The sequence below is a fragment of the Cnephaeus nilssonii genome (genome assembly GCF_951640355.1).
Source record: "Cnephaeus nilssonii genome assembly, chromosome: 2".
NCBI lineage: Eukaryota > Metazoa > Chordata > Mammalia > Chiroptera > Vespertilionidae > Cnephaeus > Cnephaeus nilssonii.
The window spans coordinates 37,423,050-37,950,987 of record NC_137073.1 but is presented as its reverse complement, the minus strand read 5'-3'; the positions used below and the strand labels follow the sequence as shown (position 1 = coordinate 37,950,987).

At 39.1% G+C, this 527,938-nt stretch overlaps 1 protein-coding gene across 1 annotated transcript; it reads right to left on the bottom strand.

Annotated features, from left to right (window-relative positions):
- Positions 1–73,486: 73,486 nt before the first annotated feature.
- Positions 73,487–334,926, bottom strand: FBN2 (fibrillin 2). Its single transcript, XM_079793608.1, has 65 exons — positions 334,045–334,926; positions 333,189–333,271; positions 328,646–328,744; positions 326,125–326,220; positions 318,229–318,324; positions 258,492–258,689; positions 243,738–243,863; positions 208,437–208,562; positions 195,190–195,342; positions 193,415–193,648; positions 192,301–192,438; positions 185,532–185,651; positions 184,526–184,651; positions 183,542–183,664; positions 181,732–181,854; positions 171,134–171,286; positions 169,588–169,641; positions 167,871–167,996; positions 164,926–165,051; positions 160,007–160,126; positions 152,599–152,736; positions 151,696–151,746; positions 151,097–151,222; positions 147,342–147,569; positions 146,709–146,834; positions 144,491–144,619; positions 143,583–143,708; positions 141,293–141,418; positions 140,769–140,891; positions 140,487–140,612; positions 140,032–140,157; positions 139,199–139,321; positions 136,594–136,716; positions 134,853–134,978; positions 126,959–127,081; positions 126,289–126,411; positions 123,072–123,233; positions 122,322–122,390; positions 121,782–121,907; positions 120,535–120,660; positions 119,527–119,679; positions 117,182–117,250; positions 116,155–116,280; positions 115,850–115,975; positions 115,262–115,387; positions 112,177–112,293; positions 110,470–110,598; positions 109,927–110,046; positions 107,075–107,200; positions 106,266–106,418; positions 105,409–105,474; positions 104,980–105,105; positions 104,280–104,399; positions 103,123–103,245; positions 102,389–102,520; positions 93,381–93,506; positions 91,834–92,040; positions 90,600–90,725; positions 88,926–89,048; positions 87,462–87,578; positions 86,488–86,616; positions 84,278–84,397; positions 79,204–79,435; positions 77,262–77,433; positions 73,487–75,402 (listed from the first exon to the last, which is right to left on the bottom strand). Exons 1-65 carry the CDS (start codon positions 334,293–334,295, stop codon positions 75,028–75,030), a joined length of 8,736 nt encoding a protein of 2,911 aa, XP_079649734.1. The 5' UTR covers positions 334,296–334,926; the 3' UTR covers positions 73,487–75,027.
- Between the last annotated feature and the right edge of the window lie 193,012 nt (positions 334,927–527,938).

Sequence of the window (527,938 nt, the reverse complement as noted above, 5' to 3'; positions counted from 1 at the left end):
GAGAACGGGGGGCAGTAAAGAATGGGGGGAGAGGAAAGAATGTGGAGCATCCGCAATGAAGAGGTGCTTGAGAAAGAGGCTCGGAAGCCTGACTGGACGGTTTGTTCTGTTTGCTGGGCCGCTGCCCCTTAGGAAGCGCAAAGAGCATGGCTCTGAGGGCTTCCTGTGTGCTCAGTCAAGTTCCACAGCCAACTGGAATTGGCCTCAGTTTCCTGGTCTGTAAAATGGATTAAGCGTGTCCCAGTGCCTTCACTGAGCTTTGATGGCCAATAGAGATACTATATAAAGAAAATGAGGGAAGAAGTGAGAAAGAAAAGGAAGGACGAGCAACACAAAAGAAAGACTGAAAGGAACCTATAAACCCATTGTCACTTAAATAGGGAATATAGTCAATAGTGTTGTAATGATGGTATGATGCCAGGTGGGTACTAGAAATATCGGGGAACACTTTGTAAAGTATATGATTGTCTAACCACTATTCTGTAACTAATATAAAACCTGAAACCAATACAAAATAATGTTGAATGTAAAGAAATGAAAATTGGAGTGAAATTTTTATAAATTTCAAAGTAAATAAAAGCTGTAAAGGAAGGAAGGGGAGAATAAAAAGTGTTTTTCATTTTGCCACTTCATTAAAAAGACAGTTGTCTTTATATGGTGCTTTTATACTTTTCTAAGTCATTATCTCATTTTAATTTCCGGGCAACTTAAAGACAAGATAAGTATTCCCTCCACTATTCAAAGAAAGGAAATCTTGGTGTCTGGTACTAATGATTCAATCGTCAAGCCCTTATTGTAAAGCAGGGTTAGTAAAATTTTCTGTGCAGGGTCATATCTATACTAATAAAAGCCTTGGGGGTGATCAGGCCAGCAGGGGAGGGTATTTGGGGGCAATCAGGCCAGCAAGGGAGCAGTTAGGGGGCAATCAGGCAGGTAGGTGAGCGGTTAGGAGCCAGCGGTCCCGGATTGTGAGAGGGATGTCCAAATGCAGGTTTAGGCCCGATTCCACAGGGATCGGGACTAAACCTGCAGTTGGACATCCCCCGAGGGGTCCCATATTAGAGAGGGTGCAAGCTGGGCTGAGGGACACCCTCCCCAGTGCACGAATTTCGTGCACCGGGCCTCTAGTTTCCTAATAATCAGGAATGTAATTCTTAAAACAGGAATGTAATTCATCCTTGATCTAGCAGGTTTTTTTGTTCGTTCACTAGGAAGAAAGATAAATGCATTTGATATGCTTCTGTCTATGTAGCAACAAGATATTTGTAGGATTTGAGCAAATAGTTGGTAGTTTAACGTTTAACTATTTGATTGAATATGGCTCAAGTCCTAGGATATACTCATCAGAAAGTACTATTTAGTTTAGCTAGTTCACATACATAAAATGTTTTAGCTTAATCAATTTGATATGTATGACTACTAAAATACCTAAAGATCTAAGTCTCAATGCTCCTAATATAATTCGAAGGCAATGGTCATAGCTCTGTTTTACATGTGTGATAGGCATTTCAGGTAGGCTATTAAATGCAAGCATTAAGAACTTCAGTCCATTTTTCCCCCTCAAATCTACCATTGAATTTTGTTTTAGACAAGAGTTAGAACTATTGTTTTAGGGAAAATGTCACCTGCTATTGTGACACTCTGAATTTGTCACCTGCTATTGTGCAACCTTATTTGTGGCTGCTGTCCTCACAGATCAGGAATTCATTCTCAAAAATGAAAGTGTTTGCTTAACACATCCTTTGTTCCACTATTCTAGAATATGAATGCAAATTATCAAGATATTCTGCCCATGGCTACAAATGAAAATAAACTTACTTTTTTGATCTATGGATATGCAAAGACAGAGGACCAGACTCTGAACTTGTCAAATTTCATTAGAATATTGCTGAAGTCTTTGAGGTGGAGAAATGTGCATATTTGTCATGGAAGTGTTAACTTATCCTATAGAGGAATATGCAAATTATCCAGGACACCCTCACAGGTAATGACTGGCAGGAGCGTGTGGGTGTGGCTGTGTGCTCTATGAGGCCAGCGGACGTGAGGCTGTGTCAAATAAAAAAAAATGCATCCACGTGCCCTAAAGCACAAACATCCCAGCAGATAACTCATTGCAGGTTATTGTGTAATCCCAGTGATTACACAATAAATTACAATGATTACACAATAAACTTATTTTCACCGAAAAAACTAACATCTCATTTAAAAATGCCCCAGTAAGGCTGCTGAGGCTTTCATTTGTCCCTTTCTACACCAAAGACAACAGGGTTCAAGGAGGAAGGGTTCCAGTTTCATTTTCTCAGCACCCAGCTAGGAGGCCTTCCTGGGGCAGCTCTCCCCTCCGAGCCTGCGCTCCTCTCTGGCCCGGGAGCCCCGAAGGGAGGCGGAGCGAAGTGCTTACCCGCCGGGACCCCACTCTACCTGGGAGTCTGGTGCGGAGGGCGCTTTCCCTAGGAACCTGGAAATCTGCCTCCCAGAGCGACTGCGCAGAGCAGCTAGGCCTGGCTAGCCTACCCATGCAGATGTGTATGCTGGTGGAGGCCACGCAGCTGCCAGAGTTGAAGTCGTCCTCGATGGAGGACCGGGGGTAGTGGGGATCGGTGTTGGCCATGTCAGCAATGGAACCCCAGCTCCCCGCCAAATGACTAGAGCACACAGACCTCAACAGTCCTCAGTCACTTCCTGAGCAGCAGTCAGCCCCGACCAGAGATCAAACCCAAAACCTAAGTAGGTGCCCTGACAGAATGAACCCAAACCTTTGCTGTGGCAGAGGAGTTCCGGCCCACAGCAGGGGCCAGGGCGCGCCAGAGAGGTTTTGTTGAGGGGCCCAGGCAACGCGCAGCGCAGTGGGTTAGGACCTCCTCTTGCGGGTTGGAACCCTGGTCAGGGCACAGACAAGAAACAACCAAAGAGTGCATAATAAGTGGAATAACACACTGGTGTTTCTCTCGCTCCCTTCCTCTCTCTAAAATAATCAATAAAAATTAAAATAAAAAATAAGCCCTCTGGCTTTCAGGGTTGCTAAAACACTTAGAAAGCGCAGACCCATCCCTTCCCATTCATTCAACAAATACTTCATATGCTCCTTCAATAATCACACAGGGGATGGGTGTTTGTTTTGGTTAATCCTCACCTGAGGACATTTTTGCATTGATTTTTTTTTTTTTTTTTACAGAGAAAGACAGAAACTAATGTGAGAGACATCAATTGGTTGCCTCTTGCTGAATCCCTGACCAGGGCCCCGGATTGAGCCTGCAACCCAGGTACGTGCCCTTGATCGGAATCCAACCCAGTACCCTTCAGTCCGCCTGAAGAAGCACTATCCACTGAACCAAACCAGAATTTTTTTCTTTTTAAGTCCTCTAAGGATATGTTTTTTTCACTGATTCTAGAGAGGAAGGGAGAGGGAAAGAGAAAGAAACATCGATGAGTTGCCCAAGCAATCCGACAGGGATGGAACCCACAACCTGTGTATGTGCCCTCACCTGGAATCGAATCCATGACCTTTGGTGCATGGGAGGACACTCTTAACTACTGGTCCACACCGACCAGGGCCTGGAGGTACATTTAAAAATCTTTTTCAGATCTGCCCTGGCCAGGTGCCTCAATTGGTTGGAGTCTCAACCTGTACACCAAAGGATTTCCTGCTGGATTCTAGGTTAGGGCACATACTTAGGTTTAGGTTAGATCCTGGTGGGTCAGCTGGTGCAGAGGCAGCCTACTGGTATTTCTCTGTCACATGGATGTTTCTCTAAAAATAAATTTTAAAAACATCCTCAGGTGAGAATTAAAAAATATATATATATTAAAAATTTTTCAGATTTAAAATTTTATTTGGTTCTTTTTAAAATTTTATTTTCCATTTACAGTTCACATTCAATATCCTATCCTATATAATAAAACCCTAATATGCAAATTGACCGAATGGTGGAATGACTGGTCACTATGAATGGACCACCAGGGGGCAGACGCTCAACATAGGAGCTGCCCCCTGGTGGTTAGTGCGCTCACTCAGCCAGAAGCCGGGCTCACGGCTGGCAAGTGCAGCAGCAGTGACAGGAGCTTCCGCGGCAGTACTAAGGAGCAGGGAGCCGAGCAGTAGGGAGCAGCAAGCAGGCGGGCAGTAAGGACCGAGGGGTCCTGGACTGCGAGAGGGCACAGGCCAGGCTGAGGGACCCCCACCCCATCCCCAGTGTATGAATTTGGTGCACCAGGCCTCTAGTCCAGTATAAAAAGGAAAGTAGGTTGCTGAGCAATTTTATATCCAGCTTTTATATCTCTAATGATAGATATACCAAAGAAAAGTTTTTAAATTAAGATGGCAGTGTCTTTTATCTGCATATGATACACATAATGGCATAGAATTACTACAAGACACATAATTACACTTGCTCTTTTACATTCTAAATAAAATTAAGCCCCAACTTAAGTCATTTTTAAAGGAGATAGTCAAAATTTGAAAAGCAATGTGTTTTAGGAATTTGTCTAAATAACCTATAATCCACAAGTTATTTTTATTTTAAGCCCACAATTTTGCTTAAGCCATGAAAAACTCTCCTTTGAGTTTCTAAGAAATGTTACTAGTTAAGAAACTTAAAAGATGACAAAAACAATTTGGGATTGGGGGTTTGACAATAGGATGGAAAGGTATGCTCTAAGAAAAGAGGTTCATAGATTATGGAATATTTGCCTCTTCCTGGCTAAAAGTCTTGCTGTCATATTTCCTTTTGGGGAATCATAAATTTTGAAGAACAAAGGTGAGGTGTTGTAGTTTTTGTTTTTTTCTGAAATTTTACATATGTTAATCAGCATCTCCTATTAGCTACATGGTACCAATCTCAGAGGTATAACCTACAGGTTTCAGGTAATCTATTTATGGCTTTTCCATCAGTAAAGATAATCTTTTGTTTACTGTCTGTGCACCTGTGAGTTTAGCATTGTTGATATAAAATTCACACTTGAGTTTGTGTTTTTAAATTGATGGTAAGGAAGCACAGGTGTATTATGTATTGAAACACTAGAACAGTGGTTTCCAAACTTTAGTGTGGTCAAAATCGCCTGGAGGATTTATTAAAATGTACTTTATTCCTGCCAAACAAACTTCTGAGTGAAATTCCTCCCTGTCACAAGTACTGCTTCTCAGTATAACCCTCCCTTATGTTTGCCTTTGTCCTTTACCCATGCTTCATCTACTGCATTTCTCCCACAGTTATATGTTTGTTCATCTCCTCACCAGCTTTGAATTCAAATAATGACCTCCCAAATCCAGTGTTTTCCTTTTATAACAGTTAGATATTGGTCAGTGGCAGGAATAGAACCCAAAGTAGCCCAACAGAAAAAGGAAGTCCAGGGAGACAACTGAGCTCAGGAACTCAGTTTAGTGTAAGCAGGGAGACAAGACCATGTCATGAGGGCTCTGTCCCTACCTTTCCTTCTCCTGTTCTTCAGGTAAGCTGTCACCATTCAGTGTCCTTGATGGCTTCTGGAAATACCATACTCAATCCCATCATTCAGCAACAACTGTAGTTAAAAGGAAAAAAGTGGGTGTTGGCAGCAGAATAACCTCATTATCTGTCAAGACCCATACCCTCTCCCTGGGGTTTGCGTTGGAGTCTGGGTATTATATAGCCCAGGAAATTAGGGAAAGGCCTCAGATTTCCAGCTCATCATGGCTGGCTGCTCCAGGTGCTAGGTTGCCCACGTTCCAGCTATTGATTTAAAGGTGAATAGCTTTGTAGGCCAAACCTGGGCTACTGACACCATTACTAGGTTCCCAAATCTGCAGCTAAATACTCACCAATAGACACTCCCAGCTTCCATTCCAGCCCAGTAGCCACACAGCATCCCCAACTCAAAAGTGTGTTCAGAAGGCATTAGGCAGAGGTTTCCTGCTTCCTTGTCTGCAGCAGCTGGATCTGCAGCACCTCTCTTTTATCTATCTATCTATCTATCTATCTATCTATCTATCTATCTATCTTGTCTAAAGTTTTACATATGTGCAGCACCTCTCTTGTCCTTTCACCTCTGCCCACACCAGGGGACAGCTTCTCCTTTATTTTCCTTCCCCTTTGCATGTCTTCATGACCCATGGGAAAATGCAGAAAAGCTCAGCTAGTAGGCTCTAAATCACAGAAATGTCTGCTTTTCCTGCAGAAACCTAGAAATGCAATAACCACTTAGCAATCCCTTTAGAAATGCAATAGCAGAGTCCTCCCTCAGCAAAACAGGCAGAGTGTATTTTTTTAAAGCAACTAAAAACAATCTGGTTGATTTTTCCTATTATGTTGCATTAAATTGTTAAAACAGCCCACCTTGTTTCCCTTGAGTGTCATACCCAAGCAATTGTAACCCAGCAAAAGCTTTAAAAAACATAGGTTGGGGGAAGACATTCATTAGTACCCAGACTAAAGTAGAAGTAGGAGGGAGCCAAATGACACTGGTGGCATCAGTACCAGATAGGAGGTCCTTACAACAGCTCAAGTGAGAGATGATGGGAGGGAGGGAATGAACCAAGTGAGTAACAGAAAGAACAGAAGGAGAGTATAGATTCAGAAAACAGTGAGGAAGAATTAAAAAAGCAATAACTTATAACACTCATAAAAGTTAAAATACTTAAATGTAAGACCTAAGACCATGAAACTAGAAGAAAACATAGGAATAAAGCTCCTTGACATTGGTCTTGGAAATGATTTTTTGGATATGACACCTAAAGCACAAGCAAGAAAATTAAACAAGTGGACCATTTCAAACTAAAAAGCTTCTGCACATCAAAAGAAACCATCTACAAAGTGAAAAGACAACCTTTAGAATGAGAAAAATATATTTGCAAACCATATATGTTAATAAGGAGTTAATATCTAACATATATAAAAAAACTCATGCAATTCAACAGCAAAAAAACCCAACCCCATTAAAAGATGGGCAAAGGCCCAGCTGGTGTGGCTCAGTGGTGGAGCATCAACACATGAACCAGGAGGTTACAGTTTGATTCCTGATCAGGGCACATGCCCATTTGTGGGCTTGATTCTCAGTAGGGGCATGCAGGAGGCAGCCGATCAATGATTCTCATCATTGATGTTTCTATCCCTCTCTCCCTCTCCCTTCCTCTCTGAAATCAATTAAGAAAAAAACATTAAAAGAAAAAATTGGCAAAGGACATGTATAGACATTTCTTCAAAGAAGATACACAAATAGCCAAAAGTACATGAAAAGATGTTTGACATCACTATCATTAGGGAAATGCAAATTAAAACCACAACTGAGATATTATCACACCTGTTAGAGTGGCAATTATTAAAAAAAAGGCAAGACATAATAAACACTGGCATGGATGTGGGAAAACAACATAATAAACACTGGCATGGATGTGGGAAAACAACAACATTGTGTATTGTTGCTGGGATTGAAAATTAGTACAACTACTCTGGAAAACAGTATGGAGAGCCTAAAAACAAAAGAACAAAAATAAAACGACCATATGATCAAACAATTCTATTTCTGGGACTATATCCAAAGGAAATGAAAACACTAACTTGAAAAGCTATATGCACCCTCATATTCATAGCAGCATTATTCACAATGGCCAAGACGTGGATACAATCTAAGTGTCCACTGATGGGTAAATGTATAAAGAAGTTGTGGTATGTTGTGTGTGTGTATATATATACACACACATACATAATACATATACACAATGGAATGTTAGTCACCCATAAAAAAAATCCTATCATTTTGACAATATGGATGGATCTGGAAGGCATTATGCTAAGTAAAATAGAGAAAGACAAATCCTATATAATAAAAGCCTAATACGCTAGGTGTCCAACCATTCTTTCTACCAACCAGTTGCAATGACATGCACTGACCACCAGGGAGCAGATGCTCCAACCAGTAGGTTAGCTTGCTGCAGAGGTCTGGCCCATTGGGACTGGGTGAGATGGGCCAGACACATCCTGGAGCCTTCCTGCGGTCCTTCCCCAGCCTCTAAAATATATCTTGTAATTAATTTCCTTTCAATGTGCACGAATCCATGCACCAGGCCTCTAGTACTGTATAATCTCACTTATATGTGGGATCTTGCAAAAAAAATCATAAAAATATATCAGACTTCTGGTTCCCAGAGGCAGAAGCTGGGGGAGGTAGAATTGAAGGAAAATGGTCAAAAGGTACAAACTTCCAGTTGTAAGATAAATATTAGGGATGTAATGTATGACATGATGATTATAGCTAACACTGATGTATGATATAGAGAAAAATTATTAAGAAAGTAAATCCCAAGAGTTCTCATCACAAAGAGAAAATTCTTTTACCTTTTTCTTTTATTGTATCTACACAAGAAGATGGATATTAGCTGAACCTACTGTGGTATTTCCCAATAAAAATCAAACCATCACGCTATATGCCTTAAACATATACAGTGATGTATGTCAGTTATTTCTCAATTAAACTAAGGGCAGGGCAATAGTGTAATAGGAGGAAAGACTGGGTCATGAGATGAGGATGACATTCTGGCTTGGGCCAAGAGTGGATGCTGAGATTGATAAAACAGGAAGTTGAGTAGGTTTGGGGAAAGGTGTGCATGTGGGAGGAGAAAAGGACTGTTTAGTGTGGAGACAAGTCAGAATGATGTAATATGGGAGACAAAGAGACAGTCATTTTGTAGTTACTATTAGGTTTTCTATTTCTTGCTGTGTCAATTTTAATAATCTTATTATATGTTAATTCCTATGCATTGATTTTTTTTTCTTTTTACCAATTAGGTAGAGCATGCTTTTATAGTTTCAAATTTTATACACTTAATATATTTCTTTCTTATTTTACTTTTCCCCCTTCATTTCTTGATTGGATTTCTTTCTGTCCCCTAGAAGAGACATACTTTTAGATTTATCTATCACTTTCATTAATGTTCTCTGGTGTCATGGCTGAAGAAACAAATGCAGAGAAGTAATGCTCTATGTTTTAATTCTCGCCCTCATTAGAAATGACCTAACTTCAATAGAACATGTTTTTTTTTCTCATAATCCTTAAAAAATACACTATAAGATATCAATCTATGAAAATCTATTACTGTGTTTTTAAAAGATACCAGTATCTTGCAAATCTGTTAGCTATAATCATCTGTTAGCTATAATGATCAGATAAATCTGTAGATAAAGGAAAACTCATGCTCTTATCTCCAACAGGCTTAACTGTTTCAAAACATCAAAGTAACTCTTCTATTTCTAAAACTGTGGCACAAAATTAGCTCCTTGGCAGGAAGCTGCACATTGAGCTCAGGTTGCACAGAGAGCTGACATGTTCTGTTGGATGAACTTCTTGTACTGGGATAGCTGATAAACAAGAGTTAGCTCTTGAACTTTACCAGTATGGTTCAGTGAAAGAAATATTGTCTGCTTATTATAGGAGACCATGTTTGTTCTGAGACATTAACAAGTTGAGTGTAAAAATACTGCAAGGCCCTTGTAAGAGTGGAAATAGAAATGTAGACATGGCTTTCCGGAGCCGGGTTTCAGTCCTGCCTGCCCTGCTTACTGTGATCACAGCTCCTCTAAGCCTTGCTTATCAACTCAACAATAAGGATAATTCTATCCACTTCAGAGGGGTCGTGTGAGATCTAAATAAGTTAAAATATGTAAACTTCATGTGAACACTCTCTTCTCTTCCATCTCTCCTGAATTAGGAGTAAGAAGACAATACACCACCAATCAGAGCACTGATATGACTCCATCTTCTTGCTCACCACCCAGGACAATTCATCATCCAGTCCTATTGATGGTTCTTCTAAACATCTCAAATCTTTATCTCTCACCAACCAATAAATTAGCTACAACATCAGTTCCGGTTTTCAGCATGGTGAGATTGGCCATGTTAGGACAGTTCTAAGCCTAATGTTATGAGAAGGCAAAGTTGGGGATTATAAAAGCCAGGGCAGAGGAAGAACTCCCCAAATCTGGGGGAGGTGGACCCTTGGGTGTTGTTGCAGACCACACTTGCCAGCTCCTCCCTCCTGAAGGCTCTCTCCCTCCACAGGCCCTGAATGGGGTGGGTGCAGACCTGAGGAATCAGGGACCACCTCAGAGCTACCCCCACCAACTTGTACCTTTATACTGTCCCTCCTTTGCACTGTTTCTCTACTAGTTCTTCAGCAAACCCACACAAAGGCCACTTAAGATGATTCCAAATCTTTATTCTCAGACTCAGACTTTGTGGATTGGCCAAGATCAACACTATTTTTCTCTCATTATTACTGCAAAATATGTTTCTCATATGACCCTTCACCTCCCATAATTACATCATTCTAACCCATATCCACCCTAATGCCAGGGTGAAGTTTTTAAAACAAAGATTTGATTATATCACTCTTCTGCTTACAACCTCTTCTGGACTCCCCATTTCACCCATTTCCAAGTGCTTCAGCACCGTCTAAGTCCTTCATGCCTCTTTAGGTTAATTTTGAGCCACAGCTGCCCCTTGCCTTCAGCTCTCTACTCCAGCCAGAATAACCAGCTGCAGGGGACTCCCTTTGGCTTCTAGGCAATTGCATGTTCCATTTTCTCTGGCTGGTCTGTCCCTGACCTCCCTCTGCAAGAGGAAGCTCAAAATCACCTGCTCTGGGAAGTTTTCTCTGATGCCACCAGACTGCATTAGGGGCCCCTCTTCTCTGCTGTGCTCACTCATTTTCCCCTCTCACAGCCTCACTACCTGCAGTCTAATAACCTTGCTTCGTTTTGTTTTACACCAGTCTGGGAGCTCCCAGCTGGCAGCGACCTTACACATGGTTTACATCTTAATATCGTGGAATATGTCAGTAAATGAATAAAGTGAATGAATAAACAAAATAACGCATTTTTTTTTTTTAGTCTTATGAACCCTTTGGACCAAGTAATTAATTTTGCTTCCCACTTAACCTTGACTAATAGGTAATGGACTACCAGGAGTTTATGGTGGGTAGTCAAGGTATTAGGTCTAACCTGTCTTTTCACATCATTTTTCTTTCTTACTCTGCTCCTACTCCTTCTTCAATGATACTATAATATCAGTACATTTCTATAACTAAGTGGAAGTGTTAAAATCTGTAAAAACTAAACAAATTTGTTTTATCATTGTGAAAAAGCCAATTAAGCATCTACCATCAATGCCTTATCTTGTCAAGTGTCTGAGGACTAAATGCCTCTCAAACCCATGCTCTTTTTAAAAAATTATTTTTATTGATTCCAGAGAGAGGAAGGGAGAGGGAGAGAGAGATAGAAACATCAATGATGAGAGAGAATCACCAACCAGCTGCCTCCTGCACGCCCCCTACTGCAGACTGACCCCGCAACCTGGGCATGTGCCCTAGACAGGAATTGAACCATAACCTCCTAGTTCATGGGTCCACGTTCAACCATTTAGCCACACCAGCCAGGCAAACCCATGCTCTTTATACATACTTTATGAATGAGGAAATGCTATGTAAACATTATTTATGACTTTTCCTAATTGACAAAATCCTGCTCTTTCTATATGACACAGCTCAAAGTCACCTTCTCTGACATCCTGTAGCCATACTCCTGAAGCCCTCTCACCTGTTCTCCTGAGCCATTTCATTGTTACTTACTTGATTTCCCAATTAGATTGAGCAACTGAATCATTTCATATCTCCAACAGCTTATCTTAGTTGTGAACAGCTAGGAAATTTCAACATAGGATTTAATTAATATTACAAATATCTATTGAACTACCATGGGTGGTAAGTACTATGAGAAGGGCTGGGGGCATAAAAAGGAATAAGACACAGTTCCTGTCCTCAAGGAAATCACAGATTCCTGTTGTAAATAAGTAATTGCAAAGCAATGCCAAAGTCCAAGAACAGTGAAGCAGGTTTTTTAAAATGCTCCAGCAAAAACACTTGCTGAGGGAATAGGTCAGAACAATTGGCTATTATGGGACTTGAGAGTTACACATGGATACCTTTTTCATCTACATAGTTCATGAGCTGGGATGCAAAGAAATGCAGGGATTTGGGTGCCTGACATGAAGGAACAGCTAGCAACTATTCCCATGTGTTATCTTATTTATTCCCCAAGTCTCCAGTAAGGCAGTTTCTATTATTATCCCCATTTTACATAAAAGAAAAGAGGGCTTCCAGAGTTTAAATGATGTCCTTGCCATCATTTAAACTCTGGACCCTTACTTTGACCTTAGAGAAAAATGAGGTGTGGTGTGCTGCCAGGTGACATAAAACTAGGAAGCCCTGACACTGGGAAGACGTCAACCGGAGAAGCATAAACATGCCCTGGAGCCCTAACTTCAAGAGGGACCTTCACTATCCCAACATTGAAGCCCACCTGAACCAGACCTAGTATGTAGAAGGCTGAGCCTCATGGGAGTTGAATGTGGCCTTGTGTTCCCTTTCTGTGCTAAGCAACTGAGGAGTGGGAGAGGGGAGAACAGGAGGAGAAGAACTGGGGATGGGACCTGGGACTGGAGAACTGGACATCCTTAAGAAGCCACTCACAGGTGACATGAGCCACCAAACCAGACCAGAGAAGGCAGTTGGGTGGGCAGTGTGATGAGGCAGCCCTGGGACTCCTGCCCACCTGGCAGGGAGACAGTGGGGCTGGGAGTAAAACGCTGAAGTGCAGAAAGGGAGCCAGTATTTAGCTAAGCATCTAAGTATTTGCTTAAGAATTAAACACCTGCTCAGCCAAGTTCAGTCACCAGTTTATATTTTAACTGCCCTTTAAATACTTCTTGATGGATTTGTTCTTTGAGGATTATTGAACATTTCAGTCCCACAGGTGTCTGCTGTTTTGAGAAAACTTTGTGCTGCAAAGTACACAAAGGAAGTAAATCCTTATTTATTATTAAACCTCCAGTCTTTTGAGAGGTTCTTTCCTGAGACAGGTGACTCTGAAGGTTGACCTAAATGGAGCAGGGAATTCCTGCTTAACCAGGCTGCTCTCAACTCAGGTGCAGACCCACAGCCTTGGTGGTGTCATTCTTCCCTCCCTCCCTTCCCCTCTCTTTTCTTCTTTTTTCTCTTTTCTTTCTTGTTCCCTCTCTTCCAATTACTATACCTGCAGTTCTGACTTAGTTCATTCTTTTCTGTCTTCTTTGTGACATTTCTCAAGTTTCACCATTCATTCATTCATTCATTCATTTATTTTGGAGTGGAGTGTTTTGAAGGGGGGAAAAGTGACTTGAAAGTATTTTCTTTTAAAAACAGACCTTTTTTCTTATTTTGACTTCAGATTTATTAAACGCCAGCCGGCAAAGTGAAGACTGGATGGGGGCCCTTGCTTGCTCTCTGGGGTGCAAGGTGGGGAGGAGGGGGTGGAGTCAGGGCAAGTCCCTATTATACATTAACCTACTGCAACTCAGCAGGGACCTCCACTGGAACTCGGGCGGCAGAATCTGAGTTTATGCTGACAAGGGCTCCCCCATGTGGCTTCAGGGTTAGTAAGGTCTGTGACAAGAATACTACTTAACTTCCGTTCTCTTTTTAGCAGAGAAGACACTCTTATTTTCTTTGGAGCACATTTTGTCTCCCATAGAGCAGAAAAAAAACTCATCTTTTCTCAGGATAACATGGACTCTGACAAAGGAATTTAGCTATGTCCAGTTTTAAGAATCAAATCCTGCCTGGGAAACAAGTTGAGGTAGAATTATTGCAGGATGCATAAGGCTACGCTTGCCAAGCCAGTGAGGCAAAGGGGAAAAGACCTAGATGAGCTGAATATTCACCAAGGGCCCAGCACTTTATATCATTATTTAATCTTAGAATATCCTGATTTAAGTAGGAATTATCCCCATTTTACAGGAGAAGAAACTAAGGCTCTCAGAGGCCCAAGGTCTCAAAATGATATAGGCAGGTGTCAAACTTAGACCTTACTAAATCCAAAGCTTTGCACTAGTGAGACCTGATACAAGAGGAGATAATTTCCTCTCTCTAGAGTCATCACACTCAGAAACAGTTCCTTGTGTTTTAAGTCTAATAGCCTCACATCTTTATGACATCTATATGAATTTTTTATTTTAATGGAGCCAAATTTAACAATTTTTTATTTTGTTGCCATGCTTTTGATGTCAAATCTAAGAATCCATTTCTAAATTCAAAGTCATGAAGATTTACCCTTATGATTTCTTATAATAGTTTTATAGTTTTAGCTTGCAATGCCCCAAATAATGACATAGAAGCAAGGTCTCAGAGAATGAGTCTTAACTGAGTTGTAACTCAAGAAACTAAATTCTAGTGACCATCCCAAGGAAAAATTATTACTTATCAACTGCAGAACCTTTTTTTAAAAAAAGCCTTAAGAGTATGGAAAATGAAACCGCAACGCCCCTTCCCCCCAAATGGTTTGGAATATTTGTGGTAGATAATTTACACTATCTTAGGAACTATACAAACTCTTTAAACTTTAAGACCAATAGCTGAGAAGGCCAAGTTGGCATTGCATTTTTAAAATAAGCATAATTATAATGAAAATTGAGAGTTTCTCTTCAGAGGACTTCAGTCGGCCCTGCCCTCCCTCCACTGCAGCCCCAGCTGACAGACAGGGGAGAAGTAAGGAAACCTTTCCAGCGGTGGTCGCCAACCGGCGGGCAGTCCGTGGACCACTGGTGGTCTGTGAGGTCCGAAAGGTTGGTGACTGCTGGTCTAGAGGACTGCCTGGATATTGAATTGGAGTATTCAAGAACTGGTTTCAGGACTGAAGAGCTCAACACTCAGGCAGAGCAGAAGTGGACCCCTGAATACCTTGGCAGAAGGCCTTCATGTTAAGCCTCACCTATCACTTCGGTTTGACAAAGCAACTTGTTGACTCTTCTCAGCAGCTCTCATCACTCTCTTCCCTTTTACTTTCTCCACAGCACACAATCATTTTTAGCAGCAAGAGCTGCTTTTCCATCCTCCCCTTTTCTTATTGTTTGGTCTTTTTCTAGGGACTGATTGGACCAATCACTGTGTCCAGGACACACTGGCTGTGCAGTGAGGAAATTAATCTTACAGTTTTTAAAATTTTTGAATCACTTTTCTAAAAGACTGACTTTAGGAGGTCTCTAACCTACTCACAGTTCTCTTTGACACCCAGAGGGAAAAAATAAAAAATGCCTACACACAACTAGCACATCAGCACAGGAGCACTGACTTTGCAACTCTACCCATACAATGGTGCTACAAGGGCCTACAAGTTGTCAATGTGAAGACAGGGATAGGAACAATTCTGCAGCCTTCCCACACTGGGATATTATGCAGAAACTAGAGGCCCGGTGCATGAAATTCATGCACGAGGGTCCCTCAGCCCGACCTGTACCCTCTCCAATCCAAAAGCCCTCAGGCATGTCCTGCTGACGGCTTAGGCCCACTCCCTGTGGTTCTCTGCTCTCTGCGGGGCTTGCCTGCTCCACACCATAGCGATGGGCAAGCAAGCCCTGCTGGGTGCTGCCTGCAGCTGCGCTTGTCTGCTCCCGGGTCACCGCGGCAACAGCCAAGCAGGCCCTGCTGGGTGCTGCCTGCAGGCCCACTTGCCTGTTGTGGGTCGCCAGCAGCTACGGCCAAGCAGGCCCTGCTGTCTGCTGTCAAGCTGCGCCGCTGGACCCACCCCCAGGCCCATCCTGAGGTTGCCTGTCCAGCCCTGCCTGGCTCCCCGGGCCCCACAGCAGCTGCGGCCGCTGGGGTCTGGCCCTGCCTCCCTCTTTGGCTCTTGAAGCAGCCTCGGCAGCTGCTGACCAGGCCCTCCCCCAGTGCAGGTGCATGGAGGTGGGTCCAGGTGGATGCGGTGCTGCCGGTGCCGCCGCCGCCCACCCCGGAGACCCCTCAGCGTTCGCGGGTCGGAGCGGTGGGGGCGGTGGTGGCGCCCCTAGACCCGCGAAAGCTGATGGGGGCGGGTCCCCCTGCACCTCTCAATGGCTGGATAGGCCACCCCGAGTCCCGCCCCCCAGCCTCCCGCTGCCCAATCGTCGGAGTAGCGGAGTGATGGTTATTTGCATATTACTCTATTATTAGATAGGATTATTAGATAGGATTGGGAGACTCATAGAATATCCTCTCAACCCCCTTGCTACAGGACCAGGCACAGCATTTCTAAATGGGGAACCTTAGGAAGATGAGCCTCCAGGACTACGAGAAACACCCATCAGTGAGGCTCTACTGGACAAGCTGTAAAGATGTCAGGATCTGAGCTTTAGGAGGAGAGCGGCACCATTCTTTCCATCCCAACACAGGCCTTTCTGCTTGGCATGCAGATCCATAGTAACAAGAAAGATCCTGGAATAGTCATCAGGTGTTGGAGCAAGGCCGAAGCAGAAAGACGTAGCTATCACATGGAACCTCCCAAAAGTTTTTTTATCCCTGTTCTGTGTGCGGCACTTTATTAACTCAATGACTGTTGCCAAGCCCAAAGGGCCTCTTGAAGCACTATAAGCACTGTACTATAGATGCCCTCCCCAAAGTCTGAATGACAACAATAATAAATATTGTCATGACAAACGATTTCTTCACTGCTATTATCACCAACTGTGTGATCTGGGCAACCCTAGAACTGTAACCAAAACAAGGCAAGGAGAATGGCTTAGGAACTCTTCCACATGTTTCTTTGGTTGTTGTTCTGGAGTTCAGGAGAGAAATCTGAGGTTAGGTAAGTGTGCATAACAGGAGCAGATGCTATCGGTCTGGAACATGTGAGTCCAGAACCATGAGTTGTTATTCTAGCTCTAAGTGCAGGAACAGACAATCAAATATAACTTTAAACTCTGCCTGTGAAACTGACAGTCAACATTATACTAAATGGGCAAAAACTATAAGCATTTCTCTTAAGATCGGGAACAAGACAGGGATGTCCACTTCCACCACTCTTATTCAACATAGTACTGGAAGTCCTAGCCACAGAAATCAGACAAGAAGAAGAAATAAAAAGCACCCAAATTGGAAAGGAGGAAGTAAAACTGCCATTATTTGAAGATGACATGATACTGTATGTAGAGAACCTAAAGATTCCACCAAAAACTACTAGAACTGACAAATGAATTCAGTAAAATAGCAGGATACAAAATAAATATCCAGAAATCAGTTGCATTTTTATCCACCAATAATGAACTATCAGAAAAGGAAACTAAGAAAATAATCCCATTCACAATTGCTTCAAAAATAATAAAATACCTAGGAATAAATTTAACCAAGGATGTAAAAGACCTGTACACAGAAAATTATAAGACACTGAAGAAAGAAACTGAAAAAGATACAAATAAGTGCAAGTATATTAACATCGTTAACATGCCCATGCTATTCAAAGCAATCTATAGATCCAATGCAATTCCTATCAAGATACCAATTGTGTACTTCACAGAACTAGAGCAAATATTCCAAAAATTTATATGGGACCACAAAAGATCCTGAATAGCAACAGTGATCTTGAGAAAGAACAAAGTTGGAAGAATCATGCTACCTGATATCACACTATACTACAAAGGTTATAGTAATCAAAACAGCATGGTACTGACATAAAAGCAGACATATCAATCAATGGAACAGAGAGCCCAGAAATAAACCCACACCTTTATAGTCAATTAATATTTGACAAAGGAGGCAAATACATACAATGGGGTAAAAATAGTCTATTCAATAAATTGTGTTGGGAAAATTGTACAGATACATGCAAAAAAATGAAACTAGACCACCTTCTTACACCATACACAAGCATAAAAAATGGATTAAGAACTTAAATGTTAGACTTAAAACCTTAAAAATCCTAGAAGAAAACATAGTAGTAAATCTCAGATGTTTCTCATAACAATATTTTTTTCTGATATATCACCTTGGGCAAGGAAAACAAAAGAAAAAATGAACAAATGGGACTACATCAAACTGGAAAATTTTGCACAGCAAAGGAAACCATCAATAAATTTTAAAGACAACCCATTGAATGAGAGAACATATTTGCCAATGATACATCTCATAAGAGGTTAATATTCAACATTTACAAAAATCTTACAAAAGTCAACACCAAAAAAACAAACAAAACACACACACCAAACAATCCAATTAAAAAATGGGCAAAGGACCTGAATAGACACTTCTCCAAAGAGGACATACAGATGGCCAATAGACATATGAAAATATGTTCAATGTCATTAGAAAAATGCATATTAAAACAATGAGATATTACCTCACACCTGTCAGAATGGCTATCATCAATAAATCAACAAATAACAAATGTTGATGAGGATGTGGAGAAAAGGGAACCCTTGTGCACTGTTGGCAGTAATGCAGATTTTTGCAGGCACTGTAGAAAGCAGTATTGAGTTTCCTTAAACAATTCAAAAATAGAACTGCATTATTACCCAGTGATTCCATTTCTGGGAATTTATCCAAAGAAACCCAAAACACTAATTTGAAAGAATATATGCACACTTCTGTTCACTGCAGCATTATTTACAACTAGAAGCTCGGTGCACAAATTCATGCATGGGTGGGGTCCCTCAGCCTGGCCAGCCATTGGACCTGATCGGGACCATCTCGCCCAGTTTGGTGGGAGCGACTGTGGGAGGTTGGTCAGCTGGAGGGAGGGACCGCGGGAGGTTGGACGGCTGTGGAAGGTTGGCTGTGGGAGCGCACTGACCACCAGAGGGCAGCTCCAGCATTGAGTGTCTGCCCCCTGCTGGTCAGTGCGCATCATGGCGACCAGTTGACCAGTCATAACGGTCACTTAGGCTTTCATATATATATAGATAGCCAGGATTTGCAAGCAGCTCAAGTGCCCATCAGTAGATGAATGGATAACAAAAATTGTAGTACATTTACACAATGGAATACTACTCAGCAGAAAAAGGAAGGAAATCTTACCCTTTGTGACAGCATGGATGGACCTGGAGAGCACAATGCTAAAGTGAAATAAGCCAGTTAGAAAAGTACCATATGATTTCACTCACATGTGGAATCTAATGAACAAAATGAACCTATAAACAGAATAGAGACAGACTCATAGACAGAGAGCAGACTGACACCTGTGGTAGGGTGGGGGCTGGCTGAGGGAGTGGAGGGATAGAACAAAGAAGAAGAAAAAGAAAAAAAATTATACTCTGCCTGTAAATAATCGACTTAAAGGTGAAGTCTATAATATCTTGAAATTTTTGCATTAGATTTTTCTTGGAATATTTAAAGCAAAGAATATGGAAGGTAAAGATACAATAGAAACTCTAAGCAAGCAGGCAGAAAATCGTCTGAATTTTACTGGTATTCCTTCCATTATTCTAGGATTTTGTAGGTATGGACATGCATATTGCCCATATTAATAGTGTTTTAAGAAGAAATTATAAGTTAACTCTGAGCCTCCTGGTGGCATTCCTTTATTGTGTCTTTTTACTTCCTTTTGTTTATATCTTGGAAAAATGCCTCTTGGGTTTTAAAGAAGAATGTAACTCTTCATTTGTAAAATAAAAATGTAAATTTTAAACTAAAAAAACAACAACGTTGAAGCAAAGGAAATTTGGTAGAGTGTGTGTTTTATTTGGCATATATCTAAACTGGAGTTAAGGCCAATGAGGGAGGTTCATTATTTGGCCTGAGTGTTGAAAAGTTTCTTTGTAATTGTTCTCCACTGTGGGTCTTTTTTTTTTTTTTAATTTAAAAACTGTTTCAGCCATATTCTCATACTTCTGTAGGGCTATGCCATATATAATTGTATGCATTAATAGTGTCTGTTAACGTAAAAAGAAAAATAGTTACAAAATTCTCCATCTTACTCTTAATTGAGTCAAATTCAAATAGTCCATTCCACTTAAAAGATAATGTATTTTCTTTGACTTCTTATTCATCTGTCATGGTGGATAGTGACTGAGAGCAAGTAGGTGGTGCCAATAGTACCTCTGCTTGGTTCAGTTCACAACTGAAATGCCAGTGGTTCACCCAAAGGAGAAGTGGTAGTGATGGAGGAGGAGGGCTGTAGGCTATTTCTTAATTTATAGTAGGGAGGGGTTAGGAAATTCCTTATTCATTAGAATCCCCCCCCTACTACAACTAGCCACATTTCTAATGACTCTGTATCTATTTGAGAACTAGAAATCCTGTTTATGATGATAGATTATTGCATATGAAGAATATAGATAAGAAAGCTTTTAGTATTATCCTATCTAGTCAAAGGGCAATATGCAAATTAACCATCACTCCATCACAACTATGTCAGCTCCCATAGCCACAAGATGGCGGCGCCCATTCCTCTCAGCCCCGCTGGAGTCCCCCAGTCCCAGGGGGTGGTCACTGAGAGCAGGCAGCGTGAGTGGCCTGGTAGAATACTTGCTTCATCGCCGTGGCCATGAGGCAAGCGTTCTGCACCCGGCCACAGATGGGCCTCTGGGCCGCGGGCACGGAGCAGCCAGGCTCTGCAGAGAGCTACTGGCGCACGGATTCGTGCGCAGGGCTACTAGTTTAGAAATATGTGCACACATATTCATCTTTATACACGGTATGACGGCAGAGAAGTCACAGATAAAATGTTAGACTCAATTTGATAACCAAGTGGATATTCAGAGGGACCATTTACTAAGTGAGAAGGACTAGTTTTCAGAGCAGAGAGTGAGGTAGAATGGATATCCATACTCAGTCCACAAGCTGGAAAATATAGTACGTGCACCTTATCTTCACTGTCCCCTCTCAATGACCCAGTTTAGTGGGTAAAGCTTCCAGGAAGGCCCTCAAGCTGCAGAGCTTTCATAGCCTGCTCCCATCTGAGAGTTCTGTGGAGGACAGCCTTGCTGCTGAGTGTGGGTCCAAAGGTCCAGAGCAACTTGGACTCTGGTTGCCACCAATGGGGGGCTCCCTCCTTCTCTAGGGGAAGCAGCCAGCCACCTGCACCCTTCTCCTTTTTTCTTTCTGTCTTCCTTCTCTCATATGGAAAAAGAACCAGAAAGAATTTTATCTTTGTTTTATTTAGGAAAACTTCCCATTTCTCCTGACATATACCAAAGAGTGTAAGATCCTTATATCCTCATTGTTCTAAGAGAGTTCCTGGCATATAATTGATTCTCAATGAATTTTATTAAAATGAATTGAATATGTAATCACTTTTATTGCACTTGTGATTCTGTTTACTTTACCTCAACAATGCTGGGTGGTTTTGTGGGGCTTTCCACTTAAATGTTCACCTCTCTGTTTTTGCTTTTGAAGATCAGGAAGAAGTTACTACTTGCCTGTTCTAGCTGAAGTCCTGAGTCCCGATTATGTGTTTATTTGGCAATAGAGAAATGTTCATCTCAAGTAGAAGTGACCATTTTCTTGAGAGATCACAAAAGGCTGAGCCAATATAAAGATCCCTCAAAAAAATTTAAATGCCAGTTTATACAAAAAAAGCAAATGCAAATATTTATCCAGGAAAAATGTTCTATCCAGTACAAATTCAAACAAATGCAAGTTAAAGCAAATTTGAGGTGTCATTTGCCACTATTAAATCAGGAAACATCTTAACTCGGTAATCAGATATGCTAATATGTTTGTAGTGAATCTGATTTATTTTTACAGCATATTGGGAAGCAATCTGACAATATTCATATCTACCAATAGGATCTTAGTGAGTACAACTTCACAATGTAAATGGTGGCCCTCCACATAATGTGTATATCTTATAATCTTTGCTCCCAATTTTTTTATAGGACATAATATAAAAGAATTTAAAAGCTGTATGTGAAGGTATTGAGGACTTCTACTATTATTAATATTACAGACTCGGTTACCTGAGAAGCTTCCCACTACAAACATCTTGAAACCACAGGTAAAATATAATATATAATAAATATCAGTTAAAATAACTAAATCAGAGTTACATGTATCAACATTACTACACTTCAAAAATGTTAGCCAAAAAAAGTTGTTCATACAGTATGATGACATTTAGGAAAAAATGTTAAGTGTTAAATAATACAGCCTATTGTTTTTGATACATACATCTATAGAAAAATGCAGAGCCAGCCAGTAATAATACCCAATTCACATTACTAGTTACCTCTTCTGAAACAGTTGGGAGTGTTTTATCAAGAATGGGCTTCCTACAATATCTTTAAATTTTATTCATTTAAAAACAAAATATCTGAAGCAATATGGCAAATACTTGGTGAGTATTAACATTTGACAAAAGTAGTTGCATGCTAAAAATATTTTACAATAAAAAATATATTCACTCTAGTATTTTAACAACAGAGACAACAGAAATGTTCAATAATTTTTGGAATGATTAGATAAATCATGCCATTTAAATTTTATACATTATGCAGTTGTTAAAAATGAGCATTTATAAGGCATATGGTGTAATCAGAATAAAAGGAGGCAGTTTTATAAATTCCATAGAGAAACTCATTCAAAGATATATCACTCTGAAATCTAACAAATTATTAGAAATCCAATCTTCCAATCTAAATCTCTCAAACCGATATTAAAAGCTCCTCCATTCTTAAAGCACAATCGGCTCTGTTGAAAATGGTGTCATAGATAAAGGTGGCACTGGCATCCTACCACCACATCAAAATTACAAGTAGTAAACTTGAGAAAATTATCACTAAGAATATTATATTTCTGTATCTCTTATTACTATCTCACAGGCAAGATTAGCTACCTAGAAAGCCTCTATCCCTCTTTCCTCCACATTTTTAACATGACTCCAAAAACATTTCATTACTTTCTTGGGTTCTGGATTTATTTAATTTTTCTATTGCCAATAACTCTGAGCCTGTTCCAATATAAACCACTCAAGCACATTTCAAAGCCTTTTATTCTTTCTCCTGATCCATTGTCTCAATTCTGCAAAGTCAAGGCCCTGGAACTGAACTGACAAAGAAGGAATTCTTAACTGGTAAAGGAGGGGGAGTGGCCATGAACAAACTTCATTAATAACTTATTTTTCCTGCTAGTAAAAACAAGTAAAATGTTTAGGATCTATTGTTAAGCAAAGAAAGTTACACTAGGAAATTCATGTTTGCTATGACTTAACTATAGATTTAAACTGAAGTAAGTTCCCACTTCTAGTAATAAGGTGAGCTAGATATTTGAATCAGCCTTCCCAGTGGAGGGAAAAAAAGTAAAAATGGAAAATATAAAAAATTTTTTAAAAAGTATCAAGTGATAAATAATATGAAATTATTGGGCCAATATCTAAGTGAAGGTGGGCACTAAAAAAGCTAAGTAGACCCCTCAAGCCACAGTGCCCAGAAAGCATTTTCCGTATCTTCCCAACATGAGCTTCAGATTTTAGGACATTAAAGCGCACATGAGACCAGCGGAAAAACTTCCTGGGACACTCAAAGTAGATGTCTAGCAGAAGATCCTCTCAGAAATGCTGAGATCTCAGAGGTTCACACCCTCAAGTAAGGATGCTCCAGAAGTAAATCAGTCTAAACTCCTGACTCTAGAAGAATACATTGACAATTGCTCAAGTAAAAGAAAACAAAAAATAATCAATCTCCACTCATCTCTACAAGGATTTGTAACATAAATTTAATTATCTTTGTGGTCCAAAAAACTCTATGAGCTTAACTGATAATTATCCCAGAATAGTAAAGCCCTCATGTACCAGGAAAAAAACAACACTGATCTTCTTCAAACAACACTGACCTTCTTTGGAGGTATGTACTTCATCCTATGCCTCATTGAACTCACGTAAATGATTTCCCCAAGAAATTAAAAGTTAACTGGACTCACTGTGATGCTTACTTTCACATGTCAACTTGACTAAACTAAGGGATGCCCAGATAGCTGAAAAAACATTATATCTGTGTGTGTCTGTGACAGTGTTATTAGAAGAGATTAGCATGTGAACCAGTAGACCAAGTAAAGAAGGTCCACACTCACCACTGTGGGCAAGCATCATCCAATTCCTTGAGGGCCCAAATAGAACCAAAAAGGTGAAAGAAAGGCACATTTTTGCTCTCTCTTCTTGGGCAGGGAATTCCATCTTCTCCTTGCCAGGGTTCTTGTCCCAGCCTTACAAAGGGTTCAGCAATCTGGAGAAAGGGGCTGATGCGTAGATTAAGAAGGAGTCCAAAGATGAAAGATAATTTTGAAAGGCATTGGGGGTCAGAGGATGTTCAGCTAAAGGAGCTAGAAGAATCCCCTTTTCTAAGGACCCCGTGCTACTTATTAACACAATTTGTCCTAAGGCAAGGTGGAGATATACACTTCAAAGGGTAGGGTTTCTCTACAGAGTCCACTGTCAGATTGGGGAATAGCCTACGGCTGTATAGGTGTTTGGCCAACAGGAGACAATAACATGCAGATTTAAAATGCTCTGGGCTGTCTGGCAGCAGAAAATAATATATACAAATTTTTAGGTTTGGGGAAATGTCCTGAAACCATTTTCCAACAGGTAATTACATTTGTGGCTCAGCCCTTGTTGAGCCCCCCAAGCTTCACCAACCTTTTGGTGAAACTCTTGTAATTATGACATGCTGGAATTGGTTCCCGGCACTCCTGATCTTGTATGTTGAAGCTCCTGGTTCTTGGCCTTTGGACTGGACTGAATTCTACAAATGGCTTTCTTGGTTCTCCAGCTCACACACAGAAAATTGTGGGATTTTGTGGCCTCCATAATTGCATGAGCCAATTACTACAATAAATCTTTCTGTTTCTCTGGAGAACTCTGACTAGTGCACTCACCATAAGCAAGCACTTGTCAAAACAAAAGAGGAACAGAACCACAAGCCTCATACTGGAATTTTCACAGACAGGCTATGCAAATTTTGTTTACTTTATTAAACAAAAGAAAAGACAGTCTAGAAAATATCTATGGGAACGGAGAGCTATAAGCTTTTAAGAACAGAGTTATTTAAAAACAAAGCAATTAAACAGAATGTCTAGACTTAAAAAAATACTTAACATTTTAAAATTATTTATTGAAAGTATTACATATGTCTTTTTCCCCCATTGACCTCTCTCACCCACTCCCACCCCCCCAGCACATGCCCTCATCCCCCTACTGTCCATTGATTATGCTTATATGCATGCATACAAGTCCTTTAGTTGATTTATACCCTCCCCTGCCTTCCCTCTGAGGTTTGTCCATCTGTTTGATGCTTCTATGTCTCTGTATCTATTTTTGTTCCTCAGTTCATGTTGTTCATTATATTCCACAAATGAATGAGATCATGTGATATTTATCTTTCTCTGACTGGCTTATATCGCTTAGCCTAATGCTCTCCAGGTCCATCCATGCTTTTGCAACTGGTAAGAGTTCTTTTTTTTTTTTTTTTTACAGCAGCATAGTATTCCATTGTGTAGATGTACCACAGGTTTTTAATCCACTCATCTGCTGATGGGCACTTAGGCTGTTTCCAATTCTTAGATATTGTAAATTGTGTTGCTATGAACAAAGGGGTGCATATATTCTTTCTGATTGGTGTTTCTAGTTTCTTGGGATATATTCCTAGAAGTGGGATTACTGGGTCAAATAGGAGTTCCATTTTTAATTTTTTGAGGAAACTCCATACTGTTTTCCACAGTGGCTGCACCAGTCTGCATTCCCACAAGCAGTGCACGAGAGTTCCTTTTTCTCCACATCCTCGCCAGCACTTGTCGTTGGTTGATTTGTTGATGATAGCCATTCTGACAGGTATGAGATGCTACCTCATTGTTGTTGTTTTGATGTGCATCTCTCAGATGATTAGTGACTTTGAGCATTTTTTCATATGTCTCTTGGCCTTCTGTCTGTCCACTTTCAAGAAGCATTTAGGTTTCTTTACCCATTTTGATTGGATTGTCTTCCTTTTGTTAAATTGTATGAGTTCCCTATAAATTTGAGAGATTAAACCTTTATTGGATGTAACATTGGCAAATATGTTCTCCCATGCAGTGGGCTCTCTTGTTTTGTTGGTTTCTTTTGCAGTGTAGAAGCTTTTTATTTTGATGTAGTCCCATTTGTTTATTTTCTCTTTAGTTTACCTTGTCCTAGGAAATGTGTTGGTAAATATGTTGTTATGAGATATGTCTGATATTTTACTGCCTATAGATTCTTCTAAGATTTTTATGGTTTTCTTGTCTTACATTTAAGTCCTTTAATCATTTTGAGTTTATTTTTGTGTATGGTGTAAGTTGGTGATTTAGTTTCATTTTTTTGCATGTATCTGACCAATTTTCCCAGCACCATTTATTGAAGAGACTGTCTTGACTCCATTGTATGCTCTTGTCTCCTTTGTCAAATATTAATTTAGTGTAATGGCTTGGGTCAAATTCTGGGTTCTCTGTTCTGTTCCATTGTTCTATATGTCTGTTCTTGTGCCAGTACCAAGCAGTTTTGAGGACAATGGCTTTGTAATATAGCTTGCTATCTGGTATTATGATCCCTCCAACTTTGTTCTTCTTTCTCAGGATTGCTGGGGCTATCTGGGGTCTTTTTTATTCCAAATAAATTTTTGGAGAGTTTGTTCTAGGTCTGTGAAATATGCCAATGGTATTTTAATGGAGATTGCAATGAACCTATAGATTGCTTTGAGTAGTATGGACATTTTAATGACATTGATTCTACCAATCCATGAACACAGTATATTCTTCCACTTGTTTATATCTTCCTTTATCTCTTTTTTCAGTGTCCTGTAGTTTTCCAAGTATAGGTCTTTTACCTCCTTAGTTAAGTTTTTTCCTAGGTATCTTAATTTTTTTGTTGCAATGATAAATGGGATTTTTTTTTAAGTTTCTCTCCGTGAGCTCATTAATGGTGTATAAAAATGCCATAGATTTCTGGTTGTTCATTTTGTATCCTACATTGCCTAATTCACTTATTAAATCTAGTAGTTTTTTGATGGAGTCTTTAGGGTTTTCTATGTATAATATCATATCATCTGCAAATAATGACAGTTTTACTTCTTCTTTTCCAATTTGGATATCTTTTATTCCTTCTTCTTGTCTGACCGTTATGGCTAGCACTTTCAATACTATGTCAAACAGGAGTGATAAAATTGGGCATCCCTGTCTTGTTCCTCTTCTTAGGGGAAATGATTTTAGTATTTTCCCATTGAGTATGATGTTGGTTATAGGTTTGTCATATAAAGCTTTTATTATGTTGAGGTATGATCCCTTTATTCAACTTTGCTGAGAGTTTTTATCAAAAAAGGGTGTTGGATTTTGTCAAATGCTTTTTCTGCATCAATTGATATGATCACATGGTTTTTGTCTTTCAATTTGTTTATGTGATGTATCACATTTATTGACTTGCGGATATTGTACCAGCCTTGCCTCCCTGAAATAAATCCCACTTGGTCATGGTGTCTGATCTTTTTTATATATTGCTGGATGTGATTTGATAATATTTTGTTGAGAATTTTAGCATCTATGTTCATCAGGGATATTGGCCTGTAATTCTCTTTCTTTGTAGTGCCTTTATCTGGTTTGGGGATTAGGGTAATGTTGGCTTCATAGAAAGAGCTTGGAAGTGTTCCTTCCTCTTGAATTTTTTTTGGCATAGTCTGATGAGGATCAGTGTTAGTTCTTCCTTGAATGTTTGGTAAAACTCCCCTGTGAAGCCGTCCAGACCAGGGCTTTTGTTTGCTGGAATTTTTTTGATTACTGCTTCAATTTCATCAGTAGATATTGGTCTATTCAGGTTTTTTGATTATTCCTGATTGAATTTTGGAAGACTGTATTTTTCTAGGAATATGTCCCTTTCATCTAGGTTGACTAATTTTGTTGGAATAGAGTTGTTTGTATTTTTTTTACAATCCTTTGCATTTCTGTGGGGTTGGTTACTTCACCTCTTTCATTTCTGATTTTATTTGGGTCATCTCCCTTTGTTTCTTGGTGAGCCTGGCTAGAGGTTCATCAATCTTGTTTATCCTTTCAAAGAACCAACTCTTGGTTCTGTTGATGCTTGGTATTTTTTTTTTGTCTCTATGTCATTTATTTTTGCTCTGATCTTTATTATTTCCTTCCTTCTATTTACTCTGGGCTTTTCTTGTTGCTCTTTCTAGTTCTGTAAGTTGTAGGGTTAGATAACTTATTATCAGTTTTTGTTGTTTTGTGAGGTAGGCCTGTAGTGCTGTAAACTTACCTCTCAAGACTACTTTCATTGTGTCCCATTGGATTGTTGTGTTTTCATTTTCGTTTGTTTCCAGAATGTTTTTTTATTTCTTCTTTGATCTCTTTGGTAACCCATTCCTTGTTTAACAGCATACTATTTAGCCTCCATGTCAGGGGTCCTCAAACTTTTTAAACAGGGGGCCAGTTCACTGTTCCTCAGGCAGTTGGAGGGCTGGACTATAGTTTAAAAAAAACTATGAACAAATTCCTATGCACACTGCACATATCTTATTTTGAAGTAAAAAAACAAAACGGCAAAAACACCCACATGTGGCCCGTGGGCCATAGTTTGAGGACGCCTGCTCCATGTGTTTGATTGTTTTGATTGCTTTTATAGTTGATTTCTAATTTTATGCCATTGTGTTCTGAGAAGATGCTTGTTATGATTTCAATCTTCTTGAATTTGTAGAGACTTAACCTATGTCCTAATATGTGGTCTATCTTTGAAAATCTCCCATGTGCACTTGAGAAGAATGTATATTCCATAGCTTTGGGGTGGAATGTTCTGAAGATGTCTATTAATTACATCTGATCCAGTGAGTTGTTTAGGATTGCTGTTTCTTTACTGATTTTTTGTCTAGATGATTTATCCAGTGGTGTCAATGGGGTGTGATTGTATTGCTGTCGATCTCTCCTTTGATATCTTCCAGAAGTTGTTTTTAAGTAATTGGGTGCTCCTGTGTTGGGTGCATATCTGTTTACCAGAGTTACATCCTCTTGTTGAATCGCTCCCTTTAGTATTATAAAGTAGCCTTCCTTATCTTTTGTTATGGCCCTCAATTTGAGGTCCATTTTGTCAGATATAAGTATTGGTACTCCAGCTTTTTCTTTTTCATTTCCATTTGCCCATAAAGTTTTTTTCCATCCCTTCACTTTCAGTCTGTGTGAGTCCTTTGTTCTGAGGTGGGTCTCTTGTAGACAGCATATATATGGGTCATGTTTTCTTAACCATTCAGCTACCTTGTCTTTTAATTGGAGCATTTAATCCATTTATGTTTAAGGTTATTATTAATAGATACTTGATTGTTTCTATTTTTATTCTTTATGCCTGTATTCCTTCTTCTTTTTACAGCAGTCCCTTTAGCATTTCTTGCATTGCTGGTTTGGTGGTAATAAAATCCCTTACCCTTTTTTTTTTTTTTTTCTCTGCGAAGCTCCTGATTTCCCTTCAATTTTGAATAATTGCCTTGCCGGATAAAGTATTCTTGGATTCAGTCCCTTGCTTTGCACCACTTTGTATACTTTATTCCAATCCCTTGTGGCCTGATATTTCTGTTGAGAAATCAGCTGATAGTCTAATGGGAGATCTCTTGTAGGTAACTTTCAATCTCTCTCTCTAGAAGCCTTTAAGATTCTTACTTTGTCAATGATGTTTGCTAATTTTATTATGATATGTTTTGGTGTCAGTTTTTTGGGGTTCATCTTGTTTGAAACTTGTGTGCCTCTTGGACTTCTGTGACTTTTTCTTCCCAAAGTCAGGGAAGTTTTCTGTCATTATTTCTTAAAACAGGTTTTCTATTCCTTGCTCAGCTTCCTCTCCTTCTGGCACCCCTATTATGCAGGTGTTGTTTCATTTCATGTTGTCCCAAAGCTCCCTTAGGCTCTCCTCCTGCTTTTTAAGTTTTTTTTTTTTCTTCCAGTTGCTTTCTTGGGTGTTTTTTACTACCTTTTATTCTAACTCGCTGATTCAGTCCTCAGCTTCTTCTAGTCTGCTGTTGAAACCTTCCATTGTGTTCTTTATTGCATCTATGTCATTCTTCATTTTCTCTTGATTCTTACATGTTGGTGAATTTCTCATCCAGCCTTTTGAGCATCAGTATTACCATTAGTCTGAATTCTTTCTCTGACAGATTGCTTGCCTCCATTTCACTTATTTCCTTTTCTGGTGAGTTCTCCTTTTCTTTCATATGGGGATTGTTTCTTTACCTCCCATTTTTTGCTGTTCCTTTGTGATTGTTTCTATGTATTAGATCAAACTGCTATGCCACCCAGACTTTTTGGATTTGTCTTATGTAGTAAATGTTTTGTTAGACCCAGTGGTGCAGCCTCTCAGGTCTTCTGGGCTGGATATTCTAGAGATGCGCCCCCCCCCCCCCCACTTGAGATGTTTGGGTTCTCTTGATGTAATTGGGTCTTGAATGTTATTATCCTGTTCATGGATAGAGTCTCCTCTCAGGGTGTCTAGTTATGTGGCTCGCTCTCTACCACATCATGCTAACCATTGTGGAGGTGCTGACGGAATAGCACAAAATACAACACAACACAACACAAAAGGAACAGAACACAAATGTACACAAAACACCTATAACCCCAATAAATGTGACCACCAGAGAAAAGAGGACTAGGAAATAGAAAAGAGAGCAAAAATGATAGCGAGAAAAGATAGTAAGAAAAGAAAAGAAAAGAAAAGAATATGGGAAAAAACACAACAAAACAAACCAAAAAATGTTAACAAAAAATACCCAGAAAAAGTGGGGGCAGAATCTGTAGAGGCAAAGCTTAAGTACAGAAAATAAGGTTAAGAAATTGGATGAATAGGGGAAATACCATGGTTTAGTATAGAGGAAAGAAAAAAAGAAATGAGTGGATAAGAAGAAAAAATAAAAAATAAAAAAATATATATAAATAAAAAATAAAAACATAATAAATTAATCAAAAATTATTTATTTATTTTGAAAAGGAGAGAGCACAGGCCTGAATTTAGGAAGTCACACTAATTAAAACATTAAAAAAAAGAGCAAGAGAGGAGAGGGGGAAAAATTGAGTAGCGAAGAAAGAGAAAAGAGAAAGGGAAACTGAGTAGGAGCTGGGAAGAGGAAATTTTAAATATAAATAAGCCAACAGAGACTACAATAATAACATATCAATAAAGCAAATAAAGAAGATCAATTTTTCAAATACTGATTTCAGAGAGGAAGAGGGAGGGAGAGAAACATCAATGATGAACAAGAATAATTGATTGGCTGCCTCCTGCACAGCCCCCTCTGGGGATCAAACACACAACCCTGGCATGTGTCCTTGACCAGGATCGAACCAGGAATCCTTCAGTCTGCAGGCCGACACTCTATCCCAGTGATGGGCAACCTTTTGAGCTTGGTGTGTCAAACTTCGCCAAAAAACTGAGCATAACTCGGGTAGTGTGTCACTTTGAGGAAAAAAACATTATTTCACGATATTTATAGTTTAAATAACATAAATGTATAATTGTTATATATCATTGTATTTAATAAACCAAAAACTAAATATTTAGTGCTGACACGCGTGTCAGAGGTTCGCCATCACTGCTATCCACTGAGCCAAATTGGCTAGGGCAAGAAGATCAATTTTTAACAAGGGGCAAAAAGAAAGGAAAGAGAAGAGCTTAAGCAGGGAAAGTAGAAAACAGGATGAAAAAGTGAGAAGCAAGGAAGAAAAAGGTGATTAAAAAAACACACAGAAAAATAACAATAAAAAAGTAAAAAAAAAAATTAAAAACTTTTTTTAATTAAAAAAAAACACACACAACAAAGTGAAGTGTTGTTTCCTTTAGCCGCCCCATAGGGGCTGGTTTAGGACCCCACTCTTCTGTTCTGCCTGCCAATTCTGGGATTCCTGTTAGGTAGTTAGGTGCTCACCACTATCAGGCACTGTACTGTCTGTGGCGTTTAGCACCCTGTTGAAGCTCCAAGCGATCCACTGCTCCTCTGCATGTGTCTGTCTCCACAGGCCTTGGCTGCAAGCAGACGGGACCAATCTGCCTGCTTTGCCTGTCTGCCAGCTGTCTATCTCACTCACTCAAGCATCTGTTTCTGACAGGGCTTTAGGTGGGGGTGGTGTTTTGCTTTCCAGAAATCGGATGTTTTTCCCCTGACCAAGAGCTACTCCTCCGAGAGTGGTCTAAGCTATTACTCTGGCATTGGTTTGTCAGAAATCCTTGTATGGAGACCAGTGGGGTGGCTGGCAGTCTGGTTCCAAGAATAGTGGGGCGGACCAGCTCCTCTTCCAACCCAGTCACCGAAGGCTCTTGAGGGCTATTTGGAGCCTTTGTTTCCTTTGTACAGCTCAAAATGCAGGCAGGGGGTGGCAGGCTGTATTTCCTGCCTTGAGGCTACAGGCAGGGGCTGGCTGGCTCTTCAGGAGAGAAATGGTCGCTTAGGTTTGGAAGGTTACAAATGTCCCAATGCTGGAATCCTAGGGATGTCTCCCTGCCCTGCTTCCCTCCACAGCTTCTCCTCAGGCACCTCAAGTCTGTGCCTTTCTCCCTGCTCCACAGCCTCAGGTGAGCTCTTGCAACTGAAAAGTCCTACTAGTATGTTCTCGGTTTAGCGAATAAAGACAAAACAAAAGCAAAACAACCATGAAACTGTGGGTTTCTCTCCCGCCTGCACTGTGCTGCTTTTCAGGGTGCCTGTTGGGGCACAGCCTTTTGCAGTTGTGGTCTTACGTCTAGATTCCCCAGGTGCTAGCAGCCCTGTGGGTTTTCTTTTTCTCAGTTGGGTATTATACCTGTCGCCAAGGGATGAGGCTTTGGTGCAATGCAGCTTCCACCTCATCCTCTTGGCCTGGTGGCCCTCTCCCGCCCATATCCCTGTTCCTACTGTCCTCCAGGTGTCCTCTGCCCTTCCTTGTTGATAACTGTCTCCTCATCTGTGTCTCATTTGTAATTCCGGGAGGATGATCTCTGAATTAGTTCTTTTTCCAGTATGGCCTGGGACAAGGTGCATGACACATCTTCCTATTTGGCTGTCATTTTTTTCTCCAATACTTAACATTTTAAAAATTGAGTGGATAGATTTAATAACAGATTCAACATGGCTGAAGAGAGGATTAGTAGACTAGCAGGTAGGTCAGAAAAAGTTATTCAGAATGGAGAAATGAAGAGATGGAAAATATGAGAGAGAGACTATGAGATAGAATGAGAAGGTCAAAATACATTTATTAGGAATTCTCAAATAAGAGAAAGAATGACATGAGACAAAGGCAATGTTTGAGATTAGAACACAGATTTTAATGGGGATTGCATTAAATAAGTATATTGCTTTGGATAATATGGCCATTTTAAATATGTTGATTCTTCCAATCCATGAACATGGAATATCTTCCCATTTCATTGTGTGTTTTTCCATCTCTTTTAATAAGGCTTTGTAGTTTTCAGTATATAGGTTCTTTGTTATCCTTTATTAAGTTTGTGCCTAGTATTTTATTCTTTTTTTTAAATTTTCCTTTTAGAGCACGTTTATTAAAGGTGGGGACAGTGAAACAAGGAAGGGCCTAGGTTAGAAGCAGCAGCAGGAGAGGGACTAGGTGGGGAAATGAGTCTAGGCTTGGCTGCTTTGGTTCACTCCAATGTCAAAGAAAGGGGGCCTTGGGGACAGGGTCAGGAGGTTAGCTGGGGATGAACTGCCACTGTCCATTGCTACCCTGGTTGCAAGCCTCATGGGGTCCCTTAGATTTTAGTAGAGGTAAGAAGAGAAAGAAGGGAAAGGCATTGCATTTTATTCTTTTGGTTGCAGTTGCAAAAGGAATTGTTTTTTCATTTATATTTTTTAAATTTCATTGTTAGAAATGCAGAAGATTTTTGTACATTGATTTTGTATCCTGTAATTTTATTCTATTTATTATTTCTAATAGTTTTTTGGTGAATTTCTTAGCACTTTCTATATAAAGAATCATACCATCTGCAAAAAAGTGACACTTTTACTTCTTCCTTCCCAATTTGGATACTTTTTATTTCTTTCTCTTGCCTGATTGCTCTGGCTAGGACTTCCAGTACTACATTAAATAAGAGTGGTGAGAGTAGACATCCTTGTCTTATTTCTGATCTAGGAGGAAAAACGTTCAGTTTTTCACTATTGAGTATGATATTAGCTGAGGGTTTGTCATATATGACCTTTATTATGTTGAGGCACATTCCTTCTATACCCATTTTATTTATTTTAATGATAAATTGCATATGGATCTTATAAATATGTTTTCTGCATCTATTGCTTATACTCCAGAACAACAATAATCAAAACAGCATGGTACTGGCATAAAAACAGACACACAGACCAATGGAACAAAATTAAGAGCCCAGAAATAAAACCACATGTATATGGGCAAATAATTTTTGACAAAGAGCCAAAAATATACAATGGAGAAAATGGTGCTAAGAAAATTGGAAAGCTACATGCAAAATAATGAAACTAGACTACAGTTTATCCCTATGTACAAGAATTAATTCAAAATGGATCAAAGACCTAAATATAAGACCTGAAAGCATAAATTTCATAGAAGAAAAGATAGGTACTGAACTTATGAACCTTGGTCTTAGAGAAGATTTTATGAATTTGACCTCAAAGCCAGGAGAAATAAGGGGAAAAATAAACAAATAGGACTATATCAAATTAAAAAGCATCTGCACAGCAAAAGAAACTGTCAATAAAACAAAAAGGCAACCAACAAAATGGGAGAAAATATTTGCAAACAACAGCTCTGACAAGGGGTTAATATCCAAAATATAGAAAGAACTCATACAGCTCAACATCAAACAAATAAACAATCCAATTAATACATGGGCAGATGACCTGAATAGACACTTCCCAAGAAGACATCCAAATGGCTAACAGATAAGAAAAGATGCTCAACTTCACTAGCTATTAGAGAAATACAAATAAAAACTACAATGATAGATTTTGGTATTGGTATTGCTCAGTGGTTAAGCATTGACCTATGTCCTGGTTCAATTCCCAGTCAGGGCACATGCCCGGGTTGCACATGCCCCAGTGGGCAGCCAATCAATGATTCTCTCTCATCATTGATATTTCTATCTCTTTCTCCCTCTCCCTTATCTGAAATAAATAAAACTATATTTTAAAAAACTACAATGAGATATCACCTCACACCTGTTAGAATGGCTATTATCAACAAGACAGGTAATAACAAGTGTTGGAGAGGCTGTGGAGAAAAGGAATGCTCATTAACTGCTGGTGGGAATGTAAACTGGTACAGCACTATGGAAACAGTATGGAAGTTCCTAAAAAAAATTAATAACAGAGTTACCATATGATCCATCAATCCTCTTTTGGGTATCTACCCCAAAAAGTTGCAAACATTTATTTACAAAAATATATGCACTTCTATATTCATTACAGCATTATTCACAGTGGCCAAGAGATGGAAACAACCAGTGTCCTTTGATAGATGAGTGGATAAAGAAGATGTGGTACACATATATTATGGAATACCATTCAGCCATAAAAAAAGATGAAATACTGCCATTTGGGACAACATGAATGGACCTTGAGAATATTGTGCTAAGTGAAATAAGTCAGTCAGAAAAAGCTAAGAACCATATGATTTCACTCATATGTGGGATATAAAACTGAAACTCATAGACATAGACAATAGTATGGTGGTTACCAGTGGGAAGGAGGGTGGGAGAATAGTAAAGGGTAAAGGGGGCCAAATATATGGTGAAAAAATGATTTTTCTTTTGGTGGTAGGCACACAATGCAATATACAGATCATGGATCATAGAACTGTACACTTGAAACCTATATAATCTTATTAACCAATGTCACACCAATAAATATAATAATTACAAAAGCACACAAATATGTAATTACACTAAACCCAAATGAATTGCATCCTCTACTTAAGAGAAAAAATGCCTGCTTGGATATACAAAATCCCAGCCATATGTTGTTTAACAAGAGACATTATCTAAAAGGCTGAAAGTAAAAAGATGGAAGAGAGTACACCTGGTAAAGTCTAAAAAGATGACTGGTGCATTTATATTAATATTCAACCTAAGAAACTTTCAGGCATAAAGCATTTTTAGAAAATAAAGCAGGTTGCTCTTAAAAGATAAAATGTTCAATTTACAAGGGAGGTATAATAATTTAAAATGTACATGTATTTAATATATCCTCATCGTATATAATAAAAGCCTAATATGCTAAGTGTCCGGTCATCCGGCTGTTCAACCAATCAAAGCATAATATGCTAATGATATGCTAAGGCCACTCAACTGCTCACTATGACGTGCACTGACCACCAGGGGGGAGACAGTCAACAGGTCGACCAGTCGCTATGACGTACACTAACCACCAGGGGGAAGATGCTCTGGTGGGTGAGCTTGCTGCTGGGGTTTGGCCAATCGGGACTTAGTGAGATGGGCCAGACACACCCTGGAACCCTCCCACGGTCCCTCCCAGGCTGGCCAACCTCCTGTGTCTTTCCCCAGGCCTGATCATGCACCAGTGGGGTCACTCGGCCTGGCCTGTGACCTCTCACAAATCAGGGACCTCTTAGGGGATGTCGGAGAGCTGGTTTCGGCCCAATTCTGCAGGCCAGGCCGAGGGACCCCACTGGTGCATGAATTCATGCACTGGGCCTCTAGTAATATATAAAGAAAAAATTGACATAGGGCCCAAGACAAAGAGACAAATCTAAAATCACAGATTTTCTCACACCTCTCTATAGTTGGTAGAAAGAGCAGAAAACTGCAAGGAAACATGCAAATAAGAAAATACTGGTGGGGTAATGCTTGATTTTTTTCCTTTTTAAAAATTTTCCTCACCTCATACTTGTTAGAATGGCTAAAATAAGACAGACAAGAAACAACATGTGCTGGTGAGGATGTGGAGAAAAGGGAACCCTGGTGCACTATTGGTGGAAATGTAAAATGGTATAGCCACTATGAAAAACAGTATCTAGTTTCCTGAAAAAATTGAAAACAGTAATATCATATTACAGCAATTCCACTTCTGGGTATTTATCTGAAGAAAATAAAAACATTAAATTAAAAAGATACAGGCACCCTTTTGTTAGCTGTAGCATTATATTAATAACCAATATATGGAAATGATCTAAATGCCCATCAATGGATGAGTGGATACAGAAGATGTGATATATTTTATGCATATTATAATGCACACACAATGGAATACTAACCAACCATAAAAAGAATGCAATCTTGCCATTAGTGACCACATGGATGGATCTTGAGGGTATTATGCTAAGTGAAATAAGTCTGATAGAGAAAGGTAAATACTGCATAAGCTCTCTTATATGTAGATCTTAAAAAACAAACCAAAAAAACCAAGCTTCTAGATACAGAGAACAGACTGATGGTTGCCAGAGGAAGGTGGTGGGAGATGGGAGACATGGGTGAAGGGGATCCAAGGGTAAAAAACAACCAAGTCCCCTAATTTAAATTTATAATTTCAGTTGAATAAGAAAAAGAGGAGCTGAAGTGAGGCTCCCCATGGCTTTGTGTCTTGAGGGAGAATAGAAGCTGAGCTTGCCTATCTGTTCCTGAACATTCAGTGGCCATCCTATCTAATAAAGAGGGAATATGTAAATTGACCGTCACACCGTAACAAGATGGCTGCACCCACAGAGGAGGCAAGGATCCTGTAACACAAGATGGCTGCACCCACAGCGGAGGCTGAGTTCCTGTAACGAGCCTTAACGAGCAATCAGCAGGGACCTGAGGCTACGTGGCGCTGGGCCGGGGAAGGGGACCTGTGGCTGCACCCCCTGCCTGGTTGGGCTTGACAGGGAACCTCAGGCCGCCCCGGTGCCAGGCCGGGGGACCTCAGGCCATGGACACGGCCCCCGCCCTGGCAGAGCTTGACGGGGGACCTCAGGCCATGCCCCCCGCCCGGTGGAGCTTGATGGGGGAACTCAGGCCACGCCACCCACCCCGGCGCCAGGCTGGGGACCTCAAGGCGCGTCCCCTGCCCCGGCCCGGGCTGGGGGACCTTACGCTGCGCCCCCACCCCGACACCGGGACAGGGGACCTGAGGCCACGCCCCCCGCCATGCGGGGCTTGACGGGGGACCTCAAGCTGTGCCCCCCGCCCCGGCGCCAGGCCTGAGACCTGAGGCCATGTACCCTGCCCGGTGGGGCTTGACAGGGACCTCAAGGCATGCCCCCTGCCCTGACCCGGGTTGGGGGACCTCAGGCTGCACACCCTGCCCTGGCACTGGGCCAGGGGACCTGAAGCTGTGCCCCCCGCCTGGCGGGGCTTGAGAGGGGACCTCAGGCCATGCCCCCTGGCCCAGGCTGGGGGACCTCAGGCTGCGCCCCCGCCCCGACACCGGGCCAGGGGACCTGAGGTTGTGCCGCCCACCCCGGCGCCAGGCCGGAGGACCTGAGGCCATGGCCCCTGCCATGTGGGGCTTGACGGGGGACCTCAAGGCATGTCCCCCACACTGACTTGGGCCGGGGGACCTCAGGCTGAGCCCCCCGCCCCAGCACTGGGCCGGGTACCTGAGGCCATGGCCCCCGCCCGGTGGGGCTTGACAGGGACCTCAGGGTATGCCCCCTGCCCTGACCCGGGTCAGGGGACCTCAGGCTGCACACCCCACCCCAGCGCCGGGCCAGGCGACCTGAGTCCGCGCCCCTCACCTGGCGGGGCTTGACGGGGGGGGGGGGTGGGGGGTGGAGCTGGCCGGGTCTGGGTCTCGCACAATTTCGAGGCACATGTGGGTGGGCGGGGACTTGACTCTGGTTCCCATGGCGCGCCCCACACTCTGACAGGTGAAAGATTTTCATATACATTGTACTAATTTTCTTTCATCTCTGACACTTCTGTTATAGAGAAAGGGCAAATAGCAATATTAAAATATTTCTTCTAATTAATTCCCTTTTAATGTGCACGAATTTTGTGCACCAAGTCACTAGTTAGTGATTATAAGCAGCAGAGAGGAAGGAAAGAACGTGTGGGTCAGGTATTCACAGCATTTTTTCCTAACGTTCTTCATCCTGCTTTTACCAATAACTTTGGTTTTGTAAAGTCCTTTGTGCTGCTCTAAAGTAAACTACGCTGCCTCCCCTGGGATGTGCCGTGGCCTGGCTCTGGGCTCTGTCCACTTTGATCCTGATTCCAGGAGGGAAATGACCTGGAAAGGAGCTGGCATCCAGTCCTGCGGTGGAGACAGACTCACTTCCAAAGATGTGAAAAATACCACTCATTCTAAGTCATTTTGCTTCCTGCCTCGAACGTGAAAAGGGGCCCTTGTTCTCAGTGAGGGGGTGTGCAGCCTGGTATGAGGTAAAGGCACTTTATATTATTTTATTGTCTGTGCAGAATGAACTGTCACCTCCCAGATTATTACACAGGAGTCTTACAGTCTTACTTGGAATCAGAGGAACACACCCAGGGGCCAGAACAGTTCACCAGAGACTGAGCTAACAGCGGAGTGTGGAAGAGAGCCATTCTAAGATGAAAGATGTTTCCTGGTGCCGAGTGAGGTGATGGAAAAATAAAAAGCCAGACAAGTATGTACACAAATGTAGAAAGGGTACCTCTTCTCCAACTCCACGCAGTACTTAGGGCTTGCTTTTGCAAAGTGCCTTTCATACAAACTCTTTCCAAAACCACTTTACAGTTAATAAAAAGCTCTGCATTAGCCATTTGTTGGTGTGTGGTAATAAATCATAGTAGAGGCAGAGGAAAAATTACATTCAGGAGATGACACTGCTTCAACTGTCTGTGGTGGGAACACTTGAAGACCTGGTGCTGGGGCACAGTAGGACAAACTCCACTCTTGCAGGGTCTTATGTGGCTCTGTCAAGTGAGGGTAAACACCTTGAACAGTAGCCATAAAGACTGACTTCTTGATATTTCTCAGGCTTCCCCCATCCTCCTTGTGCTCCCTGCCTGTCCAATTTGTAAGGTGGAGATACAAACTGCCATTCTTTAGGTCAGTCTTAAGTATGACGATTGAGGGTGAAAGGTTGAATAAAGACAGATATACAAGATACAAAATTTAGAAGAAATTTGATTAAATTTAGCCAAGACTCATTCTCAATCTCGAGCCACTTTTGGACCTCAAAAAGAGATTTTCCAACAGTGAGTCTCTATAAATCAGTTTATCCCGGAAGTTGAAATATAAACTGAAGTATTCGTTTTATAAAGTAGAAAAAGTTTTGCAGCTTTACTTTGTTCAGAGCAAGCAGTTTATCTTCTGTGATTGTGAAGTGGGAACAGTAGATGGCGATGTTGCCATTATTTTTGGGGGTGGAAATAGCTGTTTGAAGCTGATGAACTAAGTAATGAACATTTAAAATCTGGGATTAAAATGATTCAGTTGTGTTAAAAAAAAACATTGTATGTACTATATCCCACTAGAAGATAAAAAGTTTCCCTAAACTTTTCTTGAGTTTTTTTTTTATACCTTTCTGCAATGTTAAGGTTATACTTTTATATTGTAAGGTGTGACCAGAGGTAGGTAGGTATAGATAAGGTAAGAACTGATGCTAAACCAAGGCCATTTGCTCTGACCTCCTAATATACGCATCAAAGGAAGCAATCAGGAGCTGACAAAAATCTACTGAATTACTATTTTTGGAAAAAGTGCCATGTGTTATTTGGACAAAATGATAGACTAATTGCAGAATTGATATACTGTCACAACAGCACATTTTAGGAAATGATAATAAAAAATGACAATAATATTACAAATATATCCACTATTTATTGAGTGTTTTCTATGAGCCAGGCATTGTGCCAAGTATTTTACATGTTTACTATTATGTAATTCTCAGAAAAACCTAAAAGGCATGACTCCCATTTTACAGATGAGGTCACTGATTCTCAGAAAGGTTAAGGACTATTCCTGAGGTTTTAGTTAGTCACTAGATTGGCCAAATTCAATGTGAAGCCTGTCTGACTTTTTACTGGCCACTCTGAGCCATAAAAAGAATTTCTCTTACTTGTCTATAGCCAGTCAAGATAAAGGCAAGTTTATTGTTTTCAGATGAACTTTCAAAATTTAGATATGAGATATATAAATTTCAGAAATGGGGAATAAAGAAGCCTGTGGGTGTAGAGGAAATACTTTTAAAAAATTTTAGAACCTCCTATATCCTACCCAAAACAATCAGATCGAGTGTGTCTGTGTGTGTGTAATATATACATAGAATCTTGAAAATAACTAATATGCCAATGGCATTATGTACTGAGAAGCCTGCCCACTTCTCTTTTAGTGATATTATTGCCAATTCAAAAGAGCTATGTGGTGCAAAGATAAGTTTCACAAACTGCTATCTCATAAATCAATAAAAATCTTTCTTAATGATTATATCCTTAAGTATAAATTTTTTAAAAATATATTAATTTTTTTACAGAGACGAAGGGACCTCTAGTCCGCAGCCGATGCTCCATCAACTGAGCCAAACCGGTTAGGGCCTTAAGTATACATTTATTTCAAGGAAACACTTCTCCCATAGTGAACCAGGCAATAAATTTTCCTATTGGCAAACTGCTATTGACTCTGAGTCCATAATGATGCCTGGCATCACAACCTTGCATGCTTCCCTTCTATTGGGAGGTTCAGGCAACGATGGATAAGCCCAGTCAGTACAGGTCACCCAGAATCCCTGCAGCACAGAGTACATGTGCCTCCCTTGTGAAGTCAAGGGAACTCCTTAGAGCCAAATTCTTCTGAAATGTCAACATGATAGGAAAGAATTCCCCGAGTGTGTGCTTGTGAAGGTAGTTACACTTCAGATAAGCACAATGAGCAAATGTATAAAAACCCTTTAAAGGTTGCCTTTGAAATACCTGGACTTTGAGAACTTAGGTTGAAGAATAGGAGAGGCAGAAAAAAAATCTGCCAATCTAGTTGCCACTTGGGGTTTGCTCATTCCTTTGAATGTAAAGTCAAGGCCAAGCAAGTCACACCACATCTCCTTTAATTTATTTCAGAACAGTCTGTGAGTATTTATGGAAAGTGGACAGATCCGGGTGAATATGAACTCCAAATCCATACAAGTGTCCCTCATGTTTACAAGGTTGGGGCAAGAGTACAAATAAAAGCCCTGGATCCTATTTTCTCATTTTAATGTTATAAAAAACTGTTGAATAAAATATGTTCTATTATCCTAAGTTGACAAAGATACCTTTCTAAGGTATACGTCCTGAAAAAAGTCTGGATTCTCAGACCCCTCAAGGTTCTGCCCGGGAACATGGACATGCAGGGGAAGCTGACTCCTGGCTGCTCAAGAGACGTGTGTGGATACCCCTCTCTACATGTCCATTCTCCAGGTCTGTCCATTCTCCTCACAAAGAGCTGTGCCTTGCACTTCACCCCTTCCCCACCCACCCCAGGCCTTTGGAGGAAGGACTCAAAGAAGAAATTGGCACCTCTTCTAGAAACTAGGGCCACTGGAGTGAGAAATTCTGGGAATCATGTTTGAGTTGGGGGGGGAGGGAGGGCTCTGGGTCATCATGCTCCCTTGACCCTCCATTCCATGGAGAAGGGCACAGCAGAGGACGGGCAGGGCACACAAAACATGGGTTCTGGCTGAGGCCCTCTTGAATGAATCTAAATGCACCAAGTGTACGATGCTCTATAACTGGTCAAAAGTATCTTTAAAGCTCGGCTCTTTCTGCAGAAGAGAGGCCATCAGAAGAGATAGAAGATCAAGAGCAGGTAAGGAATAAAAGAAGATGAGTCAACAGAAAATTTCTCAAAAAAAGCAGGAGGGGTATAAGATGATAACATTGCATGGCTCAGGCAGATGACCCAAGTAGCAGGAGGAAAGACATCCATTCCTGAACTGTGAGACCAGCATTTTAGAAATTAGAGAAGTGTGTGCATCTTTCAGAAGCACTGTCATTAAAATAAAAGAAAACCCCAGTGTCATAGGAGTTAACATTTTGGTCATTGAAAACATAAATTACAATCATGCTACTACTATTTCAAGTTGGGAGGGACAGAGACGTGCAGGGGCCCTCAGTTACAAATGGAGGGAATGGCCCAGCGCCCACAGTGAGATATCCTGGGAGCTGCCCTGCTGTCCTTCACCTCGGCTTTTGCTCTCATTTCTTCAGATGGCCATTGCTCATACATCCCTGCTCTTAAGACTCAGCCTTTCCCCTACACCACTTGCTATTTCTACTCCTTATGCTCTATCAACTGAGCCAAACCGGTTAGGGCCTTAAGTGTGGCCCACAGGCAAACCTTTCCAAGAGACACTCAAATTAGATTGTCCTTACCCACTATGAAACATAAAATCTTCTCAGGCCCCTCCCAGCATCCTGCTTCAGGTGGTGACTATTAGCTGAGCTACTGAGCACTTCGAATCCACCCTGGCCAAGGGGACTGGTCACTTGAGCTGTGGCCAGCTTCTTTTCCAAGGTTGGCTGCAGAAGGTAACCTAGGCTAGTCCAGACCTGAGGCCATGTAAGTTAATTTTGTAAAATAAGGCAAACCTTACTCATGACGTCTTTTAATGCTCAGCGAAAGGAAAACACACAAAGGAAATGATTGAACAGAAGGGGAGGCATCACAGTGGCCAAATTTTACCACTATTTTGCTTTGGCTTGCTGCTCTGTGAAATGAAATGTTTGGATTCAGTGGTCTCCAGGTCCTTTCAGGGAGTACATTTCTTCAGTTTGACTTCATGTCCTGGGCTGCACTGAGGCCTCATGGAGGTGAACGCAGTGTTCGCTGACGCTGTGTAGCTCCATTCCCATGCAGTAACTGCCTGCTCTGCTTTCATTACCCCCTTGGAGAGCGGCGTCACCTCCCTGTCCTCTTTCCTCTAAGAACTAGTTGTGTGCCAGACCTCAGGAGGTCATTTTCAAAATCCACATCTCAGAAAAAACACAGACCTTTGGTGACCACAGTGTTGAGGGGGCCTGGCAGAAGTTTTGCCAGGAGCCACACTGTTGATCCTGGCAGGGTTTCTGCCCTGATGTGGACAGGGCACGGGAGACTAGCCTCGCCTCGCTCTCACTCCCTGTTCCCGCTCCCCTGCTGTGCAGTAAGGCCTGGGTTTCGAAGACTCTCAGTGGGAGCCAAGCAGCTTGCCTCAGGCCAGGGGTTTGTGGCCTGTGCCCGTGGTCTCCCGAGCCAGCCTTAATGTGCTCAGATGAGCTTATGCCCAGAGACCCACGGCTGGAAAATGACTCAGGGCCAGATGCAATCAAACCCTGGACCAGTCAGGTCTTAATGAAAGCTGGAATACTGCAGATCACACCTAAAATATACATCATATAAAACAAATGTAGTGGGAGGATGTGAATTATTAACTGGAGTTCCCCACCTCTTTCCACCACTATGTCCTTGCCAGTTGGGCTGAGACCAGAGCCCAGGCATTGTCCCTCAGGTTGGGGAGGAGTACCAGGAAGAGCTGGAGAACAAAGACAGCAGTCCTAGCTCTTAATTTCAAAATACCTTGGATTTGGGTATTTTAGGACCTTGAGACAATCAGCTACACCTAGTGCTCACCCCCACTCGATAAAGGTGCTTTCTAGGCTGGGGGAAGGGGATATTGAAAAGAGAAAGAAAAAAACATTTTTAGTTGACTTTGCCTAGTGATGCTTGAAGGGGAGGGAGGACTCAACCTGCGTCCTTATACTTCCTGGGCCAGATCTGGGGAGGAAATAATATCCCCAATGGGTCTGGTGACTCTATGACTTGATTCCCAGAGTGCAGCCTTGGGAAGCAATTCCACGTCCAGTGTGTGCTCTGTGAGGCCAGCAGACGTAGGGGAAGCTCATGGAGGCTCCAGCAAGCCCAGCCTCATTCTTCAAAGTGCTGGGAGAGACCACCCAAAGTGTCCAAGGCCCTTTGGTTAGGGCATAGACGAGAACAGAAAGAGAGAGCCTGCAACTCTGGGGGCCATGGCTGTCAGGTAAGGTGGGCACAGAGTAACCTGCACGGACCTGACAGAATGAGGCCAGGAATCCCTGGATACAAGAAGAGATGCCCATGAGGCCAGGTTGAGGGCTGGTAGAGGGCGATGATAAGAGGACTATGATAAGAGGACTACAGATGTCACTGGGAATCCGGTGAACTGCTCTCTGCTTGGCACAGCCTTAGGTACACTCCTCAGCTCTTCTCTCTCTCTCCCAGGGTTTTGGTGGCAAGTTTCTGTGGATAATCTTATATTTGTATATGTGTAATCTTATATATTTTTATTTTATAACTTTTTGAAAATTATACTTTAGCATCTGCATAGTCCCTCTCTCTGATTTAATAACTTGGCATAAACAAATGAGTCTGGATCTACCTACCTTAGAACGTATGTATGGGTACTGGTTGCCCTTTGTCCTTGGTTGCAATTCCAAGAGAGAAAACATCCCACTTAATATCCTGTTTCAAGTAGATATTATTATCACCATTTTACACATGAAAAAGAGAGGCCAAAGGTCACACAGATAATGGCAGCAGAGGTGAGATTCATACTCCAAGCCTGCATGTTTCCCAACTCTTTGCTTTTCCATCACACCACACAGACTTTTCTTCTACTAGCCTGAGTTAAACATCAAGTTGTATATGGAGAAATAATACAACATGGAGTAACCATTCACACACACACACACACACACACACACACCACAGAGCATAGATGTCAATAGGAATCCAGTGGACTAACCTGTGCTTGAGGAGAGACACAGAGAGATGGAGGGGAAGAAGGAGGAGGAGGAGGAGTAGAAGGGGGTGAGGGAGGGTTAGGAAAATGAAAGAAGAAAGGGGGGGGAGGGAAGAAGAGAAGGAGGGGGAGGGGGGAAGGAGGATAAAGAGAAGAGGAAGAGAAAGAGAGAAGGAAAATATCCAACCAATTCAGAACAAAACAATACAAACTTAAACCTCATAAAATAACTACTTTTTACTTTATCCACAGGCACCCCAAATAAAACATGTCTCACACTGAGTTCATGTCCTGTCTTCCACTCCAGTCTGCTCTTCCTCAGATATTTCTGAACTTGACTGGTACCAATAACACCTAAACAATGTCCCCTTAAATTAGAAACTAGGTTGTCATTTTTTATTTTTTTCTTCCCAACCTTCCTCTCTGCTGGTGCCAAACTATTAGCCTTCAGGGTTGGAACACTCCTCAGTAAATCCTTTTCTTCCTGTTTATTTCTTCTGCTGATATTTAAGAGTGGTCTTGACATTTTCCCCCTCAAGTCTCTCCTAAAATAAATTTTTAAAACTATATAACACCTACATACTATCAATGTTCCATCATAATTTCAAGTGTCTGCAAAGGATCTAATGCAGCATATTATGAATACTCGTTATTGTAAAGGAAAGATTTTATTACTTATTGTTACTCTTTAAAATCTATTCAATAAAATCTAAATACTAGTGATTGAGACTCAGTTTCATTTAAAAATATGTATCAACAAATGGCATTGGTACAAATGGATGTCAAAAAAGTTTGAAACTCACTCCATACATCAAATTTTACAAAGGAATTAACTCAAAATTATCATGGACCTGCCCTAGCCAGGTAGCTCAGTTGGTTAAAGCATCATCCTGATACGCCAAGGTAGTGGATTTGATATGTGGTCACAGCACATACAAGAAGCAACCAATGAATATGTAAGTAAGTGAAACAATAAATCTCTTTCTCACTCTTTCTCTTCCCCTCTCTCTCTCAAATCAATAAATAAAATTTAAAAAATTATCGACCTAAATTTAAAACCTAAAACTATAAAATTTCTAGGAGAAAATTTTTGTAATCTTGGGCTAGTAAAGTGATTTTAGATGTGACACCAAAAGCACATTCCATAAAAGAAAAACACTGATAAATTAGACCTCATAAGAATTTTGTTATGTGAAAGATACTGTAATGAGGTTAAAAAGAAAAGCCATTGACTGGGAGAAAGTATTTGTAAATCATATATCTGGCAAAAGACTTGTATCTCTCAAAACCCTATATTAATAACAAAAACCCCCAATATAATTTTGATAAAATATTTGGACACCAAAAAAAGGTATATGGATAGCAAATAAGTACATGAAAAGATGCTCAATGTCATCAAAGACATGCTAATTAAAACTATACTGTAATACCATTAAACACCCATTTGAATGGCTAAAATTAAAAAACCTAAAATAAAAATCTGACATGATCAAGTACTGGTGAAGATGTGAAGCAACTGGAACTCTCATGCATTGCTGATGGGAATATAAAATGATACAACAAAAAGTCTGTCAGTTTCTTTTAAAGTTAAACTCATAGTTGCTACATGATTCAGCAATCCCACTTCTATTTACCCAAGTGAGATGAAAACCTATGCTCACACAAAGGCCTGTATGCATATGTTTAAGAAGTTTATTCATAATGGCCAGAAAACTGGAAATATGCCCTTCAACTGGTGAATGGAAAAACACACTGTGATCTGTCCACACAAGGGAATATTACTGAACAATAAAGAGGATGAACTATCTGATGAGCAAAATATAATGGTTACAGTCAGACCCTGAAGGTTGTATGATTCCATTATATGACATTTTGGAGAATTTATCATGATAACACTATCAATCATTGCTACAGTGGGTACCAATGGTTGGGATTGGAGGAAAGATAGACTACAAAGAAGTATATGAGGATTTGGGGGTGATGTAGCTGTTCTACATCTTGATTGTGGGGATGAAATCATTTGCCAAAGTCCATAGAATGGTAAACTATAAGAGGAAATTTTACTATACGTAAACTAAAAAATATACATATATATGAACTACATCTTCTTAATTGAAGATTTTACATCATTCCATTTTCCCTTTAAATATGTATTTCCATTTTACCGCTTCCAAGAATTTTATCCTAATGTAATGTATGTTTATATTTGAAAGTCTGTTATTGAAATCATTATGCTTTTCACAGTTTATATAAATTGAAAATTAAAATTTTCAAAATTGTGTATATGTGATTTTAAAATGCTGGTTAGAATTATTTCTGCCATTCATAATAGTTCATAAAGGACCAAATTAGCAGAAATATACTATAAATGTTGGTAATAAATATAAATTTACATAAAAAGGCATTTACATAAAGAGTAACGATTTTTTGGAAATGTTATCTCCCAATGAGATGGATGTTTATGGTTTCAGTTGTCCCTTTGTTTGCGTCCAGGATATGACACTGTGGTAAAACTCTGCCTTACTTGCTTTCATGAGGTGGGAGCGGGTGGCTGTGGAAACAGAACCAGTCCACCACTGCAGGCATGTTCCTAGGCTGGACATGCCGGCAGTCTGAGGAAAAGGACATGGATATTGAAGAACTGCCTGGGTAGCACTGGGAACGACTTGGATACCTGCTGCATTCGAGTTCCTCCTTCCCCATCTCTACCTTGGCTGTATCAGCAGCTTCAACCCCCATCTCCCTTCTAATCTGTTCCCTACCCAGCCATCAGGATTCTCTCTCTGAATGACAAACTTGACCATTTTCCTCCTTGGCCTTTAAAATTCACTGTCTCCCACCTTCCATATACAACACCCTCTTTATCTACTATATCCAAACTCCTGAGCGGCTCTTTTATGACCTGGGGCATGAACACCCTCATTACATCCTTATCTGCCTTCAACCTCTGCCCTTATTGTTTTGTCTCCCCTCTAGTCTGAGCATTTTTTAAAAAATATATTTTATTGATTTTTTACAGAGAGGAAGAGAGAGGAATAGAAAGCTAGAAACATCGATGATAGAGAAACATCGATCAGCTGCCTCCTGCACAACCCCCACCGGGGATGTGCCCGCAACCAAGGCACACGCCCTTGACCGGAATCGAACCCGGGACCCCTCAGTCCGCAGGCCGCCGCTCTATCCACTGAGCCAAACCGGTTTCAGCTAGTCTGAGCATTTTGAGAGCACATCCCATACATTTCTCAGCTCTATTCTTAGCAGAATGAAAAGTTTTGTGTGGTTTTTTTTTTTTTTTTTTTGGGGGGGGGGCGGTTTAGCCGAAAATTGAATGTCAGAGAAAGGGAAAGAAGAATACTGTTATTTTCTTGCAATAGCCATAAAGTGTTTCATTGTGGAATAGAAAGGGACAGAGAGAAGTTACACCTATCAAACATAAGGTTTATAGGACCCTAAAATGATTGGTCCATGCCTGTGTGGCATTTTAATATTTTTATGGAAAGGATATGCCAGATGTGGGCCTTGCCTCTTTGGGCTGTAAAGTCTGATTGGGAAGGGGCCACGTGTGTGTTCTCTCCATTGCTTCACACAGGGTGGGCTCTAAATATATATTAAATGACAATGAATTGCCAGAGGGTTAGGCTGGTTTGTTAATCTTGGCACTCAGGTTAACCATGGTGATGTTAATAACGAAATTCCCTTTCTGAACACAGCCCCTTTTCATCCACAACATGACATACTGTGGCTTTGAAGTCTCATTTTATGAAGGGAAGAACAAAAAGAATGTTAGTGTTATAAAGTCCCAGTACTGTTTCCCATAAATGCATCTTTTAATTGTACTTCCATAAAAAATATGCTCGATTGCAACAGATAGGGACCTTTCTTGTTCTGTCCAAAAAGGAAACTGAATGAACAGAACACTTGCCAAGTCACTTGGAGTGTATGGATTTGTACAGTGGCATCAGCCCATGGGGGAAGGCTGCGTGCTGTACCCTGGACTCTGAATCAAATCTGTGCCACCAGAAGGGACCAGATAAGTCTCAGAGGGAAAGGAATGCCATGTAGTCCAGTGACAATACCAATCAGCAACCTTCACGTTGGATCAATGTCCAACCACAGAATACCTTTGGGTTCTGGCTCCCTTTTCCCACCAGAAACTTGACTGGCAACCTTACAGTATTTCAGTTTTACTTATTTTAAAAATTCACCAGTCTTTATTCAATTTGGCATCTCCATGGCCTCTCCAGATAATGTGCCACAGATACACATGGGCCTTTTGGAAACCCTGGGGCTTCCTAGCAAGGTGAGTGAAGGAAGCATTAGCAGAGGCAGCTGCAGGCAGAGGATTTAGCTCCATCCATTGTCAGCCTGACCTTCCCTCTGGTCCCAGGCCAACAGTTGCTCTATGGACACACAGCTTTGACAGATCTCCCAACTTACTGAGATTACCAAAAGCTTTAACAGGCTTCAGTGCTGAGTGTAAAACCTGTAGGTGGAATGAGTCCAGAAATTCAAGTAGAGAAACTTGCTGGCTTTTTAACTTCAAAAAGACAGTGTTATATACAGGTGGGGGACTCAGGAGAGGTGGTAGGAAGGTAGAAATTGCTGAATCTTCAACAATAAGAAAAAAAGACTGCCTCCTCTCTCCTGTAGCCAACGGTATGTGCAACTTCCCACTATTAAATGCCCTTAGAAAAAAGCTAAGAGGACAGAGAAACTTTTTAGTGTCCTACTTTGGCCTGGTGGCAGTGGCAACTCTGAAGAAAGAGGTAGATTTGGAGAATGGGGATGGGCTGAGGAAGAGGGCAGGTTTCAGGAGGGTGGAAGGTTTCAGGAGGGTGGAGGTAGCAATGCTGTAGCCTTTCAGGGCCCCGGTTCCTGGAAGTGGGAAAGAGACTACTTTTCTGGGAGAGGGAATTAAGCTAAAAGAGGTGGGAAGGCCTCAAGTGTAGACCCAGTGGCCTAGGGTCCACTGCTATGGACAGGAGAAAGTCAAGTGTTTATTCTAGGGAGCTGTGACAGGAAAAGAACCCAGGCCTGGATCAAACCTGTGCGTCCTCTAAGATTTTCACCTCAGACCACAGTTACTTGAGAAAGAATTGTAAGAGTTGTAGCCTCTTGAGAGATTGTAGCACTGTATATATTTCTTAAAACTTTCTCCCACGTTCACTCTGATGGATAGTACCATATCCACCCTAGTGAAGGAAGCTCCGAGAAGTTGTAAGCCTTTGAGTTAACTAGTGTATTTATGGTAAAAAAAAGTCAGGACAAGAAATAGACTTATAAAATCAGGTCAAGGTGGGAGGGACCACAGGAAGGATCTTGATACAACACTTTTATTCTACAAATGAAGTGAAACAACAAAACTTTTCTTCCCTGGGTCACACAGCCATAGTAGGAAAATCAGAACAAAAATGCTTAGTGATTGCTAATTCAGTACAATTTAGCACCAGGTCCATACTACCGTGTGTGTGTGTGTGTGTGTGTGTGTGTGTGTGTGTGTGTGTGTAAAAGGAACAAAGAGGTGAGGATGGGTACCCATGGGCCCACAGCACACCCACATACATACTTTTAGGCTGATTTATACTAATCCTTAGCAATGACACACTTACATACCCCCAGCCTGGCTGTGGTGATGGACAAACACAGTTAAACCCGCCAAAAGAGGCGCAGATCTCCTTCGATGGGGCTGATTCACTGTCTTCACAAGCTGCTGGCTAGTTTAGGGAATGGTTCACTTCCCCTGGAAAAAGTCACTGACTCTTAATGGCATTTTGGGCCCTTGGTTGTAGGACCCAGGTTTGCAGCTTTGCGATATATGATCTTGAGGGTAGGCAGCAATGCAAATTTCTGCTGAGTAGGATCATATCCTTCTGAAACCCTGATGTCCATCTGACCTGCTCTGCCCCTACCTAATTCATTGCAGCAAAGTTAAAATTTAAAAAGTATAGGTAATTAATTTTTAAAAATTAATATATATAATTTTTAAAATCTCCTGTGAACATTTATTAGAGACATCAATGCCAACCCAGGGACGATGAACATATGCAGGACCTCTGTTTCATCTTAATTATGCTTCATTTGCAGCAAGGAATTGAGATTTGATTCTTTCTAAACTGTGCTATTGGCTGACCTTGCTGTGATTAGGTCATTAAACACCAGTAATTCTAACTCAGATTCTCTGCAGACACTACACATTTGAGCAACCATTTGTTTTACTGTCCCTCTTTGCTAAAGCATCTGTTGTAGTTGGCCTTGTTCCAATCCCACTTAATCAACAAATTAAACTTTCCCAGGAACAAAGAATAGTCCCTAAAACTTCTTCAACCAGCCCTGGCTTAAACACAGCCTGGTAAAAGCTGAAGGGTGACTAATGCTACCAAAAATGGCTGTTCCGACTCTTGCATGGTGGTCTCCTTGGCTTGCACTGGGGCAGCATCCCACATCCCACAATGAATGTGATATACAGATGGGGATGCAAGCATCTCACAGGCAGGGCCAGCTTGTGGGCACTATTAAATAATGCAAGAAAACCTCGGATATGTTAACTATTTAAAACCTCACATTGTCCCACAGTTGTTGTTTTTTTAATTTAAATTCTTTATTGTTGAAAGTATTACATATGTCTCCCTTCTTCTCTCCCCGTCCCCACCCCCCGCCGCCATTGACCTCTCTGTCCCACAGTTTATTGCTGGAGCCACATGGTAAATACTTTCTCCACTCCCCCAAAAACACATTAGCATGGTTCTCAATATTGATGAGTTAGTCACAAATATTATATAAGACATGCTTTTAAAAGTTAACCTCAACTTAGGCAAGCTCTCCCCCGCCTCTCTCTCTCACCTCTCCCTGCCCCCCCCCCCCCCCCCCCCCCCCCGCTCTCTTTTTCTCTCTCTTTAACCAAAAGGATTTTCTGGCTCCAGCTCATATGTAAATTCCAATGCTCTTTTCTGGCTGTGTTCATTCAGATACCTCACTTTCCAAGCCAATTATGGTGCTTTAGCTTCCTATTGCATGTGCCCCCTCCCCCCTTTTTTATTTCTGTACCAACAATGACAAGAGGAAAAGTAATCCATAAACCTGAAAAGTTACCCAAAATGAGCTTTTGGAGAAGGAAGCTCAAACCCACCCTGGATCAGAGTAAAATCCACAGGCTCCCAAGACTCATACGTTGCTTTCCTTTGATCAAAGTATAATTTGGGCATGTCCTAAAGAATTTTACATTTTCTAGAAGGTTTAGGGAGGGAGAGGCTGGTGTGACTAGAAAAGGGAGCTGAAATTTCTGGGTTGGCAGGGATTACATGCTGTTTGGCAGCTATCTGATGACTGACGTGTTGAAAAAAAAAATCAGCCAAATTATGGCAAAAATTTATTTTGACATTCAATACTAAAGATAGTTGGAGGTCACACCAAAAGAATTTGTTCCACCTCTTCTAGACTTTATCCATATGGAGAGAAGAGGGGGAGGCAATCAGTCATTTGAGTCTTGATCTGAACACAGGAAAGCGTTAACTGCAGGAAAGTTTGTATTGATTATGGAATGGAGGTGGGAATGAGCACCTCACTCTGTGCTTAGAGTTCTAAATGCCTTACTCCCTTTAACCCCACCAGAAGTTTTGGGTAGGTAAATAGTAACCCCTACTTTCACTGAAGTGAAGTGATTTGCTGAGTTCTGGGTCATGGAGCTAGCACATGCCCGAGCTGGGCCTGGAACCCTTGTCTAATTCTGAAGCCCATTGTCCTTGCACTGTGTTACCCTGCCTAGGGTTAGTCTAGATGTGGAACAAGAATGCTCTCTTCATGTCCAGTTGCTAGGAACTTCTTTACTCAGCGATGAAGTCCATTTAGAACTCATTTTTTTTCTAGAATGCCCAGAATTTACCTACATGAAACCCACAAATTCAAATCAATTTCTCCCCTAAATTTAAGTAAACCATTTCAAAAGCAGTTTTCATATTTAGAAATGATGATGAGACACCCTTCTTCCTAGGCACATACAGACTGAATATTTGTGTCCACCTAAAATTCATATGCTGAAACATAATCCCTAATGTGATGGTATTTGGAGGCGGGCCTATGAGAGGTGACTAGGTCATAAGCATAGAGCCCCCATGAATGGGGTTACTGCCCTTATAAAAGGCCTCACCATGTGAGAACACAGTGACAAGACATCTATGACTCAGGAAGTGGGCTCTTTGCTGGTGCCTTGATATTGAACGTCCCAGCCTCCAGATCTATGAGAAATGGCTTTCTGTTGTTTATAAGTCTATGGTATTTTTTTATAGCAACCCTAATGGACTAAGATAGGTACTTAAAATTCACCTTACTTTAAGAGAAAATTCTTTTAGACCTTGTAATGGGCTAAAAAAGAGGATCTATATTTTATTTTAGTCATACAGTGACTTCTCCCCTGGAGCTAAGGAGTTAATATCATTGTACACCAGTCTTTTAATGGTTAATTGGGGGGGGGGGGGGAGGGAGGAAGAAAACCATAAAACCACTCAAGAGTTCTGTGGCAGGTGTTCCACTCGTTATTTAAGGGCCATACTTTCCAAATCGGATCTCTAACCAGACCTTTGTAGAAGGGCCTCCCTTTGGCCATCCCCCAAAGTGCCTTCCCACACATTTGGGGGAATCCTTCCTCTGTGTGCTCAGAATGTAGTCAGATTGCCTGAGTCTTCTACAACACATAAGGCAAGGGTTTCTCTCAGAGTTTGACAAATGATTTCTACTTCCTTTTGCACAGGTAGAATACAGAGAGAAGTGTTTAGAGCCTGCTGTAAAAATCTTTTCAGAACACTTTAAAAAAAGGCACCACCACAATGGAAAATAACTTTGTCATCTGTTTCTTGTTATTTTCTTATCTGTGTCTCATCCTTCATTTTGATAGGTGAGGTTTTATTTTTAGACTCTTGTCTTTCAGGCTAGAGGGCTCTTGCTGTGGTTTTCCATACATTTTCACCTCTATTCCCGTCAGTACCCTTTTAATGGGGGATTTTTTGGGTTAACTTAACTGCTCAAGTGTAAGTGCTGCTGGCATACAAAGTGCTGGGTCTGTGCTTAAAGCATGTGTGTGGGGAGTGTTACATCTGCAAGCCGAGTTCTGGGGTTGTGGTTATTCTACTCAGCATTTCCATTTTTAAATATCTTTGTTTTTTGAACCATTCTTGTGGCAGATCTGATCATGATTATTAGAGCTGGGCTGACTTTCTCACCACCACTTTTGGAAGAAATGCCTCTTTATTTAGGAGCAGGTGGGAGGAAGGATCCATTTTGCTGCTGCTTTAAGAACCAGGATTAGAGAAGAGACAAAAAAGGCTATCCAGATATTTACTAATTGCTAACAGGATATTTATTAATCACTGAATATTTAAGTTGCTTTCAGATGCATGTTCTTTCTTTCTGAAGTGACCAGTACTATTTTCTATTCCTTATTTTACATGCTGCCAGATCTTCCTATTTGCCTTTTTCTTTTATGAGAGGATAACCACATGGTGGTGATGTTTTACTAATCCAAATTTCTCAAATGTCCTTTTTTTTTCTTGGACATATTCATAGGGTATGAGAAATTGGGATGAGTTGTGGCACTTTGTTTCCAAGAGCTCCGTTCTGTTTCTGAAATGGATGTGTAGGGCTGGGGAGGATTGTGAAAGCAAAGTGGTCCTTTGGGAAATCTTGGTTTTGGATGACATCTTTTTTTGAAAATTGAGTTTTAGAGAGGGAAGGAGGAAGGGAGGAAGGGCAGGAAACATCGACCAGTTGCCTCCCATATGTGCCTTGACCGAGAATTGAACCTGAAACCTTTTGGTGTACAGGACGACACTCCAACCAACTGAGCCACCTGGCCAGAGCTGGATTACATTTTCTCTGCTCAATAAAGCCCATGTGGCTTCCACATATCAGGAATCATTGGATATGGCAGTTAGGAGAAAATACTTTTTCTGTCTATTTACTGGATACTTTTGATACTAAACCAGGCTGTACTTTAGGGCAACAGCTTCCTGGTGGGGAAACATATTTTAATGGGACTCATATCAATCTGGTGGAAGGGACAATTCAAATCTCTAGCTTGGAAGAAATGTATGGTGGTTTTAAAAAGTTCATTGCAAAGACCCTTTACCCTTTGTGGAGCTCCTACCAGAGCAACTAAAAAGGGACACAATGAAATTACCTAGTATTTTCAGAATACCATTGGTTAAATGATAATGAAGAAATATTCTCACAGGAAAAGTGTGTCCTGGTCCCAGCAGAGGACAACAGAGGCAGTTTTTGGCAGGCTCAGTCACCATTCAGGGAAGCTCCTTAACCAACGTCATCTTTTACTCCTTTATTTTCCCTTTAATATTCCATACCTATCTCATCAACAAATCCAGATATATCCAGAAGCAACTCCTTTCCACCACCTCCATCGCACCTCCCTGGATTACTACAGTGACCTCCTCTCTGGTTCAACTTTTGCCCTTGGCTCTCCATGGAAAGTTCACAGAGAAGCTAGCTAGAGAGGAGATCAGATCATTTCATTTCCTGCTAAAAGCGTGGTAATGGTTTCCTATTTCATTAAAGATAAGATTAATTTATAAAGTTCAGTGTCTTTGTATAGGCCTCAACTTCCTTCACATTCCCCATCTCTCTAGTACCCCCTCTCTTCTTCTCTTTTCTCTGAATTCCACTGTATTAACCTCTTGTTCCAATGAACATTACAAATTCAATCCTTCTTGAGTCCTTAGCACTCACCATTCTATCTACCTGGAATTTCTTTCACCAGATGTTTGCATGGCTGACTTGTCATTCAGGTCTCAACTCCTTAGCCCTGCCCAGACATTCTCCACCAGGGTCATTACTTAGTTTACTGCCTTCATAGTCCTTGTCACTAGCTCACGTTTTCATCTTCATTTTTTTGTCTCCTCTCTAGCATATATGTTACACAACATTGGAACCGTGGACATTTTTTCCTTGCTGAAAGCACAGGACTTAAATAATGTCTGCATAGTGTAGGTTTTTAATACAGTAAATATTTTTCAGTGAATGAAGAAAGCAAGAAAGAGTACATACCCAATAGTATATACAGAGAAGATGGTAAGGTAAACTGGATACAAAAGGTCTTAGTACCTATTTATGCTGCATTTTATCTTCAATCTTCTTTTATTCATTCATTTAAGAAATCTTTAATTGCCTACTATGTGCAAGGCACTGTTCTAGGTCATGTCGATGGAGCATAAACCAGACAAGATCTGTGCCCTCATGGACATACATTTTAGAGTGAGGACACAGATAACAAATATACAGGGTATCAAATGGTTATAGGTGCAGAGAAGAACTCTAAACCAGATTAAGAACACAGGTTATGTTTGGGCAGGTATGGATATTTGCAATGTTAAAGTCAAGGGTCATCAGGAAAGGTTTCTCACAAGGTAACATTTGAACAGAACAAGACACGTGGGTATCTGATGGAAGAGTGTTCCAGTAGGGCGTATGCACTGACCTTAAGCACAGGTCAGCCTGGTATCTTCAAAGAGCAGCAACATGGTCAGCAATAGCAGGAGTGGAGTGAGCGAGGGGAAGAGTAATAGAAGTTAAAGAGTTGGAGATGGGGGCAGATCACCAAGGGCCTTGTGGGCCCTTGTGGGCCCTTGTGAGAGACACGGGAAGCTGCAAGGTTTTGAACAAAGTAGAGAAGTAATAAGACTTACATTTTTAATGGATCTCTTTGGCTACTCTGAGGTCAGAAGACTTCAGTGGGGGAAAAGGGTGAAAGCAGGGAAGACAGTTGGGATGCTATTGCAATAATTAGAGCAAGAGGAGACAGTGGGTTTAGCCCAATCAGTGGAAGGGGTGAGAAGTGGTAACATGTTTATATACAATGAAGGTGGTGCCTAGAGGATTTTATGTAGAGTGTGAGAGGAGAGGAGTCAGGATGACTCCTTGAATTAGACTGGATGGTCTCAGAGGCCCCATCCAGTTCTACCTGCTCCATTTTCACCTGATATGCAATAGAAATATGCTGTTCCATATTTGAGACATAGACATTTCAAAGACACATGAGAAACAGAATAAGCACCAGGATTTATAAATAAGTTTACTCATCCGGACTGCCAGGTTTATCCTGAGGAGCACAAGAAATCATACCTAGCTGGGTTCTCTTCAACAATGACTTTGCTAATCATCTGGACGCTGGGTTGTGTAAATGACTAGATTTTGCTATTTGTGTTGGCTAGTAAAAGCTTAGTGCTACTTCCTTTTGCATAGGTAGAATGTTCAGAGAAATCTTTGCTATATAACAAATCCTCGCAAAGTTAATGTTTTAAACAACAAACATTGTATATACTATTAGTTTAGTGCAGTGGTCGGCAAACTGCGGCTCTGTTGACTAATGAGTTTGCTGACCACTGCTAGACTAAATGTTACCATGTATTTGGAAGCTGTGAGGATTACGCAATTGTGGCATATTGTGTGCAAAGAGGTAAAGGGTAGTATATGACAGTGGTCGGCAAACTCATTAGTCAACAGAGCTGCAGTCTGCCGACCACTGGCTTAGTGGGTCAGCAATTTGGGCTGGACTCAGCTGGGTGATTTCTCTTACCTGCAGTCGTCTACTGGCTCAATGGGCACTGGCTGTTGGCTGAGCCAAGTGTCTCCAGCAGCCTAGCCCGTGGCTCCTCACATGGAGGCTGGGTTCTAAGAGGGAGCAAGCAGAAGCTGTAAGATATTTTGAGGAGTAGCTTCAGAAGTTGCACAATGTCATATCCACTGCATTCTATTGATCAAAGCAAGTCACAAGGCAGCCCATTAAGCTTCTCTTGATGGGACGAGCAACAAAGAATTTACGGCCATTAAAAATATACCACATGCCAAATCTGTGGTTCAGACAAAGGATAAAAAATTGAATGTACAAATTTTTTATTAGCTTCAATTCACTCCTGGCTTTTTTATATGACCTATGCTTATCTGCACTTCACCTTACTTCCTATTTATGTTATCTTGCTATATTTTATATATATCGCAAAACTATCTTTAATACTGTTATTAAACCTTAATATAATTTACAATATACTTTTTACCTCAATATCTGGGATGCTTTGTTGTAAAGAACTTTGCCCTTAGCTTTCTGTGAATTTCTATAGTACTTCACAGCTTCAAATGAACTCAAAGTTAGTTATCAGATATTTGAGGGAGTTAATCTCTTCCCATCTGGGTCTGGCTACCACTCTCTCCAAAGAATTATTCCATCTTCCTTCAATGAAAAGAGGAAGTTCCAGCATGTAAGAGTGACAAACCACAAAAATTGCTTCAATGTACATCATGGGAACATTCTATTTTAGTTTCATCTGTGATTTGATGGACTTTGAAACTCATCCACTAGAAAGAAAGAAAAACTCTAGAGCTGGTGGATTTAGGAAGAAACATGATCTTTTTGTGTGGTTTCCTTCTTTCCCCAAGCAGCTGGAAAATGAAACAGATCCAATAGTAAAGTGAACACTGATGTCCTTCGCAACTGGAAAGTGATCTATCATGATCAGATTTCTTTGAGGGTTTCTTTGCTATCTCTCCTTATGTCCAACCACCAAACCAAATTCCAGGAGAGCTACTGTGTTGTTGAGACCAGCTGTCCAGTTACTCAGTTGGCTTCTCTGGTCATGGGGGCTGCTGAAAAGACCTCTTTTTCTAAATAACTAGAAGAAATGTATTTTTTTTAAGTCACCTTATTAAAAAATGGCAGGGTTTGAATCAGAGCAACCCTTCTATTGCTAATGACATGGCTAAAACCACTGTCACTTCTCACTGATATTATTGCAATAGCCTCCCACTTCCTTCCCAACTTCTACCCTTGTCCCCACTACTGTCTGCTCACTTCACAGGAGCCAAAGTGATGCATTAATGGATCCCAGATAACCAGTATTCTGATTCTTTCCCCAGTATAGATGAGTTTTGCTTATTCTGGAATTTTTACAAATGGGATCATTCTGTTAATACTCTTATGGAAGGCCCTTTCATTCAGTATATTTTTGAGACTCATCCATATTCTTGTGTTTATTAGTTTGTTCATTTTTACTGCTGAATAACATTCCATTGTTAATCCATTCTCTTTTTGTTGGACACTTGGCATTTTTCTAGTTTGGGGCTGTTACAAATATAGCTGCAATGAAAATTCTTGTATATCTTTTTATAGATATACGTTTGCATTTGTCTTAGGTAAACAGTGGAATTGCTGGATCATAGGATAGACATCCTATATAATAAGAGAGGAATATGCTAATTATCCATTACAACCGACCACATAATGACCAGATCAAGCAGGAGGGTGGGGCAGAGAACTACAAGCAGGTGGCAGAGAGCTACGGGAGGGGGCAGGGCAGCAAGCTATGGTGGAGGAGAGGGGGGCAGGGGGAGCTACAGGAGGGGGCAGGGCAGCAAGCAAGCAGGAGGTAGAGAGCTACAGGAGGGGGCAGGGCAGCAAGCTATGAGGAGGGTGCGGGGGGGGGGAGCTACAGGAGGGCGGCAGAGAGCTATTGGTGCAAGGATTCGTGCACAGGGCTACTAGTATATATGTAGTTTTATAAGAGTGTTAGGCATTTTCCAGAGTGACTGTAACATTTTACATTCCATCTAGTAAAATATGAGTCTCCTTGTTCTATATCCTTGCTAACATTTAGTGTTGTCTGTAGTTTAAATTTTAGCCATTAAGGTGGGTGTATAATTACATTATATTATGGTTTTAATTTTCTTTTAAAATTTTTTATTTTTCAACTACAGTTTACATTCAATATTATTTTGTATTAGTTTCAGGTGTACTATATAGTGATTAGACAATCATATACTTTACAAAGTGGTCCCCCTCATATTTCAAGTACTCACCTGGCATCATACATAGTTACTACCATATTACTGACTATATTCCCTAGGCCAGTGATGGCGAACCTCTGACACGCATGTCAGTGCCATTTCTGATGACACGCGGCCGCTGAGGCGGCCGCATGCCGAGGATGAAACATTTATGTTATTTAAACTATAAACTTCGCGAAATAATGTTTTTTCCTCAAAGGGACACACTACCTGAGTTATGCTCAGTTTTTTGGCGAAGTTTGAAACACCAAGCTCAAAAGGTTGCCCATCACTGCCCTAGGCTGTATTTTACATCCCCAGGAATATTTTGTTACTACCAATTTGGATTTCTTAATCCCTCTACCTTTTTCACCCCCCAAAACCCCCTCCCCATTGGCACATAGTTTTAATTTTTTTTTAATGTATTTTATTATTGGTGTTTTACAGAGAGGAATTGAGAGGGATAGAGAGTTAGAAACATTGATGAGAGAGAAACATCGATCAGCTGCCTCCTGCACACCCCTTACTGGGGATGTGCCCGCAACCAAGGTACATGCCCTTGACCGGAATCGAACCTGGGACCTTTCAGTCTGCAGGCCGACGCTCTATCCACTGAGCCAAACCGGTTTCGGCGACATAGTTTTAATTTTTATTTCAACTATGACTAATTACGTCGAATACTCTTTCATGTGCTTAATTTTCATTTGCAGTTTTCATTTGTGAAGTATCTGTTCAAATATTTTGATTACTTTACAATACTGGGTTATCTTATTATTGAGATATAGCAGTTCTTTTTTTTTTTTTTAAATATATTTTATTGATTTTTCACAGAGAGGAAAGGAGAGGGATAGAGAGCTAGAAACATCGATGAGAGAGAGACATCGAACAGCTGCCTCCTGCACACCCCCCACCGGGGGACGTGCCCGCAACCAATGTACATGCCCTTGACCGGAATCGAACCTGGGACCCTCCAGTCCGCAGACCGACGCTCTATCCACTGAGCCAAACCGGTTTCGGCAATATAGCAGTTCTTTATATATCTTGAGCACAAGTTCCTCTGAGCTATATGTTTTGTAAATATTTTCTCCCAGGTTGTGCTATGTCTATTCATTTTCCTAATGCTGTCTTTTGCTGAGCAGAGATTATACATTTCAGCCAAGTCTAATTTATTATTTTTTTCTTTTATGATTTTGCTTTATCATTTTAGCTTTTACATTTAGATCTATGATTCTTTTTTTTTAAATCTCACCTGAGGATATTTTTCCACTGATTTTCAGGGAAAATGGAAGGGAAGGAGGAAGAGAAAAGGGGAGGGAGGGAAGGAGGGGGAGGGGGGAGGGAGGGAGAGAGGGAGGGAGGGAGGGAGAGAGAGAGAGAGAGAGAGAGAGAGAGAGAGAGAGATATCAATGAGAGAGAATCGTTGATTGGCTGCCTCCTGCTGATCCCCTACTGGGGACTGAGCCTGCAAACCTGGGCATGTGCCCTGACCTGGAATCAAGGCCTGACCTACTGGTTCATAGGCTGATGCTCAACCACTGAGCCATGCAGGCTGGGCTCGCACCTTATTTTAGATATTACAATAAAAAGAGAAGTTGTGAGTAGGTTACATGAAATTCACTGGTGAGAGATTAGGAAGGTGGGAGAAAGCAAAACTGGGAAATCTCTGGGATTGGATAAAACTAATACTTCTTTTACATTTATGGGGATCTCATAATTAACAGTCAACAATTAGCACGATAACAATAACAATGAGGGGATTTGTGGTCTCTGCTCTGGTGCTCACGGTTGTGCCCAGAGGGATCTGGAAAAACAGGGGAAATTACCCTGACATTCCAAAAGTATGTTATCTTAGATGCAAAAAGACAATAGCCAGGCTCCGTGAAGGTCAAGATTGACTTTTGTCGAAGAAGATACCAGCCTTAGGACATGACTGCCTGCCCTGGCCTGCTTTTAGTCAGAAAGTTTTAATTTCAGACCATCTGGTGTGGTTACTGTGGGTCTCTGAGTTTATAAGGCCGCCATACAGGCCTCGCTTGAGCTTGTTAGGTTTCGTATGTGGCCCCTTTCTTTGTCCACAAGTTATTCCGGCGCTATTTGCTGAAAATACTCTATTTTCCTAATCAAGATAATTTATAAAATTCTGAGTACTTACCTCCTGCTGTGCTAATGCTGCTGTAACTACTACAAACGTGGTGGCTTAAACAACAGAGTTACCATTCCGTAGCTCAGAGGGGTCAGAGGTCTGACACAGGGGCCCTGGGCTAGATGAAGGTGTGGGCGGGGCTGTGGTCTCTTCTGGAAGGGGCAGGGGAGAACCGTTCCCTTACCTCCTCCAGCTTCTAGGAGGCACCCACACTTCTGGCTCACGGTCCTGTGTGGGTTGAATTGCATCCTCCGGAAAGATTCGGTGAAGTCCGGCTTCCTGGTACCCGTGAAGGTAAACGTACTTGGAAGCACAGCCATGCGCCACGGAACAACACTCTGGCGGAACTGCATTTCTGACGACAGGCGCGTCAGGTGAAAACTGAGCTAGAAAGGCCCCATCCGCTGGGGACTAGCGACTCCGTGGCTGCGGTGACATCGCAGCCACCTTGCCTTCGTAGCGTGCAAACGTCATAGCGTAAAACGTAGTCGCATCGTGGGCACGTGGTGACGTCACAGACGTCCGAACCACGCCGGGGAAGGCGCTCCTGGGGGCGCCCGCTCCGCCTCTGGGTGGTAATGGCATCGGCTCCGCTTGGCTGGCAGCGCGCACGCGGCCCCGTGAGCTCCCCACAGCTGTCTCCGCTTTGGAACCAGTTAGAATTGGACCCACCCTTGCAGTTTCTGTTCCGATTGCAAGATGCCCTCCCAGCGATAACCATTAGGAAACTTTGAAGGAAAAGGGTTTATTACTTACCGGCCCTGGGTGTACAAAGGATGTCGTGGGGCAGACCGCGAGGTCAAGCTGGGAACGGGGTGGAGAGGGAGAGAGAAAGGGAAAGATTCCGCTCTGGGAAGCAGGGGTTTAGGGTCCTGCTTTTATTGGGGTCCAGGGTAGGGGTCTAGGGTTTTGTGGGACCACTCTTGAATGATGAATTTGAAACATAAGAGCGGGAATTTGAAGAATGGGAAGAGATAAAAGCAAATAGACCAAAGGATCAAACTCAACCAAGATCTCTAAAGCAAAGGGGCCTGGGTGGAGAGGGGCCCCGCTCTTTACCTAGCCCTGCGCCTGGCTCTGTGCTTGTTCCAGATTGCAGGCTTTGGCGTGGATGCCTCCGCAGTCAAAACATTCAAAGCTCAATCGGGCACCACCGTCACAAAAGGAAAAGCCAGCTGTCGGGGCGTACACGTGTTTGTGGCGGTGCTGGTGCCAACAGACCTACTGCACTGCCGGCCTTAGGAGAGTGCAGCCCATGCGGTTACCGTACGGGGCTTGCTGTATAGGTTCGTGTAAGCGCATAATGATGTTTGCATAATGATGAAATCGCCTGGGGACACATTTCTCAGAACGTGTTTGCATCATTAAGACACACAGGACTGTAGGTGTAATTTAGAATGAGGTCATACTGGAGGAGAGTGGTCCTTTAATCCAATACTATTGATGCCTTTATAAGAAGAGGAGAAGGAACGCAGAGATAACACAGGTGCGGGGAGAGCCCGGTGATGAAGGAGGCAGAGATTGAGTGCTGCAGCTGCAAACTAAGGAATGTCCCGGATTTCTGGTAAACCACCGGATGCCAGGAAGAAGCAAGGAAGGACCCTTCCCTACAGATTTCAAAGGGAGCATGGCCCCACTGACACCTTGATGTCAGACTTCTAGGCCCCAGAACTGTGAAGCAATACATTTTTGTTATTTTAAGCCACACAGCTTGCAGTATTTTGTACAGCAGCTCTCGGAAACTAATAATGCCTCTGTTACCTATCTTCAAAGCAAACAGTGATGGGTTGAATCCTTTTCAAGTGCTTTTCTCTGATCCTTCTGTCTTCACATCTCCCTCTGATCACAACCAGAAAGGTACTATTTTAGTCGGTTCCGGCTGCTATAACAAAATACCATAGGCTGTGTGGCTTATAAAAAACTGTCTCTCACCGTTCTGGAGGCTGGCAAGTCCAAGATCAAGGTGTCAGGGAGGCCCTGCTTCCTGGTTCAGAGACAGCTGTCTTTTTGCTATGTCCTCATGTGGAGGTGGGGAATGAGGAAGCTCTTTGGGGCCTGGTTTGTAAGGGCACTAATCCCATACATGAGGGCTCCACTCTCATGACCTGTCATCTCTTAAAGACCCTGTGTCCTAACACCACCACGTTGAGAATTAGAACATATGAATTTGGGGGGGGGGGGGGGATACACATTCAGTTTATAGGATAATCTCTGCTCTCAGGACTCTTGTGTTTACATTGGGCCCACCTGGATAGTTGTTCAGGATAATTTCCCCATCTTAAGGTCCTTAGCCTTAATCACATCAGCAAAGCCTTTTGGGCCAGGTAAAGTAACATATTCACAGGTTCTGGGAATTAGGATGTGGACATTTTATGGGTGCTATTAGCTTGCCTGTCATAACTCATACTTTGCAAATCTTCTGTAGTGAATTTTAGAAAGCATTTCTATGTCCAGAAATTAAAAAATAAATGTTATTTTAACCTTTTGCACTCGGATGTCGAGTGTGACTCGACACGGTTAGCATTAGAATAAAGGAATCGAGAAAAAAGCAAGCGAGTGCAAAGGGTTAAAAAGTCAAAGATTCTAAGATTGGGTAATAAAACAATTTAGCCAAAAAACCTCTTTCCATTAAACATATAATATTAATAAGCTCCAATTATGAAATTACTGTTTCATTGTTAACTCGTTAATGCATATGAACATTACATTAATTACTGTTTTGGCTTATTAATGTATGTAAATGCTAAGCTTATGATATTGTATTTGGCCAAATATATATTGCACAGTGTTGCTTATGAGTTAATTTTACAAAATATTCACATTTTATGGAGTATTTACCCAATAACTGTATTATGAATAAAGTACAGGTTTGGAGAATTTGTCTTATCTATATATAAAAGGCTAATATGCAAAGTGTCCCCTTAGGAGTTTGACCGGGAAACTGGGAGTTCAATCACTTGCTATGATGTGTGCTGACCACCAGGGGGCAGCATGGAATGAAGGAATGCCTTCCCTGGCAGCCAGCAGCTGGGGAAGAGAGGCCCTGGCCGGCAGCTGGAAGGCTCTGATCGGCCTTGATCACCAGCCAGGCCTAGGGACCCTACCTGTGCACAAATTTCATGCACCAGGCCTCTAGTCCTGAAATAACTTCAATCAATGTTAACTTTGGTTATTATAAAGGTCAAGTGATAGATGTATGTGTGTGTGTGTGTGTGTGTGTGTGTGTGTTAAGCAGATAAATTTAACACAGAAGTAATTATTCCTGCAGTATGATATCATAATTGCAAGTTTCAGATCATCTTTTGAAGAAGCTTTTTAATGATAATTTTAAAAAGCATTATAGTGAGTGATTTCTTTGTAAAGATCTTTAATATACATCGATAGGATGAATGAAAGTAATAAACTGTCATAACACCATGCAAATGAGCACTTGTAGCTTGGGAAAGATTGTAGTACAGCCTCATGAAAAGTGTTGTGTCTCAAAACTATTTAGGTGACACTGGAGAGAGCATGCTTGGGAAATCTGTGTTAAATTATTTAAAATAATTTGAAAAGTTCAGAACATACCTACATCAAAGATGCATGCAAGAAATTGAAATAAAATTGGTTTGTAAAATGTGAGTGTAGAAAAAAACATATTAAGTAAATATATTATCTTAGATGTGATACAGTTTTTAAGTAGGTATGTAACTAAATTGATAAATAGAAAGTAAAAAACCTATTTTATGCAATTCCTAAAATTTTAGATTCAATTGGGAAAATAGGAGCTTATGTTACACTTGGAGTTGCCTCACATTCAGGCAAATAAGTTATTTTAGGAAGCATGATTTGTCAGGTGGCAGCTGATGAAGTCAGGACCAGGGTCTCAGAAACACAACTGCTCATCCTGGCTTTCCGATCCCAGGGTGATTCCAGTTTCCTCCTTTGAAGAGTGATCAGGCAGTCAGAGTCCTTGCCATAGAAATGGCTGCTATTAGGAGGACCCTGGAGGGACACTCACAGTCACTGACTGTCCCTTCATCAGCCCTCGAAAAAGACCTGAAGGAAGTGAGGGAAGTGGATGTTTGTAGTTTATGGACAAGATCTATGCTATAAAACATATCTCTTTTTTTTCTTTATTATCAACAGCAAAAGGCAACTTACAGATATATAAACTCTCAGGGACATGGTTGATATCTTTCCTCTATTTTGTTTTTGCTATAAAATAAATACAAGGACAAAGTTAGACACATAAAGTAGATAAAAACAAATTTAAAACAGACACCGGAAAGCATTTTTCTTTCTATTCTGAAAACCATTTGTGTGTAGTGTAGCCAAGGAGACAAGGGTGAAGAATTAAACTGCCACGTTGCTGGAGAAATAGTTTGCTGACATCACTGGCATTGGAGAAGCTGACTCCTTGAGATGTGAATTGGTTTTGTTAGGCCAAATGCATTTATTCTTTCAAAAATGTCTTGTGTAATTATTTATTCTACACAGAGCCTCACATGCATGTACTCAATCAGCCCATGGGAACAGTTTAGCAGAATATTGCAGGAAAAGCAAAGGATGACAGCATGGAAAGAAACTTAATTAATTAAAGTGGTTGACATAAAATGACAGCATTTGATTTATTTCTCTTCTGCTTAGCTGTGCTATTTCCACCCTTCTTTTGGGCATAATCCTCGGAGATCATGAATGGTTCTTATTGCAGGTTTCCTTGGTCCTTCGTGCAATGTAGAAAACTTGCTCCTGGGAGAGCAGACCCCGCTTTTCTCCAGCATGTGCTTCAGAAACAAAGAAGCCTGGCTGTGGTCTACCTTCCTGGGACTGAGCCCAGCGCAGCCTTGCCCAACTCCATCTTTCCGAAACTAGAGAGATGGGCGGATGCAAACAATAATGAATTCAAGAGGCAAAGATCTTGGGAACAGTGAGCCCATCCTGAGTAACTTCATTCTGGCTTAGTTATTCGTGGTAAGGGATGGCACAGGAGGTGGGATTGAGGAGAAACAGGGTCCTTCTTGGCATCATTAAAGCAGATGCTGGTCTATGGCATGCCCTGTATTCTATAGACCCTATGCTTGGAATTTGCAATACTTCTCATCCTCATAACAGTCTTAGGAGTAGGGTAGACATTAGACTTAAGATGCAAGCAACAGCTTATTCTGACAATAAAAATAACTGATTGCATGGATAGCTCGGAGACTTTTGAAAAATTGAAGAACCAGGCTTAGAAAGAACGCAGAATGGATCAGCCCCTGGGATCGAGGTTGCAGGAACAGACTGACGGTTCCATTGGGGTGCTACTCGGATGAATGCAAGAGCTGGTATCTGCTCTTGTATTATTCTGTTCAAAACTCAAATTCCAGGGAGAGAATGGAGGCAGGAAGGGATCCTTGAAGCCCTAATATGACTGTGTGCCAGGGTGACTGGGTCATTACCTAAAGCAAAATTGGTATGTTATCACAGAAAGAACTGGGAAAGGATGCTGGAAATGCAAAAAAGCAGATGTGCCACAAACCGAGAACATGACTACTATCACCCAGAAAACCAGTGCAGCCAGAATATAAATCCAATTCTTTTTGCCACAAAGGCAACTCCTCCCACTCTGCCATTCGGCCTCTCAGGTCTACATGTGGACAAGGATCATGAACATGGTTTGTTTTGTCACTTATTGCAACAAAGTGACTAAAGGGAAAGAGGCAATGAAGATTGGAGGGTGTGGTGAGTACATATGGGTAGAAAAGATTTGATTTTGGTAGCAAAAAATTCTCATGATACTTTTCTCAAATCCTTCCTAGCTGGGCATCCTGACACTCCTCTCTTCTGGTTTTACTACTACATCTCCACTTGCTCTTTTTTTCAGAGGCGCTGACAGCTCTTCCTATTCTATTTCTAGATATGAGTCTCCCAGGGCTTGGTTCTAGGTCTTCTTTTCTTCTTCAACTCTTATACATACACCAATCACCCCTCATTAGCTATTGACAACAGGATAAAGTCAGTTCAAATTGCTCAGCTTGAATTTTAGGATCCTCACACCTGAGCTCCACTCTACCTAATAATCTTTTGGTCTTTTTTGTTTGTTTGTTTTGTTAATCCTCACCTGAGGATATTTTCCCTATTGCTTTTTAGAGAGAGTGAAAGAGAGGGAAGGGGGAGAGAGAGAAACATCGACGCGAGAGAGACACATCGATTGGTTGCCTCCTGCAAGCGCCCTGACTGGGGGCAGGGAGTAAACCTGAAACCCAGGTATGTGTCCTTGACTAAGAATCAAACCAAAGATCCTTCAGTGCACAGTCCGATGCTCTAATCACTGAGCAACACTGACTTGGGCTTTTGTACTTCATGGTACCATCATTCAAGTCCCAACATTTTTTCACGCGATTCTATCTTCCAGGAAGTCCTTCCTACTCTCTACCTTGTTTCCCAATCTACCTCATTGTACAAGATCCAGCTCATCTCCCACCATCTCCAAGAGACTGTATCCAGTATCTCTACATTTCAATGGCCTCTCCCTTTTCCAAGGCAAAGTCTGGGCCATTTGTCTGAGATATTCCCTGTGGTCCTTAACCATATACCATTTTATCATTTGATGTGGTTATCCTGTTTCTTTGAGTTGACTGTAAGTTTTTGCAGGGAAAATCTTTTTAGGATTGGGTAATAGATAGCCAACAAATATTCATGTAGTCAGTTTGTTTCAAAAACGAGAACTGTGTAATCTTCTAAGAAGAGAAGTTATTGGGCCTCTTCTCTCATCCACCACACTATAGAAGAAACAGCGTCTTCAGCCCAGCTTTGGATTGGGGTCTTCTCATGTCACAAACCCAAGTTATAGTCGGCTTCGGCATGAACAGGCTTCCTCAGACCAAGGGTGCTGAGGTCAGACAGAGCAGGAGGCAGGAGGTAGACCAGGAGTGGAAACGCAGGCAGATTATGCAGGCCAAGGGCTGCTTTTCGGACACATTTTCAGGAATTGGCCATTCACAGCCTCTCCTGCTATTTCATTAGTGGAACTCATACATGTAGTAGTAGTTGTCTGGGGAAGGCTATTAATATTAACTTTCCCTATGGTTTGCTCTAAAAATCATGTAAAGCATTTTCCTGTTTTCCTTTGGAAAATGTCTACACTACATCCTGACATTTCATCTGCAGCTCTAACAGAGTGACTAATGTGAGCGCTTGGTTCGTGGCTATTTCAAAAGTAAGCCAATGTAATCTAGTAGTAATATCTTTTTTAGGCTCACAGGAAAAGGGGGGAAAAAAGACAATTAAGCAACACAAGCAACCAGTGTGCTTTCCTTAAGCATTCTTGGTAAAACAAATGTGTATGTGTTTTTAAAGTTTTGAAGGTCTGGTTTAAATAAAATGTTTAACCCTTTGAGAACCAAATCTCTAATGTGCTTTTAGAGAGCTATAGGATTTAGGTGGGGTCTTCTCTGCGGCAGCCAGTGTCTTGGCATTCTCCTGTGTACACAAATCTCTGGTCTATAGGCGGTTGGGAGCAGTTACACAGAGGGTGGGGTAGACAAAACCAAAAGCAGAGCTTGAAGCCTGCTTGGAAAACATTTTTGGATTCAATGTGAGCCAAAACCATGGGAACTGGCCCATATCCTCAGAGTTTAAAAGAGATCCAAATAGGCTTACCATGTAGTGGAAATATGACTAGCACCAGACTACAACCAGGCCACCAGGGCTTTGGTCTCACCTCGGTGGAAACCAGCAGTGTAGTTAGCCGGGTTATAGCTCTGGGACTCAGTTTCCTCACTGGTCAATATATGTTGGTTTCTAAAGGCTTCTCTGGCTCTGACATTCAATGACACTAAATCAGATGTCTGTGTTCTCCTTCAGGTTTGGTTTCCTGGGGGCGGGGAGGTGTCTGTGGATGTGAGGGCTCTGGCTGGGTTTGTGGCATGGGCTTCCAGGATGGCAGCCCACGCCTGTAGTCAGTGACGAGCAGGGTGGAGATTGTAAAGGCTCAAGACCATACCAGGACTTCCAGAGTCCCTGGAGGTGCTGACCACGCAGGAGAAATGGCCTGGATGCTATTTATCTGAATGCGGTCCTGCAATTCAGAGAGAAGGTCAGTTTCAGGGCCAAGCATAGGAAAGAGCTTTGTGTGAGGATGAGGGCTTACTCTCCTACTGGTGGTTATAGTGATAGAGGGGGAGAAGGAAGAGTGCTTTGTGGGCTGGGCTGGCCCTATGCTGACAGCATGGCCTGTGCTAACTCACTTAATCCTCTCAAACACACTGTAGGGGAACATAAGCCTGGAGGAGAAACCAAGGCTCAGGGAGGTCATGGAGCTTGACCGCGGGGGCAGATTCAAACACAGGTCTGCCCAGTGACATCAGCATCATGGCAGCCTGAATTGTTCCCTTTTTTTCTCCTCTTTTATTTACAACTAATTGGATATTCATAACTGAAAAACCATGCGCATTCCACCAGGACACCTGGAAAACGGCTACCCACTGTGCATCCGAAAGTGGGTGGTGATGCCCAGCCCGCGTGGTAGATGTCTACCTATGAACCAGGAGGTCACAGTGCAATTGCCGGTCAGGGCACATGCCTGGGTTGCAGGTTTGATCCCTAGTTGGGGGTGTGCAGGAGGCAGCCGATCAATGATTGTCATCATTTCTGCTTCAATCTCTCCCTCTCCCTTCCTTTCTCTAAAATAAAAACAAAACAAAACACATATTAAAAGGAAAAAGTGAAGAGGCTCTCAGGCTGCAGATCCAAGGGAATCAGTAAGCCTGTCCCACCCCCCACAGACATTTTCTTTCTTTTACTTGCCCCAGAAGTTAAAATGCTGAAGTTTTAATGAGCTGTACATTGTATTTCAGGATACCCACTGCTCTGTACATGTAATGGATTTTCAACAAAAACTAGGCTTAGAAACACATATTCCTTATTAAGGAAGGTAACTGTGACTTTGTATTTATTTGAGAAAGCAATCATGCTGAAAAAGAAAAGAAAAGAAACCAGAGACTTCAGGCTGGCTGAGTTGCAAATACGCTGTCCCCCTTATGTTCTCTGGGGTGTTCATGAATCACCATCTTTCCAGTCTCCAGAAGTAAAGATTCCTAAAGTCCCTCCCCTCTTTTTTCTAAACATTGTGCTGTATTTTCACCATTCTCAATGGATTTGCCTTTATCTTTAAACAGATTCCAATAATCCCCTCAAGGTCCCAAATATGTGTGTTAGACTCTTTCCAAAGTTTTTGGAGCGTGAAAGAAAGTAGCTGTTTGAATAAATTATGTATATTCTCCTGTGGACTACTGTAAATTAGGAGTAGAATGGGCCACAAGCAGCATGGAAAGACATGAATGAAATTGGTTCTTTCAAAGAGAAGGGAAATTTTCACTCTATTCTTGAGAAATGTGAATATTTCTAAACTATTCAATTGAACCAAATGAAATTGCCATTTTGTATGTCAAACGTGGCCAAATATTGGCAGTTCCTCAGGGTTCAATTTAACAAATGAATTGACCTGTTTCCCTTGAAGCATTAACAATATGAACCTAAAGAATTGTAGACTCAAGTAGACTGATGCTTTGTAAATTTTAGTTGTTTTTCCCACTCCCCACCCCAAGCATTTATTCTGTGAACCAAGAAGGCAATGAATGCAGAACAAAACAAACCCCTGAGAATATTGAGAAAGGGGCAGATTATATGAATGATCCTGTTTGATATTCCTAGATAATGAAAAAGGGCACATGTTTGAATTGAGTAAAATTCTTATATATTACCCTGAATTATTTTCAATGCTCATGTGAAAACATGACCAAGTTTCATCTACCACAAATAAGCAGCAAAATCAAATTTAAAAAAGCTCCAAACCTAAATATTAGTGGAAAGCTAATTCATGTCAGCTGAAGAAGAAATTATTGCTTATCATTAAGCAATAATCCAAAATCTATCGGATTTGGTTTATATGTCAGGGCTTACATCATACTTTACTCTTGTGCAGTTTTTTGTAACCTAGCCGAGGTAATTTCTGAGGAGACAATGAATGAGAATGACAAAATGGTACATACGATATCATTAGCAGTTAATTACCAGAGACACAAATTAATCATGGCTGCGTCAGTGCTCACACTATAATTGCAATCACGCTACCAGAGGTGCCTGAGAAGGTTCTTCCGTGAAGGAGCATCTTGGACTAGTCATTTCCTAGTACATTCTTCTGTGTAAATCCTCTAACGGTCTTTCATGTTTTCTGTGTAAAGCACCTAATAGTGTGGATTCTTAAGTGGCCTCAAAAGCAAGTTAAAGCTAAACCGGGACTGTTGCCTCTCAACATTCAGCGTTAGAGAAGTTTGGTTCCAGGTAATTTCATATTACAGCGCTCATGCTGTACCAATAATAGATGCCAGATGAAACAGAATATGCATGTTAAGTTTTAAAGGATGCCCCGAGGCAAATACATATTTTCCTTGCTCCATGCAGCTAATTTCTGATTGGCAAAGAACAGCATTAAGATCAGTTATAATCTTTGTTTTCTTATTCCTTAGATGAAATATTTAACCACACAAATTCTCAAACCTGATATCGAATTAACTTCCAAGACGTCTCTGTACTCATTTCAACAGTGAATCAGAAGAGAGTTTGTGTTAAATAACGTGTCATCTCTAGCCACTTCTCCGCTGAGGAAAAGTGGGTGACACTGCAAGAGATAGGACACTTTGGATGATTCAGGGTGAAGATACCTTTGGGCCTGCTGTACGCCTACGTACTTTTGCTTAACAACTCCAGCTCAGGAAAAGCCAGAAAAGAAAGGCTCTCTGAGAGAATGTTTGACTTCCCCACAGGTGGTTTAGGGTGCTTTAACACAATGGCACTCAAAGCGCATGTGAGGATGAAGTGGAGAAATTCTGAGGTCTTAGAAGGTAAGTCCTAGGAGGCTTCGACTCTGTTTGGAAGTGAACAGCTAACTGCCCCGATCGTGTCCTTCTATTTGAATGCGACTTTAAGTGGTACTGGTCGGTTGAACACTGCTGCTAACTTGTGTCCCAGATTTGACAACCTTCCCTTGTCTTCCTATAAATGGGCCTCTCTTGCCTTCTGGTACTTTCTTTCATACAGGTCCCCATAAAGCCAAGCCCCTGGCCACTCCCACAAAAACAGCAGGGGTCATACTCCCATAAAACTCTCAATCAGAAAACTACCCCAAAATAAGCTTTATTGCAAGAAAAGTGTCATATCTGATACATAGACCTACAAAAACAAACAAGACCCAAAACCATAAGTTTTTCCTCACAAACACTTGATTACAAATTTACACTGTTTCTTTTTTTTTTTTTTTTTTTTAGTTATTAAAACAAAACAAAAGAACCCCAAACTGGATATAACTGGTGACTAATCTTTGGTCAGCACAGGTGTGAGAGGAACAACCCAGAGCCTGCATGAGCTTTGGCCATTTCACATATGAGGTTTGGTCACTGGTCCAGGGACAGGTTCTTGGGTTGAGAAGAACATGGGAGACGTACTCTTATTATAGCACATTCTGGTACAATATCTTTTTAAATGACTAAAGCAAACTAAAAATCAATTCATTGTACAAACATCTTTCATACACAATAGGCTATGATAAAACGAGGCATATGGTGTATAACTACAGTATTAATGAAAATTCTAAAAAAATGGATTTAAAAAAAACAACATATATTCCTTGGCTGTACTGCATGATTTGTTTGCACATATGGCAATCCTGGAATAGCTTGAACATAATAAATGCACCATTAATCTAAGACAGCACCAAACACTACGGAATGCCAGGTGTTCCTTTTCAAAGGAACGGCAGTTCTTCAGCTGCCTAAGTACCACAAGTACGCAGCACACCCTGGGTACGAATGAGGTGTTGTGGGGAGCACATGTGCTTCCTTGAGGTTATGAGAAGGAAATACAGTACGGTTTGGCCTGCAACGCTACTGGTCTCACAAGCAGTCAAGGTATTTTGCTACAGTGTTGTGCTTCATCTTCATTGCCTGGTGTGTCTGGTGATGTGAAATATCGTCACAATGAGCTGCTCTGGCTTTGATCTCCTTCGTAAAGGAGCTAATGACACTTCCGTCTTCTAAATTATTGATTACACCGCCCATTCAGCTCTGCGAGGCTTTCTTTAAGATAATCAGATGTGTACCAGTTGGACGACTGGCAGAAAACCAAAGGAAACATCTCTTGAATCTACTGAATTTTTAAAAAGCACCTCTAAAAGAAATAGCTCAAATTTATAAATCTAAAGAAAAACAAGTGAGTTTCCCTTTTTGTTTACATAGTTTGTTCATTTCTCCATATATTACTGCATTAAAAATAAATAAACATCTATATTTTTTTTTAATTAGCAACTATAGCAAAATACCCAAAGTGTTACAGACTGCTAACAGGAAAAAAAAGCTCACATTATTTTTGTGCATTTAGTGCCATATGCTGATCTCTTGAACATTTAGTTTTTTTTTTTTTTAATATATTTTAAAGTGAAGTTATATAAAAAATACAGTAACCACGGTTGCCTTTGTACTCAAATCTTTGGCCACACCAGAGTCTAAATTATCCCACCCTGTGAGGGTCAACATTCTGAAGCTGAGACAGGGAGGAAAGAAACAAAAGTTGTCTTTTTTTCCTCCTTAAAATTAGTCATTGATTCTCAAAAGCTTCTGAAGGCTGGCTGTGCAGGGATTTGAGCCTGGAACCAAGTCTGCAAGTGTTAATAGAGTTGAATCTGCAGCCTCATTCTGAGAGCCTCCCCGAGTTCCCCTAGGAGGTAGTCATCCTCATTGCTGTCTTCCAGTTTCTTAAGCTCCTTCTTCTTGTAGAGAGGGATGCTCGTGATTTCCAGTGTGTACGTGCCAGGCACCGGCTTCCTCTTGGCCGTGTGCAAGTAGCTGAGCCCGTTCCTTTGGTGGATGCGGAAGATGCCATCGTCGTTCCCTTGGGAGATGACATAGCGGATGTGGTTGTTGAGGGGCTCGATGGCGGGCGTGAGTTCCAGGATGTGCTCCTTAGAGCCAAGGCCGGAGAGGTTGAACTTCATTCTCATGGGGCTGTCCATGTCCACACTCTCCAGGCTGATCTGTTCACCCTGAAGAAAAAGCAGGAAACGATGTGGGAGGAGCATCCGTAGCACAGGAGAGGACCCAGAGGGGGACTGGCTGCTGGGGCTGCAGCCACAGCGACAACCTATTGCTCCCCCTTTCTGCACTTTCCTTAGGAGAAGTGCTTGGGAAGGAGGTGACTGTAGCTTCACGTGGGCTGGACGCGAAGGTCCATTCCATAGTGTGTGTCATGTAAAGCTCTGGGCCTCAATCAGGTGAAGTTACAGGGCTGAGCTTACAGACAGCATTCACATTTCAAGTTTTTCTGATGAGTTTATGGAATATCATGCTTCTTAATAATAAAAATAATTTAGAAAATAATTGCTTTTTTTTTCTTTTCTTGCTGGGGTCAAAAGAAGTGCAGCTGTTATCCACCAGCAGGGACTGTCCCCAGAGGAATCTGCACTCGGAAGGCTTGGCTTGGTTTGTAAGGCCCACAAGGCACAAGCAGAGTGCGGGAGCGTGTTTGCTAAGAGCCCCTGGTGCATAGGGAGGGAACTGCAGTCCGCAGGGCTCAGATTTGAATCAGCTCTGGTAAAAGCCAGTGGGGCAGGGACCAGATAAACCAACTCCCACTTGATCAGAGGGATGGGAGGTTTAAGAATGTTATCTTATTAAAATAAATAATGAAACAAAAACAAACAAACAAAAAAACAACCACCAATGCTTTGATTGGGCACCTGTTGGCTATAATGGCCCCGAGTGCCCATCAGTGTTCAGACAGACTCGCATCCCAAGTCCCACATTGGGAAGGTTTCACAGAGAGAATTTCTGGATTTGATGACAATCTCAATCATCATATTTAATCAGTGAGGTACCTTAGTCTATTTAAGGTAGATGTAACAATGGCCTACTTATTATTATAAAGTAGAATCATAGACCTTTTGGCTAGAAAAATCTCGTTTTATAGATAAAGAAAGTTTCTGAGGCCCAGAAAACGGAAGCAAGTTGCCCAGTTCACACAGCCAGTTAGCTGTTTTTGGTGGAGGAATTTCTCAGTAACATTCACTGAAGCGGGTGGTGCTATCCCTGATCTTAGGGAAAATCATCAACATTTCTAGATATTATGAGTGAGATTCACTGAACAAGTGTAATATACATGCCAGGTACCATTCTAAGCACTTCACAGTATCAACTCAATTAATCCTCCCATCACCCTTCAGCAGTATTTTTATTCCCATTTTATAGGTTAAAAAGTTGAGACAGAGAGAGGTTAGGTAAACATGCCCCATGTAACATCGGTAACAAGTGGGAGGGCCAGGGGACATAGTCAAAATCAGGCAGCCTGAGGCCCACCCCTCAAACGTCTCTGCTAAAGGCCATTTATGACCAACAAACACCAGCAGCGGGCAATTTAGATCTTCAGTTCTTTACAAACTACGAGTTATTTGGAGATATCATTTCATGGGAGGAACATCTAACTTACAAATGCCACAAAATTATGAGATCTACTTGGCTTAACTACTGAAAATGAAAATCAGCCTACTTTACTACAAAAGCATAAAACAGAACTGGGCACATTTAAAGTAATTTTTTGAATCATTTCAAATAGGTATTTCTAGGTGGGCATCTTATTCCCTTTGGCATAAATAAAAAAGAAAAACATAGGACTGAAACGGTGAATATTAAAGTCTTTCCCCACCTCCCCGTCCTTGTGTTTTGAGCTAAAAATCAACTTATTTTATTGTCTCTGCTTATGTTGAGTCCATTAATTTAGCCATTAAATTTCAAGCTAGTTCTAGCTTCACTGAGCCTGAAACCTACATAAAGGTTTACTGCATAATATACATAAAGGTGACTCCATATGGATAAAATCTGATACAAAACAAAAGTGAGGTTTACTCACAGCAGAGGGTTCGGGCTCATGAACACTTCTCTTCTGTCTGCCATCTTTCTTAGAGTAGCCGTTGATTTTGCACTCATAACAGGCTTCCGGGGACAGAGCGTTTTCCTCATCCACCTCTGCGTCCATTGGCAGGTACTGTCCTTTGTTAAATCCCATTCCTGAGACACAGTGGCTATTTGCAACAAGAAGCAAGGAATTGTTAGATTTTATCCTTAACTTTGACTATAGCTTTCCAGTGGTAGAGCAAAGACTTTTCAGAAAAAACACCAACAAAGCAAAATCTAAGCTCATACAAATAAAAACCTAATAGTCTCTGTAGCTCTTTTCTTTAACACTTCATACACAAGCTTTTCCCTTATTTTGAACAGCAAAATTCTGAGAGTGAGTTCTAAGCTTCCCCCAATGTTTTTTTTTTTAATACACCTTTTAAACTTAAGCATAGTTGGTATAAAAAATTATACTAGTTATATTAGTCTCAGGTGTACAATATAGTGATTCAGCATTTGTATACCTTACAATTTGACCACCCCATTAATTCTAGTAGTAATCAGTCATCATACAAACTTACCACAATATTATTGACTGTATTCCCATTCACCCTTTTCAGCAATCCCCTCATCTCCCTCCCCTCTGGCAACCATCCTTTGGTCTCTATTTCTGAGTCTGTGTGTGTTGTTGTTTAGATTTCACATATAAATGAAAACACATATTATTTTTCTTTCTCTGTCTGACTTATCTTACTTAACATAATACCCTCTAGGTCCATTCATGTAGTCACAAATGACAACATTTTGTTCTGCATAATGTTCCATTGTGTATGTGTACCACATCTTTTTTATCCATTCACCTATCAATGACCATCTAGGTTGTCTCCGTATCTTGGCTATTGTGAATAGTGATGCAATGAGCACAGAGGTACCTATATCTTTTCAGATTAATGTTTTCATTTCCTTTAGCGGCATCGCCAATTTTTAATCCCAATTGGATGAAGCACTTGAGTGCAGTTAACTGGGGAAAGCAAAAGCAGAGTATGAAGTTCCAAGAGAGTCCTAAGAGAAGTCCTGCTCACAACAAAGCTCTCTGCTGTAATGACTGAGATTTCTCAAGTCCTATTTGAGTTAGTGAGAGTCAATGTCTAGACCACGCCTTCTGTCTGAAGCATTATGATGTAACCATGGTGGACAGATGAGTCACCCCCCTCGGTGCCTGTCTCATACTCTGCTCTTTCTGAGGAAGAGGACCCTGAGCGACTCCTCAGTTCCCACCTTCTGTGCTGTTGAGCACAGGCTGCCTTGATGGAAGGAGGCAGGTGGCCAGCACCTCAGCCCCAGCCCACAGGGCTTGAGAGGTTGCACTTGGGAACGTGTGATTGGCTGGAGGAAACGCAGCCCTGTGGAGCCAGCCTGGCGCTGAGCAGTGCCACACCAATGAGGCAGGTCTTCCATGGGCAAGAATAGAAAGCCTGATGAACAAAGAGAGGGACACACTCCTTCCTCAGGAGCCACTAGACTGGCACCTGTCAAAATTCATAGAAAAATCTAAGAGAAGCCATTTCCACTTGTGCCTCACAACCCAGGTGTCTGCAGCAACATGGAAGCTGCATTTTAAAATATCTGCTAGTCTCTGGCCTTGAGGGACCCGACTGAATCAATTCAGGCCTTTATGCGGGGCAAGAAAGTGCTATTTGTTTACAAATTCAAGTCTTATGCACATCACACAGGAGGGAATCCTGCAACATGGATATAATCCATATGCCTTCTTAGTGCTTCTCCCTCCTATATCCTAAGTGACCAATGCTTTTGTCTCTTGAGCTGCTAATCACCATTCACTTCCTTGCAGTGCCAGGCAGCTTGAATGCCTGAACTCAGGGAGGAAACCTGAGTTGGACCCACCCTGTTGGACCACCCTTGCTTTCCTGTGTGCGGAAGGATGATGGCCTTACCCCTGTCCCACTCGGTAGTACCCAGGCGGGCAGCCACAGAGGTAACCCCCCTCCGTGTTGGAGCAGCCATAATTGCATGGGTTCTTGGAGGATGAGCACTCATTCACGTCGTGGCAGGCACTGGAGAACTGGTCAAAGGAGAACCCGGAGGGGCAGGCACACTTGTAACTCCCCAGGGTGTTGTAGCAGGAAGCAGAGCCACAGGCATTCGGATTGGAGCATTCATTCTCGTCTATGAACACAAAGTAAGAAAATGTGACCTGGGGAAGGTGGCGGTGACACAGAGGAGGGCCCGAGTCTCAAAGAACCTGTGATTTCACAGTAGAAAGAACTCTACAACAGCGTTTAAAAAACATTCAGTCCGATGGCTGACTTGCAAAGTATGTGAAAATAAAATAATAAAATGCCAAAATCCAACAAATTCTCCTAAATTATAGCTGTAAAAAACCTTGCTCAACACTTTTTTGTTATTGTTAATCCTTACCCGAGGATATTTTTCCACTGATTTTGAGAGAGAGAGGGAAGAGAAGGGAAGAGACTGAGAGAAACATCGATGTGAGAGAGACACATCAATTGGTTGCCTCCTGCACTGGATCAAGCCTGCAACCAAGGTATGTGCCCTTGACTGGAACTGAACACGGGACTCTTCTGTCCGTGGGCGGATGCTCTATCCACTGAGCTAAACTAGCTAGGAAATTACCCAACACTTTTATATACTGCTTGTGCTGTTTATGAATCTGCTGGCAACGCTTTGGGACAGGTATTTGCAGTTTGCCTACAGCATCACTCTTCTATTCTCTTAACAGCAGGATAGTTCACCAGTCCACACCTCAGATGGACGGATTCACAGGGACAGCAGATTACTCATGGTGAGGCCTGTGGGAGCCTGAAATGAAGAACCATACTAATGGGGATGAACTCTTCAAGGTGCTGAAAATGCTGTGGTGGTGCTGGTGGCATCCTCTTGTGAGGACATACTAAAAACCATGAACTGTACACTTCAAAAAGATGAATCTTATGGTTATGTGAATTACATCTCCATGTTAAAAAGCCTACATCTGTATCTGTATTTGTGTCCATTCTCCCAGCAATTCCCAAAGCCTTCATTATACTGTAGATGGAGAAAACATATAAAAATCTAAATACCCTAAGTGAAAATACTTGAAATACACATTATTTAATTGGGTCTATTGAACCAACAATCAACGTTTACCTGCGTGAGAACCCCTTAGGTGCAGACTGTGCCTTCTGAGGCTGTCTGCATCCAGCATCAGCTGACACCGACTTTCCTGGCTTAATGACTAACATTAATACTTTAAATGCCTGACAGCGGGATAATTCTGTTATACCTTCAGTTGCATTTATCATTTTTACAAATCCAAAGAGTGCGCTTTTAAATTTGGAGACTACAACTTAACTTAGCTCTCAGCTGTCTGGTTGGTATACAGCACGTGGCTGGACTCCTTCGGAGTTTATTATAATTCAGATTTCACCCTGGGCACAAGTCACATCTGTCCTGTGGGAGGTGTGACTCCAGTGGAGCGCAGTGTGTCTGTTTACCTAATATGTGGTAAGTCCATGTTTCAGGCCACGTGGGGAAATGAGCCCATTTGCAAGAGCGTGTGCGCCTGGAACACAACAGGCAGAGGGAAGGGAGAGCGGCGTGGCCCAGGGAGGTTATGGAAGACGCAGATGGCGTCTCAGCGAAGAGGCCTCTCAGACAGGAAATTAAACTCCATTAAGTACGGCACAGAGGTTACTGAGAGGGTAGATGTTATTAGGTACATTTTTGTATCATGATTATAGTTTCAGAATTAAATCAGACCGCCAAATGTATAATTCTTAATCACTGGATATAAAATCTGCTATGATTACCTAATATGTACCAATTCTTAGCCTTCATTTCATGGGGAGGAGATATAGAAATAAATTCATAATAATGAAGCTACCTGTGACATAAATATAACTGCCATTTTATTTCTGCCACAAAGGCTCCTCTGATTTTATAATTAAATCGGACATTTATATGCACCATTTCTCTCCTAATGGAGAATGTAAATTAGGTTACAATTTAACAAAATGATCTTTGCATGAATATAGTATTAGACATTGTGTTAAGTAGAAAATGTACCAGGAAAAACTGAATAATTTAATAAATTTCATTTTAACATACCAATGACAAGAAAAAATTTAAATATATAATATTTTTGGAAGCACCATTATATATTTCATGTTTATATGCTATAAATGTACATCATAGTATAATTTTATAGACTTACGTAATCTGACTTTTAAAATGTGTTCCTGTGTGAGAAATATTTTGAGTTGACTCAAGCCTCATCAAGCTATGTTCAAATTATTTTGAAAGGGCACAGAAGCAACTGGAAGTTACTAATACTAAATAACTAAAAGCTTCATATATTAAGACATAATTTTTCTTCATATGCAAATGTTAATAATATTCACTTATTTTCAATTCTGAATAATTGTAATGCTTGCAAATATTTGAGAATGTTACCTACATCTGTATAATCTATGCACCACAATGGGATAAATGTCCTGAGGTAACTGGCTGGAAACCTCTCAAAATATTCCTTTGAATTAAAAGCTGTTGTCAGTATTAACACTTACAGAGAACTGTCATCTTTCTCTTTCTTTCTTTTATAAAGATTTTTAGAGAGAAAGGAAGGGAGAGGGGTAGAGAGAGAGAAATATTGATGTGAGAGCAAAACATCTATCAGCTGCCTCCTGCACACCCCCTACTGGGAGTCAAGCCTGCAACTCCAGCAAGTGCCCTGATCTGAATCGACCAGTAACCTCTGGGTGCACAAAACAATGTCCAACCAACTAAGCTACACCGGCGAGGGCAAGAACTGCCATTTTTCTCAAATTGAAAGTAGTATTAACAATACTGTAGGTTTTCAATTTAACAGTATTTACATAATCTGAGGCATTAACTAGCAGTTTTGTTCCTTTACCGGGAGATCTCAGATAAATCTATCTGAAAGACTTCATTCTCTATCTCCTCAGTCATATTAATGAAGATATTCACACACATAGTGACAAATAAAAATGATTTGTGCCTTTTAATTTGCATTTTGTCATAATTCTTGTTGCTTTTATTAGTTCCTGATGGGCTGTATAATTCTATTCTTGTTATGTATTTCAGTTAAAATTCCAACTGTGTTATGCGGATTCAAGGCAAGAAAGTCTGCAATTTTATTAGAGACCAGCTGGGTTCCTCAACCCTGCACAGAAAAATCTAGAACCTTTCAAATAAATGTCTGTTGCCTCTTGCTCACTCAGGCACCTGCTGCTTACAGGTGCCCATTTTAGCAGAGCAAGCTCACAAAAGAATACTTAGAGTTGGGGATATCTGCTTATGTGTCTTTAGTTTTGGACTCATCTTTGAAAACATTTATCCTTCTGTCCAGAGGGTCCCTCCCGATTAGAAGGCACACGGGCTGGCTGGACTCCATTGTGAGATGTTCTGGGGTGACTGACTGCCTTGCTGAGGTGCTCACTCCAGGAGACCCCACAAAAGGGACCTGGGATATACCACACAGTCTTGATTTTAAGTCAGACCAGATTTAGTAAAAGCCTCTGTAGCTATATTTGCACTAGATGTTTACAGACAGAAACTTCAGGAAACTTAAAAACTTGGAAATTGAATTCATATTCACACATAATCCTATTTCTATTTATGACTGCCGTAAAAAGAATTCTATATAAGCTGACACGTGAAATATCAGAGGATCATTCTTTTGCATTTAGTTTCATGGAATTAACCAAGAAGTCCATTTTATTTACTAAATAAAGTATTGGACATCATATGTTGTGAACAACACAATATAATAAAATTGTTTTACACTGTTTTAATAGTTATGTAAAAAAGTACCGTTCTCTATATTCTGAACAGTGAGCCTACACTTTGCCTCTGTTTATGAATCAAGATATCAGGGCATAAGGACTTTTTCAACATATTTTGTTTTCTTTTTTCTGTAAAGAGAAAAAATAAATTACACTTATGAGATTATTTTGGTTGACAGCCTAACTCATCATTTTGATATCCTTTAAAACTTTGTCCTTAACCTCTTGATCATTCCTAGTGTTTGCATTTCTTGCCATGAGGATGTATTCGTGATGTGACCTGACACATGGCCATGGAATAGTTGTGACTTTCAGAGTTGGTTCTTCTCCTTTGAAATTGATCTTGGTTTTTTTCTTAATTCACTAAACTGTCATTTGAAATTTCTTGTGAGAAGACCATAAAGGATAAAATCAGATTAACTGAACGGGTAGCTCGAGCACAGTTAACTATCTGAAGTACATGTGGGGTAATTGAAATCACTACAGAGAAACAGGAAGCACCCTGCCATTTCCCTGCAGGACCACTGTCCTCCTTTCTGCTCCGTTATGTCTATGAAGTGCATTCAAATGGAACCAAGAAGTTAGGCGGGGTAAGTTAGGTGGTTACTCAGAGAACGGTATTCTCTTTGATCAAACTCCTCTCCTTAAAAGGAGAGTTTCCACAACTATTATCAATGCAAGAAAAGGAGCAGAGTGCCTACTAATTTGATTTTACAAACACTTCTGTCAGGAGTGTTTTAATGGAATTTGCTGTAACTAGGTACTATTTCTACCTTAAAACAATTCAGCTCCTTCATTACATCTATGTAACTGGACAGCTCAGATGGACGATCCTCATTAAGTTGATCTGAATTCCTTTAGATTTGTCTGAGGGGGATAAAAAGACCCCGACCTTGGCAAATGAAAATGATGATTCTTGACACCATCTTCAGAAACTTAAACTTGTATCTAGCAGAACATTAAAATTTTTATAAAAGCTCCAGTTGCATTACTGTTCAGGTGCTTAAAACCATACTCTCATTGTGGGTATTTTCAAATATACACAAGTATAAAGACTAGAATAATGGATCAGTCCTAAGCACTGTTTTTTAAGTTCTAGGATTCAAAGGCTTCATAAAAACAGCAACCTTTATTATTTGATCATTTTACTTAAAGATACATTAAGGCCAGAAAAGCAGGTACTATGTAAGGAGTGAGTGCTCACCAACACACTGATTCCACTGGTAATGCTGAATGTATCCCTGAGGACAGCCACACCGGTAGCCTCCCAGGATGTTCTGGCAGCCATGCTGGCACCTATGGTTCCCATCACATTCATCAACATCTGCAAAAACAAGCCCAGAAATATCTTCATGTAACTTTTTTCTACTTTCCTTAAATACACTCCAAACACAGCCTGGGATAGCTATTATCAGGGGAACAAACAAGACACAAAGAAAGGCTGTGATTTTTCCAAGTCACATGGTTACTAGGCAGTGGGGGCACAAAGAATGTTTCTGAGATAAGACTTCATTCTTATACTATCCACCAGACCACACCACATCAATGCTCTAAATAACATTTAATTTCATCAACTCAACCACAGCAACCACAAACGCTGTGCATTTTGGATGGGTTAACTGCAGATGGTATGATTTATTTGGTAAATGATATAAATATATTTGCATTATATATCTAGTAGATTCAAAAGGGATTGACTGTAATCTTCATTTTCAGGAAGATACAAGCACTAAAGAGATACCTAAAATGTATAATTGTTTTGCCCGCTGGTGTGGCTCAGTGGTTGAGCATAGATCTATGAACTAGGAGGTCACAGTTCAATTCCCGGTCAGGGCACATGCCTGGGTTGCAGGCTCAATCCCCAGGAGGGGCCATGCACGAAGCAGCCAATCATGATTCTCTCTCATCATTGATGTTTCTATCTTTCTCTTCCTCTCCCTTCCTCTTTGAAATCAATAATAATTTTTTAAAAAAGTATAATTGTTTTGCACGCAGAAATTCTTTATTACCATTCAAGATTAATTAGAGGCAAATTTGAAGTATTTAAGAATGTTATATTTAGACATGATGTGGTATTATTACACATATGGAATAATTTCTTTGTTCATACGTGCATACTCTTTTGGAATGACAATGAGGCTTTGAAATCTACCCATAAAGAGTGAAATAAAATTGGCATGTTTGATGTGTATGTAACAAATTTATATGGATAATTAATAAATGGTATCTTATGTGGATAGTCACAAGCTGAACTCACACGTGGCAAGCAGCTGTATGTTCAGAATACTTTCAAAGTCTCAATGACTTCAAATGTAAAATATTAAAATAGAAAAATTTCAAACTAAAATTTTCTTGGTGGCAAATTAGATACATATATAAAAGCCCTATAATACTTATAAAAAGTATCTTAAACACTTTGAATATATTTCTAGAATTCATAATAATTTATTTCTTTTCTTTTAAAATTTATCATTATTGTTGAAAATATTACAGATGGCCCTCCTTTTATTTTCCCCACTGACCCCCTCCATTCCAACACCCACCCCTCCCAGGCCTTCACCACACTATTTTTCGTACCCATGTGCTATACATATATGCATATAAGTTCCCCAGTTAATCTCTCCATAATCTTATATTTCTAAGACTAAGTAGAGGGCGACTAAAATAAATAAAATACAAATTGCAATATTATATATGAAATATAAAGGTGTTGTATATAGTCTCGTAATCTCTGGTATGGGTATTTTTTAAAGATATCAATCCTAATACATTTGTCTTACAATGGAAATACTGAAGAACTATAGGCAGATTTTTATTTTATTCCCTCTGGAAACATTCCCTGGGACTTCATCATAGGAAATACCTACTGCAGGGAAGCTTTAGAGGAATGCCCATTGTAGAAAAGAGAGTGAATCAGGGGTCTCAGACCAAATAACATGAAAACAGCCATCTGCTAAAATCTATATAATTAGCAGCATGCGTTCGATACATATTTTCCAATTCTCTATGACAATTGGTTCTTTTTCTTACACTTAATTTTACACATTTAGGTATCATAGAACAAAAGTCCTCCCCCCTTTTTGTCCTGGTATACTCATTCACTACTGTAAACCATATTAGGTATAGAATTCTTTTTCAGTTCAATTCTTTTTTAGATCAATAATGAAGTAAACGGTTCAGTTACTTTAGAAGCCAATCTGTGCTCACCAAATTTTTGTTTCAGCGCATTAAAGTTTTCCTCTGCTCTCAGAATAATTATGGAAACTTATGAACAAAAACAAATTGCTGGGTCCTAAATTTTTAAATATATTTTTCTTCTTTTGAGATGATCAACATTTCTTATTCAGTGGCTCAGAAGGAAAAAGAAAACAGCATGCTGTATGTGACTAAGGGTTTTTGAGCAAATAAACTCACCTTCACAGTTGAGTCCAGTGGCATCAAGGGAGAACCCTCGTTGGCATTCGCAGCTGAAGCTCCCAGGGGTGTTCTGACAGATCCCCTTTGCTCCACAAAGGGAGGGCTGAGACCCACACTCATTGTTGTCTAGCAAAGATAAAGGAGAAGATCAAGCCTCCCAATTATTATATGATTCAAACTTCACCACATAAAGTAAAAAGTGAACTAAGAAAGGCGAAGTTTCCCAATGTGAAAAGAGCACTTTAGGGAGATGGATGCCAGTATTCACTGTCATATTAAAGGCAAAAGTAGGAAGAAAGAGTATATTTCAAGAGATGTGAAAGTGGAACATATTTTGAGTTGACTGAGGACAAGGTTTTCAATAATATGACAGAAAGAGCCTTAACATATGTGTCTTCTAACATTAAAACCCCAAATGTTCATTAGCATGGTCCAAATTACAGTGAGCCTTTAATCAGATTTTATCTGAACACATATTTAAAATGCAATATAAAGGCACTGCTTGCAAGATGCCTACTGTGTGTGTGCTCAGACTACACAGTATAGGCCTTTTTTCCCTTTGAATATTATCCCTGAGGGAGAAAAAAATCTATATTATTAGCAACATTTTTATTTATTTTATTTTTTAAATATATTTTTATTGATTTCAGAGAGGAAGGGAGAGGGATAGAGAAATAGAAACATCAATGATGAGGATCATTGATTGGCTGCCTCCTGCACGCCCCCTACTGAGGAGGATAGAACCCGCAACCCAGGCATGTGCCCTTATCTGTAATTGAACCTGGGACCCTTTAGTCCGCAGGCCGAAACTCTATCCACTGAGCCAAACCGGCTAGGGAAAGCAACATTTTTAGACCACTAATTATGAGGGATTGGTTCTAACTATAAGTATTGAGACATTACCACTTTAAGTACAAGTTTTATGCATCTATCAAAGTTTGTAAGATTTCCCATTTGTAGTTTTGTCTTACCAATACATGCAGTGTGGTGCTGGGTGAAACCAGGTGGACATTTACAGGTAAAACCTCCCAAAGTGTTGACACAGAGAAACTGGCAATTGTGCTGTTTGGTTTGACATTCATCAAGGTCTGAAATGAGAGAGAAGCCCATGCAAATCATAGCAGTGTTGTCTGGCTATGCAAAATCGTGAAGCCACATGAGATGTGTTTGATCTACTGGGAATATTCTGCCGAAGTTTTTGCTGGAATTTTTATAGGCTTCAATATGCATATGACAAGCAGTTTCTTTTCACGTACTTAAGCAGCATAAATATTATGGGCTACTGTGATAGGATGATGAAGGTGATACATCACACAAAGTTTTCTTAAAATAAGAAATTGAATGAAGGAATCACTGTGGTTTCCATGAATTGTTCTCAAAGTTATTATCCAAAGATTATAATTCTTGCATTGAATGGACAGTTTAGTACATAGCTGGTCACTTATTCCTATTAAAGGAGAGGGTTAAATAAAAATAAAACAGAATTTGGAAACGGATGTAGGTCTTAACGCAAACAATGAGTCAGGGTCTCAGGTTCCAAATGAAGTCACCATCATAAACACCAGAGGAAGCAAAAACACAGCATCTGTGACTCTAATCATACCCGGAAGTAATAGCTGGACTGGACTGACAGAAAACTCAAAATGTGATTTTGGGTAGATTGGAACTTAAGATAGAGAAATATATTTAAGTACATTTACAAAGCAATATAAGATATAAACAAGATTAATTCATTATCTTAAAGTTTAAAAACACACACCCTTTAGTTGTACTCATTTATAAATGTGCAAAATTAAACTGACTCATAATGGTTCACTAAATAGGTACAAGATAACAGTACTGCTTGCTATTTTTTTATTTATTGGAAATAAAACCTCATTTTCTTGAGCATAATCTGTATTTCAAAAATTTAATTAGACAGGAATTTCCTCAGTCTAATAATTTCATACTGATGAGATGTAATATAAAATTCAATATATGAGTATAGTATTGGAGCCATTTTAATTATCTAATTTAGTTTGATAATTATTTTTAATACTAACAAAGCAAAAAAATTTAAATTTAACAATTCATTTTTAGACTCTGGCAGTAATAAAGATAGTTTGCAGAAATGAAATATTAGATAAAAGACAATAAAAATCTTATTTTAGTTATCTGTCTCAATCTCTTCCCTCAACAAAATTAATTTGTTTTAATTTTATTTGTTTTTTAATCTGTGTGGGTTGCTCTAGGAAGCAAACCACTGCAACTTGGGTTTTAATTTTGCCTGCCTCCTACCATGTGTCCTTTATTAGAATTTTCTATGAGTAATAAAATGGTCACTAAGAAAATGAGATTGCAGGAGGTGCACGAGGCATAATCCCTAGTTAGCTAAATTTGAATCTGAAAGAAGAGACATAGACAAGGGTCACAAATGCCAGAAGCTCTTCCCCCACCTTTGCACGTTTTCCCATCCTCCTGCAGGACATATCCCCTCGGACACGAGCACTGGTAGCTCCCCTCACTGTTCTTGCAGATGAAATTGCATGGTTTCGGGGACTGGGAACATTCGTCAAGATCTAAATCAAGGTGACATGAAGATTAAATTCTTGGTAAAAGAAACAACTAGCTTCTTTCTACTTCATTCATTTAGCTTTTCCTCTTCAACTTAAAATGGAAAACAGCCAGAGAGAAATGATGCACAGAACAATTTTCACTCAAGTAATGCACTGGTTTACTTTGTAGATCAATTTGTGGATCTTGGACAAATATAATATCTTGACAGTTGACCAGGTTTAAAACACCCACTCAGTTCTTTAGATTAATGTACTTTGGTTTACAATTTGAGAGCATAAACTTAAAAGCAAGCGTTTAAAAACATTTCTTGACATGTAGATGTAGCAGAACTTCTCCAGGCTGACACTCACTGAAGTATCTTGTGGGGTCATGGACTGTGCGGAAATCTTCCACTTGCCTGCCAGGTCCAGTCCTCTCCCTAGTCCACGCTGCTCATGGGCCCAGGAGCCTGCTCTCTTGCCCTCTGTCTTCTGGCTGGTCCTTGTCTCAACTCTCTCCCTGCAAGGTGGGCTCAGGCTGACTGAGTCATGGGATCAGAGGTCATAGCTCCTCTCAAGGCAGCCTTCTGTGCATAACTTTCTCCTTCCAGGTCCCAGCAACCTCTCCCTCCCTCCTTTTGGCCCAGGAGTAGTATGGCCCTGGTACACAGCACTCTTCCTGTGGTTTCTGCACACACTGTCCACACTTTTATAGACAGTTCCCTTGTTAAACCCTCCTTAAACTGTCCTCATTTGACTATGCCACCTTTTTTTCTGCTAGGACTCTGATCGATAGCAAACTATTTACATTTCCTTCATAAAACGTATTGATGATACCCACAGAATGCTGAAAGACATGGTTAAGAGCCTATTCTCCATTACTTTCATGCCCAACCAAGTGAGACAAATGCTTACTATGAGTCAGTTTGTTTTTTCTTAACTTTTCCATGCCAGGTGTGCTTTATTAATGAAATAGGCAATTTAGAGAATATCATGTTAAGTTGATGAACCATAAAGGAGAAAATATTTTTTTCTTCAATGCAAACAAAGTTAAATATTTTGGGAAGATTCAATAAAGGCAAATCACCCTTGTCCCCAATCTGTGATAGAATCAGCTGGATGAGACAATAAAAAATTAAATTAGAAAAAGATTGTAAAAATGTAGGTTTCTGTACTGAAACTGCTTTGCTACTGGACATTTATATTATGCAAAAACCAGCAATGAGAAACAAGCACAAAGCATTCCCTCTTTATATATAAACACACACATCCACAACCAAAATCCCTTTTCTCTCATAAAAAAAAAGACAAATAAATGTCACTTATACATCTTAAATTAAAATATAAAACGTTGAAAGTTCATTTTTTATAATTGAACAGTTCTGTGTCCCACATGATTGGACAAGGCCTTAGACAACTACGATGATACCAAGAGCCACATTACTGAAAGGAATGGCATCGTTTTCCTAACATGTACATTCCAGAGCTCCCTCACAAAGATACTCTACTGACAGTAAGTGACTTGTAGGAAACAGTAGTTGACAAGGTCCCAGGCGCAGAGATGTCTTGCCTTACCTACACACGAAGTTCCACTGATGTCTGTGGTATAGCCCACCTTGCAGAAGCACCGGAACGAGCCCATGGTGTTGATGCACTGCCCATTGGTGCACAGGTTTGGCATCACCTTACATTCATCGATATCTGTGGGCCAAAACAAAAAATGAAACAAAAACCAAGTAGAAGTCAATATATATTTGAGGATAAAACTGGTCAGAAACCAAGAAAATTAAGGAATTGATATGAGATAACTAACAACCAGCATTCATGGTAGTGCTGAGTGCCTTTTCATCATTCAGACGAATGGCAACATGGAAGGAACATAAATATAATCTGCAGTGATGGGAAGCGATAAACAAACGAAGACTGTTTTAAAAGCCCTGTTTAAGTTTACTCGTTTTGCAACCTAAGTATGAATTATTTTGGGGGGAATCTAGAAAACTTTCTTTGTGAAGTTCCACTAATTTGGAATTTGTGATAATTTCCGATGGATTGGCCTCAAATCTGCACTAGCATTAGACTCGAAAGAAAGGGATTATTTATTAGCAAATAATCAGATATAGGTTTGGGAATCTGTATAGGGATAGAGGAAAATGGTATTTTTCAGGAAATTAGTTGGTTGTACAAAAAAGATAGAAACCACTAATCAATTATGAGAGTTGCTGTTTTGCAAATATGTTACAAACAGACTAAGTCTTGGTGCACACTCAAATAAATAACTAGCATTTCTTTAAGTAAGTATAGTTTGTGGGTTACAAGCATGGCCTTTGGGGGTCAGACAGACATGTTCCATTCCTGGGTCCATCCCTTAAAAAGGGTGTGATCTTAGGAAAATTACACTTTATCTTAGCTTGTGCTTTAGTTTCCTCATCTGTTAAAATGGGAATAATAAATTCTACCTCTTAGATTTGATACAAAGTCTCAAAAGTATTAGCAAAAAGCATATACAAACATAATCATACATACAAATATTTTAGCGATTATTATTGTACTAGAGGCCCAATGCACAAAATTCGTGCAAGAGTAGGCCTTCCTTCCCCCGGCTACCAGCACCGGCTTCCCTCTGGCACCCGGGACCCGGGCTTCTCTCGCAGCCCTGGCTTCATCCGGAAGGTTGTCCAGTCTAATTAGCATATTTTGCTTTTATTATTATAGATTATTTTTATTATTTGTTCCCACTTTTCCTTCAAACTAATCCTAATGAATGAAGTTCACTGTTTGATAATATGCACGAATTTCCTCAACTCCTTACCTCTTCCATCAGTGGTGTATCCCGGGCCATGAGGACATATCTTCTTGTACTGGGCAGTTCCAGGAAGTGGGCAAAGCTCACACTGGTGACCCCAGCCTCGTCCCCCATCGCAGCAGCATTCTGACTTGGTGACGAGGTTGCGGCTGCTGGATGCCATCTGACACATCGTTTGCAATACCTCTGCAAAGCAGAGTCCCTGTCGGTTGTCTGAAATGACAGCGTAGTCAATAGGAATCAATGTCATGGAATTGACACTTCATTATCTTGAACTTAAAATTAAACAGGACAATCAATACTTTCATTCTTAGTTATAACTTAACAAGGTAAATATTCTTGATATGAATAGTCACACTGTTTAAGATGGTTTTACAATTATAACATTTTGTTGGAGGTTAAGTTCATAAAGTGTTCTATCACTATAGACAGTTTGTTAAATGTGGACAAAAAGTGACACCATATTTTATAAATAGATTACTTTTCTTTAATCCATCAGCAACTAAGTGATAGTAAACTAGCATTCCTGTAGAATCCAAATAAAAGAAAAATCAAATTTAATTATTTCCCTTTAAACAAGCAAACAACTATCAGAAGTTGTTTTTGAAAAGAAAATTCTAGACTATGTTATAAATTTGGTACATATTCAATTTAATCTCTCATATTTTCTACATCTAAAAGACGGTTCAAACATTTAGACTAAGTAGATGTTTTTAGAACAAGGATAGGGATCTCTCTGATGTAGAGAGGCAAGAAATCATTAATATGGTTTTTATGAACCATCCTAGTGAAACTGTTAATAATATAAAAAGAAAAGACCACTTTTTATATCTGAAAAGGCTGATGGTTAGTAAAGGTCTAGACTGAATAAACTATATATTTTCTTGACTAATAATTTCCTAGGATTTAAAACAGATGACATCATTTTGAGAAAAATCTGATGTAGTTGAAACATGCTGTTTTTACACCAAATCAAATGATGAGTAATCTTATTTCTCTTGGTTTGCCTTAAGTTTTACTATTCCATACTTTTATACCTGCTCATAATGTACTAAAATGGCTTATAATATATGCATTATAATACAACACAATGTTTGAGATTTATATTTTCCATAAGAAAATATTTTCTAAAACACTTTTCTGTACCATAAAATAAAATTTAATCTTTATTACATTTTTAAAATATGGCCTTTACTTTAATATCATTAATTCAGCAGAGCTTACCGCACATTAAAAATATTTTCTTTTGGAATTAAATCATCATCCCTGATGTAAGTTTTACTAAAGTCACATTTTCCATAGACTTTAATTAATATTAATCTTGGGAAGACTATTTAAAATGTTATTTATATGACACATAGATGTGCAAGTAACGCACATACAGACAAATACGTCATTTTAATAGGTGTGTATCTTCAGGAAGAGATATGTGGATTACTCAGATTGAGAGATTTGTTTAGTAGACAAGGATATATATGTAGAGCTCTTCTGTGATGACATCATAAAACAGATGTTTTATTTACCAAGCAAAATACACTCATATATCAGCTTACCAAGGCATTCAGTGCCTGAGGAACTTGACTGAAATCCTTCATTACACTCGCACCTGTAGCTCCCAATAGTGTTAACGCAACGCCCATTTTCACAGATTCCTGGCTTGGTCCTGCATTCATTTTCATCTTTAGAAAAACAAATAATGTGAATAATGAATAGATTATAAAATTATAATTTAAAATGACCTTCTAATGGATTATATCTTGTTTATAAATGTCACCAAAATACTAATATGATGAGATAAAAACCAGTCATGTGTGAATACTGACTTATTTTCAACTTTAACTCATCTTCCAGGTGGGTTCTTTTTAACAAAGTGTGCTCTTCCTCTTTGTCCCCCCTTGCAGGGAAGGGGTGGTGTTTGATTAAGAACTGGAAAATTGACGTCCAAAAGGGATAGACACCAGACAAGGAGGAGAAGAATCTTGGGGAAGAGGATGCCAGTTTTGTGATATCAGAGAAAAACTGGGGCATAGGGGTGGTAGGTGCTAGGGAAGGCTGGTGAGTAGAGTAAAAGAGAAAATTGTTTTATTAAAATTCTCTATACCCCTACTTATTGTGATTATTTAATATTTTGTAAATTTTGTTTGCGGTTTTTTCCCCCCAAAGCTATGTTGTTAGGAGTGTAAAAAAGTGTAAGACAATGAAATCTTTTTGATAAATTGTTCTTTTCATCTATATATTTTTAAATTTTTACCAATTTATTGGTTTTTATTTTGCATGTGCTTTCTTTTTTAAGCAATTGCCTTGAATATCTTGTTCCAAATCCTTTATTTTCAACCTCTCTCACATTTTGATTTGGTACATTTCTTGTAAAAAGCACCAACCTGGATTAAAAAAATTTTTTTAGAAGTACATTTATTGTTAACCAGCCATTTCAACTACTTATATCTATTATGATTACTGATATAACTGGATTCTTACCTGCCATTTTATATTGTTTTATATCTACCACTAGAGGCCCGGTGCACGAAATTCGTGCACGGGGGGTTGTGTACCTCAGCCCAGCCTGCCCTCTCCAATCTGGGAACCCTCAAGGGATGTCCGACTGCCCTACCAGGATCGGGCCTAAACGGGCAGTCGGACATCCCTCTCACAATCCAGGACTGCTGGCTCCCAACTGCTTGCCTGCCTGCCTTCCTGATTGCCCCTAACTGCTTCTGCCTGCCAGCCTGATCACCCCCTAACCACTTCCCTGCTGGCCTGATTGATGCCTAACTGCTCCCCTGCCAGCCTGTTTGGCCCTAACTGCCCTCCCCTGCAGGCCTGGTCACCCCTAACTGCCCTCCCCTGCAGACCTGGTCTTTTCCAACTGCTCTCCCCTGCAGGCCTGGGTTCCCCCCAACTGCCCTTCCCTGCAGGCCCAGTCGCCCCCAACTTCCCTCCTCTGCTGGCCTGGTCACCCCTAACTGCCCTCCCCTGCAGGCTTGATCGCCCCCAACTGGCCTCCCTTTCAGGCCTAGTTTCTCCCAACTGCCCTCCCCTGATGGCCATCTTGTGGTGGCCATCTTGTGTCCACATGGGGACAGCCATCTTTGACCACATGGGGCAGCCATCTTGTGTGTTGGAGTGATGGTCACTTTGCACATTACTCTTTTTTAGATAGGATGCTATTGCCCCCTTCTCTCAATATTTCTTAAATTAGTCTAGTTTTCTATGCCAACCTCTCTCATCCCAAACTCATATTTGGAAGTTATAATCTTCTTTCTATTCTTCTAGTGGTAACCATGGGACAACTTCAATACACACTCTTAATAAATACTTTGCTAATAAGTATCTGTTTAAAAAGCTTCTGGCAATAACAAGTACCTTGCCATGAGTTTACTTCTTTCTGTTCTCTCCCTGTGGTACTTGCCAGGTCTTCGTGATCTAGAAATTTTTTGTGTTTTTTTTTTATATATTTTTTTTATCCACCATGAGCATCTATTTTAACCAAATTATGAGGTTTACTGGTTTCTTGGCTCACCATTGTTTCATATGTACTACTACTTCCTCCTGAATTAATTAAGAAAATATATTAGAGTATATACTTTGGTTATCATTTTAGAGAAGGTACATGTGTGGTAAATATTCTAAAACACACTTCGACAATTTTGCTTGTTTTCTCACTTGGATTGAGTATAGAATTTCAGTTCCAAAGTATTTTTCCTTGGAATGTTTTAAAGTATTGTTCCATTGTTTCCTTTTACCCAATTTTCCTGTTCATGTGTAGGAAATCTGGTTTTTCTCTCCTTCTAAAGAAAAAAGGATTTATACAGTAAGGGTTTACATTCTGCTCTTAAGTGTTCTGAAATTCATCATGATGTATGTTGGTGTAGATATTGTTCCCCTTTTAGCAAAAATAACTTATTGCGGAAAATTTAAAATATATGCAAAAGGATTGAGCTAAGGTATGGATTTAAGTAATTGCATAGTGTCTGTTATTTCTAGAACTTGAGAGTTCAAGGTCTGTCTTTTTTATTTAACCCTATCCCTCATTCACCTTTATCTTTATTTTACTTGTTTGAATTGAGCTATTTTTTTAAAAGAAGGGCTCTTGTTGGATATACTTCTTGAGTGCCTCAACATTTGATAATGTATAATACAGTTTTTATATTTGAAAGATACCAGATATGCCTCAAAATCCTAGCTTACTTTTTATTAAAACATATTTTTATTGATTTCAGAGAGGAAGGAAGAGGGAGACAGAGAGAGAAACATCCAGGATGAGAGAGAATCATGGATCAGCTGCCTCCTGCATGCCCCCTACTGGGGATCGAGCCCGCAACCGGGCATATGCCCTGACTGGGAATCGAACCCATGACTTCCTGGTTCATAGGTACATGCTCAACCGCTGAGCCATGTTGGCTGGGCCTAGCTTACTTTTGTTATGCTACCATTGGCATTAAGAATTACCGAGCGAACTTGGAAAGAGTACACTGATTTTTTTTTCCTACCTTGCAGGTAATTTCTTTTTCTGCCTGGTTGCCTACAGCCAACAAAATTCATTCCCCATCTTTACTTTCTTTCTTTTTTCTTTTTTTTGCTGTTGAAATTTGTAAATCTACTAGGGTGTATGTTGGTGTGATATTGTGCCACCTATGAAATTTTGATTTCCAGCATTCCACTTTCTATACTTTGGCAATTTCAGGATTGCCAATGACTGATCACTTCACTGTCCATTACGCCTATGCCTACTTGTGCCTGATGCAGTGCAGCAAACAGACTAGGTCTTGCTTTAGTGCAAGACTGACATCTCAGATGGGTAGTGATACTCCCTTGACAATCCTACTATCCTTCCTAGTATGCCCACACTCCTGCTTTCTAAAATGACTATCGCATATTAAGAACTCATTCATCTCCCTACAATGAACCACCTGTCTGCGCCCTCATTTTCAATCTCCTGTTCTTTTTCAACAGCTGAAGTATCTCTGGTTTTTCTCAAAGGTCAAGTGTTTGAACTTGTACTTTGGATTACCTTCCAGACTTCACAATTCTCCTTTTTTCAATGAATCATTCCCTCAGTATGATTAAAAAAATAACCTCTCTCAACATATTATCCCTCCAGCTACTACCATATTTTTATTCCCTTAGGGCAAAAAAAATATTTTTTTTCTGCTCAGTTCTCTGACTCCCATTTTATTTTACTCCAGCTTTATTGAGGTATAATTGACAAATGAAATTGTGAGATAAAATGCACATCATGATGCACATACTTTCTGAAAGGATTCCTTCCATCGAGTTCATTGACACATCCATCAATCACAGATTTACTTTTTTGTGTGTGAGAATATTTAAGTTCTACTCTCTTAGCAAATTTCAATTATATAATACAGTGTTACCAACTATAATCACCATGTTATACATTAGATCCTCAGACCTTATTCATCTTATAACTGCAAATTTGTACCCTTTTGCTAACCTGTTGTGATTTCCCCAACCACTTTTACATTCTGTTTCTGTGAGTTCAACTTAAAAAAAAATTCTACATAATAAGTGATAGCCTATTTGTACATATTATTTTTTTTTTAGTCCGCTCACCCACATTCACTTAGGATGTTTCCATACCTTGACTATTATAAATAATTATACAATGAACATGAAAGTACAGACATCTGTTTGAGAGAATGGTTTTGTTCCAGTGGATATATACCAAGAAGTGGCACTGCTGGATCATATGCTAGTTCTATTTTCAATTTCTTGAGGAACACACATAGTGGTTGTACCAATTTACATTTCCACCAACAGTGCCCAAGGGTTCCCTTTTCTCCTCATCCTTGACAACACTAATCTTTTTTCATAACAACCGTCCTAATAGGTGTGAGGTAATATCTCATTATGGGGTGTTTTTTCCCCATTTACCTCATGATTAGCGATGTTGAGCACCTTTTCATATACCTGTTCACCATTGCATGTTTTCTTTGGAAAAATGTCTATTAAGGTTCTTGGCCCATTTAAGAAATCCAATTATTATTATTATCAATTATTATTATTATTATTATTACTTGCTATTGAGTTGTATGAGTTCCTTGTATATTTTGGATATTAACCCCTTACCAGTTCCATGGTTTGCAAATATTCTCTTCCATTTCATAGGTGGCCTTTTCATTTTGTTGATGGTTTCCTTTTCTGAGCAGAAGTTTTTAGTTTGATACAGTCCCACTTGTTTATTTTTGCTTTTGGTGTTGAAAGAAAATCATTGCCAAGACCAATGCCAAGGTGCTTACCCCTATGCTTTATTCTAGGAGTTTTATGGTTGTAGGCCTTACCTTCTAGTATATAATTCATTTTGAGTTGATTTTTGTGTATGGTGTAAGAGAGGGCCCAGTTTCATTCTTTTGCATGTGGCTGTCCAGTTTTCCCAGCACTACTTATTGAAGAGACTATGTTTGCTTATAGTATATTCTTGGCTCCTTTGTCAACAATTAATTGGCCATATGTATGAGTTTATTTCTCGGTTTGCTATTCTCTCCAAAACTGATCCGTGTGTCTGTTTTTATGCCAATACCATAATATTTTGATTACTATATTATAATATAGTTTGAAATAAGGAAGTATCATGCCTCCAGCTTTGTTCTTCTTTCTCAAGATTGTGTTGGCTATTAGGGGTCTTTTGTGGTTCCATACAAATTTCTTGAAAGAATGACCTATGGTTGCTGTTTCCACGTCCTAATCTTGGGTCCTTTTTGTAACCTTGTGGTCTACCCTGACATGGAAACTACTCCTGAAGAGGTCACCAAGTCTAATTATTGCTTCTCTGTCTGTGTCTTATTCTATATCTTAGCAGCATCAGACACAAGTGACTACTCCCTATGTGTTGGAATAATCCATTCTTGTAACTCTCATAGTTTCACACTGACCTGGAGAACTTTCTATCTTGTGGGCAACTTATTTTTTGTTTTCTTAATATTTTTTAACATATATTTTTATTGATTTCAGAGAGGAAGGGAGAAGGAGAGATAGATAGAAACATCAATGATGAGAGAGAATCATTGATTGGCTGCCTCCTGTACTCCCCCTACTGGAGATTGAGCCTGCACCCTGGGCAGGTGCCCTTGACTGGAATCAAACCCCAGATCCTTCAGTCCGCAGGTTGATGCTCTATCCACTGAGCAAAACTGGCCAGGGTGTCTTCTAACCATTTTTAATCACTCTAAATATTGTGGTGCCCAGAGGTCAGTCACTACTTCTTCCACTCTCTATATTTTCTCTCGGTGTTCGCATCCAATCTTATGATTTTTAAACACTACCTATTTGCCAGCAATCTCTAGCTATGGCCTACTTGGTGTTATCACTGGAAAGCTAAACCACATCTTACACTTAACATAGTCAAAACAAAACTTTATACTTGTAATCACCCTGTTTCTTCCAGTCTTTCCCTTGTCAGTTAATAGTAGCTTCATCCAACCAATTATTCCAGTAAATGCCCTAGAACTCATCTTTTATACCTCTTCCTTCATCCACCATATCCAATCCATCCATCAGCTAGTTCTGTTGATTATCTCCAAAGTATATTCCGAATCTGCCAATTTCACCACATTTCTATACGTCTATGCTTTTATCTGAGCCTCCTTCACCTCTCATCTGGATGATTAAAATAGCCACCTAAATGAATCCTGCTTCTGCTCTCACACCCTTACAATGCATCATCTACAAAGCAATAAGAGGTCTTTTAAAATGTAAATTAGAGAATAATAACAACTAGCCCTTAATCAAAATGTAACTATATGTCAAGCACTGTTCTAAGGATTTTTACATGAATTCCCTAATTTAACACTCCCAATAATCTTTGGAGGTAAGTGACCTCATCATTCCTATTTGTTTTTAGATGGGAAATTTGAGGCACGCGGGAAGGCCAACTTGCCCTAGGTCATAGAGCTAGTAGGTATGAAACTAGAGTTCTCACACTCACCATCCATCTTTAGGGCACAAACCCTGAGTCACTCTGCCACATGCCCTTAGCATAAAACCAACTCTTCACCATGTTCTGCAATGCCCGTGCCTACCTTTGGACTTCAGCTACACTGGCTTTCATTCCTGCCTTAGGGGTCTTTGCTCTTGCTATTTCCTTATTTTTCTAGTTCCCAGTTCAAATGTCAATCATCAGAGAAGGCTTCTTTAGAAGTGTATTCTAAAGTAGTTCCCACTCAGTCACTAAATCTTATTTTCTTGAAAAGATTTACCACTCTATGAAATTATCATGTTACTTCTTTATTTGTTTGATGAATGCTCTTCCTGACTAAAACATAAACCACTTGAGAGTGGGGTTGGGGTAGAGAAGGGAAAACTTGTCCTTCCAGTTTATTATGATATCCCAAGAATCACAAACATAACAGATGTTTGGTAGATAATTGAATAAATGAGTGACTGTTCCAAACAGTGTTCCATGGAGCAGTGGGCTCTTCTGATATGCTGATTTAAATATTTTCTACAAGAATTTCTTCTACAAATACTCAAATATATTTAAACATTTTTCCTGTTTTATTGTTCAGTTTTCTTTTTCCCCCAGGGACTTAATTTATACTTATATTGACTTTGTTTTCTACCCTTGTCATCTTCTTATTACCTCCATATTCACATTACTGGCTGTGTTGTTATCCCTTTCTATTTTTTATTACTTCTAATGTGATGTTAATTTCTGTGGTAGCTTTATTTTTTTCCTAAGCTCTGATAGACCATTATCTCTTGATATTGCTTTGTCTTTTTTCAATCTCTTCTATTTGAATTTTATTGATATCTATTAGAGTTACTAAAACATTTTTTAAAATCTTCTTTTGTTTTCTGAGGCATCTTAGTCTAATTTATTTTGTCTACCCACCTCCCACCCCAGTGTGTGTATACACACACACACACACACACACACACACACACACACACACACATTAGTTGTAGTTTTGTGTAATTTGTCTTTGAACAATTTTCTCCAGTTCAGCTATTTTCTGAAAAATGGTGTAGAAGATCACCAGTACTGAACTGGGCACAACCACAGTTTCAATTCAAGGCTGTTGTATAAATACACTCTCACCAAATCTGAGATGCTCTCTGTCCTTGGGATATGTACACGCAAGCTTTCATGTAACTTAGGAGGTCAGTGTGGCTCCGAGTAAAGTCTTAGAATGTCACCACGATTTCTCTTTCACTTCTGCGTCTTTTGACATTGCAGTACGGAACTGGGCTGCTACAGAAATATCCCATACCTCTCTCATTCGCCTATGTCTTTACCTTCTAATTGAAGATTGTTGGATGAACACTTTAAATCGGGGCAGTTACTTTTAGAGATATATGTATTCTGCCAAAGCCTAAGGAAAAATATGCTGCTGAACATCTGTGTTTTTGTTTGAATTTTTCTATTATTTCAAAGATATTTTTCAGTTGTGACCACTTCTTCACTTAATCTAAAACAGTTCTCTCCCTCCCTTGTCACAGTTCTAAAATCTTCACAGGATGGGAGTGAAGTAACACATTTTTATTCCATCATCTTTAAAATGAAGCCTGCTCCCCAATTACATTTATATAATGTTAATGAATTCCCCATTTATTGAGGTATAATTCAGGTGCTATATAATTTGTGTGTTTTAAGTGTGCAATTCAATGATTTTTAATAAGTTAAGTTTGCAGTCATTGCAAACTAGTGTTAGGACATTTCCATCTTCCAAAGGGACCCCTAGTGTCTAGCTGCATCCACTCTCTATTCCAGTGCTAGCACCAGGCAACCAGGCTAACAGAGTCATTTGAAAGAAATCTCATTTTGTTTTTCACCAAAATAAAAATTTATTAGTAATCTTCAAATGTTCCTCCAAAACACCCACATTTCTCTAAGTACTGGAGGTTAGGAGGGAGCAGTAGGTTCTCAATTAAAGGCGGGGAGCCACCCATTCTCAAGGAGAAGGAAGACTGTGCAGTAATTAGGCTTCAGTGCCCCGGGGGACAGCATCTTTGGGAAGAAGTGCTGAGATAACATGCAGGGGCCACGGCCAGCTTGCATGGCATGAGACTTTGGCTTGCATTGTAAAATCATAGCATTTTAAACCCTTGAGGTCATCTTAGAGAAACAGCCCTACCTCCTTGCTTTATAGATACATTAATTGAAGTTCAAATATGTTGAAAATATGGCCAAGGTCAGAGATATCCGGCCTGCAATAGGGTTCTGGAGATTATCTGCTTCTACTCTCCTTATTCATGGAATGATTAGAAAAAAGATAGAGAGACCATTCACTCATACTTTTATTTTGCTATCTGAGCATAATTACTGCAAGGAGTTTTTTACACTTCTAAATTTAGTGTTTTAGATTTACAGGACACAGAATTATGAAAAACAAGAGGGCATATATTCTAGGATGGACATAATTGCCACTGCATTATCCAGAACTTATTGCATTGGCTGGACCCTGAGATGGAGGAAGTCTAGCACAGCTTGAAACAGCTGGGAAAATAATTGCCTTGCAGTTAGGATGATTTGGTAATAGTGCTATAAATCTATCTTGGAGTAGAAATATTAAATAAGCAACATCATCCCTTATAGCCTTACCTATGCAGCCTTCTCCGTCAGGCCTCCGGGTCATCCCAGGCGGGCAGATGCACATGAAAGTGCCGATCAGATTCTTACACATCATGCCTCTGGATTCACAGTCATGTAGCCCTTCGGCACATTCGTCCAGGTCTATAAAATAATTTTAATAAAAAAATATAAAAATAGGAAGTTATCAAAACAGACCATTGTTTAGTACTTTTAAAAAATATTATTTTATTTATTTCAGAGCAAGGGAGAGTTAGAAACATCAATGATGAGAGAGAATTACTGATTGGCTGCCTCCTTCATGCTCCCCAATGGGGATCAAGCCTACAAACCAGGCATGTGCCCTGACCAGGAATCAAACCATGAGCCATGCCACTCAGGTTGTTTAGTACTTTTAAGTCATACATTTGGTTTTTGGAGTCTGAGAATGTAATCATGTAGGAGCTCCATCTTTTTAAACTGTTGGCTATATTTTAGATTTATAAGTTTCAACATTGGTCCTACTGATAAGAAGTCCCAGAAAGGACAATCTTTGCTTTATGAAGAGCCCAAGAGTGTGACAATTTGTGAGCTCCTCAACCCATCTTATTTTTGATTTGATTGAACATATCATCAAGGGTCTTGTTTCTAGGTATGAAAACCTACCAGTAAAATGCTATCATAAACATTTCTGTAAAGCTCTGAAAGAAGATATATTCCCAGCATGGTAAATAAAGTTCTAACCACTTCCTCGCCTGTGGCCTTACCTTTGCACATCTTCTGGTCTTCCCTAAGGGCGTAGCCAATCGGACATGTGCATTCATAGGACCCGAAGGTGTTCATGCAGCGGAAAGCACACAGCAGAGGGTTCTGGGCACACTCATTGATATCTGATCAAAGAAATAGGAAGCCAGGGGCTCAGGCTAGGGTTCTAATTATTTGTTTAAATAAACACTGATGAATTTACTTGGCAGTTATACAGAAAGCAATAGGATAATCTAACTTCCACTTCTGGTATGGAGAAAGTATCACTTGCCTAACAAGCTCATCCTCCCAGAAATAGCAATTTACAAGCTCTAAATGCACATGCACGCCGGCGCACGTGTGTGTGTGCACACACACACACACACCAACACACACAAAAACTATCTAAAGTAGTTTTTGGTGGTAGTTGAAACTCAGCAAACAACCAGCAAGGAATAACTTCCCAATTTATTGTTTTAAAAATTACAGCACCTGGCAGCTAAATCTTCAGTAGAAACTTTCTTGGCTTCTGTAGGAGTCTTGGGGCAACCAAGACAGCTGAAGAGTGAGGGGTAACTCCAAAAAGGAGAGGGCCAGTGACAGAAAAACACTATATATATATATATATATATATATATATATATATATATATATATATATATGGTATAAAGCCAGACCAAGCAGCTGACTTAACCAGGCGTGTGTGTGTGTGTGTGTGTGTGTGTCGGCGGGGGGGGGGGGGGGGTGTGGAATCAAAGAGGCTAGCCACTAAGGTTTAAAGAGCAGAACTGAAATCTGAACCACTGTCTTCCACAGGCCTGTCAGTCTGCTTTCATTTTCATCCAAGTTAACTGCCTGCTAAGATAAAAGCATCCACATTTGTAGAAGCAATATAACTGATCCCAGAAGATATCATTCACAATACCCAGGGTATAATCCAAAATTAACCAACACAAGGAAGAGCCAGGCAAATGGCTCAAGGGAAAAGACAATCAATGGATGCCAACTCTGAGATGACCCAGATGCTGGAATTACCAGACAAGGGCATTAAAGCAGCTATTGTAACTATGCTTATTGAAGTAAAGTAAATACATTTGTGATGGAATGATCATCACTTGAATATGAGAATATTATAAATGAAAACGGAGACATTAAAGAAATGATAAGAAGTATCACTTGCCTTCACAATTCATCATGGGTCCTGGCTCAAAGCCTTCATTGCAATTGCATTCAAAACTTCCAATAACATTGGTACATGTACCATTTCCACAAGGATTACCGATTGAACATTCGTCAGTATCTGAAAAAGAATAAGAAAACGCCATAAAATTTGGTGGAGTTTTAGTAATCAAAGCACACCCATGAATATCTACCTGACCCTCACACATTTCCAAGTTCTGTGGAGGGCATACTTGACTCTTGTCTCCCACCCCAAACTCCTCCCTTGGCCTTGGCTGACCAGCCTTTGTGAAGTGCAGAGGCCCGAGGACCCTGAAGGATCAAGTGTGCTCTGACCCCCCAGACAGCCATGCCTGCCCTGAAGCTCAAACTCAGGGAGGGATGTGGTCTTCTGCTGCAAGAGCAGGCGTGGAAAGTCATAAAGTAAAATGGATCTCTTTCCCAGTTAGTGGTTTTGGCAACTATAAATCTCTAGACACATCAGATTTTGTATATTTTGGTTGAAGGCAGAGTTTGGGCAACTCTCTCCACTTTCACATAAACCAGGCCTACTGGAAAATGTAGGACGGGAATAGAAAGAGCAGTTACTAGCCATTTATCCTGGCTTTGCAAATCCCACCACCATCCAGGGTACCAGAGAGACCTTTTGCTGAATATGAGACATAAAGTAGAACTTTAAGTAATGTGGATTCAACACTCACCCACACAGCGTACTCCAGTGTAATCCAGGTTGTAACCCATTGGGCATTCACAGCGAAAAGACCCATCTGTGTTGATGCACTGACCATTTGAACAAATGCCTGGGCTCTCAAGACATTCATTGACATCTAAAATACAGAATTGCCCATGAACTTCCTCATATGAAAAGATATGCTGAAACTGTGTATACCTATTCAAAAGACTTAAAATTTCTAAAACATATAAATACTTATATCAGAGAAATATACATTTCATATACCACACATAGTCTTATAAGTGTAATGCATGTGATATACAATAAATATTGTGTATGTATACTAAATACAATATACTAGGTATTACACAGGAAAATCAGCAGGATTTATAAAATAAAGAATAATAATATATTCGTATAAAAGAAGACTATAGGAGTGAAATATATCCAACCACACCTTCTCGAGTATCATGAAGACTAGGAACAGTTCCATGGCCATAAGGACACAAATCCTGGAATGCAACTACAGAGAAAAAAATACAAATTCTCCATCATTGAAGAGTCTCAACCATCAGAGAAGTTAAAAGCTGATAAACAATCTACGTGCAATTAGACGTCTTTTTTTTATTTATAAAACTTTTTATCAGGAGCCTCTTATTTTATTTTTATTATTTATTTCAAAAGCAGCACTGAACTTATTTAGAGAAGATCCCCTGAGCTTTCCCAGCTCCTTCTGGGGGGCCACCTACTGAGGGCTTCTGGTTCTCTCTGCTCTCTGTTCACTGAGCAGCTGAAGAGCCCTCTTTGCCCATTACACATAGACACCACTTCTGACCTGGAGGCCAAGCCAGTCCTGAGCTTGCTGGGAACTAGCCTACAATTCAGTTGTGCCTACAAGACCTGGAGGCTCTTGGTCTCTTCCAGCAAATGGCCATTGTGTTGACTCAGCTTCCTTTTAAGATCCTGAGAGCCCTAGCCTGTGATACAATGGGACTCCCGCAGCAATTTGGAATTTTCATTTTCTTCTCGCACCTTTCTAATTTCCTTGAAAGCATTTAATACTAATCTTGGGGCGGGGGGGGGGGGGGGGGGGATCGAGGGAATGAAATAACAGGGTAATTTCCTGTGCTTACACATGTTGAATACAGATGTTGAAAGAAGTCCCTCAGATTAAGGTTGCTCACTGAACCATTCAAGTTTATGTGTGAGGGGGTAATTTCACCTTAAAAATATTCATAAATTATGTAGTCAAACCTACTCCTAACAAAAATTCCCAAACCAGTGCAAAGGGGTGTTTTAGGTTGTTGATCTCACCTTCATCATCTTTGGGACACAGCTCACAGGGGTCCCCCCAGCCCTCTCCTGGCATCTTACTACAGCAGCATTTTGCCTTTGTGGTGTTGAAAGCTTTGGGTACAGAACACTTTCCATTTTCAAAGTTTGTGAAGCAGAAGCTCTGGCGAGTATCTATTCAAGAAAGCAAAATCACAGACCTCCTTATAGGTCACTAAAGAAGATGGAATAATTTGTACAGAACTCTATTTCTGACAGAACATTTATTATGAGTTGAACATATGCAGATCAGGTTAGCAACTAAAAGACAGGTCTGGAAATCCTCAGTGGCTGATTTCATTTGCCAATTTCAGTTGACTTGTTTATAACATGTTATTTAATTATTTAATGTGATTAAAATATTTTTATAATGTGCCTTGAAAATTTGAGAAATTATGCTCAATATTAAAATGATTTCCAGATCTCTTTTCCACCATCACACTGTTGCCTAAAAAAAATGTAGGTAACTTTCATTTAGTTAAATCACATAAAAGACAAGTCATATATGAATGTACATACAAATCCATGTCAACAACATAACAGAAGAGTAAAACAAGAATTTTTCTCTTAGCCTGAAAACTTTAAAATATGAAGAAAACGGAGCCAATAAATCAAAGTACCTTAAAATTTGTCCAGTGTAAATTCTTTTGAGACCTACATTTTTAACTCACAGATGATATATTTGCCATAGACATGTACTTTATAGTGACAGAGATCAGTGTGATGGGTTACTGTCTAACTTTGACTTTTCTAAGAGCGAATTATAACAGAGAAGTGATTTCAAACCTTACCGAAGCATCTCCGTCCATTATCAGATAGCACAAAGCCAGGGGGACAGATACACTGGAAGCCCCCAGGAGTATTGGTGCAGGAACCAAAAAGACAGATGTTGGGATCTTCGTCACATTCGTTTATATCTATAGAAGAGCAGAATTTATTAATTTAATCAAATCAGCACACGGCTCAATATTTCAAAATAAATAATTTGTTCATACTACAATAGTCCACTAGCCACGGGATATTTAATATAAAACAAGATATATTATATGAATTTTATACTTATTATTTAAAAGTAAACTATTATTTCTTAGAAGTCAAAGATTATATCTAACTTCAATCAACCATATGCCCTGATCTCTCAAGTTATCTCTGGCTCCTTGCCCTTGGTCCCTAGGGGTGTATGTACATCCACCTGTCTACCTGACATGACCAGTTCAATCAATGTCTTACGAGCAGTGCCAGCTCAACTGGTCCCCTTCTCTGATGTTCCTCTGAGCAACCTAAGTTGGGATCCTGTAGTCACCTTTATTCTTCACTCTGACCTTTTAACTTCCATAAACAAACAGCATGTGGCCTATCAATTCTACCTCCTTTGTACATTCAAACTCAATATCATTTGCCACTGGGATTATAGTAAACCTCCTGACTGCAGTATCTCCCTCTTTTACTCTTTTCTCTTCACATTTCCATCAGGGCTGTCTTTCTATTTGAAAACCTGTGCCTATGAAACTAGGACTCAGACTTGTTTTGAGAATTTTATTGTTCCCACCTCACTCCAAAATGATTCCTTAAAATAAATAAGGATTCCTTACCAGTGATGTTTAGCTTTTTTTCAATTGGAGGTGCTTATATAATGGGCTATTTTAACTGAATGAGGAAACACTACACCATTCCAGGCACATGAGAGAATGCAAGTTCCACGAGGACCTGACATGTCTGTCTGTCTGAAATACTAACGCCCCCTCAGCTCAGTCTAGCATACTGTCTGGCACATGCTATGTTCTTAATTTATATTGGAAGAATGTTCACAGGTGAGTTATATTCCATTATTTCTAAAATCAACAACAACAACAAAACCACAAAAACCCTGTAATGCTCCACACTGCCTGTAGGACTAAGTTCCCTCTCCTGAGCCAGCTGTTGATACCCTTTACCACACTTGTGTTACCTGTGTCTTCAAATGACCTCCTCTGTGCTGCTCCTTTCCTTGATTATAAATTCCTATCAATATTTAAGAGCCACCTCGAATGCCCACCAATCTTTTGTGGTGAGCTTCCTCGAGATGCCACCTGTCACCACTACCATCATTATTCCCAGCCTCCTCCTCAGCTTCCACATCCTGGACATGCCTCCAGTATAGTGTCTCCCACACTGGATTATAACAATATCTTCATAAAACAGGTTTACTAACACAATATGAATTTCCTGTTAGGCAGTAAGTTACCTGAGGCAAGGCCTGTATTCCAGCACCTAAAAGGTGCCGTGATCACTATAATATCCATTGTACGTATACATGTGTAAACATATGTGTTTGTGTGTGAGTGTGTGTATATATAGTCATGTTAGAAAGCATTTCATCTGGGAAAAGTTGATAGAGATTCTAGTCTGAAGAAGAAAATCTTACAGTGAAGTAAGTTAACTAAAAAACAAATTTTCAGAGATGCAAAATGGTGGCATTGCCAACAATGGATAAAGGAAATAAAATATTTCTGAAGTGTAATGAAATGTAACTGAATCAGAGATGTTTTTCACCAGGAGAAAGGTAGCTGAATCTTTCTGACACAAAGCAGCACATGTATATCTACTCCCTCTTCACGGGTGGCACACTGCTACTGGCACTGTTCCATAAAGGGGTGGGGCACAGGCACAATGAAGACTGAGGTTAAATATGGATAAAGAAAAGGAAAGGATCTTAAATATTTCAATCAATTTTGCATCAAGGTGCTTCTATTATTATTTTTTAAGTATTAAAACATTAGACAATCTTACAGTGAACTATACAAATCAGATAGAAAAGGGAAAAGACCAAATTGGAGTGACTACGGATACCCATTATATGTAATCATATGGGCTGAAAACTAATTAAGCTTGATGAAGTAAACTGTTTCCTTCAGTTCTGTTTGTGTAAGTCACTTGAATGTGAAAAGTAGAGCTACATGGAATATTTTTAAAAAGTAGATAACTCAAAGGCCAAAAACCACCTTATCAATCACACTAAGATCTGGTGCTTCTGAATTTCAACAAGACTGTAAAAAATAATTTGTATAAAAGTGAAATCAAGTAACTGTAAAAAGGTCGGCCTGCATCACATCCACCAGGAAATTCTGGGACCCACTTCTGATGTGGTTACAATGTTCTTGTAAGCTGGAAGAGTTTCAACAGAAAAACATCTGTTATGACAAATGGATTAACGTTTTTCTGTTCTGACATGAGGCCTTCCCAAGGAGAAAAATGTCTCAAAAGCAATGTCAAGGTTTTCTGCTTCACATTTCTAGGACTCTGGACACCTTTAATAGATGTTTTAAAATTGGTTGCCAAAGATTACATTGTTTTGTAGACTCTTTAAATTCAATAGGAAGTCTCTGTTGGCATTTGGAAAAAAGATTAGAGTACACTGAAAATTCTTTTACTAGTGTAAGACTTATGTTAATGAAAAAGCCCACATCCCTAAACCCTGTATTCCCACCAATACACCTTCAAATCATTTCTGATGATTCAATAAGACCTGTGTAGGCAGCTGTATGTTTAACTCTTTGGGTCAGCATGCTTGCCGTGGCTTGGATTGAGTAGACTTCCACAGAGTCTGTAGCAGGTCCTATTACACTGACCAGCTCGGGGACCTCAGAATAAATGTTAGACTTACCGATGCAGTTCTCGCTCTTTACTTCATACCCTGGAGGACAGATGCATCTGAAGGATCCCTCCAAATTCTGACAGGTACCGGGAGAACAAGAACCGGGAAGGGCTACACACTCATTAGTATCTTGAAAGAGAAACAAGAGAAAAATTATTCAAATACGAGGTCACTGTTGCCAAGTGACATAAACATTCATGCAGCTTGGGCTCTCTGTTCCTCCAAGTCACTATGGACAAACACGCCCGAGATTCTCTTTTGACATCTTGGGCATTGCTCATTTGACAAGAGGCTAATTTCCTTGTTTTGTTTCCTTTGTCTACTTTTACTGAGACACGAATAGTTTCAAGCTCTATTTCAATAAAATTTGTGCATATGAGTCATTTCCAATTGTTGGCTTATTCCTTATAAGAAGTATTTCCCATGATATCTTCATTTGGTCATGTGATCAGATGATCAAATGAAATGTGAGTGAGTCCTTAAGTGGAGCTTGGGGGAGTCACATCATTATTTTACAAAACAACATAAAGACTTTATTATTTAGATACTTACCTATACAGTTCTTTCCATCTGGAGTGAGTTCATAACCTTCATTACATAAACACTTGAAGGAGCCAATTTCATTAAAACACCGCCCATTTCTGCACACCTGACCAAAAAAGGAACTGCACTCATCTATGTCTGTAAGCAAACAGGAATTGGATTTTAGGAGAGGGCTCTCACACGTATACTGTGTCACAAGTTGAAACTTAAAAACATATTTCTTGGAACACATTCACAAAAACCCTCCACTACAATTCCCCATCAACACAGAGAGAAATGGCTCATATTGTAAGCATCACCTGCCTTATAAGGTCACATAGAGTCCTACTGTATTTCAACCACCAGGGCATATTTTTTATATTAATATAACTCAGGAATTTATAAGCAAATTTATAAGTTGAAGGTTTCAGGTGAAATGTTCCCTTCTCTCCAGTTGAAAAAATATTTCTTTTCCCAGAGGCAGAAGGATATATAAGTTTAACTTGACTGCATAGCTTGCAAGTGACCTCACCTGGAGATAAGCTGACTATATTCAAATGACAAGTAATGGAGCATATTAAGTACAGAAAAATCAATTATATTAAAAAGAGTAGAATTACTGACAGAATATAGAATCTGGAGGTGGGGGCAATTGGTGTTAGGTTTCCAGTTAAGTTTAGGTTTGATTGCATTTGAGTAATTCTCTGGTTGCTCGAACATTGTACTTTGATCAGAGCCATATCTGTGTCTTTAGTTCTCCATGGCTGTACAAAGGGTCTGAGAAATGATAGACAAGATGATGATAGTTGAATAAAATGTCCAATTAGCTCAAAAATTTTTCCAGTGCAGAATTTTGAGAAAAAAAAGAAAGAAAATAAAAAGAGGAACATATGTTGGGTTAAATTGGGAATTAGGTTTGAGCAGGGATAGTCCCATAATGGTAGAAAGCCTGAGTTACTTTCAGATACCTTATAGGATCATGTGAATTAAGAGATGTTATGTTTAAAGTACCAGTATAGTGCCTGTCTCATGATAAACAAGAAATACTGTCAACGCTGGTTGTCATTTCTCTTACTATCTCCTCCGTCACATATAGGCACCTCCCCTACTCACTAGCAATTATTATTTTCATCAATATCTGTTAGGGGCAAAGGCTAAAATCCTGTACCAGTAGACAGTTTTATTTTCCACTGAGAATCTAAAGTTGGTCCCTAAATGACATCACCACATGCTGTTTTTGTGGGAAAAGGCATCATCCCTGGCTTCAAAGCTGCCGGAAAATAGAGTTTCAATACACAGCCTGTTGTTAAGTTGGAGACTGTTAGTATTTGAGTATAAATCAAGAATGGAATATATTAAATGCTAGTAATGGAATATATTAAATACTAGTAGTAATGCTGAAACAGTGACAGGTCTATCTTCAATGCCATTTAACAGGTAAAAAATAACCCCAAACCACAGCACAGCCTCAATACATCTACTATCACCTGCATGGCCCTTTGCCCTGAATCGACTGGTTGATGAAGTACTCAGCACAGCAGATTGTTTTGTGATTATTTACACCAATACTAAGGCTTGAGTTAACTAGAAATTAGTCAGCGGTATCACATAGCTTTTGGCACACATTTGCAATTTTAATGATAAAAATATTTATTCTCTGGTTTTATTTTTCATTTCAGTATATAGTGTGGAAACAAAGCAGAAGCAATAAAACACCAAGATGGACTGAATACTTACCCAGGCAATCATTATTATGAGTGAGTTCAAACCCTGGATAGCAGAGGCAGTTATAGGATCCAACAGTGTTTTTACAGGTTCCATTTCCACACGGGTGCCGCTCACACTCATCCACATCTACAAAGAAACATTGGCTCAAAGGAATTCGGTGTTTAATTAGAAAAACATAGCCTATTAAACATTCACATTATCTTAAACTACTGATTTACTTATATTGTTCTCATTCAGCACAAGGAACTCCTATTTATTTAAGGAAAATGAGTATGAGATAGAGAAAACTCTGAATTACAAAGTTACTAGAGGCCCGGTGCATCAAATTTGTGCACGGGGGGTGTGTCCCTCAGCCCAGCCTGCATCCTCTCACAATCTGGGACCCCTCGGGGGATGTTGGGCCTAAACCGGCAGTAGGACATCCCTCTCGCAATCCAGATGCTGCATGCACCAGTGACCACACTTTTCATACAGGTGAAAGGCATCTTGCTGTTGTATGGGTAGCTACTTTTTTTTTTTTGGCCCAGATTATAAAAAGTAGTAGATAACATGATCCTTCTGAGGAAGTAGTACCATTTTCCCCATCTTATGGGTGGAAAAACTGAAGCAGAGAGAAGTTACATAATTGACTTTGTCACAGTTATAAGTGTCAGAATCAGGACTGACCACAAAATGTGCAAGCCAGCATCCATGCATATCATCACTGCATCATCCTATTTTTTCAGTGATAGAGTAGCCTTGACAGGTTTTAATTTTTAAATCTAAGAGACTGTTCCCAATATATAGGGTAAGGTCCCTAGGTCTGGCCGGCGATCAGGGCCATCTGTGGGGCGACCAGCGGGCAGGGCAACTGGGGGGCCCCTGTTGGTACCCGCCTTGGCTGGTGGCCTGGCGCCACCTGCTGGCCGGCCCCACCCCCTGCTGCCACAACTAGTGCGTGTCATAGCGACTGGTCATTTCGCCGTTCAGTTGACTTGCATATTAGGGTTTTATTATATAAGACTAGAGGCCCGGTGCACGAAATTCGTGCATGGGGTGGTGGTGGTGGTGTCCCTCAGCCCAGCCTGCACCCTCTCCAATCCGGGATCCCTCTCACAATCTAGAACCACTGACTCCTAACTGCTCACCTGCCTGCCTGCCTGATGCCCCTAACTGCTCTCCCCTGCTGGCCTGATCTCCCTAACAGCTCTCCCCTCCTGGCCTGATCCCCCTAACTGCCTATCTGCTCTCCCCTCCTGGCCTGATCCCCCTAACTGCCTATCTGCGCTCCCCTCCTGGCCTGATCCCCCTAACTGCCTATCTGTGCTCCCCTCCTGTCTGACCCCCCTGTCTATCTGCTCTCCCCTCCTGGCCTGATTGCCCTAACTGCCTGTCTGCTATCCCCTCATGGCCTGAACCCCCTAACTGCCTATCTGCTCTCCCTTCCTCTCTGTGCCCTTCGGACCCCCGGTGCAGGTGTGCTGAGAGCTCTCTGCCACAGCCCTGCCCCCATCCTGATTGGTCGTTACATGACGGCATCCCAGACAATTTGCATATTCCTCTATTATTAGTATAGATAAGAAACAGTGTCGTTTAATGACTGACAGGCACATGTAACACTCAGAATGAGGCTAAGCAAGCATCTGCTTGTCAATTATAGAGAAACTAATCTTTTGAAACACTAAAATAATTGTGTTCTATTAAGCATTATTAAACACTCCTCCAGACATTTCTAAACCTTAATTTGATCAGCACAACAAAATACACTTTAGGTCCTAGCATTTATGAATTAGTGAAACCCAAATTGAAGAAGTCGATTAAAACTAAGTATCATTAGCCTTCAAAACAATGAAATTAAGAAAATATTTAAAAGGTCCTTCTCATATAAGAGACCTGATTTTCTGGACTATGAATTTCAGGCTGCTGAGACTCCTCTACCATGCAAAAAAAGAAACTGGTCCTTAGGAAGGAAGCATTGTTTAAGAGAGGTATTACCAAGGAGTATCTGATTTTTATCCTGGGTGAATTGTTAGGATTGAGGGCAGATTTCTCCATATGAATTTCTGAATCATAAATCTCATTTTTTTTTTTTTTTAGCAATTCATATTCTCTAAGAGTACAGCCAGGAGAAGCATGTATAAGCAAGCATTCTCAGAATGTTCCTACAAATAGGACCAGATTCTGTTTGTCCTTTGTATAAGCATCTAGAGAACTTTTCCTGGGGACAAGTCCATAGGGGGGTCTTTAGGAGGCAATGAATGAAGGAAGGTTTTCCTGGTGGTCCTCACTGTGTGGCAGCTATACCATACACTAGTTTTGCAGTAATGAAATCTGACTTCCCTCTTCATATAGATAGTATCTTGAATACCAAAAGAGTAGATGCACAACTTTAGCTTTCCTAAACTGGGAACATGCTAATTATAAATAGTCAAGTTATAATTTGATTTTCCTCCTTCAAGCTCAAAGCATGGAGAACTCTTTCTGCAGAGCCAGCGCCAGTGGCTGACATCAGATTTAAAGAGTTACTCTGAGTTCCAAGGCGTCCAGCCATCTGTTTTTGAAATCTTATTAGCCAATAGCTCAGCAATTACTTACTGAACACTATTATTGCTTAACTAATCATTACATTGGCTTCTGTTGCTTCTAAAAATGTCTTTAAGAGTTTAAACACAAACGAAGCAGATAAATCCCATGTGTTCAGTGATTTGGGGGGGGGAAGTGTATGCATATATGCATGTATGTATGTGCATGCATATATATTCATTTCAATACTGTCACTCTTACTACTCCTTTTTCTTGAGTGGTACCAGAGAGGGTGAAGGGCAGCTGGTACTGCACTGACTTCCACATGACCCCGAGTGTCCCAGAGCCCAGGTTAAACATGTGAAAGTCATCTGGGGAAAAAGGCTGGAACACTGAACCGAGGAACATTTGTAAGCAGTGTGTCCCTGGCTTGAAAATTTTATATTGAATGAAACCATAAACAGTTTAGCATAGTTAACTTTTTGCAAGATTGTTTCTTATAAAGACATGTTAATTTGGCAAGTGACCAAACTGTAATCTCTTCTGGACGCTCAGCTCCATTTCACCCCTGGAATGAATGTTCTCTTCTTACCCATGCACATGGTCTGGTCCTGAGAAGCCTTAAAGCCGTTGTGGCAGATGCACTGGTAACTTCCTTGCAAATCAACACACAGGCCATGACTGCAAACATTAGGAATTTCTAAACATTCGTTGCGATCTGAAACAAAAATAAGACACGTTACACATATCTGATTTTTATTAAGATTCCTTCATCTCTTTCACAGGCATGTTTCTATAACCTGTTATTAATTATTACAGATAGTCTGAAAATGAACCATGACAACAGCTGAATCAAAACAAAGCAAGGCTTTCAAGCATCTAAGTCTCTCTCTTTTAAAATCATGCAATTTTTATACGTTGATTGCTATCTCAAAGATACTATTTTACTTTTGGGTCCAATCTTAGGAAAATCCACTGAAGGGAACTCTTTTCTGAACAAAATCATCTAATGTGTATGGTGAAATAGGTTCAATATCAATGAATTAATTTACTAGGAAAAATCTTTCCAAATTACTTTTGGAAATAATTTTTGATAGAAAAGCACACACGACTTTTCATTGTAGGAAATCTAAAGAACGTGGTGCTCAGCGCTAAAGAATGAAATTAGTCTCCTTCTTACCCACACAGGCTCCGTTGGGTGAGAGCTTGAAACCCGCAGCACATTCGCAGCGGTAACTGCCAGGACTATTGATGCAGTCCGCGTTTCGCTGGCAGAGATTATCGCCATTGCTGCACTCATCAATATCTGGAAGAGCAACAATTTCATTATCGCATTAGTATCACATTCACCATTTGGTGATCAACTCCTACACACTGAGAAAGGAGATATAAAAAAGTCACAAAGCTGTCTAAATCACAAAGCTGTCTAAACCATTTATGTCTGCCAAACTTATGTGGATAAAGGTCATACATCATTGAGATTACCTTCACAGACCAGGAGTAGATCATTGTAACTGAATCCTGTAGGGCATTCACAGCGGAAACTGCCAATCTGGTTGATGCACACACCATTTGCACAAATGCCTGGAATCTCTTTACATTCATCAATGTCTGAAATTGAACAGATTTGATCAAATATATGTGGTTCTGCTTAATGTACTTACCATAGAACCTTGTATAATGCTATGTGTACACTGGAATGCAAACACACAGGAAATCAATTCTATACTGGTATGAATGACTTTGTGCTTTATAAAAGCATATAGACCATAAAATACCGTATTTTCCGGCGTATAAGACGACTGGGCGTATATAAGATTTTCCTGGGTTAAAAAGTCGTCTTATATGCCGGAAAATACGGTACAGTATTTCCTTTAAACAGTGATGGAAAAATTTAAGTAAGCTGATCTAATATACTAAGTGCTTTTACTGTCAATGTAGCAAATGAACTTCTTAGAGAATCACACCTCCTCTTCAGGTTACATGATAAAGAAAGCTCTGCTTTCTTAATTTCATGTACTTTTGTATATGTGCATTGCTAATAGAGACTTAAAATTACATTATTTTTATAATCTTTGAGGAAAAGTAGAATGAGAAATAGAAAGTACATTTAAAAGGAAGGAAGGGATACAGCAAAAATACACCAAAAACTTAAACATATATGTATGAAAATAACAACTGAAAGTTAAAATAGGAAGGGTTATTTGGAATCATGCAATGTAATGTTCATGAATAGGAAAACTACAGTTTTAGCTTGACATGTACTAGTATGAAATCTTGAGATACTCACATAGCTGTCATAATTTAATCAACAGCCTATGTCAATACAATAATACCATTATTAGCACTTGATTAGAGTCTGTAAACATGTTATCTCTTTCTTATCTACCTATATTAGATCAGAATTCAGATTATTACATTTTATGGTATTTCAAACTTTAAAGACATTCAATAGATTTTTACAAAATGCTACATAGATGTACTAAAATAAGCATAATATGTAAAAACTCACCAACAGCTTTTCCTGTGTGAATGTCAAAGGTGAATCCAGGAATATTTCCACATATGGTTTTAAAGTCAGCTTTAAAATACAAACAAACCAAATTCACTCTTAAAATTCTCAAACTCCTTCAAAACAACATTTTACAAAGCAACACTTTCACTGCCAAATATATCTTACATTATTCACAACTAGACATTTTAATTATATTTATATGAAAACAATACCTGCACCTAGATCCAAAGAGTAGGTCTAAGCATTCTTTACCATTATTATTGTTAATTGTTATTGCCATCATTAACTTTTTAATGCTCTGATATTAGAAGATAAATCATTATAAGATAAAGTATATACTTTAGGCACATAAATTATTTTTTCTTTTGATATGCAGGGCTTTAAAAATGATCCAATTTATGTAGATTGAAAAACCAGATTAGAGTACAAATTTTTAAAAAGGATTACTCATTGCACAAAGGCATAGGCATAAAAATAATTCTGTAGTGGTCAAGTGGGTTAATAATGAATAATAAATGAGACATAAATATTGTCTTTTTTAAAACATAAATGTCTATTTGTTAAAATGTGAAACTTGAGGCATCAAAAACAATGCATCTTGGAATAGAATAGAGAATATAAGAATTATCCCTACACATAATTCACCAAACTAATAGAAATTAAAACAAATTCCAATTTTTAATAAGCAGGTTGCTACCGATGCCCACTGCTACACACATGAGCAAATCTCTTGAAAAGAGTATCAGGTAAAATATATACAGCATACTATATACTCCAAGTGCTATCAGGGTAGGCTTTTTGTCTATTTCACCCACCATGCATCCAGAAGATATAGAGAGGAACATAACAGATGGTTTCTAATTGCCTGGAATCTTGTGAACTGTAATTTATATATATCACCTCGTTTAATCATCATTATAACCACATGAATTAGTTACTGTCATTGTGGATTTATTGGTTCTATTTTATATGTGAGGAATCAGTTTCAGAAAGGATAAATAATCTATATAAGATCAGACAATAAGTGGCAGAACTTCAATTTAAACATAGACCTTCTCCCAAACCTATGCTCTTTACTTCCTCTTATAAAAAAAAGTGGTATTTCATTCCCCAAACCAATTTTCAATTTCTAACTGATGGAATTTTTAAATTAGAGACTTGTAAAAATGTTTCTATTTGATTTTTCAAAACAAAACTATGGCAAGATAGGGTTAAGAAAATCCATTTGCCCACTGAATTTTAGCCACCAAGAAAGATCCCATGTGTCACTTTTTATCAAATTTCTCATTAATTTTTCATCATCACATTCAAGAAAACATTTCAATACATACATCCTAAGTAATATCTGGTAGCAAATGCATAATCATTGTTTCTCATTTGTCCTATTGGATAAACTAACTCTTAGTATCTCAAATTATTAAAAATGAACACTTTCCAGGTCATAAACAAACCGAACTAGGCAACAGTTTTAAGATAATTTTTTTGCTTGTCTCTATTTTCTATCAAAAGAATCTGTGCTTGTAAAACACATTTTACCATGTAACATCAGTTCTATTTTCTGCCTAAAAATTTCAGAAAGTTTGAGGGGGGAAAATGCTAAAGACTATTTTGACAAAAAGTTGCTTTTCTATAAAGTTTGCTCAAATCCATTTTTTGCATATACACTGAGTGGCCATATTATTATGGTCTCTGAACGCATCATAATAATCTGGCCACTCAGTATATATACTGAATGCATGAATTCGTGCATGGGTGGGGTCCAGCCAGCCTGGCCAGGGGGAGGGAACATGGGCAGTTGGCCGGCCTACCTGCTGGTCTAACTCCTGGTCGAGGGGACAATTTGCATATTAGCCTTTTATTATATAGGATATACACTGAGTGGCCAGATTATTATGCATTCAGAGATCATAATAATCTGGCCAGTCAGTGTATTTCAAAATTGAACTAAAAAAACACACCTTACTGAACTTGGTAGAGTTTAAATTACCAAAAGTTTTTCATCAAAATATTACATCTTCCAGGTCTATCCCAATGACACAAAGTAGGCATTCAAGAAATATTTGTTCAGTGAATAAAGGAAGAGTTAACCAGCCTGGTATAAGATAATGAATTTAAATGGACCAGTGCTATAAATATTAACCCTTCAGCACTGGGGCTCGTTTTCAGGATCCAAACTCCTATTCAACAGATAGATCAGAAATTGTGTTTCAATCCCAAAGAGGGCCACTTGGGCTTCAGAACTGAGCATGTCTGGTTTTAGTATGTTTGCTTTTACTATACTGCCACCTATATTTGTGTGCCGCTGATTTGGCCTTCAGCAGAAGCATGAGCTATGTGCTTACCTGTTCCTGGTGTTGGGCAAGGTTCACAAGGTTTGTTCCAGGCTTTCCCCACATTGTATGTACAGCAGCACATCCTCTTTGTCACATTAAAAGGCAACTCATTCTCACAGGTGGTTCCATTATAGCTTCGGTAGCAAAAGCTTTTTCTCATGTCTACATATAGAAAAACAAATAAGCCAACCAATCGTATCAGCAAGCAGCTGATAATGAAGCCTATGCACCTGGATATGCCAAACTGTCTCCATGAACACAACTCTAAAAAGTTTCTCAGTCGTTTAGGGGTATCTTAAAAAAATTCTTTAAGTTGAACATAAATTATCTTTAGGTTAACATCTCTCCTGTTTTTAAATAAGGGATTTCATTTCTAATTTTCTTGGGAAACAAAGTTAATATATATATATATATATATATATATATATATATATATATATATATATATATGTTTCTATATTTAAAGGCATTTATTTATTTTAAAAAGTATTACATATTAAATTTTAAATGTTCTCATTTGTAAATTAATGTTCACTTTATAGAAATGAAAAATTAAAATTATTTAAAGACATGTAATTGTAACATTTGATGAAATTTTCTACTTCAGACTCATTAAAAAAATGAAACAATTTCTTTTTTTTAACACTAAAGTATAGCTGATATACAATGTTATATTAGTTTCAGGTGTTCAACATAGTGATTCTATATTGATATACCTTAGGATGTGATCATCACATGTTTAGTAACCATCGGTCACCATACAAAGTTATTACAATGCTATTGACTATATTCCCTGTGCTGTACATTGCAGCCCCATGACCTATTTATTAAGGGGTAACAAAAAAATGTAAATACGCAGCCAAAGTTCAAAAACATGATACTGAGCCAGAAGTTTATAAGACTTAATCATTCATAAAGATTTAATTTGCATATTTTATGCAATAATTCTGAGATATAAGCACCTTACATGGGGAGTCAACAACTGTGACCTAATTAATCTTAGAGACCTTTACGTACCCATGCAGTTGTGGCCTCCGTTGACCTGCATGTATTCAGGTGGGCAAATGCAGGTGTAATTTCCCAGAGTGTTGTAGCAGGTCCCAGGCCCACACACACCAGGATGTGCAAAACACTCATCAATATCTAGAGTAGGCAAGAATATCCATTAATTAAGATATTTCCCCCACGAGTCTATATTATTTAAACTACTGAACAAAAGCATAAGGTGATTCCCCAAAGTCATATTTTCATAAAATTCAGGATTTAAAGCAATTACATTGAAAATACTTCAAAATATGATGGATGTATCTTTCTTTAAAAGAAACAATCCAATAATAAAAAATATAAACGATCAAAAGAAATTATTTCAAAGTGGCAGAAAATAATTTAAATGGCACCTGCATTTTTTGATTGAAATTTCATATTCTTCAAATGAAATTGCTTTAAAGTGTACTTTCCTCTTATGTTATTTAAACTAAATTTTAGTGTCAACTTTAAACTGAATCCAGTTAGGAGAGCCTTTTTGTTCACAGTAACTTTCAAATTAGTACTCATTAAGAGAAGCCATGCAATTGCTGATGGTTCTCCTTACTAAATCATATTTCTTCCAGATGTATTTAACTAACATGTTCCAAAAAGAAAGGTTATAATGGAGATGTTTACATGTTTAATGTTCATCTTTAGAAGCCTTTATTCGTACCATCAATAAACATTGAGACTGACCTGTAAGCCAGGACTCATAGCTACAAAGATGAGTAAGCTACAGACCTTGCCTCAAGAAGCTCCCAGTCCTGTGGGGAGATGGTCCCCTAAAAGGATGTCTATGGTGCCAAGTGATAAGTGGGGGAAGGAAGCAAGAAAGGTATCTGCATCACCTTTGAATTTCTTCATAGTGGTCCAACATGTAGTCCAACATTTTAAAATTACTGAAAAATATTAACTTAATAGTCTCATTCAAGCTTACCTATAATCCTAGTCAATATTTGCATCAATAACTTATTTGATATTGAATGTTTTCCCCCTACTCTGGTTTTCCCCATTTACATTTAATTAATCCATTTACTCAGATAAAACCAATAGTAAATTATAGCAAATGAGCTGGGAATTTATTTATCTAGCAGCACTGACATGAAAAGAAAAAAAGCTATGAACCCATCTCAACAGATACTTGGATAGAATGTGAGGATGGAACCTTTTCCCCAGGCCTGATCAGGAATTTTGTTTTAAACGGCATTGATTGCTTTTTAGGTGCAGAGTCACCTCACCTTCACAGATGCGGGTTTCCTCACTGAGGTAGTAGCCCTGTGGGCACTCGCACTGGAAGCTCCCGAAAGTGTTGATGCAGTTTCCTCCCTGGCAGAGACCTGGTAACTCCTGGCATTCATCAATGTCTGCACAAGGGGAGATAGCTCACTTACAACAAAGACCATCCCAAAAGACAAGAGTTTCTGTTAACGCTTCCAAACGCTCCATGCGGCTGCATGAATGCACACTTAGTCAGCAGGTTTATTCTGTTCATGAAGATTCTTGGCTTTGTTGTGGAATTTTGCTATAATCTGAGAAGTTTTAAAGTAAATTGGGGATTATTAAAGTTGGGGATATCAGTAAAGACATCTTCTCTGTGGAACAGACATCAGATCTGCAATGGGTCATTAGTTAGCATCCTGGTAATTGACTGTCCATCTGTAATTTTGCAAAATAATCTTGTTGGGATTGCTCCACAACTTTTTTTTTTTAACCAGCTTTTCTCTAAAGTAAATGCTTGACCTTGATTACATCTGGGTGCATACTGGAGCTGTACTCACCTTCTAAAATGATTGTGATGGGGTTAGGTCTGAAGCCCTCACCTCCAGGACACAAGGTGTAATATTCAGCTACAAAACAATGAAAAAGAAGAGATTTGACACCTGTGTCCGAGTGGCTGAGACAATGAACAGAGGAGGTATCTACAGTTTCCTTAGTACCTTTTCAAATACATTTCGAAGTATATTACATTTTACACAAAATAAGATAATTACTTCATAAATTATATAGACAGAAAAACAAAAACCATTTGTTTTTAATTGAAGAAAAAACTCCTTTGCAGACAATTGATATCACCACTTTTTTGGCCAGTAAATAAAAACTCAGACTTGACAATTGACAAGTTTCATCTATGTCCCTATCAGAACACATGTTTCAACTTAAGGCATAATATGATTGACTTCAGGAATACAACACAGCTCTGAACCTGAACTAGAAGAACCTCTGAGAAGAACCAGAAATGATCTAATTTATGTAATACCATGGAGAATTGATATTATCACCATTCATATTGGATTGTGGTTAATTTTTTTTCTTTTTATCATATCATGAAAAACAATAAGAAGAGGAGAATTCAAATTAGCTTTATATAAAACACTCTTGGCTGGTTTCAGCATAATCACTGAAAGTAATCCAAAGGTAAAATTTTGGCCCTCACACTATTTCTCCCATCCCTGGCACAAGAATAAAATTGCAACTAGTCTTCAGCTACCAGAGTTTGTTCCCTTCCTCTTCTTCAGCTCCATACTCACTGCTATTGACAGGGGGGCATGTCTCGCAGGGGTTCCCCCAGGCCTTCCCTAGGGAGCAGCAGCAGGAGGAGCGACTGACGCCCACCCCAATTTCGGTGTTGCAGGACAGGCTTCCGTCTCCTCGAGGACCGAACTTCAGGTAGCAGTTGCCCACGCGGTTGTCTGCAGAGCAACATAGGAGCTTAAAATTGCCCTTCATTTAGTAAGAATTCCTTTTAAGAGAAAGATCACTCAACCGATGAAATTCAAGCTCTTGTACATTAGTATAAAAGGTTCATTTTCATCCTCAGTACAAAACTATCTTTTGCATAGTGAAACAACCTCACTAGAAATTTTAATAATAATTGAATCCTAAATAATTCAATTTTTTATTTTATATTTTGTTTTGGTTTTGAGGATACAGTGTATATACCTGAATGGTCCTATGAATGCAATGAACTGTCAGCTGTCATGCATGAACCCAAAACATATCCATTTTGTAAAAACTGATTCCACATTTCAAACACATCTCTAGTAGGTTCTTGCTTATCATAACTGCTCGTTCTTGCATCATTAAAACACATATCTGAAGACATTTCTGAAAACTTTGACAGCTCATAATTTTGTTGATGAGAGGGCAGCTATTTTCTTTGCTCCACAAATGGACCTATTTTCACTTTCAGAGAATCAACATCAATTAGATTCATCAATGACTTCCTTTATTTCTACATCACATATTTCCTTCCAATAACACTTGTCTAAACACTTGGCTTCACCATTGTCTATCTAAGAATCTATCAATTAAATTTTGGATATGAGATAAATAAGAACCTGGGATGATTCCGGTTCTTGTCAGATACTACATGTTGAATTTCTTACTGACTAACAGACAAGAATACCACATTTCTTTTGTTTATAGAAATATATAGTTCACACATTCTTTGATTCTTGAATGTGAAAAATTCCATGTAGGGTATCAGCCTCTGAAGACTCATAGCCTGGCATTTTGCTTATATGATCCATTTAACCTTTTCAGAATCCAGACTAGAGTGCTGGTCTCTGTTGCATTCATCTTCTGATACATCTAACAACTGCAAAATGTTTTCCACTGTCTATTTTCTTCTTGCCATTATGGCCAGAAAGTGAAAACTTCTAATTTTTCAACTGTGTTCAATAAATGCTCAAAGAAGGTTCAAAATATAGTGTCTCTAGTCTTCTTTTACACCTTCTTGAAAGGTGATGTAATAATCCCTTGGGCAACACAACAAGAAAATTGAAAAATGATGCAACAGTGACATTTTATTTCACCATTGTATCATCCTTCTAGGTGACACCATCATTTTCCACTTATAATGATATTCTTTGTTTTTAGCGTCATTGGGCATAACTAATGAGTAATGATGGATAAAATGGTTCAAAATAAAAGAAAAATAATATCACTAACATCTTATATCATGCAATTTCACACTTATAAAAGGGTCCAGTGAACCCTTATAGTATTTGTGAAACAGAATGAGTCTTTATTCTTTGGAAAACCTCTAAGGAAGAATAAAGCCATGAAGTATCAACCCATATAAGCAGAATTGCTCTAAAAAGAAACTAAAAAAAAAAAAAAAAAAAGAAACTGACTATATGCTAACAGTTAATCTGAGTCCCGCAGTCCAGTCTCTGCAGGGCTGTCCTGATCTATACTTCTACCAGCAGAACAGAGGGACCTTTGAGGTACCTGGGACCAACACCTCACATTACCCAGTCTAATTGTTGCCTGTCTATTAGATGTAAAGTAATATTTATATAATTGTTTCAATTTGATTTTTCTTACTCCTAATAGTTTTGGGTATTTTTTTTATGTTTGTTACCTTTTGGAGTACTTCCTTTTATTAGTTGCCTTTTCATAGCTTTTGTTTGCTCCAAGAAAGCTTTTAAGAAATGCTGAGGCTCCAGGGACTCCATTTCTGGGAGCAAAGCAGGCATCGTAATAACATTAAAGTTCCAAATGGGATTTTACTATACAGCTAGGGTTGAGAACCACTTTGTGACCTGGGTTGTTGCTTCTTCTCTGACTCCTTTCCTCATGCTCCTGCCACTCACTCCACGCCTGCTCCTCGGCCTCATTGCCGTGTCTCCAGCACCAGCATTCTCCTGCTACAGGCCCTTTGCCCTGGTTGCTCCTTTTCCTTGAAGGCATCTCCTCTCAGAGGTCCAGTCAGCTTGCTCCCTCCTTTAAGACTTTGACTCTCCCACGCTCCAAATAACAGCACTTATCCTACAACTACCTCCAGTGTGAGAATTTCTCGCTACGTCTTTCTCCCTGCCACCAGAATGGAAACACAAAAGCAGAGAATTTGGTTACTCTGTTCCCTCCGCAGCCCCTAGGACAGGAAGCACTCAATATTTACTGAACAAATAATTCTGAAGGCAAAAGTCAGAACTTGGAGGAACCATATACCATAACTCAATATATTCTCTAAAACTTGTAAACAATATAAAACTGCATATAAAACACAGCAGCAAACATTCCCTCCACATACTGCAAGGTCTGTAAAACTGACGCTGAAGACAGCGGGCAGATTCATACTGAAGCAATAATTTTCTTTTTATATTTTTGTCTTCTGTCAAGAAATCCTCCAGACCACTTACTTCTCTAGTGAAACACTCACTAAGGCAGATGGCAAAAGCTGGACAATTATTTTATAAAGATCAGAGACGTCAGGAACATTGAAGACAGATTCTGAACCATAGTTACTGCCTTCTTTGCTTCTCCCCAATCTCGCAACTTGCTTCACTCCAATGGTTTGGCTCAAGAAATACAGTTCTCCCCTTCCTCTCCTCTCCTCATTCACTTATTACACCCTTACGTGAGCCTCTTTGTAGGAGAGATAAATGTAGTAACCCATTAGTTCTACCACTTTGAGCTGTTCTGGCCAATGCACTGGACGAGGGCGCCCAGCAGTTTAGGACTGGGCCTCAGCTCTGCCATTTGCAAGCCCTGGTTCCCAAGCCTGTGAGAGGAGGAAGTTGGAGCAGATGTCTTGAAAATTTGTTTCTAAATATGACTTGGCAGATAAATACGATAACAATGGCCATATAATTTGATAATCTAGACTCTCTTAAGGAAAAGGACTGTTTTGTTTGCAAATTAATTGTAGCAAATACTTACCACAGTTCATTGCCAAGAGAGTGTGAATATTCAGCTCTAAATAATTCTATTTGTTTGTTTCAGATAGCTTTTACTTACCAACACAACCCACACCGGTAGGGTTCAGCTGGAAATCAGGTGGGCAGTTACACTCATAACGACCAGGTGTGTTGACACACAGGCCATTTACACAGTTTATGGGATCTGCACATTCATCAATATCTAGGAAAAACATTTAAAATGCCCATGTTAAGATCTTTACCCTCTCTATGCATACTGCTGTTCCAAAAAAAATTTGATGGATTTTTTGTGTAGATCATTATGAAGGCCGCAGCATAATGAAATAAAGATTAAATCTTTATATATATATAGTACACTTAAGATGGTTTCCATAAATCAATCACATGGTATTTATGATAATGTCATTTAATGTCCTTAATAGGTAAATAATAATTACATGTTAGAATTTTGATGAAGAAAAAAATTGTCACTATTAGCTTAACTAAAATTATACACACACACATGTACGAAGAAAATATACAAAGACATTATTTCTTAGTTCCATGTTAGAGATTTAATATTAGGTTGTTTATATAAAAATGGATGAATTCCATTTAAAAATAAAGTATCACAATATAATTTTCTGTTTCAAAAAAAGTATAACTCAAGGCGTAGTTTAGCTAAGTAGAAATCTGAGGAATTTTTAAAACCAGCACAAAATATTCATTTCATCTAATAAGAACACAATCAAGCCCTTTGCGATCCATACCTGTACAGTTTCCGCCTGTTCTGTCCAATTCATACCCATCATCGCAGATACAATGAAACATTCCAGGCAAATTATTACATGTTCCAAAGACACAAATATTTTGGAAGGAGCATTCATCAATATCTGAAAATTTTAAAAAAAAGTCATTTCTTGTTTACAAGGACATTTTAAATATTTTAATGTAAAAAATTAATGAATTTTTCTGTGTCCTCAGGTATTCTTATGCAGTAAAAATTTTTCTTTTTTTTTTAACAAGGTAAATAAATGGCAAGCAATTAATACTTATCTAGGAACAAATACAAAAGAAGCATTATTTTATTTTATTGACAGTATTTTAACTGTCTTGGGTTATAATATACTTAAAAAAAAGAATTCTCCCAAGGCATAAAAAATACAAAAATTAAATATGAACATGTGAAAGGAATAAGGCTGTAAAAATTAAGGATAAAGACCAATAAAATTATAAAAGACGAAAAAAAATAAAATTAAGGATTAAAACAAATCAAATATTCTTATAATTTAGTGCAAAAAGATGTTTATTAAATATCTACAACATACAAAATATATAACATATTTTAAATATTAAAGATCTCATTAACATTACTTAAGTTTAATTTTTAAAAAATTTTATTCTGTAATCTGATTATAAAGTCAGTTTAAAAAGGGAAATAATTTTTTTCCCTAAGAGCATGAAATAAGATCATCCCTTGCCCCACATTCCTAAAAATTTCATTAAAATAACTCTATTGAAGCCAGAAATTCAGTTTATGAAACTCTTCCATGAGGCTTTAACTCAGAGTCAATAAATAAAAAATCACTCCTCATTCATATTAAAATGAAGGCGTGTGTGTGTGTGTGTGTGTGTGTGTGTGTGTGTGTATACAGCTGCAAAAATAATCTATACTTCTTCACATAGGAAGAGGGTGAACATTTCATACACAAATTACCTCATATTCTGAGAATGCAGACTAGGCATGTAATTTTAGGCTGGACCATACAAATTGTCCTAAAGTGCTGTGTTTCATCTAAAAAGGACTCTGGTCAATTAAAATATGATAATTAAGATTAAAATGATGAGTTTCAACTAACTTAGATTTAAGTTCAAGTTGTTTTTAAAACTTCAGCTGATATTTAAAGGTGACTTTTTGTGTTGCTGCAATACACAAAATTATTCTCTTTATATAAGTGAATAAAGACTCATTAAGCTAGTTTATCACTGTATTGTGTTGAAAATGGAACTGTGTTATCAGCCCTCTGAGTATGCATTTCACTTTTAAAAAGTTCTTTCTATTAGAAAAAGAACTTAAATGAACTTCCAATTAAATAATGTAATAGTGGTGTAAAATAAGGTTTTAAAGAGATTACTGTCTTGTTTTTATAAAATTGCTCAGAAATTCAAACAATACAGAAAAGTATTGATATCAAACAGAAGACAGGAAACAATACAGAAAAATAGCAAGACCAAAAATCACTCCAAAATGCTTCCACCCAGAAGAAACTACCATTGATAAATAATAAAAGCCTAGGTGGCGTCACACCCTCGAGTGATGTTGCCACAAGATGGCTGGCAGGAGAGGACAGTTGGGGGCCTAAACCGGCAGTTGGACATCCCTGAGGGGTACCAGATTAGAGAGGGTGCAGGCCGGGCAAAGGGGTAACCCCCTGCCCCTTGCACGAATTTCGTGCACTGGGCCTCTAGTCTGATAAATTTCATTCCAAATATTTCTCTATGCATATTCAGAGAATGAAGCTGAAACCATTTGTATGCATCAGATCAATTTTTCTTTACTTCAACAGTTTCTAAAATACTTTCTAATGTTAAGAATTGATGCAAAACATGAAAAAATTATCTTTTGGCTTTATGTTAAAATTCAAACATAATTTTTAGAAAGTATTAAGGAATACTATACAAGAAATGATAAAAAATTAGCATTCATATATGCTTCCATCTTATTTTTGTTATTTATATTATTCTAACTTTTAAAAAATTTTTTATATTGATTTTTTTAGAGAAGAAAAGAGGGAGAGAGAGAAACATCAATCGGCCATGCCCCCTACTGGTGACTGAGCCTGCAACCTGGGCATGTGCGCAGGCCAGGAATCTAACAGGCAACCTGTTAGTGCACTGTAGAGCATCCAACCAATGAGCCACACTGACCAGGACTATCTTCACCTTTTAAATGTTTATGGCATTTACCACTATCTCTACAGTACATTCACACTAATTCTCCACTTAAAATAATAAATATTTTAACTGCATCTTCTCCATTTATTCTTGATTGGTTGTGTTTCATTGCTAAGTTTTTGCTCTTTTTATCCTCAAGAAGGGAAAGCCCACACGTGTTTTCTTCCTCAATTATTTCATATGTAAAAATATACCTATTGTCTTTATAATTAACTAATTATGAAGTTAATTGCTGAAGTATATTATTTTTTTAATGTTTTATTGATTTTTTTTTTTTTTTTTTTTTTAGAGAGTGTGGGAGGGAGGGGGATAGATAAATATAAACATTGACGAGGGAGAATAATCTATTGACTGTCTCCTGCACATCCCTTACTGGGGATTGAGCCCACAACCTGGGCATGTGCCCTGACCTGGAATCAAACCAGCAACCTATTGGTTCATGGGTCAACACTCAACCACTGAGCCACCCCTGCTGTGAGGTAAAATATTCTTGAGTCACATGTACCCCCAGAACTTTGTGGGCACAGTGTTCTAGTGTCTTTTGATACTGTATGTTTCTGTTTTGTTCATGACTTGCCTTTTTTATCAGTGTCTGAACAATTCTTCACTATGACATAAGTCAACAAAAATAATAAGGCTAAATCTTTGTCTAATGGTTTACCTTTTCCTGTACAATCAGTTCTTTCTTCTATTTCAGGAAACTGTTTGTTTAGTACTTTTTTCTATTCAATTTTTTTGGGTGTTTGACTTCTGAACATCAATTATACTTCTGTTAATGGTCTTTGTCTTTTTTCTAATTGTGTTAATTTCTTTCTTTCCTATTCATTGCTATTATCTCAAGTCCATTCCCTATGTTAGTAGTTACATTTTCATCTCTCTCTACTGTTCTTTGCTGTTTCTATTAGTTCTATAAATTTGCTATATTGGTCCCCATACTTTATTTCCCTTGACATTGCAATCTCCCTCTTTGTCTTTTGTTTTTACAATCTCTTTGAACTTGTTCAATTTTATCTTATTAAGGTCATCTATCATAGCACAAAGTACCTATGGGAAATTTGTTTTTGTCCCTTGAACAGTTTTTTTCCTGCTCTGGGTTGATTCTTTATCTGCTTTTTGAATGTTCTTTTTGTTGTTGTTGTTGATTCCATAGGATGCCTGCACAGGTACCACTGTTTTCTTTCAGTCTGTGTACACATTGTTTGGTCAGCTCTTTCAAGAGTTTTTGGAGAAACCAAGATGGCGGCATAGGTAAACACCTGAAATTGCTGCCTCGCACAACCACTTCAAAACTACAACTAAAAGACAAAACGGCCATCATCCGGAACCACAGGAAGGCTGGCTGAGTGGAAATTCTACAACTAGAAGGAAAGAGAAAAGCACACTGAGACTAAGAGGAGGTGTGGAAGTAAAGTGCAGAGGTACGGAGGCGCGTGCGTGGAGAGGGCTGGCAACTGAGTACGTGGTTGTCTTTTCAATTGGGAGGGAGACACAAGCTCCCGACTGCTCTGAACTCCAGTTCCAGGTGAGACTCTGGGGACCCAGACTCATACGGGGAGAAACTGGACTGTCTGGCATCGGGCGGAACTCGAGGGTGGCTTTCTCTCAGAGGTGCTTGCAGCAATTACCAAGGGACACTGAGACCCCGGGGGGCCTCTTAGAGCAGGGCTGAGGATCAGCCATAACTGTTTGCTCCGCCCTGTTGATTCCCTGAGACCCCGCCCCACCCAAGCTGTGCACAGAGGCTTTTGCATATGAATGGCCTGGCCCTTTGCAATCTAAATTACCTAACAAACTGCAGCTGGGTCAGAGAGCCTCAGAACTTCCAAAAGAAGGCCCAAAGCCCCACAGCAGCTTGCATTGCTTCACAGCTGGGTCTCATATGGGCATCTCCAAACCCCAAACAAAGAAGAGGAATCTGCAGATCTCTCCGTAGTTCCTGCTGGGTGGCCTCAGGCAGAGGCTAAATTAGCACCTCCTTGGAAATCCAAGAGCCAGTATACCCAGTAATCAGAGTGGGACCATCCAGATTACAACTCCTCAGATCCATAAGGGACACACTCAGATCCATAAGGGGCAGACTCAGTGAGCACCAAAGCCCCACTGAAGCAAGTCTTGCCCTATAAGGGTGTCTCCAGCATAGAAGTTCTCCCATCATAGACACAGCTGGTCCTCACAGCCAATTGGCCTGGAGGTCAATTCCTCCCAGGGATACCAACAACAATCAAGACTTAACTACAACAAGACTGCACACACAGCCCACAAAGGGGTGCACCAAGAGTGTCCACCTCAGGTAATTGGGTAGGCTGAACTACTGGGCCCTATAGGACACCTAGCACACAAAGCCACTCTATCAACACAGGGAAGCAGCCAAAATGCGGAGACAAAGAAACAGGTGACAAATGACAGAAATGGAGGAAAGCAAACTACTGGATATAGAGTTCAAAACAATGGTTATAAGGTTTTTCAAGACTTTTCTAGAAAAGGCCGATAAATTTAGTGAGACCCTCGAGGATATGAAAAAGGACCAACTAGAAATTAAGCTTACACTGACTTAAATAAAGAATAATATACAGAGATCCAACAGCAGACTAGAGGAATGCAAGAATCAAGTCAAAGTTTTGAAATACGAAGAAGCAAAAAACACCCAATCAGAAAAGCAAAAAGAAAAAAGAATCCAAAAATATGAAGATAGTGTAAGGAGCCTCTGGGACAACTTCAAGCGTACCAACATCCAAATTATGGGGGTGCCAGAAGAAGAGAGAGAGGAAGATACTGAAAACCTACTTAAAGAAATAATGACAGAAAACTTCCCCTACCTGGTGAAAGAAATAGACTTACAAGTCCAGGAAGCACACAGAACGCCAAACAAAAGGAATCCAAAGAGGACCACACCAAGACACATCATAATTAAAATGCCAAGAGCAAAAGACAAAGAGAGAATATTAAAAGCAGCAAGAGAAAAACAGTTAGTTACCTACAAGGGAGTACCCATACAATTATCAGCTGATTTCTCAACAGAAACTATGCAGGCCAGACGGGAGTGGCAAGAAATATTCAAAGTGATGAATAGCAAGAACCTACAACCAAGATTACTCTACCCAGCAAAGCTATCATTCAGAATTGAAGGTCAGATAAAGAGCTTCACAGATAAGAAAAAGCTAAAGGAGTTCATCACCACCAAACCAGTATTATATGAAATGCTGAAAGGTATTCTTTAAGAAGAGGAAGAAGAAGAAAAAGGTAAAGATAAAAATTATGAACAACAAATACATATCTATCAACAAGTGAATCTAAAAATCAAGTGAATAAAAAATCTGATGAACAGAATAAACTGGTGAATGTAATAGAATCAGGGGCATATAAAGGGAGTGGACTGACAATTCTCGGGGGGAAAGGGGTGTGGGAGGTGCGGGAAGAGACTGGACAAAAATCGTACACCTATGGATGAGGACAGTGGCGGGGGGAGTAAGGGCAGAGGGTGGGGTGGGAACCAGGTGGAGGGGAGCTATGGGGGGAAAAAGAGGAACAACTGTAATAATCTGAACAATAAAGATTTATTTAAAAAAAAAAAGAAAAAAAAGAGTTTTTATATACCCTGATACAGTTCAGATAGATCTTCTTGACATTCTCCTTTCTTTACCTGGAAGACATCTTCGGGTATGGGTTTCATTAAAGCTTCTCTTCTATAGCCTCACTTTTCATAACAGTTTCATAAAATGGGGATCAGGGAAATGGGGATGAGAAGAGCTACACTGTGCACTCTCTTTAGATATTATATTAAATAGCTTGTGTCTAGGTTTAGTCTATCTGAAGTTATCCTAACCTGTCCCTTAGAAGGTTCCTCCAGGTTTTGTACCCTCTCATTTTGTTAAGAAATACTTGAAAATGCTCAACCCAGCAATTTTTTAGACTCTAGAAATGCTGAGAATTTGTGGTGAAAAAAATATATGCTGAGTGGATCATGTTGATCAGAGGGTCAATTCAGAGGGGCATTTATTTGTAAGATGGAAAGACATCAAGGAATTAAATTAGTACATTCAGTAGAAACTATCTGGATGAGCCAGATCTTATAGGAAGAGAGAAGATAAATACAAGGAGAAACAGGCACAATCTTGAAAGTACATTTTTAGGATCTCAAAAATTGGCATTTAGTTAAATGGAGCAGTGTTTAACTGAGGGTGAACTACAGGTGTGCCACTCTCAGTTACCCTGGCAACTGGGATTTCTCTTGGTGGTAATGACATATTGTGAGAAAATCAACATGTGAAAGACATACAGTAAATAGAAACTACTTAGCATCAATTTGGGAGAGGTCTGGGAGAAGTTCTGGAAAGTCCTATGCCATAGATAAAGGAACAGAATTACGAAGGGGAAATTCCGTGTTACATATAAAGAATTAATTTTGAAATTTTATGCTGGCAGAAGTTCTGGCTACTGCTTACTTGTTCCTTTTCCCACTAACTCTTGTCAAACTGACATGGGTAATAAATCATGTAATTCCATAACCATACTGACTCACATTTTCTACTGACTAGCTTCAGTGCTTAGAAGAAACCAGGACTGGGGGGGGGCGGGAACAAAACTCACTGTACAGTTGCCTTGTGTAAAGTGGATTAGACGCTGCCCAATCTAGGAGCTCAGTGCAGAGAATGGACGCTTTCAATTTCTAATATCACCTTTCCCAAGGCCCACTATTCATCCTCTTATCGAATTCTCTCAAAATTGGTGGAAATTTATGAAAAGTTCCATGATCTTTTAGGCACATTTTCTTCAGTGCCAATTCTGTAAGTGGGTCAGTCAGGCCCAACTTCAAGCCAACCTGGACTGTATAATTTGGTCTTGTTGGATTGCTGCTGGTGAAGTGTGTGTGAGTGCTGCTATTTACTATTTCTGTTCATTTGATTAGACACTAGTGTAGGAAGAAGAGCCTGGAATCTGGTTTCATTTTATAATCTTTCCTTAGCAGCAGTCAGCCTGAGTTATTTTTTAAGGTTTTCTATGATTCACTAATTTTGTTCAAGCCTTATTGTTTATGTGAATTGTTTTCAATCTTTTTCCTTTATTTACATTTCAATGAACTCTTTATAAACACAATGATGGTCCAAAAGATATGTAATGTGAACTGAGTCTCCAATTTAAAAGGAAATCCAAATTCTTTTTCTTGGAAAGATATGATACTAGTCACAAAGTCCCATTTCTAGGAAAGGACGATGATGTCATCACTGAGAGGAAGGAGACATTGCTATTAGGCAAAGTGCAGTCCTCAATGAGTCCCTGAGGAGGACTTCCAGTCCCAGACACGCAGACAGCAGACTAAAACACGAAGGCAAATGCCCAAAATGGGCTACTTAGATTTTGATAAACACATTAAGTAGCAGTGATTGGGGTAGATAGTATATCCTATTTTAAAAATGGAATAGTTTTTCCACATGTCATTTATTTAGTGATAAAAAAAGAAATGGTTAAAAAAAAAAGAATGAGCCAAACTTCCAAATATTGGCTCGTGGCCAGGAAAACTTCATAAGAGATGAAAGCTGCCTTCCTCATTATTCATTCGGCAAAATAATCCATGCTTAAACGAATGACTTTTTTATGTGTAGCATGTGCTGTGTATTCTGTTTCCAGGTGGAGCCTGTTCCAGCCCTTTTTGTGGTTTCATTTGGGGTAGTTTATCCAACTTGGAAATGAGTTGGAATCCTGGTGACCCACCTTGGCAAGATCTGCTGTCTGAGGCTGGAGTGAAGCCCATCTCACACTCGCAGCGATATGCACCCGGGACGTTGAGGCATTGTCCATTCTCACAGAGATTTATGTTTTCTGCACACTCGTCAACATCTGGGGGGTAAGCAAATTACATCTCCATTAAGTTTCAAACTTCAGGATACATTTCCCCCTTGTTCTATAACTAAATCAATTTCACTGGCTTGAGTGAGTGCTCATTAACATGAAGCAACAATTAATCATATTCACCTAAATTAGGGGACACACTTGATAGTGGAGCTATTTAACCTACACCTGAACATTAAATTCTAACATGACTAACAGGAGGAATGCAGGTGTCTCTCACATTTGTCTTAGTTCTATTTAATGCCAATTTCTTGCACCAGTATTATACCAACATCATTTAGATAGGACAAAGAACATTGGTGTTAAATCACTTGAAAACATTATAGTGTTAGAAGAAATAACCAATTCTTTCACTAGTTTAAGCATTTTTAAGCAAATTAGAGACACTATAAGAATTAGGAAAGTTTTTTTTTCCTGTCATTACAATCGTATCAAAATATTTCTATGTTAATTATGTAAATGGACATTATTCATAGACCTTAAGGATAACTTATTAATTCCATCGAATGGAAAAAAGGGAGGAGAACAGAAACCAATATTTATTAAGGGGCAATATTTGCCAGGTAGTGTGCTAGTTGCCTGACATGCACTTTTTTATTTATTTCACCAATCATGCGAGGTTTAGAAGAACCAAAGCCAAGAGCAGCCACCTGAGCTGTGGGAGCCCAAAGAGCTAATCTGTGGCTGAGCCAGGATCTAAGTACAGTTGTATCTGACACCAAAGCGATGCCCCTTCCTTCACAACACGGTGCAGAGAAATTCTAAGAGAGATGAAATATCCAAGGTTTAAAAAATAATAATGCTTTAAAATTAAATAGACATGTTTTCTTAAAAAGGCATTTGAAAATGATGAGTACATAGTTATGGGTTTAAAGTGTGTACTGAAATTCAACTGAGAAAGACTGATCTTAAAGACAAAAGCATAGTACTTCATGTCCAGAAAAATGATATAGCTTTAAAAATGAATATAATGAGTAGATGTTTTATCCTCAAGGAATGTGGAATGAATAGCAGCTAAGTAGCAGCTAACATTTATTGAACTCATATGATGTGTTTTTCTAAGTCCTTTATGTGTTTTATTTCATTAAGTTCTTTCAAAACCATAAGATAAGCTGAGATTTTGATAAGCACATTAAATAGTGTTTGGGTAGGTCATATATAACATCTGAAGATGCCGAATAGTTTTCCCGCATGTCATTCATTTAGTGATAAAAAAAATAACAAAATAAATGGTTTTATTATTATTATGATGTCCATTTTAAAGGCTATACAGCCAGTAAGCAGCACAGGCAAAATCTGAATTCAGATGGTCTGATTCAGACACAGCTTGCATTTTGGCCAAGGTGTTAATAAATAAACAAGAGAAAATGATAGTCATTAGCAGTAAAGAAGAGTACTGTCACTATTTTAAATCTTCCACCAATGTTTTAGAAAAATTTTTTCAGGTTTGTGTTTAATGTAAGAGAAAGATACCTAGTCACCTGTAAGTTTTTAAACAGAGGTAGGGATTTCAGCCTCCTTTAACTAGTTTTCTTCAAATAAAGAAAGCATGTAGAATGTTCCAGAAAGTCATGCCAGAACACACGGGAGGACCCTCACCTACCTGAGCAGGTAAAGCCATCGCCAGTGAACCCTTCAGAGCAGGCACATCGGTAGGAGCCTGGGGTGTTCACACACTGAGCATTGATGCTGCACTGGTGGGTTCCATTAGAACATTCGTCCAGATCTTCATGCCAAGAAAACATAGCAAAAAAGTTCAGAAACAAAAATAGAACATTAAAACATTCAGAAAGGTTTTAATTTGTCTCAATTTAAATGTAAACTGGCCAAATGGAATGTGTTTTAGTTTATCTCTAAAGTCACACACAGTTCTAATTCTCTAAGATATCAGACTCACAATCCAAAATGCTCATGCCACGAACAGGGGCCAAAAGTACAAATTAAAGCATTTTGTAAGGTATCCTATCAACTAGCTCTTTAATGACAAAACAACAAACAAACAAACAAACAAACAAAAAACCCCAAAACCACACATACACACACACAAAAAACCCAGGGCCATATTCCATTCTGGCTTCTACTCAGCGTGGATTTTGTCATTGGTTTCGTTATCAAGAAAAAAAAGGGTCAATTTCTAAGATATTACCAAATTTCAGGGCAGGAAAATTAGCACAGATTTTAAAAGTTCATTTTATAGATGAAACTGGTGATTCTTGACCACATGAAGCCCATTGTCTTGTGGAAAAGAAGATGTTAAACACAGAAAACTAAGTTAAATATTGTTATATGTACCAGGAAGAAATGTTACAAAGTGCTATGAAAGAATAAAAAGGGCATCTAATTTGGAGTACAGGAACAAGGAAAGCTCTAATAAGGAAGTAATTTTTAATTAACTTCATTCCTAAATGATGAATAAAATCATGCTGAACAGAAGTAGGGAAGGGTGTTGCTTGCAGAGGGAACAGCACATATAAAGACACTGAGTAGGAAAGGAGCTTGGTGTGACAAACTAAAGGAGGTGAGATGACAAAGCACAATGCAGGGGAAGAGGGTGATGGAAGAGGAAATTGGAGAGATAGTGGAAAGATGCTGTAGGGTCTTATAAACCATGGAAGGAAGCTAGATTTTATCCTAAATTCAATGGATTAAAATGACAATTGTGAAGACATCAGATTATGGTTTAAAAGATTCGTCTGGTGTCCTGACTGGTGTTTCTCAGTGGTTAGAGTGTTGGCCCAGGCATGGAAGGGTTTCAGGTTTAATGCCTGGTCAGGGCCTGTTTAGGGGCAACCAATCGATGTCTCTCTCTCTCCCATTCTTTCTTTCTCTCCCCATCTCTCCTTCCCTCTCCCCACCTCTTTCTCCCTTCCTTCCTTCCACTCAATGTAAAATATCCTTGGGTGAGGATTAATGAAAAAATAAAAATAAATAAAACATTTGTCTGGCTGCTATATGAAGAGTGGATTAGTAGGAGGAACAGAGAGGAGGCTGAGAATGGTTGAGACCAGGGCAGGGGAATGGAGGTGGAAAGGAGTGATGAATCTGGAGGATATTTTGGATTAGAGAAGCCGAGGCACAGCTGAATCTTTGGTAGTGGGGGAAGGCTATTTTGAAATAGTTTGCCAGAGTGATAGGGGATAAGAAGCATACAAAAGGGAGGCTAAAAGAGAGAAAAAGAGGAGTGAAATGGGACTAGACAAATGGGAAGTGGGATATGGCTGAAAAGTTGTGAGATTAATGATAGAGATGGCTGGACTAGAAGAGGGCAGCTAGTGGACTGGACTTGAAGCCATCATAGAACATTCCTTAGCAAAGTTATTTGGAAACTATGATAATTTAAATTCTATAGTCAGCTCATAAAGATTTGACAAGTATAAAACAATTAAATGGATGAAAACGCATATTTAAATTAATATAATATTGGTAAGAGATTTTAAGGCTATTCTTTAATGCTTACTGCAGGCTTATAAGATTTTAATGGGCAATCATGGGGAGGTCAGTTTAGCTTGCTCAATTTTCCACTTTAAATAGACTTGCCTAAGTCTTACCGTTTGGAAAATGTTTTATTGTTAAGGCATGTAAAACACTGAGCACAATAAGCAGCACTGGACATGACACCAAGGGTAAAATCCGGTCTTCTGCCTCACAGTTACAAACACTTATTAATCTTTGGCTAAAGACCTATAAAACTTGGAATATGTCAACTGTTTTCCCATTCTCCTTTCTTTAAATCAGATCTCTTGCAATCCAACAAAATATTAATATTTCTCTAGAAGAAGAGTTCTATTTTTTATTAAGAAGCTGGTATGGACTACTTACTCCAGACTTAGGTTATCTGAAAACACCTTTTCATCCCCTTCATTTATTTCAACAAGTTTTAAATCTCACTGATTATGAAAAGATTGGGGAAATATATTAGTCATTTCATCATACAGCTGTTTGAATTTTTGGCTACACATCAAATAATTTTTACTGAACAACACACTGAAAAACAGATGCCAAGGCATACTGTTGTAATATGATCATTTATACTATTGTTAAAGGAAACTCTTAGACAAGAACTATCTTGCAACTAAAGATGGCCTTTGGTTTTCAAGAGAATAAATAAAAGAGCATGCTGCTCTTCAAGAATGCGGGTTCACAACTATGTAAAGGAGAGCCTCTAAGAATTTTGTCTTAGCCAAGGTTAGTTGCATTTGCAAACTCACCAATACATTTGATGCCATTTCCGATCCAGCCTTCTCTGCAGCTACATTTGAAGCTTCCTGGGACGTTGAGACATGAGGCATGCATGTCACAGTTGTGGGCACCAATTTCACACTCATCCACATCTGAGAAACACAGTTAATACGAAGAAGATAAAATACAAGCTAATTAGTTCTACTTCCCACTATATTTCTGTGCAGATAAAGTCTTAAAATGTGGAAATATCTAAAACTGTACAAAGAAAACATTAACATTTTTATTTTTCAGAGTCCAACAAGATTTGAAACATCATGATCCAAATCAAGCAAGCCCTTCCCTAGAAGAAATTGCCAGCCCTTTTCCCGTGGAGTGAGATGCAGAGCTCTTGTCCTGACAGATGTATGTGCCAGCCCCTACCCACACCTGCAGCCCTTCCCCTTCCTGGGCCCAGACAAAACTCCATGTAGAACTATAGGTGACAAGAGAAATCTTATTTCCAAAAAGAGACTGCTTTTCTTCCTTACACATGTATCCTATTTGGGCTGCAGTCCTCCTAGGAAAGTGGACGCTGCTGCAGGAGCCACCAGAAGTACAACAGAGCCACGGGGTCCGGACTCCACACCCACTCTCCACTCCACCTGTGGGCCCACAGCCAACTCCGCGGTGGGGAGTAGCTGAGCGGTGTGCCACCACAAAGATGAGCCAAACACCTCACACATGCGCTGTGTCAGTTCCTCATCACACATACAGCCACAGCCTGGTGTGGGTGACAGCCTAATACCGGTGAGCAGATGATGTCAAAGGTTGGCCTCTGAAACATAAGCCGAAACATGGAGGATACAAGCTTGAGACCTACCTGTGCATCCTGTGGTCCCCTTCTTCACTGAATAACCCAGCTGGCAGTGGCAAATGAAGGATCCCTTGGTGTTCTCACACTCCCCAAACATGCAGATGTTTGAATTTAAGTCACACTCATTCACATCTAGAAAATGTATTTTCAATATCTTGGTTAATACTTGTTCATCTTAGTAGTTCTAATCTTTTAACTTAAATAGCACAATGCTAAAATACACAAATAAAATTTAAAAATATGGTCTATTTGCATGATACAGTGTTGCAGATAAATATAATGTATTTAAGGATTTTTTTCCAAATCAATTTTCCATTTTAGCTTTTAATAAAATGGTTTGAATTTTTTAAATAACTGAAAAAGCCTCTTCTTATGTTTATAAGTGTGTGTGCGCATAAAAGTGCCTATATTTGGGTATGTGTGTGTATATATAAATATTTATCCTCTTTTATGGTACCCACCGATGCATGTTTTCATGTCCATTGAAGCCATGAAGCCATCATAACACAGACAGCGATACTCTCCAGGAATGTTGGTACACTGGCCCCCATCACAAATATCAGGATTGTTTTCACATTCATCAATATCTGACGATACAAAATTAACATCAAATGAAAGGAAGGATGGCTTTGAGTAAGCTCAGATATTTTTTCCCCATCCAGTTCCACTCAAATTATCTGGAGCCAGATGTGTAAGATAAAATTAATTAGATGCACAAAGTGTGTGTATTTTCTTTTCTGTACCTGCGCATGATCTCCCATCAGGCATCAGAGCATAACCCTCGCTGCAGCTGCATTCGTAGCTTCCTTCTGAATTGGTGCACTGGGTGTCGCAGCCTCCGTTCATTATCATGCACTCATCAATATCTGTGAAAACATTGCCCCACATTGCTTGTCAGGGCTACTTCCCTAAAAATAAATAGCTTTTCTTCTTTTGAAACTTAAATAGCTTTGGATTTTTCTTCCCACTATTCATGTTGATTTATCATCATACCATTAATCTTACTTAGTTTTTTTACTTCCTTTTAGACAGCATTCCATTTGACATTTAGCTCCAGTAACTTAAGAATAAAGAGCTCAAAAACGTAGTAACTATGGAGTTTAGGGAGTTTTCTATGATAAAACCAGAGATTCCTCTGCAAACCATGGCATCTTAGATTCATTTTTAGGACAAAGAACTCCCACTGACTTCATTATAGTTAGTGCCAGCCGTTGTGCTAGACTGATTTGAGAAATACAGGCTCCAGACCCCCTCGGCCTAGCCTCACCTGTACAGCCCTGCCGGTCGGGTGTGGCCTGGTATCCAGGATTGCAGGAGCACTGATAAGTTCCGATCATGTTCACACATTTTCCATTTCTACAGAGATTGTCACTCAGGGAGCATTCATTAATATCTATAAAAAGAAACACAGAATTAATGTTTTACACGATTAAAACCATCACACACTATCAAGAACATGCTGCACTGGAGCCAGGGTCTGCAAAGGGCTTTGTGTACTTCAGAGGGAAGTGAGGTAATCTCCTGGGGCACTATCTGAAATATTAAGAAAAGAAAATTCTGGAATCTATATTTCTTTTCTTTTTTTAAAAAATATATTTTATTGATTTTTTACAGAGAGGAAGAGAGAGGGATAGAGAGTTAGAAACATCAATGAGAGAGAAACATCGATCAGCTGCCTCCTGCACACCCCCTACTGGGGATGTGCCCGCAACCAAGGTACATGCCCTTGACCGGAATCGAACCTGGGACCCTTGAGTCCGCAGGCCGACGCTCTATCCACTGAGCCAAACCGGTTTCGGCTGGAATCTATATTTCTTATTTCCACCCACAACAGTGCTGTCCAGTAGAACTTTCTACAGTGATAGAACTGTTCCATATCTGGGCTGTCCAATTTGTAGCTCCTACTGAGCACTTGAAACATGGGTAGTCTGACTAAGGAACTGATTTTTAATGTTATTTAATTTTAATTAAATTTAAATAGCCATATGTGGCTAGTGACTACCACATTAGACCACACACATGTAGCACATGCCGGAAATGAAGCTTGCTCACGTTTAATAGACGGGTTTACATTGGCACGCTCAGCTGGTCCTATCAGATGGTCAAGTGTTGATGTCTCCTGAGGGAAGACATCTGGTTCCGCAAAACAGAGGGGCTGCCTACAGGGCCCTCACCTGTTCGCCTGCTTTCACTGAGTTGTGCGTTTAGTGTGCCTGGAAAGGTGGACCTGCAGACTATACTGCCTATTTTAAAATTCACTAACCCACGTAAGATGAACAAGTGCCTTAAAAAAACTCCCGCAAAGATCTGTGGAATAAACTAGTAGTAATAATGAAGATACAAGAGAAGAGCAAGAAAAGGGTAGTGACACTTTTCATCAGACAAACTTGCTGGCAGACACAATATAAGGTAAAATCAATGACAATACAACCGGATATAGCAAGAAATTCATCCCCAATTCTTAAAATTAGTAAGACGACTTTGTGACATACAAATGTATGTCTATGATCATTATATGTTTTATTCTATATGCAAAAATATGTACCTTATATTGCATAGTATACCTTTGAGGGGTACTTTCTTTCAGCTCTAAGATCCATAAAAACCAATCAACAAAATAAACTGACCTTAGAAACTGATCTCTGAGTCACTGTTTGACAACCATGAATAAATATTTTGTAATTATCTGTGTAAAAACACTATTTGTACCACTATTAAAATGAAATAAAAATATTTAAAGCTTTTAAATTTACCTTTAAAAAGTGTCTGTTTAGTCTGTGATTTAAGATTCATCTAATATATTAGAATCTCGCTATAAATAGGGTTTATAAATAAATATACTAAGATGTGTTTAAATTATGTTTGTGTGTGATCTGCTCTATCTTACACTGTCTTATTTGTTTATACTTTCAAGAAAGATGTCTGTGAAGAAAATGTCACTTGGCTAAATCAAAGTTTTACAGCCAGTGTATGAGAATATAGTAAGCACAGAGGCCTTCGTATATTTATGAAAAGCAGTAGGTGGGAATGCTCTGAGACCAACAGCTGGTCTTCTCCTGTGGCCCCTGACATCCCTACTGAGCTCAGGGCCAGGGAAGAGACTGTTGTTTCTGTGAGAAGAGGGAGTGAGGGGAGCTCACATGTTCTCACATGTGCGAATGGAGCCTATGATGACAGACATGGGCACAGAAGCAGACTCTGCTGAGTGCTGCACAGGTGAACTATCAGGGAGCAGGCCTTCCAAGAGGTGCAGCTATCCCATCCCAGCTACCCGGAGGAGGGAACTACATGGAATTACACAAAGTCCCTCACCCAGGATCCTTTCAGGTGCGCTTGTAATGAAAAAGAGGCCACCAGGACAATGCTGGCTCATTCGAGTGTGTCACCAAAGCATTCTCTAAAGATGACCTTAATCCAAATGTAGGGACTCTGAATTTATAATTTTTAATCAGCTAGATTTCACATGGCAGAATCAAGTTTATTAGAATCAACCACTGATCGTTATCATCTTCACTAGCTGACCTGAGTGGGTTTATGTGCTGAGGAGACAAACTCACCCACACAGTCCTCACGGGAAGGGGACAGCTCGTGTCCCAGTGGGCAGTCACACTGAAAGCTGCCCTCAGTGTTCACGCAGGTGCCACCCCTACAAAGGAGAGGGTTACGTTCACATTCGTCAATGTCTGAAAGGTAAAAATGTGAGATCCATTAAAGAACCCTGAGGAGAAAACATTCACGCATACACATGGGAGAAAGAATCATTATGCGAGGTAAGTGTGACTCAAATGGAAGAGACAGGCTGAATAGGAGATGGGATAATGCTCGCCTTACCTTTCCTATTGTCAGTGGATAAATGGTTAAAGTTCTACTCTTAAAGACAGTGAGCTACCAAGGAATTTACTTGTATGAAATAAACAGGTTTGCACGAGATAAAAAAATAAACAATATTTCCTTTATATCACTCTAACTCCAGATAGCATTTATTGCTGTCTACATCTCTAATCAAAGTGAAAGAAAAATCTTGGACTTTGCACCTCTACACAGCATGAATGAGTCCTATAGGCTGCTGAAAATGAGTGAGCTAACAGATGGGCAATACCAAAGAGTTTGTAATAACACACAAATAAGGAAAATAACATGAGATTCACATGAATCTAAATTTTGGGATCACCACACAATGTCATACATTTTAAATGAATCCTTTCTAAGTAGTCTGTGTTGATTTTAGATTCTATGAATAAACAGAACCCAGCCTCAGTATCTCACTGCCATTAAGGTGCCAAGAGGTTGGGGCTCCCTAAGAGCCATCTGGGAGCAGACTTCCTGTCTGACATGTGAGGGTGTTCTCTCACACCACAACTCCTTGCCAAGCATGCTGTCAACAGCTCTGAGACAAGCCATGGTCGAGCCAGAGTCTGGGCTCGATTGGTTTCAAGCCTGGAGAGGGAGAGCTCAAGCCGCTTACCCATGCAGTTCTTCATCATCATGAACCCACTTTCGTAGCCTTCGAAGCACTCACACTCAAAGCTGCCTGGCGTGTTGACACAGATCCCACTTCCACAGAGATCAGGGGAGATCCTGCACTCGTCGATGTCTAATTCACAGGGTTTAAGAGAAATAAAAAAATAGAATGAGATGAGAAGGTGTTAGAGATGAGAGAGATTTGGCCTTCCAAGTGAAGGGGAAGCACACTGGAAGTGTTGGGGAAGTCAGTGGCTAGCGTTTGAGGATGCGTTTTCAGCAGATCAGCTAGAGGGGGTCAGGCCTGGGGCACATTCCTTCCCCCAACTGCCAAAACTGTCATGGCCAATGGGCAGGTGGGGCCCTTTGCCTTTAAGAATTCCGGAATTGGGGATTTCTTTCTGTGGCTTTGAAATGGTAACAGATGGTTGAACCAAGCAACTGCAGGAGGAGCCAAACAAGGCAGATGGCAAATGAGGAAGCAGTGGACACAGGAGGAATATCTCACGCACGATGCAAAGACCATGCTGGTTCTGCGACACTAACCCATGGCCACCCTGGTGTCAGAACAGGGGGCTGCTGCCTCTGAGCAGAGTGACCAACCACAGAGGGACAGCCTCGGAGGCAGACGCAGCCAACTAACTCTGAGCCAGAGAGCGCCCATCTACGGCAGGGCCTTGGAATATGCCCTAATTTCTGTTTGATTTTTTTTTTGGTGTCACATTCAGATGTGATCTAATTTTAAAAATATAAATTAAAAACTTTTTATATACTATAGTAATTAAGAATCTTCAATAGCTGCATTAAATTCTGAAAAACCGGATTCTTGGAGAAACCTCCCATGCCTGTAACTAAGATTTTTCAATAGGGAAGTCATGTCTATGAAATATAATGAAGAAAACATGACTTACTTTTTAAAAATTTTGTCACAATGGGAAAAAATGCTTTGCCAGCATCTGTTTATTTTGCTGAATTTCCATTTTTAAGTTTTTCTATAGCAGGATTTATAAGTTGCTAACTTATGCGTGCACTGCTTTCTCCCAGCTATTAATACATAGAAGGAAGTCCCCGGCAGATGAAGGGGGGGCGGGATAAAGGGAGATGACAGCAAAGAGAAGCTGTCCAGATGGAAGTGAGAAATGTTGGAGGAGTAGAGGGCAAGAGATAGCACCTAGGAGTCAGCTCAACAGAGGCCACCCATGAAGTCATTAAGGTAGATGCCATTGTGAGAGGCAGAATGCTAAGAGAGCAAAGGACTGTGGAAAATGCTCAAGGGATGGAAAATACCAAAGTCAAGAAGAATCTGTGAAGATCAGAGAAGAAACATCATAGTCAAGGAAGGGCGATTGAAACAGGAAAGTACCATGAAAGTAGCCAGAGGTTGAGGAGAACATGCACAGATGAGGAAAACATGTTACAACTTCTCTATTTTAAACTTTACCATTTTTAATAGGATACTATATCAAGTGTGTACAATTGTTGATTTAATGGCTATGTTTTTTAGTACTCATATATACTGAATTAACAAATATATATATTACCCTTACCCAAGGATATTTTTCTCCACTGCTTTTTAGGAAGAGTGGAAGGGAGGTGGAGGGACAAAGAGAGAAAAACATCGATGTGAGAGACACACATCGACTGGTTGCTTCTTGCACATACCCCAACTGGGGCCAGGGACGTGCCTGCAACCAAGGTATGTGCCCTTGACCGGAATGGAGCCTGAGACTCTTCAGTCCGTGGCCTACGCTCTAACCACAGGCTAAGGCAGAAAATCATGTTTTTATGTTGTTCTGTAGATAAAACAGCATTTTCATTCTATTTTGCAGCGCTCTCACAGGTTTGGAGAAGTGATTTAAGAGTAGGGAAAAGGAAACAAATAGAAAAATGGAAAATTGTACATGTTCTCAACAAGAGGATGAGCTTTTTAAAAATATATTTTTTATTGATTTCAGAGAGAGGGAGAGGAAGAGACAGAAACATCAATGATGAGAGAGAATTATTGATCGGCTGCCTCCTGCACGCCCCCCCACTGGGGATCAAGCCCGCAACCTGGGCATGTGCCCTTGATAGGAATTGAACCTGGGACCCTTCAGTCCACAGGCCGAGGCTCTATCCACGGAGCCAAACCAACTGGGGCAAGGATGGGCTTTTGATGGCAGTGCTTTCACACAGCAAGAGGAAGAGAGCCAGGGCTTACGGAATACAAGGAGCGGGCTTACCTGTGCAGTTTCTTTCCTCCATGTCTAGAGCAAAGCCATTATTGCACCGGCACTTGAAACTTCCAATTGTATTTCTGCACTTTCCATAGGTGCACATTCCAGGAAAAGCTTTGCATTCATTGATATCTAAAAGCAGAGGAAAGCCGGACTGAAGAGCTGGTTGACATAAAAGAGTAAGCCTATCACTTTCAGTTTAAAATCTATTATGATGGAAAGGAAAGTATCCAAGTCAAAAATGTCAATGATCACATGGATGCCACACAAAAAGTTTCAACTGTGAAAAAGATTCTGTGTTCTTCATGAAGAATTCTGATGCCTTTATTTTTGCCCGTTTGTTTTGTAAAGTTTAGGGATCTAGAGAAGTTTTCGCTACATCGGGGCTGCACCTAGTCGGGCCGTGCTAAGGAAAGCAGTTACAGTAGAGCAATAGTAGGAAAGCGAGACTCGCAGACTGTTTTTGTATCTTTACTTCCATGCCATCTTATATAGGTGATTTTCACACCTGGGATATAAGGTTGGCCACAAATTACATCTAACAAATAAAGTGGGAAATCAAATGTCTGAAGCAAAACCAACTCTCAGAGAATGTGGAGAGTGAGTGTTAGTAGGGGGACTGATGTGCCGCTCAGTTACCTTTGTAAAATGGCCTCCCAGTAAGGACATCCCCTCTGTTAGCAAAGCCAGGCCCCCTGGGGCACAGGGTGTCGTACTCCTTGGTGCCAGGTTTGGGGCACTCCTCACACTCGGTGCCCCAAGCTGCCCCCACGGCACAGCAGCAGGCATCCATGCGGAACTTCCCAGGAACAGGATGGACGCATTCATCTTCATCCCACTTCAGGTAGCACTGCTCCATGCGGATGTCTATGCGGAGGGTGAAATGGCAGTTTGAGATGAAGTTGTAACACTGAACATTCAGATACCCAACGTCCGCTCGGTGCCTGGCATGAAGCCAGGCCCTGGAGAGACACCAGGAGGTGAGAGCCACAGCCCAGCACTTCCTGGAATGAAGTCCACAATGACAGCCATCTAATGAGAGCAAGGTGGGTTCTCCTTCAGGATCACTGAGTTCTCACAAGCCATCTTCAGGAGAAAAGGTTCCCTTGCAACAAGGCTCTTTCATATCATCACCTACCATCCCCTTCTTGTATTGCTCACTTCAGAAAGAATGAAATCATTTCAGTGACAGATTCTTCTTGTTCACTGAATGGCTTAGAGTGGCTTGTGAGCAGTCCTGTCGCATCCTAGTTATAAACAGTAAATGATCAACTCGAATCTATAGGCCAATTGATACAAGGATTAAAATACCTTTATAAAGAAAAACTATTATTGCACTTAAAGTTTTGTTTTTTTTCCTGCCAAACTTATCTTTTCACCATGGTTTTTGCCCTAGGTTATGTAAATCTGCTCTAATAAGGGGCCAAATTATTTGTTTAAATGTCACATGTTCCCTTCAACCTCGAAGCATACTAAAGTCTCGGCATGCTAGCTAGGACCTCAGAAGATCAATCAACAGTCACAAAATAGGGTAAATTAGCATAATCTATAGATAGCTCATTTATCTGTTAGCCAGTAGAGTTGTTGGTCAAACTATAGTCAAACACTTGGCTGTTAAATTGCAAATATGGATAATGAGTTCAGAAAAGGCTTTCCTTAACCAAATAACATGTTTCATTTGATAAGATTATTTCAAGATATTAAATCCTTTCCTAAACCTGAAAACTGTTTAACAGAGGAAAAGAGATTCCTAATGGAAATGCAAACACAAACAAATTAATGTGTTTTCTATTTTACTGTCAATAATGATTCTTTCAAGTTCTCAACCAAAAGTAATATCAACTCTAGCTACTTCCTTTAGCCTAGCATTACAGACATTTCCAAGTATTATAATTAAGAAGTCCTATTTTTAAAGAAAAAATAACAGTGGTAAATTTTGATTTTGATTTGGTAGACTGAACATAGATATTCACAGTAGATGATTTTGCTCTAGATAGCTGCATTAACACCAACCAAAAGCCACATTCCCTGCCAGTGTGAGATGTAACAGTAATCCAATGAGTCTCGTTACCACAAGACACTCAGGGGCTGGTCTTACTTTACCCTATGCTGTCACTAGGGTAGTAAGGGTCTTAACAAGATGTGACAGTTTTATTTAAGTACAGGTAGCCTGAGAACTCTGGCTTGAGTCAAATTGTTTCTGAAGTAATTGAGGTAATTTGCTCAAGAAGCTATTCTGGGATTAATCTCTCTCTTTTTCTTTTTTTAACAAAGCATTTGAACTAAGGATGTAAAAAGTTATGATAGCCTGGCAGAGTAATTTGGTGTCTTTACTATGCAGATTCATATCAGTATTTACATCAGGAATCAAAACACTGTCAGCACACTGGCCACATATGGCCTGTGAATGTTTTGATTGGCTTGCACAGAAACTAAAATATAAATTTGGAAGCCTCTGGATGGTTTATGTACTCTACAGTTTGCTGCGACCCCCACCACTCCTTATTACCACCTCACTCATTTATATTACCTGCCCGTCCCCTGAAAGTGTTGTGGTTTGGGACTCCCGATTTAGATAAATTCTATCAAAGCAGTTTACCTCTAATTTTATTCTCAGAAAATTTTACATTTTTATATGTGAATCTCTTCTTGAAACTTTCTCACATCTCCAGCTATAAGCAATTAATGTAGCATAATTCAAGTAGTGACAAAAACATTTAGCCAAAGTACAGAGATGAAAAACTCAACATATCCTTTTAGAATATCACAGAAGTTTTAATTTTGAGGGATGTTATTGGGAATTAATTCTGCTTAGTGATGATTCACAATCAATGATATCTTACATAATAAAAAGGTAATATTTAAATTACCATCACTCCGCTACGCCCATGATTGGGCCAGCGGGTGACACAGGGGGCGGGACTCGGGGTGGCTGGGGTGGTGATTGGGCCAGCGGCCACGCGAGCTCAGCGTCTGCGCCATGGCTGTGCTGCGGCACAGACGGGCCTCTGGGGCAGCGAGCCCAGCCGGCGTTTTGGAGGTTTGGAGGCGGCGGGCGGTGGGCGGGCGGTATGGCTCCCCGGGGAGGAGTCTGGCGGCAGTTGGGCCGCAGGAGCACGTGGCGGCCCCAGCCTTCCTGGGCGGGAGGCAAAGGCAAGACCCTGGCCTGGGCTCCGGCCGCAGGAGGACCACGCCCCCGCCCCGCCTCGCCCTAGGGGCCCAGGGACTTAGGAGCTGCCGACCAGCGGACAGACAGCTTAGACGTGCATGATTAAATCATGCACTGGGCTTCTAGTATCTTCATAAACAGTATCCTTTGGTTACTGTAGGCAACTTGATTTCATTAGTCACTTAGCATACTGGCACTCTGTCATCTTCAAGAGATACTTAACTTTATTCTAAACTTTGTAAATAATTTAAACAAAAATCTGAAAAGAATTTTTCTTTATTCAGACTTTGAATATTATAATTTCTAAACATTTCCATATGATTTTACAGTCATAATTTATATTCAAATTTAAATGTCATCAAAAACTAACTTAAAATCTGTGTTAATTATAATAACTAAACTGTATAATATTGAAAACATTTTTTTTCTTACCACTAATTGTAAAAATCACTGATGTATACATAAATGCCTTAAGGATCTTTGAGTATAACATTACCATTGCTCAGGCTTTTTCTATAAACTTAAAATTAAAATACAAACCCATATAAGGTTATTTTTAAAACTTACTTTTCCATTGCATATTGGAAAAATCCTTTAAGTAAATAAAAGATTGTTTAGCTACAGAATTAATACAAGTTTCTTTTCAATCATGAAACTCAAGTTCAGTCAAGCATGACATTGATAAAGAATAAGGTCAACAAAAGGCATTTCTATAATACAATGTTGAAAGAAAAAGCTTCTTCATTTTAGATCTTTAGAAAATAAAGCATTTACAAAATTTAAACTCTAAAGGAAGTTAAGGAAGAAAAGGGATCGGTCAATGTTTTCAAAGAGAAACAACATAACTTTGACCATGACTTCCCCCACTGTTGTTTAAGAGCACAGCTGCAGTGGGCTGGTCAATTTTTCTTCCATGTTCAAAATACACATAGTTCTCTTACTCGATTGACTCAGTGTGAAAGATTGAACTTGCCCAAAATATCTGATTAAAGAAATTTAATTTTGGGGGTAAAATTTTGAGCAGTATCAACTTTCTGTATTTTACAGAAATCATTTCATTGACAAACGTTTATTTAAAAAATATCCATTAGTGATTTTCCCTCAAAATATCTCATTTAAAGTGTTTCCAGCTACAACCTAACAGTTTTGGACTGGTCACTGCCCAAAGAATAAGAAAAATTCATGACTGGTTTCATGCATAAAATACACAAGGGCATGAACCTACCCAAACACACACGGCCAGTTCCATCCAATGTAAGGCCTTCAGGGCACTCACAATGAAAAGATCCTTTGCTATTGATACAGCGTCCATTTGGACAAACACCAGGAAACACCTCACACTCGTTAACATCTGCAGGGAAATGAAGCAAGTGCAGGGATAAAGATGTTACAAATAGAAAAAGCAGGTGTAGTCTTACTTCCCATATAGTATATTCAACTTGCAATATAATGTGAATTATTACTTGAGCTAAGTAGAAATATTCCACAATACAGCCACTGGTTTTCCTAGACACCAGCTGTGAAAATGACCACAGCCTTGCCTGTCCCTAGAACACAGCCCAGACGTGTTCCTCTGCCAGCTGCTCTGTGCCTCAAAGGCTATTGGTGGCCTCATGAAAATTTACGCAATGGTATAAAGAGGAAGAATGGGACTCTAAGCTGTTTCCTAAGAGTAGTATTCTAAAACATTTATTGATTACATTGAGTATTCTTATTGAAACTTCAAGGTTTTTGAAAATGATAAATATTTCCAAAGTGTGAGAGTCAATGACAATTTTACATACTGCTCTAGAAATTTTCAATATCATCTGGGAATACACTCACCTTCACAGGTAACACCTTTAATTCTGGCAAAACCTCTTTGGCAAGCCGTATCTGTGAGAACAACAGGACATATTTTACTTCATTGTAAAAGAAAATACAAAATGTCTGAAGCTCAAGAAACAGTATAATGGAATCTAAATGGAACTAGTAAAAACCACAAGCTGGGGCGTAGAGGACAAGGATGCCAGCTGCCCTCTGCGGAATTCAGTGTGGCACGAAACACGCTCTGGTAACTCCATAAGTGCTGACCCGTATTGTAGTCCCATAATTTCTCCTATGGAAATCCCTTTTTGCTTTCACATTGCCAACTGAATTATAAATAAACAAAAGATTTAAGGAAACATCGTGTTCTACAAGGAAGGACACAGGCCAACAAGGACACTGGAGAATACTGATAGTCATCCAGCACCTAAATTCCAGCTGACTCCCTTCCTTGTCTCCAATATTCAGAAGGGCCTGGCCGGGTGGCTCAGTTGGTTGGAGCATCGTCCTATACACCAAAAGGCTGCGGGTTTGATTCCCGGTTAGAGCACATGCCTAGATTGAGGGTTTGATCCCCAGTCGGAGTGTGTATGAGAGGCAACTGATCAATGTTTCTCATATCAATGCCTCTCTCTCTTTCTCACTGTGTCTGTCTCTCTCCCTTCCTTGCTCTAAAAAATCTATAAACGTATCTCCAGGTGAGGATAAAAAGAAAATATATTCAGAAGGTTTGATTACATAAAAGGATAAACCAAATACATATTTTAAGAAATGAATAAATTCCACCATAAAAGACAACATTTTAGGGAGGGTAATGATGTTCTAGCCTTCCTCACTATGGAAATACATAGTGGAAAAGGTGCCCAGTTGAGGGAGGAGCTTTCCATTGAGAAGCCAAGAGCCCCTTGGTCAGGTTCCTACCTAGCTCACAGCGCTCACAGGGGCTCCCCCAGGCGGCTCCAAGGGTGGCACAGCATTCAGATTTCAGAGTGGCTCCATTAATGTTCACCTCACAGCGATTGTCCTGGATGTTGAGCCAACACGTCCCTTTCAGGCTGTCTAAAAACGAACAGGAAAGGATGGGGAGCTTTCATCTCTTGTATACACCAGAAACACTTTTATAGTATTAAAAACACACAAAAGGATTATTTTTAATAAATATTAATAGCATATCCTTTGAACACATTTCCATGAATATGCACTTAAATATAGTATATTACATACATGTAAATCAAATACTGTACAATATGTATCTCACACAATATGGTAATTAATACAATTATACCTGCTAGTATTCTAGGAGTGGCCACTATTGCCCAAGATTTTATGCTTGTACTTGCAAACACAAGGCATTACCATAATAAGATCACTACTTTTGTGAAAAATACTCATAAGATTTGTCCTTTATGATAACTGCTTTGATATTTAAGATTTTATCAAATAATAAAATTCCTCAAATAATATCTCCTAATTTCCACCCAATACACCAGTATTTCTCCAGCTGAAGACACTTATTTGATGAATAATTTGAAAACAGAAAAGAAATGAAAATGGTAAAGAAGAAAATAAACATCTCCTATAAAACCATCAATTAGACATACCAGGGCTAATATTTTATGTATTTTCTTGCAGGCATTTACCTATGCATACCTCTGTATAGTTTTATTTCCAGTTCAAAAAGCAACACGTATTTATAATAAAGTATTTGAAGAAACCAGGCAGCAAAAAACCCCAATGAAACAAAAATACAAAACTCATCTGCAATCCAACCATCTAGCGGATAACTACTACTGATATTTTTAGACCATTTCTTCACATTGAATTGAAGTTCCTCCTTAAATGACTGTTAGATAACTCATTTTGAAGCAGCGACAAGGAATCCAGTATATTGACATGGCAAATAGTAAGTGCGTAAAATATGTCATTGATAAAGTTTTCCTTGTAGAATTGGGCACAACAGTTACCAAAGCTCTTGATAACATGCAGATTCATAAGTGTCCGGGTTTGTGGCCCCGGAATCTAATGTGACAAGCTCCTCAGGTGGTTCCAATGCAGGTGATGTGTAAAACACAATTTAACAGAATCTTAACAGCATACTGTGACACATAGATTTGGAAAACAATAAAGAAAAAGCATATTCCACCATTTATTTAAAACTCAATTATTTTAAAACTCAATTAATAAAGTTTTATTGCTAAAATTCAATAAGAAAAACAAAACATAACCAGAAACACAGCAAAGGAACTACGATGAAACTGGCAGGTCCATGAAGGGATAACTGGTAATTTCTGATTCCATACAGAATACAGCAGTGGGTAAGAGGAAGCTACCTGAAACCCAAGTCCTCTGGGACAGAGGTTAAAATAAAACAAACAACTCTGTCCTTGACTGGATACAGAGAGTTTCGGGGCAAGGATGTGGAGAAGAGATGGACAGCCACTCTGCATTTTATTGTTTTGCGATTCAGTTTGAGTAAAAACTGTATACAAATGAAAAAGACTTGCTCATCGGCATTTGTATCAGGCCTCAAATTACAGGCTTTTTATAGGCTTAAACCTGAAAATTCCATAGAGGAAACAGAAGCTCCTATAAGGCTACCGTGTATTTAAATAGGCCATACTACTACTGTGTATTTTAAGGACCAGGACTAATTACTAATTATCACCTTGGTTGTAGTCATTTTAAGTAAAATATACTGTAATAGCACTTGCTAATATTTATTGAGGTAGCAACAAGCAGTATTAAAGGCTTTCCATGTATAAGCTTATTTACTTAAACAACCCTATATGTTATGCACAATTTGCAGATGAGAAAACCGAGGCAAACTGAGGTCAACTAATTTACCCAAGGTCACCCAGTTAGTGTCAGCATCAAGTCAAACCTGCATAGTCTGATTTCAGAGCCCTCATTCTGTAACATCATGCATGCTCTCTCTCTCTCTGTCTGTCTTATTTGTGTGTATATTTACACACAAAGGATATACATGTAGTTATACAGTCAGGAGCTAGAGAAGATAAAATACTGCCATTTGACAACATGAATGGATCTTGAGAGTATCATACAAAGTGAAAAAGTCAGATGGAAAAAGTCAAGAACCAGATGCTTCCACTCATATGTGGGACAGAAAACAAGGGAACAAACAGGACAAACAAACAAACAAAAGCTCATAGATACAGACAACAGTCTGATGGTTACCAGAGGGAAGGGCGGTGAGGGGAGGTAGAAAGGGGTAAAGGGGGTCAAATATATGGTATTTAAAGGAGACCTGACTTTGGGTGGTGAATACACAATGCAATATATAGGTGATGTATTATAAAATTGTACACTTGAAACCTATATAACTTTATTAACCAATGCCACCCCAATAAATTTAATACATTTTTTAAATCTCTGAAAAAATAAAGCAGGGTAAGGAGATTGGAGGCTAAAGTAATAGTCAAGAAGAGAAATAATGATGGCTGAGATTGAGGTGGTGGTGGTGAGTAGTTGAAATATGGATACACTTCAAGTACAATCAACAGGATTTGCTGATGAATTCAATGTGGAGTTTGAGAGAAAGTTATTAAAGATGACTGCAAAGTTTTGGGGGCTAGCAACTAAAATAATGGAGTTATCATTTTCTTGAGACAGAAATGATTCTAGGAGATACAGGTTCATGCTGAAAGATATGTTAAATTTGAAATGTCCATTAGCAATGTCTCCAAATGGAGACAACTATGCAGACAGATGAAAATGCAAGTCTGAAATTAGTGGAGAGATTAATTTGAGAATCTATGTAGAGGCCACCTAAGCATGAGTGTAGACACTGGAGAAGCTAAGAGGTAAGATTGACCTGTGGTACACTTCAAGTTAGAAAGTAGAAAAATATGAAAGGCAACAAAGGAAACTGAGAAACCAGGCCAGAAAAGAGAAATAAAAAGAGATCAAAAATGAAAAACTTCTTGGGAAGGGGTGAATGATGAACTGTGTCAAACATTGCTAATATAGGCCAAAATGAGGAATAAGAATAGACCACTGGGTTTGACAACAGAGAGCTCACTGCCCTTGTCACAACCACGCAATTTGAGGACAGGATGCAGACCCAAACCAAAGATGAAGGCAATGATTGTGTAGAGCCATCAGATATGAGCAATATAATGCATTAATCGAATTTACTGTTCTATTATCTACTAGAGGCCCAGCGCGCGAAATCGCGTGAGACCCAGATCTGCCGCACTGGCACTGGCAGGATCCCAGACCCACCCTGCACGAGCCGTGGGGCCCGCCTCCGTCGCGCCAGCCCTGCCTCACCACAAGAGCCAAGGGCTGAGGGACCCCCCACCGAGTGCATGAATTTCATGCACCAGGCCTCTAGTAGTTAATATAACTTCCCACCAGAAAACAATAATTTTTTCAAGCAGTTTATAAAATAGTTTAAGATTATATTTAGGAAGTTTGCAGAATAGATTCTTAATTCCTAATTATTCTAAGTATTTAACTAATTAATGTGTTCTAGATTAATTTTAAATGTGTAACCACATAGGGGAATTTTCATTCTATTCTAAATTTAGAGACCCTTTGAAAGAGTGGTTTGTTTGCAGGCTAAACACAGATTAGAGTCACTTGACAGTCCTATTTAAAAAAACCAGCCCTAGCTGGTTTGGCTCAGTGGTTGAGTGTCGACCTATGAACCAGGAGGTCACGGTTTGATTCCTGGTCAGGGCTCATGCCCAGGTTGCAGGCTCAATCCCTAATGGGGGTTGTATAAGAAGCAGCCAATCAATGATTCTCTCTCATCTTTGATGTTTCTAACATTCTCTTCTTCTCCCTTCCTCTCTTAAATCAATAAAAATATAATGTTAGAAATCCATAATTTTTCTATAAATATATTTTATTATTTATTTCATTTTAAAAATAGAATTGTTTTAAATTTAAAAAAGCAGATAAAATGATGTCTAAATTTTAAAAATATTAAGTAACTATCTTTCTGAGCAGCGTTAGGCTAGAATATTAAAATTTGATCATAATGAATAAAAAATACATAACACATTGGCTGAGAAAAATATGGTGGTATGTAGTTGCCCAATATAATGACTTGGGAATAAAAAGCCTTTGTTCTATTTTTCATCAATAATATAAGGGTAAAGGCCAAAATAATAGAAGTGTTTATGGTGAAGCAAAGCTAAGATATCTTTAATTGTCCAAGTGGCACACAGATTTAGTATTCAGAGACATTAATTAACTAATGCTGAGTTCATTTCCTTTGCATAATAAAATAACTCTATCTCAGTTGGAAATTGTGGCTTAGCAAAAATACTTCTGCCTTACCAGATCCAACCCACATGCCTCCTTCCCCCACTCCCAATCTGGAATTCTATAAGAAGAAAAGAAATGCCCCAGGCAGTCTATTTCCTAATATGGAGAACTGAGCAAGCCTCACATTCCACCAGCTGAGCTGGCATTTCCAAAGGGAAGGTTTTCATTGGTAACCTTGGACTTGGTCATTTCTCTTCATGTTACAAACAGGTACTCTAGCATTATCATATTATCAGCTAAATATTGTTAACATCAGATAGAATACTGAAAATACTATTGTCTTTGGCAAATATTAAATTGAAAATTTGCACTGGCTAGATCACAAAAACTTCCATTGTATTTGGCACTATGTAAAACTGAAATATCTTCCCATTTGCAAGAATACATTTAGTTCACTTTTAAGGTGGATACTAGCTAATATCTCTATAATAAAGAGCCAGGGTGTAAGGAATGATCACGACCAAAGGCTGACCATCCAGAAGTCAACCCAGAGCTGACTAATACTACCCAGCAGTGACTGCTGAGGGGGCTTTGAATAAGGCCTAGAAAGAGGGGTTGCCATGGGGACCCAGCGCTGACTGCTGAGGCTGTAGGCCCAGTGACCCAGCAGTGACTGCTGAGGGGGCTTTGAATCAGGCCCGGAAAGAGACCTGAAGAGAGAAGCAGGGGCTGATCTGTAGCGTCTGTGGCAGCTTTTGACCAGCACTTGCCTCTCTCTTTCCTTCCAAGCCTGGCCAGCAGCCCTGCCTCCATTTTTCTTTGAGCCTCCACCAGGGCTGCTGATCAGCCCTGCCTTTCTGATCAGGCCCTGTTGATAGGCCCAGAGACACTGACTGGCATAGAAACTGGCCAATCAGAACCAAATCTGGGTCAACTGTGAGGAGCCAATAGCTGCCTAGGAGGCAGAGCTTTTGACGTTGACTGGCATAGAAACTGACCAATCAGAACCAAATCTGGGTCAACTGTGAGGAGCCAATGGCTGCCTAAGAGGCGGGGCTTTTGACACTGACTGGCATAGAAACTGACCAATTAGAACCAAATCTGGGTCAACTGTGAGGAGCCAATAGCTGCCTAGGAGGTGGAGCTTTTGACACTGACTGGCATACAAAATGACCAATTAGAACCAAATTGGCCAGCAGAGGAGGGCAGTTGGGGGCGAGATCAGGCTGGCAGGGGAGGGCAGTTGGGGGCAACCAGGCTGGCAGGGGAGGGCAGTTGGGGGCGAGATCAGGCCGGCAGGGGAGGGCAGTTGGGGTGAGACCAGGCTGGCAAGGGAGGGCAGTTAGGGGTGATCAGACAGGCAGAGGCAGTTAGGGGCGATCAGGCAGGCAGGCAGATGAGCGGTTAGGAGCCAGCGGTCCCAGATTGTGAGAGGGATGTCTGACTGCTGGTTTAGGTCCGATCCCGATCAGACATCCCCCAAGGGGTCCCCGATTGGAGAGGATGCAGCTGGGCTGAGGGAACTGCCCTCTCCGTGCATGAATTTCGTGCACTGGGCCACTAGTATAAATATAAAAGCCTAAGCGACCGTTCGACCAGTAGCTATGATGCGCACTGACCACCAGGGGGCAGATGCTCAAGGCACAGGCATGAAAACATGAAACAGACTGATGAATCTCAAATGGAAGGGGGGAGGGGGGAGGGCAGGAAGAGATTAACCAAAGATCTTATATGCCTGCACCCTCTCACAATCTAGGACCCCTCAGGGGATTTTGGACTGCCAGTTTCAGCCCAATCCCTGCAGGCCAGGTCAAGGGACCCCATCGTGCACTGGGCCTCTAGTGATATATAAACTATGATATGCCCAGCCATTGAAGCCACAGACACTAGAAGCAGGGAAAAAATCACATGGATAGTTTTATTTTACCCTTTCATGTGCTGAATTGCTCCTTATGGTAATTGATAAGATCCATGGTCGGCAAACTGCAGCTCGTGAGCCACATGCGGCTCTTTGGCCCCTTGAGTGTGGCTCTTCCACAAAATACCACGGCCTGGGTGAGTCTATTTTGAAGAAGTGGCATTAGAAGAAGTTTATGTTTAAAAAATTTGGCTCTCAAAAGAAATTTCAATCTTACTGTTGATATTTGGCTCTGTTGACTAATGAGTTTGCCGACCACTGGATCAGATGATCCCTTTTATACACTGAGTGGCCAGATTATTATGATCTCTGAACGCATAATAATCTGGCCACTCAGTACATATATATGTGTGAGTCCCTGTGTATGAATTCGTGCATGTGTGGGATCTGGCCAGGCTGGCCAGGGGAGGGGACATGGTCGGTTGGCTGGCCTGCCTGCTGGTCGAACTCCTGGTTGTGGGGACAATTTGCATATTAGCCTTTTATTATATAGGATATACACTGAGTGGCCAGATTATTATGCATTCAGAGATCATAATAATCTGGCCACTCAGTGTATATTTGAGCTACTATCATTATCAAGAACTGACCTTAAATGTTTTGAGATATATTAAAAGATGATAGTTTGGAAGTTTTGGAATCTTTCTCCCTTAGAGATTTCCCAAAACAGAAAAATGGTTATCTTCTCTTCCTTGAAGCCCATAAATTTATGATTGATGGGAGAAATGAGAAAGCAATAAATTCTTTCTATTTGTTTGAAGCTAAAAAATCTTCAAATTCTTGTCCTGTTAACTGAGTCCAAATGCTATCATATTTTGTTTACCATAGAAAGTTGTTTATAAAAAGTATGCAGCAGGAATTTGATTGTATTGATGCCTAAGGCATTCTTAGAGTAACGAATATAATTATGTGTGTGGTATGGAAACGCTTATAACTTACAGAATAATATAATATTTATATGAAAGGAACACTTCCTATAATCTAATAAAATTTAAGAGTCTGTCCAGTTTATGTTATCCCGTTTTACTCCTATGTTGATAACAAGAGAAAACAACTAGAGTAACTCCTAATTTTTAGCTTCCTGTAATCATGTTCTGTTTTATCCAAAGTAAGGCCTGAGGTCTCTGCTTATCTCTGTAGAGAAACTGAAACATCAGCACCATGCATGCATCTTACCAATACAGATCAATCCTGTTGAGCTGAGTTTGCTGCCAGGAGAACATTCACAATTGAAAGATCCAAGGTTGTTCCTGCAGGCCCCATTGACACATGGGTTGCTTTCACATTCATTTATATCTACAATCCAGAAGGAAAAGATTCTGTTAGAACTGCCATGTGTTTCTGGAAAATATTATTCCAACAAGCCATGCTATGCCAGAATGTCTGGTAAACTTGGCTCTTGTAATTTTAATATGGATCTATGAGGCATAAAGTGAATGGGGGACGAAGACATGCATTTTACAGCGTGGATACACACAGACAGGCCTGGGGACCCAGTAGGACTGCAGAAAGCAGCCTATTTTAAAAGAGTTTAGTATGTGATCTTCACTACTTTACGACAACTTTACATAAACTGGATCAATTTTCCTCCATAATAAGATGTAACTGTCTTGTGGGAAATTTGAAATTTGGTTCCATGGAAAGCAACACATAGTTAGGTGCCATGCGCTGTGTACAATCAAAGGCTGACTGTCATTTATGGCTCCATGAGCTTTTGGAAGAATGTAAAAAGCCTATATTAGAGATAAAACATCACCATGCTGGCTTTAATTCCAAACTCCTGAAAATAAGGGATAAGAAAATAAGGGATAAAACTTCAATGCCAGGTGTAGCTTTCTCCTCCAGTCCTTGCCAACCTTCCTCTCTCTATAGCCTGTTCACATTTATACATGTTTTGTGTGGAGAGTTTTTTAAAGCACATATACGTTTGGTAAAATAAAAAAAAAGAATAAACTTTTAATTGCTTCATATAGACCTTACTATCATCAATTTCATTTGAGTCCTAAGTCAAATTATATACCATAATCTAAACAATTCGTACTGACAGTCAGAAGTAAACAGAATTAGAGTATGCCAATGTTCTCAGGTGGTGAATAATGAAAATGTCAAACCAATAAAGTTAAATATTTTAACATGAGTTAATTAAAAATATATACCAGTTTCAGCTAAAGTACTAGCAACAATATCAAAGACTGACTTTCAGTATAAATTCAACCACTCAATTTAAAGAAGAAATACACAGATTTCTTTTTGTATTTGGTTAATTATCTGAAACAGATCAACATACCTTAAGACATTTTTTTTTAATTGAAAACTAACTAGGGTTTCTGAGTTCACCAGACTACTTAGTATTTTTCTAAACACCTCTTTGAATTAAATATAAAATACTATATTGAGGAAAACATCCAGATAAAATAACTATAACACTGTAATGCTTACTCTTGACCATCTCAAGTCAAATATAAACTAAACTGGTCGTGAAAAGGCAGGGCTCACTGTTGATTTTCAAGTCAATGAACTTAAAATGCAAATTTAAAAATCAATGTGGAAAACAGGTGTGTTCATTCTTTGCTACTTCAAAACTACTAAAGAAGTATCCAGGTAGTCCTTTAATTTTTGAAGTAAAAATTGTTTGAGGAAATATAAATACATCTTTCTTTCAGGTTGTCTGTAGCAAGAATACCTCTTAAAAGAAAAATACAAGAGCAGATTTTGTAAATATAGCACAGATTTGGAATGAAAAAAATCTATTCCAGAGTACTGAAATTCTTTCAGTAAAAACACAGTGTAAAAAGGAATCAGATGGTCAGGAAGCAAATAACTAATCTGAAGACAGTCTATATAGAGCTCACCTATTCATTTCATTTGTAAGAAGCTCCCCAAACAGAAAAATCAATATCATATATTTTCAAAATCCCTATTTTAAATTAAGCAATTATGAACTCCAAAACTATAAACACATGCAATGACAGCTACAGATATCAACTGTTTAATTTTTCCTTAAATACAATGTTTTAATGTTATAAATGTCATGGAACCAGGAATTGAAACAGTTCGCTGTACATTCCTGGAAATAAACTTCAAAGCACATCTGGTTTACATTTAACTAGTTATGTCACTGGAAACACAATCTAAACCACAGTGCTTGCCGTAAAAATTTTAACTTTCACAGGCTCTCAGAGCTCAAACAAAAAAGCAAAATAAATTTTTTGTAACTTCAGTCTGAAATATCAGAGGAACTTTATTATTACTGCTATTATATATTTAAAATAGCCTACTGAAAACGTGAATGACAAGCACAATTAGTGAATACAGCAAATATACACAGAGAAAGTTAGAGTCTATATTAAATCTGCTAATAATTCCCTGTCTCGTCTTTGGAAATTAGTTTAGGAAGAACAGAATGAAGAGAACTGCTTCAGGCAGACAAATTTACTGTGGGAATTCAATGGTGGAAATAAAAAAGAGTCCCAAGGGAAAAAGAGATTTGTGGCCTTCAGGTCTACTTTTTTGGCAAAACATTTAATAAAATGCAAATAACAGTGGAAAGGAAATAAAAAGTTATTTGGTTAGGTTTCTCAGAATAAATCATTTATATTTCCACCAATGTCATAGGTTACAGCCAAAGTATTTCTCTATCATTTCTTTTTTATTTACATAACATGAACTTCTGCCTCATGGATGACAGATATAAAATATATTTCATATTAAAGAAAAGGCTCATATTTATCAGGAACAATTACCCTTTGGACAAAATAAGTGAAGAGAACTGCTCCTAACCCTCAACATAGTCTGATTTGTGCATTAATGTGCCGTAATGTTTATGGAATCATCCAGTGTTATACTATTAAACATCATTTGCTCCTATTCTTCACTTGTTCGTGTAAGTACCAGAGTCCTGCCTTTTCCCCAATTTTTTGTATGTTGGCTCTTTGTATCCTTCAACTCCATCTTACTTGGTAAAATGGAGGGAATATGCTATAAATATCATGGACAATTCAGTATACAAACCAAACTTTGACCAAACTGAATCAAGGCACTATCTATTTAGTTCTCTGTTAAGTGTATCTCTCACAATAGCCCTGAAGGGTACGGCTGCTGCGGTCTCAGTAATCATCAGCTTCCCAGTTACATCAAGAAGCTATCCTAACCTGGTCTTGCTTCCAGAGGTTCTTAACATTTAACAGAAGCTTATCCTCCAACAGACACTAGATAAAAGGATAAAAGACAGTGGGAAGCAAGTGGGAATAAAGAAAGAAATGATTAATAAACTCTTGAAATCCCTTCTCCCACCCACCAAATTCCTACTCATGGAGGAAATACAGCTAGAATAGTTTTTTTTTACGGAGTATGTTTCTCAGAGCAATTTTGAAGAATAATAGATTGGGGGTGGGTGGGAGTGGGTGCTAGAAAATAAAGCATCTGGTTGAATATATTTAGAAGCCTGAGCTAGTTTAAAGTGAGATCTTTTATATCTTACAGAAAGATATTCGAAACTCTCAAATGTGCCCCTGGTCATCTATGGAGAAGATGAACCTTCGGGTACTTTAACTGGGAATGGAATGAGCGCTTTTTTTTTTTAAGGAGCTTCTGCAAAATGGGGTGGGCAGGAGGAGAAAGAGTTATCACAACTAAGATTACAAAAACTGTATTTTACACTGTTTTCTTTCTTTCTTCAGGCTAATTACTGTTTTTCAGTGGTCTCTCCAATTCAACTCAAATTTAGGATTGCACTTGGTAACTGCATTTCATCGACTTCAGCTGAATCATTTGTGTTCTGGCATTTTATTCCAGTCCTAACTTGTTTCTGTTCACAAGAATGCTTTGAAGTTAAACAATAAGATGAAGAGAGAATGTTAACATCTTTTTGCATAATATTACCATTGCAGTTTTCTTGGATTTGGAGTCCTAAGAAACCAATACTTTGATAAGGAAAGAGCTACTCAAAATAATTAAAGATGAAATCTCTTTTTAAAAAATTACTATTCAGAAGTAGCTATTGCATTTGATAGTGTCATGGGACACTTCTGTAAGCTCATATAATGAGACTTAAAAGGAACAATGGCTAGAAGTCATACAACAGATTATTCTGAAATACACAGTACTTTGATCAGGAAACAAAAACATAATTGAATGCACTCATTACTTAGCTGGTATCTCACTAAAAACAAGGCCTTCCCTAAGCATTTAATTCATTCATGTAACTTACACTGCAGAAAAATGTGCTTAAAAGAAAATAAGCTTTTAAACACTGGTTTATGATCTACAAGTCCAAGCAATAACTTTTAAATGATCAAATGAAAAGGACAATTTTTTTTAGACTATAAATTTAATTAAGGTGACCATTTTTATTCAGGTCCCATATTTTCTGGGCCAACCTCTGAGGTATAGCAATCATTTCATAAGTAAAATGCTTCAGAGCTGAATATGCCATTACAATTAGGTTCCCCTAGTCCCGTGATGGGCAACCTTTTAAGCTTGGTGTGTCAAACTTCGCCAAAAAACTGAGCATAACTCGGGTAGTGTGTCACTTTGAGGAAAAAACATTATTTCGCAAATGTTTCATCCTCAGGAGCAGCAAATGTTTCATCCTCGGCATGTGGCCGCCTTAGCGGCCGTGTGTCATAAAAAATGGCTACGCGTGTCAGTGCTGACACGCGTGTCATAGGTTCGCCATCACTGCAGTGTCTAATATTATGCAAAAAGATGTTAACATTCTCTTTTCATTTTATTGTTTAACTTCAAAGTAGTTTTTAAAAAGGGAAAACAAAGTAAACAAACACATATCTGACATTTTATTTCAGCAAGTAAAACAAACTGGCTCCTTTCACTTTTTCTTCACTTTTGTTTTTAGACTTCAAAATGTTCCACATGTTTGTTGTTATTTTATCTGAATGGAACAAAACTGATAGTATTCATAAACTGTGTTAGGTGCACACTATTTCTAAAACTGGAAGATTAGCTGAATGACACTATAAATTCATAAAAAATATTCAAATAATACTTTTTACTATATTACTTTGTCAATATACTTGACAGTTTGCCTAGCTAGGTGCTTACTTACTCACATCTAAGGCAAGGAAGACAGCTCTTACCTTCACATGTCTCCGTTTCAGTCCTGAACACATACCCAGGTGGGCATGTGCAGCTGTAACTTCCAGGTGTGTTCCGGCACAGGCCATTGTCACAGAGCAGTCTGTTTACCAAGCACTCGTCAATGTCTGGAAGCAACCATCAGAAGACAGGAGATACACATGTTGAAACATACAGCCCAGTGACTAGCAATGTTTTCTTTTTCTTTTTTCTCACCCCTCTCCTTGACATAGTCTCTTTGTAGTCACAGCACATTCTTTGATCCCAAACAAAATATATTCAGTTTTATTCAAATGGCAAATTCTTATGCTGGTGGCCACTTTTAAGATGTTTTGAAGTCCCTGGGGGGTATGTTGTAGTTTGGAAAAGATACATTACTGGTTTGTTCTTCATTTGCTTACTGTCCTGTAGTGGTATTATATTATATATTATATATATTTTAAGTACTGATGAAATTGATTAAAAGACGAAACTCATTTGCCTATATATGCCTATGTGTAATAAAAATAACAATTTAAAATTGTAATAAAAAATGCAGTAAGTGGCAGTTAAACAAAAGGTATTTACTAAGCCTTTCCCATTACGTTTTTACCTCAGAAACAATTAACTACTAATGGAAATTAATGATGTATTTATATATTCCTTTAACAGACTAGAATAACCTAGAAGATATTTAAAGCTCAAATTTGATACTGAATTTTATTTTTTGCAAGTATAATTAGTAAAATTTCAATTTGGGATGAAGAGTTCCTTTCACTGAAAGTTACATTTTTAGCCTTGCAAATAACAATTGTTCCTGACCAAACCATATACTGACATTGTAAAAATTTGGAAACCAGAGATTGAAAAAACGTTTCCCAAAATTCTATCACTACTACTAATATTAACTTTTTGTTTTTTATTTGATCTTTTTTCTTTGGATGTTATGTTTTTGTTCCATTCTGAATCTTTATTTTTAAAAATCAGCATTATATTTTAAGCTTTACCATAATTTCCCCCTATGTTTGTTTTATCAAATGCCTGTATCACAGTTTAGTTATCCATTCCTCCATGGTATGGGTTGAATTGTGTCCCTCAAAAAAGCTATGTTGAAGTCTAACCCATAATACCACAGAATGTGACCTTATTTGGAAATAGGACTGTTATAGAGGTGATCCAGTTAAAATGAGGTAATTAGTGTAGGTCGTAATCCAACATGACTGAAAGGTGCCCAGATAAAAAGGGGAAAGAGACAGACACACATAGAGGGAAGATGATGTGAAGACATAGAGGGAAAGGCAGAACATCTGACTAGAGTGACACATCTGCAAGTCAAGAAATGCCAAGGATTTTTTGGCAAATACCAGAAGCTACAGGAGGAGAGGGAGGATTCTCCCCTGGTGCCATTAGAGGGAGCATGGCTCTGTGGACACCTTGACTTTGGACTTAAGGCTTCCAAAACTATAAGACAAATTTATAAACTATAAATTTGTTATTTTAAGCAATCCAAATTTTGGTATTTTGTTATAGCAGCCCTAACAAATGAAAGCTGGAATTTGGCTTCATTTTTATTAATCTAGTTATAATTTTAATCAAAATTATGCATACACCTAATTTAAAGAGTTAAGCAGTGCCATGAATGGTGTTCAGTGTGGAATGCTCACTGATCTGTTTTCAGTAGATGCCTATGTGCCCAACTGTACTTGGAAGGTATGCTGGAAGCAACTTGGCTTTTGGTGAACAAAAAAGCTAGCTGGTTTGCATATTTTGAAGATGTTCAATAATCTTTGGCTAGTGCCTTTCTTTGTAGGTGTCGAAATCTATTATAAGTACTTGATATTTAATATAGTTTTATATAGCCATCTGTATGTATTTCTTCAACTTAAGATCAAATGGACATATTCAATAATAAGAGCCAGTACTATGAATGCGGAAAAATGTATTAAAATTAAAAAATAGAGAGAGAGAGGAAAAGGGGGAGAGAGAGAAAGAAGAGAGAGAGAGAGCGAGAGCGAGAGAGAGAGAGAGAGAGAGAGAGAGAGAGAGAGAGAGAGAGGAACATCGATTGGTTGCCTCCCACATGTATGCCATTTGGGGATCAAACCTACAACCTGGGCATGTGCCCTGACTGGGAATTGAACCCACCACCTTTCAGTGCATGGGATGATGCTCCAACCAACTGCGCCACACCAGCCAGGGTGAAAAATGTATTTCTTTCTAATCATAATAATCAAGATTTGAATGGAAGATTCATCAGTAATTAGATATAAAAATTATTCTGTACAATGATGGATCGAATAACATTCACTTTAGAAAGTGAACTCAAGTTATCTTCAGAAAAATCTAGATTCTTCACCAATTTTTGAATATATGAACTACATACTTGAGTGTTTTCAAACATCTATAATAATAAAAGCATAATATGCTAATTAGACCGGACATCCTTCCAGACGTTCTTCTGGACGAAGCGGGGCCTCAAGGGAAGCCCGGGTCCTGGGTGCCTGCCGGCCGCCAGAGCAAAGCCGGTGCTGTCAGCCAGGGGAAGGAAGGCCTACTCTTGAATGAATTTTGTGCATTGGGCCTCTAGTTCTCTTATAAATTACAAAAAGAAACACCATCTCAGTGAGCATATTTAGATATGCTGTAGCATATAAATTAAAGTCTGTCAACCTGTAAGACTTTATTTTCTTAACTTACAATTATCCATACTGCCCTATTCATTTAGTATGTACCCATTCATTTGAGAAAAGACAAATTTAAATACTAAGCTGTGCCACTAAGAAGTTTGTTAGTGTGTAACAGAATTTGTCTGATTCCAAAATTTTTATATGTGTGTGTACTAAGAAGGAAACAAGGGAAACTGTAAGATTTATAGTTTTAGAAATTTATTTGTATTTTGATTTGTCCTACAATCCATGGGATTAAAACTATGTGAAGGGCTCCTATATAAATACAACAAATAACTTACCAATACAGTTTCTCCCAGACGCATCTGGTTCATAGCCACTGTTGCAATTACAACGGTAACTACCACGTAAGTTTTCACAAATTCCATTGGCACATATATCGGGATCCAAAGCACACTCATTGATATCTGCATCAAATGTTGAAAGTTTAATGCTCATAGACATTTTATCGTTTGTTGATACATTCAGGTCTAATAAAGATCACTCAACATATGAAGTGTTAACTCGGCAAACCCACAATTTGCCTACCTTTCAGGAAGGGAAAAGAAATGAAAATAAGGAGTAAGAATAAATCTGAGAGATACAGGACACTTTCCTGGTAAGTCATAAGGAAAATAAAGGGAACTGGCAGAAATTCAAAGAATTAAACCATGTGATGTGCCTGTATTTATGATAAAATTAATAAAGAAATGTATAGGCGGTTGGCTCAAAATCCAAAGAAAAACTCATCTTGACAGGTATTATAACCATCGAAGCAAAAGACAAAGATTTACTAGGGTGGCCTATGTAATTTCATGGTCCCCAAAGGCATGGAATACTTGTATTTCATTATCATATTTCTATAGTCAACTAAGTAATAGGATACTTAATAAACGTTTTTCAGTTGATGTTGAAATTAATGGAGAGGACAGCTAAAACATGGATGCTTGAGAACACGATGTTTTATAATAAGCCATGAACATGTCTACTTTCTGTCACCCATGTGCACTGGAACTTTGAGGAAGGATGAGCTTGTATGAGCAACCAAGCCATTTTAACAGGTGGTTGGCTCTGATGGGGAGGCCATGTTGAGGCGGAATAAAATATAGAATAGGCATAAAATTAATTTTTGATACCTATGCTCAAATTCTGGTGCTAGCTATTGTTTTCTAGAATTTGGAAGACCATAAACACTCCAGAAATGTCAGCCTTTACATTTTATTTTTGGAAGAAACATGTTGTAAAAGTTTTCTTCTTTACTCTGGTTTATGATACTCATTGCAATAGATTATATTGTCAACGAATCTAAATTTGTCTAAAGTCTTCTCAGACATGAAAGTAGAAGAATATATATGAAGAATAAAATGAAGATTAACAGCACCCTACAGTTTTATTTAAAAGACAAATGAAACTATATGTATATTAACATATAAAATAAACTTAAAATAAATACATATGTATTTAATACTTAAATTTCCATTTTGGAATTCTGTTAAACATATTGTTAAATTTAAAATGAGAAAACTTTAATAAATTTCATTTCTTCAGTTGTATAAAAACATTTTAGTATTCTTAGGTATAAATAGTCCTAACAATTTATTTTTAGGGTAGTATATTGCAAACTTGATCCATATCAAATATGTCTTAAACATGTTTTTAAACCATGTCAGTACCATTATTTAATTTTTAAATAAAAATTAACATGCTATTTATTTTTTAACCTAAAAACTAACTGTAGCCTCTTCATAAGCAATGGTCTCCATAAAATCATGCGTGTAGTTGTTCCTGACATTTTTAAAAATGCATATTTAACAGATATGTCCACTATGAAAAAGGTGCATCTGCATGCCACTTCATAATCTAGCTTATAACCACTGTTCTAAGAGATAATTTATCTTATCATTTTACACGAATAAATTTTTGTAATATTAAATATAATAATATTCATAATGTTATAACAAAATCATAAAGCTATACAATTATATAATTATTATAACATGGAGAATAGAATAGAGTTACCTCTTCCATCCACTGTGATACCTACTCCACTACTACATAGACCATGGAATTCAGCTATATGATAAAAACAAATAGAGAAATTAAATACTCTAAACTATATCTGTTTTATACAAGTTAGTTACAAAATTCCAAAAATATCATTTGAAAGAATTACATGCATTAGTTTTTAAAATGAAAAAAGGACTATTTTTTAGCACATAATTATTACAAGAATTCCAATAATAGTCCTTCTTTCCCTAAATATGCCAAGTTACCCTTCTATCATTTTGTACACCCTCTTGAACAATGGGAAAAATCAATTAATAATCTAATAAACAAAAAGGACATCTTATTTTAATTTTAGAAAGATTGGGCATTTTTAAATCTGGTAATGTACTGTATATATTTCTACTTTGTAAAGTCTTATTTGTGCACATTGCCACTTCTTCTATGAGCATTTCAACTTTCTTTATTAATTAATGTAAATTCCTTATACATTAAGAAAAATATTTTCCAATTTATGTGTTTTAGTCTTTAATGTCTTCTTTGAAAACCCTTTATCATTACAAAATAAACAAAAGTTTATATATTCTATAAAAAAATAATTCTTATAAAGTTTAATGTTGGGAACTAACTTCATATTTTTTTCTGACATTTATCAACAACTAGTGGTCTGGTGCACACAATTTGTGCACGGGTAGGGTCCTCATTGATGTAAATGCTCTGGTTTATCATATCTTATATTCCCATTTATTTCTAGATGAACTCCCATTGTTTTGCTAAGGTGTGAACAATCCACTTAGAATTTTTAATGGAATGACAGCCATTTCTTTTGCTGGAGTGCTTCTTTTCTATCTTCCTCGTGGGAAGTTCTTATTTTTTTCAAGACCAAACTTCACATTATGCCCCTCTCTTTCCCAGCTTCCCCAGGCAACTACTTCTTCCTTTATGCTCTCCCAGTTCTTTATGTCCCTTTAAAAGGGTTAATCTCACTACACTATATTTTCAACTATCTCCAACTTTAAAGAAAAAAAGATTGTGTATATTTTTTAATCCATATTTTGCTTACATATACTCAACACAGGCTTATATATTCAATACAGGTTTAGTATGAATAAACAGTATCAACCTTATCAACCTAAGAGCCTGCAATTACTAATAGACTGTGATCTAAGACCATTCTGTGTTAAGATGAAAATAAATAAATAAAATCAGGTTCTGGTAAAGTTATTACAATCTTGAAAGCAATAAGTAAACTTTGTGCTATTTGTCTTAGATCAAAGACATTGAGACTAATATATCCATGTAAAAAAAATCTACTTTAGCAATCATAATTGGATCAACAAATACATTTATCTATTCACCATGTGTTCTCTTTGTCTAGAGATTTTAGATAAATACAAGCCAAATCTCATTAATTGTCTCTCATACCAACACAGGTTTGGACTTCTTTTCTTCAATTAAAAATAATGACAAAACACGTCAGACTTGAAGTACTCCTTGGCCAAATATCTAATATTACATTTCCAGATTCTTTATCAGGTGTGAAACCAGCCAATGGGACTACCTGAGTTTTTAGCAGGGCATGGCTGGCAGGGCTCTCCAAAACCATAGTCTGGATTGGCACAGCAGCACTCGGACTTGGTCACCGCACCCGGGAAGGGACGGACACACACTCCCTTCTTGATTCCACCATAGCATGTACTGCGCATGTGAGTATCTGAAGGACACAGAGGAACAACGATTTGAGGTAGTGACAAAGAAAAAGAGAGTTCAAAACTGAAGGCTTCTTTTAGCCTAAGACTGGAAGCTTCTAGAGGGCATCTGCCACTTCTTTTTCTTTGTATCTTTAGCATCTAATAGGAAATCAACAAATGTTTGTTGAGTGAGGAAAAGAATGAGTCCACATCAACAACTCATTTTCTCCAGTTTTATGTGCTGCACAAGCAGCCATTATCCCACTTATACTCACAGGCCTTTTGTTGAATTAGGTATATTCCCACAGTTATAAACGAGACTCCAAGCTCTAATCACTGGCTATCTTCTACTCAAAATGACACAATATTATTTCTGTTTAGAAGTTCTCATGAACAACGAAGTGCAGTGAAGTTAAACTACCTTGAGATGACACTGCTTGACCATGAAGTTTTTTACTTCCTTTTCAACTCCCTTTGACTATGTTTTGACCTCAATAAATCCAGTTTTTAAAAATAATAACAACCATGATGTGTCCTTGGCATTGCGCTAATTGAACATTCATGTCAACAACTCCCTAGAATAGTGATCATTACCCACACATCACTGATGAGGAAGGTGAGGTTCAGAGGGATTACATAAGTAGCTCCCAATCCCAGGCGATCCACTGCCTGGACTGGGATTTACTAGTAGGCTCACACTGTGGGACCTTCAAAGTCCTTCCTCTTTGTACTGATTCATGCAACGTCTCAAAGAAGAATATCCTGCTTAGTTTTCTCACTCCAAATTCTCATAAAATATGCTACAATTTTATGAGACAGTATCTGATGAACTGTAAAAAACTCAGATCACCATAAAGCCCAGAAGAGGACAGCTTTTAAGTAGTGTAGATTGACATGTTAATTCCACCAAAGAGACAACCCTTATTATAAATATTTATAATTATTCGCAAGTTGTTAGAAATTATTTTATATGCTTGTTATGCAAAGTGAGTCACCCAGTGATTTCTTATGATCTGGTAGTGTTTCTCATTAAAACAATGAGATTGATGGCTGCACTAAAACAACGCGCTGTGTATACTGTATGCTCAAATGGAAGCGGGCCATGAAATTTACCATGCCAACCCTGTGGAGAGCATCTGTTGCTTTGGCTGTGGCCGAGTCTGACAGTTTGCTCTGAATTATACACAAGTGTAGGACTCAATGCAAAGACAAATTTGCACAAACACTACATAGTTCATGATTCCCAATATGATTTTTGTGCATTCTTTGAATTTTACCAATTATGTCAGAAGGCCTCATTAGAATGGTCAAAGTTATTTCTGTTTTCATGTGAAGAACATAAGCCACACAACTTTTAGAAGTAAACTGATAAAAAGCCGATGGTACTCAGTTGAAGAATGAGACAGGTTACATACTGGTTTTGGTTACAGGTTAACAACACCAACACCAGAAGGTTCATGAAAAGAGAAAGTAGTGTAACTTATGTGAGTGTTTTAGGGACATGAATATGTCTGATCACTGTGGGATCACCTTACTTAAATTAATTAACATTTAATCATCCCTTAAATAAGGATGGAATTTTTATTATGTATGAGAATGTGTTTGTTAAACATTAAGCACAAAGCCTAGGACACACAGGAAATACTCAAAAATTTTGGCAACCATTTCTTTCTTCTTTCTTTAATGAGGACAGTTGGCCTTTTCCTTGTTCATATTACACTCTACAAATGTAACTCAGCCACTGCTTACAGGTGGACAGGGTAAGATGTCAGTGGCACACTCAGAACGTGCCCACAAGAATGCTTTGGCAGGGGATGGGCCTAAATGCTAAGCAATAAAAATTACAACTAAAATACAGAACAACAATCATCCAGAACCGCTGGAAAGCTAGCTGAATGGAAGTCCTACATCTAGAGAAGTAAAGAAGAAAGCACACTGAGACTAGTAGGAGGTACAGAGGTGCGGAAAGGGCTGATCTGGCACCCACTTGTGCCACTTTTTTAATTGGGAGGGAGATCGCCTCTGCGGAGGCCACCCGGAGGAACAAGGGGTCCTAGCCCCCCACCAGACCCCTGCCCAGGATCCCAGAACTGGAAAAAGAAGTCCCTATGTGCAATAAGAACTATGGGTTGTAAAAACCAGTACAGATTTGGGCTTAGTGACGCAGAGGCTGCTGGAGACCCATCTGTTCCTCTAAAAAGGCCAGCACCAGGAACTGAACTTACAAGTTCCTGCCTCCTCTGAGCTCCAACACCAGGGCCAGGCTCTAGGGGACACAGATACATAACAGGAGGAACTGGATTGTCTGGCATTGGGGCGGGAACTCGTGGGTGGAAAACTCCCAGATGGAGGTGCTCGCAGGGATCATTGTTCCTATGCTGGGACCTTCCTGGTATCAGGACTGACTGGCAGCCATTTCTGTTTGTTTGACCTGGTGATTCACTGAGACCCCACCTTACCCAATTTACAATCCCACCCAAGCTGTGTGCAGTGGCTTTTGCATTATGAATGGCCTGTCCTTGCTCAGGCTAAAAGCTCTCAAACAAGTTGCACCTAGGTCAGGGAGCCCCAAACCTATCAATAAAAGGCCCAAGACCCGGCACCAGCAGCAGCCTGCTGAGCTTCATAGCTGGCCTCATCTGGGCACTTTCAAACCTGATATAAAGAGGAGGAATCTGCAGATCTCTCTGTAGCTCCTGTTGGGTGGCCCCAGGCAGTGGCTGACTCTGCACCTCCCTGGAGTTCCAAGAGCCAGTGTATCCAGTGGTAAGTGTGAGAACATATCAGATTACAACTCTACACATCCATAAGCCACACACTCAAGGGGCAGACTCAGTGAGCACCAAAGCTCCACTGAAGCAAGTTCTGCTCCATGAGGGTGACTCGTGCACAGCAGTTCTCCAACTGTAGTTGCAGTTGGTCCTCATAGCCAATTGGCCTGGAGGTCAATTCCTCCCAGTGACACCAATAGCAATCAAGGCTCAACTACAACAAGATTGTGCTCACTGCCCACAAAGGAGTGCACCTAGAGCTCCCAACTCAGGTGACTGGGGAGGCTGAGCCACTGGGCCCTATAGAACACCTACTATACAAGGCCACTCTATCAACTCAAGGAGACATAGCAGCTCTACCCAATACATAGAAACAAACACAGGGAAGCAGCCAAAATGCGGAGACAAAGAAACAAGTCACAAATGAAAGAAATGGAAGAAAGCAAACTACTGGATATAGAGTTCAAAACCATGGTTATAAGATTACTCATGAATCTTCTAGAAACTGCCAAAAAACGAAAAAGGAGCAGTCAGAAATTAAGCATACAATGACTGAAATAAAGAAAAATATACAGGAATGCAACAGTAGAGTAGAGGATTCTGAGAATCAAATCAACTATTTGAAATACGAGGAAGCAAAAAATACCCAACCAGAAGAGCAAAAAGAAAAAAAAGAATCCAAAAATATGAAGATAGTGTAAGGAGCCTCTGGGACAACTTCAAGCATACCAACATTTGCAATATGAGGATGCCAGAAGAAGAAAGAGAGAAAGATATTGAAAACCTATTTGAAGAAATAATGACAGAAAACTTCCCCTACCTGGTGAAAGAAATAGGCTTACAAGTCCAGGAAGGACAGAGAGCCCCAAACAAGAGGAACCCATAGAGGATCACACCAAGACACATCATTATTAAAATGGCAAGGGCAAAAGACAAAGAGAGAATCTTAAAAGCAGCAAGAGAAAAGAAGTTAGTTACCTACAAGGGAATGCTCATAGGACTGTCAGCTGATTTCTCAACAGAAACTATGCAGGTCAGAAGGGTGTGGTAAGAAATATTCAAAGTGATGAACAGCAAGGACCTACAATCAAGATTACTCTACCCAGCAAAGCTATCATTTAGAATTAAAGGTCAGATAAAGAGCTTCACAGACAAGATAAAGCTAAAGGAGTTCATCACCACCAAACCAGTATTATATGAAATGTTGAAGGTTATTCTTTAAGAAGAAGAAGAAAAAGAAAAAAAATTGAACAAAATGGCAACAAATACATATCTATAAACAATTGAACCTAAAAATCAAAATAAATGAATAAGAAGTCTAATGAACAGAATAAACTGGTGAATAAATTAGAATCAGAGGCATGGAAATGACTGATTCTCAGAGGGAAGAGGGGGCAGGAAGAGATTAAACAAAGATCTTATATGCATGTATGCATTACCTATGGACACAGACAATAGGGTGGTGAAAGCCTGGCGCAGGGTGGAAACTGGGTGGAGTGGGGCAACAGGGGGCAAAAGAGAAACATCTGTAATAATCTCAACAATAAAGATTTTTTAAAAAGAAGAAGAAAAACAAAAAATACTCTCAGCAATGTGGGAATAAAGGGATCATACCTCAACATAATAAAAGCCTTATATGACAAACCTATAGCCAACATCATACTCAATGGGCAAATACTAAAACCATTTCCCCAAAGAACAGGAACAACACAGGGATGCCCACTTTCACCACTCCTGTTTGATACAGAACTGGAAGTGCTAGCCATAGTTATCAGACAAGAAAAAATAAAAGGCATCCAAATTGGAAAAGAAGTAAAACTGTCATTATTTGCAGATGACAATATTGTACATAGAAAACCCTAAAGACTCCATCGAAAAACTACTAGAGTTAATGAATGAATTCGGCAATGTAACAGGATACAAAATTAACACCCAGAAATCAATGGCATTTTTATACACCAATAATGAACTCACAGAAAGAGAAACTAAAAAAAAAATTTTAAAAAAATCCCATTTACCATTGCAACAACAACAAAAAAATAAAGATACTTAGGAATAAACTTAACTAAGGAGGTAAAAGACCTGTACTCGGAAAACTATAGGACATTGAAAAAAAGAGATAGAAACAAGGAAGATATAAACAAGTGGAAGAATATTATGTGTTAATGGATTGGTAGAATCAACATCATTAAAATGTCCATATTACTCAAAGCCATCTATAGATGCAATGCAATCCCATTAAAATACCAACGGCATATTTCACAGACCTAGAAAAAACTCTCCAAAAATTCATCTGGAATAAAAAAAAAATTCCCCAAATAGCCACAGCAATCCTGAGAAAGAACAAAATTTGAGGGATCACAATACCAGATATCAAGCTATATTACAAAGCCACTGTTCTCAAAACTGCCTGATACTGGCACAAGAAGAGACACAGACCAATGAAACAGAACAGAGAAAGCAGAACTAGAACCAAGCCATTATGCTCAATTAATATTTGACAAAGGAGGCAAGAGCATACAATGGAGTCAAGACAGTTTCTTTAATAAATGGTGTTGGGAAAATTGGACAGATACATGCAAAAAAATGAAACTAGTCCACCAACTTACACTATACACAAAAATAATCTCAAAATTCATAAAGGATTTAAATGTAAGATGGGAAACCATAAAAATTTATGGATTATAATGAACAACATAAACTGATGAACAAAAACAGATCCAGAAACAGAGAAACATCGATCAGACCATCAAACCTCAGAGGGAAGGTAGGGGAGGGTGGGGGTAAGGGAGAGAGATCAACCAAAGGACTTGTATTCATGCATATAAGCCTAACCAATGGACACAGATAACAGGGGGTGAGGCCATGAGTGGGGGGGGGGATAGGGGAGTAATGGGGGAATAAGGGCACATATGTAACACCTTAATCAATAAAGACATTTTAAAAAAATCTTAGAAGAATCCATAGGCAGCAAAATATCAGACGTATCTCATAGCAATATCTTTATTGACATTCCACTTAGGACAATGGAAATTAAGGAAAAAATAAACAGATGGGACAACATCAAAATAAAAAGCTTCTGCACAGCAAAAGAAACCATCAACAAAACAAGAGAGCCCAATGCATGAGAGAACATATCTGCCAATGTTACATCCGATAAGGGTTTAATCTCCAAAATTTATAGAGAACTCATACAACTTAACAAAAGGAAGATAATACAATAAAAAATTGGCAAAGGACCTAAATAGACACTTTCGAAAGTGGACAGACAGAAGGCCAAGAGACGTATGAAAAAATTCTCAAATTCACTAATCATCTGAGAGGTGCAAATCAAAATGACAATGAGGTACCATCTCACACCTGTCAGAATGGCTATCATCAACAAATCAACCAACAAGTGCTGGTGAGGATGTGGAGAAAAAGGAACCCTCATATACTGTTGATGGTAACACAGACTGGTGCAGCCACTGTGGAAAACAGTATGGCATTTCCTCAAAAAATTAAAAATGGAACACCCATTTGACCTAGTAATCCCACTTCTAGGAATATATCCCAAGAAATCAGAAGCACCAATCAGAAAGAATATATGCACACCTATGTTCATAGCAGCACAATTTTCAATAGCTAAGATTTGGAAACAACCTAAGTGCCCATCAGCAGATGAGTGGATTAGAAAACTGTGGTACATCTGCACAATGGAATACTACGCTACTGTAAAAAAGAAAGAACTCACATCATTTACAACAGCATGGATGGACCTGGAGAGCATTATGCTAAGTGAAACAAGCCAGTCAGAGAAAGATAAGTACCATATGATCTCACTTATATATGAAATCTAATGAACAAAATAAACTGACAAAATGGAACCAGAAGCATGGATACTTAGAATAGACTGGCCAGTGCCCGATGGGAGAGTGAGGTGGGGTGATTGGATAAGAAGGTGAAAGGATTAGCTTAGGAACATATATGCATACCGCATGGACCCGGGCAGTAGTATGGTGAAGGCCAGGGGAGGCAGAGGTAGGTGGAGGTGGGCAAAGTGGGAGGGAAACAGGTGACATCTGCAATAGTGTCAACATTAAAATTTTTTAATAAAAAGAGAAGTGTGTTTTTTTTTTAAAGTATTGTTTGGGGTTCTTTTTGAGCAAGTGCTAGATTATGTGTTGGCAGGGTTTCCCTCCTCACCTGTGAAGCCTTTGCTCTGTACCCACCTCTGCCCAGGATACCTAACAGGCCAAGGTGAGTGGCTGCTATTCCTTTCGTAGGTGCGGTTGGAGGTGAGATCAGCCTCTATTCACATGGGAAACAAGGCCAAGGATGGGCATGTCCTGTGTGTTTGACACAGGCTACATAAGGAGAGGGTCCTAAAATGACCATGTGGAGGGGTGGTGAGAGCCATCAGAGACTGTCTGAAGTGGACTGATGAAAGACAGGGTTGGGGGGCAAGGAGTGGCTACAAAGAAGAAAAACACAGTGCCTGCATCTCAGGAAGGACAGCTGAATGCCTCCAAAGGACCCATGAAGTCACCCACAAGGAATACGTTGGCTTTAAACATCAGTGAAGCCCAGAAATCTTGAAGCCGTCCTAGGACAGTATCAGTGTGTCTGCCTCCTCCCCTCCCCTCATGCACTCTTGCCCCCGGTGGAGTCAGAAAATGTCCTGTTCATGAAGGTTATACCTGCCTGTGAGTCAGCCTTCTTCAATGTACTAGTTACAAAAACAGTTTAATTTTCTGAAAATAAAAACCCACATTTCAGTATCTAGGGAAACGAAAACAAATAAAAAAGAAATCTAAAGTTAAAATGCTAAACCAAATACTAATTCATCACAGTGATTTGTTTCTAACTAACTCCAACAATCAGTGGATCTCAAAAGCATCACAAAAGGCAGAAGACATGAAGAAAACACATCTAGCATGTTATGGGAAGAGTAACATAACTTTACACACAAAGGTGTTTTCATTAAAAAGTTTTAAGTGAGCACAATCGTGAAAAACTGGAGAGGGCTTTCCAACAGTTTCTGATGCCTTTTCAGTATGTGAACAAGAGAATGATTTTGTGTGTTTGAACACTGAATTCCTAACAACTGCCCAAAATATGTTGGTTGCTTAAAATAAAAATAATTTCTCCTTCCAAAACTGGTTTTGTACTCATTGTAGATTTTGACAGAATCATTTAGGTAAAGGAAAAAGTCAACTAAGTATATCAAAGCAACTGAAAATCTTTGAGCTATCTAAGCAGGAAGGAGCTACATTCTTGTAGTTGCTGTATTTGAAATATCCCTGAACAGAGTGCTGACAATTTTGTAAGTCCTAGATGGGACAGAGTGGATGAACTTAAATGGACAGATTATTTCCATCTGCTGTTGCTTCTTTATCTCTCCCTCTCCCATCTTCCTCCCCTTCTGGCCCCTCTGGGATCCAAATGTTTTGATTCCCACAGGTAAGAGTAAAGCTTTATCATACTATACCTAAGAAAGAATTTCATTTCTCTTAAAATTACTTTTAAACCAATGAGTATGTCTGCCGTCTAGGGTATAACCTGAAAAATAGAGGGTGCAAAATAGCTAATGTACCCTGGAGGTCTCATGAAAGCGCTTCAGAGGAAAAAAGGCAATAAATGTATTTTTACAACTAACTCACTCTGCCACTGTGATCATGAGAACATAGCAGTTGATTTGAAATGCCAATGACATTTTTGTCTTCCTGTTTCTTTAAAGCTGATGACTGGTAACATTGATTTATTTTCATGGAACACTTTTGACAAAAGTATCCAAAAGAAATTTCTTATGGCTTAAAATAAAATTCTTTCTCATGCTTTTCTCTTGTTTCTATAGTTAATTGCACAGTGATGAATAATCCTATCTAATAAAAGAGTAATATGCAAACTGACCATCACTCCAACACACAAGATGGCCGCCCCCATGTGGTCAAAGATGGCCGCCCCCATGTGGACACAAGATGGCTGCCACAAGATGGCCAGCAGGGGAGGGGAGTTGTGGGTGATCAGACCAACAGGGGAGGGCAGTTGGGAGGGACCAGGCCTGCAAGAAAGGACAGTTGTGGGGGACCCAGGCCTGCAGGGGAGTGCAGTTAGGGATGACCAGGCCAGCAGGGGAGAGCAGTTAGGGGTGACCAGGCTGGCAGGGGAGGGCAATTAGGGGTGACCAGGCTGGCAGAGGAGGGCAGTTGGGGGCGACCAGGCCTGCAGAGAAGGACAGTTGGGGGGGGACCCAGGCCTGCAGGGGAGGGCAGTTGGGGGCAACCAGGCCAGCAGGGGAGGGCTGTTGGGGGGGGACCAGGCCTGCAGGGGAGGGAACGGGCCAGAAGGGGAGGGAAGTTAGGGGCAACCAGGCTGGCAAGGCAGGGCAGTTAGGGGTGACCAGGCCTGCAGGGGAGAATAGTTAGGGGAGACCAGGCTGGCAAGGGAGGGCAGTTAGGAGTGACCAGGCCAGCAGGGGAGGGCAGTTGGGGGCAATTGGGCCGGCAGGGGAGCAGTTAGGCGTCAATCAGGCTGGCAGGGGAGTTGTTAAGGGGTGATCAGGCAGGCAGGCAGGTGAGTGGTTGGGAGCCAGCAGTCCTGGATTGTGAGAGGGATGTCCGACTGCAGTTGGACATCCCTCAAGGGGTCCCAGATTGGAGAGAGTGCAGGCTGGGCTGAGGGACACCTCCCCCCCCCCCCCCGTGCACAAATTTTGTGCACCGGGCCTCTAGTAACTATATAAAAACATTTCTAGCTTTTGACATAAGTCCAAGAGCTAGGGTACTGATTATTTATATTTTAATTTTGTGTGGGTAAAAACAAGAGTTTACTTAAATATAACCATAATCCCTGTTTCCTGCCTTCTTTGTTATTAATTATGAAATATAAATCTACTGTATTTAGAAACTCAGTTATCTAACATCATTAAGGGTGCTGGGTTAAGGACACTTTTTTTCTTCTTCTCTGGCATTTAAAAAACAATTTCTTATTGATTTCAGAGAGGAAAGGAGAAGGAGATAGATAAGAAACATCAATGATTAGAATCATTGATAGGTTGCCTCCTGCACACTCCCTACTGGGGACTTAGCCTGCAACTCAAGCATGTGCCATGACCGGGAATTGAACCATGACCTCCTGGTTCATAGGTCAATGTTCAACATAGGTCAACGCTCAACCCCTGAACCACACCGGCCTGGCTTCGGAATTTTTGACTGGCCTCTCCTCAGAGCCTTCTGAGGGAGCTAGCTGGGGTATCTATCCATTTCTTAAAACAGCTTTATTGATACATGATTCATATCCCATAGATTTCATCTATTTAGAAGTATACAATTCAATAGTTTTCAGCATATTAATAGATATGTACAATCATCACTACAGCTGATTTTAGAACATTTCATTACCCCAGAAATACCTTTTAGCTATCACCTCCTCTCCTGCCACCCTACCCTCTTCCTTCTAAGCAACCACTGACTTGCTCTGTCTCTGTAGATCTGTCTATTATGGACATTTCTTATGAAAGCAATTATATCTTATGTGGTCCTTTGTAACTGGCTTCTTCCACTTAGCATGTTTTCAAGGCTCATCCTTGCTTTCTCATGTATCAGTATTTCATTCCTTTTGATGGTTAAACATTATTCCACTGGATGGAACTATATCTGCCCCCTTTTCAAAGATCATTTGGACTTTGGGGACACATTATAAAATGTTTCACTTACCGACACATACACGTCCATCCACACCCACAGCCAGGCCTGGGGGACAGTCACAGCGGAAGGACCCTTCATTGTTGATACAATGCCCATTCATGCAGATTCCTGGGGTTTGGCATTCGTCAACATCTGCCCAGAGGGGAACACAAGCCAGGCCACAACTGGGTAAATTTAACTTTCTTTTTACCTGTTGTCACTGCTCTATACTTTCAACCTTTTGTTTTTAATTTTGAAATTGTGGGAAAACAGATGTTATAATAATTTTTAAAATCAAATTTGCCAGGGAAATCTTGTATCTTTATACAACTCTGAAACATTTTCAGAAAGACTAAGTGAAAGTTTACCCATTTGTAAAAAAACCAGCCTTACTATTTTTTCATTATTTATTTGGCAACCTTGTTTAATATACATAATATTTAATCCCAATTAGTTAAGTGAAACAAATTCTTAAAAGTAAGGTAAACTTTTGTAATCACCTTTTATTTACACACACACAATTCTAACTACGAGGGATGTTTTAATATTAACTTTATCAGTTCATAATATCAAAATAGTTTGGGGTATCTCTTCTAATTTTCAATCTGCTTCAAATTATCAAAGGTAACTCATAATTAGGTTCCCCAAATGATGAAACAGCCTTCAAAACACAGGGCTGCTAAATCATGAACATTTCAAGTCTTACAGACTACAACATTTGTAATAAGAAAATTAAAAAATAATTTAAAGAAAGCAGAAATTGGTGAGATCTAGGTTATCTTTCTATGTGTATTTAATTTTCTTAAGAAATTCTGAAATAAATCACATGCTATAATGTAATGCTACACACTGGATGGAACATAATGCTAACCTCATATCCTGTGTTACATCCAAGGCAGCTAACCTTGAGATGACTTCCTAGTGATGAGTTCAATCAGCAAAACTACAATGGTTCTATTTAATCCTGTACTCCCCTTTCTTGAATAGTCAAGAAGCATTTTTTTTATTCAGAAACATGAGAATCAGTCTTGATTTTTCTCTCTCTAATGTCCCTGGAATTTCATTAAAATTATAGGGATTAGTTATGAGTCTTATTTAGTATTCAAATAAATTTGTGCAATTGAAGGCAGAAACCATCCACAAAGTTAATTTTGTCTAAAATGAGGAAGCTGGAGGGGGTTGAAGGGGGGAAAACAAGCTTGTTTCTAAGTAGGAACTGCAAAATTTGTTTCATCTTACTAAATTCCAATTGTGAGTATACACATAAGATAGCCTTATTTATTTCTAAGAGGCATTATCTTTTGCTAAGTTATCACTAGAGTTTGGCCTTCACAATGCCTTTATGAAAAAAACAACTGATAGGGATATTTAAATTATTTCTTCACTAAATCAATGTAAGATTTTTAGATAATGATATAATCATAAATGATCTGTATATTAGCTTTAGGGAAAAGATGTAACTCAAAACTAATAATAATCGACAGTTGAAAATCTAGTTCTGAGAACACACAAAAATGAAAACCTTTCAAGATTTTTTCTTCCCCTTTTTAATTTAGGGCAGAGACAAATTATTTCTATGTTGTCTCTTTCAGACTTACTAGAATCTATCTGTCATACTCTTAATTTTTCCTGTATCATTATTAGTTTTGTAAAATATTACTGTTCCCTAGACAATATGTGTTTTTCTAGGAAGCTTTAGACACCTGCCTTACTGAATTAGCAAGAGATGTGAATAATATAAAATCCACATGAAGAAACTGAAGTAATTCTTGCGTGATTCATTCAAAGAAAAAAGATGGTTTCAATCACAGTGATTTTCCTATCTCAAAGCCACACATACCAGTACAGTAACGCCCATTTGGAGCCAAGACAAATCCTGGTTTGCAGATGCACTTGAAGCTGCCATCTTCATTAATGCACATCCCATTCAAACACATGTTGGTAGTTGTACATTCATCATGATCTGTGGAGGAGAGAGAGGAACTCACACCACTGGCCTTGAGGGAACCAGTTTCCTCTCCTTCCACAAACAATCAAATTCCACTGCGTAAATGAGCCATGTGCTCATGAATTTCCCCCCAACCCCCCTCATATGAATGCAAACTGAGTGAGAGCAAATAGTGTAGGGAATGTGCATAAGGGATGTAAAGGAAAATAATTAAGTAAATTTTGTGCTTAGTGGCTATTAAAACCACATGAGTAGCTTTTATTTAGATTTCCAAAAAAGTTAATATGATTTCAGGGATTTTTTCTTTTCTTTTGTAAGGGAGAATGACGCAACGACAAACTTCATTGTAAGTGAAATGATCTGGACTTTTCTTAGTGGGTGAGCTATGTGTTGCTGTGTGAATAGAATATTTCTGTGAAGTAATGGTACCTGCTGTACTACTAGACACCACCAGGAACACAAATTTAGAGATTTGATTTCCACATATACCAAACATTTTTATATACCCCCCGAGTGAGGATGGGGGAGACCTGTTTTATCTTGTCAATGTTGTCACCCCAATATGTGAAATGCAGTAGGTAGTAATAATTATTACAAAGAATAACTGCTACTTACAATTAAACATATAACGCAAGAAAATTTCCAGAAGCAGCAAAGTGTTCCTTGTTATAACATTTGCCAAAAAAAAGAAATAAATAAAAATCTGTTGTTTCACTTTAACAGTCTTATGTTAAATACATTTATATTTTCCCTGAGTCACCTGAAGAACTCTCACATATTCGTTGTGTGAGCTTTCATGGAAATAGTATATATGCTTCTAAATAAAAATGTATATCCTTTAAAAATCTTTTGCAAAGGAGCAGGCAATTTCCATACCAACACAGTTTTTTCCATCTGTAGTTAATTCAAAGCCAGCATTGCAAATGCACTGGAAACTTCCATCTGTGTTCACACATCGACCATTTTTACAAAGAACCCCATTCTGGATGCATTCATCAATATCTGGGAAAATTAAGAATGGCCAAACATTTTTATTTTACAATAATTAAAGATACAAACAGTAAGATAATAAATTTAATTTTAAATATCCAGTTTATTTTTACATGTAATATACAAAATCATGCTGCTTCTTTAGCAAAATTTCCATTTCTCACTAACCTTTTCTTTTTTCTTGGGTAGGTAGATGGAGCAATTTTAAAGCTTTGAGTAATTCAAGAGGGAAAGAGAAAGATGAAATGGGTGTGCAGTGAACCTAATCGAGGGCAGCCAGGGGAGCTGTTTTTGACACAGTGGTTGAAGACCTTAAACATCAGAGCAAGGAGTTGAGTAAGAATCAAGTAACTACAGAATATTTGGATTAAGAGCAACATGATGAAAACTTCTGGAGCAAGTTTGTTTAAGCAACTACTCGTGGATGAATAGGAAATGAACAAGAAGACAAGCAGAGTCATCTGTGAAAAGAATTCCTAGATGAATCAGCAGTGAGGTAGAGAGTTTGGACCATGGTAGAGACCAGGCATAATTTGGTGTTGGACTGTGTGTGAGGTTCACAGGAAACAGTAGATGAAAATGACTATAAATATTAAATCCCATTAATTGGAGAGCAGTAATGCTACTGGTGTTACTCAGAAAAAGAAAGCTGTGATTTAGGAAAGGAAGATACACTGAATTTTTGTGAAGCCAGATACCACGATGCCTGGCTTATATATGCAAATAGTGTTTATGTATAAAGGAAGCCCTTCTGAAGGAACAGAAATCTGTAATAACGGAACAGCGCTTATTTCATTCCATGTTTTATTTTAATAAATCTACTTTTAACCTCAACAGCCTGGGTCGCTGTATTTCACGGAACATTTTCACATGTGAAAGCAAACTGCCTTACCAATGCATGCTTGCTTGGTAGGAGTCCTCTGGAATCCAGCATGACATTTACAATAATAGGATCCAGGTGTGTTAACACAATCTCCATTAGTGCAAGGATTTGATGTGCATTCATCAACATCTGTGAGCAGCAAAAGAAACCATTATAGACTTCACTCCATTTCTAGAAATGTTTGTTTAAAGTACATTTAGGCCCCCTAAATTTGAGAGGCTAGTCGGTGGTAATAGTCTAAATAGCAGAGTATTTATAAATGAATGAACATTCCTTTCTTTAAATACAGAGGCCAGTATGGAGATTTACAAAAATATTGCCTATTGGAGAGTACAAGCAAATTTGCTTTAATCAAGAAATAATGATTTTTCAATCTGAATAATGCACAATGATTAAAAGCATGGACTCTAAAGACACAGCCTTGAGTTCCAATAGGCTATTGTGCTTACTATCCTTAGTAGTCTGGGCAAGTGAATAGCTTTTCTAGCCTCAGGATAGTGTTAGAAGATCAATTGAAAATTTTTGAAAATATATATTAATATTACATGTTGTCACTTCTATTAGTTTTAATGAAAGAGATAGCTGGACTATGGGATTTCTTTATCATCTTGAGAACTCAACTATATATGCAACTATCTATGCATAGAGGCTTGATAATATTTTGTAGTAACAAACAGAGGGTGGGGTAAAAATAGAAATTAATTAAAACAAAGCCTATTATTTTCAGTAGCTTCAGGTTTGTCTAGGATCTTAATATTAGCACAGGATTTTTTTGTGTGTGTGCATAAAACCAAGTTTTATGCAAATACTAGTTCTGATCCTAAATGGGAAAAATGCCACTGCTTTTCATTCAAGCCCCCCTAAGGCCTGATTAAATGCAAACCCATCGCAGAATTCAGGAACTGCACAACCAAATGACAGACTGGAAGTCAACTCCCAGAAAAATCACATGTTAGAAAAGTTTAATTCATCTTCTCTCAGCAATGCCCACTAAACAGTATTCTGAATGTTGGCAAATTAAAAACATGGCTGGCTGGTAAGGGCATAATGACTTGCCATTTCACATACGTGTAGAAGCCATTAACATATACAATTTCAGCTAAATCAGAGAGCACAACAATAAAATCAATTCACAGGTTTAACATTTTAATAAACAGATTACTCTTTTCACAGATGTTCTTAAAACAGGAACTGTACTCTATCAAACTCACCAACCTCAATTATATAAACACTCAGACGGAATGCAATTAAGCTCTCTCTAGTAAAGGGGGGTGGGGAATCTCATAGCAAAACACACACACACACACACACACACACACACACACACAAATTAAATGTTTTCGATTCATCTAAAGACACCTTCAGCCCATTAAGACTCACTTACATTTAAACTTTTGGTTGATAACATCAATTCTACTGAGCCAAAGGAATGAAGCAAAATGAAAAAAGAGAGTTTAGAGTGTTAGTAAGCATACAAAGTATAATTAATGAACTTTCCAATATGAAATTTCATGTTCAGTGTGCAGTGTTGAAGATCCCTTAAGTTCTATGTGTTTGTAATACTGACTGTAACAATTAAAACTGTGCTGGAGATGCATCTTTACAGAAGCTTCATTGTAAAGATCTGTTCTAGTGAAAAACATGCATCCAACCCCCTCTCTTTAGATAAGCTTTCTGGGAAGCTGGGTCACTTTCAGAACCTTTCCCTCCCCTTAAGAACCTGCTCTCAAAGCCTCTAGTTCCTAGGATTGCCTCTGCCAGTATTGTGCCACTCAAGCTCCAATTCATTGCTGTTTCCCTAGCCCCTTGGCTAAAGAACCAGTACCCAGAGAAGAGAATTCGTTCACTTACTTATTTTTATTTTGGAAGGACAACAATCACCAAAAACCTACTAGTGACTAAAATCCATGACTTTCACACCACTTTGGTTTTCTCAGCTAATGGAAGACTAATCATAAATGAGCATTGCCATGTTCTGAAATGTACACCTCATGCCCCTACTTTATTCTGAGTCTCACACTTCCAAGTGTTCCCCGTTGTTCTGCCTTGTGCAGAAAACATTACACTTATATTTACAGACTGTGCACTTTGATTTCTTCCTGTATTTTCACCGTGGACTGAGCATTTTTAGGAAAGTTCACAAGATTTTAAACTCCTAAAATAAATGAGAAAGTAATTTTAAACGCCTAAAGTAATTGAGAAAGACATCATCAAAATGGTTAAATTCTCAGATACTACTGGTGTGAGAAATAGTAACCTTTGAAAAAGTACTTTATGTTCCAACTTAGCAAACACTTTTAATTTGCAAGGGCTCTAAGATTATCTTTGGCCCAACAGATAGAAAAATTATTTCTTACTCTTCCAAAATAGAATAATTTAAATGGAGTTAAAAACCACGGCTAACAGCAGTCTGACTTAGACAACAAGAGTCACAAAAATTCATTTTAGAGTAGAATTCTCAGGGAAAGGAGAGAATAATGTGATGAGTAAATACAACTTTCCAGATCTCAGGAGTAACTCATAATAGCAAAATGGACCCAATTCTATTTTCCTGGTCTTTGACCCTTTAATACAGTTATTGACTTTCAAGTTATAGCACTTCCTCAGTATCTAAAGGAAGTTTCCAAACAGCAAGGGCAGTTTGTTATTCCTCAAAACACAGGTGCAATTAACATCGTCACCACGTCATCTTGGGCTTATGTCCTCTTTAGCTTTTTCTGACATCCCAACATGTTGTTTATAACTCAAACTCAAATTGGCTAGAAGTTGACACTAAAAAGAGTATAGAACGAAAAACATTAAAAACTTCTCTTCTGAAAAGATGCTCCAATACTAATATTTGTCCCTACAAATTACAATAGAAAGATAACTCTGCCTAGGTTTTAACTTTTAAGGGCTGGATGATGATATCAAACAAGAATGGAACTGTCTGTAATAATGTTTGGGTAAAACTCAGAAGTTTAAGATTTATGTTAACACTAGAGGCCTGGTGCATGAAATTCATGCACAGGGGTGGGGGGTGGGGAGTGTCCCTCAGCCCAATCTGGAACCCCTCGAGGGATGTCCGACTGCCCGTTTAGGCCCGAACACAGTAGGATCGGGCCTAAATGGGCAGTCGGACATCCCTCTCACAATCCAGGACTCCTGGCTCGCAACTGCTCACCTGCCTGCCTTACTGATTGCCCCTAAGCGCTTCTGCCTGCCAGCCTGATCATCCCCTAATCACTCCCCTGCCAGCCTGATTGATGCATAACTGCTCCCCTGCCAGCCTGTTTGCCCCTAACTGCCCTGCTCTGCAGGCCTGGTCACCCCTCACTGCCCTCCCCTGCAGGCCTGGTCACCCCCAACTGCCCTCCCCTGCAGGCCTGGTCCCCCTCCAACTGCTCTCCCCTGCAGGCCTGGGTCCCTCCCAACTGCCCTTCCCTGCAGGCCCGGTCGCCCCCAACTTCCCTCCTCTGCCGGCCTGGTCCCTCCCAACTGCCCTCCCCTGCTGGCCTGATTGCCCACAACTGCCCTCCCTTGCAGGCCTGGTCCCTCCCAATTGCCCTCCCCTACTAGCCATCTTGTGGCAGCTATCTTTGATCACATGGGGGCAGCTATCTTGTGTGTTGGAGTGATGGTCAATTTGCATATTACTCTTTTATTAGATAGGATAGAGGCCTGGTGCACGGGTGGGGGCCAGCTGGTTTGCCCTGAAGGGTGTCCCGGATCAGGGTGGGGGTTCCCTTGGGGCGTGGGACGGCCTGGGCGAGAGGCCTGTGGTGGTTTTCAGGCTGGCCACGCCCACCCGTGACCCAAGTGGAGGCCCTGGTATCTGGGATTTATTTATCTTCTATAATTGAAACTTTGTAGCCTTGAGTGGAGTCTAGCCTCCTGCTTGCTCCATGGCTGCAGCCATTTTTGTTGGTATTTATTTATCTTCTATAATTGAAACTTTGTAGCCTTGAGTGGAGACCAAGGCAGGCCAGGGCTGCGGAAGCTTGGCTTCCTCCTTCGCCGGGGGCTACTCAAGCCTCCTGCTCTCTCCAGCTCCGTGGCAGCCACCATTTTTGTTGGGATTTATTTATCTTCTACAATTGAAACTTTGTAGCCTTGAGTGGAGGCCTGGGCTGGCCAGGGTGTGCGGAAAGCTTGGCTTCCTCCATTGCTGGGGAAACCCAAGCCTCCTGCTCTCTCCGTGGCCACAGCCATCTTGGTTGGGTTAATTTGCATACTCGCTCCTGATTGGCTGGTGGGCATGGCTTGTGGGTGTAGTGGAGTGATGGTTAATTTGCATATTACTCTTTTATTAGATAGGATACTAACTGTGCAGATATACAATCCCAATAATACATTTGACATAGAGTTTATTAAAAGGGTGGCAGCAGCCCTCTCACCTGGGTTCCAGGAAAAGTACCTTAAGTCATCCATTTTATGTGGTTAGTTCATTTCCTGTGCATCTAGCATTGTACTAACCATGCACCACCCTTGGGAAAAGTGAAGTTCTGCAGGGCCTCATTCTCTACAGGAACCCTGGTTAAGAAGGCTGGACCAGCAGCATGATTGCAGAAGGAACTGCTGATCCTTAAAGACAGTTTATCTTTATGCCAAAGGTTTGCAAGCTCCCCCTGAGTGGAGGTGTTTTATTAGCTAGAATAAAGTGTATCCAGGAGCTAACATGGAATAAATGGTAGTTTCTGGCTAGTTTACAAAAAATATTTAACTTCTGGCCTATATTTACTTGTTAATTAGTGAATCATGCAGTGACACATAAATGACAAATATTAATAGCAAAGCAAAAATAGCCAATCAAATTTCAGTTTGACAGATTGTAACTGTGTATGTATGTGCAAGAGGGAATATTTTATATGTTATATACTTACTAGTAGCCCCCCTGTGCACGAATCCGTGCGCCAGTAAGTCACTGCTGCCCTCCTGTCGCTCTCTGCCTCCTACTTGCTTGCTACCCTGCCCCCTTCTGTATATCTAGGCCCGCTGTCCCGCCCTCCTGTAGCTCTCCCCGTCCCCCCTTCATAGCTTACTGCCCTGCCCCCTCCTGTAGCTCTCCGCCTCCCACTTGCTTGCTGCCCTGTCCACCTCCTGTAGCTCTCTGCTGCCCCTTGTAATTCGCTGCCCCACCCTCCTGCAGATCCATGATCCGGTTGTTACGCCTCATAGCGTAATGGATAATTAGCATATTCCTCTCGTATTATATAGGATAATAATGTTTTCTGGTAATAAAATCGTTTTCAAGACATATAAGGTAATAAGAATAGACATATCAGTATTTCATGATGTTTCCAAACTAACCACCTGGTCTATCACTTAAACAAGCATCGAGTATTCCCTGCTCAGCCAGGGCTGCTGTGTGTGGTTGTGCTGCACAGCCTAGGGTGCATCATTGCTGTGTGAATGGCACCTGCTACACTTGTGCAGTGGAAAACCTATGCAACGGTACACAGGGACCCTGAAATAAGCCTTATTTGATCATTCTCATCGTGTAACTCTGTACATAGTTTAGAATAATCATTTTTCCAAAACATTGTATTTGGCTCACATTTTCCTTCATAATCATAGTCCACTTAGATCTTTTCAGTTTAACTTGGCAATATTATAATCCTAACTCTCTGTTCCTGGTTTCTCATCTATATTTTGTAACAGAAGACCTGAACCCAAATCTGGTATTTAGTGTTATGCTAATTACGAAACATATACATGATCATTTGTTACTATAAAGAATAAATAAGAGAAAAACCTCAAAATGGCTCAATTCCCATAGTCCTAAAACTACTCGTAATAGATCCTCAAATCCCGTTTGTTATGAAATCCAGTAGATTTCCCCACCTCATTGTATTTGATTTTTCTGCCACATTTAACACACTTGACACTCCTTTTCTCTTGAAAGTGTGCCCTTGCATCGCTTCAGGGACATAATACTTTCTGCATTATTTTTTTTCTCTCTCCAACACGATTACTGTTTTCTTTATGAACCTATGTTGTTGTTCCACGGGATCCAGCGCAGAATTACTATTAATCTTTTCATCCCTCTTGTTGTTCAGTCCAGGAGACAGTATTCACTCTCATGGTTAATATCCACCTTATGTTACCGATCTGTACCTCTGGCACTGAACACTTCTCTTAGCTTTCTTTAGACTTTTAGAATTAAATACTCTACACACCTAAAACTTTACATGTCTAAAAATATTGTAATCAGCCCTGGCAAGTTTTTCTCAGTGGTTAGAGTATTAGCCCGTGGACCAAAGTGTCGTGGGTTCCATTCCAGGTCAAGGGCAAGTACCTCAGTTGTGGATTCGATCCCTGGCCCGTCGTGGTGCGTGTGGGAAGCAATCATTTGATGTGTCTCTCTCAATTCAATGTTTCCCTCTCTCTCTTACCCCCTCCCACCACCTTCTCCTCCTTCCACTCTCTCTTTAAAGATCAATGGAAAAAGTATCCTTGGGTGAGGAGTAAAAAAAAAAAAATCATCAGCTATTTCCTCCCAATTTGTACCTTCCTGTGCATGTTAATGACACCATCATATATCCAGTGTTTTCAGCTAAGAAGGAAAGAAAGCAAGGAAAGACAGAGCCAGAAATCTTACATTTAGGGTGGGGGATTCTTGATGTGGCCTAGCTCCGCAGTAGGTTAAAGAAGCATAGGAAGACCACGCACACAGGAGAGACAGTTTGGGAATTAGCTTTACTTCAAAAGACTTTTTTTGTATCACATTCAGTCCAATTTATCTGTACAGTGTAAAAGCTATCAAAGACTAAGAAGGATTAAAGAGTCATGAGCTTACCTATGCAATCCCCATTTGCATCCTGCTTATAGCCCATGTTGCATTCACAGCGGTAGCTAGAAACAGTAGGTATGCAGCGTCCGTTTAAACAGAGATTAGCATGGTGCTTGCAGATATCTATTGTCTGGTTCAGAATAGCTATGGAAAATTAAAACACAAGTGATAGCGCATCATTACATGGATTACTTTTCTTAGAGCTAATAGTGCATCATTACATGGATTACTTTTCTTAGAGCTAATTTTAAAAGCATATTTAATAGTACATTAATTAGGTGTATATATCAAAAGCTCACATTATTCTAGGTTGCATTAAAACTTTAAGGTTGAGGATCTTAAAAATATTCTTGTGACACATGGTTGTAACTGGCATTTGTTAAGTTATGCATCTGGAGACTTTGCCCACAATAATGTCTTTAAAATGTCAGGAATGTTCTACTGTACATTTGAATGCTTTCCATTTCCTTTTTTGTAACTGTGCTGAATATTCAGATATAGTATACAGGCAATATGCCAAAAATAATAAACACCACACCGTGGGACATCATAAAATATTATTAGCAAGAGCAGTTCTTTTAAAAAGAATGAACTCAAATGTCAAGTACACCAATGCCAATTCTGGCCTAAAGCCCACGGTTCTCGATTTCTTAAGTTATTCAACAAAAAAGAGTGAGGAAAAGAAAGATATTTCATTATAATATTTGGATAGGCACAGAGCAAGCCTTATTCAGTTTATCTCAGTTGAGAAATGGTTCTGGAACTAATTCAAGGGTTGTATGAATAGGGCAGCTGCAAAGGGCCAAGTGAAATACACTGGAACCAAAAACGTGCTTTTGAATGGCGTCATCTGGATTGGAGTATCACTGTGCTCTCATCTCTCCTTTCAAAGAAAGCCTGGGTCACTCATTCTTTTCTCCAATTTGGAAAGTTAATGAAACACAAAAAATAATATTTTTCTTAAGAATTCTATATTACTGCATTATAGTTTAGACCCTGAAACAGATTTTTACACATATATGTATACATGCACAAACACACCTTTTGGAAAAAAACGTTAGGAATTATAATATCACTTAAGGCAGAAAACGAAAGAGTTTACACAAAAGTGAACACTCACTTAGTCCAGTGATGATGGGCCCCTGTCCCCCGGCCCCTACACCCGCTCCCCCAACACCAGGAGAGAAGCCATTGCCTCCAGGGATGGGGATGAAGCCTGCCCCTCCAGGGCCATAGCCATTGCCATTGCCATTTGGGGCAAAGCCGTTCCCCCCAGTGCCTCCAGGTCTGGAACCAGCACTTCCTGGAATCCCTCCTATTGGAAGTCCATCCATGCAAAGTCTGTGATACTCCTCTAGAAAAAAAAAGAAAGTTCAGTTACACACAATGGCCGCCTTCCTGCATAATAAAAGCAATCTGTGTTACTTTATCTGTACCTACATGATGTGAATAAGTAGGGCATTATCCTGGTAAATATTTTCAATGCTAACAGTAGCAGAAAAAGGTACGGTATACATGTTTCAGAAAAATATTAAAACCTATATGCCATATTTTAACTGAGTTGCATAACCAAAGAATTGTCTGTATGAGTATTTTGATTTTATGTCCCTTAGTGAAAGTCATAAAATTCTAGATATACCTATGAATGCAAGAAATTTACTTGAATGGAAGAAAATTAAAGCTTTAAATAATTCATCCTATATATTTTATTTTGCTTGAAATGTCTTCAGTATTGCACCTATACATGTTTCCTATCTCTTTTCTTGTCTTTAAGGAATTAATATGGCTTTAGAGTAATATTTCTTCCAATGTGGATTTTAACAGAAGATGGTATTTAATAAGCTTTAAAATCTGCTCCTTATTTGTCCAAGTATTGAAGCTGAGAGAAAAGAAGTAAGGATAGTGATTGCCTTTATTTCCTTAATTGTTCTCAGAATTAGGAAACTATATCAGAAGAAATGAAAACTATTTAGCTCAAGTAATTGTTTCAGTATTAATATTACTATTATTTATTATTATTAATATTACTATTATTTATTACTAGTAGAACTATGAGTTTCCAAAATTATATACTATGTATTAACTCTTTTTAAAAATTTTACTACTTAGTTTTGATGTTTTATAGCTTAAAGATTTTGAAAGAATGTGCCTCGTTTTTCTCCATAACAGTACATATAGTTACACATTTTATAAACATAGTTCAAATAATTAGTTTCCATAAAAATTATAATTTAATATGAAACAATACAATAACATATGTTGATATACCTTTATGTGATAAGGTATATCAACATATGTTATTGTATATTAATTTTACTTTACCTATTCATATTATATTAATAAAAGACGCTATTGCTCATTCATCCTAAAGTGATTTTCCGATTTAGACTCAGTTATATGGCAGTTAATGCAGCAAAATGAATGAGAGGCATCCTCCTACCCTGGTATTCTTACTGTTCAGGTCATTAGAAAAAAGAAAGTATCTTCAAGAATTGGGAAACTATAAGATAAGATAAGGGTACTCCTGAAATAAAATATAAATGGAGGTTGAACTTTTTAGTCAAAGATAGTCAAGCTCTGGAATGAAAGATCAGGAGGTTTTAAAACTGAATTGAAATACGGGCATTCAAATAATTTTTAAAAATACTTCACAAAGACCGGTGATAATCAGCTTTTAGGAATTATTTTAATATCAATAAATTAGGTACAGTCAAAATTGATCCCAAATAAATAATGCTACCCTAACTCTCCCCAAAACACCCAAGTCACAGTGAAGACAGTAATAGGAATATAGACATGACATGACTTCAAAAAGAAGAGCAAAGTACATTAGTACATTAGTACAAATTTTCTTAGTACTGTCTGTCTTGCGGAGACTAGCAGCCAGCCACTCACCAGAGCCTCTGACGGGACAGGCTTCAGGAATGGTTCCAAGGCCCCAGCAGCGGCCAGGCTCACAGCAGCATTGCATTTTTGTCATTCTGCCCGGGAGCTCTTGTGCACAGCGACCGTTCACCAAGCCTGAGAAACATGTGCCTGATCTTTGATCTGAACATGTGAAAATAAAATAGAAGGCATGGCAGAATTATCTCAGGTTCTTACATCAATCATTTCACACATTAGAAGAGATTAAATGAAGTTAAGTTTACTTAGTCTCTAGTGTATCTATTTATCTCTTCATTTCTATTACATTTATTCATTCCTTTACTTATTTACTGAGCAAACATTCATCGAGAACCATGCCACATCCCAGGGATACAAACATGAAAGACATAAAGCAGATAGGAGTCCATACTGCAGTGAGAAGCCAACACAGCCAGGTCTGAAACTTGAAGAAAAGCAGAAAGGCAGTAACCCAACCCCATCCTAGATCCTCCAATCCCAGGTGACCTGGAGATGTGTGCTGTTTTTGGCCACTGAGATTTTTGTGGATGCTTGTTACACAGCAGTATCTGACTGATAGAGGCCTACTTTAGAAAGGTTGATCAGAAGCATCTCTTTGAGACAGTGACATCTGAGAAGAACTTGAATAAAGTCAGATAATGGACCAGTTATCTGAAGGAAGAGTAATTCAAAGAGAAAGAAGGGGATATGCTTGATGTGTGTGAAAAGCAAGAATCCAATATGACTAGAGAAGAACATGCAAAAGGGAGAGACTATGAGCTCAGAGAGATATCAAAAGCAATATCATGGAGACATGAGGACCATTCAGGAGGACTTTGGATGTTATCTGGTGTTCTTTAAGATTAATTAAATGTCTTCAATTAGAAGAAACACAATAGTTTACATTTAAAAAAAATCTCTTTGGCCACTGACTATAGTGAGCACAGGAAGGAAGACCTTCAGGTGAGAGATGATGGTAGCCTGGATAAGGATGGTAGCAGTAAAGATGATGACATATTTTCAAAGTACAGCCAATGGGAACTTGCATGGGTGTGGGTCTGAGGGAAAAGAGGGAATTTCCTAAGTTTTTGACTTACACAGCTGAAATGAGGATGACAAGGGAAAAGTAGAATTAGAGAACATAATACAAAGCTTCTCTTTAACGTGTTACATTTGGGATGTTAAATATATGAACCTGGAACCCAGAGGAGTGGTCAGGCTGCAGATATATACCTGTGAGTTATCAGTATATATACATGGGTATTATAAGCTATGAGGCTAGGTGAGACATTTTCAAGAACTAGGGGCAATGGATTATGTCAAATGGTGATGAGAAGTAAAGTAAGGTGCGGATTCAGAAGTAACCACTGGGTTTGGCAGTATTGCTATGATAACGATTGTGTGTATTATCCTACAATATTGGGGGAAGAGAAGTGACATGATCAAATGTGACTAGGATAAAGGTCACCCTAGCAGCAGGATAGAGAATGGATTAGAATGGCAGATAAAAGCTAGAAGACATCATCAAAAGACTACATAAAAAAGAAAAACTGCATAAGGATAAAATATTAGTGTCATCTGTGGGTTTATAACTAAATCTGCCTTTATTGTAAGCAATGAAAAAAATGATGTCTAATTCACTATACATTATTCAACTTTTATCAAGATGCCTTCAAAGGTATTTTGTCTATGACCACCAGAAGAAAGATGTAGCACAACAATCAGGAGCTCCATATTAATAATACACTTGAAACTATTAATCACAAATAATCCCATTAATAGATAAAGCCTATTTCTTTGCATTACATATAGTTTAAAATAAACATATTTTCCCGAATGGTCCATAGTATACCTCAGGTTGCTTTGCTTCCAAGTTATCCTATATAATAAAGAGCTAACATGCTAATTAGACCAGATGGTGGAATGACCTTCCTGAACGACCAGTGGGTGGGGCTGCAGGGCCGTGGGGCCATGAGGGCCGAGGCAGCCGGGGCTGTGAGGGCCTACTCTTGCACGAATTTAGTGCATCCGGCCTCTAGTTGTTAAATAAAAGAACTGACTTTAAGATGCTCCATGTAAGAATCAGTACACCTCCCCCTATTTCCCAAAAGAAACCCAGTATGTCTCAAAGCAAAGTACAGATGGTCCCCAACTTTAGGATGGCTCGACTTAACGATTTTTTGATTTTATGGAGGTGTGAAAGCAGTATGCATTCAATAGGAACTGTACTTAGAATTTTGATTTTGAGCTTTTCCTGGGCCAGTGGTCGGTAAACTCATTAGTCAACAGAGCCAAATATCAACAGTACAACGATTGAAATTTCTTTTGAGAGCCAAATTTTTTAAACTTAAACTTCTTCTAACGCCACTTCTTCAAAATAGACTCGCCAAGGCCGTGGTATTTTGTGGAAGAGCAACACTCAAGGGGCCAAAGAGCCACATGTGGCTCACGAGCCGCAGTTTGCCGACCACTGTCCTGGGCTATTGATAATGTGGTATGATATATTCTCCGGATGCTGGGCAGGAGCCGTGAGCTGCAGCTCCCAGTCAGCCATACAACTACCAGGATAAACAACAGATACTCCATAGTTTACTGTGTCGCCAACGTTTTCTGAACATGTTTAAGGTAGGCTAAGCTAAGCGATGATGTTTGGTACGTTAGTTATATTAAATGTGTTTTCGACTTACAAAGGGTTTATTGGAAAGTAGCTTCATTATATGTTGAGGAGCATCTGTACTAAATTTGGTACATGCCTGCATGCTTGAAGACACTGCCGACATTTCATAAACTGCATAAGTTGCTGTCACTGGGAATGATTTCACAGGGAAGTTTCTATTCCTAAGAATGATCCAAGAAAATAATTTTGGAAATATTCATTCCAGGAACCCAAAGTACCACATTCCTAGATTTACTTGATTGTTACACTTCTCCAGAACAGGACGTAAATTAGAAAGTCCCAAACTCTTAACAGTAATCACTGTAATGAAACAATACTACCAGTTAAGTTGAATTGTATTGATCTCTTCAAGGTTTCTGCAAGGAGGAGGCTGTACCTTAAGTTTTGAAGAAGCAGTGGCCTTGAATCAGGAGACCTAGGTTTACATCAAAATACTAATTGATTGTGCAATTATATTGAACTCTTCTTTGTCCTGGAAAAGGGTTGGTGGGTGAATTAAATAAAACAACATATGTTCTGTTTCTAGCAGAATGGTGGATTAGCTACTCTGAATGTCTCTTTCACTAGAAATATCACAGATAAAACAATTAAAAAAAAATAATCACCTAGCTGGCATGAAAGTAATGAAAAAACAGTCTCAAAATGAAGTGAAAACAGGAACCATAGAAGGTAAGTGAACAGAAAGTTTTCAGTTTTAAGGCTTGCTTCTGCAAAACTCTAGAAACCTGACATTTCAACTCTGATACTTTCCCAGGACCCAAAGCACAAGAGATAAGAAGCCTAGTTTCTCCCCTCCAATATGAATGTGACAGGGAACTCCCTGATGATGCAGGGGCTCCAAAGAGCTGTGTCCCTAGAGTAAGGTTAATTTAGAGGAGGGCAGCTAAGAGACTTGCCTGTCTCTGCCTCAGTCCTGGGTGGAGGAAAAGAAAGACCTTTCCAAAGAATCTGTAACCACAGCTCTTCCTCACACAGACAGCTTTGATGTCTCAATTCATATAAGGTCTGAAAAACTTCAAAGGAGCAATCTAATATAAAGATGTCCTCAGGTAGAAATATTTCAAGCAACAGGCAAAAACTAATACCACTGAGGATTTAATATTGACACCCGGTCTTAAAGAATTCCCACAAATAAAACTCCAAGAAAAAGAGGTAGCTAACAGGAAAAGAATAAGTAAACAAATAACACACAAGGAAACAAGGCTCAATGAAAAACAGCTAGCTGACTGAACAAACAGCAAATTTCAGATACTGAAATGGCAGACTAATTCTGACAATTATTAATTAATGATAATTTACCTAATGTTAGTTAATAAGTCTATAGCTATTAAAATATAAAAAATGTGAACAGGGAGAAAGAGCCCATAAACAAGGAAAGAACAGACTTAAAAGAATTCAGTAAAACTTCTATAAATGAAAATGATTGTAACTGAAGTGAAATGTTCAGTGAATATATTAAACAGTTTTGCACATAGATGAAGAAAGAATTACTGAGCTAGACGATATAGGTGAATAAATTAACTTCATTGTAGTTTAGAGAGACAGATAGAAAATGTTAAGAAGAAGTTAAGAAATAGAGACATGAGCTTGAAAAGATAATATGTATCAAATAGGAGTACTAGAAAGAGGTAATAAACAGACTGTGGGAGAAGCAATGTTCAACAGATACTAATTTAGAACGTTCTAACAAGGTTGCAACAATCTCAAATTTAGGAATTTTGACAAATCCAAGGTAGGAAAAATAAAAAGAAACCCACAGCTTGTCACATCACTGAAACCACAAACCAACAAAGGAAAAGCAAAGATCTTAAAAACTAGAGGCCCAGTGCACAAAATTCGTGCATAGGGGTGGGGGTGTGTGAGTCCCTCAGCACAGCCTGCACCCTCTCCAATCCGGGACATCCCTCTCACAATCCAGGACTGCTGGCTCCCAACCATTCGCCTGCCTGCCTGCCTGATTGCCCCTAAGCACTTCTGCCTGCCAGCCTGATCACCCCCTAACCATTCCCCTGCCAGCCTGATCGAGGCCTAACTGCTCCCCTGCCGGCCCAATTGCCCCTAACTGCCCTCCTCTGCCGGCCTAGTCACCCTAACTGCCCTCTACTACCTGCCTGGTCACCCCCAACTGTCCTCCCCTGCAGGCCTGGTCACCCTTAACTGCCCTCCCCTGCAGGCCTGGTTCCCCCCAACTGGCCTCCCCTGCAGGCCTGGTCCTCCCCAACTGCCATCCCCTGCAGGCCTGGTCCTCCCCAACTGCCCTCCCCTGCAGGCCTAGTCCCCCCCAAACTGCCCTCCTCTGCCAGCCCGGTCACTCCTAACTGCCCTTCCCTGCTGGCCTGATCACCCACAACTGCCCTCCCCTGCAGGCCATCTTGTGGCAGCCATCTTGTATCCACATGGGTGGCCATCTTGTGTTGGAGTGATGGTCAATTTGCATATCACTCTTTTATTAGATAGGATAGCTAGAGAGAAAAGACAGACTACCTGCTAAGGAATGATATTTAAACAAGCATGGACCTCTTAACAAACAATGGATGCTAGACACAATGCAATAGTATTTTCTGTCCACTTAACATTCTGTATCCAAAGAAACCATCTTTCCAGAGGGAAAATCAAGGTCATTTTCAGGAATAATAAAAAAAAACAAACACAAAGAAAATGTTCTATCTAAAAGTTCTCTCTAAAGAAAATTTTTGAAGAGGTGATTTAGGCAAAAGAAAAACGATTCCAAGTAGAAGGTTTGGAATGTATAATAAATAACAAAGAGGAAAAATATTGTTAGGTACCTGGGTAAAATCTAACAGGCACAAAAATATCAAACAGCAATAATAATAATTAATTTGTTGCAAAGAGGGAGTGGAAGTAGCTAGAATTTTTTAAATTGGGAGAGGGAAATCAAAGTATAACCATTCTAATATTCTTTTGTTTTTTAGATTTTTAGATATGGGTAAAAATACAGATTAATTTTAGACTTGAAGTTACATATACACCTGAAAACAGCTATGATAACCACTTAAATCACAGAAATAATATATGTAACTTCTGAACAACAGAGGGAAAATAATAGAATGTGGGGGAAGAGGGAACCCTGAATAAATCCAAAAGTAAGCAAGAAAGAGAAAAAAGTAAGTAGGAAGCAAATAGAAGGTAATAGAAATAAAAACAAATATATCAATGTAAAACTTTCAACAATAAAGAATTAAAAAAACAAATGTATCAGTTACTATGATTAATATAAATGAATTTAGTCTCAACTTAAAAGATTTTCATATTGTACAAAACAATTTAGATTTTGACTGTTTAAGAGACAAATTTAAAACATAAAGAAGCAAAAACAGTGAGAAGAAAAATATAATATAGGCATATATTTAAACATTACACTTCCTCTCACAAAATGTGATGCAAAATAATATGAGAAAAAAATATACCAAGAGAAAATATTTAGAAATTGACAAAAAAGTAAAAGAACTTTAGAATCAATACATATTGAAAAAAGGTTCAACTTATCAGGAAAATATAATATTTTTAAACATCATCATCTTATAACATAATATCAAAATATGTAAAATAAAAACTTAAACACACAGAGAAACTGAGAAATCTACCATCATAGTGGGATATTTATTTATTTATTTATTTATTTATTTATTTATTTATTTACTAGAGGCCCGATGCATGAAGATTCATGCAAGAATGGGCCTTCCTTCCCCTGGCTGCCAGCACTGCCTTCACTCTGGCCGGAGCCACCTTTCTGCCTTCCCATGGTGCCCAGAGGCCTGGAGTGGCTGGGACAGTGCAGAACGCCTGCGTCGTCGCCATATGTGTCCCGCCCTGCGGCGCCTGTGTATGCAAATTAACCCGCCATCTTTGTTGGGTTAACTTGCATACTCATTCCTGATTGACTGGTGAGCGTCGTGAAGGTATGGTCAATTTTCATCTTACTCCTTTATTAGTGTAAATGGTTTTATTGATTATAAACATATTTTAGAGAGGAGGGGAAAGGGGGAGACACACACACACACACACACAGAGAGAAAGAGAGAGAGAGAGAGAGAGAGAGAGAGAGAGAGAGAGAGAGATCAATGATGACAGGGAATCATTGATTGGCTGCCTCTTGCGTGTTCCCCAATGGGGATCAATCCTGCAATCCGGGCATGTGCCCTTGATGGAATCCAACTATGATCTCCTGGTTCATAGATTAACACTCAACCACTGAGCCATGCCGCTGAGCCATAGTAGGATATTTATACAACTCTTTCAGTAACTGACAAAGTAGACAAAGTTCAGTAGATATAGAGAAAATCATAATAGTATAGTTAATAAATTTCATCTAATGGATATATCTATGCAATAACTGTAGAAACACTTTTTTTTCCCCAAGCCCATATGGGAGATTTGCAAGCCAGAAAAACCTCTTACACTTCTAAACAACAAATGGGCCAAACACAACAGCACATTGGAAATAAGTGAATAAATATAAAAAAGAGTAGGTGCTCATCAGGAATTCCTCAGGAATCTACATTTACCACTCTCAAACTTTGGGAGTCTGCAATATTTTAAGGGGTCCACAAATCTTACACTGAACATTGCAGTGCATGTGAGCAACACCTCACAGTATGTAGGTACTATATAATTCCTGCTTATGAAGATTCCTATGACTAATAAAATAAAAATTCATTAAAAATTATTACTTAATACTCAGTAGCATTTTCATTATGTATTTTCTCGAAGATAATGAATAATCCTCATATGTCCAATAATATCTATTGAAAGAAACCATGTCACTGATGAGAGGGTGGAGGGGCAGAAAGTGAGGATTGGAAAATAAATCATAACTTTTTTCACCAATTCCACAATTATCCTCTTCTAATAACATCATGGAGGCAAGGAAGTTACCTTCAATCTTTTGAGTCAAAAACATATCGGGATGAGATACAGATCAGAGTTTGCTTCGCATATCTGAAATTGCATATCTCTGATAAAGTACTGTATTGGAAATGTGTCATATGGAAGAATATCTGAAATAAAAAAGGGACCTCCCACAGAACTAAGAGTCATCTAGGCAGACTCTTAAAATAGGGAATTATTAGGAGCAAAGGCAGATGAAGCATATTTATTACCATTTAGGACAAATCCTTCTAATGCTTGGTATATGTTTAACTGTAGGACTGATATGTCACTGGAATGAAAACAAGTCTATTCCTCCAATAACAGCCTATCGCCCTCACTACACTCCCAGAGCAAGGTTTACACGAAGTCTTATTTAAAGCCACACTGAAAAAGAGGAAGCAATCCATCTCTTCTGATTAAAATATAAATCTATCTTGAAGCAAAATAATGGTACCATTATCAGAGTTTGTTTCATGGCTTGACATTCAGTCTAAACTTGATTTAAGAGAACTAAAGGTTAATTATACATTGTGATGAAAACTTGGTAAAAGTTGGGGGTTGTACCTTGAAATAAATATGTCTCCTGTTGAGTGAGCTTTGCTTGTTAAAAATGAAGGGTTCAGCCAGAAAACACGGATGAGGTTAGCTCAAGCCAGAATACTAATAGTGATAGTAGGTGTTCGGTAAATAGCAACCATTGTCTCAGGTTTTATCCCCTGATCCTGGAGGCTGCCCCCACCTCTTTGATGGTCTGGTGCCAACATGGGTTTCCCTTGATTGGTCCTGCAGATTCCGACTATTCCTAAAATACATTCATGTTGCTTTTATGTTTCCGTTACACAAGACTAACTGGAACTAGGAACAATGGTTCTTAGAATTACTTCTTTCTTTAAAATAGTCAACTGTTCCTTCCTCACTGTCTAAGCTTCTCTTTCTGGGACATTCTTTCTTAATTAAAATACTATCCGTGTTCCACCAGTCACCTGTTATATGATTCTGAAGTTAAAAGTAAAACACTATTCAGTATTTTGTTTCATCCCCATCTCCCCTTTCCCTTTAGTTAAATATTTACTTTTTGGTTATCTTTCAAGTGTTGTTATAAATGTGTACATGCATATGTAATCAACACCCATCATTCACATAAAATGCTGCATAATAACAGCACGTCCTGACATCCTTCTACATCATCCTATCAAGATCTTCCTCATTTCTTTATAACAGTTTTTTCCCATTGATTTTTGTCTATGTCCTGCTCAAAAGTCTTGATGGGCTCTCACTGCCCTCAGGACCAACCTGGAACTTTTTAGCATGGCAGTTAAGAACCTTAGCAATAGAACCTTCATCTCAACCCATTTTTCCAGTTTTACTCAGCAATCTTTCCCTGACATGCTCTTCTCACCATCTCCTGAGTCCACCTAGATACTCAGCACCTGTAATCTTGCTCACACCTTCCTCTTTGCTCAGCACACCCTAATTCCTTTGGGGAGCTCCTGCCCATTTTTCAAGATCACCATCAGTGCTCATTTCCTGTGATCAATTTTCACTACAATAATCAGGCCTTTCATTTCAACTTATAGCATTTATTGCCTAAAAATTACTTAGCAATTAATCGCCTCAAACTTTCTCTCCCCCCCCACCCCCCATTATGTTTTCCAGTTTTGTTTTCTCAGGAATATTTCAAGGCAATATTGTGCACTGAAACTTTTGTTTAACGCTCAAGGTAAAGCACTTGGATGTTGTGGTGAAGTCACGTTACCACAAGGATTTCTAAACCCTTGCTCTTATTTTCTGAACTTCACTTGCTGCTGACTGGCACTTGGGAGTCCCCCTGCTGAGGGTCCCTGCTAGAGCTCTGTGTGCACAACAGCAGCAGTGACATTATTTTGTACACATAATTTGCTCCATGCTGCTTGTCAATTCATTATTTACTCATCGCTGGCTGCCAGTCACTCTTCTGCCTATATTACAATCTGAAGCTTAGGTATTAAAAATGACAATGACACTGACTTCCAAAATGACATAAGGGCCATCAAGTTGTGCTACTAAAAATGCTTCTAAAAATATTGTAAGGTATGTTTCAACTCTTTAGAAATGACATATGTTAGTACTCTGTTAAAAATAGAAAGCTCTTTCCTGGATATTTAAAAAATTTGATGAAACACACCAGATAAATTTAAATTAGGAATTTGACTTTTATAGTTAGCATGAAATTAAATGGGAAAACTATCCTCTTTTACTGGTATAATTAAAACTAGAGGCCCGGTGCATGAAATTTGTGCATGGGTAGCGCCCCTAGGCCTGGCCAGCGATCAGGGTGACCAGGGGGCCCCCGGTGGCACCTGCCTTGGCTGGCCTGGGGCCTGTGGGCTGGGGGCAGCTCCTGCATTGAGTGTCCGCTGATTTGCATATTAGACTGTTATTATATAGGATGCCTAGCTAAGCTCTCCTGCCATATGAAAATATTTTCCTACACATAAAAGAAAAAGGCAGTTACTGTGACCAGGTGGCTGAGTTGGTTGGATAGTCATCCCGTACACCAAAGGTTTTGGGTTTGATTCCCAGTCAGGGCACATACCTAGGTTGTGGCTTAGATCATAGATCAGGATATGTATGGTAGGCAGCTGACCAATGTTTCTCTCTCTCTCCCCCTTCCTCTCTCTCTAAAAATTAATAAAAAAACATATCCTCTAGTAAGAATTCAAAAGAAAAGAAGAAGGCAGTTTGTTGATACTTTACAATGTGGGATAGGCTTGGGATATATTTGTTAACTAGAATAAGGAAGGGAAGCATTCAGCATGTGCCACTCTTAGAATAAAGCTAGAATAAAGCTGCAGATAACATGCAGTTTCACACTCAAAAAAAAGTTTTGAGTTAGTCCAACTTATTATGGTTAGCATATATTTGGTTACAAAATAAATAGCATGGGAATATCTATGACCTATAAAATTCAATCATAAATAAATTCAATCTAAGAAAATATACCCAGATTTTAAAAAATCAAAGTCAAAGATTTCTTACACATTAGAATGTTAGATTTATTTTTTCTCATATATAGAAAACATGTACTTATTCCAAATGTAACATAGTTATTCAAAAAAATTTTTAAGCTGCTTACTTAATTTTAACATTGATTTCATAATTTTAGAGAGTCGTTCTCCCCTCCTGAGGGGTTTTCCTCTGTTCCTGGCTTAGGATGTTGATACTGAAATGAGCAGGGACTCATGCAATGCACTGGACTCACTGTGCCTCACTCTTAGGAGCTCACGCAGGCTGAGATCATCTAGGACCACTACTCAGTACCACCACATCATGTCCAACAGGGTGACAATGAAAAGCAGTTATTAACCAGCATAAAATTCTTACATTTGATCTGATCTCATTCATTCATTTGTTGGTTGGGCTATTCATTCAGAAAAGACTTACTGAATCCAAACTTGTATGCAAGGTACTACTACATAGACATAAAGCTGCATAAGGCAGGACCTAATGAAGTTCACAGTCTGGCCAATGAGTAAAGCACAAGTTCCTGTGACAATATGTTAAGTCCAGAAATGAAGGAAATTAAAAATATTATGGGAGGGGCTGGTGAATTTTGTCCAAGAGAATGTAGATTAGGTAGCAATGGCTATAAAGAAATGTGGTATCTGATTTGGGACTTGAAGGATCAGTTGAATTTTTTTTTGTTGTTTTTTAGAATTAAAAAAATATTAAAAAGCACTTTCACTAAATCAATAAAATGTGAGGATTTTCACATTTTCATAAACTAGGTAGGTCAGGCATCCTATTCGTTGAAGGGCCAGAATTTCAGTTAGTTTTAATGGGCACAGAGGGGGACATTAAGATGCTTCAGGTAGAGGGGATATTGTGGGAAAAGACCTGGACTGTGCTCATGTTCACAATCAGAGAAATGTGTTGGGTGAGAGATGAGTCCTGAATACAGTCTGGGTCAGGTTCTAAAGGGCTTTGAATGTCCAAGAAAAGACTTAGGACTTTCATATATATAGGCAGGAGATAAAGAGAGTTTATCATGATTTAATGGTAAATCAAATATCTGAAATTAAAGAAAAACAACCTCAGTAAATCATTAGAAATCTTGATTTTTACTATCTGAATATGATGAAGAATATGCCTCCTTTTCAATGCAAACAACAACAAAAAAGAACAAGTGTCGTTTGACTAAAGAAGAATTTAGCAGTTTAAGAAATCAAGTATAAAGAAATAATTTAGAAATATGATATAAAACAGTAATATCTGTTATGGCAAATTCTGCCCTCTAACTAGTTTGTCTTTCTTCTTAACCCTCCCCAACTCCATTCCAATTCATTCTCAAAGGCCTTCCCACATTGCCTACCAAATAAAATGTTACATACACCTTATTTGGTATTTCCAGAACTTCACAGTAAAATCCTCACTTACTTCTCCAGCCACATTTCTTCTAGCCATATTCTAAAACAACTTTCCTGAAGCCAAAATATATGACATACAAGCCACTGATGTTCAGTAATGACTCGCTCGTTGACATTTCTCCTGCAGAGTTGAGTCCATTAACTGTTTCAAGCAGATGATTGTGTGTGTGTGTGTGTGTGTGTGCATTATTTTCCTATACTAATTTAAGAAAATAAAGCCATTTTTGGTTGTTCTTCTAATTTTCAATTCTCATAGCTGTTAAATTATGTTAAAAGAGCCTTGGCCTATGTGGCTCAGTTGGTTGGAGCTTTATCCCATACATTGAAAAGGTTGCCGGTTTAATTCCCAGTCAGGGCACATACTTAGGTTGTGGATTCGATCCCTTTCTAAAGCAGGATCTACATCTCTCATAGTTATTATTGGATGGCAAGAACTAGCATAGTGTCTGGCATATCAGTACATTTTAGTAAATGAATTCAGGCCCTAGCCCTTTTGTTGGGGCTGACTCTGTATTTCCATTTCAGCAACCCAGTTCACTTGGGCACCATCATCAGGATCTACAGAGCCTGGCAGTCAGTTGCTGACATATCCTCCTGTTGGGCATAGGAGACTGGCACTGCTCAGACGACCATCCTCTAGTAAACCAAGCAACTCCATTTTTGGGTGCTGGTTTAATTTTCCTAATTCCTGTATCTCATGAAACTTTAATGCCCCTAAAGTCTAAGACTTGCTCAATAATGGTTGACCTACACATGATCAAGAAGCACTGTTCCGTTTCTCTAAACAAAGAAGAACATAAAATATATTTAGCTTTAATTTGAATATGCTTAAAGAACAAAATTAAAGGTGTCCATTACTTTTCCATAATAAATATTTTCACTAGAATAAGCAAGGCCTAAATAAACAAGACATTGACTATATTCATGATTCATAGCAACGAAAGAACATTTAATTACTACATTCTGTCTCCAAAGCAGAATTTTTAAAATCTTTCTCATGCCTTTGTGTCGCTAATGCTGGGCAAAAGCAATGTCTTGAGGAAGTTTTTCTTCATTTCCAAAATGACTCTGACAACATAAAACAAACCCAGATGGCTTCTGAAACTGAAGTCTTTGCAAAGAGCACCTGGTCTATCAATCTCTCAATAGTGGTACCGTTTATTTTAAACAACTCTTTCAGCCATTTTCCCAATGGTTTTATAATCGTTGCCATCTTCATACCTGCTTGGGCTGTTCTGTCATTATAAAGAAGCAGTGTATTGTGCTTTCAAAAATACAAGGCTTACCAATGCACCGAGAGCCATCAGTTGAGGTTACGTAGCCACGTGGACAAATGCAAAAATAGCTTCCCACGGTGTTGGAGCATTCGCCAGTTTCACATATCCCAGGAATGACGCTGCACTCATCAATGTCTAATCAAGGGAAGAAGAAGAAGACGGTGAGAAAGGCCTTCATTAAATAGCTTTTAGAAGGGATTTAAAAAAAAGAGTAGGAGTGCAATCATGGTTGATTAGGTCAGATCATATAACTCTGAAGATACTCTTGTTTCAGGCCCTAAAGAATTTCTCACACATATCTATGGGAACCGAGATGAAAGTAAACTCCCATGGCAGTAAAAAGAGGCCAACTAAAGCAAAACTCTATATCCTTTTTTTTCCAAATGCAATTTAAATTGGAAATAAGTAAAAATGTCAACGTTTTAGTTTCCATTCTACATCAGTTAGGAATTATCCTACTACAGCCTTTATAAAAACACATACAGGGATTATATTTTAAAATATGGAGTAGCTACATTTTAAATTTTTATAGCTAATTTTCACACTAATCTTTTGAACCAATGGAAGGTGGCAAATGCTTTTTTTTTCTATTTGGCTTCAGGAAATGTTTTTGTACTTACATCTGAATATGGGTATATTTGACATTCTGGGAATTAACTCCAAATCTAAAATAATATAGAAACACCACAAAGGGCAAACTTGGGAGGTGTCCAGTTTTCCTATTGTACCTCACTGCTAATTCATTCAGTTTACTCAATGCTGGGACTAGTCTATTCCCTTTCACATTAATGAAAGGTCTGCTTTCTTTTAAACTTTCACTAAAGCAGGAAACCTGGCCATTTATATAAGCTTTAATGTGCTTTTCTTCTAGTTCAATAAGCATCGAGAGGTGGAAAGTCAAAGCTACAATTTGGTACACTGGGCGCTAATTGTTAATACACTGAAAAGGAAATGAACCATTGTGAGGAAAATCTAGCTATGCCTGCTGGGAGTTGGCTGTCCTTTCTAAGGAACAGAACTAGCAAAGACCAGTAAATACAGAGACCAATACTAAAAGACACAAACAGATAATTACTGAAATATGAATTTGAGCATTTAGTTTTTTTAGTTACATTTATTTTTTTTAGAAATGTATTAATAAAAACACAGGAAAATGATATTGTTGTAAATACAAGAAAAAATTATTATAAAAATAGTTGGCAATGCCTTCCTTTTTTCCAATATATATTTTTATTGATTTTCGGAGAGGAGGAGAGGGATAAAAAAAATCAATTATGAGAGAGAATCATTGATAGGCTGCCTCCTGCACACTGCCTACTGGGGATACAGCCTGCAACCTGGGCATGTGCCCTGACCAGGAATGGAACCGTGACCTCCTAGTTGATACATCAATGCTCAACCACTGAGCCACATCAGCCAGGTCGGCAATGCCTTTCTTGAATTCCTCTATTAGTCTATTCATTAATCTTTCCTTTCCCATTTATTCTATCACTCTTGCTTACAACCTGCATCATGAAATAACTATATGCTTTTGCATCTTCTTGGAATGTGCGTATAAAAAATTTACCAGATTCAGACATTCTCTGAAATAATATCTTTATTTGAGGCTTAATATTCAACCACTGAAGGCACAATTGTACAAATCAAAATCTACCAACTCCCCAAGAGAGATCAGAATTCTAACAGGAACTGACTACATGAGGAGCATATATGTAATTTGGTGTGTTACCATCAGACTTAATCCAACAAAATGAAACCATGTGTACAAAATTAAGACCTGTTGCATCTTGTGTTGCTGTCTTAGCTCAGTGCATCCTAAAAAAACTGAACTGGATTCAGAAGAGAAAGGACACTAGAATAGTTGTACTTGGTTAACCAAATAAAGTAATCAATCACTTCTGGACAAGGAAGACAAAAAAAGAGAAGAGCACAAAGTACAGCAGCAAGAAGTGCAAAAGTGAAAAGCCAGAAAACTTCCCTCTGATCCTCTTACATCTAAAGTTATAGCAACAGTCAAGGCACTTATGGGGCTCCAGATTAATCCAAATTCTTAAAAATTAAGAACTTAAGTCTTTCATTTAAGCATTAACTCTCATTTCTTGGCATTTCCTTTCATAATAAAGAACTTCTTTGTGCTCTACTTCCAAATATCCTTCCTGACAACAAAAAGAGTACACAACTGAAAGATGTTTAACATTTTCTTTTGTAAGGAAAAAAAATATTTGGAACATAGGAGCTCACATGGAATGATATTAAAATTGTGGGTTTTGTGTTAAATATTTTATTGTTCAAAAACTCCATGTTTCACAATTCTCCTTAGAATTGAGTAGGAATTTTTAAAAGGTTACAGTCAAAATAATTACATGTAAAAGGCTCTCGGCAAAGTATTTAAGAATTCTATATGAAAAAAAGAATGTTTTTCATTTATTTTTGAGCTAGACTCTCTCCAAAATTTTTTAAATTAAAACATTTGGTGCTTTTTTTTTTTTTTTTACTTTTTTTTACTGCATTTCAATGTAGCCATGCCCAATATTTATTCATCCATTTAAACTTAAATTTAGCCTTAACATTTATGTTAAGAAGGATGTATGTATTTAACTCTTTTGCAGTATCATTTCTTCAAGAGCCTACGTCATAATCAGGTTTGGAAGTGTTACCTCGTCAAATATAAAGTGTACATTGCCTAGCTAGATACAAATGTGCCTATGTCTATTCATGGGGAAGCCGTTTGTTTAATGGGAATTAATTTCATTCTTGCTCTGCATAACTAATGTGCTTCCACCTACCTTCCATTCAACTTTTAAAAAAAGTTTATCGGTTTGGAGGCTTTGGTCTGCAAATATTAAAAAAACTGATCCAAACTGACATAAACCAGAAATTTAATAGCTTGCATATCTGGAACTTCAGAAGGGCCATGGACTTCAGGACTGGTGTGAGCCAATACCCCTTGCTCAGTTTCTGTGAGATACACTCAGCCATGCCCTCCTCTGTGCTTTGACGTCATCCTTAGGGTGCCTTCCTTGATAGAAGCAACATGGCCATAGCAGTTGTAGGCTAGACCTTTGACTGGGACATCAAGCAGAAGAGAGGGTATCTCTTCCTGTGATTCTCTCCTAAGAGCAAGAATACTTTTTCCAAAGAGAACCAAGCAAATCTTCCCGTTTGTTTTAATGTCCTCAATGAGTCACATGCCTATTTTTGAAGAACTCCTCTAGTCAAGAGAGTGTGCTGATTCGAATAGAGTCCTGAACCAAGTGGGGATGCAGTTAGCTCTAGACTAGTAACGGAGAATGTGACACAGAGGGAAGAACATATTTTGAGATTAAGTTGAGTTTGGGACATTTTGAACTTGAGATGTTTGAGAGAAACAGGCAGAAATTCCAATTGTGCCGCTAAACATTTGAAACTCAGTAAAGATGTAAGGCATAAACATGTACATCTGTGGTTTGTCACCAACTCCATGAATTGCATTTTGAAGTTGTAACAATATATGGGATCTCAAAGATGACACATAAATGAAAAGAGTTGAAATTAAGGAGGGAACTCTGAGAACCACCACCATCTAAGTAAAAGTCAAAGGAAGTAAGGCCAGTAAGGAGGCTGGGAAGGAAAGGTTAGGGAGGTAAGAGGAAGAGTATGACGAATGGAGGCTAAGAAAGAACACTGTCAAAAAAAGGAGGGGGTTTTTAAGTGTGCCATGGAAAGGTAAAGAGAGAGAAGGACTGGAAAGTGTTTGATAATTTGAAGAGGCTGAACACTTTTTTTTTTTTAAAGAAAACTAGATCTAAGCAAAACCATCTGACAGGTTACTGACTGCCAAACCACATAACCTCATATTTGTCAACCAACATTTATAACATTTACAGTAAATCTTACTCAAAGCAGAATATAATGAATAATTTGGTAAGTAGTGCTAAGTGTGATCTCAGATATCACTGAATTCTAAGAACAGTACCCTAGAGATTGTCAGTTCCAATATGTACATGTCATACATAAAAGCAATCCATGGAACAATTGTGTTACAGAGAATTAGAACATCAACAAGAAATTTTGTTTTTTTTTAAATGTGTTCTTAGAATATTTTCTTTCCATGTATGCCAAAGAACTTTATGTATTTGGCCATTCGGTATATTTTTTTTTGTACAAAAAGTATATTCTGTTTAATATTCAACTTCTATTAATTCGTATACTGTTTAAAATTAGGAATATTCATGACAAAAGTTTAAACACAATAAATTGCTAACTATTTCAAGCTTTTTAACGGACATAGGCATTATTGAAATAAAATAAGTTGCAATGGAAAATTAATGTTTTCTTTTCCCTTTTCAGATTTTGAAAGCAAGATATACACAGAATTTCACTGTATATTTATGAACAGCTTTATTTAAATATAATAATTGTGTGGTAATGCAATTCACTTTTATTTAAAGTATAAAATTCAATGGTTTTTAATATATTCATAGGATTGTGCAACCATCATTACAACCTAATTTGAGAACATTTTTATCCTCCCAAAAGTAGTTCCATCTCATTAGTAGTCACACTTCCTGCCTTCCTCCAAGCCCTAGGCAACAACTAATCTATAACTAATAGATCTATAAGTAACACTAACTAATCTGTCTCTATAGATTTACCTGTTCTAAACATTTCATATAAATGGATTAATAAAATATCTGATCTTTCATGACTGGTTTCTTTCACTGAGCATAATGTTTTCAAGGTTCATCAATGTTGTGGCATATATCAGTACTTCATACCTTCAGATTGTTGAATAATATTCCACTGTGTGGACATATCACATTTTATTTATCCATTCATCACTTGATGGTATTTGAGCTGTTTTCATTTTGGGGCTATCTATAATAATAAGAGCGTAATATGCTAATTAGACTGGACGACCTTCTGGATGACTACGCTATGATACCCACTGGTGCCAGGCCAGCCAAGGCACGTGCAATGCGATTGGTTGGGGGCCCAGCCATTGCCCCATGATCGCCTCGCAGAGGGAGGCCCAGGCCACCGCCCGGCAGGGCAATTAATTGGGGGGCTCCACCCTCTGTGAGGGAAGCTGGGTCTAAAGAATTTCCAGTAACCACCAGAAGCTCGCCCTGATGACAGCGACTGGTGCCCTACCTTGGTCTGGCACTCACACCTGCAGCCAGTGCCTGCCCCACTCACACCCGCTACTGGTGCCAGAGATGCCACTCCCACCTGCTGCCGGAGCCCAGCAGCAGTCCTGATCGCTCGGCACCATCAGCGAATGAAGCAGTGGCTGCTGGCCCCGATCAACCCTGAGGACTTCTCCACCTCCCCCTGTTCCTGAGGGGCAATGGGGACAGCAGCCGCCGCTTGCACCCACTGATGACGCTGGCCCTGCTCACATCTGCTGCTGGCGCCAGCCCCAATTGCTCTGCGCTGTCAGCTGATGCATGCGAGGCTGGCACCATCAGTGCATGGGAGTGGCGGTGGCGGGAGCAGGGCTGCCGGCAGACAGAGGACTGGGGGCTGTGGCAGGAGGGGCTGGGCAGGGGCACAGAGGATGGGCTGAGACCCACCATTGTGCCCACTGCTGCCTCATAGCCCACAGTTCCTTTCAAGGTGCACGAATTCATGCACTGGGACCCTAGTATATTACATTACTTGATTTTCAGATGCTGAACCAACCTTGCATTCCTGGAATAAACCTTAACCTATAATGATGTGTAAATCTTTTTGAAGGTGGCTAGATTTGATATGCTGATATTTTCTTGAGGATATTTACATCTATATTCATAAGAGAATTTAATCTGCAGTTTTCTTTTCTGGTATTTTCTTTCTGATTTTAGAATCAGAGTGATACTCTCCTCAGAGAATGAATTGAAAGGCACTCTTATGTTCTCTATTTTGGGGAAGAGTTTATGGCAGAGTGGTATTATTTTTTGAATGTTTGGTAGAATTTACCATTGAAGGCATCTGGGCCTAAAATTTTCTTTCTTTGTGGTAAATTTTTAAATTATTAACTCTTACCTCTTTAGTTTTTATATCATATTTAAAATACATTGTTACAACCTACTCAGATTTCTATTTCTTTTAGTGTCAGTTTTGTTAGTTTGTATTTTTTTAGGAATTTGTCCTTTTTGTCTTAGGTATATAATTTATTGGCATAGTATTATTCATAGTATTCTTTATAATCATTTTTATAGGTCAGTAGTAATGTCCCTTCTTTAATTTATGATTAATAATTTGAGCTTTCTTCTTTTTTCTTGTTCAGTGTAACTCAAGGATTGTTGGTTTTGTTCATCTTTTCAAATGACAAACTGTTGGTTTTGTGAAAATTCTCTATTGTTTTCTAAACTCAATTTCACTTATTTCCATTATAGAATTTATTATTGTCCACCTTCAGCTTGCTATGATTTTCATTTGTTGTTCTTCATTTATTTCTTGAAAGTGGAAGGTTAGGTTACTGACTTGGGATCCTTTTTTTTTTAATATAGTTGTTCACAACTATAGATTTCCCTCTGAGAAGTGCATTAAATAAATATCGCAATTTTTTATGTTTTGTGTTTGTTGTCATTCATCTCAAATTATTTTCTAGTTTTTCTGTGATTCTTCTTTATACAATTGGTTATTTAGGAGTCCGTTGCTTAATATCCACATATTTATGAATTTCCAAATTTTCCTCCTGTTATTAATTTTATTTAATTCCATTGTGGTTGGAGCAGAGCACATCCTTTGTATGATTTCATTCCTTTAAAATGTATTGAGCCTTGTTTTATGGCCTAGCACATATATGGTCTCTACTGGAGCACGTTCTGTGTGCATCTCAGAAGAATATATTCTGTTACTGTTAAGTGGAGTACACTACATGTCTGTAAGATCAAATTAGTTTATAGTGTTCATTTCCTAACAGTCTTCTGCCTAGTTGTCATATTATTTTTTACCCATTAATAAAAATGTACTATTGATTTCTCCACTGTTATCGAAAAATTGTCTCTCCCTTCAATTCTGTCAGTTTTACTTTATATATTTGGGGCTCTGTTGTTAGGGCATATATATTTATCTAACCACTATAACTCTGACGGACTCATCCTTTTGTCATTATAAAATGTCCTTATCTCTAGGAACATTTTTTGCTTAAAGTCTATTTTATCTGAGAACATTTTAGCTCGTTTTTATTTGCATGATATTTTTTTTCTATCTTTTAATCTTCAAACTATCTGTGCTTTTTATTCTAAAATATATATTCTGTAGACTGCACAGGTACTTAATTGGTCAATTGTTAAGCTTAGAACCCTTAGAAAATTGCATTTCCCCCTTTACTGTTGGATGTGTGTATGGCTTGGAGATGGGTGTTCAAGAAGCTTATAGGTTTTTCTGCCCCATGTTCAGCCAGGGACTAGTAGCGTGAAGGTTCCTTCTCTGATTTCTCTTGGAGAGGACACAGCCTTGAGCATGCACATAATTTCTAACTGCCAAAAATGTGCTATTATTTTTAATCCAGGTTCCTTAGGAGTCACCCCTGTGTTAGAGTAACTTAAATTATTCAGTGTTGGGACACAGGTTGCATTAAAGCTCTTTGTGCAGTGAACTTTCTTTCTGTGTTGATGGGTCTGTGTGTGGCTTAAGGAATGCTTTCAAGTCTGTCACACATCCCATTCTCATTGCTCCTGAGTGGGTGTAGCCTACCCTTTTCAAACATCAGAGTTGACTGTGATCCTGGGAGGACTCTTCTGAGCTATCTCTTTCCCTAATTCTCTCTATTAAATATATTTTGGAGGAGAGTGAATGGTTTCATCATTAACATTTGGAGCTAATAATATCTAGAAAACAGCTGAAAATCCAAGGTGGATCTTTTTAAAAAAACAACACATGTTTTTATTGATTTCAGAGGGGAAGGGAGAGGGAGACATAGAAACATCTATGATGAGAGAGAATCATATATAGGCTTCCCCCTGCATACCCTCTACTGGGGATTGAGCCTACATCTATGAATAAAGTTAGTTGAAACCATCAATGTGAATAAAACCAGTAAGATAGAGAATAAAAAGTGAAGAGAAGAGAAAATGTTAAAGATAGTTACTGAAGTGATATATTTATTTGAGAAGCAAGTTAAGAAAAAGAAAAACAAGCACTGGCCAGTTTTTCTCCGTGGTTAGAGCATCACTCTGCAGACAGAAGGGTCTTGGGTTTGATTCCCAGTCAAGGGAAGTACCTGGGTTGCTGTTTGATTCCCAGCTCTAGTCAGGGCACAAGTGAGAGGCAACCAATCAATGGTGTCTCTCCCACATTGATGTTTTTTTTTCTCCCTCTTCCTCTCCCTCTCCCTCCTCCCTCCCTTCCACTCCATTTAAAAATCAATGGAAAAAATATCCTTGGGTGAGGATTAACAAAAGAAAAAAGAAAAAGAAAAAGAAAAAGAAAAAGAAAAGAGAGGTCACCAGGATTACTGAAAAGCTATTTAAATTTTAAATAAGTCAAAAGTAATAAGCAGAATAATGGCTCACCAAAGATGCCAGAGTCCTAATCTTGGGAACCTATAAACACATTAGTTTAGAAGCCAAAGGATAACTAAGATGCTAGTCAGCTTATTTTGAGATGGGAGGATAGCTGGATTGTCTAGTCTTGGGTCTAATATAATCAAAGGTCCTTATAAGTAAGAGGGAGACAGATGTGTCAGATTGAAGATACAACTTTCCCAGCTTTGAAGGTGGATGGGGCCAGAAGCCAAGGAATGAGGGTAACTTCTAGAAGGTGAAAAAGTAAAAAAAAAAAAAAAAAAAAAAAAAAAGGAGTATGGGCTAGATACCCTAAAAGAAATGCAGTCCTGTCCATTCCTTGATTTCAGCCCAGTGAGACCCATTTTGGATTTTGATTTGCAGAACTATAAGATAATAGATCTGTGTTATTTTAAGTCACTAAGTTTGTGGTGATATGTTACAGCAGCATTAGGAAAATGAAACATCAAGGACCATACTTAAGGAGAAACAGGGTAATCAAGACTAAGACCTGTAAAATACAGGACACTGAAAAAAGAGATAGAGGAAGACATAAACAGATGGAAAGAACATACCGTGTTCATGGATTGGGAGAATCAACATCATTAAAATGTCCATACTACCCAAACCAATCTATAGATTCATTGCACTCCCCATTAAAATACCAACGGCATATTTCACAGGCCTAGAACAAACTCACCAAAAATTCATCTGGAATAAAAGAAGACCCCGAATAGCCACAGCAATCCTGAGAAAGTAAACAAAGTAGGAGGGTTCTCAATACTAGATGTCAAGCTGTATTACAAAGCCACTGTTCTCAAAACTGCCTGGTATTGGCACAAGAACAGACATATAGACTAATGGAATAGAATAGAGAACCCAGAAAACTACCCAAACCACTATGCTCAATTAATATTTGACAAAGGAGGCAAGAACATACAATGGAGTCAAGACAGTCTCTTCAATAAATAGTGTTGGGAAAATTGGACAGATACATGCAAAAAAATGAAACTAGACCACCAACTTACACCATACACAAAAATAAACTCAAAATGGATAAAGGACTTCAACATAAGATGGGAAACCATAAAAATATTAGAGGAATCCACAGGCAGCAAAATCTCAGACATATGCCAAAGCAATATCTTCACCGATACTGCTTCTAGGGCAATGGAAACTAAAGAGAAAATAAACAAATGGGACTACATCAAAATAAAAAGTTCTGTACAGCAAAATAAACCATCAGCAAAACAACAAAAAAGCCCACTGCATGGGAAAATATATTTGCCAATGTTATCACCGACAAGAGTTTAATCTCCAAAATTTACAGAGAACTCATACAGCTTAGCAAAAGGAAGATAAACAATCCAATCAAAAAATGGACAACGGATATAAATAGATACTTTTCGAAAGAGGACAATAAGGAAGGCCAAGAGACATATGACAACATGCTCAAAGTCACTAATCATCCAAGAGATGCAAATTAAAATGACAATGTGGTACCATATCACACCTGTCAGAATGGCTATCATCAACAAATCAACAAATGACAAGTGCTGGCGAGGATGCGGAGAAAAAGGAACCCTCGTGCACTGCTGGTGGGAATGCAGTCTGATGCAGCCACTGTGGAGAACAGTATGGAGTTTCCTCAAAAAACTAAAAATGGAACTCCCATTTGACCCAGAAATCTTACTTCTAGGAATATATCCCAAGAAAACAGAAACACCAATCAGAAAGGATATATGCACCCCTATGTTCAAAGCAGCACAATTTACCACAGCTAAGATTTGGAAACAGCCTAAGTGCCCATCAGCAGATGAGTAGATTAAAAACTGTGGTATATCTACACAATGGAATACTATGCTGTGGTAAAAAGAAGAAATTCTTACCATTTGCAACAGCATGGATGGAACTGGAGAGCATTATGCTAAGTGAAATAAGCCAGTCAGAGAAAGATAAATATCACATGATCTCACTCATATATGGAATATAATGAACAACATAAACTGATGAACAAAACCAGATTCAGATACAGAGAAGCATCAATCAGACCATCAACCTTCAGAGGGAAGGTAGGGGAGGTTGAGGGTAAGGGGGAGAGATCAACCAAAAGACTTGTATGCATGCAAATAAGCCTAACCAATGGACACAGACACCAGGGGGGTGAGGGCATGAGTGAGGAGGTGGTGAGGAATAGGGGGAGGATAAGGACACATATGTAATACCTTAATCAATAAAGAAAAATAGACTAGGAAATGCTATGAGGAATTCAAGAGAACAGAGAAATTTTACAAAAGAATAAGCAATAAGTAGGTGGTGAGGAACTTGAGATAGCTGGTATAGACTAAGCTTTTAGGAAACTTTACAGTGAAGAAAGTCAGAAAGAAAGAGTATCATGAAGGGTGATAAAAGAGATGGAGGAGATGCCCTAGCTAATTTGTCTCAGTGGATAGAGTATCGGCCTGTGGACTGAAGGATTCCAGGTTCGATTCCGGTCAAGGGCACATGCCCAGGTTATGGGCTTGATCCCCAGTAGGGGGCATGCAGGAGGCAGCCGATCAACGATATATAAGAGCTGGAGGAGAGAGGTTCTGTGTTAATGTGTGTTAGGATGGCCTTCACTGTAGGTAAAGAGAAGGTGTCAGGAAAGAGAAGAGATACAAGCTAGAAACTTAACTAATTAATGGCAAGAGTTAGAAGGAGTCTAGAACAGTGAAAGAATTAAGTGCAGAGTTGGAACATTTTGTTCTGGAAAGATGGAAAGATAATGCATCAAACGCAGCGAAAGTGGAAAATGCAGATGTAGGAATAGAGGGAATCTGAGGTTGAATAAGTTCACATCAAATAGCTCAGTCTTTTCAATAGAACAAAACAGAGTACTGATGTACAAAACTTTCATGTGCATAAGAATCACCTGGACAGCTTATTACACATGCAGATTTTGACTTCTAGTCAAGATGCTTCAGTACTCCCCTTCTGCTCCAAACACATAGCAGTGACAGATGACATATAAAAAGAAAAAACAAAAAGACCCAGCTGGTTTCAAAATACAAGATAAACATTTCCTTGGACCAGAAACAGAACTGCAAAGCAGTGAGACAGCTGAAACTAGGGGTTTACTGGACTCCTTCCCAAGAAACTGCCCGTGGTGGCGAGGAGATCAGAGTTATGCCCAATGATGACACTGTGTAATAAAAACTAGAGGAGAACAAGTGCAGAGGAGAAAAAGGGTCAGGAAAGACTTCCACAGGAAATTGACAGTTAAACTGAAACATAATAAATAGGTCTACAAGAGGCTATGGAAATGAAATGGAATATTGTTTTCCAAGCAGAGTAAAGAGCACACACAGAGACAAGGCAACAGAGAGCATAATTTATTTGAGGAACTAAATAAATGTTAATGTGTCTGAGTCACAGAACATGTTGAAAGAAAGGAGGCTGGAGAGGTAAGCAGAGGACGACATGCAGGAACTTTATCCTGAGAACAGGGGACTCAAACAAGGGAGTTACATGGCTAAATTTGTGTTCTGGAAAGATCACCATGGCTGCAATATGGAAAAGCAAATGGAGTGAAACAAGCAGGAGACAGAGAGACCTCAAAGAAAGCCGTCTCAAAGATAGAGAAGAGAGACAGTGGTGATGAAGGCAGAAAAGTGGATCAACTCAAAATATAATTAGGAAGTAGAATCTATCCAAATGTCTTGGGATAAAATGGTTGTGTCAGGAAAGAAAGGTATTGAGAGTGGTACCCAGATTTCTGTCTTGGGCAAGAGAATGGATGGATAGTTGGGTCAATCACTAAGATGGATGACATGAGAAATGCTGGTAAGGCACATGTATAGTGGGCTTAGTGGAGCTAAAGTCTGTGCCTGAGAGGCAGCTGCATAGGAGAAATCTGTGTCCTCTTTTGGGAAGCCAAATGCCTATAATTTTTTATAGGAATGGGAAAAGTCCACCTAGTGATCCTGATGAAATTAGTTTTACTTGACTGGTGAGGATATTCCCTAGATTACAAATGGTTCAAGAATAAGTCAGAAGAAAGAAAGTAGAGAATGACTGTAAATAATTCTCAAGTTGGATGTGAAGAGAAAGGAAAAAAAGAGGGCTGTAGCCCAAAGGGAAAATGAAAAGAGAAGGATATCGTTTTTAGAAAGACAGATAACACCAGGGGCCATGCAGAGGACAGAAGCCTACTGTCTGTCATGTAATGTCAGTATCTTTGTGTTATTTCAGGTTTTACCATAGAAAGATTATATATTCCTTCTTGATACCTCTTTCCTCTTGTTACTGACCTAGGGAAGTACATTTAAAACATTCTCTGTTTGTTAATATTAATAGGAACTTTTTAATTTAGAGTTTTTGGTCTACGTAGGCAAAATAATAGCATTATTAAAAGGATTACTATGGTAGCAATGTAATGAATGGTTCCCTTTTGGCTTGAAATCAATACTGCATCTTTCTAAATACTAATTTGGAGTAAGTAACTCAGGCATGAATTAAAGGCAACAAGAGGCAATTCCATCACAGTGCGTTTTAACATTACAGCAACAGTTGGAAAGCTATTTCTATTTCAAAATGCATTAAAGTTACTGATAACATAGTCAAACGTTATGAGCTTAAATTTTTGGTCCGCATTCCAAAATGGTATTGCTTGGGAAGTGCAGCTATTTGTCAGCAGTGACCTTTCCCTTCCATTTTCCCTTTCTCTTCCCCTTCCCCTTCCCCTTTCCTTTCTCTTTTTTTTTCTTTTCTTTTTAATTTACTCTGGGTGGAAACATTTTGTTAGTCCAAGATAAATAAGACCAAGTTATTTGTAAGTTTTAAAGTATTGAAGACTTAAGATGATGAAGCTGAGTTTCTGTAGGAAAATACTTTTAACAATTTAATGGTAAGCTGTTAAAATTATGTCCTCCAGACTCTTTCTTCTAATCCTCCCTGCCTTCTACAATTACCTAAAAATATTTAAATATAGGGAAATTAAATCAAAAGGATCCCTTACTGTTGAGTAAAACCTACACTTTCAAGAACACAAATGTCAGGAAATTCCAAAGTTAAATTCACTATAACCATTTGGACTTGGCAAAGATGCAAGAATTTAATATATTCTGTTCCCATTTTTTCTTGTTAAACATCAGTACATTAAGATGTAATCATAAACCCCCCAGGATTTTAAAAATATTTTTGCATAGTGCAGTAATAACCACAATTTAAGAAATCTTGATCTTTTATTGATACTCTAATGATACATCAAGTTACTTATTTTGTATCTTCTAACTAAATGACATCCAGTGGAAAAGAAATCTATCCTATATTCCATTATAAAAGTATCTCATAAATATTCATTATTCTCTGTGCTTTTCATACTTATTACCATTAAAAGGAAATAACAAAAATGGTATGTTCAGTTACTAAGACATACTATGAGCAATTCTTATAAAGAAAGTTAATCTTTGAATGAGTTCAGATGTGTTTTCTTGGGTTTGTTTGACTTCCTTATTCATCTGACAGGTTACATTGATATACAGTCAGTTTAGATTCAACAAGTAACTGTACATACTCTGAATTACACAGACATATATGTGTATTTACACAAAATGGGTACAAGAGCAGATGTGTAAAGACAGAGAGATCACTCCTAAGGCTCAGCTTCAGTTGAACTTTGAGGTCAAAGGGTGATGCACATCATATGTTAGCATTCTCTGAGCCAAGTGGCAAATTTAAAAAGCCTAATATGGGAGGCTCAGCAAGACCTTAACTGGATCTCACTCAGGTCACACTCTAACTAGGCCACTGGAGCACAGATACATTCACACTGCATCTTGAATGATTACTTTATGGTAACAGGACAGAACTGTTGCTTATCCATAGGAACTTATCTGGACAACTCATCTCCTTTCTTTGAGGTCCTCACTGGGCAGATGAGAAACATATATATTCACTGCCCCTTCCCACACTCTAGTTCATAGATAAGTTTCCAAAAATGATCCTCACTACTGTTAGTTCTCTTCAACCTCTTTAAGGATCCCCTTTTTACACAGCCTAGAGATAAGGTATGAACCACTGAAGGCAGGACAATCTTCCCCTTTCTCTCCACCTCCTTTTCTCCCTCATCTCATTCCTATTGCTCGAAAGTTATGCAAATGATAAAGACAGTAGTTACATATTGTATAGTAATATTCCTAAAAGAATAACACAATGAAATTTTAATTACTTTCTTAAATAGGAATATATTCTAGAATACATTTTATTCATGAGATCTACATAGTTTCTTGATTCCAGATAGAAATATTAATATTTAATTACCAAGCTACTATAAATCCTATATACACTAGTATCCAGGTTTATATAAAATTGCAACATTATACTTTGTGAAAAGAAAACATCAAAAATAACAATCTTCCATCTTGAAGCTATAAGGAAAATAAACATACAGGAAATACTTTCAAATATAAAATCAAATTTCAAATAAATGCCAGAATGCTTTACTTCCTGTTTTTCTTTACTAGTTAATTATGAAAAATATTTTTCTATCATAATAAATTAAGAGAAAATATTCCATGTGGGAGAAAAAATTTATGATAATCTAATTTGTGAATAGCTGTGTTGTATGAGTTTGTTCAGTTGGATTAATTTTCTAAGTCTACAACTAAATATTCACAATATGATTTTACTAAAGAATTGGATGAGAATTTTTTTTAGTAAACTTCAAATGTTTTCTATTACAAAGTATCTTCAAAGGCTTCAAATCCATTATGCTTAGAACCAACAAAACAAGAAAGCAACCTCTGATATTTTTTTCTAAATATCATTACAAGCACTTTTGCATATGCCTTCATTTTAAAACAGAAGCTTTAGAAAAAGTTCGCTAATATTTTTGTTTCTTTTTTAAAAAATAAAATACAATACTGACTGCGATAACACTCACATCCCTTCTTTTTGAGTGATGCACTGATTCATATCCCATATAACTTACAGGTAGATGCATAAAAGTAGAACAACCTGAAACTATGTTAACAATGTTGAGAGCACTTTCATCTAATTTTAGGAATGGCCAGGTTTTCAACTGCACTCTAGGTAATAGTAGAGATTAGAAAAGGAGCAATATTATAAAGGAGGGTAGCAAGACTAGAAAGTTATAGTTGGGGGTAAGAAAGGTAGAGCTACAAATAAAGATAATAAAGCTAAATTTACCATGATCTTTGCAGGGCATTATTTTTCCTTTGGAACTCTTTGGCAAAAATAATGGCAACTCTTGAGTTCCAGCTGAAGAACATTCATTTTTGGAAGTCAAATAGCTTTCTGATGATGATGATGATGATAAATCTTACAATATCATTTTTCAAACTCCAGTCATCAAAGAGTCACATCTCCGTACCTATTGCCATATCCTTGAATCATCTATAGTATTACTTTTTATTTAATATACTTCTATATATACTAGAGGCCCAGTGCATGCAATTCGTGCATGCGGGGGGGGGGGGGGGGGGTGTGTCCCTGGCCCAGCCTGCACCCTCTCCAATCTGGGACATCCCTCTCACAATCTAGGACTGTTGGCTCCCAACCACTTGCCTGCCTGCCTGCCTGCCTGATTGCCCCTAACTGCTTCTGCCTGCCAGCCTGATCACCCCCTAACCACTCCCCTGCCAGCCTGATTGACGCCTAACTGCTCCCCTGCCAGCCCAATCGCCCCCAACTGCCCTTCCCTGCAGGCCTTGCCACCACTAACTGCCCTCCCTTGCCAGCCTGGTCACCCCTAACTACCCTCCCCTGCAGGCCTGGTCACCCCAATGGCCCTGCCCTGCAAGCCTGATCACCCCCTACTGCCCTCCCTTGCAGGCCTGGTTACCCCTAACTGCCCTCCCCTGCTGGCCAGGTCACCCCTAACTGCCCTCCCCTGTAGGCCTGGACACCCCCAATGGCCCTGCCCTGCAAACCTGATCACCCCCTACTTCCCTCCCTTGCAGGCATGGTTACCCCTAACTGCCCTCCCCTGCAGGCCTGGTCACCCCCAATTGCCCTGCCCTGCAGGCCTGATCACCCCCTACTGCCCTCCCCTGCTGACCTGGTGACCCCTAACTGCCCTCACCTGCTGGCCTGGTTCCCCCCAATTGCCCTCCCTTGCAGGCCTGGTCTCTCCCAACTGCCCTCCCCTACTAGCCATCTTGCGGTGGCCATCTTGTGTCCACATGCAGGTGGCCATCTTGTGTGTTGGAGTGATGGTCAATTTGCATACTACCTCTTTATTATATAGGATATAGATATTCTCATTTTAAAAATTTAAAATGAGAGAACTTTCAGGGCAGTGAAAATACTCAGTGTGATACTATAATGATGGATACATGTCATTTTAAATTTGTCCAAATCCATGAAATGTACAACAGAACTATTGGGTAAACTATGAACTTTGGGTAATTATGATGTTTGATGTGGTTAATCAACTGTAACAAATGTACCTCTCTGGTGGGGATGTTGATAATGAAAGGTGCAGTGCATGTGTGGGGGCAGGGAGTATATGTAAAATCTCAGTACCTTCATCTCAGTTTTACTAGGATCCTAAAACTGCTCTAAAAAATTAAGTCTTTATAAAAAAAATCTAATATGATCTTTGTTCTAATCAACAGTGTTTTCTAGAATAACATCCATAAACACATATGATGTACTACTTGTGTGTTTTTTCTTAAAACATTTTATTAAAATTATTATAACTATTAAAATAAAAAAATTGTTTACCCATGATCCACCTAAAGTCATCTATCTTGAAAGTCATCTATCTAAGAAAATAGCTGCAGAATTAGATAGAGAGAGACTATTTGACATAAGGCAAGAACAGTGGTAATCAAAAATGGACTAGGAATCTGAAACCCACTGCCTGTTTGTGTAAGTAAAGTTTTATTAGGACACAACCACACTCATTCATTTACGTATTTATTTTCTATGGCTGCTTTTACATGTGTACTAGGATACCAGAGTTGCATATCTGCAAAAAAGAGTGACTTCCACATCCTAAAATGTGTTATTATCTGGCATTTTACAGAAAAAGTTTGTCGACCCCGATCTAGAAAGGTTCTGCACTTACGAGTGCCTCACAAGCATCTTAAAAAGTTTGCTTTCATTTAAAGTAATAAAATGGGAAATCATAGCATTGGGGTAAAATTTATATGACAATGCAAGTTCAGGATGTTATTTGGGAAACTAACCTCAAAAAGAAGACCTGTATCAGAGAATTGGAAAATGAAAGTCAACAAACAAGTTTTAAATTAAACTAGAATTCTAAAGGATATATTAATTTTCTGATACTTTCTTTTACCAGGTTTAAAAGAAAATTAAAGTATGTCATTGGTATTTTAATGGGAATTGCATTGAATCTATAAATTGCTTTGGGTAGTATGGACATTTTAATGATGTTGATTCTACCAATCCATGAACATGGCATATTCTTCCATTTGTTAAGTCTTCCTCTAGCTTTTTTTTCAGGGTCCTGTAATTTTTGGAGTACAGGTCCTTTACTTCCTTGGTTAAATTTATTCCTAGGATATCTTAATTTGTTTGTTGCAATGGGATTGTTTTTGTTTTTGTTTTTAGTTTCTCTTTCTGTGAGTTCATTATTGGTATATAAAAAGCCATAGATTTCTGGGTGTTAATTTTGTATACTGCTATATTGCTGATTTCATTTATTAGTTACAGTAGTTTTTTGAAGTCTTTAGGGTTTTCTATGTACAATATCATGTCATCTGCAAAAAAATGACAGTTTTACTTATCCTTTTCCAATTTGGATGCTTTTTATTTCTTCTTCTTGTCTGATTGCTATGGCTAACACTTCCAGTACTATGTCGAACAGGAGTGGTGCAAGTGGGCATCCCTGTCTTGTTCCTGTTTTTAGGGGAAATAATTTAGTTTTTGCCCATTGAGTATCATGTTGGCTGTAGGTTTGTCATATAAGGCTTTTATTATGTTGAGGTATGATCCCTCTATTCCCACTTTGCTGAGAGTTTTTATCAGGAAAGGGTGTTGGATTTTGTCAAATGCCTTTTCTGCGACAGCATACTTCAACGACCTAGAACAAACTCCAAAAATTCATCTGGAATAAATAAAAACCCCGAATAGCTGCAGCAATCTTGAGAAAGAAGAACAAAGTTGGAGGGATAACAATACCAGATATCAAGCTATACTACAAAGCCACTGTTCTCAAAACTGCCTGGTACTGGCACAAGAACAGACATATAGACCAATGGAACAGAACAGAGAACACAGAGATCAACCCAAGCCATTATGCTCTATTAATATTTGACAAAGGAGGCAAGAGCATACACTGGAGTCAAGAGAGTCTCTTCAATAAATGGTGTTGGGAAAATTGGACAGATACATGCAAAAAAAAATGAAACTAGACCACCACCTCACACCATACACAAAAATAAACTCAAAATGGATAAAGGACTTCAACATAAGACGGGAAACCATAAAAATCCTAGAAGAAGCTATAGACAGCAAAATAGCAGACATTTGTCGTAGCAATATCTTTACAGATACAGCTCCTAGGGCAATGGAAACTAAAGAGAAAATAAACAAATGGGACTACATCAACATAAAAAGCTCTGCACAGTGAAAGAAACCATCAACAAAACAACAAGAAAGCCCACTGCATGGGAGAACATATTTGCCAATGTTATATCCGATAAGGGTTTAATCTCCAAAATTCATAGGGAACTCATACAACTTAACAAAAAGAAGATAAACAATTCAGTCAAAAAATGGGCAAAGGACTTAGACACTTTTTGAAAGAAGATATACAGAAGGCCAAGAGACATATGAAAACATGCTCAAAGTCACTAATCATCTGAGAGATGCAAATCAAAACAACAACAAATCTCACACCTTGTCTGAATTGCTATCATCAACAAACGACAAGTGCTGGTGAGAATGTGGAGAAAAAGGAACTCTCTTGCACTGCTGGTGGGAATGTAGACTGTGGAAAACAGTATGGCGTTTCCTCAAAAAACTAAAAATGGAACTCCCATTTGACCCAGTAATCCCACTTCTAGGAATATATCCTAAGAAACTGGAAACATCAATCAGAAAGGATATATGCACCCCTATGTTAATAGCAGCACAATTTATCACAGCTAAGATTTGGAAACAGCCTAAGTGCCCATCAGTAGATGAGTGGATAAAAAACCTGTGGTACATCTACACAATGGAATACTACACTGCTGTAAAAAAGAAGGAATTCTTACCATTTGCAACAGCATGGATGGACCTGGAGAGCATTAGGCTAAGCGAAATAAGCCAGTCAGAGAAAGATAAATATCACATGATCTCATTCATTTGTGGAATATAATGAACAACATATACTGACGAACAAAAATAGAACTAGAGTCATAGAAGCATCGAACAGAGTGTCCAACCTATGAGGGAAGGCGGAGGTGAGGGGGTAAGAGATGACTTGTATGCATGCATATGAGCATAACCAGTGGACACAGACGGGGCGCAGGGGGGCGGGGGGGGGGGATTGAGGGCATGTGCCGAGGGGTGGGGGCGGCCGGGGAGAGGCGAGAGGTAAATGGGGGAAAAGGAGACATGTAATATTTTAAATAATAAAGAATTCAAATTATATAAAAAATAATAATAATGCAGGGGAGAAAAGACCTATTGAACAATGCCTATCCAAAGTAGACAAGCCTAAAATAAAATTTTAAAAAGCAAACAACAAAAAGAAAATTAACATAAAAATACTGATTTTGCTGGATAAGAGGTATTCTTAATGCAGATAGGAACAAAATGAAAAGCTGCTTACTTGTATGTGATAGAACTATTATGATATTCTATGACAAATGGGGAAAGGAAACTTTTATTTACAGTCACATAGTCCTGGAAGCATTTCCAAGAATTTGGAAGATAAAACCTATAGCTGAAGAATATGTTTATGTTACACATTAGCATCAGCTAAACGCAGTTAAATTAAGCCACACTAAATTTAATATGATTGCATATAGCTGTTGGTAAATATTGCCTAAACTGTCTTCTGTCATTCACTAGAACTTAGCCACATTCCCAACTCAGCCATGCATTTGCCCTAAATGTGCTGCTGCTGGACTGGGACAAAAATAGACCCCAGATAGTTTTCACAGCTAAACTGAAAAAGACATGTTAGCATGTGAAATATGAAACTACAGCCCATTAGGAAAACTAAAGCTTACATTTAAAAAAAAACCCACAGTAACCAATCTAATATCCATATGATGACATTAAAAGAAACATACTCATACCATAACTAAGTTTATTTATTTGTTCATTTATCTTTAATTTTGTGTCCTTGAAATAAAAGCTACTTAAAATAGTTGGATTCTGAAAGTAAGGAAAACAATAGGTACTTGGAGAAACAATTTACCTCACTTTGACCAAGAGCAGGTTCTATAGTTAAAATGTTCAAAATCATTCACCGTATCCTTAAAATATAATTAATTGTACTAAAATCTAGCAAAGGCAAAGTATAGATGAGAAACATTGCACAATGAAATATGAAAGGATTGTATTAAGAAAAAAGATTCCTAGGTCAGGACAAAGAAAGAAAGATAATCCAAGCATTTCACAGATTTATTTATATCTGTACTAAATGAAAGCATCTAAAATAAATTAGCAGCCTGTAACAATTTTCACCAGTCCTTCATATATTTTTCAATGCCTGGGTATTGAATGAAGTATATACAACTTCAGTAAGTGACAACACTTGCAAGAAATGCAGTCCTGGATCAAGGTATTATATTTCAAGTTCTGTTACATTTTTACTTGACTACAGCAGGATATTTCTTTAGAGTACACTAATTTCCTTCAGGCATTGAGCCATGGTAATTTGTGAAATGGTTTCTCTCTCTCTCTCTCTCTCTCTCTCTCTCTCTCTCTCTCTCTCTCTCACCAGAAGCTAAAGATATATTTCAGGAATATTATAAAACTAGGATTTTGTTTTGTTTATTTTTGTATGCATTATTACTTTTCCATTTCTACTATGAAACAAAAATTAGTATTTAGAAAGTTAAATGAAGAAATAATGAGGTATGTTTCAGTTTATATCTTTTTTCCCTAATGGCAAAGCTCAAAAGCGTTCATCTGATCCTTTCATTCCAGGGTAGAATAGATTTTTCTATCAATAACCCACACCTAATTTTATGTTTCTAAGAAAGGTGTTTTGGAGGCTCTCAATTTTTCCAGTGATCTTCAGCAGAAACTGAACTGCAAAAATAATGGAAATTACTTTACCAGGCCTTTTTTTTCATATTTTAAAAGGGATTTAAATATACAATGGCACAGGGGAAACAACATTGGTCCCCACCATTTGGGAAAATTTCTCAGAATCCACTAAAATGCAATTTCCTGACCATTGTGTTATGCTAAATAAATCAAGTCCTCGGGGTCTCAAATGTCCATTTCTGTAATTTGGGTGGAACTGGATTTGGGGGAGTAAAAACAGACTGAGACCAGTCAGGAATTAATGGATAACCTAAAACTACAGTTCCATGTTTCCTCATCTTGATGATGGATTTGGGTCTATTTCATTGTTTGTGAATACTGTCATCAGAGTAAGTAAATATATATTCTAGTAGGTCAATTTTGCTATGTTTTTAGGACTAAAGGAGTTTATTTATAGGAAACTACTAAAAGTCATAATTGAAATGTTATATTAGAACTCTTTTACAATTAATTTTTAAAGATCTCAACTCACATGGTTTATTGAATCTTTTACAATTAATTTGCCTGTGCTATCTGTGCCTTCTTTAACAAAACACATAAAGTGCCAAATGCTTTATGTTATATAATACTATAAAAACCTTATGCAGAAAATACCGTTATTATCTCCATAGTAAAGGTGAAAGCATTAACTTGCTAGAGATCACATAGTTCCCACAAGGTTCACCTGGAGCACAGACGCTGACATTTGGGTCCCAAGTCTTGGGTTATTGATCACCATGCTCTCTTCCCTCGCAGCATTTGTTTATTTTTAATTGTACTTGAAACTTAAATTGTCATTTCTCTTTACAATTTTCCTCTTGTTAGTAGAATAAAACTTTAAAAAATAAATGTTATAAAAGTTAAAATGTGATGTGAATATTCCCAATTTTGATTCACAACCTGGATGACATGTGAAAGAATAACTTCTTGTTGAATTTTTTATTCATGTTAGTAATGATGATGTTACCCACTGTGCCTCAAATAAAGAACTCTTTCTCCTCTAGGCTTTCATAGAAAAGTGTATGTGCAACTTTCCATGTAAGCCATTTTGTTTGGGTTGAAGTTAAAGGGGTGATGTCACTTTGGTAACTCCCTATGGAATATTGCTGTTAGCTGACTAAGACTGTCAAGGTAGTGCCCAAGTAACTTAACGCACGTGTTTCATTTGTGGGAAGAAACCAAAAGAGTTTAGATTGGCAACTTCTGATAAATATACTTGGAGTGATATGTGCTAATTCTGCCTCAACTGTCAGCTTTGGGCTGCTGGTCGGCTGCCCCTTTGGACATCCTATCAGTCTTCGCAGCTGGTCTCACTTTCTTGATGTGACCTTTTCATTCATGAGCTACATGGGGGCTTCTAAACCTCAAGCCTGAAAACCCCACTGCTAGCGTGGCATATGACCAGGACAACCTTTCCGATGATTTAAAAAAGCATAAATGGTTCATATTTCTATTTTAGATTTTATTTCTTAATACACAGACAAAAAATTTCTAAGCTACTCAATGCTCTGCATCCAAACATAAATGCACCATGAAAGCGGATTCCTAAGAGCAAAGGCCTTTTACTATCAACTGATTACAAGTAATTGCCTATTTTATATGGAGAGAGAGGAAGGAAGGTAGAGAGAGAATGAGAGAGAGACACACACATCCTGCTGGAAGTCATTTTTGTTTAGCATCCATAGGAAAGCATGCAAGTTAAGACAGGCTTTGGTTCTCAAAGCCATTAGCTCCATTAAAAAAGTTTATAACATACAATAAAAGGTTATATGTCAAGTATACCTCAATGAAAGAAAGAAGACCAAATGAAAAGGCTGGAAGAGAGTGCGTGTAGGGAAAAGGAAAGGAGGGGAAGAAAATGGAAAACATAATCCATTCTCTCACTCCTATGTTTATTCAACAAGCATTTATTAAGAGAATACTCTCTATTAGGTGTTGAGGCATTGTGAAAAGTTCCTGAAAACTAGATTATAAGAACGTGGTTGGAGAGTAGGAGTTATAATGAGGAATTGAATTTGACCCAATTTAGTTTTGGGTCCCAAGGTATCACAAGGAGATGACAAAAAAGGTTTCCATTATTGTCCCTGTGTTAAGAAAAATTTATAAGTTTGCTCTTGGGGGGAAGAGTATGGGGAACTGGGAGGAGGAAGGGTTAGGGTTAGGGTAATGTTGAAGTACCTCTGTTTCTCCTGTATGATTTCTTGACCTGTTTTATGAGCCCAAAGCCTAATGGAAGGGCCCTAAAGAGTGATCTAGAAGATCAACTTAGCTCTGTGAGCCGGAGTAGGATTACTGACCACTCAGCAGATGCTTCCTCACCAATCTGGGAGGAGGCCTGGGCATCACACAGGCCTGGGATGAGGCTGAGGTCATCCTAACTGAAGAGTATGAAGTATGAGGGTCTTTATTCCCCAACTGGGCACCAAGCAACAGTGGGAACAAGGCTCCAGAATGCTAGTGATGGGGTGACCTAAGCTGCTTACACAGACATCAATCATAACAGAAGTATGAATGAGACACCTTTTAGAAATAAATGGATACAAAGAGAGGATAAATATTCCTCTGGAAAATCAAAATGACTCTGGCTCCATAGTTTGCTCTAAGCTGAGCAAACTAGTGGGAACAGTGGGCCCTACTCTGAAGGAGACATCTAGTTACAAAATGGCACAGTGTATGTGTCTGGAACAACATGCAACTATATAGGTCAATTATAACTTTTTTAAAAATATATTTTTATTGGTTTCAGAAGGAATGGGGAGAGAGATAGATAAACATCAATGATGAGAGAGAATCATTGATCGGCTGCCTCCTGCATGCCCCACAATGGGGATCGAGCCGGAAACCTGGGCATGTGCTCTCACTGTGACCTCCTGGTTCATAGGTTGATGAATTATAACGTTTAATATTAAATGAAAAAAGTAAGTTCTATAACAGCATTAAATCTTTTTTTTTTTGTCAAGTTTTAAAAACTGAGATAGTATAATAGTAGTAGTAGTAGTAGTAATAATAAATGGAGTGTCTATAGGTGTAATAAAAGTACCTAAAAAAAGGCAAGAAATGTTGAATCCTAGATACAAATGATAGTTATGTGGGAGAGGGGGAGGCATCATGGGTAGTGTAGGTAATTATCATAGTCCTACATTTTGTTTTTGGTGGTTTCATAGGTGCTTATTTTATTATTTAAAACTAGAGGCCCAGTGCACAAAACTCGTGCACGGGGGGGGGGGGGGTGTCCCTCAGCCCAGCCTGCACCCTCTCCAATCTGGGACCCCTTGAGGGATGTCCGACTGCCCGTTTAGGCCCGATCCCACGATCGTACCTAAATGGGCAGTTGGACATCCCTCTCACAATCCGGGACTGCTGGCTCCCAACTACTCACCTGCCTGCCTTCCTGATTGCCCCTAACTGCTTCTGCCTGCCAGCCTGATCACCCCCTAACCACTCCCCTGCCAGCCTGATTGATGCCAAACTGCTCCCCTGCCAGCCTGTTTGCCCCTAACTGCCCTCCCCTGCAGGCCTGGTCACACCTAACTCCCCTCCCCTGAAGGCCTGGTCCCCCCTCAACTGCTCTCCACTGCAGGCCTGGGTCCCCCCCAACTGTGCTTCCCTGCAGGCCTGGTTACCCCCAACTTCCCTCCTCTGCCGGCCTGGTCACTCCTAACTGCCCTCCCCTGCAGGCTTGATCACCCCAACTGCCCTCCCTTGCAGGCCTGGTCCCTCCCAACTGCCCTCCACTGCTGGCCTGATCTCCCACAACTTCCCTCCCTTGCAGGCCTGGACCCTCCCAACTGCCCTCCCCTGCTGGCCATCTTGTGTTCACATGGGGGCAGCCATCTTGTGTGTTGGAGTGATGGTCAATCTGCATATTACTCTTTTATCAGATAGGATAGAGGCCTGGTGCATGGGTGGGGGCCAGCTGGTTTGCCCTGAAGGGTGTCCCAGATCAGGGTGGGGGTTCCCTTGGGACGTGGGGCAGCCTGGGTGAGGGGCCTGTGGTGGTTTATAGGCTGGCCACGCCCCACAGCAACCCAAGTGGAGGCCCAGGTATCTGGGATTTATTTATCTTCTACAATTGAAACTTTGTAGCCTGGAGCAGAGCCAAGCCTTCTGCTTGCTCCATGACGGCAGCCATTTCTGTTGGGATTTATTTATCTTCTATAATTGTAGCCTGGAGTGGAGGCCTGGGCTGGCCAGGGTGTGCAGAAAGCTTGGCTTCCTCCATCACCGGGGAAACCCAAGCCTCCCTCCTGCTCTCTCTGTGGCTGCAGCCATCTTGGTTGGGTTAATTTGAATACTCACTCTTGATTGGCTGGTGGGCATGGCTTGTGGGTGTAACTGAGTGATGGTTAATTTGCATATCACTCTTTTATTAGCTAGGATAATTAACTAAATAAAAGCAGGCTATCAGTGGAATAATGAGATTGTTACGAAACAAATCCTATTATTAATATAATTCTGTGCAACACAGAAAAAGAGCTACATATTATATACATAAATGCATATGTATATAGAGAAAGAGTGAGAGTGAGCAAGAGAGAGAGATGAATTGCTGAAATAAAGAAATGCAAACACCATAAAGTAGAAAAAGATTGACCTGTTTTCTACTTAGAAAGTCCTAACCCACCCAACTGAAAGGAGCAACTGTGTTTTGACTGCTCCATCAGTTCTACCTTCACTGGTAGAACTGCAGCTTCTTTGCAGTTGATGACGAGGATTTTATCAGCTTTTGTTAAAACATATAATGAAGGATATAATTTTCCTTCACAATAGACTTTCACATACACCCCTTTAAATAATGCTTGTGTTTTTGTCAAAAGCAAATTATAATCAGTTTCATTGTAGTTATCATCTCTGGCCCACCTCTCCCTCACTGTCTATTTTACTCCTTCTTCAAGTCACTGCACATATTTTAATGAGATTTTTTTCCCTTGACAATTAATGACAGTACCATTAAAGTGAAACACATTTCATTTGATGCTTCTAAGCATTTAATGATTTATAAAAGTAATAGTTTTAAGAGTAAATGAAATTCTGCTCAAGTTCCAGATTTTCATTCCACATGTGAGAAGCATTAGCTGTGCATATATTGTCTACTTGGCAGCACGCAATGTGCCCTGGACACAGTGTCCTGGGGGTAAAGGTTGCAATGCCCCATCACAAAGGCTCTACTAGAGTTGTACTCACTGTTCTAGGCCATCAGGAGGGAGACAAGAATTCTGCTACAGGAATTTGTTGAGAGCTTAACAAGTAGCAAATAAATGGGTCTTTTCCTTCCTCTTTGGTTTTTGAGTAAGTAATACATTTACAAGATTCAAAGTAAAAAACTTATATTAGAGCACTCAAGAAGTCTTTTCTCCAAGCCAGTCAATTTCTATCCCCAGAATAGCAATAGGCACAGATTTTCTATTATACTTCTATGGACATTCTATGCATAATAAGCATTCACACGCACTTTATCTTTTTAAAGTGAAAATGTTTTACAACTTGCTTTTGTCACATAATAAAATATCATAAACATGTTTATATCAATATATAAAGTCAATAACGTATTTTAAGGATGAATAGCTTCCACTGTGTACTATATGCTTCACAATTTAACCAGTTTACTCTCATGTTATGTTACCATATTTTGCTATTACAAAAAAAGACAGGAGGAATAAGCTTGTAAGTCCATCATTTCGTGATTTAGAATAGGATAAATTATTAGAATTAAAATTATGAAATAAATGTTATGTAAATTTTGATAGATAGTTCTAAATTGCCCTCTACCAAAGTAGTACCAATTTTACACTTATCAGGAATTTACGAGTGTCTATTCCCCAAAACCCTCACAACAGTTTTTCCATTAGAATTTTTGTTTTATCCAAGTTTATAGGTAAAAAATGTTATCTCATAATTTTATTTTGCACTTTCTTATTTTATTGGGTATTTTCTTATTGATTTGCATAATGTTTTATGTATTAGAAACATGTCTTTATTTGTGCTATTAGTTGCAACTGTTTTCCGAGTTTATCATTTGTACTTTATTCTTACTTGTGGTGTCCTTTTTTTCTTTTTATTGCATTGCAATTTATTTTATTTAATGTAGCTGAAATTACCAATCTATACCTCTAGAGCTTTCAGGTGAAGTAACATATAAAAAATACTTTCTCAGATCTAAGGCTGTATAAAAATTCCCATGATTATTTTAATATCACTATGCATCTTTTGTTGATATTTACATCTCTAATTCAGTTAGAATCTATCTTGGTATGAGATGTGATGACACCAAACTAATTTTTTCCTCAAAAGATACCCAGTCATCTCAATATCATTCACTGTATATTGTACCACTTCCCCCATTGGTTTAAATGTTATATATTTGGGTAATTACACTAGAATTTCTATTGTGTTCCATTGGGCTGTTTGTTTACAGGCTAGTACAATAGTAACTTAAATAGTTTAACTTTCTGACATGTTTTATATCTAGAAGAGATAATTATCTACTTTTCTTCTAAATATTTTTCCCTTTCTTGTCTTTTCATAGAAGTAATAGAGTATACTTGGCTATTCTAAAACTATTCCTTTAGACCTCTACTATTGAATCCTTTCTATAAAAAAGATAGAACTACTTCAGTTCTACTTATTCCTACTCTTAATCTCCTAGACCTTCAATTCCAATGCTAAAGTCATAGTAAATGAATTACTTAAGACATTTTAATGAATAGAAAATACAACACAAATCCATTGACTAAGTATCTAATACATCAGCAATGAGAGGCAGTAGAACATACATTGAAGTTTAAGTTTTTCAAGAATTAGTCCTTGTGGGCTATCCTCCAAAAAGGTTCCTTGGAAACCAGCTACATCTGAGTGCTTAAATTGGTCAATCTGCACCCACACGACAAGGCTTGGACCCCTGAACCCTGATGACATAAAGGAAAGGTCCCCCCACTCATGAAAGGTGATTTAATGAAACAGAAATGGAGGTCAAGGTTCCATATTTTTTCAGACTTTATCATATTTGAGAAGAGAGGCAGTGCTTTTTTCAGTCATACAAATTCCACTGCCAGTGAGTGCCAGGACCACTCAACTGGCTGTAATTCTGGCCTTGCTGGATCGCAAGGCATACTACATAATACAATAAGCAAAGAGAGAATTGTGCTCATATTGCTGCTGCTGTCTTCATGAATTTCCCTATGAAATGTACTCTGTGGGCTGGGATGTGTGCTGCCAGGTTATCCGCCCTTGTTTGCTCAACAGTCATAAGAGTGGAAGCTCTAGAGTGAATCTAGCAGGTTGGAATCCTGGCTCTGTGGATTCCCACCTTTACAACCTCGAGAAAGTTACTTAGCCTCTCTGTGTCTCAGTTTCTTCATCTTTAAACTGGGTTCATAATAGTAACCAACCTCACAGCCCTGTGTGATGATTAAATAAGAAAATCCATGCAAAGTAACTTAACTATTGTCTAGAATATATTAAATGTTCCATAAACATTAGCTCTTGCAAAGATGTTATTTTGGTATGCATAATCTGCTGGCAGAATCAGATAAGAAAAATAATTAAAATACAATGTAAAAAGTGCCATGAAGGAGGAACAGCTTAATCATTATGGGAGCAGAAAGTAGGTTTGGGTTTTTAGCAGCCTGGCTTTCTTATTTAAGAAAGAGGAAATTTATGTTTTAACTACAGTGTTCTAAATGTCTTTTTAAAAGAACTTAAAAGATGATAGTTTTGTGGTTTTTAAATTGATTACCTAAAAAGTTTTATCTCTTTCCAATATTTACAATCCCCTTACTTAAATCTCAATTTTAATATATAGTTTTCTTTTTGAGAAATAGTCAATGAATTTATTTAGCATTTATTTTCAAGTTAAAAAATATATAAAGTTAATACACTTTTGGTACTATGAGTAAAAGCAAGTACTTCTCAGTTTAGAACAGAAGTTTATTTTTCATGGTTTATCAAAGCGGAGTTGGAACAGCAGCTATAGCTACTATGCCAACAAGTTTTGTAAGTTTCATGAGCATAAATAAATTTATTTGTTGTCACAGATTTCAAACAACTAAATGCTGTGGTAATGGAACAAAGCTGAAGACTCTTCAGAATAAATTGTAAACAACTATTTGGCCTATAAAGAGGCATTGAAGGGAAACTTTCCAATACAGTGATGCTATTTTCCTGCCTTCCATTTAAGCCAGGAAAGAATAACTAGCTCCAGGAATGTTAAAGAAGGTATAGTCTGGAAGGGGGGATCATGCAAGGACATCTGGCAATGTGTGCTTTATCCAAGTGGACTAAAATTCAAAATAGCATTTATTATAAAAAAGAAAAATTCTGGAAAGTCTTCTGACATACCGTTTCATATTATATTAATGGGTTCTGCTTGCCTTCTTCATTTAAATTAAACAAATACTTAGATGAATGAATCTTTGAATAAAGTAAGTAACCGAAACAACCTTCTCTTTGGATATGAAGACATAGTTTGCTGCACCAAAGAATCATTTTGCCGACTGTGTGACAGAAATAGCAAAAGCTTTTGTAGCCAATCTGGCCCAGAAGAAATAAGACAGGACTTCAGAAAGCATAAAGAAGTTTTATTAAATCTGGGACCCTAACTGAGTAAGAAGGAAAATAACTGATTCTCTTCTTTGTGTGTGTGTGTGTGTGTGTGTGTGCGTGCACACGCATGCGCACGCACACACACACATACACACATGCACGTGCACACACAGATTCCTTTTTTCTTTGGGCTCAGAGTTACATCTTGGACAGTAGTCTATATCTGAACATGCATGAGAAGAATCCCATATGAGAATCCACCCAACCAATGATATAAAACAAAACAAGTCTCAATGATAGATACTGAGTCATATGCTTCAAACACTGAATTGGGAGATGAATATCATTCCACCTTTTTTATTTTCATTTTAGTATAAACTGTGTATGCTCAAACTTAAATTTCCAGCAGAACAAGCACTTTAGTATAAGATTTTAATTAAGAAGACATCCAAATGAATAAGCAGAAGAATGTTCTTCCTTTTACTAGTAAATAGAGAGCAAAGATGTCTCACCTCAAAAGCATTAGCTGCAGGTGAATGAAGAGGGACAATGACACGAAGGTCTAAAAATGCCAAATTGCATTTAATGTTTACACTCTTCGTCTTTGAATGGCAAACAGAGCAAAATAAATTATGATAAAAATGAAGAAAAATGTCAGATAAAGGAAAAATTCCTATGATGAAGATCATTGGCCTCTTTCCAAATACAATTTTAACTCTGTCCACAAATTTCACCTTCTTTTTGGACATTCAACCCAAGTCAAAGAAATTAACTTATTATGCACACCACTCCCAACTAATCAACACATATTTTTGGAGCCTACAAAACATCATGAACAATTCCAGGAAACAGCATTTTGTTTTTGTCCTTAAGGAACTTAAGTGTCGGAATGAGATGGTCAACAAACAAATAAAAAATATCAATAACACAATTTTTGAAAATTAATAAGCTAATTTTGCAGTTTATTGTTAATGCTACAACAATTTCCTCAATCACTCAGATCCAAAACACTGGAATGACCTTTCCTATTTCTGAACAGACTTAGTAAATTAAAGATAGAAAAAAAATTCTTCAGAGAATTTCATTGCCATATAAACAGAAATATGATATGTGCTGTAATAGAAACAGGAATAGCATCATTTTAAAATAAATTTTCCAAAACTACTATATTTTATATTAACATTTTAATTCACATAAAATAACTAAAATACATTACCTTTGACAGTTTGTCAAAAGTTACTGTTATGGTTGTATTTTTATTTGGAGCAAACACTGAATTTATGTCAACATCTTTACATTGACACTATATAAACTACACATAAACTGACTATAATTTAAAACCTGTCACTGAGTGAAGCAGTAGTTTACAGTCTTTCCAGATACATTATACTACCAATTACATTAAATAATTTTACATAAGGAAATGCCACTTTATCTTTTACATAGAAGAATAATATTACCCAAAGAAAATCGATAATGTTGTCACTTTTAAGACCTATCTAAATAAATGACTTATACAAAAATAAAGACTTCATAAATCCTTTAATTTTCAAATTCTAATTACCACTTCTTCCAATTATGCTATTCCCCTCCAATCCCAAATATTAACTCACATAATTCTTTCTGGGCAGTGGCTAAATGGATTTGGCTGCCTGGGCAGGAAGCAAGGAAAGGGATGGCTGGATTCAGGGCTCTGGGTGGTGCCTCCATTACATCAATAGCCCCCTTTCCTAAAGAACATAGACAAGTGCGAATACAGAGTTGCACTGTCTTTCTCCAAACTCTGTCTTGGCTCTGTATGTTGTTTTGATGAAAAGTGATGTAGAAAAGGCTCATTCTATTTTCAACTATGAAGAAATATACATTGTTTGATGATTAATGGAAATGTCAAAACCATTTAAATCAGTCATTGGCTATGCCTTCTCACCTATAATCATACACAGTCTTTGTTCCTAAATCTACCATCTTGAATCTTGTTTGGATATTATTCCAGAAGTACAAAGTGAAGGGGGTAACAAAAGCTTGAATGATAGAATCAACCCCAAAAATGTCAGGAGAGGAAGTAAAAAAAGTAGTAAGGATGCAGCAGCAGCACCACCAAACTTGTTGTAGATTCCTAACCCTGGTTTAATTCCTGCACTAACACAGATCATTTTCTCCTTTTCCAAATATTTTTCTTAACCTTTCCAATATAGGTAGACTTTGATTATCAACATTGCCTTTAAGAAGCATTAACTAGTTGAACAATCATGCTATCAGTTACAGAGAGAATTTATTTGGTCTTTAAAATAATTAACCACATTTTATTATCTTCTCTTTTGGGTGAGCATGAACTTAAGTTTAATAATGTAAAAATTTGTGAGGATTGTTTTGGAGCTAACTATAAATGAACTGAGGCAAATAGGAAACACAGGATGATATATGTCCCTTGGGCTCAGAGAGCATGTGCACCCACTCCATCTCCTGTCTAGTGAAATAGTTCCTGTTCCTGTTTGCCTTCTTTAATTAAACTCTAGATTTTACCTTTTCCCATTTTTTCTTCTACAGAGAGGGACACAACTTTTTATAACCAAGCAACAAAAAACAAACAGAAATACTGCCTTTTGAAAGGAAAAGAACAAAAGAATTATATACACCAGAAGGTTATTTTAGTTATTGAAGGTAAGGGGGTCTAAATGAACTTGTGACCATTTTTTTTTCACAGGAAGCAATTACATGCTTGATACTTTTAGTCTCTGAAACTCAGAAAATGCTTCCAGTTATAATCATAGTAGGCAATATGGAATAAATTGAAAATACTGAATTTCCGATATACATTTTTCCACCTCAGTTAAGCTAAGATTGGCAAAACCAAATTTTTAGAATAAAATTTTCTAAAGTTTGAGCAGATAAGAATGATTACATCACACACAAAAAATGAGAATAGATATATTGTATTATTTTTAGAAAACTACCTTGGTTGAAATAAATTGATTTAGGTAATATAATAATTGAAAAGATAAATATTATACTTCAATACTAATAGAAACGTAACAATTATTCCAAAATATCCATGTTCATTAAACATCAATACACTTAAAAGCTTCTTGAATTTTATAATGATGAGGCTTTGGGTCACAAATATAAGAAGTTAATTTATTTTATTTGAGGAATGCTGATGGAATTTGTATTTCAATATTATAATCTAAAACTCATATTCTGGAGAATTATTATTTTTTAAAAAATATTTTTGTCCTAGCTGGTTTGGCTTGGTGTATAGAGCGTAAGCCTTCAGACTGAAGGGTCCCAGGTTCGATTCGTCAAGGGCACATGCCCAGGTTGTGGGCCCGATCCTCAATGTGGGCCTGATCCCCAATGGGGGGCATGCAGGAGGCGGCTGTTCAATGATTCTGTCTCATCATTGATGTTTCTATCTCTCTCTCTCCCTCTCCTTCCTCTCTGAAATCAATAAACATGTATTTTAAAAAATATTTTTGAGCATGTATTGGGGGTTGAGGGCAGCAGGGGAGAGGTCAATGGGGGGAAAAGGAGACTTATGTAATATATTAAACAATAAAGAATTTAAATTAAAAAAAGAAAGTAATTTGATTTTTCTCATGATAAAAAGGTGAAAAATATAGCCCAGTTGCTATCCTTAAGAGCTCTCAGTCTAGCTATCTTATGTGGTGGGAAATACTCTTTTTAAAAAAGTAATTGTGAACTATCGATCATAATGCTTTAAACAGTTATCAAATTTGTCTTTGTAATCAAATAACTATGAACTATATAAGAAGTCAATATCATCAGCAGTATTGAAGTGAGACAAAATAAGTATTATCTTTTAAGGTGATTTTTGTATTATTCCTCAGTCATACATTTTCTGACATTACTCATACTTTCAATATTAAAATATGTTTTTTCTATGTGGTTTATGCAACACATTGAGCTTTTATTATTAATAAAATACTTTTTTTGAGTAAGCTATTCTTTCACAGAATACCTGTTTTGGTAATTTCCAAATCCTCCCTGAGTCAATTATGCTTGTTTTTCAGTTTGGTGCGCAGTCAAGCAATAATATTCAATATAAAAATTAGAATATTTATTGTAAAATGTATGACAGAGTATGAACATCATATGAATCATTTTACACATGACACTATATTTCACTTATACTTCTCTTTACCCAATTTTAATGTTTTATATAATTTTGTAAGTAAAATGGTAAAAATTCATTAAGGAAAAATTCTAAGTGGCTGGATTCCATTCTCATTACAAAATAAAAACTGGGATACTACACCAGATGCAAAATGCTCATTGGTTTTTCCCAAATCAAACCCATTAAATATACAAACCAATACAAAACTACTCTTGAAGTATGGTAGCAACCATACTTAGGTAAAAACTGCTGTTTGAATTTTAACCCTGCTATTCTGGCTGCTGCACACACTTACTTGCTTAAACAACAGGGTAGTTACCTCAGCTTCCAGACTGAGACCTGGAAACTCACAAAGATAATTTTCCTGTGCCTGTGGACCAGAAATACAGGAGATTGATTCCCACTGACTCAGTAGCTCCAGGAGTAGAAACTGTAGATAACCTTTAGAGACAACTTGCTTTCGCAAGATAGGGCCACATTCCAACAATGTCCAGCAGGATGTGGCTGGGAACCCCCTGCAGGCTGTTCCCAGCCTTTAGAATTTAGAATTTAGAACAAAGGAAAATTTTTGTGGTTTTGGACCTTTAAAAGGACTGCCTACACCTGAAACGGAGCGGTCATGAGTGTGGACTCCACCCGCGTGTGGTGCTCTCGCGGCCGTCCGGTCTAGTGAAATAGTTCCTGTTCCTGTTTGCCTTCCAATAAATTTCAACCAATAAATCCTTGCCTGCTTTTTTAATAAATCAGCAGCCTCCGGTGGTCTTATTCTGACTCCAGGGTTAGACCCCACAACACTCTAAGGTTATGACGCCACTTTCATATCAAATTAAAGAATTATAATTATTATAAAGTTCTTCAAAATTAAAAATGAAGGTATGTTTTTGGGATTCAGAGTCATCAATTAGATATATAGAGACACTAAAATGTAGGGACACTCACCTTCACACTTCTGAGTAGTTTCACTCTGCTTGTGACCAGCTGGGCATTTGCATTCAAAAGAGCCTACTGTATTGATGCAGTTTCCTCCCTGACATATCCCAGGAATAGCTTGGCACTCATCAACATCTGCAAAAAGAAAGCATTTTAAACATAGATACCACTGATTTTGAGACTATCTTTCTTTTTAATGTATAGTAAAACTTCAGTTTTTCTCAAGAGAATGGTGTGAGGTGAGTCAGGACCCCTTTGTATGTGTGTTTTTAAATGAATTTAAAGGATATGTATATGTTATAGATTTCATTTTGTTTCCTGATTTTTTTGTTTTGAAATTTTATTTTTAAAATCCTTCCATGTTATTATGTGGACAACAAATCTCTTGCTTTGATGTGTTGCAGAATACTTCTGAGTGTGTTCACTCTCCTGGGGATGGGCACTCAGTATGTACACCTCCAACTTCTCACCACCTCAGTAAATAATACAATGAATGGGTTCCTATTATGTCTCTTTATGGAGTTGAGTGAACATGAACTTTAAGAACTCAAATGATTCTTTATCCTTTTGCTGTAGACACAGAACAGAATTACTAAATAACAGGGTATATATACAACCAATTTATAATAATAAAAGCATAATATGCTAATTAGACCGGACACCCTCCCAGACATCCTTCCATCCTTCCAGATGAAGCTGGGGCTGTGAGGGAAGGCCAGGTCCCGGGTGCCAGAGGGAAGCCAGTGCCGGCAGCCAGGGGAAGGAAAGCCTACTCTTGCACAAATTTCGTGCATCGGGCCTCTAGTATGAATAAATAATGCCCAATGGTCAAAAAGCCCAACAGTAGTCTTAATACCACCAGCAATCTACACACCTATGAGTAGTCCACACACCTCTACTGTTCATGAAGATTCTTTTGTTTTCTGTTCCTTGCCATCACATGATATAATTATCCAATATCCTAATTTTCGTTGGCCTAATAATTGTAAAGGGATATTAATGATCAATTAAGTTTTCTTATACCTAAATATTAATTTCTATGTTTGTAATCTTTTAGATTTCCTCATCTGAAAGTTGTCTATTTATCCTCTAAGCATTGCTATATTGAGGTTGTTGTATTGTTTTTGTAAATTTAAAACCTATTCTGTTTTAGACATGGTAATTATCTTCCTGATCCTCTAAGCTATTAATTTTATTCATTTAGGAACAGATGTCCTTAATGTTGACAAAATTAAATTCTAGAAACTATAATAAACATTTTCAGACAAATGAAAGCTGAGAGTCTACAAAAAATGTTAAAGGAAGTTCTTCAGGAAAAACAAAAATGAGATGGAAATTACAGTCTACACAAAAAAAATGAAAGGCACTAGAAATTATAAATATTTTGATAAATATAAAAGACATATTTCTCAGTTTTAAATAATCTTAAAGATAACTGGTTGTTGAAAATAACAGCAACAATAACAATACTGTATTCTGGAAGTTATAAAATACATAGAAGTAAAAATTTCAACCATAATAGCATAGAGGATTGAAGCGGAAAATGGAAGATTACATCAATTATTACATTATAAGTGAAGTGGCATAATATTATTTGAAAACAGACTGTATTAAGTTAAATAAGAAATGAGAAACAAATTACAATATAAACAAAGAAGCAGAGTTAATAATTCAATTTTGGAAACAAAATGAAATACTAAAATATACTCAGAGGTAGGAAAAGAGAAAAAGAAATAAAGAAAAGGAGGGATAAAAATACAAGAAATAGTAAGATGTAGATTTAAACCCAATAATATTGATATTATATGTAATGTAAATGGTGTAAAGAATCGAATTAAAAAGGCTGAGATTATCAAATTTAATTTAAAAAGGCAAGACAGGAAACCCACTTTGACAGAGATAGCTTAAAAAGTAAAAGGGTGACAAAACTATATCATGTTCATTAATGAAAAGAAAGCTGGAATGACTATGTTAATATACAAAGTGTTCATCAGAATAAGAAATAGTACCATGGATAAAGATGTATATTTCAGGATGACAAAGGGCTCAGTTCATTAGAGGACATAATAATGTGAAATGTGTATGCACAAACAACAAACTGTTAAACACTCAGAACAAAAAGTGACAGGACTGAAAAGAAAAAATAGACAAATCCACAATTACAATTGTAAATTTCCACATCAGTCTCTTAGGAACAAATATAGTAAGTGGACTAATAGAATAAGTAGACTAAAAATCAGCAAGGATATATAAGATCTGAACTATACTTTAAACCAACTTGTCCTAATTCACATTTATAGAACAGTCCACTCAACTTAAGAAGAATACACATTTCAAGAGCACACAGATATTTACCAAGATAGACTATATTTTGAGGCCATGTAAAAAGACTCATCTATATATATAAAACCCTAGGCGACCGAATGACCGAATGACCGAATGACCAGTCAACTGGTTGCTATGATGCACATGGACAACCAGGGGCAGACACTCAATGCAGAAGCTGCCCCCTGGTGGTCAGTGCGCTCCCACAGTGGGAGCACCACTCAGCTGACATGGGCACCAGACGCCACAAGGCTCATGGCTGGCAAGCGCTGCTTCAAGCAAGAGCCTCTCCAGCCTCCACAGCACTACTACCAAGTGGTGGTGGCGGAAGGTGCAGTGGGGCCGGGATGAGCGGGAATGGCGTGGTGCCTGGCCGGGGCTTGGGCTTCTCCCAGGTTGCCTGCCGCTTAGCGCACTACATCCCTTGGGGATGTCAGACTGCTGGTTTTGGCCTGAAACTGGGGATTGGGCTGAAACTGGCAGTTCAACATCCCCCGAGGTGTCCCAGATTGCTAGAGGGTGCAGACCAGGCTGAGGGACCTCACTGGGGCCTCTAGTTTAATATAAAAGGATTAAAATCACCCAAACTATGTTCTCTAAACACAGCAGAGTTAAACAAGAAATTAGTAACAGAAAATATCTGGGACATCCACAAATATGTGGAATTCAAACAATATACTTTGAAATGATCCATGGGTCAAAGAAGAAATCACATAAAAAATCAGAACACATTTTTAATTAAATGAAAATGAAAGCACAAGATATCAAAATTTGTGGGATGCAGGTAAAGTGATATGTAGAAATAGATACATAGCATTAAAATGCTTATTTTTGCAAAAATAGAAAGATCTAAAATTGGTGATCTAAGTTTTTATATAAAGTAATTTTAAAAAGAGCAAATTAAACCTAAAGTAAACAAATGCAAAAAATAAAACACCTGTAAAACAACAAAGATAATCAATAACTACAAAACCTGGTTATCTGTAAAGAAGTAAAACTGATAGATCTCTGTCAAGACTGATCAAGATAAAGAAGACAGAGAACAACGAATGATTAGTATCAGGAATAAGAGTGGGTGTATCACTGCAAATTCTGTAGAGATTAAAAAGAAATAGTATTGACAGCTAACTATATGGCATTAAATTCACCCGTTAAGACAAGATGTACAAATTCCTTAAAAATCAGAATATTAAGGCTTACTCGAGAACAAACATGAATAAATCTATGCCTATTAAAGTAATTTAATCCATACTTTAAAATCTTTGCACAAAGAAAATTTCAGACCTATATGGCTTTACTGTTGAACTCTTTCAAACATTTAAGAAGAAACAATAGTGGTTATATACAAATTCTTACAGAAAAGAAGAGAAGAGGGGACATTGCCTTAATCATTTTATTAAGCTAACATCACCCTGACACCAAAGCCAGACAAATATATTACCTGAAAGAAAACAATAGAATAATATATTTTTGGAATAGGCACACAAAAATTCTTAGCAAGTCAACTTTATCCTCTATAATAAAAGCCTAATATGCAAATCAACCGACCGGTTACTATGATGCACACTGACCACCAGGGGACAGACACTCAATGCAGGAGCTGCCCCTAGCCCGCAGGCCCCAGGCCAGCCAAGGTGGGTGCCAGCAGGGACCCCCCAATCACCCTGCTAATCACCCCGCAGAGGGAGGTGACTGGCAGTGATGGCGGGGGTCAGGGCCAGCTGGCAAGAGGGCTGGCACCACCCCCATTCCACCCACTGGTCACCTCCTGGGAGGCAACCAGCGGTGGTGGCAGGGGGCGGGGCCAGTGAGTAGGCGGCGCCAGGCCAGCCAAGGCAGGTGCCAGCGGGAGCCTCTGATGGCCCTGCCAGTTGCCCTGCACATTGGCCCTGATCGCCAGCCAGGCCTAGGGACCCTATCCATTAACAAGTTTTGTGCACTGGGCCGTTAGTTAATATATAAAAATGTTAGTACATCATGACCAAGTGGGGTTATCCCAAGAATTTAAGATTGTTTCAACATTCAAACATCAATCAGTTTAATTCATCATATTAACAGATTAAGGAAGAGAAAACATGATTATCTTGTAGATGTGAAAAAAGCAAGTGACAGAATTCACCACTTATTTATCATTTAAAAAATCTCAGTAAACCAGGAATAAAAGGGAACTTCCTCAACTTGATAAAGAGCATGGGCCAAACAATTACAGCTAACATACTATTGGGGGTTGGGGAAAAATCCTTTTATTTAGAGTTTTTTAATCTATCATTTTATATCTATGTAAATTTACCTTATTTTCTCTCTGTGCAAATGATAATAATCTCTAATTCAGTGTACTGTCATTCATGATAAACACTGCACGAAAAACAAATATAACATATAAGCATATGTAAAATTGCATTATTCAAATTAAAAGGCTAACATACATTTATTAATATATCTTTCATTACAAAATAACATGCTCATTGTAATAAATGTTAAGGATACAAAAATAGAAAATTAAAGATATAACCATTAAAATAAGTTAGCTGTCTATTCTTTCACTCTTACACATTCAGAGTGGTGGTCTGTTTAACACAAATAAGATCATACTCTATGTGTTGTTCTACATCTTGCCCTTTTCATTGAAAAAAGATTTTGTGGGTACATCTCTATGTCAGTATATACTGATTTACCCTATTATTTTTTGATAAGCCCACAAGTTTGGTGTATGTTAGTTTGTAAAAGAGAATTCAAGCCTACAAAAGAACCTAGTATCCATATTATTTCTTCCTTGCTTTAGCTAAATATATATATAAAATCCTAATATGCAAACAGACTGAATGGCAGAACAACCAACCAAACAACTGGTCGCTATGACGTGTGCTGACCACCAGGAAGCGCGCACAGAACACGGCAGGCGTCGGCAGCAGGTGTCAGAGCATGGAACATGGTGGGCATAGGCCAAGGCAGTTATGGTGGAGCAGGCAAATGGGGGCACCAGACCAAGGTGGGTCGGTGGTTGCTGTCATCAGGGTGAGCCTCTGGTGGTTACTGAAAATTCTTTGCTCCTGCACGCCGCGGTCCTGCCTGCTGCAGTCCCATCTGGCGCTCACACCTGCTGCTGGTGCTGCCTCCACTCGCACCCGCTGCCAGTGCCTGGTGCCGGTCCAGATTGCTTGGCGACGTCAGCGGATGCTCAATTGGGGCAGCAGCCACTGCTCACACCCACTGACGGCGCCAACCCTGTTTGCACCCGCTGCTGGCGCCAGCCCTAATCACTCATCACTGTCAGTTTGTGTGAGTGGGGCCGGCGCCATCAGCGTGTGGGAGCGGCAGCAGCTGGAGCGAGGCTGCTGTCAGAGAGGGGACTGGGGGCCACAGCAGGAGGGGCCGGGTAGGGGGTGCAGAGAATGGGCCGAGACCAGCCCGTGCCCCCTGCTGCCTCAGGGCCCAGAGTTCCTTTCAAGGTGCACGAATTCGTTCACTGGGCTCCTAGTCTGTCGATAAAACTGATTACAACAGCCCAAAACATTTTTACACTGAAATTACAGATGTCTTTTTAAATTTTTTACTAAATTTATTGGGGTGAGCCCTGGCTGGTTTTCCTCAGTGGTTAAAGCGTTGGCCTGCCGACTGAAAGGTCATGGGTTTGATTCCAGTCAAGGGCATGTACCTCGGTTGCAGGCTCCATCCCCAGTCCTGGAGGCAACCAATCTATGTGTCTCTCTCACATTGATGTTTCTCTCTCTCTGTCTCTCCCCTTCCCTTCCACTCTCTCTAAAAAATCAATGGAAAAAATCTCCTCAGGTGAGGATTAACAAAAAAAAAAAGAAGAAAAAATTTTTATTGGGGTAATATCAGTTAATAAAATTATATCGGTTTCATGTGTACAATTCTATATCATCTGTATATTGTATTGTGTGTCCACTTCCCAAGTCAAGTCTTCTTCCATCACCATTTATCCCCCCAAACCCTCTATCAGGCTAACTCTGAGTAGGTGAAAACCTAAGCAGTTAAGAGTTGAACTCTTACAAGTATTCAGGTGCCTTTCCTTGCTTAGTATACCTGCTCAGAGCAAATGCCTCCCAATACAGCAGCCAGAAAGAGGGCTCTTATCATCTAGTTTCCTAATCATGTTGACTGAAGACAATTACTGTGATACACTACTATACTACCATGTAAAATGGGTCTTAACTGAAACCCTTATTAAAAGGGTCGAAAAAAATGATAAAACTTAGTACAGATCTAAAATACTAACCACAATCTAATCTTGGCACCTTTACATAGTTATTTTTATTTTATGTGATCTCTCAGTCCACAAAAATAGTCTTATTAAATGATATCTGACTCAAACAAAAAGCAGCTAAAGTGAAATATATGACAAGAAGTTTATATACCAAACAGTTTAATTCAGAACATTCAAACCGCATTATTTTTTAAATGTACTACATTTCCACTCTCATTACAATGTGGTATAAAACATCCCTAGAAACCTCTTTTCCTGGCAGATAAATCAGAGAAAGAGTATCATGGCATAAGCTGGAAAACAAGGCCAAACCTATAAATCCCTTAATACTATTCATAAAATCTTTTGACTACATATTTAGTAGATTCAGTAATTTTTCAAAGGAAAAAGCCAACTGCCTAAATAGTATTTTCCTAGAAGGAAAGATAAAACCTTTATTTTTTTAAGTATCCTAGACTACATATCTATACAGAATTAATTTCTTTTAAGTAGATCAAGTTAATCATTAAAAAAGGAAATTTTAAAGAAATCTAATAGAAATAATCAACTTGAACCTAAAGGCATACACAAATGCTCTCTATAAAATTAAAAAACAGAAAGACTCAGACCAAACTATGTAAGAGTTTCTACATCTTCAAAATGCTAACATGAGCAACTACTAATGTCTGATTAGTTTTCCACTGCCCAGATTACTGTACAGATGTGTTTCCATTTAGCCGTTCAATTCAGGCACAATGTTATTATTTCTTTACATGTTGAATTACTTCAAATCACATGTAAGAATTTTATGGAACAAAATTAAGTCTTTTGAAATATAAACCTTATATAATCATTTCAGTCTATTCTATAAGGTTATAAATAATGTAACAAAGCAATAGTAATTCTAGTTCATGAACTCATTTACTCTCCAACTTCTCTAAATAAACTTGCTATCGAGGATCAAACTGATTTTATTATTTAAATTAGTATTAGATGGTATATTACTTTTAGTTCACATTAAAATACGAAAATTTGTGCAGTGGTACAGACATATAAAAATTGTTTATTTGCCCTAGCCAGTTTGGCTCAGTGGATAGAGTGTCAGCCTGCGGATTGAAGGTTCCCAGGTTCGATTCTGGCCAAGGGCACATGCCTGGGTTGTGGGCTTGATCCCCAGTAGGGGGTGTGCAGGAGGCAGCCGATCAATGATTCTCTCTCATTAATTGATGTTTCTACCTCTCTCTCCCTCTTCCTTCCTCTCTGAAATCAATGAAGAAATATATTTTAAAAATTGTTTACTTAATTTATATCTGTGGGAACCAAGGACCAATTCCTATTACTATATTTAATAGTGAATGTTTCTGAACTTTGCTTCTCACCAAATTAGATCCACTTTTAAAATATAAGTTCTTACACTCTATTTACATTCCATAGATAGTAATACATGGTGCTTGCCCCATATAATAAAAGCCTAATATGCTAAGTGTCCAGTAGACTGGTCAGCAGTTCAACCAATCAAAGTGTAATATGCTAATGATATGCTAAGGCTGCTCAACCGCTCGCTATGACAGGCACTGACCACCAGGGGGCAAACAGTTGACCGGTTGACCAGTCGCTATGATGTGCACTGACCACCAGGGAGCAGATGCTCCGACTGTTAGGTTAACTTGCTGCTGGGGTCCAGCCGATTGGGACTGAGCTCAACAGGCCAGACACACCCTGGAGCTCTCCCACGGTCCCTCTCCGGGGCTGGCCCACCTCCCACATCTCTCCTCATCCCCAATCATGCACTGGTGGGATCCCTTGGCCTGGCCTGCACCCTCTCACAATCTGGGACCCCTCAGGGGATGTCAGAGAGTCAGTTTCGGCCCAATCCTGCAGGCCAGGCTGAGGGACCCCACTGGTGCTTGAATTCATGCACCGGGCCTCTTGTATTTCCATAAAAATGAATGTTAGCCATATTGGTTCCATTTCTAAAATGTAAGTTCTTACTTCTTGTCTCAGTGATGTTCTACATGGTACTTTTGTTTTTCTGTAAAAAGGAATGTCATTCTTTAAGTACAACAATTGAAGACTAGATCTCTCTCATTCTGAAATCTGAGCAAAACAGGGTATCTTTGCAACCATTCAATATGATTTGATTCAGCCATAATACATGTTCATGTACTCATGTAATTCAAATGAATAAATGATCATCTCATCAAGCAAATATTGGTAACTTATCACCTGTAGGACTCTGCACTTGTAATAAAAAGACCAGAGCAAGGTTCCCTCTCAATGTTCCTTATCTCAACAAATGTCACCATCATTTATTTGTTGTCAAAGTCAGAAACCTAGCAGATAAACTCTGTTTTTATTGTCTCACATCATCCCATCAGTAACAAGTTTTACTTCCCAAATACATCTCAAATCTCCCCTCTGCCTCTACTCTGGTCTCAACCTTTATCATATATCGCCTGTACTATTGCAGGCACCTTTCTTTGTTTCCACTTTGGCCCCCATAATTAATACTCTACCAAGAAACTAACTTTTTTCAATATAAGTCTAATCAAGTAGATTCTTAACTCAGAAGTGTGTAGACACTGCTACACTGCTTTTTGGTCAATGAGATGCTCTACAGAAGTCTGAGAGGAGTTGGGATATTCCCTTTTTTAAAAAAACAAAAACACAAAAACTTGCTTATTCTTCCTTATACCCACAGGATTCTCTTATCTTTTCTTTTTATTAAAGTTTTGTGCTTTCAATCTACAGATTGAAACCTTTATCTATTTTAGAAAAATTTTCTATTTTATCTTTGAACATATTTTCAGTTCCTTTCATCAGCTTTCTCTAGTCTGACTTCATTATGTATCAGTTTCTTTATAATCATTCTTTACTGTTCTTTAACATTGATCACTGATTTCCTTAAGCTTACCCATTGTCACTGTTTCTTTTCAGTTGTATATATGTCTGTATTTAAATATGTATACATTAGAGGCCCGGTGCACAAAATTCATGCATGGAGGGGGGGATGTCCCTCAGCCTCGCCTGCACCCTCTCCAAGCTGGGACCCCTCAAGGGATGTCCGACTTCCCTCTCACAATCCAGGACTGCTGGCTCCCAACTGCTCGCCTGCCTGCCTTCCTGATTGCCCCTAACTGCTTCTGCCTGCCAGCCTGATCACCCCCCAACCACTCCCCTGCCAGCCTGATCAATGCCTAACTGCTCCTCTGCCAGCCCAATTGCCCCTAACTGCCCTCCCCTGTAGGCCTGATTGCCCCCAACTGCCCTCCCTTGCAGGCCTGGTCCCTCCCAACTGCCCTCCCCTGCTGGCCTGATTGCCCACAACTGCTCTCCCCTGCTGGCCATCTTGTGGCAGCCATCTTGTGTCCACATGGGGGCAGCCATCTTTGACCACATGGGGCAGCCATCTTGTGTGTTGGAATGATGGTCAATTTGCATATTACTCTTTTATTAGATAGGATGCATTATTTGCCTTCCACTAGGTAAATATTTAAATCCTTTTTCAATTTACTTCTTGAGTATTATCAATTCATTTTTATCTCTGAGGGTCTTTACTGAACTTATAACTCTCCTTTGAGTACTTTTTAAAAGAAACACATTGTCTTTCATTTCCTTGAGATAAGAGACGAAGTATATGAACTTGGTATTTATTTGGGAACTCTTTGAAGCATATTCATCTGCCTTTTCTTTATATTCTTCTTTCCTTTTTTCAGGTTTCTTTTTTGGTTGTTGTTGTTATTTAAGCCTTTTCTCTTTATTATTCTTTAAATGGTGTCATTTCCTGCTGAAGTAAGAAAGGGGGTAGATAACTAAGAGGAAATGGATTGGTTTGAAAACTTCCATAGGAAATACTGCTTGAAACAGTTTCACACCAAACTCCCACCATCCCTCCCTGCTCCCCGGGGTATTCATTTTAAACTTTCAGGTGGTGATGTGGCTCCCACCTTATGCCTTTTCAGATAATAACTCTCTGTGTTGCTCATGAGTGGTTCTTACATCCTCTTTTACCTTCCCTCTCCTTTACCTCAGAGAGTGTCTCTGACCTGGAAGGCTGGGTAGTGAATACGAGAAATGGTTTGCCTCCAAAGTTTCTCCTTCACCATCCCTTCTTTGTTCTGAGGGTGTCCAGTAGATCTATCTCACAGGGACATTCTCTTCCTCTCCAAGGGAACATCCACAACCACTGAATGGCATTTCAGGATGCTGATACTCATAGAAGATTCTCCTTGTCCCAGTGACTTCCAACAACTGCATGTGTTCCTCACTTCTTTTAACTGGGGGGTTGTTGAACTTTGTTTTAGCATGCCTTGTTTTCTATTATTCATTTTCTTGTTAGAAGAAGGGGAATACTCTACTATTTTAAGTAAGAGTTTCTATAATCAAGTATATTTTAAGTAAAATTTTTGAATTGTATTGGAATGGCTTTTATATTCACACAATATGAATTAAAGTTGAACTTTGTAATGATCTGGTTAACTTAGTCAATGTAGACAGCCAAGATAAATTTGTCTGTAATAGTTTATGCTAATCAAATGAACCAAATCTCCTTTTTATTTAGTGCTATATAAAAGGCCTAGAAATAACTTTCTACTTTGGACATCTTCCTCCCAGTCTACAATGGAAGAAATAGCCATGTTTACCTGATTTCAGCTGAGATCAAACTTCTCTACATTATTCATGTGCAGTCCAACTAAAGGAATTAAGTATTTCTGTACAATATACCATTGGAAAAGAGATCACGCCAGCATTTGTTTTGCAGGGAGTGATTTAGGGTCTATACTGCATATATCCTCTTACCGAGTTGTAATTTTTAACCATATTCTTTTCTGACTCAGTTTTTCCTTTTTGTCCTTGAATTCCACTCTATCTGCTATGGATTATTGCTATTTCGGCTTCATTTTATTTATATTTTTCCTGCCACTTCCTTGTCCTATTTTCACTCTTTTTTATTATCGTTGTTAATCCTCTCTCAAGGATATTTTTTCCATTGATTTTTAGAGATTGGAAGAAAGGGAGGGGAAGAGAGAAAGAAAACAACATATGCACATTGCAGTTTAAAATTTGTAAATATTCTTGAAAAGGGACCTAACACCAATTTTTAAAACTTTAAGTTTCTCATTTTATGATAGCTTAAATATTAAGATGTATGTTAATTAATGTTGGGCCTTTTACTGTATAGTAAAATAGAAGAAAATACAAGATTACATGTGGGTTAGCCATAGGCATAGGGGCTTGAACTGAAATGGCTCTCAATAGGGAAGGAGTCAAGGCTCGCCATGCCTGACCTCACAGCACCCTAGGAATGCCCACCTTTCCAACACTGCTTACTTAAGGCCAGAAAGTCAATATGGCAACAGTTATATTAACTGCTTTCCTGATAGCTTAATTTTTATTTTATTATAAAATATTTAATTTTCTGTTGGCCCTGATTTTTCAGTTACTCTGTTTATTACATGATCATGTTTCAGTCCCTCTTAGGCCATTGACAGGGTAATTTTCTAATTGCGTCACCTATGGGATAACATTATGTTCAGAACTTCAGAATGTCCTCCCTTCATTAATATAAACCATGTTTTAGAACCAATATTAAGCTATTTACAGTTATCATCTACACAGCTGAAATTTATCAACTCTATAAAAACATTTAATTATCCTATTAAAAGATGACTATTATAAAGAAAAGTATGACATGTACATATCATGTTTTATTATGTTATTTTTTTCATGCCCTATATCTTCCAAGTTAATTTGGCAGCAGTATTGGGAAACGGTCTAGGAATTTAAAGGGAAAAATAAAATCACAGTAAGATGTGGTCTTAAAATAGCCTAAACTGAGGATTACTATTTAATTGAGAACTTTCTGACTATGCCATGATTTTGAAAGAAAGCAGAACTTTTTAAACTTGCTTTTCCAGACATTTTAACCATGTGGCAAATTTCATTATGCTCCTGTAGCTCTATTAATCTATTATATTTTTTTAGGGAAATGGAGCCCAAAACTTATCTTTGCTACATAAATATAATCCAATAAATAAGACTTCAGACATTACCAAATCCTGAAGGACATTCAGAAAGTTTGAGATCAGGTCATACATTTTTAGTAACTGTGTTCAGAAAACTGGAGCTTTCTGACAAAACAGCAGGCTAGAAAAGCGTAGTGCAAATACAGAAGATGAGGAGAGTCAATAACTTGGGATTTGCTGGTTGAAGTTAAAGGCTTTTCTCAACCTGGACTATTTCTATGAAAAGTGGTTTGGGGAAGTATTTTAATTTTAATCACATTTATTAATTCAAAGGATATTTACTAAGCATCAATTGCGTGTTAGACACTAGAATTAATGAATAGAACAGAGACATTAATGAATAAAACATATTTCTGCCCTAATGAAGCTTACATTCTAGCTGGGGAAGAATAAAGACAATAAATAAGCAAGTACATTAGAATAAACAAAAAGTGTTACTCTAGCAAGTCTAGTCAGTATTAATCTACTAAATCTATACAAGTTATCTTTAATAGTAATCTATATAAGTTATATGGTAATTTATATACTGATCTGGGAAACCTATGTAGTATAGTGAATACTAGATAACCTATAGTATAACGTACCTTCTATTTAAAAAATTCTTGCCTTATCAGGAACTATATGTACTCAGACTGGTAGTTGTATCAAATTGAGGCTATGCACAAGCTCTGCAATCTACAATTCTCATTTGAGTTTTAGGACACTGGACTGGCTTCCTGTAATATACCATTTACATGGGCTGAGTAGATGACATCTCTGCCTTTGCCACGGGTTATTAACATCAATTTGAAAAACATCAGATCTAACTTTGTATATGATTTAATTATAGCAAATAAACCTAACTCCCATGTCTAAAATATGAGTAATACCATTTCTTTGAATAATACAAGAGTACTTTTCCATTTTTCCGTGATCCTACTACCTTTTGAGAGTTCATTACAGAGCTCTGTTTCTAAGCTGTAAAAATGGGTTTAGTACATATGACATCAGAGAAGTAGCCCCCAAAATGATAAGAATCATGGTGGCTTGAAATTAAGGCAATTATCCAGTGAATATGTAACAATTTTTGGCTACTTGGCTTGGGGTTTACTGTTGCAGTATCCTCAGAGACCTAATCTAGCCCTGATATATAAAATATGTATCAAAATGAGTTTGGAAAAATTGCCTGCAGACAAGATTGCAAACAACCAGGTTATAAACTCTGACATAACTGTAATCCTGGAAGTCCACACTTTGTCTTTGAAGACACTATCCTATCTAATAAAGAGGGGATGTGCTAATTGACCCTCACGCTGTCGCAAAGATGTGGCACCCACAGCCAATAAGGAGAGAATATGCTAATTGACTGCCACGCCCTCAAATATAGCGGCACCCACAGCCACAAGATGGCGGCGCCCAGTCCCCTCAGCCCCGCTGGGGCAGCAGACACACGCAAGGCCGGGCCCACCCCGCGTGCCTGCCTTTGGAGTCCCCCAGTCCCCTCAGCCTCCCAGCCGCCCAAGGCTGGCCAGAGGTGCAGGCAAACCTCAGATGGTGGCTGCCCAGCCGACCAGGGCCGCCCAAGGCTCAGGTAACCAGGCCGGCTGAGGCTTGCGCTGCCAGCAGTGGCAGCAGCAGAGGTGTGATGGGGCATCGCCTTCCCCTGATCTCCAGGTCACCTCCTGCCCCTGAGGGCTCCCAGACTGTGAGAGGGGGCAGGCCAGGCTGAGGGACCCTCCCTCCAGTGCATGAATTTTCATGCACCGGGCCTCTAGTTCTTAATAAAATTGGGTAGCTCTCTTCTCCCTGTTGCCTAGGCTTGGGTTCTCATATCTTGTATGAGATTAGGAAAAAGGAATAAAATGTTTTTCCTGGGTATTTACATGGGTATAGTTTGAGGAGCTGTGGGAGAGAGCATAGAGTGCCAAGTGGATGAAAACATGGAGTGGTTTGTCTTCTGACTCTATTAAATATCAAACTATATTTTAAATTTTTCTCCAATTTTTCATATTACCTCTCGCTTCTCCATTTATGTCAAGAGTTGAAAAATAATTAGTTATTAGGTGCCCAAAAGATAAGCCATCTCTGATCATGCTTGCTAATGAAGCTGCTCTCAGAAATGGTATAGGATTAAAGGTTACCCCCCATAGTGGCAGGTCCTCCAAGTGCAGTGAAAGAAGACCTGACATGTGGGTGACTCTGTACATAGGCAGACGGCTAACTCACCTTGGCAAGCTCCCGTGCGGATGTTGGGGATAAAGCCCCGCCGGCAGGGCTGAGGCTGGGCCGGACACATCTCACAGGGGTGGCCCCAGGCCCGACCAATGGTGGCACAGCACAGAGTCTTGGTGCAGACAATGCCTGTCAGCTGCCCTTGGCACATCTGGTTGTTGACCTGAGTGAAACATGGGCCAGTCCTGTAATCTGGAACGTGAAAGAAGATGAAAAGACAGGTTTACTGATCACACACCAATCTTACTCCAGTACTTCCAAATACATAAAGCAGAGTCTATTTCTTCTGACTAAAGTGTCTAAAGACAAAAAGGTCAGAAAGTTTCATTTTGAAAATTCATTTTTCAAAACATGAGATTTCAGTGTAGTCTACAACATTAGACATTGTAAGTGGGTGGCTCAGGGGCTGTGTCTGGGACACAGATGTGTTTTCTTGGCCCACATAATGTTTTAAAAGAATTTAAATTTAGTAGCCAACATTTTTAAATTGGGAACTTGCACATGAAAATTTTATTTCTGGCTTTTCTTGTAAAGTTGAAGCTCTGGCCATGCTAGCCTGCCATGCTCCATGGCAGCGATGGAGCCATGTGCACACTCTCTGTGACACCGCTCCCCAGCCACTCCAGCACTCCTCACTCATTCACATGCCCTGCCTGCACCCTGGCGCCTGCTTGAATAACTTCTCTTACTTAGCAAAGATTTTCTTTCCTTACTAGGTAGATAACAGTTCACATAATCAAAACAGAACTGATAAAGATATATCCTTCCATATCACAAATATATTTGGCCAGTCTAATCATTTATGAACATTTAGTTCTAACAATTTGATTTTTGTTTCTGTGTCAGTCTGTTTAGTTGTATATCCTTTAGCTAGCTAGAAGGACAGTACTAAGGAGGCTCATAGTCATGGATTCTTTCTAAGTAAGTTAATATTATATGATCTCCATTTTCTAGAAGGTTAGACTGTACCATTGTTCAACTTCTGTTATGATGGCAATAGAAATGTTTGTAAATGTATGTCATATGATTTGTAGGCAGACTTATCTATGAATATTAAGCACAGTCTATTTAGAGCCCTGCATCTCAAAGTGTGGTCCATGGACTAGCAACATAGTGCATCACTTAGGAGCTGGTGAGAAACGCCAACTCAGGTCCCACTCCAGAATCACTGAACTAGAATCCGCGTTTTAACAAGATTATTCAGGAGATCCATATGCACTTTAAAGTTTAAGAAGGACTGATCTAGACTATGGGCAACTTGAAAGCTAGGCGTTCCTACTCTTTCCCTCTTCCTGCTATAATTTACTTCAATGAACCTTTTAGATGATCAGTATATATTCTTCTAAGCAGAACTGAAACATTAAATAATTTTTAATTTGAATGTTGCCGTTGCTGCTGTTTTAAGAACATGGAAAATAAAGGTCAGTTTCCTGAAGACTAACCAACTAAATGATTAATATTTGTTAAAAATTACAACAGAAATATGTGGGGGGAAATGTCCCTTTCACAGAGATTGTATGCATGTAGTTTATTAACTCTTGGGAATGTAACATAATAGTCAGGATTTCCTAATAAGCCCGAATGCAAGTGACATAATTCCATTTGAAGAGAAAAGCCAGAACAAATTTATTTGAGATTTTTTGAAAGGAAAACATCGATTGGTTGCCTCCTACACAAACCCCAACCTGGGATCGAACCCAAAACCTAGGTATGTACCCTGACCAGAAATGGAATCTACAACCTTTTGGTATATGGGGTGATGTACCAACCAACTGAGCCACTCAGCCAGGGCTGTTGATAAGGTTTTTATGAAAAATTGTTACTGAACAATATCAAACTTGTATATAATTTAACATTCAAAATGCTAAGCTAGACAAACTTAGATATCATCTAAATGCTATAGAATGACAAAAATACAACTCAAAACCACATAAAACTTCTATTTTTTAATGAAGAATGAGGTTTTCTCATATAGAGAACACTTTAAAAGTTCATTATAAAGAAACAAAATTTGAAATAGGGAACACCTTTTTAGCAAGCTGCTTTAACATTCTGTTACTCTGCAGCTGAAGTTCAACCAAAATAGTTCACTGTAATCCCTTACATAAGAACAACAGATGTGCTGGCTACAAATCACGTTTCTGAAAAAGACCATCTTTGTAGTATACACGTAGATATGTCAACCTTGTAAATAAGCATGCTTCCCACACCACAAATTGTCAGGTTATAAATTTTTTAAACCTACTCTACTGTCCTCCAGACAACACATTATTTTGCCATTTTAAATAAGTATTAGGCTCACAACAAAGTAAACCAAGTTCTAAAGAAGTTGAGGAAAAGTTTTCACAAAAAATATAAAATGCTTATTTTTTTGGTAGATTCATGCATATATACCTATGTTGACATTCTGTACACATGTAGGATTCCCAGAGAGAAGCCTGCATAGTCTCTCTCATAATCCCATTCTTAAATAAACCAACTTGTCAGGAAATTCATTCCTTCTCATTGCAACACCTCCTTAGAATTATGTCTGTTCAGTCTGTCTCTTTAGAGAAGAGGTGTATCTAGAAAATGACAGATGTGTGTGCTTTCATGTTGAAGGTTCTAATAAAGCCGGCCTCAGTCGCCCCTTCCTAGGAACAGAGTTTATGCCAGTCCTTATTTCTTTTGCCTAAATTTCCTTCCTTATAAATTGTGATGAACCTAGTTTCCTATAGGATTGCATTTTACTTTCTGTTGGCAACTGATTACTTTGACATTTAAACTTACAATGTCACCTCCTTATTCAAGAATTACTAACATATATGTGAGCAAATATTAGAGATTGAAAAGGGATTTAATTTTCTTAGATCAAAACATTCTATTCCAAACTTTACAGTATTTTAATTATGGTCAAAGAGTTCTAAAAGACCTTAATTAAATGTTATTGGCTATAGATTCTCTTCACCAAATTTTCATCATGGGTCAGATATTGTATGCCATCCTAGCCGTGCCTAGTCAAGAAAGGACACACCTGCAGTGTGTTAACAAAGTATAAAAGGAGAGAACTCCTGATCACGTTGGTAAGCTGGAACCAGTGGGTTGAAAAGAGATATTTCCCTCATTATTAAACGAGCAAAAAAATGTTGTTTAAAATTAGCTTGTGAAACACAAATATTGCTATTTTGATATTCTAATATCTAAGAGCAGTATATCATGTTAACTTGTATTATATAATTTCACTTGCATGCACATTAAGCAAAAGGTGCAGTTAACAAACTCTTCAAATGATATGGTGCTTGCTGCTTCTTTCTGTTTTACATAACTTTATTAAAGTATAACTTATATATCATACATTTACCTGTCTTAAATGTACAATCCAATCATTTTTAGTGATTGCACAACCTTTACCACATTCCAAATTTTGTTTTTGTTTTTATTTTGGCTTCTCAGCAGGTATTTTTTAAATATTATAATTGACATACAATATTACATTAGTTTCAGGTGTGCAACATGGTGATTAAACATTTATATACCTTACAAAGTGATCACCAAGATAAGTCTAGTAGTCATCTGTCCCCATACGTAGTTATTATAATACTAGCGTTCCCGTTGCAGGAAAAATCCTGCAATAGGGTTTCCTGCTGCACTCTACCCCACCCTGCCTGCTCTCCTCCCTTGTCCCCCGCCCCCGCGATCTCTGCCAGCCCCCCTGCTTTTCTAACTTCTCCGCCAGCCCGCTCTCCTTCCTTCTCCCCTGGCCCCGCCTCCGCTCCTCCCTTCTCCCCCGGCCCGCCTTCTCTGCCAGCCCGCCTGCTTTTCCCTTCTCCCCCGGCCCCGCCTCCGCTCCTCCCTTCTCCCCTGGCCCCGCCTCCGCTCCTCCCTTCTCCCCCGGCCCGCCTCCGCTCCTCCCTTCTCCCCTGGCCCGCCTTCTCTGCCAGCCCGCCTGCTTTTCCCTTCTCCCCCGGCCCCGCCTCCGCTCCTCCCTTCTCCCCCGCCCCACCTTCTCCGCCAGCCCGCTCTCCTTCCTTCTTCCCTGGCCCCACCTCCGCTCCTTCCTTCTCCCCTGGCCCCGCCTCCGCTCCTAACTTCTCCCCCGCCCCGCCTTCTCTGCCAGCCCGCTCTCCTTCCTTCTCCCCTGGCCCCGCCTCCACTCCTCCCTTCTCCCCCGGCCCGCCTTCTCTGCCAGCCCGCCTGCTTTTCCCTTCTCCCCTGGCCCCGCCTCCGCTCCTCCCTTCTCCCCCGCCCCGCCTTCTCCGCCAGCCCGCTCTCCTTCCTTCTCCCCCGGCCCCGCCTCCACTCCTTCCTTCTCCCCTGGCCCCGCCTCCGCTCCTCCCTTCTCCCCTGGCCCCGCCTCCGCTCCTCCCTTCTCCTCCCCCCCGGCTTGCTTGCTTCTCTGCAGCTTTGCTCCCTTCTGCAGCTCTTGGCTTCTTTCTACGCTGTCGTGATATGCAAATTAGCCGCCATCTTTGTTGGGATAATTTGCATGTCCGTCCTGATTGGTTGGTGGGCATGGCTTGGCTGGTGGGCGTGGCTTGGGCGTAGCGAAGGTGTGGTCAATTTGCATATTTGTCTATTATTAGATTAGATCATTGAGTATATTCCCTATGCTGTACATTGTAACTCTTTGACTTAATTTACAACTACAAGTGTGTACTTCTGCCCTAGCTTGTTTGGTTCAGTGGCTAGAGCATCTGCCTGCAGACTGAAGGGTCCCGGGTTCGATTCCAATCAAGGGCACATGCCTTGGTTGCGGGCTCGATCCCCAGCAGGGGACATGCAGGAGGCAGCCGATCAATGATTCTCTCTCATCATTAATGTTTCTCTCTCTCCCTCTCCCTTCCTCTCTAAAATCAATAAAAAAAAACACAAAACAAAAAAAAAACTGTGTACTTCTTATCCCTTACCACAATCCAATTTTGGAACATTTGCATCACCCTAAAAAGATTCATTGTGCCAATTTCCAGCCCCAGTCATCCACGAATCTACTTCCTGTCACTATAAAATTGCATTTTCTGGAAATTTATATGAGTGGAATCATATAATATATTGTCTTTTTTGGCTGGCTTCTTTAGTTTAGCAAAATGGATCATCCATCCTATGGCATGAGTCAGTACTTGACTCCTTTTTCCTGCTGAATAGTATTCTATTGTATGACTATACCACATCTGCTAATCAGTGGCCATTTGCTGGGTTGTATGGCAAATGTATGTTTAACTTTTTTAGAAACTGCCAAACTGTTTTCCAATATAGCTTTGCCATTTTATATTCTTACCAGCAATGAATGTGGGCTCCAATTTTCCACATCCTTCTAATATCTTTTATTTATCTTTTTAATTATACCCTATGTTACCATTTTACTTTAAATAAATACAACTGAATATATTTGGGAATTTTGCTATCTATATATATAAAAGACTAAGTGACCGACCATCCATCGACCGACCAACCGGCCAGTACAAATGATGCACTGGCAATTTAACATAAACGTTGACTCGTGCATGTGCAAAACATATAAAGCGCTCACTGGTGCCACTTCTATTATAAAGGGCAAATAGCGATATTAAAATATTTTGTATTTTAACTTTATAATACTATGTTATATATATTTTGACATGTAATTTTTTGCAGTAACGTAATTACCGCACGAATCTTTCTTCTAATTAATTTCCTTTCAATGTGCACAAATCCATGCACCAGGCCACTAGTAATTTCATAAGTCCACTTAATGTAACTAGAGATGCTAAACAGTGCTGGGTAACCAAAGTTGAGTATTACTTCTGTGCAGACAACCAGACAACCTTTGGAGAGGTAATGGAAGGTAAAGACAGAAATAGGTCTGGTGGGGGATTTGGGGATTTGGGGATTAGGGAAAAGAGATTTTGTTGTTTATTTTTTGCTTTTTTCTTTTAAATGTTATAGTTTTCTTCTGTTTTCTGGAAAAGATGAGCATTTCTAAAAGCCAATGGGAATGAGATGTAGCTGAAGAGGAGGGATTATAATTATTAAAGGAATAATAATTTTTAGTACAAGACCCCTAAGGAGTCAGACAGAGTGAAACCGGAATTTGTGTGGAGCAGTTACCTTAGATAGAAGAAAAGCACTTCTCTTGTAGCCTGAGGGATGAAGGGAAGGATGCACAGAGATACAGGCATATTTATATAGTAGAGGGCAATGATCAATGTCCTCTCCCACCAATGTCTACTTCATGAAGCAGGAGATGGGATGATAGGTCTTTGGTGGGGGGTGGCTGGAAGTCTGACCTTTGAGGCTGAGATGTTACTGCAGATACTGTGCATCAGAGCTGACCTGAGAACTCAGCAGATTCCCAGGGGACATCCAGGGCCTCTCTACATAGATGAACAAGATGAACTTACAGTGGCAACAATAAGCCTATTTTCCAGTGACTCTAGGCAGCTGACTGGCTCACTCAGAGATGAGGGTTCATCCATGGTTAGGGTTTTGTCTATTAGATGTGAAAAAGAAATTCAGATGGCAAGGGAGTTTAAGAGTATTGTTAATACATATTTTTAAATGATGGACCATGGAATCTATGGTGGATTAAATGGGAAGTGAGAAAAAGAGAGGAATGAAAGGTTAAGTAGTAGGAGAAAGCATTGAGATCAATGGACCAGGTGCCCCTATAAGGACCCACATGAGAAGGGAAAACAGTCACAGTGACAGTAATACATCACTGGCTGCCCATGTGGCTGAAATAGCATTTACTTAAATGTCAGAAGAACGTAGTTAAGCTATACAGCAGCGTAGATTGTACACCGCATAACCGGGAGAAGCTATCCAGACATACTGTAAATGTAAATGTCATCACCTCGCACTATACAATGGGATGCCCGTTAGAGACTTTATATGCTGTAACTACAAGTCAAACAATGCCACAAGATATCAGAATTCCATCCATTCCCACTTTAGTACAAAGAATTGCCTGATCCTAGAAAGTATATGAAAATATATGGGATTTGTCTCTGGACTTAGGCAAGAAGGCATTTCCATTCTCAGGAACCAAAGAAATGCAGCATGTAATCAAGTGATCACTTGCATGAGAGCTGCATACATGAGTGCATATAATAAACTGTGGAATTTTTCTAACAATCCTGGCTATGTGACCGTCTCCTTTGAGTGAGAGAGTTTTTACACAGTAATTATAAATAAGGTTTGATACATCCTATTGAGATAATAATTGAGAATCTAGTCAGTATGCCAGCTGAAATCTCTGATCACAGACATAAATGGAGCAAGCAGAGAAGGAAAACTTCCCAAATATATGAAATGATGTAATAGTTTCTATAGTTTCAATAAAAGGTACCCTGAATGTCTGCAGATCCAGACTTCATGCTGGGTTAAATATTCAGGGTTAAATAAATTCAAATAACTAGATGGTAATTATCTTCCTTGATGTCAACCTTGGGAAATTAGAATTAAGTACAGAAATGTTTAAGAGAATCAAAGCCATTAAGTGAATATTTTTCCTTTAAAAAAATCTGTGCAAAAATTATGTACCTATAATATTTAATAACAGCGTTTGGCCCTTTCCATTAGATTGCCTTGTAATCACAATTTAAAATAAATAACACATTTATTTAAAGTTGTGATTTTTAAGTTAAATGTGACTATGCATACATACAGAATTAGGTCACTGAAATGAAATTCAAGTTTTATAAATTAATATTTATAGGTTTGAGTATTTATACATTTAGTTTTTAATTACCTTTTTAAGAGTTGAGTAGCTGCCAAGATTTTTAAGTTGCATAAGTGAAGATATTAGATGTATTTAATATAGAAAAGCAGTTTAAAAGATATGGAGGTGATTCATTAACAAGTATGAAAATGGAATCAAATATCACTTAAAAGCCTCTTAAAGTAACTACTAAAATCCACTAGATTTCTTAATACATTAGTAATATTTATAAGTTGCATTTAAAAGCTCAAAGAACATACCCTAAACAATTGAAAACAGGGACTTGAAGAAATATTTGCAGATCCATGTTCATAGCAGCATTATTCACAATTGCCAAGAGGTGGATGCAACCCAAGTGTCCACTGATGGATGAATAGACAAACAAAATACACACTATGGAATATTACGCAGCCTTTAAAAGAAAGGAAATCCTGACATTTTAACAACACAGATGAACCCTGAGGACATCACTCTCAGTGAAATAAGCCAGTTCCAAAAGAAAAAAATGTTCTGATTCCATTAGAGTAGTCAAATTCATAGAGACAGAAAGTAGTATGGTGGCTGTCGGGGGCTGGAGGGAAAGGGAACTAAGGAGTCAGTGTTTAAAGGGTACAGAGTTTCAGTTTTGCACGATGAAAAGAGTTCTGTGGATGGATGACGATGATGGTAGCACAACAAGCACAACAATGTAAATGTACTAAATGCCACTGAAGTGTACACTTGAAAATGGTTTAAGGTGGCCAATTTTATGTTACACACAAGAGGCCCGGTGCACGAAATTAATGCACTGGAGGGGGGTTGTCCTTCAGCCCAGCCTGAACCCTCTCCAATCTGGGACCCCTTGGACATCCCCTCTCACAATCCAGGACCGCTGGCTCCTAACCACTTGCCTGCCTGCCTGCCTGCCTGACTGCCCCTAACCGCTACTGCCTACCAGCCTGATCACCCCCTAACTGCTCCTCTGCCAGCCTGATCACCCCCAACTGCCCTCCCCTGCCAGCCTAATCGCCCACAACTGCCCCCCCTGCTGGCCCAATTGCCCTCAACTGCCCTCCCCTGCTGGCCCGATTGCCCACTATTGCCCTCCCTGCCAGCCCAATGGCCCCCAACTGCCCTCCCCTGCTGTTCTGATCGCCCCCAACTGCTCAGAAATACCTTCTCCCCCAGCGTCAGGGAGGAGGCAGCAAAAAATAGAAGACATCCCTCCCTATTGCACATGAACCCTATATACAGGCCCACCCAGCCCAGGCCAGTGGGATGCTTGACATATTCTTGGTTCCCTGTTCAGGGGCAGGAGGGGTGACTGGTGGCAGCACATGTGAGAGGGCACCTTCAGGCGGCTACTCTGGTCCTGGCTACGGATCCTAGCACTTCCTGGTCCTTGGTTCCTTCCTGGTCCTCGGTTCCTTCCTGGTCCTGCCTGCAGCCCTGGTCTCCCTACCTGGCTCAGCCTCCCCTCTCCACCCTGGCCTCAAATGGCCCCCTTGGCTCCTGGGGGCTCTGTCCTCCCCTCCCAGCCTGGAGGTCCCGAGAGGAGGTTATGGCTTCTCAGAGACTCCCTGGCAGCCCTGGCACTCGTGTTCACACAGGCGAAGGGGTGCGTGTGACAGAAGCAGCTGTATAAATGCGGGTGCAGGGGCAAGTCCTCCGGGGTCACTTGGACAGTTTGCTGATGATGAGGATCAGGGCCATGTTCTCGTCCTTGAGGTGCTGGTTGTCAGCCCGGAGGTTGGACAGGCCCTTCAGCTCCTCTTCCAGCTCAGCGGCCTTGTGCTCCAGGGTCCTGCGCTCAAATCTCTCCAGCTCAGGAGGGCCGGCCTCTCTGCAAAGCACTCCTGCCTCTGCATGGCACACTCCAGCTCCACCTTGAGCTGCGCCAGCCAGCAGCGTGGTCTGGGTCAGGGCCTCACGAAGTCTCTCATTCTCAACAGTCTCTCATTCTCAACAGTCTCTCATTCTCAACATGCAGCTCTGCCTAGAGCTTCCTGAAGCCTCCCTGGGGCTCTTCTGATTCAGGTTGGGGTTCTGGGTTGAGGGCCCGCTGTCTCTGGGGGGGAGGGCTGGATTCTGGGCTGATGTCTGCTGGCTTCGCCTCCTCTCCCCTCCGCAGACCCTCTCCTCTCCTTGCCAACACTGCGGTGCTCCCTGGAGGCCTGAGGTCCCTGTCCCTGCCTGTCGGGTGCCTCTACTCTCTGAGCAGGGCCATTAGAATTCTCAACCCCAGGGACTCAGGGATGCCAGGAAAGGTCCAGGCTCTGTGCAGCCTGCTCTTGATCAGGATGGGAGAGTCCCATCAGGGGCAGGCTGGTGGGGGGAGGGGCCACAAGGTTGGCCGGCCCCACCCCCTGATCGGGCTGGTTGGCTGCCTACAGTGGGCGGTGGCAGCGGTTCACTGGAGGTCGGTGGGAGCCACCTGCGCCCACAGGAGGCAGGAGCAAGCCGCCACTGCCTGTGGGAGGTGGGAAGGAGTGGCCTCTGCTGCCCCCAGGGGCTGGCGGGGAGGGACCGAGAGGTCAGCAATTCAGCCCACACGCCAGTCAATGCTACCTCATGGCAACCAGTCGTCCATCTGTTTTTCGGTTGTGATGGCTCTTTATATATTAGGATAGTTCACAGTTTAAAAATATGTTTTTTTAAAAGCTCAAATAATAACTATGGTTTTGAAATTATATTTAAATAAAGCAAACCTGGATTTTTACCACCAAAATAAACTTTGAGTCTTTTTCGTATACAAAGTCACCATGGAGGGCACTGAAGCATCCCCAGCAACACTTACTACTTGCCTTGTGATGGACATTTATGTTGTTTACAGTTGACTGCAATTGAACACATTTATTGACTATATGCTTTGGCTTTCTGTAAGGTAAATTCCTAGCACTGGATTTCTGGGTCAAGTGTCCAGTTTGAAAAATACTCAAACTAATATTCTGAACTGCTCTCTGAATAGGTGGTACTACTTTACACTCTCAACAGTAGAGGCAAATGGTTTGATTTTTGTTCACTCAGTGGGTGAAAATGGCATCTCTTATTGTTCATGAATTAAGACAACTCATTGTCCCCATTTTTGACAATCAAGGGAAGAAAATTAAATCTGGGCAGGCACGTTACAGTGACCCTTTCCATAAACTATCTCTTTTTATCCTTCAGTGCTAAAAATATTTTTGCCATTTTTACAAATAAAAACATTAAAAGTCAGAGAATAAGTCATTCGTAGACAATCAAAGAGCTAGTGAAGCTGAGCTTTGACTTGGAGATCCGCCTCACTGAAAGCGCTACACCATGCATGCTGGGTTCATTAAACCCAACGTGGATCATCTGCATTCTTAGCTTTTGGTGGCTTTGCCTTCTCCTAAGAAACCCAAGTGCTTTACCATTTTAATGAATATTGTCACAACCTCACAAATGCCTCCTGCCACCCGCCAAATATAATCTCCTAACTCCAAATTTGCAAGCCCAGTCTTGCTTTGCTTCTGGTTTCTCCCAAAGATGAGTCTCCACCTAGCATACTATATCAGGGAGAAATTCTCTCTCTAAATTGAGACCCTTGGTAAATTAAAGACTTTTGCTTCTGCAAATAGATGAGTAATTACTTTAATTACCACAGTTTCACTGCATTGTCTTTCTAGCATAATACCATTATTTAATATTTCAGAGGAGCATGTACTCAATACAGACAGATCCCTTGCACCATTTTCTAGTCTTTCAAAGCACAAGGCTACTGCAGACATCAAAGGGCTTTTGAAGAATGAACAGGCAGGGAAGGTAATTAAGTGTTGGGCAATGATGCAAACAAAATTGCTATCTTTGATGTCATGTTTCATAAGGATGAAGGTAATCAAAGATGTGGTCCCAAAATTCATGGCCTATGAACTTCAAGTGCACTCTCCCAAGAGCAAAGCCAATTAACTTACTTTAAGGGCAACAAACAATGCTGAAAATTAAAAACTAATAAGATTATTAATAAGCAGAAGGATATCATCAGTTTTGGAGGAGAAATTTAAAGAGATGAAAATATTTTGTCATGTGTTAATAAGGAGGCCAAAAACACAAATGATTCACACAAAAGATGGATCATTGACAAATCAAATTGACAAAGTACCAAATTTTATGGTATCTAAGAAAAACCTAAACATAATTAAGTAGGCCTTAATAATTCCAGGAAAAAATTGGCATATTCTCATAAAGCATTTCCTCATTATTAACAAACTCAGAAACAGAATCAATGAAAACCAGTGCTTGAACAGATCTTATATTCCCCTTGATCCAAATACAAGACTGGATTGCAGTGGCAGTGAATAAAATACTATATTAGGCACATTAGTTGACAAAGCCTTTCTCTAATAATATGGATCCAATATACTACTTTCTTTTTTTCAATATATTTTTATTTTTCAGAGAGGAAGGGAGAGAGAGAATTAAAAATATCAATGATGAGAGAGAATTATGGATCGGCTGCCTCCTGCACAATTGAGGATTGAGCCCGCAATCCTGGCATATGCTTTGACAGGAATCAAACTGTGACCTCCTGGTTCATAGATCGATGCTCAACTACTGAGTGACCACGGCTGGGCCAATATACTACCTTCTTATTGAAATTTCTGCCTAAATCAACTCCTCCTGAGCCCAAAGCAGCCATATGCATATTATTGAGTCAATGAAGCCAATAAATCACATCCTTCCCAGGAAATCAAAAGCCCTTCTTCTATAATGCTGTCCTGACATCCAACTTCAAATATAACATCTAACTAGAGGGGCTGGGGCTTTCCTGAGGAATGAGAACATGTCACGTGACTCATTACTGGGGTTTTAATTACTTAGGAGTTTTAGGAAAATGCTGAAGAGCAAGAAAGACCACACACAGATCATATGCCCTTCTAAGAGGACACAGGTAGCATCTGTCAATGAATCCATCAGACTTGCAAAGGGGGAGCCCTGACTCTGTCACTTGCTGCATGAAGTGTGGTCAACAGATCTTGCTGGCACAAATGGCCCAGCATGGGTGGTAGTCTACACTGGGGAAGTGAATCATTCCTGGATCTCTTGTTGGAGCCTTATACCTGTTCCTCATACATGAACCATAGGAGGGACTCAAGAACAAAGAGATCCCCCTGAAACATCTCACTAGAAAGGTCAAAGTACTATGACACCAGCTCAGTAAAATAAAAATGATCATATCTTACACAGCCAGTAAGCTTCTAATTGCTGGAGAAACCCATGTAGCCTGACTGGTATTGGTACTGAGAGAATTTTCTTCACAAATGTGCATATATAAATTAAAAGTCTAAAGTCTTTCTTTGGTTCTGGAAAGTAAACCCTTTCAATATTCAGAACAGAAAAATGAATGGCCACTGCTTCAAGCTAAATTAATTGTCTAGAAGATCAGTGGAAGAAACAGCTTATAACACAGAGCAAAATTTCTAAGCAATTAATATCATAAGATTTAGAAGACAGAGACTAGAGACCAGAATATGAATAATATGAATTTCAAAATAAGATTTAAAAAATAGAGAATAAAGAAATAATAGGAAAAATTATCTATGCTTAAATAAAAAGTAGCCCTATATCTTCTGGTTAAATGGCTCATGGTGTCCTAGATAACAATAACGAATAAAAGGTATACCCCCCAAAATACAGCCTTGTGAAATCTCCGAACCTCTGAACCCTATGACTAAATGAAAACAACAACAAAAAACAACTTTCATTTCCAGAAAGAAAGAACAGGGTAACTGCAAAAAAGTTTAAATAACTTAATGTTAGTTTTTTCACCTGTAGTATGGAGGGTTAAAATACAGTGAAACAAGATATACAAGTTATCCTATATAATAAAAGGCTAATATGCAAAGTGTCCCCTCTGGAGTTCGACTGACCGGGAGTTCGATGGCTTGCTATGATGTGCACTGACCACCAGGGGGCAGTGTGGAACAAAGGAAGGCCCTGGCCGGCAGCCAGAAACCAGGGGAAGGAAGGCCCCAATTGGCCCCGATTGCCCACCAGGTCTAGGGACCCTACCCATGCACAAATTTCATGCACCGGGTCTCCAGTTAATTCATAATTTTGAGAAAGAATTCTGGAAACAAAAGAGCCAGATGATAATACCTTGAAATACTAATGTCAGGAATGGGGGTGCAGAAGTATTTGCCATGATGAGAACTTAGAAATAAATTATTCCTAAGAGCTCAAATTGGGACTGGGAGATATGAACAAGTAAAATGTCTCTTGGGATGAGAGAAATAGGTATTATTTAATTTCAATAGTACAGTATATAAAAGTTGTAAGAGAGAAAGAGACAGATTTCAATATAATGGTGAAAGACAGGAAGGTAATCACAAGTTTAATGAAGAATATAATAGAATTTCTTAATTAAGGATGAAAGGCAATGCAAGTACAGGAATGAAACATTAAGCCAAAATGATAACAAAGGTGAAATGAGGAAAACTACAAAAATACAATGACATATATAAGGCAAAATGGTAGAAATAAACCAAATGCACTGAAATCACAATATATGAATATGCTTCGTTTTTATTCAAACAAATAAATCATCTGTAGATCTGATTAAAATAAAATTCAGCTTTATTCTATCTGTTAGAAAACTATCAGACATGGAACAGACGGACAGCTGTCAGACAGGAGGAGGACTGGATGAAAGAAGGTGAAGAGATTAGTCAAAGAACAAATATGCATAATGCAAAGACACAGACAACAGTGTAGTGATGGATAGAAGGAAGGGGGGGCAGGGGCTGGATGGAGATGAGCAAAGGATGGGGGGAATGAGGACATTTGTAATAATGTCAACAATAAAAATAAAGTAAAAATATAAAATATTAAAAATAATAAAACCATCTAAATGAAATGTTAAAATAAGAGTGAAAGCCCTGAGCAGTGGTTAGAGCATCGGCCTGTGCACCGAAGGGTCCTGGGTTCAATTCCCAGTCAAGTTGTCCTGGGTTGGAGGTTCGATCCCCGGCTCCAGTGGGGGCACATGCAAGAGACAACCAATCGAGGTATCTCTCTCACTTCAATGTTTCTCTCTCTCTCTTCCCCTCCCTCCCTTCCAATCTCTAAAAATCAATGGAAAAAATATCCTTGAGTGAGGATTAACAATAACAAAAGAGAGTGCAAACAGGACAAGGAAACGGCAGGAAAAATATAAATAAGATAAAGCCGAAATAGCAATAATCAATAGCAGATAGAGTGGAATTCAAAGACAAAAAGGAAAAACTGAGTCAGAAAAGAATATGGTTAAAAATTACAACTCGGTAAGAAGATATAAAATTCATAGACTAAAGCTACAGTGAAATACCAAGAGCAAAAACTACAAGAAGAGCTTAAAGTTATAAAAGAGGTCTTTTCAAATTTTATTTTCAAAACCGTAAGTAAGAACATCACAATAAAAGAGCTTGACTTAATAGATGATTAACAGATGATTTAATAGATGACTTAATAGATGATTTCTGTACCATAACAGAAAATGTGACATTATTCTTTTGTTTCAGATAATATAGTACTCGCTCATGTGCACACCATTATTTCAGTGAGATTCAATAGATCCCTGGGGATATCTACTGAATATTTTCTCCTTCACAGTATGAAAGTCTGAAACTTTCCACAGTATTTTTCATAGAAGAATTTCAAGTAATGTGGCCTATAAATTCACCATAAAAAATACCCTGTGCCCTCTTTTAAATTAAAGCTAAATTAGTTATTCCTTTTAAAGGGATCACCACCAACTTTTTAAACTGTAGAATCTGTAACATGAAATTGAGTATTTTAGAGAAATTTTAGCAGTTACAAGATTTCACACCAACGTGGTTTGTTATAATCTATAGCTGTGCTGTCCAAAACAGTATCCATTAGCCACATGCGGCTTTCTAAATTTAAACTTTGAATTTAAATTAAATTAAATAAGCATTCAGTTCCTCGGTCACACTAGCCACATGTCAAGTGCTTAAGAGCCATGTGTGGTTAGTGGCTACTGTACTGGCAGCACAAAGCAAGTTCTATGGATGCACACTGGGGTAGCTGACAGCGTCTGGTGTTGAGGCACCTGTTCCTTAAGAGGTTATGTCTGAAATTACAAATCATTTCTATCCTTTTTTAGTGCCAACCATGAAGTCTGTGCAGTGCATTATTCCCATCATTTACAGTTATCTGTACAATACCCTTATTTGGTTGGCATGAATAGCTTTCCTTTACAGATGATTCTAGTAGGCTTGATAGGTTAAATAAAATTACCCAAAGTCACACAGATAGTGCTCAACAGAGCCAAATCTGAATGACAAATGAATCGAATACCAAAAACCACGTAGCATTGATCATGGAAGGGGAGGGGAAGAGGGAGAGGTGGGATCTTGTGTTTGATCAGTGGTTCCTGCTCAGCATTAAATCCTCTTTTCTGTATACATTTATTCCTTCCTAGGTTTTAAGGCTGTGACCCCTCCTTCCAACTAATAAATGAAGCCCAGCTCATTAGATGCTTCACTGGCCACTTTGATATGCTTCCAAAGAGAGCCATCACATCTCAGATGGCTGCATGCCTGCCTGGATTTAGACTTTCCACTTCTTTAGTACACAAGTACTTCTCAGCTATGGCAATTCTCTGTCAGCAGGCGCCCCATGGCATGGCAGCCAACCCACTTCAAATCATATCAGCAGCTTAGCTTCTGTTCTCTGCGTGAATGGACTATGAACAAGTATCACTTCAACACTTGAGAGTTTGCAGTGCTAGGGTTGGTCTACAGACAATGCTGGCCAAGTGTCCAAGAAGATGAAACTCAGTCAACTTCCAATCCAACCTGTAGTATTAGGTAGGTGCTGGGGGGAAGGGGTTTTACTGCCAGCTTCCCAAAAGGAACCAGGCCATTCTAGATGAGACACATAAGAGCATTTTGAGAACTGTAAAGAATCATATAAATTTTAATTATTTTCAATAACAACTTTTAGATGGAACATCCTTAAGAGATGACCTTATCTGATCATGTGATTAACAGATGAGAAAATAAAAGCCAGGAATTTCAGCAATTGGCATCAAGACAAAATAGATTTGATGTAACAGCTTAGGTGTCCTGACTCATTCTCCTGCAGTATCTAATCTAATAATAGACAAATATGCAAATTGACCGCACCTTCGCTACGCCCAAGCCACGCCCACCAGCCAAGCCACGTCCACCAACCAATCAGGACGAATATGCAAATTATCCCAACAAAGATGGCGGCTAATTTGCATATCACGACAGCGTAGAAAGAAGCCAAGAGCTGCAGAAGGGAGCAAAGCTGCAGAGAAGCAAGCAAGCCGGGGGGAGGAGAAGGGAGGAGCGGAGGCGGGGCCGGGGGAGAAGGAAGGAGAGCGGGCTGGCGGAGAAGGCGGGGCGGGGGAGAAGGGAGGAGCGGAGGCGGGGCCGGGGGAGAAGGAAGGAGAGCTGGCTGGCAGAGAAGGCGGGGCGGGGGACAAGGGAGGAGCGGAGGCGGGGCCAGGGAAGAAGGAAGGAGAGCGGGCTGGCGGAGAAGGTGGGGCAGGGGAGAAGGGAAAAGTAGGCGGGCTGGCAGAGAAGGCAGGCCGGGGGGAGAAGGGAGGAGCGGAGGCAGGGCCAGGGAAGAAGGAAGGAGAGCGGGCTGGCGGAGATTGCGGGGCGGGGGACAAGGGAGGAGAGCAGGCAGGGTGGGGTAGAGTGCAGCAGGAAACCCTATTGCAGGATTTTTCCTGCAACGGGAACGCTAGTCTATAATAATAAAAGGGTAATATGCTAATTAGACTGGACATCCTTCTGGACAAAGCCACAGCCGAGGCGGCCGTGGCTGGGGCCGAGCGTCTTGCATGAATGTCATGCATCGGGCCTCTAGTTCAATATAAAAAGTTAATTAGAAGCTTAGAGCTGATGAAATCTGGGGTGTCAAGGGTTTTGCATGACAAAATACACCTGCTGAGTTCGGATTCAAAAATATGGTCTAACTCAGTAGTTCCCAATATGTGGTCAATGGAACACCAATTTCACAAATTAGTAGGAGTATTATGTAAAAAAAAAATTATGTGGTCAAATACAGGGGTGGGCAAAAGTAGGTTTATAGTTGTGAGTATGCAAAACAACTTGTATTATTTATTATTTGTATTATAACTGTAAACCTACTTTTGCCCACCTTGTACATGTTAGAGTTGAACAAAGACATAATATGTGTGTGTGAAACTTCACAACTTTTAGAAGGCTTTAATGTACTTATGTGCATTATTAACTGCCAAGGCAGTGTTCAACATTTATTTGCCCATAAAATATTTTTATCCAATAGTATTCCTCAAGTCTAGTGTGGGATGAAACGCACTTCGGCAAACACTTATCTAACTTTGTCAGCAGATGAGTCCCTGTCGTATCCTCAAACATCGCTGCCTGAAATAGATTTAATAAAATGGTATCTTTGGTGTCATTGGCTTTCCTCCAGATGACATCACTACTACCATAAATATCACGGAGAACTTTAGAGACTTGTGACATGACTGTAGCTCTCAAACTGTCTTAGCAGTGTTAAACTATTGCCTAAACAGCTAATAGTATTGAAAATATTTATAAGTGATCATAGTTCAGAGGTTTTTCTGTGTTTCTCTGCATTATTTCTCTATATATCAAGGATCCCATCTATTCTTCTTGGGCTTAAGATCTGATGTCCCATAATTGGTAATAGAAAGCACATGGTCCCATATTCTTGTGTACGCTGTTGTCAGCAATGCAAGGCAGAGAAAATTGTGACAAGCATAGAGATAGCGATAGAGTAATATATCACTACTAGAGGCCCGGTGCATGAATTCGTGCATGGGTGGGACCCCTCGGGGTGGCCTGCGGGGATCGGGCTCCAGCTCGCACCCCCAGCCTCACAGCCCTGTAGCCTCGCCTGGCACCCTGCTGTGGCCTGGAGCCCCCCCACCCTCACCTGCTACACCATCCTGCCTGTGGGGCCATCAATCAGGGTCCAGCTTCCTCAGCGCCTGGGAGCTGGGTGGCAGCCCTGCCCCCCACTGCCACCGCTGGTCGCCATCTGTGGGGTGATTGGTGGGGTGATCGGGCCCCTGCTCACACCCGCCTTGGCCTGACGACGCCCGCTCACCTGCTCCACATCCTGCCACGGTCCTCCTGCTCCCGTCAGGGCCCATCGGGGCCAGCAGTGCCACCACTGCCACTCACTGCCAGAGCCGCATCACCGACACCCTCGCTGTTCTGCACCACCCCCTGGTGGTCAGTGCATGTCATAGCAAGCAGTCAAACTGCTGAACTCCACATTGAACAATTTGCATATTAGGCTTTTATTATATAGGATTGAAAATATGTTACATGTTTTTACTTTTCTCATAATCAAAATACCACCATGATAGGTATTATTATTATGCCCATTTTAGAGATGAGGAAACTGAGGCACAGTGAAGTTAGGTAACTTGTGCAATGTCACAAAGACAGTAATTAGCTAACCTAGGGGCAGGGGGAGGCAGAGAAGATGAGATAAAGGTCCACACAATTAACTTCCTCAAATTTCTTTTAAAGCTAATAACGATAATGACTTATTTGTTTATTCCACACAGACTGCTAGCATAAGTTACTTTAACTCAGTTACCTTATTTGTAAAATTGCTATAATAAAGAGAACTTTACTTATAGTTTATGATGTGGATGTGCACATGCCATGAGATAAAAACTTCAAGTACTTAGCACAGTGCCTGGCTTTTCAAAAATGCTCAGTACCTGGTAGCTGTTCTTATTATGGTGGCTATCAATAAACAGTTTAGAGTACTCTCTAGTTTACAACACACTTTCCTATGTTTTATTTCATCATGGCCATTATTCTGACATTGCAAGGTGAAGGATGAGGGAGGCAGAAAGGCCTATACAAACCTCACTATGGCTTTGTTCCTTGTAATTCTATATGGATACAGTTTTCTTGGATATAAAAGCTGGAAGAAACCACTTAAATGGAGAGCAGGATCCTTCCAAGATGTACTATATTTCCTTATGGAGTTATTTTCTGTATTATTCAAGCTCCCTCTTTCCCAAATATCTGCTTAGAATCAAAGCCAGGTTTCACAACCTGAAAATTAATACTGTACAGCCAGAAATAAATTATTTTGAAAGGAGAAATACCAGACTCACATAATTTCTACTCAGTGAAAAGAAAAAAATCTCCCTTTTTACCTAGCCAGAAAGTATGATGGACAAATACAAAGCAGAACATTTACAACCCCCGCCCCCCACCCACCCAACGTGGTCTGTAAAAGAGAGCACCTCTTTTGATTCACGACTCTGAGCCTTCACTCCAGCAGTCCTGCCCGGATCTGTAATTAGCCCTGACATTACTTGGTTTTCTGATTATCTATTTCTACCTGTAGCCTTGATCTACTTGCCAGGGAACTAAGCCTCGTGCCACTGAGCGCAGGCCCTCAGTAGGGAGGAATTATGGCACAGGATACAATGAGATCGTCAGGGTCTGAGCGATGGGAGAGGCTCTGACTGCCTGATGATGAACATCAAAGGAAACCTCAGTTAAACGTCCACATGTTTCCAAACTCTGCTAACTTTCCAGATCTAGAGAAACATCCTGATGCTAAAGTAAATTTTCGAATTTCCAACCAGATGTTTGCTAGGTTGAGTATGTGTCTCTGATTGCCTTCAAAAATTAGAGGATTATGATTCTTATTATTTTATATTATCTATTTATATCCTCTGTTCCTAATTAGTAAAGGAAATCAAACTTGAAATTTTCTACTAGAAAAACACACACATATTTTTTTGAGCTACTATAAATATACTCACATTTCATATTATTTTGTTTGGTACATAATATAAGGGTTATCGCATTTCTACTCACTAATTATTCCAATTCCTAGTAACTACAGAAAGCTTACCTTAATATATAGACAGTAAATAATAAATCCCTTGGGTTTCCCTAATTAATCAGACATTTTGAGGGTAATCTAAACTTTTTACTAAAAAGGGTCTATTTTAATTCTTCATAAGTTTGAATAGCTGAGACCCATATGGCTGCTATAACTTTGTAGTTAATATTGTTTCATTCTAAAGCTGGACTCTCAACAAAAATAGGTTTATAGAGTTCATGAAAAGCCTGGTCAAAATATATGATAAGCTATGTAGAGAAAATGTGCATACTGTACATTTGGCCTGTCCTGCAACCAAACTATTTCCCATTTAGGAGAAATCTCCATTGTGTGAATCTGTGGAAGGAACAGATGCAAAGACAAATCTTTAGAAACTTGTCTCAGCAGCAAGAGGACAGTGGAGGGAGCAAAAGAATTAACCAGACAAGCCCTCACCTGAGTTTTCTGCTGGGAGCCTCTATTGGCTCTCACCTATTCTCTAAGCTTGCTTCTCCGGACTGCTTGTAGATTCTATAGCCACCCAGTGCCTTTCTTTACATTCCTTTTGTAACTATTTTTAATTCAATGATCCAGATTCTATTTCAGTTTTCTTACAGCCAAGACCCCAATGATACAGGTAGCATTTTATTCACAATGGGAATTTTTAATTAAATGTTCAATAAATTTAAGGACTCTGCATAACTTTTTCTATTGTACTTTTGGAAGTATGGAGTGAAGTTCATAGGCAGCTATTATCATTCTTTGCATGTGTATCTGAGCTTTGATTATAATTTTAGGACACTGATATATTAATATTCTGCACTAGAGTCCCTTTTCTTTTTTCGGGGAGGGGGCGTTAATCCTCGCCTGAAGATATTTTTTACATTGGTTTTTAGAGAGAATGGAAAGGAGGGTGGGAGGAAAGGGAAGAGAGAGAGACTGGCAGGGGATTGAACCTGCAACCCAGGTACATGCCTTTGACCAGGAATCGAATCCTCTGGTTTGCGGGACAACACTCCAACCATTGAGCCAACAGACCAGGGTTAGAGTCCCAATTTTTAATCATTCTCATGTTATTTGCAAGTATTAATAATTAAGATGTTTAAATAATACCTAACCCTTACAAAGAAGCGGCATTGTTTACAATAGCTAAGTTCTGGAAACAGCCCAAGTGTCCATCATTAGATGAATGGATTAGAAAACTGTGGTACATTTACATAATGGAATACTATGCAGCTGTAAAAAATAAGGATATCTTAACCTTTTGAGACAGCATGGAGGGACCTGGAGAGTATTATGCTAAGTGAAACAAACCAGTCAGAGAAAGACAAGTATCACAGGATCTCACTTATATGTGGATTCTAATGAACAAAATAAACTGAAGAAGAAAAAAGATCCAGAGACATTTGAAGCATACAACAGACTGACACATTTCAGAGGGAAGTGTGTGTGTGTGTGTGTGTGTGAAGCCAGAAGAGATAAACTAATGAACTCACTAGTATATGCATATATGCATAGTGCATGGATAGACAATAGTGTGGGGAAGGCCTGGGGGAAGGGATGGCAGCGGGGTGGCGGGGGTCAATGGAGAGAAAAAGGGAGACATCTATAATACTTTCATCAACAATAAAGATAAATTAAAACAAACAAAGATTCTCTGCACTCATTATACATGAAAACCTGCTGTTGTCTAATTCATACTACCTTGCCAAGATGTGAGACCAGCCATGAGGTTTCTAAAAGATATGAACAAAAAATTAGACGGGCTGCACTGATTTGGGGCTGATACAAATAAAAAACACTTTATGAAAGGTGACATGCAACAAATTATGAAGAAAATGCATACTAGCTGAAAATGAGATCCAGCCTTTTGGAAAATTACTTAGGACCGGCTGACTATTTAACTTATCTTAGAAGAAGCTGACAGTCCCAAAGCAATCTGTTACATTTGGGGCAGCAGACTCAGGAAAGCTTAACGCCCACCCATTTCCAAGTTCTGAATTTTCACTAATTCTATGTTAAAACTTTAATGAACAGCTCAAGACAGGTAGATCTGTGAGATACATAACATGTAATTACTTTGAACCCATAAAAGTATTACAAGCACTGAAAAAATTGAGTTGCCTGGGGGAAAAAGACAAATAATTTTAATATTTTGTGTGAATCAGTTCTTAAAACATTTTAAGTGATAATATTTGGGAAAATATTTTAAGTATGTAGTAGTTCTCTTCAATAACAATCCTGTGTATAGAGTAGATGAATCTGGTTGCCAGTAGAGGCTCTTTAACGTTTCAGTCCTACTATCATGTCTGGCTCAATTGCTGTGAGGTAACATTTTCCACCACATATGTGATGGAAGCCAGTGAGTGACTGGGCTGTCTAACATACTCCTATAAATTGAATTGGATATAAAAGCTGGAAGAAACCACTTAAATGGAGAGCAGGATCCTTCCAAGATGTACTATATTTCCTTATGGAGTTATTTTCTGTATTATTCAAGCTCCCTCTTTCCCAAATATCTGCTTAGAATCAAAGCCAGGTTTCATATGTTATGGGCAAGCATAGGGGTGGAAGAAAAACTAATTATTTAATGTAAAAAAGTTCATTACATTTTTTTGTTTTTATAGAATTACAGTTTATTTTTCATTCTGTTATATCATCCATACTTGAGTACATGCATTCTCATTCATATTCTCTCTCTCTCTCTCTCTCTCTCTCTCTCTCTCTCTCAATGTTATTTTAGGTCATTTTAAGTTATTACTACTTAAGCATTAAGCAAAGAATATGAAGTATTTTAACATAACTAGAAATTAATTTTAAACAAATCACAAGGGAGATATTAGTAAAAGGGAATTATTTAAAATTAAAATCTTCTATATAAGAAAAATCACTAAACCAAACTTCAAAGTCAAACAACATTCTAAGAGCAGATAGTGGAACCACAGAAATATACATATTTATATATATTATATAGTTTTATAATATAATATGTATTAGATATACATAAATCTTTTGTTTACGGTATACATACATCTATATACATACAAATGCCATAAGCAAAGAATTAACGTCTAGAATATATAACAGAAATATGCAAATCAACAAGACAAGACCTTTAGAAATATAGAAAAAATGTTAATAAACAATTCACAGAAGAAAATACAAATAGCTGATATATATATGAAAAGATGTACAAACTCATCCCCAGAGAAACAAAATTAAGACAATAAGGTATCACTGGATACACATCAGAGAAGCCAAAAACTATGGCAAGCACTGTTCTAAGCACCTTACATAGTTTATGTCATGTAGTCCTCATGAACTTAATCATGCATGGCTATTACTACCCTCATTTTACAAATGAGGCAAGCAAGACACAGAGAAGTTAGTTCAATGAGCTAATGAATGACAGTTCATGCAGCCTAACTTCTCAACCTAACACCAAGTGTTGGATAATACTGGATAAAACAATCCTGGTTAAGAGAAGACTGTTTTAATGGTCAAGTAAACTATTTTGGAGAGCAATCTAACAATACTTAGTAAGAGAAAGATGGATATGTATAATCTTGTTTAGTCAAGAGAAATTCTTGTACATGTGTATAAGAAAACATTTTTAAAATATGTTCACAGTAACACTTTTTTGTTGGAAAAAAGATAAAGAATCTAAGTATCTATCAGTAAAAAAAATGGATAAACTGCTTTACATGTATGCAATGGAATACTGCACAATAGTTAAAATAAATAAACTAGTTCTATAGTATTAACATTACAAAATCTCAAAAACAATGTTGAATAAAAACAGCAAGTTGGATAATACATGGAAACTGATAGTATTTTGTGTTCATTTAAAATATAAAACTGGAAATATTTTGCAAAATAGGCTTCTTTAAAAACAATAAATGTTCATAGAACATCTTGAACATCATATTACTACAGTGGGACATCTATCTCTATATATATAAAAGCCTAAGCAACCGTTATGACTGGTCAACCAAATGACTGGTCAACTGGTTGCTATGATGCACACTAACCACCAGGGGGCAGATGCTCAATGTAGGAGGTGCCTCTTGGTGGTCAGTGCGCTCCCACAGCCAACCTCCCATGGCCAGCCAACCTCCTGCGGTCCCTCCCCCCAGACTGGGTGAGATGGTCCTGATCAGCCCTGATTGCTGGCCAGGCCGAGGGACCCCACCTGTGCACGAATTCGTGCACCGGGCCTCTAGTATCTTAATAATATTTTTTCTAAGTATGTTAGCTTCTTCACAATGACTGTGATTTAAGTGTAACATGCAATGAAAAATTAGCCATCTGTCATTTTATTAATAATGTTATTTTCCTGATGTTTAAAAATAATTCAGATATTGCATTTCAAAAATAAAAACATGCGAACAAAAAAGCAAATATATATGAATTTGTTGAAAAGTAGTTGAAAGTAATACTTATGCACACATAGACATTTTCCTCTCATTTATTTATTTTTCTGTTCAAAATATATATAAAAATGATATATCATGGTAACACTGGATGTAGTAAGTGTATAAAAACATGGACTAAATACACTACAAGTTCATGACATTACCTCTGGGAAAGGAGAGGAAAGAGAGAATGAATGAAAGAAACATAGGGGATTTCAATTTTATCTGCAAAGTTTTATTTCTTTTAAAAAAGAAAAAGCAGATGTGATCTGAAACAATTTTTTAAAAGTTAGTTTTCTTTTCATTTGCTGGTATGCACATGAAGATATCTTGAAATATCCTTTGTTATATACCAGACTTTTAAAATTATCCAAGGTATTTTACTTTAAAAGATCACTTAATTAAGAACAGAGCATTTCTAAACAACTGAGTGATCAGGGGACTAAATCAAACTTATCATTTAAGTACAAAATTTATTTAGAGGTATTTCTCAGTTTATTTAACTGCAAGAAATCAGACATATCTCACTAATGCCCACATATAAAAAGAGTTTTAGGGTTAGAATGTTATCTGCCCTATATTCTTTTACTCTTCAATTTTAATCCTTAGACGATTTTCTCTTCTAAGGACTATCAGAGCCAAGTCAAATCATAGAAGAAACAAAACACAGTTGTTCTTATAAACCTAGAAGACTTTAAGTAAAAATCTTCTAGAGAAATTGAGTATATCATGACTTCTTATTCCAGACAACTGCACATCTACCATAAATGGAGTATAATATGGACAATTTTCACAAACTAAAAATAATCTCCAATGACAATGAATGAAAAAATTCAAGTAGCTCTAGCTGGATTCTCAGTGGTTAGAGCGTTGGCCCACAGACTGAAGGGTTATGGGTTCGATTCTAGTAAAGGGCATTTACCTCAGTTGCAGGCTCGATCCCCACCCTTGGTTGGGGCACGTGCAGGAGGCAACCAATGGATGTGTCTCTCTCACATTGATGTTTCTCTCTCTCTCTGTCTCTCCCCTTCCACTCTCTCTAAAAATCAATTGGGGGGGGGGGGGGAATATTCTCAAGTAAGAATTTAAAAAAAAGAAATTAAAGTAAATGATAAATAATTAGGAAAAACATTTTCAGCATATTAGTCACTATTACCACATTAATATTTTTAATGGAAGACAGATAATTATTCAAAACTAGAGGCCCAGTGCATGAATTCGTGCATGGGTGGGGTCCAGCCACCCGGCCCCAATCAGGGTGGATCAGGGCCAAGCCTGTTGGAAGGAGGAGATGGCGAGAGGTTGGCCAGCAGGCCCTGCCTCCAATTGGGGTGGGGAGGCCGAATGGGGGCAGGGCCAGCTGTGGGGAGGGGCTGTGGGCAGTGGGCCAGCTGACGCCACCCCTGATTGGTGTGTGTGGGGGGGCGATTGGGGGTGGAGCAGGCTGGGGGAGAGGCAGTGGGCCGATAGGGTTGGGGGGGTCGATTGGGGTGGCGTCGGCCGTGGGGAGGGGCTGTGGGAGGTGGGCCTGCTGGCCCCACCCCTGAATGGGATGGGGGGCCAATCGGGGACCAGTGGCCTAGGGGAGGGGCCATGGGTGGTTGGCCAGCTGGCCCTACCCCTGATCAGGGTGGGGGGCCAATCTGGGGTAAAGCCGGGTCAGGGGAGGGGCTGCAGGAGGTTGGCCAGCCAGCCCCACACCCATAGCAGGCTGTTTCACTGGCCGCAGTGGGCGTCATAGCAAATGGTCATTCTGGTCTCTTCAGTGTTCCGGTCACTGGCTTTTTATATATATAGATAATGATCTCCTAACCTATATTTAATTGTATAAAAATTTATTTTTCACAACACTAGTTCCGTGGTCAGCAAACTGTAGCTTGTGAGCCACATGCGGCTCTTTTGGCCTTGAGTGTGGCTCTTCCACAAAATACCACGGCCTGGGCGAGTCTATTTTGAAGAAGTGGCGTTAGAAGAAGTTTAAGTTTAAAAAATTTGGCTCTCAAAAGAAATTTCAATCGTTGTACTGTTGATATTTGGCTCTGTTGACTAATGAGTTTGCCGACCACTACAGTCTAGTTTTTCTGTTTTGTTTTGTTTTTGTCTTTAAAACACACCTCTTTCCTATGTCATGGTTTTTCCTATGTAGTCTCCTTTTCAAGAACTTTATTCCTTCAACTCTCCAAATGGCCAGTTTCTTTTCATCCTCAGGCCTGAAAGCCACCATATGTAGCCATGTCTTGTGATTTTTATTTTATTTTTTTATTTTTGGCATGCTCAATCATATGAGAACAGATAACACTGTCATGCAAAAACCTTTAAGAGCCAGTGTACAAGTCACCAGATCTCCTTCCTTGTTTCAGTTACCATGGAGGCATGTGCTGAGGTAGTCTGTTTTGCTCTGCATGCCTGAGATGAACAAAGCTCCCAACAACACTGGACACTTGGTTATGTAGGGTGAGCAGAAACTAGCCTTTGTTTACCAAATAAACAAATTGCAAAGATTGTATGGTTGTTTGCATAAAACCATAACCTAGATAACTTAAATTCTAAGTCCTAGAACATCCTAATACAAAGTCTCAGATTAAACAGCATCTCCTCAAAGTGGAATTTCTTATACAATCATTTAAAATTGTTTTAATTCATTATCTTAGAAACCTCTTTGTTTCCTACAGAACATTTATCACTATATATTTATATATGGTTTCTTTGTTTTAAATTTTCCCAGACTGTTCACCATACAAAAGGAATTTCAAATGTCTTGGTTATAATGGTTTCCCTAGTACCTAGCACAGTGATCAGCAGATGATATCTTCTTAGTAAATACTTGTTAAATGAATGAATATTCCACTTTATTTTATTTAAAATAATATGTTATGTACTTTACAAATTCTGATACATAGTCAACATGCTTGGGCAAAAAATTTCAATGACAAAAAAAGTTAAAAGGTATAATAAATTCTCACAATACATAAAAGTTCTAAATTTGAACATCGGCATGACTTACAAGCTATCTATTTTACATTTGGGACCCAACTGCTTCAATTTAGAGAATATTAATTATAGGTTTCTTCATTTATCATAAAAAATAATTTCAGATAAAGTTAGTCACAGTTCACATCGAGTGTAATTAAGTTTATCCAATATATAAAAAGCCCTAAAGTTATGAAAATGGCATTTTATTGAAGTTATAAAAGACACATATACTAAGCTAGAGTCCTTATTTTACTGCTAGCAATTTAATAAATGTTTCAATCATATTTATGACTATTTCATTTTCCACATATCTTTTGCTGCCAGGCTAAAACCTTAGTAGTTCCTGCTACAATAAACCCAGACCAAGAATCTATTACAAAAATGAATTTTAGGTTGGCATCCACTGAAGTCTTCTTGTTCAACTGCCAGGGTCTAAGGTAAAAACAGTTGCTACACTAACAATCTTTGTCAGCTGCCATACTTTACCAATGACTACATGTCAACTATGGATTGTTGGTGAGCTGCAATTTATCACACATTTTGTGGTAGAGTTTAGCATGCCTGGTGGTCTCCACTCAATGACATTTCAAAACTACCATCAGACAAGGCAAAATGCCAGTATTAGAAAGCAAATTTAAACTAAATATGTTAAAAATGAACATTTCTATGCAATCATGCTAAATCAACAGTAGCAATTACACCTGTGGCAATTTAGCTTGGATTCCTACTCACTAAGAAGTATTTGATCAAGATAGCCCACAAAACACCTGATGAAATTTTATTTGGCATATTTGTTCTTATAAAAATTATTTAATTATATTTTCCTCTGATTTGGATTTGTTCTTTTCTCTTTTAGATGTTTTTATACTTTTATTTTCATATACTTTCATTTAAAATATTTTTTTCCTTTCAATACTGCTTAGAAAATGTTTACTGCACTCAGACAATGCATGCCTCTATGCCATAATAATAAAAACCCTGGCCTTCTGGTAAATGTGTTTATATCTAGATCATGTAATCATGAATGAAAATAATAACAGCTAAGTTCATTTTTAAAAGGAAATAATTCTGGTTATTTATAATAAAAATATTATCAAATAATTATAAAATATAAGCATGAGGCATTGTTCTAACTGCTTTATTAATAATAATGCATTTACTTTTTATAGTGAGGTAGGTGTAACTATTATACTCAACACATGAAGAAATATGTTCTCAAAGGTTAGGTGCTATGTTCAAAGCAAAACAGCAGCGTAAAAAAATGTATGTATATGTTATTAGTATAATGTATGCCCAGGAAAAAAAAAAAAGTATAGCATAGCAGTACAACAGAAAGAGTAGACTCTGGAATCAGACAGACCTGGGTTCAAATCTAAGTGTCATTATTTACAAGCTTCTTGACACTAAGTGACATAATTCCTGGAAAGAGCCTTACCACATAGTAGGTTTTCATTAAAAAATAGCTATTTACTAATATTGTGTCCTTATTTAGACATGCATTCAGTAACTTTCTGTTCATTTTCCAAGCACTATAAGAAATATAAATTATGTTTATAAAAATACATAAATAAATCATATAAAAAGTTATTTTAGCCGGGCCGGTGTGGTTCTACCCATGAACCAGGAGGTCACAGTTTGATTTCTGGTCAGGGCACATGCCCAGGTTGTGGGCTCAATCCCCAGTAGGGGATGTGTAGGAGGCTGCCGATAAATGATTATCTCTCATCATTGATTTTTCTCTCTTCTCTTTCCCTTCCTCTCTGAAATCAATAAAACATATTTTTAAAAAATTATTTTGAAAAATATTTGAGATTAGAGCCATATCCAATTCAAGTATTAAAAAAGAAAAATTAACCAAATTTCATGCAACTTAATTTCAACATATATAAGCCATATTGATGGTGAAAAAAGTTTGTGAAAAAGAAATGTGTTAGTTATGAGAACTTCCACTGACATTTCTACTGAAGACAAAACCAACACTGTTGGGATTATTCATTGAAACTGCAGCAAATGCAAAATAATCTATACAATAAAAGTGTAAGGTACCATTACGGTGAAACAACCAGTCACTATGATGCGCACTAACCACCAAGGGCAGACGCTCAACACAGGAGCTGCCCCCTGGTGGTCAGTGTGCTCCCACAGGGGGAGCAGCCACTCAGCCAGAAGCCAGGCTCACAGCTGGCGAGCGCAGAGGCAGTGGCAGGAGCCTCTCCTGCCTCTGCAGCACTAAGGAGCAGGGAGCCGAGCGGTAAGGAGTAAGCAGGCAGACGGTAAGGAGTGAGGAATCCCGAATTGCAAAAGGGATATCCAACTGCTGGCTTAGGCCTAATCTCCGCGGGGAGCAGGCCTAAGCCGGCAGGTGGACATCCCCCAAGGGGTCCCAGACTGCGAGAGGGTGCAGGCCGGGCTGAGGGACCCCCCTCCCCAGTGCAAGAATTTTGTGCACTGGGCCTCTAGTAATTATAATAAAAGAATAACAAAAATCTCCAACCCATTTCTTAAAATTCTATAACTTATTCTTTTAAATAGAAACTGAAAAACAAGAGTTTACTCCTTCATAAATAAAAATATTTTATGTCCTCGAAAGTGGAACTATCAATGCAAATGCCCACATTGAGGCATTGAGTACATACAGTAATGAACGTGCCATCACCAGGTTTATGTACCCTAGACACCCTTCATTTCTAATGCCATCCATTTATATCCAGGTATACAACTTAATATTAGCAGTAATAAGTATATAAACAATAAGTAGCAATTTTTCTACTTTACTGACTAATGGCTTTTATGAAAAGTAAACAAGTTATTCATCTATTCCTTATCCATCAATGACCCAGAAATCTTGGAGTGCATTTTCCCTCCAAGTAGAGTGCCCCTAAGTTTTTGTTCATCTATTTCCATAATTGTTTGTTGACCCAATATTCAGAAAAAGTAAAAATAAAAACCATTCACTGTATGTAATTTCTTTAAGTGTTTAAATGATGAACATAACACCCTAGGTTTAGAGAAAATGGTAATATGAGGTGAACAGAGATAATAAAGTCATATTTTGAGTTAAGAAGACAAACAGAAAATTTTCAAAATGAGAAGAGTCCGCCTTCTTTGGGTTACAATTAAGAAAGGGTACATACAATCTGTACTTGGCTTAAAACTGTCTTTCACAAGTTCAAATAATCTTCAAAAAGAACAGCAAGCTCTTTACTGTACTTTCTAAAGTATAATTGGAATTTTCTTGATAAGACACTTAAAGTTTCTGCAATGTAATCAAATGTTCTTAGAACATTGTAAACTATGCTCTAGGCAGTGACAGACCTTGAGATCCTGAGATTTACTGAGAACAAAAGCAGATTATTGGCAAAAGCCCTGCTGGCATGCTTCCTGCCAGATCAGGTGGTAACAGAGCTTAGGGAATAATCACATTTTGTCCACACAGGAACTGGAGCACTTGAAGACTGCTAGGACTACTGTGTCACTAATGCTACCAGAGCTAGGTACAGACTACCAGCCTGATGACTTTGACACAATGCTGCCATTTATTTCATAGACAATCTTCTTACTCTTTATTGTTATTTATTTTATTTTCTAAAGTTCTACATATGTCTCCTTTTCCCCCAGTTGACCCCCAACCCCCCCCCCCCCCCCCCCCGCCCAGCCATTCCCACCCCAGGCAAGCACCCAACGCCCCAGTGTCTGCGTACATTGGCCATGCCAATATGCATGCAAACAAGTCCTTTGGTTGCTCTCTAACGCGTCACCCCCCGCCCCCGCCCGCCTTCTTACTCTTTAATAGCACTAAAGTTATTTCTTCCAAAGTCATCCCAACATCTCAAGGGGGTACTTTACTAATGCTAAACATGAGCAGGGGAAGCAATGCAACAATAATAACAAATCAAGAAAAATCCCACCTTGATGAATAAAGAAAATATGTCACCAATTTTAAAGGTGAAAAACCAATCTCTGAATGATGGACATTTTTTTCTCAACATGAACCAAGATTACCCTACTATTAAATTCTATTGAGGGAATATATGACACAGGGTTTATTTTCAGATGTTTTTTATTTTTAAATTACAGTTGCACAATATTATATTAGTTTCAGGTGTACAATATAGTGATTAGACATCTATAACTTATGATAAAATCTGGTACCCTTCTGGTACCATACATAGTTATTACAATATTATTGACTGTATTCTCTACGTTGTACTCTACATCCCTGTGACTATTTTTAGACGTGCCAATTTGTACTAATGACAATTTTTAAAAACTTTTTTTTTTTGCCATTCTGTATATGACAAAGTGATACTATTTTTTAAAAAATGGTCAGAGAGGCTTAAGGAAAACTTAGTAACCTCTAGATTGTCCTTAGGACTCAGCATTAATGCTATAATGTTCTTGGCATTTAAAGAAGTATATTCATCATAGAAATTTAGTTAACATCTTAAAACTGAACATGTATATATGTTGTTTAGATAAATGTAATCACTGTAAGCATCTATATGATCTGGGATTTTGTTTTCATTTTGAAATGGGAGCTTTCTTGTTTAAAAGTTCATTAAAAACTAAAAATTGTTCTGTAAAAATATAAAAGAAAAAATAGAAAATAAAAATGGTCAGGGAGGAAGAAAGCTGAATAATTAGAATATAAAATATTAAAAGGATAAATTTTTGTACACAGAGAGAATTTACAGGAAGAAAATGGCAGATGAAGAGCTCCATTAACTTGGTCCCCAGAGAAATAACTATACCTGTTAAAACATATTTTTTAAAACAACCATTTCAGGTCTCTGAATATTGTCCTGTGTGCATAAAGCAAACAAAGACATACTTATTCAAGAAAATCTATTAAATCTAGGTAAGACGAACAACAGTCTGTGTCACTTGAGCCACAACTTCCCCCCACACACACCACCTAAGCTCATTATGATAGAAGCTCCAATCCAGGCAGGTATAACCAATAAAATGGGGCTGGCTCCCTCTCCTGCTCAGTTCTAGGTCAAGAGCTATGGTATCTCCCCAGAAGGAGCAGCTGCCAGTATTTCTTACTCCCCTCAGCTTTGTGTTATAGAAGCTAAATTCCAAGTGAGCGGGGCGAGAGGTTGGGGACCTCTTTCTTCACCCAGCCCCACTTATAGGATGGAGGCTTCAGCCCAGGTGCAGGAGGAGGTGCCAGCCCAGATGCAGGAGACCCAGAATACTCACTGCCATCACCCCAGCACGCTAGTAGTCAGAAGCTCCATGCCAGGAGAGGCAAGCCCAAAACACCAAATGTTATCCAACCCACACCGCATCCTACTCATAAAATTGGATATCACTTTTAGACAGACCGCCATCCCCACCTCTAATCCAGAGCAGCAGCTCAGCGATTTTGTCCAAAGGGAAAGGCAGGTCAAATGAAAGAGGGTTGTGAAGCTCTCACCAAAGGTACTGACTTTGTTTGAAAACAAGAGATTTCAATGGTAAGCAAGGCTGGTTGTTCCATGAGGCCAAAAAAGCTAAATTATAGGCCAGATTACCAGAGAGAACCTGCGTAAGATACAACTAAAAAGAGTCTTCCTGGGGTCAGAACAAACCTCAAAGACTGAGACTGGCCAGAAAAACTACTCCTGGAAAGAGGCCTGCGTTTAATTGGATCAGATTATAGAACAATTTACGACTCAGGGCATTGTGAAAAAATAAACAATAAGCAGGCCATTACAGAAGTCTAACAGTTGGATGTGATAACAACAAATCAGACAGCTTAACACAGAGATCAGGAAAAGAGAGCCAAAGGGAGACCTGCTAAAACCACTGCCATTCCAGGTGACTATGCATGTGTCCAAGGCGGGGCTCTCCAAGGAGTAACATTAGAGGCTTCACACTGCAGGGGCATAAATGAGTTCAGCCAAGTCATTACATGAACAAGTAAACAACAGATGGCATCAAGCCCCTGAGAGGGAAAATCCCTATCAAGAGTTGCTGCAGAGAGAACCAAGATGGCTGCATAGGGAAACGCCTGCACTTGCCACCTCCCACAACCACATCAAAATCACAACTAAAATACAGAACAACCATCATCCAGAAACGCCAGAAAGCTGGCTGAATGGAAGTCCTACAACTAGAGAAGTAAAGAAGAAAGCACACTGAGACTGGGAGAAGGTGTGCAGGCGCGGAAGGGGCTGGTCCGACACCTATGTGTGCCGCTTTTTAACTGGGAGGGAGAGTGTCTCTGCAGAGGCTGCCCAGAGGAGCAAGGGGTCCCAGTCCCACACCAGACCCCCAGCCCAGGGTCCCAGAGCTGGGAAAAGAAGTCCCTACGGGCAATAAGAAGTATGGGCTGTAAAAACCAGTGTGGATTGGGGCTCAGTGACACAGAGGCTACTGGAGACCCAGCTGCTCCTCTTAGAAGGCCAGCACCACAAACCAAACTTACAAGCATCTGCTTCCTCTGAGCTCCAGCACCAGGGCAAGGCTCTGGGGGCCCAGACACATACGAGGAGAAACTGGACTGTCTGGCATCAGGGCAAGACCTTGGGGGCTGCTTTCTCTCAGAGAGAGGTGCTCGCAAGGATCATTGTTCCTATACTGGGACCTTCCTGGTTGCAGGGCTGACTGGCAGCCATTTGTTTGCTCCGCCCTGGTGATTGCCTGAGATCCTGCCTCATCCAATTTACTAGGTGTACCAGTTAATAATGTGGATTTTTTCAATAAATGGAGTTACACATATGTTGATATATATGCAATTTGATATGTATGCTATTTTGTTGTATTAACAACAAGCTTCAAAACTTCATATGTCAAATTTGCTGAAGGTGTTAACATCATAGATATTTTTACACTTAAAAATGTCGAATTTTGTGCCAAAAAAAGAGCATTTGTGGGAAGTTTTAATTCATTACTTTATTTTGAAGTGCTGCTGAATACTTCGGGAAGCTTATGGTGAACATGCTCCATTCTCAAGATACTTGAGAACACTGGTTTAAACACTTTAAAAGTGATGATTTCGATGTGAAAGACAAAGAATGTCCAGGTCAACTGAAAAAGTTTGAAGACCAACAATTACAAGCATTACTGGATGAACATGCGTGTCAAACTCAAAAACTTGCAGAAAGATTAAACGTTGCTCAGCAAGTAATTTCCAATCATTTACAAGCAATGAGAAAGATTTTAAAGGAAGGAAAATGGGTGCCACATCAACTGAACAAAAGACAAATGGAAAACCGAAAGTTATCAGAAAGTCTTTTGTTGTTTTTTTTTTTTTGCATCAAATTGTGACTGGCGATGAAAAGTGGATTTATTTTGAGAATCCCAAATGCACAAAATCATGGGTTGATCTAGGTCAACCATCAACATCGACTGCAAGGCCAAATCGCTTTGGAAAAAAGACAATGCTCTGCGTTTGGTGGGATCAGAAAGGTGTGGTGTATTATGAGCTTCTAAAACCAGGTGAAACCATTAATACCATTAAAACCATTAATCACTACTGACAACAAATAATCAATTTGAACCATGCTTTGATAGTGAAATGACCAGAATGTTCCAGAAGACATGGCAAAGTAATTTTGCTTCATGATGACACACCATCACATACTTCAAAACCAGTTAAAGGCACATTAAAAGATCTTGCCTGAGAAGTATTAACCCACCTGTTGTATTCATCAGACCTTGCTCCTTCAGATTACCACTTGTTCTGATCTATGACACACGTACTTTCTGAGCAGCACTTAAAAACATACAAAGAAGTGGAAAATTGGGTCTCTGAATGCTTTGCCTCAAAACAAGAAAAGTTCTATTGGGATGGTATCCACAAATTACCTGAAAGATGGGGAAATGTGTAGCTAGTGATGGACATTACTTTGACTAAAGCACTTCTGATGTTTCTCTTGAAATTATCCTGTTTTCTTTTATTGCAAAATCTGCTATTATTAACCAGTACACCTAGTACAACCCCACCCAAGCTGTGTGCAGTGGCTTTTGCATATGAATGGCCTGTCCTTGCTCAGGCTAAAATCTGTCAAACAAGCTACAGCTGGGTGAGGGAGCCCCAAACCTATCAATAAAAGGCCCAAACCCAACACCAGCACCAGCCTGCCTTGCTTCACAGATAGGCCTCATTGCGGCACTTCCAAACCCCATACAAAGAGGAGGAATCTGCAGATCTCTCTGTAGCTCCTGCTGGGTGGCCCCAGGCAGTGGTTGACTTTACTCCTCCCTGAAGACCCAAGAGCCAGTGTACACAGTGATTAGTGTCAGACCATACCAGATTGCATCTATACACATCCATAAGCCACATACTCAAGGGGAAGACTCAGTGAGCACCAAAGCCCCACTGAAGAAAGTCCTACTCCATAGGGGTTTCTCCTGCACAGCAGCTCTCCCACTGTACTCGCAGCTGGTCCTCACAGCCAATTGGCCTGGAGGTCAATTCCTCCCAGTGACACCAACAGCAATCAAGGCTCAACTACAACAAGACTGTGCATACAGCCCACAAAGGGGTGCACCCAGTGTCCACCTCAGGTGATTGGGGAGGTTGAGCCACTGGGTCCCACAGGACACCTACTACACAAGGCCACTCTAACAACTCAAGGAGACAGAGCAGCTCTACCCAATACATAGAAACAAACACAGGGAAGCAACCAAAATTCAGAGACAAAGAAACATGTCACAAATGACAAAAATGGAAGAAATCAAACTACTGAATATAAAGTTCAAAACCACGCTTACAAGGTTACTCAAGAATCTTCTAGAAACTTCCAAGGGACTTAGTGAGACTTTCAAGGATCTTAGTGAGAATGTCAAAAAAAAAAAAAGGAAAAGGACCAGTCAGAAATTAAGCACACACTGACTGAAATAAAGAATAATATACAGGGATTCAACAGTAGACTAGAGGATCCCCAGAATCAAATCAATGATTTGAAATATGAGGAAACAAAAAACACCCAACCAGAAGAGCAAAAAGAAAAAAGGATCCAAAAATATGAAGATAGTATAAGGAACCTCTGGAACTTCAAGCATACCAACATCTGAATTATGGGGTTGCCAGAAGAAGAGAGTGCGCAAGATATTGAAAACCTATTTGAAGAGATAATGACAGATAACTTCCCCCACCTGATGAAAGAAATAGACTTATAAGTCCAGGAAGCACAGAGAACCCCAAACAGGAGGAACCCAAATGGGACCACACCAAGACACATCATAATTAAAATGCCAAAGGTTAAAGACAAAGAGAGAATCTTAAAAGCAACAAGAGAAAAGAAGTTAATTACCTACAAGGGAGTGCACATATGACTGTCAGCTGATTTCTCAACAGAAACTATGCAGGCCTCAAAGTGATGAATAGCAAGGACCTAGAAACAAGATTACTCTACCCAGCAAAGCTATCATTTAGAAATTGAAGGTCAGATAAAGAGCTTCACAGACTAGAAAAAGCTAAAGGAGTTCATGACCACAAAACCAGTATTATATGAAATGCTGAAGGGTATTCTTTAACAAGAGGAAGAAGAAAAAGAAAAGAAAAAAGATAAAAAATATGAACAACAAAATGGCAACAAATACATATCTGCCAACAATTGAATCTAAAAATCAAACGAATAAGAAATCTAATGAACAGAAAAAACTGGTGAATAAAATAAAGTCAGAGGCATGGAAATGGAACAGACTGACGATTCTCAGAGGGAAGGGGGCCTGAAGAGATTAAACAAAGATCTTATATGCATGTATGAATTACCTATGACACAGACAATAGGGTGGCAAAGGTCTGCAGTGGGGCAAGAACAGGGTGGAGGGGAGCTAAGGAGGAAAAAACAAGGGACATCTGTAACAATCTCAACAATAAAGATTTTTTTTAAATGTTAAAAAAATAAAGAGTTGCTGCAGTCCAGCCAGTGTGGCTCAGTGATTGAGCTTCGACTCTTAAACCAAGACATCACTGGTTTGATTCCTAGTCAGGGCACATGCCCGGGTTGTGGGCTTGATCCCTCATAGAGGGCTTGCAGTAGACAGCAGAAATGTGATGTTTCTCATCAATGTTTCCATCTCTCTATCCCTCTCCCTTCCTCTTTCTAAAAATTAATAAAAACATTTTTTAAAAGTTGCTATAGTGTGTTACTTTAAATGTACAGATTTCAACAAAAAGTATGAGACATGTGAAGAAATAAGAAAGTAGATCAATTATATGTAGGCCGCGGGGGGGGGGGGGGGGGAGCAAACAACAGAAATAGCCTGTGAGAGGACCCAGATGTCAGGTTTAACAGACAAACTTCAAGGCAATCATTATAAATGTTTCAAGACCTAAAGGAAACCATGTTGTAAAGCAAGGTATGATGATAATTACTCACCTAGGGAAAGCTATTAATAATAAGACAGAAATTATAACAAAGGACCAAATTGGAATTCTAAAGTTAGAAAGTATAATAATTAAAATAAAAAATTAATTAGAGGGGATCAAAATAGATTTGAACTGGCAAAAGGAAGAATCAGCAAACTTGGTGATAGATCAATAGAGATGATGCAATTTGAAGAGTGGAGGGGAGAAAAAGAATTAAGAAAAGTGAACAGAGATGCAGAGAAATGTGTCACACTATTAAACACACCAAAATATGCATAATGGAAGTATGAGCTAAAGAGGAGAGAAAAGAACAGGAAAAAATATTCAAAGAATTTAATGGCAGGAAACTTCTCAAACTTGAAGAAGAATGTTATTAACCTACACCTACAAGAAGTTCAACAAAGGCCTAGTCATAAATACAAAGCAATATCATAGTTAAAATCTTAAAGAAAAAATCTTAAAATCAGCAAAAGAAAAACAATTCTCCACATATAAAAAAACTCCAACACATTTAACTGCTGACTACTTGTCAGAAAAAGATGAAGCCAGAAACAGCAGTAAAAGAACAAGTTAAACTTAAAACAAGCAGAAGGAATGACATCATAATACGTACAGCAGAAATTAATGAAACAGAAAAGAGAAAAATAATAGAGAAAAATCAATGAAACCAAAAGTTGGTTCTTTGGAAAGATAAAATTGACAAATCTTTAGCTAAACTGACTAAGAAAGAAGACAGAAGACTCAAATTATTAATGTCAGAAAGAAAAGAGGAGGCATTACTACTGACATTACAGAAAGAAAAATGATTAGAAAGTAATATGATGAGCACCAACTACAGTATGTCAACAAATTAAATATATGAAACAAAAACATTTTTGGAAAGACACAAACTACCAAAAGTGACTCTAAAATAATTATAAAATCTGAGTGGACCTACAAAAGGTTGACTTAGGCATGAAACACTACAAAGAAAAGCCCTAGCCCAGATAGCTTCACTAGTAATTCTACCAAACATTTAATTAGGAAATAATACCATTTTTTCACAAACTCTACAAAAAATTATGAGAAAGGAACATTTCTTAGCTTATTATATAAGGCCACTATTACTCTGATACCAAAACCAGACAAAGACATCACAAGAAAACAATAGAGCAATATTTTTTATAAATATAGACACAAAAAATATTCAACTACATACTAGATAAATGAATCCAGCAACATATAAAAAGGATTGTACACCATGACTAAATAAGTTTATACAAGGAATGCAAGGTCAGTTCATCATATAAAATCAATCATTGTAATCCACCATAACAATAAAGGACAAAAATAACACAATCATTCAAAACAAAAAGCATTTGACAAAACCCAACACCCTTTCATGATAAAAAACAACAAAACAAACAAAAACAACCTTAAAAACTAGGAATGGAAAGAAATAAAACTTCCTCAACCTTTTGTAATAAAAGGTAAACTTTTGTAGATAAAGGCCATCTATTAAAAACCCCACAGCTACATTATACTTAATGGTGAAAGACTAGCTGCTTTCCCCCTAAGGTCAGGAATAAGATGAGGATGTCTGTTCTTGCCATTTCTGCTCATCATTGTATTGAAGTTCCTAATCAGGGCAATTAAGCAAGAAAAGGAAATAAAAGGCATGCATATGGTTAAGAAAAAAGTAAAACTATCTCTATTTGTAGATTACATGATGTGTGTGTGTGTGTGTGTGTACACACACTATATATATATACACACACTCACACACACACACACACACACACTAGAGGCCCAGTGCACGAAATTCATACACAGGTGTAGTCCCTATGCCCGGCAGGCAATCAGAGCTGATCAGCGCGGGTCGAATTGGGGCCTGAAGAAGGCCCCAGTGGGGTCAGGAGAGGAGGTGATAGTCGCCAGGCTGGGCACGGAAGGAATGGATGCCAGACGCCGACGCCACCCTCGGCGCCCCCCCACCCCATGGTTTCCCGCCTCCCCCACTCCTCCTTCCCTTGCTGCCACACCGCCACCATGGCCTGCCAGCCAGGGGTAGGAACGGGCCTGCTGGCCAGGGGAGAAATGGGGGAGGGACCGCTGGAGGTTTGCCAGCTGGGGAGAGGGGATGCAGGAAGTTTCAATCCCCAGTTTGGAACCTGTAGGAGGCAGCCAATCAACGATTCTCTATCATCATTGATGTTTCTATCTCTATTTCCCTCTCTGAAATCAATCAAATATATATTTTTAAAATGCAAGGTTTTTAGAGGAAGAAAGGTAGGGCAAGGGAACTATTTTAAAAAAAGGACAGGGGGCATTTGAGATCTTGCTCACATTTCAAATAGGATAACATAACATGGTCCTCAGAGGGTGACAGGTGATGAGTGGCAGTGGGTGGAGCGGGGCACTGTGGGCTGAGGAACAGGCTGTAATGACTGGGAATGTCTGTGACAGTGACACCGAGTATGTGTTGGGGCCATCGCTGGGATCATTCATCCCCAAGAGGTTTTGAATCCGGACAGGAGGAGAAACACGGAGATCAGTGGGCCTTTCTTAGCCTAGAAAAGTGATAGGCAACCTTTTGAGGTTGGTGTGTCAAACTTCGCCAAAAAACTGAGCATAACTCGGGTAGTGTGTCACTTTAAGGAAAAAACTAACTCCAAGACTCTAGTCGCAAATGTTTCATCCTCAGGAGCAGCAAATGTTTCATCCTCGGCATGCGGCTGCGTGTCATCAGAAATGGCTACGCGTGTCAGTGCTGACACGCGTGTCATAGGTTCGCCATCCCTGGCCTAGAAGGTGATGCGGGCTGCCCTGCTTCCCTACAAATGTAAACACGCAGTGTAACTGCACATGGATATCAGTCACGCAGCCAAATCAATGCCCAGCCAGCCCTGGTGGCTGCGCCCTGCCACTCTCTGGCTGTGCTGCGGCGCTATTGGCTGGGGAGGCTGAAACCACACTCCCAAGCACATGTAGTATATAAAGGGTTGGGCAGGAAGCAGGAAGCCAGAGCTGACACAGGGCAGCCTGGCAGCGCTGCATCTGCCATGGAGCAGGACGGGGAGCAGCTGTTGGCACGACCGGCTTTGGAGTCGGAGGGACTGCGCTTCCTGCACATCACTGGTGAGTCGCTGTGAGCCCGCGGCGTGCCAGCCAGGCCGGGCGGGGCCTGGGGAGGCCTTTCCCTCCTGGAGCTGCTCTTCCCAGGGTGGCTGCACCCAGCTGCTTTTTTTTTCCAATTTATTTATTTTTTATTGATCAATACACAAAAATCAACTGTATTTCTAGACACTAGCAATTAAAATTTTAAAATAAATTAAGAAAACATTTCCTATAGCATAAAAATACTTAGAAATAAATTTAACAAAAGAAGTGTAAAATTTATACTCTGAAAACTATAAAACATTGTTGAAAGAAATTAAAGATGTAAATAAATTAAAAGATATCCCATGAAAGAACGAAAAAGAACAAGTTAAAAAATCATTTTAAGACATTGTAGGATACCCTTCCAAAATGTCTTCAATGAAAGAGTGTAAGGTGGGGGAGGTTCCTTGCTTTGAGTTGTGCTGATTATCAGCCTGATGGGCGCAGTTTCTAGCGCAGTTTGATGTCAACACCTAGAACACCAAACATGAGGCTTAAAGAAAAATTAATATATGAAATATGTGGATGTGTTGTTGATGAGCATGCCAAGAAATCCCAGATCTTCTGAGATTTGTAGACAAAATTTCCTTGAACCAGTATGAATTGTGAGCTGCATTTCCAAATCTGGCTTGGTAATCACCATTAATCTAATCCCAAATGCATGAGGATTAAAGTAGAGGATCCAAGAGTCCACTCCAAAATTTTTAGAATGCCCTGTGTCAACAACTACTATGCTTACTAGTTAAGTAGCTCCTTTGGTTAGAGCATCGTCCTGATATGCCAGGGGTGTGGGTTCAATCCCAGTCAAGGCACATATAAGAACTAGTTAAGTAAATACTGTAGTTAAGGTTTTGCTTTAGTGTCATTCTAATAATCAGTAAGATCGCCTGAACCATCCAGAGCTATAGTGTACAAGATAATTCATAATATAGTCATCTAGAATTCTACACTTACTATGCCAAATTTCTGTAAGTAAAATGACCAGAGAAAGAGACATGTTTTCTAGTTCATGGTCATGTCTTTGGCTAGTGGCAGGGTTAGAGCTATATTTCAAGATCCTTTGTAATGTGATATTTAAAATAAGTAACACAAAAACCTCCAATCACTTTTAACTGAATGACTGCATGAGTTTGTTTCATAATTCTAGTAGTTAAATAATAGAAAAATTTATTAGGCATTTGTATCAAGCAAGTTCTTTATACATGTCAGAGTATACTTGAAGTAATTCACAACTCAGAACCCCCATCCCAATCCCTGAGCCAATCTCTCTCTCTTTCCGGCACTCTTATGACACCAAATTGGCCACGAGTCTGGCATCTGAAGGAAGAAGATAAGACTGAAGAGAGTCCTATTAAGGAGGAAAAGCAGTAGGAAAGCCTGATGCCTTCGTCCTGAGAAGTACTACTATCTGAAGTCAGAGGGAAGCGAAGAGGCACAACATGAGAAGCCCAGAGCAGGGTCAGTCAGTGTAGTGTGTTAAATACATTAATGGAAATGCAGAGTACAGAGCACATTTACCTCCTTTGGGCTCTATGAAGGTCACCTCTCAAGTGCACACAAATCTGGTGATCACATCAAAGTGGCTCCTGCATGGACTCACTGAAGGTCTGTAGGCCAGGGCTCTTACAAAATCCCAAATATAATCCTGATCATACTTAAGAGAGAAACAAAAAGCCCCTCAAACATCTCATCACAGAGTTTTGAGATTAATTAATGAATATAATACTTTTCACCAGATTCCCCAAAGTACCTTCCTGCCCCCTTCATCAACTTTGCCATTATCTGCTCAGCTGCTCTTTGATCTTATCTGGTTCCGGCTCTAGGTTTTTTCCTGAAGTACCATGTGGCTGAAAAAAGCTGAGTGGCATTCCCCAGCCCCCATGAAGCCCTCCAAACTGTCTGTTTATCAAGCAGCTTTTCAGATACCACCTCCTTCACAAATCATTCCTACAATAAAGACAAGAAAGTGATCAAGTCTCTTGGCTCTCACTCAAAAGTAGAGAAACCAACTATACTTATTTAGTTTTGCATAGTCATAAGCAACAGGAAATGCATAATTGTGTAGTGAGAAATGAATATTTATGAATTCCAGTAATTATTTTTAAAAAAGAAAGTATTATAAAGTATAAGTGATATGAAAAGTACATAATGTCAATTTACACTATAATAATGTTATTGAATAAACTATAGGGTTTAACTCTAGCAAGATATGATGTCAGGAAGCTGCTTCAAACAAGTGGGATTTTCCTTTTTTAACAAAATCAGACAAAGCTTTCAGTTTTCTATGTATGCTTTCTAAAGTATATTTGGATTATTACTTAGTTTACCATGTAGTAACCAAGCCAAGATTTGAAGCCATTATAAACATTGTTGGCTCAGTTGTGCCCCCTGCAGGGGGTATGTATTTTTTACTGAGGTCACTAGGATTTAAAAATATGTGATATGGAGTAAAACCTCAAGATAAAGTTGACTCTTTTCAAATCCAATTTTGCCACATCATAAGGATGCAAAGCCTATTCTGATAACAGAATTTTAGGACATTATAAATCTGTTCAAAACAAGCCAGTAGTAAATTTCATCCAGAGTGGCTTAATTTGGGCTCTAAATGTAAAAATTGGATTACTGGATAAAATTTTAGAGATAATTTAATAAATGATTTTTCAGATTTATCTAATCATAAAAATATGCCAGGGTATTTTTTAAGGACTGCATGCTAGACCAGTGTTTCACAAACTTCACTTGGCAGTGGAATAATTTTAGAGACTTTTAAAAAATGCTGATCCTGGACCGTGGGTCCCACTGCTTCACAGATACTTATATGATTCACCTAGTAAGAAGCCTGGATGTCGATATTTTAAAGCTCCCTGGTGATGATAATATACAACTATGTTTGAAAGTCATTGAATTTAGAGCACTGAATCTGATTCTCCCGCGACAGGCATAGGAGGCAATGTTGCTGACAAAAAACAGGTGATTCTTATCAAGAAAGATGGGTAAACACTGATGTAGCCCAATGTCTTCATTTTTCAAAGAACTTACTTATAAATTGACTTGCTTAAAAACACAGTTAATTTATTAAATTCTAACTAAAATATCTTTATGACATTCAAAACTTAATTATTTTAAAAGATGAAAACAATCATGCTCAAGATTTGAAATGTGCCTTGAATGCTATTTCTAATTCAGATGAAGATGTTTACAAATACTCAGCTTAGCTCATGTGGAAGAACTCTTCATGCATTAAACCATGATATTAAGCATGGTCATGGGAAATATAGTTTTTAATCCACAGAAGATAAAGCACCCACAGAACTAGTGTTTCTTGGTTCAATGATGTGCACTTAATAAACCACCACAATATTATTTGAAAACTAGAGGCCCTTTGCACGAAGAATCGTGCAATAGATCTTCCTTCACCTGGCTACTGGCACCAGTTTTCCTTCTGCCTTCTTTCAGGGTGGGGGCTTGGACCCCAGCAGCGGCGGCAGTGTGGGGCGGGAGCTGCCGGGCCCCACGCCCGCGATTGGGGCGCTGCCACCGCCCAGGTCCCTCAGTGATAGGAGGGCCCCGGGTGGGGCGCCGCAGCTGCTCCGACCGCGATCGCTGAGGGGCGGGACCGGGCGCCACTCCAACCGTGATCGCTAACGGGAGGGACCCGGGCGCCTATGCCTCTCCGACCGCGATCGCTGAGGGGCGGGACCGGGCGCCGCTCCAACCGCTATCGCTGACAGGAGGGACCCGGGCACCTATGTCTCTCCGACCACGATCGCTGAGGGGCGGGACCGGGCGCCGCCGCCGCAGCTCCCACCGCAACTCTCGCCGGCCCAATCAGCCATGCGAATCCCGCCGCCCGTGCCTCCCGCCGGCCCCATCGGTCCCCCCTCGGCCCCATCGGTCCCCCCTCAGCGGCCGCCGATCCGGCCTTTGAGAGGCCACCCCGAGTCCCGCCCCCCAGCCTCCCGCCGGCCCAATCGTGGGCGTAGCAGAGTAATGGTTACTTGCATATTACCCTTTTATTAGGTAGGATGATAACCACAATGTCATAAATTATATCACCTTATATCAGAAACCCTTATACCTGGGCTTTCTGTGTGACTTTAGATATATTCCAGATAATATCAACTTCCTGAAAACCTCTGGAGATTGAAACTATATCAGAGAATCTCCCTTTCCTGAAGCTAATATAACAAAAACAAAGGGCAAAAGCTACAAAACAATCTACCGATAGCACCTAAAGAAGGAAACGGGCACAAACTCCTGCATAGTACTTGAAAATGGCAACCTAGGAATAAAACAGAAGAGAGTCATAACCCCTCTTCGCCCAAATGACTCAGGGAATGAGAATAACTCATTAAAATCCTGAGAAATCTCACTAATTCTCCCTGAAGAACTGGGTGTGAATTCAGCTTATGGAGAAATCAGAAAACATTTGGAGGAGTCAAATCCCTCCCTTCCAACATAGCAACTCATCAGAAAGCAGGAAAACAAAGAGATCCCGCCATTGTGATCTCCACTAGATGGCAGGAAACCAGACAGTGAAGGCAGGATGCTCCTCACCACCCAGGGTCAATTATCCCAGCATCCAACAAGAGGAGACACAAAGGATGTAAGAAAAAAAGTCTCTCCTCCAGCGGGAAGTTGGGCTGAAGCCCCTTACCATCACAATGAGTATGGGGCACGTGGGGGAAGCCAATGCAAGCATGGTTTTCCAAAGCAAAGGTGCACCAGGGACTATCGCTGAAATAGGAGGATCCTCCATTTTCCAGTTTGGATCATCCTTTTTGAAGAAAGGTAAATGTTTCCATGACCAGATGAAGTGGTCCTCGCACAAGTCATGCAAAGAACAACCTGAGAAAGTGCGGAGCTCACATCTCTCAATTAAAGCTGCCCAAATCCCACCTGAGGTCTTCCTCTCCTTTGGGCTCAGGGCATGAAGCACCCTGGTTCTCAAATAGCAACTAAACAGACAGGAAGACAACTCAGGCAATTTTGAAAGAAAAAAAAACACGTAAAATTCACTTATATCAAATTAATATGAATAGAAGTTCTGGACAGAGCTGCCCATTTTAAGCAAACAGAAGACAAAAGAAATGGGTCAGAAACTATGTAACATATTGTAATTAATTTTTTCTTAAGGTACAAAGCAGATTAAGGAAACAAGACTGTTGCATTATAGGAAAAAAGCATCATCAAGGAAATAAGATAATTACACGAGTTATCTGTATTACAGAGGTATCTGTAAAGACCTAAGTAAGAAAATGAATTCAGAATAAAAAGTCTCTTTTTAAAATACATTTTTTATTGTTGGTAGTATTACATATATCTCCCATTTTCTCCCCCTTCCCTCCCCTCCTCTCTGCCCCTACCCACCCCCTAGGTCTTCACCATCCTATTGCCATGTCCATGGGCTATGCATAGAAGTATATTAGTTCTTTGGTTTATCTCTTCTTGTTCCCCCAACCCCACATGAGGTATGTCAGTCTGTTCCATGCCTCCCTGCTTAGGGTCTTATTTTGTTGGTCAATTCTTTTTGTTCATTAGTTTCCACAAATAAGTGAGATCATGTGATATTTGTCTTTCTCAGTTTGGCTTATTTCACTTAGTATAATATTTCGACAAAGCCTTGTAGATAAACAAACAAATCAAATAGAAAGGAAACTTCTAAGCTAAAGAAACAAACTGAAGACAAAATAAAAACACCTCACAGAATTATAAAACCATTACATTAATTGGAAAAGGCAAAACAGAGCAGATGAGGCTAAAAAAAACAATTACTGACTCAGGTCAAAGCAATTAAAGAGCACACAACATTATGATCACAAGTCAAACAAAAAAGTCAATATACTTGAATTAGAGAACCTAACAAATGAAGCATAAAAACCATCCAAAGACATAAAAAAAATCCAATCCCTGAAAATTAAGAAAAAACTGTCATTTCAGATTAAATGACCACACCATTTTCACTAAAACTTGTGTAGAACAAACAATTATGAGTAAAAATTGTTCAAGCATCTGGAAAGAGACAGCAAGTGAACTTAGAAGTTGGAAAAACTTGGGTTAGATTCAGATTTTTCATACACAATGACAGAAAACAAATGGATGGTATCTACAAAAATTTCAGAGGAAAGGTATAAACCCTCAGACTTTTTCCCATCCAAGTTGGAGTTCAAGTATAAGGCAACAGGCCAACATTCTCCATAACGAGGAAGCACTCATTGAATACTTCCTAGAAAAGTAACTTGATGACAAATCCAATCAACCAACAGATGTGTTGGGGGTCAGGGAGGAGGAGCAATAATAAAGCATATAGTACTCACTCCCCTCAGGGTGGGGAGATAACAGAAATTGTATAATGTTATCTATCAAGAAATGGTCACCTAAGTACATATATTGATCAGCTTTTAAAGTTTTAAACAAAACCAGTAAAAAGAAAATGTAGAAGAATATTTGTATAAAGTTTAAAACAAAACCAGTAAAAAAAAATGTAGAAGAATATTTGTATAAAGTTTAAAATGAGTCTAAAATAATATTTAAAAAAATTTTGCAACAATTTTGTAAGGCCAAAAGCTCCCAATAAAGAGAAAATGGGCTGACAGAAAATATCTCTTCTCTATATGTTCAGCATAAATTTAGTTTTTGACTTCTTGAGAGAATATGTTTGATAGGACTGAAAATAATAGAAATGTATTGAGTGCCCGACTATTTATCTAGTGATACGTCCTGGCTCCTTGGCCATCCACTCCTTGAGAAATCCACACTGATTATGCAACAATAATTAGTGATAATGCTTTTTCAAGGTCCCACATTAATATTCCCCAAAAGAGTGAAAACAATAATTCAGGATGTGTCCCTCAATGTGTTTCTTTAACTGTGACTGAGTACAAGTTTAACTCTTGCAGAAGATCAAGAAAGCATAAAAGATTATTGCATTCCCTTAGGAAACTGATTGGATTATATTTAGTGGCATTAATATACTTTTTCAGAGACATAGTTTCCATTCCCCTTAAGATTCGTCCTCCATCCACAAAAATTACTTCCTTCAGGGAGTTATATACGGGGTTTATTTTTATTGTATATTAATATGCAGCATCAATTAGAAGGTGTAAAAAAAAGATTTTAACGTGAGTTGTTTTTCTACAAGCAGATAAAAAAAGAAAAACACACACACACTCATGTGGCCAGAGGCATTAGTCTCAAAACCTAAAGCATTTTGTATGAAAAAAAAGAAAAGGATGAACAATTACTTTCTTTTTCCCATTCTTTAAAACTACTTTACTGAGGTATAACTGATACAATAAAGTGCACATAAAGTGTACAATGTTTTTACATATGGTATACACCCATAAAATCATTAATAAAATCTACATAATGAACATATGTCCATCACCCCAAAGTTTTCTCTTGCTCCTCTGTAATTTCTCTATCCTGCCCATTCACACCTCTCCATCCCTAGGAAACCAATGATCTGCTAGTTGTCACAACAGATTAGTTTGAATTATCTATAACTATATTGATATGAAATCATACCACATATACCTTTTTGTGTGCCTTCTTTCGCTCAGGGTAAATATTTTGAGGTTCATCAATATTGCATGTTATCAACAGTTCTTTTACTTATTATGAATAAGAAGTATTCCATTGTATAAATATACCACAATTTGCTGATCCATTCACCTGTTGATGGACATTTTGTGTTGTTTCTTTTTTTAGGGCTAAGGGGGTTTATTAATAATCTTCTTGGTTCTGTCCATTTACAGCATTCATCAAGTTTTAACATTTAGTGACCATTTCTTCAAATATATTTTTCTGCCATCACTCTTTTGATAACTCCAAAAGTTGCCACAAAGTTCAGTGATACTCTCCTATATTTTTAAGCCTTTTATTTTTTTTGCATTTCAGTTTGAATAATTTCTATTGCTATATTTTCTGGTTCACTAATCTCTTCATCTACAATGTATAACCTGTTATTAAACCCATTAAGAATATTTTCACATCTGATTTTGAAGTTTTCACCTTTAAAATGTCTATTTGGATTCCATATCTCTGTTTAACATTTTGAATCTTTCTCTAGCTTTATAGACATGTAGAATATACTTAAAAGAACTGTTTTAAGCCGTCTAGTACAATTATAACATCTGTATAGGTTCTGGGTATTTTGATTGATTGGTAATTCTTCTTATTATGATCATACTCTCCCACTGTACAATTTGGTTCTTACACCTTCTAATTGATGCTGCACATTAATATCCAATAAAAAGAAACCCCCATATAGGAAATTTTTTATCAATAATATTTTATTAGATGTAATATACTGTGAGGGTTTTTTTTGTATTCTTATAACTATTGTTGAACTTTGTTCATAAATAAATGAAACTTCTGTATTTTGCTTTCAGAATTTATTTGCCAGGGCCAGAGTAGCATTTAATCTATGACTATTATTCCCATTACTGAGGCAGGACCTATCTTAGTACTCTAACCATTGCCCCACAGATTGTGTGGTTCTGTTCTGATTTGAGGAAAAAGCAGTAATTCTGGGCTGTGTGTTCTCTGAGCATTGTTCCTTCTAGTTCTCTTGGGGGATTCCTTCTTCAGCCTCAGGTAGATTCTTCACATTCATGTGCTGATCAGTGTGCTGCTGAAAATTTAAAACAGACCCTCTGTATAACTCTATACTTCTCTTTATTCAGCTTTCCCCTCTCCCATATTCTGCCCTAAGAACTCTAGCCATCTTGGTCTCCTCAGCATCTCAACTCCATCTCCTCAATGTAAGGAGTCTGACAGGCTATGCGTGGGTTCTCTATGCCTTTAGCACAGCCTGGAAAAACTATTGAGCAGCAAGCTGATGGAATCTAACAGAACCCTTCTCTCAGGAGTCACTATCTTTTGTTACCTGATGCCCAATATCTTGAAAATCATTGTTACATATATTTTATTGTTTTTCAGTTATTTTCAGGCAGTGTTTTTCACCCTATTTCTTCTACTTCGAACCATATTCTATGTAATCATATATATGGTATTTTTCAATATATTGCATTGTGTGAAGTAGAGGGAACACGCAGCTATAAAAAAGAAAAACTTAACCATTTGCAACAGCATAGAGGGACATGAAGAGTATTATGCTAAGTGAAATAAGCCAGTCAGAGCAAGACAAATATAATGACCTCACTCATATGTGGAATCTAATGAACAAAAATAAACGATGAACAAACAGATCCAGAGACAAAGAAGCATGGAACAGACTGTCAGACCTCAGAGGGAAGGTGGGGAAAGGGGGAAGGGTGGAAGGAGATCAACCAAAGAACTTGTATGCATATACATATGCATAACCTATGGAAACAGACAATAGAGTGGTGAAGGCCTGCGGTGGGGGGTGGGGACAGGCTAGAAGAGGTCAATGGGGGATAAAAGGGGACATATGTAATACTTTCAACAATAAAGATTTTTTTTAAAAAATCTCTGCTCTTCACTGGCTCATAGCCAAGTAAATAAACAGTCACAACACAATGATTGAGTGGAACATATGCGAGGTACGATAAAAGCATGCCTAATTTTTTTGTCTGAGAAATAAGGTAAGGTGGGGGCGGGGAGGGGGTGCTGTCAAGGAAAGCTTCACAGAGGAACTGATCTCTGGACTGTTCAAAGACCCCCCTGATCTACTTCTATCAGATTTACCACTATGCAAGTCTACTGAATACAAGTACCTTGGGAGAAATAAACCCTACATATGCAGTCATTACATTGTGCAATGCTTAGAACAAGACCTTGTGCACAGGGAGAGACTGAGACTAAAGAGACCAGTTAAACAGTAACTACTGATAGCAACACTGGTATTGACAGTAGAAATACATCTAAACAAAATAAGTAGGGTTGGAAAGTTCAACTGCATATTGTGTAAGATAGTGATAATGATATATGATATTATTCAATTGATCTGTTCTATCACAAAAACCCCACAAAATTAAACAATGAAACTTATATTGTTCACAACTGATGCACCCTGACCTGAGACAGTCCCAGTGATCCTGGAACAGTCCTCATCCAACAAGACAATTTTGTCTAAGAGAGCATATATCTTATCTTGACTTTATTTTTCATAATTATAGCTTATCATTTATTGAGCACTTACTCTGTGCCAGACACTGGCTAGACACTTTATCTCTCATTTAACTCTCATACCAGGAATGTGAACCTCTCTTAAAATATGGTATTTACTAGAGGTCCAGTGCACGAATTCGTGCACCAGTGGGGTCCCTCAGCCTGACCTGCAGGATCAGGCCGAAACAGACTCTCCGACATCCCCCGAGGGGTCCCAGATTGCGAGAGGGCACAGGCTAGGCTGAGGGACCCCACCAGTGCACGATCAGGGCCAGGGAGGGATGCGGGAGTTAGCCAGCCAGGGAGGGACCATCGGAAGGCTCCAGGGCATGTCCGGCCTGTCTCTCTCAGTCCTGATCAGCTGGACCCCAGCAGCAAGCTAACCTACCAGTTGGAGCACCTGCCCTCTGGTGGTCAATGCATGTCATAGCAAGCGGTTGAGTGGCCTTAGCATATGATTCTTCATATTATGCTTTGATTGGTTGAATAGAAGACTGGATACTTAGCATATTAGCCTTTTATTATATAGGATTCTGAGTACTTCCACTCAATAAAAACAGCACTGAACTCTTTTTTTTAAATATTTTTTTATTGATTTCAGAGAGGGAGAGAGAGGGAGAGAGAGAGAGAGAGAGAGAGAGAGAGAAACATCAATGATGAGAGAGAATCACTGATTGGCTGCCTCCTGCACACCCCCCACTGGGATGGAGCCTGCAATCTGGGCATGTGCCCTTGACCGGAATGGAACCCGGGACGCTTCAGTCCATAGGCCAATGCTCTATCCATTGAGCCAAACCAGCTAGGGCTGAACTCTATTTTTAAATACTTAAAAACATCCTTTTATTCCCCACTCAAAACTCCATTTTTGAATACTCCATTTGGAATAGCCAACCACCACACATCTATCTTTTTGATAACTGAGGAGTCCGGTTAAAAGAGATGAGCATCAATGATTATCATTTACTGAGTGCCAAGTATTACACTATATCATTTAAGGCTCACAAAAATAATTCAAGGTTGACATAGCAGACACAGGATCAGAGAAGGCAATCACATTTCTAAGGTCACATAGGTCTTACTAATAAGTTTTGATTCTGGTTACACGCTATATTCCTAAAACAAAACAAATCACTTAGTGGATGCCTACCATGTGCCAGGCACTCTGCCTATTATGGGTGCAAAGCTTAACACATTATCGCTTTTAATCTTCCCAATAAATCTATGAGGTAACTGTAGGTCACAATCCTTTATCTGAAACCCTTGGAAAAAAATGTTAATTAGCAATTTATAATATTTGGAATTTTTGAAATATACAGTGTATATTACATAAATCCCATCCCCACACACATGAACATTTTATTATTAATTACTTTTGGCTAAATCCTATATAACATTTCATTATATTTAATTTGTGTGTGTGGTAGCTTTGTCCAGTATCCATATCCTTTAATGTCTTCCAACCTGATGATGAAATTGGAAAACAGGAAAATATTTATGGAGTTATACAAATATAAAATATTTGAATATTTTTATTTTGTATTATAGATTCCCCTGCCTCTAGATAGATAAACCAAAAATAAACAAAAGAATCTATCTATACTAATAAAAAGGTAATATGCTAATTAGACTGGACGTCTTCCGGACAACCTTCCTGATGTCCTTCTGGACAAAGCCATAGTGGCAGGGCCGAGGCAGAGGCGGTTAGGGGTGATCAGGCCAGCAGGGGAGAGCAGTTAGTGGTATCAGGCCGGCAGAGGAGAGCAGTTAGGGGGGTCAGGCTGGAAGGGGAGAGCAGTTAGAGGGTTCAGGCCGGCAGGAGAGAGCAGTTAGGGTGATCAGGCTGGCAGAGGAGAGCAGTTAGGGCAATCAGGCCGGCAGGCAGGTGAGCAGTTTGGAGCCAGTGGTCCTGGATTGGGAGAGGGTGCAGGCCGGGCTGAGGGACCCTCCCACCCCTGTGCATGAATTTCATGCACCGGGCCTCTAGTATATAAATAAAAGCACATAGAGCTGTAATAAATGAATATACTGCTTTAATTCAAAGGAGTTTTATAAATAAAGCATCAGTATCTAACAGGCTGCAAACACATTCAGTCTTACTGCTTAAATTGGAGAATGAGAAATAAAAACCCTCACCTCTCCCAAATCAGATCAATGAATAAATTGATTTTCTCCCAAACTTAGACCCTTTCTTTACACAAACAAGCATCTCTGCTCCTAGGCTTAGCATTACATCTCCCTCTTCTATCATCCTTCATTTTCTTCTTCCCATCCCTTCCTTCCAGCTCCCACTGTCTGCTTTTTCTCTTCCATTTTCCTTCCCTTGTGTTCTTAATGGCATTCAAGATAAGGATGTCATCTGAGCTAGCGCCAAAAGTTAAGTTCTCACAGATCTTTTGGTATTTCTCTGATGCCCATTTAAGGCTAAGTTTAGTTTAGAGAGTGCAAGGTTATAAAATGTTCTTAACAGCTTCACGAGTGTGGAATTGTGTGTGTGTGTGTGTGTGTGCGCGCGCACATGCAGGCGCATGTGAGTTTGACATCTGCTGTCAGTAACATTCTCTCTTGCTATTCCTTGTAATTTCATCCTCATTAAAATTTCAAAGTGCAAAAAAAAAAAAAGGAGAGTGACATCTTATTTCTATAAAACAAATATCAGCTCAGGGACTGTGGTAACTAGTAATTGATTATGGAGTTTAAATAATGTTAAGACTCAATCATGATATAGCTTAAAATATCAATCCAGGAATTAGTCCAAAATTGTTTTTCCCATTAGAATGAGACATTTTTGTGTTTTTTCATTGAGACTAACTTCAGGAAGACTTTTCTTCCTGAAAAGTCTTAATCAGGAAGCATTTTGTCTTAATCAGGAAGCATTTTTGAGCTTTCACACAACTTTGTTCCTACTTCTATTATAGCATTTCCTGTGTCGTATTACATTTTGAGGTTTAAAGTGCATGACCAGTTCTGTTCTTTAGAGAGATTACTTGCTTCTCATTAACAGAGAGCACATATTATTTGTCTTTGTAACTTGAGTTTCAAGTACTTAGCCTAGTATTTAATAAGCATTCAACTGATATTTAAAAATATTTATAAATAAATTTGCTACTCTCCTGTATATTCTAACTTGTCCTTAAAAAGTCAAAAAGAAGTAAAATCCCAAATCCCAAAAGCATTAGGAAAAAAACTATAGATTTTTTATAAGTCCTGTGAATGGGAAAAGACTTTCTAAACACAATACCGAAGGAATAATTAATAAGTAGCTTTTTAGAGGGAAGTGAACATAACAAAAGCTTTAAATTTTCACAAACTCTACAACTCAGCAGTTAAATTTCTAATACATATGCTAAGAATAAAATCAAGGATATATATTTATCTGCATAAATTTTTATCACAGGATTGCTAAACTACAAACAAACCAACAAAATGAAAAGAAAGCCCGGAAATGACCCTAAATGTCAACTAATAGGAAATATAATTATGGCAGGAATCTCTATCACAGTAATTGAGTTTAAGGTGTTCAATCAGATTGTCTGATAACCCCCTCCTGTCATTATACTCCTGATACGACTGTAACTTTGACCTGGGAAGTTTCCTCATCTGTAAGGTTGAAAAACTAACCTTACAAATATGATATGGTTGTACAGAATATAGAGGCCTAGCCCTCAGTGCAGCTTTTACAATCCCTAGCATAACCTATTTCGTAACACAAAAGGAGAAGCAGGATATAAGTACATTTCATGTTATAGGAGATTCCAATATAAATGGAAAAATCCTATTCTTTGTAAACACTAAGGAAAACGTACCCAAAGTCTATTCTCCAAAATGTTAAAAGTAATTCATTCTGAATGAAAAAATTATAAATAATTGCATTTTTTGTTTTATCTTGTCTTATTTTAAATTATCTTATAATAAAAATGTGTTACTTTAGGTAAGAATATTACAATGAAAGGAATGTCTTCTGCCAAGTACTGCTTGTACATTTCTTGAAAGCATGAAATCTACTGCGTATAGAAGTCTGCATAATACCAGCATGTTCTCTCACCATGCTCCCCTGGTTCCTGGTCACACTGTTAATTTGCTATGTTACTTGAATGTTCACAGGCTGAACAAATCCACCTGGCATACTTTATAGTAAATTGCAAGACCATGGAATTAATGTTGATTAATAAGTAAACCAATTATTTCTGAATGAACTTGGATCCTGTGTACATAATTCAGGAAAACCTTGATTTGCCTGTCTCCACTCTTGTACATGAAGAATCTGCATAAGGTCTGAGTTGGTTTAATAGCTGTCATAGTTACTTTACCTCCTGAAATGTAGCTGAACAAACAAAAATGTATAGACTAATTCAAGAGCTTATAACTAGACTTCAAGCTCCCATAATGCAAACCCAAGTGGTAGATTGTGGTTGACTCCTAGAGCTGGGGTTAACTCCTTTTGGAGGCATCACCATCATTAAGTTCCCACTCAGACAATAAGGGAGGTGCTACTCATCGGTTAAATTCGCAGCTTAGGCAGGTGTGGGGTAACGCAGAGTTTCAACAATCAAGACTGACAATGAAACACTGTCTCATGATGGGGTGAGTGAGAGCCCTGTGAGTGGAGGCATTCACGCAGAGGCTGAGTGACTCCTTCTGCCATGTTTTTTGTCATTGAGTTAAGGCATTAGATTTTGTAATTGGATGATTTTATGAAAGTAATCCTGCAGCAAAATCCTTCAATTTTTCATTTTACATAAAGGTTTGAAAGTTTAGATTTTACAAACTTAAACTTTGGAACTTGATCTCACTTTTCCACCAGATTTTTAAAAATAATTTTTTCTTAAAAATTTCAATAGATTAGAAAGTAAATCTCCAATCCTTTTTCAGGCACCACGTACTGAAAAGTGAACACTTTAAAAGAATTTTCATTAAGCATAAGGGCATTTGAAATTTTAACTAATTTACACACTTCTTAATGAAAGTCGTGATTAAATGACCAGAACAATTTGTAGTAAGAATTTTTATATAATTTAAAAGGGTCTAGAATATATTTCTAAGAACTAATCTATAATAATAAAAGCATAATATGCTAATTAGACCAGACGTCCTTACGGACAACCTTCCACACGAAGCCGGGGCTGCAGCGACAGGATCGAGGCAGCCACTGCGGCTGTGAAGGCCTACTCTTGCACGAATTTCATGCATCGGGCCTCTAGTCCTTATATAAGGTACAAAGAAAGTTCAATTAAAAAAATAAGATTTCAACAACAACTTAAGTCAAAGAAACTGAAACAGGGACTATGGGTAGGCCACATTTATGATCAAGTAATCATTATATTTTGTTCATAAATCTCTTAGGTAAATTCATTTTTTGCCTGACCACCCCCTCCAGATTTCTACTGATAAATAATAAGGTATATTTTTAAGTGTTGGGGGGTGACACAAAATCTTGGTATACAATGCTGATTCAATTTCTATGTATTCTCAGGTGTATTTTAAGTGCAATACTTATTGTTTTTCAAATGCCATCTATTTGGAAAGAGAAGCAAAGAGAACTGAGAACTTTCATGTGCCTTGGATACAGCTGATGTGCCTGCATTTTATAATCAGCATGTGGCCATGAGAACTCTTTTTTTTTTTTCAATGTTAAGTATGAAAGGTTATTGTGCATATCAGCAAGAGTGAGAAGAGAACTCTAAAGAAGTTCAGCTTACCCAGCATCAAGATTCAAGTTAAATACCATAATCATGCCAGCCATTAGTTACCATCAGTCTCAGTCTCCAGTCCGGAAACGAGTCTGCCAGAAGCCCAGATAGCTGGAAAAGCAGCCATGTTTATCACACAACTGAACACCAGAGGCCAACTTAAAGGAAAATTATGTGTTCTACATTAAGGAGGAAAAATACCCCTAATTTTACAAAAGTCTTTTTTTAAGAGAACAAATAACATATATGTTGAAATTCTGTAACTGAAAAACACAATGTGAACTTCAAAGGTTAGCAGGGCATGCAAATCTAGTCACTACACTCAACATAAATAAGTTATTACTTCTTTATCTATGCAAACAATGTTTCTTGGAAAAAGTTCTGACTCCACTTTTAGCAGGTTTAGCTATTATACTTTTACAAAATTCAACTGCAAATATCTTTTAAAGGTGTTAAAGTTCATGGTTGCAATCTAAGAGTGGAAATTACTAACTCCTTTGGAAGAAATGGAGCGTTAGAACTTTCATGTTAAGGGTAGTAATTTAAAATATGTTTAAGAAAGAAGCCCATGTTTTAAAAAATATGCTTCAGGCCAATTTGTTAACTAATTAATTTTGTAATTTCTTCTGAAAACATGCTACTGTACATGTAAAATATATGTAGGTCTTTACTGCGTTCCCATAAATTTAGTAAGAACTAACAAATCTAGTGAATGAATAACTGTTGAAGAACAATGATGTAATGCCTGGAAGCCTCTGAGTTGAAACTACCCAATGCTTTTGCCAATTGAACTTGAAATCTGCTTCGAAATGACAGAGCTGCAAAGCTTACATGACGTCCAGAAAAATGAACATTATCTCCACCAATTATAATTACATTTGAAATTTTAAATTTAACTGTTTACCATTCTATGGTCTTTAAATAAACAACATCATCTAGGAAATTTGTGTTATCCCATTCTTAACACCTTATCTTTTTATGCTAACATTTCATAATTAATTTTTCTTCCCCAAATAAAAGCATCTGGTAAAGACATTTAAATGTATCCAAAGTGTAACTGTAAACTCTGTCATTTGTGTAATGTACTTCAATCTCAAGAAATCTGTTACCTTAGCAGTAATATAAGTATCTTGATACACACACACACACACACACACACACACACATATTAAAAGGCTGCATACATCTTACTTTTCTAACTTCACCATATAGTTCTAACTTCTCAGTTTCTTCTCAAGATTTAACCTGAATACCAAGATGAAATTTTTGTCAGAGTAATGAGTTTAATTGTTAAAATATAAAGTTTCTTTGCAATTCAATGCCTTATATAAACCATCACCACTACTTCTCTGTTATATTTCAATGACACAGCTTCATTTACTCTAACGCTTTGCAACAAAGAAAGTGCTATACAATTTTAAATGCTGGGACAAGCCCTGGAAAAATAAATGGAGGATGTGTGTAATTATGAATGATTATGTAATATTGCTTTTAGTTTAATCTTACTTTTACTCTTATGGTTCAAGTGCTAAATAGTTTTTTTTTTACTATGAAGTTTAACTTTTTTGATATACCATTGGCACCCAATTGCTACCAGGACATTATTAATAGTTCACTTAGCATAGCAACACAGGGATTTTCAGAAGTCTACAGTAGGTCACGAGTTTAACTGCTAATCCAAATTATAGCAAATTGGTTTCATATTGGCTTGAATGACCACTTACAAGAATAAAGTAGACAATGCTGGATGCCTATCCAGTATCCGTTCCTCTACCACTTTCCTCCTGTCCAACAGAACCTCTACTGTGTTCAAATACCAAACTCTCACCTCCCTGCAACGTTAAGGAAGCTTACATTATTTCCTGCTCCAAGGACAGGTCCTGATAAGTCTACATCAAACGTAGTAATAATACCATTCACCTTGCCATGGACTGGTTCAAAAACTAAAGCTTAAGGCAATCAGAATATGGAATTATTATTGGCCCATGATTAGAGGAGAAACTTTATCTCTCTAGATGTGAACAGGGGAGCAACTTGCCTCAGTTACTGCTGGCATTCATCTTACAACCACAAAGAACTTCATGGTGGGGGAAAACTGACACCCAAACGAGGACTGGGCCAAAAGAAACAGAGTAACAGAGTGAAAGTTTTAAGCACATCCTACCTGAAGCCCACCAGCTCTGGGCTTTTTGTTATGCAATGTAATATACTGTATTTCCTTATTGGTTAGGAAAATTTATACCATTTTTGTTGATTTTGCATCCAAGAATGTCCCGATATTATTCCTTTTAATAGAGGCAGAACTCCCATTTTTAATTAAGCACATTATTAGAATATGCCATCAGTCACTCATTCAATAGACATAGGCCCAGGTTTGGCCTCTTGAAGTGAGGCCACTCTGGTGGAAAAAAACTGATACACTTCTGCTGCTATGAGCTATATTTCTAAAGCTTACCATTCAAGTTATAGACATAACCAAAAAAGAAGGAAAACATTGCTTCATTTGAGAACTTCTGATAGAATAACAAAATCTATACATTTTTACAATAAAATAGACTCCTCTTAAGTGAAGTTCTCATTTTTCTTTACTTACCTCTTTCGCACTGTGGACCAGTGAATCCATAAACACAAGCACAGCGGTTGGGTCCAATACAACGTCCACCATTCTGACATCCATTTTCACAGACCGCTGCACACAAACACAGCAAGAAAATCATTACATAGCAAATCCCAAAGTACATCATAGTAGTGTGGAGATGCAGCCAATCATGAACCTTATCTCTAAAACACAAGTTACAGTTCACATTATGCATTTCATAAATATATTTAAATGCATAGTGAGACAAAAGCCTACACAATTCATGAAAATCACATTGTTAAGCAAGTGTCTGATAAAAGTGGTTTGTTTTTTTAAATCCTCACCTGAGGATATTTTTTAAAACATTTGTATTGATTTCAAAGAGGAAGGGAGAGGGAGAGAGAGATAGAAACATCAATGATGAAAAAGAATCATTGATCAGCTGCCTGCTGCACACCGCCCACTGGGGATGGAGCCTGCAACCCAGGCATGTGCTCTGACCAGGAATCACTCAACCTCTGAGCCACACCAGCTGGGCTCACCTGAGGATATTTTTCTTTTTATCTTGTTTTTTTCTCCAGGTCTACTCTGATCTTGCCTTATGTGTTTTTTTTTTTAATTTTTATTGTTGAAAGTATTACACATGTCCCCTTTTTCCCCCATTGACCTCTCCCAGCCTACCCCTGCCCTCTAGCACAGGCCTTCACCCCCTACTGTCTGTGTCCATTGGTTAGGCTTATATGCATACATACAAGTCCTTTGGTTGATCTCTCACACACACCCCTCCCACCTTCCTTCTGAGATTTGATGGTCTGTTCAATGCTTCTATGTCTCTGGATCTATTTTTGTTCATCAATTTATGTTGTTCATTATATTCCACAAATGAGTGAAATTATGTGATACTTATCTTTATCTGAGTGGCTTATTTCACTTAGCATAATGCTCTCCATGTCCATCCACTGATTTTTAGAAAGAATGGAAGAAAGGGAGGAGGGGGATAGAGAGAAGAGGGAGGGAGGGAGAGAGGAAGTGGGGGGAGAGAGAGAGACAGTCCCCACTGGGGATCGAGCCTGTAACCCAGGCATGTGCTCTGACCAGGAATCAAACTCACCCAAGAGTATTTTTTCCATTGATTTTTAGAGAGAGTGGAAGGGAGGGAGGAAGGGACGAGAGAGAGAGAGAGAGAGAGAGAGAGAGAGAGAGAGAGAGAGGAGAGAGACACGTGGATTGCTTGCCCTCTGCACATGCCCTAACCATATAAGCCATTTGCTTATATTCCTAGCTCTCACCTAAGAGTGAGTTCTTCCAGGACAGGGACCAGAGTGAGTTTGACTTTGTATTCCATAACCCACTGCAGTGTTTGATGTACCACAGATACTTTTTTAAAAATCCTGCAATATGTCAAAATTCACAGCCTTTTCCCCACTGTTTTGGGAAGCAGAATGATTCAGTGAACAGATCAGGAGTTCTGCTGTCCTCAGTATTTCCTAATCACATCTTTCCAATCCTCAGCCTGTATAATAGTGCTAATAGTCCCTTCCCCATAGAAATATGAGGATTAAATAAAACAGTGTAGAAAATAACATGCACAGTAGCTGGACATTAAAGGTATTCTACAAACCTTCTCTCCCTTTCTCTTTTATACTACAGAGTATTTGTATGAAAACAACTTGCTCTACAATATCCAATGTTTACAGTGAAGAGCAACAGCAAAGAAATAGAAGTGGTAAATACATATAAAATTGGAACAACAAAAAAAGAGGTAATTTTCCTTCCTTTGAATGAGTTATAACAAAAGTTATTTTATACCATAATATTTTTTGTAACAAAACATAACAGAGACAGACATTTACATTCAACTGGAGTTGGAAAGAAACTTGAATATGCCTACATTTTTCCACCATGGAAAGAATGCTGACCACCCAAGATGAAAAAAATGCCTACACCTGGTATAAGATATAGCAAAAGACAGGAGAGAAAAAGACATACTATAGAGGAAATAGAAAGCTGGTTTCTTAACTACCTCTGGGGAGAAGGGAAAAGCATATCCTGTTTCACGCTGGTCAGCCTGTGAAACAGAGCACTGACAATGTACTGTAGAAGCTTGAAGATTTTTATTCAATAAATATTTACTGAGAACCTACTTGTACAAAGTAATATGGCAAGTATATGTTTTTATTAAGCAGATTTTTATACCACTAACTTAGGTACAGACACTGAGACATATTATGGTTGGTACTTTTACACAAACATCTATATATATAAAAGCCTAAGCGACCATTACGACTGGTCGACCGAATGACTGACCAACTGGTCACTATGACACACACTGACCACTAGGGGCAGACGCTTGACGCAGGAGCTGCCCCACGGCAGTCATTGCGTTCCCACAGCCAGCCAACCTCCCACGGTCCCTCCTCTTGGCCGGCCCTGATCAGCCCAATCAGGACTGGGTGAGACAGGCACCCATCACCAGCCAGACCTAGGGACCCCACCCGTGCAAGAATTCATGCACCAGGCCTCTAGTACTAGATAAAAACAGCACACTAGACCAGGCTAAAATGTTAAAAAGATGAAAGAAACAAAAGCCTCTTGTTTTGACATAGGACAATATGAATCTTTACTATTGGCTCTATCTTCTTCATTTGTCTTCCAGGATTCCACACTCTCCCTGTTTTCCTCCTATTTCATTGTCTACTCTTTCTCATTCTTCTCTGCTGGCTTCTCTTCCTCTTCTCCATCTCAAAACATTGGGCTGAATCAGGGCTCTGCCTTCAAACCACTTCTCTATCTATATCAACAACCTAGTGATTTTTATTTAGGCCTATCATTAAAAGAGTATCTATATAAAAATTCAATCTATATGTTCCCAAATTCATATCTCTATCTCTGACTTCTCTGCTAAGATATGAGTTCACAGATCTTTCCACTTGGAGGCCTAACAGACTTCTTAACCTATTAAATCCAAAATAGAACTCTTGATATCCTGTGTTCTCAGCTCCACCTGACTCCTCCGTCCAACCCACTCCCTGCTTAGTCTTTCTCATCTCAGGAAATGACATCACCATTCAGCCTAAAGCTCCACCCAAATCCTCTAGTTGTCACTCTGGATCTTTGCTTTTCCTTTTTTTCTTACCCACCACACCCAGCCCACCATCAGCACCCACTTTCTTTCATAGATTCTACATCCAAAATACAAGCAGAATCCTAGCACTCATCACATCCTCAATTACTACAGCATCATTCACCAGCACCATGAAGTAGCCTCCTAACTGGCAGCCTCTCATTTTCTCTTGACCTTTCTATAATCCAGTTTCAACAAATCAATCCAGCCAGAATAATTAAAAAAAAAAAAGTCAGATCATATCACTCCATTGCTCAAATGCCCCAATGGCTTCCCCTAATATTGAGGGTACAGTCCAAATTTCTTTCCTTAGTCTACAAGGACCCACCTCCCATCATTATCTCCTTTCATCCAGCCACATGCATGGGTCTTCTTATTGTTTCCATAACAAACAAAATCTGTTCCCACCACAGGTCCTTAGAATTTGCTTTTCCCTCTGCTATAACCCTTTCCCCACTGATCTAAAAGCACAGACTCGGGTGTGTGTTCAAAGTCATCTTCTCAGACATCACCAGTGTAAAATAGAGAACTGCTTATCCTGTCCCAGACTCTCTCCCCCTTACTCATTCTTCTTCTAGAACTCTCATTACCTAATTTTAGGTATTTACCTTTTCACCTACTTGTTAATTGTCTTCCTCACCAAAATACAAGCTCTGTGAGAGTAGGGCATCATCTTGTTTGCTCACTGATGTACTCCCAGCACCTTGCATAGTGTGGGGCACACAGCAGTTACTCAATACACATGACAAAATAAAATGAAAAGACCGCTTTCTGAAAAATGCTTTCTACATTTCTAGGAAAGCAGCTAAGCAGTTTTAAAATGTTTTCATAATTCTCATTTTTGCAATCATATTTCCAGAATTTTTCTGGATTCACAAGCTGTAAATTATTACACCTGCTTCTTTACTCACAGTATAGTAACACTCTCTACATAAAACAACTTAGAAAGTATCTTCCTTAAACCATTTCTTGAGCTGATATGTACTAGTTATGTTATCTTCCCCTTTTATTTGCTGACCAATGAATTTTGTTGGTTACATGTTCTGTTTGTACCATATGTTCTACTACCCCTGAGATAAATGTTGGGCAAGAATGGTTTCATCCCATAGTATATCTTAGAGAACAAATTTTCAGGTATATGCTGCTTTTCTGATCCAGTGCTTTTTGCTTTCCCCTGATTGGAAATCAATATGGTTTGACACAGGGGCAGAGAACATAAAAACACCTCCTCCCAGAAGGGAAACCACTTGTCATCCCTCATTTCCCATTTCTGTGTGAAGAACAGGGAAGGGACACACCTACCAGAGCTCTTTCTGTAGAACCTTCAGGAAAATACAGACACACACACATACACCCAGATAGGTACAGCAGGTGAATTCAGACGGAATGTGGCTAATTTCAAGATAGTTTTGAGCAAATACTCTGAAAGATTAACTTGAAGCAAGGTTCTTTACCCTTTAATTTTAAAGTAATTGTAATTTTTCCCCTCAAAGAGGGAAAAGTTGAGTTTCCAGAAGGATAGTTGTGTCTCTCTTCTCTGCCTACTGAACTCTGTCAAAGACATGATCAGATATTCTAATGCTTTTGTAGACATAAAGGTACAAATCTGCCTGCTTATTAATGTCATGATCATAATACATTTTTCCTTTTTTATGATTATAAACTGGAGTGTACTATATAAATTTTGGAAAAACCTGAATGCATGAAAAGATATAGAAAAGAAATCATCCATGAAAAATAAAACTTTGCTAGAATTTCTGTTCCTCTTGCCCAGCTCTTTCCTGCTGTCACCAGGCAAACCAAAAAAAAATTTGTTACATTGGCAACTCCTACTTTTTGCAAGAAAACTGGCCTCAATGCACTGTATTCTCTTAAATACTTTAACAATCCATTTCCCTAACTTCAGTCAATCTCAGATTACCCTAACAGTTTTTGCCATACTTGAGAACCACCCACATAAGAGGCCTACAAACTGTGACCCACAGGCCAGACCTGGCACATGGCCTGTTTTTGCACTGCCCATGAACTGGGAGGAGATTTCACACTTTTTGTGGTTGAAACATAAAAAGAAAAATTTGAACACACACCTGAGTCTCTATCTATATCAACAACCTAGTGATACTTTCACACAAACATCTGTGTTCATAAATATAGTTTTACTGAGACACAGCCAAGCGCATTTGTTTACATGTTGCCCATAGTCACATTTGCACTACAATGGCAGAGCTCAGTAGTTGGTCATGAGATCGTGAAGTCTAAAATATTTACTATCTAGCTTTATAGAAAATGTTGGCCTAATCCTCGCCTTAACAGAATATTTTTCTTGAAATTGATTCACTATTTATTTAAAATGATCTTAAAAGAAAACTTTATAGCACTTACAAGCAAAAAGCTATAATCACCCTAACTTGAAGACAATCATAAAAATAACTTTTAACAACCACAAGGAGATATCACTTCATATCTATTAGGATGCCTATCATAGAAAAACACCCACAGAAATAACAAGTGTTGGCGAGGGTGTGGAGAAATTGGAACCCTTGTGCAATTGCTGGTGGGAATGTAAAATGGTGCAGCCACCAGGGAAAACAGTATTGCAGCTCCTCAAAAAATTAAAAATAGAACTACCACATGATCCAGTAATTCCACTTATGGATATACTAGAGACCCGATGCATGAAATTCATGCAAGAGTAGGCCTTCCTTCCCCTGGCTGCTGGCACCGGCTTCCCTCTGGCACCCAGAACCCAGGCTTCCCTCGCAGCACCGGCTTCATCCAGAAGGATATCCGGTATAATTAGCATATTATGCTTTTATTATTATAGATACCCAGTAGAACTGAAAGTAGAGGCTCAAATGGATGTCTGTACACTCATGTTCACAGCAGCATTATTCACAATAACCAAAAGATGGAAGCACCTCATGTGTCCATTGATGGAAAAATTAATAAACAAAATATGCTATATACATAAAATGGAATATTATTCAGCCTTAAAGTACTATATGATCACAGTTATATGAGGTACATAGAGTAGTCAAATTCATAGAGACAGAAAGTAGAATGGTGACTGCCAAGAGCTGGGGTGAGAGAGAAATGAGGAGTTACTATTTAATGGGTACACAGTTTTAGTTCAGCAACAGGAAAAAGGGGCTGTAGATGTATGGTGGTGATGACTTCACAACAATGTGAATGTGCTTAATGCTACTAAAGTGTATACTTAAAAATGGTTAAAATGGAAATTTTTATGTTATATAGATTTTACTACAATTTAAAAACATTTTAACTGCAACAAAATAAAATAAGTTTAATTTAAAAGAAGCTAGATATTCTTGCACACCTTAGACTCAGTCTATTTTATGTTAAACTGATGATCAGTTCTTCGGGAGGCCTTAAAGATTAGCAACAGCAAAACCAGAGTCTGAATCTGATGAAATGCAAATGAAGTAAATAGGGACTTTCTTACAATTTATGATTCAGCTTTCTTTCATGTCATGTCCTTCCCATAAGAGTCCCACAATTTGGGAAACAATAACCTAAAGTATTCCCCAGTGATGTGTCACAATCCAGGAGCTACAATCTTTACATCCTTGCCAAAATGTTATTTCTTGATTAGTACAGGATATTCTCCAGTGATTGAAGATAAGAGCTTTGCTGGATTTAAGTTCCCTCTTTCATAATGACATCTAAGTTCTTTTTTAAAAAATTTTATTGATTTCAGAGAGAAAGGGAGAGGGAGAGAGAAAGATAGAAACATCAATATGAGAATCATTGATTGGCTGCCTCCTGCACATCCCCTATTGGGAATCAAACCCACAACCCAGGCATGTGCCCTCGACCGGAATCGAACCTAGGACCTTTCAGTCCACAGGCTGATGCTCTACCCACTGAGCCAAAACAGCTAGGGTGATGACATCTAATTTCTAAAAAATCATTTCACAACCCTGTACTATGGTATTATATAATTAAATATATTTTGAGCAAAGGAAAATTTATAAGATTGGCTCTCCAAGGGTTAATTTTATGAAATCCTAAAAAAGTCATATATCCTATATAATGAGAGGAGTATGCTAATTATCCGTTATGCCATGAGGCGTAACAACCAACTGCATAAGGACCAGATCATGGATCTGCAGGAGGGAGGGACAGCGAACTACACAAGGGCAGCTGAGAGCTACAGGAGGGGGCAGGGCAGCAAGCTATGAGGGGGGGAGGGGAGTTACGGGAGGGCGGGGCAGCGGGCGGAGAGCTCCAGGAAGGTGGGGCAGCGAGCTACGAGCAGCGGATAGCTACCAGTGGTGGTGGGCAGGTGGGCAGCTGAGGCAAGCGGCAGCAAGCTACTCACGCATGGATTCGTGCGCAGGGCTACTAGTGTATATATGTGTGTGTGTGTGTGTGTGTGTGTGTGTGTGTGTGTGTATGTATGTATATATACTGTAGAGAGAGAGAGAGATCAAAGCCAAGAAAACCACTATTTTTTCAGAAAGGTATACCAATTTTATGAAGATAGATAAAAAGAAACAATATTTACTGGTGATATGTGTCAAATTTGATAAAGCACTAGTGGTATTTAACAACATCAATACTACACAATGCAAAAATTATTTAAAAGCCAGAAAAAAAATGCTGTAGATAAAAATTAGAAATTCAGTTGTAAAGTATGCTTACTACATAAAATTACTTTTTTAAAACATCATGGGCTTCACAAGACCTTACATTATGACTTAGTATGAAATACCTACTAAATCTCATAATTTCTACTAAATCAAGTCTATGCTAATGTTCCTTACGTTGTCCACAGTAAGTTCCAATATATCCCTTCTGGCACTGGCAATGGTCTTCTGCACAGGTCCCACCATTCATGCATCTAACGCTGCACTGCTGAACTGCAAAGGACAACAAAAAATATAAAAATATCAATGGTCAAAATCACAGTATCTTGGAGCCAGAAGGTACCTATACACAGGAACCAGATGAGACCACTCTGATGCAACATTAAACTGAATTCTGAAGGACTAGAATGAGCCACGCATGAGAAGTACCAAGGAGGAACCTCACGGGGAGAGGGCCCACCAAACCAAAAGGCCTTAGGATAATAAAAGGTTTCCTCTGAAGAACTAAAAGGTTCACATGATTATAAAGAGGACGACTGGGAGGAGAAAATCTGAGAGAAGCAGTCAGAAGCCAGCTAGATAATGCAAGGCCTCCTGTGCCATAGAAGGGTTTGCATTATCCCAAATCCAACTGGGAATCATCGAAAGGATATAAATAAGACAGTAAAGTGATATGATTTATATTTTTAAAGGATTACTTTAGCTGCTTTGTGGAGAATGGATTTAATGAGGGCAAGATTAGAAGCTAGGGAAACCATCAAGAGGTCACTGCAATAGTCCAGGTGAGAGGTGAGGGTGGCTTGAACCACATGGTAGCAGTGGTGATGGAAAGAAGATGGATTTGAGAACTGGCAGGTCTTCTTAAAAAGAGGTGATGTGAGAAAAAGAGAAGCAGTTGTTTAAGTACTGGGTGGATGGTAGTGCCATTTGCTGAGGCAAGAAAAACTGTGGAAGAAGTAGACTGTGGTCAGTAATGAATCAACGGTTTCATGTGACCAAGTTTCAGATGCATTCAGGTGGAGACGTTGAATAGGTAAATGGAACATGTGAATATAAGGCCCAGTGGAAGGATCTACTCCAGAGATAATTATGAGTTAGCAACATCTTGGCAGTACGTGAAGGCATATATGTAAATGAGTTCATCCACAGAGGACAGAACTCTTGGGAATATCAAACATTAAATGAAAGGCTAATGAAGGAGATACAGAAAGGAGACTAAAAAATAACAACCAAGAAAAGGAGGAGTGTAGGCCACTGATAAGTTAAGGGAAAGGAAAGCGCTTCAAGAAGATAGTGATTAATGGTGATTAATAGTGATTAATACTTTAGGGAGGTGGAGCAGGATAAAGACTAGAAAGAGTAGAAAAGTTTGTGATGGAAAGGTTGATAGTATTAGTCAAGACTTAATGACTAATTCATGGACTTCCTATTGGATTATATACCATAAACCAAGGGTGGGCCGGGGAATACTCAGCTATCCAGGCAGAGGAATTAGGTAAAATTTCTTCAGGATTGGGTTTTTTGCTGAGGGCATATACAATAAAAATAAGAAAATAGGATAATAAAGATACAGGCAAGGGTTTCTTCCACGCAATCAGACAAGGGATGTTCAGGATAGGTGTACAGGAAATTTGCTAAAAAGTCTCAATGAATTTTGAGTAATAGGTTTTAAAAGACTGTGAAAATGACAGATTATTTTCAAAGAAAGTGAAACCAGAGTTTTAATCAGAAGTTTCATCAGAAGACTATGACATTTCTTACATGAATCTTATATACCTAAATCAGTGGGATTTTCTATTACCTTTACTTGGGGAAACTTTGTGGAGAAAAATGTTAAAAGTGTAACAAATTCACACTACTTTAAGGCAGACATAAAGATTTATTTAATTATTGAGCAGTTAAATAAACAATACCACCTTCCTCCTTGTTATAATGTTATCTTAAACATTGCCTAAAAGATTAACCTGGGACTTAAAGACCCAACACTTTCTAATTGGGTCGTGAATAATACAATCTTAGTCCACTGTTACAGTGACCTTACAGGAATGTTGGGAGTTAATATGTGTAAAGCAAAATAAGTTAATATATGTGAAGCATCTGGTCAGTAAATAATAAATATCTGTTTTCTCCTCAATCTTTTGATCCTTCCCCTTTAGTTAACCCACAAAACAGGATATGAGCCACAGGAGTTAAGCAAGGCAATAAATAGGGCTTAAGGTTTGAGTCTATAGGTTTAGGGTTCAGAATACCTGAATTCAAATCTGTTACCCTGGGCAAGTTACTTATGTGTGCTTCAATCTCCTTCTCTGTAAAATGGGGTAACAATAGTATCTCATAGTGTCTGTGTGAGGATTAAATAAGTGATATAGTCAAACACCTGGCACATTGTAAAAACCCAGTAAGTTATAGCTATTATTCACAACGAATCACTTCTCCACTGAATCCAGGCTCTTTCACTGCACAAACACATAGCTTCTGGACCAGAAAGAAATCATTTTCTTAATGAAAATCATTATCCCATTACTCTTTAGTTGTTGGTGGCAACCACTAAGCCACCCAAGACTTACTCCAAAGATTAAAACAGGCATAGTTAGTGAGGAAAATAACCATGGATTTATAGCTTCATTGAAAAGGACATTTAGAATTTACTCAAAAGCTTAAGGATAATGCAGTAAACAAGGTCACATAAGAAACATACTTGATTTTGATCCACAGGTCGGTGATATTTGGCCACTGGAACAAGTACACATGTTAGGACGGGAACAAAATCCATCTCCACAACTATTTCTACATATTGCTGTAGAAAGCACAATAGGGAAATAAATGATTAATTAGGTAATAAACCATCGTTTACAACACAAGAAAGCTATAGTTAAAAACAAAAAATCTGAAAATATAAAATATGCGGTATATAATGTCTAATTTCAGATATGCAATGAAATGACCCATTGTAGACATGAGAACAAGTATCATAAGGTACAAACAAATGAAGCTATTTCAAGTTCCATATTTCTAATTGTTGAACTCTCCTATATACAGGTTGTCTTTTCTGCTCAAAGCAGAGTTTATATGCAGAATTTACCCTGAGAAGCCAGTCTTGGTCCTAGGAAGCTGGGAGGGTTGATGAAACCCAGAGGTCCTGCATATGCTCGGAAAACACAGCCCACTCTGTAAGGGACCTTCACATGAGACAGGGAATGTGAAATTGGCTGAGCCAGAGACTCCAGGCCCTAATGATTTGGCCAAGCCCCAGGGGTTCAATGCACATTCCTTCCCGGCTGGTATCTGACCTGCACCATCATCAATCTTTATTTCCCTTAATAATTCCTTCTCTCCTTCCTCCAGCCTTTCTTCTCTCATATTATCTCGGCAACCTAGCCTATTCCTGCTGCTCAGAAAAGCTGCTGCGACATTTTGATGGAGGGAGAGTCAAAGCCTCCTGCAGCTATGACCTCCAAGGTATGAAGGTCATCACAGCAAAGACTGATAGGCACATACCATGGATCCTCAAAATCATTAGCTGAGCACATTCAAATGGGAAGTCTCTCCCATATTTAGAGTCAGTTCATTTAGGAGCTGAGAGATTTATCTCTATACCCACAATTGAATTCTCCATTGTGTACAAAAGCTATGTGCTTTAATGCTCCATGACTGGGTGCATGAAGACAAGAAGAGGAGAGTCTGGGAACACCCTGAAACTAGCTATAAATATTTATGCCAATGTGCATATATGTCTTGTGCTAGAGGAGGACCTCCTCAAGTTTCAATCAGATCTGAGAACCCCAATAATGATAAGGGTGTGTCCTATAGAAGCAAACTAACTTAGTAATAGTTTTTCTTCTCAAAATTGCCTTTTGACATCCACATAATATCACCACCATTTCCATTAATATTCTCTATAAATGAAAATGTCATAGATCATGGTGTGAAAATAGAAAACTGATTTTAGGCAAGAACATGGTTCCTACCATGAAGCTGACCATTCTTAAAATGTACTAGAGTTTCTGATCACCAAAAACTTTCTAATGAAAAATGTTCATTAAAATATTATTTTATTTCAAAGCCCCCTCATCCCCAGCAGGTAGACATTTAGTCTAGGCTTAGGTGACATACAAAGTATTCCTACCCAGGTCCTACACCCAAAGAAGGCCTGATTGGCTGGAGGTTGATTATCCTCAGACAGATCCATGTCATGGCCACAAGCTTGCCCATTATATCTGTGAGCCACTGAGAAGCAAGAATGCGCCTCACTTAAATTTTTGTCCCTCCCATAATCACATGAAAACTATGAGATCCAAAAATACCACAGGGAGAGGGAGAAAAGACCTGGGTGTTGGGATTTCAGTGATGTTGGGAGAAAATGCATGGCACAGTAAAGAGTATATTGTATGCAAGAGGTCTGAAGTTGAGTTCTTGTTCTGCCCCTGACCCACTGCAAGCATGAGGAGGGGAGAAAATACAGCTTCTCTGGGTTCAATTTTCTCATTGGTAAAATAAAACCAAAGGATTACATTGGAGTGTTCTGATCTCTCTTCGGGTCTCAAAGGCTATGATTCTGGGCCAACCCCTTCCCATTGTCATTCCACTGATCAAAATGGCCTTTATAGCATAATTTCCCAATAAATAAATTAATAAGCAAACTTTTCCATTGCTTCATGTTCTAACAAGATTTTAAAAAACAAATGCAAAGTGAATTCCATCCTTCTGGAAACAAATATTTGGAAGCTTGGAAGTACTTCAGTGATCTTAAGGCCACAATTAAGAATAATGACAATGAAACAGAGACTAAAATAAAAATGCAATAGGCTTCCAGTAGTTTGAGGAATGTTTTACTTTTAATATCTTCTTTTCCTCATGAAGCCTAGTCAAGGCCAAACATTAAAATTCTAGACGTTGACATTTTAATACCTTTCTATAGAGAAAGAATGGTGATGTACAAATGTATGAGAAAATTAATATTTGGTCCTCATTTTCTATTTGTATTTTACTTATTCTCTTTTTGTAAGTTGCCTCAGAGGTTTTCTTTGGTAAAATGATAGAAAATCAATAAATAGAGGAAGAAATTAATTATCATCAGAAAATCCTGGAATCAAAATTCTTGATTTTGTTTTGATAGTGATTTCAAGTTGGTTAATACCTCCATATATTCTCATCTTAAATGTTGAAATAATTGGACTACTGAATTTAGTGCAGAATTATTAAAAGTTAAAATTTAGGTGCAACCCATATGAAAGATTATAAAGGCATTACACTCTCCCTCCCTCTATTTTGTGCACTGTTTTATATTCTCGGTACTCTTAATCTTTTCTAAATGCACTAATAAATATTTTTGTAGATATCTCTTGACATAAGTATAGCAAATGTTTCTTGGATATATAAAGATCATTTCAAATATATGCCTTTTATAGATTCATGATCCATGTACTTTCCAGTGTATTTCATAAGCACCTAAATATTTCAAGTAGTGGAAATGCAGTCCATAATATTGAATGTCACTCTGAGATTTCTAAAACTGATCTTCTAAACAAGTAAATAACACAGTGTCATTCAAAGACCAACAGTATTTAAAGCTGACACTCAGAGGGATATATATATATATATATATCCCTACTGTAAATGTTCTGGAAGGCTCTGTTCTCTGGAATTCCCATTCCACGCTGATCCAATAAAATCTGACTTTACAGATTTTCAACACGTACCATAAACCAATCCCTTCTCCTCGGCTGCTCTCCAACTCAATAATGGCAGTCACATTCATTACATTTAGTGAGTCAGACTTTCCGCAGTGCCTAAGTCACTCCCGGCTAGTATGGCAGGTGTGTGGTGAGTGACGTTAGCTGTGTTAGGATTCTAGGAACCATGTAAGTTTAAAGCAGACATAGTAATGCCCTACTGGCCTGGAAGAGTAAATGCACCCTCCATAAATGCCTCACATATATGACTTCTGTGTTGGAGAGAAAAGATTGCCATACACCACTCTTTTTAATAAAAGCAAAGGCTTATAATCAGAGGGTTTACTTTAAATATTTATGAACTGCCTTAAAGAACACAATTTTTGTTTCATAGTTTTGCCTCATTACTGGAGTTGTGGGATTTTTAGGGTAGAAAAATAATTTTAAAGATGTCTCCACAATACTTGAGATTTTGTTCCTTTTTAAAAACTGTACTGAAAAAAATTAAGTCTATCTCAAACCCACAAAACCAATAAATATAGAGTCAGAAATGCCACTATATCCTTATTATCCCTTGGCTAGTGTGGCTTGCCCTTTTTCTCTGTTCACAGTTGCATAATTATCTATTCCCTGGAGAACATCAAGGTCAATCTAAAGTCAAGACTGGGCCTAAATGAATATGCTGTCTATAATACCTGGCTCTCCTCCCAACAAGACAAATGTGGTTGTGCTATGTAAACACACAGGAGAAGGTGGGTCACACTTCAACTCACAAGTTCAAAGGCATGTGAAATAAGACATCCATAGTCCATCACTGTGAGGCTGATAACTAATGACTTTTCCAATTAGAACTTGTAGAGCTGAATATATACTTTGGAAACTGAATAAAATAATCAAAACTTTTAAGGTCAGATATGCAGGACTGGTAAAGTTCTAAGACTCATACTTTGAAAATATACAGAGATTTTTGGTCTGTAAATCCTAAATCTAAATGTCTTCCAAAAAATAAAAAAGTCAAGCCATTTGGAAGAGTTCTCCCTTTTAAAAATTTTGTTAACCTGGGTCAAGTGTAAATTTGCTCCTTTCATATCTATGTTGTGTGGCTGTTGAGATGAAATCAGATATAATTAAGTGGTTTTGTACAAAGGCTTAAGAAAGCTTGATCTTCCTAAGGCCTAAACCTCATGCAGAGTCAAAAGCCAGTTAATTTACATAACCACATTGTGGTCTTATCTGGACTCTTTTAGGAAAGAAGTGGTTTTGCTTTATCTAGGGAATTGCTGTACTCCCCCATCGGTTTGTATTAATAGACATAGATAAAACTTCCAAGTATCTTTGTAATCTTTATCATTATTGCCCTTCAGCAGTCTAGGAGTGACATCTAAGCTGATGCAAACCGGCTGCTTCTTCCCCACCATTCACATAGGGCCACGTCCTAATGATCACACTATGTGGCCACTGGATTCTAAATGCAACTCTGTATCCAAAAGACTAAAAATGCAGGAGGTCCCACCCTGAGAAGGGGCCTTAGCGTGCTACCCCAAGCTGCGACCCCAGCCAAGCACTCACGGACAATGCACTGGTTTCCTCCAGGGAGCGTCTTCCATCCAGGACAGCAGTAGGAGTGGAACCTGGATCCGCACACATTGGGCCTGCGATGGAGGGGTGCAGTAACACATTAGCGGTATTCATGAGCAAAGCCCTAAGAGAGGAGATTTCGGGGTAACAAACCAACCCAAACTACCCTTCAAATGTTTGGGGTGCAGACGTGGAAAGAGATGGGCTAGACAGATGAATGGGGAGGGCAGCAACGTCCAAACATTGCCTTTCATCTTCCCTTCGTTGCTGCCTTTTTAAAGGGGGGAAAGAAACATGGAAACATATAATTTGCTACTATTCTAGCCTCCGGATGCAGAGAACAAAGGGAACATTCCCATTCCGTTTCAAAAATCCTTGCCCTTGTCCCTCCTGATCAACTGTTACTTTGGCCCCGACGTGTCAAGGAAGAGGCGTCGAAAGGTGGAGCGCTTGGGTTCATGATTAGGGTGAACTGTAAGCCCCGCACGCGTCCTCAAACAAAAGGCTCGGGAGCGGCGCCCCCGACGGTGGGGAGAGCAGGCTGACTCCACCAGACCCGGCGCGGAGGACTCAAGAGCTCCTTCCTCCCGACTTTCGGAACCTGTCCCCGCACCGTGAGCTCCGCAGACGCTCTGCGATCAGCACCCCGGGGCCTACGACCCATCTGCCGCCCACCGCACCAAGGGAGGCCCGCGGACAGCCGAGGAAAAGAGGGTGGCGGTCCTGAAAGTCTTCGGAGTCTCCTGGTGGAGGGGGCCGCGGCTCCAGCCGCCGAACTAGATCAGGGGAGGGGGGAGGATGGAAAGCTGCCAAGCCGAGGTTCCCCTGGTGCGGACTGCCCACCTACCCTCGAAGCACGTCCTGTTGTCCTCGCCGGCGGACGCGGCTGGCCACCGCGGCGCCCTCCTCCCGGTACTCAGGCGCCGCGAACCCGCCTTCAGAGCCTGTCGCTGCGGGTCGGACCTGTGGCTGCGGCTGGGGACCGGGCGGCTTGGGCGGCGGAGGCTGGGGCTGGCTAGCCGTGCCCTGCGCCCAGAGCGCCACGCAGCCCAGCCACACGAAGTAAGGCTGGAGACACAGCCGCCGCCGTCTCCCCATCGCGGGCGCCGAGAGCGCGCGGACCCTGGTCCGCGGAGAGGGAGCGCTCAAAGACAAACTCCGCGCGGCCCGAAAAAAGTCAGGGTCTAGCAAGCCCTTGGTCGGCTCCCGAGACTCCCTTGGGCTCGGGCTCCCAGCTCTACCGGGAGCCCCGGGCCGAGCGCCGGCCCCTTCGCTGACGGCGGGGCGCGAGCTCTAGCTAGCGCAGCAGGCGGCGAGGCGCGGCGGCGGTGCGGCCGGCAGCCCCGCGCGGTCCACGTTGCATCCCCCGGGCCACGGCCTCGAGCGACTCCAGGACCGCCAGCGGGCGGGGGCGGGAAATTACAAAAGTAACCCGAGCAGCCGCGGCGTAAAGTTACAAAGAAAGCGGACCTCAAAAGAAAAAAAAAAGGGGGGCCTGCGCGCAGCGGTTCGGCGGATTCCCGTGCGCTCCCGGCACAGATCCTGGAAAGCTGCAAAAGTAACCAGAAAGAAGCCGGCAAGCAAATAAAAGTGGCCCCCCAAAAGAGGAGGATTTACTCCCCGCTCGCAGGGTCCCGCGGGGCTGCGACGCGCCGGCGGCGGCTGTGGAGCCCGGCTGAGGTGCGCGGGGCCGGGCGAGCCGCCGGTGAGAGGAAGGGCGGGAGGCTGGACTCGGGGAAAGATGCGGCCGGCGAGGGCGCGGCGCGGGGGTTTTGAGGCCAGGCGGGGCGCGGGGCGGGCCGGCGGGCGGTGGCTGTCAGTGGGGGCTGGAGCGCAGCCGTCCACACGTGGGGCGCAGCCCCGACCCAGGGGCCGGCGCAGAGTGGGCGGGGACAGAGTAAGGGGGCGATTGGGTGGGGAGGAACAAGGGGAGCTAGGGCCTGGGGGAGGGGAAGAGGAAGGAAGGGGGTAGGATGAAGGGAGGAGAGAGGACTGAGATTGGGGAGAAGGGGGCGGGGGGGGGGGGGGACCCAAGCCGGAGAGGAAGGCCAGGGCTGGAAGAGGGGCTTGGAAAGAGGGACTGGCGAGCCGGGGTACGAGAGGAAATGAGCGGGGGATGGGGGCGAGGTTAGGGCGAGGAGAGAAGTGAGAAAGGGGAGGGAAGACCAGGGGGCCAGGAGGAGCGGGCCGTTGGGCCGGTAGGAGGGGGCTGGGGGGCCGGCTGGAGGGGGCGAGGTTGTAGTCGGCTTTGCTTCCCGCCCCCCTCCGTCGGCCGCTAGCTCTGTTTTGACTGCCGGTACAAAGCGAGCAGACGACGGGGGAGGGGGCGGTTAGGGACCGGATTTGGGAAAGGAGGCAGCCCCTTCCCCTCCCCCTCCGCCCTCGCCGGGCGGCGGACCGGGGACGAGGGTCTCTAAAAGTGCTTGGCTCGCTAGATCGGCAGCTGAGCTAACCCGCCGGGCAGACGGCACAAGTTGAAGAGTGAGAACTGTGCCTCCCGCAGGGACCCGGACCCGGACCCGGACCCGGACCCGGACCCAGACCCGGGGTGCGAGAACTCGCAGCCAAGCAGGAATGGAGACCAGCACGGAGTTGGCAACCTCAACCCGAGAAGGCTAGGCCTTCCCTGTCACCGTCCCACCCTCACCTCCCCAACGGGAGCAGCGTCAGTCTGAGGGACCCACAGAGGGGCTGGGTGTTTCCAGATTGGAATTCGCCGCCCTCCAGCTCCAAGAAGGAGAACAGGCGGCCGCAGGGGGCCCAGGCACCGAGGTCCCAGGGAGTCAGCGCAGGGGGTGTATTCAGGGTGACCCTGCCCGGGTGTGCAGCCAGAAAGGAGTTAGAGCCCCTGAAGTGTGCGCTTAGGGGAAGGAGTGGAGGGGGCGGAGGGGCGGGGGACGCAGGGCGGGTAAATGGGTCTTGGGGCATATCCTTATTTCCTGGCTTGGACTCCTGATTAATTATTAAACCCTAGCAATTGGTTCATTCAGGCTGGCGACTTGCCCTCTGAACCCTTAGAGCTGCCTTTGCACTCACCCGCCTTTGGGGTCTTCCTTTGTGCCCCAGCTTTCATGAGGTCTCTGCGAAGTCCTAGTAGTTTCCCAGTCCGTGGCATTTCATAATTAGAAATCAACACCCCTGAAAACTAGGGCTGACCATTCAAGCACAGTGTAGGAAACAGTACAAGAGAGCAATGTCTGGATTATTCAGGCTTGAGAACCTTACTTTAAAGATATGTATACACAAAAAAATTTTCCCCTGGCCTGAATTGCCCAGATGTGCTATTTGGCAGCCAGAATTCTCTGAGAATTGGCATAACTCCCTGCGTTTTTCCCCCAATGTAGTCGGACAAAGAGTCTTAAGGTAGTATCCCTTCTTACAATATTCTGACAAGGCATAAAAAAAAAAGGTAGGCGTCACATACTTCCATGTGGGACATCAATTTGTTTAAATGCAAAGAAATTAAAGACAGCAAGAGAAGTATTTTTCATTCAGCTGAAATTACGTTAATCAAGAGAGCTAAATAAAGTAACTATCCTCTGAGTTAGTGTTGTAATCATATTCTTAAAAACATTTAACCATGGTAAATAGGCTTTCATTTAATACTTAAATGGCTTCATTGTTCATTTATCACACCAGATCCAAATGTTCTAAAACTGCATATGCATTTATCTTTTGATCACCAATTCCACTTTTAAAAATCTATTTCAAAGATATACAAGAAAAAAAAAAAGAAATGATGAACACATTAGTCTGTTCACTGAAGCACCCTTAGTAACAGATTTCCCATCAATAAGGAATTAGTTGAATGTACATCGCTTAACCCATTCAATAGATTAAGCTATAAAAAATGAATGAGGATCTCTGTATACTCCTATGGAGTGATCTCTAGAATATACAATTCAATGAAAAAAAGCAAGGTGCAGCTAGAATATGTAAATCCATTGAGACAGAAAGAATACCGGGGAGCCAGACCAGCATGGCTCAGTGGTTGAGCGTCAACCTATGAACCAGGAGGTTATGGTTGGATTCCTGGTCACGGCACATGCCCATGTTGCAGGCTTGGTCCCTAGTGGGGGCCGTGCAGGAGGCAGCTGATTAATGATTCTCTCATCATTGATGTTTCTATCTCTCTCTCTCTCCCTCCCCTTCCTCTCTGAAATCAATAAATATATAAAAAAATAATAAAGGGGGAGAATGGAATGAAGAATAATTGTTTAGTGGGTACAGTGTTTCCATTTAGGGCAATGAAAAGTTCTGGAAATTATGATAATGTACTTAATGCCTCTGAATTATATGCTTAAATATGGTTAAAATGGTAATTTTATATAATGTATATTTTATCACAAAAAAATTTATGCAAGGTGAAGAACACTGCAAATTGTATGCTACCTTTTTGTTATCTTAGAGAAGGGTATGGAAGAAGAGATGATGACAGGAGCTATACCTTTCTAAATATGCTTTGTTTTACTGTTCTAACTTTGAACCCATGTATATGTTATATTAAAAATTAAAATTTAAAAGTGAAATACCTAAAATTGCAAAACAACAACACTAAAACAAATGAACCTGTTTATTACACTGGTGGTAAAACCAGAGAATAATTAGTGATATTTAAACACAATGCTTTGACTGTACATCTTTAGTAGGATATAACCTACGAAAGAAATGAAACACAAAGAAGTCTGAAATTGCATTCAATGAGGGGTAATGTGAGAGGGAGAAGGTGGGAAAAGAAAGAGAAAGAGAAGAGAAAGAGGGAGGGAAAGGGGGGAGAAAAACTGATATTAGAAATTGTGATTTCAGTATAATTGAAAGAGATTAAATATAAAATAAAGATTAAAAACATTCTAACCTTAAATTGAGTTAAAATGCCAATATGGAATCAGAACTTACCTTTATCTTTCAAAAATATATGCATTCCTGGCCCAACACATTGAAAAGACCTGGAAGTAGTGACAACCCAACAACAATAAATACCCTTTGTGCCCAGATTGTGGTCCTTAAATACCATTTCCCAGTAAAATAAATGAGGGCTTCTTGAGTAAGTGCATGATTTCAGGGCTGGGACAGGAAATATGTAAGATGAGTCTGGACTATCTATACTGTCATACTTGAAAGCAAGGAAATTATCAATAATTAGGATCACATTGAAAGGAAACTAGAGCTACTTGAAAAAGATCCCACTGACCAAAGATGGGAAAAGTTGGGCTTAAAAAAAAAAAATACTGCCAAGGATTGAAACAAATGAAATGTGTAAATATTCAAGAGTTCCCAATGGTACTTCAAACAAAAACTTAATTGGTCACTTTTGGAGGTTGTTAGGTACAACTAATTGTTCTAGAAACACTGATAAATAAAATAATCAAAATCTGCCAAAACCGGTTTGGCTCAGTGGATAGAGCGTCGGCCTGCGGACTGAAAGGTCCCAGGTTCGATTCCAGTCAAGGGCATGTACCTTGGTTGCGGGCACATCCCCAGTAGGGGGTGTGCAAGAGGCAGCTGATGGATGTTTCTCTCTCATCGATGTTTCTAACTCTCTATCCCTCTCTCTTCCTCTCTGTAAAAAATCAATAAAATATATTTTTTTAAAAAATAATCAAAATCTTATCCTACCTTTGCTGGACAGACTCAGAGAAAGTATTTCTTTAAAAAGCAACAACACACAAAGAGTTGTGAATGGGGTGGGGTGGGGCAATGGTAAGATATGTACACATATAATACCTTAATAAAAAATGGAAACAATAAATAAATAAATAAATAAATAAATAAATAAATAAATAAATAAATAGTTGTGAATGGCCCTGGTGGGTTTGGCTCAGTGCACAGAGCGTCGGCCTGTGGACCTAAAGGTCCTGGGTTCAAGTCAAGGGCACGTACCTCTGTTGCAGGCTCCTCCCCAGCCCAGGCCCTGGTTGGGGCTCATGCAGGAGGCAACCCATCGATGTGTTTCTCTCACATCCATGTTTCTCTCTGTCTTTCCCTCTCTCTCCCACTCTCTCTAAAGATCAATTGAAAAATATCCTTGGGTGAGTATTAAAAAAAAATTTTAAAAGAAGTTGTGAATGCTGAAATGATAGAATTAGAAAAAATCATGACTTTGCAAAATCTAATAAAATGATGCACCCAGACAACAGTTATCAATGATTGCTAAAACTATTAAGTCAATGATTCTCAACTGGGGGCCTTTGATAATATTTGGAGACATTTTTTATTGTCACAACAAGATGGTATGGGTGTGTGTGTGAGAGAGGATTGAGGCTAGCAGGGATGCTGCTAAATATCCTACAAAGCAGAGTCCCCTATATAGGACATTCTTCTATATCAAAAAGTATCTGGTCCAAAATATCAATGCATTTAGAAATCCTGCATTAAGAGATAAGTCAATACGGAACTTTTAAATGAATGATTCAAGCTGTTACCACCAGAACCTACATTTCTGAAAAGCAGAACAACCATAATTGTAGATCTACTTAAGTGGCGCAATAGGAGGCACACAGAACCACCTATGAAATCTGTGTCAAAAAAAAAAAAAATGAATGTGAATGTAATACATTTCTATTGAACTATCAGTTTCTAGGAACTATGGAGGACAGTGAAACATATTAAATGATACCCATGAATATAATCAACCAGATCTAGAATATGGGAAATACCACAGAACCAATTTCCTTCAAATATATGACATGGGTAGAGAGAAGGAAGGGGAACTGCTTTGGTCCAACAACCAAATGCAATGTCTGTACCTTATTTGGGATTTTGATTTAAACACGGGTGTAAATTTATATTTTGGGGGCAATCTGTGGGGCCATTAGATATTAAGGATGTATTTTTAATTTGTGGAGGTGTGACAATAATATCATAGTTATATTTTCTAATACTATTTTCTTATACTTACTGAAATATGGTGTGAGTGGAGAACCTGGGTTTCCACACCCACCTAACAGTAATGAAGTACCCTATTGGGATGGTATCAGAGGAGCTCTAGTAGAGGGATCAGTGCTTTTATCACTGTTCATCCCATGGTGTCTTGGGAAGCCATGGCGAGTAGTAATGAAGCACTCTTCTCCCTCCTGGCCAGAGTAATAGAGCAGAGGTTTAGAAGGCAGTTGGTACTTCCACCCCTGCTTAGCAATAGTGCTCCTCACACTCCAAGTGAGTCAACAGAGGCAGAACTTGAACTTTTACTGCTATCTAGCAGTAACAAGGCAGCAACCCTTTTCCCCACCCCTCTGCATAGTGCCAGAGGAGGCTGCTAAAACAGATGATTTAATGATCCAAAGTCTCATAACATAATGCCCAAACATAATCAAAAATTACTCATTATACCAAGAAACAGGACAATCTCAACTTAAATAAGGAAAGAAAATCTTGAACATTAATTTACCAGAAACTGAATAACTGCACAAATAAATAAATAAAAAGAAAAGAAAATCTAACTCATCAACGTTGAGATGACAAAGGTATTAGAATTGCCTGGCAATGATTTTAAAGAAGCCATGATAAAAATGTTTCAATGAGCATTTGTGAACATGCATGAAACAAAAGAAAAAAATAGAAAGCCTCAGCAGAGAAACAGAAGATATAAAGAAGAACTAAATTGAAATTTTAGAAGTGAAAAATACAATAATCAAAAATTTAAAGCTTAATGGATGGGATTAACAGCAAAATGAAGAGGACAGAGAAAAGAACCAATGAACTTGAAAGTAGAATAATAGAAATCCCCAAACTGAACAACAAAGAAAAAATAGATTAAAACAAACAAATAAACAGAGTTTCAAGAACCTGTGAGAGTATTAACACAAAATTTAACATTTGGTCATCAGAATCTAAGAAAAAGGGGAAGAGTATAGAGCTGCTAAAAAACTAATTGAAGAAATAATGACTAAAAATTTGCCCAAATTAGAAAAAGATTCAAGAAGCTGAGTGATTTAGTTTGTAAATTATTCATATAACTGCTTAGTGATTTTGAAAACATCAGATTTGCTAATATTTGGTTATTATTTCATACTAGAGGCCCAGTGCATGATTGAATCATGCATGTGTAGGGTCCCCTACACGCTTTCGCTTTTCGCGGTGGAGCTGGGTGCCTGTCCGCTGGTGCACCAGGCCTTTCAGAAGCCTCCGGCTCGGCGGAGGCTTCTGAAAGGCCTGGTGCCGGAGCAGACAGGCACCCAGCTCCCCCACTTTTGATGGTCCGCGGCCTCTGAGGGGGCTACCCTGCTGTTGAGAGGCGCAGGGGGCGGGAGTCCCGCCCCCTGCGCCTCTCAACGGCCGCTGAGGGGGGCTGCCGCGGACACCTGGCTACCCTGCCGTTGAGAGGCGCAGCTGGGTGTCCGCGGCAGGCCCCCTCAGCAGCCTCGGATCTGGCCGTTGAGAGGCGCAGGGGGCGGGAGTCCCGCCCCCTGCGCCTCTCAACGGCAGGGTAGCCCCCCTCAGTGGCAGCGGATCCATGCCTCTCAATGGCCGGATAGGCCACCCCAAGTCCCGCCCCCCAGCCTCCCGCCGCCCAATCGTGGGCATAGCGGAGTGATGGTAATTTACATGTTACTCTATTATTAGATAGGATGATTCCATACCACTTTCATTCCCCCAACCCCATTTAAATTTTTACCATATGTATATTTCCTTCTATTTAACACATAAGGGATAAAATAAGAGTACCTCAGTCAGTTGCATGGAAGAGCCTGGCACGTCTAGCATGCACATCTCTGTCCTTCAGATTAACTTCATTAGTGGCAGCAGCACTGTCTAGGTGGGCTGTCAACAAATTACAGTTTCTCAAAAACTCAATTGGGGTGAAAACTGAACATTTTTTAAGGTTTGATGTTCTGGTTCTTCTTAGTAAATTTCTATCAAAATCACTCAGAAATTCTAATTTGTAGGATTTTATTATTTGTAAATCACAGAAGATATAGCATAGTTTATACTTTAGAATTTTTCATTCCAGGATTTAAAAGTATCTTTTTAATGTATTAACAGGTATTTTTATAACTTCTTTGTGGAGAGATAATAAAAATAATTCCTTAATGAAAAAAGTTTAAAGCAAAGTTACTATTACAGCATACATGTATATTTTGTGTGTTAACATTAAATTCTTCCTTTGTACACTGTTTGCAAACAGCTAAAATTTAAACAAGAGAATCAAGGGATGTGTTTTTGCTTCCAGTGGCATAGTGTCTGAGCACATAAAAACCTTGCCCTTCTCTTGTAATTGAAAGCACCTTAAGAGAAGTCTAGACAAATGGGAAATACCACCCAAAGATTTTTAGATTTTGTGTCTGGAAAAAATGATTAGTGAAAGCAGACCAGTCAACTGTATTCAGACACATACTAAAGGGAAGGACCAAATTCTATTGTTTAATACATTTAGCCCTTTGGGAAAACCTTCTTGTTTGACTTCAACTAATATTTATGCAGGTATTCAAATAAAGCTTATTTATCTATGAAATATGTTTTTAAAAGAATCTGAGTGAATTCCAAACAGTATAAACCTAAAGGAATCCATATCAAAATTCACCATCGTTACACTTATGAAAAATAAAGACAAAGAAAGCAGCAGAGAAATGGCACCTTAATGGTAGGGAAAACAATTAGAATGACAGCAGATTTCTCACAGAAAGCATGAAGGTCAGAAGGAAGTGGCACATGTTTCTCCAGTACTGAAAGAAAATAATTGTCAATTGAGAATTTTATCGCCAGAAAATATCCTTCAGGAATGAAGGGAAAATCAAGATATCCTAAGATGAAGAAAACAAAGAAGATTTGTCTCCAGCAGATCTACCCTAAAATAATGGCTAAAAAATTATCTAAACAGAATGGAAATGGTAATAGATGGGATCTTGGAATGTCAGGAAGGAAGAAAGAACAATAAAAGAGTGAAAATATAAAAAATATGGATAAAAAAAAGACTTTTTCTTGCTTTTCAAAATTATGCTTCATGATTAAAGCTAAAAATATAATACTGTCTCACGTGCTCCTTAATGTATATAGAGGAAATACAAGGTAGAGAAAAAGTAGGTTTACAGTTGTGAGCATGCAAAAATATTAAGTTTATTCTTGTATTATTATTTATTAACCCTTTGCACTCGCTTGCTTTTTTCTCGATTCCTTTATTCTACTCGGGATTTAATTTTTTAAATACCCCAGATTTTACAAAGCGCGGCAGTAGAATAAAAAACTGGAGTTTCTTTTCATACAAACTTATTTATTTGGATTTTTTTATATTTCAAATTATTGATACATTCAAAGAGTATAAAAAGAGCTGCTACCGATGCTAACCGTGTCAAGTCACACTAGACATCTGAGTGCAAAAGGTTAATTGTATTATTTTCCATATAAACAACTGTAAACCTACTTTTGCTCACCCTATACTGTATTTATAACTAGAGGCCCGGTGCTGGGGTTCCTTGGCCTCGCCTGCGCCCTCTCACAATCCGGAATCACTCGGGGGATGTTGGAAAGCCAGTTTCAGCCTGATCCCTGCAGGCCAGGCCGAGGGACCCCACTGGTGCACAAATCCGTGCACTGGGCCTCTAGTATGCATATAAAATCTTTGGTTAATCTCTTCCTGCCCACCCCTTCCCTGCCTTCCCTCTGAGATTTATCAGTCTGTTCCATGTTTCCATGCCTGTGGTTTCCACTCCTGCGTTTGAGCATCTGCCCCTTAGTGGTCAGTGTGCATCATAGCCACTGGCTGGTTGGACAGTCGTCTGGTCGCTTAGGCTTTTATATATATAAATGATTATAAATAGAGCAGGATAAAAGTTCAAAAAGGGTGGTAAGGTTTCTATACCAGTAAAATGTTGATACAAGTAGACTATGATAAATTAAAGGGGATTTTTGTAGTGAGAGAATAGTTCTCTAAGTGATTAGTGGTGTTTATCCAGATCTACATATGTAATCAATTGGCACAGAACTATAGACACACATTATGCCAATGTCAATATCCTGGATTTTATATGGTACTACTAGAGGCCCTATGCACGAAATTCATGCAAAGGGTTCGGCCCCCACCACTGTGGCAGCTGCCTCGGCCCCTGCCCCTTGCAGTGGCTGCCTCTGCATCAGCCTCTGCCCACAGCAGCCGCCTCGGCTCTCGCAGCCCCAGCTTCGTCCAGAAGGTCGTCCAGAAGGACATCTGGTCTAATTACCATATTATGCTTTTATTATTATAGATAGCTACATAAGAACCATTAGGGGCCCTGGCTGGGTAGCTCAGTTGGTTAGAGTGTCATCCCTATATACCAGGGTTGTGGGTTTAATCTCTGGTCAGGGCACATACAGGAAGCAACCAATGAATACATAAATAAGTGGAACAACAAATCTCTCTCTCTCTCTGTCTCTCTCTCTGTCTCTCTCTCTCTCTCTTTCAAAATCAATGAATGGAAAAAAGTAACTTTGGTGAAACTCTGTAAAGGGTTAACAGGATGTCTCTTCTTCCTGTGATTCTATAATTTAATTTTTTAAAAATATTATTGGGACAAACAATGGGGTTTTGTTTTTTTATTATTTGACTCAACTGATTTTTACCTATCTCCTATCAATATAAAGTTGAGACACTGCATTTCCTGGGACTGAAAAAAAGAATAGAAGTTAATAGAAGAAATGAAATGGCAAAATGTTGATAATTGTTAAAACTGTGTGTACAATCCTCTATTAGTAATTGACATAACCAGCAAGCAGAAAACCGTTAAGGATATAGCTGAACAGAACAACATCACCAATCAACTGATTTTGGGTCATTATAGAATACTTCAACCAGTGATAGAAAACACATTCCCCTCAAGTTCACATGAAATATTCACCATGATAGACCAGTGGTCGGCAAACTCATTAGTCAACAGAGCCAAATATCAACAGTACAACGATTGAAATTTCTTTTGAGAGCCAAATTTTTTAAACTTAGACTTCTTCTAACACCACTTCTTCAAAATAGACTCGCCCAGGCCGTGGTATTTTGTGGAAGAGCCACACTCAAGGGGCCAAAGAGCTGCATGTGGCTCGCGAGCCGCAGTTTGCCGACCATGGTGATAGACCACATTCTGGGCCATAAAACAGACCTTAACAAAATCCAAGAGAATAGAAAGCATGCAAAGTGTGTTCTCAGACCACATGGAGTTAAACAGAAATGAATAACAAAAAGTAGCAGGTAAATCTCCAAATATTTGGATGTTAAACAACACACTTCTAAATAGCACATATGTCAAAAAAGAAATATCAAGAAAAATTGAAGGATACCTTAAACTAAGTGAAAATGAAATTACAATTTACCAAATTTGTAGAATGCAGTGCAAGTATTTAGAGGGAAATTTATAGCATTGAATGTAAACATCAGAAAAAAAGGAAGAGCTAACACTGATGATCTAAGCTTTTACATTAGGGAATTAGAAAAAGAAGAACAAATTAAATCCAAAGTAAACAAAAGAAAATAAATAATAAAAATTATAGCAGAAGTCAATGAAATTACTAAAAACAAAAGTTGATTCTTTGAAAAGATAACTGAGAGAGAGGAGAGACATAAATTACTACTATCAGAAATGAAAGACAGACATCATTACTTACCCCATGGATATTAAAAGGATAATAAAGGAATAGTATAAACTCTATGGTACAAATTGGATAACTTAAATGAAATGAACTACTAATGCCTTAAAATACACCAATTACCAGGTCTTACACAAGATAAATAGGAAATCTGAAGAGATCTATACTTAGTAAAGAAATTGAATTAAAATTAATAATTTTCCAAAAAATAAAGTACCTGCCCAGATGGTTTCTACAAATTCACTGGAATTTTACCAAATATTTAAGGAACAAATGATATTCAATTTTCTACAATCTCTTCCAGAAAACAGAAGTAGAATGAATACTATCTAGATTCATCCTACGAGGCCAGGATTCCCCTGATATTAAAACCAGACAAAATACCAGAAAAAATTACAGACCCTTATCTCTCATGACCATAGAGATAAAAAAAACCCTCAACAAAATAGTGGCAAATTGAATCCAATGATGTATAAAAAGAATTATACACTGTGATCCACAGAATTTTATTCCAGATATGAAATACTGGCTCAATATTTTAAAGTAAGTTAATGTATTCTATCATATCAATAGCCTAAAGAGGAGAAACTTTCTGATGATATAAAAAAATGCAGAAAAAGCATTTAACAAAACCCAAAACCCATTCATGATAAAAACTCTCCTTAAACTAAGAATAGAGGGGAACTTCCTCAACCTGATACAGAATAAACAACAAACCTAGAGCTAACATCATAATTTAATGGTGAGAAACTGAATACTTTCCCCTTAAGATTGGGACCAGGCAAAGATGTCCCCTCCCATCACTCCAAGAAAGTACTGAAATAAGATAAGGAAATAAAAGTTACACAAATTGGAAGGGAAGACCTCAAACTGTCTTTGTTTGCAGATGACGTAATTGTCTACCTAGAAAATTCCAAAGAATCAACAAAAAAACTCCTGGAACTAATAAGTGATTATAGTAAGTTTGCAGGATACAAGGTCATTATAGACAAGTTGACTGCTTTCCTATATATCTATGAAAAATTGGCAAAAAAAAAACAACTGCTGAAGTATAAATCTAACAAAATGTAGGGTGTCCCAAAAATATATATACACACACTTGGAATAATTATAAAGGCAGTGCTTATTAAAATACATTTCATTTTCAAAATTGAGCTATCAGCTGTTCAAGTGTGTATGCACTTTTTTGGGGACACCCTATGTATACAAGATCTATATGAGGAAAACTATAGAAATCTGAAGAAAGAAAAAAAATAAGATATAAATAACTGGAGAGATATTGCTCGTTTATGGATAAAAAAAACCTCAACATTATTAAGATGTCAGTTTTCAACTTGATCTATAGATTCAAGCAGGTGCCAATTAAAATCCCAGCAAGTTATTTTTTGGATATCAATAAAATGATTCTAAAGATTATATGGAGAAGTAAAAAGACCCAGAATAGTCTCCATAATCCTGAAGAACAGTCACAATACTGAAGATTTACCATAAAACCTAGAGCAATCCAGATAGTGTGACATTGGGTACATGGATGTACACATAGATATATTTCTCTAATTTTGCAAATTTGAAGGCTTTCATAAGGAAAAGCGTTTTTTGTTTATTTATACTCACTGATTCCTGTGAGCCTTCCTCAATGGTCCTTTTCTCCATGTTTTCTCCCTTCCCCTAAAAACCACAGGCTTCATCCACACTCTAGGATTTATCAATTTTACTGATTTTCTGTTTTCCAAATCAGTAATACCTACTGTAGTTGTTATAATCTTATTCCTTAATAAAAAATACATGGTTTAATTTTCTAGTTCTTATTCAGATTTTTTTAGGCCAATGCTTAGTTTATTTTAGATTCCTTTTAATTGCTAACATATGTAAAACTATGAGTGCTGTCTGAGCTCCAATTTAGGCAATCCCTAAGTTTTTTGATACATGATGTATTCATTATCTTTATTTTATAAAGTTTCTTAATTTTCATTTTGAATTTGAAATATTTGAGAAAGATGTATATTTTTCTGTGTTTAGATTTTTTTCCACTTATGATTATTAATTGGTAATTCTACTGCAGTATATCCATGGATTATGGTCTGTTCTTCATGTATTTGTGGATATATTTGGAAATAATCTGAGCTCTGTATGGCATTGGTTTCTGTAAATTTTCCATTGGGGACTTGAAAAGAAGGTATATATTTTATGTTACAGAGTTTGAGGCATATCTGTTACCTGAAGTATAACAATTATTTTATTAAAATTCTGTATATGGTTATTTTGTTGGGTAATTGATATGTCACAAGTTTATAGAGGCAAATTAAAATCTGCTAATACTGTGTTTCTGTCCATTTCTTCTTAGTTTTCTGCAGTGTTTCATCTCCTATTATAAGTGTACACATTTATTTCAGCTCTATCTGTTGTGGGGCCGAACCCTGGAGTCAGAATAAGACCACCGGAGGCTGCTGATTGATTATAAAAAGCAGGCAAGGATTTATTGAACTGGCCAGGATGGACACAAGACTGTGCTGTTCCAGGTGTAGGCAGTCCTTTTAAAGGTCTAAACCACAAAAAGTGTCCTTTGTTCTAAATTCTAAATTCTAAATGCTGGGAACAGCCCGCAGGGGGGTTCCTAGCCACATCCTGCTGGACATTGGAATGTGGCCCTATCTTGCGAAAGCAAGTTTTTACAGAAGCAGAATCAAGCAGAGTTAGTAATCTCTAAAGGTTATCTACAGTTTCTACTCCTGGAGCTACTGAGTCAATGGGAATCAATCTCCTGTGGTTCTGGTCCACAGGCACAGGAAAATAACCTTTGTGATGTGGGGTGAGTCTCCAGGTCTCAATCTGGAAGCTGAGGTAACTACCCTATCGTTTAAGCAAGTAAGTGCGTGCAGAAGCCAGAATAGCAGGGTTAAAATTCAAACAGCAGTTTTTACCTAAGTATGGTTGCTACCATACTTCACTATCCTCATTGTAAATTGTGTGCCTCATGCTTATAAAATGAGCCTCTATTTTGTTTAACATTTGCTTTGGATTTAGTCTTTGTGACAATATTTTGACTTCATATTTCTTTTTGTTACTATTTTGTTACTATTATGTCTTATTTTTCCATATAATCTAAGTTTTTTAGCTCTCTATGTTTCTTGTATATTCAAAACGTTGTTTTGTTTTGATTTTCTTTTAGCAAATCTGATCATCTTTGTGTGAATATACCTTATTTACATTTTATGTCAAAACAAATTTATTTGGTTTCAATTTTTTGTTCAATTTTATGTTTTATTTTTTGTTCTAACTGCTTTCTTTGTCTGTTGCCTTCTAGTATGTGGATTTTATTGCTGTTGCTTGGGTTAAGAATATGGAAACATTTATAAGTTTATAAATTTTACCTAACCTCTAGCTCTTGACATATTAGCTTTAGATAGTATTTGTTGATGTCCCCTATGCAAGATTAGATAATTAGCACACTACACTTTTTCCTACCTCTTTTCTCTTTCTCACTTTCTGATTTTTTCAATTGTAATGCTATTTTTAGTTCTGACAATTCCCTTTATAACATGTAAATAATACAGACTACCATTTATTGATTTATTCACCTTGATATGGTTATTAATTTATCCCCCAAAAAGGTGAGAAAATGAATACATTAAAATTTTCCCCAAGTTTCATTTTATTATTCGTGCACCGGTCAAGTACCTTGGCCTGGCCTGTGGGGATCAGGCCAAAACCAGCTCTCCAAAATCCCCCGAGGGGTCCTGGATTGTGAGAGGGCGATTCTTAGGTGATGCAGCCAGGAATCAGACACCCTCCTCTCTGGTTCCGGGTGCATCACCAGAGAACCGCAGCTGCCAAGTCACCACAGCTCGGCAACCCCTGTGTTGAGCAGCTGCCCCTGGTGGTCAGTGCACATTATAGCTAGCTACTGGCTGGTCGCTTAGGCTTTTATATATATAGACTAGAGGCCCAGTGCACGAATCCGTGCACTGGTGGGGTCCCTTGGCCTGGTCTGCGGGGATCAGGCCGAAACCAGCTCTCCGATATCCCCCGAGGGGTCCCATATTGTGAGAGGGTGGTTCTCAGGTGATGCACCCCAGAATAGGGCTCCCAATATTATGTCACTTTCTCTCTGTATCTGTCTCGCTTCTTTCATCTCACTTTACCCTAAGTTTGGTTGTAACTGATGACTTGTGGGCATTTAGCTGCAAAATGCAATTATTTAGCAAACAGGATTTACTTAGCCTGGAATCTAGTTGGCCTAGGGGAGGACTCTGTTCAATGTCAGGCTCCTAGCCAGGCAGAGTCCTGTGGTGGCGGAAACCTACTTCTTCCTACTTGAGCTGCTCCTTTACCTCCTTCCTTCCCTGAAGGTTGCCTGCTGGTGCTACTATCTGCCCGGAAGGGGGAAAGCCACAGCCGGTTTCGCAGCTGAAAGTGGTAGCGGGAAAATTCGCTGCTTCCACCGGAAATCGATATTAAGTGGATGGGCCGGTGTGGGAGCCAGACATTGGGGCCGCAGCCAGTAGGTCCTGCATGTCTCATCATTTAGCTAATCGAGTCAAAAAGTTTCTGTAAGGGCCAGACCCATGACCTCTGCAATGGGCTAGAGTCCCGGTGGGGAGCCAGACCCGAAGTGGGGAGTCAATGGGCTAGAGGCCCGGTGCATGGATTCGTGCACCAGTGGGGTCCCTCAGTCTGGCCTGTGGGGATCAGGCTGAAACCAGCTCTCTGACATCCCCCAAGGGCAAGAGGGCGGTTCTTGGGTGACGCACCCTGGAATCGGGCTCCCTCCTCACTGGTTCCGGGTGCGTCACTCGAGAACCGCAGCTGCCAAGTCACCGCAGCTTGGCAGCTCCTTCTTTGAGCATATGCCCCCTGGTGGTCAATTGATAGCTAGCATCATAGCTACCAATCAGCTGGTCGAATGGTCAATGGCCAGCCAGTCGCTTAGGCTTTTATATACATAGATTGTAAGTTAGAATGTACCAATATGACATGTTCCTTCTCTAAGAATCTATATACATAAAAGCCCAAGTGACCATTACGACCAAATGACCAGAATGACCGGAACGGCCAGTTGACCAGTCACTATGATGCACACTGACCACCAGGGGGCAGATGCTCAACACAGGAGCTGCCCCCTGGTGGTCAGTGCACTCCTACAGCCAACTCCCGCACCACCCCGCCCCCGGCCAGCCAGCCAACCTCCCACATCCCCTCCCCCCCGCCCCTCCCCCCGTGCGGCCCCTCCCCCCAGGCCAGCGAGCTCCCAAATAGGCCTTGATCACCAGCCAGGCTGAGGGACCCCACCCACACACACGAATTTGTGCACTGAGCCTCTAGTACTATAATAATTTAGTTGTTATATATTTAAATTAATCCACATATGCTATGATTCCTCCAATCATTAGTTGGATAGAATAGATAGTCTTTTTTTTTCCCCAAGGAAGATTCACCATTGTATATTTCATGCTTCATTTGTTTGTTTTTAAATGTCTCTGTCTATTTGAGACTATCTACCTATTGACTTCATATTTGAATAATTACTCAGTTTGGCATAAAGCATAATATTTTTGGATTGCATAATCCTTTTATTAGCTCTTTGTAGATTACTGCTATACTTCTAATAGTATCAGTTTGTGGCCAGCCTGATTGCCCCTCCTACCTCTATCTCACATTTAACCTGATTTTTCTCCATAGAAAATTCTTCCATTACTTTCAAAGGTTTATAAACTTACCTAAGACATGTTTCAGTACATATCATCATTTATGATATTTTTCCCTGGAACATGATATATTTTTCTACAGATTCAACTCTTAACTATTTCTGGAAGTTTTTCTTTTGTTCTGCCTTTGAATACCTTCCCCATTCTGCATGTGGGGCTCCTTACCTCAAAGACACAAATTATCTTTACTTTGCTATATTATTTGCTTTCCACTTACTTTAATATCCTTTTCATTTATAGTCACTGTGGTTATCTCAAACCTTCTTTCTTTGTTAGTTATTTGATTATCATCCAAGTCCATAGTTGTTAAATTTAGTGGGGGTTTTTTTTTTTCTCTTTTTGGTTTAATTTTGCTTCTCAATTTTCTTCATTTGACTTCATTGTTAATTATATTTTCTTTAAGGTTATCTGCTTTTATTGGCTTTATGTTTTTATCATGTTCTTCCACAACATAAAACCTTCCTAGGGAAATTTTTCTGTCTCTTCAATTATGCCTTTTCCTAGCTAAGATTTGTCGTATGTAGCAAATATTGCTAGTAGCCTACTTAACCCTATTTTCTCATTTCCAGACCACTCATATTATCAAGGGCAATAATTTATCCAACTAAAAGGCAACATTTCCAAGACACACAGCTAGTAATGGCTAACCCCTTTCTTCTTAGACTTCCTACCCACACAGGGATATTTAAATTAAATATTCCCATATTTTCCCTTGTGCAGATGCAACTTTTGTGCATTGGTTCATCTTTCTCTGTTTGAAGACCTTAGTGTAATTAAAAAACATTTTTATTCATGTGTGTGTGTGTGTGTGTGTGTGTGTGTGTGTGTGTGTGTGTGTGTTGGGGGTTTGAACTCTCTCCTCTAATATTTTTGGTTGCATATTTTGAAATGTATGTCATAAAGCTCTGTCCTTTTCTTTGAAAGGTATTTTTGGCTAGTTTGGTCCTATTTATTATTCTATCATTAGGGCTGGGAAAAGGGAGAGTTTCAGATGTTTTTATTCTACCACCTTAACTTAGAAGTCTGTACAAGTACTTTAAATAAATTTTAATCAAAGTAATACAAACAAATGGTCACAAATCAAATCATGCAAAAATATTGTGATAAGAAACGACTGAGCTCAACTTCACTGTGGCTTAACCCAAACCTTACTCCCAAGAGACATGTTTTTCTTTTTTGAGTTTAAATGGAGGAAAAATTTACATACTGTGAAATACACACATCTTAAGTGTACCGTTTGATGAGTTGTGACAATTGCACATACCACTGTGACCCTCTCTATTAAAATATAGTTTTATCTCCCAAGAAAAATCCCTTATGCAACTTCCCCATTAACCCCCACTTTATTCCTCGATCCCAGAAACAACCACTGTTTGGTTTTCTTTTAGCATAGACTAGAGGCCCGGTGCATGAATTCGTGCACCAGTGGGGTCCCTCAGCCTGGTCTGCGGGATCTGGCCGAAACTGGCTCTCCGACATCCCCTGAGGGGTCCCAGATTGCAAGAGGGCGCAGGCCAGGCCGAGGAACCCCACTGTAGCTCGATCAGGGTCAGGGAGGGACGTGGGATGTTGGCCAACAGGGAGGGACTGCAGGAGGGCTCCAGGGTGAGTGCAGTTCATCTCACTCAGTCCCGATAGGCTGTATCCTAGCAGCAAGCTAAAGTACTGGTTGGAGTGTCTGCCTCCTGGTGGTCAGTGCACGTCATAGTTAGTGGTTGAGCAGTCTTAGCATATCATTAGCATATTACGTTATGATTGGTTATACGGCCGACCAATCGACTGGATACTTAGCATATTAGGCTTTTATTATATAGGATTCGTTTGTTCATTGTAGAAGTCCATATAAATTAAGTTGTATAGTAGGTACTCTTTTACATCTGGCTTCTTTAATTCATCCTAAAACTTTTTACATTTTTTCATGTTGTAGCATGTTTTAGTGGATTGTTCCTTTTTATTGCTGAAGAGTATTCCATTGTCTGGATTATAATACTTTATATTACACTTTGCTTATCCATTCTGATGATGGATATTTAGCTTATTTCCAGTTTGGAGCTATTATAAAGAAAACTGCTATGGACATTATTGCACATATCTTTCTATGTACATATGTTTTCATTTCTCTTGAGTAAATAGAAGTACTACTTAGAGTAGTACTTTTAACTTTATGAGAAACTACTAGAACAATTTCCAAATTAGTTATACCATTTTACACTACCTCCAGCAATATATGAAAGTTTTGATTGCACCACATCCTCAACATTTGGTGTTGTAAGTCTTTTCATCTTTGCTATTTTAATAATTTTGTGGTATATGCCATTGTGATTTTCATTTGCATTTCCTAAATGACTAGTGATTGATGTTAAACATATTTTCATGTGCTTATTAACCATTTTTATATCTTCCTTTATAAAATGCCTGTTCACGTTTTTTGCCGATTTTTTTATTAGTTTTTTTCTTTTTATTATTGAGTTGTAGGAATTGTTTATATAGGCTGAATACATGTGCTTTATCAGATATAGGTATTGCAAATATTTTCTTCCAGTCTAAGGCTCATGTATGTTTTATCAATATTATCTTTTGATGAGCAGAAGACAAATTTTGATGAAGTGCAAGTCTATCTTTTCTTCTTTATTATATAAATAGTGATTTGTAGCTAATAAATCATTACCTAACCCAAGCTAATGAAGATATTTTCCTAAGTTTTCTTCATAAAGCTTTTATGCTTTGATAATTTTGTTATAATGCATTTCAATTGAATTTTGTGTAGGATGTAAGGGATGAGTCTAGGTTTATTTTTGTTTTTATATAGCTAGTCAGTTCTAGTAGTACTGTTTGTTAAAATACTTTCCTGACTTCATCACCACCAAACTAGTATTATAAGAAATGTTAAAGGGACTTCTTTAAGAAGAAGAAGAAAAGATAAAAAATATGAATAACTAAAATGGCAATAACTACATACCTACGTATCAATAATGTTCTAATCAAAAGAAATAGGGTGGCTGAATGGAGAAGAAAACAAGACCCGTACATATTAGTATGCTGTCTACAAGAGACCCACTTCAGGTTAATGACTCACAGATAAAGTAAATGGATGAAAAAAGATATTTAACGGAAATGGAAATGAAAAAAAAAAAAGCTGGGGTAGCAATACTTATATCAGACATAATAAACTTTAAAACAAAGACTATAAAAAGAGACCAATAAAGACATTTCATATACAATAGCCAAGATATGGAAGCAACCTACAAATGGTATAGAATGAAATCTTACCATTTGGAGTAATATGGATGACCTAAAGGATATTATGCTAAGTGAAATAAGTCAGACAAAGAAAGACAAATATCATACAATTTCATTTATATGTGGAATATAAAAAAAACAAATAAAAGAACAGTCAAAAGTTATAGATACAGAGAACAAACTGATGGCCAGATGGGAGGGAGGTTAGGGGACTGGGTGAAAAAAGTGAAGGAATTAAGAAGCACAAATTGGTAGGTACAAAATAGTCATGGGGATATATAGTACAGTAAAGGGGATATAGTCAGTAACATTTAATTAATATATATTGTGCTAGGTGGGTACTAGACTTATCGAGGGGAATCATCTTGTAAGTTATGTAAATGTCTAACCACAATACTGTACACCTGAGACTAATATAATATTGGATAGCAACTGTAATTGGAAAAAAAAAACTTTCCTGTTCCCATTGAGTGGCTCTGACATCTTTGTCAAAAATCAATACCAAATTTTCTTGATTACTGTAGCCATACAGTAAGTCTTTGAATGCAATTAAAGGTCCCTAACTTTGTTCACTTTCAAAATTGTTTTGGCAACTCAAGATCTATTTATATTTCATTTAAATTTTAAAATTAGTTTACCAAATTCTACAAAAAGTTCTGCATGGATTTTGATTTGGACTGCATTGAATTTGTAGATTGAGTTTAGGAAAATGGAATTTCATCAATAATGAGTCTTTGCCCTAGCCAGTTTGGTGAGTGGATAGAGCATCGGTCTGTGGACTGAAGGGTCCTGGGTTCAATACCGGTCAAGGGCACATATCCGGGTTGTGGGCTCGATCCCCTAAGGCAGTGGTCGGCAAACTGCGGCTCGCGAGCCACATGCGGCTCTTTGGCCCCTTGAGTGTGGCTCTTTCACAAAATACCACGGCCTGGGCGAGTCTATTTTGTAGAAGTGGCGTTAGAAGAAGTTTAAAAAATTTGGCTCTCAAAAGAAATTTCAATCGTTGTACTGTTGATATTGGGCTCTGTTGACTAATGAGTTTGCCGACCACTGCTCTAGGGCACGTGAAGAAGGCAGCTGATCAATTATTCTCTCTCATCATTGATGTTCCTATCTCTCCCTCTCCCTTCCTTTCTGAAATCAATAAAAATAAAAAATAAAAATTTTTGAGTCTTCAGTGAATCTAAAAATTCATGGGCATGGAACATTTTTTTATTTATGTCATCATTCATTTCTCTTAGTAATGCAATTTTTGTGTAGCAGCCTTGAACATATTTTGTTAAACTTACCCTCTGAATATAATAATTTGTGATGCTATTGAAAATGGTATTAATTTTATTTTCCAATTATTTGTTACTTTACATGACGGTCTGTTTTATGTGTGAATTTGGCTAAGCTATAGTACCCAGTTATTAAATCAAACACTAATCCAGCTGTTGCTGTGAAAGTATTTTTTAAGCTTAAATAACATCTATAATCAATTTACTTTAAGTAAAGATGATTCTTGATAATCTGGGTGAGCCTATTACAATAAACTGAAAGGCCTGAAGAGCAAAACGGAGGTTTCCCTGAGGAAGAAGATATTCCATTTGTGAAATGCATCTTCAGCTTCAAGAGTTTCCAGCCTACTCTTCCTGACAACATGCCCTATGCATTTCAGATTTAACTAGCCAGCCCCTACATAAGCCCCTACATAATCACATACTAGTAAGCCAATTTCTTGCAACAAATCTCTTTAGAGGTATCCTACTGGTTCTGTTTCTCTGGTGGAACCCTAATACTGAGATACTTACTAGATAGCAAAAAAGATGGTTTTTGAATGTTGATTCACATATTTACCATTTCTTTACTCCTTAGGTGTTGTTGCTCTTCTCACCCTAACAGGATAACAAGCATTTTGTAAATGAGGGCTTTCCGAGATATTTCAGAGAAAATAGTGTTGGTGAGCATGATACATTTGATTAATACACTTTAGTATTCTCATTATATCTTTAACCCTTTGCACTCGCTTGCTTTTTTCTCGAACTGCTACCGATGCTAACCGGGTCGAGTCACACTCGACATCCGAGTGCAAAAGGTTAACATTTTTTAATGTTATTATTTTTAAATTTTGTTTTTTAATAACCGTTTACATTTCATAGTTTTTTTTTGTATTAGTTTCCAGTGTATAGCATTGTGTTTATAAAATCATATGCTTTATAAAGTGTTCCCCCTAATATTTTTAGTACCCACCTAGCACCATACATAATTATTAAAATACTAGAGGCCCAGTGCACGAAATTCATGCACGGGAAGGGGGGGTGTCCCTCAGCCCAACCTGCACCCTCTCCAATCCAGGACCCCTTGGGGGATGTCTGACTGCCGGTTTAGGCCCGATTCCACTAAACCGGCAGTTGGACAACTCTCTCACAATCCGAGACCACTGGCTCCTACCAGCTCACCTGCCTGCCTGCCTGATCACCCCTAACTTCCCCCCCGATGGACTGGTCACCCCCAACTGCCCCCCCTGCAGGCCTAGTCGCCCCAAACTGCCACCCCCTGCCAGCCTGGTCACCCCCAACTCCCCCCCTGCCAGCCTGGTCGTCCCTTACTGCCCCCCTCTGCCGACCTGGTCGCCCCTCACTGCCCCCACCCTGCCGGCCTGGTCGCCCCTTACTGCCCCTCCCTGCCAGCCTGGTCACCCCTAACTGTCCCCCCCTGTCGGCCTGGTCGCCCAATGCAGCCTGCTGCTCAGTCATTTGGTCATCCCTCACTAACCCCTCTGCCAGCCTGTCGCCCCACTCAGCCCACTGCTCAGTCGTTTGGTCATCCCTCACTAACGCCCCTGCTGGCCTGGTCGCTCCATGCAGCCTGTTCGGTCATCCGTTTGGTTGTTTTGGTTGTGACAGTCGCTTAGGCATATATATATATATATATATATATATATATATATATATATATATACACACACATACACTAGAGGCCCGGTGCACAAAATTCATGCACGGGAGGGAGGTTTCCCTCAGCCTGGCCTGCACCCTCTCCCAATCTGGGACTCCTCGGGGGTGTGCACAGGGGTGGGGGTGTTCCTCAGCCCAGAAGTCAGACATCCCTCTCGCAATCTGGGACCGCTGGCTCCTAACCACTCACCTGCCTGCCTGATTGCCCCTAACCATTCTGCCTGCCTGCCTCATCACCCCTAACCACTTGCCTGCCTGCCTCATCACCCCTAACCACTTGTCTGCCTGCCTGATGGCCCCTAACTGCTCGCCTGCCTGCCTGCATGATTGCCCCTAACCTCCTCTGCCTCGGCCCCTGCCATGGCAGCTTCATGCAGAAGGACATCTGGAATGACATCCAGAAGGTCATTCGACTGTCTGGTCTAATTAGCATATTACACTTTTATTATTATAGATTCTTTTTTAAAAATATTTTATTGATTTTTTACAGAGAGGAAGGGAGAGGGATAGAGAGTTAGAAACATCGATGAGAGAGAAATATCAATCAGCTGCCTCCTGCACACCCCCCACTGGGGATGTGCCCACAACCAACGTACATGCCCTTTACTGGAATCGAACCTGGGACCCTTCAGTTTGCAGGCCGACACTCTATCCACTGAGCCAAACTGGTTAGGGCAAGAATAAGATTTTTAGAGATACATAAATCTTCTACAATATTAACATATATTACAGCTTTAACTTTTGTATTACTAAAATATTCAACTTGAAAATGCATATTTCCCACTTTCTAAAGTCATCCAATTTAAGAAGCCAAGTCTTTCATCTTGCAAAAACTTTAAAACACTACACTAATTTTTATATTATTTTTATTTTTGTATACATTTTCCAAGCCATTTTGACTCTTACATTGATACAATATGCAGATAATTTATTTAATATTTTTCTTAAAAATATAAATATAGTCAATAAAACTCTACTATTTACTTAAAAGGAATAAATAAGAAGGTGAGCTTTTGTTTTTTTCCCCCCACCTGCCAAAAGAATCTCTTAATTGATTTAATAAAGAGTATTTCCTTAGGAAAAACTAAAATAGAAGTGATATTAAATTGCTAAGAGACTTGCATATTTATTTTTTTCTTAAATTTTAAATTGATTATGGATTTATTTGAATTTCTTTTACACATTCCCATTTTCATTTATTTCTGCCCTCCTCCCCTTTATCCTTCTGGAATAGGGAAAGTTTCTTATAAAAGTAAAGTCCTATAGTTTCAAATTTCCCATCTTTAAACTATATTAGGCAATTTATGGAGTCAATTTTTGAAGCCAATTGCAATAGTACGTTTAAGAATCTTGGATGAGAACACCCTTTATAAATAAGATTTTCCTGTTCAAATATAGAATGTCTCCTGCCCATATGAAGAGAAATTTAAGCTGCTATGTAAAGGATGTTAATTCCTTTGGTGCTTATTTCTTGCAAGTTTGCTTTAAATCCCTTTCTGAATATGTAGGATTTTTCCTTATATTTGTATCAATATCTTTTAATGACTTTATCTCTCAGTTGATATTTTTTAAGTTTTACTAAAGAAATTTTGAAGTTTGATTCTCTTAGTGTTTCAAAAGAATAACAAACCTGGTTTCCTTATGTTCACTAGATTTATTTATTTATTTTTCATTTAAAAACATGGTCTTGAAACACTTTGACCTTCTTTCATGTAATGATGTTTTTATGATGATCTTGGAATTAATGTAAAAACAGGCCATTATTTATTTCCCTAGAACCACAATTTTGGTGTTTCTCTACTTTTTCTCTCTCTAGCCTAAATTTTGCTTTGCAATTTCCAGTTCTTAACTTTCTACTTTTATGACCTTGTTTCAAACTCACTTACCCCTAACTAGATCTTCAGCTTAGCCTTCTCAGCAACCTTCATGCCATAGTAAATCTCTTTTTATATAGATACATTTTTATATAGAACCAGACTGAACAAATCTTCCTCACACCCAGCTCAGACACTCTATTCTCCCCCTTCACAGTTTCTAAAATAAAATCCAAACATCTAAGAGTGTATTCCAAGATAGCAACTACCCCATCTCATATTTGCTAATGTCCTTCCTTGGCCTGGATTTTCTACTCCTGTAAAACAAATGAGATTTCTCTCTAGTCCTAATATTACTGTCCAATCATGGTCATTATCACCACCACTGATCACTAACACAGATCTTTACAATCACACTAGTATCTCCAAACGTCTGCATATGTCACTAAAAGATAACTTTTCTTTTTTCTCCAACAAAATGCACTTAAAAATGTATTCACTCTATACTATCTTTATTGGCTAAATTATTTAGTATATATTTTCTCACCACCTTAAAGATTTAGATATAAAATTTCCATAGAACTGTAATTAGTTTGCGCTCATTTGCAGGATGCTTCTTTTTCTTAAAAAATAAAAGAAAAGAAAAATCTTTATTGTTGAAAGTATTACATATGTCTCCTTTTTCCACCCATTGACCTCTTCTAGCCTGCCTCCATCCCCCCTGCCCTAGGCCTTCACCACACTATTGTCTGTGTCCTTGAGTTATGCATATATGCATATAAACTCTTTGGTTGATCTCTTCCCACCCACCCACCCTTCCCTGAGGATGCTTCTTATATGTGTGTTTATATAATTATATTTTTTAAATTGATGAGCAAGAGGTCACTGGTCATTTTGGAACAATTGCTTGTTATTAAAAATGAATCCAGCGTTCTTTCTCACGGGTTCTGATCTTATGCACTGTATTCTGTGGCTGTTTCCTAAGCTGCATTAGTCTTTTCAATGGCTTATGTAGACAAACATACAAGCTGCCCTAACAAATTGAAACTCCAAGTTTTTAAAAAAGTGAAAAATTGAAATAAACAAGCCCTTAGGAGTCAAAAAATACTAACACCATGAGTGATTTCCCAGTGGAGCCACATAAAAAAGACAAAGTTTAGGACTGAATGTCTGATAGCATGATTAATGAAGCAAGAGTAATCTGTCTTAAATATATTTACACTTATGTGAAATGTAAGCTTGGACCACGTAGAATCCATAAGTTAAATAGCAAAAGAAGATTCCAAGATGAAATCATTTTATTACATAGGAACGCTTAATTTGTCAACTTCGAAATCCCAGAATGCTGTCTTTTTATTTTCCGGAATCCATTTGCTTGTTTTGGTGTTTAGCCCAATGAAAGATATCTCAGGAGATCATATTTTACAAGTGAATGCAAACATATGAAGCAACTTGATGGTTTAGAGTTTATATTTAAACAAGTTTGCATTATCCTGGTTTAATTATGTTACCCATAATGTAGACAAGTCATATTTTTATTAAAGGAGGTGGCGGGGGGAGAGGGGGGGAGCTGATCTCAGAAGCACAGAAACTAGAACTGGAGGGTCACATGAATCTATAGAATCAGCTCTGCTAATTCCATACAGATGTGCTAGTGCATTCCTGTAAATTTTCAGACTGAAAAGGAAATGTTAGCTACACCCTTCCTCTTTACAGCCTGGGGTAAAATATTTCACATATTGTACATGTGTTTTACTAACAGAAAAAATTAAAAGGCAAAAATTAAGAAGTGGTCATATTGGGCTTACTATTTTACTATAAATAGAAAAGAAAAATGTATGTGAAACCTGCACACAATTCTTTTGCAGCTATCAATCCCCCTGTTTCAAAGTATAAAAACATAATTTGTATTTTTAAACAGTGATTAATGGAAAAGAGTTTATAGAGAAAATTTGTATGCATTTCTAACATGCGAAATAATATAGCTGTCATGTGGATATGTTTACCTTTGGAGAACTGATATGATTCTATTTCATGGGTATTGATAAGGGTATAAACCTCACCAGAAGGAATTATACAGTGACTAAGGTAGCACTCACTGCATTATCTGAAATCCCTGAATGACATTTCTGTATTCTCCAGACAAATAAATCCAAAATGGCTTTTTAGTTAATAGGCCCATCAACAGGTAGACCAGTGAACCAGTGGCTCCTGGTCAGGTATTGAAGAAATTGTTAGTACTGTCATGTTTTTGCTATGAAAGGGGTTTCAGAAATCATCTAGTCCAGGAGAGGTAAATACATAGCATGGATGCAGAGCCTTCCCCTCTCACAACCTTCCTTCCTACAGAGCCTGAACTTGACTGTCGAATATTTCTCAGTACAGCACTATGGTAGCCATTAACATTCAAACAGAAAGGACACGTGATGAAGACTGCTTATCTTCTCTGATTTAGTCCAACACTCACATTTTTCTAAAGAGTAAACTGAGGCTCAGAAAGCCTAAGAGACTGGTCAGAAATCACTTTACAAGTACCGTAAGTGGCAAGAACAGAATCTGAGTCTGAATTTAGTCCTGAATACTTACATTCTGACAGTTCTCCAGTGGAAAGATATGGAATTTTCCTTATAATTATTCATTAATCAACTAATATATAAAGGCAACTGAGACCAGCCCTGGCTGGGTAGCTCAGTTGGTTGGAGCATCAACCTGATGCGCCAAGGTTTCGGATTCGATCTCCAGTCAGGATACATTTAAGAGGCAATAAATGCATAAATAAAGTGGAACAACAGATCAATGTTTCTATCTCTCTACCCCTTTCTCTCTCTCTCTAAAAATTAATCAATCAACCAAAATTAACCCTAGCTGGTGTGGCCCAGTTGATTAGAGCATCATCCCGTGCCCCAAAGGGTCAAAGGGTTAGAGTCTCCTTCAGGACACATACCCAGGTTGCGGGTTCAATCCCCAGTCAGGGAACATACCAAAGGCAAAGGCAATCTCTCTCTCTCTCTCTCTCTCTCTCTCTCTCTCTCTCTCTCTCTCTCTCTCTCTCTCTCTCTCCTCCCTTCCTCTCTTTCTAGAATCAATGAAAAACCTATCCTAGGGTGACGATTACAAAAAAAAATTAAAGGCAACTGAGACCAGGCATCCTCTGTTAAATATTCTGCTGTAGGGAAAACCCTCAGGCTAGCTTCCGAGCCATAAATAGAAGCCTCCTGCTTTCAGAAACTAGAATAGTTTCCAAGGAGTGTAGTGCCAGGGAAGGCAGATGACTGAGTCAGGGTTAAAACAATTCAGGGACATGTTGATGGCAAGCATTGGAAGAGGACAAATAAAGGGGAGTTTATAGGGTCTTGTTTTAGAATCTGCATAAGAATCTCTGCTTGTACCAAATGTCTAAAGATAATGCAGCAAGAGCTAAGAGAGAAGATGTTGTTTAGTGTGTGAGGGTTTGTAAACAGGAAGCAGAGATTTGCTCTGCACATATGTTTAGATTTGAGATATTGGCAGCAAGCCTTGTAACAACGTGCTGGGCAAGTTTCAAAAATTGGGATCAGCTACAGCGGGTTAGTGTAGCAGCTAAATCTTGCCAGCCAACAGAACTCTCAGTCAGTAGCTGCCTGTCTGGAGGACCTGGCTGGAGGCGGGAGGACCTGGGAGTGTGACTCAATGTCCTGCATCTGAACCTCCTGAGGAGCAAGATGCTAGCCAAGATTTGGAACTGGTTGGCTCTTCATAGCCAGTCCATGGCTCCTGTCAGAGACCACACTGCAGTTTGATATTTTTAAGCCCTTGATATTCATAAAGAAGATACAACTAGAAGTGTCGAATCTCAGAAGGAAGGCAGGGGGTGGGTGGGTGGGTGGGAAGAGGTCAACCAAAGAACTTGAATGCCTATATGCATAACCCATGGCCACAGACAATAGGGTGGTGAAGGCCTGGGGCAGAGGAGGGGGGGAAGAGGGGGGGCGTCTAGAAGGAGTCAACGGGGAAAAAGGAGAACATATGTAATAATTTAAACAATAAAGTCTTTTTAAAAAGAGCCCTCTATGCATAGGACATATTCACAATCAAACTGAAACCTGTTCTAGACTTTGGGAGTTTGAAATGTTCTATTATTTGTCTTGGTGATGGCAAGAAGTTAGAGTGAGGCTGTAATACATTTTATGACAGAGTGCACTAGTCTATATTTACAGGAGTCAAGGAATTTGGTAGAAGGTGTTCCCTTGATGCTGCTTACAGATGTGAGCTGGAAACAGAGGAGATGCTAAAAAAAGCTCCAGTTAGGAGAAATGGGACAGGGAACCTGTCTCAAAACTCTGCCCTCCTCCTCCTCCTCCTCCTCCTCCTCCTCCTCCTCTTCCTCCTCCTCCTCCTCCTCCTCCTCCTCCTCCTCCTCCTCATCCTCCTCCTCTTCCTCCTCCTCCTCCTCCTCTTTGAATCTGGATACTATGGAATGTATCCACATGGCAGGTATACTTTCTCCAGTTTTATGTTTTTAAATGTTTTGATGAATGCAGCCAGGTAGAACCAGACAGTGGAATAAAGACAGATTCAGAAACAATCCTATACACTACCCTGTAAAAGAACTGGGGGAATTGGTGGGTGATGGGCCATGAGTGGGGTGACCTAGAGGCCACAAGAAAATATTTCAGTCTCCTTAACTAGCACAAAACTGTGGTAAAATATATCATGTCTTCCCACAATAGGTTTTCAGGGAGAGACAATGGTTAGACTTAAGGTTAATAACCAGATTTTATTTTGCTCAAATTTCTTAATTACCTTTTTTTTGGTGTAGAATGGGATCAGCATGTGGCACACCATCTGGAAGAAGATTTATAGGATAGGGATGAGAGTGACTGAGAGAGATACAGAGATGTGACAAGTACTTCCGACAGTAGAGCTTTAGGAAAAATGCGGACATTGTATTGTTCAGTGGTTCTAGAAGAAAACAGACAGCATATTCAAAGTAGGGCAATCGGAAGAGAATTTAATAAAGGGTTTATTCATCTAGATGTACGCAGTGTGTAGGGAAATCCTAAGGGATAGTTCAGAATCCCTATATTATTTTTAAGGGTATAATTTTCATTCCTAGATCTGAAAGGAAGGACTGGTTATCAGAACCTGGAGGCAGTGATCCCGTGACAAAAGGGCTGCCTAACAAGGAGTACAGCTCTCTGTGGGGGGATGTGGGATAAAGACAGTGCAGAGCTGTCTGCCGGGCAGGGTCTGGGGCACTCCATCTCTTACTCTGCTCTTACCATGACCACAGGACAGGGAAGCCCAATGACCAGTCAACACAGGTCAACCTTGTAAGGCCCAGACCAGGGTAGAGAAAGGTGGAGGTAGGATAGAAGGGAACATAAAAGACATTTAGCACTAAACTTTGAGGAGGATGCTTATAAAATTTTGCTATTTAAACCACTACTCTATCTCCCCCTGAAAATGTCAGTAAAAATCAACCTTACTTATCAGTGCTTCCTGGAATTAGGTAGGTATGTGTGTGCGTGTGTGTATGCATGTATGCGTGTACGTGTGTGTGTGTGTGTGTGTGTGTGTGTGTGTGTGTGTGTTTGATGAAAGGTTTTGACTTTAACTTTAAGGCAGGTGCCGCATAAGGGTTAGCCAACAAAATTCAGTTAAATCTGGCTACTCTTATTTGAGAGATGTTTAGCCAGCAGTGTTTCTTTGTAAGAAGTAAGAAGGTATAATACTCCCTTTTGACTTATTCTTAAAGAAATTCAATATAATAAACAATTGTAGAACTCTCTATCATTGGTAAAATTAAGACAAAACATTAATTGGGGCTTATGAGCTGTAGGGATTCTTGGGCTGTGACTAGAGTGCTTTTATTGACAGCTTCCAGCACCTAAAATAGTGTATTGCACAGAATAGGTACTGACTTTTTTGGACTAAAATAAACAAATGTATGAATTAATAAACAGACTGAGAGGTTTTTTTTTGTTGTTGTTGTTAATCATCACCCGATGACATTTTTTCCCATTGAATTTTAGAGAGAGTGGAAGGGAGGGAGGGAGGGAGGGGGAGAAAGAGAGAGAAAGAAACATCAATGTGAGAGAGACACATCGATTGGCTGCCTCCTGCACATGCCCCAACAGGGGCTGGGGATCGAACCTGCAACCCAGGTCTGTGCCCTTGACTAGGAATCGAACCTGAGACCCTTTGGTCTGCAGGCCGATGCTTGAACAACTTAGTCACACCAGCCAGGGCCAGACTGAAAGGTTCTTGATTCAAGCTAGTGGCTACTTCTGACAGGATAAACCAGGGGAAGTAACATGCCCTTCTCCAGAAGCAAACCACCTCCCTTTCTCAGATTCTTCCTTCTTATCTTTCCTGTTTTGCCATATGGAGAGAAGGAACTGAGCAGCCATGGCGGCCTGTGGTTCATAGCCACAACTCCAGCCAGAAACAGATAGGAGAGGGCTAGCCCTCTGGAACTGCATCAAGTCCAAGGAAATGAGTCTTGTCACTAGGAAGGCTGTCTGGCTTTCCCTTCCTAGCTGCACAAAGACCTTAGCTACCTACCACCCTTCTGCAGAAAAACAGCACCCTTGCCAACTTGCTATCTGCATTTAAGGGAGGGAGCCATTCACTGAACATGGGCAGACAGCAAAGGAGGACATCTTCTGAAGACTTTGTTGTGGAGTCTGGTTTTACATCCATGCTGTTATACTACACTCTGAATGTTCTGCTACATAGACTGCATGGGAATATATTGACAGTTTATCGTTATTTAGAATTGTATCCAATGATGTTACATTTCCTTAACAGCCCAGTGCTTGTCCATGGACAACAGTGAATCTTCTAACATTCTGTGGCTACAGCTTTCCCCTACTCCTGTGTCTCTTCCGGACATTGCTTTTTCATCATCCATACAGATGTCTCCATATTTTTGCCAATTTATTTGATGGTGTGTTAAAAACTGATTTAAACACTTAAGAATTCATTCTCCTGTTGTATATGTGTCAAATATTTTATGAAGCAATAAATCAACCTAAATGAACATACTGTACAATCTACAAACATCCTTATTCTTTTTCCCATGAACCATAAAGATTTCATATATCTTTGTCTAAAGACTAATTTTTCAAGCATTGTTCCTGGGGCTAACGTACCAGATAATGTTACTAGTTGTATTTTTGTGGTAAACCTTATACTTCCTACCTTAGTAATTGTTAGTGTTTAATAAGTTCATTTCTTTTAAGTGTAATGCTATAACTTATTTTCAGGAAACTTTAAAATGCATTATTAATGTTAGGGCAATGGATAAGTCAAAATTTTGTTTGTATAAATATTTTTCAATTTCATTAAACTGTTCCACTTACTCAAAAGAAGTTGAGACCCTCATTACTGTTTTATTTTATTTTATTTCAGAATGATGTAACTTGGTAGAGACCATAAAATATTGTGTTTTCACAAACATAAGACATTTAAATTTAAACATTTTAGCACTTTTAATGCCAGGAGGACTTCTATAATAATATGTGTGTTTAATGAAGTAGGAGTCTTATTTTTCCCATTTCTTAATTGTCCAATACATTTTGGAATAAAGAACAGCTGTCTTTTAATTGCCAGCTATACTTTAGAATCAAGAAAATGTGTTATTCTATAATTTTTAAAAAAATATTTTTTATTGATTTCAGAGAGGAAGGGAGAGGGAGAGATAGAAGCATCAATGATGAGAGAGAATCATTGATTCGCTGCCTCCTGCAGGCGCCACACTGGGGATTGAGCCCGCAACCTGGGCATGTGCCCTGACTGGGAATCAAACTGTGACTTACTGGTTTATAGGTTGACATTTAACCACTGAGCCATGGTGGCTGGGCCTATAAGTTTTTTGTTTTGTTTTGTTTTTTTTCACAGAGAGGAAGGGAGAGGGATAGAGAGCCAGAAACATCGATGAGAGAGAAACATCGACCAGCTGCCTCCTGCACACCCCCTACCGGGGATGTGCTTGCAACCAAGGTACATGCCTTTGACCGGAATTGAACCTGGGACCTTTCAGTCCGCAGGCCGACGCTCTATCCACTGAGCCAAACCGGTTTCGGCGGGCCTATAATTTTTTAATACATAAAACATATTGAGTATCTGGGCATTCTAATTTTTGAGTGATTGTATAAAACTTTGCAGTACTTTCCCTTCTGTTGCCTCCTGTCAGTATAATCAACAAATTTTTAGGTTCACTAGATCTATCATGCTATTTATTATTTTGTTATGAGACTGGCACTTGAGTCCTGGGAAAATGTTTCTTTCTGATACCTCACTTTATTTAGTCTTTTTTTTTTTTTTATAGGAAAAGGTGTGAATTTTAAAAAGCCAGTTTCTGATATCTATAAACTCAGGATTTGGTTGGGGGGAACTATGAAGTTTGCGGAGTCATAGATAGCACAGTTTGGTGCTGATCTAAAGCATGGAGCAGGACACAGAGCAGGTTCCCTAACTTAGTCAAGGTCCTCGTATAGGTCTTTCCAGGGTGTTCATTTCCCTTTCCAGCAAATTCATAAGGAAATCTTAGTGAGCTCATTTTCTCATTATGAGGGTCAAGAAGAAGCTACATAGGATAGGAGGCTGACATTAAGGAGAGCTTAAAGGAGAGGAGGAGGTCCGTTTCACCTGTTTCCCAAGGTGCTGGTTTCCCCTGGGAAGGTCCTCAGAGCACCAGGAGGCAGCTGAGACTGGGTACTTTTGATAACTTGTTCATCTCCTCAAGGGAAACAAAGTATATTTCTTCCTTTTCTTTTTTTGTTGTTAATCCTCAGCAGAGGATAGTTTTTCCATTGATTTTTTTTAGAGAGAATGGAACGGATGGAGGGAGCGGGGAGAGAGAGATTGAGAGAGAGAGAGAGAGAGAGAGAGAGAGAGAGAGAGAGAGAGAGACATCAATGTGAAGGAGACACATTGATTGGTTACCTCCTGCACATGCCCCAACCAAGGCTGGGGAATGAACCTACAACCAAGGTATGTGCTCTGGGAATTGGACCCAATGCCCTTCTGTATTCAGGATGATGTACTAACCCCTGAGTAACACTGGCCAGAGCACAAAGTATATTTCTTGAGAGAGCATAGTCTTTGGATGATAACAATTCATTTTTATGCCTTCATATTTGCACTACTTTTATTCACATCTTATCAGACCTTCTATGACCCACCTGTGGCAGCTCTCATTCCTAAATACTATCCCATATTTTCATCTTCACCAATGTTTCTTACCCACCTAGCCTAAAAAAGCAACAACTCCATCAGGTCCTCCTGACTGAGGAATTCAAAGCTTCAGGTTTTCCCCATAATTTACACAATTCCAGTGCATTCATAGAAAATGTACACTAATAAAAGAGAAATATGCAAATTAACCATACCTCCGCGATGCCCACCACCCAATCAGGAGTGAGTATGCAAATTAACCCAATAAAGATGGCGGCTTGATTTGCATACATAGGCACTGAGCAGCCGGGTGGGATGGGATGCCTGCTATGAGGGGGAGAGCAGGGGGCGGAGGGAGCTACAGGAGTGGCGCTCCGGCTGGAGCAGAGAAGACTGAAGGCTCCGGCCGGAGTGAACACTGAAGGCTCCAGCCGGAATGAAGATGGAAGGTGGCAGCCAGAGCGAAGGCCTGGGTCCCAGGTGCTGGAGAAAAACTGGTGCCGGCAACCAGGAGAAGGAAGGTCTATTGCACAAATCTTCGTGCAATGGGCCTCTAGTATGAAATATTCCTTCTAATGTGACTGAGTCACTGGTACGTTCACCTCAAAGTAGGTGACTTGGTTTTCAATAAATACATAGAGATAGGGCATTTCAGCTCACATATTAAGGGCTTGGAACCCAGCTTTCCTATCCTTAAAGAGAAAAAAGCAATGCTAAACAACACCAACAAAGAAGCTAAACAAATTGAAAACCAGTGACTTTCCTTAGACTCATCAGAACATTGAGTTTACAGGGCATATTGCCAGTGTGAAATCTAGAGACAAGGTGAATGCAGAAAATCACAGTTGAGATCAACTTTCCTGGAGCAGAAGCCAAGGAGCCATAAGCTGGTAGGAACCCGCAGTGATAGTTCATCTAATTGGAGTTTCTAGTATACATCATCCAATCATGGCACAATACACATGTTTCTCAAATTTACAGGGAACATTCTGATGAATTGGTGGAGGCTGAATATGAAATAGTTCAAGAGAGAGAAACTCATGAGGGCTCAGTCTTAGGGGGCCCCCATACTTTGTAGTTTTTACCTCCACTATGTTGTCAAAGTGAGGAACCAAGAAAAGTCCTCTCATGTTTCCTTTAGTAGGAGAAGAAAAGCAGTCATTTTGAAATATGCCCAGAATGTTCTCTGTAGCAAAGGATTACTGTCCCCGGGAAAGAACTTTATCAGATTCTTATCTGACATGGGGAAGGGCAATTAGCTAAGGCAGCTTCCTCTAGTCCTCCTGTCTCACCTCAGGAGGAAAAAAAAAAAGAAAAGCTAAGAAACATTTCTGAAAATCACAGCGCAAGGATTTAGGCCTATTCAAAGAATGAGATTTAGTGATAAGATTATAGAAGACTTCAATTCCCCACATCTTACCATCACATTAGCAGGATTCAAGAGCATTGAAACAGGACTGTGTGGAGATACACATAAATCCACATGATAGTTGGAGATTTCAACACCCCTTAAGCAACTAGAAAATCAGCTCAGAATATAGTTGAACTGAATAAAACCATCAATCAACTGGATCTAATTGACATTTATAGAACACGTCACCCAACAACAATTTAATACACACTTTTCTCAAACTTACATGATACATTTACCAATACAGACAATCATCTGAGCCATACCATGTTTCTAAACAACACGAGTTAAAAAAAATCTCAAGAGAAATTTAAAAAGATTTTGAACTAAATAAAGAAGAAGAAAAAACTTATCAAAATTTGTAGGATATAGTCAAATCAGCCCATAGGTAGAAGAAATAAGATATAAAGTCAATAATTAATGCTTCTACCTTAGAAAACTAGAGAAAAAGAACAATTTAAGCATAAAGCAAGAAGAAGTAAAGAATAAAAATTAGAGCAGAAATAAGTAAAATTTAAAACAGGAAATCAATAAAGAAAAATCAATGAAATGAAAAGCTGGTTCTTGGATAAGATCAATAAAAATTGATAGACCTCTACCTGGCTAACCGAGAGAGAGAAAGAAGACACAAATTAATATCATAGATGCTAGGGGTCATCTATATTGATTCTATGGACAATAAAAGAATGATAAGAGTGTATTATGAACAATTCTGTGCCACAAATTTGACAACTTAGTAAAAGATACCAATTCCTTAAAAGACACTATCAGAACTCACACATGGAGAAATAGATAATCTGAATAGGCCTGTATCTATTAAAGAAATTTAATCAATAAATAATAACCTCCTAAAACAGAAAGAACCAGGTCCACATGCGTTCATTGGTGAATTGTAACAAACCTATCTAATAAAAGGGTAATATGCAAATTAACCATCACTCCATCACAAAGATGGCAATGCCCATAGCCACAAGATGGCAGTGCCCAGTCCTTACAGCCCCGCCAGAGTCCCCCAGTCCCAGGGGGTGGGGGGAGGGGACGGCCGCTGAGAGTGGGCAGCGTGAGCAGCCTGGTGGAATGCTTGCTTTGTCACCATGGCAACGAGGCAAGCGTTCCGTGCCCAACTGTGGATGGGCCTCTGGGCCACAGAGAGCCTCTGGGTAGCGGGCGTGGAGCAGCCAGGCCCCGCAGAGAGCTAATAGCGCATGGATTCGTGCACAGGACTACTAGTTATATAATGAATAAATGGTACTAATTTTTCACAATCTCTTAAGAAAGTAGAAGCAGAAGGAACATTTCTAAACTCAATTTATGAGGTCAGCATTACCCTAACACCAAAACCAAACAAAAACATTGCAAGAAAAAGAATTACAGACCAATATCTCTCATGAACATAGATGCAAATAAAAGTTCAACAAAATGTTAGCAAATTGAATCAAACTATGTATAAAAAGAATTATACACTATAACCAAGTGAGATTTATTTCAGGTATGTTTCAACTTTTAAAAATCAATTAATGTAACCCATTACATCAACAGGCTAAAGAAGAATATCATATGATTATATTAATAAATTTAGAAAATGCATTTGACAAAATCCAACACTCATTAATCATAAAAACTCGCAGCAAACTACAAGTAAGGGGGAACTATGTCAACTTGATAAAGAGCATCTAAAAAAAAATCTACAGCTAATATCATGATTAAATGGTGAAAAACTTGATGGATTTTCCCCTATGAGTAGGAAAAAAAGCAAGATGCCCCTCTCACCACTCCTATTCAACATTGTACTGAAATAAGTCAAGAAAATTAAAATGAATCAGCAAAAGACATATTTGGAAGAAAAAAACTGCTAAAAAATGATTCAATTGTCCAGAAAATCCTATAAAATCAACAACAAAAAAATCCTAAAACTACTAAGCAATGATAGCAAGTTTGTAGGATTAAAGGTCAGTAGAGAAAAGTTAACTGCTTTTATATACGATACTAGGAGCCCGTTGCACGAAGTTTCGTGCAATAGACTTTTCCTTCACCTGGCTGCCGGCACCAGTTATCCGCCAGCAGCAGTTTTCCTCTGGCCACCCGCCGATCAGAGCGCCTCCCGGCAGCACGATCGGCCACCCCGAGAGGAACTCCGATCAGGAGGCGCTCCGATCGGGCGGGTGGCCAGAGGAAAACTGCGGCTGGCGGAAAACTGGTGCCAGCAGCCACGCAATCGGCCACCCCGAGTTCCGCCACCAGCGTCTTCCGCAGTGCCGGCCTAAGCAGCGCCGGCCGTTTAAGCCGGCGGGAGGAGCGGGGGTCGGGGACTCGCAGGTCCCCGCCCCCCGCTCCTACCGCCAGCCAATCGGCCACCCTGAGTCCCGTCCCCCGCGCCTCCAGCCGGCCCAATCGTGGGCGTAGCGGAGTGATGGTAATTTGCATATTACCATTTTATTAGGTATGATAATCCTATATAATAAAAGGGTAATATGCAAACAGACCAAATGGCAGAACAACCAATCAAAGTGTAATATGCTAATGATATGCTAAGGCTGCTCAACCACTAGCTATGACGTGCACTGACCACCAGGGGGCAGACGCTCTGACTGATAGGTTAGCTTGCTGCTGGGGTCTGGTTGATCAGGACTGAGTGAGATGGGCTGGACGCTCCCTGGAACCATTCCACAATCCCTCCCTGGCCCGATCGTGCAGGGGTGGGATTCCTTAGCCTGGCCTGCATCCACTCACAATCCGGAACCCCTCAGGGGATGTTTGAGAGCCCGTTTCAGCCCAATCCCACAGGCCACTCCCCTTGGGAGGGCGCGAGACATAGGGCTCATGGCTGGCAAGTGCTGCTGTGGCAGTTTGAGCCTCTCCCGATTGGGATTGATTGGGCACGAGCCTGCAGCAGGCACAGTGGGGCCAGGACAAGCGGGAGCGGCAGGTAGGAGGTGCAGGCAGCGTTGGACTGCGGGTTTCAGCCCGATCCCTGCAGGTCACCCAGAGGGACCCTACCCATTCACGAATTCGTGTACTGGGCCTCTAGTATACTAATAATGAACAATTGCAATTTGAAATGAAAGCCATAATACCATTTCATTTGTGTCCAGAAAGAAAATTTTAGGTATAACTCTAAGAAGATATGCAAAGAATCTATATCAGGGGTCCTCAAACTTTTTAAACAGGGGGCCAGTTCACTGTCCCTCAGACGGTTGGAGGGCCAGACTATGGACTATAGTTTAAAAAAAACTATGAACAAATTCCTATGCACACTGCACATATCTTATTTTGAAGTAAAAAAACAAAACGGCAAAAACACCCGCTTGTGGCCCGCGGGCCGTAGTTTGAGGATGCCTGATCTATATGTATAAATCTACAAAACACTGATAGAAGGAGTCAAAGAGGAACTAAGTAAATGAACAGTTATGTATTTATAGGTTAGGAGGCTCAGTATTGTTAAGATGTCCATTTTCCCAATTTGATCTATATACCAATAATACAACACTCAAAATGCCTGCAAGGTATTTTGCGGATATTGACAAACTGATTCTAAAGTTTATATAGAAAGGCAAAGGATCTCGAAGAGCCAGCACAATTCTGAAGACATCAAGTTTACATAACTCCCCTGAGAGCTGGCAGCAGGTGGTAGGACCCTTGCTGCCAATGGAGTACAACCCACATTTGTCAGGGCGTATCTAGCAGCAAAAGGGTGAAATACACGCCTTTTTTTCCTGTCCCATCATCATTGGGAAGCCTTCAACCTAAGGACTGCGCTGCCTGCACACTCAGTAACCCGTGTGACCCAAGTACTCAGGACACGAAGTGATAAAAATAAGCAAGAACTGTCCCGGAGAGAGAAAAGATCAACAACAAATGAGTTCCTGAAAGCAAATTCACAAGTCACAATTCAAGGATCTAATTCTTAGAAGAAGAAAAAAAATATATATTTTTTTCCCCTGCCAATTTGAAAGGAAGGAGCATCGTGATAGCTTCCTTTCCCTCCCGACCAGGCTCCGGGGGTGCGCTGACTTGGATCATTCTTACCCTTCGCAGGTGTCCTCCGTGTCCCCAGCATCCGTCCTCGGGCCCTGCAGTGAGTGGGGCTGCCCGGCGGGTCTCAGAAACCCCAGAGGAGGAAACGTAATTTCCCCTCAACCCTTTGGGGCGAGTACTTGGCCCAGACCCCCTTTCTCTTCCATGGGCACCTTGCGCATGGGTAAGCGCAGCCAAGTTAAAAGCTCTCCACTGCGGCCACCATGTCTCAAGATTGTCTCTGCTAAGGCGAACCTACTTGTTCAGCCTTAAGACAACGTTTTATTTACCGGAGGCCTCACCCTGGACGAAGGCCAGCTTAAGGCAAACCAGCCTGTCCTCAGACCCAGTTCTAGTCGGACCCAGTTTGGCCACGGACCCAGCCCAGTGTCCCTGTCAGACCCAGTACTTCCCCGAACCCAGTTCTGTTTCCAAGTCGGACCCAGTTTGGCCACGGACCCAAGTCTGTCTGCCAGCCAGACCCAGTTCCCCCTGGGCTGGTTCCCGAGAACAGTCTGACCAACAAGGGCGCCGGGCCTGCGAGCTCACCGCGGAGAAGCCTGGGAGCTGGGGTCTGAGAGCGACTCGCCCACAACCCGCAGAGGCCGCAGCTCCAGGGGCTCCACAGGTACCTGTGTCTGGCTGCTCGCAGCTCCGGGAGCCATTGGAGGCCCCTTTCAGTCCCCTCTTCTGATGCCAGAACTTGTAAAAGATAAACTAAGATATATCAACATTTGTAAAGTTTTACTTGCGCAGAAATCAAGTTTAATTGGGTAGCACCCAATTTAGCAAATAGTGAAGGGCTTTGAGGAGATATACAAAAATGAGACACTTTTATAGGCGGAAGGGAGCAGAACGAGGACTTGTTTGAGGCAAAGAAGCAGGTTGCTAATTGCTAGTTGCTTGCCTTTAGGGGATGCAGGGTGAATAACTAATGCTCATCAGGTGAGTCCTGGTTTTAAGATCCCATTTCTGGGAGAGCTGAAACTGGAAGTCTCTGTTTGGTGACATAAGGCTAAACATAAGTGACTCGATTTGGGGCCTCCTTTTTTTTTGACAGAACCAAAACGGCCCTAATAATGATTATGGCTAAAATTTGAGTTCTTACATGCATTATCACATACATTTTTAACATGTTTATCCTCACAACAATCCACAAGAGGTGAGTATCATTATTATTTTATTTTTCAAGATAAGAAGATCCAAGCACAGAGACATTGAATAATTGTCCATGGTCCTATAACTGAAGGTGGTATAACTGAAGCCAGGGTTTGAGCCCCAAACTGCATTGGGGAAAATCTCTGTGCAGGTGTATAAGGTTTTCTAGGGTCCATACACAGAAATGAAGTAGATGGATTACAAGGTGTAAGCATTTTACTATTTTTAGAGTCATTGTACCAGCTAATATTCTCACCAGCTCCAAATGAGTGTTTTAGGCTCCAGTCTCACTGCTCATGCACAGAACTTACAGTCACAACGTTGTGCGTGGTCTAAACTGGTCATCGATACTTGATAAACACCCGAAGCCTAGGAGGTTTGTGCCTTCAGCTCCACTTATCCAATTTCGCTTTGTTTTATTTTTGTTGCATTGTCTTTTCTGAACTATCCTTTAAATTTATTTGTATATTTAATCTTGTTACATATTTGAGTAGAGGGCATTCTCAAAACAAGAACACGAGCATCACCTGCACCTTCAGTTTTATTCATCTTCCATTATAACCACCAAATAGTTCTTAAAACTCTTCCCCTTTTCTTCTGTGTACCAAGGATTCAACACATATTTATTGATCATCTTTATGATGAACAAGACACTGTGCTAAATACCGGGCATACAAAAACGAGTAAGATTTTTTTTTCTCTCTAAAGAACTTACAAAGGAATTAGTCAAATAAACAATTAATTATAATGAAATGTGATAAGTACTGGAATAGAAGTATAATTATATGCTACAAGAATATACATGACTAAGTATTTTTGCTTTAGGTGGGGCTTAGGGATGGTGACATATATGCTTTGAATGGAAAAATGAGTACGGTTTTCTTAAACTTTGAGGAGAAAGTCAAGGTATTTAATGAAAGGGAGGAACATAAGCAATTGCATAGCACATTCAAGAACCAGCAAGTAAAGAAGTTCAAATGGTGGATGATAGGAATGGGGAAAAGAAATTACAGCACATACAGATAAGGTAAATTGGCCAAAGCTTTGGACATGGTTTCCTGGGGAGGCACCTGAGAGGAGAGGAAGAAAGGGTCACAGCTCACTACCACCTCCCCAGTTCAGCTGTTATTGGTTTTTCATACAGTCGAAATTTTCATTTCACTTTTTTCCTTACAGATTTTTTTTTTACCATAACAGTTCTTGAAAACTTATACCACTTTTTAGACAATGACTCCTTTTTTTTCCCAGCATAATGACTTTCCCTCACTAAAATCCACTAAACAAGCATACTATGCAAAGTTATATTTCAACATTACTGTTTCTGGCAGAGGCTCACACATAAATTTATTTTATATAATAGTTTCTAGTCAAAAAACATTACATGGAACAAATTTGAAATGCATGCTATATTTGGATGAACCCAAAAGTTTTGCTTTGCCTATGGATGCCAAGCAAGAGGAATAAAAAGAAATCTGCTCCTACCACTCTTCATTCTTTGTTTGTTTGTTTGTTTAAAGTATTACATATGTCTCCTTTTTCCCCGATTGACCCCCCCCATCCCGCTCCCCAGGACAAGCCCCCACCACCCCAGTGTCCATGTCCATTGGTTATGCTAATATGCATGCATACAAGTCCTTTGGTTGATCTCTAACCACCCCCCCCCCCCCCCGCCATCTCTCTGAGGTTGGACGGTCTGTTCAGTGTTTCTTGGTCTCTGAATCTACTTTTGTTCATCAGTTTATGTTGTTCATTATATCCCACATATGAGTGAGATCATGTTATATATATCTTTCTCCGACTGGCTTATTTGGCTTAGCATAATGCTCTCCAGGTCCATCCATGCTATTGCAAATGGTAAAAGTTCTTTCTTTTTTTATATAGCAGGGTAGTATTCCATTGTGTAGATGTACCACCGGTAGTATTCCATTGTGTAGATGTACCACTCATCTGCTGATGGGCACTTAGGCTGTTTCCAAATCTTAGGTATTGTAAATTGTGCTGCTATGAACATAGGGGAGCATATATCCTTTCTGATTGGTGTTTCTGGTTTCTTGGGGTATATTCCCAGAAGTGGGATTACTGGGTCAAATGGGAGTTCCATTATTAACTTTTTGAGGAAACTCCATACTGTTCTCCTCAGTGGCTGCACCAGTCTGCATTCCTACCAGCAGTACGCAAGGGTCCCTTTTTCTCTACATCCTCGCCAGCACTTGTCATTTGTTGATTTGTTGATGACAGCCATTCTGACAGGTGTGAGATGGTACCTCCTTGTTGTTTTGATTTGCATCTCTTGGATGATTAGTGACTTGGAGCATGCTTTCATATGTCTCTCAGCCTTCTGTATGTCATCTTTCAAGAAGTGTCTATTTAGGTCCTTTGCCCATTTTTTTGATTGGATTGTTTATCTTCCTTTGTTAAGTTGTATGAATTCCCTGTATATTTTGGAGATTAAACCCTTATCTGAGATAGCATTGGCAAATATGTTTTCCCATGCACTGGGCTTTCTTGTTGTTTGTTGATGGTTTCTTTTGCTGTGCAGAAGCTTTTTATTTTGATGTAGTCCCATTTGTTTATTTTCTCTTTAGTTTCCATTGCCCTGGGAGCTGTATCAGTAAAGATATTGCTACAACATATGTCTGATATTTTGCTGCCTATGGAGTCTTCTAAGATTTTTATGGTTTCCCGTCTTATGTTTAAGTCTTTTATCCATTTTGAGTTTATTTTTGTGTATGGTGTAAGTTGGTGATCTAGTTTCAGTTTTTTTGCATGTATCTGACCAATTTTCCTAGCACCATTTATTGAAGAGACTGTTTTGACTCCATTGTATACTCTTGCCTCCTTTGTCAAATATTAATTGAGCATAATGGCTTCAGTCAATTTTTAGGTTCTCTTGTTCTGTTCCATTGGTCCATATGTCTGTTCTTGTGCCAGTACCAGGCAGTTTTGAGAACAGTGGCTTTGTAATATAGCTTGATATCTGGTATTGTGATCCCTCCAACTTTGTTCTTCTTTCTCAGGATTGCTGAGGCTATTCGGGGCCTTTTTTTTTATTCCAGATGAATATTTGGAGAGTTTGTTCTAGGTCTGTGAAATATGCTATTGGTATTTTAATGGGGATTGCATTGAATCTGTAAATTGCTTTGGGTAGTATGGATATTTTAATGATGTTGATTCTACCAATCCATGAACATGGTATGTTCTTCCATTTGTTTATGTCTTCCTCTATCTCTTTTTTCAATGTCCTGTAGTTTTATGAGTACAGGTCTTTTATGTCCTTAGGTAAATTTTTTTTTTTTCATTTTCATTCTTCCACTCTTCATTCTTTTCTTTCCACTCTTCATTCTTATGTATGTATACTATTTCCTCATGTTTTGAAGCATGTATTTTTCTATCCAAAGATTCTAGTCTTTTCTATTTATGTCAAAGCCTGCCATATCAGGTAGTTATTTTAGGGTTAAATTCGCAAGGGAAAGAGAATTGTCAAGCACATATGATACTGATATTGAATGCCTTCCCAATAATCAGACACCTACCTTTCCACAGCTATTAGAAGAATGATACTTCATCCCACCCCCTCCTTCAGCCATCATAAATCTTCATCCTTTGGGAATATACTAAAACTTTATTAGATTGCTTTATATGTACAAATAGTATTTATTCATTTTCAATTTGGTATTTTTTTTAAATGTTTTTATTATGTGGTTGATATATTATCTGTCTGAAAAAATATTGTATATACTCTATTAGATTGGTACAGACACATCCCATAGTTTTATATTTAACAACTTTGAACTTAATGGTATTATTTTTGGAGTAAGTTTGTGTCATTACAGAAAGAACAGATGCATTTGGAATTCACATAAGACCTCATTTTTGAGACTACATTTAAAAACATTTACAAACTACTTATATAGATTGACAAGACTATGCCTGTTGTATCTGATTCCAAGCAAATAACTCAATTATTTTTTTAAAATATATTTTTACTAGATGCCTGGTGCATGAATTTGTGCATGGGTGGGGTCCAGCCGGCCCGCCCCAATGAGGGCCGATTGGGGGCGGAGGAAGCCAGGGGGAGGGGCCGCAGGCCATGGGTTGGGGGTGAGGTCAATCAGGGGCTAACCGGCCAGGGGGAAGGGCTGTGGAAGGTTGGGGGGAGCTGATAGGGGCCCTGATTGGGCCGGTTGGCTGTTGCAATGCAGGTCATAGCAACCAGTCGTTCCGGTCGCTTAGCTTTTATATACATATAGATTGATTTCAGAGAGGAAGGGAGAGGGAGAGAGATAGAAATATCAATGATGAAAAAGAATCATTGATCTGCTGCTTCCTGCATGCCCCCTACTGGAGATCGAGCCCACAACCCAGGCATATGCCCTTGACCAGAATTGAACCCAAGACCCTTCAGTCCACAACCCGACACTCTATACACTGAGCCAAAGCAGCCAGGGCCAAAGAACTAAATTTCTACCACTTAAACAAAAACAGATAATTTATTGGAAAAGAAAATTATTGTATTGGTATTTCATCACAGGATATGCCAAATAACCAGTTTGGAAGGATAAGAGTGAGGACTGTTAGGGATTCCAGTAGATGCAGGACCATCTTCTTATTTGTGTTGCCATTCTTGCCTGCCTCATTCTTGTCTATCTCTGCATCAAGTTCAAATTCCAAGGAGAGCGATCTAATTGGCATGGACTGGATTATTTCTATACTTCAGTGACTACTTTGAATGGGAGACAGATAGTTTCCCAAAGAAGGATTTTTATTAACTATAAAAATGATGAATGTGCTTGATACAGGGGAACAACAAATGCCCACCAGATTCTATCAAGAGCCTTTTGGTACACACACACACACACACACACACACACACACACACACACACACCTTTTACTCTCTATATAAAATTTTTTAAACTTTTAAAAAAATCTTTATTGGTCAGATTATTACAATTGTTCCTCTTTTTCCCCCCATAGCTCCCCTCCACCCCGTTCCCACCCCACCCTCTGCCCTTATCCCCCCCCACCCCGCCACTGTCCTCATCCATAGGTGTACGATTTTTGTCCAGTCTCTCCCTGCACCCCCCACACCCCTTTCCCCCAAGAATTGTCAGTCCACTCCCTTTCTATGCCCCTGATTCTATTATATTCACCAGTTTATTCTGTTTATCAGATTTTTTATTCACTTGATCTTTAGATTCACTTGTTGATAGATATGTATTTGTTGTTCATAATTTTTATCTTTACCTTTTTCTTCTTCCTCTTCTTAAAGAATACCTTTCAGCATTTTTCTATAATCAAAACTCCAGTTTTTCAATGTTATGGAACAAACACTATGAAGACTAGTTATCTTATCATTGGCATGATAATTTCATCACTTCTGTGTGAGAATTTGAAACTATTGTGCAATATTACTTCACATGAGATTAATGATCCACAGTGTTTTGTTCAGTCAGTACCTAAAATAAAGAATCAACTTCTCTCCCTTCCACAGTTAAACTGGACAGAACAAATAAATTGGAATGATTTTCATCATCTTTTCTCTTAAAAAGGGATTATTCAAAGGGCCAAATATGGCAGTAGTCTTTGAAAAGTGTCTTTAGGTTCAACTACAGGCAGCTCAGATCTTTTATTGAAACTCCAGTCCTTACTGAGTCCCTTAAGAGTGGTCAACCTAAGATGTGTAATATGAAACTTCTGTGTGAATTGTTAACTTCCCCCAGATGGGACAAACTACAGTGTCTTTTAATGCACTAATGGTATCAAAATGCATAAACATCAGATGAAACTGTGCTCTCACATGCAATACCAATATTGTATTATAATAAAGGAATTATAATGTTGGGCACTAGGGAAATCATAGCACATCCTCTTGTCCTGCTTACTACTGCTTGATGAGTTCATAAAGACTTCTGTCAGTCAAGCCCCCTTCCCAGGTTTGAATAATTCTATATAATAAAAGCCTAATATGCAAATTGTTCAACCGGGAGTTCGACTGCTCGCTATGATGTGTGCTGACCACCAGGGGGCAGTGCGGAAGATAGTAGGCTTTGGTGATGTGGTGCTGGCAGCAGGTGGCAGGGGAGGCGCTGCCAGCCCCAATGGGCCCCAACAAGAGCGGGACTGTGGTAGGATGGTGGAGCAGGTGAGCAGGCAGTGCCAGGCCAAGGTGGGTGTGAGTGGGGGCCCAATTGCCCTGCCGATTGCCCCACAGATAGTGGCCAGCAGTGGCGGCAGGGGGCGGGGCTGCCACCTGGCTCCCAGGTGCTGAGGAAGCCAGGCAGGGGACCCGGCCCTGATCAATCGCCCTGCAGGCGGGATGGTGGAGCAAGTGAGGGGCGGTGCCAGGCCACAGGGGGGTGCCAGGTGGGGCTGCAGGGCTGTGAGGCTGGGGATGTGAGCTGGTACTGCGAGCCTGGGGGGCACAAGCTGGGGCCCAATCCCCGCAGGTCACCCCAAGGGACCCCACCTGTGCATGAATTTGTGCACCGGGCCTCTAGTAGGATCATACCAAAGAGATAGGCAGAAATTAGGACTCCCAAATATTAATGACTAATGGATTTTTCATTAAATACTTAAACCACTGCTCATTTTCTTACAGGGAATATTACTTTCCTTTTATTTTTAAGTGAAATAAAAATAATAAAATTATTTTAGGAAATTTATTTTCAGGATCTGTTCTTAACTCATGTTAACATTCATGGTAAGGTATGTGACTACTGGACTTTGACATACAAATGGAACTTGTAAACACCTTTTTTAAAAAAACAAATTTCCAACTATGAGATTTGACCGTAAGAAAAGCCTTCACAATATTGTGATTCAAATCTTTCATAATTTCCTAACTTCCATCAATATTTTATATTAACATAGAAAATTAACACCTTGTGCTTTTCCTATGAATAAGTTTTTCTTAATTAAAATGTTACAAAATTAAAATGTAAGACTTACTTAGAAGAAGCATATGGATACATAATCTTTCAGACATTCATCTTTTTCACTTATTTCCTCATAGTTTACAGGAGAGAAAATTGTTGTTTTCAAAACATACACAGTTATAGAATTTCTGTTGCTATCGTGTTTCTATAACAATTCTAAAAGGGAATGCTAAACACTTCTTATCTCATCTCCTTAAATGAAATGAATCCAGAATTCCAGCAGTCTTAATTCATCTTGTAACTTCTACCACAGACATTTTAAGAATGAATTAACTCATCACCATTAATATTCTTTCCTTTCCACATATTTTAAGCTAAAGCATACTGAAAATTTGACAACTATCTTAAAAATGGAATTTGGTGATGTCTTCACCAATGCTTCCTGCTTCAGTTGCACACTTATTTTCCTACTTGGACCTCAGAGAAAACACACAACAGCCACTACAACGCTTCCTTTCTACCTGCATTGCAGAGGAATTCTCAGAGAAGGCAGGTTTGAATATCTGCATTTTCAATTCAAATGTGCATTTCTCTTTTGAAATAGGGTATGGTTTCAAGCCTCAATTTTAAGCCAAAATTGCAAAGTTGAAATGTATGGTGAGCCAAGGGCTGACAGATGTGAATGTCAGGTCTTTGAAAAACCAAGAGAAAACAAAGAATTTTCTTGCCAAAAAATTATTCTGAATGTTTATGTATAAAGTTTGCTACATATAACCCCTGGTTGTGGTAGAATGTCTTAACTCTCACTGGTCTAAACAAGCTCCATTCTTTTCAAAGATGTTAAATTACTATTTCTTTAGTATCAAATGACAAAGTGCAATTTCAAAATGTAATAGTCCTATCTTCTATATTCAACAATATTTTTTCCTCATCAGTCTGCTTGGCTATTCTGTCTTGTCTAAAAATAATTTTAAGGCATTGCTTTAGTATAGAAATGAAACATGAAGGTCATGGGACAAGGAACGAAATTCTATAAAACAAAACTGAAGAAAATCTTATTGCCTATAGAGTGTGTCTACTTATGGAAGGGAAAATAATAATAGAAAAACACCCAAGTTTATAAATTATTCTGAGGCTATTTATTGCTTACTGGGTATTAGATAAGCTGACATTGAAGAGCACACAATTGCAGCTCCTTGACAGACTTTGAAGAGCTTTTTACACAGTCCTGAGGTTTGAGCAATTGAGAGGCATATGGCAGAGGCAATCCAGTTAGAAGCTGGAGCAGCTTTAGCTAATGGAATACTAAGTGCATGGGAGGGAAAGACATTGAAAGCACTGTCTCCACAGCCTCCCCCAGGTGATGCCTCAGGCACAAGAAAACAATACATGTGGGGGAAACAATACAGGTGGAATCAGAAGAAGTATCAACAATTATACTCGATTGGCAGTAGAGGACTAAATTTTGTATGGCATTGCCTGTATGCTAAGGTGTTTGAACTTCTTCCTAAGGCAGTGGGTAGCCATTGAATAATTTTAAACAGAAGAATGATTTGTTTTAGAAAAGTCATTCTGGTGACTTGAGAAAAGTCAACAGGTGTACTAGGGCAGAGTGACTAAAGCTTCCAGAGGGCTTGAGCGGCTACTGCTTGCGGTCCATGTGGGATATGACAGTCTGCAGGAAGGAATGAAGAGAAGTGGGCAGCTTTGAGAGGATTGGTGAGGAGGACGGAGGTAGGAGCCAAGTCAATTCTACCTCTTTGCTTTGGGGGACCTGACTGTGCTGCCTCTTACTGAGAGGGAGTGCAGGAGAAGGCTGGGGCTCACTAGGGACTTTTGAAAAAGAAATTGCATTTGGGTACCATGCTGCCTTGCTTCACCTTCAAATGAGTTCAGCTGAATCTGACTGAGAGAGGATAGCTGGCCAGGAACAACGCTTTATTTCCGGTGCTAGATTTAAATTAACAGAGGGAACTTGAATTATTGGCCTCTATGGAAGCCACTGACTCCAGAGTAGAAATTCTCCCTTCAGCAATGCTGGGCACTAGTCCATTTGGAACAAAAAAAGCTGGAATAGGAAAAGACAAAAACTTCATTTGGATATTGTAAAAGGAAAGAGGATATTTTAAAATGGACCAAATAAAGAGGAGTTAATACAAGTATTACACTCTGTAGCAAAACTTCATTTTATGTATAGTTATTACATTGTAAAGAAAAGATATTTATGTGGAAAGTTTATATAGTTCTTGAGTTGGTGCCTTGACTAACAAGAATGTACTTTGTAGATTTTGTTTCTTTCCATTGTCTTGCTAAATGTAATGCTCAGTTCTGTGCAGTTTTCAAGAATTAATCAATAGTTTAGTCATATCTAATTTGGGGATTCCATTAGGGGCACTGTCCCTGTACTTAATTACTTATTATCTTTTGAATGACTTTGTTGGGGGCATCTAAGACAGGAAAGGTCTTTTGGGATCCATGAGTCCCTGAAATTACACACAAACCCGGTGCATATGTGGTTGGCACCTTTGTCGAACAGAGAATGCATTAGAGTTGATGCTTGGGCAGGCACGGGGTGAGGCTTTTCCAGGTCTCATTCATAAATCCTTCAATGCATTCCCCCCAACCCCCCGCCACCTCCTTTTTCTCTCACTTTTGTTAGCTTGGGGCAAAGATTTGGACTCAGTATCATCTGACTTTCTGACGTATTTAGTTCCTGGTTGGAAGGGGCCTCTTTGAACAAAGCCATATATTCTTCCCTTCCTGTTTTCATATAGGCTAGCACCACAAAGTGGCTGTCTTTCTTCTAAAGTAGTGAAACAGTTTGTCTCACTTGGCTCTAGGTTGCAAGCAATGGAAAACAACTCTGCCTGATTTAAAGAGACGGAATTGACTGGAAAGGTAGGAAACAAGGGAGGCCAGGAAGAGGGACCATCGGCAGAGTCTGACCTCTGACCTCTGAAATGCTCTGGTTAGGGCGCTGCTGCTGGCCCTGCTGACAGTGTCCCAACAGTAAAGCTGTTATCACTGCCCATCCCTGGCCCTGAACACTGGACCGTAAACTTCATCTCTGCATCACTCACTGAAGGTACAAAAGCTGGGGAGGAGAACCTGAAGGCTGAGACCGGGCACACCTCTGTCTGCCGTTGCTGCTGGGGTAGAGACGGGCAAACTTGGCTTCCTTGGGCCTCTGTATCTCCCCAAGGCTCACACAGTGAGGACTCTTCCCAACTGGAAGGGGGTTGTGTAGCCAACAAATGACAGATATGCCTTTACCTTTTGACTACCTTTATTTGTTCTTCTGTACATGTTTACATTTAAAAAAGGCCTTCACCTAACATAATGTAACTTCCACATACCATTTAAAATGTGCTCCTTCCCTCCACATCAGGAGAAGCCCTAGAGTCAGGCTCCAAGTCCAGAATCTCTGGATGTTGTCAATTTTCTCTAGTTTTGCACAATCCCATTTCAGAATTCTGCCAATCATTAATTATTGCCAACAAAGAAAAGTGAGCTTAATTAAAACGTGTAAATATAGCCACGACTCAACAAGGAAGCAAAAATAGGTGGAGGCAATAGTCTTTGTTTCTGCAACTGGCAATAGCTGGTATTTATGACTTTTTTCTTCCACCAAGCATGTCTGTTTGCTTTGCCCTCTGCTAGCACCTCAGCAGTCTGGGATTCTTTACCCAGTTGGGACCCCCAAAAACTTCATTTCTGAGGGATCTAAGCTTTTGGTGGTTCTGCCTGAATGGGTTGCCAGAGTCTTTGATTAACTTTTAGTGCTGTACTTGGTAATATGAGAAGGTGTTCTGTTTATTCTCCTTCCTGCTCCCATTGTATACAGCAATCCTGTTTTTCCTTGAGAATTAGAATCAATCAAACCAGGCTAAAACTCTAAAACTAACGATCTCTCTCTCTCTCTCTCTCTCTCTCTCTCTCTCTCTCTCTCTCTCTCTCTCCTATATAATAAAAGGGTAATATGCAAATAGACTGAACGGCAGAACAACAGAACAGAACAACCAATCAAAATGTAATATGCTAATGAAATGCTAAGGCTGCTCAACCACTCACTATGACGTGCACTGACCACCAGGGGTCCCCTCAGCCTGGCCTGTGCCTTCTCGCAATCTGGGACCCCTCTGGGGATGTTGGAGAGCTGGTTTCAGCCCAATCCTGCAAACCACTCCCCTTGGGAGGGCACCATATGCAGGGCTCATGGCTGGTGAGTGCTGCTGTGGCAGCGTGAGCCTCTCCTGATTGGGGACTGATTGGGCACGAGCCAACCGCAGGCACAGTGGGGCCAGGATAAGCAGGAGCGGCAGGTAGGAGCTGCAGGCAGCATTGGACTGCGGGTTTCAGCCCAATCCCTGCAGGCCATGCAGAGGGACCCCACCTGTGCACAAATTCGTGCACCGGGCCTCTAGTATATAGATAGATAGATGATTGATAGATAGATAGATAGATAGATAGATAGATAGATAGATAGATGGATAGATGATAGATAGATAGATAGATAGATATAGATATAGATAAAGATTTATAGATAGATATAATCTCAACATCAGCAGAGCCTGTAGATGACGGGATGGAAAATAAATTTTTGCAAGGTGTAATTAGTCATTAGGTAATTGTGAATAGCACTGTCTTTCTAGCCCTTGGTTCCCAGACTAATGCAATTTGGCTTTGAGAAAAACAGAATCATTACTGCTTGCTGGTTCAGAACAGTTACAGTATCTACAGAACTGCACCATAAATTTTCAAGGTATTTCTCCCACATGATGACTTAAATCAATACTTACTAGCCTATTTACCTCTTTTTGAATCTAGATGATGGATCCATTATAAAACTGCTGGTCATATGAAGTAAATGTCTTAAAAGCAATGTTGTGTGAGGTGCCAAGACCTGGCTTGCCTTGAGGTGAATAAAATGCCCACTAGCTTTCATTCTATGGATAGTAGTGGATAGCACTAGAATCCAAATAGCACTAGTACGCAGGAATTAGTATTGGCTCTTAGACAGTTCTCTACATATTTAGATATTTTTCTTTTTCTATAACACTGTTACTTGGTAAATACCAAAAGTCACACAGCTAGTAAATAGTGGAGCCAGAATTTGAATCCAGGAGCTTGATTCTAGAATCCAAGAGCTTGATTTAGAATCTAAGCTCTTATCATTATACAATGTACCTCTTCTCTGAATTTGTTATTTATGATTTTACAGTAGCCCATCATGCAATATTGGGCAAGACCTGGGACTCCTCCCCACTTCTCCCCCTCTCCCCCCTCCCCCCTGCGCCATGGACCTTACTCGAATGCTTTGAGCACAAACCCCTGTACTTGCTACTGGGATGAGGTTCATGTGGGCTGCCATCTTGGCTACGCCTCTTACACCTCACTACACCTCTCATGCCGGTCACGTCATTTTGCTTATTCGCATTACGCCCCCATCCGCCCAACAACACCTTAAGCCACGCCCTGACCATGCTCCCTAAGGGCACCTCAGCTTTGCTCAGAGCCTCTTCCACGGTCTCGAGTGCCTGTGCGATAACTTGGCCCCACTCCTGCCCTCCACCTGGGTTCAAACCTCCTTCTAGCAGGACTTGCTTTTCAGCACCTCTGAGGGCAGCAAAGCTACGCCCTACGGACCAAGCGTGCCCTCACATTCAGGGTACGTCCTTGCATACACTACTCCGTGGCCCCTCCTCTCTATTGGTGTTCACACTCATTCTGCTGACTCCACGTCTATCCCTTGTGCCCATGTCCCTGCTTTTAACTCTAGTAATTCCTATGCCTGAGTTTACCCCTCCCGAAATCTCTGGGCTAGGCCAAGGCCATGCCCCTGCCCACAGGGCCAGGGCCTGTGCTCCTTCTCACAGTTCCAGGCTCTGCCCCTCAGGTCTGAGTCCCAGAGTCCCACCCCATGTGGCTGGCATGCCACAGGATGGCCCCGAGTCCCCGAGTGCCACCCCGATGCCCTGCCTCTGGGCAAGTGGGGCCACGGAAACCCCAGCAGAAGCCGCATGAAGTGGCAGAATTCATGTGCCAGTAGCTCTCTGCGGGGCCTGGCTGCTCTGCGTCTGCTGCCCAGAGGCTCTCTGTGGCCCAGAGGCATTCAGCCAGGCCGCTCACACTGCCTGCTCTCAGCGGCCACCAAGCCCTCCCCACCCCCCCCCACCCCCAGGACTGGGGCACTCCGGCAGGGCTGAGAGGACTGGACGCCACCATCTTGTGGCTATGGGCGCCGCCATCTTTGTGATGGAGTGACGGTTAATTTGCATATTATCCTTTTATTAGATAGGATTATTGTTCAAGGTCACTAGCTCTTCTGTTTTAATGGAGACATGAGTTTGTGAAATGATCTTGTTCTAGGAATCGAGTGAAAGGTCAAGAATTTAATTTCTATTTTGGTGATATTTTTATCAAACCCACAAGTTTTTTTAATTATATAAATTAAGCATGACTTCAGTGGATTGTCCTTCTTTTTCAACTCCAGAAATCCTATGACTTGCTTAACCATTGCCAAAAATATCTAGGTTGGAACTTTCTGATTGCTATAGTAACTATGCCTCCTTTCCCTCTGAGGATTAAGTGCCACATTATAGACATTTTACTGAACCAGGGAAGCTGATTCACTGGGCATTTATCCCACTAGCATCCCCAAAAGAGCAATCATGAAAATATCTTTTTAAGATACTGGTGCTATCCTCACTAATTATATCAAAAACCTTGAAGATAGAAGGGAGTTCTGGGCCCTCCCAGGGACTGAAGAGAGTGTATTGGAGAGTTCACGCATGGTAAGTCCACTGTGGCCTTCCTGTTTTCTGAAGTCTTGATATACCAAGGAATATCTGGCATCTCAATGGATAGGGTATGGAAAAATAAGCCTTCACTATACCCTTAGTTGCACTACACAGAAAAAAAAACTTTTAATTAAATTTTAATATTTATCAAAGCAAACAAATGTATATATGTACCTTTAAATGCCAAGTGAGGCCTTAGCCAGGTAGCACAGTTGGTTAGAGCATCATCTTGATATACTAAGGTTGAGGGTTCCATCCCCAGTCAACTAATAAATGCATAAATAAGTAGAATAACAAATCTCTATCACTCAAAATGAATGAATGAATAAATAAATAAGCCAAGTAAGACAATAGGCAATAGATAGCTGCTGAACTTACATACTACCTCTCCCAATTTCTGCTTTCGGGGGTGAGGATTCTCGGCTCTTTCTTCTGCTATATTTTAAAATTTTTTTCTTATTCAAATAATTTGGATCCCTTGATTTTTTTCAGTTATAAATATTAGCTATTGATTTCCAACTATGAAAGATAATTATTTAGTTTTCTTTTACCACCACTCACCATCTGTGCCCACAATTTCCATTTCCCATCACTTCCAAAATAGTTATAGCATAATTTTTGCTTAAGTCCATATTGTCTACATTCCTTTGATTCCATTAATATTGTCATCAGCTGAGTTTGTAATATAGTGATATTCTACTTCTTGTAAAGCTTTTTGTTTTTCTTGGAATTCTTTTTATGTTTTTGCTTATTTTATATATATGTATTACTAATTACCAAATTCTTCTTAGCCTATGAATATTCCTCATAGTAAAATAATAAACACAACAGATAACCTGTCAATCTCATTTGTTTTTCTTGAGTGACACCTCATTTTGAGTATTGGGTTCTACAATATTTGTTATCTAGACCAGCTGCACAGCTATGATCCTGGGCTTCTTATCACATTAAACCTGAGAGTGACACTAGCTGGTTTTGCTCAGCGGATAGAGCGTCAGCCTGCGGACTGAAGGGTCCCAGGTTCGATTCCAGTCAAGGGCCCATGCCCAGGTTGTGGGCTCGATCCCCAGTAGGGGGTGTGCAGGAGGCAGCCAATCAATGATTCTCTCTTACCATTGATGTTTCTATCTCTTTCTCCCTCTCCCTTCATCTCTGCAATCAATAAAAATATATTTTAAAAAAAGAAAGAAACCTGAGAATGCTCTTTATTTTGCCCCTATATTGAATTTCTCTCTCTTGGATGCCATACTTTTCTATTTCTTAGTTTACTCTTTTGTATTGGTGGAGCATACCCTACTGAGAAAAGATTATTTATAGGCAAAGTTTTGAGATTCTCAACCTGAAAATGCCTTTATTTTACCCTTACATTATTTCCTAGCTTCAAGTTTGAGGCCATTACATTTTCTCCCACTTTTTTGGTATCTGACCTCTTGAAGTCTATAGGATTTTTAATTAATCTGCAGTGTCTGGGACTTGTTATGGAAATTTTGTAACTATACTGAAAATTTGAAAGAATTTTACAGTAAATACCTACATATTCTCGCCTAGATTCTGCCATTAACATTTTATTGCACTTGTTTTATCACATATCTGTCCATCTATTCATCCTTTATCCATCCATCAAACCACTTTGCTTTTTGATAAATTTAACTATTTGCGGAAATTAGTATATTTCAGCACACGTCATCAATTAAAGTTCAATATTTGTTTATAGTTCTTGTTTTGTGGTAAAATTTTCATGTGATAAAATGCACAAATATTAAATCTACCATTAGGTGAGTTTTGTGCAATCTAAACCAGTATCAAAAGAGAGAACATTATCATCTCCATAGAAAGTTCTATCCCAGTTAATGCCCATCCTTAACCCCTTGAGGCAGTCATTATTCTGATTTTTTTCCTCATTATAGATTTAGTTTTACCTGCTCTAAATGGATTCATATAATATTTATTCCTTTGAGTCTTAATTTTTAAAAAAATTTGTATAGTGTTTTTGAGATTCATCCCTGGTACTAATTTCCATTTGTCACTGATTAATTGTGTTAGTATGGATTCTCTGAGAAGCAGACAGAAAGACAGGATTAGATGTGTAAAAGATTTGTTGAGGGAAATACTTGTCAAGGATAAAGAAAGGGGGACAGGGTAGGTGGGGAGAGCCTTCAGATTGTCATGTGGGTCTGACACCTGTGATGGAGAGGAAGATGGGAGGACTGATAGGAAGAGTCTCATACTGCAGAACAGCTCCGAGAAAGATTCAGTCAGGCTGATGACTAGTCCTCAAGCCAGAGTTGCCTGTTGAAGGAGTCCCAAGGTCTTCCTTATGTCATCTGCTAGAAGCAGCTATAAGAAGCATAAGGGTGGATCCAGAGGGGCAGCAGCTGGGGCTGTGAGTGAATTGTGCTACCCCCAGCAGGAGGTCTGAGTAGTGTCAATTCATGACCACAAAGTGTTCCATTGCATGGATACAGCACAATTTGTTTATCCATTCTGCTGCTGATAGAAACCTAGGCTGTTTCCAGTTTCCAGTTTTTTTGGCTATTATGAATAAACTTTCTATCAGTATTCTTGTATAATTATTTTTTAGGCATAAGTTTGTAATTCCTCTACTATAAATACCAAAGGGTGAAATTGTTAGATCATAAGCTTAGGTATATGTTTGTTTTTCTAAGAACCTGCCAAGGTTTATTTCAAAGTGGTTGTAAAATTTTTCACTCACACCAATAATGTATGAAGATTATAGTTGCTACATATATTGACAAACATTTGATGTTTTTAACTTTAGCCATTCTGGTGTATGTGTAGTAATATCTCATTTTAATTTGCATTGCCCAGAGGTCTAATAAACACTTTTCATTTACTTTTTGATAATTCATACATTTGCTTTCTATAGAAGGCCATTTTATTTTTACTTTATTGACTGGAATTGTCCATGGACCATACTGTCTCGACATATATCTCCCTAATTCTCCTTCAAAATCTATATCACAAAATTAAGTGTGGACAGAGAAATTCTGGCCCATTACATTCAAATGTTTAATGAAGTAAGCTCTACATCTTTCTCTAAGAAATGACATAACTTTTTCTTTTTTTAATTTTTTTAGTTGAGAAATGTGCCAAACATCTGTGGTGTCTCAGTTTCTATCTGTTCAGTGGAGCAGGTGTGGATTGGCCACCCAGAGAATACCGATTATGTGGAGGATAAGTCATGTCCTCTCTGGAGTAGTTTGTTACAAAGCTCTAAAGTGGGATCCAGATGGGGTCTCTGGCCTAAGATAAAGGATTATATGTATTGCTGCTTATTATAAAAAGGAAGCTATATGGTCTGTCCTGTTGAGGAAAAAAAAAGGAGTTTCCTCATCTTTCCTTTATTTAAACATTGACAGTGGGCAACATGGGACCAAGAACATGGGTTTTAAGTCACAGAGATCTTGTATTGAACCCTGACCCATAATTTACCTACTTGTGACCTTAGAAAAATTACTTAAATTTTCTAAGCATCATTTCTTTTATTTTCTTTTTACAAAGATAGCTATTGCTATGAAACAAACCATCCTAAAACACAGTGGCTTAACACAATAACAATTTATTATTTCTTGTAAATCTGTGGTATGACTGGAGGTTCTTCTGTTTAATATTGAGTCTTCAGGGACACTGAGATGATTAAAAGGTTCAAAAGGTCTCATTCACATGAATAGTAACTGGTCCTGGCCCCTAACTGGAAGCATAGCTGGGATCTTAGTTATCCTCTCTCTGGGCTTCCGTGCATGGCTCCTTGGATATCCCCAGAATTGGATTCCAAGAAGAAGCATTGTAGGAACGCAAGTCCTAATGCACAAGCACTTGCCAGTTCTCTGTGTACTTTACAGGTGCTAGTGTCGCATTGGCCAAGGTTAGTTACATACCAAGCCCAGAGTCTACAAGGTAGATTCCTGGGAGGTGTGGGCTTCATTGAGGGCCATTGAGTCTATCACAACTTTCCTAAGAATTTCTTGCTTTCGTTCTCTACTAATGTAGCTTTTTTAATCTTCATCCAAGGATATATTATTACTGATTTTTAGAGAGAGAGTGACAGAGACAAACATCAATCGGTTGCCTTCTGTATGTACCACGACCGGGATTGAACTGAAGCCTAGTTATATGCCCTGACCAGAAATCAAACCCGCAAACTTTTGGCATACAGGATGGCACTCCAACCAACTGAGCCACCAGAGCCAGGGATGCAGCCTTTTTCTTTTTTCCCTGATGGCTCTGTTTGTGATTCTTTCTAATGCTAATTTCATAGTCTTCTAAAGGTTTCCTTTTTAATTTTTTTGTTTGATCAAAAGTTTGAGTAAACATTTTTTAAGGTAAAGAAATTAAAATACATTTTTAAAGGAATATAATTTAAAAGCAAAAAAAAAGAGATGTGAATATAAGAGATAAGGTCTTATTTTTTTTCTTTTTACTTATATTAACATTTTAAATTTATCTCAAGATTAAAATTAGATATATCTTTGAGAAAACACCATGTCTTGTTTTTTTTTCTTTTTATTGTTTTTATTTATTTATTTTTTACCTTCAAAATGTTCAAGATGCTTGAAAGAGTTTTAAATTGGGAGTGGTGGTAATTTACTCCTCTCTTTATTTAAATTAACTTCTCCTACGTTTAAAAGTATAGAGTTGTGGCAATCAAAGTTTTTCTAAAAGTTTTTATCTAATCAAAAGCCATAGCCATTTACATTATACAATGGTAAAGGACTTTAATAATAGTGAGTAGCACTGTTTAAGCACATTCTATTTGGTGGTGGTGGTGGTGGTAAGTGATGGAGACAGAGGACACTGAGTACATGCAATTTAGCTGTAGGGTGTGAATGCTTCATATTTGAAATTTATAGCATATATATTTTAGATACAACTTACTGGATATGCTAACTCTCCCCACCAAAAACAAAGAAAAACCCCACTCTTAATTTAAATATATGTCACTGTAGCCTTTAAAAAACTAAATTCATAGTGTTAAATTAAAAATAAATTATAATTAAAACCAAGGTTAGAAACAATTGGTTACTCTGACCAACTCAAGTCAATATCAAGAATGCACTGCTAACAAGCTGTCCTTAAAAATGTGCGAGAATTCTAATTAGTGCCTCACTGCTAAACTATGTTTGGAAGCCAGCTGATTAAACACTTATCTTTGGAATACAGTATAATTCTCAAGAACCTTATTTTTCTATTCTTCTAGGAAAACCATTAAAATATGGAAAATTTCAGCACTTACTATTATGACTTTTACTCCCCAACTTCTGGAAAAACTATTTATGCCCTAAAAATATAATAGAAATATCCTAACTTCTGGGGTGGTCTATTTTCCTTTTCTGTAAAAATACACATACATACACACACACTCAAAACTGTCTAACCGTCAGCATCAGGAGGGATGATCTATTTTGGGAAATTGGCTATAAAACCTCAATGCACTGGAGTTGAATAGCTGTGAGATAAATTTTAATCTTACTAGTCAAACCGTGGCTTGTCACTGGTGTCATTGGAAGTGATATAAAGTGTACTAGGTCCACCGCAATAAAATGTTCATTGTTTCTGAATTCCACTAATTTTTTGAATAATGAAAAGAAGTTTTCCTCTAAGATAGTAATTGAGGTAAGACAAGACAAACTAAAGTGGTTTTGGGTCCATTTTACTGTGTGAATGGGGACCTAATGGATGTGACTTTCATTTTACCACTTCTCAGTGAGTGGGTGGTCGTTTCCTCTTTTTTTCTCAGGAACCAAAGGGTATTTTTAGTTTTTATTTTCCCTAAAGTTTTTTTTTTTAAGTTAAAATGGAACCTGGTATATACAATCACTATTCACTAAAATCACATACCATATATACTATAGAGATATATTTGTCTGATTTCAAACTGCAACGTTTTCTTGACATTCTTAAACAAGGGAAAACTTTAACTTTCGAGTTAGTTAATAAAAACCCCAAAGTGAACACTTAAATGAAAAAGTCAACATTTGAAAAAATTCAAAATGTACATTGTGGAAAAACTTGAAAAATACGATTAAAAGAAAGAAAAAGTAATTTAAAAGCTCAGAAGTCCCTGATACACACTATTACTATTTTGGGATATATCCATTACAACCATTTTTAAGTAAATGTATATAATGGGTAGGATAACTTATTGAAATAATAATTTGTCTTTTGTTCTTTTGCTCTAGGTAATTTTCCCTTTCATTTTCCAAGATAGCAGCCAAGTCTTTTTTCCTTACTGTGGGAAGTTAATAATGGCTTTTGTGTGGCAGGGCCAGAAGTAAAAGTTGCCAGACAAAGAAAAAACAATGCCCACTGAGAACTTTTGTTGAAGGTAGATTCATGGAGCAGTGAAATCTGATTGTCTAGGGCAGTGGTTCTCGACCTTTCTAATGCCACGACCCTGTAATACAGTGCCTCATGTTGTGGTGACCCCCAACCATAAAATTATTTTCGTTGCTACTTCATAACTGTAATTTTGCTACTGTTAATCGTAATGTAAATATCTGTGTTTTCCGATGGTCTTAGGCGACCCTGCTAGAGGTTCTTAACCTGTTGAGAACTGCGGCATTAGAAAGGTTGAGAACCACTGGTCTAAGGAGAGGAGGACTTCCATGAACTGGGCAGAGCTGGGAGGAAAAAGGTTTGGAGAGCTTCTCCCACGATGGGCATGAGGATGGGTGTATGAGACCTTCTGCACCCTGCTGCCTCCTGAGACCCCAAGGACTGTCAGAGTTTCTGGGGTACTGGATGGGTGGTGTACCACTGAGGCTGGGTACCAAGTACTGTGGTACTCTGTCCTGACACTGACCCCTGAGATCAAGCTTAGCATCCAACCAGCAAAGCTTCTGAGTTTAAGGCGCCAGGCTGGGTTGTTCAATAAACACACCCCCAGTGACCAGTTTGGAATAGGAGGACTATAGAGCAAGGGGGCTTTCCCCAATGTCCTGGCCTTGTGCCTCTGGGATTCTTGCATAAGCCTAAAGATGAGATGCTTGATGACGTTCCTACAAACTTGACAGAAATAAAACCTCCCACCATTCAAGTAGGTGGGCATTTGGAGGAAATACTATATTTTAGAGACACATAGTAATGTGACATTTTAGAGTAAAATTCTGAGCCACTGCACATGAATCCACCTGGAATTGCACACAGGATGATTAATAAACTACACAGCTGCAAACATTGATTTGGTGCCCTAATAGTGACCAAGATGGAATTTCCCTTCATCTGAGGACTCGGAGCAATTTAAGTTTATTTAAAGAAAATGAAGAAACTCTGCTATTTCTTGAAACCTAGCACAGTGGTTCAGAGTGTAAACTCTTAATTGCTGCATGGGTTCAAGTCATGCCTCTGCAGTTCTATCATTGTAACCTTGGACAAGTGTCTTAGCCTTTCTGTTACTTGGTGATTTTATATATAAGTAAGAGTACCCATATCATAGAGTTGTTGTGAGGAATGCTTAACATTGAGTTAGAATAATAGTGGACACACATAAGGGCCAATCAGGGATGGGCTGGCTGGGGGAAGGGGCTGTGGGGGAAGGGACTGCGGGCGATTGGTCGGCGGGCCCCACCCTCGATTGCCGTTGGGGGACTGGTTGGGGGTGGGGCCAGCCATGGGGAGGGGCTGTGGGCAGTGGGGCTGGCCGGCCCCACCCCCGAATGGAGTGGGGGGGTGCCAATCGGGGGCCAGTGGCCCGGGGGAGGGGCCATGGGTGGTTGGCCGGCCAGCCCTGCCCCTGATCAGGGTGGGGGGGCCGATTTGAGGTGGGGTCAGGTGGGGGGAGGGGCTGCAGGAGATTCACCACCCAGCCCCGCCCCCTATTGGCCTATCGTGGTGGGGCAGGCTGATGGGGGCAGGGCTGGCCAGGGTGGCGGGGGGAAGGAGAGGGTGTTTGGCAGGTGGCCCTGCTCTTGATCTGGGTGGGAGAGTCCAATCAGGGGCAGGCCGGCTGGGGGGAGGGGCCGCAAGGTTGGCTGGCCGGCTCCAAACCCTGATCGAGCTGGTTCACTGGCCACAGTGGGTGTCATAGTGACTAGTCGTTATGGTCGTTATGGCTGTTAAGGTCGCTGGCTTTTTATATATAGAGATGTTATAATTGTTTTATTTTATTATTAGTTATCGTTAATATCTTACTTTGCCCAATTTATAAGTTAAACTTTATCATAGGTATGTATAGGAAAAATACAATATACATAAGGTTCAGTGCATCCACTGGGGGGTCTTAGGGCATATTCCTGTGGATAAAGGGGGACTACTGGTGAACTCTTAAGTGCTCCATTTGCACTTTGAATTTGCACAAAAATAAAAACTCTTCTTGGAAATCTAGGGATACCCAGTGGCTACTGTTGCTCTGAGTACTGGGGGTAAAAACACACTAGATGTGCTGATGGGGGCTTTGGGTAATATACTGGGCTAGGAAATAAGGGACTCTGTTTTGCCTTGGAGGGTAATGATAAGTTTTTGAAAACTGAGGGTCATCTCTAAGGAGCCATTTTACCACCCTCAGTATACCACACACACCCATTTGAAATTTGCCTTGGGCATTTGGTTGAGTTGTAGCAGCAAGAGTGGTTTCCTGGACTGAGAAACTGTGACTGATGGAGGAATCTAGGCAAAGTGGCCATGGAATTCTTCTGTTGTTTCTCACTCTTAGGTATGTTGTTCACTGTAGATTTTTGGTTTAGAAGCATTAACAAGGGATTCCTCTTTTATTTCTACTTGGTCAAGGGTTTTGTTTTTAAATAGAGCTGTATTTTATGAAATTCTATTTTTGTATTTGGTAGGATAATCATATGGTTTTTCTCCTTTAACCTATTTAGTGGTGAGCTATAGTAATTGATTTTATAATATTAATTCAGGCTTGCATTACAGTGATATTGCATGATGTACTGTGTTGGACGCAATTTGCTAATATTTTATTAGGGTTTCTTATGTCTATGTTCCTAAATAAGATTGCTCTATACTAGTAATTTTCTGTTCTTGTACTGTCCTTGTCAGATTTGGCATTTGAGGTTACACAAATCTCATAGAATGATTTTAGGATCTTCCCAGTGTTTTAGTTCTCTGAAGCAGCAAGTATAAGAGAAGGATTACCTTTTTCTTGAATATAAGTTAAAATGTACCAGTCTCTTCCTGATAGGAATTCCTTTTCCTATTGTTGAAAGATTTTTAACTCCTGATACTATTTCTTTAAAAGTTAAAATGCCAATTTAGGTTTTCAAAAATTTTGAGTCAATTTCTTATGTTACATTTTTTGGGGGAAATTGATCATTTTATTCACGTCTTAAAATTTATTGGTTTAAAGTGGTTCATGGTCCTCTCCTGTGGTTTATTTTATTAGTATCTCTTTTATTTGCATTTATCCTTCTCTATGTATTCTTTTAGGGTTTTCACCTTATTTTCCTTGATCAATCTTGTGAGGTGTTTTTTATTTTATAAACTAGAGGCTGGTGCACGAATTTGTGCACAGGTGGGGACCCTCTGCCTGGCTGGTGATTAGGGCTGAGCTGGGCGTCTCGCCCAGTCCTGATTGGGGTCGGCTGTGAGGAGGGGCTGCAGGAGTTTGGCTGGCTGCAGGGGAGGGGGAGGGGCCACAGGAGGTTGGCCGGCCAGGGGGAGGGGCCACAGAGGTTGGCTGGCCGCAGGAGGTTAGCTATGGGAGCACACTGACCCCCAGGGGGCAACTCCTGCATTGAGTAGCTGCCCCCTGGTGTCAGTGTGCATCATAATGACTGGTTGACTGGTCTTTCCGGTCGTTCAGTCATAATGATCGCTTAGGCTTTTATACATATAGATTATTACAAAAGGATTGCTTTTAAAATTGTTTTCTATTGTTTCTTTAAAAAAGTTCATTATTGGTTTTTCTGCCTACCAAACCTACTTTAGAATTTTATTTTAGTAAGGGCCTTTAGGGAGCTTAATTAAAATGTGTAAATATAGCCATGACTCAGCAAGAAAGAAAAAATAGGTAGAGGCATCAATCTTTGTGTCTGCAACTGACAGTAGCTGGTATTTATGACATTCTTCCAACAAGCATTTCTGTTTACTTTGCCCTCTGCCAGCACTTTAGTTGTCTTGGATTCTTTACCCATCTGATACCATACATAGTTATTACAATATTACTAACTATATTCCCTATGCTGTACTTTACATCCCCATGACTATTCTGTAACTACCAATTTGTGATTATTAATCCCTTGCCCTTTTTTTATCCATCTGCCTACCGCACCTCCCATCTGGCAACCATCAAAATATTCTTTGTATTTATGAATTTCTTTCTGTTTTGACTGCTTATTTTGCTTTTTAAATTCCACATATAACTGAAATAATATGGTATTTGTTTTTGTCTGATGTATTTTACTTAGCATAATACCCTCTAGGTCCATCCATGTAATTGCAGATGGCAATATTTCATTCTTTTTATGGCTGAGCAATATTCCATTATATATGTGTATCACTTCTTTATTCATTCATCTACTCATGGACACTTAGATTGCTTCCATATCTTGACTATTATAAATAATGCTGCAATGAACATATAAATACATATGTCTTTTTGAATTAGTGTTTTGTTTTCAGATAAATACCTGAAGTGGATTGCTGGGTCCTTATTTGTCTCTTGTTACATCCTTTGTTTTAAAGTCTATTCTGTCTGGTGAAAGTATTGCTGCCCCAGCTTTTTTTTTTTTTTTCTTCCTATTTCCATTTTCATGAGATATCTTCTTCCATCACTTTACTTTCATTTTGTGTGTGTCTTTTGATCTGAAGTGAGTCTCTAGTAGGCAACATATGTAAGAGTCTTATTTTCTTATCCATTCAGTCACCCTATGTCTTTTGATTACAGCATTTAATCTATTTGCATTTAAAGTAATTGTTGGTAGATATGTAGTTATTGCCATTTTATTATTCATATTTTTATCTTTCCTCTTCATCTTCTTTAACATTTGTTGTAATACTGGTTTGGTGGTGAGAACACTTTTAGCTTCTTTTTGTCTGGGAAGCTCTTTATCTGTCCTTCGATTTTAAATGATAGCTTTTCTGGGTAGAGTAATCTTGGTTATAGGTCCATGTTTTTCATCACTTTGAATATTTTATGCCAATCCCTTTTGGCCTACACAGTTTCTGTAGAGAAATCAGATGACAATCTTATGGGACCTTTTCTCTTGCTACCTTAAGAGAAAATCTTTGTCTTTAACCTTTGGCATTTTAATTATGATGTGTCTTGGTGTGGCCTCTTTGGGTTCATTAGGAAATAATGTTTTTATTTCTGCTTTTTATTTTTTAATGCTGGTCATTCTTAAGAGTTTCTTTTTTTCTTTGTGTTTGAAGTTTCATTATGGTAAGTCTAGATACGGATTTCTTTATATTTACCCTGCTTAGCATTTGTTAAGTAGTTTGAATCAGTTCTGGAATAGTCTCAAATATTGTTATTCTTAAATAATTATTTCTGGCCCATTATCTTTTTTTTTCTATGCAGAACTATGTCTTGATATATGTCAGACTTCTTATTCTATGCTTCCTGTCTTTCATTTTTTTTCTTTGCTTCTATGTAATACATTCTGGATAACTAAGATTTATCTTCCAGTTAACTAATTATCTTTTGATATATGTGCAAATTGCTATTAAACATATACATTTATAATATTTACCATTAAAATTTTCATTTCTAGAAATTTTGTTTTATTTATTCTTAAAAATCTGCTGGGTCACTTTTTATAGTTTCTTGATACTTGCTTATATTTTCATTTATATTTTTTATTTCTTTAAACATAAGAAGTATATTTTTAGAACCTGTGTCCTGATATTTTTAGTTTCTGAAATTCCTGTATTTCTATCCATCTCTTTGTTATTTTTGCTTATTCTTCTTCAGGGAGCTTTGTTTCTTTATTTGACTAGTTCTTTGGCCTGCAATTGCTCATTTTTATTGTCAGTTTATTTCCAGGAATTTTTGAGGCCTAGGATGTAGGTGATTCCTCCAGGTAGAATTGTGTTTGCTTCGGCTAAGCATATGAGAACGTTATACTTCTTGGATCACTCTGAATTTCACTTGTGAATTAGGTAATTTGGGTCCGCCTACATAGTATAGGTTCAGGCTAAAAAATACTACTTTTCTAGTCCCTAATTTTCAGCAATAATTTTTCCCCCTTTTTCGGTGTCTAAGTAGAGGAGAATTTATTTCTACTCCCATTGAGCAGCCCAGAATTTTAGAATCTAAGTTTTGTAAGCAGAGAAACTGTTCTCCTCTTAGATTCTTTCCCCCTTTTGACTAGGCTTTGAAGCTTATCTCTTATTCTTGCTTATCATAAGGCTGTGAAAACCTCCATTTGGACAGTGTCTGGGAATTACTTTTCTGCAGCTCATCTGTGCTTTTATGAAGATTTAAAAATTCTTTTTATCTAAGACTTTCAGTTGACTTCAATGAAAGAGTGATCCAGGTACTTAGCCTACTACATTAGCAGAAACTGAACAGTGTTATGTATTTATCTTAAAGTTAATAAGAAAGCATATAATAGCACATCAAATCTGTGGTTTTGCTGATATATTACATAGTAAATATTTGTTAAAATAAGGGGTGGGTTTAAAATTTATTGAAAACCTGTATGCAGATCAGGCATAAATTATGAAGACTGTAAGCCACATGACTATTGTATTAACAAATGTCAAGAGTATGTTTGCACTGAGCACATTCAGAGACTTGTGGCGTATCATATGTTAGACAAAGTTGGTAAAGTCAAAGAATAATGAATGAAGCCAGAGCAGCCACTATTAAGAACAGAAAGATCAGCAACATTTTTCAAGTCAAATAGATATGTAAATTCTGAGACCTCAGAATCTTCATAAGGGGTCCACACGGTTTCAGGTGATAACATGAGTCATTGAAGGTTGCACCAAAACTTCTGGCAGCTTAGCTGTCCCCTCTAAGGTCCACCTTTAATACAGAAGGCTAGAATCATTTATAGGTAGGCTAGTTTGACTGTGTGCTGAATACCCCCCATCATGAGTTGCCAGGTTCTAGTGTTGTACAATATGCATTGTGACTACAGAGCCCATTTTAGTACAGAACTCTCAAACCAGAAACAAAGCCCACATTTATCACCTTCTCCCCACTCCAGGCTGGCCAAATCTGGTTCAAGGATTTTCTGAACTCAGTGTTGTGACATGAGAACAAAGATCAGTTGCTCAGACTTCTTTATCCTTATATGAATAACTGAAGTTTTGGAAACACAGGTCAGGAATTATGGACATCAGGCAGGATCTCAAAGGGAAAACATATCACATTCAAATTGGCATAACTTGAGGAAAGTTTATTTATAAAAGGTACTAATTACAAAGGTGTGTCTGTAGTTGTGGGGGGAGACACAAGAGAGTGCAGAAACCTGGAGCTAGCAGAAGCAAACTTTCATCACCCTTAGAGCTAAATGGACAATGGAAAGAAGATGTTACCAGGACCCAGAAGGAGAGAATGTCTCATAGAGCTGATATGTAGAGTGGAAAAGTGGCCTTCTGTCAAGAGACACAGGTTGCCCAAGGGGAAATAACAGCATGGAAATCGGGAAAACAAATACTCCGTTCCCAATTTCCTCTCACTCTCAGTTTCCTTTTGGCCAAACCAAACTGGACCCAGAGGACTTGGGAACCCATTGATGTAATCCATGCAGGTCAGGTTCCCTAAGTAATGAGCAAGATGGAGTCGGGTGCAGAGTCGATTTGGAGGAATATTTAAATGAAAGATTTCTGGTATATCAGAAGAACTGACCTCTAATCCAAGATTAGTCAATAACTGCATCAATTTGTAAATCAGCTGAAATCTCTAATACTTTACATGCATAATCATCAGAATGTCTGTACTCTTATTTCAACAAGAATTTATTCAGTGTGCCAATCATACTGATTTTCTTCACATTTTGTAATTTAGTCTTTCTAATTTCACCTACTTTATTCTCTTTGTATGTTATTCTGATTATAGGTCTTTCAAAACCTTTCCAAAATACTCTAGTTTTCCAGGATCTCTGCCACTGGTCTATTTTTTCCTCCTCAAAAATTTTTAAACTGCTTTGGATAAAACCCATGTGGGCAGAGTACTTATTGATATTGGGTCATGCTAACTCATTTATCACTTCTGTTTTACTGACTCTGAACTCAGCACAGTGGAGTATGTAGCCAGTTCAGAATGTTCACTAAGGTTTTACCCTTTTCAGGAATCATGTTGGTTATGATTGCCTGGTGACTTTTATTGATGTATGCAATATACTTAGTAGTATAAACAAATAATGTATATCTTGGATGTACTTTGGAAAATTTTCTTGGTAATGGGATTCTTAAAACTTAAACATTTGAATATTGCACTGTGTTTGGTTTCTAGTGAAGAAATAGTAGTTTAAATGAAGTGACATCAATGTACCATATTTTTGAGAGGATTACCTAAAGAGGAGGCACAAGGGAGTTAATAGTTTTTGATCATTTACTATAGGCCAGTAGATGTATGAGGTATTTTACACATGCATTCAACTGAGTCACATAAACATTACAAGTCAGATCATCTGTACTGACAGAAACATACTTTAAGCTTTCAGAAAAATATTACTGGATAGCATTTATAAGGTCTTTATAACCAAAGTAAACATTTTAGATAGGACTCTCTCTACCCAATGGAAGCCCAAGAGTCCAATTAATGTTCAATAGAAAGGTCTATGTGTCATGCCACACTTGTAGATGGTGAGTGCCCTGGAGGACTGTAGTAGCCTCCCAATTTCCTGCTTTCTCAAATGGTTTATTTAGTCCATCTCTGTGTTCTTTTGAGAAAATGTAGTTTAGCCACATTGCTTCTTCACTTACAACTTTAACTTCAAAAACGGTAATGGCACTTAGGCTAAAATTCGAATCTTCAGCATGACCCTATAAGGCTCTGGATGACCTGACTTTCTACTTCTCTAGCTTCATTTCACATAATCTCTCCTACATACATTACCATTGCCCAGATAATCCTTATCCATGTTTTTTCCTGAAAAGTTCCTGTCCTTTCATGTTTCAGATTAAATATCACTTCTTCAAGGAAGCCATTGCTTGCCCTCCCAAGGTTTCCTGATATTCTCTCAAATAGCATCTTATACTTTTATTTCATATTTCTTACTACACTTTGTAAGTATACATGTGTTTCTGTGAGTTTTTCTAATGTCTGCCTTTCCCATCAGACTGCATGTTCCATGAGGTATAGTGTGTTTACTGTGGTATCTCTATATGTGGCATAAGGCCTAGCACTAACTAGGAGGCATGCAATAACCTGTGCCAAGTGAATGAATGGATGACTAAAGGACAGATCCTATTCTCAAAGCATTTCATTTTTGAGGCTGCAGTGTAAAGAAATACTATCATTGCAATGTGGTAAGTGCTGGGAAAGAGGATACACGATGGCACATGCAGAATCAATGAGGAGGTTCTGATGCAGGTTGAAGCCATTGGTGCCTTGGGGAAACAATGAAATTTTTCTTTTCAATAAATACCATATTGAGTGTGTGATAACTCCACTAGTAACAAGGACTGAATGGTGGAGGTACTCAAAGGTGATGAGGACACAGTCATAGCCTTCTAGGCATTTGCATCAATTTACATTACCAAGGACTAAGTATAAAGGTAAATAAATGAAATGTAAAATATAATTAGGATCAAAAGTATACAGTAAGCTGTATAGAAAGTAAGAGAGAGGCCAGATCACACTGGAAGGGATTCTTGCTGAAAGCCCTTTAAAGTTGACCTTGCAGCACCAGCAGGACTTGGGTAGTGGAGTGTAAAGAGAAAGATGCATTCCGGCAGAGGAAACTAGGTAAGAAAAGGTACACAGTTGGGATACTATGAGGGTGATTTGAGGGAATGAGTTGTTTTGATTCAGCTGGGAGTATTACTTAGGGCCTTTGATAGGCAGAATTCCCTAAATATCCACCTCTCCCCAATATTCTATTTCCTAATCCTTGGAACCTGTGAATATGAGATATTATAATTATGAATATGTTACTCTCATGGGAAAAAGGGCACTTTGGTAATAAAATCAAAGATACTAATCGGCTGATTTTTAAATTGAGAGGGTGTCCTGGATTATCCAGGTGGGCCAATGTAGTATATGAGCCCTTAAAGGCAGAGATCCTTCTTAAGCCTGAGTCACATTTCTCTTGTGAAAGAATGCCTGAGTGCAATAAAAGAAAATTAAAAATTAGAGTTTTGGGGGCAGGGTATGATTCATTTTCTTCCAGGTTTAGGGAATACTGTCTTCACCTCTCAGAAAAATGTAAATCCTGAACCCTCGGCAAGACTTTGGAAGGAGAATTGGGGTCAGCTGCTTTTCAGGCCTTCATGTTCCTTCACAGTGGTCCCCAGTGATGGCTGCTACTGCTAAGCTGAATTTCCAGGAGTTTGTTCTTCTCTGTCCTCTGCTCAAATATGGACGAAAGCTCTTTTTCTTGTTTCCATTAGCACAATTTAGACAGGCTAGAACTTCAAAATGACCAGGGGAAAAATGAAAACTACAGAGAGGGTATAAGCATTATAGACATTTTTGCATGCAGAGCACATGAGTCTGAGTTGATCACTAAGTGTTCCACTCTGCATCCTGCCTGGAGACTAGTGCAGGCAACCATCATTCTCAGGAAACGTCCTCACATCCTGGCCCAGATCCCCATGGCTGCCACTATCTTATTGCCTGCCACTTGGGCATGGTCCTGTAAACATATTAGTATAAACATCATCTTATAAACATACTAATGTCAATGAACAAAGACTTTATTATTCTCTTTTCTGATTATAAAAGCATTACTTGTTTATTGTATAACACTTGAAAGTAAATTAAATTGTAAGGTAGAAAATAAAAAATCCCATAATCTTAACATCTATTTACTTTACACAGGGACATATTTTTTTTTTTTAAATGTGGGTTGTTTACTGTTTGGTAATGAGTTCTCTTCTCTTAATTACAGATGTAGATAGCTTGACTTTTCTTCCATGATCAAGACCAGGAGAAGTGGAGTGCCTTCTGCCTCCCTTGTGTTCTCAATTTTTCCATTCTAAAGTCAGGAGTCCAAGACTGCTCATCTACCTCTTAAGCCTTGTACCTCTTACCACAGAGATGTGGCTTTGTTGTTTTGGGTCTTAAAGCAGAGAATGCAAGCATGTTTAATTTAGCCAGCATAATGTTTAAGACAGTTGAATTTAAATATTTCTAGGTAGGAGTATGTACTACCAGATTCACACATTTATTTCACCTACCTAGCTCCTGTGGACATTTCATATTGTGACCATCACCTTAAGGAAATAATTAAAATGTAAAATAACAAAATAATAAGTCTTATGATAACATGACTTATAAAATATCTAGTAGGAGGTTTTTCCCTTTATACAAACCATAGGGAGGAAATAAAAATAATGGCTCATTAGCAAAGGAGAAGGCCACAAATATGGTACCAATGTGGTTCATATTTAAGGCTGTGGAGTGGTCCTCTTATTCCCACACCTTCAGAATTCTCTATCAGCTGCCAAGAGAGAAATTAAAGTTTTCATGTCCTGTAGGTCATGTTAAAATATTAATGGCTGTGGATAGAGTAACACAGTGAGGCACCGATGTGCACTAACATATTACTGAAGATTAATTGATTATGTCAATAAGTGACATCTTGGATAACAAAGTGGGCTGGAGGAAATGGAACCCAAGATGAAAGAAAAATAGAAGAAAAGATCCAGATTGCAGTGCCCCGTCTAAGGTTACATCTAAGCTGAGCCTCATAGTGCAGAAATTAAAGAGAGGAAATTAATGAAAGGGAAGAGATCAAGAAAGCTGAAAATAAATTTCACCTACTACACTATTTTGTCGGAACTTGGTTCTGCTTCCCAGGCCTCTCCAATTTGTTATTCAGCCTTTCTGGTCAAATGAATCATTATTCCACCAGTGATGATAACTGTTCCAGAGAACAAACTATCAGACACCACCCATCCAACCCTCTAGTTCTGAACTAGGCCAGATATTCTTGGACTGGGCTAGGATGAATAAATGGATGAGGAAAATTAAGCACTGCTGACTGGAAAATTATTTTTTTAAATGCAGCCAAGGAGGCATTATTTTCTTTTTTCTCAGGAGGTCATTCAAAGAAGACAGAAGGACAAACAGATTATCTTTCTCCTAAAGGGATTGTCACAGGGGCGTTTTAGAAAGAGAGTCCATTAAAGCTATTTGATCTGTAGCATTATTATTCTGGATATTCTTTAAAAATATACAATTGAGATTTTTAAAATGGTTTAAAGCTTTTCTGGATTATAGTTTAAAGCTTTGTATTTTCTTGGGATAGTTAAAGAATTTTGGTGAAACATCTTAAATTAATCATTTTCTCTAAATTGGATTTGGTTATTTCATTTCCAAGATATAAATTAAGAAGAATGTTTGGAGAACTCTTGCAGGTTTATCCCAAGGAAAACCAGGCTAGAATTACATAGAGCTCTAATTTATGTAATTAAGTATATTCTCCAAATTTTAATTATTATATTATTTTCATATCACATTTGGTTTCCATGTAGCCTTCTAAAGTCTAAAATGAACATAGATTTTGTTTCTATAATCTGTAATTACCTTTGTGTAATAACCTTTTTATCATTAGTTTTAAAAAAATCAAGTAAATCAACTACATTTTTTCAATTAAAAATCAGTAATAACAATAAAAGTTGCTTTAAAAGTATCATTACTCATGGCTCATTTCCCTAAAAGGTCATACTTTAGGAGCATTTCTTTTAGTTCCTATAGAAGTAATGTCTACATTCTGTAACGAAATGTGTAATACTATGGGAGGCAAATTTCAGTGCACATTATAGCAATGAAATAGCTTGTTCATTGACAGCAGTAATTCAGAATATACTCTAGTACAATAAAAGAAAAATTGAGCTTAATTGAGAGAGAGAGAGAAAGAGAGAGAGAGAGAGACATCGATGTGAGAGAGAAACATCGATTGTCTGCCTCCTGCACTCCCTTTACTGGGGATTGAGCCTGCAACCAGAGCATGTGCCCTGACTGGAAATTGAAAGGGTCACCCCTTGGTGCATGGGATAATGCTCATCCAACTGAGCCACACTGGCCATAATTTTTTTATGTTTAGGAGGGCAATACAATATAAAAGGAAGAAAATCTTCCTCTTACATCACGCTTCTAAATATCATTTTAGGATACAGGATAAATTTGTCATCATGTGTTGGAAACATTAAATGCAGTGGAGGACTTCTGTGGAAGAGGCTGCTGTGTGCTCACTCAAATGTGCTTCTTCTTCCAAGCCATGCACCTAGACTACGTATCTCAGTATTCTTTGCAGTTTGATGTCATAAGGCAACTGAATTCTTGCTGAGAACCAATTCCAGCATGTAATAATTGCAAGAGTTTCACCAAAAGGTTGGTGAAGCTTGGGGGCTCAACAAGGGCTGAGCCACAAATGTAGTTTACCTGTTGGAAATGGCTAAGGCACTTCCCCCAAACCTGAATAGGATAATAGCTGCCAGACAGCTCAGGGCATTTTATTGCCTCCTGTTGGCCAAACACCTGAACAGCTGTAGGCTATTCCCCAAACTGATAATGCTTCTGTATTCTACCCTTTGATACCTTACCCTTGGAAGTGTATGGTATATTTCCACCTTGCTTTAGGATAAATCCTGTGAATAAAAGCAGGGTCCTGAGTGAAGGAGGAGAGTCTTTAGCTCCCTTTAGCTGAGGTCCTCTGACCCCCAGTGCCTTTCAAAATTATCTTTTATCCTTGGACTCCTTCTTGAATCTACACACAGCCCCTTTCTCCAGAATGCTGAACCCTTTGTAAGGCTGGGACAAGAACCCCGACATTATGACGCCCTAACGAGGGACACCAACAAATTCTGTCTAATGCAACATGGATGGACTTGATTGATGTCTGCCCCTTTCACACCTGATCATTTAAAAACTCTTGCACTATTTCCCATACTTGTTCTCTCTATCTGTTTCCTGGGTATAGGCAGAAAATCCAGCAGGGGATTACTAGGCCTTATGGAATGAGTCACATGATGGGAAAAACCTTGGTTGCTGAATGATGCTGACCAGGAACTCTGAATTAGACTTTTTATGAGTGAGAAATGAACTTATATGTGTATACCAATGAGATTTGAGTATTTGTTGCTAAGATAAGTAGATTATTTTGCCACTCCTGACGGTATCACTGCTCCTCCTGAAGATGTTGTTACTTATCTTAGCTAGTACAACTGAGAACCAAGGGTCAGAATCTCTGATAAGAATTTCTGAGATCGTGAAAGTTAAAGAAACCAGGTTTCTACACAACTGTGGGCAATTCAGTCTTGTTTCCAAATGAAATTAGTGAAAGCTAGTAAACTTAGACAAGTAAATAATTCTCATCTCTTAATAGTGAAAATTAAAAACATTTAGAAAACATACTAAATCCATATGAAGAATTACTTAAGAAAAGGATAAACACAGCAAAATAGATCAATAGTGATAAAAACATCTTATTTGATAGTAAGTTATATGCCGAAAAATATTAGCCTAATATTCACAGGAGATAAAATAGCACTTAATAGAATGCCTTTTGATTCTCAGAGGTAACCAGAGCAAAGCAAGAAAGGTGAAGGTTTTCTGGGCATTAATGATTTCAGGACATTTCCCCATCTAGAATATAAGTTTCAGGTTTGGTTTCTTTAAAGAGAGGCAAGAACTTTAAGAAGTTGTGAAGGAATCTGAGTGCAGAATCCTTCTGTATTTTTGTTCCAATCTTGTAGTTTTATCATATACACTTAAGTTGATAGTATCTTTTCATAGTGGCTTGTTTTTATTGAAAAATCACTTAACTAGTTTTCAGAGGAACAATGATTTCTTTGCATTTTCATTGGTTTATATAATATTTAAGAAATATTTGTTTTCATTGTCACAGGTATAACAGATTTTGTAGCAGAATGATTAATTCTTGGTAACCACCCATGTGGTAGTAGCCAAATTGTGTGGCCATGGCAGAGAGTGGCTTCATAGCAGTGAGTGTTCACAGGCATTATTCACATTGCTTTATGGAGAGAATGCTGAACATTAGAAAACCCAGAGTTGACTAAGAGGATTTGGGTTATATGAGAATGCAGACTGAAATTTGGTGATGTTCATTTCATCTTCAGGGTTTTAGCTCCCTGGAACTTCCCCTCCAGTGTTCAGAGCCTTGGAGGTTATTGCCTGCTCCTGTGAGGACCACATGGGTCTCCTGTTTGATTCTTGTTCTGTCCATTAAGTCAGTGGACAATGACATAACTTCCGTCAAATTTTGCCACTCCTGACAGTATCACTGCTCCTCCTGAAGATGTTGTGCACTATTCCTCTGATGTGCTTAGACTTTCAGGGTATCAAAGCTGTGTTCTGTAGCAAAGTGGACATGTTACATGCTTGTGTGCATTATCTTATGAGAATTTAACCGAAATAACTCCTTCAGGCTTTGATTATAGTACTCTTCCTCTCCACAACTCACCCCCAGCCCATGGCAAGCCTATCTCTATATACACAAGAATTAGGACACTAATTCAGGTGAGGCTGGGTAGCAAGGTAGGTACCAGCCACATTTACAGAAGTCTAAGCATTCTAATAACTAAAGTGAGTCAGGATTATCTTCAAGATTCTTTTTCCTTTTAGAATTATTTATTTTTCAGGAATCTCCTGTGTTGTTGTTTTTTTTTAAAAAAAATGCAAATGCACTTAGATTCAGGCTTGCCTGCTCCCAAAATGGAACACACCTGAAGCTTGTGATGAGACTTGGTAACCTAAAAATAAGCTTAATTATAATATTACCATCTCTTAAATAAAGCCTAGCCTGAATAAAAATAGTGTTCAGTTATCTTCCTGCATAAAGAACTCCCCTAAAACATAGTGGCTTAAAAAAACAACAGTCTTTTTACTATATTATAATTTTGTGTGTCAGAAATTCAAACAGCTCAGCCTGGCAAATCTTTGGCTCTATGGTGTTGACTAGGTTCACTCTGTAGTGTTCAGATCATGATTGGGTTGGACTGGAGGATCCAATATGGCTTCACTCACATGCCCAGGGCCTGGGCAGGGATATTGGAAGGTTATTCTTAGCTGCTGTCCTATCCATGTAGTCTCAGGGTCTCTTTATTTGTCCTCTGCAACATGTACTTGGACTTCTTACCTGGAAGTGGCTATCCCTACATGATGGTTAATTTTATGTGTCAATTTAGCTAGGCTATGGTACCTCAGTGTTTGGCCAACCACTATTCTAAATGTTGATGTGAAGGCATTTTGTAGATGTGATTAACATTCAATCCAGTAGACTGTGAGTAAAGCAGGTTACCCTCTGTAATATATGGACTTCATCCACTCAGTTGAAGGCCTTGAGAAAAAAAGGCTGAGGTCCCCAGAGGAGGAAGGAGTCCTGCTTCCAGATTGCCTTTGCACTTGAGATTGTAGCCTCTATTCTTCCTTGAGTCACCAGCCTGCCCTAAAGGTTTTGAACTTCTCAGACCCCATAATTACATGAGCCAGTTCCTTAAATTAAATCTATCTATATATCTATGTATTTATCCATTCATCTCCTATTGTTTGTGTCTCTGGAGCACCCTGGCACACCCAAAAAGAGCATTCCAAGGGACAAAAAGTGGAATCTGTCATTTTCTTAAAGACCCAGGCCTGGATACTGGCATATCATCCTGTTATCAGATGCTATTGGACAAGTAGTCATAATGTACATGTAGGTATTAGGAGAGGGGACACAGAACCCACCTTTCAGCACAAAGAATTTGTGGTCATCTTTACCACAAATAATAACATTTATAAAATGCATTGTCCCATTATATTCTTATAAAATATGTATTATCCCTATTTTACAGACGATAAAATTGGTGGGCAGAGAGATAAAATAGGAAAGACAGTATTTGAAGTGAAATAGTATAATTTCAGGATCCTTGCGCTGCCTCTAGTGGTTTGCTGGAGAACTGGTTCTCTGGGGGTGGGGAAAGGGGGTGGAGAGAACACCCTAATTTGTAGTGCTTGCCAAATTATGTGTAAATTATCTCATTATGACCAATTTTGATGCGGGCATTACCCTGGACCCAAAGATCTGCCACCCATGGTAGGTTTTTTGCATCACACAGGAAAGAATTAAACACCAACCAGCATAGAGTTTAAAAAGAGAGAGGGAGAGGGAAAGGGAGAGTTTCTTAGTGAAACAGTGAGACAGAGAATGGCTACTCCTCAGGCAGAGAAACCCCTCTCTGGTGAGATTTACTCCTTTTTATTAAATCCTCACTAGATAAGAGAGAGGAAGGGAGTAAGAGAGAAAGAGAGATGTGAGAGAAACATCAATAGGTTGCCTCCCATATTCTCCCCTACTAGGATCAAACCTGCCCCTGGTATGTGCCCTAATCAGGAACGGAGCCCATAACTACTTCGGTGTACAGGAGGACTCTCCAACCAACTGAGCCCCTGAGCCAGGGCAGGGATTACTTCTTTTATGGAGGCTCATTTAATCCAGGGGTAGGGGATTCAAAAAGGAGGAGGATTATTCAGAATTTTTTTTCAGAAAAGGGTTGGAGACTTCTCAGAAGAACCCCATTGTCCATGTTGTATCCTTATGTGGGCTTTCCGTTTTTGGTCATGGCATTCTGGGGGTGTATCATTTATTATGCTAATGTATCACCATGAACATATAATGTGGCTAGGGGTTAGCACAAGGTGAAATTAGTCGCCATGTTGGGTTGAGCTGATCTTCTGCCAGTTCTAAGCCATAAATCTGTTGGGTGTTGGTCTAACTATCTTCAAGATAGTGCTTATAGCCCTTATCAGTTACAGCCATTTCATCACATACCCTATCTCAGTTTCAAGTTGCTAACATATTGTTACCAATCTCAGAATTGGGAAAGGATGTTCATAGTTAGCTCTAGTGAGCCAGTATGAACTGACTGGTCCCCCCAAATAGAGAAATAATATCACTGGTCTTAACAGAGAAAGAAAGAAGGAAGAAAGAGAGGGACAGAGGAAGAGAAGGAGTGAGAGAGGAAAAGAAAAGAAAGAAAGAAAGAAAACAAAGCAAAGGAAAGAAAGAAAGGAATGAAAGAGAGGAAGGAAGCAAAGGAAAGCAAAAGAAAGGAAAGGAAAAAGTAAAGAAAGGGGGGGAAAAGGTATTTCTAATGGAAATCCCAACTGTGATCTATACTCAAAAGAGGAAGAGAATAACTATATATGGGGCAAAATGTTAATTCAATTTAAGAATCAAACTTTCACAAGGTTGTTAACCACAATTTAATTTCTTACTAAGGATTGCTGATCTACTTGGTCCAGGTTTTCTAACTTGGTAGTCAGGATGTAATTTGCTTCTTCCAGCCTTCAAATGTTTTGTACATAGAAAAGACTGACCCATTTTCTTATTGCCCCAAAGGAAATGCAAATGAAGTAAGTAAAATTGATCATCCCTTATACCTTATCAGTTAGGCCATTCTAGAGCTACAAAGAGCATTTTCAGCATATTTGAATCTCTTTAGGATCTGAATCTCCTCCTTAAGCACATGACATATGCAATTTTTATTTTTCCTTGTTATTTGTCTTTTTAAATCCACTTACTTCAGTGTTACATTAAATTATCACTCAGTCTGGCATAATCAAGCCAATGACAAAAATATCTTAATTCTATTATTTTACAACTGAAAAAGACCTATATGATGATAGCAAATATTGTTTGTTGCCTTCTCCAGAGCCTTGTTGATAAAAAACAAATTTTTACTGGCTATCAAACTTTTCCCAACATGACCCTTGGCTAAACCCCCACTTGCTTTACCCAGTTGTTGAAACCTAATTGTTCTTGACAATGACTTCCTTGGAAAAAGGCATGTGACTTTATCCTAGCCAATGAGGCTCGAGAGAAGACTCCTGGGGTGATTCAGGGAAAGGTTTTCTTGTTCTTAGAAAGTACCCTTTCTTTATTGGATCTTGTCATTTTTATAAGTGACATGTGGCCCAGTAACCCCTATGAAAGAAGTCAGCTGGACTCCAGCCTACACATGGAGCCAAGACCCTGGAGTATAGTGTAGAGCCTGTTCCATTTATGGAAGTCTTGTTAATAAAATAATATGTCTTCTAATTGTTTAAGATAGTTGAGTCAGGGTTTTCTGGTCATTGCAGCTCAAAGTATACAACTACCAACCTTTTCACTGAAAAGTGAGAAAATTGGGGTCCACAGATACTATCTTTTTTGACTGTTGCACACAACTAGGATCTCATTTACTGACATAATCCTTGGTGGTCCACAAAGAAAGAAATCCCTTCTTCCCTACTCCCTTTCACCTGAGAAATGTGGAGAAGTCATTTTTGTGAGTTGGAGACTTACTTAGTGGGTCTTGGCAAAGACTTGCTACTGGGCCTGACACTTAAACTTATCCCACTCTGTTATTTAATAGAAATGTGTATACAATATTAGATTTCAATATATATAAATGGATATTTCAGAGATAATTATCTTAAAATTATGAGTTAAATATTTTCACCATTACATACATATTTTGAAACCTCATTCTATAATTGCAGCAAAATATTTCAAAGCATGTGGTGAGGTACATTAAATACTTGTCAGCATGCAAAATTTATATTCATATGTATATGCCATATTGGGTATGTATATGATACATATCTTAGGTGTGCAGTATTTGGTTGCAAGAAATTTTCATGAGATCCCTCCAGTCAATAAATATCTCTAGTATTCACTAAACATATTGTTTGCTAACATAGAGTTGCTACATGAGTGAGCTCATTTAATCCTCATAAGAGCCCTATAGGTAAGTTTTATTATTGTTCTAATTTTAGAGATAAGGAAACAAAAGCCTAAAGGTTAAAGTGACTTGCCCAGGCTCAGTCATACAGACCGTGTAGGCAATGGGTCAGTCTATGCCCCACCTTTGGAATATCTTTCTTGGTGGATGGAGCCTGGAATGAATGGGGTGGGAATGAAGGATGATGAGTAATGGATCTCTTTCCAGTGGGGCTGGAATTGCCCTTTTAAGGGGTTTAGCGGTCAAGCCAGAAGGCAGCAGGAACTCAAATCTTGGTAAAAGCCCCATTCCACCCTTCTTACCTATCCATAGGCACCTTTGGATATTTTCAGCTAGAAAATAGAGCTGCTTCCAGGTCTATAAGGAGAGCTATAGAAAGATAAATATATGGCCAACATCTGAACCAGCTCTTCAGCAATGATCATTGAGGAGAAACTGATGGTCTAGACATACTACTTTTGGTGCACTCTCCACGCTATTCTCACTGGCTGAACCAGATACATGAACCAACATAAATGTAATTGTGGCTTGGATCACAATTGGGCCTGAAGCACTGACAAGTCTGACAGTATTGCTAATCTTAGATAATAAAAGGCTAAGATGCAAATTGTCCCCTCAACCAGGAGTTCAACTGGGAGTTTGGGAGTTTGGGAGTTCGACCAGGGGATGGGGCCGGCCGGCCAACTGCCCATGGCCCCTCCCCCCGGCTGGCCTGGCCTGATTGGCCCTGATTGGGATGGGCTGGCCAGACCCCACCTGTGCAAAAATTTGTGCACCAGGCCTCTAGTTTGTACTATAATCTCAGATCACCAGACAGATTGATCACCTGATCACTAGTCATTCTAGATATAAATCCTAGGAATCGCTGCTGACTTCATTCTGGCCACAGGCAAGGCGCAATAGGGCCCAGAAGGAAAGTGTTCAAAAGGTCATCTTGCATCTTCCACTTGCAAGTACTTATTCAAAACTTGAATGTGCTTTTGCAAAGTTCTGCTAGGCCTGGTTTTGACGTCAGAATATAAAAATTTCCAGTGGCCACATACATGTCAGGCCTTTAATTTATAAACATACAATGATATAGGTGACAGCTAAGTCATTTTCTTAGAATTGTATACATTTCTTGAACTATTTACACCATCATTACTTAGATTTTTACTATTTAATCTTTTTTTAAATTTTTTATATATTTATTGATTTCAGAGAGGAAGGGAGAGAGAGAGAAACATCAATGATGAGAGAGAATCATTGATCGGTTGCCTCCTGCATGTACTCCACTGGGGGTTGAGCCCGCGACCCCGGCATGTGCCCTTGACCAGAATCGAACCCGGGACCCTTCAATCCGCAGGCCGACGCTCTATCCACTGAGCCAAACCGGCCAGGGCTACTATTTATTCTTGATGTATGGAATTATTAGGGGTTGGTACTACCAACAAAACAGATGGTAATTTAAAATGAAGCACTGAGTTCATGGACCGAAAAGATGGCAACTGGCTGGAAGGTAGGGAGAGAGTGCGAGTGAGGAACCCATAGAGGAGAGTGTAGACGTGTGTGGTGTGTGTGTGAGCTAGGGTCAGTTAGATTCTGCACGTCTTCCAAGGGGCTCCCTAACTGGGCAGTCCTAGACGGCGCAGCCCCGCGTACAAAGGGGACACCTCTCAGCGGCTGGTGTGGACGCGGAGACCACGCCATCTTGGGAAACAGAGCTGCCTGAGACGCGGATCCTGGCTTCTGACACAAACCAGGACCCTGCAGCCACTGGGCACAGAGAACTGCTATCACAGCTTCAGACCAACAAACAAGAATCCAGACTTCTCAGCAGAATTCCGTGAGTCAAAGAGCCTACCCCACTCCCAGCAGGCGCGCGAGCACCATAGTAACTGATAGACCCGCCCCTCCCCCAAGCTGCTGAACGCTCACAGGCGCGCCGAGAGCGCAGTAAATGATAGACCCGCCGCTTGCCCAAGCTGCCGAGCTTTGCGCAGGGACGCGCTCCCCACTAGGGAATTTGGCGCGGCACGGGACAGAAGCAGCTCCCGGTCGGGGAAATCTGTCAGTGCGCACAGAGGGCTCCCCTTCGGGGAATTTGGCTTGCGGGTCACAGCTCCCCCTTCTGGGAATCTTAGAGCGTGCACAGAAGGGCTTCCCTTCGGGGAAGCTGGCGCGCAGGACGGACTCCGTCCCCCTTCCGGGACTTTGGGAGAGTGCACCACAGAGTCAGCTCACCTTCAGGATTTTAAGAATGTGCGCTCTAGCCGGTTTGGCTCAGTAGAGAGAGCACACACAGGACGCAGCTCCACTTCAGGGAATTTGGCACACCGGACACAGCTGCCTGGGATCCCTGACTCACAGCGCATTCACACTAAGAGCCAGCGACCCCAATTGTTGGTGCATGCACACACAGGGACCCTGATTCTCAACGAGAAACCTCACAAGGCAACAGAGACTTTGACACTCGAGTCTTGGTGCAGACACAGGGAAACTCTGACTCCTGGCACATCCTAAGGATCTCATTTTTGGCGCATACCAACAGTGTGGTGCAGACAGGGCCCCTGATTCCAAGTGTGCACACGAGACCACACAGAACACTGGGGACACTGACCCTGGGCAAGTCTGGTTCCCACCAACCAAAGGCAGCCACACGTCCTAGTGTCAGAGCACTCCAGTGAAACTCGGGTGGAGCGAAGTCCCCACAGCACACGGCCCAGGTCCATGCAAACGGAAACTTGAGCTTTCTGGTAATAGCCAGAATGGGGAAACGAAATATCTCACAGAGGAAAGAAAATGTGGAGTCGCCAAGAAAGGAAATTAGTGAAACTGAAGCTTGCAACATGACCGAAAAGGAGTTCAGAGTAATGGTCGTGGAATTTATACAACGGATGGATGAGAAAATCAACAACTTATGCAAGAATCAGGAAGAAATGAAGAGTGATATAGCTACAATCAAAAACACCATGGAAAGTTTCAACAGTAGACTACAAGAAGCAGAGGACCGAATTAGTGAGTTAGAAGATCAGGTACAGAAACAAGCTCAAGCTGAACAGCAATTGGAGAAAAAAATTAAAAAGCAGGAGGAAAGCCTAAGGGAACTGCGGGACAACATGAAACGAAGTAACATGCGTATAATAGGGCTGCCAGAAGGACAAGAAGAGCAGCAGGGTTTAGAAAATCTATTTGAAGAAATAATGACAGAAAACTTCCCGGACATGGGAAAGATAAAAGTTACGCAAGTAAAGAGAGTCCCAAGCAGGATCAACCCCAAAAGACCCACACCAAGACATGTCATAATTTCAATGGCAAATATAAATGATAAAGAGAGAATCCTAAAGGCGGCAAGAGAGAGACAGAGAGTTACCTACAAAGGAACACCCATCAGATTGTCAAATGATTACTCATCAGAAACACAACAAGCTAGAAGTGAATGGAAGGAGGTATACAAAGTGTTGCAAAGCAAAGGACTGAATCCAAGAATACTATATCCAGCAAGACTATCAATCAAAATTGAAGCGGAAATCAGGAGCTTTGCAGACAAAAAAAGCCTCAGGGAGTTTATCACCACCAAACCAGCAATGCAAGAATTGCTAAAGGGAATACTGTAAAAAGAAGAAATAAACAGGTAAGAAGGAATACAGACACAAAAATAGATATGACTGCAAACAAATACCTTTCAGTAATAACTTTAAATGTAAACGGACTAAATGCTCCAATCAAAAGACATCGAGTAGCTGAATGGATAAAAAAACACGACCCATGTATATGCTGTCTACAAGAGACCCACCTCAGAACAAGAGACTCACACAGATTGAAAGTGAAGGGATGGAAAAATATCTTTCAGGCAAATGGAAATGAAAAAAAAGCAGGGGTAGCAATACTTATATCTGACAAAATAGACCTCAAAGTAAATGCCATAACAAGAGATAAGGAAGGCCACTTCATAATACTAAAGGGAGAAATCCAACAAGAAGAAATAATTCTGGTAAACATATACGCTCCCAATATAGGAGCACCCAAATACATAAAAAAACTCCTGGAGGATATCAAGGGAGAGATTAATAGCAATACAATCATAGTAGGAGACTTTAATACCCCACTATCACCACTGGACAAATCCTCTAAACAAAAAATCAGCAAAGAAACAGCAATCTTAAATGACTCACTAGACCAGATGGAATTAATTGACATCTTCAGAACATTTCACCCCAAAGCCACAGAATATACATTCTTCTCAAGTGCACATGGGTCATTTTCAAAGATAGACCATATGCTGGGTCACAAGCAAAATCTCTTCAAATTCAAGAAGATAGAAATTATATCAAGCATCTTCTCAGATCACAGTGGCATAAAATTGGAAATCAAATACAATAAATACAATCCAAAGAAATCAAACACATGGAGACTAAACAGCATGCTATTAAACAAGGACTGGGTCACCAGAGAGATCAAGGAAGAAATAAAAAACATCATGGCAACAAATGACAATGAAAACACAACAATCCAAAATCTATGGGACACAGCGAAAGCAGTCTTGAGAGGGAAGTTCATAGCTCTACAAGCCTATTGCAATAAACAAGAAACAATGGTAATAAATTACTTAACCCTACAACTCAAAGAGCTAGAAAAAGCGCAGCAAGAAAAGCCCAGTGTAACCAGAAGGAAGGAAATAACAAAGATCAGAGTGGAGATAAATGACATAGAGACCAAAGAAACAATACATAAGATCAACAAAACCAAGAGCTGGTTTTTTGAAAGGATAAACAAGATTGATGGACCTCTAGCCAGGCTCACCAAGAAGCAAAGAGAGAGGACCCAAATAAACAAAATCAGAAATGAAAGAGGTGAAATAACAACAGACCCTGCTGAGATACAAAGGATTGTTACAAAATACTACGAACAACTCTATTCCAACAAACTGGACAACCTGGAGGAAATGGACATATTCCTAGAAAAATATAACCTTCCAAAAATCAATCAAGAAGAATCTAAACAGCTCAATAGGCCAATAACTATGGACGAAATTGAAGCAGTCATCAAAAAGCTTCCGGCAAACAAAAGCCCGGGGCCTGATGGCTTCACAGGAGAGTTTTACCAAACATTCAAGGAAGAACTAAAACCTATCCTCCTCAGACTATTCCAAAAAATTCAAGTGGAAGGAACACTTCCAAGCTCCTTCTATGAAGCCAGCATCACCCTAATACCAAAACCAGATAAAGACAACACAATGAAAGAGAATTACAGACCAATATCCCTCATGAACATAGATGCCAAAATCCTCAACAAAATTCTAGCAAATCGGCTCCAGCAGTACATCAGAAAGATCATACACCATGACCAAGTAGGATTTATCCCAGGAATGCAAGGATGGTACAATATCCGCAAATCAATAAACGTGATACATCACATAAACAAATTGAAAGATAAAAATCACATAGTCATATCAATTGATGCAGAAAAAGCATTTGACAAAATCCAACACCCTTTCTTGATAAAAACTCTCAACAAGATGGGAATAAAAGGCTCATACCTCAACATAATACAAGCTATATATGATAAACCCACAGCAAACATCATACTCAATGGACAAAAACTAAAAACATTTCCCCTAAGAACAGGAACAAGACAGGGATGCCCACTCTCACCACTCCTGTTTGACATAGTACTGGAAGTATTAGCCATTGCAATTAGACAAGAAGAAGAAATAAAAGGCATCCAAATTGGAAAAGAACAAGTAAAGCTGTCTTTATTTGCAGACGACATGATATTGTACATAAAAAATCCAAAAGACTCCGTCAAAAAACTAATAGACTTAATAAAGGAATTCGGCAATGTAGCAGGATACAAAATTAACGCCAAGAAATCTATGGCCTTTCTATACACCAATAGTGAACTTACAGACAGAGAGACTAAAAAGGCAATCCCATTTACCATCGCACCAAAAAAATTAAGATACCTAGGAATAAACTTAACTAAGGAGGTAAAAGACCTATACACGGAAAACTACAGGACACTGAAAAAAGAGATAGAGGAAGACGTAAACAGATGGAAGAACATACCATGTTCATGGATTGGTAGAATCAACATCATTAAAATGTCCATACTACCCAAAGCAATCTATAGATTCAATGCAATCCCCATTAAAATATAAATGGCATATTTCACAGACCTTGAAAGAACTCTCCAAAAATTCATCTGGAATAAAAAAAGACCCCGAATAGCCACAGCAATCCTGAGAAAGAAGAATAAAGTAGGAGGGATCTCAATACCAGATTTCAAGCTGTATTACAAAGCCACTGTTCTCAAAACAGCCTGGTACTGGCACAAGAACAGACATATAGATCAATGGAACAGAATAGAGAATCCAGATATTGACCCAAACCACTATGCTCAATTAATATTTGACAAAGGAGGCATGAACATACAATGGAATAAAGACAGTCTCTTCAATAAATGGTGTTGGGAAAATTGGACAGATACATGCAAAAAAATGAAGCTTGATCACCAACTTACGCCATACACAAAATTAAACTCAAAATGGATACAGGACTTAAACATAAGACGGGAAACCATAAAAATACTAGAGCAATCCACAGGCAGCAAAATCTCAGACATATGCCAAAAGAAATTCTTCACTGACACTGCTCCTAGGGCAGTGGAAGCTAAAGAGAAAATTAACAAATGGGACTACATAAAAATAAAAAGCTTTTTCACAGCAAAAGAAACCATCAACAAAACAACAAGAAGGCCCACTACATGGGAGAACATATTTGCAAATGGCATCACTGATAAAGGTTTAATCTCCAACATCTACAGGCAGCTTATGCAACTTAATAAAAGGAAGATAAATGATCCAATAAAAAAATGGGCAACAGACCTAAATAGAATCTTTTCAAAAGAAGACAGAAGGAAGGCCAAGAGACACATGAAAACATGCTCAACGTCACTAATTATCCGAGAGATGCAAATCAAAACAACAATGCGGTACCATCTTACACCTGTCAGAATGGCTATCATCAACAAATCAACAAACGACAAGTGTTGGCGAGGATGCGGAGAAAAAGGAACCCTCGTGCACTGCTGGTGGGAATGCAGATTGGTGCAGCCACTGTGGAGAACAGTATGGAGTTTCCTCAAAAAACTGAAAATGGAACTCCCATTTGACCCAGTAATCCCACTCCTGGGAATATATCCTAAGAAACTAGAAACACCAATCAGAAAGGATATATGCACCCCTATGTTCATAGCAGCACAATTCAACATAGCTAAGATTTGGAAACAGCCTAGGTGCCCGTCAGCAGATGACTGGATCAGAAAACTGTGGTACATCTACACAATGGAATACTATGCTGCCATAAAAAAGAAGGAATTCTCATCATTTGCAGCAACCTGGATGGAATTGGAGAACATTATGTTAAGTGAAATAAGTCAGTCAATGAAAGAAAAATACCACATGATCTCACTCATTTATGGATAATAAAGAACATTATAAAATTGAACAAAAAGATAGATACAGAGACAGTAAAGCATCAAACAGACTGTCAAATTACAGGGGGAAGGTTAGGGAGAGATGGGGGAGATAAGAGATCAATCAAAGGACTTGTATGCATGCATATAAGCATAACCAATGGACGCAAAACTCTGGGGGGTGAGGGCATATATGGGAGTGGGGTCGGGGGGGGCAATGGCAAGATATGTACACATATAATACCTTAATAAAAAAATTTGGAAAAAAATAAATAAATAAATAAAATGAAGCACTGAGAACAATTAAGACATTCCAAAGTGAAGTGCAGGACCATTGTAAATACTTAAACGAAAAAACAAAATTAGATATATTTATCTGCCAGTACTCTTAGACCCTTTATCCACAGTTACAGAATAAAGATTCAGAGAGGATCTGGGAAGAATTTCTTTAGAGGATCTGTTGGAGAGAGAGTGCTGTTTAACATTAAACTTGAGAAAATGATCGTTAAGGAGAGTACTCAAGATGATTTTCTTAATAGAGAACACTGGGTGCTCTGAATAGCCATCTCTCCTCCCAGAGGTGTAGGGATGAGGTTGCATTAGCTCTTAGTCTGTGGAGAGGAGGTTTTAAAGAGATCACTCCAATCGTGGTGTCTTTGTCTCACTTGTGAAATCTCTAGGATGAGAGGTGTCAGGCAACATGCTAGCAGTTAGCAAGAGGAGAATGGTCTCATTCAGTGGCCTGCACTTTCAGATTTTATTATGGCTAAAAAATGTATACATGTAACCCATGAATCAGGTATAGACATGACAATGAACATGGAGAAGCTTCTGTCCAAGAGGGGCAACCTAGATGGGGGGATGAACAGTCCTTAACAGATGCAAACTGAAAACATCATAATAGTTCCATGAACTGAGAAAGGACTATAGGAGCTACACTGTGGGGAAGGCTATCCCTTAATTTTAAAATAAATTTAGAGTTTATTTTAAAATTCCATGGTTCTGAACATGTTAATATTTGTATTGAGACCATTACTTCCAAGGACAGGGAGAATAAATAAATAAAATTATGAGACAGTGGAAGATAAAATAATATTTTAATAGTACATCCCAGGAATGAGTTGTATTTGTGCAATGCAATCTAATGCAATTCTGCAGCATTAAATGCTGGTTTTCAATAATCAAATACATGAAACAGATTAGAAGAATGGTATATAGTTTGAAACCTATCACAGGAACAAACTTACAGTTTCTATTTTTGAAATTTGTCATGTTAGTTTCTCAAAAATTCAAATATTAAAATAATTAAATGTTATATAAAGAAAAGAATCATCTAAATGACTTGTCAAATAAATACATCAAACTGAATTGAACATGTCAACCATAATATCTAAGGTAACTGGTTTAATTTCCATTTCAAATCCAACCTTTATGTCTTCATAAAATCCACCCTCATCACCTCTAGTAGTATAATACTTTTTCTTATGTTTGAGTCTCATTTTTAGTATGGTTATAGTATGATTATATCTGCTGGGCATATGTCATATCTGATATTTCAATTAGACATGGAGGAAGCCTTGTATTAAAAATATCTCATACTGATAACCTCTTTACTATGTATGTCTTGGGATAATCTGTCATTGTGTAGATTTAGTATATTTAACTATAATAATAGCAACATTAAGAACATGTTTATTTCAATGAAATATATATATCTTCTCATTCACAGTTACTTGCTGGCTCCTTATTTATTTATTAATTTTTAATTTCCCAGAGGATATCAGTGGCAGTTGCCTCTATATTTTCCTAGTCATAAATTCCAGTACTTCAGCAACCTCATATTTGAGCACATTAATTGCATCTTTGTTTTTTAAAAATATATTTTTATTGATTTCAAAGAAGAAGGGAGAGGGAGAGATAGACACATCAGTGATGAGAGAGAGTCACTTATTGGCTATCTCCTGCACACCCCCTACTGAGGACTGAGCCCGCAACCCGGGCATGTGCCCTGACTAGGAATCCAACTGTGACCTCTTGGTTCATAGGTTGGTGCTCAAACACTGAGCCACACCAGCCAAGCTGCATCTTTGTTAATATGTTTCTTACCACAATATGTTTCTGATGTTTGTTCAGGTGATATTTTCCTTAATTCAGGAAGTCAGGAAATAAATTACTTTTCTTGCTGATATAATTAGTTATTACTTTATAATATTGACTTGGAAGTAACATTTTATTTTTTACTAGAAGCCCGGTGCACGAAATTCGTGCACGGCGGTGGGTTGTCCCTCAGCCCAGCCTGTACCCTCTCCAATCTGGGACTCCTGGAGGGATGTCCGACTGCCTGTTTAGGCCCGATCCTACCAGGATCGGGCCTAAACAGGCAGTCGGACATCCCTCTCACAATCCAGGACTGCTGGCTCCCAACTGCTTGCCTGCCTGCCTTCCTGATTGCCCCTAACCGCTTCTGCCTGCCAGCCTGATCACCCCCTAACCACTCCGCTGCCAGCCTGGTTGATGCTTAACTGCTCCCCTGCCAGCCTGTTTGCCCCCAACTTCCCTCCTCTGCCAGCCTGGTCACCCCTAACTGCCCTCTCCTGCAGGGTTGATCACCTCCAACTGCCCTCCCTTGCAGGCTTGGTCCCTCTCAACTGCCCTCCCTTGCAGGCTGGGTGCCTCCCAACTGCCCTCTCCTGCTGGCCATCTTGTGGTGGCCATCTTGTGTCCACATGGGGGCAGGATCTTTGACCACATGGGGGCAGCTATATTGTGTGTTGCAGTGATGATCAATCTGTATAGTACTCTTTTATTAGATAGGATAGAGGCCTGGTGCACGGGTGGGGGCCAGCTGGTTTTCCCTGAAGGGTGTCACAGATAAGGGTGGGGGTTCCCTTGGGGTGTGGGGCGGCCTGAGCGAGGGGCCTGTGGTGGTTTGCAGGCCGGCCACGCCCCCTGGCAACCCAAGGGGAGGCCCTGGTATCTGGAATTTATTTTCCTTCTACAATTGAAACTTTGTAGCCTGGGGCGGCAGCCATTTCTGTGGCAGTTAATTCACCTTCTACAATTGAAACTTTGTAGCCTTAAGCGGGTGAGCCCGACCAGGGTGTGTGAGAAGCTTTGCTTCCCCTGTTGCTGCCGGCAACCCTGGCCTGCTCTCTCAAGCTCCATTCTGCCGCCATTTGTTTGAACTTGTTTACCTTCTATAATTGAAACTTTGTAGCTTGAGTGGAGGCTTAGGCCTGCAACGGCTATGGAAAGCTTGGCTTGCTTTGTTACCTGGGAAACCTTGCTCTCTGTGGCTGTAGCCATCTTGGATTGGGGTTAATTTGCATACTTGCCCTGATTGGCTGGTGGGCGTGGCTTGGCTGGTGGGCATGGCTTATGTGGCGGAGTGATGGTTAATTTGCACATTACCATTTTATTAGAGAGGATTACTAGGGAAAGAAACTAAAGTGCACTGTTATCTCTAAGTAGATTAAAATCTTAGGATTTGCACACAGAAAGTAAAGTTTATAAGTCTAGAAAAGAAAGGTTACATATAAGGTAGATGTTGTACTGACCATCAGAGTACGACTCTTCATAAACTTAAAGGAGGTCTGCTAGGGAAGGAAAGGGAATTTAAAAGCACAATGAAAACATAGAAAGGAAACTAGGACTCACTCAAGAGATCACTCAATGATTTACAGCTTTTAAGAAAAGGGGATAACAGAAAAAGAGGGATGGGGAAACGTTTAATGCTTCAGGTATATAAATCATAAGTTTTGAAATTTATTTAAGGAACACTAATCTTAAGATTTGTAAACAATTCTAATATTTTTATGATTTTAGGATTTCATGATTTTAGGATTATCTTCACTGTCATCAATTTTCATGTTATACCAATAAATAGAAGATTTATCATTTTGAAAGGAGATAGAGCTTTTATAAAGCAGAATAGGAGATTGTAGTGAATTATAATTGCTTAGACCAGTGGTCGGCAAACTCATTAGTCAACAGAACCAAATATCAACAGTACAACGATTGAAATTTCTTTTGAGAGCCAAATTTTTTAAACTTAAACTTCTTCTAATGCCACTTCTTCAAAATAGACTCGCCCAGACCGTGGTATTTTGTGGAAGAGCCACACTCAAGGGGCCAAAGAGCTGCATGTGGCTCGCGAGCCGCAGTTTGCCAACCATGGGCTTAGACAAGAAAGGCAAGCAGAATTTGCAATTAGAAGGATACTTTTGACTGCTAATTTCAAGGGAAAGATGGTATAAAGGAAAGGGTATGGAGTAGATTTCTTGTTGCTAATATACTGGAAATCATCCAAAACATGAGCTACACAAATTAATTAAACTTTCTGGGCTTCAACTGCCTCAGGTAGAAATAGAAAGATTCAGTCTAAATAATCTTAAAGGTCCTTTTCTGCATCTACAATTGAAGAAAAATGCTTTTGAAGTCTTATAAGAAAAGATTGCAGATCTTTATCAAAGATTATGTCATTCATTTACAAGATGTTCTGTTAGAACCCCCAAAAATGAGGAGCTCATTTAAAAAAATGTGCACAATGGTACTGCAATGTAAATTTATTCAGATCATGAAAATCATTTGTGTCTTAATGCTTATATAAAACTAGAAGCCCAATGCACAAAATTCATGCAAGATTAGGCCTTCCTTCCCTCAACTGCTGACATTGGCTTCCCTCTGGCACCCGGGACCCAGGCTTCCCTCCTAGACCTGGCTTCATTCAGAAGGTCTTCTAGTCTAATTAGCATATTATGCTTTTATTATTATAGATAGTACTGTTGGTCAAACCTGCAACTGGCATCAACTTTTACATCTACACTAATAAAAGAGAAACATGCAAATTGACCATCACTCCACTACGCCCACCAGCCAATCAGAGCGAGAATGCAAATTAACCCAACAACCCAACAAGGATGGCGGTTAAATTTGCATACGCAGGTGTGGAGTGAAGACTGAAGACAGCGTAGAAGGAAGAGGGAGGGAAAGCGAAAAGTGGGGCGGCAGCTGTGGGAGGGAAAGCATGGGGTAGTGGCTTCCTAAGGCCGCAGGAAGCCCTATTCTTGCAGGAATCTTCCTGCAAGGGGCCTCTAGTGTAGTTATAAAAGTGAAGTATTTTACAGTGCTCCATCTTATGCAATGTTATGGGATTCAAGCTTAGCACAAATTCCTCTATGAAAAAGTTTCATGTTGAGTCCAAAAAGTGATGATTTGATTATTTACCCTTGATTTTAATTGTGTGTGTGAATGTGTTTAGAGAGGTTAAAATTTAATTTTTATTACACATCTATTAGAATAACCAAAAACACTGACAAACCAAATGCTGTTAAGAATGTGAAGCAATGGAAGCTCCTGTTCATTACTGATGGGAATGCAAAATAGTACAACCACTTTGCAATACAGTTTGGGAGTTTCTTACAAAACTAAGTATACTTTTACTATAGGATCCTGCAATCACACTCTCTGGAATCTACTCAGATGAGTTGCAAACTTATATCTATGCAAATACTTGCATGTTGATATTATAGCAGACATTCATAATTGCCCCAAATTGGAAGCAACTAAGATGTCCTTCAATAGGCAATTCAGTAAATAAACTGTGATATATCCACACAATGGAATATTATTTAGTCATAAAAACAAGGAGTTATCAAGCCACAAAGATCAGGGGGAACTCTAAATACATATTACTAAGTGAAGACCGTCAGTCTGAAAATAAATATAGTATGTGATTCCAAATATATAACAATCTGGCGAAGGCAAAGTTATGGAGTTGGTAAAAAGATCAGTGATTGTCAAGGGTTAGGGAGGTGGGATAGATGACTAGGTGGAACACAGAGGATTTTGGTGTCTGTGAAACTATTCTGTATGATCCTCTAATGGTAGATATATGTAACTATATATTTGTCAAAACCTATAGAACTACAACACCAAGAGTGAACCCTAATTTAGACTGGACTTTGATTAATAATGATATCAATGTTGGTTCATCAACTGTAACCACTCTGGTGGGAGAATGTTGATGGTTTTCAGGATACAAGATCAATACACAAAAATCTCTTGTTATTTCCATATACTGGCAATGAATAATTCTAAAATTAAATTAAGAAAACAATTTCATTCACAGTAGACTCAAGGTCGACCAAATCATATTTCACTTTAGAAAACTCCAATTGTTTCCCTTTATACTTAGAGTAAAATTCCCATGTGCTCATCATGCCTTGTAAGGCTCAGCAATGAGCTTACTCCCAGCTACTTCTCTAACCTTCTCTCTTCTCATTGTCACTCTCATTCATTCTGCTTCAGTCCCCTTGGCATCTTTTCTCTTCCTCAAGTCTGGCAGGTGTGCTGCTTGGAAGTCTTGTTTCTAAGACAGTTGCATGGTCTGCTTCACTTCTTTCTGCTACTATATTTTTGCTCAGGTGTCAACATATTAGAGATGGTGTCTCTCATCACCAACATAAAACAATACCCCCAACTCTACCATCATTGTTTTTTATCCCCTTACATTGCTATACATATATACATGTATTTTTTATTTATCCTACAATATTTCATTTTGAAAACTTTTTAAAAAATCACAATAACATTATCATACTCAAGTACAATTATATTGACCTAATCCTAGTATCTATTATTCAGACCATATTTAAATTATTCACTTTTTTCAATAACCTTATTTATAGCTATTTATTCTTAAGTTCAGAATCCTAGCAAAAAAAAGTCACACATTACATTTTATTATCTCTCTTCAGTCATCCTTAATCTAGAACAGTTCCCAGCTTCTTTATTTTTTTTCATGTGTTAACAATTTTGAAGAAAAAAAAAACCAAAAAACTTACAATGTCCCAACATTCTGAGATGGCTGAGAAGTTCCAGAATGGGTGCCTGTCTCAGAATTGGGATATCCATGTAGACAATCATTGTTGATCATGGGTCAAAACATATGTATATCTCTAGTTATATATTACATTCATATGCTACTGTTCTAATCTATTAGGTACATTCTAAATGTACATATAAATTTTTTACAATAAATTTAAATATAGATAGAAGTTGTATTGTTTTCTTTCTAAACCCCAAGGGCTTGTTTTCTCAATTCCTGGGGGGCACACAAACTTTCATTTTACAGATCACTGTTTTTACCTATCCTTGAGCAGAGATGTTTTAGTGTGTTGAATGTCCATAGGAATCTCTTCACAGATCAAAACTTTGGGAGGGATCCCAGAATTCTTAGCTGGCCTCTGGAGAGACAATCAAATGTTGCCTTGTCCTGTCAAATCCAGCTGTATCTTTTGAGGCCTTCCTAAGAAACTTCTAAAAGTCACTCATAGTTGATAGTATTTAAGATAAAGATTCTCTAAATCCCAATTTTTGACTTCTAGATGTTCAGCCAGGAAATATCTTTAGTTCTTGGAAAATTGTAAATTCTCAGAGGATAGCCCTTCCAGACCAGGCTTTAAATGATGCAGCTCAGAAAGTTACTAGGAATTTGAATCATCTAGCACGCCTTTGAAAATCAGTCCCATAATTATCTGAAAGGCTCCTTTAATTAAATCCATGTTTCAGGATGCTTAATCCAAACTGAAACATTCCAGAAGTGTACTTACCGAAAATAATATATTGTGACCGTTTAAACTCTTGGTGCTTTAAATCAAATACACCATAGTAGGTCCTCCAGAATCAGGGTCTTTGTTCCCAATTCAAAGTCTTATTTAAGAAGGAGAGCTTCCCTAAATGAAATATCAATTTTTGTCACTGTTTATTTAATTGTTTCAAAATTTATATATGTTGTGTCTATTTCCTTATGTCTCCTTTTCTTATGAAATTTCATTAAATATGTAACTTACATATCACAATGTTTTATATTCTTCATCACAGTTCTGTGATTTAGGGCAGGATTGCTTAATGAATAATCAAATCACCTTTGAAAGTGCAACAACTAAGGCTTCAAGATACACAGAATTTTCTGGGAAAATAAGATTTTCATGTGTCCTTCAGTTTTCTCAATGTTATTTATGGTGGTTGAGTATTTGATGAATGCATCATGCCATTTGTTTAAATAAAGAAGGTAGTTTCTTTATATTTTTCTATATAATTTTAGAATTTACAAAGGCAGCTTAAAATTTTGAAATTTCAAAAGGCATTGATGATATACTACTTACTTCAAATGAGCGTACAACTCCTAAGGGGAAGAAAGGTTCAGTCAGTGTTATAAATTATGTTTGGCAAATGTTATTGGAGAACACTTAAGATATTTTAGCAATAATTTCTGCTCAATCTTTTTCGGACATGTTGTCATTTTTGTGAATCTGCGAGTGATTGAAGGTCTTTTGGCCCATCTTATTAGATAGAAATTGTTGTCCCTGTAAACAAGACATTTTAAAAGAAAGATGTCCAGAGATTCATTAGCAAAAAAATTTAAGTCATGGCTTAAAAAGTGTGTGTGTGTGCGCGCGCGCGCGCGCGCACGCGCGTGCGCGCGCGCACACACACACACACACATATACACACATTTTTCATGTATATCTACCAGCTATTTTCATTGGCATCTGCTCTGGTTTTGCAGCATTAAACTTTACAGTTTTCTAAGCATCTCAGGTACCATTTTATACCATTCAGTTGTGTCCAGCTTTCCATTATTATTGGCAGGACATCCTTTGGAATGTCTGCTCTACTTGGGATGATCTGGTGCCAGCCTCTCACGGAGACAAAAACGAATCTGCAATTTAAATGAAAAATAGTGGTATATAATAAAATTGACAAGGAGGCAAATGTCCTTAGAATCTTCATATCCTGAACAAAACTCAATTTCAGAAGGGCAAATCTTCCTCAAAACATTTAAAACCTCTTGCTCTATGATAAGGATCCTTAGAGAAAGATACCTCCCTTAGCCTCAGTCAGAAGTTACTTGGATTACTAAGTCAGTAAAACATCTCAGAGACATCTAAGCATGTACTTTTAAAATTAAAAATTGGCTTTGCTCAAAGTAAATTGAGACAGAAATGGACTTGGATACATTTTCCATAGAAGCACCTGCTTTGGGTGCAGCCACACATAGAAGGATTTTGGCACAATAAATTGTCTAACCCATTCAAGGATGATAGTTTGGAAACTGTTCATGGCACCTTTCAAAGCAAATTTTAGTGTTCTGTCTAGACTTATGTTCCGAGGTCAGCACACAGCCTTAAGATGCTGTTTATTGGCTGAAATCAGAGATGAGACAAGGAAATTCAGATTAAAGTCTTACCCTCTTCAGAGAGGCTGTGCCTCAGTACAGGGGTTTTTAGGAGATCACTGTTGTGAGAGGCCAAATATGTCATTATGAGCCAAAAGGAATTGCTTTGCAACCAGGATTACCTTTGTAGCCTTATAATACATTTTAAAAATCTAGGAAAAAATATATTCCAAGAACGTTACCTTTGGTGATTGAAACATAGTGTTATCAGAGAAAAAAAATCTTTCTCCATTGCTAGTGGGAATGGGGTTCTTGGGGTACCACTGGAGTATTTCCAGAGACCCCCACGGGAAGATGATATCTATATATATATATAAAACCCTAATATGCAAATAGACTGAACTGTGGAACAGCCGAACAATAGGTCACTATGACATGCGCTGACTACCAGGGGGCATGCGCGGAACGTGGCCAGCATCAGCAGCAGGTGGCAGAGTGCAGAACATGGCAGTGTCGGCTGCGTCGGGATGGTGGAGCAGGTGAGCGGGGACACCAGACCAAGGCAGGGCGCCAGTCGCTGTCATCAGGGCGACCCTCTGGTGATTTATTGAAAATTATTTGTTCCTGTGCATCGCAGTTCTGCCTGGCACTCTCACCTGCTGCTGGCGCCAGCCCCGCTCACACCTGCAGCCAGCGCCAGAGCTGCTGCTTTCATCTGCTGCAGGCACTCAGCGCCGGTCCCGATCACTCAGTGCCATCAGCTGGTGCGAACGGTGGCTGCTGGCCCTGATCACTCATGAGGGCTTCTCTACCTCCCCCTGCTCCTGAGAGGCGATTGGGGCAGCAACCGCCGCTTGCACCTGCTGATGGTGCTGGTCCCACTCACACCTGCTGCTGGCGCCAGCCCCAATCGCTCCGCACCATCAGCGCATGGGAGCAGCAGCGGCAGGAGCGGGGCTGCTGGCAGACAGGGGACCAGGGCTGCGGTGGGAGGGGCTGGGCGGGGGCATGGAGGATGGGCCTCATGGCCCACATTTCCTTTCAAGGTGCATGAATTCGTGCACTGGGCCCCTGGTATGGTAGAAAGCTTTATTTTCATGAAATTACATTCCTGGGTTTCCAAAGTCCCATTCTTGGATTTTCAAAGTCCCATTTCCCTTAGTCCAATTGTAGAAGTGTAGCTGGGGTTTCACTAGAACTAGAAGCAAAGCCAATGACCAGAGTTTTCTTTCCACATTGGGACAGGATCCAATTCAGTGTCAGTCTAGTTACAGTCCATTAGTTCATTGTGTGTGGGGTCCATGTGACCATTGGCCATGTGGGCGAATACAGGAAAGCTTGCCCTGTGCAATAAGAGTCCCAATAGTATAAGAGAAAACAAGAGAGCGAATTCCTTTGTTCAGGGTATTAAATATTCCAAATTTTGTGCCCTTGTAGTGGCCATGCCCATCGTGGCCAATGACCTTTGTTCTCACATGTGACTGACAGGTAGGAAGCACCTTCACTATGTCATTCCAACTTTACTGGGCATGCATCTATCTTCCCTTTGCTCCATTCCTGTTATTACAACAGTATCACTAGGATGGTGACTCAGGTCACTTAATAAGATTGCTACAATTATCCTATCTTGTTTGTGAAATATATGTGTATATATATTTTTGTGGCCTCTTACAACAGTGCTCTCCTAAAAACCCCTATACTGAGGCACAGCCTCTCTGAAGAGGGTAAGGCTTTAATCTGAATTTCTTTGTCTCATCTCTGATTTCAGCCAGTCAACAGCATCTTAAGGCTGTGTGCTGACCTTGGAACATAAGTCTAGATAGAATACTAAAAATTGCCTTTAAAAGGTGCCATGAACAGTATAGCTATCTTTTTAGCAGAGCTATCTTTTGATTCATTAATATTGGGAACAACCTTATAAAATGTGTCACTCTATGGGATACTTCAAATCCTAATAGTAATTAACTAGAGGCCTGGTGCACAAAATTCATGCACAGGGGTGTGAGTCCCTCAGCCCAGCCAGCACACTCTCCAATCTGGGACCCCTCAAGGGATGTCTGACTGCCCGTTTAGGCCCGATCCCGGTATCGGGCCTAAACAGGCAGTCGGACATCCCTCTCACAATCCAGGACTGCTGGCTCCCAACCGCTCGCCTGCCTGCCTGCGTGATTGCCCCTAACCGCTTCTGCCTGCCAGCCTGATCACCCCCTAACCACTCCCCTGCCAGCCTGATTGATGCCTAACTGCTCCCCTGCCAGCCTGATTGCCCCTAACGTCCCTCCCCTGCCGGCCTGGTCACCCCTAACTGCCCTCCCCTGCCAGCCTGGTCACCCCTAACTACCCTCCCCTGCCAACCCAGTCACCCCTAACTTCCCTCCCCTGCCAGCCTCATCGCTCCTAACTGCTCTCCCCTGCTGGTCTGGTTCCCCCCCCCCAACTGCCCTCCCCTGCAGGCCTGGGTCCCCCCAAACTGCCCTCCCCTGCAGGCCTGTCCCCCCCAACTGCCCTCCCCTGCAGGCCTGATCACCCCTAACTGCCCTCTCCTGCAGGCCTGGGTCCCCCCAAACTGCCCTCCCCTGCAGGCCTGGTCCCCCCCAACTGCCGTCCCCTGCAGGTCTGGTCCCCCCCAACTTCCCTCCTCTGCCGGCCTGGTCACCCCTAACTGCCCTCCCCTGCAGGGTTGATTGCCCCCAACTGCCCTCCCCTGCTGGCCTGATCGCCCACAACTGCCCTCCCTTGCAGACCTGGTCCCTTCCAACTGCCCTCCCCTGCTGGCCATCTTGTGGCAGCCATCTTGTGTCCACATGGGGGCAGCCATCTTTGACCACATAGGGGGCAGCCATCTTGTGTGTTGGGGCGACAGTCAATTTGCATATTACTCTTTTATTAGATAGGATAGAGGCCTGGTACACAGGTGGGGGCTGGCTGGTTTTCCCTGAAGGGTGTCCCGGATTAGGGTGGGGGTTCCCTTGGGGCGTGGGGTGGCCTGGGCGAGAGGCCTGTGGTGGTTTGCAGGCCAGCCACACCCCCCAGCGACTCAAGCATAGGCCAGGGCCGGCTGGAAGCAGGTATCTAGGATTTATTTATCTTCTATAATTGAAACTTTGTAGCCTTGAGTGGAGGCCAGGGCAGGCCAGGGCAGGCGGGAAGCTTGGCTTCCTCCATCGCCAGGGGCAACCCAAGCCTCCTGCTTGCTCCAGCTCTGTGGCGGCCGCCATCTTAGTTGGGTTAATTTGCATACTCGCTCTGATTGTCTGGTGGGCATAGTGGAGTGATGATCAATTTGCATGTTTCTCTTTTATTAGTGTAGATTGTCTCCTTTGACACATAGTTTCTCCGTCATTTGGTGACTTTGAGTGACTCCTATAAAGTTCCCCCTACCAGAGCTGGGCCTAATTGAGCAATGAATATCTAACACAGTGATACTTTTTAATTTTGTTTTGTTAATCCTCACCTGAGGATATTTTTTCCATTTATTTTTAGAGAGAGTGGAAGGAAGGGAGGGATGGGAGAGAGAGAGAGACATCGATGGGTTTCCTCTCACACATGCCCCGACTGGTGGAATGAATCCACAAGCCAGGCACATGCCCTGACTGGAAATCAAACCAGATACCTCTTGGTTCATGGTTTGACACTCAACTACTGAGCCACACTGGCTAGGCCGAAAACTCATACTTTTAAATCATGAAGATACTATCTATGATGCTTATGCCATGCTTTTATTTTTCCTTTTGACATTACCATCAAGGTTCAAAAAGCTCTTATTCCTCTAAATCAGGTGATTTTTTAACTCTTAAAAGGATATGCAAAAAATAAAAAGAAAAGAAAGAAGAAAAAAAAAAGAACAAGCCCTGGATGGTGTTTCTAAGTGGTTAGAGCACCTGCCTGTGCACCAAATAGTTTCAGGTTTGATTCATGGTCAAAGGCACATACCTGGGTTGCAGGTTCAATACTCAACCCTGGTCAGGGCACTTGTGGGAGGCAACCAATCAGAGTATGGAGTATAATTTCTATAAGGTTCTTAAGCTTATCTGTGACTCCGAATGATTAAAAACCTCAATAGAGTAGCATTTTAGTCACTAGCAAAGAGTGCCTCTACTATTCTAAGAATCAGATACATCATCAAGATCTTTTTAAGACTATGTATTGCATATGTAAATTATAAACTGACGTGTGTAAAGGAAAAATGCATGGTTTGTTGCTATTTTTATTTATACCAATAACATTTCATATGATTATTCTGTTCTTCAAATTTTGATGTAGGTTATGTAATGCTAGAAACCAGAAAGAAACTGTTGTGTTCCAAGTTATAAGTGATAGAAAATATGTAATTTATGTGCAGAATGTTACTTGGAAAACATTTTCTTCATGTTGTATACATTAGCATAAGGAGAAAATATGGTGTTTTTGTGTGGAGAGGCACAGCACTAAACAAAGAGGAAACTGATGAAACCAAAGGAAAATAATTGATAAATCATGAAGCTTCTGTGAGAAGCCATATATGTCAAAAGTAACTGGTGCCTCTTCTACAAAGAAAATTAGGGGTAACACAAAGGTAAACAGTACCTTAAGATATGTGGTAAAGATAACTGTAGTTTATTAAGAGTAATAAAATGCTATTTTATGCATTATGTCAACGCTGGCATTATATTACATTTCTTGTCCTAATCAACTTACAACTAAAAGACATATTCCCTTCTTACTGAGATCATGATCCCATCTATCTTCTGTATCTTCAAATTTTCCTTTTTTTCCTCAGTACATAAACATGATCTAATATTTTCTATCATAGAGCCCTCTTTTTAATAAGTTCAAGATATTGACTCCTTTTCCTTCCTTTCATATTCATTATGAGTCTAACTCATTTTTGCAATGCTCTTCATAGGATTATTGATAACCTCCTCATTGTTACCTTCTATTAACAATTTTCACACCTTTTCTTAAATAATGGCTCAGAAACATATTTTCTATCACTTATAATTTGGAACACAAGTCTTGACTGTTAAACATGCTCTTCTTAAAATTCTCTCGTCAGTTTGTTTCTGTAGCACTACTTTTTCATGTTGCTGCTTCAAGTTTAACCCTGATTCCATTTTAGTCTCATCATGGGCTCCTTTTCTTTTGCCAATACTTTAAATGTTTGTATTCTCCAGGTTTCTTCTGCTAATCTTTGTCTTTTCTCATTCTATATTCTCCTTTCTCACCCTCACATGTCATTTGAAGCCTTGATTTCAACTATCATTTAAATCACGAAAACACTATTTTACAAAGACTGTCAGTTCATAATAATAAAAGGAGTAAATTCATCAAAGGCACAACAACAAAAATTTCCAAATTTTTATGAACCTAAAAACAGAGCTTCAATATTCGTAAGATGAAAATTGATAGAGGTGCAAGCAGAAATAGACAAATGCACAATTTTTGTTGGAAAATTTAACACATTTCTCGGTAATTGATAGAAGTATACTGAAGACTAGTATGTAGAAAACTTCTACCAACTTGACCTTGACATTTATAAAACAACTCACCAAATCAAATGACAGTAGGCCACACATTCTTTTCAAGTACGCCTTGAACATTCACCAGGATAGCCAAGGTGCTACATTATAAAACAATTCTCAATAAATGTAAAAGGATTGAAGTTATAAAGAGACCGGTCGGTCTCAATTCAAAACAGACTTGTTAGACATCAATAACAAAAAAATTTTGAAAAATTATCAAATATTTGGAAAATATGCAACACACCTTTAAATAACTTATTGAGCAAAGAAGAAATCAGAAGGTATATTTAAAAGTATTTCAAACTGACTGAAAATTAAAAAAACACATCAAAATTTATGGATTGCAGTTAAAGCAATAGTTAGAAAACTATAGAGCTTTAAATGCTTGTCTTAGCAAAGAAGATCTAAAATCAGTGACCTGAATTTCTACCATAAAAAGTACAAAAAAGAGGAGAAAATGTCATCCATAATAAGTAAAAGGAAAAAATAATGAGAAAATCAATGAAACAAACAATAAAGAAAACAAATGAAACTATAGCTGATTCTTTGATAAAATCAATACAATTGATAAACAGCTTGAGTAAATGAGAAAGGAAAATAGAAATTACCAATAGCAAACATGAAAAAGGAGTCATCAGTATGTATCTTACATTAACAAAAATAATATGGCAATATCTTAAATGATTTTGGATAATAAATTTAGCAGTTTAAGTGAATCGGAAAAAATTTTTAATAGGCACCAATTGTCAATACTCATATCAGAAGAAATAGGAAATAATCTAAACATCTTTTAAAAATATATATTTTCTTATTGATTTCAGAGAGGAAGGGAGAGAGAGAGAGAAACATCAATGATGAAAGAGAATCATTGATGGGCTGCCTCCTGCATGCCCCATACTGGGGACTGAGCCCACAACCTGGGCATGTGCCCTGACCAGGAATTGAACCGTGACCTCCTGGTTCATAGATCAATGCTCTTGATATTTATTTAATAAAACTGAATTCATAACTCTAAAGTTTCTCACACATGTACACATACAACTCTAGAGCATGTAAAGCTTTACTAGTCAATTGTACCAAATATTTCCAAAGAAATTTTACTAATAGTATGTACACTGAGGAAACAGAGGAGTTGGGGATACTTCCCAACTCGTTTTATGAGTTCAGCATTACTCTGTCCAAAACTAGATATTATTAAAAGAACAGAAAACTTGAGCTCCTAACAGGTAGCTCAGGGTGTCACAAGCAGTGCCTGACATTGACCTGCACCAGACAGAGTACCTGCGTAATGGCCCCACAACCAACACACCTAGGGCTGGATTCAGACCACAACAGAGCATTCAGACCACAACAGAGCACCACCCAATTTGCTCCACAAGTGGCACAGTGAAAGGGAAGTCTTGGCAAGCACCAGACCCTGATGGGGCTTTGTAGGGTCAGCCCCTGCACAGCAGCTTGCATACTGTTGTCCTGGCCAATCCTCAGAGCTAGCCTGAGGGCCAACCCCACCCACAGAATGAAATATTACTATTTGCAACAACATGGATGGACATGGATGATATTATACTAAATGAAATAGGTCAGACAAAGACCTATAACATATGACTTCACTTATGTGTGGAATCTAAAGAACATTACTTCATTGTTTAAATAAAGGAGCAAACAATAACAGACTCATATATGCAGAGAACAAACTGATGGTTGCCAGAGGGGAGAGGTTTTGGGGGATGGATAAAAAGGTGAAGGAATTAAGAAATACAAATTGGTAGCTACAAAATAGTCATGGGGATGTAAAGTTCAGTATAGGGAATATAGTCAATAATATAACTGTATGGTGTAGGTGGACACTTGGATTATTGGGGGAATCACTTTGTAAGTTATATAATTTTCTAGCCACTATGCTGTACACCTGAAATTAATACAAATAATATTGACTGTAATTTTAAAGTAAAAATTTTAAAAATGTAACATATTTAAGGGAAAATAAAAAGGCATTTGTGCAAATCTGTATTTTGGAAAATATATCCCTCCAAAAAAACCTTTAGAGAAAATAAAGAATGCCTAAATAATTATAGCTATATACTGTGTTTATGAGTTGGAAGGCTCAGTATTGTTAAAATGTCAGTTTTCTCTAAATTGATCCATAGATTTTTATGCAAATCTGATCAAAATACCAGAATTTTGCAGAATGAATCAGAAATTCATTCTGATTTTAACATGTAGAAATGTAAAAGAACTAGAATATCCAAAACAATTTTGAAAATGAAGGACAAAGTTGGAGGACTTATACTACCTGATTTCAAGACATTATAAAATTGCCATTATCAAGAAAGAGTGGTATTGACAACAGGATAGTCATATAGATCAATAGAATAGAAGAATAATTCCAGGAAGAGATCTGCCTATATATGGTAATTTTATTTTTAAAGAAGATTCCAAAAAAGATGGCGACCGGCAAGAAGGTAGGGAGGGCGAGTGTGTGAGAGAGTAAGGGAGCGATAGAGGAGTGTATGGACATGTATGGGGGTGTGTGTGAGTGAAATAGGGACAGTTAGATCCTGCAGGTCTTCCAAGGGGCTGCCAATCTGGGCAGTCTTAGACGGCAAAACCCCGTGGCTGCCGCAAACCCTCCCGAGAGGACACCAGCGGCACAGAGACCATGCCATCTTGAAGAACAGAACTGCTTGAGACTAGGATCCTAGCCTCGCCACCACCCAGTCTGGTCTCAGTAGCAAACATGGACCCTATAGCCACTCTGGTAAAAGACCTGAGACCACAGCTGCAGACCCAGGGACACCAAGACTTCAGGCACCCCGGCTGCAGATTTCTGTGAGTCACGAAGCCAATCCACCTCCCCTGCTGCCCCCGTGGCAGCAGCATAGGAACTACCAGACCCCAGCCGTACAATAAGGCTCTCTGCACACACACAGCAGTGGCAGCTCTACCTGACTGTGAGCCTTGGTATCAGACATGGGAAGTGTGTTTCCCGCAACCAGGCTCTGTGCCCAGGCAGGGAGAGTCTGCTGAATATAAGCCTAGGGGCACAAACTTGGGGAGGTTGTTTTCTGTGACCAGATCCCACACCCATGCAGGGCAGGGAGACAGCACTGAAATTGAGCCTGGACGTGTGAACTTGGGGAATTTGTTTCCCGCAACTAGGCTCTGCGCTCAGGAGGCTGTGCTGAATTTGAGCATAAGTGCGCCATCTTGGGGAGATTGTTTTCTGTGACCAGATCCTGTGCCCACGCAGGAAAACAGCACTGACTTTGAGCCTGGGGGTGCAAACCCAGGGAATTTGTTTCCCACGACCAGACCTGGCACCCTAGCAGAGAGGCTGTGCTGAATTTTAACCTGGACGTGCGAACGTGGGGCGTTTGTTTCCCTCGCCCAGGCTCCGCGCCCAGGCAGGGAGGCTGTGCTGAATTTGAGCCTAGGTACGCGACCTTGGGGAGATTGTTTTCCAAGACCAAATCCCGTGCCCATGCGGGGAGACAGTGCTGAATTTGAGGCTGGGGGCGTGAACCCAGGGAGTTTGTTTCCCATGACCAGAACCTGCACCCAAGCAGGGAGACTGCACTGAATTTGAACCTGAACGTGAGAACTTGGGGAGTTTGTTCCCTACGACCAGACCTTGTGCCCACACAGGGAGGCAATGCTGAATTTGAGCCTGGGTGCATGGACATGGGGAGTTTGTTTTCTGCAGTGCACACCTGCGTGACCAGACCCTACACCCACACTGAGCGACAGTGACACCTGACTTTGATTCAGGACAAGCACACACAGAAGGCTGTTTTCCGCAGGGCAGGAGTGGACCTCCTGCCAACACAGTGCGACTGTGCAATCCGGTCTCCCAAGCAGATTGGGGACCCTGAATCTCCACGCAAGAGGCAGCAATGAGCACCACTGACTAGACTCTTTTTCTCATTGTGTGCACCTGGGATCCCTGATTCCCAGTACAGTCACACTAAGAGCCAGCGACTCCAATTCTTGGTGCATGCGTACACAGGGACCCTGATTATCGTTGTGAGGTAGCACCAAGCAACAGAGACACTGATACTCGATTCTCGGCGTGGACACAGGGAGCCTCTAACTCCTGACATGCACTAGGGGACTTTGATTTTTGGCACATGCCAGCGGGTTCTCTGTTTCAACGTGGCGCAGGCAGGGTCCCTAATTCTAGGTGGGCACACGAGGCCACATTAAGTGCCTGTGACTCTAACACGGGGCGAGCGTGGTTCCCACTAACCCACAGCAGCCACACGTCTTGGTGTTAGAGCTCTTCAGTGACACTTGGGGGGTGCAAAACTCCCACTGCACATGGCCCAGGCCCCCACAACTTGACATTTAAACCTTCTGGTGATAGTCAGAATAGGGAGACAATGAAACAATCCCCAGAGGAAAGAAAAGGAGGAATCGCCAAGAAAGGAAATAAGTGAAATGGAAGCATGCAACATGACAGAAAAAGAATTCAGAGTAATGGTCATATGGTTCATACACCGGATGGACAAGAAAATCAACAACCTATGCAAAAATCAGGAAGAAATAAAAAATGATATAGCTACAATAAAAAATACCATGGAAGGCTTCAACAGTAGAATAGAAGAAACAGAGGACCGAATTAGTGAGTTAGAAGATAAAGTACAGAAACAAGCCCAATCTCAACAGCAACTAGAGAAAAAAATTAAAAAGCAGGAGGAGAGCCTAAGGGAGCTTTGGGACAATGCAAAACGAAATAACATACATATAATAGGGCTTCCAGAAGGACAAGAAGAGCAGCAAGGCTTAGAAAATTTATTTGAAGAAATAATGACAGAAAACTTCCCTGATATGGGGAAGAAAATGTTACACAAGTACAGAGAGTCCCAAGCAAGAGGAATCCCAAAAGACCCACACCAAGACATGCCATAATTACAATGGCAAATGTTAACGACAAAGAGAGAATCTTAAAGGCTGCAAGAGAGAGACAGAGAGTTACCTACAAAGGATCCCCCATCAGATTATCAAATGATTTCTCAACAGAAACACATCAAGCTAGAAGGGAATGGAAGTAGATATGCAAAGTGATGCAAAGCAAGGGACTGAATCCAAGAATACTCTATCAAGCAAGACTATCAATCAAAATTGAATGGGAAATCAGGAGCTTCACAGACAAAAAAGGGCTAAGGGAGTTTATCACTACCAAGCCAGCAATGCAAGAAATGCTAAAGGGAATGCTGTAAAAAGAAGAAATAAAAAGGTAAGAAGGAACACAGGCTCAAAAAATAAAAATGGCTACAAACAAGTACCTTTCAATAATAACTTTAAACATAAATGAATTAAATGCTCCCATCAAAAGACATCGAGTGGCTGAATGGATAAAAAAAACATGACCCATATATATGCTGTCTAAAAGAGACCCACTTCAGAACAAGGGACTCACACAGACTGAAAGTGAAGGGATGGAAAAATACCTTTCAGGCAAATGGAAATGAAAAAAAAAAGCTGGGGTAGCAATACTTATATCTGACAAAATAGACCTCAAAGTGAAGGCCATAACAACAGATAAGGAAGGCTACTTCATAATACTAAAGGGATCGATACAACAAGAGAATATAACCCTGATAAACATATATGCACCCAATGCAGAAGCACCCAAATACATTAAAAAAAAAAAAAAAACTCCTGGAAGATATCAAGGGAGAGATCGACAACAATAAAATCATAGTAGGGGACTTTAATACATCACTGACATCACTGGATAAATCCTCTAGACAAAAAATCAGCAAAGAAACAGCAATCCTAAATGACTCACTAGATCAGATGGACTTAATTGACATCTTCAGAACATTTCACCCCAAAGCCACGGAATATACGTTCTTCTCAAGTGCACATGGGACATTTTCAAAAATAGACCACATATTGGGTCACAAGCAAAGTCTCCCCAAATTCAAGAAGATTGAAATCATACCAAGCATCTGCTCAGACCACAATGGCATAATATTAGAAAAAAACTACAATAAAAACAATCCAAAACAATCAAACACTTGGAAGCTAAATAGCATGTTATTAAATATTGATTGAGTTACCAATGAGATCAAAGAAGAAATTAAAAACATCCTGGAAACTAATGACAATAAAAACACAACAATCCAAATCTATGGGACACAATGAAAGCAGTCCTGAGAGGGAAGTTTATAGCTCTACAGGCCTACCTCAAAAAAAACAAGAAAAAATGGTAGTAAATCATCTAACTCTACAACTCAAAGAATTAGAAAGAGAGCAACAAGAAAAGCCCAGAGTGAGCAGAAGGAAGGGAAAATAAAGATTAGAGCAGAAATAAATGACATAGAGACCAAAAACAACAACAACAACAACAACAAAAAACCAATACAAAAGATCAATGAAACCAAGAGCTGGGTCCTTGAAAGGATAAACAAGATTGATGAACCTCTAGCCAGGCTCACCAAGAAGCAAAGAGAGAGCACCCAAATAAACAAAATCAGAAATGATAGAGGTGAAATAACAACAGAACCCACAGAAATACAAAGGATTGTTAAAAAATACTATGAACAACTCTATTCCAACAAACTAAACAACCTGGAGGAAATGGGCATATTCCTAGAAAAATGTAACCTTCCAAAACTCAATCATGAAGATTCTAAAAATCTCAATAGGCCAATAACTATAGAAGAAATTAAAGCAGTCATCAAAAAGCTTCTAGCAAACAAAAGCCCAGGGCCAGACAGCTTCACAGGAGAGTTATGCCAAACATTCAAGGAAGAACTAAAACCTATCCTCCTCAGACTATTCAAAAAAATTCAAGAGGAAGGAACACTTCCAAGCTCATTCTATGAAGCCAGCATCACCCTAATACCAAAACTAGATAAAGACAACACAATGAAAGAGAATTATAGGCCAATATCCCTCATGAACATAGATGTCAAAATCCTTAACAAAATTCTAGCAAATCAGATCCAATAGTACATCAGGAAGATCATACTCCATGATCAAGCAGGATTTATCCCAGGGATGCAAGGATGGTACAATATCCGCAAATCAATAAACATAAACAAATTGAGGGAGAAAAATCACATAATCATATCAATTGATGCAGAAAAAGCATTTGACAAAACCCAACACCCTTTCTTGATAAAAACTCTCAGCAAGGAGGTAATAGAAGGATCATACCTCAACATCATAAAAGCCATATATGATAAACCCACAGCCAACATCACACTCAATGGACAAAAACTAAAACGATTTCCCCTAAGAACAGGAACAAGACAGGGATGCCCACTCTCACCACTCCTGTTCGACATAGTACTGGAAGTACTAGCCATTGCTATCAGACAAGAAGAAGAAATAAAAGGCATCCAAATTGGAAAAGAAGAAGTAAAGCTGTCCTTATTGAAGATGACATGATACTGTACATAGAAAACCCTAAAGACTCCATCAAAAATTATTAGACTTAATAAGTGAATTCGGCAAGGTAGCAGGATACAAAATTAATGCCGAGAAAACTATGTCATTTTAATACACCAATAGTGAACTTACAGAAAGAGTGACTAAAAAAGCAATCCCATTTACCATCACACCAAAAAAATTAAGATACCTAGGAATAAACTTAACTACAGAGGTAAAAGACCTCTAATCAGAAAACTACAGGACATTGAAAAAAGAGATAGAGGAAGACATATATAGATGGAAGAGCATACCGTGTTCATGGATTGGTAGAATCAACATCATTAAAATGCCCATACTACCTAAAGCAATCTATAGATTCAATGCAATCCCCATTAAAATATAAATGGCATATTTCACAGACCTAGAAAGAACTCTCCAAAAATTCATCTGGAATAAAAAAAGACCCCAAATAGCCACAGCAATCCTGAGAAAGAAGAACAAAGTAGGTGGGATCTCAATACCAGATTTTAAGCTGTATTACAAAGCCACTGTTCTCAAAACAGCCTGGTACTGGCACAAGAACAGACATATAGATCAATGGAATAGAATAGAGAACCCAGAAGTCAACCCCAGAAGTCAACCCAAACCACTATGCCTAATTAATATTCGACAAAGGAGGCATGAACATACAATGGAGTCAAGACAATCTCTTCAATAAATGGTGTTGGGAAAATTGGACAGATACATGCAAAAAAATGAAACTAGACCACCATCTTACACCATGCACAAAAATAAACTCAAAATGGATAAAGGACTTAAACAGAAGACGGGAAACCATAAAAATACTAGAGGAATCCACAGGCAGCAAAATCTCAAATGTATGCCAAAGGAACTTGTTCATTGATACTGCTCCTAGGGCAATGGAAACTAAGGAAAAAATAAACAAATGGGACTACATCAAAATAAAAAGCTTTTGCACAGCAAAAGAAACCATCAACAAAACAACAAGAAAGCCCACTGTATGGGAGAACATATTTGCCAATGTTATCACTGATAAAGGTTTAATCTCCAACATTTACAGGGAACTCTTACAACTTAACAAAAGGAAGATAAACAATCCAATAAAATAAAATAAATGAGCAACGGACCTAAACAGAAACTTTTCTAAAGACGACAGAAGGAAGGCCAAGAGACATATGAAAACATGCTCAAAGTCACTAATTATCCGACAGATGCAAATTGAAACAACAATGCGGTACTATCTCACACCTGTCAGAATGGCTATCATCAACAAATCAATAAATGACAAGTGTTGGCAAGGATGGGGAGAAAAAGGAGCCCTCGTGCACTGCTGGTGGACTGCATGCAAGTGCAGCCACTGTGTAGAACAGTATGGAGTTTCCTAAGAAAACTAAAAATGGAACTCCCATTTGACCCAGTAATCCCACTTCTAGGAATATATCCTAAGAAACTAGAAACACCAATCAGAAAGGATATATGCACCCCTATGTTCATAGCAGCACAATTTACAATAGCTAGGATTTGGAAACAGCCTAAGTGCCCATCAGCAGATGAGTGGATTAAAAAACTGTGGTACATCTGCACAATGGAATACTATGCTGATCTAAAAAAGAAGGAATTCCTACCATTTGCAACACCATGGACGGAACTGGAGAGCATTATGCTAAGTGAAATAAGTCAGTCAGAGAAAGATGAATATCACATAATCTCACTCATCTATGGGAAATAATGAACAACATAAACTGATGAACAAAAACAGATCTAGAGACAGGGAAGTATCGATCAGACTGTCAAACCTCAGAGGGAAGGTGGGGGAGGGTGGGGGTAAAGGGGAGAGATCAACCAAAGGACTTGTATGCATCCATATAAGCCTAACCAGTGGACACACACAACAGGGGGCTGAGGGTATGAGTGGGGGGCTGGATTGGGAAGGTAATGGGGGGATGAGGACAAATATGTCGTACCTTAATCAATAAAGAAATTAAAATGCAAAAAAAGAAGATTCCAATGTAATTCAAAGGAGGTTGGGGAATGTCCTTTCAATTAATGGTGGTGTAACTGAATATCCACTTTGGAAAAATAATTAACAGTAAGCCTTACTTCATACCTCACTGAAAAAATAATTCAAAATGGATTTATACCTAAAAGTACAGAGTGGGTAAAATGTAGGTTTAAATTTGTGACTACACAAAACAGAGCGTTTATTTTTGTGTTACTATTTATTAATTATTGCATTATTTTAATCACATCTGCAAAGTTAACCTCCCTTCCAAGTGCTGAGTCTTTTTTAATATACTAGTAGGTCTGCTTTGAATATAACCAGCCTTAGCAGCTTGCTCAAGAAGAGAATATAGGTGACTGCATCACTTCTGAGTCTAGGTTATAAAATCTGTGACATCTTCTTTCTTGCTCTTTGAACCCAACCACCATATTGTTAGGAAGCCTAGGCCCCATGTAAGTGTTCTGGCCCATAACCCCAGCTATGATATCAGCTGAGAATTTTGTTGGCTAAGAATTTTAATTAGACTTACTGCTCCTTTCCTTTCTCAAAGGATACACCAGTGGATCCCAAGGTCAGGGGCTCACTCCTGCACTTCCTTTGCTATACAGTGGTCAGATGGTCTCATGGTTCAATGCTATGCTTTGCTAAATTCCATGCCTGTGAATCAGACATTGCTCAAGTATTGGAGAGTGATGGTGACATAGGCAATATAGAGAAAGCAAGGGTGTAGTAAAGCTATAAACTGTATCCAGAGATTATCATTGACAAAATTTGAAGTTTCTTTTTGTCTGTATTTGTTTACTTTGCATACTCATTGTTCCTAAACTGCTCAGGATGCTGGGGAGTCCGGGTTGTCCACCGAGGCAGATCTTCAAATACCTTCTGTATTAGTCAGGGTTCTACAAGGAAACAGTAGGAGATAGGTATGGAATTGTCTCCCATCATTATGGAGCATGAGAAGTCCCATGATCTGTCACAGCCAGCAAACTGGAGACCCAGAAAAGCTGGTGGTATAATTTAGTCTGAACCTGAAGTATTGAAAATAAAGGGGGAGGATGGTATAAATCTAAGCTCAAGGGTCAGAGGAGAAGAAATGAAATGTACCAGGTTAGCAGTGAGGTAGGACCAAATGGAGCAAATTTCTTCAGTTCCTCAAGGATTGAATGATGCTTCCCCACATTGGAGAGGGCAATCCTCTTTACTGAATCTACCAATTAAAATGCTTATCTATGTAAACACATCCTCACAGACATGTCCAGAAGCAATGTTTAATTTGCACACCCTGTGGCCAGTCAAATTGACACAAAATTAACCATCACACCTATGTGGGGACTGCCCTGATCTCTAAAGTTATTACTCTCTCATCTCCCCCTTCTCTTCCTTTTTTAGTGGCCTGATCTCAGCTAGCCGTTAAGGAGGGAGATGATCTGGTAAGTTTTAGACTAAGTGTAAGTAATATTAAAGTTCTAAATGTGTTACCTTTCTGGAACATTTGCTTTTTAATCAACAAGGATAGTCACTACTTTTTAAAATGTCAATGACTGAACAGTAAATCTTGACATACATTTTTTAGATATTAAAAATTGTAAAGTTTTATGTAGGGAGCCTTCAAGGAACTCATCACATATACAATTTCACATGTTGTAAGGGTAATCCTGGATATATGTAAATAAAAACTTTGCCAGAATATAATATAGAAAAATGTACCAATAGAATCAACTCTTTGAAACTCAGCTTTCTCAAACATAAAGCATTCTCTTTATTGTCTACAGGGAATTGTTAAGGATGAATGAAAGAAGTATTTTGTTTTCTCCAGAGAGCATCTGCATATTAATAAAAATTTTATATGTTTTTTCAATAAATAGCCTGGAATAAGGTTTCTATCCCTGGTGACAGCCCAATCTCTGGAGCATATCCCTCTATTGTAAACCTCACTTAAAGGAGTAATTTACATAGTTCATGGACCAGGATTTCTATAGAGAATTGTGAGAACCTCTTATAAAAGTTGGGCAAAAAATTCAAATCAATTCCAAATGTTCTATGCTTCACTTAGTGTTTATCTTGAAATTTTTATTCATTACTGAAAAGAATTGGCTATGTATTCATAAAGAGTAATATCTTAAGTGTCTAAATTTTAAAATACATGTGCATTGTGACTGCTGACAGGCTAGTCTAATGGAATTTTGAATTATGTTTTTATTACATACGATTAGTATAGACTGCTTCAGTTTACTTTTCATTATTATGCTGTTAGGCATTTCATATTGTCCATTGTTAATATATGTAGCAATATTAATTTTTCTAGGGATAGAAACAAATTTTTCTACCAATATAAAAATTATAAAAGACTTTATATGAAAGTAGAAATACAGGTAAAGTTGAAAATCTTACCTGGTTCTAAGAATTTTATTTTAAAAAATAAGCATTATGATTAGTTAAGAAGTCTTTTAAGTGGAGTAATTTGTAGAATGAATCCCTCCAAAACCTTTAAAAAGGGAGGCCAGATTCAAAGACATGATGCATACTGTTTCTTGGTTGATGGCACACAAAAACCTCACCTTCCATCTTTCTGAAATATCTTTTCCCAAATTACTTTTTGTTTTGGCATTCTAGTCCAATGATGTACACTGGTACATATACTATGGATCTAGGGTTTATACTCTTTCCTTTCACTCACTTGCCAAATTTAACTGGTTACCATCTTATTATTTTTACTTCTGAAATCAGTCTTAAATTCATCTCTTCCTCTTGATCAAGCTCACCCTTTTCTTCTGAATTGTAATTAAAATTTTCTGAATAAATTCCCAGCCTGTAATTCTCTTGATATCTGGCTGATATTTTGCTGTATCAAAATTATCTTTCTTAAAGGCAAGTTGGATATGGCATTTACCTCATTAAATATTGTGCAGTAGAACTTATAAAACCTATCTCCATGATCCCTAGATAGTGATCAGAATCATAAGAGGAATTAGTAAAAGGCATGAATTCATAGAGTCTGGAAACCTGCATTTTCAATAGTTTTTTAGGTGATTATGATAATCACCCTCCATCCCAAGAGTAGGAAACAGAGATCTACAGAAATAAAGGGTAAATTCCCTGGCATCATGCCCGAAGTCTTTTAATATGTGGACCCTGATTACCTTTCTCATCTCCACCATTAACCCCAAGGTTAATGTCATCAGAATGGAACATTTTAATGTTGTTTAATAATCTCTCAGTATTTCAAATATCAAGCAATTAAAAATTAGTATGGTTACAGGCTATTTGAGCCACATAATTAACACTAGGGCCCTGCACCTAACAATTAGGATATATACATTCTTGTTAAGTACACATGGGGTGTTTATAAAAATTGACTGTAGATTAGGTTCATAAGGCAGATCTTATATTAAGGAATTGGTATCATAAAGGCCACTTTTGATCATGGCAGAATTTTAAAAACCATAAAAATACCTTAAAATGCATTTGATTAATTTAAAGCATCGTTTATAATAACTCAGGAGTTAAGAAATCAAAGGTAGAAAATATTTGGAACTAAATGATAATTGAAATACTATTTATCAAAATTAGTGAGATATTGCCAAGGTACTTAAAATTTATAAACTTCATGCATACTAGTATAATAGAAAAACAACTGAAAAAATAATGAACAGTGTGTTTAAACTTAAAAAGTTACAAGTACAACAGAATAAATGAAAATAAGGAAAAGCAAGAATGACATCCAAAACAAAAAAATATTGCTTTAGATTTATATGGAATTAACATATTTATTGCTCAAAAATAGTTGAATATTAGCAATTATGGTTTAAACTAAATACAGTAGAGACAATTATTAAAGCCTAAAGTTGACCCTTTGGAAATATGTATGAGTAAAATGAAAAGAGAATGGCCATTGGTAGGAATGAAGCAAACCTGGAAAAAATCTCTTCTTGTCACTTACTATTTGTATGATATTGAACAACTTAAGTTTTCTGATCCTCAATTGTCTTAATAGTCAAGTGTGAACAATAATAATTTTCTTCTAAGTATTATGTAAGAATTTAATGAGACACATAATTATAACGTATGACTTATAAATTGTACTGGTATATACTTAGTTCTTTTCACTTTTTCTTAAAATATAAGATAGTATTCATTCATTCATCCATCTATTCTTTCAAAAAACAGAAACACCCATTACGTTTTTAATTTAAAAAACAATATATTTAAACTCAGTTTCTTCAGAGGAACCTCAAAGAAAATAAAATCTGAATAGAGATGATTTGTTCAATGCAGATCACATTATAATTAATGTCATTAAGTTTAACCAAATTATGTTTCCATGAAGCTGTAGTTCCCAACCTATTAATGAGATACTCCCCTTTGTAGTATTTTGTGATGGATTAAGAAGAAATAAAGGGAAGGGCACACAGCAGAAAAAGAAAAAAAAAGACCCTCAAATATGTACTTAAATCAGGAGTAAGATTCTAATGCTATAGCAATTGGATAGGCTTCCTCCTGTCTTCACTGCGTAGTTCTCCATATGTCTCCAATTTTAAACAAAGCCACTCCCAACAGGAGCTCTACCTCAAAGAAGCCTGAGAAATGGCTGAGTGTCAGAGTCTTCAGGGTACTTAAAATACATTTGCTCTGACAGGATCTTGAACACCTGCAGTTATTTCAAAGGAATTTTGATCCAACAATAATTCACATAATTTATCATCTGGAGATGCCAAAAATTCTTTGAAAAACTGTACTGTAGTTAGAAAGAAAAAAAAAAGATGGTGGGTGGCAGTATTTTCACATATGATGTTTTTACAGGAATCATTAAATTCTTTTTTTCTTTCTAATCTCTGTTTCCTCATAGTTGAAACACAGACTGCTGATTTATTTTTGGAACTTTATTGTGTGTTTACAATTAACACACACAAAGGGACTGTTCTATTATTTCAAGGGATTTGGGTTTTCAGTTTTATTTTTATCTCAAGTGAGAGAAAACTGAGAGTCTCACCTTAATAACATGGATAATTCTTAGAAATGTCATGATTTTCCTTTTACCAAAATCACACTGAGATTTGAACATCTTTAGAGAATACGTAAAGAAAGATGCTTAATCAGAAAGAATAAGGATTTGGATTTTTTACAGCCTCAGTCATAAAATAAATCTGTCATCTAAATTGAGGACCCTGAGCAAACTGGAGCAGAAAGGATAATGTGTTGTGATTTCCTTTGTGAAAATAATCAGAAGTGCTCAGGGAAAAAAACAAATCAGTGGACTTGTGGATTATAGGGTAAGGGCTCATTGATTTTAGGGAACTTTTGCACCCATTGAGTATTCAGAATGAGTAAGAGAAGTAATGCTTTCATTAAGCAGATGAATGCAAAGTGGAGTTGATTGGAACAAATCTATAAAAAAACCCCTGGACATCATTATGGAAAAGTTAATTAGAAAATGTGCTTATAAAAGTTAATTTCTTCTGAAGTTATTTTACGAATATCTTCGTAATAAAGAGAAATACTAATATTAAATAGAAAGAAGGCAGTTAGAGCTGTCATCTAAATAAACACATTTAAAAACAAAAACGTATTAATTCTGTTCAAAGGTGTTTACCTGCTCCTCTCCTGGCAGCCCAGGACTGAGATAAGTCTAATTTTTTTGTTGGGCTGGTCCTCAGTGAAAACTACTGGGCACAACATTATAGCTTTCAGGGTGAAGACTTGAGTTTTCTGGAGAAATTGGAAAACCTCTACATTTTCCTGTTCTCAGGTTCTTCTCATTTAATAGAAATGATGCTTCATAAGAGCAGAATTGCTGAATATCAGTGTTCTTTCAATTAGGATAAATACCTGACTAATGTTTTTTATTTTTCATCCTGAAAAATCTGATCTTTCATTGATTTGCACAAATCAATAAGGATTTAGAAAGGGTAGTTAAAGGACATAGCGTGCAAAAATAAAGTGCCCATTTTCAGTTTGGATCAATTTGCTGTAGAAAGTATTGCCAACATAATTTTCAGTGAGCTCTTCCAAACCTCAAGACTTGACTTTCCTGCTTTGAAAAAAATATAATTGCATGACCATGTACCTGGGAGACCTTGTTCTGCACCTCTAAAAACCAAGTTACACCCAGTGATATGAATGAAAGACCCCAGATGGCCTAAATGGAGCTCTCTTCCAAATGGGTAAAGGGAATTAGGCAGTGGAACATTGAAGCAACATATTTAAACAGCATTTCTTCATCTCTTTTTTTTTTTTTTTTTGAAGTGCAGATTGATTGACCTACCAGAGAGCAGAATTGAAGAATGTTGTGGTTTTACTTGAGAGGTGGGTTCAAAAGCTTTTTGCTGCTAAATAGTATGGATAATTTTTATTTTATATTATGATGGAAAATAGACTTATCCTGAGTAACCCTGTTAGCAAAAACTCAGTCCAACTTTTCAAATGGATATTATTGAATCAAGTGTTCTAAGTTAATCTTCAGTTTTCTGGCTTCAGAAAAAAAAAAAATACCATGTACATTCTGAAATGGAACAAAGTTTAAACACAGCTTTCTCTTCTGCTCCTGGGTGGTTTGACACAATTCTAAACTAAAGACTTGTGCACTCACAGCATGACCAAGATTACCTCTCCCCCTCCTGCTGTTTCTTTATGGTGGCCCTTGATTACAAACCTGCTATTACAGCCTTCTGCAATCCTTAACCCTTTCAAAGTAGTTTTCCCCCCTCTCTTTTTTAGTTTGCTCCACTTATCAGTAATGGGTCTTGCTGAATCCTCTCAGAACTTGTGATTTTTGTAGAAATGTTACATGACCACAATGTTCATAGGCTTCTATGGTGCAATCATGGAGTTTATTAAAGTTTAATTGTTAAATTGTATTTTTATTCTAATTAGGGCGAGTTTGTGAACCAAAAGAGTGTTGGTTTAAAGCATGAGGTTTAGGGCCAAACAATACTATTTGTGTATATATCTGAGCATTCCTTACTAGCTACATGACTTTTGGAATGTTTTATGATTTGAAAAAGGATTGAGAATGAAAGCTACCTCAGAGAGTTGACAAAAGTTAAATGAGTTAGTGTATATAAAAAAGCACCTAAAACTGTGCTTGACACATATGAGCTCAGTAAATGTTAGCTCTTAATGACTAAAAGTAGAATGTGACGCTTAAGATGTGGGAAAGAATAAACTTTTCAAAATTGATTCTCAGAAGCCTATAAATTATTGGTTTAACCTAGCTACATTGATATAGATCATTAAAGGCTAAGATACAAAGTATTTAAGTTTCTTGACATATATGGTAGAAATAGCTATTTCACTATAAATTTTTAAGAAATAGGTAGCACAAAAGAATTGGCATATGAAAATAGTTTTAAAAATTATAAATAGATATTGAATGAGAATGTTCAGTCCAAGGAATGATACTCTCAGACATGCAGGGTCATAGCTTCTTGCTGCCCCATAGTGGCAGTTGATGTCATTGCAGTGTCCTCCCTGCAGGTGGCCAGTGGGAGGGACTCCATGTAAATATGATCAAGAGAGTGCTACAGAAGTAAACACAACCTTCTCTAGTCTTATCAGTAAAGACCATTGGGGAAAATAGATGGTAGGAAAAGAACAGGATCCCACCCACATAAGAAAAAACAACAGACGTGTCGGAAAAAGTCATCCTGGGAAGTGTGATGCCTGGGAAGATATCCAAATGGCATGTACAGAATGTCCCTTAATTGTTTGTGAGATTACATGAATGGCTATGCAAATTGGCCCTTGCAAGTCTGCTCCTTTGCTCGCTCTATCTATCTATCTATCTATCTATCTATCTATCTATCTATCTATCTACCTATCATCATCTATCTATTATCTAACTACCTACCTACCTATCATCTATCTATCTATCCTATCTATCTAGTTTATTTTTCAAGTAATACTACTTTTGTGGTAGTACCCAATGTATGTGCACTTGGAAAGCTGATAATTTGGTGACACTTCAAGTCATTATGTTTGAAAAACAACGTAACCTTTGTTTAGAAGGGAGGCTGAAGTTATAGGGCAAATGCATGGTATAAAAAATTGCAGCGTCCTTAACCTCTTATGCCTTTCTGAGCAATTCAGCTCTGCCTCCAAACTTGCATTTCCTACCTAGCAAGCAAAAGTTAAATGATTTACTAGGCTACTCATTCTTAGAAGGCAACTTGTGATTAACTATTGTTTCCAGAGAATGCCCCTTAGCCATCCAAGCAGCTTGTCAAAATATTCATTCCCCTTTTATAGGTCTCTTGCTAACAGGAACCCTGGTAGGTAGATTTTTCTTTATCTCATTGTAATTTCAATTGGATATTGGCAACTGCTTAATATCGGTGTCTAAAATATTGCCCGGTTCTGCTCTTTCCCAGCTTTTAAACTTGAATTTCACCATCTCCATTATTTCCAGATCTAATATGTTGTCATAGTTGGTCCATTTTGATCCTGCAGTATCAGCACCACTACCACCAGCCCCAATTCCCAACCATGCTTTTCTCTCTATTTTTCTCATACTGCCAAGGACAAGCCCCAATTATATCTAAACTAGAGGCCCATAGCACGAAGATTTGTGCAATAGGCCTTCCTTCCCCTGGCTGCTAGCACCAGTTTTCCTCCGGCACCTGGGACCCAGGCCTTCGCTCTGGCCACAGCGGAGAAACCAAGCCTCGAGGCTTCTCCACTCCAGCCACAGTGGAGAAGCCAAGCCTCTTCAGTCTTCACTTGGACAGGAGCCGTCAGTCTTCACTCTGCGCTTGCATATGCAAATTAACCCACCATCTTTGTTAGGTTAATTTGCATACTCACTCCTGATTGGCTGGTGGTCATTGCAGAGGTATGGTCAATTTACATATTTCTCTTTTATTAGTGTAGATTTTGACACAACTTTAGAACTCACTTCCCTCCCACACCCAATTAAGAAATAGTGTGTAGAGTAGAGATAGTATATAATTTGGAGTCAGAAAAACCTTGGTTTGAATTCTTACTTCACCATTTGCTTTGCTGTGTAATCTTTGGCAATTGAGCCTAATATTTTTCATCTTAAAATGGCAAAATAACTTCTCTTCAAAGAGTTAAACTATATAATCCTCCTATATAATAAAAGACTAATATGCAAATAGACCAAATGGCAGAACAACCTAACAACTGAACAACCGGTCTCTATGACGTGTGCTGACCACCAGGGGAGCGTGTGCAGAAACTGGCGGGCATTGGCCGCGGTGGGATGGTGGAATAGGGGTGCCAGACCAAGGCAGGGCACTGGTCACTGTCATCAGGACAAGCCTCTGGTGGTTACTGAAAATTCTTTGCTCCTGCGAGCCGTGGTCCTGCCTGGCACTTGCACCGCTGCCAGCACCGGAGCCGCTGCTCGTACCCACTGCCAGCGCCGGCCCTGTTTGCACCCGCTGCCAGTGCCCAGCACTGGTCCCAATCACTTGGTGACACCAGTGGGTGTGAGCGGTGGCTGCCAGCCCTGATCACCCTTGAGGGCTTTTCCACCTCCCCCTGCTCTGAGGGTTAATCAGGGGCAGCAGCCGCTGCTCGCACCCATTGCTGGTGCTGACCCCAATCTCTCCACGCTGTCAACAGGTGTGAGTGGGGCCGGTGTCGTAAATGTGTGGGAGCGGCAGTGGCAGGAGCAGGGCTGCCGGCAGACAGGAGACCGGGGGCTGCGGCAGGAGGGGCCAGGCTGGGGCGCAGAGGATGGACGCAGACCAGCCCCTGTGCCTACCGCAGCCTTGCGGCCCACAATTCCTTTCAAGGTGCACAAATTCATGCACTGGGCCCCTGATTTTTATATAAGATTCCAACATACTGGTGGGCACAGTGTTGATATTTACCAAAATGCCAGTTTTCATTTTCCCTTTCTTCTTAGTGGCAGACTTAAGAGGGGCAGTGGAAACTGTTGCCATGGTTACAGATAATAAAGGAGTGCATTTTAAATTGCAGGGAATATAAAAGTAACAATGTAAGTGACTGAAAGATCATTTGCTTGTTTTATAACTAAAAATGATAAAATGGTTCTCTAAAATATTTTGGTTGATATAAATTCTAAGGAATTGCTGCTGGATTAAAAAAATAAAAAATTGCTGCTGTTGCTATTGAATTTCAATAATAACTTCAAATTACAAGAGCTTCAAATTGGCATGTTTGTATCATTTACCTTTTAATAAACATTGTATTATACTATACATAGACATTAATCCAGAGAATGCCTTGTTGAATAGTTCCCTTGAATAATTCCCTCCAGACACACACAAAGTTATATGTTTTTGTTCCCTTAGTATATTCATATCAGGTTGGAAGTGCTTAAGCATGCTTCAGGTACAATTCAGACCTCAGTCCTGTAATGTTGCATATTCTTCTATTTTAATAGAAGATCTAAAATAAACAATGAAAGCCCAGGATCTGTAAAGATACAAAAGCAGAATTGAGTTAGTTCCATTTTGTCAGTCTATGTGACCATTTGGAGTTTTTATTTGTGTTTAAATTTTCTAAAATTCTTGTGAAATAGAATTTTTATGAATCTCTACCAAATTTAGAATTAAGACTATAATTAAGGCTATATATAATTGCCCATAGAATGTTGGTTGCCTCATGTGAAAGAAAAATTTCAAACTTAAATTAAAAAAACATATTTTCCAATCAACTCTGAGTGAAGACAGATTGACAAATCTGCCTATATTTCCTATTGACCAGGAATATGCAAGAATCTTAGTTTTTATAAAGTTGCAAAAATTAAGGCTCTTAACAGAAATTTTAATATTAATATTTATTATTGTGGTGAACTTATATGTATAAATAAGACTTTTCCTTTTTAAAAAAAATACATGTAAAAACATTAAAAAGTGTACCCATTGTATATGCACCATAACTGCTCAATAATATTAATTTTTTTTCAATTTTTAGTGGCATAATTATATCACAAAATTGTAGGAAAAAATCTTAATTGCTGCTTTTCCCCCTGTCCATTATCATTATTTATTTCATTTCATAATTATTACTAGAAATAATCATTTCCTGATTATTACTAAAAATAATTTTGTTGCCCTGGCTGGTTTTACTCAGTGGTTAGAGGGTTAACCTGGGGCAGGCCCAGCCTTGCCACACGCCTGCCACCCGGCGGGGCTGAGGGAACTGGGCACTGCCGTCTTGTGGCTGTGAGTGCCGCCATCTTTGATGGCAGGGCAGTCAATTAGCATATTCCCTCCTTATTGGCTGTGGGTGCCACCATCTTTGAGGGCGGGGCAATCAATTAGAATATTCCCTCCTTATTGGCTGTGGGTGCTGCCATCTTTGAGGGCAGGGCAGTCAATTAGCATATTTCCTCCTCATTGGCTGTGGGTGCCGCCATCTTTGCGAAGGTGTGAGGGTCAATTAGCATATTCCCTCTTTATTAGATAGGATGAAATGGACTCAAAGAGATTTAATGAGCCACCAGCCTTTCAAGCATGTCCAATGGGCTAGCTTTTCTGGACCTTGAATAAAATTTGGCAACTGTCAGATTTTTCTGGACCTTTCTAATCATAGCTACAACCTTATTGAAGAAATTGAAATGTCCTGTCCTGAATGCTAAATTTTGTCTGAGCCCTGTGTTACTAGAAAACACTGATTGTTAAGAAATCCCCCTCACTTTTTGTGTTCTGGGAAACATCTTATTGTAAATTGTCACCATTCTCCATTTGACTTAGATAAGACAAATGTGCCCCCTCATTCACCTATAACAAGGCAAGGCACAGACCCTGTAATTTCTCATTCTTTGCCTCATAAATGAAGACCTGAACCTCTTGTCCCCACTAATCAATAGAAACAAAATCCTTTGCTAACCCAATTTTGGTTAAGTTTCTCTTCTTTCTCCAGCAGTAACAACAAAAACTGCAAGCTCTTCTCCAATTTAGAGCTTCCTTCTGCCTCAGGTTGGTACTGTTTTTGATCTAGAAGGCCTCTTGGCTTCTTTTCTCCTTTCTCTGTCACTTCTTTACCACTTGCCAGCTAAGGTTCTGGCTTCTACACAGCTGGCAGGGGATGGCATGGAAGTTGGGGCTAGACAGGATTTGTGGGAGGGACTTCAGCTGCTGTCCTTTATATTTGGCATTAATGACCTCTAGGCTTATTCTCTTGGTACATATTTATTGGTTTCTTGGAAAGTTTCACTGCTGGGAATATCCAGTGTCATCCTCTCTATTCCAGCTGGCTATCTCAGTCTCCAAGCCTCAAAAGTTCACCTTTCTGCCCTGGCCGGCGTGGCTCAGTTGGTTGGCATGTCATCACATGCACTGAAAGGTCATGGGTTACATGATTCCCAGTCAGGACACATACCTAGGTTGTGGGTTCAATTCCCAGTCTAGGTGCATATGGGAGGCAACTGATCGATGTTTCTCTCTCACATCTCTGTTTCTCCCTGCCCCTCCCCACATCCCCTCTCTCTAAAAGTCAATAAATATGTCATTGGGTGAGGATTTATTTTAAAAGTTCACCTTTCTGCAGGGATATTTTGCTTATCAATTTGGAATGGAATCCCTTTCAAAAGGACCCCAGGCTGGTGGTTCCCTCCTGTGGTATTGTTTCTTTGGAAAAATGCAGCTCACTCCCAGTGCACCCTGGTCTTTCTCAGTCACTCAGTGTCTTTATACTTCTCAGTAATGAGGTAGAGCCTAGCATGTTGTGTCTCCCAAGGATGCTGAACATCTTGTAGCTCTCTCACTTGGCTCCACTCCTCCCTCTGCTCTTTCTTTTCCCACATGAAACAATAAGGAAAATACCTTGGCCCCCACAATTCTCCTACCTTATGACAACACCCTCCTCCTCCCTCAAACCTGTTACATGACCTCAAGCTACATGATGAGCAAAGGATTTCAAAACCAGTTTTTGCAAATCTTGCAGATGTGTATAGGACCTTATTTTGGAATATGGAGGTCTGTGACACCTACCTTTGTACCTTTGCCAAAACTATGCAGAAAAACACCCTCTTATATTTAAGAGTTGCTTTTTCTGGAGCAATTTGGTCAAATTGGTCATGAAATTCTCAATATTGTCTTTAACCCAAAGAATGGTAAGACTGATGAGTTGTACCAGATGGCCTGCCACACACTTTCACATCGCTCATTTCTTTTACTCAGCCTCACAGCTCTTACCCCTGTCTCAATTTAACATATTACTATTTATCATTCAAGATTTAGTAACAACAGTCTCTATTTTCTGAAGCCAGTCTTTTCATTTCTCCATCATGCAGAACAAATTTTCCTGCCTTTCACGTGCTTTCACCAGTTTTACTTATACGTCTGTATAATGCTGCACTTTTAATTAATTTTTCAATTCAACCAATACTGACTGAGTGCCCTGGATGTGCCAGCACCTGTGTGAAGCCTTGAGACACAGCAGGGAGCAAGGCAGACATGGTCTCTGGTCTCATGGAACATTGCTTCTCCTGCTACATCAGGAACCCAGAAAGGGAGGGTGTTTATTAATCTTTGATACTCAGCCTCAGGGGAAGTGCTCTATACATGTATTAAAAGGGGGATAGGCTCATGAGGTCTGAAAGAAGCTTGTGAAACTTACTTTACATTGAACCTCAGAATCTGGCCTAGTGACTTCTGCAGTGTTGGTATGGCTGCTGGCCTCTGTGGCTGTTTCAGAGAGGCACAGAGGGTAAGACCTGTTCACAGATTTTTGTCACATTCTTCAGCATCTAAAACTATAGTGCACTGTTGATGAATTGTAATATTGCATTTACCCAACAAATACTTCATGAGTATGTACAACATGCTAAAATGTGCAGTTGGCAATGGTGATGATCAAAGAATGATAAAACAAATGCTCTATCCTAGAGGAATGTAGAACTTGATGAAGAAAAGAGATGTGAAACACTAACTGTATGATATAAATCAAATATATGTCACTAGAGGCCAGGTGCATGAATTCGTACATGGGTGGGGTCCAGCCGGCCCCACCCCCTGGGGGCCCATCGGGCTGGGCTGGTTGGGGGGAGGGGCCCAGGAGGTTGGATGGCCAGGCCCGCCCCCGATCAGGGTGTTGGGGGCCAATCAGGGGCAGGGTTGGCCAGGGGGAGGGGCCGAGGGAGGTTGGCTGCTGGCCCCGTGTTCTTGATCCAACTGGGGCCAGCTGGGGGGAGGGGCCACCCCTCCACCACCACCAGATTGGGCCAGTTGGCCGGCCGCAGTGCGCATCATAGCGACCAGTCATTCCAGTTGTTCCAGCATTCCGGTTCCTTGGCTTTTATTTATAAAGACATAAGAAAAGTGTATTAGTAAATGATGGTATGGGAGACTGCAGAGGTGGAAAGTGATCACTTGGACTATGGTCCTAGAGAAAGGAAAAGAATAAAAATAATGCCATTAGAGCTTCAACTTGAAAACTGTAAATTGTGAAAAGCAGAGTTCTTCAGGCAGAGAAGAGCAGGAACAAAAGCAGGGAGATAGGAAAGTGCAGTTTATATTCATTGATCTGTGAACAGGTTACATGTGTGCATTTATCACACAGTTTCTCATGTAGGGTTTGTCTTTGTCCTTAGTTCCTAAGCACTTAGTTTAGTTCCTAAAGAACCAAGTGATGCCTTTAGGGCTTGTGATGCCCTAAACCCTACAGAGAAGTCAACCTGGGATATGTGTAAAGACTTCAGGAGTCCAAGGGCTTGTCCCCGCCTTTGGTGTCTGCTTTTAGTTAGTGGGAAGCAGACTGTGTAGACATATTTCTTGCTTAAAATTAACAAACTATTTGCAACAGCTTTTCTTTTGTCACTTAAGTCTTCTCATGCTTTTAAATTGCCATTGGTCTTTACATATAGATGCACTAAAAGTAGAATCTAGGTCAGTGTGTTCTTGGGATCACATTTAAAGTCAGCCACCACCATCTGCCCTGCCTGGGAAGGGTCACAGCTTTATGAGCCACATATTTGACTCCAAATCAAAATAGTTTTCCTCTTAGCTCGGGCTTTTTCTCCCACATTTATCTGCATTTTCCTGTGTTGATTTCTTTGTCTTTGTCTACCTCTTCCTAAATTTTTTTTTCTGGCATACTTTTGCTTTGCAGGCTGTCTGCATAAAGCCCAGAAAATGGACACTTTGCCCAATTTATTTCTCTCAGACTTTAAATCTGCATGGATTGGTGCTCAGCTGATAAGGCTGATTGGCATTACTCATTAACCCCACTGAGGTGTGGCAGTCATTGAGCTAACTAATTTACATTGTTTATTTCGTTAATCCTTATCACAATCCCAAACAGATAATACTAGTCCACAGATGAGGAAACTGAGACTGATGAGATTAAGTAAATCCCTTTGCAAGGGCAGGGTAGGACATTTAACCCTTTGCACTCGATTTTTTCTCGATTCCTTTATTCTACTCGGGATTTAATTTTTTAAATACCCCAGATTTTACAAAGCGCGGCAGTAGAATAAAAAACTGGAGTTTTCATACAAACTTATTTATTTGGATTTTTTAATATTTCAAATTATTGATACATTCAAAGAGTAATTTTAATCTCGATGCTAACCGTGTCGAGTCACACTTGACATCCGAGTGCAAAAGGTTAAATATACTCTGCTACCTTTAAAATCTCTTCTGTCATTGCATGTTACTGGAGCTTTGACATGTACAGTTAAAGTTGGAAGTATTTAAACAATTTGCAATAAATTTTTAAAAATTGGTAGGTACTTATGAGGAATATAAACTTAAATAATTATTTGCATACAATAAATAGGTGTTTTGTTTACACTACTGCCATACATGCTAATCCTATCTAATAAAAAGAGTAATATGCAAATTGACCATCACTTCAACACACAAGATGGCTGCCCCCATGTGGACACAAGATGGCCAGCAGGGGAGGGCAGTTGGGAGGGACCATGCCTGCAAGGGAGGGCAGTTGTGGGCGATCAGGCCAGCATGGGAGGACAGTTGGGAGGGACCAGGCCTGCAAGGGAGGGCAATTGGGGGTGATCAAGCCTGCAGGGGAGGGCAGTTAGGGATGATCAGGCCGGCAGAGGAGGGAAGTTGGGGGCGACCAGGCCTGCAGGGAAGAGCAGTTGGGGGAGACCCAGGTAGTTAGGGGTGACCAGGCCTGCAGGGGAGGGCAGTTAGGGGCAATCAGGCTGGCAGGGGAGCTGTTAGGCATCAATCAGGCTGGCAGGGGAGTGGTTAGGGGTAATCAGACTGGCAGGCAGAAGCAGTTAGGGGCAATCAGGAAGGCAGGCAGGCGAGCAGTTGGGAGCCAGCAGTCCTGGATTGTGAAAGGGATGTCCAACTGCCCGTTTAGGCCCGATTTTACTGGGATCGGGCCTAAACGGGTAGTCGGACATCCCTCGAGGGTCCCAGATTGGAGAGGGTGCAGGCTGGGTTGAGGTACACACACCCTCGTGCACGAATTTTGTGCACCGGGCCTCTAGTATCATATAAAGTAAAATATATCATCTCTTTTCACATGTTTCATCTGTCACTATCCTATATAATAAAAGCCCAGCGACCAAATGGTGGAAAGACCAGAACGACCAGTCGACCAGTCGCTATGATGCGTACTGACCACCAGGGGGCAGACGCTCAATGCAGGAGCTGCCCCTGGTGGTCAGTGTGCTCCCACAGTGGGAACACTGCTTGGCTTACCAGGATGAGTGGTGCTCCCACAGCAGGCTGATCCCCGCAGGCCACGCCCCCCACCAGTGCACAAATCCTGTGCACCGGGCCTCTAGTGTTCAAATAACAGAACTGGTGAAATACAGCTCAGAAATTGCACTCACAGATTGAATTTATCAGCCCTGCTTCCTCCTTTGTAGATAGGATACTGGGGACAGGAAAGGCTTTCATTGCCTGAGGTTACTTAGATAGTGGCAAAGCATGACTAGAAGATGAGTTCCTGACTCTACTACAAGACTTTTTGTTGCTAAAACATATAGAAATTCTTATATAATATTAAGAATTAAACAATTCTTAACACTATTAAGTCTTCCAATCCATGAACACAGGATGTTTTTCCTTTGTGTGTGTGTTCTTTAATTTCCTTCACTAATATATTATAGTTTTTAGTGTATAAGTTGTTCACTTCCTTGATAAGTTTATTCCTAAGTATTTTATTCTCTTTTTTTGTTCAGTTTATTTATTTATGTATTTATTTTATTAGATTTTATTGGGTTGACATTGGTTAACATGAACATATAGGTTTCATGTGTGGATTTTTAAGTTACAAAATCTGTATATAGCACCATGTGTCCACCATCCAAAGTCAAATCTTCTCCTGTTACCTCATATTAGGACTCCCTTTGCCCCCCACCTCCTTCACCCTGGCAACCACCACCATAAGTTTCAGTTTTATATCCCATATATAAGAAAACATATGGTTCTTAGGTTTTTCTGACTTATTTCTTTTATTTATTTATTTATTTATTTATTAAAGTATTACAGATAGTAGTACATATGTCTCCTTCTCCCCCCCACTGACTTCCCCCCGGCCTCCCCCAATCCCCAGCACATGTCCTCACCTCTCCAGTGTCTGTGTTCATTGGTTATGCTTATATGCATGCATACAAGTCCTTTGGTTGATCTCTTACCCTCCCCCCCTCAACCCTCTCCTGCCTTCCTGCTATAGTTTGAGAATCTGTTTGATGCTTGTCTCTGCATCTATTTTTGTTCATCATTTTATGATGTTCTTTATATTCCACAAAAGAGTGAGATCATGTGATATTTATCTTTCTCTGACTGGCTTATTTCGCTTAGCCTAATGCTCTCTAGGTCCATCCATGCTGTTGCAAATGGTAAGAATTCCTTCTTTTTTTTTTTTTTTTTACACCAGCATAGTATTCCATTGTGTAGATGTACCACAGTTTTTTAATTTACTCATCTGCTGATGGGCACTTTGGCTATTTCCAAATCTTAGCTATTTCACTTAGCTTATGTTTTCAAAGTCCATCCATGTTATTGCAAATGACACTGTTTCATCCTTTCTTATGGCTGAGTAGTATTCCATTGTGTATATGTACCACATCTTCTTTTTCCCGTCCTCTGTTGCAGGAATAATGCTGCAATGAACATAGGGGTGTATATATCTTTGCAAATAAGTGATTTTGAGTTTTTCAGGTATATACCCAGGAGTAGGGTTGCTGGGTCATATGGTAGCTCTATTTTTAATTTTTTGAGGAATCATCAGACTGCTTTCTTTTGATGCAATTATAAATGGGATTGTTTTCTTAATTTCCTTTTCAAATAGTTCATTATTAGTGTATAGAGAAGCAACTGGTTTTTGTATGTTTATTCTGTATCCTGCAACTTTCCTGAATTCATTTATTAGTTCTAACAGTTGTTAATTTGTAAAGCTTTTAGGGTTTGCTATATATAAGATCATGTCCTCTTCAAACAGATAATTTTACTTCTTCCTTTCTAATTTGGATGTATTTCATCTTTTTTCTTGCCTAATTGCTTTGTCTAGGACTTCCAGTATTACGTTAAATAGAAGTGGCAAGAGTGGGCATTCTTGTCTTGATCCTGATATTACAGGAAAAGTTTTCAACCTTTCTCTGTTGAGTATGAAGTTAGCTGTGGGCTTGTCATATGTGACCTTAACCATGTTGAGGTAAATTCCTTCCGTACCTAGTTTATTGGGTGGGGTTTTTTTTTTAATCATGAAAGGATGTTAAATTTTATCTAATGCCTTTTCTGCATCTAATGAGATGATCACATGATTTTAATTCTTCCTTTTGTTAATGTGGTTTATCACATTGATTGTTTTTTGTATGTTGAACCATCCTTGCATCCCAGGGATAAATCTCACTTGATCATTGTTTATGATCCTCTTAATATGATGTTGACTTTTATTTGCTAGTATTTTGTTGAGGACTTTTGTATCTATGGATATTGACCTGTAGTTTTCTTTTTTTGTATTGTCTTGGTACCAGGTTAACTCAAAAAATGAGTTTAAAAGTGTGTACACTGTTGATAGGAGTATAAAGTAGTGCAACCAATATGAAAAAGAGTATGAAGGTACCTCTAAAAACAGAATTACTATATGATCCAGAAATCTCACTCCTGGATATATATATCAAAAAATAATTGAAACCAAGATACATGGATGGATCTGATAGACATTACACTAAATGTTATCACAGAAAGACAAATTCTGAAAGCTTTCACTTATATGAGGTATTTTAATGTAGTCAAATTTATAGGAGCAGAAAATAGAATGATAATTGCTAACAGATAGTGGAGGAAGAAACGGGGAGTTGTTCAATGGGTATAAAGTTACAGTTATACAAAATGAGTAACCCAGAAATCTGCTGTATAACATAGTACCTAAAGTTAGCAATATGATATTGTGCACTTAAAAAATTTTGTTAAGCCCTAACTGGTTTGGCTCAGTGGATAGAGCGTCGGCCTGTGACTGAAGGGTCCCAGGTTTGATTCCGGTCAAGGGGATGTACCTTGGTTGCGGGCTCATTCCCAGTGGGGAGTGTGCAGGAGGCAGCTGATCAATGTTTCTCTCTCATCAATGTTTCTAACTCTCTGTCCCTCTCCTTTCCTCTCTGTAAGGAATCAATAAAATATATTTTAAAAAAAATTTTGTTAAGATGGTAGACCTCATACCAAAAAAAAAAAAAAAATCTTATTTAGACACTACTCAATTTAATGCAATTTACTGGTGAATTATTTAAGATTAGTGATAAAATATATATAAACATAAACTACATGATTTTCTCCTCCATTCTTTTGTCTTATTTACATGTTGCATATCTTCTACTTGGTCTGTCCATACCATCTCTTTTATTTGTTCCTATGTATGGAATTCTCATTCTATTTCCACATTTCTGGCAATTTTCTCCTTGGCTTCCATGACTATTCAATTGTTTTTATAAATACCAATGTCAATATATTTCTAATTTGTTTATTTTTGCTAACTTCCATAAAATATATTTAAGTTGTTCTCTATTCATCCCTTGATGAATTATTCCTAACATTTAAATTTTTACCTATACTTTTGACTTTTTTTAAAAAAATATATTTTTTATTGATTTTTTACAGAGAGGAAGAGAGAGGGACAGAGAGCTAGAAACATTGACGAGAGAGAAACATTGATGAGCTGCCTCCTGCACACCCCCTACTGGGGATGTGCCCTCATCCAAGGTACATGCCCTTGACCGGAATCGAACCTGGGACCCTTCAGTCCATAGGCCGACGCTCTATCAACTGAGCCAAACTGGTTTTGGCTTAGCTATACTTTTGAGTCTTTCCATGCTACTTCCTAGGTATTTAATATTAGCTATCACTAACATTATTATTTAATCTATTAATTCCAGCTTTCATCTCATAAAGTAAGCACTGTTGATATATTTTATTTTTCTTAAATATTAACAGTATAGATGCTGTGGTTAAAAAGTGAGCTGTGGGCTCAACATCTGCCTCCATCAGTAATTACCTGGGAAATTATTGCCAAATTACTTAATTTATCTATTTTTCACTTTCTGAACTGTGAAGTATATATAATAATGATCCCACTTTGTATATTTGTGAGGATTAAATGAGAAAACACATTTAAAGCCATTAATTTAAAAAATACATCTCAACTTAAAATATCTATCCCAACACATTCATTTTTACTGTATTCAAGGGAGAAAAAAACAGGCATTCTCCTTCTTTCTATGTATTTTTTTTCACAAAATTTTTTATAACAATGATAAAAACTATATTCAGAATCCTTCATAATCCTATCACCACTTTATCAAATAATTATTTCATTTTTACATAATAATCATCATCACAAAATATCTACCTATTGGAATTCTTGTTCATGAAACAATTATAAACATTTCCCATGGTGTTAAATTTCATAATTATAATTTACTGCTATATTATACTCCTAGAAGTTGATAATTTGCCATTTATCTTAATCCTTGTCCTTGTGTTTTTTTTGGATACTTATGTGGTGTAGTAGAAAGCTCATGTACTTTAGAATTAACATAATTGATTTGAAGACTGGTTGAGCAATATTGGGAAGGCTATTTAACATCTCTGAGCTATAATTTTCTAACCCATAAAATGTGAATAATTATTTATATCTTCCAGGTTTGTTGTTTTTCTTAATTGTACTTTAATTGTACAGGTAAGGCTATGATGTAAAATAGTTAGCAAAATACTTCTCTTCTACCCCACCCCAAAATATATTGCACCCATCCCCACTCCAATTTTTGCTCAAATATTTTTCTTAAGTAGCAGTTATGTCTAGTAGTCTTTTAAAAGAATAATTGGCCCAGCTGATGTGGCTCTGTGGTTGAGCATGGACCTATGAACCAGGAAGTCATGGTTCGATTCCTGGTCAGGGCACATGCCTGGGTTGCAATCTCGATCCCCAGTAGGGGGCATGCAGGAGGCAGCCAATCAATGATTCTCTCTCATTATTGATGTTTCTATCTCTCTCTCCTCCCTTCCTCACTGAAACCAATAAATATATATATTTTTAAAAAAGAATAATTGGACTGGACATGTTATATTTTACTAAGAAACTAAGTTATCAAGTCTAAACTGAACCTAGGTCGGAAAACGGTTCTTTCAAATGTTTTTATGTTCAAAATTTACCTGAGATGTTTCACCTAATCCATATTGGAATTAAGAAGTAATTATTTTGCCTGGAAGCTGTCCTAGCAAAAACCAACCAACAAAAACTTATTTCTTATTCATAATCAGGTTATATATCTATCTAATAACATTATTTATTTCATTATTTTTTCATCAAATACAGAGGATAGAAGCAGATTCATAAATATGTGGCCCTGCCTATATATCTCTTACTATATATTCCAGTAGATCAAGGCAACATTCCAATAGATTATGTCAATTGATATTCTTTTTTAAATAACCTGAAGGAAATTGCTGAATTTTTACAATAAATTCACAATTGGAAGAGGTGATAATTATTCAAATCTGTTTCATTACTTGCCAAGGGAATACTAAGATACCATTAATTTTTTTATCATTTCTAATAGTATTTTTCAATTTCAAAAATGTGTTGGAACAGAAAGAAAAGATTTACAGTAAATTAAATTCCTGGAAGTGCAAATGAAATCACCAAAATATGAGAAGTGAATTTTGGATCCATGCTGAATGCTACTCAAACCTATCTTTAAAATATCTCATTGCTTAAGGCATTGAGTAATTCTCCTGCATAGGGTTTTTTTTTTTTGTGTGTGTGTGTGTGTGTGTTTTTAATCAATATCTGACCTAAAACACAATTAGCATTGAACTAGCAGTTAATAAAATATGTTTCACAGTTCATTTTATTGGTGAAATGACATTAGAATAAAATGTTTTCATCTAAAAATATGATAAGGATTGACTTAAGAGAGGTCATTGCAGGCTATTAAACACATAGAAGTTCTGGGAGGTATATAATACATGAACAGTTACTTTAAAGACTTAAAAATCCATTTTACTTGGAAATATGATGATTATTGTATTTATTATTAGATATGAATTATGCTAAAGTTGTGCCTGAAAATTTTGGTTACGCTTGCAAATTGGCACCATTCACAGTAACCACTGTGAAGAAGAGATGGTTCAAGGACAAAAGATCAGCCTCTGAAATGTTTTCTGAGCTGAACTTGCAGTAACTTTCAGCTTTCATGTCCAGTGTCTGTTTTTGCAAACTTTTAGCAGTAAATGCTGAATTATTGACAAAAATTTAAAAGAATCATGTTTCTGAAGGTAAACATAGGCTTATATTTTTTCATACTCATTTCAGATACAAGAGAGTCAGAACTTGGTTGATGCTTAGGGAAGGTCTACTATCTTTCTTGAATTGTAGGCATGCCTTTGTTTTGTTTTGTTTTGATTTTTGTTTTTTTGCCAGGTTGTTTTCAGTTACACGTCCAAGGAAGGGCTAGCATTCAAGTGGTGTGATTTCAGGGATAACTAGGAGCACTTCTCCTTCTCCCAGCTTACCCAAATTTCCCCTATCTGCTCTATGGTACTTGAAATTCCCTTACTAAAGAAACTAGATTTAAATTCCACACTTGAAGATAAGAGAAGTGGGGATTAAAACACAAATACTCCCTTTGAAAGAGAACGCATTGACTTAAAGTCACACTAAAATATTTGGTTATATCAGATCCTTGACTCAAAGCAGGTTTTGTTGTCCAGGTAAGAGGAGAAGAAATAAACTTCATAGAAGGAGATATGTGTCGGCCGAGTTTTATAATAAAAACTGTTTGCACTTTTTCACCTTCCTTAAGCAAATTCATTTTAACTATATTCAAGTGTAGGTTCCTTTCTTTCACTTGGTAAATATAGCACTTTTTTCTCTCTTTTTTTTAGAACAGCTTACTTTGAAATATTGGATGCTCTTAATCCATCTCAGTCTCCTAGTTTGGAAAAAATTACAGAATAGAGCACTGAGGATGTGTTTTGGCACAGTTGAGCCTCTGTTCAATAATCTATAAAGTGTTATAAAAAAACTTATAACAAATATCACATGATTTCAATTATATGTGAAATTTTAAAACATCAAAACAAATGAACAAACAAAAACACCCAAAACAGATTCATAGAAACAAAGAACAAACTGATGGTTGCCAGAGGGGGTGGTGTGGTGTGGAGGGATGAGTTAAAAGGTGAAAAGGGGGAGAATCCAAGATGGCAGAGTAGGCAAATGCCTGTACTCGCTGCCTCCCACAACCACATCAAAATTACAACTAAAATACAGAACCACCATCATCCAGAACCGCTGGAAAGCTGGCTGAATGGAAGTACTACAACTAGAGAAGTAAAGAAGAAAGCACACTGAGATGGGTAGAAGGTGTGGAGGTGCAGAAGGGGCTGGTCCAGCACCCATGTGGGCTACTTTTTTAATCTGGAGGGAGATCACCTCTGTGGATGCTGCCAGAGGAGCAAGGGATTCCAGCCCCACACCAGATGCCCAGCCCAGGGTCTCAAAGCTAGGAAAAGAAGTCCCTACGGACAGTAAGAACTATGGTTATAAAAACCATTGCAAATTGGTGTTGAGTGACACAGAGGCTGCTGGAGACCCAGCTGTTCCTCTTAAAAGGCCAGCACCATGAACTGAATTTACAAGCTCCCGCTTCCTCTGAGCTCCAGTGCCAGGTGAGGCTTTGACACATACTAGGAGAAACTGAACTGTCTGGCATTGGGGCAGGAACTTCGGGGCAGCTTTCTTCCATACAGAGGTGCTCACAGCAGTCATTGTTCCCATGCTGGGACCTTCCTAGTTGCAGGGCTGACTGGCAGCCATTTCTGTTTGCTCTGCTCTAGTGATTCCCTGAGACCCTACCCCACCCAATTTACAGCCCCACCCAAGCTGTGGGCAATGGCTTTTGTATATGAATGGCCTGACCTTTCTCAGGCTAAAAACCTGCCAAAGAAGCTGCAGCTGGGTCAGGGAACCCCAAACCTATCAATAAAAGGCCTAAGAACTGGCACCAGCACCAACCTGCCTTGCTTCACAGCTGGGCCTCATCTGGGCACTTCCAAACCCAATACAAAGAGAAGGAATCTGCAGATCTCTTTGTAGCTCCTGCTGAGTGGCCCAAGGCAGTGGCTGACTTTGCACCCCACTGAAGACCCAAGAGCCAGTGTACACAGTGGTCAGTGTGAGACCATACTGGATTACAGCTCTTCACATCTATAAGTGACACACTCAAGGGGCAGCCTCAGTGAGCACCAAAGCCCCACAGAAGCAAGTTCTGCTCCATAAGGGTGTCTCCTGCACAGCAGCTCTCCCACTGTAGTCGAGCTGGTCCCCACAGCCAATTGGCCTGGAGGTCAATTCCTCCCAGTGACACCAACAGCAATCAAGGCTCAACTACAGCAAGACTGTGCACACAGCCCACAAAAGGGTGTACTTAGAGTGTCTACCTCAGGTGATTGGGGAGGCTGAGCCACTGGGCCCTACAGGACACCTACTACACAAGGCCACTCTGTCAACTCAAGGAGACTTAGCAGTTCTACCCAATACATAGAAACAAACACAGGGAAGCAGCCAAAATTTGGAGATAAAGAAACATGTCACAAACGAAAGAAATGGAAGAAAGAAAACTACTGGATATAGAGTTCAAAACCATGGTTATAACATTACACAAGGATCTTCTAGAAACCTCCAAGGGACTTAGTGAGACTTTCAAGGATCTTAGTGAGAATGCCAAAAAAAAAAAAAAAAAAAAAAGGAAAAGGACCAGTCAGAAATTAAGCATACACTGACTGAAATAAAGAATAATATACAGGGATTCAAAAGTAGACTAGAGGATCCCCAGAATCAAATCAATGATTTGAAATATGAGGAAGCATAAAACGCCCAACCAGAAGAGAAAAAAAATGAAAATAGTGTAAGGAGCCGAATTATGGGGGTGCCAGAAGAAGAGAGAGAGCAAGATATTGAAAACCTATTTGAAGAAATAATGACAGAAAACTTCCCCTACCTGGTGAGAGAAATAGACTTACAAGCCCAGGAAGCACAAAGAACCCCAAACAAGAGGAACCCAAAGAGGACCATACCAAGACACATCATAATTAAAATGGCAAGAGCAAAAGACAAAGAGAGAATCTTAAAATCAGCAAGAGAAAAGCAGTTACCTACAAGGGAGTGCCCATACGACTGTCAGCTGATTTCTTCAACAGAAACTATGCAGGCCAGAAGGGAGTGGCAAAAAAATATTCAAAGCGATGAATAGCAAGAACCTACAACCAAGATTACTCTACCCAGCAAAGCTATTATTTAGAATTGAAGGTCAGATAAAGAGCTTCACAGACAAGAAAAAATTAAAGGAGTTCATCACCACCAAACCAGTATTATATGAAATGCTGAAGGGTATTCTTTAAGAAGAGGAAGAAGAAAAAAAAGGTAAAGATAAAAAATATGAACAACAAAGTGGCAACATATACATATCTATCAACAATTGAATCTAAAAATCAAACAAACAAAAAATCTGATGAACAGAATAAACTGGTGAATGGAATAGAATCAGGGGCACAGAAATGGAACAGACTAATGATTCTCAGAGGGAATGGGATGTATGGGGATAGGGGAAGAGATTGGACGAAGATCTTATATGCATGTATGCATTACCCATGGACACAGGCAATAGGGTGGTGAGGGCCTGGGGTGGGGTGGGAACCGGGTGGAGGGGAGCTGTGGAGGGGGGGGGAGGGACTTCTGTAATAGTCTCAACAATAAAGATTAATTTTAAAAAAAAAGTGAAAGGGGAATAATAGTCAATGATAGTATGATAATTTTGCGCAGTGACAGTTACTATACTTAGTGTGGTGATCACATTGTAAGGTATATAAAAGTCAAGTCACTATATTGTGCGCTTAAATCTAAAATAATATTGTATACTAATTATACTTTAATGAAAGATAAAATAGAATTAAATATATTTTTGTCTAATTTTTAAAAAATGTATAGATTCTGAAGATGAGATCTTTTTTAAAATTCACAAGAAAGTGAATTCTGCAAACTTCTTACTGGTCTTGAGAAAGATTTCAGAACAGATTATTAAAAGATTGCCTGTCTGAGCTCAAATGATAAGTGATAACCACTGGGTTTGTGAAAAAAAGCATAACTAGTTTTGGATTTATTTCTTTTTTGGAATGTGGGTTAGTAAAAGCATTTAATAGACTCCCAATGTATTAGAAGGAGAAATTTGAGTTGGAAATTAATATAGTTAGATGGATTTGTAACTTGTTGGGGACTATGTTCAAAGATCACTGATTAAAATTAACTTATGTTATCTTTGGCCCGGTTCTGCTCAATATTTTCAGTTATGATTCTGATAAAGTTGTAGATGATGAGAAACACAACGGTGATATAATATATCAGTTGCTGGAATCAATGTTCAGAATTGATTGGCTGGCATTTTCTACTGTCAAGCTTACAGTTAATAAGAGTAATTTAGGACCCCAGTCTCACTGCACAAATTTAAGATGAATTACACATGGCTTAAGAGCAACACGTGTGAGAAAGGTTTATGGATAGAAGTACCCTATGCATAGTAAGCATGATTACAGACCTGTTCTCCTCTGTGCTGGTCAAACTGTACACTATGGTGTGTCCAAGACATGATGTCACTTTTTAATTGGGACACACTATAATGTGTCCAAGGAGAAAGACTGAGTCGTGAAGAAATATTGTTGTTAATATTATGAAAAGTTTCTGTATATATAATTTGGATATTGTTATCATCTTCTTTGTCATGTGGGAACTGTTATTTGTTGAAGAACCATGCAAATTTTCTGGAATTTTAGTCAGTGTTGAGGAGAGTGATCATTTCTAGTAGGATGATACAATTCTCTCTCTTCATCATGGACTATGGAAGTCAGAGAATACATTCTGATGAATTAGATAAAACATTCTTTTATTTCCCCAAAATGAGAAAAGAGAAATAATGCATGAATCCACTGCATGAATCAAAAAGCAGTGGAGAAGCCAACATTTTAAGTTTCATGTTAAATTGTTAAGAACTCTTATTAAATCATAGGAGTCAGAGGGTTCTGTTTCATTTTCTCCCCACAATAATAGTCATTTCCAGTTTATATATTTTTATACTATACATTGTTAATCTGAAGGCTGCCTGCACACTCAGTATTTGTTAAATGAAATTGTTAATTTTCTTTTAAATTGATACCAAGAAATAATGACCTAAATATTTTCAAAGGTCAAAAGGATTTATATTTTATACAACAGCTATATAAAAGAAAACCTGGAAACTTTGATCCATTTCAGGAACTGGAAAACCAAATCCTGCTTAAAAAACTAACTCCAAAACATTTTGGCTTAGATATTTCTTTAACCTCTGTCAACTTAAAGAAATTTTATTTAAAAAAATAATTTGGAAGCACATAGCCAGCCATTTCATAGCACCGAAAGGAGCAGAATGGTGAAAAATAGCAGCAATTATGGAACTAGTCATTCCAGAGTCTAAAAGGTAAAAGTATTAGTGACCAGAAAGGATAACATTACATGTCCTTTTGTTGCTGGCACCACTAAGAGAAGAAAGAGACACTGGGAAAATAAAAGAATAAGGTCTTTGCAATTTTGTGGCTTGGGTTACTAAGCACTTACAATAAATAAAGCTTAAAACACAAGCACACCACCTAAGACAGCTATGTATTAAAAATAAAAAAGAACCTTCAGGACAAAATCACTATTTTTCCAAAAACTGAACTTAATTGTTTTGTAGGAACAAAGTACTCTGAATTATTTGATCATTTAAATTATTCAAAACAGTCATATTTGTTTGTGTTAGCCATAACTCTTAAAGTACTCAATTGGTTGATTGATAAGATACAACCACAGATTGAGTGGAGCCAGTTTAAAGTGTACCAATAATGTTTATGTGTTCTTTTGATCTTTAGTAGTCATCAGGGTCAGAAATTAAATGATTGATCTAGATGTTAAATTCTTCTGAGCTCAGAATTGTTCCAAAAGAAAATGTTTTGCAAGTCATCGGAAAGTATTTAACCTATAATTATAATGTAGAGCAGTGATGGCGAACCTATGACACACGTGTCAGCACTGACACGCGTAGCCATTTCTGATGACACGCGGCCGCATGCCGAGGATGAAACATTTGCTGCTCCTGAGGATGAAACATTTGCGACTAGAGTCTTGGGGTTAGTTTTTTCCTCAAAGTGACACACTACCCGAGTTATGCTCAGTTTTTTGGTGAAGTTTGACACACCAAGCTCAAAAGGTTGCCCATCACTGGTGTAGAGAAATAATTAACCTTCAGTGTGATCAAACTAATGTGAAAGTTGGTGATTTAAGAGAAATTCTAGTTGTTATTATTTTTAGCTATGTAGGATCCCCAAAGCAAATGAAAATAAATGTGAACAGTGCTTGCAACTCTATTTTTAAGAACTTGAGTACTTTAGCTATTGGCAATTTCAAGGTCTAGAGAGAGAGAAGAAAAAGAATTGGTGGAAAACACCAGTAAAAATCTCTTGGTCTGAGAGAGTGCAAAGGTAAGAACATTGAAGAAACCAATGAAGATAATACTGTCACACAAGGGCAAGCTTGTAACTGCTGTCTTTATTAGGAGTCATTGGAAATAACACATGGAGAACGGACGTCAGCTTTAGGGATTACTTATCTCAAGAAACTTCATTCTTACTAAGTGCAAATATTGTAGGGGATAGATTTTTTTAAATTCCCCAGACAGAAACTACTAGACTTATTCTTGGACTGTCAAGAAAGAAAGGATTACAGACAACACTCTGAAAATGATGAAAAATTTTAACTTCCAGATGTTTCCAGGAATTCCAATTTCTTAGAAACTTTGTTAAGTTTGGTAAAGCTCCTGTAGAAGTGACTAAGTTCAGTGGAAGATGAAACAATAAATTTGCTTCAAATTAAAAATTATTTGGTAAATGTTCAGCAAACTCATGATAATTCTCAAATGTACAATATTGCAAAATAAGTGTGCAGTGAAATTATAGATCAACATGTACCTTGAATCTTGAGAAAATTATCTTATGAACATGCAGATAATTTTCAATAAATCTCCACTTTAACATTTTAAAAAATTGTGAGGTATACATTTAGGAAAATATATGAAATATAAATATCAGTATAGCCATATTTGTGAAGTCAACTTCTATGGAATTCCTTCTAGGTCATGAAATAGAACTTGGTTAGTATCCTTGAAGTCTCGTCTGTGCTCCAGTTGATCACAACTTTTATTACAAACATTGTCCTCTTTTCCTTTATAGATTTGCCCTCTCTGTGTACATGTCTACACAGTATAGTTTAGTTTTACCTCTTTGTGATATTTATATAAATGGAGTCATAATGCATGTATTCTTTTGTTTCTTGCTTCACTTGCTGAATTGAATGTTTGTGAAATTAATCCATGTTTTGGAGTGTACCTGTTGCACGAATTATTATTTCTGTACTTGAGGCCTGATGCATGAAATTTGTGCAAGAGTAGGCCTTTCTTCCCCTGGCTGCCAGCACTGGCTTCCCTTTGGCACCCGGGACCAGGGCTTCCCTCGCAGCCCCGGCTTCGTCTGGAAGGTCTTCTGGAAGGACATCTGGAAGGACATCGAGTCTAATTAGCATATTACCCTTTTATTATTATAGATGGTATTCTATTGTATGAATATGCTAGAATGTATTCTTTCCCCATTCAACTAGTTTGGGATATTTAGATTTCTAATTTTTTGTTATTATTATTAATTTCTTTTGTTATATATAAATTCTGTATGTAAACCTTAGATCACATGTGCATAAGTTACTCTAGGGAATATACCTAGACTAAAATTATTGAGTAATAGAATATACATACTTTCAGCTCAATTAGATGACTCCAGATTTTATCCAAAGTAGTTAATGAACGTACATTGTAGCATTGTATGACAGTTCTCATTGCACCTCATCCTTGCCAGCATTTTATTTTGCCAGACATTTTAATATTTGCCTATTGTAAAAATAATGACATTTCATTGTGGTCTTAACTTACATTTTCTTACAAATAAGATTGGACACTTTTCATCTATTTATTGGCTATTGGAATCTCCTCTTTTAAATATGCTGTTCAAGGGGTTCAGCTATTTGGGGAAGCATTTTTTATTTTTATTTTTGGTTTTTAGTAGTTCTTTATGTATTTGTGAGACTAGTCCTTCATCAGTGTTGAGTATTGCAAAACAAATAAACAGAACAAAATATATGAGGGCTTTCTCAGAGAAAAAGAACTGTCAGGGGAACTTCCTCCAGTATATATAGTGGAGATGACACCTAGCATCCCCATGGGAAACCCTCTTCCAGTTGGGGTAGAGAGTGAGTGAATAACATCACAGTTTTCCTGTCTCTGGTTGGACAGTTCTAAGGAATATCCTACATGTTTTTCAGATTATCCCCTGTGAGACTGAACCCTGGTTGCCTGGTTTTACTGGATTTACTTGCTTCCTGTCTTACTTTCCCATTTCCTCATTCCCTCACTTGTGCTTTCTGGGATTGCCTTCCAAATACATTGCCAGTACTTGTCTCAATATCTCATTTTTGGGGAACCCAATTTAAGATATATAACAACTTCAATTGTTCAACCCCATCTGGACCCTATACATTCCATTGATCCTACTGTCTTTCCTCTGTCCCTCACTGCATCCTCTCATGTTCTGATTTCTTTTCCTACTCAGTTTAGATTCCACAGTACATGATTATAGTCACTCCCTTACATATGCCCTCAATTCCCTTTTCCTTTCCAGTCTTTGCCATATTGGCCTGGCCCAACCTTGCCTTTTGTTAAGTCTTATTATAAGCCTACTGTTTATCCCTTTCTCTGATTTATTATGACAAATCTGGAAGAATATATAATGTACTTATTTGTCTTTTGCCCCCAACTAGAATCTAAACACTATGAGATCAGAAATTTTTGCGTGTTTGCCTCATTTCTGTGTCCACGGTTCCTAAAACGTGGCTGATACATAGTAGGAGGCTCAATAAGTATCTTTTTAATAGCCAAATAAGTCTGGAATTACCCCACTAATACCTTTTTATAGGAAGTGTTTTAGGCAGCATGGGGTTCAGAGTTATCTTCATCAAACATTAAAACCAGGTTTTTCAGATTTTCTAGGTTTTTAATTACTGTTCTGTACTATTCTCTTTGCTTCACATAAAAATAAAATAAGATAGGCAATATGTTAGTAGGCATTTACAATGTGCCAGGCATTATGTTATGCATATATGAGAAAGTCCCTGAATAGCAACATGCAGTTATAAGAACTTTGGATTGCAAGCCGAGAGATCAGATTTGTCTCTGTTGTCCCTGGAACCACAGACAAGACATTTACGTTCTCTGGTCTTAATTATTTTCATTCACCCATCCATCTGTTAAACACCTCTTAAATGCCTGGAACAGTTACAGATCTTAAGAAAATGATAATAAAGAGGAAAGTATCCAACTTATTGAGCTGGTTTTAGTCCCATGGGAGAGACAGTCATAAATGGCCAATTACTACACAATATTAAAGGTGCTGTGACAGGAAAGTATGGGACGCTTTGAAAATATGAAGAGGGACATGAATTGGGGAAGATGTTTCCTCTGTAAAATGAAGGCTTTGTGCTAAATGAACTCAGAAGTCTCTACCAGTAACTCACAGTACTCCATATTCCATATAACTAAGGGAGAAGTCTCAGAGAGGGCAGTCATACCCCTTTGCCTTGAGTTAGTATCTGCAGAAATGTAAGGACTCACTGTGACATTACCACTTTATACATTTATCATCTGCTTTTTACCCAAGGTTAAGCCATCCAATTACACTGTAACTTTAGGCAATCTTTTTTATATGTAGAGTCCCTGCATTGTTATCACCTTGTGTCCCAGTAAAAAAAAAAATGCCAATGACTGGGTTCCTCCCAGATATACTGATTCTGACTCTCAAGAGCTGCAGCCTGTAACTGTACAACTCTATACCTAGCTTCCTAGGTGATACCCCAGAACGTCAATTATGCTGAGAACTGCCTCCTAGAAGGAATCCTCATAAAATAAGGCTCTTTGGATTGTCAGAAATTAAGCCCTCTAGCCCAAGATCTAAGCCATTAATGAAAATCACAGAGTAGTGTTATGTGGTATACCATTATTTTTATTTAAGAATGAGTTTCTTTTTTAAAAAAATATATTTTATTGATTTTTTACAGAGAGGAAGAGAGAGGGATAGAGAGTTAGAAACATTGATGAGAGAGAGAGACATCGACCAGCTGCCTCCTGCACAACCCCCACTGGGGATGTGCCCGCAACCAAGGTACATGCCCTTGACCGGAATCGAACCTGGGACCTTTCAGTCCGAATGCCGATGGTCTATCCACTGAGCCAAACCGGTTTCGGCAAGAATGAGTTTCTTAAATAGTATCTTTGTTATTAAAGTGGTTCAATTTTAAACCAGATCCTCTGTCAAAAGGGGAGCTACTAATTGATGTACTACTTTTACTAACAAAAGTGCCTGTTGGTCTGGAGCTTGGGCCTTAGTTTTACATTAATCTCAGAAAGTGTTGTCCACATGGAGAGAAACATTAGGCTTCTCTAAGTAAAGCCAGAATGTAGTTACTTCCCATCATGTAATTCTTCCATTTGGGTGGCAATTTTATAGAAGCAAACGTCATGTATGCAACTTTTTTCAGCAGAATCCAAGAGGCTTTCCCTAAGTGTTTACAAAGTATTGGAAGATCTGGAACCCTTGATGACAGCACCTCAGTTACCACAAGAGTCATCCTAATTCAGAGCCTTTTATACTTTGAGTGGCCAGATTATTATACACTGAGTGGCCAGATTATTATGATCTCTGAACGCATAATAATCTGGCCACTCAGTGTATATCCTATATAATAAAAGGCTAATATGCAAATTGTCCCCTCGACCAGTAGTTCGATCAGCAGGCAGGCAGGCCAACCGCCCATGTCCCCTCCCCCTGGCCAGGCTGGCTGGACCCCAACCATGCACGAATTCATGCACTGGGCCTCATATATATATATATATATATATATATATATATATATATATATACACACACACACACACACACACACACTGAGTGGCGAGATTATTATGGGTTCAGAGATCATAATAATCTGGCCACTCAGTGTATAAATGGTTAGTATAAGAAACCCTAGAAGTAGATATATTAAACTTATTTCTGAAATGAGGGGAAAATCACAGGAAAGTTAAAAATTTTCTTATGTCAACACAGCTTGTAACAGAGCCAAAAATATCACTTTGGTTTCTTTTTTTTTTAATACATTTTATTGATTTTTTACAGAGAGGAAGGAAGAGGGATAGAGAGTTAGAAACATCGATGAGAGAGAAACATCGATCAGCTGCCTCCTGCACACTCCCTACTGGGTATGTGCCCACAACCAAGGTACATGCCCTTGACTGGAATCGAACCTGGGATCCTTGAGTCTGCAGGCTGACGCTCTATCCACTGAGCCAAACCGGTTAGGGCTCACTTTGGTTTCTTTATATTAGTTTTGTTTTATATTCCTTTCTTCTTTGAATAAATCATACAACCTCAGGAATAACTTTTTACACAGTGAAAGTTTGTTGCATGGTTAAAAAGAATGGGGCATTAAAAACTTATCTTGGCATGGCAGATTAAAGAGGGCCACCAATTCTTTGCTATTTCTCCCAAGAAGACATAGAGTGAGTACTCTACTACCTTTTTTTCTGTGCTGGCCTTCAAGACTTAATTAATAGGTGAAGTGGGAGCCCCATTCCAAGGCAAGATAGCAGCTTGGCCTAACCGCTGGAACATGCACTTTTGGAGTCTTGAGTCACAATATAAGAAGTTTGACTGCTCTGAAGAGACCATGAGGAGAGGCCCTGAGACTGAATAAAGAAGGAGAATTGCCCAGCTGAGCCTAGCCTTCCAGAAATCCCCACCAAAATGGCATCTTAGATTCTTTAGGTCTGCCCTGCATCAAAAACACGAACAGTTGAGTCCTGGTTAGATTTCTATCACACAAAACCATAAAATGTAATAAAATGGTTGTTGTTAGCCCCTCAGTTTTGGGGTAGTTTGTTATACAGCAGTTGATAACCAGAACACTAAAGGAAGTGCTACTGAACTAAATCTTAAACCCTCAGTAAAATCTCCAGCTTCAACAGGTACCAAAAGTACCTGTTGTTTCTGTTCCCAAATGATCTCTTCTTTAGGCTGAAGAGTCATGATGACTTCTGAGCTCTTTCACTAGTAAAGTACTAGTCACTACTAGTCAGTTAACCATATGTGTTTGGGGTGAAGAGTGTATGGCAAACCCCTTCATCCTCTCTGCCACTGATTGGTCATTGTTCCATGTCTGTCTTTTAGACCTCATACTGTCCAAATCATCTTCTCATCTTAGTCATCTTCAGTCTTCAGGGAACATCTCCCCACTTTCTTAGTGACTTCAACATTTGCTTCTAAATCTTCCTTTCTATCCCTCCCCTTCTTTTAATCATCAGTGACTTCAATATCCAGATTCTTGACCCTTCTAACACTCTGCCCTTGTGGTTATCTAACCCCCTTAACTCTATTTAATTTATTGCCACTTCCTTTCAGCCAGTCACTGGAAATATTTGTCTTTGAGCTCGTCATTCTTGGAAATTGTTCAATTGTCTCCAATTCCACTCTCTAATCGCAATCTCCTTTCTCACAACCCTAAAATATAGGCATTCTCCAAAGTTTGTCTTTAGTTTTGTGGGTCTTTTTCTCTTTACATTGTTTCTATTCTAGTGGCTTCCTCACTGCCTTGAAGTTGATGTCTCAGGTCAACATTTCTCATATCAAGTTAAAAATTACACACTCCTGCAGCCAAGCCCCCTTATATTCAAGAACCTTTCTTTTCCTAACATCTGTTTTTATAAATTTCACAACCAGTTTTCTAAACTGTGGACTCTAATCACCAAGCCATCTAAACTCTTTCCTCCTTGGGCCTGGCCACAACTGATTTCCCTTTTTCTATTCTTCTCACCACTCCAGCCATACTATACTTGCCTCAGGTTGTGTGTGTGTGTGTGTGTATGTGTGTGTGTGTGTGTGTGTGTGTGTGTGTGTGTGTGTGTACATACACATATATATATTTTTTATTATTATTTTTTTAGAACTGATTTCAGAGAGGAGACGAGAGGGAGAGAGAGAGAGAAACATCAGTGATGAGAGAGAAACATTGATCAGCTGCCTCCTGCACGCCCTCTACTGGGGATTGAGCCCACAACCCAGGCATGTGACCTTGACTGGAATCGAACCTGGAACTTTTCAGTCTGCAGGCTGATGCTCTATCCGCTGAGCCAGACCGGCTAGGGCTTTCCTCAGTTTTTTAAATAAATCTCATTCTCTCCCATCTCTGGTCCCTCCCACATGCAAGTTTTTTTTATTTCCTAGAATGTTCTTCCCTCTTTTTTTTTTTTTTTTTTTTTTTTTTTTTTACCTAGCTATCTCCTATTCATCTTTTGTGTCTCTGGCTATCACTGTTACTTGTCTCCCTAATAGCCCAATTCCCTCTTCTCTTTGTTAACAGAACCCTCTCCCACAGTTTTATTCAGATACTGGGTCACATGTTAATAACATGTCCATTACGGTCATACTATTTTTCTCACCAGTGATTGGTTTGGGCATTAGCACTTAAATGATGTATATCAATGAGGGTATATTTAGGAGACAGAAACCATATCACTTATTTTATCAGAGAGGTTTAATATACTGATTAACCAGATATTGGAGAACCAGAAAGGCAAAAATGGAGTATTCAGGTATCATGCAAGAAATAGCTTCAGGAATAAGCATAGAGGAAAAAGTTGTAATTATTGAACTTAGCAGTGCATAGATGGGGCTCCATGGATCTGGGCCCCAGACATCTGCAGAATAGATTTTGGCTGGCTGATGTTAGTGTTTCTAAAAGAGTGTAATTACTTTGGTTCTGGTAATGTGGCAAAACAACAAATTGAAGTTATTTTACTGCTCCTCTAGAGACAAACTGCTGTCATCAGACTGAGGAAACATTGTTGGGGTTACCTTAAGAAAAAGAGCAAGGAAAAAATTGCTCCTCTCCTCCAGCCTCGGGCTCTCTCTAGTACCCTCTTTTGGTACACCATAACAGGTATTAAGAACTCCTTGTTCCCAGACGTGTCTACCCCTATTAATTTCCTTTTATGCATTTTATGCCATTCCTTTGGATTGTCCCATACATAGACTCCTCTCATAACCTCATAATCTTCTCCATCCTATAAGATCCAGCTCATGATCTACTATGCCCAGTATAACTTTCTAATTTAATGTGACCTTTTCCTTCTCTGATCTGCATGCCTCTCTTGGGACATTTATTTTCTGCTTCCTGTTACAGTGAGTTATGTATATGCCATGACTCAGACGTTAAAAGCATAAATTTAGAGTCAGAAAGAATAGGACCTATTACTTGGGAGCTCTGGGTTCTTAGCTAAGTTATTTAAACTCTCTAACTCTCAAAGTGCATGTGTTAATTTAGAGGTACAAGGTTCTTCCACAATCTTTTCTCAATAAAATTCCTTTAATGAGTAGAGTTAAAAAGATCTTGGTACATTTTCATGCTCTCTCAGACAGTACTACAATATATCTAAATGTTAATTGTTTTACATAATATCCTCATGTATTAGTAATTAGGTATAGACATGTCACTGGAGGGATTTCTCTATGAATTTGGTGCATTAAAGTGGAAATATATAGAGTGCATTCTCTTCTTTCTTGAAGGGTTAATACTACTAGATTTCTTTTGATTCTGTTCCAAAATGACAGACTGAAATAAATGGCTCATTTCAAGGATGATAGACTATTAAGGTTCTAACCATTAAGAGTTTCTACACAATAATTTTGAATGTAATTTCACCAGCAAATGTCAAAGTCCTATTATCTATAAATTACAAGCAAGTCAAAGAGATTTAACAAGTTAAAAGAGAACATAACATTTTTACGTTTTGTTTTTAACACATACACCTAGAAGACTGTTAGGAGAAACTAGAGAATTCTGATACTATTGATTTGGGGGATCCAAAGAAATCCTAGGGATTTGTCCCTTCAGAAATGTACTATATTTTAAAATTATTTATATAAGTTTCAGGTATATATTATAAGTCAACATCCACTACAAAATGATCACTCTTACCAAAGTCTAGTTACTATCCAACATCTTATAATTAACTTTTTATAACCCCCTGATAATAACCAGTTTGTTCTCTGAATCTGTGAGGGTTTCTTTTGTTTTGTTTGTTTAGAAATTTGCTATTAATCATTAGAAATAGGTTTTTCCAAACATTTCTGCAGCTGTTTCAGATTGAAAGTGGTGCTGTTCCGCCGAAGACTAGCTGGCTCTGTAAGAGCCCATTGCATTGTAACAACAATGAAAAGGCAGGGAGGGAATATCACCAACCTGGACATGGGCCAAACTGAACAGGAATTAAATTCCTGCTGTTTTATTCTTATTATGGACAGAAAATGGTCTAGGTAAAAGAATGAAGTTTTGTATAAAGTCTAAAGGGAATTTAATTTGCCTAAAAGCCTAAGCGGTTTCTAAAATATGGTGAGGTGGGGTGAGGGGTGAGGGTAAAGAAGAGTTTGAGGGATAGATTAGAAAGAGAGGGATGTCAGATATTGAAACCTAAATTGTATATGCATAGTTTAATGGATCTTTGAAAGCAAAGCTTAAGTTTCCCTACAATACTTTACAGTTTTTCAAGAGTGAATTGCATCTTTCCTAAAAGCAGGTTTAACCTCTAGTAATGAGGATATAATCTAATCTCCTGTAAGGACTATATTAGGAAAATAAAGGTTGTTCTATTCTACATGTTTTGGAAGTGAATGGAAATTCTACTTCCAGCTCCATCAAGATTGGCTTAACCACCAATGTAAATTACTCTTATTTGGTTTTTGATGTCATATGCTAATGCTTTTTGAAGCAAGAACAAACCATCAGTTCAGATTCATAATAAAGCAGACATAGGCCTCAGCATTATTACAAGCTTGATGATCCTGGGAAAGCTTCATCCTGCAGCCTCAATGTCCTTATCTGTAAAGTGGCAATAATGCATAGGTTACAGATTCCTGTAAAGTGCCTTATACAATTCCTAAAGCACAAAGGACACACTCAATAAGCGATAACTAGTATTGTTGTTATATTTGTCTAGTGTTCAGGTCTGAATTATAGGTCCTAAAGAGGCTTTGTTACAAAGGTAATGACACATTTCTACTATGCCTAAAATGGCAGAAGCATAATGCATACTCTTCTGTAGAACAGAGTTAAACTAATAAAAGGTTTTCACCTTCCACCACTCTAAATTCACCCATAATTCTGAGTTACCTTTACTGAAGTTATTCCTATTCACTTGTCTCTGTCAAGTCAGCATCAGGGAAAGCAAGGTTGACTATTCCTTAGGCCTCAGATATTCTTAATCTTATGGAGAGAAAAAAAGAAAATGACCAGTGCCAGCTTCACAGTCTTAGGAGGAAGCAAAACTATTAGACAAAAAGCTTTTCTGAATGTGATCTTTATTTTGAAACTGCGCTGGAAATTATAGACCTTGCCTCTTCTATTCCGTTAGCCCCCTGAAGTTAATTGAAGCTAAATTACATAGTGCAAACTTAGACGAAGAGACTCCTAGGAAATGTTTGCCGCTCTCTATAATGTATTATTCTACATGCCAACTTTGAGAATAGCAGAACTGAATAATTAAAGTTCAGCTGGGTCATAAATAAGGTAACATGAGATATAATTAATTCCCTACAGTTTAAAACAGGCCATCTTTTCTTTGAGTTCTTGTTTCAGGTCCAATGAGAAGTAGCTAGGAACAGATGGGATGGGTGGGGGTGGAGCAATAAGGGGAATTCTCATTCTTTGTAAGTAAAAAAATTCTTGTATTCTGTTTTGATTCGTGTCTGTGCCCAAAGAAAGGCCAAGAGGCAACTTCATTGAATGATTGAAGAAGCAAAGCTTGTGAACTATCTCTCCATAGCATTCCGATATCGCTTTCTCTCTTTATTTTTACTTCATTGTAATTATTCATTCTTACCAGAAAGAAATGTTAATCATATCAAAGTAATTTTTCTCACCTCCCTCTTTCTAATCTCATGGTTGACTAGAAAAATGAATAAGTAAGTTCCTAAGCGGCCAAACCCAGGGCCTTTTGATGATACAGAGGGAATCCAGATGTTCACCCTGCCCCCACCTCTTATAAAGGTTTTCATGGAATTTGTTGCTGGTCATAATATGCCTCCTAAAATAGAGGAAACACTTTCATATTTACAGGTTATATTAAATTAAGTTTCTACCTTTTGTTTCAAATAGCAGATGAAAAGCGTATCTTGCAGTGCTGGCTTGTTACCTCTCATGACTAGATTCCATATGTTCTCATAGGCGTACTGCTCAGTATGATGTCATTTAAGAATGAATTATATTTGAGACAATTCATTTCTTTGTAAGTCTATACTTTTGTGCCTCTGACTAGTCATATGGACACATTGCTCTGATCTCCTGCCCTTTTAGAGGAAAATAGACACCAGGATGGTCACCAGCATAAGACAATAATAGGTAGTAGGATACAGTTTCATTGGATGTGATTTAATTTAACTCTGTGGAAAATTTTTTTCTTGACTAATTTCAGATAATTATGTCTCAGAGTTGGAATAGGCTACTTTCTCCTAGCACTTTTCCAACTTTAAAACATATGTTTTAAAAATTTATTTATGAAATGTGCTTGTGGCAGTGAATAAGAGCATTCATAAAACCCACATACATTTAATAATTCTCCAGCATTATGAACTGTTTCCTCATATGACCCTGGGAATGGGAAAAAACTGGGAATGAACAAGTGAACCTGGTCCTGTAGTTCTAGTGTTTAAAAAACATACAGGAGGTTTTGAAAATGAAATTCTTTCCACAATCTCCAAGGTAAAGACCAGACTCTAACTTGTAGAAATTCAAGCCCAATAAATTAAAAAAGAAGGAGGATGAGAGGAGGAGGGGGAGGAGGGGGGGGAGGTGGAGGAGGCTGCTCTGAGTCCCAGAAAATAAAGAAGGTAGAATAGAGAGATAATCCCCAAAGCAGGACAACATTAGAAGAGGAATTTGAACAGGAAAGTCAATAAAGTATATTAGTTTAGTAACTGATTTCAAGAGACAAGTCATTCTGAACCCCTGTTTTATGGATGAATGAAATTCTGAAATTTGAGATAGGTCATCATGAATTTCAGGGCAGCAACTAGCAAATAAAATCACAGCTGGGACACTTGCTTTAGGTCTGGATTTTTTTAGTGGGTTAATAATGGTAGCAATTATTAAGATAAAAATCTTTTAGAAATGTAAGGTTGTTTTAAATTTATATGTTTGCCTGACTATAGAAACTTAATATATCTTATCCTTTTTGCAGAAAATAAAGAAGAAAAAATGGAAAGAATGTATAAACTGTCCAAAGTAAAACAAAATCTCAGTCCAAGTTTTTCTGAAAATATAGGTTTTGTTTGAAGGATAAAAGGTTTTAATTATCACCCTGGCTTTGCCAAGAGAGCAAACACAAGCAGACAATTGAATTTATGAGACTGACGGTGTCGTTTTACCTAAAACATAACTTCCCTCCTATATCTATTCTCACCCTTTGAGGTACAGGATTAAGATGCTATTCTCATGTCCTGGGATAAGGGATTAATAGTTCTCCACTGTTATTTCTCATTCTTTATAGCTCTATTACAGTGCTCCATTGAGAATATAATATTACATGTAAAACTACAGGAGAACTCTCATCAAAGAATTAATGAACAAAAAGATGTAAGAAAAGAAAACTCTGTTAACCACAGAATGTATTTATAAAGTCTTCGTGTCATTTACTTAAATACTTTACATGACTAGAAATAATACAAAAAAGAGACTTGATAGAAAGTAATTTTTGTACCAGACATGTCAATCACATGGAATGTGTCCACAGTCCTTGCTGAAAGTGTAGCCATGACCAGCTACTGGACCCTGAGACCCTTCCAGATGCCTACAACTGATTGGACCAGGGATGGGCACCTGACTCAAGGTTGCCAATTCATAGATGGGCAGAAGAGTTTACCTTGTCGAGTGTAAAAAGTCCTATCCAAATAGGGATGGTAGGAATTATCTAGACCTATCCGATGCTTTTTTGTTCAGGAATTTGACCTGAAAATATGAAAAGAATCTACTAGACAGCAACAGAAATGAAATTAGATTGATACAAAGAGAAATATATTCAAAGAAAAGCTTCAAAATGATAATGTGGCTGAGATACCCAAAACTGTCCAGAACACCATCAGATCCTGATAGTCAGTGTGTATCATACCTACCAACCAGTCGGCCGGTCAGCTGGTCACTTAGCCTTTTATATATATAGATAATGAAGCATAATCATCAAATAAATACCTTTTCCGTTAATATAACAGGTACTTGGTAACTTTAGGATATAAAAAAAATACATTTTGATAAACCATTCAAGATTCAAATGACTACTTCAGATTTGTTTCTTTAAAACTAAGGAAATTTATCCAGTAACCAGTCAATCACAAATCAAAATCCCTGTTTTAATTTTCAATCATGAATCATGTTTTCAAAACATTGTGTGTTTTTTTTTAATTATGGCAATTTAGAATAATTTTATTCTATTTTTAAATAGTTTTACAATAAATGGCACATATTTAAAATGCATGGTTTGACGAGCTTTGACATATGTATACATACAATCATGACATCTTCACAATCAAGGTAATGAACATATCCATCAGTTGAAAAATGAAAACCAATCTAAGGTTACAAAACATTAGTTTTAACTAGTAACTAATAGGGATCTCAGCTTTTCAATAGGGAAATCTGCATGTCATAGATAAAAACAAAGAGCAAAACTAGAACATTTTTAAATCCATGTTATTCCGTTCAGGTGGCCTGATAAAAAAAAGGGTTCAGTGATAGAAATTGGAAAGATTTTGTCTAGATTTTTATAGGACCCACAATTTAAGTTCACACCACAGATCAAAGATATGATATTTATAGTTTTGTTATTTCTTTCTTAAGAAAATGATTATAAAATGCATACTTTTAATTTCACTTTAACTTCTTCAATGATAGCTTGGCAAACAAAGATAATAGTGTCATTTTGGATGCAATTAAGCTATCTGATGAATGCTACATCAAAATCTGTTTGATCCAATTCCTCTGTTGGCTCAGCTGATAAGTTAATGACAAGTGATTGCCATGAGGGCAACCATCGTAAGCCTTATCCTATTGTTGCAAGGCATGTTCTTGGCGAAAAAAGAAGCCCACATCTGTGAAGTCTAGAGCATGCCCTCTTTTTTTCACTTTCTTTCTGAGATCATTTTTTTTTTCTATTTCATTATACCTAACTACATATTCAGTTGGAATTCAATCCCTGTGGCCTCAGATACTTGCATTTTGATTGATGGATGATTAAACATCAAACATGGGTTTGAAACTTTTGTCTGAATTCCTTTTTTGGTGCTAACATTCTAGCCACTCCATGTTTGGGTGAGTTGTGTGTGTGTGTGTGTGTGTATAATTCTTTACTACACTATTTCAATGCAACCTCTGAAAAGTCACTTAACGAGATTGTATTCATTTGTAAAATAATGGGAATAGAAGTAGATTTCTAAGATAGTTTCAAATTCTGAAACCTTTTAAACTTAGAGCTTTTAAATATAGTGTGTGATTCGATAATTTATCCCAACTGTATTATCTTTATTCTAGGTGATGCTCTTGTTTAGTAGTATGCACTCAATGTAAATGATTTTTTTCAAGTAATGATCTAATTGCAGCCACAGAGTTTCCTAAAACTTGCCCTAAGCAATTTATGTGTTATCTTCACATATTTACCTTTTCTCTTTTTCTTCTTATTGTAAACTGTGTTATCAGAAAGTATACATCAAACTTAGAATGTTTTTTGAATCAGGGAATGCTTAGTAATAATATTTAAAATATGAGCACTTCTTGTATCACAACATATCTGTTCTCCATTCAAATCTGTATCTGGTTATATAAAATTATTTTTCAGTTTCTTAAATATTCTTCACATTTCCTTCCACTTCTAAGTCTCTAAAATAATCTGAAAAGTAGAAGAATCACCACAAAGTAGGACCAAAAAAGGAGTAATATCCATTTAGGATTTCATTTTGCAACAAACTAACTATACTTAAAAAAACAAAACAAAACAAAAAAAACCCTCTGTCATATATTTAAGTGCTTGTTAACATGTTGATATATATTAAGAATAATTTGGAGAAAGAAGTAAAAAATGGAGACATTCTGGATGTTTAAGAGTCCTTTGATGGAATTATATCAACTACATTCATACATTGGTGATGGGAAATCTCTGGGGCCTGACTTAAACAGATTTCTCTTTTTGGAAAGTGGATATCTGGTGACTCCAGCTTTTGGCTTGAAGCAATTGCCAGGGGAGTTTCAACTACAATTCCACAGGATTCCTTTACAATTCCACAGGCTCTTTATGGTCTTGTGTTTGTTTGTTTGTTTGTTTGTTTGTTTGTTGGCACTAAACAGGTGACATACATTTCACACTGATAATTAGTGTCATCTGCTTCTCTTTTCAGTTTCTTGTGTCCTTTGCAATGCTCTCTTGTCCCCATTTTATATTTGTCACATTGAACCATCTCAAATAGCTCCAATAAAGAAAACATTTTGCCTTTGCCTTCCTTTTAATGCTTTCACTTCCTTTTAAATGCAACATTTTTAAATTTTTTTATTTTTAAGTTATGTATCAGGATTTCTTAGATAATATCTGGTCAATCATTCTGATCTCATTGATATTTGCTGGATTCACCATCTGCATTTGATTTCAAGTAGATTCTAGTACTTATATATACACTAGAGGCCTGGTGCATAAAATTCATGCACTCAGGGGAGAGGAGGTCCTTCAGCCTGGCCTGTGCCCTCTCACAATCTGGGAGCCCCACAATTGATCACCCACAGAGGGAGGCCCTGCCCACCGCCGCTGGCCAGTTAGCCTGGGCTTCCCTCTGCGGGGCAATCGTAGTGTGATGGCAGGGCCCCCTGACCAATCGCATCACACCTGCCTTGGTGGTGGCAGTCAGTGCTGGGTCACCACAGCATCCACGAACCAGGAGGGACTGAGAGGTTAGCAGTTCAGCCCGTTCGCCAGTCCCCACACACCTGAGCCTGTTGTGCCCACAGCCTGGCATTTGGTCATCTGTTTGGTCGTTTTGGACATTACAGACCCTGGCTCTTTATATATTAGGATATTTATCCTATGTAATAAAGAGCTAATATGCTAATTAGACCGAACAGCACTAAGACTCTCCAGATGACCTTCCGGAGGAAGCAGGGGCTGTAAGGGTCGGCTGAGGCTGCGAAGGCCAGCCAAGGCAGCTGGGGCTGTGAGGGCCAAGCCCCTTGCATGAATTTCACGCATCAGGCCTCTAGTTTAATATAAAGGCCTTGAGATCAGTGATATGGACTAGTCATTTAAGGTCAGTCAAAATGAAAATGTCATAAAACTCACCACAGTGATCACTCTTTGGTTTAACTACCATATTTTCTGGCGTATAAAATGACTAGGCGTACAGAAGATTTTCCTGGGTTAAAAAGTCGTCTTATATGCCAGAAAATACGGTACTTATTAAAATGGCCTTTCCCCTAGCAATTCTGCATGTCCATGAGGCCAGAACTATTTTATTGTGGTTTGGCTTGGTTTATTTCCATATCCCTCAGTATCTAGCAAAGTGCCTAGTAGAGTGGTCGGCAAACTCATTTGTCAACAGAGCCAAATATCAACAGTACAACGATTGAAATTTCTTTTGAGAGCCGAAAACCAACTTCTGGGCATGGGCCACGAAGTTTCAATCGCACTGTACATGCGCGCCCGCATGTGGTATTTTGTGGAAGAGCCACACTCAAGGGGCCAAAGAGCCGCATGTGGCTTGCGAGCCGCAGTTTGCTGACGACTGGCCTAGTACATAAGAACTCATTGTTATTACTGAAAGTTGATGATGCTGATCCAAGATAATAAAAGCCTAATATGCAAATCAACCAAACGTTGGAACGACTAGTTGCTATGACATGCACTGACCACCAGGGGGCATATGCTTAACCCAGAAGCTGCCCCCAGCCTGCAGGCCCTAGGCCAGCCAAGGTGGGTGCCAGTGGGGGCCCCCGATCGCCCCACTGGTTGCCCCACAGATCAGCCCTGATCGCTGGACAGTCCTAGGGACCCTACCCATGCACGAATTTCATGCATTGGACCTCTAGTATTCAAATAACATCAAACAATGATGAACATTTATTGAGACTTCTATGTATAATTCAAATATGAATGCTAGTGTATTATTAAAGAAAAAATTTAATTAATGACTTAGATGTTAGAAAATTAAGGGGATTTAAAAGGAGGTTTCTCCTCAAGTGATATGACCGATCCTTTAAAACCCAGAATCTGACATAATGAGCACATGCCAGTAATAGACAACAAGACAAAGCCTGGGGTCAAAACAAGAGTGGAGATTAAATAGAGATTTCCATAAAAAACCAAGTACTCATCTTTATTGATTGATGTATTACCCTCACAACAAAGAAAAACAAAAGACAGCAAGGGGGAAAAAAACAATAAACCAGGCCCATGGAAGTAGAAAGTGATGATACACACGTTAGCTCTTCATAGAGCAGAATAAGGAAAACAATTTCTCTGAGAATTTGTAATCCCAATTTTGTTCTCATTTGTGTCAGAATTCATGTTGCTCCTACGACTCTCAAAAAAAAAGATGAAGAAAAGAGCCCTGGCTGGTTTAGCTCAGTGGTTAGAGGACTGAAGGGTCACAGGTATGATTCTAATCAAGGGCATATAGCTCGGTTGCAGGCTCCATCCCCTACTCTGATAGGGGAGCGTGCTAGAGACAACCAGTCAATGTGTCTCTCTCACACTGATGTTTCTCTGTCCCTCTAAAAATTAATAGAAAGATATCTTTGGGTGAGGAGTAACAAAAAAAGAAAAGAAAAGGGAAAATCCTCTTTGGATATAATAAATTTTAAATCCGGGCTTTAAAAAAATCCTCCTAGATTAAATCACTAATTCACAAGAAACAAATTATTAAGAGTTAGAGTCATGGAAACAATTAAGCTCAGAATTGGATTTGCAAAAACTGAGATATTAGAGATAAAAACTACAGGCTATAAAGGTTGCTCACTACCTTTAAATGAATAAAGGAAGAACTCTGATTGGTGTTCTTAGTGGCTAGAGCATCAGTCAGGATACTAAAGGGTTGCAGGTTTGATTCCCTGCCAAGGCCATGTACCTGGGTTGCAGGTTTGATATCTGGCCCCAGTTGGGGCATGTGCGGGAGGCAACCAATCTATGTGTTTCTCATCTCATCTCTCTCTCTCTCTCTCTCTCTCTCTCTCTCTCTCTCTCTCTCTCTCAAAATTAATGGAAAAAATATCCGCAGGTTATGATTAACAACAACAACAAAAAGAATAAATGGAGAAATTAAAAGTATAATTAAGGAATGAAAGAATGCAAAAGTTAGGTAGTCATTTAAAAATGAATGAGATAAAATTTCTAAAAATAAAATAACTCATTGGAATGGCCAAACAGTAGATTTGACACAGCTAAAGATAATTAACTGAAAGACCTATCTTAACTATCCAGATAGTACAGACAGAGAAAATAAAGAAATTGCATGAAAGAATTGTTAAAAGACATGTTGGACAAAGCTAGAAAATTCAACATACATCTAATCAAAGTTATTTAAGGAATATTAGAAAGAATGCATGAGAGGCAGCTCTCTAAAAAGAACTGAAAAAATTCCAGAACTGATGAAAGATACCAATCTATGGATTCAGGAAGCCCAACAAGCCATAAATAAAAATGATTAAAGAAAAAATGTATACCTAGTTTCATTAAAATGCATAATACCAAAGACAAAGATTTTTTTCTCAAAAATATTGATTGATTGGTATTCAGCTTGTTAGAAACATTTTTCTTACAACTCTTGTTAAACACAACAAAGATTTTTATAACTGATGGAAAGAAAAGAGAGAAAGGCATTATTAAATAATACTTAAGAACAGGAACTCTGGAGCCAAACAGCCTATGTTCAAATAATGGCTCAGACCTTCACTAACTGGATGCTAGGCAAAAGGGTGAATGAACTCTCTGTGCTTTAAATAACTTGTAAAATTGGGATGACAATTACAGTTCCTACCTCATACTCATGAGGGGGTGTTACGAGGATTAAATAAATTAATACTTGTTAACTGCTTATAACAAAGTCTAGCATGTGGCAAATGCTAGATAAATATTGTTTCATAAATATAATTAAAAAGATAAATATTGTTTCATAAATACAATTAATAATATATAATGGAATAATATATTCAAAGTTATGAAAGAAAATAATTATCTCAAATCGTGCACCCAGAAAATATGTCAGATAAAGATATTTTTAACAAAACAAAGAATAAACAAATTCTGACAGTCTATGGACACTGCTAAAATCCTTCTAAAGGTTATATTAAGGAAGAATAAAAGTGATCTCAGAGGAAAAGTCTGAGATGCAGAAAACAATGCTGAACAAAGAAAATGGTACACGAGAGGGTAAATCTGAACAAATGTTGACTCTTTAAGAATATGAAAATAATTTCTTAATCAATATAGAATAAAATACTGGATTATGATGGCATATAAATTACATATCAGATGATAGGAGTTAAAGTGTTCTTTGAGAGGAGGCCAAACATTACAGAGATAAATATGCAAGTTAAATACACAAGATAAAATTTCTAGGGGAACCTAAAGAATACCTAAGAGTACAATTACAATGTGTAACAGGAAGAGACAAGAGGGTGCTATTATTGGAATAAAATTAACCCTCTACAAAATCTGAAGTAAGACAACCTCTCTCCAGGCCATCATTGCAGGGAGCAGGACACTGCCTGAACTTTCAGGTAAGACCACATTTGGTGGAACTCTGGGCCTCCATCAGCATGAGTCTGGCAAGAACTGCCCCCTCCTGACCCTCAACACTTGCAGCTTCTGTAGCAATCACAGCTTCTCTGCCTTGGGATCACTGGGCTTAATTGTATTTAGCCTTTCATCTCTGTTCATGTCAATAACCACAAAAAGCAAGAATTCAAAAGTCAACCCTTATCCACTAGATTTTGATTTCCATATTACTTTGTTGCCTTTTCCAATTGCTTCCAATTTTCTAAAGCCTCCTGCCTCTTAACTGAACATTGCCCTCACATTCTTGCTTTAATTAAAACCTGGCCATTCCATGGTGATCTTGCTTCTCTTTCAGCTCTCTCAATTTGCTTTCCCATACTCCTCACATCACTGAAGCTGGAGGTTGGGTAGGTGTCTTTCTAGATCAGTGGTCGGCAAACTCATTAGTCAACGGAGCCAAATATCAACAGTACAACGATTGAAATTTCTTTTGAGAGCCGAAAACCGACTTCTGCGCATGGGCCACGAAGTTTCAATCACACTGTACGTGCACGCCCGCACGTAGTATTTTGTGGAAGAGCCACACTCAAGGGGCCAAAGAGCCGCATGTGGCTCGCGAGCCACAGTTTGCTGACCGCTGTTCTAGATCATCACTGATACTTCTAGACTTTTTTTCCCACCTCATCGATAGATGCATGCTATCTTTGAACAGCAGGTCATCAGATTAAACTATTTACTACTTGAACAAATGCAGTTATATACTCCCCCTTTCCCAGGGACATATCTCTTCATTCCTTGAAAATTTTAGCTCCTGGCTCACTGTCTACAAGTTGCTACAAATGTAAAGCCCAAACCTCAGTGGCTCCCCCCCCCCCCGACCCCACCCCGAGTTCATTTGGAGATGGTGGGGAAGAGGGAGGCTCTACTCCATGTGGTCATTCAAGGATTCAGGCTAATGGAGGCTCTGCCATCTTTACTTCCAAGGTTATCCCGGATGGCAAAGTCCTAGTGGCATATGGAAAAGAGAGAAAATAGGATCATGAAAAATATTTTTTCTGAGACAGAGTAGAGAGGCTTGGGAAGGTAGATGAGAGTGCCTAGGAGGAAGAAAAGGAGTTAGTGAATAGCTGGTCTTTGCCCTAGTCTCTTCTGGCACCAACTATTTTTTGTGTTCCTCCTCCCACCTACTCATTCCCTGGAAGTAGATTATCTAAAGTCCCATTCATTTACTGCACCCATTACAAAGGTTAGGATCTCTAGGTGCTATACTGCATAGCACTGTTTACCAGGCCTAAACATGGCTCCTGAGACCTATAAACTGAAGACAGATTTATGGCCCCTACCCTTCCAATCCATCCCCCAACACACTCACTGACACCACACACACACAATACACAATGGTGGAGCAGGGGCAAGACTATTACAATTCAAGTTTCTACTTGGAGGAGGGGTTTGGAGGCTGGGTGAGAAGGGTAAAGGGATTAAGCAAAGAAAAAAAAGACTTATGGACACAAACAATAGTATAGTGATTGCCAGAAGGATGGTGGGTGGGGTGAGGTAGAAGAAGGTAAAGAGGGATAAAAAATAAATTTTTACTTGGAAATTTATTGCAACGATGACAGCCCAAGGGGTAAGCATTGTCAATGCTTCTACTCTGGGTGAATAGAGTTCCTTAATTAGACCTGCTTCTGCTCTATGGCAAGAATACTTTTGTTCGTAGTTCTTTGTGTCCTCCAGCGCCACTTTCTGGGAGGTTTGTCCCTACCTATTATCTTCCATGGCCACATCTGAAGTGGATTTGGGGGAGTATGATTTCTGGGGCTGTAAAGCTTTTGTAGCCCACTCCATTCTGGCTCAAATTTGGGACGTCTGAGATTGTCCTGTGGCCTAAACATTCAAAGCCCTTTTCAGTTGAGGGTTGTCATTTCTTTGTCAATACAATTCCCTTGAAAATTAAATCAGCTTTGGATTGATTTGCTTTTATTAGTTTTATGCATCAGTAAACATATCCACATCCTTTCCTGGACACAATACTCAAGCCTGATGTCTTTGCTTCCTTGTCTCCAAGCCTCTCAACAGAAGGGCACCAACCTTGAAGCCATTAGTTTTAGGGGGAAGGCCACACTTTAATCTGATCATTACCACAGAACTGAGTCCTAATAGGCCTTTGTTGTTCAACAACTTTTTGCTCTTATTTCTTATGTTTGGAGATGATCACAGTGAACTTTGCAAATATTTTCATGTGTCAAATCTCTATTCCCTTTTACTACTACTTCTAAATAGCCAATTCTTGCCTGAGCCTATTTCTTTCTTCTGAAATATTGATACATGCTTCCAGTAAAAAGCAACACAAACTTTTAACATTTTTTTCTGGCTTTCTCACTTAGAACCAAAGGTTCAAGAGCAGTTGTATGTAATAGAAGATGTAATAGAAGTATTACAGTAATTAATTACTATCTAGTAATAGAAGATGTCAGTAATTAAGATGCTTTGTCACTAAATAGCAAGGAACCCATCTTTCTAGAGTCCAACATATATCATTGTTACTTGGCCCATAAGGTGATGCCATATGTTCCTACTGTGATCTGGACCCATTGCTCCTTTGATATTATCTTTCACTATTCTCCCTCCACCTCTTTATATTCCAACCACAGGGGCACCTTCACTTTCCAATACTCCAGGCACCTTCCTAGGTTAGAGCCTTTGCATTTGCCATTATCTCTCTGGATATAAAATGTGTTTCTCTCCCAGATTCACATGCTAGGTCCCTCTTAGAGGTCTCTACTTAAAAGGCAATTTGTGTGTGTGTATGAGGCCTTCCATAACCACTGTACTACCAATCCATTAAATCATCCTTTTATTGCTCATTTTATTTATCCATAATTTTGGGCAGTGTGACACTTTTAAACTGACTCCTGTGTACTTTTGACCTGATTTTGGAAAGCTTCTTTGTTTCTGACACAAAAATGATGTGTACAGGCTCACATTGTGCCTTCTTTATCTCAGCTTTGATATGAATATTCTCCAAAACCCCTGGACTTTTAAAGGGTAAAAATGAAGATTAAATACTAGGTGCTAGAGGTACTCATTGATAGACATGACATTGCTTTTAGGTTATCAATAGATGTGTGGGGGGAATAAATTTTCCTCTACTCCTCTTTCAGATGGCCTAATAATTAAATTGACATGGGACAGATTAACAAGAGAAAATAACCAAATTAATTACATAGAGGTTCAGAGACAGAAAGGGAAAATGAGGTGTTTATGGCATCCTGAGGCAAGGTGTCCTAGGGCTTTGAAGGGGAAGAGGGCAATTTGCTGCATCTAAGAAGAGCAAATATTCAGTAATTAGAAGTTTTCACTGATAATAACTCTTACTATGGACAAGGACCCCAATTTGGTTCTTCTAGGAAGTTAAGAGAGTAGCAGAGCATCTCCTGAGCCCAGAGGGTCTTGATTGTTTTAACCTCAAAATAATTTGCATACCAAAGAGGCACATCTTGGAGAATTACTATGAACTCCTTTATAGACAATTAATTTCAATTTTAGATAAATGTTTTGTAATTAGCTTTAGATTTTTAAAATAATTCATTTTCATGATTTGATATACTAGAGGCCCAGTGCACGAATTTGTGCACCAGTGGGGTCCCTTGGCCTGGCCTGTGCTCTCTCACAATCTGGAAACCCTCGGGGGATGTCGGATAGCCGGTTTCGGCTCGATCCCCACAGGCCTATTCCAGACAGGAGGGAGCCAGATCCTGTGCATTGAGTGTCTGTCCCCTGGTGGTCAGTGCATGTCATAGCGACCAGTCGACTGGTCATTTGGTTGTTCGGTCGTTTGGTTGCTTAGGCTTCTATATCTACACTAATAAAAGAGAAACATGCAAATTGACCATCACTCCGCTACACCCACCAGCCAATCAGGAGTGAGTATGCAAATTAACCCAACAAATATGGCGGCGGCCATGGAGCTGGAGCAAGCAGGAGGCTTGGGTTGCCCCTGGTGATGGAGGAAGCCAAACTTCCCGCCCACCCTGGCTGGCCCTGGCCTCCACTCAGGTTACAAAGTTTCAATTATAGAAGATAAGTAAATCCCAGATACCTGCTTCCAGCCAGCCCTGGCCTCCACTCAAGGAGGCACTGAAGAAAAAACAAAAGAAAAAAAAGAGGGGCTGGGAGCTTGGGTCGCCGCGGGGTGTGACCAGCCTGAAAACAGCCCTCAGGCCCTCACCCAGGCTGGCCAGGCACCCCAGCGGGACCCCCCACCCTGAAGGGGCTGTGGCCAGCCTACAAACACCCATCAGCCCCTCACCCTGGCTGGCCAGGCACCCCAGCAGGGACCCCCACCCTAAAGGGGGTGTGGCCAGCCTGCAAACAGCCCTCAGCCCCTCACCCAGGCTGGCCACATCCCCATGGCCTGATCCCTGTAAACAGGCAGTCAAACATCCCCTGAGGGGTCCCAGATTAGAGAGGGTGCAGGCTGGGCTGAGGGACCAGGGGCCTCTAATACACACACACACACACACACACACACACACACACACACACACATACACTAGAGGTCCGGTGCACGAAATTCATGCACGGATGGGGGGTCCCCTCAGCCCAGCCTGCACCCTCTCCAATCCGGGACCCCTCGGGGGATGTCCGACTGCCGGTTTAGGCCCGATCCTGGGGATCGGGCCTAAACCGGCAGTTGGATATCCCTCTCACAATCTGTGACTGCTGGCTCCTAACTGCTCACCTGCCTGCCTGCCTGGTTGCCCCTAACTGCCCCCCTGCCAGCCTGATCACCCCTAACTGTCTCTGCCTGCCGACCTGATCGCCCTAACTGCCCCCCCCCCAGCCTGGTCACCCCTCACTGTCCCCCTCTGCCAGCCTGGTTGCCCCTACTGTCTGCCCCTGCCAACCTGGTCGCCCCCAACTGCCCCCCCTTCTGGTCTGGTCGCCCCTCATGGCCCCTCCCTGCTGGCCTGGTCGCCCTTCACTGCCCCCCCTCCCAGCCTGGTCATCCCACGCAGCCTGCTGTTTGGTTGTTTGGTCGCCCCTCACTGCCCCCCCTGCCAGCCTGGTCATCCCACGCAGCCTGCTGTTCAGTCGTTTGGTCATCCCTCACTAACCCCCTGCCAGCCTGGTTGCCCCATGCAGCCTGCTGTTCGGTCGTTACTGTGAGGGCATCCTGACCAATTTGAATATTGCCTTTTTATTAGTATAGATATGCTCAGTGTTTTGATTCCATTTTTTCTCCCTCCATTCTATTCTCCTTCATTGGTACCTGTATTGCTTAGTTTCTTTATGGCATACTTATCCCTTTCCATCTTACTTGGTAACCCTATCATGATAGGTAAACAATTTTATTAGTTTCTTGTTCATCCTTTTGTTGTTTCTTTTTGCAAACACACATAAGTACACATTTTCCCTTTTTCTTACCCAAAATGTGACATAAGATAAACACTCCTCTGCACTTGCATATATTTGCTTAAGAATGTGCAATCTCTCTACAACAGTGCCTAGAAATCTTCCTTTTAAGAAACTGTGTACTGTTGCAATCAGTGCCTGTCACAGTCCATTTAACTGAGTATTTATTGCTAGATACCTGGATTGTTTCTAATCATTTGCTATTACTAATGATGTTGCAATGAATACTCTTGTGCATATGTGATTTTATACTTGTGTGGGTGTATCAATAGGATAGATTCTTGGAAATAGAGTTTTGGAGTCAAAGATACATCTAAAATTTTGTCAGAGGTGGCAAAAATTATCCTGTATAGAAGAAGTACCATTTTGTTTCCCACCAGTATGAACTTTTGGCACCTCGGTGTATAGTTTTACTTTATATTTCTCTTAATATGAATGAAATTAGCATTATTTTATGTGTTGAAGGGACATTTTCCCCCCCTGTGAACTCTCTGTTCATATCTTTTCCTCAAGATTTGTGTTATTTTCTCAATTTATAGTGGCTCTTTACATTATATAGAAATATTTACCTTTGTCTATGATAATTGTTGCAAATACTTTCTCAATTTATTATTTGTCTTAGATTTTTCATATGGCATTTTCCCTCACATTCTTGACACGTTTAAGTTTTTAATTTTATGTATTCTTGTTTGTCAGTCTTTTCTCTTATGACTTTTAGATTTTATTTTTAGGAAGGCCTTCTCTAGTTGAAGGTAATAAGAAAATTCACCTATGTTTTCACATATCTTATATGGTTTTTACATTTTTATAATTACAATTATAAAAGTTATAGTTTGTAATTTTATATCTTTATTATTCTTTTAGTTTTTCCTGGAGTATGTAGTGAGTAATCAGTCCAAATTTATCTTTCTCCAAATGACTATCCAGTTGTTCTAATATCAGTTATTAAAAAGTGAATCAGCAGCCTATCAATACATAAAGCCTGATTTATCATATTCTTATTTCCTATATGTATTTGAGTTTATTTCTAAAATTTATATTCTGTTCCATTGGTCTACCTGGTTATTCATGTGCAATACAACATTGTTATAATTAATTAATATTTTATAATATGTGTTAGTATCTAGTTGGGCTATTCCCCTGTTGTTCTTTTGCAGAGTTTTCCTGGATTCTATTATTTATTGTATAAACTTTAGAATACAAATTTCAATTTGTATAATGAGTCTTGTTTTATTGTAAGATATTTGAACTAAAAAGATCAGACTGAATAGTCACATCTTAGTTCTTGAAGTTCCTAACTGCTTAAAAATAGAGGCTTTTCTGGTTCAAATCCAAAAATAATAATCATGTAAAACTGGTCTTTACTTAAGGCACTGAATATTTCTGATACCTATGATTCCAGGTTTTTCAATTTATGGACTTAAAAGCTTTCTGGAAGCTTTGCCTGTGGTGGTCACTTGTAGGCAGGTTCACTTTGCAAGGTCACTTTGTCAGCCTTCCCCCACCAAACTCTGTGCAGTTCCAAGTTTTAAGCTTTTTAAAATAAAACTATTTTCTCCTAAAATGATTAAAAGTACTCTGGGGAAGAACCACTGGTTTGGAGGTCTGTATACAATTGTGTAATTTCTGGCTCAAATAATTTCTAGTTTGCCTGGAATTTTAACAATAGTCTTGAGGTTTTACACATTGAACAGACTTTGAGCTCTTCAGCTGAGGAGTCCTTGGTGACTGACTTGAATATTCCTGAGAGAGCTACACCTGTGAAAGTGATTGGAAATATATTTGTCTCTATACTAAAGACTCCATTCTAAAATTTAAATTCCATTTTCATAGAGAAGGTACTTTAAAATATATAAAAATTTTACTAATGTACAGAAATAATGCCATATGAAAAGAAAAAAAAGTCCAGTGATACCTGTGGTAAAGCTCTCATAATAACTATACACACCCACACTGCACATATATATTTTTTGTGATTACTAGCTATGCTATTAAATAGGGTAGCTTAATAGACATTATGTGCAATGTGGGTGAATTTATTGTAACAATTCTAACATACATTTCCTGACATATGTAGTATCCTATGCACTATGGTGAATATTGGTCTCCTTTTGATACTGTATTTTTTAAAGGAAAGAAAAAAATGCAGAAATTTGAAAAAGTGATTAATGTCTAATTATGTTTATGTGTTAGAGGTTTATGGAACTTTCAATACTTATTTATGTATTATATCAGATTTCACACCATTATTTGCAATTTATTTATTCAGCACATTTCTTGAATTTCCTCTATGTTAGGCAATGAGGCAGGCACCGGGGATACAAAGATGAAGATAATTCCCATTATCATGAACTAAAAACCAAAGTGTTGGGGGGGCTCAGACATATAAGAAATAATTACAAAACATAGCAATGAGAACTTTTCAAGCACTTCTTTGAATATTTATGACAACCCAATGACTTAAATCCTATTATCACCTCTATGTTATAGATGAGGACTATGGTAGACAGAAAGTCGACATAATATGGAGGTGTGTTCAAAGCATTAGGAGAGTGCACAGTAGTGGAAAGTTTGGAGAAGTGGGGTGTGGTGGTCAGGTGAATCCTTGTGAGAAAAAGTTCTGTGGGCAATATGATGGGCTCTATGCTAGGTAATGTGGTAGAGAGAAGGCAATCAATAAAGAAATACATAGAGTACTGGTTAAACATCACATGTTGATGGACTGGATATGGTTGAGTCAAGAGAATTAAGATACTACTATCTTGTTTCTTGCTTAGATAATTGGTAGGATGAAGTGATTACTGGAGATTGTAGAAGGTTAAAAGTTTGGGGGATAGTTTGCTTACTTGAATTATAATTTTAGATTTTTCTAATTTATGATTTACTAGAGGCCCAGTGCATGAATTCGTGCACAGGTGGGGTCCCTCGGCCTGGCCAGTAATTGAGGTCTATTTGGGGGCCGGCTGGCTGGAGGGAGGGACCCCGGGAGGTTGGCTGGCTGGCACCCCGATCGGGGCCTATCAGAGGGACCGGTTGGCAGGGGGGAGGGACCACAGGAGGTTGGCTGGCTGGTTGGGGGGCTGGCTGGCTGGAGGGAGGGACCACAGGAGGTTGGCCACCTGGAGGGAGGGGCCGTGGGAGATTGGCTGGCCAGGGGGAGGTGCTGCGGGAGGCCAGCAGGCCACAGGGGGGAGGGACCATGGAAGGTTGGCTGGCTAGCCCCCTGGATTGGGGCTGATCAGTGGGGCCAGCCGGCCTGGGGGGAGGGACCACAGGAGGTTGGCCAGCAAGCGGGGGGGGGGCATGGGAGGTTGGCCGTCCAGCCTCCCCCCATCGGGACCAACCTGGGGGCCGGCTGGGGAGAGGAGCTGCAGGGAGGTTGGCTGTGGGAGCACATTGACCACCAGGGGGCAACTCCTGCATTGAGCATCTGCCCCCTGGTGGTCAGTGCACATCATAGTGACTAGTTGACCAGTCATTCCGGTCATTTGGTAGTAATGGTCACTTAGGCTTTTATATATATATAGACAATTCTTGTACAAGTATTTTGCTTTTTTTGCCTTGCATTCGTTTATTTACTATATATATGCAGATCTGTTTTGTGTACAATGAAAAATAAAACAAATTCAGATAAAATAGATCTTTGTGCACTTCATGGACTAGCAAAACTTGAGGCTTCATTACTGATTTCAGTTTTGAGGCCATACACACAATTCAAAATATACATAAACTTGATAAGGCTATAAAAGTGAGCTAAAAGAAACCATAGGATTCAGAACAATTAAACTCTGTATCTTGCTTGCATTAGAGCCACAATGTGAACAGCAAATGTTGTGTATATGGCATCGCTCTTTCATTGTAGAGCAAGGAATTTCTGAAATCTACAAAATCTAGGGCAGCGGTCACCAACATTTCGGACCTCATGGGCCATCAATGTTCCACTGATTGGCAACCCCTGCTCCAGAGGTTTCCTTAAACCAACAGTTGCCAACCTTTCAGACCTCATGAACCACCAGTGGTCCGTGGACCACCAATTGGTGACTGCTGATATAGGGTGCACAAATGGCAGGTGAGCAAGCAGCTGAAGGGTCCTGTTGGAAGCTTTGCCAAGGGCTCGTTTCTTGGCCTCTCTTTTCTTGGGGTCTTGTTTCAATTTGTAATCAGCCTGGGCAGCTGTGATCACACCTTCAGCCAGCATAGAGCAGTGCAGTTTCACAGGGGAAAGGTACAGGTCCTTGGAGGTATCTGTGTTTTAGATAGTCAAGGCTTCCTCCAAAGCCTTCCCTTTCAACCTTTGGATTGCTAACAAGCTGGAGGCAACTGCAGAACCACAGACAACTGTTTTAAATCTGCATTCACGATCTCCCCCTTTTCACCCACTTGAATCTGTAATTTCTCAGCCCTCACCAATCCAGTTCCAACATTTTTATTTATTTATTTACTAGAGGCCCAGTGCACGAATTCATGCACCAGTGGGGGTCCCTCAGCCTGGCCTGCGGGATCGGACCAAAACTGGCTCTCCAACATCCCCCGAGAGGTCCTGGATTGCGAGAAGGCACAGGCCAGGCCAAGGGACCCCACCAGTGCACAATTGGGGCTGGGAAGGGATGTGGGAGGTTGGCCAGTCAGGGAGGGGCCACGGGAGGGCTCCAGGGTGTGTCCAACCTGTCTTGCTTAGTCTTGATAGGCCAGACCCCAGCAGCAAGCTAACCTACCAGTCGGAGCGTCTGCCCCCTGGTGGTCAGTGCACATCATAGCAACTGGTGGATCGGTCAACTGTCTGGTCCCTGGTGGTCAGTGCACATCATAGCAAGCAGTTGAGTGGCCTTAGCATATCATTAGCATATTACTCTTTGGTTGAACAGCCAACTGGATGACCGGACACTTAGCATATTAGGCTTTTATTATATAGGATTATTATTATTTTTATTAATCCTCACCCAAGGATATTTGTCCATTGATATTTAGAGAGTGGAAAGAAGGGGGAGAGACAGAGAGAAGACACATTGAATGGTTGCCTCCTGCATGCACCCTGACCAGTGCTAGGGGCACATGCCCTTGACTAGAATGGAACCCTGGACCCTTCAGTCTGTAGGCTAATGCTCTAGCCACTGAGCCAAACCGGCTAGGGCCAGTTCCAACATTTTTAGATGTCTTGCCAAGCGATCCCACATTTCTGGGATTTTCATAATGAACAACAACCTTCTTGTGATAGATCCAGGCCTGAGTAACAGCTCCAGGGCTGGGGGCATGGTCTCCAGAGCAGCAGGGCCCATGCGCCACCTCAACCAGCCCAACCCAGCCACAGCCATCCTGCGGGCCTGCCGAGCACTCTTCCGAGCACGCTGCGGAGCTGCCCTCAAGGTGGCCACTGGTATTTTGCTTTTTCATTGTGTATTTTCTTTGTCTATATCAGTGATGGTGAACCTATGACACGCGTGTCAGCACTGACACACGTAGCCATTTCTGATGACACGCGGCCGCATGCCGAGGATGAAACATTTGCGACTAGAGTCTTGGAGTTAGTTTTTTCCTCAAAGTGACACACTATCCAAGTTATGCTCAGTTTTTTGGCGAAGTTTGACACACCAAGCTCAAAAGGTTGCCCATCACTGGTCTATATAATATAATATTTTTAAATACTTTTATTTCTTTCAACTGAAATATAAAATGAATCCTTAAAGAATACCTAGAATAAAGGTAAGGATAAAGTATTGCAAATGGCAGAGTGGGAGAGGCCTTTAAAATGGCTCCTGTGCCTCTGTGGTATGAACAATGTGAGGACACACCTTCTTTTCTTTTAATCATTATTGTTGAAAGTATTACATATGTCCTCATTCCCCCCCCCCCCCCGCATTGACCCTTTATTGCTCCCCTCTCCCCCAGGTCTTCACCCTCTTGTCTGTGTCCATAGTTTATGCATATATGCCTACAAGTTTTTGGTTGATCTCTTCCCACCATATTATTTCACTTTTCCTGATCCAGAGTCATTATTTTGCCCTCCCTCCCACACCCCACTAGCAGCCTGAGTGCTAGAAATCCTACCTCCTTCCCTGCTGTTATTTGTTTCCATGCAGAGGCCTTTCCTCAGGTGGGCTGGCAGTGGTGTGGCCTGGTGAGAAATGATCACTGAGGGGATCTTAGCTCTGGCAGTGCTCTGCAGCAGCTGCTACACCTGGTCTAGGAGGTAGACGCTTCAGTGACTCAACTAATTTGGAGGTTAAAGCAGTGAAGCTTGATGCAGACTTGCTGAAACCTTAGGGCCGTGGTTGGCAAACTGCGGCTCGCGAGCCACATGCGGCTCTTTGGCCCCTTGAGTGTGGCTCTTCCACAAAATACCATGGCCTGGGCGAGTCTATTTTGAAGAAATGGCGTTAGAAGAACTTTAAGTTTAAAAAATTTGGCTCTCAAAAGAAATTTCAGTCGTTGTTCTGTTGATATTTGACGCTGTTGACTAAGGAGTTTGCCAACCACTGTTAAATCAATTTCAGATTTAACTCCCATTGGAACTTCCTTGATGTCACCATGACTAAATGGTTTTAACTAGAAATACCAGAATGATTCCATGGTACAAAGTTTACCTAGATCTTTGGACATTTAAAAGGTTAAGTACCTGGCATGCAGATTGGCAAATACTTCCTAGTGCTTCCAACCCTATTTTTTCTTCTTCCTGTGTATACAGCTAGGCTACTATTTCCAGTCTTCCTTCTAGTAGGTGTAGCCATGTAGCGGGGAAATAAATTATGGAAAAGACAGAGTCTCTGCCCTTTTGCAATCTACAATTTATTGAAAAGGAGAGATGACATGAATAATCACACAAATGGAAATATAAGGGCAAACTGGAATTAGTATGAAGGAAAAAAAACACAGGAAGGTATGAGGTCCTACAAGGGTTTCTGATGCAGTCTGGGAGGTGGTTAAAAAGTGCTTTCCTGAGGTATAGTGATATTTGAATTGAGATCAGACACATGAGGAAGTGTTAATATGATGAGAAGAGGCAGAGGTGATCAGTGTTCCCAGACTGTTTGGGAGGTCAGAGCAGAGAGGAAGAAAGAGCAAGTCAGTAGGCCAGAGTGGTTACAGCAGTATGATGAAGGAGAGGGTGAGGCACAAGAATGGAGGCCAGGATGGGATGATGTGAGGCCGTGAGAGGAATTTCACTGTATTATAATATTGATAGACTATACTGACAGCAGGATAATATTTTTGTTGCTGTTTTGTTGCAAAAAGTTCATTCTGGTTAAAGTGTGGACAGAAATTGGAAGGCATTACAGTGGATGGTGAGACCAGTGAGGAAGTTGGGGCAGTCCTTCGGGGAAGCGAGAATGGTAACTAAGCAGGGTAGGCTGTGGAGATGGAGAAAAATAGATGAATTAAGAGGATATTTTTGAAAACTGAATTAAAGCAACCCGTAATTGCATGGAAATAATATTTTAGAGATTTTATTTTTAAAATTCTGGTTTATTGCCTAAAATCTGTTGAATAACACTAATAGAACTGAAAATGTGTTCCATTATCTTGGCATTCCATCCAATCAAGTTGTTCACTTTCCTCTTGATGTTCATACATTATTTCTGTGTATGTGTATCTTAGATATTTTCTAGACTTCTACCGGTCTTCAATAAAAAATGATTTCTCTGAGTAACATAAAACTACAGTTCTTTAAAATTAATTGAAAACTCTACAGTAGTTTTCTTAGTATAAAGCAGAAATAGTTTAAAGCTCAGGAAGGGGATTCTGGAGTTAGTGTGGAAGGATCTTGGAGTAATGTATTCCAGATGAAAACACAACAAGATTGGAAAGCCCGGGTCCCTGAGGACACTTTCTTCTCAGTTCCCTTTCTATCACCCCCCAACCTTATCTCTCAACTGGGCAACTAGACAATTCCTCCAATTTTCCAGAATTTCTAGTGCTTTTCCTACAGTTCTTCAGAATTCCCAAGTAAAAAAGTATCCTACTGTCCCTTACCAAGACTGCAGATACACATCTTTTGAACAACAACCTTTTAAAATTTACTTGCCTAAACGCTGGGTTTATATCCTATGCCTCACGTTGTTATTTCTCTTCCTACTGGTGAACCTATTCTGATTATTTGTATTTGACCAATTTCATTAAGTCTTTCTCATTTGTGTTTTATATGTTGGGGCCCAAGAACTAACTCATTCATGGAAAAATTTTTTAAAGGTAATTGGGAAACATCTCTTAAAAGATAGTAAAGCAGCTATGTGGTTGGAATGATGTATGTTCCACTACACATAGTATTAGACAAATAAATGTCAATTAAAAAGTTTCAGCAAGGATTATGGAGGTGGACATAGAATAAAGAAAACAATGGAATTAAAGACAGAATATGAAATATGACAGTATTCTCCCCAATAGTTTTTGGCTTTTAGGGTTTCATCAGATCAAAATTCTACAGCATAGAAAGCAGAAGAGATGTGTATCTGCTTTACTTTTAAGAAAATGAAAAAAATTAACATTACTTTTCTATTTTCTTGACAGCAGAAAGTTAAATGTAAATAGATAGTATGTCCACACATAGGTGATGATTAAAATTTCATCAGTGCTTCAGGCCTAACCTACTTCTAATCAATATAAAATTGGAAGACTTTATATAACAGTGGCAATGGTCTTAGAACAGCAGATTAAAATAGCAAGAAAAGTATAAAGTTAAATGTAGTGCCCTTGCAGCCCTCTCTCCCCAGAAGGGTGAAGTGCATGTTAAGTTTGGGAGGCAAGGCGAGCAATTGCCCTCTGTCTGCCTCATGAGAAAGATGTGTTCTTGGCTATAGTTGTGGCATTGAAGGAGAAGAGCAAACCATAAGACACTGCAGCTGTCATCTCACTTGACTATAATCAGATCATAAGCAACTTAATACAGTCACTTTGTTGGGAGAAGAAAAGCATTTTCCATGGGTACTATTTTAAATTATATTCCGAAAGTCCCATTGGGAATTAGCTGTTATTCAGAAAGCATTTTACCATAAACCGTCTTACAATTTAATGTATATAATTATAGTTACACTTTTTTTTTTTTTTGAGGGTTTCAGCTTCAACCACCCAGTGGGCCATTCTTTTCCTGGCAAGGCATTCTAATTTGGATGAAGAGAAATATCTATTTGTTCCTGACAGGTTGCTTATAAGCAAAGGCATCAGTGACTGGTATAGACAAAGTGAGCAAAGGATATTGTTCTAGAGGTCATCTAGATGCCCGTTTTCTTCTTTTGTCTATTTCTCAGGAGCATCAGCCCTGGAGATGATGCTTATGGGTCAATAGAAGATTCAACTGGCCCAATGAGAAGGTGAGGGTCCAGAGTAGGATAGACACCCCAGACACCAGTAATTTGTTAATTTTCAGTAAAAAAATAAATAAATTTTCTAGTTTTTTAAATAATAGAATATCCATCTCTCTATATATAAAAGCCTAAGCGACGAGACGAGTGATAGCTATGACGCGCACTGACCACCAGGGGGCAGACGCTCAATGCAGGAGCTGCCCCCTGATGGTCAGTGTGCTCCCACAGCAGAAGCGCCACTCAGCTGACAGACAGGCTCCAGATGCCCAGCTCATGGCTGGCGAATTCAGCTGTGGTGGCGCAAACCTCTCCCGCGTACACTCCCCCTGCACACCCGAGCGGTGGCAGGGACAGGCACAGTGGGGCCAGGATGAGTGGTAGCAGTGCAGTGCCCAGCCTGGGCTCCGGCTCCTCCCTGGCCACCTGCCTCTTCATGCACTACTTCATGCTGTGCGGGATCGAGTTGGACAGCGGGCTGGAACACGACAAACTGGCGGGTAAGGCTGGGCTGCGGTGGTGCGGAGGTCCACTGATTTCTGCATGCCAGGCCAAGGGACCCCACCAGTGCATGAATCCATGCACTGGGCCTCTAGTCTATATATATGAAACCTGAAGTGACTGTTCAACTGTTAGACCAGTTGACTGTTTGACCGGTTGCTATGACACGCACTGACCATCAGGGGGCAGACGCTCAATGCAGGAGCTGCCCCCTAGTGGTCAGTGCGCTCCCACAGTGGGAACGCCACTCAGCAAGCTTACCGAGAGGCGGTGGTGGCAGGTGCAGAGGGGCCAGGATGAGCAGGAGCAGTGCAGCACCTGGCCTGGGCTCGGGTTCCTCCCCGGCTGCCTGCTGCTTTGGGCACTACTACATCCCTCGGGAGATGTCGGACTGGATTGGGCCAAAACTGGCAGTCCAACATCCCCTAAGGGGTCCCAGATTGCGAGAGGGCGCAGACCAGGCTGAGGGACCTCACTAGTGCATGAATCCGTGCACCGGGCCCCTAGTCTATAATATCTATAATAATAAAAGCATAATATGCTAATTAGACTGGACAGCCAAACGTTTTTCCAGACAAAGCCCTGGTGGCTGCGAGGGCCGAGGGTGGGGTGGCAGTGGCAGGGTGATGGGGGCGGCACGCACCTTCCCCTGATAGGCCTGGTCGCCTCCCACTTTACTAAGCCATCAGTAAAACATCCCCTGAGGGTTCCCAGACTGTGAGAGGGTGCAGGCCGGGCTGAGGGAACACCCCCATCCCCCCACCCCAAGTACACGAATTTTTGTGCTCTGGGCCTCTAGTATTTACCTAAAAGTAAAGAAACTTTTATTTAAGTAACTCTCAACCTAAGTGCCTTACAATGAGGAGGAGTTTTGTGGGGGTAAGAATAAGCCTGCAGAATGGACTTCCTCCCTACCATTTGTTTGCAGAAGTAGAGAGTGCAAAGATATGAAGGAGTAATTAACTTGAGATTTAGGAAGAGAAGGAACCTATTATTGAAGCAGCAACAATGTGTAGTAGACATGTTTAACAATAATTTTACATACACACGAACACACATCTTGGTTGGATAAACTTTGAAAACTTCTATCGCCAAAGCCTTGCTTCAGCTGGCCTTCTGCCCCATGGGCCATGCCTTCACTATGGTAAGAATGTTGACGGGTTTCTATATAGATGAGATAACATTTGGGATAGACTTTGTTCTAAAGCTGTCCTCCAGATGTCTAATTTCTAAACCTGCACTAACTTGTTTTTATGGTTTAAAATATGTTACAATGGTTTAATTTTATATTCTTATATTTTGAAGGAAAATGTTTATAAAATTTTAGTCCATTGTAATCTGAAAAGTATAAAACAATTCACAATACAAGAACAAAGCTACTATATCAGTGTTAGGAAGAATAATTTTTAACATATATCAACATTAATGTGTATATTTCTGATAATTCTCTAAAACTAAAAAGGAAATCTTTTAATGGGGATAATATTCTTTTATCCATAAGAAATTCACTATAGGTATATAGGTTTAAATGATTAATCATATTTTATTAAGTCATTCAAATTCATATTTTTGCTCTACCAAAAAGACTCTTTTAGAGCACATTCCATATCTAATTTACTTTTATACCTCCGACAACTTTAAATATAGTAAATTACCAAATAATATTAGTTGAATAAATTTATTCTAACACTGATACCTGTTTCCTTTTATGTGTTTGTGTATGGCTAACAGGAACATTCTGTGGACCTTAAAATATCCTAGAGGAAATGACAAACTAGAAAATCCTTAGGAAATTTTCATCAACATTTTTCTTTTTAAAATTTTGTACTCAGGTGGACTTCATAAAGTTTTCTACTTTCTCTTTAATTTATATTCACTCCAAATTCTTTCCCATTTGACAAATAGATTTAATTTGATAAATAAATGTAAGCTTTTACAAAGCAGCCTTTAACTTTATATATTACAAAAACATATTAAAATCCATCTACATTTAGGTTGGCAATGTATCTTCTTGATCTCTATCCTAAAGAAAACATACCCAGTCAAACGTGTGATTTACTTTCATAATTTTGTCCCGAATCCAGCTGTTTTTCATTAGTACACATATTTTCCAGATCCTAGGGTAAATTTTCAAATAGAATTTTAAAAAATAAATTGGTCTTTTTTTCTTGTGTGTGTTTTTTTAAACCAAACCTAATTTTCAGACATTTCTGCAAAGCTGATTATCTTTCATCAATTTGCTTATCTAAATGTGAATTTTTGAAACTGTTTGAGGATTAATTTGCCATCAAATCAATACCAATAATGTAGGTGTTATTCTTATTTGAGATATCATGCTATAGTGAACAGAGCTGGCCTTATAGATGTGTAGTATAAGAACTAATTACAGGGCGACATGTCAAGGACAGGCAGGCTTTATGGAGCTTTGTCCAGTCACTTTCTGGACAAAAAGCAGGTGAATTTACCCTTTATCTTAAACTTTGCCCCTATCAAAAGGCAAATACTTTTGTGAGGGTGATGCTTTAAATTCTCAGCCATTTTCATTGTGATGTAATAAAGGAAAATGAGTTTCTATAAATCTCCTGAAAGAAGAGAACACAAAGACTGAATGACCAAAAAGGGTAAGGGGAAGCATGAAAAGCTAAAAAGGACTTAACAAGAGAATCCTGTGGCCAAGGATAAATGTCAAAGACTGTCTCTTGTATTAGTTATAGTTATCAGGATCTAACCACCATGTTGATAACAGTTACCACATTCTACAGCAAGTTAACAACTTAAGAGTAACCTTTCTAGGAGTAACATAGAAGATGCTTGTTATTTAAAATTCTAGATTTCAGTGACTACCAAACCAAGGAGAATAAATGAAAGTCATGGTTGAGTAACTATACAGAAGTTGGGAGCAGGGTCCTGGTGTATATTAATTGTGTGAAATGTAAAATGGTTCTGAGGAACAACTATAGAGTAATGGAAAGGGCTGATGAATATAATTCTGTTGGGATGAAGCTCAGGTATTGCAGGAACAAATGCCAATATTTTTTCCATACAGGGATTAATTACACGGTCAACAGCTGGAATTTACAAGGAGGCGTATTAAATAAAATAGCAGGCAAGCTTGAACTGCATTCCCACAAAAGCCATAAAATGGGAATACCAAGAGAACTGGCAAATGTAATCTTTCACCTATTTTTTTTTAGGCACAGCTTCCACATACAGGTTAGGGAGATGGAAATTTGTGAGTACCAAACTGTGTGCCACATTGTAAAGATTCAATATGAACAATTTTATGCAGCTATTAAAAGCAACTGTGCCTTAGAGTGGGAATATCTTAAATGCACTTGATTTTGAGTGGGGACAATATATATTTTGCTACTATTGTCCTTTCCATTCCCAAAGGTAATTATTTCGCTTATTATTAATTACATGAGCTCATCTTCAACATGCTGCCTCCAAAATCACTGGAGAGCCAATCAGTTCTTCTGAAACCTGGCAAGTTTCTGAAAATGCAGTGTGGACTCTTCAACAGTGGAGGTCAAAGTACAGAATGATTTACAGTAACTTTAGCTGCATAACCTAATTTAACACAATTAAAAAATCTGACAGAGGCTACCCACTACATTTAGAATTAAGTCCAAACTCTTTACTATTGCCGACAGATCCTTGCATGCTACACCCCTGCTTCTCTTCCCAACCTCATTTCTAATCTCCTCTCCTCTCTCACTACAGGGAGACACATTGGCCTCCTGCCAGTTCTTCAAAAGGTTCCTTCCAGCCTCATGGAATGTGGTCGCCTCGCCCTGGAATGCTGTTCCCCCTGCCCTTGGTATGTCTGTCTCTTTTTCATCCTTTAGGTCTCAGCTTACTTCCCTCTTCAAAGAGGTCTTCTCTGACCACTCTTTCTAAATTAGGTCTCCTAATTTTATCAGACTTCTATCGTGATTACCTCCTTAAAATATATCACAAATAATAATTATTTGCTTACTTCTAAAGTATCTCCCACTCCAACTACTGTGAAGGTTGAAAGTAGGCACATGTCATCAGTGCCCAGTGTAGGGTCCAGACATTCTACAGTGCTTCTTAAAACTGGGTCATAAAATCTGGGTTGTGAGATATCATGAGCATTTAAAAAATTCAATAGAAATGAAAATATTAGAGTGCATTGCACAGAGTGAGATAAGTATTTTTTAATCAACATATTGTTTTCAAAGTTGGAGTATATATGTTTGTATGTTGGATCCTGATGTAAAATATGGTCCTCAGGGGAAAAATGTTCAATAAATATTTATTGAATTAATAACTTTTCCAATGGAAATGCCTGTCTACAAATATTCCCATACTTGAGACTATTCAGAGTAGGAAGATGCTGATGTATCTTTTCAAAGGTACTAGAAAGACTCCTTTCCTTGAGAAAAGAAAGCTTGTGCTGTTTGCCAGCTGAAATTGCTTAAAGATTCATTGCCTTGCCTTACTGTTTTGTTCCCATTTTCAGTGTAGAAGTTCCTGTGACATGTAACACTGAAAGACTTATTATGTTAATATTCTGTAAGATTCTTTCCCAAAAAGAAAAAAAGATTGAGAGGAGAGCATGAAGCCTTCAGGGAAAATGGTAACATTTGAATTTATTGTCGACAGGATTAAAGAATCTAGGAAAAAACACGTTGCATTAGCTCACTCTAAATATTTATCTACTTCACAATTTGCAAAAGGGTGCTAATGCTTCATGTGGTCAAACAAAAAGTGTAGTGGTGGATAGGAAACCAAAGTGTGTGTTTAGTTAGTTATATGAAATGATCTACAGTGGTCCTATTGAGCTATATCTGGTTAGGTGACTTGCTTTTAGCTCCCATGTAGAAAATGCATTCCATATATTATAGTGATATTAAAACATATTTGAGCCCTCGCTGGTTTGGCTCAGTGGATAGAACATTGGCCCTCAGACTAAAGGGTCCCAGGTTTGATTCCGGTCAAGGACACGTACGTTGGTTGCAGCCTGGATCCCTGGTTCTGCTTGGGGCTCATATGGCAGTGTTGTCTCTCTCTCACATTGATGTTTCTCTCTCGCTATGTCTCCCACTCCCCGCCACTCACTCTAAAAAAACAAAACAAAACAAAATCAATGGAAATCACAACAACAAAATATTTGAAAATTTTAGTTGAGCGTCCACTTTTGAAATAAAGGAGAATGGAAAATACTTTGCTTCTATTCAGCAGTGTAACTTGCTTCGGAGACAAGAATTCTTTTTACCCAGCATAGTTAAACTTAAAATATTTTCAAAATTCCTTATAGATCAGAAAAAAACCAAAATAACAAACATAATAATTAAAAGTATTGTTGCCAAATTGGGAGTTCAATATAATTCCATTTTCCTTTGGAGTTCTGCTTCCTGGGAGGAAAATCTTTATTCACATTCCACCCAAGTGACCATCATCCAACCCACTTTCCTTTTAAAGGAAAACATTTACTTTTGTGACTTGGTCATAATGAAATACAAAGGACCTCTTTGTATGTGAAAATGAACCTGGGTGTGAGCCTTTTAAAGAAAAATTAAAGAAGGATGTGTATGTGGGGGGTGAAATTCCCAAGTCTTGCTTAGCTGTTCCTGCCTACCTCCTACTTAGAACCAGGCTGCCCTATATGGCAAGGCCCAGATGTTGTGGATTGGGGAGCACAACAGCACCTTCAATGGCTTCACAGATGAAATGTTCAAACAGTGCCAGGCTAAGGCCATTCACACCACTAAATTAGAGTGCCTGGTACAGAGCAAATCTCAGCCAGGCAGCATCTAACAGATGCCTTCTACAAGACTGACTTGTGTCTTCCTGGAATTTTTGCATCCGATTTAGATTCCCCAGCAGAACAAGAGATTATAGTTAACATAAAGCAGATGGGGACAACCTAGTTGAGGTAAGTTGTTATGTGAGCTGGGAGAAATCTGAGTGGGGTTGGTGTATTTATAATATAGTACTTTAGGAGAACAAAACAAACACTGCAAAAATATATATATATCCAAAGAAACAGCACCTTCAAGGCAATTTCTGGAGTTGGCTAGGAGATTCTAGGAAGCTTGGTCCCTAGCTATTCCTCCACTCTCCACCCTCTCCAGCACTCTTCCAATCTTCTGCTTTCTCTGTCATCCTGTTATTCCCAGGCCCTGGATTTTTCCCCTCAGCCCATAGACTCTTATGGTCTAGCATATCCCGAAATCAACCTTCGTCTTCCCCTACTTTCCTCTAGTTTATGCTATTTTCCTTCCTTCCACTGGAAAATGTCTAAAGAAAGTGAATTTTACTACTGCCCCATTTGTTCTAAAGCCACTATGGTCTCACCATGGTACCGAGAAATTCACCAAATAACCCTTTATGCTTAAAATTCAGTGGTCTTTTCCCAGTCTCATACCTCTTGTCTTCTCTGAAGCATTTGACACCATCTCACTCTGCTTTTTGAAAATCAGTCCTCTCATGCTCTTTTAATTTGTTCTGTCTCTCTTTTTTTTTTTTTAATATATTTTATTGATTTTTTACAGAGAGGAAGAGAGAGGGATAGAGAGTTAGAAACATCGATGAGAGAGAAACATCGACCAGCTGCCTCCTGCACACCCCCCCACTGGAGATGTGCCCGCAACCAAGGTACATGCCCTTGACCGGAATCGAACCCGGGACCATTGAGTCCGCAGGCCGACGCTCTATCCACTGAGCCAAACCGGTTTTGGCTGTCTCTCTTTTTAATACTCTGATCAGTTACCTCCTCTCTCTTTAGCTCCTACTTATCTGTATCTTTTGTTATATTCTTTTTTCTAACATTCAGCCACACTTTTCCCCCCTTGCCCTCCCTTCTTCTGTCTTAAAATTCCATTCTCACTATTTCAGCCATAGTAACTCTTTGAAAACCTTTAATCATATGATGTCACCTCTCCACTCAAAACCCATCAGTGGCTTCCTGTCCCAGGCAATCAAAGCTAAATTCCTTACTGTTCTTACAATCTCCTATTTTTTATTTTTATTTTTTTTAGCTAAGGCCCCTGACTCTGTACCTTGCTCATTCTCACCATACTCTCTCCTTCAAGGCCTGCCTCAGGGAATCTGCACTTGCTGTTTCCTCTCCCTGGAATGTTATGTAGGTGGCTTGTTACCCTGGCTACAACATTTAAAACAGATCCCTATAACTGCTGTGTCCTTTCCTGCTTTATTTTCCCCAAAGGACTTACAATTACCTAACATATTATTTACTCTATCTATCTATCTATCTATCTATCTATCTATCTATCTACCTACCTACCTACCTACCTTGCCCAACCAGAATATAAGCTACATGAGGATAGAGATGTTTGAATGTTTATATCCCCAGTGCCTATTACAGTGTCTGGCATATAGGAGATGCCTAATAAGTATTTGTTGAATGAATGAAATTTCAAGTATCTTTAATGTTGAAAATAAATGATCATATAAGTATGGATTTATTTCCTGACTGTGCTGCATCATTGATCTTTGTCTATCTTTATGCTAATTCCATGCCATCTTGCCATAAATCTGTATAGTAAGACTTGAAAGTAGGTACTATAAGTCCTTCAACTTTTTCCTTTATTTTCAAGATTGTTTTGGCTTTTCTAAATATTTTTGCCTTTTAACATATATTTTATAATCAGTTTATTAAATTCCTTTATGCCAAAACCAGTTTGGCTCAGTGGATAGAGCGTCGGCCTGCGGACTGAAGGATCCTGGGTTCGATTCCGGGCGAGGGCACTGCCTTGGTTGTGGGCACATCCCCGGTGGGGGATGTGCAGGAGGCAGCTGGTCGATGTTTCTCTCTCATCGATGTTTCTAGCTTTCTATTCCTCTCCCTTCCTCTCTGTAAAAGATCAATAAAATATATTGTTTAAAAAAAGTCTTGAAAGTAGGTACTGTAAGTCCTTCAACTTTTTCCTTTATTTTTAAGATTGTTTTGGCTTTTCTAAATATTTTTGCCTTTTAACATATATTTTATAATCAGTTTATTAAATTCCTTTATGCCAAAACCGGTTTGGCTCAGTGGATAGAGCGTCGGCCTGCGGACTGAAGGGTTCTGGGTTCGATTCCGGGCGAGGGCACTGCCTTGGTTGTGGGCACATCCCTGGTGGGGGGTGTGCAGGAGGCAGCTGATTGATGTTTCTCTCTCATCAATGTTTCTAACTCTCTATCTCTCTCCCTTCCTCTCTGTGAAAAATCAATAAAATATATTTTTTAAAAAATTCCTTTAAAAAGTCATCTAGGGTTTTGATTGATATTGCATTGTTATAAACATATATTAATAGCTATATAGATATCATTGCATACCTACTGAAATGGCTAAAATTTAAAAGACTGACAATATGAATATTGAAACAAACAACTAAGTGTTGATAAAGCTATGGGGCAATGGAGCTCTTACATATTGCTTCAGGAATGCAAAATTGTACAGCCAGTTTTGAAATCAGTAGAACAGTGTATTACAAAGTTATACATATACTTATCATATGGCCCAGTAATCTCACTCCTAGATATTTACCCAAGAGAAATGAAAACATATTTCACACACAGGATTGAAAGTGTTTATGAGAGCATTATTCATGATGGCCCCAAACTTGGAAACAACCCGAATGTCTATCAAAAGATGAACAAATAATGAATTAAGTAATACTATACATTTTAATAAAATCAGTAAAAAAAAATCAGTGATAAAAGGAGCGAAATATTAATATACTCAGCAGCATGGTTGAATCTGAAAAAGAGTATGCTAAGTGAAAGGAGCTAGACACAAGAAACCACATATTGTACTATTCGATATATGAAATGTCCACAAAAGACAAATCTATAGGGACAGAAAGTAGATTAGTGGTTGCTTGGGGTAAAGAATGGAATGGGATGAATAGTAAACAGGCATGAAGAATCTTACTGGGGTGATGAAAATATACTACAACTGATTTATGGTGATGGTTGCTCAACTTGGTAAACATTAAAATTTATTGAATTGTACATTTAAATGGGTGAATTTTATCATTTGTAAAATATGCCACAATAAAGTTGTAAAAATCATTATGATAAATTAATAACAAACACAATATCACTATATACTACATGATTACACTTATATGAAATTCTAGAAAAAGCTGAACTACAGTGACGGAAGGCATATCAGTGGTGCCTGGGGATGGGTGTTAGGGAATAAGGTTGACTACAAAGGGGCAGAGGAAACGATTTAGGGTGAGGGATCTATTTTATATCTTGATTTGGATGATGGTTATATACCTACATACATTATCAAAATTCACTAAACTGTGCATGCAAATCAGTGAATTTTGTTGAATCTAAATATCTTAATAAAATTTTAAAATAGCCCAAATAATAACTGTATACAGTTAATCCTGCAATTTAGTTTCAATTAGACCTAGCTAACACTTTTCACTACATTTAAAGGTTCTAAGTTCTAAAGTCTTTAGTGCTTACTGGAGATATATTTGATTCATATGACTCTAACTATTCAGATAAGGTGGCAGAGTAAAGGAATTTTCTGGAGATGCTCTATAACTTATTAAATGAAAGTTTCATGAAATTATCTAAAGAAGAAAACCTATAAAACTTCCTTAAGCAAATGGCAAGATTAAACAATATTCCAAAATTTAGTACACATTTCTGCATATCTCCCCTCACCCCAAGTGATGAAAAAGTATTACACAAGAGCAATAAACTCTAATTGAAGAGCTTCAAGATGGTGGCCAGCAGGACGGCAGGCAGTGAGAGAGAGAGAGTGTGAGTGAGTGAGGGAGTGAAAGGGAAGTGCATGGACATGTGGTGTGTGTGTGTGTGTGTGTGTGTGTGTGTGTGTGTGTGAAAGTTAGATTCCGCAGGACTTTTGGGGACTGGCAGACCAGGCTCCTCTAGCAGGGCAGCCTCTGCTACTGCTGCAATCTCTCCCGGGGCGACTGGCTCTGCTGCAGAGGCTGCACCATCTTGATGTGGAGAGCTGCTGTGACTGGGAGCCCAGCCTCACCTCAATGTGGGATGCCCTCGGACACCACCCAGGACCCTACAGCTACACTGGCCAGGAACCTACTGCCTTGGCTGAAAATCCACGAACACCAAGACTCCAGCCTCCCTGGCCATGGGTTCCTAAGAAGTTTGTCCAGGGGAGACAAAATAGTGGCCAAATAGGTGGTCATGTCCTGCACCTTCTCACAGAGCAGATAGAAGAAACAACTAAATTGAAAAACATGCACCTGGAATTGGCAAATTAAACACAGCTGGTGAGACAATCCATGGCCAGAAAGGACAGAGGACATCTGGATAACGCTCTGCCTCTTCAGATTCAGTTCCCCCCTTTTTTCCTGGGTGTTTATTGTTTGCATTTTTTTGTTTACTTTATTTGTTTTGTGAAGTTTTCTCCCCATGTATGTATACTTTTTTCCCCTTCTTTTTTCTTCTTTTTCTTTTCTCTCTTACCTTTTTTCCTTTTCTCAGTATCATTTTTGCCCTCTCTTCTCTCTCCTAATTCTCTTTTCTCTGGTTATCAGTGTCATGAATACATTCGTGTTTTGTTCCCTTTGTGTCATGTCTTGTTGATTTGTATTTTGTGCCTTTGGTCAACATGGTAAAGAGTGAGCCACATAACCAGGCACCCTGAGAGGAGAAAAAATGGGGAGACAAAGAAACAGCCCCCATACAAAGCAAAAAGAAGAATCACCAGAAAAGGAAGTAAATGAAATGGAGGCAAACAACTTGTCAGAGAAAGAATTTAGAGAAATGGTCACAAGGACACTGAAAAGGATGGAAGACAAATTCAACAACATGTGTAAGAATAAAGAGGAAATGAAGAACCAATAACAAATGAGGAATGACATAGCTGCAATAAATAATGCAATGGAAGGTATTAGCAGTAGACTAGAAGAAACTGAGGACTGCATCAGCAAGCTAGAAGACAAGGTAGGAAAAACACCCAAGCAGAGCAGCAACTGGGAAAAAATTTTTAAAAAGCAGGTAAAGAGCCTAAGGGAGCTTTGGGACAACACAAAACAAAACAACATCTGCATAATAGGATTGCCAGAAGGAGAGGAAACTGAGCAAGGAATAGAAAACCTTTTTAAAGAAATAATGACAGAAAATTCCCTGATATTGGGAAGAAAAAACTCACACAAGTTCAAGAAGCACACAGAGTCCCAAATAAGATGAACCCCAAAAGACCAACACCAAGACACATCATAATTAAATTGGCAAACACCAATGACAAAGTAAGAATCTTAAGGGCTACAAGAGAGAGACAGAAAGTTACCTATAAGGGATCACCCATTAGACCAGTGATGGCGAACCTCTGACACGTGTGTCAGTGCCATTTCTGATGACACGCGGCCCCTGAGGCGGCCGCATGCCGAGGATGAAACATTTATGTTATTTAAACTATAAATATCGCGAAATAATGTTTTTTCCTCAAAGTGACACACTACCCGAGTTATGCTCAGTTTTTTGGCAAAGTTTGACACACCAAGCTCAAAAGGTTGCCCATCACTGCATTAGACTATCAACTGATTTCTCAACAGAAACACATCAGGCCAGAGGGAATGGAATGTAATATACAAAGTGATACAAAGCAAGGGACTGAATCCAAGAATACTATACCCAGCAAGGCTATCATTAAAAATTGAAGGTGAAATAAGGAGCTTCACAGACAAAAAAGGGCTAAGGACTTTATTACCACCAAACCACCAATGCAAGAAATGCTAAAGGAACTGCTGTAAAAAGAAAAAATAGGAAGGGAAGAAGGAACATAAGCATAAAGAATAAAAATGGCGACAAACAAGTACCTATCAATAATAACCATAAGTGTAAATGGATTAAATGCTCTAATCAAAAGACATAGGGTAGCTGAATGGATAAGAAAACATGACCCATAAATCTGCTGTCTACAAGAAACCCACCTCAGAACAAAGGACTCACACAGACTGTTGGTGAAGGGATGGAAAAATTTTTTTCAGGTGAATGGAAATGAAAAAAAAAAAAAAAAAAAGCTGGGGTAGTGGTACTTATATCTGACAAAATAGGCCTCAAAGCGAAGGCCATAACAACAGATAAGGAAGGCCAATTCATAATACTAAAGGGACCAATTCAATAAGAGGATATAACTCTGGTAAACATATTTGCACCCAATACAAGAGCACCCAAAAACATAAAAAAGCTTCTGGAAGATATCAAGGAGAGATCGATAGCAATACAGTCATAGTAGGGGACTTTAATACCCCATTGGCACCACTAGATAAGTCCTCTAAACAAAAAATCAGCAAAGAAACATCAATCCTAAATGACTCACTAGATCAGAAGGAATTAATTAACATCTTCAGAACATTTCACCCCAAAGCTACAGAATATGCATTCTTCTCAAATGCACATGGACATTTTCAAAGATAGACCACATATTGAGAAACAGGCAAAGTCTCTTCAAATTCAAGAAGATATAAATATCAATCATCTCCTCAGATCACAATGGCATAAAATTAGAAATCAACTACAATAAAAACAATGAAAAAAATCAAACACTTGGAGGATAAATAACATGCTATTAAACAATGATTGGGTTACCAAAGAGATCAAAGAAGAAATAAAAAGCATCCTAGTAACAAAAGACAATGAAAACACAACAATCCAAAATCTATGGAACACAATGAAAGCAGTTCTGATAGGGAATTTCAGAGCTCTACAGACCTACCTTAAAAAAACAAGGACAAATTGTAATAAATTATCTAACCCTACAACTTAAAGAATTAGATAGAGAGAAACAAGAAAAGCCCAGAGTGAGCAGAAGGAAGGAAATAATAAAAAACAGAGTGGAAATAAATGACACAGAGACAAAAAATAAACAAACAAACAAAAGATCAATAAAACTAAGAGCTGGTTCTTTGAAAGGATAAACAAGATTGATGAACTTCTAGCCAGGCTCAACAAAAAAACAGAAAGAGGAACCAAATAAAATCCGAAATAAAAGAGGTGAAGTAACAACAGACCCTACAGAAATACAAAGGATTGTAAAAAAAAAAAAAAATACTATGAAGAACTCCAACAAACTGAACAACCTAGAAAAATGGACATATTCTTAGAAAAATACAAGCTTCCAAAATTCAATCAGGAAGAATAAAAAAACCTGAATAGGCTGATAATTACCAATGAAATTGAAGCAGTAATTAAAAATCATCCAGCAAACTAAAGCCCTGGTCTGGACAGCTTTACAGGGGCATTCTACCAAACATTCAAAGAAGAACTAAAACTTATCCTCCTCAGAATATTCCAAAAAATTCAAGAGGAAGGCACACTTCCAAGCCTTCCTATAAAGTCAGCATTACCCTAATTCCAAAACCAGATAAAGACACCAAAAAGAAAGAAAACTACAGGCCAATATACCTGATGAACATAGATGCTAAAATCTTCAACAAAATTCTAGCAAATCGGATCCAGCATTACATTAGAAAGATCATACACCATGACCAACTGGGATTTATTGTGGGGATGCAAGGATGGTACAATATCCACAAATCAATATATGTGATACATCACATGAACAAGTTGAGAGACAAAAATCATATAACCATATCAATCCATGCAGAAAATGCATTTGACAAAATCCAACACCCTTTCTTGATAAAATCTCTCAGCAGAGTGGGAATAGAGGGATCATACCTTAACATAATAAAAACCTTATATGACAAACCTACAGCCAACATCATACTCGGTGGGCAAAAACTAAAACCATTTCCCCTAAGAACAGGAATAAGACAGGGATGCCCATTTTCACCACTCCTGTTCAACATAATACTGGAAGTGCTAGCCATAGCTATCAGACAAGAAGAAATAAAAGGCATCCACATTGGAAAAGAAGAAGTAAAACTGCCATTATTCGCAGATGTTATGATATTGTACATAGAAAACCTGAAAGACTCCATCAAAAAACTACTAGACTTAATAAATGAATTTGGCAATGTAGCAAGATACAAAATTAACACACCAAAATCTATGGCTTTTTTATATACCAACTAGAGGCCCAGTGCATGATTGAATCATGCACGTGTAAGGTCCCCTACACGCTTTCGCTTTTCACGGTGGTCTGCGGCTGCTGAGGGGGGCTACCCTGCTGTTGAGAGGCACTGAGGGGGGCTGCTGCGGACACCTGGCTACCCTGCCGTTGAGAGGCACAGCTGGGTGTCCGCGGCAGGCCCCCTCAGCGGCCATGGATCTGTCTGTTGAGAGGCACAGGGGGCCGGAGTCCCCCCCCCCCACGCCTCTCAACAGCAGGGTAGCCCCCCTCAGTGGCAGCAGATCCGTGCCTCTCAATGGCCGGATAGGCCACCCCGAGTCCCGCCCCCCAGCCTCCCGCCGCCCAATTGTGAGCGTAGCAGAGTGATGGTAATTTACATGTTACTCTATTATTAGATAGGATAATGAACTCACAGAAAGAGAAACTAAAAAAAAAAAAAAAACCCATTTACCATTGCACCAAAAAAATTAAGATACCTAGGAATAAACTTAACTAAGAATGTAAAATAACTGTACTTGGAAAACTACAGGACATTGAATAAAGAGATAAAAGAAGATATAAACAAATGGAAGAACATACCGTGTTCATGGATTGGTAAAATCAACATCATTAAAATATCCATACTACCCAAAGCAATTTATAGATTCAATGCAATCCCCATTAAAATACCAATAACATATTTCACAGACCTGGAACAAACTCTCCAAAAATTTATATGGAATTAAAAAAAAAAAGACCCCTAATAGCCACAACAATCCTGAGAAAGAAGAACAAAATTGGAGGGATCACAATACCAGATATGAAGCTATATTACAAAGCCACTGTTCTCAAAACTGCTTGGTACTGTCACAAGAACAGACATATAAACCAATGGAACAGAACAGAGAACCCAGAAATTGACCCAAGCCATTATGCTCAAATAATATTTTACAAAGGAGGCAAGAGCATACAATGGAGTCAAGACAGTCTCTTCAATAAATGGTACTGGGAAAATTGGTCAGATACATGCAAAAACAAAACAAAACAAAAAAAAAACTAGATCACCAAGTTATACCACACACAAAAATAAACTCAAAATGGTTAAAGGACTTAAACATAAGATGGGAAACCATAAAAATCTTAGCAAACTCCATAGGCAGCAAAATATCAGGCATATGTTGTAGCAATATCTTTACTGATACAGCTCCTAGGACAATGGAAACTTGGAGAAAATAAACAAATGGGACTACTAGTACATCAAAATAAAAAGCTTCTGCACAGCAAAAGAAAAAAATCAACAAAACAAGAAAGCCCACTGCATGGGAGAACAGGTTTGCCAATGCTATCTCAGATAAGGGTTTAATCTCCAGAATTTACAGAGAACTCATACAACTTAACAAAAGGAAGATAACCAATCCAATCAGAAAATGGTCAAAGGACCTAAATAGACACTTTTTGAAAGAGGACATACAGAAGGCCGAGAGACATATGAAAGCATGCTCAAAGTCTGTGATCATCCGAGAGATGCAAATCAAAACAGCAATGAGCTACCATCTCACACCTGTCAGAATGGCTACCATCAACAAATCAACAAACAACAAATGCTGGTGAAGATGTGGAGAAAAAGTAACACTGGTGCACTGCTGATGGGAATGCAGATTGGTGCAGCCACTGTGGAAAACAGTATGGAGATTCCTCAAAAAATTAAAAATGGAACTCCCATTCGACCCAGTAATCCCACTTCTGGGAATATATCTCAAGAAACCAGAAACACCAATCAGAAAGGATATATGCACCCCTGTGTTCATAGCAGCGCAATTTACAAAACCTAATATTTGGAAACAGCCTAAGTGCCTATCAGCAGATGAGTGGATTAAAAAACTGCAGTACATCTACATAAAGGAATACTGCGCTACTATAAAAAAGAAGGAACTCTTACCTTTTGCAACAGCATGGATGGACCTGGAGAGCATTACACTAAGCGAAATAAGCCAGTCAGAGAAAGGTAAATATCACATAATCTCACTCATATGTGGGATATAATAAACAACACATACTGATGAACAAAAATAGATCCAGAGACAAAGAAACAATGAACAGCCCGTCCAACCTCAGAGAGAAGGCGTGGGCGGGGGGTGGTAAGAGATCAACCAAAGGACTTGTATGCATGCATATTAGCATAACCAATGGACACAGACACTGGGGCGGTGGGGGCTTGTCCTGGGGGGTGGGAGTGGTTGGGGTGGAGGGTCAATCGGGGAAAAAATGAGACTTCTAGCAATAAAATAGTGTTCAAAAGAAGAACCCCTCAAATGTGCAAAGAGAGAGTGAAAAAAATGTTAATTGCAAAAGGGATAAAACATGTACCATGATATGGAAAAAATTACATTCTCTTAATCAACTCATATGACATTTTCTTTTGAGGAAGAGTTCCCTTTTTCAGAAGATGTTTTGATAGGAGTGGGGTTCTAAGAGTAGCAAAGCATTAAGGCTCATAAGGCTATGAGTTGCTGAGAAAGAATTGGCTCTTCTCAGAAAAACATCTCGGAGCAAGGAAGAAGAAGCAACATTAAGACTTCCCACTGACTTTGCAAAAGAAATTATATGAGCCAGAAAACAATAAATGGCATTCTCTTAAAGTACTGGAAGAAAATAACCTCCAGCTGTTATTTATATACCCAGCAAAAATATCTTTTAAAAATGAAGATAAACAAAGCTATTCTTAGGGGAAAAAAGCAGGAGAATTTGTTTCTATAAGACCTACATTATAGGGAGTGCTTCTTAGAGAAAGAAAATAATCACAGAGGGAAACTAAAAGAATGAATAAACTAATAAAGAACTATCAAAAGAATTAATAGGCATGTAAGAGAACTGAATATTGATTGACTATTGATGTACAGAACAGTGATAGTAATGGTAATGTTTTGTGGGGTTTAAAATATATAGAATGAAAATGTCACAACAATGCAAAGAGAAAAATGAAGTTAAGGTGTTTGAAGTTTCTATTATTAACAGGAAAATTGTAAAAGTAAAAGAAAAAATTATTTTTTACTGTACTGAATGAAAAACTTATCTAAATAATAAGAGGCAGCCCTAGCCAATTTGGCTCAGTGGATAGAGCCTCGGCCTGTGGACTGAAGAGTACTGAGTTCGATTCTGGTCAAGGGCACATACCTCGGTTGCAGGCTTCTTCCTGGCCCCAGAGGCAACCAATCTATGTGTTTCTCTCACATCGATATTTCTCTCTGTCTTTCCCTCTCTTTTCCACACTCTCTAAAAAATCAATGGAAAAGTATCCTCAGGTAAGGATTAAAAAATACAAATAAATAAGTAAATAAATAAGTAAGTAAATAAATAAATAAAGGCAGAAGAAAAATAACCCAATAGACAATATTTTTGTACCCATTTGGCACTTTATCAAAGAGGATATCCATATTGCTAATAAACATGAAAAGATGCTCAACTTTCTTAGATATCAGAGAAATGCAAACAAATTTTAAAAGGCAAAATTTAAAGAGTTTGGTGAGAATCAACCAATTGGAATTCTCATATATAGCAGGGTGAACTGTAAATAGGTCCAACCATGTTGAAAATAGTTTGGTAGTGCCTATTAGAGCTGAATATATAATTACCAGATGACCTACTAATTTCAGTCTAATATATGCAGCCATTTTCATAAGATATGAAAGATATGAGCATTAGCTACATTATTTGCAGTGCCAAGTACAAAGTGAAAATGAAGGACTCTTCTTCAAGGAGATATTAATAAAACACATTCATATTGTTGACTGAAATCTAAAGCCTTCAAGAGAAATCTCTCAGCAGATTAGGAAGACAAAAATAATTAAGGATAGCTCAGGAACTGAATAATATGGAAGATCTCTTTATCTTTTTCAAGCATATTTGTGTCTGTGTGCGCACACACACATCTTCTGTAGCCATATCCATAAAATAACTTTAAATGATATTACATAGTAAACTTTAAAAGATAACCAATATAATCTAAATTAGTAGAAGTTGTATAGATTACATTCAAATATATTCTGTCTCTTAATGAATAAAACAAGAAATTA

Bases quoted from the DNA above. Each gene is read 5' to 3' on its own strand.
- FBN2 (XM_079793608.1), bottom strand. From the start codon at position 334,295: ATGGGGAGACGGCGGCGGCTGTGTCTCCAGCCTTACTTCGTGTGGCTG. The intron at 181,855-183,541 runs GTATGTGTGGCT...CCCTCTGGGCAG, and splicing joins AAATGGGCGTTACTGTACTG to ATGTTGACGAATGCCAAACC. The intron at 104,400-104,979 runs GTGAGTGTTGAA...ATTCTTTTTCAG, and splicing joins CACTGGAGTACGCTGTGTGG to ATACTGACGAATGTTCAATC.